Source organism: Maylandia zebra, linkage group LG1, assembly GCF_041146795.1.
Source record: "Maylandia zebra isolate NMK-2024a linkage group LG1, Mzebra_GT3a, whole genome shotgun sequence".
Lineage (NCBI taxonomy): Eukaryota > Metazoa > Chordata > Actinopteri > Cichliformes > Cichlidae > Maylandia > Maylandia zebra.
Window position 1 is genome coordinate 15822829 of NC_135167.1, and position 537202 is coordinate 16360030.

At 38.9% G+C, this 537202-nt stretch overlaps 2 protein-coding genes, 2 long non-coding RNA genes and 1 pseudogene across 4 annotated transcripts; 1 reads left to right on the forward strand and 4 right to left on the reverse strand.

Annotated features, from left to right (window-relative positions):
- The first annotated feature begins 17963 nt into the window (after window positions 1-17963).
- Window positions 17964-475541, forward strand: LOC101487496 (CUB and sushi domain-containing protein 1). Its single transcript, XM_024803309.2, has 74 exons — window positions 17964-18426; window positions 132188-132404; window positions 175670-175782; window positions 262910-263104; window positions 263983-264190; window positions 278265-278377; window positions 280411-280488; window positions 289210-289291; window positions 295540-295664; window positions 301897-302018; window positions 322113-322216; window positions 322356-322468; window positions 326455-326637; window positions 326910-327095; window positions 334658-334798; window positions 338561-338682; window positions 338815-338887; window positions 339986-340124; window positions 346207-346394; window positions 346510-346698; window positions 352899-353015; window positions 353566-353781; window positions 354556-354744; window positions 358975-359144; window positions 367737-367893; window positions 370965-371156; window positions 375867-375993; window positions 376171-376382; window positions 378517-378708; window positions 380651-380789; window positions 387738-387925; window positions 389386-389580; window positions 400272-400388; window positions 400526-400639; window positions 402448-402543; window positions 402688-402891; window positions 403837-403961; window positions 404073-404169; window positions 405035-405139; window positions 409714-409832; window positions 410148-410217; window positions 410760-410876; window positions 411385-411594; window positions 413554-413742; window positions 414175-414352; window positions 422147-422292; window positions 423586-423666; window positions 426046-426159; window positions 427900-428016; window positions 428391-428462; window positions 429375-429521; window positions 432512-432700; window positions 432824-433009; window positions 433368-433565; window positions 435634-435807; window positions 436775-436948; window positions 437233-437406; window positions 438567-438755; window positions 440214-440390; window positions 444511-444696; window positions 448372-448548; window positions 449054-449239; window positions 454256-454429; window positions 454582-454648; window positions 455005-455111; window positions 457030-457103; window positions 457944-458055; window positions 458246-458425; window positions 458923-458985; window positions 459578-459739; window positions 461786-461898; window positions 463796-463883; window positions 464289-464415; window positions 468138-475541. Exons 1-74 carry the CDS (start codon window positions 18291-18293, stop codon window positions 468295-468297), a joined length of 10776 nt encoding a protein of 3591 aa, XP_024659077.2. The 5' UTR covers window positions 17964-18290; the 3' UTR covers window positions 468298-475541.
- Window positions 122066-142063, reverse strand: LOC143416777 (uncharacterized). The gene is made up of 4 exons (XR_013097041.1): window positions 141423-142063; window positions 140546-140631; window positions 128624-128691; window positions 122066-123658 (listed from the first exon to the last, which is right to left on the reverse strand). It is a non-coding gene; the product is annotated as an uncharacterized LOC143416777 (long non-coding RNA).
- LOC143419958 (uncharacterized) lies at window positions 161013-161646 on the reverse strand. Its single transcript, XR_013099985.1, has 2 exons — window positions 161257-161646; window positions 161013-161176 (listed from the first exon to the last, which is right to left on the reverse strand). It is a non-coding gene; the product is annotated as an uncharacterized LOC143419958 (long non-coding RNA).
- LOC143416562 (general transcription factor II-I repeat domain-containing protein 2A-like) lies at window positions 313870-315032 on the reverse strand (annotated as a pseudogene).
- Window positions 475542-505970: 30429 nt separating the features above from the next.
- myom2b (myomesin 2b) lies at window positions 505971-535149 on the reverse strand. The gene is made up of 39 exons (XM_004539448.5): window positions 535008-535149; window positions 533126-533229; window positions 531412-531469; window positions 531114-531268; window positions 529506-529592; window positions 527533-527621; window positions 526292-526342; window positions 525927-526091; window positions 525362-525523; window positions 525012-525153; window positions 524220-524419; window positions 523749-523802; window positions 523383-523510; window positions 522962-523145; window positions 522438-522612; window positions 522210-522331; window positions 521919-522106; window positions 521542-521668; window positions 521240-521418; window positions 520334-520448; window positions 519872-520034; window positions 519643-519749; window positions 518589-518633; window positions 518072-518208; window positions 517530-517674; window positions 516944-517006; window positions 516610-516677; window positions 515507-515620; window positions 515303-515390; window positions 514209-514247; window positions 513227-513332; window positions 512505-512571; window positions 511993-512089; window positions 511138-511174; window positions 509515-509537; window positions 509369-509424; window positions 509204-509293; window positions 506873-506998; window positions 505971-506515 (listed from the first exon to the last, which is right to left on the reverse strand). Exons 2-39 carry the CDS (start codon window positions 533206-533208, stop codon window positions 506306-506308), a joined length of 4245 nt encoding a protein of 1414 aa, XP_004539505.3. The 5' UTR covers window positions 533209-533229; window positions 535008-535149; the 3' UTR covers window positions 505971-506305.
- Between the last annotated feature and the right edge of the window lie 2053 nt (window positions 535150-537202).

Genomic DNA, 537202 nt, shown 5'->3' on the forward strand with positions numbered 1-537202 from the left:
CACCTCAAAGTCTTTGACTCAACCATAAACTTTTCTGTATACTAAAATGCTCTATAGTGAAATTTGAGACTGTCTATCCAGCAGCTACTTTTTGGCCCAAATTGGGCCGTACAACAGGACAATGACCCCAAACACAGTGACAAATCAGAATGGAAAGGAAAAGAAATGAAGGTGTTGCAGTGGTCCAGTTCAAAGTCCAGACCTTAACCCGGTTGAAATGTTGCGAGATGACTTTAAAATATCTGCATAAATGACTGCCCGCATGGCTGCCCTCAATGTTGTAAATAAGAGTGGCCCAAAATTCCTGCACAGTGATGTGAGACAATGATAAAGTCAAACAGAAAATCATCCAGTTACGTTACAAATTGCTTTTGCACTTTAAAAATTTATAATAATAACAGAGAATGTCTTTATTCAAAGTATGTCACAGCATAAGCAAAAAAGTCCAAATGCTCTCCTGTAAAAAGAATAAATAAAGAAAACCATAAAAGTATTGATTGATTTCTTTCACTTTTCATGCACAAACATCTGTTAGATCTGTCTTATTGAGTTCTTAATCTTCTCCTTTTCCTCATCATGTTTATAGTATATTTAGACTTTAGCGTGAGGGAAGTAAAAAAACTAATGAAGCAGAGCTGTGTTTTCAATCACTCGAAACAAACATATTAGTTATTGTGAGTTTATTGTGTTTAATGGTCTTATTCGTGGATATGACACTTTTTAGGCCATGAAAGTGGAGACTCACAAGGCACTTTTTGGCACATAGCTACCTCTGAGGCTGACCTGCTTTGAACAAATGTTTTAATTTAGAAGGCTGTCATATTTCATGCACACGGGCCATTAGCCCAACCCAGCAGGGAACCTTACAGGCCCTTTCTAAGAGTTTGATAATAAGCCAAAAATCCACACACAAGTAATGTTTTGAAATACTGTCAGGGATTTAGTGATTGTTATTGATTGCAATATAAATAAATCCATGCATACATTTATGAACAGCTGGAAAAATGCAGAATGATATTGTTTTGGAGGCTTTATCATCCCTGCAAGGGAATGTCAAATGTTAAACCTGCTCGCTTCAGTTGCTTCCATCTTGCTGCCTGTACTCAAAACACACCAGCATCACACACTCCCTGACCTTGCTTCAACATATTTCCACATTCAGCTCAATGCTAACTTACAAAGAGGTCAAAATGCCATTATATCGCTTTCTGAAATGCTTTAGAGCCCTGCTCTTTTCTATTTTATGAAGGCATACCCGTTATCTTCCCTCCGAAAGCCACTCTGTATCACCTTGTGCATCATTACGCCAGTGGCTTCCTCCCCATTTCATATCCATTTAATATGAGACTGCATATTGCTTTCTAATAAACAGAAAACGATCGGATAGGAACAGGATTGTGGAGGGCTCCAAAGGAGGTTAGTTATCTCAGTCTCCTATTGATCTAAATGATGGCGTATCGACCCATGCTAGATTATACTTTTTAATGTGCTAGAAGACTTTTCAGATCCATTCTAACTCAGGTCTTCTCATCTTTGTGACAATAACAACAAAACAACAAGGTAATCATCAGTCTGTAAAACGATTAGGCTTACTATTTTGTCATGAAGTGTCAGCGTGACACTGCTTAAACAATAAAAACACGCAAAGCAATCTTAATCATTTGCCTTGATTTGATTTGGAGATATTATTTCCTCATTAGGTTATTCTAATTTTGTTAGCTTCACATAAACATCAGATTTTTCTTCTGACACTTCTCTTTTACTTACCCCAGTATTATTATTATTTTTTTTACTTATCGGATATAGATGCACAGTATGGTGTCATTAAATATCATACGAACAACACGGCAATTGTCCTTAAGGAATTTCATTCTGTATTATAGAGCATTTTATTCCATTTTACCATTAAACGCCATTGAACACAGGTCTTGATAATAATTTAGCTTTCCTACTTTCAGCATTGCAAATTGTGTGTGGCTATCAATGAATACTTATTACATGGGTAAAATTATGTTAAGGACAAAGAAAAGCCTTTAACCTTTTTTATTTTAAAATGGGATTAGGCAAGCAATAAACATGGTGCCAGACGTGCCACTTACATTGATTTCTGAACCCATTTTAACCGATCACTGGCTAACCTGTTTATTGTGTTGGTTACTAAAGGCCTTTATTTTTAGAAAGATTTTCTTTTATTTGGAACCAAAGTGTTTGTGTGTGTGTCGTTGGAGAAGGGATAATGCTGGAGAGAAGACCTAAATGAGGGGTGCAGAGGCAAGCTGAAATCAACAAAGATCAATGGTTGTTGCAGAGAACACTAAATTCAAAGATTGACGCAAAAACAGCTGAACACTCTGAGCATAAACAGATGAACCGGTAAGGACAGAGAGAGAAACGTGACTACATATACACACACAGATGATGAAACGAGACACAGGTAGAAACGAGCAACAAGGTGGAAACAGTCAAAGGAAAAACTACCAAACAATGACAAATGACAAAGCCAGAACAAGGTGCATGAGAAAAACCTTCAAAGCAAAGACCTTTCTACAACATTCAAAAGCTTTTCCTCCAAAAACACACTACAAAAAAAAAAGGTGGTTGACATCAAGTGATGATGAGCTGCTAATGTCTCTAAACAAGAAAAGGAAGAAACTGAGATTCTGGTTTCTTCCGATTCTCAAGAGAAGAGAATTTCATGGTTTGATCCAGCAGTTTAAGCTGCATCAATTTCATACATATTTCAGGATGACAGTGGGGCAGTTTGGGCTGTTGTTGGCCGAGATGGGACCACATCTGAGGAGGCAGAGAAATAGTTAAAGAGAGCGGCCTGAACTGCAGCAGTTTCCGTTTTCAGTAAAATAGTATTACTTTACTATTTCCATATCATTGTGTATTTAGTACAGGTGCGTGTTTTGAGCTACAAGTGCAATTGTTGCCAAATGCTCTGATCTGATTGGTCAGATCTGTTTACTTGGATGCAAAATGTTGGAAAAATCTTGCTTGATCTCAAAAAATAAATGTCCCAAAATCAGCCTTCAAAATTATGCTTTCAATGTGAACTGCTGCATTAAGAATAGGTTCATCTGAAAAATGTTTTTGTATGTACTAAATTTTCACACATCTAGTGTATAAAGGCCATAAAACAGGAACAAACGCCCCCTGCCCCCAAAAAACCCAAATAATTAACACTAACACCTTTAACGGATGTTAGGCTCATTCGGATTGCAGCATTAGCAGAAAGTGGGCATTAAGGTCTCAGTCAGGCCTTTTGAACACCTGGCAACCACTAATCCCTAAGGAAAACTGAATATTCCCCAATGAGCTGACCAATAGTTGCTGACTAGAAAAAATCAGTTATAAACAGTTTTAAACAGTTCTGCACCAAAATCCTTCTGGTAAATGCTTTAATTGGAAGCATGGAAGATGCCATCTTGACTGACTGACAGGTAGGTTGGGATGTGGTTGGCAAGGTTATTATCGTTAACGAAAACTAACGAAATAACGAAAACTAGAAGTGAAAAAACATTTTAGTTAACGGAAATAAAAATAAAAACAAAAAAAGGAAAACTAACTAAAACTGTAATGAGCGTTCACAAAACTAAATAAAATTAACTGAATTTATAGCAAAAATGTGTTCAGTTTTCACTGATGTGTGCGTGTCATAGAATAGTCGAGGGTGAAAATGAAGTTTAGTTTCCAGATTTTTTTCTTGCTGTGTCTCATTATGCCAGCAGGTGGCAGTACGTTAGTCGAGTCGTCTGTGTCGCTGCTCCGTCCACGCGCAGAATCATGTCAGGAAAAGTCGGGAGAAAGCGCCAGAGTCCAATTTGGGATTACTTTGAATATGTCTGTGTTTTGGATAAAGCAAGTGTCTTGTAGTGGAAAGAGACAAATTATGAGGGACATTTCTAAAGGGAAAAAATCCCACAAACCTTAAAGTGCACTTGAAAAGCTCACATAAGAAGGCTAACCTAGCTTACCTTGAGAAGGTAAGGGAGCACACTCAACCCTCATCCCCAGAAAACAGAAGCTAACCCCAGGCAAGGCAGCGTGATGCATCCCGAGACAACAGGACGGGGATATCTACATAACTGTGTGAGTCAGTTGCCTTCAAAAAGTTTATCAATTCACTTGAACCAAAATTACGAACACCCGGTGCTGCAAGAGTTAATAGTCTCATTGGGGCCAATGATTTATGTATTTATGTATTTATTTATTTATTTAAGGAACCCATAGGTGGAAATGTGAGTTGTCTGTCTCTGCATGTTAGCCCTGCGACAGACAGGCGACCTGTGCAGGGTGCAGGGTATGGTAGCTGGAATAGCAACATACCCAAGGATAAGCAGAAGAGCATGACTGATATGATGAAAGTGGGATTTTGTTACACTTAATTTTTGCAAACACAACTAAAACTATAACTGAAACTAATCAAAACTAAACTGAAACTAAGGATTTTCAAAAAAATAAAAACTAAACTAAGCTAGCAAACAATTGGTAAAAACTAATTAAAACTGATATAAAATTGAAAATCTGAAGTCAAAACTAAATAAAAATAAAAACTAATGAAAATTGCAAAACTATTAAAACCCTGGTGGTTGGTCCCCTGGCCTCTGTGTCATGTTGACAAAGACAGGGAAAAAGAGAAAAAGGCAAAAGAAAACCAGCCAACCAATATAAGATGAACGGAGACTGTATGTAACACCATGCTCTGTACAGCATGTAGAAGTTTGAAAACGTGAATGCCACCAAACGTGAAGACCATTTAATGATGCAAATGCAGTCACATGTTGTAAAGCCTTCCTTTTGAATTGTTTAAAGGCATTTAACTGATGTTCGGCTCATTCGGATTGCAGCATTAGCAGACAGTGGGCATATTCAAACTCTTAATTACTCGAGCAGCCCTCTGTATTGATGTTATCTACATTGAATGTGTCATCATAAACAAACCACAATTTTGTTTTTGTATTTTAGTGTCTTAACAACAAGTCTTTCAAAGGTTCAGCAGAAGATTTCCATAATTACTATTTCTCTCTTGCTGTGTGTCTCACTCTGTCATTCATTCACACACGCACGCACTTGTGCGCACGCTCACACAAACACACACATTTTGGCTGTATTTGCTTATCTTCCAAAAACAAAGCGTGGGCACGCAGAGTTGTTATTAATTTTTTAGAATAACTTCAAACAATCGATGTGTCTTTACTGCTAACATTTCATTTCACATTCACATGTTATATCTGTTTTTCTTTTTAAATCCGACGTTCTTTTGTGAAGTCTGTGTTCATTAAAGGAGGCCTAGCCCTGTTGCTCAGAGGCACTGACAGCCTCTTTCCTCCTAAACATTAGAGTCTCGTTTGAAGATTTTTATTTATGACATCCGCAGAAGCAGAAGAAGGTTAGCACTTCAGTGAGCCACCATGGAAATTTAAACATGATCGCCATAAATGCATGTAAAAAGACATCACTGTAAACCACCATTGCTGACTAACAGGTGATCTAAAGCGTAAAAATCCCAGCAGTGACAGCTTATCTCCTAAAAAATATGCCAAAAGAGAAAAGAAGTCAGGGTTTACTACACTTAGGTAAATAAACTCCACCTCTGTCATCACTCATAACCTCACATGTAACGCATATTGAAGGCAAGCCGACATGCTGCAGGACAGCCAGGCAGATCAAAGAGACAGTCAGACAGGCATACAGATGTGCCCCGTTCAATACAATCTGACAATGTGTGCAACCTCTGCAGAGGGCCAATAGCTTTTCATGGATCGGAAATTAACTTCATTTAATGAGATGTGTGCATGTTCTGGGGTTGTGTGTGGGTGGGTAATAGAAAGAGTGAAAACACAGACGTGTGAGAGGGGAAAAAAAGTAAAATGGAAAGAGTCCTTAAGTAAATATTTATAAGTAGGTGACGAAGAGGAAAAAATGAGTCATGGTCAGAAAAAAAGAGGAAAATGGGAATATATGGAACGGGAGACGGAAGCCAAGACAACAGGAGAGTGACAGAGATCAATAGTGAGAAGTGGGCAGTGTAGGAAAAGAGTGAGCGAGGCTAAAGAGATGAAAGGCTGTCTGCACATTTGTTGCCTAAGCGCAGAATTGAAATTGATCCCAGAGACATGTGTGTCTGTGTTGTGATTGGCATGTCAGGAAGTGGGTTTACAAACATAGAAGTGCACTATTGGCTACACCCGTATGAACTTTGTATGGCCTCTGTATCGGTGTTCTTGCAGGCATATTAGCGAGAGGAAGAGACCGGATCAGACTGATTGATTAAAATGGGAAGAGAAAGAAGAGCATCTGGAGTTTGGTCAGATACTTCTTAATAGGGGTCAAATATTTTCCACTGGCTGTTAATGCTGGGTCACCTTGCAATAGTTTTCCCCTTAACTTACCTTTAAAGGGAAGGAGAAGAAGAAGGACCTGATGTTTGTTGCTTTCAACATGTTAAAGCCCTTTGTGCTGTTAGAAAAAATGTTATTTTGTACATCAATTCAGGATGTGTGCATCTGCATTGCATAAAGATCATATCATAGTCAACATTATATGCAGGGTGTTAGAGTTTTCTAATTCAATAGCGGTACATAAGGGTGGAATATAAAGAAATCAGTAGGTAAGGCAGTGAAAACATACTGGGGTTATTATGAATTGTGTAAATTGCTTTCTGCAATGGAGAACACCTGGTGTTTATAAATGATGAATACTTTTGGAGGCAGATGTTTCACAAAGCCAGTGATTGTTTGGGTAATTATAGTATGGATTTACTGTGAAACACCTGTGTTCACTTATATATATCTCCTTATAAAGCATGTAGTCAGATGCATTACATGTCATTTGTCACCAACCAATAAAACAGGTGCAGCAATATTTCCTCTGCTAATAAAAGGGGAACAAAATGATGTTTTTGTTTCGAGATTTGTTTTCTGTCTCATCTCATCCCACCTTTCACAATCTACGTTCGCCGAAATACTTTATTTTATTTTTATTTCGTGTGATATGTTGAATACTGATCTATTTTATTCAGTTTGTGTTGATCTGATGTGACAGTACGGGTTTGAGCAGATTTAGTGCAGAACTCCTCCTGAGAACATGTTTCTCCAGCTGTGCAGTGATTTAGTTTTCATAAAGCCCACGTGCCCATAGCTGTCACAACATTAAAACCACTGACAGGTGGTTACACCGTCTCTTGAGAAGAATACAGCTGCAGCGACATAAAAAAACAGGTGAAGTGAAAAACCATTGATCATTCTTTAATATTGCAATGGGAAACCTTGACTCCCAGCATTAATATGGAGGTTAATTTGACACACACCACCCAGGGGTTCCCTAGACTTTCTAGTTGTTCATCATTATGACGAGCAGGGTCATAAAAATGAGATCATAATGCTATTTTGTCCCTCATTTTAAATGCCATGTTTTAAAAGCAATAATGGCATGTATTTAATAGTAACTCAATCTAAACAAGTAGGTCTGCATTTATGAGGGCAACCTAAGAAAAATGAAGAAAAGCACAGAACGTACAGTCGCTTCTCATGGCCACAGCACAAGAAGCAGATGAATGATTTTTTTCCGCACTTAGAGCAGTGGCAGTAAAACACCATTGTCACTGTGCCTAAACAGGCAAATATGAAGTAAATGGACTGAAGCTGAGTGTTTGCTTGACTGCAATTAAATTTATCATGGGAGGTTAATTTAGAGAAGATATTTTCTCATAATAGCATAATTTCAGCCAGAATTTAATAGCCAAGTCATCAAAAGTCTAAGTGTGGGTCTTTCTGAACCTGCAGGTGAAAAATATCATAGTTTGAACTCCCTCTGCACTGGAAGACTGCTGCAGCCACACTTACCGGCTGCTTTGCTACCTGTTCAACTGTTCATCAATGCAAATATCTAATCAGCCAACCACATAGTAGCAACTCCATGCATTTAGGCATGTAGACATGGTCAAGACGACCTGCTGAAGTGTAGAATGAAGTGAGAATGGGGAAGAAAGGTGATTTAAGTTACTTTGAACGGGGCTGTTGGAATCAGATAGGCTTGTGGATCTGCTGGGATTTTCCTGCACAGAGTTTGCAGAAAATGATCTGAAAAAGAGGCGATATCCAGTGAGAGGCGCCGCTCAGGGTTAAAATGCTTTGCAGATGCCAGAGGTCACAAGAGCTTGTCTAGACTGTTTCAAGCTGATAGGAAGTCAACAGTAACACTTGAAACACTTTTGTGTTTCACTGGATAGAAGAAACCGTATAGCCCTCAGTCAGTGTTAGGCTATACAGTTTGTTATGATCATGCTGAAAACACTTAGTCTCACGTGTAAATTATTTCATGGCAAAGTAGATCCACCCTCAGCGTTCTAATCCACCACAATGACAGATAGCCTGTACTTTTTTTTTTCTAAACCCACAAAAGTCATTCAAGAATGGATCAAAAAACATAAAGAGTCAAAGGCCTTGTCCTAGCATGCAGACTTTGATGCCTAGTAAACATCTAAAGACACTAAAGGTTTTGCTTCCAATTAATGAAGGTTAATTAAGCCTTTTTGGCAGCGTAAAGAGGACCTGCACAATACATAACTGGCTGATCAAAGAATGAATTCTTCTTTTTTTGTGTACTTCATCTAGGAGTTGCCACAGCAGTTCATCTGGTACCGTCTCAGCCTATCTCTAGCATCCTCTTATGCATATTCTTCTTCACTGCATCTGAAGCTTCGGAATCCTCTGTCCTATATTTGTACTATCCTTCTTCTAGACTACATCTAAACTATTTCACTGTTGCCGCTTTAACTCTGTCTCCAAACCTCTGAATCTGAGCGGTCCTGCTGATGTACTCATGTAAATATGTGGGGGCCACAGTCCAGTGTACACCTAGTTCCGGTCCTAAGCCTGGATAAATGGTGAGGTTTGTATCAGGTTGTGTCAGGTTTGTGGGATCCAGCCAAATCAAACATGTGGAAGATCAAAGTGTGACTTCTATATTGTTGGTATATGTAGGTGTCTAAACCATGTATGTGATACATAGGTAAAACAAATTTCATAACTACTTGGTGTTATTCCAAGTAACACGATTCATACAACTCATCTTTTCAAAACCATAATATAGATTTCTCCATTTCATATAACCCAGCACAGTGTGAGTGCCTTGTATCCAGAAAACATCTGCAGATTTCCTTTCTCTGTGGGTTTCAGAAATGAATTTTTAATGTTTTGCAAAGGTTTAAGACTGCCAGGCATCTTTGTTGCCTGTGTAAACAATTAGTCTCTTTGCACATGCTGTTTTGCTGGTGTTTTCTTTTATATGCAATAACTAGGTAAATGAGAGATAAGAATGTAGATTCAGGACTGGCTCTTAAGGTTCATTTGCATTTTGAAAAAAAGTATTTTTGTATATTAGAACTCCACTTTACTCCTCATTGAATTATTGTAATAACTGTTGGCTGGATTCCTGTGAAATTTTTGCACAGGCGTTTCCGATGTCCACTTGAGCATCCGAGGGATCTTTAAAATTAGTTTTTTCCTGTGAAATAAACATGTTCTGCATGGATGACATTTGATGCCGTTATTCCACAGTGCCCAGATGATATATATCACGATGATAGACAGTCCCCCCCTGACTTTTCCTCTAGTGCCACCACATTTGCAGTCTTGAGTAAAGAGTTGCAGCAGCTAGTAGATTGATTGCCATTAAAATTGCTGCAGACGTTTTTGCTCCTATATTCTGTCTCCTTGTCTTTTCCCTCATGTCTCACTCATGCCTGTTGCTCTCGCCCTCTCTCTTTCTCTGTCTGAAAAAAAGAGCGAGAGAAAGTTATTCTCATTCAGCACCATATTTCACAGTGCAATCACAGGGAATGTGCAATTAACAAGGAAAGCCTTCGGTCAATAGCACATTGTGTGTATTCATACACCTTGTCTATCCTCCTCTCATCCCTCCACACCCTCGAACTCCTTCCCTCCATTTCTCCAGTGGCTTCTCTTCAGCTGACTACTTTCTCCACTCTCCACCTCCTTGTTTAAGCCAATCTCATCATCACATAAGCTCCTTGCTTCCTCTCCTTCCCTCCTAATCTTGCGAATCATTTCTTATTTAACCACATCTCATCGTCCCTTACCATCATCATTACCACCCCCTCCCCATCTCTTTCCTGTTTTCCTACCACTCCCCCTCCCACCAGCCCGCACGCTCACCACACAGCTTTCATCATTATCATCACCACCTCCTCCCAATCTGTTTACTCTCCCCACCCACACTCCCTCTCCACCTAACAACCCCCCGCTCCTCAGTAACTCAGTTGAATCCTAATTCACAAGTTCCTTTCTACTGCGTTGCTACACCTATTTTCCATTTTCTCCCCAGTGTTGGTGCAAATAGCTCAGAAACTGAAAATGTGGCGATTTCCCCTCAACAGCTTCATGCCACGGTGTCGATGAAGTCATTCTCCTGTTCATTATCAGTGGAGTCAGTTCAAAGATGCTCTCTTAGTGACAGCATCAAGAAAGCACTGGCTGTTTGGTTCATAGTTACAAATTAACCCAAATTCCTCCACTTCCTTTTAATATGCCCTGTGCTGCACCTTGGTGGACTTTTCCCTCTGACCTATTTTGGGATAGCGGCCTCATCCGAATCAAGATAATTCCCTATTCCCTGCCAGCGTTCCTCTGTCCTGTCTGTCCTGCAATGTTACTCAATAATTCATCATTATGTTATGTTCTGCCTACTCCTTTTCAAACAAATAATGGAATGATATTTTGTAATGATTGTGAAGGCACATGTTTGAAATGTTTGAAATAAAAATGAACTGAACTGAAATGTTTCTTTTGGACTCACAGGATGATTAATATTATCCATCTTCCTTCTGACCTTTGATGACAAAATGTTTCATATTCACATTATTAAATCAGAGTGTGATGTTTCAACATGTTCTGAGAGCTATAATAACCAACTCAGCAAGATGTCCACATTTACGCACAATTACGAGTAGGTATGCATTATGGTTGTCTCTGCAAGTAATGCTCGAATGCTTGTATGCTGCAATAATACAAAGTTTTCTGTTCTTTCCATTTGCCGACGCTGCATGAATCTACCCTTTAATAATGCAAGTTTTACTTCAGGGATTGTGCATATTGATTGGTGTTATAAATTTGATCTATTTATCAGCCCTAGATACATTTAGATTTCATGCCTAGCCATCATTTTCAGTCACTTAAAGCTACAACTTTAATTATTGCCGCCTTCAAGCCAACAATTAATAATAACCTGGATAAAGACGAAACCTGTAGGGCATAAATAATTTGACATGGAGTGCCAGAGCAGGACTTCGATCTTGGTGCAGTAACTTTTTTTCCTTTAGCTAATTAAGGATTTTATATCTTATTTAAAATCAGCAGGTGTCTTCAAGGTTGATAAGTCACCAAGGACTCATTTTATCGCTGGAAGAAAAAGGAAATGCAGTAGTGGAGACATGGAGCTGAAGTTTTAGTCAGGAAGCCATTTGTTGAGAATATGCTGGAATCACCAGCAACTTCTCTTCAGCTATCTCTTTCCGCAGAGCTCCTGTCCTCTAACACTTTCCTTTTTAATTTGACCCCTTTTCCACTTTCACCTGATCTTCTTCTTAAATCCCTCATCACAGTTGTCTGTGTTTCCTGACCTCTGAGTTCCTTCATTTGTTCTAGTGTAACATCCTACTTAATCTTTGTCTAAAATTCTTTTGATTTTCTTCTCTGCTCATGTTTCTGTCTTGGCACCTCCCTGTGCTCTGTATTCTCTCCCCTCTTCTGTCATTCCCTCTAAAAGACTTCGTGTTTGACTTTTAGTTCTCTTAGGAGAACAGGTGTGTTCTCTATTAGCTCACAGTTACACACACACACACACACACACACACACACACACACACACACACACACACACACACACACACACACACACACACACAGAGGCATATACAGACGGATCTGAATAAGCAGCACAGAGCACACAATCCTCTGAACATGGGGCCTTGTATTTGATAGGGAAGATACTTGAAGACAACTCGGGTATGGCAGAGCACTGCAAAGTAGTTCCATATTTCTCATACGAATGAGATGCGTTAAAACTTTTGCCGTCAAGTTGAATAAATATAGTGGCTCACCTTGGACCTGCGCTCATTAAAATTTGCTGGTTTTCATAACCTGTGGGGACTCAAGTTGAGTCAATTAAGGTTCTCCTCTGTTGACCCTGCCTCAGTAAGACACACTGTGTGTACCTACTGCTTCTCTGGGTGATTTAAATATAATAGGAGAAGGCTTTTAAAAATGGTACATAGGCATGCTGCAGTAGTGCTTTTGACATTTGGGTAACCATTGCAAATAGGTCCCACAGCCCCGCTTGTACAGCAAAATCAGGTGAAAATAACGCAATTTAAAATGCAGTGATTTGTGATTTGGAAACACAATAACTCCTCAGTCATACTTAAAGGTCTCTGGTCTACAGGCTAAAAGAAAATGCCATGACAACTGCCATTATGTGCTAAGACAGGTAGCATCCCATAATTAAGGTCAACAGTTATTTGTTTAAAAGGTTATCTTTCTACTCATTCTTTATGCCAAAATGTCAGCATTTAGTGTTTCCAGTTTCTTTTTTTGCTCCAGTTTTTCCTTTTCTCATTTTTATATTGTTGCAAATCAAACCAATTTGAATTCAGGACTTTTTAAAACAGCACTTGATCAAAAAGCCAAACTCTTCAGTTTTAGATTCCCACTAAGATGGGTAGCGTTGACCTAGCATGGTTTTAGGTAGAAGAAATAACCCTGCCATCTTGTGACCGTGTAGCAATAAGATGTTGCCTTGGATACCGGCTGGTCTCTTAAATACTAAACTATTAGACGAGAAGATAAATGATTAGACACAACATCATAATTTGATAGTGCTCAGCGTGTGGCTATGCTTGGCTATGTATGTCAGTGAGGCCAAATGTCCCTCTACAGCTTACATCCTCATCCACCTGTTGCTCAAACCTCATATTTGCAAAGCCCAGGAATTGTTCTTCTGGGTGTTCTTGAAGGAAATTCAGAGCAGATGATCCCACTCTGCGTCAGTAATGTTTCCATCCATCCATCCATCCCTTATGGTGCAGAGACATGAATTATAACTAGTACCTGCTACCTGACGGAGGTACTGTTGTTAGGATACAAATGTAAAACTACAGTATGTACCTAGTGTTAAAATTGGAACACAAGACTATAAATAGCAGATACTTCTTTTCTGTTGTTGAGCTGCTCGATGGTGATTACAGAAGGATCTGAACGCCCCCCCAAACCTCTCCCTCGCTGTCTTCTAATGTTTGATCAAGGGTACTTCAGAGTGCTTTTTTTGTTCCCTTGGTTATTTTGCTTGATGAAATTGAATGTTTGGTGTACTTCTACTAATATAGTCAAAAATGTTCAAAGCATTCTTAAAAGATAGATTTAGTTGGATAAAAAGATTTTTTAAAGTCTGAAGTAAATAGTTTATTTCTTTATTGTTTTGGCAGAGGATGATCTGATGCGATGACTGTATGACTGAATGTAAAGTGAAAACTAGTCCAGTTGCAACACTTGATTTTAAATATAATTTACCACGCTATTTATTAACTGGGGAAAAAAGATTTAATTGTTAAACCTTTATGCTTTTATGAGTCTGTCTGTTAATACTGATCTAATGCGTGGGACATTTTTAACACAAAAGGGAAGAAAACACTGTGTGATGAAATTTGACTGACTCATGCTCAGTTATCCTGTGAATCATCTAGCAGCTCTAAACAGATTTTGGTGCTGATTGTGGCTCCTGCTGTTGCTCAGAGACTTTCGAAGACCCATTTGAAGTGGAGTGCTGTTTTACCAAAAGTTGAAATATTTCAACTTCTGGCCCTCTGTGGTCTGAGCTCAAAAACCCTGCTAAACTCTAAAGCTGCTGGAGACACAACAGTGCTTCTTTGCCACTGAAGAAGAGAAGAGCAGAAAACAAAGGTCTCCAGTGGAAATACAGGCTTTGTGCCTCTGGGAACTTTAAAGGAAGTGATTGTAAAAACAATGCTTGTGCCTTTGATTAGTGCCTACTCTTTATGTTCCATGCTGTAATTATCCATGTATGTTATCATTACTACAGTGAGCAGCCGCCCTGTCTTTGTAAAGTTAGTGCATATTTACCCCTGTCTGAGCTTGAGTAGATGCACCTCCTTTTTTAACATCTAATGTAAGAGGAAAAACAATAATGTGTGCTATTTTAAAATAGATGAATACGGTGGAAAAACTGGCAGACCTCATACGAAAAGTTGCAAACACAATTATCAAAGCAACCAATCCTTTTTTTTTTTAAAGAGTCATTAAAGAAGAATGCAGTTTAGATCTAGATGTTCTTTGAGTTTTTGCATAATGAGGTCAAAAATAAAGGAGCAATGAATACATCTGCAGTGAGAGGTGATATTTTCTTCTTTTGTGTGTGTGTTTGCAGATAACATCAGCGAGACATTAGTTTGAAATGCAGTTCATTTCTACTCTGACTCACAGGTTAGCAGCTCCTCATAGGACAAATGAGGGGACCTGTTTTTCTCCTCTTTTGTTAGTTCACAGTAAAATAAATAAACGCGAGACCTTCAGTGGTTTAATTAGCTGTTAGTGCAAATGTGTTTGTAGAGAAAGCGTTTATGCTTTTTGTTCTAAACCTACAGCCATAAAGCTCTCGAGTCAAATCTCCAACTTGATCCTGTTTATTCTTGGCTGCACCACATGCCCAACTGCATTACTGCTGTAACCATAATTACAGCCTTGGCCCCATTAAAGCTTTTAAAATGAGAGGTATCCTTCAGAGCGGTAAAATGTGGGATTCTATGATCCTTGATTTCTTTCATTGATGGAAAAACATGTTCCAACAGTAACTTCTGTGTCTCTGAGATTAGAAATATCTCAGATTTGAACCCAGTTGGAGTGAAAGTGATGGCCATCGTAGACCTGACTGATTCATTCTGCACAGGTTCATATTCAGCTGCGTATCTGCACTTAAACTTCAGTGGCTTGCACTTTCCCTCTGCTCTCTAGTCATTTTCTCCTGCAGTTTAATTTTCAGCAGCAGATGGCAGCCTGACTACACTGAGCTATAAACAGGAGCTCTCCATAGTGCTGAATGGTGCATGGTGCTGATGGTATCCTTAGTGCCCATCTATTCATCTGTGTGTTTGTCTTTCTATGTATCTCTCTGTCTTTCTGTCTGTCTGTCTGTATTTCAGATCTGCCTTTTTGCCTCTCTGTGTCTGCCTGTTGGTTGAAGTGCAGCAGAAGATGTGTGTTTGTGTCAAACGACCCTCTTGTCAAGGTTGAAAATGACAGTCTTTTTAGGAGCGTATGCTGTTATGAAGCCTCCCACTAGTGGATGTAAAAAATGTTTTTATAAATATATATAAAATGACTAAACTAGCCCAATGCACAGAGAGCTACCAGCTTGATGGATGACTCACAGTAATGCTGTGAAATAGCTCAACCCACACACACACATCCACTCACTGAAACACACTCACTAAAGCATGTAGCACAACAGCCGAGCACGCACGTACTGTATAAACCCGTGTGAAAGCACATGATTCTGGCATGCAGATATGCACACACAGGATGTGATGTCAGTGTTTAGGTGGTTCACTGTCTGTACAGGAAGGAATGCAGCGTTTGTGTCAGACAGGACAAAATGCATTATGAAAAATATCTGAAGAAGCAGACAACAAGCTGCCGTAGCCGACAAATCCCTGTAGCATGTGGTCAAAGGACCCACGGGAGTTGCTCTGGGGGCCTACAGCAAAATGAGGATTAGTTTGAATTCAGTTGTTTTTTAAATTATTTAGCAGCTAGATGCACAAGTTGCTTACTGATTAATCGCTAATACACATTTATTAGCAATAAAATGTTCCTTACTAGATTTGTTTATGGATCTCTGTTCCTGACTTGGGTGAATTATCCCTTACTGACTGTTTCAAGATAACCGACAGCATAAAATCAAAGCTTATTTGGCTGCTCCCTTATTTGCAAGGGTTCACCACAGTGGGTGGATCCACATATTTTATTTGGCACAACTTTTTTTCCCCGGCAAATGTGAACAACAGCAATAATCACAAGAAATAATCCACAAAAACAAACATAATGTAATATATTTACAAAAAAAACAGAACCCTTCTTATAGAGGATGCCATTAAGAACATCTTAAGGCCTTAGTGGGTGATTGGCTTCATAGCTGCCACAATTCATCTGAATCCCAGAAAATCTCTAAGAAAACTGAGTGATGTCACTAAAGCTATGTCAGTTTTCAGTGCATTTACTTTGGGAAACCCACTCACAAGCTTCTCTTTTCATAGTGTGAAAGTATTGGGTGACACCTGCTGTGAAATACTGTAATGGGACAAATTTGGAGTGACGTGCATTTGCCTTCAAATGTTCCCGTGTGTTGGTCGTGTCTGTGGCTCAGCGGGCTAAGTCGCCACGTCGTGTTTGGAGCGTTGTAATCTTGTTAGTCTGATCCTCTGTACATGCCACCGGGGACCGGGGATCAATAACTGGCTCGTGGCTCCATTTGGGGTACACACACCATACACACATTCACTCTTAAAGATGAGAGGATCAGAGTGGTGTTTAATGCGACACTGAGACTGATTAACAAGAAGTAGAGTGAAATTATTTTTTGTGAGTTTAACATCGGGTGACCTTCTCATAGTCTGGAAGCACATAGTCTGGAAATGTGATTGAAAATATGCAGCAGGTATTTTCATGTGTGTGTGTGACTTTGGTAGGCCGGCCAAGAGCATTACCTCTCTTTAGCGCCACCACTCTCCCCCTTTATTCCTCCCTAACAGTCGTTTTTAGTTTTTCAGTTTTCTTTAACAGCTCTACATCAGCGTCTCATTTTTAAAACTTCTTTTTCCCCCCATTCCTGTCAGCTTTCCTTGAGCAACCGTCACTTCAACTCTGTCTTTATATTGCTTGTGTCTTTCCTCAGCCTGCCCACATTTCCAATCCCCTTCCTTCACTTAAGTCTTATTGGCTATTTAACCCCACTTGGCTCTTTAACTTACCTTTCCTGCTTTGTTTCCTCTTCCCCAACCTGTCCTTTTTTTAAAATCTGTGTCACCTTCCTTTCCCTTTCCTCTTCACTTGTCTTTTCGTTTCTCTGTCTTTCTGTCTGATCTTTCTTCTCCCTCCATTTGCTAAAATCCATCTTTACTTGTCTTGTCTTTTTTTCCTCCCACTCTTTCTCACTTCCTGCATCTATTATGCCTCCCTCCTCTCTAAATTCCTCTACCCAGCCACCCCCCAACACCATCTTTTCTTTGGCCTCCTTCTCTTTCACCCCCTGTCACTCTTATCCTCCAATTCTTCTCTGTTTTCCCCTCTCTCCTGACTTCTGCTCGCCAGACCTCTACAGTTCTCCAATCATTTTATTCACACTTCTCTTTCTGTCCTTCCTTTAATTCCTTTTCCTTCTCGCCTTCTCTTATGACTTCCTTTATTTCTTGCTCCAGCTCTGTTCCGTCATTGTGCTTTTATCCTCCGTTTTTCCCTTTTCACGCTTTCTTCCACACTTCAATTTTCCTGAAATTTCTGTCCGCCACCTCTTTCCTGCCAGTCTATCCTCTCTCCTTCAAACCTTTCCCCTTCTTTTTCCATTACTTTCCCTCTTTCTTTACTTGCTTCCCCCTTTCCTCTCATCCCCTCATCCCTCTCTTCACCTGCTTACCTCCTTTCTTCCGTTTCCAGTGGCTCGTTCTTTCTTCATCTTTCCTTCCTCCCCTCCTCCTCCACAATCACCCACTTTTACCGTCTCTCTTTTACTTCCTCAACTAACCCGTCTGTCGTACTCTTACTCTGCCTCTCTCTCCCATGCTCTCTCTCGCTCTCCCCCTCTCTCTCCCCCCTTTCTCAGTCGTCGCTCGCTCGCTGTGCTGTGCGGACCTACCGACCATCTCTCTCCTCTCTTTCCCTAAATCTCTTCATCTCTCTGTCTCTCTCCTCCGGTCCTCCGGTCTCTGCTATGACAGCTCACACCAGCGGCGTGTTGCCCGATCTCAGACCATCAACCCGTCACCGGTTGTCCTGTCCAAACGTTAACATGGACATGTGTGTGGGGGATATTCGTGATTGATCTTCGGGTATTTTTTTTTAATATATAAAAACGAAAGAATAAGGAGGAGGGGGGCGGCCGTCCTCTTTTACCCCCCTCCGCTTCCTTCAGTCAAGTAGAGCGGCAAGGTGGGGAGAGGGCTTTAAAATTAAGCCAGCTTGGATTTATTTAATAGCAAAATGACGGATTTAGGAACGCCAGAGATGCTGCTGATGTGGAGGAGGCTGAACGTGAAGAAAACGGGAAGGCTGAGACGCGACCTCCCGCTTCTCCTCCTGCTGGGGCTTCTCTTGGGGGATTTCTCCTCGTCCAAGGGTGAGTTTTGGAGGTTTTCAAATCGCCTGCGTGTTTGCGTGCGCAGGCATGCATATGCGCGCGCGTGTGCCGGAGGATCACAGTGTTCGCAGGTTGGACTTTGCGTGTGCGCGCGCAGGCGAGAGTGAGGGACAGAAAGGTAATGCATGCAGTTTCGCTGCTGCAGACAGCGTTGGTGTGAGTGTGTGCAGGAGAGTTTCGCGTGTGCGTGCGTGCGCGCACGCTCTCAGCTCCGGGCATTGCGTGCATGCGTCCTTTTTGTGCGTGCGTGTTTGAGATACTAAGATGGACAGAGAGACTGTAAAAGAGGGAGTGAGAGCTATATCCTATATGCAAGCACGGGGAGTTAAGAGAGTGCGTGTGCGCGTGAGAGAAGAGAGCGTGCAGCGGCCAAGTTGGACACAATATTTCATCTGGGGAGTGTAGGCATGCTCGTTTTCAGGCCTCTGTGCTGTCCAGATAACCTCCTCTAAGTAAATGAAGTGACTAAAATTTTGCATTTGAAGCAGTTAAAAGTCCTGTTTGGTGACACAGCTCAGCAACCAACTCAGTTTACAGTCTACGAATAACCAGAGAGAGATTTTCATGTGGAGGGCATGAAGAGGGGAAATCCCATGCTCATAGTTGAACGTGATTTTGTGGAGTCGAACTCACACAGAGGAGCAGTTTTCTCAAAGGCCGTGGAGTCTGATGGTATAACAGGGGATTGATGCTTCATGTCAGCAGCCCAGCATGTCTCTTTTTATTTGGGGGGAGGGGGGCTGTGGCCAAGAGTTTCCTGGTGCCACAGATAGATGAAGACAGAAAAAAGTGTTAACATTCGTTTCTCTGTTACTCAGGTCATCAATAGCTTCTCTGTGTATGCTTCTCCTCCCTCTCTTCCTCGGTGCTGGTCCTCTCTGTATTTTGTTCCCAAACTCCCCTTCTCACGCATGGACCCATCAGATCTTCCCCCCTCTGATGTAGATCTCCAGCTGTGCTAGAATTCTTGATAAATGTATATGTGTGCAAGTAAGCTTGTTTTGTTCTTGTGTAAGCTGTGTTTTCCCTTAACTCTGATCTGCTCTGGATGTTTAATACTGTGCATTATATTGAGGGTGTGTGCGTGTGTGTTTTGGTGGTTGTATGTTTATCCATCTGTATTCTGCCATAAACACAGGCCATCAACCCAGAATAAAAAGCGATTTGAGTAAATGTAAGACAGCGTGCGATTTGTGTATGTTGATAAATATGATGGATGTGTTTTTAAGCTGTTTATGATTATCACCTGTGATTTATCTTTCGTCCCGATCTGTGCGTGTCTGTGCGTTTGATGCCGTGTTTATCATCCTTGAAGTCTCTACATCTCTGCATCTCTCTTTGATTATGTTACTCAATTTAAAGAAAGCGTTACATGATAGACTCAATGAAGCCTTTTGGTTGCTGAAGAGTTAATCACACAGAAATACAATGAGAAAATTAAAGGGCATACAGACATCTGGAAAGACAGACGGAGGGGTGGCAATAATTTATTTCGTCAAACCTCAAACCCCAGATGGTTGCCACCCTTTTAAATGTGATGTCGCACTTTAAATTCCAACACAACTAATAATTGATTGTCTGGAAATGTCATGTAAAAATATCATAAAAAGTCAGATATGACTGCAGCTGAAAGAAAAAAAAAGCCCAGGTGAAGAACATGTTTCTTTAAATAGTCCTCAAGCTTTTTATGATGCTTGTGATTTGTTTCATTATTATATTTTCAAAGTAATTTAGGAAAATGTTACCTAGAATCTCAGTCCCTGTCATTCAGTGATATTTGGTGTTCTACTCATAATTGCCCCATAATTTATTCTTGTATTCACGACTCCTATTTATTATGATTATTATCACAATTATTATTGTTGTAGTTGTTTTTGCTAGCAGGCTCAATTTTTTTTAACAAATATAGTCGAGATCAAAGCAACTTTTAACTGGCCGAAATATTCTATAAATACATTCTCATTATTAGGTTTAGTCTGTCAGTAAGATTAAATTTGAACATCGAAATTTGCATTTGAAGAACATCAGTTAATGATTAAATAAAATAAATATTATTCTAACTGTGTATCAACATTGTGTTTATTGGAAGCCACATCTTTTTTTGCGAAATGTCCAGTTTAATTATTCACTGTCATTACATTACATTCACTCGCCAAGTTACGTTTCCTTCATCAGAAGCTCAAGCAGGAATAAAGATAAATAAAAAATAAACTCAGCCTTTTCATCAACAGGTTGTTATAGCCAAGAAACGTCCAAATGTCCAACTGTGATGATAATTCCCATAAAACCCAGCTACTGCTTATATAATTGATATATTGTTAACGACACTCTACAGGGGACTGTACAAAAGACATTTTTGGCACACTCTCACAAACACACGCACACACGCACACACTACTGAGAATAACATGTCTGAGAACTTCATTTTAGACTCCCACTGGGACTATGAAGCACTTGTTTAATCACTCGCGCACACACTTATACTCTTAAAGGAGCACACACACACACCGACACACACGCCGACACACACACGCAGACTCCGACACATAGGACATTCCAGTGACTTATTTCTGCTCCCCTTTCAAAGTGAGAACTGGTTAAATGTCTGTGTTTTTTGAAGCTTTTTAATGTTTATCAGGACATTTAGCCCCAAATACACGTACTGACACATCCACACTCAGACACACAAATGAAAGTATATGCGCACGGTGACAATTAGCTGACATTGAATCAATGCCAAACAACAAGATATTGGAACTAGCTGTCTGTCCCCCTGCTTGGCATACTAATATCCCACACGGGAAATGCACAAATGGAGACACACACACACACACACACACACACACACACACACACACACACACACACACACACACACACACACACACACACACACACACATATACTGTGAGAAGGTAGCTAATTAAAATAGAGCTATCTGCACAATCCACATTCACTTTAGAAACAGCAAACCGAGGGAATTAGATGTATAGAAAAAGTGTGAAACCTCTTGCAGTGAAAATCCAGAAAGCATGAGAAAATGTGAAAGAAGAAGTGGGTGTATATGTCAGACGCCATTTAATATGATGTTAACAGTATTTTAGAAGACTTGAGCATGGAGTTCTTTATTTTTTAACCTTGGGGACACGGACGTGCTTGTGGTAAATGTTTCTAAAGCAAGGTCCACTTACTTAGCTGTTCCTAAATCTTTCATTCATGGCCTACATCATCTTCAGTGAATAAATTTTGCTCAGGTGTCAGCCCTGGCTAATGATTTCTCTCCATATGCAACCACCTGTTATCTCATTACTGAGGCATAAGGGTATGACATAAAGATGTGCGGAATAGTTAAATAAGTGAAACTAATGTTTGTAATGTTTATCACATGCATTTATGATGCATGTAAATGGAAGGAGTGTGTTAATATATGAAATGTTGGCATAATGGAATACGACTGTGTAGGAGAAATTGAGAAGTTACATTTTTCAATTGTTTATATAAAGCTATTTTAAAGTGTTTAAATATAAGCATTTGTCTTCTGCCTATGATTGATAAATACAGTGAGTTAAAATAAATTGTTACTTATTTTGCCTGGAAAGTAGGTTTCCCTTTTAGGACGAATGCAAAATCAAAGGTTATATATTGAAATCCAGTAGAGTTGAAATGCTCTGAGCTTGTGTCTCTGTGCTTGTGCTGTTCATTATAAAAAAACTAAGCACCACCCTACCAAATTTTGGCTTTTTGATATACTTGGATAAGAAATGATTTGAAACAGTCTGAATAAAAGTAATAAAACAACCCATCAAGAAAAACATTGCTTTTTCAATTATTTATTTAGCAAAAATATGAATCGATGTAATTTAGTCTGTGTGGAAAAGTAGGTACACTCATGGCTTCAGAAGCTATTGTCCTCTGTAATCGAAATAACTTCTTTTTGCTGCTTTGTCCACCAGTTCCTGACATCGGCTCTCTGGATTTGTGTCCACTCTTAAGCTGAAAGATATTTGAGGGTTTTCTTGTATGTACTGTAATCTGACAAATATTTCCATTACAGTTTTCCATCACTTCTTCTCCTGAAAAGCTTTGCTCTGTTACTGTGGCTAAACAAACACCTTTGATTCATCTGTTCAGAACACATTATTTCAAGGTCCAGTGACTTAATTTATAAAATCCTGTGTGGAAGCCATATCAGATGTATACAAGCACACAAAAACTGAAAATGGTCTGCGTCATACATTAATCAGATTTATAAAACCATGTGTACATACACCTGTTGGCTTTTTTAATCACAGTTCACAACCATAAATGTTCAGCGCATTTCAGTAATGTCAATAGATGCTATTCCTCCATTTATTTACTGCATCCATTATCCGTTAATATGGATGACTTGTTGCTGTACTTATATATTTGCATCTATCAAACTGGTCACTTAACAACTTGCCAAAACAAGCGTATAGTTTCCCCACTCTGAGATATTTATTGAAAATTAAACTGTTACAGTGACAGTGGCTCATATTATTGCCACGAGTGATAATGAGCATATAGAACGTAATGATTTTCTGAGAATAATTGGTCATAAATTCCAACCGTTTGTGGCAGAGAGCTGCCCCTCCCTGAGGTCTCTTCCTGTCAAAAGGGAGTTTTTCCTTCCCACTATCACCAAGTGCTTGCTGAGAGGGGTTAATTTGATTGTTTTTTGTTTTTCCTGTATTCTTGTATGGGCTTTATTTTCAATATAAAGCAATTTGAGGTCTGCTGTGGTTTGGTGCTCTATGAATAAGATTGAATTGAACATGTATAGTATACTATATAAAATCTGTGCCTTTCATACTATTTTTTTATTTTTTTCCCCCTTACTTCTCTCAGTACTTGGTGAACTCCTTCCTACTCCCTTTCCTGTTCTGGTCCACTTTCCAACTGATCAGCATTCAAACTGTACAAACTGTCATCCCCACCAGGTTACGCACTGTTGGTTTTTTGAAGGACTAACCACCACACCACCGTGCTGCCCACAAATAATAACTCTGCTGGTTTTAATGCTAGTGATAAAGTGAATCCAAGTGAGATATGCTTGGATTCACTTTATCACTTGGATTAAGTGATCTGCAGTAAAATTAAATGTATGAGTTGACAGATCATTATAGGTAAAGTGATTCAATATTTTTTACAGTCACTCTTGAATTTATGACCTCACTATATGCATTATCAAATTTCCCTTTCTCCTAAATGTTTGTGATAATGAGTCACACAAGTGAGCACATTGTTCTTTTAAGTTTATCTTTATGGATGGGATGTTGCATATATCTCTATCAGGCCCCATTCTGTGCATGTGAAACTTTATTATAAGTGGGGGCACTAGTCTTTGCCTGTGCCAGGAATCTATAGCTTTGCTTTAATGATGCGTGTGGGCAGCATGTGCTTTTTCCTGACACACCCACCTTTCAGGTAAATTTGTGCATCCCCTTCCGAGAGACTTCAAATTTTATTTTCCACTCACTGGGGTTTCCTGTGATTTCTTGCACAATGAAAGGATTTATTATTTTATTTCTTCCCTTGGATGTTGAACCATCTTTTCTGAAGGCCTTAAAGTAGCACATCAAGAGAACACCAGACCCTGGATGTCAGAGGTTTGAATAGGTCAGCTTCCACCTGCTACCACCTAAGACATTTTTAAAGCTCCACCCACATGTGAAGCAATTTGTTTGTTGCACATTGCTTTGTAGTTGCAGTTGGTCCTGCTGAAGATTCCAGTCACTGAATTATGAAAATAAATGAAATTTGTAATAACATAAAAATAAAATGGTAGTTTTACGTGCTGCTGCTTTGCACATACTGAATTTATTCATAGACACTATCCAAAAATGATCAGAGGTTTGTTTATGTAAAAATGTAACAATTTCCATGAGATGCACTGTTTTCGCTCGTGACAGGAGTTTGTATTGTACATTTGCATGCATATCTTTATAATTTACTGCTTCATTTGCAAGAGAAGTACTGGAACAATTATTACATCCCACTATGCTTGCGTAATAAATAATAAAAAGCTACACACACACACACACACACACACACACACACACACACACACACACACACACACACACACACACACACACACACACGTGTTCAGGTGTTCTCTGGTGTTTGTTTTGTAATTGATTCCCCTCAGTTACACTAACACACATTTCAAATAATCTGAGCTTGAGACACTGCAGAAGAGACCCTTTACGTGTCGGTGCACCTGCAACAGACAGAGTGAGACAACTCATTGAGTGCTGATGATTTTCAGGTACTTAAGAGTCCTTCTAGATGTCCGGAGAGACCAGAGAATGCACACACACACACACACACACACACACACACACACACACACACACACACACACACACACACACACACACACACACACACGCTTCAATACAGTTAACTACTGAGTACACACTTCAGTGGAGAGGAACGAGGTGGCGTGTGTGTGAGAGAGAGTGAGGCATACAGAGAGATGTAACAAATACTGAAATCTGAAATTTAAATATGCATATTTATGTGCGTGTAGAACATATAAAGGGAAAAACAATAGAAGGCGCTACTGGGTCACAACAGTTAATTATTGGCTAACATACACAATAGATGTTAAATATATATGGGCCATTATCCTTGTTATGTTGGAAAGAAAAAGTCTTTCCTTTTTAGCAATCCATCCTGGTTTGAGCAAAACGAGCAAGTAATCTGTCTTTATAGTGTTCAAATGACAGAACTTTTAACAGAGCCATGGCCTACATACAGTACACTAATACAGGGGGGAGAGGGCAGTGAGAGAAAGACTAAGAGTGGAAATGAGAATGCATATGAAGACAGAGAGAGAGAGAGATAAGTTAAGGAAAAAGCAGAGAGCAGAACAAGTGTGTGAGAGATTGGAACAGAGAGGAACAGGAGGCGGTGCTATGCTATGCAGGGGGAGACAAAGTGAAAGAGAAAATGAAAATGTATTCCCCAGCAGACGCAATTAATCAGGAATGACTTTTCCATCTTGTGCTGCTCGGCTAGTAATGTCTAGCATTAAGTAATGACATCATAACCATGTCTGCCGTGAATTTATAACTTGGATGCGAAGGGAAATCCGCCAAACTGACCTAAAGGCACGGTCACACAGGGCTCTGAAATCTGTTGATATTAATGACTGGACTCAAATATTTCATGCTAGCAGTAAATACTGCATCACACACAGCAGAATCTCACATCTATCTGTCATTTAAAATCTGAGAGGACAGCATGAAAAAAGGGAAATAAAAGCCCATGTGTATATCATATGGAATGGCTTGACAGACCTCAAAATTATGAGTACTATAAAAGTGGTGTTGCATTGGTCGCCCAGTTGTGTTTTACCACCCATTTGTATGCAAGGATAAATGTCATGTCTAGTGTAGTTTTTAAGCTCTTCTTCAGAACCACCATGTTAATGGTAATGCTGAGTAACAGAGACCACTCAATTCATCTTTTTAATAGTGTTTTGCCTGAATAAATGAAATAAATCTAAATAAAGTTCTGCTGCATGCCATTAAAACCCCAGATACATCATATAGCTATCAGCTGCAACAAACTATGACACCCTCAATTTGCATCATGTCTTAAACTTTGCATTCGGCTGCTGCGGAGTTTTTAATGCAGCCACATTTGGCACAGCAGTTTATTGCTGTTTTCCTGCACCTTGTGGTGCAGACGCCTCGCTGTGGTGGGAGCTGAGGGTTATTTCATAACACAGGATTACTCAGCCAGCCAGCTCTAAAAATAAGCATGAAATGAACCTCTCAAATGGAGTTCATAATGAAAGATCTGTCGGCGTGACTACAAGACACCCATGAAAACTAATATCCAAATTTAATTTGACAGATTATTCAGTACATCAACAGCTATGGTACATTTTTTAACCAATTCCAGTAAAGTTCATAATTTCCACTGCTTCCCGTTCATTTGTCCCATTAGTGGCCGTGCAATGCATGCTGGTAGCGGCGGCTCAAATAGCAGTCCGCCACATTGGCTGCTTCATTCTTCATGCTTCTTCTAGAAATGAACAAACTTCTTTTCACAAATGCAAGGGCAATTTAGGAAATGTTTTTAGTTGAGTGACGCATTCCCACAAAAGATGTGCTCTAAGTGTTAAAGTGCGTGTTACCAAATGAGATTGAGAAGTTCTTTTTTTGTGCCTTCTGCAGCCCTGATCCTCCGGCACAGCATCAGCACTCCTTGAACTGGGATGCTGAGGGTTTTTTCATCTAGTTCCTTAGCTGGTCTGTGTAAACTATTCCTCACTGCACGATTCCCCATAGCTATGAAACTTAAATAACCCAGATAAAAGTAATATGGTAATTACTAAACCAGGTAGGGAGAATCACTTTTTGATGACAGTGCAGGGTGAGCTGGTAAGAACTGGTCTGAATTCAGTGATTTACTCAAAGGCACGAGTTTGAATAACTATCTCATATCGAATGAGTGTCAATCGTGTATACCCTGCAGCTTCGAATCTGCTGGTCTGGTGAAGCCACACGATGAATTTAAAGGCTAATGGGTCTGTCAGTGCGGCACGTTTGCTGTTTTATTATTTCCGCTTTGCCTCTCTGTTAGCGTGACATTTTCTATAAGCTGTAGGCTAATAGCTGGCTAGCAGGCTAACATTAAACAGGCTAATGTGTCTGTTAATGTTACATTAGTGTTATTTCAGTTTTTTCTCTCACTTAGTTCCATGGTTTAAGGGCAAAGTGTGTGCATGTTTGACACTGGGAGAGCGTACCTACACTCCGTGTGTGTGTATGTGCGTGTGTGTGGGGTGGTTGCGCGTGTGTCGGGTATTTATGAGTGTGTGTGGATGTGCATTCTACATATGGAGCCAATGAGTTACATTTCCATTTCAAAGCGACGAGTCAGCAGCAGCAGAAGCCACTTTCATCCATTAATGTGATTTTAGGGAGAGAGCGAGACAGTGAGACACACACGCACACGTACACACACACACACACACGGCCCACACGGGGAACGACATAGAGCCACAGTGATAATTACTCTCCAGGTTGGCAAAGGGTTCAGATTGTTTATTAGTGTCTCTGTCTCTGTGTTCCTCTCTTCCTGACAACCACCTCCCATCTCCCTGTCGTCCCTTGTTTTTTCCTCAAATTATCTGTACCCCACTCATCTACTGAAAAGTCCAGTGTTTTAATGCCGCTGTCAGTCACATTAACAGGGTCGCTGAGTGTTGCAGTATCATTCTCTGTGAAAATTTAAAAAGTGTGCAGAGGATGAAATGTTTTGAAGAATAAAGCGTCCGTGTGCGAAAGTGTTTGTCTTTGCCTTGAAGAGAAAAATGCTTAGTTAGGGTTAGAGCCGCGTGTGTTAGGGGGATCAGTGAGGGGATTACTTTCTACTTGAGTGCCCTTTTGTGTGTAAATGTCCGTGTGTAAGCTAAAAGAATGCATGTGCCACCGTGTTTAGACATCATTTGGTGTATACAGCTTTTCTGAGTGCAACCATGCGAGAGCAGTACAAGCTGTGTGTCATATTAGTTTAGTATTGTGAGTTGAAGTGAATGTGTTAGTTCTGAATTTGTTTATGCATGTACGTTAGCTTGCACGAGTGTTTATATTTGCTTCTATGAGTGCGCCCATGTGAAGGAATTTGTGTTTATGCACTTACGTCTGGAAGTTTGCGTGCGCAGATGAGCGCAGGAATAGTACAGCGTGCAAATGTAAACTATGGAGCTGTAGATAAGAAGGTGTTTTGAATAATTCTGTGTGTGCTTGCATCGATAACCTGCGTCTTTGTGTGTGAACTTGTGTTTAGACATTTTCCACTCAGCGTGTGTGTGTGTGTGTGCGCATTTGAGAATAAATGCACTAGCCACAGGCTATCGTTGCTCCAGTAGCATCGTTCTTATTCTATCCATTTTTAATGATTGGTAATGGTCGCTAGCAGTGTTGAACCTACTTCATGAGGACGCAGCAAAAAATGGTCCCGTGGTACACGAAGAGAACAGGACGGAGGAGGTAGAAGAAGGGAGGTTGGAAACTAGTTCTGAAAGGAGAGGAGAGAAGCTTGGAGGTTTTTTTTAATAGATGTTAGCTTCTGGAAACGAACATCACAGGGGGTACTGTTGAAAAGGTCCCACGATACAGTGGGATGCCGCAGTACGGCCCTGCAGGAGGGACGGTGGGTGAGGAAGAGTGAGGGAGGAGGTGAGAAACAGGCCAGAAGGCTTACTGACTGACTGTTTGATTTACTGACTAAATGATGAACTGCTTGTAAACTGACTGACTGACTTGCTGGTTGATTGGTTGTGTTACAGGCAGGCTATGTGACTGACTGGCGCAATTGCTGATTTGTTATCTTTGTAACAGCAGAGCAGGAGAGAAGAGAAAGCCGGTGGAGAGAGAGAGCAAAGGCAAGACCTCTTAACTGTGCTTAAATACCAGAAAACAAGGGTTGAAATAAGTTTCCAGAGTCCAAAGGCCAAACCAAGTTCTTAGCACATAATGGCTGTTTAATTGTTGCTTGTTAAATTTAGATTTTATTTGTTTCAATTAACCACCACAAAGTGCTTTATTACCAATGCTTCCTTGCGCCATCCTTGAAGGAAATTGCAGGATTGCAGCCACCAAAAATGTCGTTGAATCAAATAAAACAAAATTGAATCAAATTAAACTGGTAGCACTGTGGAAACATTGGAAACAATTTCTCAGTTCAGGTTAAGAAAAAGATTAAAAAGGCTTACGACTGATGTTCTGAGGTTTTCATGCTATGCTGACATCCGAAAGTGTAAACTGAGTATTATTGCCCTGTCAGCTGGAGAGGAAAGGCAAAGAGAGGAGTGGGGAAGTGCAGAAAAATGGAAAAGAGTGGGAGGAAAAGAGTGAGTGAGGAAAGCAGGGAGGGGGTTAAGGAGAAAATGGTTGAATGAGGAGAGGGGAAATAGGAGGAGGAGGGAAGGCCTTAAGCAGTGTGATAAGGAAATAATAAAGGGAAGGTTGTAAAATGCTCCAAGACTCCAACTGTAGCAATATCAGCTACACACATACAGACACATGCACACACACACCGTGTACTCCTGTATTTGTGGGGACCCCGGGCCCTCAACTTAACCATTAGCTTATCGTTAACCATTACCACTGAATCCCTGAATGTACAGTTCATGATAAATATAGACGAATACTGTAAATGTTGATGCCTTTAAGGGAAAAGTAGGCTACTGCATAAAAGGATGTAATACCATACTTTCTTTGAGCTGCGTCACACTTGAATGTTGAGTCATCAAGCAGGTGAAAGTATTGTAGCAGGAGACACTTGCTGATGCTATGAACAGTTTCAAGACTCATTTGACCAATAATGTGTGAGTTCATATCCTAAATTTAGTTTTGTAATAAAGTGCTGTGATGCCTGTTTCACTTGTGTGTTACTTTTTCTTTTACTTGTTCTTTTAATTATTTGACTTTCTTAAATTGTGTTTTTTATTTATATCTTTTGTATTTTTATCATATAGTTCCAATGCATAAACGTTGTGTCAGCTTTTAAGGTGCTTTATACATAAAGATGGGTGGATGGATGGTGTTGTGATTAGATCTGATCGTTTTGGATGTGTGACGTGGTTTCCTGTCTTTACACAGCTGAGGAAGAGTATTTAGTTTAAGTTAGCAATGGAACACCCGAGCTAAGTAACCAGTGTTATGCTTAAGCGTGGTTGTCCAGATGTTTATTAAGTAAGATTAATTAAAGGTTTTCTATCAGACAAAAGGAATATTTTAATGAAGTGAACACACTGATTCAGATGGATAATTGCCATAAGGACTTGTTATCACTGGAAGAGGGTGCATCAGCTCTACAAGGAATAGAGGAGCTAGATAGTTAGTGGATTGTGGAATTTTAGTGCTTTGTTACATCTCACATTAAGAACATTATTTGGAAAGTGTTTGGGTCATAACTGAACTTATTTTTTAAATTGGTTCATGAAATTAAAATAAATTCAGTCGTAGACATTTCAAGTTTACTTTTTACATGAATGGTTTTTAAGCTCCACAGTTCCAGCTTGCTTTAACCAGCCATTAATAACATTAAGCAACATAAGTTCAGTAATGACACAGGAGCTACTGTACTGTGGACTGCAAATACTACTTAACTACTACTAATAATAATAATACATTTTATTTAAAAGCGCCTTTCAAAACACCCAAGAACACTGTACAGAGCAAATAAGACAGGCATAAAAGCAGGAAATAAACACAATAATAAAAGAAAGTTTAAGGGCATGGAGAAGTAATCTAGAGTAGGCTATCTTGAAGAGGTGGGTTTTGAGGGTGGACTTAAAAAGGGGGAATGAAGTGATGTTTCTGAGGTCAGGGGGAAGGGAATTCCAAAGTCGAAGGGCAGAGTGACTAACAGCCCTGCCCCCCATGGTAATAAGATGAAAGGAAGGAACAGAAAGAAGGAGAGAAGAGGAGGATCTGAGGCACCAGGATGGGATGGAGATCTGTACCAAATCAGAGATGTATGATGTGGAGAGAGAATGAATAGCCTTAAATGTATAGAGGAGTATTTTAAAATTAATGCGAAAATTAATGCTTGTCGATTTCTGGCTGCTTCCTTTAGGGCTCACAGTAACAGATAATATGCCTCCATCTAACTCAGTACGGAAACCCCATTCTTGATGATCTGGAAGTTTGACTTGGTGAAAAGTTTTTACCAGATGCCCTTCCTGGTGTAACACTCTCCATGTATCTGGGCTTGGGACCAGCACTAGGAGTGTACTGGCTTGTGGCCCAGTGGCTGGGTTAAATGAAGCTCATCTGCCGTGACACTGTTTCACAATGCCGTGACCCGGATTCGGACCAGGGTTAGCTGTGGCCACACTGCAGAATACTAAGCACTTTACAATTACAGCCAGCTATGATGAGCTGACTCTGAATGTTTGTGTCATGATATATATCTAATGATGTGTTATTAGATGCAAGTTCTTTAAGATATCGTCAAATCCTTGGTAATGATTACAGTGAGGAGACTAAAATAAAGTACAGTGGCTCGTTATGATATTAAATTGTAAGGCTCAACTTCTATACAGCCCAGTATTGTAATAGTTTTAGAGTAATTACTGTAGAACAGTTTCATGCCAGACCGTCTTCATCCCCGGGGTGTCAATTAGGGCCGTTTCGTCAAAACTGCTGGTGCTCATTTACACACAACTGGGTTATGGCATAAGAGTTCTTGGCTCCAACTTTCTTCACTTGTCAACATGGAGTGTTACTCCTGTGAAGGGGCTTGTTTTAACCCAAATCATGTTTTTTTTCCTAAACATAACCAACAAAGTAGCTTTTACATCCTAAACATGCCTAAAATGAAATTCAAAGTATGTAGGGAAAAAAACACCCACAAGGTCCCAATGGGACATGAACCACAGTCCTGACTGATAACCCTGCAAACTGTGCTTCCACCACCTCTCCAGCCTCCTGTTGTAGGTCTCTGAAAAGGAGCCATTATCTTTCAGTTGCTGATATAGCTGCAGCATCAAAGGACAGATGTAGCGTCTGAGAAAGTGCACTGGGATTAGAATGCATGGTTTATGTGATGTAGCTACTATGAATGTGTTGTAACATACCAGAGAAATATTACGGGCACTTCTATCACGGTCCCTGGGTTTAGGGTTTAGCGAGTTCATGGTCCCTCTTTCTTTTGAGTATGATTCATGTTTGAGTTTCGCTCTTTTTGAAATGTAGGGTTGTATACACTCTTTCTGCTGTTTTGTTTATTATCCCTCCCCTTTATCCTCTGCATGTGTTTAGTCTGTTCTTTGAGTTTTGCATTTAATTTTTTGCTCCTTGGGTTCTTTATGTGCTCAGTTGTTCACTTTTATAGTTGTAGCCTTGAAGCTTTTAGTGCTTTTAGTTTTTGAGTCTGCATCTTGTTTAGTTTCCCATAAAATTTTGATGCCTAGTTTCTCTGCATTTAGGTTTATATGTGTTTAGTTCCCCTCCTGTTTAACTTCCCTTGTTTTGTGTATATATTGGCTCAGCCTTCCTTTGTGCTTTGTTGTATTGTCCACTTAACTGTGAATTCCCCCGTGGTTCCCGAGCTTGTGTTTCAAGTGATTTCTGGATTTCCTGGCTTTTCTTTTCGTGTATTCTTGGACTTGGACTTTGTAATCCTTCAGACTTACGGTATCAGCAATAAATACTCACTTTCAGTTTGGCTTATATTTTCTGTCTCCTGCTCTTGACTCCTTAAAATTAATTTGCTGATTATAACAGTCTCTACTTAACTCTTTACCTCTTCAAAGGCTACTAGGAGTAACCTTTGAAGCTATTTTCTGTTATATTTCTGGCCTGCTTATCAAACAAAATAAAGAAGTTAGTGAGGGTGGTCTCCAGATCTTGGAAAATCCTGTTCTAACGCTAGTCAAACCACATCTTTATTGATATATACTGTGGTGTCAAAACATGTCATTAAGAGTACAGGAGAGGTCATCAAATGCTGTCTTTATAGAAGAAAAAGTTAAACACCCCTTTAAGGTGAAGTTCTGTATTTTGGTTGCTCTAAAAGTTGTCAAACATTGCGTGTATAGTACACACACAGAGATCTGTATGAAAATTGATGTTGCAGTGTCCTTTACAGGCCATTAAATCTGAACAATGTCATTTGCTTACTTCATGTCTGACAAACCACAGCTGAATTACCGGGCTTTTTTGCCTGTCATCCTGCCTGTTTGTTTGCCTTTAAATCAAGCAAACAAACCATCCTACATTTAAGGAGTCCAGAGCCAGAAATCTTTTCCCAATGTTGGAATCCATAGAGAAAGCAAAGCCGAGGAGAAAGAGGATGAAAAATAATGCAGGGTGATGGATAATAAGCAAATCCCAGTTGCCTTGTTTTTATTGTCGAACTTTTTTTTTTGGTGTTTTTGAAGTCAAATTTGTTCTAATTCTGCCAAAACTTACCAGCAAAGACATTATCAAACCCCTTTAGCATGTTAGACAATAAGCTGCCTCTATAACGAGTTTCAAGTAATGCTTCCTGAATGTCAAGGAGCAAGCAATTCTCTCGACTCTCTTTCTCTCACCCCATTTTCTTCCCTTTTCTTTCCACTCATCCCTTATCTCATCTCTTGTTTCATCCCTCTGCCCTTTTCTCCCTCCTCATGTCTTTCCCCCTTCTTTCATCCATGACTCTGATTCTTATCTCTACATTTCATCCTTTGCTTTGTGTATCGTTTGTCTGCTTTTTCTTCTCCCTGTCACTCAGTCTTCTGAATTTTCTTCTTCCCTTTGTCTCCACTCTCTCCTCACTTGCATACTTCTCCTTCTCCAGCTATTCCCTCAATGTCTGTCCTCCCTTTCTTCTTCCATCTCTCTCTCTCCTCCTCTCTCTGTCCCTCTCGGCCCTCACTTTCTCACCAACTTCCTCTACCTCGTTCCTTCTCACTCTGCTTTCCATTTCCTTGTGATGTCTCTTACCCCTGCTCTCTCTCTGCCCTTTTGAGTTCTTTGATTAGGTTGTTGGCATTTTCATTGAGATGTCTATATGACCACTGAAATAACTCACAGTCTCATCTGCTCTCTATCTATTTCTCCACCTGCTGTCTCTTCATTTTCTTTAACATCTGCTCATTTCCTCCCTCTCTCGTCACTGATTTTTGTTTTCTCTTTTTATCCTCTTCCTGTGCTACTTTCTGCCTCTCCCAGTTTCTACTTTCGCTCTCTCTCTCTTTGCCTCAGTACCTCTTTCTTATATTTGCTCTCATTTCCCCCTCTCAATTTCCTCTGCCGCTTCATTTGTCTAAATGTCAGAAGGCCACATCACCCACTGTTGGTATTATAAACAGCTTTCTGGTCAGTAACACAGAAACAGAGACACGGGGAGCAAAAGAGTGAGATGAGGTGAGTGTGCGGCGCTGGTGGTGGGATTACGCTGACGCTGCAGTTTTCCTATGTTTCTCGCCGTAAAGAAAAAGAAAAAGATATTTGTAAATAGAGTGAACAGGTTTAAAAATTAGGTGGGGTGCCAGGTGGGCGTAAGAGGAGGCAGAGTGAGAGCTTATAGAGAAGAAAAATTAGATAAGAGGAGTGAAAGGAGAAGACTGGGGAGAGGCGAGAAGAAAAAAGCAGGAGGAGAACGAGCAAAAGAGAAAACGAGAGGGAGAGCCTGCGTGTCTACATGCCTCTAATCTGTTGATGGTTGAGGAGAAGCAGACAATAAGCCATTATCTCTCCAAGACTTAGCTACAGCCGTATGGCACTGCATACCGCCAGCGCCAAAGCAGCTTACGGCACAGTTACTTTCCCACATAAAGTAACAGGATAGCGTATCAAGACATCGTATAAATAAGGAACATGATAATATATCAATACCCACAGCTCAACAGTGATAATGATAGAGTAAATCCAATAGGTAAGAGAGTGAGCTAACGCTCAAGAGTCTAATGAGGAAAGAAGCGTATGTCCCATGATGATAAATGTGCGTATGGTAAAGGAAAACGAATAATTAATGTCAGCATTAGATTCACTGAACAAGTCAAGAAGAATGATCAAATTAAAGCTACACATTGTTGACAACTACCACATCTAAACATGTAGACAGATTAACTCCAATTAAACTGTTGCTATAAAGAGATTGGTCCCCTGGTAACATCTGGTTGCTAGGGAAAATGTGTATTCCCTGACCAGTTGGCAAGCGGTTGCTGGCAGTCACTATTTGAAATTGGCTGTTAGGGGTATATGGCACTTCACCAAAAATCTCAGTGCTTTAGTTGCTAGCAGTGTGCTGACGTCACTTGTAGTTTGCATAGAAAATGCTGGGTAACATAGACGAAGACAGTACACTTTCAAATTAAATAGTTGTCATTACTACTGCAAATGACATATTTCAAAAGGTACAACTTTCACTTCTAGTTTGCATCAGTTTTTGCAGTTTCACTACTGTTTCGAGAGTACTTGGGGACAGTTTGCAGAAAAATCGGTGTCCCTACAAAGCAGTTACCAGATGCAGCATCCTTTTTGTGATGTTTTTCACTTGGTGACAGCCAGCAACCTTTAGCAACTACTTGCAAAAAAAAAAAAATCATACATAATTTATTATTTAATATTTATATCCCGCCATTCCAATCAGCTGGACATATCATTTTAATGAACTGGAAACAACACAAAGCAGACTGTTTCTTTATGAGACCCGGCATACAGATGAACAGACAGAAGTGATGGGCTTGAAGTACCCTCCATTTGGTTTTTGTTTTCCAGTGTTGCACATCAGACTTTAATGTGCTTAATGTTGTGCATCAAGAGCCATAAACCTTAGTTTCCCCTGTATTACCATTAATATTTAATTGTGAACTTGATGCACCTCCATATGCAGTTAAACCTGAGTGATTAAAAAGTTAATGTACTTCCTACGGTTATAATGTTTGTGTTTGGTGCTGTGTGGAGACATTTGATATCTGCAGTGGCGTTTTAGATATTTTATTTGTGGTATCCCCGGAGGTTTTGGGGGACATTAGTTAAAGTCGTTGCAACATTTAGTCCTGATGATATGGGCTGTGTAACACTGAATATTGAATAAGATAACTTACCTTTGTATCCATACTGGTCGTCGTGCAGATGAGTGAGAAGCACTGACGAAATGGTGTGTTGTACAAATGCAATTGCCAAAATTACTGTAAGCTGCTCTTTAAAAAGCAAAGCCATCCTTCCAGTTTGTTGCTCTGCCATTTTCCTCAGTAAGTGGGAGTGCAGAGAGAGGTGAGGCTACAGTACAAAATGAAACATTTAAAGCTTCACAAAGGTGACATTAAATTGCACAGGTGTTCTTTGATATTGTGTCCATCCTCTTTAAGAATGCATGCATTTCGCGGTGATCAAAAAAGGATAAATGTCTCATAAATATACATGAAAAATCCACATTTACTGTCTTATAATCTCTTTCAGGCTGTCTTCCTGGCTCTAGAAACAGGAGGAAGGCCAGATTTGACACCAGTGCTGTTAAAAAGCTGACGTCACTGCACTGACTAAGACAGAGAACACAGAGAGGTGTCACATAGCCAACCTGCTCCTCTCCTCTCCTCTATCCCCTCCCTGTCTTTTCTTCCATCCTTTCCCTCTCTTTTCTTCTCTCCCTCCTTCCTCCTTTCCTAATTGCACCAGGCACTTTGTGGCATCCAGTAGCCTGCTGGTGTGGAGTTGTTTAGGGGACATGAAGAGCTTTCTAAATGATGGCTAAATTTAACTAAATGACTTCCTCCACTCAGATCTAATATAATGTCCTCCCTTGCTCCTCTCTCACTGCCTCATCCTTTTTAGCCGTTGTCCTTTTCTCCTCCTCCCTCTCGCTCTCTCTGTCCTAAAGTGTGATTCTATTTCTCAATTTCCCTCCCAGCTACCGGCTGCCTCTCCTATTTACCTTTTTACATCTCATTCTTGCTCCTGATCCCATCACTCCTTTCTGCCTTCACTTCCGTTCCACTAATCGTTTTGTTTCTTCTACGTTCTCCTAGCTTAAAAGGGTTAGATTGCTCTCTGTTTGAAGTCTTAATAAGGGGGCTCTGGTTGAATTTTCTTTTATTATTTCAGGTAAGACGGCTGCCAGTTGTCAGTCTGCATGTCTGATCGATCCACTTTGTCCCCATTTCTGCAATAATGTGCCTTTGACTGGAAGCAGACTAATTAGATGATAGATTCTTTACCTGTGAATTATGGTCAGTAAATTGGAAAGGGATAATTGCTTGTAGATCAGCAGTCAATTGTGACTCAGACAGCCAACCAAAGAGCCTTTTTGTGGTACTCTATTCATCCACTAACCTCACTGCAATATCCCCTAATTACCTAATTTATTTGTATAAGGGATATTAATCATTAGATTACCAAGTATATTACATAACCATATAATTTTGTCATAATATGAAGTAATATAATGTTATGTTGAGGCACTAAATCATATTTCCTAATGTAATGTAAACCAATTACCATATTTAAAGTTTTTGGATTTAGTTTTTGATAGTTTCATATATTATAATGGCTCAAGATAATATAATGATACTCTTCTTTCATAATATAGTATAATAAATTACAATATAATATAACTTGAGGGGGTAGGGACAAATAAGTAAATACTTCAGCCTACTCCTTTTCAAACAAATAATGGAATGATATTTTGTAATGATTGTGAATGCACATGTTTGAAATGTTTGAAATAAAAATGAACTGAACTGAACTGAACTGAACAATATAATATAATATAATATAATATAAAACAGTGTGTTGCCAATGGGAAATAGCACATTATTTGTGTGAAGAGGTGATCCATTCTAATCAGACCCATTTATATTGTAGCATATATTACCAATCCAGAAAGCACTTTAATTATATTGAATCACCTCCACTCAACAGACACCCTGGAAAATCCAGGTGCATTTACCGTGCTTGTGAAAAAGTATCTCCGGTTCTGATGTTGAAAGTTTACAGATTTCACTGCCAGCTCTGCTCTGCTTTCGTATATCTGGAAAAAAAAAAAAAGGAGGCACAGAAGTAATAATTCTGTGAAATAAATGGAAATTGTGAAGCTCCCATATATCTTACAGGTTGATTCGTGCATCTGTTACATACAGTAAGCCACAATGCTTCACAAGGGAATCAATCTGCGCACCCCGGCCCAGCAAGCTATTTTCTGTTCTCACAGTCTGCTCTGTCAACATGACTGATATGTTAATCACAGTATTATTTGTGGCTGGACGTGGAAATCATTTATCAATACATCACATCTACAACGTCATTTAAAATGTGTGACATGTTTCCTTGTTTTAATAAAACACCGCATAACAACTTAGATTGCTTCCTACTGGATCCTATTAGTAATCCGTGTTTAAGACGACTGAGATCAGCCATTTGAATATTCTATATTTTTTAACTGGCCGTACGCTACACTGTCGTGTGAAGCCGTGTAACACTCATTAACAAAGCTGAGGACGTTTAGCCTTTGAAGTCATCATGTCACATGTATCAGGAAAACAGAAAGAAACATCACAAAATATATCATGAAGGCGCCAGCTCATAATGTTTGCTCAAAACATCTTTTAACTAGCCTCCACCTTACATACTCATGCACCGTGTCGCCGTCTCCTCCTTAGAATATGAATGGATATCAAACATATTGGTTGCTGGCTGTCACTAAACATAAAAGTATTACTTGAGACTACGTGGCCTTTTCCCAGCATGATTATTACACTAAATTTGGCATTTTATAGATGTGGTGATAAATTTTACCATAAAACAGAAGATGAATACAGTCATTAACACAGCTCTTAGTCTTAAATGTCACATCTGAGGAGACCATAGCTGCACTTCCACTTCATATTTGCATGCTAATGTACTTATATTGTCATACACTACACTATAGAGGTTTCACAAATACACCCCACTTTTTTTTCCAGGTTCCACATCTTCAGTAGTCATGGTTGAACATGACACAGGAAGCGCACATGTGACAGCATCGCTAAAAGCACAAGTTAAAGATATGACTTAAATCATGGTAACTCGGTGACGAAGTTTTTTACTTTTTCTCTCAGTGTGCTGTTCCCATTGGGCAACAAATCACAAGAATAACACAGGGCATGTAAACTTATTCCCAGGTGCTGCTGCTGCTTCTCAATGATTAGACCTAGCAGGAGGTGTATTTACAGCAGAAATAAATTTATTTAAAAAAAGAATAAAGCCACATAAAGGTTATAAAGCGCTACTAAATATAGTGACAAACTGGCAAAGTTGGCAAGGTCAACTACAGTGTGATCATCACTGCTGTCAGTGAAAGGGATGTCAGGCATCCAAGTTGAAATGGTATATATTTAATTCATACTTGCCTTTCAAGAGTCTGATCTTTTGCCTGTCTTTGTGTGTGTGTGTCTTTAGTTCAAGCGTACATAATTTTTAAGGCCACATGATTTGAAAATTGTCACATATCGGTCAAGATAAAAGACTAGCACTGCAAACATACCATACCTGTGCATACCTCATAATGCATGGAAAGTAAGTCTGCGAGTCTGTCCATTGCAAGAGTAGCAGACCATGACAGTTTACTTTGTTCTTGTCATCTAACCCTCATTGCCTGCTCTTTCTTCCACTTTAGAAAGATATTACATAATGAAATAGTCAAAGACCTCTGGCCAGCTGCACAGCTACTCCAAATAAAACTGTCAGTGGCCATATGCAGTATTTTCGATTCCCACCATTCCTTTCTTTTTAATTCCATTGGTGTCGCGATATTGCCGAGGATAACCTCCCTTACTTTCAAAATACTCTGGATGTTTTGTATATCACTAGAGCCGCACTCAGCCCGAGATATGATGCTTCTCAGAGCATAGATGTGAACTGTAAAGTCACTGCATACAAAACAGCAATGACATAATCACAAAATAACCACTGATGCATGAGTCAAAACAACTGTGCACCCACTGCTTTTTTTGGCACTTAAACCACCACTGATTTTATCTAATACACATTTTTTGCTAGTTTGTCTTTCAACACATCACAGCTCCTTTGTAATATGTAATCAACATTTTCTCATTGATGACTATGAGATAATGACAGGGACCCATTATACTCATTGCCCCATTTGAATGGCAATAGGCCAAATTATCTACGTAACACTCGGCCTTAGTGTGGCCCTTCAGTCTGATACCAGCTTTTTTAGCACCTCTGCTTTAATCAAACTTTCTTGTGATTGGCTGTTGCTTACAAACATAAAGTTTGAACAGCAAGTGGGAGGGGCTTACGTGTTTACAGCTAGAGCTGTGTGGCTGAGGTGACCAGCTAAGTTTAAAGCCTTAAATCTTAAACCTTTAATTCACCTGTCCACAAATTCCTGCCATATAACCTGTTAATTAGAGACCTTACTAATGTGTTGACTGCATATAGAAAAATGATATGCCCATTGGACTGTAGAGATGGATATTGACAGGATGTTATTGATACTTATTCATTATAGATTATGCTTACTGGTTCCTGGTCATTGAAGAATGTCAGCCTTCAGTGAATTTCAACCAGTAAATGATGTCTGAACGTGATCACGATGTCGAAAAAAAAGTTTGACTCAGGTGTTCAAGAGCTCTGGCGCCAAGAGTTTCCACCGAGTTGTTTTGGAATACACACCTGCCATAAAAAGATGGGGGTGTTGATTAAAAAAGGAACTGAAAAGCGTGGAGGCATAAGATTCAGAAGGATTGGACAATTTAAAACTGGTCTTCAACTGGAACCGTTTTTGAATCCTTTCCAATTTACTGTGTCGTATGAGGTGCTGTCCAACCCGTTCCAAGTGGCCACACCTTACAGGCAGGGCAGAAAGCATGGAGTTATAGTTTCCCCCTGGCTGAATCACACTGCATGTATGATCGGCGCCTTTCCATTTCTGTCTCCTGTGCACATCGTTGTATTATCAACACGATGAATCATATCAAGATCCTTCTTAACAGGCTCTCCTCTAAGGAATTTATGGTGTTGTGCAAAATTGACAGAACTACTTGTGTGAAGAAATGAAAAAAAAAGAGACTTTCACACCTCTGGACCCTTACCAAATGCTGTTTTACAGGGCTGAATGGGATTTCAAGAGTGGGAGGATTGTTGAATTCAGGCCTCCATTTTTTTAGTCATAAATTGGATATTGCTGTCAGAAAGGAAAGCATTGTTTTAAAATGCTTTAACAATCTTCTGCAACTCTAAACTGAACTGAAACTGAAGGAGTAGTCACAGTGGAGTTAAACTTTTTGTTCTGTTAACCCTCTCAAGGCAGGCGTTGCAGATTTGCAACAGTTAAAAACACAACCTGATTACCCCACATACATATTTTACGAGTTTTTTTTTTACTCAGAAGTACCACTGCAGGACTTGGTTGTGCATTAGCAACAAAAAGTTTAATTTGAGCCTGAGAGGGTTAAATGTTTTGTCAGATTTTGTGCAACATTTTTGAAGCAGATGCATTTCTCCCCCAAAAAACGAAGAGGCTGTAACTCTCCTAAAACCTTTCATACGCATGTCAGAATGAAGCTTTGGTATCACCGAATAATCATCTCATATGAAAAGTTATTTGGCATTCTGTAAACCACAGTGGTTAAAGTATTCATATACTTTTTTTCAGAATGACTGTGGGCTGTAAAAGTTTGATTTGTTTTCTTCTTAAAATCTTTTCCTCTATGGTTTCTCTAACACTAAAAGCTCGCTGTAGCAGACTGTAATTTTTCATGGGGATGGATGGATGGAGCAGAGGAGAGCAGAAGGTTTTCCCTTTTATTCTGTGCAGCAAAAGAGCTCCTATAATTGCATGTAATGTGTGTGTGTGTGTGTGTGTGTGTGTGTGTGTGTGTGTGTGTGTGTGTGTGCGCGCGTTGGAAGGGGGGTCACACAACACAGTAAATTACAGTAAAAAAACACTGAACATAATTAAGACATTTAGAATGTCACTGATAAAAAACCAACAATGAAAAAAAAAACACAGGACTGCGATGTGTGATAGTACATTAAACACTAAAATAGTGGGAATTACAAAACATCCTGGACATCCTGTCACCTTTGTCCATTTGTCCATTTTGTTTTGTTTTTCGTTACCCATGACGCTTGCTGGCAGTTTAACAGAGGAAGAAGTATACCAACCATCTTCTGCACTCTCTCCCCCTCTGTACTTTGTTGTCTTCCCCTTCCTGAATTGCCACACATCTCCATTCTTTCCCGTAATTTCACTGAGAAGGTTTTGTTTTTCCCGTCTTTGCAAATTATTGCAATCAAGCTCTACAAATATATTTGTACAATACTAACACTCACGACTTACTCCTCCGGACTTGCCAGATTTTGAATTTGATGGACTAGTTTGCATGCGATGACTAACACAATGAAATAATTCCAGCATTATTTTTACTGTTTATTTTACTATTCAGCTGAGAAACTTGATCACAAAGGCATACACAACCTGATCCGTCTTCAAATTGAAGGCAGTTACGCTGAGTCATTTGACTAGATGTGCTAATAATCATTGTATTATGTGAAAGTAACAAAATGTTGTGAAAGATTTCACATATTGTTTTGACAGGTTCAACTGACATTTGAGTAGTGAGCCAAAGCAACCGAGAAAAACTATAATTTTCTTCTCTCTTTTGAAAAGTTGAAATACGAGGCTTAAGTTCAGAGGGAATCTGTCGTATATTCACTACTGACGACGTCTGTCTTTCTCAGCGCTACGGGACCGAAGACTCGCCTGAACTCAGATGGCTATTCCAACCTTGTTGTTTCAGAAAGCAGCTTCATAGTCATTTCTATCCAGGATGCTAAATATGGATGTGGTGTGATAGTTATGCATGTGACATGTTCTGTCACGGTTATCTTACCAGCCTACACCTCCTGGGCCCACGCATGACAACATCAGTAATGGCTTCTCAATTGTTCTGCTCCATATCTCAAGGATTAAGGGTACATCTTCTGGTTTCTAATTGATAGCATTACCATAGTAACACCAGATGCCTTAGATGCTAAACATTGGAAATTCAATAGAGAGAGATCATCCATCTTGTGTTGTCATGAATACCTCTTCTCTTCTCTTCTCTTCTCTTCTCTCGTCTTCTCTTCTCTTCTCTTCTCTTCTCTTCTCTTCTCACAGCTAACTTGTCATCCTTATCAGTTATTTACTAACTCAGCGGCATTAATTCTGAAAACTGACATAAAACAAATTCAACTACTTCTCAGGTCTATTTAAGAACATCTCAGTGAATGTTAGTAGACTTGATTAATTAACATGGGATGGCCGCGTCATGAGCACTGCCTCTTTTCTCTGTTCGTAAATGAAACTGTAGCAGCATGCGGGAGGATATTTCACGGCACTCTGAACCATGATGATAAGGCAATTTTAAGTTGGTCCAATTTTTTTCTTGTAATTCACTAGAGTAAGTTTGTTATGGATGTAATTCAATGTAAGAGATTGGATTACTGTCTGTATTTGAGTGGATTGCTTTACTGATTATACAGTTAAACAGGAAAATCGATTACATTTCAGCATTCCCTGAGTTTTACAGATGGACAGTCATTATATTCTGGAATATGAGCGTAACAGTACCTGGGATGTTTTTATACAACGTAGCCACTGCAGCACTATGATAAAAAGCTCACTTGGATGTAAAATGCTGCTTATACAGTTGGCAAGAGCATCATGTTGCTAGCCTACTTTTGGTGAATCCTCACATCATAAGATTAGTGATCTGATTTTATGCTTCTCTCCTCCTCTCTTGTGAAAACTAAATTATGTATTGTGATACTTCTTGTTAAGGCACAGCTAACGGGTTGGCTGGACAATGGGACTAATGCAGTAACTCTATAGATTTAAATTCACTGCTCTACAAGGGGACATTTGAAGGAATATGTCCAGTTTGTCGTGTGTTTCTGCCTGATTCTGTTTCAGTTATCAAGACTGTGAGCCAGTCATTTAAAAGAGGATGCACACTCATGCTGTGGATTTTGACCTGGAAGAGTGTAGCATTTGACAAGTACAGTTTATGGAGAGTGTCTCAACTCCTGACTGGTGATTTGTGTCGCCACAGTTTTAATGCCTCTCTCAATAATTCAGCTTGTCACTTAGGTTTCTACAAATACAGATTGTTACACAATTTCGACTTAGAATATACACTGAAATCCTTTTTGCAGCTGTCACAATACACTGCAGCTCAGAATAGATAGCCGCTTTTGGTAAACATTATGATTAAACAAACACTTTGCATCTTCATTTTACATGAAGCGCCACATTCAACTGTCATTTTTCGCTTTGTACCCGGAGCTTTGTTAAGTGTTTTTGGAATTAAGATCAGTGCGGTGCATCTTGGACAACTTTTTGTGGTCTGATGCACTGCTGAGCAATAAGAAACAGAGATGTGTATTGTTGAGTTCTAAGACTCAAAGTGGCAAAGTGCTTGAAAATATGGTGACTACACGGCGTACCTCCCTTTTATATTATGAATTAATGGCAAACTCACATTTTCATGGATCAATTAAAGCCACCTGCAAAAATCTTATTGCTACTTAGCCCCTGTCTAATTTAGATATTATAATGAGGTGTTAGCACATTCAGATCATGATTTCTGTGACTACAGTCCAACCAGTTTATTGAAGTGCTGATATTTTTGACCGATCTAACAGTGTTGGCTTTTATAATGGCCTATAAATAAAAAGTAAAAGTTTAAAAAAAGTAAAAAGTATTGAAGAGACAAAACACCCTTCAACCATATTGTGAGTGTTGTTTTTGCAGAGTTTGTCTATCAGACTGGACAAAACCTCCCTGCTGGCAACAGGTGTTTGGAAACACAACAATCAGCTGATCCAACTAAAGTAGAGCGCAAAAGAGTAATTGTACGAAATGAAAGTTAGGGGAATGCATTTATCTTTTGTTTGTCTGAAAGAAAAAACACAATATCAGTTGCCATATCAGATTTTTAAGTTGCCAAATATTGGTATTGGTATCGGCCTGCTATATCTGTTACATAAGGGGATAAAAGTCATAGTTCAGTGGCTACTCTGTTATTTATATTAGCTGTCCATCCAAGCATCTTTTATCAACACCAAGGAAGGAAAGACTAATCATATCTTTTTAAACACTTGGAATGCTTTGCCAAAGTTTATTATTGCACACTTGCACGCCTGAGGCTAGCAATTATTTTCATTATTGATCTAAAAATTATTGTCTTGAAAAATCTATTCATAGTTTGGTCTCTAAAATGTTCAAACAGAGGACAATTCTATTTTTTTTTCCTTGAAGGCAGGCTAATTGTATTAAATTGCTTGTTTTGTTTCCATTAATAAGTAGAACTTCACACTTGAGCTACAAATTGGACATTTAAGTTATTTCTGCTCATAGACTTTTTTAAAAAAAGAGTTATTGATTTACTAAAATTGTTGTGTTCATTGATTTATCCTTTCAGCTTTGCATATTTTTCTTTTACTTTATTGGACAGTAAGCAGTAAAGAGGCATGAGAAAAAGGAAAGTGAGTTGCAAAACAGGAATCAGGTTGGTGTTCCACTATTGATGTTGCAGTTTGCAAGGCTCCAGTTCCACTCTTTATACATGTTATGTACCCAATGCTACATTTTAAGTCGGGGGAATAAATTAAAGCTTTTGTTGGCTGCATTTGGAATAGAAAAACATGCTTAGAAAGCCTAAAAAACAACCTTGTTTATGTGAAAAAATTCACATGTAGCCATCTTTCATCCAGAACCCACTGAATGAGAGAAGCATTGTTCAAATGCAGAGCCAGTCCTTTGTGAACTTGGAACTTCAACTGCAAAGTGTTTTGCCAACAGCTAAGGGGGTCATGAGTGTAAAGTTAAGCTCATCCTTCCAAGGCTTTTATGAGTTGGACATTAGGCAGGCCAGAAAATAGCCTGTGAGACAACACGTTCAGTCTCCCCTCTGACTACCAGGTCTTTCCTTCCAGTGGAAGATTGAGGCATCCAAGAGGAATGAACAGATATAAAACCTAATTTGGTTCTGTACCCAGTAGGATTTTTAATGCAAGGAACTAATATTCATGGGTGCAGGCTCTTTACTCTTGAAATGCAAAAGTCTCTATAGACATACAGGTTTTGTGCACTCAGTTGAAAGCCTCCTGCAGCAGCAGATAGGTTGTTTTGGACGATTTTAGCTGTTTTTTTTTTTCTTTTGCTAGACTGTAAAAAGTGACAGAGTCTTGGCAAGTTTTATCTTTAAAAATCTGAAAGGCATTTCAGTATATTGAGGTTTGCTTCTATTTTCTACTGCCACGAACAGGTATAAAATTATTAGCTGCTAAACAACAGAGCAGGACTGTGGAACGGAAAGACTGGTAAAGAGAACTGGAGGCCTGTTTTCAGATTGTGTGTGTGTGTGTGTGTTGGGTGGGCTAAAAAGATTGACGAAGAAAGATACATTTGGCTGTCTTTCAGACTTGTAGTGACTTGGTCAGAATCATAACAACTCTGAAATCAATGACCAAAAGACAAACATGGGCATCCAGCAGAGAAACAGAAAAGAGAGAGGCAGAGAGTATATTATGGTGACTTTGTCAGAAACTCGGCTGACTGGATAAGTAAGAAAGATAAAAAACAACATTAAAAAAAATAAGAACTAGAATGAAAATATAAACAGCTCCACTTCTGCTTTCACTCACTGAGGATAGTCCCGGCCCAGCAATACATCAGACTGGAGATGAACTGGAAATACAAATATATGAGAACATTTCTTTTAAACAAAACAGTCAAAATACAATTTGTAGTTGCCCTGCAGTTTTTGAGAGATATCCATGGGGGTGGCTCTTTACTCTTAAAATGCAAAGTCGCTGTTGCAGTTGAGTGGTGTTCTTTTTAAACAATCATGGGCTGGTGTGAAATTAAATGAATATTTCACAGAAAGCATCTCAGTAAGGTGTGTCAGTCATACATGCTGCCAGAATAGCTTTAACATAACTTGGCACTAAGTGTCTTTTACTCTGCTGATGAAGTGGGACACGATTATTCATCATTTCTTCTTTGGGCGTTTTGATGACGTGCTATCTAACACTTCAGCTCACAATGATGGGGATACCATATGATTTAACCCTTTTTCAGACCCATCAAGCCATTCAGTTGGTCCTTTATGGCCTGTGCATGGTGTCATCTTGGAATGCAAAACTCCCGTCAACTGAGAAATGTTTCATCATAGAATAAAAACGTTAATGACTTTGTATTGAATTCTCGTGACTTTTCCTTCTACCGGGACAAGTGAACCCAGCAATGTGACCACACTGCATAACAGATCCACTACATCATTTTAGGGTGTTATTTTGTAGTGTAGTGGTTGAGTGTAGTCAAGTTTTAGCTCAAAAGATCTGCAAAGCATTTCAGTATATTGAGGTTTAATTGTATCCGCGATAAATACACTAAAAATTGTTTGCTAACAAACAACAAACAGAGCAGGATTTAGCAGCAGCAAGAGCATTAAAGAGGGAGTGGATGGCTGCTTTGAGATTCTGTGTGTGTGTGTGTGTGTGTGTGTGTGTGTGTGTGTGTGTGTGTGTGTGTGTGTGTGTGTGTGTGTGTGTGTGCAGGCAGGGCATAGGGTATAGAAAGGAGAAGGAGAGACAAATTTGGCTCTGTTTCAGTGTTGTTATGATTCTGTGGTCAGAATCATAACAACTCCCAAATCAATGATGAAAATAAATAAACTAATACAATAAAATGGAGAAGCAAGGCGAATGCAGACTGGCAGGCAAAAAGGGAAGAGGCAAAGAGGATATTATAATGACTTTGTCAGAAATGTGAGTAACTAGAAAAATGGAACGCAGCCAAAAAAGAAGAAATAACTCAACCTTTTCTCTCATGAAAGATGTTCTAACCCTGTAATACATCAAAAATATGTAAGTACTAATACTTAAAAATAGAAGCAATGTTTAAACCAATCAATCACTAAATTTCATTGCCCTGATAGTTTGTAAGGGATCACTTAAAATAGCTTCTTCAGCAGCAAGAAAAAAAAAATGGCGCATGTTAACAGAAAACCTACGCAATCCCTTCTTTGTTCATTGTTTTCTGTTAGCCCAAATATATCTGGGCTGTAGAGACATTAATGGGTCACCTCGGAAACCAGACTTGTGACTGTGTTTGTCCATTTCGCAGGTAGATGCTGGGCTGCATCTTCTTTTAACAAAATTGCAATCACTTTGCCTATTAAAGATCTTTTTTCACTTGGAGGGAATAATGGGCACTCAGCTAGCACTTTACTATGTGTCTCAACCCATTAACTAGCAGCATAGATTTAAAATCCAGCACATTTCAATTACCAGGTGCTTCACGCTGCAACATAACGTATTGGACAGCTTAGCTCACTTACATTTCCCTGAATTTATTAACCAGTCTCGTTCTATAGACAGTTGTTTGGTTTCTGCTCGTCTTGTTAAGTATTTGCTGGGAGCTGTGACATTCAATGAATTGAAGTTTTACACATGATCAAAAACATTTATATATATTTATATACACAAACATATTAATTTAGCTTGCTGTTTAATTGCACACCGATGGTCATTAATATTGGACAATATTTCAAATTTTATTTAAAAATATATTATAATGTTATATATTATAAAATACAGCAAGTTATAGAAAAATACCCATAATCAATACACAATTGATTCATGCCATGGTGTGTGGTCTTTCTCCTTTCTGCACTCCTTCCTGGCTGAAGAATTATAAAATGTTATTACCTCTATAGTTAAAGAAATACCTACTATTATATGTACTAGAAGTATTTACTTTAAAAAAAAAGATTTTATTAGCTAGAAATGACAAGTGATGGAGGAGATTTTCAAACCATTTCTTCAGGAAAAGAACTGATGACACAATAAGAAAATGCCTCACTACATATAAAACTGTTTTACGGGAAAATTTAACATAAAGTATCAACAGTATCAACAGTAAAATGATTATTCTGCAGAAAATGTGAAAAGACAACATTAAATTGATTAATATTACTGATGCATATGTTTAAGATTCAGGTCATTTTAGTACATATATTCTGTTTAATGTCTGGCATTATATGCTATTAATCAAGTGTATAACATTGTAGTGGCTTTCCTGTGAATATGATACATCTCTGAAAAAAAGCAGTGGAATATTAGCAAAACAGCAGGCTAACCATATTAATCTGAAAGTGCTGGCTGAGCCTGCATTTGGTCAGTTTACCTGCTTTATTAGACTGGACATAGTAGGAACCATGCCACATATTGGCCAAGGTAGTTAGCAAGCTGTTTTAGTTGCTAATGCTTGCTGTTTCCACACAAAATGCAGTTTATAACTGATCTCAGAGCAGTAACAACTTGCCTTGCACGGTTCTCTCCCGTCTGTTTACCATCAAAGATCAGAGGTTTATCCACAAAAAGCTGCTGCCCTCCTTGCTTCCCGAGTCCAAGTCACTGTTAAGAGGAAAGGACATGTCCATAGAACGGATAAAGCTATAGTTTCCCATGAGCACGAAACAAGGGTAGCTTTCAGCGACAATAGCCAATTGCGGCCACAAGATGGCAATAATGTAAAGGAGGAATGCAAACAATTGAATAGCATTAAATTAAATGAGAGAGACTACTCTACTTTGGTACATTTGATGTCATGGTTTTTGTTTTGTTTTTTAGAGTTGACAAGGCAAGCACTGCTTGCCTTGCTTGCCCTAATGGAATGCTACTGTATCCATATATATAGTAATCTGCTTAGTGTATACTGTATGGTGCAATTTTCTTTTATATAATATTATGAGGGCTCGCACAAGAGTATTGTCTCTGAGGCTTTGGTGGGAAAGTGGTTTGCCAGGTAATCACAGGATTTGGAGATGACAAACCCCTTCTCATGTTGAAGGGTCCTTGGAAGATACTGGAAGCCAAATTGCTCCTGGTGAGCACCTTGTGTGTCTGTAGTAAATGAGAAACACATTCTAAAGCACTTTGTAGAACCTAACTAAGCCTAAATGTTACCGCAGATGATTGCATCAGACTCATCAGGTGCAATCGGTAAAGTTTAGTTATTTGAGTCAGTGGTCAAACCAGCAGCAACAGAATAATGAGTCTTCACAAATACAAGATTAAAAATGTAACAGTAAAATAGAAATATGATTTAGTTATTAATTAGTACTGACAGCAACACATGTTCAGTGACATGAGAGGAAATGGCCGCATTTACTGCTTGGCTATCCAGTTTGGCTGCAGTAATGCCTTAAGCAAATCGAGAAAAAGGAAAAATCAGGGAGGTGGAAGTCAAAGGCAATGAGGGGGGTTAGGCAAAGAGAAGAGGCTCAGAGAGAGACGGAAAGGAAGAGTGAGTGTGAAGAGCAAACTGAGAGGGTTGAATAAAGCTTCCGGGCCCCAGAAGGCCGAACTCTCAGACATTTTAATCAATAACCGCAGCTCTATCAAAGGACGGCTGATAGGCCAGAGAAAGAGGGATTGTTCTGCACTCGCTGCCTCACCCCTAAGGAGTGACTCAACACTCTGGGACAGGGTGAGGAGGAAGGGGGCAGCAGAGACAGATGGACGAGGAGAATGACAAGGAAAGAGGGAAGGACAGATATCCAGGCAAAGGGAGGGAGCAGAACAGACAATAGAGATGCAATTACAGAGACGGAGGGAGGCAGAAGAGAGTGAAGCTAAGTTTTTTTGATAGATTTTCTGCTAGTGCTGGTTATTTTCTACCATTATGTCACAGACAGAAGATTGTGAGTGCGCCTGCAAAATCCAAATCTTTTATGTGACTTGACAGACTGCTGCAGCTTAAATATAAAAAGTGTATTCTTTATTTTTGTGTGTACATGAGAGAGGGGGAGAGTGAGAGAGGAAGCTGTGACCTGAAAGTATTTCAGTACAGGGGTTGATACAAAGGGAAAAAGAATTGTTTTCATGCACTTAGTCATGTTGTATTGATATAAAATGATGTAATCAAATGATGTAATATTTAGTAGTTTGGATGATTGTATGTGTTCTGAAATTGCAATCAGTGTTCCTCTTTGACTTGACTGGAATTTTACCATAGTCTCTAAAGAAAAGATGAAGTCATCATGTTGTCAAAACTGGTTAGAAAAGACAAGTTTTGAAACCTCAAACGGAACTTTTTTGCATTTGTCATCTTAGTGTTATAAAGCTAGAGGTGGTGAGGGAAGGGTGGAGCCCTTGGAGGAACACGGCATTTTCTGTAGATATACAGTGCCATACTTTACCCTGCTTTTTGGCTTTAGATGGGGCCATAATTTACAAAAGGAATATCTTATGAATTAATAAAACTTGAAAAAAAGCATGTGAGACAGTAAACACAGTAAGTGTTTCCTGGGGTTATAGAAAACTATGTTGATGGGTCATTCTTCCATAGAGTAAAAAGGAAAAAAAGACTTTTTTAAAAAGCCAAAACAGTTTACCCCAAAGGCTACTAAAAAGAATACAGCTTAAAGTAACTATTTTTCGCTGCCTTCACTTTTCAGACACTGTCAGCGCTTGAGAATATCTGAAAAACAACAATAGGACCCATTCTGAGCAAAAATGCATTGAAATTTAATAAATGCCATTATGAAGCTTTAGTGCCCTCAGTAGGGCAATCAAGGTGAGCATCAAATGAATAAATATCAATTTTATTTGATTAGCACTTGGAAATTCTTTTTCTTTATTTGTTTGTTTGATTATTATTATTATTTAAATGTTTGTTTGTTTTTGTTGTTGTTTATCTATAAAAAAGGAAGTATTTCTCAATATTTAAATTGATAAAATATAATAGAAGACAGAAATAAACTGACACAGAAGTAAAAGAAATATAAAACTGCACACTGCAGGACACAGATTCATTTTAAATATTGTTTTATAAAACGTAATATTTCAAATACTAATTTTTTTTTTCTCTTTTGGAAGTTTTGGAAGCAGAATTAAAACTGAATGCTGCATGTTTAGTTTTGTCACTGGGGACAGTAAGTAACTCTTTCCCAGACAACCTGGGAAGTCGGGAGCAGCAGATTAGCGATCTATTTTTGTTCAGCGCCTCATAAGGCAACAGTAGAAATTATTTGACAAACATAAGGGAAGTATAACATTGCTCTGAATTACCTATGGTTGTCTGGTTTATGGAAGGAACTGGATGAACATCAGTGATGTTGTAGACAAGGACTCAATTCTTCTACCTTTTCCCTCTCTTGATTGTTACCTGTCACTCTTTTTTTATAAGTGCTAACAGAAAAAGAAATGATGTAACCTTAAAGGGAAAAAAAAAATCAGTTTATGCTTAAGACAAAGGCACACTTTGGTTTCCAGGGTGTGATATACAGGCTCCGTAACTCGAGAACGTGGCCAGTTGTTAAAGAAGCATGCGGTAAAAAATTGAATCCTCTAAGCATTTAAAATGCTCTCAGATTAAACTATGTTGCTCTCTATGTGTTGTGTGTTTCGCAAGATCTGGGACCATCTAAGTAAGCCTCAGAGGAATGTGCATGCTTGGAAGTGTAACAATCGAATTGTTAAAAATGCTCATCTAGAGATACAGTGTGTGTGTATGCATGCACGTCTATGACAAGAGATTAATTGTGCAGTACTGCATCCTGCTGTTCCAGTATCACATGAGTGCACACATGTGTATTTAGCAGGTGTTTTTTTCCCCACATTTTGGCTGTCTTTATGTTTAAAATTGTAGCTTACATTGTCCCGTAGTCGCTCTCTATCAATATGCATCAGAAAAATCAAAGTTCAGCTCATTTAGCCAATAATTCTAAAAATACGAATTTTATTAATCACCTTTTTTTCTTTTAAAATTTTTAATACCACATACCAGACCCTGCTTGCCAGCTGTATATCCAGAAGGATGTTTAAAGAAATCTCGGCAGAGCCGCATTTGAATATGAAATGATTGTGATTGCCTTTGAATGCCCCGCATTTGAATTTTGCAACCCTACTGAGATGAAGCTAATCAGTCAATGAAAACCTGAAGAATCAATTTTATCACACTTTTTTGGCTGAAATTATGCAAGTAACACCCCCCCCCCCCCACCCCCACACCCCCAAAACACACACACACACACACACACACACACACACACACACACACAAACACAAAAAACTGAGAAAAAGACAAAATACAGGTCATCATCATTCCTGTCATATCCCATCACAATTATATGCTTCTCTATCCACTACCACCATGCAATTGTCAAGGTGTTTGTTCCACATGCCAGATTCTCACTAAGAGCTAATTATTTGTTCCATGCTCCATCGCCAGCCGGTGTCACGTCAGGAGACGCACAGATTCACCAGTGATTAATCCAGTAACATGAGCTCTGTATTTATACAGTGGCTATTAACCAACCTTCAAACTCTGTCAGAAGCAGTTACAAAGATGTTTGCAGCTGGCTTGTAACATATATGTGTGTTTGATTTTCATGCCAACCATTTTGTTGTGTTGTTGTGTGCTGTTCTGTGTATTTGTCAGTTTTAAGAATTTTTAATCTGCTAGGATGGCCAGAACAGAAGATTTCAACTTCATGTTCTGAGTTGCTGTGTTATACTGTGACATGGATTCTGGAGAAAGTGAATGTATAGTAGTTCCTACTTTTTCCTTGCACTGGCTTGCACTAGCTGGGCTATACTTTGAGAACCCTGGGTTTAGACACATAGGCATACTCAAAATTAATGCTGACGTTAGATTGATGCTAGTGCAATTTCCTGTAACACTATAGTTTCATTAGAAAACATATGAAATCCTTATGACCTGATGTGGAGCGATCTATTTTGCAGCCACAAAGTTAAAGGTGCAGAAAGAACATTCCACATGTGAAATGCCAAAGCCTCAAAAGTTTCATCATGTGCTTTGTAGACAGATTTGCTTTTTTCATACATTTAATACATGTTTATGTGTGGGAATCCGAGCATGCAGCTGAATATTCTGTGTTTTATTCGGAACTGTCTTTGCAGCCAAAAGCAATAGGTTTAATTTGTGGACTTTTTAAGAAGAAAGTTACATTTGTTGCTGAAATGTCATGAACGCCCAATACAAAAATGATCACAAATCCATGTAAATAAAACTGAAATGGAACAAATCTTGACCACACTGTCAACACTTTTCAGGAAAGGGACCTTTTCACTATAAGACAGCCCAGAAGAAAACTGTTGACAGCGAGGTGTGTGGGTTGTTTTGTGCATCCAAGACAGTGTTTCTGATCAGTTAAACTGTTGCTGAGTTTGTCATTTTTCTGTGCTTTGTGCAACACGGACAAAATCTCCTTTTTCTCTTTTGTATTGGGGTAGTGGAATAAACATCAGATAGTCAGTAAATAAAATGTATTTTTATGGTTAAATTTAATTGATATTAAGATCCAAAACTGGTATGACTGTTATTGTGTTAGTCTTATGCCCCTGTTCAATTTTTAAATATTATGAAAATGTAATCGGTTTTAAAGGTTATAATTATAAATTTGGAATTAAATTAGTGATAAAATATGCCTATTTAGTCCAATCATTCATATGCAACACTAACAGTTATGATAAAAACACTGACAGAAATTATCCAGTACATTATCTGCTTGTTAAGTCTGAAATGGTTAGCCACTTCTAGGTAAGGCAAGTGAACGCAACACAATGCGACAGAGTGTTGAAAACTTTTAACTCCAGTGACCATTGTTCTCCCAGTGTAAATAAAACATGGATGCATCTTTAGGTTTTGGACTGGAGCATTTTGAAGCCTCGGTGTCTTTGGAACCAAATGTTAGACAAGAATATGGAGTGCTAATTTACCAGCTCAGTGTTGCAAGATGCATTCATAATATGTACAGATGCAATGCACACAGACACGTGTATATTAATTACTAAAAATTAATACAACACTAAGATTTAACTCACCAAACCAGGAGCACAAAGCTCTTGGGCATAGCAGGCTATGTTATTTCTTAGTTAATCCTATTAATGTTGCCCCATAAGCAATCTGAGCTACAAAGAGTAGAATTCACTTACCAGAAATTGTAAAGTAGAGGCCTTGATCCACTACAGTTCCTTATGTTAGCCATGCCCTAAACTTTAACCATTCTTAGTCTTCGATAGTCATTTATGGTTGCCATTTAGTGGGCCATTTCATACTGACACACTTTTGAAGTCTACATAAAGTGCTCTCTATAGAAACTTTTTTTTCCCCGCATCTAGGGTTCACTCGTTACCCTGGGGGTTGCTGCTTGGTTAATACCTGATATGACCTGATGTCTGAAAGTATTTGAAAACAAACAAAGAAAGCAAATACGTGAATAAACCAAACCAAACAAAAAAATGCTATAATTTTTATTGCACACACCAGAAATTTAAATACTGTTGAGGTTTTGGGGGATTAGTTAAGTTAGAAAAGTTATGTCGTACTGGTTTGTTATAATTTCAGTAATAGTGATATAAACATAATGGTAAGTTTGTATTTAAAGTTAAATACAATACTTGTATGTTTAGGATCACTCATTGAAGTTCAGCACCAATGATTGTGTGGTCAATGATACTGTAGCTGATTGCCATCATATAGCAGGTGGGAGACACTGAAAACTGACAAAACCTCAGCCAACTGCATTTGAAGTGGATGTTTGACTTTTTCGGCGCTGCCACTATCCACAATGCTTGGTTAGTAATTAATATGTTGAATTATTGCTTCCAGCCCAGAGGCTGTAGTATACACTCTGAGTTTTGTGAAAGCTTAGCTTAAAGGCCTGTTACACATAAATAGTACTAATAAAAAGCTGTCTAGCCTTTACACGCCTATTCAGAAGACAAGCAACACAGTGCTGCAGAACTGAAAAGGCGAGAGCCTCAGCCAATACAGAAGCGGCTTAGACACGGAAACAGTACTGAAAGGGTTGATTCTTTATCACTATACAAGCAGATGCTATTACTAATACTGCACACAATACTCGAGACTTTTACAGTATGTTTTCTTCTTAAATCTCCAATTCATTATCCCAACAGGTAGGATTTTACCTTCCAACTGGGTTCTATTAGATGCGTAAGCGTGTGGTAGGAGTGTTGATAAGAGGGGGGAAAAAAAGTCAGAGAAGGGGATTGGAAAGACAGGATGGCATAAAGTAAGAGGCAGAAAAAGAGGAGGAATGGTGAAAAGCAGAAAAAAGCATATAAAAACAGACTTATAGATGCATAAACTGACAGCCTCTCAACATGAAAGAAAAGCAAATAAAAGAGAATATTAAAAGAACTATAAGCATGCACTTATATCTGCACACACAGAGACTGTGCAGTTGGTTTACGCACATGTGGTTCTTGCTCTGTGTGTTTGTGCAAGCTGGAGTTTATTAGATAAGTTTTCCGAGATGGAATTAAACAAAAATGCATGTGAAAAAATGTGAAAGAGCCTCCAAGATCAAGGAGCAAAGTCTGGCAATGTGTCATATGTGTTTTAAATAAAAAGAGAGAAAGACAGAGGAAGGAAGCGAGAAATAGAAATAGAAAGGCAAGAGCCATAGAAAGACAAGGAAGGGAAAGAATCTCCTTGTTGAGTCTGATGTAATTAGCAACTTTCCAGGTCCAAATACCCTTTTGGTTCCCAAATGCAAATACGCTGAGACACCACTGAGAGTTAAAAATGTATCCAAATTCTTTGAACTCTAGTAAAGTTATCAGAGTTGTTGTTTTCGAAGACAATTAATTCAGACATTCTTGAAACACGGTTTGACGTTTACAAGTAGGCCCAGGTTAGTTAGCTAGTTGACATCGATGCCAAGTTCTCACCAAAATGTCGCTAAAAGACCAAAAACATAGATTAACCCCATAACTTAAAAAAAAATGAGGTGAACAAACTGAATACCAGCGAGGTTTTGACAGGTGATAACACTTACTAGAAATATCAACCAGTCCATTTGCCACCCCATGACTAACTATAGATGTATCATTTCTATATAAGGCTACTATATTAAGGATAACGGTTGAGTTATTCTTAATAGGAGTCTGTGTGTGTATATATCCATACACGTATGTACAGCCTGTTAACACAAATAGCTAATTACATGTGAGTTAACACAAATGACAGCAACTTTATGCAATTAGGGATGTAGACATGGTGAAGATGGCCTGTTAAAGTTCAAACTGAGTATGAGGAAGAAAGATGGGTTAGTATGAGTATTTTAGAAGCTGCAGGTGTATTGGGATTTCCTTCACAACCGTCTCTTACAAAGAATGGTCCAAAAAGAAATGATGTTGGAGCATAAAGGCCAGGCTGCTTGGAAGTGAGAGGAAGGCTGCAGTAACTAAAATAACCACTTACTTCAACCAAGGTATGCAGAAGAGCATCTCTGAATGCACAAAATGTCAAACCTTGAAGCAGCGGACAACATTTGATGCCACTTCTGTCAGCTCAGAACGGGAAAGTGAGTCTACAGTTTTCATGTGCACACCAAAATTGGGCAATAGAAGACTGTAAAAACCTTGCCTAGTGGGATGACTCTCAATTTCTTCTGTGACATTTGGATGGTAGGTAGGGTCAGACGTGGTGGAGCGAGAGATTGGTAACAAATTTGTATGCAGGAACTGGGTGAAGCTGTCATGTGAATATGGACCAAAATCTCAGAGTAATGTTTCCATCAAACGTATCCAGTTCTGAAGGCAAAAGCTATCCAACCTGGTTTTAACCTGGCATATCTAATAAAGTAGCTAGAGTGAGTGTATTCAGAGTTTAGTGAAAGGCAACACCTCTGAGTACTCAGCAGGCAAAGAAAACTAATGTTATGAGAATGATTCTTTCCTGTGGCATTATTTTTGGTGTCTGGGACACCATGAACCCAAAGTTAACACCTCATCTGACTTTAAAAATGTAGCATTAAGGTTTTGCCAATGAAACGCCCTAGAGAGGTTCGATAACAAAGGAATAGTTTCGGGGTACTAGTCTTAACTCAAAAAACAATGGCCAAGAGAAACTGCAGCAAGCTAAAAAGTTGAGAGCCTCAGCCATCGCATTAGCCACTCCCCTAGCCCCCACTAAAAAGGACCTCGATGTCATCACTTAGAGGAGAAGGTAATTAGAGAGTAAAAAAAAAGCTGGTGAAAGGGATTGTTTTTCTTGTTGTGCTTTAGATTTCTATATATTAATTTAGTGTCACATTGAACCATCTAGGTACACACACATATGTATAGACGAATAGCCCTATGTATTGCTTCAGTATAATGCTTTATAGAAATCACAGCTCACAGCAATTCACAAAGCACAAGGTTATGGTTACTTCAGTAGCATTTAAATGTACAGTTTCCAACCTGACGGTTCGAAGGTTACGTATACGGCACCGCTTACGCATTGGATTTCAAAGGAATAAAGCTTCTTTATGAATCTGTTGAGGCTCAATGTGGAAACGGGTCGAGGTTTAAAAAAAAACCCGTCGGGCTGTACAGCAGAGTGGCGATAGAAGAAGGGAAGAGCAGACAAGTCTAAACTATTCTTAGCCTGCTGCTGTTAACTGCTTTGGCATCCTCACACATTCACACCCGCACCCAAACACACACACACTCATAAGTTTGCACATACTGAGGGAAGAGAGCATACTGCACATGCCGTGCTTATACTGTAGACCTGGAAAAGATAGTGTGTATGTTATGGGGGGTTGGAGCGGAGGGTGGTTTTATAAAGCCCCCACCCCCAATAATGGCCAGAGAAGGATAGAACAGCTGAGAGAATTGGAAAAAAAAACGACACAAGAGAATGAGAGGAGCTGAGAGAAAAGAAGAGATAAGTGATGTTCTCGTCCTTGTATTAGCTCTTATTCCTCCTAATGTACCTCTTATTAAAGGGGGAGTTCACCCATTTTCCCTGACCTTGACTGTAGCACACTGAGAAGCCATAGAGATACCGAGCCGGCAGAGATTGTCTGGCCCTATGCCAACAGTTCATCTCCATGTCATTCTAAGGGGCGAAAAAAAAGAAACACTCCAGGTTTTATTTCTGCAAATTTCACTTTTTCTGTCATTCATACACCTCTTCTTTTCTTTTCCTGTTATCTCCCTTCCAACACACATGATTCATATTACTTTAGTGGTTTAAAAAAATGTGTGATGCATGATATTGTGTGCTTAATTGCGATACAAAGGGTGAAACTTTAATGAAACCTCGGAGATTAGTTTGGCTGCGGCACTAGCAAAAGTGGAATACAGCAAATAACAACAGAACAAAACCCTAAAAATAGAGTTAAAATCCAACTGGGGCTCTCCAAACATTCGCTTATGCTGCTGACAGTTCCAACACATGCTGAGTGGAATCTGTGAATGCACACAAAAGCAAAGAGTCTTACTTACATGTAGAGATTAGAGCAAACATTAACCAGTTTTGCTAAATTTAGAGTGCAGGAAACGTTTTTTTCCAAAATGTAGACTGATTTCAGTGCGTTGATGTTTTTTGTGTGTGTCATATTTCTGAATATACAATTGATTAAATGTTAGGTAAACTGCTCCACAGGTTTGGGGTCACGGCACTGTTTATTGTACTCACAGTAGAATATGCTAAGTACTTGTTCTCACCACATCTCATCACGAGCACATTTTTAAAAATTCATTTAATTTTCTAAGCTGGAAAGCATTACTACTGTAATGACTTTGCTTTGCTCTTAGTAAACAGGCTTGTTCTTTTCTCATCTAGTGCATGCAAAAAAACAAATAAACATTGTACCTAAAATGTGGAACAATCCCTTTGAAACTAATATTATTAATATATTTTTAAATTACTGAGTATAAAGTGCAGTTTCAAGGCAAATGAAACATGAATGAAAAAACATACTGTATCAGTAACTTTAATTCATTTGCCACCAGATTTCAATTAACCTACCAACTGCAACGTCTTCACAGCTCCGTGGTTGTCAGCTAACAGAAAGCGAGATGGAGTGATAGACCAATAGTTTGGCAAGAAGGATTTCATGTAAGATAAATGCAGTCGGAGCGGCTATAAGGGGTCGAAAATCACGGACGGGCCAAAAAACCATGAGGAGAGGCACACGTATGCACTTCTAAGATTATCGACATGAGCTGGCTGAGTGAACACACCAAATACAGCAATACTGAGTCTGCAAACTTTCTCACTGTTCTCTCAGTTCTTCCCATCTTCCGCCTTCACACCTTCTCTCATTCTCTGCCTATTCTCACTCCTCGCTTTCTAAGCCTTAGCTTCAGTTATTTGAATAATGACTGCAAGTTGTCATTCATAAGTAGAACATGGAAGTTATGTGCTTGTGTGTGTACAGGAAATCAGTGTGTGGCTGTGAACCGAGAACAAATGTAAAACTATTTTACTTCTTTTAAACATGAAACTATCGCCTCTTTCTCACTCTCTCCCATCTCTCTCTGCGTCTCTCTTGCTGTGGTTTGTTGGACACTGTATCAGTGCAGTTCATTTGTCTAACCATTGCCCTGTGAATGCAATATTACGTTCTCCTTTTGCGTTTGTTTCATGCATCACTTTCTACACATGTAACCCGTATGTACCTCAATGCAATTTTGTTACAGTGTGTATTACAGCTGATTACATCTTAAGTATCTTAAGTTGTTAATCAAATCAATACATAAACTATGTCCCCTAAAAGTTAAAGGTTTTTCGTTTTTTTCTTGATTATCATCGACCGTACCACCTTCACGGTGTTCCACATAAACAGCAACCGCAGGTTAGCTTTTGTTTGTCTTCTGTGTCGTTTATCTCTCTCTATATATCATTCTGTTTTTTGTCATTTGACTATAATGAAAATATACAAGATTAAGCTCTTACAATATTACAAAGACACACTTGACAATCACATTTGAACAACAATACACGACAATAATGAGGACCTCCAACCTTCAGCAGAATTAGACACAAGGAAGCCAGTCGTCTACCCTGAATGGTGTGTGTTTTGGCTCGAGCAGTGAGGGAAAACATACACTGGGCAGGTTTGTAATGCCTCCAATCCTGAAGTAGAGCATAAGATGGCTGCAGAAAGGCACATTTGTTATAAATGTATTTGTTTAAAGCAAAACACGTGTTGTGTCATCAAAATTAATAGATGGAGCTGTTGATTACATAAAAAACACAAAAAAAACCCTTCAATTTAAGCTAAAAATCTTAACTGCAAAAAGTTATGAAAGGTTATTTATGAAACGTTCCCTGTGGAGTTGTCTTGTAAACAAACAAATCTTTAGTGTTACACATAAAAACACATTTTGTTTATCCTTTAGGCTTAGCTAACCAGTTAAATGCATTTCCTTCCTCATAAAATATTTGCAGAGGTAATGTTTCAGTATTTTACATTCAGTAGTGTTAATTCCATATTTAATGGCTTCATTTTAATTTGTGGTTTATTGCTATATATCTTTACGTGCTACCTCAAGTATGAGAGGGAGAAAGAAAAACACGCAGGGTATATGTACAACTCAGCAGGAAAGCTGTTAAAAATGATATTTATGTACTCATTTCAGTGCATGACTCTCAAGACATTTCTCAGTTCTTTGCAGAAAAATATGTGGGAATTCATGAAATGTTCAAACATACATGGAAATGCATTATATAAGGTAATACACGGTTTGTACATTTCTAACAAGCTTGATAGTCAACATCTGATATGGCCGCATTTAATTAGCTTTAATCAGAACTCTCTTAGGCAAGCTTTCTTGTAATTTCTCAAAAAAGTCTCCAATAGTTCTCCAGGCGTAATTCCAAAGCTCTTTTTTGGATATTGGTTGTCTTTTGGTCCATTGTCTGTCAGGATGCAGCCCCAAAGTATGACCTCCTAAGTGTTTCACAGATTACCTCAATTTAAAGTTTGCATTTCAGTCCAGTTCTTGCGTAATTTTGGAATACATCAGCATTTTCTCCCTGTTTCCTTTCCTTGAGAATGGCCTTGTGACAGCCAATTGTCTACTGAGACCATTTCTGATGAGGCTTCAACGGACAGCAGATGAATGAGCCGAAGTACTGGAAGTGTCTCTCTCTTTCTTGAGGACATGACTTTTAAACACTATTCATCTGCTGTAGTTAGTCATGCTGTCTCTACGTTTGTCCTCCACTTGTCGAATTTCCCCCAAAAACATTTTAAGGACACACTGCACTCTATGCCAAGTTTTCAGCTAATAGCACTTTGGGAATCATCTTGTTAGTGCAAAAATATTATTTTATGTTTGTCAGACTGCGCTATTTTTTGCCATTTTTACAGATTAAATTAAAGAAATAGGAACAAATGATGTATTTTCTGAATAGACTGCTAGAAACATATTGTATACAAGATACAGTGGTTCTGTTTTGTTGTTATTTTTTGCAAAGTTATCTCTTATGTGTAGACACCACACTTGTTCATCTTATGAGTTAGGTGCATTTCTTATAGTTGAAGATCAGTGATACACAACTTAACAAACAGAAAATACTTTGTCAAAAGTCAGGTAAAAGGACTGGACTGAAAATATGTGAAAAAGGAGCCATAAAAATCCCCCTTCAGAAAGAAAGCCTGGAAAACCTTTTCTCAAACCTCTTAAAAAATAATAAGAAAATTTGCCTTCTTGGAAGGAAAACGTAAAGAAATAAGGGGTGGCTCAAGACTCTTGTAGAGTACTCTTTGTTTTCTAGGATTTCCCCACAAACTGTGCTAGGAAGTGTTATTTAACCCTATATTATTATTAAAACATATTAAAACATTTATTAAAACGTACTGAAGGACTCTGTGAGATTGTTGTCTGCACCCAGGGTCTCATAATGTCAGAGCTTTATTTTTCATGGGTCTCTGTTTTTTTTTGTGTGTGTGTCGCAGATGGCTTTTTATTGAGGACAATGCTGAAGAACAATTCTTACAGTCATGGGAAATAGTTTAAACAACATCTGTTATTTATGGCATATTTTTTCATAACAACGTGGATTCCAAATGGATTTGTACTTCACTAACTATGTAATATGTGCTCGTTGCAACCCAGTTTTGTCTGTTACAATGCAACTTAATGTGTATGCGCACTAGTGTTGATCACAGGCAGCTGCCAGCTGCCGTCTGCTATCTGTAATCAGTTTGATGGAACACACATTGTGTACCGAAGAAGTCACACACACACGTCACTTAATCAGTCACATCACATTGCCCGAGTACTTAGGTCTGTCTGACCAGAAGCCACTTAACACTTAAAGTTAGTGTGTAGTCTGTCTCGAGAACTGGTGGGAAAAGGACAGGAAAAATGAAATGATAAATGAACAGGTGAGGTAGCTGTGAAGGATTGTGAAAGGGGAAGATAAAAGTAGGAGAAATTCAAGAAAAGGATACAAGGACTTCTGCTTTTCAGTGTGGTCAAGGCCTTCTACATTCAAGATCCAATAAATAAATATCCGGTGAGCATTCAAATAGAAAGCAAATGAAATCCTATATCCACAAGGCCCCTGCAGGCTTGTGAAGGACACAGCCGACTACTCAGTGTTACCTGAATCCTTCTTTGTCTCTCCAGAGAGCTGCGATTGAAACAGGTAACAGATTCATCCATCAACTTTGATACTGTATGATTGCTATTCAGGTAAAAGGTAGTACCCATCCCAACAAGGACTAAAATTAGTTTTAGGAAATCAACAATGAAGACCCAAATAACTAAAAAAACAACGGGACTGTATTATTTACCATATCTTAAAAAGAATTGGCTGTAATTACTTTACTTGTGGAACGAAATAAGGAGCATATATAAAATGACAATGGTCTATCCACACATGCACGCGCACACACACACACACACACACACACACACACACACACACACACACACACATAGAGTAGCACTACCAACACTTCTGCCCAGTGTGTGGTCTTTTTATTTATAGTACAGAGAGCATAACGTGATGGTTGCATTTGCTTATGTTAAAGGATATGGTAATTCCTAATAGTGTGGACCACCTAGTGCGCGTGACCGTTCATAACAAATAAAAGAAACAGGTACATTCTGTATTACAAGTGTGTCCAATGTAATTACAAGCTGGGTGGATAAAAAAGTTGCTGTCCTACTTATCGTTCCCATGCTTTCATTTAGTACAATATCCTATCATTCACTTTTAAAAGCGATGAAATGTATAAATTTAGTTTGTGTGATATAGCTTTGTCAGTAAACAAGATGCACTGTTTTCTCACCTCACAGAGGATACAATGATGTGCTCTAAAACTGTCACCTGTAATGAATCTAAGTGTGTCGTGATGAACAGCGTCGAGGGGCTTGAGCGTATGGGGCTGCTGGATCCATGTAAATCACATCAGAGAAGTCGAATACTAATAAACAATGTTGTCTGTACAGTCGGCAGTTCCCTGTTCAAAGCAAGATGCTATTTATTTCTGGAAAAGCACCATAATTTAAGTATCATCTTCCTGCTGATTTGCAGTTTCATCAATTAATAATTTCCAATATGCTGCGTGCTGCATGGATCATTTGCTTGTTTTAAGGAGCACATTTAACCACAAAGTAGCTGCTTTTATGCATCCATAGGTGGCTGTGTGTAAATGTGGTGTATGTTTATACGTACACAAACTTCAGTTCAATTCAGTTTTATTTAGATAGCACCAAATAAGAACAACAGTTACCTCAATGCACTTCGACTTATTGTTCAGTATATTTTCTTTTCCCTGTAGAAAACAGAGTTAAGTAAGGGATTTAGAATCATGTCTTTATGTCTCGAGATCTTAAATAAAATAACCTAAATCATCTACCTTGACTGGTTTAGGTTAGACTTGATTAGAGAGGCAAAACAGGTAAAAACTGTGCATCTTTAAATCTTAAATAAAGTTAAGAGTTTACTAAATTCAAGCTTTGCTTTTGTGTGTGTTATTTTTTAATGAGTGTAATCACATTGCCAAGCCAACTTTATTTATAAAGCACTTTAAATACAGCCAGCACTGACCAAAGCATTGAACATAAAATAAGAAATAATATAAATACTAAAAATAAAAATACAACAACAGTAATCAATATAGAACACCAACATCAAGACAAAATCAAAATCAAATATTAATAAAAACTGATTGTGAAATCACAGATTTCACTCCTAGTGAGTCAAAGTGAAAAGGAAAAAGTAACCAGCTAAGTTTAAAATCCAATTTTCCTTTGAAATTACAGTAAACAAATACAAATCAAGGTTTCCAGGACTGACTTCAATCAAAACACAAGACTGTTTGTATTTTCTTCTTGCTGTGGATCTGTAATTGTTATCCATATTATAGAATATACATTGTCTTTTTAAGTTGAGGAAAATGGCAGCATTGGTTATTTTTCTAAAAAATACATAGACACTACAGGTACACTATAGTGTATAGTACCCATACAAATGATTAAATAAAGATTTGAGAACCTAATCCTAAAATTGTTAAGTTTATTTTATTTTATTTTTTTTTTATTGCTGGTTTAATGAATTCACATTTTCTTCGTCGAATTACTTTTGTTTTATTTTTGGGGGGCATGAGGATTTTTTTGCTCTCGACCTGCCTGAGCATGATGACAATTTGAGGATGTAAAAAGTATCCAAATATGTCCTTACCACACAAATAATAAAACTATAACTTTTTATTAAAACTAAAACATAATCTACTAAAGGTATAGCTTCACCTTTTTATGTTCTTTGATACTTGAGACATATAATAGATATAAGTATAGACTATATTTTGTGTTTCAAAAGACTTACATTCTTATATTTAATACTTACTATAGAATATATGATCATTCTTCCAGAGTTATGTAACCTACTTAAGGTGAAATAAAAGAGGGACATGAAACAATAAAGGCTTAAATGTTCCTGTTCAGTGTGTTAATGAAACGTGTGGCTCGACGTCTTGAGAATGAGTGCAGATCCGAACCTGGATATGACCAAAATCCAGTTTTCTCCTGCAGCAAAACTGTTAACAGTAACCCGAGGAGGGAGATTGGAGAAAAAGAATGAAAGCGGTAGTGTGGAGAATGAGGGGGAGCAAGAGATAAGGACGAGAGCGGCAGAGCAAGCAGAGAAGTGGCTTGTCAACCTCAGAGGAGACCTGGAGGAGAAAAAAAGAGAGAGAGAGAAGAGAGAAAAGAATACAAAAGAAGAGGATTGGAGAACAGGCAGAGACTGGATGTGGTAAGAGACACAGACTTCAAGAATGAGGGCAGAGTGAATGCTGGGAGAATGATGCAGATGAATGTAGGACAGGGGTGAGGAGGATGAAAGCTTTTAGAGGAATAAAAAAAATCAGTCAAAATATCAACGTACAGGAAGAATAAAGGGGTTGAAAAGATGTTCACACCAGGGTCAAAAGAGGAGGAAGGTGTTGGGAGGACAGGAAGGGAGAAGTGAGAGTGAAGAATCGATACAGAAACTGCGGTTATAGCACGAGAAATGAAGTGAATGGTAGTGATTATTTACTGATTTAAAGACATTGTGTTCACCAAAAAATACATTTTAAACCATTCACCCATCGATTTTCTTCAGTTTTAAACCAACTGATCCAACTACATCATGTATCTTCATGTTTGAGCCTTGGCCGGCACGTCGGGTGTTTGTGACCTCACGCTGCCCCAATTTCCTGAACATGTGTTAACTTCTTGAATTGTAGCCGCTGTCAATCTGCAAACACTTGAAGGATCTTTAAACTACATAAGCAATCACACTGAAAAGCTTCTTTGTCAATCAATTCCATTTCGGTGTACTTTATATTATAGCAGCACGGTTGCACACAGAATCAGTTTTAAAAGCTTTTACGCAAGATGTCTTACGGCATTGCTCTGTCCAGAAGACAGAAACAAGCGTTCATGTTATATCAAGCAGCAGCTGACTGAAGCCAGTCCACACTGCATGTCAGATGGTCTGCTAGTTTGAAATCCACTCACCCTACATATTTATAATCCTGGATGGGAGCGCCAAGTCACTCAGGCAAAGTCAGTTTTATATATATTTTATGTCATTTTATAAACATCAACTTTACCACAATCTGTGCAGCATATTCCTTACCTGAGTGGAGGTTCCACAAAAAGGAGAAAAACTTAAGAAAAACAACTGGATTTTTCTAACCTGCTGTTTATGATTATTACTGGTCTATTTGTGGTATCAGATTAATCAGGTTGTCAGAAAATGCATGCTATTATCCCTCTTTTTAAGTTACATTGTATCTCGGTCTTTCTCCTCCTCCACATGACAGCTGGCTTTTCAGTCTGCCTTTCAGTGTTCTGCCGTGCAGAATGGCCTTCACACATTTGATTTGTGATGTGCTCAGACACCATGTATTAAGAATTAGTTTTGAGAGACTGTAAACCAGCTTTGATTTTTCAGAGGCCACAGTATCCTTAACTGCACTAACAGGGAGGGTATAAAAAGAACTGACCCCAGCTGCTTAACTATAGAACCATAACATTACTCTGACAGATAAAACAAATCGTTGCTTTGTATTCTGTGATGGATTATCCATCTCAAGCAAGTCTGAAGTTTCTGCAAGTTCTTTTTTTTTTAATTTGTGCAAATGCAGAAATGAGTACTCCTGATCCATAAGTAATTATATATATTTTTTTATCAGCTTACACTAATTTCTTCTTCTTCTTATGATTCATTTTCTGAACATTGTTGGCAAGTTTTAAATGATAAACCTAACGCAACAAAAGTGGATTCACCTGTGATCACTGGCACCCCCGAAAGACTGATTATTTAAACAAAACCTGTTGTTTCAATTGCACAATGCAGAAGGATGCTGAAAGTTCAGTAACTAACGGTAAATCATTCTAAATGTGCCTGCAGCAGTTATCAAGAGGTAGACCAGGACACAGCCACAGTCTCTCAAAAATGCTTTAGACTTGACAGTTTTAAGGATGTTGCATAACATCAACTTCTATGCACTGTATCTAAGAGAAAAAAAAATCTTTGCTTGCTCTTTGGCATAAAACTGCAAGATTAAACTTGCCATCTGCCTGGTGAATAGTGGGAGCTCATTCTTTGGTCAGATGAGACCAATATATTTGTGTGAACCTGGCCAGGACCACTACAGTGAGTAGTAGGAGTGTGATGATGTAGGACTGCATGAGTGATGATGAGATGACTCTCAATCTACAGAGCCTTGATAGAATTGGCATGTTCCAGCATGATAAAAATCCAAAGCACACTGCCAAAAATTCAGTTTCTAAAGAAGAAATGACTGAAATCTAAGCCCTGACTCAAACACCTTTGGGATATTTTAAAGAGAGCGGTAGATCAATAAAACTCCTCCAACAAAGTGAAGCTAAAAAAATCCGTCTGACAAATGGCAGATTCATGCAACACTGTACTTCACTATTTCGAGAAGGACAAAGTATTAAACCACAGTGGGATTTCACATGGGTCTGCTCACTTTTGTTGTCTGATGCATGGATGTCACAGTAAAATCTATGGAAAACTATGGAAAATAGGCATGTGTCATAAAGCAAACACATAAACAGCACGGCAACAGACTTCATCATATGTACGTACACACACACTGGCCACTTCGTTTAGATACACGTGTTCAACTGCTCATTAATACAAATATCTTATCAGTCAATCAAATCACATGGCAGCAACGCAGTGCATTTAAGCATGTAGACATGGTCAGCACGGCCTACTGAAGATCAAACTGAGCATCAGAATGGGGAATTTAATTGACTTTGAATTAATTGACTTTCAATGTGGTTTGGGTTGCCAGATGGGTTGCTCTGGTTTGCAGAAAATGGTCAGAAAAAGAGAGAATATCCAGTGAGCGGCAGCCCTCTTGGTGAACGGGCCTTGACCTTGCCAGAGGTCATAGGAGAATGGTCAGAATGGTCATTATAACCATATGCAGAACAGCATCTCTGAACACACAAAATATAGAACCTTGTAGCAGAAGACCACAACCAGGTGCCTCTACCATGGCCTTTTCAAGTTTTCTAATTGTATTATGCTCTGAAATCTTTCTTAGATTAATTTATAACTATCATAATTAGTAATATATGTATCTATCTTTCTATACAAAGAAAATTCCATTCAACCTGAAGTTTTTAACCAGTTTTTTCTTGAAACTTGAAAGAGATTGCCACCCTTTTAAAGAGTGCTACACCCCTGTTGCATTGCTGGCTGTTAAGATAGTCTGCCCAGATAGAAGATACGTCGGTGGTGTGAATGTGTGTCTCATCTTGCTGAGTGAGTGCATGTACAAGTGTGAGAGAAAGGATGGTTGGAGGGAGTGGTGCAGATAATAAGCAGCTCTATCTGGAGGTGAGAGACGTGGAGGTGCAGAGGGAAGTGAAAGAGGATAGATGGATGGACTGGAGCTGCAGGATGAGTGTAGATAATGGCTAGACATAATTTCCGGCTGAAAAAGGAGGGAACGGGAACAGAGAGGAGTTAAAACGAAGGGAGAGACAAAGGTAAAGCCGAGGGAAGCATGCATGGAAAGATGGATGAAAATAAAGGATGGCAGGACATGGGTAAAGGGATGTGCGCAGATAATGGGCTCAGATCTCATGTCTGGAAGGAGGAGAGACAGATGGGAAGGTATGAATTGCATGCATGGAGGAGTGAAGCAATGAGTATGGATAATAAGCTTCATCTATGTCTGAAAGGGAGGTGAGGTTACAGAGATAAGCAAGAGGGATGGCACCATACCTGTGTGTCAGGAAGCTTGTACACACACTGATAGTGATGGTGTGTTTGTTTAGTGACAGTGGATGGGCTTCTGTCAGTTGTGGATCTTGTAGTGCCCTTTTGAATTTTGCACTCTTTATACCTTACGGACTCCAGAGTGTACTGTGCTGCTGTGAGCTGAATATATCTCCATCAGTGTCACTGAGGCAGATTCTTGCACATGTCTTGTCCATGACAGATAAACTGATTCTGGTAAGTGTACTGTATGTAGTCTAGGTAATGGGCTTGATCTAATGTCTGCAGGAGAGGGGAGGAGAACAGAAGAGAGGAAAGAGAATGGAGACAGGAAGAAATGAATGTGCTGATAGGAAAGACTGAAGGGACGAGTTTAAAATATGGTTAGATGTGATGTCTGGAGACGGAAGGGAGGAGAGTGCTGCAAAGAGACAGGAGTGGATAGAGAAATGGAAGAGCTGAGCATAAATGATGAGATAGGTCTAATGTGTGGAGGAGTGGTGAGAGGACATGGTGGAGGCAAAGGAGCAGAATGGATGGATGGTGGGACAGGGTACAAGGATGAATGTGGTGGCGAAGAGAGAGTGAGAAGAAGAGATGGATAGATGGACAGTGGAGGGATGAGTGTAGATAATGGCTAAACCTAATGTCTAGAGGGCAGGCATCCATCTGACTGACCGAATTATAGTCCAGCTCACTTTCTACAGACTAATTACTGGAACAGAGGATTCTCTCCTATTCTTTCTCCCTCCGAGTCTTTTTCTCTTTTCTCGGTTTCAGTACCCGGGGTGATTTTTGAGGGCTTATGAGAGGGGAGGATACCAGTGCTGATAACACCTCTCTGTGCCTTATTTTACCCTTGTTAGCCACCTGTTTCAAGTGATATCGGCCCACTAAATGGACGAGATCACTTGGTATAACTCCCATGGATATTGCAAGGCATATTCCTCCACCAGATCACCTCATTTAATGGTGTTTGTGCTCCACTGGTGAACAGAAACCATGTGCAAAGTGTTTCCACTCTAAAACAGCAGCAAAGTTCTGCATAATTAGACAAGAAGGTTGGTGGAGGCTTAAAACAGTGACCTTTCTTTAGGGACATATTCATATCCTTGGTAGCTCTTATATGCACAGATGCTAGATGTCTCCTATACAATCTAGATTACTTTCTTTTTCTAAATTAAAGATCAGAATTCATGATAATTCCGGTCTATGAGTAGGCACAGGGGGCACCTACTAGCTATAACTCTGAGAGTGATTACAGCTGATTATGGCAATTCAGTAGGCTGATAATATTCAAAGTATGCATTAGTACAGATCCTCACATACCCTGTCTCATCTACCAGATGGCTTTCTAGCGTTCTAAAGAATATTCAGTTTGTTACCTGCCAACAACCTCTCTTATTTGCCCTATTTCACTCCTGCCTGCTCCCTTGACAACAATCTGTTTTCAAGCTCAATCTAAAGCAGAGGAAAAGCAATCTCCCTGACTTCTACTCTGATTGTTGGTGCCCTGGTTAACTCTTACACCTTGTATAAAAGTATATTTTCCTGGGACTGAATAAGTAAGGTGACAACAAGCTACTTACACTTTTCATGATCCTGTTGTACGCACTTAAAGTAAACTTTGATCAATTTTGGAAGCTTGCAGGTAAGCAGTGCCTGTAGACAACAATAAAACTGCCACCCATTTCTTTTGTTAGCTCTTGTGTTTAATAAACATAAGTACTAAAAAAAAGGAAATGCTAGCATAAAGTCTTTTTATAGCCTGTAGTGCCACCAGAGCACCTTGAGTGAGCCTTGGCATAAATCCTACAAGTGTCTGAAGTTTATGGGGGACACAGATACAGTACAACTCTTTACAAGAAGTTCCATCATTCAGTGTTTTCACTGTGGAGAAATGGTGTCTTTGGCGAAACTGAATGTCCCACGCTGTTTAGTTAGATTGAGATTTAAGCCCTGGGATAGCTTTGGGATTTGCTTTGCATCATTTTAAGGCTTATCAGACTTATTTCGTTTTGTTCCCTTTAGATTGAGCTATCATCTACCTGGAAGACTGAACATATTCACTCATTCAATGACATTTAGTGTGCCATCAAAGATATCCACTGTAGTTTAACCATGTCATGGAAACACATCACACATGGGAGACTCGCTGCAGCACTCTGCTCTGCTTGTTGAGCACCATGCGAGTGATGACACATCTGACCGTATAATTTCCTTTGCACAGCAGACCACTACTGCAGTGTTGTTCCGCATCACTTATATTTAAGAACTTTGTAACAACAATTAGGTGATTATGCTCTTCATGTAGATTACTATATGGAACTATCTGCATATGCTACAGTCATTTGCATTTCACTCATCTAGATATGATTGGTGACCGCTTTCACTCAAAAATACAAAAACAACACAGTGCATCTTTGATGTGCTTTAGCAGCATCTTTCCATCATTTCCCAAATTGCCAATAATTTTCAGAAATTAACTGCTTTTGTCAGTCTTGAAAGCTGATGAATATTTTATTTTGAAGCATTTCAGCAGCATTAATGCTTGGCAAAGATTACAACAACTGGTTTCCAGCCATTAAACTGGTGACAGAATGGTAAATGATGAGTGGTGCATGGATTTCCAACTTCTTGTTGTTCTATCTTTGTATCAACAAATTCACAGCTGTCTGGTGACCTGCATCAGATGAGTTTGGTTTTTTTTATTCTCAGACTCAGGGCTTCTCTTGTTCTGTTTTAAAGTCACACTGAAGACTTTGTACTGAGCTGGACCAAATTCATAGACTAAAATAATAATCAAACACAAAGCCACTTTATCAATTCACAGATCCATTTCATCTAATCATTTTGCCACTCAATCATGCTCCCTTGAGTTTTTCAACACGACTACTCTGTCTTTTTTTTTTTTGCCTCTTGACGGTTTAAAGTTACTAAACAACAGGACAAATGATTTAATTTGAAGGACTAGAGAGAACACTGTGCAGTGAGGCCTGTACCTGTTTGTGTGTGCGCTCTTTACAGGATACTTTAGAGAGGTCATTGAGGGAAAAAGGATCTGTGTATCCATTGTGTGGTTTAAGTTTCTTTGGATATATCTATATGCAGGCAGTGCACAGATTAAAAAGTAATATTACTTTTGTTTGCACTAAATATTAATATCTTCCTCAGAAATCAATAAATTACAACCAAAAAACGGTGCAAAGGGTTAAAATGGCATATGAGCATACCTGTATATACAATATGTTTTAATATATAAGAAATAAAGCAGAAACAAGAGGATTACCTCTGAGACACAGTAAAGCACTATGGTCTTAGGACTTTCAAAGAATTTAAATTAACATCTAATTTACCTGCATTATCTTTTTATGTCATCACAATTGCACTGTGTTCAAAAAGTGAATCTGCCCTTTGATCTCAACAATAAATAATCTAAAAATAAACATAAATTGCATGGCTTTCAAGGCGCTCTGCCTAACAAGGTGATTCTCAATCCAGTATGCTTCTGCTACAATCATTAACTCGATTCATGCAAACAGGTTTTGTTTTGTTTTTTTTAAAAAAAAGGCAAAATCAGCACAAAGTGTCTATGTAAAGCACACATGTTCATTGTGTCCTTGCATTGCTAGAAGTCTTCTGAACTCTCGTAGGATGACAGAACTCCACTTTTCAAAAAACAATCTCCCGACTGGGTGTTTGACTGCTGATGGTAAAAAGAGCTGAAAAATTCAGTCCAAAAACAGAAAATAGTAATAAGAAGCTACGATAGATGTTCACTGAGGTTTAGATTTGGTGACTGTGAAGGTCATGGCATATGAGTCACATCATCTTCATCTTACCATTCTGTCACAACTCCATAGCAGTCCTCCGGAAAGAGACCACTCCCAAAACGCTTTATTGTAGGATGAGGGTGATTCATTTGCAGTGACCCTCATCTCTGAGTGGGCATGTGGACCCAAACCATGTCACTAAAGTGCTGCCTACACCATACCAGACATAATAGATCCACTAATTGTAGAAGTCAAGTATTCGTGTTTTGATTTTAACTTGTAATTTAGGTGTTCACATATTTTTTGTGTGTGTTTTTTTGGGTGAGTGACAACGTCTGAGGAAGCTGAAGAATGATTTGCTCTTGAAACTGTTATAAAGTGCAACCTGAAGAGACCCAAAGAACAGAAAGGCTTCAAGACTTATTAAATAGTTTCTTATACAGGGAAATTTGAACAAATTTGTTGTGTAGACCCCATCGTGACATCGTTATTGTTAAAGAGGTAGTTACAAAATGGGCTGTCCAGAAATGTCTCACAATGAAATAAACACAGAAATACTGGTAGAGCAAGAGCGAAGAATAAGTCTGAAGATCTCGATCGATGTCATGTGAAGTAGGACTTGCTGATGAGCTCAGTAGAAGGACCCATGGATATTGGTCCTGATGAAAACTGGAGGTGAATAGCGTGGAGGAGGGTTGCATCGATCTGACACAGCAGTGACAACTGACAGCAGCAGAGCGCAGGGTAGTTTTTGAAGACAGCAGCAGAACAATGATTTTCTCACAGAGGCTTTGGCTAAATCTGATTGTTTTAACCGAGAAAAGAAGTCAGCTGAGGTGACGAGTTGGGAGCGGGAAGAAAGCAAGAGAGGCAGAAAGAGGATGTGAATTGGTAGTATATGTTTTAGTGATTGAAGTTTTTCTAAGCCTTATATCAAACACTGGTGTTCATAATCTTTAAAAATGGAGATTGCATTTACCTAAGGATAAAGAGAGTGCTGCTATTTAGACAGCAGCTGTTTTAATTAAATCCTATATTGAAATTAATTTATGTAAAGGTAGATATGCACCGCATATGCACAGAAATCGCAGTGTGCTGAAAGGGATATGATGGACTTTTTGGCTTGATAAATTGTGTTTTTAAAATCTCGTTTTTACCTAATGTTCTTCCTAACTATCAGTTTAGTATCCTCATAGATAGATATAGATGTGTACATCATGAGCTGCTAAGCGTTGCTTACGGTGATAGTGGTGAGAGGACAGATTCGCTGAAGCCAGAAATGACAGTGACACAATATTGTTTTTTTCTGTTAATCTGGCTGTAAAAAAAAGGACATTTAATAGTACTGAAAATGCTGCTGTTCATTCCCTGGTGCTTAAAATGCAGATAACATTTGATCTAAGAGAACATGCATTCAATTCACTTCAGCTAAACTTACTGAGGTCATGTCCATATTATATGATAGGTGGATAATGCAATTATCGTGAGAGGCCTGCCTGTGTCCTTGAGAGTGTGTGTGTCACACTGTGCATTATGTACATCTGAGATCTGCCACTTAAGGTTGTTTTATGTTCAGTTCAGCATCATTTTACTGAAATCAAGGTGTACCACTTCTTTGCTCTGTCTGTGTGTGTGTGTCTGTGGGCCTGTGTGTATACGTGCGTGTGTGAGATAATTAAATTTTGCTCTGTTTCTACCTGTGGCTGTGTGTATGTGTGGTAATTAAATCTCTTTCTCAGTATATCTGAAGGAAAGGTGATATGAGGCTTAATGACAGAGTGATTTACTGTGACATAATGACACTCATATTAATGCATACAAGTAAGTCTAATGTGTGTGTATGCGTGTGCATTGAAGGTGAGAAAAGATTAGGGTACTAACTTAATACTCATCAGTATGTGCCGCCTACTGTAGTGTGCCCTGATTATTTATGAATCTTGGAGCTCTATTTTTTGTTTTTTAAGTTTATTTTTTTAATTGTAAGAATAGTCATGTGTATTCCAAACATGTGTCTTCTTCAGTCTGAAGAAGTTATGTTATTAAAACCCACCCTCATATTTGAATTATGTGTTTACTCACTCACAGTTTCTTGTTTTTATTTTTCTTTGCTGTGAGTTAGTTAAGTTTACCCATATTCATTTGGTAGGCACCGCCAATGTTTTTTTTCTGCATGGCTTGTCAGTAATATTTTGTGTTTTACACCATTATATCATTATTTTGTATCACAAGACAAATACAGTATATTGTAACATATAATATTTGATCCTACCCCTATAACATGAAAGGGAGAATCTGATTCTTCTTCACAGTGTGAGATAAAATGTATCAATTAATTAGTCTGACACAGGTTTTGGATTAGTACTTGGCACTGGTATGCAAAGACACGTTACTTGTATCTATACTGGGACTCAAAATGGTCCAGTACATTTTTGTCGTGCTGTATAAAAACAGACATTTGCTCACTCCTTTGAAGTCTGCTGTCAGTAAATGGTCTGCCATGATGAGCATACAGCCGACATGACAAGTCAGAGGGGACGCGGGCCAGCCTGCTCACTTTAAGCAGTTTTCACGGACGATCACCCTTCATTCAGGGATGAAGTGGAAAATAGTCTGAAGAGTACTCATAAATCTTTGTGACATAAATCCATGGCCTGTTCTGGTTTTGACCCATGGGTTTTTGAAGCCTGAGCTTCAAGATCTTTTATCTTTGAACTTGACCATATTTTCTTTAGAAAACAAAAGATTCAGAGTTTCCCCAAATATAATTGTATCTGTAAAATCAGGGAGGTGTCTAACGCAATTTTGAAATTTACCTTCTATGAAGTATTACATCAAATCAGGAGGATCAAAAACCATCAAAGGGTCACAGCATGAAATGTTTTGTGAGAACCATTATTGTGCTTTTGCACAATAAGTTTTGTGTTTTCTCTGATCCATGAATAAAGTCCAAGCTGTACTACAATGCAGGTAGTAATTGCCACTCATTGTAACAACAGTGAGAGTTGACGCACCATCATCTATTGCTTCTCGGATAAAATCATCGTAAGCAAATGCTTCGAGAAGCTGGTCAGGGACTTCATCTGCTTTGCACTACCCGACTCACTGGACCCTCTACAGTTTGCATACCGCCACAACAGGTCCACTGATGATGCCATAGCCCTGACACTACACACTGCCCTGTCACACCTGGAGAAGAGAGACACGTATGTGAGGATGCTGTTTGTAGATTACAGCTCAGCATTCAATACCATCGTTCCCTCGAAGCTGGACAGGAAACTGCAGGATCTAGGACTGAGCAGCTCCCTCTGCAGCTGGATCCTTAGCTTCCTGTCTGACAGACGCCAGGTGGTCAGACTGGGCAGCATCACCTCATCCCCCGTCACACTGAACACTGGTGCTCCACAGGGGTGTGTACTGAGCCCTCTCCTGTACTCACTCTACACCTACGACTGCACAGCCACTAACAGCTCCAATATCATTGTGAAGTTTGCGGACGACACTACAGTGGTGGGTCTTATCACCAACGGTGATGAGACGGCTTACAGGGAGGAGGTCAGCGCCCTGACCCACTGGTGTCAAGACAACCATCTCACCCTCAACGTCGCAAAGACAAAGGAGTTGATAGTGGACTTCCGGAGGTGCAGAGAAGTACACACCCCCATCACCATCAACGGCGCTGCTGTGGAGAGAGTGAGCAGCTTCCGGTTCCTTGGAGTACATCTGGCTGAGGATCTTACATGGTCAGTACACACAAACAAAACAGTGAAGAAGGCGCAGCAGCGCCTCTTCTTTCTCAGGAGACTGAAAAGATTCGGCATGAGCCCCCGCATCCTCAGGACCTTCTATCACTGTGCCATTGAGAGCATCCTCACTGGATGCATCACCACCTGGTATGGCAACAGCACCGCCTACAACTGCAAAGCTCTCCAGCGAGTAGTGCGGTGCTCTGAACGGATAATTGGAGGTGAGCTTCCCTCCCTCCAAGACATCTACAGGAAGCGCTGCCTGAGGAAAGCGGGGAGGATCATCAAGGACTCCAGTCACCCCAGCCATAAACTGTTCAGACTGCTTCCATCAGGAAGGAGGTTCTGCAGCATCCGGTCCCGTACCAGCAGACTGAGAGACAGCTTCTTCCACCAGGCCATCAGACTGCTGAACACGTCATAGACACCTCAGCTTCACTACTGGAACTTCAACATTATGCACTCCACACTGTATATAAATGCCACTTGTTTTGCACATATTCAACTCTGTATATTTTATATATTTTATTATTATTATTATTATTATTATTATTATTATTATTATTTATTTATTTATTTATTTTATTTTATTTTATTTTTTACTATTTAATTTGTAAAAATGTGTATACACACACACACACACACACACACACGTAGGAAAATATTTAGTATACACATCCAGAAATGCATACACTATTATATATTGTACATATATTTATTAGTTTCAGGTTGGCCATTCTTGTATTTTGCTCGTTTGTGTTGTTGTGTTTGCACATCTCTGTTGCTTGTGGGGCTCGCACACAAGAATTTCACCCGCATGTGCTGTGCCAGTGTGCCTGCACATGTGATGTGACAATAAAAGTGATTTGATTTGATTTGATTTGATTTGATCTGTTATTGCAGATAGCATGATAACTACAGGAGCTGGTGCGCCACGCTGTTTTACCAACCACTTCAGAGGCTTATTAAAGCCGATGATTTTTGTTGCTATGGGACGATATAGCTGTCGCTGTCGCTTTGGTTGTGGCAGTAGCCAGCTCATAGATTCAGCCACAAATGCAACTGATGTGTGAACAATAACTATATTCACATCCACAACTTCAACCCAGCACAGCCAGGAAGATCAGCTGCAGCTGTGCACAAAGCCAGTGGCTATGTACTGTCAGAACTTGGCCTTTTGAAAGAAGGAATGAGCAATAAATGCATCATGTACAGTGTCGCATCATCTCTTCTTTCTGTAGTAACTGTAGAATGTTTTGCTAAACTGGCAGTATATTATAACACACTAACTGCTCAATAAGGATCAAGGATGACCAACCTATATTGTGAGGGAACTCAAAAGCAGTCCAGACACAAAACGTTTCCCATTGTTCTAATTAGTGTCTATCCAATGAGAGATGTCCATAAAACTCTAAATTTGCAAGCCACCACATATTACCAGTGAATAGATTGTATTACATTTTTCATGAGCACATTTAGTTTGGTGTTAGTTTTTTTTCCCATTATCTTTTATAATTAAAGTTTTTAATAATAATATTAATTAATTTAATATTAATAATAATAAAATTGCACATTACATTTGCATGCTGTGTGGTCATATGTTTATAGGAGGTATTTTCCCTCTTTGTTGTGATCAGTATTGCGGTCATTACACATATTACACAAAACACAACTTAATTACTCCCAGGAGAAAATAATCTGTTACTCTACTCCTTACATTACTTTTGTGTTTCTTCGTAAAATGACCTGAAATGATAATTCCCATTTAACAATACGAATCGATAGACTACAGTCCCACACACCAAAACAAATCCTCATCCTAACAAGGGTGTGCATATGATCTTTTTCTTGATATTTAGATATGAACACAAAGCTGACAACTCAAAGCAAAGATGAAAACCAGCACAAAGAGACTTCGAAGCGATCGCCACAGTGATTCCATAATAGAAACGCAAACAGCTAGAAATGGTTTGCAGTCATGAAAACACTCATCCGTTTGTTAACTGTTGAAGTTTAGGGTCTGGCTGCTGGGCTGTGGTCAGCAATCACTAAGCTTTAACATCACTCTGGGTTCTTGGCTAGTTTAGCGTTAGCATGCTATCTGTGCAGGTGCTTGCAAAGAGCTGAAGTTGTGTTAGAAGCATGATGCAGTTATTTCAGTCATGGATGCAGTTTCCAGTTCCCCATCGCGCTCTTGTCCCTTTGAGTAATACAAATAAAAGTAATCTCCAAATCCCCGCTGTAGACTCTACAGCTATTTTCCTCTGGTTCAAAAACTCAGCTATTTGTAACGTGCGTGCGAAAGTGAGCTCCTGCTTAGGGTTGCCAACCGTCCCTTAAAATACGGAATCGTCCCGTATTTCGAAACAAAAGTACACGCCCCGTATTGAGCTAATAAGGGACGCACTTTGTCCCGTAATACAGTGAGAATCAAAAGTAGTCTATAAATGTTAATGGAATTAACGCTTTGTTTGAAAACATAATTCCCAGCCCCTCTCCTGCTTTGTGACCAATGAGCTGACACCACACTTATGACAATTCGAGTATGACAATTCAGATTACCGCTCATCTCATTGGTCGAGGAAAGGTCGCTTACGGAGAAAATACCGGAAGACAACAGATGACCACAACAACAAGCATGGCCAACAGGGAAACAAACGCCGACACTGCGGTGCAAGTCTCGGACGTCAGTACACCTAAAGCTGGGCAGACACTGTGCGATTTTTTCAGTCACGTTATTCAGCTCCTGCTCAAACTGCACGATTGACTCGCAGGGGTTAGACGTTGGTAGGTCACGATGCAGGTCTCACACTATACCGCCCGATGCTCTGATGCGACCTGAGTGCTCACACTGTGCCTCCATAAAATGAAGGTTATAACAGAAAATCTGTCGCTCTCCCTCTCTCTCTCTGTCTTTCACTCACACAGACACACCACCACCATCAACTTTGCTAAATTGCTAATGAAAAACATTGATCAGGCAGCTGTGATTGAGCAGCAATGTAAATCCAACTATTTTCACGGTTGTTGTGGTCGTGATAATTTTGTGAGGCCACATTGGAAAGCTCATCCGAGCCTTTTCGAAGTTCTACAAGTAGTGCCTCCATCGCTTGTGTCCAGATCACACGCTGCACAGCCGTGCTGCTCCATCTTTTTCACCAACGTTTACGTGTTTGCGCGTGAGCAGTGTGAGCGCCTGTGGTGACACCTTCACGAGCGATTGATGATCGGGAGCTGGTCGTGAGGTGTTAATCACTTCTCGTTACCCCACGTATACTACACGACGCACGATGAAGGCCAAAATCGGTCCGATCACTCAAAAATCGGCTCAAAATGGGCCAAAAATCGCACAGTGTGAGCCCAGCATTAGAGCAGCAATGTTTGTTCCCCTCAGAGAAAGGGAAGAATGGGAAAAGGAAAACACCTGGCTGGAAAAAGTTAATATGGGCATGTGCAGTGAATATCAGCGCTATGTGGCCAGAAGTGTGATAATATAATTTATTTTGTGTAATAAACAACTGCAAGGATAGATGATTACAACAAATAGATCACTAATACATAAAAGTAATACATAGATGAATAATGATGATGAGTTAAGATGCGTAATCATGGGAACAAGCGGGTTTACAAACAGGAGCAGCTGATTAGCATTAGAAAAGCTGAAATAATACCTCAACTGAAGCCAATTGTACTAAATGCACTAAATGTGCACTGTTACAAGAATATTTTTCTTTCTATTGTTTTCTATTATTTTAAGTTAAGCAGGACAGAGTTCTTTTAAAGAAAGATTTACTTATATTCTCAAAAGTTAAGCATGACAGGCTTCTGTTTAAGAAAGAGACCTGTTTTACTGTGTTAATGTTGTCATTTTGAGCTAAAAATAAATGGCTAAATGATCATTTGTTTCACATGTGTTCATATCACAAAGAATAGAATATGCATCTACTTAAATCAACTTCAAGTCAAATGGTTAAAAAAATAATTTCACACACAAAAAAAGAGCTAGAAAATTCACCACACTGGGAAGGGTGAAGACAACTGGGTCGCCCGGCCCTGGCCACGAGGTGTCCCTTATTTATTTTTCAGGGAGTTGGCAACCCTACTCCTGCTACTTACTGACATCAGCTGTTAACTTGCTTAAATCTATGTACAGAGTTTAGTTAACAACTAAATATTACATTTTGTTTTCTCTGTTCTGAAAATAGAAATCAGAATATAAAGGCAGAGGAAAGAAGTCTCCTTATAAAAGCTTCATGTACATGTTGTGCTGGCTGCTGCTTTAAACAAAATTCTGGCACTAACTGGAAGAACAGTATAAGCTATCCTCACCACCAGTTTATGTTTGTTGGAAATGGCATGAACAATGTTGTCTTGGAGAAGAAATCACGACAGCTTTTGGATGAATGGAGACAAAATCTGGGGAAATCTGTTTGAATGGATATGCTCCTTTTAAAAATTGCAGGGCTGTTTTTTTCCCCAGAGAAAATCTTTGAAACTACAAGAGATTAGCATGGATCATACTCTTACCAAAACAGCGTTTACATAGCAGATTAGTCCAACAGTGTGTCTGAACAAGCCAATATGTCTTATGATCTACTTTGTCATCATTTTGGAAAAAACAGTATTTATACATTTCAGATTGGTTTTGACAGCCTAGAAAAATCCACATAAGACGCTTCCTTATATTCAGTGACACAACACAAGCGTTGGAGTTTATCACCTTTTGTAGTCGGAATAATTTGATTTAAACTGCTGTATTCCTTAATTCTTAAAACCCAACCTAGCTCTACAGTAACTTTTTTCCTTTCATTGACTGCACCATGGAAAAACTTTATTTTAATTTCTAATAAGGTTTCAATTCTCATCACTTCAAAGTTTGTCAGATTAAAACAAAGCATGAATACACCCTTTCTTATGTGAGTGCAGGCATGTCTGTCAAGCAGAACTCAAGAAGAAGAAAAGAATATGGACTAAAAGGAAACTTTTCACTGTCATATTTTTAGCTGTGTGCTGGTTGTGTTAGCACAGCCTGGTAGCCTTAGCATTGCAGTAAAGGCATAGTCTTTCAGGATGCCTATCTCCTTTATTATTGTAGCCCTGAGCAATGGTACACACACGCACACACACACAAGTAAATCCTGCAACCTTGTACATACCTAACTAAAGGTACCCACCCGCCCACCTACTCACACACAGACACACACATACAGGTGAGTTATCATTGCTTTGCCCTCAAGAGCACTATCAGTCAAAATGTAATTCAGTCACAAGTTGATATACTATTGTGCGTGTTTGTGCATGTGTTTGTGTGCATACTGTACACTTGTGAGTTGATCACAACCGTGTGTGTGTGTGTGTGTGTGTGTGTGTGTGTGTGTGTGTGTGTGTGTGTGTGTGTGTGTGTGTGTGTGTGTGTGATAATGGCAGGCCAAGGGGGGCAAAGAGAAATAGAGAGAATCCAAACTCAAAGGTATTCTTTAGCTTTTATTATCACGATATTGCCCAGGGCATAGAAAGAGAGAGAGACAGAGAGAGATGGAGAAATATTGCTGGTGAACGGCAGAGGAAGAAGGGAAAGACAGGAACAGTAACCTCATTTTTTCCCCCCTTTGGGCTTAAAAAGTACTGCTCTTTGACCATCACTTCTGCATATTTGTCTGTGCGCGCACCCACAGCTTAATATATAGTACTTGTAATATGAACTAAATTCATATCTCATCATTAATTATTCTTAACTTTTTTGACCACAAGTGGAAAATGTCTGTAAATCCACTGGGTTGCTTCATCCACTGAATCTAAGTGATCTTAAACAAATGCAGGGAGAGGGCACCATTGTTCCAGCAGACATGGAGCTTGAGATTTCAGCAGTTCTTGCAGTGACAGATGGTGGAGCAACGGAAATGCTGATGGTTTCCTGCATCAAAGCCCTGCTCCAATGCCCAAACACAGGCTGAGTGATGGAGGACAACAGTCAATACTGTATGCAGCAAGATGATGACCACGTCATCCACCAAAATGTCAAGGCCTGCTGCAGATTTTCAAGGCGTGGATGATTACTTTCTATCAGGCGCTTCTCTCCTTCACTTGTCAGTGTTTGTTGTTTACCAAATCACAACAGGCCTGATAGAACTGAAGTAAAGCCTTGGCTCTCATAGCTCTAGTGGCCAAGAATTTTTGACAGTTGTCTGAAATTTGGGCACGTATTCCAAAGATCCTTTGCTCAAGGTCATGTTGTGATGGAGTTCTCGCGTCTTTATTAGACTATGTCGAGAATATGTGCCAATAAAAAAGAAAAAAAGAAGAAGAAAAAATCGTTATACATGGACCAAAATGTGCTATACACTGCCAACTTTGAATCCATGATTGGGCGACTTCTGCGGGGTCTCTGTGTTTTAGGTGAAAAGAAAAGTTTGCACATGGTGTGTGTTTTAACTTCATGAGACTTATGGGAAAAACACTGAAGCCATTAGGGTCAGATGATGACTTTGAGATAAACTACACTAAACACTTTTAGTCATGGATATTGTTTTTGCACAACATGTACAACAAAACCTGCAAAATGACACCAGTGCCTACGCTATGTAGTTTTAATTACTTCACCACTTCCCCATCTTTTCTTTATGGTTGAGTCAGAAGCTTAGCAAGTGATGTGCACCTCTTCACAGGACACTTAATCTTGAAGAACTGCAATCAAGAAGAATCAAGAATCAGTCTGTCTGATTCTTATGGTTTGAATTGCTTTGTTGTGTATTCCAACCTGGCTGGAGCCTACAAAGCCACACCCCTCCCCCACATTGGACAATCGGACCATCTCTCCCTGTTCCTCACACCACGGTATTCACCACTCATCCAACGTGTGAAACCTGCTGTGAGGACAATTAAAGTGTGGCCAGAGGGGACAGACGCAGTGCTCCAGGACAGATTTAAAAACACAGACTGGAATATGTTCACCCACACAGACCTGGACCAGTACGCCTCATCTGTACTGGATTACATCTCCAAAACCACAGACAGTGTCACCACCCAGAAACGGATCACCATGTACCCCAACCAGAAGCCTTGGATGAACCGGGATGTTCGTCTCCTCCTGAAGGCCCGCAACACTGCCTTTAGGTCAGGAGATGCACACGCCTACAGTACAGCCAGGGCTAATCTAAAGAAGGGCATCAAAAAAGCCAAACACCATTACAAAAAGAAGGTAGAAGAACACTTCTCCAACTCCAACCCCCGACGCATGTGGCAAGGACTCCAGACCATCACAGACTACAGGACCACCAAACCCTCCCCCGCATCCTCTGATGTCTCCTTCCTCAACGAGCTCAACAACTTTTATGCTCGTTTTGAGCGAGGGAACCCCACAACCACAACCAAAGCAGACATGACGCCAGACCACCAACCTATGACTCTCTCCCCCACCGATGTAGGAGCGGTGCTGAGCAGGCTCAATGTCCACAAGGCTGCAGGCCCTGATGGCATCCCCGGGCGTGTTCTCAGAGCGTGTTCTGGGGAGCTTGCAGGAGTGCTCACAGACATATTCAATCTGTCCTTGGCCCACGCTGTGGTACCGGCCTGCTTCAAATCCACCTCCATCGTCCCGATACCCAAAAACTCCAACCCATCTTGCCTCAATGATTACCGCCCAGTAGCACTCACCCCCATCATCACTAAGTGCTTAGAGCGACTGGTCCTAGCACACTTCAAATCCTGTCTCCCCCCCACCCTGGACCCCCACCAATTCGCATACCGCCGGAACAGGAGCACAGAGGATGCAGTCTCCATCGCAATGCACTCTGTCCTCTCACACCTGGACAACAACAACACCTACGCCAGAATGCTGTTTATAGACTTCAGTTCAGCATTCAATACAATCCACCCCTCACAACTCATCAGGAAACTGACAGACCTGGGTATCAGTTCCCTCATCTGCAAATGGTTACTGGACTTCCTGACCAACCGCCCCCAACATGTCCGGCTGGATAACCGCTGCTCATCTACCATCACAATGAACACCGGTGTACCACAAGGCTGTGTGATGAGCCCTTTCCTCTACTCCCTCTTCACCCACGACTGCAGACCTGCTGATGGTTCCAACACCATCATTAAGTTTGCAGATGACACCACGGTGATTGGCCTCATCAGTGACAACGATGAGGCCGCCTACAGGGAGGAGGTGGATCGTCTGGCTGAGTGGTGCGACAGAAACAACCTGCTGCTTAACACCGAGAAGACCAAGGAGCTCATCGTGGACTACAGGAGGAATGCTGACCCACATCCACCCATCCACATTAAGGGGACGGCTGTGGAGCGTGTGAGCAGCTTCAAGTTCCTGGGAGTCCACATCTCCGAGGATCTCACCTGGACGACCAACTGCTCCAAGCTGGTCAAGAAGGCTCACCAGCGCCTCTTCTTCTTGAGGACTCTGAGGAAGAACCACCTGTCCTCAGACATCCTGGTGAACTTCTATCGCTGCACCATCGAGAGCATCCTGACCAACTGTATAACAGTCTGGTACGGGAACTGCTCTGCCTCGGACCGGAAGGCGTTGCAGAGGGTCGTGAAAACTGCCCAGTGCATCGCCGGAGCACCACTTCCTGCCATAAAAGACATCTACAGGAAGCGGTGTCTGAAAAGGGCTGGGAAAATCATCAAAGACCCCAGTCACCCATCACATGGACTCTTCACCCTCCTGCCCTCTGGGAGGCGCCACAGGAGCCTCCGGACTAAGACCACCAGGTACCGGAACAGCTTCTTCCCCACAGCTGTCAGACTCCTGAACTCTGCCTCCTGACATCTGACGCACGTTAACTCATGGACTGAACATACACACACCCACAATGGACAACTGTACCCTCAAACACAATAATAACATGGACTGAACCACCACTCACAACCACTAGCACTTTATATAGCCTCTGTAGAAACTATCTACACCCTCACTTATCTTAACTGCACTACTGTATAGCTCTGTGTAAATAATCATTCTGTACATTCGATAATCTTTAATCCTACAACTGTTTACAACTTGCATAGTTCCCATTTCTGTATAGCTGTATATCCCAGATTCTGTAAAGTTATTTATTTCATTTCATTCTGTATAGTTTTTCATATTTATATCCTGTTCATATCCTGTACATAGCTTGTACTCACTACAGCCTGTACATACTTATAGTTATAGAATATTCACAACATACTTCATACCGTGTACATTATAACATACCATAATAGACCCATTTCTGTAATATACTCACATATCTATATTATTGCTAATATATATTGTAATATATCTATATCACTAAAGCACTTCTGGATGGATGCAAACTGCATTTCGTTGCCCTGTACCTGTGCATGTGCAATGACAATAAAGTTGAATTCTATTCTATTCTATTCTATTGTGTTTCTTGTTGCTGAAGTGGCAGATTTGCCCCGGGTTCATTCATAAGTATTGATTAATAAACATCCAGGGTTTGTTTTAGTTGTTTTTGGAGCTTTGTCTTTTTCAGTTGCATATTTGCTTGCGTCATGCTATGGCGCTCATACAACTTGTATTTGCATTTTTTAGTCTCAACTTGGTTAGAGGTTAATTTAATAGAGACCTCATACCAACCACAACACTTTTGATAGGTCAGTGCAGTGGCATGTGCATTGTGGGGCATCTGTGGATCAAAAGGTAGGTCACATTGTCTCTGTGACTGGTGCTGCTCTGGACATCTGCTCTGTAACCGAGCCGGAGGAGACCATCTGTCTGTCCGTAGCTGAAAATGCAGAACAACACAGAAGAATCAATGGAGCTTTAAAGTTTCACTTGATGCTTGAGAAGTGCCATCAAAGATACAAAAAGGAATTGACAAATTAAATCTTACAGTCAGATTTGGTGGAAAAGGAGCAGTGCTTAAACTTTTCAGGGACCCTAATGAATCTGCATCCATCTACTTTTATAGCCATATATATATATCTCATAAATATATAGAATATTGAATTGTAATAACAAGATGCAAGGAAGTGGCAGCAATTTTATCTGGCACACATAAATCATCAGAGTAACAGTGAGTTTAGAAAAACAATATTTCAAACCTGCACGAATCTCATTTAAAGCTACTTGTCAAGTATTAATAAAGCAGTAATGATATAGTATGAATGAAGCAGTAAATGACAATCAGTTAATGAAAGTCTGCCTGAATGAGTGCTGGCATGTGTGCTCTCAACTTTCTGACAATGGATTTGCAGCGTGGTCTTGTCTGTGCTTCCAGACATTAATTAAAAGTGGCCATATTGTGCTCATCAGCAGTTTCATTTATTTTTAGAGACCACTTAAATAGGTGTACAATCCTTTGATGTCTAGAAGGAGAAAAACTTTTCACAGGACTGCAAACAACAGGAATCAAGAGGGTAAGTAGCCGCCATGTGCTGCATTTTGACCACCTAAATAAAAGTTTTGACATTCTGATATCTGAATGCCAATGCCACAATCTTTTAGCAAATTCACCCCAAGATGAGGCAATGCAATGCTCACAATAACTCCACTAAACCCAAGAGTCAAAGCTCAGTCTCTACAGGCCTCAGTTAACATGTTAAATATTAAAGCTCATGACAGTACAATTAGAAAACGACTGAACAAGTATGGCTTGTTTGGAAGGGTTGCCAGGAGAAAGCGCTTCTCTCTAAAAAGAACATGACAGCACGACTTAGGTTTACAAAGTTTCATCTGAACAAAACACAAGATGCCTGGAACAATGCCTTTTGGCTGACAAGACCAAAGTGAAGATCTTTGGCTGTAATGCCCAGTCCCATGTTTGGCAAAAGAAAAAAAACACTGCATTTTAGCACAAACACCTTGTCACACAGTCAGACATGGTGATGGAAGGGTGGTGACTTGGATTCTGTTTTGCAGTCACAGGACCTGGGCAGTAAGTCAGTCACGAACCCCTCTGTATACCAAAGAACTCAATGTGAGGCCATCTGTCTGAAAGCTAGAGCATGGCCAAAATTGGGTCAGTCAACAGTACAATGATTCCAAGCACAGCAGCAAATATACAACAGAATGGCTGAAAAGGAATGAATCAAGATGTTGCAGTTGCCCCGTCAAAGTCTAGACCTCAACTTGTTGGAAATGTTGTGCTGGGACCTTAAGAGAGCTGTGCATGAATCAATCCCGCAAACCTCAAAGAGTTGAATCAATACTGAAGTGAAGAGAGGGCTGAAATTCCTCCACAACAATGAGAGAGACTGATGAAGTCATACAGAAAATGATTACTTCAAGTTATTGCCCTTAAAGGTGGTTCTATCAGCTGTTGAATCATCGGTGTATTTAGTTTTTCAACAGTCCTGCAGTCCTGTGAAAACTTTCTTTATCGCAAGACTGTATATAATAATCTAAAGTAAAGGGAAATCCCCAAAGGGCAGATTTTTTAGTACTTCGTATTGGACTCACATGCACTATTACTGTTTTGCTTTCTGTATCAATTCATTTGCCGAACTACTGTTAGGTGACGTGGCAGGATCAACTCCTGACATCATTCCTTTGAGAATGCAACAGCTGGCCTATGCATATCTGTAAATGCCTGCTCTTATTTAGTAATTTGAATGTGTTTTGTTCTTTTTTCCACAATTAACGGTAGTTTGAATTTGTTTCAGTACTGTTTTACTTCGAGTACTTTGCCTTCTAGTGGTATACGCTAGCGGTAACAATGGATGGCAACCAAACACATCCGTCATATAATGAATAACCAGGGCTAGGAAAATTGAAGACAGCTTATCATCCTGTTGACAGGGTTGGGAGCCAAGAATCTACAGATTGCAACAGAGCAATAAAAACAAAAACTAGATTTCATTATCTCATAGTCGATTTCGAAACACATAGAGGGGCATAGACAGAGACTGCGTGTTCCCCCGCTGGTATGATTTTCCCAATTAGTCTCATCTGTCATGCTGGATCTTTGGTTAATAACTAAGTTATCTACACTGCTCATTAAGACTTTTCAGTGCCATCAACATCAAACAAAGGCTGTCTCACAGTTCCCCCCCCCCCAAATCTTCTGTATATGAAAGAGGGCGTGTCTCCTGTCTTTCTGTTTAACAGACTAGTAATTAACTAGTGGTCTCTTATCTCCTCGTGTTGACAGAGTTGTCAAAAAAAGCAATGACTCACATAGACAGCAAGTGAACATTAGGAAGAGATGCAGCGAGATATGGTTACATTTAGGGGCATGAGAAGAAACTGTGTGTTTTTATTAATCCTTTAAAGGAACCTCGGTGAGTCTCTAGCCACTTTATGCTGACAGAGACATGAAAATTTGTCTGAACACGAGTCATATAGCTGAGTAATGAAGACAGAGGTAGATAAGTGGTTGCTAAGAAATTGGATTTATACTTTATTTATTGTTGTGCGTGTCATTGTTATGTGTCCTGGCTTTTTTTAGCATAGCTCTTGCCTCAGTATGACTCTACCTTTCAATGTTATTTCATTTTTAGCCTTGAGCAACAATGATTTAAACCTCATAAAACCAAAAGTAAAGCGTAAAAAAAAAAGCAATATACACAGAGAACACAGGAAAAGGCAAAACATGGACACCAGGGAGAACTGAGTGACAGCAGGAAGAGTGGAGACGCTGCGATGAGTGAGATTTCAGATGAGAGGCAGTCTGCCGAAGGAGAGAGGAGTGAGAACGAGAGAGAGGGGATAAACTGAATGGGATATCAGATGAGTCGGCCACTAGTCACTGGCTTTTTGCTTCCTCCTGTGACTGTGTTGCTATGGTGATAATTAGCATATCAGTTATTAACCCTGCCTCTACAGACCTCGGTGTCTTGTTAACCAATTAACTCGGAAGTGGGTGAGAACTAAACCACGGAGAAGAGAAACTGGACATGGAACGATAATGCAATTACAGCAACTACCTTTACTTCATACAAGTTCTCAGTGATGGGCCTTTTCTAAATAGCAGTGCATTGACAAACTGTAATTGGTTATGTTTTAATGTTGTCCACCACATAGGCCACTTTGTAGTTGTTCTGGGTTTTTTGATAATATCAAAGTCCTCGCAGAAGAAAATTTTGCCACTTAGCAACCATCTTTAGCCTCTTAGTGTTTATTTGGAAAGTTGCATTTTTATATTGTAGCATTGTGTATTCTGTATTATTATTATTATGCATTATTTTAGCCTGACTGAAGGTTAGATATTAGCTTTGGTTATTAACCCTCTGTGCAGCACATAACTGAGTCTGTTCTCATCCCCGGGGATTCAGTTAGAGGTGTTTTGTCAAATCAGCTGCGTGGTTCATTTCATTTACAATGCAGTTCTGGGGCATCTGTGCCTCTGGTCAGTGACAGCGATCTGCCATTCCCCAGTTTTAAATTTTTAAGCAGTTTTTAGTGCCCAAACCTAACCTACCCAAATGAACTAGTGGTGGAAAAAAATGTGGAACAAAATGCAAAACACATTTCAAGTTATGTCAGTACCATCTTTACAGCCTTCTAATGCAGACTTTGTAGGTCTCTAAGTGGCAGATATTGATGTTGTGAGTGCATCAGAACACCGACGCCAAAGGATACCTTGCATGTAATGAGATGCCGGATACATCTGAAAAAAGGACATTATACTTTATGCTTCAATCACCATCTTTGCTGCTTTATCATTCTCCGGTAGATTTCGATTCAGGATTCTTTAAGCACTTTCTATTAATGTGTGGTTGACATTTCAATGTCCATTGTCTTCTGAATGCTAAAGCTAAAGCTCACTCTGAAAACAGCAATGTCACTACTGCACTTTCACCACATATTATATGCTCTGTGACTTGAGAAACTGCATTACTGTGACCTTGTGCTTTAATATAGGATTACATACTTGAAAGACACAAAGAGAAACCCTCAAGATACACTGCGTAAGCAAGAACTGGGGTGCTAGTTCAATCTCCAGCCCTAACAAGTCTCTTGCCTCAGGTGTGAGATAGGACCAGTTGGAGGTTTCAGGTTAAAGTGCCCTTGAACATTGCACGGAATCACAAAAGAGTCTGGTGACACCGCACTGACTGCAGTCCTCCTCTCTATCCCTTCTGAAGAAAAGTTTTTGAAAGGACGATGTAGTCTGCAGTGAAAGGTGGGAGCGCATCGAACAGTTTTAGAGTGCCCTTGAACAAGGCATTGAATTCCAAATTCCTCCAGGGGTGTTGCATTCCTGCCAGTCCTGTGCTCTGTGAAGATACCCCTCTGTGCATATATAAAGAGCCGGTATGCAGAATAAGGCATTTGAGGTACCTAACCACGAAGAGGAGAGCTCTGATTCTGAGTTTTATCTCAAACACTGCAGAAAGGAAATATGTAAAAGACACATTTATGATGTGTGTTTGTGTGCAAGCGGACACCTGTATTTGTTGTCAGAGTACTTTAAGTGTTCATTAAAGTTGTACATTTTTATAGAAACACCAGGTTAAATGAGTGCAACAAAGGAATGATCACTTGTAGTGACAAACTCACATTTGAATTGTTATCTCACTCAGCAGTTCTCCTAAGGTCTGGAAGGCACTTGCTGTCTTTCAGCTCATTATTTTGGTTGTACAGCACATAACATTACTGTTCTAAGTCTCTCGGCTCTCTGAGAAGCCAGTTGTTTTCAGCTTTGATAAACCAACTGCGGTCCTGCTCACCACCAAACAGCAGACTAAGTTAGTGGCAAGCTGGTGAACATTAGGCAGCTAAAGAGCCAGACATTTCCTTTAGGAACTGATGCTGAGCTAAACAGAAACAGAATGTTTCACCAGGTTGCCAGGCACAATTCTTAATTAATGTTGGCTAAATGTGTAAATATAGGCACGTGATTGCTAACATTTTTGCCACATCAAAGTTACAAGGCAGTAAAATGCTGTATGTAAGTGGTGTGCCAGCGTCATAACTTTTATATATTTGTAATAGCATGGCACATGACATAGAAATGACATTATAAGAGAGACGGGATTAGGTGAATCCTCAGTTGAAATCTGTGGGATAACACGACAATGGAGACTATGGTGCTAAAAGTTTAAAACTTTTTTTCACAAACAAAGTATTCTTGCAGTTTTTGTGTCCTGGTGATCTTTGAAGATAAAATTAGTCCAGATGATGCTTTATAATAACTGAGCATGAAGAAGTTGCGAGACTTACTTCTTGAAGGACTTTGACTATAGTAACCTTAGAGCTGATTTTGAGTCTCATGTTCAAATCTGTCCCTCTGTCCATTTGTCCACCCTTCTTCTCCATCTATCAGTTTCAACCCCACGCGTGAACTACTCCATTTATGAACAATACGCTTCACTGTATGTTTCACGACTGTTACTGCTACAAAATGTAATAAACATAAACACACCCATACGTACGTTAATGACGGGGCACCAAGATCAGAGAGCAGGATTCCAACTGTAGGTCAGTTACCATAGCAACAGAACAGAACGCACCAGAGGCCTGTCACCATAGGAACCAATAGCCAAAGAGGGAAAGAGAAAAAGACAGAAAGATGGAGACATAAGGAGAAAGAGAGATGTAAACAGAAGACAGAAAAAGTGGGCAAGAGAGAAAAAGTGAGACATTATCAAAGTCACGAAGACAGAGAAGGAGTGGGGAGATGAGCTCAGAGAGCTATGACTGTGTCCTGTGCACTCATATACAACATGTGCCGTCAGTGATTATGAGACAGAGAAACAGCTATAAAGAATGCTGATCTATGGAAGACTTCTTTCTGTAGTGCCAAAGATGGCCGTAGTTGATCTATCTTTGCGAGACCTTTAGGGAACGGTTTGGCCATTATCTAAATGAATTGAAAGAGAGACGAAACTTTAGTCTTAATAGTCACTCTGAACAACTACATGCATAGAAATACCTCCTTAATCTGATATCAAGGGGAAAAAAGTTTAGTAACTTTGCCTTAAATAAAAAAGATTTTAAAAGCTTTTCCCTCTAGATCATACTTTTCTTATGCATGCACAAAAATAAACGGCTTCATTAGTGAAAGCATCGGAGTGCAAACTTGATCAAAGCCTCTAGCTCATATTACCAGAGTATGTGAAAAAGCTTGTTGATGTGCAACATGGACATGAAAATGAACCAACAATTAAGTATGTTCCCCTGCATCTTCAATAACAAGTGCCCGTCGACACAAAACTGTCAACCTGATGCAAGTGAAAACCGAGATACGTGTATCAGTGCAACAACATGATGAGCTCTGACTCTTTGCTGGCCCTTTGGCACCTTTGTTGTTACGTAATTCTCCAGTAACTTTCTTTTTAGGATTCCTGGAGTGACACATCTAACTCACAACTGAGGTTCATGACAGGCGGAGTGACACATATATTCACTTACCCACTCAGGGGAAAATGCTTTATTGAAGGGGTTTTTATGTGGACTTTTATCAGACAGGACTATTAATTCTATACATGCAGCTTTAAGAAGCTTTGAGATCCTGTTGACTATTGAAATTAAAGTTATTGTGCTTTTTCCCCATTTTTTCTTGTGAAAAGAACTGTCTCTAGGCATTACCAAGTATGGACTCATATGTGAACAAAAAATAAAAAATAAAAAATCCAGGTTGAAATTGATACCGTTATTCCCCTGTGCAAGAGCTGCACAATTTTGAAGTTGTGCTCTCCTGTGAGATTATGCAAAATCTGTTTTCCTCTCTCAAGGGCAGCACAATGGTAGCATTACTCACAGAACATTCCTGCTTGGTCAGTGTTTTCAAATCAGTGACCTTTGAATCACAACACTGAGGCCTAGCTGCCTGACTAAAGCTGTAATAAAACTCCAGCTGTTCCTGTTAGCAGAGAGATCAACAGTGAGATTTCTTTTCAGTGTTATAAGGACCTGGTGCACAATGCATCTGGCTTTGCTGGTAAATTAGATTGCAATATTTATGGCTATTACTCCATTAACTGTGAAACTTCTTAAATAACCACTGTGCACGTCTGAAAGTAACTTTTTAATGGTTGAAAGAACAGAAAGGAGCTGTCCTTCTGTACAGCTCGCAGTATGATGTTTACTGGCAGCTGTTCGTAGTCATTTGCAGCCTTTTTAAAAATTCATAGTGTATATTAGCCTGTTTCCTGATGTTCATAATGTATGGTTGGATACTTATGCCTACTTAGCATTAAGCCATGCCTCCAAATTATGCCAGCTGCATCCACTTGTAGGAACAGAATCCTAATTAGTGTGAGCATTTTAGTGTGAGCTATGGGAGAAAATTATAGTAGCTTCAGAAGTTTTCTCTAACAATGATCATTAAGTGTAATCTATACCTTGTTCTCTGCTTGTGCTGTTACATGGCAGTTAATATCGTAATATAGCCTATTGTTCACTTTTATAACCTTTATTATAGATATTTTATTAGTCGTGCTGGTGATTTCTTAACGGCAGTGTAGTAGAAGAATGAAAATTGCAAGGCCTAGGTACCAAGAAAGAAAGGAAGAATTAGACACATGCAGGATGTGAAGCATGGAGTGGAAACAAAGAAAACATGCAATATGGAAGAGAGAAAGAAGTCAACAAGAAAGAGCAGAAAGACTGAGAAAGGGCAAACGGAGCCAAAAAAACAGACAAAGAAAGGATTGGTGTGTTTGTCCATCTCTGTGTGTGTGTCATAGCCTAGAGATTACTGCTAGCTTAGTTCTTATTCCAATCACACACTATGCCTAATGAGCTAATGGGCCTGACAAGCAGACAGACACACACAGAGTAAGGGTACAGGGAGAGAGGCTGGTGGATGGATAGAAAGTCGCTGTGCTTGTCAGCCAGTCAGTCAGCGAGTCGGCCATCCATCCTTTCAGGCAGTCATTCAGCTAGTCAACCTATTACGCCCTCGTTCCATAGCAAAGTTTGTGTGACTGCTGGAGATAAGAAATGCACAATATTTTGTGTCATTTTGGAGGGAAAAAAACCTCTACCCTTGACCCTGTCATCTCTTCCAGTTTTTTAGTCTTTCCGTTCTTAGTCTCTCTGCCTTTATGTGCAAGAATTCAAGCAAGCAGGTGCACACATGAACTGAAAATGTCTCTGAATATTATGAATCACAAAGAAATTGTGACTCCTTCCTGGTTTTAAAGTGCTGCATGCTGTAGCACCCCTGTGGTGTCAAGATCACAATTACAGAAGTATTTGATTTAAAAAAAGAAGTTATTTTACATATTTGGCAAATAAATGACTAGTTGAGAGTGTCCTGTGAGTAAGATGTACAAAAATCAGCGACGGCTTCATGATTAGCACCTCCTGTGGTTCCAATATCTAGCTTTCCTTGCAATTATCCGTATATATTACAGATAGCTCAATCACTAAAATACATTTTTTTCAATTTGTCCTCAGATAGAATATATTGAAATTAAACTGTGCTAGGGTTATCGCTGAAATGCAAAAGGAAAAGAAAAGATGAAGTTGGCTTTTCTCTCTTAATGCAGAAAGTTGCTGATAGCTTTGGCCTCAAACAAAATGGTATAGTTATTATTATCATTATCATTATTCTCTAATTATAATTCCAATTATAATCAAAGCTTTTCCCACATGGCCGTTCTGTTCTCGTTTACTCTCTTTTGCTCTCACTTCACCACTGAGTGTTCCTGCCTATTTTTCCCCTCCCTCCGTATGTAGTTGGTCCTTGTATGGACATGTCGTGATATTTCAGCCTGCTTTCTTTCCTTCATTTAATCATTGCTCCAAATACACATATGGTGGTCACTTTTTGCTTGTGGATGTCTGCCCGACAGTATGCCAACAAGGCACGCACCTACTGTCGTATTTATTTCCTTCGCCCTGCAAGAAACGAATGAAAATAAAGGAAAATATTTATGTCATTTACCTGCTAAATGTGTCATGTGTCATTTCATTTCAGCTCAGTGTGGGAGTTCACTAGTTCACTTCATTTTCCCGACATAGAGCGTTGGGTTTGTTTCTTTCTTCTGCTCTCTGCTCACCTACAGTTCCTTGAGCTTTCAACTGTCCAGGAAGGAATATGTGTGCTCTTTTAGCCACGGAAGTCGGATGTAGGAGCCGGGAATGATGTCACTCCAAAGTTGACTGCATTCCAGTAGAAGCTGTGAGAAGTGCAATGTTTTGTTCCCTAGCACAGTGGAGCCATTCATGCATCACTAGCAATACAGCTCAGAACCTGTTTTTTGTTTGTTTGTTGGACTTAAAACTACCGCTGCTTGCAGATAGAGCCTGATCAGTGCTCTTTGTGTTGCTTTAACAAGTCACAAGTGCACAAAATTTATCGGAGATATTACATGTTTTCGAGTGTTACTACTGTTTACTTCTGAGGGCGTTCCAGATGAAAATCCTGACGCAGAACTTGGGATCTTTACCTTGCCACTTCAAATGGAGTCTAGCATAAAACCATGTGATGTTGCACTGTGAGATCCTTACAGTAGGTCCTGAGAGATATGTATAATTTTTTGGTTTATGGAGTCTCCTTAGATTAGTATATATATCTGTGTTAAATTTTCCATCAGGCCAACAGTTTGATTGTTTGGGCCTCCATTAGAATCACCGTGAACACTAAAAAGGCTTTTCTTTATAAAGATCTACTACATGTACAATTCTAGTTGGATTAAGTAAAATGATCTGCAGATCACAGAGAATGCAGCAGATTTTGCAAGTCATACAGGAGAAACCTAAGAAGTTATTAATACTGATATTCAATGTCAGTGCTGCAGAGGTCATTAGCAACTTTTCAACCTGCCATGGTATAGAGTCTGTCCACGGAGGGCCTTAAAATGCATGCGGCTTTTCATGCACTGCCTGTTTATCCAGTTTGGAAGTTTCTTATGCTTTTCAGTGAGGCTTTGAAAAAGATAACAATTGCAAGACCTCTTAAAACAAATACTACTAATACTATTAAATAGCATTCCAATAAGTAAAGGCTTTTGTAATCATAATTTGAGAGTTCAAGTTGATTTTGGCCGCTTTATTTTAGAGATGGCACGATACCACTTTTTTATGTCCGATACCGATACCGATATCATAAATTTGGATATCTGCCGATACCGATATGAATCCGATATAGTGTTTTTTAATCAACAAAACTGTTTTTTAAAATATCTTGCTGCATTTTGCAAGTCTGCAAGTTCATACTCAAGTTTAAAACAACAACTACACTAAAGCTATTCTGTTATACCTGTATACAAAAAAAATATTTCATAGTTCAGCAATACTGATCAATCTAATAAACTTAGACCTACACCATCCTCCCTATTCTGGTATTTTAAAGAGTACTTAGCGTAAATATTAAGCAACCTAACTAATAGGGTTCCAACTCCCAGCAACAACAAAAATAAATAAATAAAAAATAGGGAACCACCCCTCACGCGCCACCTCATGATGCTTAATCAACGTAATCAACCTTAATTTGATGCAGTGTGAAAAAAAATGCACAGAAATCAATTATTTTTCAAGAAATATTAAATAGATTCAACATATTTCTTCAACAAAATTGCAGACTGCACAGATGGTACCTTCCCAAAGTAAAAAGTACTATAGCTTACTAGGGTATATATATTAGACTTAATAGTCACTATATACAGTAATTGACTTCTATTCATTTTACATCAAATTAAAACTTTGGGTGTCAGATAATTATTTATTAAAAGCTCGACATTTTGAATGAGAATAAGAAAGAAAAGTATGTCTTTGTGCCCCCTTTTCCCTGTTCATGCCCTATCGGCCCCCCTGGCTAAACTTTGCTAGATCCGCCCCTGCACAGTTACCAGCATCAGCTACGTAGAAAAAGATCCTGGTGTAGAAAGAAATATTAAATAAATTCTAACAACAGCTTATCAAGCTTAAACGTTCTGCTGTTGTTCAGCCGCTGGTTTCCTCTTTCTGGTGCAAAGTGGGCCAAAAACAAACAAGAGAGACGGACTCGCGACAGAAAAGCCGATCAGCTGATCATTTAAGCAGTTTCACGATTGAAGTAGCAGCCGGAGAGCGAGAGGCAGTCGCTTGTTAAGCTTAACGTGGGAATGCTTTACAAACATTCAGAGATGGACTTACACACTTGCTTTACTTCTCTCGGGGATAACTTTGTCGGAGATGAAATGCCAGGTTGCTAGCGAAGCTCCAAATGCTATCCAGACCACCGACAGGTCGGGCATGCCACAGCTGCTCTATCACGTGATGCATACTGCTCCGACTGCTAACGTTCTGAGGTGAGTTACGGCGTGTTGCAAGTTTTGCGAGGTGCTTTCGTGATATTTAATGGATCGGATTACATTTTTTATTTTTCTCCGATATCCGATCCAGTAATTTAGGTCAGTATCGGACCGATACCGATACGTAATATCGGATCGGTCCATCTCTACTTTATTTGCAGAAACATGTATTTGTACTTGCACAGTGGATTTCTGTTTATTTTTATTATAATTGTGCAATTTAAAAAAAACCCACAGTAATACAAAAATCTCAGCTCAGGATGGTAATAACATTTAACATTTCATAAAATGCTTCTTCTCTTAATTTTCTGTGAGCACAAACATCTACTGTGCTTGATTACCAAAGCTAAACGATGCGTAAGGATATAACATTCTGTGACTTTGCGCAAGTCTCTAAAAGCCTTTAAAAAGCTGTCCAATTACCTTATTCCTGAACATCTGTTTTTTGCAGACGAACAGCTCAATAAGAACAATTCACAAGCGATTTAGTTCTTCTCTGTGTTATGTTTACATTCTTATCCTATTCGTGTGTGCTACGTCTTTGTGTACTCGTGTGTGTGCTTGCGCTCGCAGTTTGACAGGCCAACTGTTGTAAAATTTACTGGACAGCTGGACCGGTGTTCATTATTGCTGATGGTTCTGTTTAGAAAGCTGCAATGTTGTGGTGGAGAGAGAGTGAGAACGAGACAGAAAGAAAGCGAGAGAAAGAGTCAGAAGATGACAACAGCGGCATCAATCACCTTGTCAGCGAGCATCCTTCACCACTTCTGTGCTGGACGACAGATGTTTTTTACCTGAGTGTGTACGGGTATGTGCGTGTGTTGAACATCTGTGTGATCAGCTACCACTCTGTCTCACACAGCGAGCAGAGGTTTATTAGTCTTTCTGATTGACTGTACCTACTATACAGTGGGGCAAAAAAGTATTTAGTCAGCCACCGATTGTGCAAGTTCCCCCACTTAAAATGATGACAGAGGTCAGTAATTTGCACTAGAGGTACACTTCAACTGTGAGAGACAGACTGTGAAAAAAAAATCCATGAATTCACATGGTAGGATTTGTAAAGAATTTATTCGTAAATTAGGGTGGAAAATAAGTATTTGGTCACCTCAAACAAGGAAAATCTCTGGCTCTCACAGACCTGTAACGTCTTCTGTAAGAAGCTTTTCTGTCCCCCACTCGTTACCTGTATGAATGGCACCTGTTTGAACTCATCATCTGTATAAAAGACACCTGTCCACAGCCTCAAACAGTCAGACTCCAAACTCCGCCATGGCCAAGACCAAAGAGCTTTGGAAGGACACCAGGAAAAGTATTGTAGACCTGCACCAGACTGGGAAGAGTGAATCTACAATAGGCAAGCAGCTTGGTGTGAAAAAATCAACTGTGGGAGCAATCATCAGAAAATGGAAGACATACAAGACCACTGATAATCTCCCTCGATCTGGGGCTCCACGCAAGATCTCATCCCGTGGGGTCAAAATGATCATGAGAACGGTGAGCAAAGATCCCAGAACCACACGGGGGGACCTGGTGAATGACCTGCAGAGAGCTGGGACCAAAGTAACAAAGGTCACCATCAGTAACACACTACAACGGCAGGGAATCAAATCCCGCAGTGCCAGACGTGTTCCGCTGCTGAAGCCAGTGCATGTCCAGGCCCGTCTGAAGTTTGCCAGAGAGCACATGGATGATACAGCAGAGGATTGGGAGAATGTCATGTGGTCAGATGAAACCAAAGTAGAACTTTCTGGTATAAACTCAACTCGTCGTGTTTGGAGGAAGACGAATACTGAGTTGCATCCCAAGAACACCATACCTACTGTGAAGCATGGGGGTGGAAACATCATGCTATGGGGCTGTTTTTCTGCCAAGGGGACAGGACGACTGATCCGTGTTAAGGACAGAATGAATGGGGCCATGTATCGTGAGATTTTGAGCCGAAACCTTCTTCCATCAGTGAGAACTTTGAAGATGAAACGAGGCTGGGTCTTCTAACATGACAATGATCCAGAACACACCGCCCGGGCAACAAAGGAGTGGCTCCGTAAGAAGCATTTGAAAGTCCTGGAGTGGCCTAGCCAGTCTCCAGACCTCAACCCCATAGAAAATCTGTGGCGGGAGTTGAAAGACCGTGTTGCTCGGCGACAGCCCCAAAACATCACTGCTCTCGAGAAGATCTGCATGGAGGAATGGGCCAAAATACCAACTACTGTGTGTGCAAACCTGGTAAAGACCTATAGTAAACGTTTGACCTCTGTTATTGCCAACAAAGGTTATGTTACAAAGTATTGAGTTGTATTTTTGTTATTGACCAAATACTTATTTTCCACCCTGATTTACGAATAAATTCTTTACAAATCCTACCATGTGGATTCATGGATTTTTTTTTCACATTCTGTCTCTCACAGTTGAAGTGTACCTCTGGTGCAAATTACTGACGTCTGTCATCATTTTAGGTGGGGGAACTTGCACAATCAGTGGCTGACTAAATACTTTTTTGCCCCACTGTACATTAAGCTACCTCAAGTTATTAAAGTATTGAGGGATAAGAGATGATGGACTCCACCTTCAGTGGGCGATATGCACTTTCATCTTCTTAAATGCAGGTAGATGTGCTTTCTGATAGAGAGCTGGCATTAACTGGAGGCTTTTTACTTATTCATCTTTTGACAAACACCACACTGTTGCAGATACTGTGTCTGGCTAAACATTATGATGACTTTCAGTCGTAGCATCATCCATCTGCCTAATCCCATTATAGCTGAAACAAAATCAAACAAAATTCTATCAAAATGTCTCTTTGTTGTATAGGATTAGATATTTCATTTTTGATACTATAAGATTGTTTTAATGGGATCAAAAATATGCTTTTTGGTCATTTAAAATTAGAACATTTTGTTCCCAGAAAACCTGTTTCTAATCAGCAAAAGTAAAAGTAAATGTTTTCTTAATAAGACAAGATGAAATCATGTAACACATTTTGTTGAGTCCTGATAATTACTGAGGTAGTTTGGTGTTATCCATCCATCCATCCTCTTATTGCTTATCACTCACCCACTGCGCAAGAGGTGGGGTACACCCTGTACAGCTGTTGTTGAATCAGTAATCCAGTAAATCATTTAACTGTGAAACAGTTACCTCACTGCAAACTATAAGTATTACAAAATTCCTTTGTCTCTAGTTAAAATAAATAAACTTATATTGTGAGTGTTTTAAAAAAGGATTTGGTATGGATGATGTTTTAAGGTTGATATTGGCCTAGTTTTAGAGTGAGGGCTTTTTTCTTCTTCTTTTGTTCTGTCATCTTAAAGCCCACTCAAACGTTCATGTATGAAAAAGCTTCCTCGAATGTGCAAACGCACACAAATACCCCACTGATGACATCAACCCTTTCATTTTCTTCTTAAATGATCTTTTTACCATTTCTCATTTTACCCATCTTTCGGTTGATATTGGTTAATTGAAAGTCTGATGTTTTGGAAAGCAAAGTGTGGCTTATGTAACATCTCTACATAAAAATGAGCACAATTTAAATGTAAACAACCAAAACGCATTTCCAAATCCGCCGTACATGGAGTGTTTTGCAAACCTCGAGAAAAGCCTCCATGGCATTTTATACAATTTGACCTGGTATTTACCAGCGAGGAACACAAACACAATTGTTGGAAAAAGCAGTGCAAATAGGAGCCAGGTTTCATTCACTTTCTCTCTGTTACTTCCCCTGTCTCTCTCCTCCCCCTCTTCTCCCTCTCGTTTTTTCCTCTTGTGTTTTTCTCCTTCTGTAAGTTAGACTATAGCAAGTGATTCATTCATTTGGGAAGCTTATACAGTGTTTTACGCTGAGTATTGGCTCAGTAATTTAGTCTGTTTAGTCAACGCGGCAAGCTTATGGAAAATATTGATAAATAGCATACCATTCTCAAACCCCTCCCACACCCTACGTTTTGCTATGCTTTGTGAAACAATCAGTGTAAAGTGTGCGTACACGTGTGCCGACCTAAAAACACACTCACTGGCTGGCACGTCTTCAGACATTCACGTTGTATTTTTGTGGGCTTTCTTATTTACAGCGGTTCCATAAAATTCTAAAAATCCATACAAAAATTTAAAAAGCATGAACGCAAACACACACACCAGTACACACTCACAAATACAGGCACTCGCAGGCGTTACACTCAATCTTCCTCTATCTAAATGCAAACTGTACTTTTCTAGACAAGACCTTGAATCTCTCACACAGACATGCAAAAGCGCTTTCTTACTTGCTTTTTCTCTCTCACACACACACAGACACACAAACACACACACACACACTTGCAGGCTTGCTCTCTCCCTGCCTCTCTACAGTGTATTGACAAAGCCCACTAGCTAATCCAGTGAGTGGGGAGTGTTGCTGGAGACAGAATTAGGTGGATAACACTGGATTGCTCCCCCCCCCACGCACTCCTCATACCCTCCACATCTCCCACCAGTTTGCATGTCTGTGTTTCTGTGTGTTGTTTAGGTGTGCTAGTGAGCGTGTGAGAGATTAGACGCCCCACTGTACTTCTGCAGTAGATAAGCTGCTCTTAATGTGGCTCCTCACAGAACTTAAACGTTTCTTTTTTTCCTTTTTTCTCCCCACACCACATGAGAGTCCTCTGTGACTTCCATTCTGTGGACTTATCCAAATTAAATGTACATAGAAGAATTTCTCTTCAGTTTGACAGCATCCACACCACCATCATCACCAACTTTTGTCAACAAGATGAATTCCTGTGTGCCGTAAAGTGGAAGAAAGTATTTTTAATTTGTATTTTTGATGGTAGGGGTTCAAGGGCAATCAACTTCCAATATTACTGAAGCCGCTCCAGGGATCGACCGTCTCAACTTCAGCTTTCTTCCTACTGCTCAATATCAATAATTACAAGCAGATAAAATAACTAGAAGAAGAAAAAAATCCCTAAGGTAAGCAGTGTAATATAACCCAGATCAATGACTCCTTTGTGTCAGAGTGTTTTAAGAGCAATTATTAAACAACAGCTGAAAATTAGACACTTACAGTTTGACAAGTCCCAGTGCAGAATTTGGAGCCTGGCCGCTTCTGCACACCTATGAAACCATGCGCACTGGCAAATTAAAACATCTATTTGAACCATCCATCATCTGTGTTGTAGTATATCACTTAAATTCAATCACTGAAACTCACTTTGCAGTACTTGATACCACGGTGATTGCTTGGCTTTACTATAAGTGACTGGGAGTGAGAGCGAGTAGCTGCATGTGTTTATTGTTAGGCTATAAATAAATGTTATAATTTCTGCAGCCATCACCAGTCAAAATACATTTTTTTCATTTAAGTGTTTAAAGGCTTTATTATAGCCACGGGGCAGCTTACATGTGCACCTCACATAAGAGAGACGGAGAAGTGAATTTATCCTGTCAGCAACTACAAGGCAAGCGAGACGGAGAAAACACTTAGAAAAGACGATAGGATAAGAGAAAGGCGAGCTACCCTTTAACACAAGATCTACACAGTTTCACTCAGTTATGATGGTGTTTTCTTTGTTCGTTTCAATTAATTGAATGTTGGGTGACTCCTTCTTTTGCAAGTTTTGTCTCACTCTGCCACATAAGTAAATATATATGAGTGACTTTAAGGTAAATGTCATGTTGTCAGAAGAGTAACATCCATATTTATGGGTCACAAGCAGGACTTGTGGTCTTGATGTTGATTACAGAAACACATATGCCTCTAGAATAAGGCCGGACCATCTGGACAACACAGTATTAGGCTTCTGTACTGAACTGCCCTTTGGACTAATGCCGCGTTCTCTCTCTTACTTTCCTCCACTCTCTGCTTCTCATATGTCTTGCCAGTTTGTTGTCTGAGCATGTTTTGCCCTAAAATCAGTCACTTCTGTGGGGATTAGAAAATTGGATTGAACTGAATGTAGTCGGCAGCTTGTTTGACTGTTTACTTTCATGCCATTATTCTGAACATGCTGCAGAAATCATGGACATTTTTCAGTGTCACTGTGGTTTAACTTTTCGCAGTCTTATAAATCACTTGGTTGTTCGTCAGGGTCCTGTCATGTGGCTAGACACTGATGATAAAGATCTTGTGTGTCATTTATACTTGTCTCTGAGAAATATAATCAGAAAATACACAGAAAAACGTGTGGTCCAACAGTTTTGTAAATATATAAAAATGTCTACTAACCTACCTACCTGCCCGTAGACACAGACAAAAGAAAGTACACTTTCTGTCATTGCTAGGGTTTTATGTGTCATGACAAAATAAAAATAATCCTTTCAAATTTTAAAATTAGGTAACTACTGCTTCAAATGAGTAACAAAACATGGCATATCATGTAGTTATTTATTTAACAAAAATGAAACCTAAATGCAGAAGCAGTGCACCCTTACAGTGTTTGAAGGATAGCAAAGTGCTGCTGATCCAATCCAGTCGATTACCTGATCATCAGCAAGTGTGACCCCACACTATAAAAGCAGATGTTTTGGAAGTTTGTTGGTATGGAGCATTCAGGTGTGTTCTAGCACAATGCCAAGAAGGAAAGACATCAACATCAAAGACACAATTGTTTCTCCCCAGACCATACAATACTCAGAGGAACTGGAAAGAACACGTTACATCTCATAATCTACAGTTGTCATATCAAGTTCATGATAACACAATTACAGAAAAAGAAAGCCTCTTTACTCTAAACAGAGCATGACAGCACAGCTTAAGTTTGCACTTTGCGTCCAAACCAACCAGAAGTCTTCTGGAACAATGTGCTTTGGACAGACAAGACCAAAATGCAGATGTTTGTCCATAGAGTGCAATATTTGGCAAAAACGAAACACAGTATATCAGCAGAAACACCTCATACCAACTGTTAAGCACGGTGGTGGAGATAATTTGGGCTTGTTTACAGTGACAGGACTTGAGCACATTGCAGTCAAATGTAATGCCAACTGTCCAACAGCTGAAATTTAGGAACAGGACAGTGAGCCCAAGCATACTATGTTGGGCTCACTCATACATTTTCTCTGTGTCAAATGATGCAAAAGTTCTAAAAGTTGATTTAATTCTTTACATCACAACTCTCATGGTAAATCCACTGTTCGGGGTCAGTGAGAACGGGCCATCTATGATTTAACTAGTCCCCCCAGCATCCCTCGTCGCAGGCAAATGTAGTGCACAGCCTGATGCCTTCCCATATCTGTGCTCTTAAACTGAAATAAACTTCAGTGTCTCATACCCATATAGCTTCCGCAGTCTGTGTGGTGCTGAAAGATTTCGGTCCAATGTGTATAATTTAATAGGCCTTGTGGTCCAAACTACATTCAGCTCTAAATGAATAATCGTCTGACAGCATCAAAAACAAGCCAGTGCTGTCAACAAGCTGTCAAAGTGAATAAAACAAACACTGATCCAGGCACTCCTTTCCCCATCCTATCCCCCTTTCTTTCCCATATAGTGTTATTGGTAGAGACTCCTGCTCTGCACTGCTGCCTATTTATAAATGGGAAAACACACTTGTAAACAAAGCCTATTATATTAGGCATGTAAAATTCTGTTTTCCTTTACGTTTCACTGCTGAAGGACCATCTCAGCAACAACAATCAATATTGGGTGAAAAAAGACAAACAAGCAGGATGACTGGCTAATGCTTTATTTATCATCATAAAAGCGGGATGAGTTTTGCGCCCTCAGATACCATACTATATGTTCAACATTTATCATACTCATGAAAAAACCTGTCTCATCTGACCAGCTGGAGATTTTTTCTAATTGGCTGCTCTCCTGTCAAACTGACTGACTGGTTCACTGAATGATCGGCTCCCAGGTCGGTTGACTAACTGACCGGATAACTGGCTGACAGGCTTAGTGCTGGTTGACTGATTGGCTGGCTAGTTGATGAAATAGCTTGCTGGATGACTGGCTGACTGGCTAGCTGAGTGACTGAGCATAATGCAGACTCACAACTCGAAGCCAATAGAGCAGCTACAGCTGCATCCTTGGGTGAGAAGATCAATACACACAGACACGCATATGTGTTTTTAAAGTTAGGCTAGTGTCCATGAGTTAAGAAATGGAGATAAAAAAAGACTTTGGATCTCTTTCAGGAGAGCAAGTTGCTTTTTATTTTAATTTGTACTGACAAATGTGTTGATGTTTGGCTGTACTGTTTTATGCCCTCCAGTAAAGTGGATTAAAAAAGTCTAGTTTGTCATCAAAATATGGGATCAAGCTGGATTAATATGTTTCTCAAATGACATCAAAGTCCTTCGGCATGACTGCAGTTTATCTTTAATGAATTAAATATGACTTGGATGATTTATATAATTTTCTGAACTCTACATTATATTTTTGTAGCAGTAATTGTCTGTTAACTATTTATTTTTGGGATCAATACTACAAGAAGAACAGTGGTTCTTTTTACCAAAATAAAAATAAACTTTTTATCCATTCAACTAACAAAAATATTTTTGATGACCTTCTTTAGACTTTAGGTTAACAGAACAAAACAAACAAAAAAAAAACCTCAGTGTGTGAAACTGAGTATAAAGCAGACACAACAATATGTACCCCCTCATAAATCACCTGAGCTGGTAAACAGTTACAGGCTATTCTAAAACCTCTACAAAACAAACAAAACAGAGCTTGAGGCTACTCTTCACTTCCTATTTTCTGTGTCCAAAGAATTCTTAAGATGTACTTAGCTGAACCTACAAAGACAATCCAGCAGACACTCTGTGTTTTCTGTTCTGTGAAACAGATTCTTTGAAGAAATTTCTATCCAAAATATTGTTTAGGACACAAGCAATTTTTCACAATCTGTGATTAAAATACATTATCTACGTTGCTGATCAAGCTTTGCAGATTATTTATTGGAATCACATTATTTAATCCAGATGCCCTCAAAAAATATGAACCTAACCACATTTGAAAATACAGCTAGTTGTTAGTGTTTTCTGAAAAAGAAACATATTTTTAGAGTTTTGTAGCAAAAAGAAGTACGTACAACTCTGTCAGCTTACCTGAGTATTGCTGCTGACCATGCCCATCCCTTTATGACCACAGTGTACCAGTCCTCTGGTGGCAGCTTCAAGCAGAATAATATGCCATGTCACAGAGCTCAGATCATCTCAAACTGGTTTCCTGAACATGATAGTAATTCACTGTGCTCAAATAGCCTCCACAGTCACTAGATCTCAATTCAAAAGCTCACCTCTGAGATGTGGTGGAACGGGAGATTCACATCACAGATGTGCAGGCAGCAAATCTGCAGCAATAGCAAGATGCTATCATGTCACTATGTACCAAACTTTCTGAGACATGTTTCCAGCATAGTCTTTGAATCTGTGCCATGCAGAATTAATGCAGTTCTGAATGGCATGTTAGTGCAGGTTGGATTTTTTAAATAGTTTCCTGTAGGGATTGTACTTACCTATTTATCCCTTATTTATATTTTTATTTAATTATCCCAAGACATGTCCAAATTGTTGAGTACACAACCGTTGAACTATAGACTGACCTCTTTTAGTCAGTCAGAAAGAAGCTTCTGGTGTTCTCTTCAGAGTCTGAAAGAAGTCAGTTGGACTTCTTTAGGTTTTTAAAGACATATTGCCTCTCAGGTTTCTTCACTTGTATTGAGCATGCGAGCCATCAAATTAGCCAAGGTGTGAAAAAAGACATGGGTCATCCCTGTCATCTTGGTCAACAGGTGAAACCTCTGTGAGACGTTGTCCCACCCCACCATTGTGCGAGCTACTGAACTCACCTCAGGCATGACCTCAGTGGGTATGAATGAGGACTGAATCATCTGTGAAGGGCTCTCAGGACTGCATTGACTGATAGGTGGTGTCATAAGCCACCATCTCTGTTCAACAATGGTCATTCACAGTGGCCTCCTTTACTCCTCTCTCAAACCATTTGTCTGCCTTCTCTGTCCAAAATCTGAACACTGGCACCCTTAAGAGTCCTTTCTCCTTTGAATGCAGGTGTACAGCTGAGTCTTCCCCTGTTGTGGTGACCTTCGCAGGTTGTGGCATGTGTTTGTGGAGAGGCTGTTTGGTTTCTCCTATGCAGAGGAAGTAACAACTAGCAATCAAGTAAGCAGTTAACAATAAAGAAAAGTATAACAACAACAACTTTTATGGATCATTTTGGAGTGAGAATCACCACAGCCACATTAATTACAGTTGAACACATGGTTCAGCGTAAGGCAGTAATACGGTTATTATTACACTGCAGTCGTTCTTCCAATTGACCATAGTTAAGGAAAAAAAATCCATTTCCCAGAGGAAAATTAAATATTGGAATTAATTATACATACAAGTAAAATCCCCTGAATCACTTACGAGATAAAATTCAAGGCTTCTAAAAGTTTAAAAGAACCATTTCTTTCCATTTTCATGGAGGCGGGAGTGCCAAAAGAATTTAAATGTCAAGATGTAGGATTTTTCATTAAGCCAGATCAAGTGCTGTACCGTGAAATAACTTCTGAAATGCAGCTTATAATTAGCAACCATTAAGGTATGACTTACTGACATTATTTGACCAAGTTTTCAACTTCTCAGTCTGACTTGTGTGATATTTTCTGAAGGTCGATTACCCTTAATTTCAGATATAGTTTTTGCTGGTGTCTCTCTAAATGAGTACATAAATATCTTTTTCAAAAAGTATACTTATGATATTATTGGACAGCTGAAAATGTTTCTTTTCTTGCTCTCTATCTTTTGTGTATTTTTGTTTAACTCTTTTAATACATTTTAGCTTTAGCTTGCATTTCAATTCTTTTGGACACTAACGTCCTGGAAATACTTGCGGATGAAGTGGCTCTCTCACAGCTCTCTATTCACTGTCTCCCTAAGCAGCCATCCTTCTTGCTCCTTTCTCTCATTAATGAGTATTCAATCAGTTCATTACTCATCTGTATTCAGTTTTTCATTTCTTTAAGTACCAATTCCTCTTCCACTGATTCATTTCACCTCTCTCTTTCTACCCCCCGTCTTTACTCATGTCTAACCCTTTCTTTTATCATGAATAATCGCTGAATCAAACAAGCTCTTTTTATCCCTATATAATCAGTTATATGTATATTACATGTAGTCACCTGTATAATTCCTTTAATCTCATTCTATTTCTTGGGCTGTACTTCTACCTTAACCACATCCAGATCTTGGCTGAAAGCATAAACATGGTTTTCATGTATATCACTTTTTATATGTGGCTGATGAGGCCTTGGCTACATGTTATTCTGCTGCTTTATATGTAATTCTAATGAAACACCAACTTGATTTCCCACATGGTAACAGACAAAGGAGAATCAAAAACAACAAACAAGAAGGATGCTTGTTTCTCGTCAAAATCAAGTGTCAAATGAGAAAATATCAATATTCAATTTCATCACAGACATACAGCTTGGTCAGGGACATGTTTAGCCTTGCATAGCTCAGTGTTAAACAGAGGTACCCTGATCGATCTGGCAGTGACTGGAATCTGTCTCTTTTTTAGCTGAATCTCAGCAATCACTGAAAATTCGACTCTGTGCAGCCAGATGTGCACCCCTGTCAGAAATACACCTAGGCATTGCCACAATTCAGGCATTCATAGTAGTTTATTGATTCGCGTCTGTGAAACACAGTGTAATGTTGTGCCGCAGTAGTTGTTGCTGTTCACCAATTTTTAGCTACAACCATGACATGTGACATACATGATCGGTTCAACTGTTTATGCATTGTTTGAAACACAGATTCTCAACACTGCGGCATCTATATAGACATAAAACTCATTACAAAAGTGAAATGTACTGTAGTTCATTTTCACATGGGTTTTATTTTATTTATATCTATATATATATCTATATATATATATAGATATATAGATATTGAGCTTTACTTTGACAGTCATATAGGATCGTCTGATCTGGTGCAATTTATGAGAAAATCTAAGTTACTAAGAAGTCTGTTTTTAAAATCATAAACATAAACAGAATCTTTAATTAAAAAAGAAGAAGTTGTGGTTTTAGATGGAAAATTAGAATAGTCATACACCTGGTTGCATCAATTGGAGATCCCTAAAATTAATATTGAATCGGAGTGTAACTTTACCAAAACAATGTCGGACTCTGTAGTTTTCTCTGGTTCCCGCCCTATTCGAACCACGAGTTACATGTTCAGCCACATGTTCACCTTAAATTACTGCTGTTTGAGCGGTGTACAAAAAATTAATTGGGCTTTATAGAAAATTGGGTAACCTTCTGGAGGAAACCTGGTCTTGTTAGGGGAGACGGCATCAACCCCAATCGGGTCTTTAAGTCTGATGTCATTAGCCATGTCTGGGCTCAAACTCCGCTGCAGGTCCCTAAGTCAAACTATCACTGCGGCATCACTGAGAAAACTGTCAGTTCTTTCTTTCATTTGTAATAAAATGATCTGTGTGGCTGCTCTACCAGGTGTAACAATTAAGTTTAACATCCAGGCATCCATGAACACAGAATTTATTAAATTTAACGGAGTTAGACGTTAGCAGGGAGGTAGCTCGCTAGTTTCCATCTAAATATAATATACCATGTTCTGAGTGAGGGATTTCTGAAACAAATTAAAATGTACAACTATGCTATCACCTCCGACATAAATGAGGACAGGAAAGTAAACAGCAGTGACGTTTGTAGGGTTACTGAAGTTTGGCTAGCTGGTATATAATGATGCGCTACGTGATTGCTACACACACAGCTATGTTAGCATAACATTAGTACAGTGAAGCTGGAGGATGAATGCTAACTTTTTTCCACTCGATAAAAGTTAACGTGAGGGTTCCCGATGGTTAGGGACAAATGCAATCGCATGGCAGGATGCTGTAAACGGACCAAACTAAAGACACGGGAACAACTGAGATCATCCATCCACAATACAAGGTTAGTAATTAATATACTGCTGCATGGGCTGGGCTGCAGTTACATTGTAAGGTTTTAAAAACTGAGCTTTATATGAGCTTTGTATGTGCCTATAGATTACACATTTTCCTGCATCCAACTGGTTTGCCACTGCGTGGTGCAACCAGTTTCACAATGGCAGTGTTTGTAATCGCAATTCGAGTTATATTTTTCTGTACTTTTGTCATATTGGAAAATTATAAATAAAGTTGTCAAAAAAATAAAAATAAAAACTGAGCTTTAAAATGAATAGCGGTAATAAAAACCGAGAGAGGCAGTGATCACTGACTGTTTTTAGGGGTTTGTTGAGATTAAATAGAACAAGATACAAAGCAGTAAAACATGTTAAAAACACAACAGCCTTATTAAACGCATAGTAGTTTGGGCCAGGAAGCAGCATTCATCACGTCATCACTTAAAGAAATCTGTCCAAATTATTAAACCCCCCAAAACATGACTATCCAGACTATTGATCTCCTCTGAAAAAGAAAACCTCAAATCAGAAGTACTTGAGTCCCTAGTATAACTCCTAAATGTACACCTTAACGCTTAAATATAACTCGTAAGTTGGAGAGAAAATGGTGTCTCACTAATTTAGAAGATTTACCCTGGAAAGCCAATTTGCTGCTCTATAAAAAAGCCCTCTGTAAAGTTAGCATCTTACTATTCATCACCAATTGAAGGAAATAAGACCAACCCTACTGTAGCCAATGTGTCTTTTAGGCCCCATATCCAACCTTCCTTTTATCTCAAAAATTCTTGAAATAGTAGTTGTAAAACAGCTAACTGATCATCTGCATAGGAATGGTTTATTTTAAGAGTTTTGGTTTCAAAGCTCATTAAAGTACAGAAACAGCTTTAGTGAAGGTTACAAAGGATCTTCTTATGGCCTCTGACAGTGGACTCATTTCTGTGTTTGACCTGCTAGATCTCAGTGCAGTATTTGATACTGTTGATCATAACATTTTATAACAGACATGTAGAACTGCTTTCTTCCATTTGCACAAAATCTCCAAAATTAGAAAAAAAAAACTTTCTCAGACTGATGCTGGAAAACTAAATCATGCATTTATTACTTCTAGCCTGGACTACTATAATTCATTACTATCAGGATGTCCTAAAAACTCTCTGAAAAGCCTTCAGTTGATCCAAAATGCTACAGCAAGAGTACTGACAGAGACTAGAAAGACAGAGCATATTTCTCCTATATCGGCTTCTTTTGATTGGCTCCCTATTAAATCCAGAATCAAATATAAAATCATGCTCCTCACGTACAAGGTCTTGAATAAACAGGCCATATCTTATCTTATATAGTAACATATCAGCCCATTAGAGCTCTTTGCTAGCAAACTACAGGCCTACTTCTGGTTCCTAGAGTATGTGGAAGTAGAATGGGAGGTAGAGCCTTGAGCTTTCAGGCCCCTCTTCAGTGGAACCAGCTTCCACTTTAGATTACGGAGACAGACACCTTCTCTACTTTTAAGATTACGCTTAAATTTTCCTTTTTGTTTAAGCATATTGTTAGAGTTGTTTCAGATGACCCTGAATCCTCCCTTAGTTGCACTGCAGTAGTTCTAGGCTTCTTCAATCACCTCTTTCACTCACTATGGTCCTATTTTCCTTCCCACAATCACCAAAGTGCTTGCTCATAGGGGGTCATATGATTGTTGGGGTTTTCTCTGTTTTCTTTGTATTATTATACGGTAGGGTGACCAACCATCCTCTTTTTCCTGGACATGTCCACTTTTCACGTTCTGTCCGGGGGGATTTTCGAGATTGATGAAAATGTCCGGGTTTTCCTACAGAGGACCCATATGTGTGACGTCATCCCCGAGCTGCTGCTTTGTGAGTTGTTGTTCTGCGCTCACAGACGGGACAAACAGCACACAGCAGCATGCCTGGTGATGTTTAAAAGATGCCAAAGCGCAACTGCAGCTTTTCAGACGAACTGCAAAAGAAATTTCCCTCGTATCGTCCCGGTACTGGTAATTTTTCTTATAAAGATGAGGCTTATTTCTTCACCATTATTTAATTCCAGAGGTTTTTAAGGTGTTTTTTGCCCTTGTTTACTTGTAACCTATATGACATTTTTGTTTCACCATTTATTAACCGCACAGAGAAGGCATCGTTTAAATATGTTAAAAACGTCTTTAAGTAAACAGTATTATTAAAGTTCTTCATGACTGGACCAAGTGTCCTCTTTTTTGGAAATCAAAATATGGTCACCCTATTATAGGGTCTTTAATGTACAATGCAAAGCACCTTGAGGCAACTGGTGTTATGATTTAGTGCTATATAAATAAATACAATGAATTGAATTGAAAAAATTGTTTGACCACAGGCTTTCCTGTGTGACATTTGCATGTCCTCCCTGTGCCTACATGGGTTCACCCCAGATGCTCTGGTTTCTACCTACCATTCAAAGAAATGTCGGTTAGGTTATTTGGTGATTCTAAATTGAACATGAACATGTGTGAATGCGAGGGTGAGTGGCTGTCTCTCTGTTAACGCTTTGAAAGATTTAGGGTCCAGGCTATACTCCATCTCTCACAGCTGGGACAGGCTCAGTCCCCTGACACCATGAGTTATAGATCACTGGTTAAGAAAGTGGATGGATCTATGGATAACTTGTTGAGCTTCATGTTTATAAACACAATAGCAACAACAAAATGATATGTTGTTGCTGCTTTGTTATTTATCATATTTTTTCCCCTTATATTGAACTGAGGACAGCATTATGACTCGCTATCTCCTCTGGTATTATGAGACTGGATGGGCCAGGGCCGTGCTCATTGTTGTAGCTATATCTGCAACAAAATGTACAGTCCTTTTTAACATGTTATGAAACTTGTTATTTCTTCAACATGTGTTCCCGATTGCCATTTTGTAAAATGCTTTAAACTTAAATACACATTTAAAGCTGCCTTAAAGTTTGATGTAGCATGAGCTATGCTCAAAGACAAAAGTCATAGCTTTGACATTTGATTTGGCTTTCTTCTTGTGGTGTGCTTCTGAGTTGAGGTTCCCATTTTGGGAATACTAAAAACATTAAGAAAAAGTTTCTGTCATTTTCAGGAAAAGAAATCCCGTTGAAGGAGAATGTAAATGAAAGAGGGAACGAGAAAGATTCATACATAGTTCTGAGGGTGGGAATGGTGACTGGATGTCAGGCTCCTTGGGAGTCAGACAGCTCGGGGACCAAAATCACGAGGAAGCCTGAAGCAAGCTGCTTTTACTTAATTCTTTCTCTTTTGATGCAATCATTGTTTGAGCCCAGATGTTGGTTTTGCAAGTTTGCAGCGTTTTTTCTTTTTTTTTTACGGTAGTTCAAATATAATGTCAAAGCAGTAGTGTGTGTCTCCTGAACTCTTCAACATTGTAGCAGTTCAAAAATGTATTCTGTTTAATCTCAATAGGAACCCATTCATAGTAATATGATTACCATCACCATAATAGGCAAATTACAATAGCCTGTCATGTAGAACGACTCATGCTGAGTAGGCACAATGCATTTGACCTGTGAATAAGTGTATGTGTCCTTGTTTTTTCTCCTTCCCTCCTCTCATACACTTTATATATACCACATATATTTATATTTACTTCTCCTCCCTTTATCACTCTTTCACCACATCATTCTCACTCAGTCTCCCTGCACGGCCTTTTTTATGTCTTTCTAACACACTCTTAATCGGTGATTACTGCAGCAAGAAAAGGTTAGGTGAGAATATTGATGGGATTTTGTTGTCATGGGAAGTGCTGAAGGCAAAAAGCAGCATCCGCTGAGTTTAATGATCCTGTTTGTATGTGTGTAAATATGACGTAGTTTGTTAAAGAACTGTGGGCTTTTAGAGACGCACACACACTAACTTGCACACGATAGAAGAAGGATGTCCCAGGTTCTCGGAAATGCCTCTCTGTCTCAATCTGTTTTCCTGAAAATGACAATGCGATGTGATCATACAGGATATATAGCTACACACAAACAAACACATGCAAAGCTACAGGGATCAGGACATGGAAAAGACAAAGCGGCGTGGATTGGAAGACAGAGTAATAGAGACTGGAGGACACTAACATATGCACAGAAAAATACAGAAGTGCATCAGTATTTTTGAACCTTCATTTATTAATTTGTTTGTTTGTTTGTTTGTTTTGGCCTACCTGTTTAATTCCCTTTAATCCTCGTGTTTCTGAGGAAGCCCTCATGAAGTGAAGATGTCACCTTATCTTAAAGTTGTTGCATGCACCAGTGTGTGCGTGTGTGGATGTTTTGTGTTGTATGCAAGCAGTATGATCAGTTAAAAATGTACAATTGTCTCTGCATGATGCTAATAATTACATTGTTTCTGCCATTTCAGTTTTATCACCCCCCCCCCCCCCCCCTCCCACACACACACACACACACACACATGCACACACATTGCATAAGAATAACTGTTCAGGTCGGTAAAATGGGCACATAGAAACTGTTGCTATAGAAACACCAGAATAAAAGCACCCTCCCTGGTAACGACACAAGTTTTCATTTCTTACTGAGAGATGGGAAAGGGGGTTTCACTCTTTGTGTTCTATCCGTTTCTCCCTTTTTCCCTTCCCCCTTTGAAACTAAACAACAGCCTCTCCCACTTCTCTTTCCATGTTCCACTTTCATTCCATTTCTCACTCACTCGTTTTCTTTCAACCTCCCCTTCTACTTCCTCAGAAGGGCCTGTTTCTGCTAGTCGGATTCATTGCAGTAGCGTACTTGGTCATGACTGACAGATTTTGGGGTAATTTCATGTCCAGTGGCAGCAGGGCTCCTGGTGATGCACCTGCAGTGCCGATGCTAGAAGCTGGATTAGGAGGCATAAATTATAGGTATCAATCTTGAAAAATCAGATCAGCTCCTTTAATCCCTTTTAGCAGCAGTGTACTCTCACCCTACTCTGGTATTTTTGTAAGAGTCCAGAGGTAGTGCACAAACTGATTTGAAAGCACAAATTCACACTATTCCAAATATGCAACAAGTGAATAATAGTTTTGATGTGGGTTCAGCAGGTTTTCTTCAGGGATGAGGACTGTGTTAGCTGCTTTGAAAATATGCATATTCAAATTATAGGCTGCAGATGGATACCTGTTATGCAGCCTTCAGAAAGATGCAGAATTTAATCAGAGGAGCTGGGAAGCCCCTCATACATAATGAGCAATTTTAGCTGACAAATACTGAAAAAAAAAACATTCTTGGTGTTTTTACATTTCACAGAAAAAAAAAGAAAAGAAAAAAACCTATAAATGTTTTAAGATTAAAAAAAAAAACCCATTGAGACTTTATTTATTTATTGAACCAGCATTGACCCAACTAATTTGTGTTGACATCCTTCTCTGGTCTGCTCTTTCCCTAATGTTGGCATAGCAGTGTCACTGCAAGCTACACCATTATTGAGCTCATGCAGGCAGGAAATTATCCACTTGCAGCAAGCAAATAAACCGCTTGCATCAGTGCAAGATTGCTGTGAGTAAACTGCTCCAGCGTGACATTATGTCTGCAAATATCTTATATGTGACACATTTTGCCAATATGCTGGTCTACATTTGGCTATGATAGGAAATTTGTCACAGCTTTGGGATTTTTAAGTAGCATAAATTCATTACTGTGAGCAAATTCAGCAATACTGATTGTTCATTACTTGTTGTGAATAAATCAAAAATCAATCTAAAAAGTTTGCCAGTCTAAAAATAAGTGAATGTGTTTTATCAGCAGTGGATTGAAACCCAATACTAGGTTAAAAAGTCAAACAACAAAACATTGTTTTTAAATCACATTTGCATTCTCACCTTTTCTAAATTGACCTCTCCCTACTTCAGATTAGTGCGAACAAAGACAATAAAATACAGATATTAAAAATTTTATGTAAAAAAAGAAAAAGAGGAAGATTGTTTTAATATGGGGAGGTGGTGCACCAATGGTGTTCTGGGTTCAGATCTCCCAGTAGGCTAGGCTGGCTTGTCTACCTGTGTTTGAATGAATTCTCAAGTGGGTACTCTAGCTTCCTCCCACAGTTCCTCCTGCTGTTATAGTAACTGGTGAATCTAAATTGGCCGATGGGCTCAGTGTGAGAGTTTGTGGTTTTTCTATTCGTCTGTGTTAACCCTATGATGGACAGTGGACTTTTCTTGCCTTTTGCCCTTTGTCAGGTGGGATAAGCTCCAGCCACACCATAACCCAAAGGCAGGTTTATTCTTGTTTACAGAGATATCTGCAGACAAACATGATGAGAAGTTGCTCCTGTTTTGGTTCTTTTAAGTCCACTTGAAGGGCACGTGCACAGTTTGTGCATGGTAGTGTAGTGTCTCGGTGGAGTAGTCCGCATGGTCACGAAACACTGTCAGGCACAAAGATGTTTGCACAGAGCTACAGAATGTATGATGATGAAACTACATGCCTCTGAATCAAGCAGACCCTAGCATGCTTGTGGACAGGAAAACCATAACACAACTTATACGCATAAGCAGTAAAGGGTTGAAATTCAATTTTATGTATGTGTGTGTGCAAGAAGCTGATTGAGAAAGAACAGGCTTTTAAATTCTTTGGAAAATTATTTTGGCTTACATAATGTTTACTGTTAAGGATAGGTTGCAGTCAACTAGGAAATCAAGCATCATTATGGATATGGCAATAACTTAAGAAAATCTTTATTACATTACCTTTTCTAGAGTCTTCCTGAGCTTCAGTTCCTTTCTATCTCTCCAATGTGTATTACAATGACAACATGTTTGTGCCTTCATTCCTCTCCGCTGGTTGTTTTCCCCTCTTGCAGTCTTAACTCCACTTTCCCTTTTCACGCATCTTGCCATCTTCATTTAAACTTATACACTTCCAATTTCATTTCCTCTATTTGTGTATGTGTGTGTCTGTCTCTCTCGCTCTCTCTTTTGCACACACAACCTGCCAACTCATGTGAAACGTCAATGTCCCCACAGATGAATAACAAAGCGTACTGCAGCATATAGAGTATTAGGGCCCCAAGGGCAAACGTATGAATGCAAAGAGCTGCATTTGCACTCTTTACCTCTTTACCCCTCGCAGCATGTATTCATTTCTGCCTTTCTCCTCCATAGTATATCTTTTTGGTTTCTGTGTCTGGCTTAAGAGTTTTGTGTTAGTTTTTCTTCCTTTAAACTTGTGCATATTTTCCCGTCTTATTTCTCAAGGGATCCGTGCTCAGTGTTGTGGTCAGTTCGCTAGCTAACACACCTTACTGAAATCATATCCAATGAAAAGCAGCTTTTCTACTGCGTGTATGCATGTGTGTGAAGGTGCATGCATTTTAGCTCTTTATGCACATAATAATTATTGCACAAATTGGTCTTTCTGTCTGTTTTGATCCCCCTCACATTTTGTCTAATCCTGTTTCTTAAACAAGGATACTAAAATCCACAGGTACCAATAAACTTTCAAGAGAAGTACACAAGGAAACAAAAAGAAGGAAGGCCTATACACAAATACTAGAATTCACAAGCTCCAATTAATTTCATTGGAGAATGGAAGTTACATTTTTTGCAACTAAATTGTTTAAACCTGGTCATCATTTCAGAAGTATAATGCTGTGAACGTAAAAGCTCAGGGTTAAAGACATACACTTTACCAAATTATTTTTTTCCTAAAACATGGAGTGTATACGATGAGTCATCAATTTAAATGAAAAATGCTTTGGGCCTAAACACTTCTATCAACAATGGTGCAGACTGAATGGCACCTATTGTAAGAACAGTCTAATTATGTTTACATTTGGAGGTTTTTACTTCTTAATTCCCTGCTGATCTGGTATAAATAAAGCAAAATAAAGCTCCAGCTGTAACAACCCCATAATCTGGTGCCAGACCAATTTTAATTTTATTGTGCATTTAAATGAAGTAGTATTTTTAAGTAATTATGTATCCATAGTATATGACCTGTATACTTGATGACCTCCTAAAGTGTTAGCTGCTGTTTTTCACTACTTGATGAACACTTGAGTGACAAAAGGCAATGTTGTAATATTGTAACTAAACAATTATTGCCAACAAGCCATAGCATATATTTTTTGATATATTTATTATGTATTATTTGTTATTTGCATTTTTATTTCGAAATTCTTCAGTAGGAAAGATGATGGTTTGTATTTGTTAGATTTTTATATTAGTTACCTCATTTTATCAAAAACTGATTTAATTTGAATCTCTGTTTTAGTAGATGTAAGTTCAGTTCTGTGAACTTACATTTCTGTAGAATTATTCTAACGCATATTAATTTTTGAGGTCTGTTCCTGAGCAAAAGCAAAATGACAAAATATGACAGTCTATCTTTATTTAGAAATAAGCAAAAGAGAATCAAAGACTTCGTCAATAAACACATTTGTTTTTTTTAAATAAAGCTATGCCTGCACTATGGGGTGCTTCATCTAATTACATTATATACACTTTAATGATCACTTTGTGCACAGACAGTTTGTGTATCAATTTGTCTGCAGCGTTAGCAAGATGCTAGCATGATACTCAGGCAGCTGGTTAGCATTAGCTGCTTGGTAGGGACAGGCTAAACAAAGTAGAACCCACACACTGACACAGGCTAATGTCAGACTGCCAGCTAAAATATTGATTGGTAAATGGACTGCCCTTACAAAGTGCCTTTCTACCTTTAAGAATCAAGCACTTTACAATTGATGCATCTTATTTAAACATTTGAATGAATGAATGAGTTAACAGGGGGTGATTACAAGAAAATTCTTTAAGATTTGATGTTGCACGGTATGGAATTCAAGGTGAACAATACAGCGATCAATCACAACATTAAAACCACTGACAGATGAAGTCAATTACATTGATCATCTTGTTACAATGCAATGAACACTAAAACAAAAGTAAATAAAAGTGTAAAAAAAATTCCAAGAAAGAGCCCAAACTCCTGTTTTCTGGCTGAAAGTGTGATTATGCCGCTCGCCGCTCCACCTGCTACCCGACCTGCCTCTTTATGCGGGCTTTTGTTGGTTGTTATTCTTCCTCATCTCACAAAATGGTTTTCTGGACCCTGCATCTAGGAAATGATACTAAAAGGCTGCCAGGTGTGTTAAAATTTGAAAAGAGGTCCTGACCAAGCGTCAGCGTGTAAAGAGTTGGGAGTGAAATTGTGCTGAAAATACTTTAATAAACTCCAGGTTTGAAGTAAACATTTCATGCGGTCCTATAAATGCACACACCTAGAAACCACTAAATAAGATTTATATTTATTGAAAGTAGATGCAAATGCAAAGACTGATCATGTGACTTTCAGAATCCGCAGAATAAATGAAATAAGAGGATATTTCACACCAACTTTTTAAAATGAAGTTTAAACTAGCTTCCATTTTTAGGTCTTCCTGCTACAACAGTCGTTGTTTCAACGCTCAAAAGATACCTAAATACATTAAATTAAATTATAGTGTGAAAAGAGCATAGTGATAAATGAAGGTTGTTTGAGAGACATGAGAGCGAAAGAGAAAGGAGGAAGATAAGTGGATAATTTTCACAGCAGGAAGAGTTTCTAATGGAAATTAACATAAAATTATAAGGGACACACCTGGACAGGGGAGGCTTTGATTCCTTTATGAAGGTATAATTTGGGTTTCCATTTCTCTGTGTGTGTGTGTGTGTGTGTGTGTGTGTGTGTGTGTGTGTGTGTGTGTGTGTGTGTGTGTGCAGGTCTATCCCAATGATACATACACCTGCACCTAAATAGGAAGAAATGACAAACAAAACTGCATACAGGTTAATGTGTGAAAAGAAAATGTGTCTTTTAATGTAGTTATCTGTTTACTCGTGCACGTGTTTGTAATGTTTATTTTAATCACCGTGCATTTTTTTTTAGTTAAATCAACAAAAACTATTGGCTAAGATCAAAACCTGGCTCACACAGTGAAAGCATGAAGGAACAGTAGGTATAAGGGTTCAGATTTACTAAGCGAAAGTTTGAGCCATGCCTCGTTTCTGTATGTTTTGCTTGGAAAATGGGAAACAAGCACAGTGATTTGTTGAAACATTCAAACATGTAGGGAAAAACAGTATATAAGTATTGGGTATGACCATCTTTATTCTACAAAACAACCGTAATTCTCTTTGTAAATTCTTTAAGTAGTCTTCAGGAATAGTTTTCCAGGCATCTTGAAGGATATTCAAAGCTCTTCTTTGAATGCTGTTGCCGTTTGTTCTGCTCTCTGTCAAGATGATTCTTTAATGGTGGGTCTGGGATCTGGGGAGGCCAATCCATGACTGTGTGTTCGTCTATCCGGGTATGCTTTTACTGCATTGGCAGATGCTGATCAGACATTTTCCTGATCGTACTGCATGGCGGATGAAAATCTGATGGTACTTTTCTGTGTTTATAATTTGCCAAGATCTCCAACACCACTGCCTGGCAGCTCAACACCATGACACAGCCTTCACTATGTTTTACAGATGGCTGAATACATTCATTGTTGCACCTCTTTCCTGGTCTCAAGCTGACAATGATTTGAAGCTGACAATCAGGATTTCTGCCCTTTTCCCTTCCTTAAGAATAACTTCTTGACAGCCAGTCAGCAGATGGAGCAACTGAATGGCCAGGTGCTATGTCACGTCTCTGCTGTCAAGGAAATTACTTTCAAGTATTGTTTATCTGCTGTAGATAGTTTATTTTGGGCATACCGATTCTTCTTTTCTCCTCCACTTGTCCAGTTTCCTCAATTTTTTTAAGTTTTTAAACTGCACACTATGCTGAGATGTGCATATGGATATGAAAGGTGTTCAGAAAACCTGGAGAGCAATCGCTTACTAAGTATTCATAAACTATAAAATAAAGCACGATCGCAACATTAGCGTGTATCCCAAGGTCTTTTTCCTTACTGATAGATGGTTGTTATCAGTTAGCAACAATAAACACTGCATTTTAATAAAAAACCACCAAAACAAACTCAGAAACAGAGACTGGGACAACAACAATAAAGCTGTCTTTAAAGACTAAAGCTGCTACTTGTGATGGATCATAGAGGGGGAAAACAATTGGTGATGCTTTTATTTAGAGAATAGAAAACCAATGTTCACTTTCAATGGCCGCAGGACCACTTTCATTTGTTTTTGGGTTTTTTTGTTTGCAGTAAAAACAGCATTATTGTCAGATGAAACAAGCAATTGATTTCCAGTGTCAGGGAGAAAGATAATACTTAGAAAGGGATAAAATTACAGAGAACAAGAGTAAGCGAAAGACAAAAACAAATGCAGATGTGGGACTTTGAGGTGCCAGGCTTCTGTTTTTTTCATCAGTGACAGAGTGACCCACTCTTGATCGCTAGTTTCAGTTTATATTACAATATCTCAGCATAATAGCACTATTTACTACATACCAACACGCTCCAATACACCCAAGGCCATATCGCCTCATACATGCAGACTCAAAAACACACTTATAGACAAAACACATATAGGATTGCTTACATAGCTTGCTTTCAGCACCCAATTTGCTTTGCTGAGCTCTAACACACATTCAGGAGGTTGCTGAGTTTGTTGATTTAAAATGTTTCCAGCTAGCTTTGACCTTAGATCCTATGCATGTTTCTGATGGAAAATCTGTGTGTGGTTTCTTGTGTGCTGACTCTGGCTTGTGGGGGTATATCATATTTCTGGGGTTACTTTTCAAGAATACAAAGAAATTCATACATTTTGTTTCTGTTGTTGTTGTTTTAGCCTATCTCCAAAGTAAGCGAAAAACTGAGCATACTGCCTCTTTTTTTAGACACAGCGCATGCTAGGGGGGCATCAGCGATTTCCATTGTCACATCTATTCTAGTAAGATGGCTCTGTGTATATTTGCATGTTTCCTTCATTGGCTGATGCACTCCTACATGGTGCTGGAAGAAAAACTAAAAGTTAAACTAAAGGAATGTTACTTTTACACACGCAACTTTACTTTGGATTGACATTAGTTATGCAAGGTGCTGATTTCTTTCTTCTTTCTCCTGCCACAAAATAAACTTTGTGTATGTGTGCGCATGGGTTCTTTGTTAGTTACTCCCTCAACTGCTCTTTAATGTAACGATCTTTCAGCCACTCACATGGTCAAACTGTGGCCAATCAACTCAATGCAACAAGACACAGATAGGAAATACCTGACTGACAAAGGTTTATTTCCATTTTTCTCCAACTGTTGGCGTTAACAGTACCACTACAATTTTTCTATTGTGGATTTTTTTAGTAAAAAATAAAAATAAAAATGCAGATTTCCTGTACCTGTGATCCATATTTCACATGTCATGTCAAAGTGCATGTCAGAGCACAGCTATGAGATTGCTATGTCAGCCACATGCACTGTCCATGGTGCTGAAATGATTTCCATTAAAATGGAAAATTCAGTTTAATGTTTCATTGTTAATTTTAATTTAATTTAACAATGAAAAAAAGACAACAACAGTATTTTCAGTGCAGGGCCATCATCCCTCTGCTTTCTCCTTTCTTCAGCCATTTCTCTTTGAAACCCATTGCGCAGGCTGTGAAATTCCTCCCACTGAAACCACAATTTCCCACAGAGCAAGTTTAGAATTAGTTGGCTTAGTGATCTGTACGTTTTTATCACAACTTCATCTGTCATTCAAAATAAACTGACACAAGTGGAGAAACGTCTCACTCTCCCAGCATGCACTCTTAAAGCTCTGTGATGCCTCCTCTGTACAGCAATAACTGACACCATATAAAAGAAAGAAGAAAGTACTCAGATTTTTGTGACTGACCCTCTTACATAAAAACTTCATGGAGGTACACTTTTGCTTAGAAAATAGTGCCAAACTAAGCAAACATTGGAATTTAAATTTTCTCACATTGATAAAGTATAGATTTTAGGCTTTGTTTCCACTGCCATTAAGTTTCCAACAAATCACCTATTGCAGATTTAAAGAACCAGTTTAATTGATGTGACACATGATGTTGCATGAATCCATAACAGCTGCTTCATTTGTACCCACAGGTCTATGATGACGCTTCTAGGTTGTGGGCAAAACTCTTCTACCTTGCCATAGGGTGCGGAGTTGTTTCCTTACCTCCCTCTTTTAAGCTCAAAACAGCTTTTATGGATCATATACTTTGTCACAATGCACCCTGTCTGACTAAGGCAAACTCAGGTAAAACGAGAGAGTTTAAAAATATCTGTACTGTGAGTTTCAAAATGTACCAAACAAAACAGTCACACTAAGGACCGAACAGTCGTGTTCTAGTCTTGTTCTTTTTTTAGTCAGTCCATTTTGACTTCAGGTCCCTGTGTGGAGTACAAAGATACAGTAACATCTCAGTCACCTTTTTTACTTTGATATGAGAGCCAGTCATGTGATTGAGATTATTTGAACATAAAAAGACAATCTGCACAACTCTTTTATTTCTTGTCTTCGGTAATGAGCTGTTATTGTGGCACATTTTCGCACTGCATTTGCCAACACTTCATAAAAATGCCCCTCGTGCTTTGGCGTGACTGGACTGACATCAGCTCCCCAAACCCCAAACAAATAAGTATGGGCTGCTCTACTGAGACTTTTGAAGCAAATACAAATAATGGATTGACAGAATTTCCACTGGTGCTTATGAACAACCATGTCTGCAGGCACACTAATACTGAAAAATTAATAACCTGGTTTCTAAACATTTTCGATGATGAATCAGATCTACTTTACAGTTTTCACAGATGGAGAAAGAGTGGTAGTAAGACCAGTGATGTACTTTCAAATGATTTTTAGTTTGAAGTTTGTGTTTGGTTGTGTAGCTTCAGCTAGATTTTAATCCTGTGATTCATTTTCATTCACTTTAATCAGATCATAATTATTGAGCTGTAGGTTAAAAGATGATTGATTGCATATGCAGACACTTGGTTTTCCTCAGAAATTCAGATGGTTGGCTTTTGAGCTTTTGAAAGTGAGAATTATATATATATATATATATATATATATATATTTTTTTTTTTTTTTCCCCCACAATGTACATAGAAACACATCGTGTGCATTTCTCTGCCATGATCTCCTTTTCCCCCTTTATCGTTATTTCAGTCTGCTCTATCCTTGATCGTGCGTCTGACACACACACACACACACACACACACACACACACACACACACACACACACACACACACACACACACACACACACACGCCATTAATCCTATCTATCTCTGCTATCTTCAGACAGCAACCCCTATTCCTTGCTGACAATGTTTGGGATTTACTCTGGATGTAGCCTTGATTCTTCCTGTGTGACTCTGTGTGTTTTTCCATTTGTGTGTGAGCGTGAGTGTCATATGGAGCATGATACATGTCTTTCAATATCCATTGGTTGTTATGGTGACTGGTATTAGAGCATGTGCTCTCCCTTACCTTGCATTTGTTTAGCTGCCCTCTTCTTATTGTCTTTGCACATTTGGTTAACATTGAGTATATTAATATTGAATTTGACATATCGCCCCTTTGATTTAATTGACAAAAGGTTTCTATTCTGTTTGTTCAGTGTTTATTAGTTTGTCAGTTTGCACTTGAATGATTTTTGTGGCAAAAGCAAATATTGCACAACATGATCTTATCCTCAAAAAGTAAAATCACCGAGTTGAAATTTTGGGCAAAAGACTATCTGCTTTCAAAATCATCACTTTTCTGCACACCCTCATTAAAATAAATGTAATTCTAATTAAAAATATGTGTGCTTACTCTTAGTAAAGTGAACTTAATGATGGCTGTAAAAGGATTCAGACTAGAGAACAAGTGTTAGAAGTAACTGCCTACACAGGAGCACAGGAGAACGTATTTTCCAAAACAGTTTTTAGCATAGTTAACTGCACAGATGGACTTTCATACTATTTTCCAGGGACCTGCTTTTATCCCCAGTGAGCACCAGCTAAATGCCCTGAACGCCTGAATCTATCTGCAGCCCCACTTACTTAAACAGTTTGACAGGGGGGCTGACAAAGACCGTGATAGAGAGAAAGACAGACAGAGAGAGGTTGTGGTATTTGTTCTTTGTGTGATAAATATAGCAGGTGAGTGGGTGGAATGAAAACAACCTAACACTCTAGCAGGATAAGAGAGGAAACACAGAAGATAGATATAATGATACCAGGAGAGAGACAAAGTGACGTAGCGATAATAATACTGAGGAAATGAGAAAGAAACGTAATGACGCTTAGGGAAAGATGAGATGATGCTAATACAAAGATAATTGTGGTGAACGAGTGATGTACAGAGAGCAGATTGGATGAAGGGATGAGAGAGCAGGATAGAGGCAGAAAGAGGAAAAAGGATGGGGGTAATGATGACAGAGCTGGGGGAAGAGATAGAGGAATTGAGTTGCAGGGAGGAAGACCACGAGGTAGACAGAGATGCATGGAGAGAGGTACAGGCATGGTGATAACACCGGTGTAATAAAGAGAGCAAGAATGGACAGAAGGTTTAAGAGAGGAAGATATAGAAAGAGGAGATGGAGAGAGATGGAGGGTTGCAGAGAGACAAACATAATGTGGGAGAGACACAATGATTCTGACACAGAGATAATGAAAAAGAGGGAGGGGGTGGTACATGAGAAGAGTGAGGGGGAAGAGGCAACGAGGGAAAGGAAAAGAGGATACCAGGAAAACAGACAACAGATTCCTCTCCTCTCCTCTCTACTTTTTCATAGCTGGTATTGAATCACTGCAGTCAATAGTTCTACACAGCGTAACTTAGAAAGATGCATTTGATTTGTGGCCCAGCACGCTGTGGAAAGAAGAGGCCAGCATTTGATTTATGAGTCAGGGACCTTGTGGTCAAGTTCACTACAGCTCTCCACCTCTCTGCTGCTTCTCAGCACCTAAAATTTAACAGTCTGTCAGATTGCTATGTAGATTTTTTCATTGCACAGTCAAACCATTATCAAACAAAGCAGATTTTGTTTGGGTATGGAGGGCGGATGTGATTAAGAAATAATTCATTTTCCGCATTGCAAAAAACTATTGTACAAGTGGAAAAGCATCAAGTTGCTCTGGCTTTCCTGCTGACATTTGTCGTGCAGTTCCTATGAATGCCTGTTACAAATAAGAAAAGCATCAAGCATTCTTTTTTTTTTTTTCACCGGTGGTATCTCACAGCAGTATTGCTGTGCAGGCTTGCTTGCATAATAATTAAAAGCCTCACAAATACCATGTAAAATCCTCAAATCTGTGGGATCTAAAGCAAACAAAATGTACATCTAAGACTTAGCCCTGTGTAGAAACAGACTGGCAGTGTGCATATTAGCATTTGCATTCACGTCAGCACCTGATTACACAGTGTGCAAACGGCACCACATTTTTATCCGCCTGTGTCTGAAGTGGTTATTTCACTCGCTACTTATAGACACACACAGAAATTGTCACACACACACACACACACACACACGCACGCACACACACACACACACACAGATCTATCTCTTTTTTTTTATTCTGTCATACTTAGCAAATAGCAAACTCAGGGTCTATATCTACTAGCTTTTTGCTTCACAACAGCAGTTCAGCTTACCATTCTAATGATGCTTAAAGTTATGCATTACTAGAAATGTAGACGATTTAAGTGAAGAGTGGGTGCTGATTAGCCTGTGTCTGTCAGCTAGGTCTCACCTCAGCTAGTTGAAGTCAATGAGCAGGACATTTTCATTGGATATATAAGGTCGGTGACTTCTGGTGCATGTTGATTGATTGATTGATCATTTATTTCAAGCATATGTATAGATATATATAAGACAGAGCATAATTTAATGCAAAAATTTGATACATAAAATGGCTTGCTGTGCAGTTAATGTACCAACACACTGTGAGCCACGTTTTTACTCTAATTTTGATGAATGAAATTCTAGTACTTGTTTGTATACTATGAAAGTATCACAGTATTTGATAGGAATCAGTGTCTCTGCTTTCTACGAACAAACATGAAACTGTTTAGTGCTAAACTTCCCTCTCCAGCAAAACCAGAATGGTGATTGGCCACAATACTAATCCAGATGTGAGTCCAGAAGCAGTGATGTTAGAGTTGGTGTGTCAAGCTTTTATGTAAAGTCCATGGTACTAGAACTAGAAGAATATACCATCTTTTCAATCTATTATTATGTTATTAGAGCACATTTGCACATTGAAATCGATGTGTATAACCTTTTTGTTTTATATTATTGGCAAGTTCTGATAACCAAAAGCTCATTTTATGCTACTTTTAAATTTAAAAAAAGTTGTTGGAATTACAGTGTTTGTTAGAAAGCAGGCCACAGTTGTTTGCTCACTGATGGGCCACAAGAAGTTGCTTCTGAAAAAACAAATTACGGGATTTTACTTCCCTGATATAAATAGGTAGCATAGCTAAGAACACACTACTAACAGTAGAAATCAGTCAGTTTCCCTCTTCAGTTAGGAAACTGAAGAGGGAGTCCTCAACTCTGCATTATCTAAGAGGATAAACAAAGTGCTTTTTACTGAAATGCCCCAAGTATGATGCTTACAATATGGTATCCGGGTTGATGTGCATATCCGCTGAATTCTTCTTATCCCATCTGCTCAAGAGGGGGATCTGGCAGCAGAAAAGATGGCAGACAGAAAGAGAGAGACAACTGAAGACAGAATAAGGTACAGACACAGATACGGCTGAGGGGGAGAGGTGAACTGGGTTGGAAACACAGTGAAGAACAATCTGAAATTAATCTGGACACTCCAGATGGTTTGAAGTTAGTGAGCGCACATGTATGTGTGCTTCTCAGTTCCTGCCAGCTTGTCCATTTGGGCTTGTGTGTAGGTATTTACTTATTTGTGTGTTTTCTGTTTCTTCAGAGATACAACAACATCTGGTATGTACTCAATGACCAGGTTCTGATATTAGCCTGATGGAAAAAGACAAAAATACACAAGAACAGCCTCACAAACATTTTGCTAACATTTGGTTGACTGGATTATGACCCAGTGAACAGGGAATGGAGTGTGCGCATGTCTGTGTTTGTGTGAAAGACTGCATTCTTAGTAATGTGCAGTTAAATACGTGGCCATTGCTCTCTGACAGTTACTACTGGCTTTCATGTGTGTCACACAGACACACACTCAGCACCACACATCTCCATGTGCCTTGTATATTCTTCAAGAGTAAACAAGGACTGGATTAGGAGTTCTGTACCATAAGTTGTGTGCTGTTTTATTTCCGCGAACAACACATGCCTCAAGTATGTGTTTTTCTGTTAAATGTATTCCAGCTAGCATTCCTCACTTAGCTTATTTCATGTTTGATTTACTTTCCTGGTGACTCTAAGTAGCATCAACTACTTCTGTTAAGTGATCCTAGATTTTTACATTTTGAAAACAGCTTTAATTATAATAGCTATATTTTTCTTATATTGAATTATAGAATTATATTGAATTAGCCTGGTAGCTATTTTAATTCTTTAGTATATATATCTGTGCAAATAATGTTCATGTGTACATGTATATATTTAAGTTTGAAACACCTATTGTAACATAGAAATTGCAAACTTTGGATTGCATGAATTATATTGTATAAAGATTTTTTCTATAACTCTAACTGGAGGACTGTGTGTGTTCATGTGTCTGTGCTAAAGTTAAGTCATGACTAATTGAATCATCTTAATTTTGGCTTTTTTGTGATTATGAACCCTTTCCTCAATGGGTTGATGATTTAGGTTTCCACTGATCAATGTCACATCATTTTGTTCCTTAACAAATTACACAGTGTGAGAAGTGTCTATATAGGTTTATATAGGGTTAAAATATATGTTCTACATTTATTCGTATCCATCTACAGGGAGTGCAGAATTATTAGGCAAATGAGTATTTTGTCCACATCATCCTCTTCATGCATGTTGTCTTACTCCAAGCTGTATAGGCCCGAAAGCCTACTACAAATTAAGCATATTAGGTGATGTGCATCTCTGTAATGAGAAGGGGTGTGGTCTAATGACATCAACACCCTATATCAGGTGTGCATAATTATTAGGCAATGTCCTTTCCTTTGGCAAAACGGGTCAAAAGAAGGACTTGACAGGCTCAGAAAAGTCAAAAATAGTGAGATATCTTGCAGAGGGATGCAGCAGTCTCAAAATTGCAAAGCTTCTGAAGCGTGATCATCGAACAATCAAGCGTTTCATTCAAAATAGTCAACAGGGTCGCAAGAAGCGTGTGGAAAAACCAAGGCGCCAAATAACTGCCCATGAACTGAGAAAAGTCAAGCGTGCAGCTGCCAAGATGCCACTTGCCACCAGTTTGGCCATATTTCAGAGCTGCAACATCACTGGAGTGCCCAAAAGCACAAGGTGTGCAATACTCAGAGACATGGCCAATGTAAGAAAGGCTGAAAGATGACCACCACTGAACAAGACACACAAGCTGAAACGTCAAGACTGGGCCAAGAAATATCTCAAGACTGGTTTTTCTAAGGTTTTATGGACTGATGAAATGAGAGTGAGTCTTGATGGGCCAGATGGATGGGCCCGTGGCTGGATTGGTAAAGGGCAGAGAGCTCCAGTCCGACTCAGACGCCAGCAAGGTGGAGGTGGAGTACTGGTTTGGGCTGGTATCATCAAAGATGAGCTTGTGGGGCCTTTTCGGGTTGAGGATGGAGTCAAGCTCAACTCCCAGTCCTACTGCCAGTTTCTGGAAGACACCTTCTTCAAGCAGTGGTACAGGAAGAAGTCTGCATCCTTCAAGAAAAACATGATTTTCATGCAGGACAATGCTCCATCACACGCATCCAAGTACTCCACAGCGTGGCTGGCAAGAAAGGGTATAAAAGAAGAAAAACTGATGACATGGCCACCTTGTTCACCTGATCTGAACCCCATTGAGAACCTGTGGTCCATCATCAAATGTGAGATTTACAAGGAGGGAAAACAGTACACCTCTCTGAACAGTGTCTGGGAGGCTGTGGTTGCTGCTGCACGCAATGTTGATGGTGAACAGATCAAAACACTGACAGAATCCATGGATGGCAGGCTTTTGAGTGTCCTTGCAAAGAAAGGTGGCTATATTGGTCGCTGATTTGTTTTTGTTTTGTTTTTGAATGTCAGAAATGTATATTTGTGAATGTGGAGATGTTATATTGGTTTCACTGGTAAAAATAAATAATTGAAATGGGTATATATTTGTTTTTTGTTAAGTTGCCTAATAATTATGCACAGTAATAGTCACCTGCACACACAGATATCCCCCTAAAATAGCTAAAACTAAAAACAAACTAAAAACTACTTCCAAAAACATTCAGCTTTGATGTTAATGAGTTTTTTGGGTCATTGAGAACATGGTTGTTGTTCAATAATAAAATTATTCCTCAAAAATACAACTTGCCTAATAATTCTGCACTCCCTGTATTTAGTGATGGGATGGATGGAAGTCTAAGGGTTCTACAAGGTCTTACATTTGCAAGTGTTTGATATGTGAATGTTTGATGTCAAGGAAGTTTACTGAGCGAGCAATGTGATCACATAGTGGATGTGATTTAAAAAGCTTCATATAGTATTTTTGTGCATGTATGAGTCTATATGAGTGTATGTGTTGTGGTAGGTTTTTTTCTGGATGATCATGTTTCTGAGACTGATAACACTGAGAGGATGGAGGCTATGAAATCTGAATATATGCCATGTGTGTTCATATTCAAGTGCTTTGCATGAAAGCTTTGAATGGCATATGCTACTGTGTCGAGGGAGGCTGTGAGACATGTCCTGCATTATATTTGAGTTGTGTGTGAGGACATGGGCTTGTTAACACTGGGCTTTGCATACTGCACATATTTAAGCTCTGCTCGATTTTTGCTTCAGATATACTATCCATTACAATATTTCTAAAGGGTGTGGGGCACAATGTATAAAAGAATGTACGTTTAACTTTGGTCATGGGAGTTTGAATTGTTTGCATATTCCCTCTTCATCATACTGTTCTAATCTCTGTGTAAAACTAAATCTGAAGAATGCATGGAACCTGATCGTATCCTTAAAATATATTTATTGTATAATGTATACTTTAATGCAGGATGTACATTTTCTTACATGTCTTATCTCTTTCTCTTCTAGCTGAGTCTTGTGGTGGTGTAGTCCAAGGTCTGAATGGCACCATAGAGTCACCTGGTTTCCCCCATGGTTATCCCAACTACGCCAACTGTACATGGCTGATAATAACAGGGGAGAGGAACCGAATCCAGCTAACCTTCGTCACTCTGGCGCTGGAGGAAGACTTTGATATTGTATCGGTTTATGATGGACAGCCCTCACCTGGCAACTTAAAAATGAGGTTAGCACTCATTCTTTCATTTTCTGTCTGATGTGGTTTCCTGTTCCTCTTTTTTCTCAGTGTCTTCCCTCTTTCCAACCTAATCTCCCTCCCTCCCTCCACATCCTGATTTATCAGCAATGTCCATATATCTACTTGGTACTTGGACCGTTGTATATTTTGTTGGCCATCTTTTCTTCAAAATTTAGAAGAAGACTTAGCTCTAATCTGTCTGTCAATTTTAAGACAGGTAAAATAACAAGAAAATAAACCAAGCAGACATTTTTAATATTACAGTTGTTGGGAACACCGATTACTGTCTACCTAAAGGAGCACAGCGCCGAGGGGTATAAGATATTTTAGTTTCTGAATATTAGATTACTAGATTCATAACTTTTGCACTGTCCACTTCCTGCTGTGACAAAACAAATTTCCCACGTGTGGGACTAATAAAGGTTATCTTATCTTATCTTATCTTAGTGTATAGGAAACAAAGATATGGTGTATAAACAACTCATCACCTAAGATTTCAGGTTACTAATGACTACTGTCTTTTGAAAGTGAGTTCAAAAACTTGCAGGAGTGAGCTTCATTGATTAAATTTGGCTTATTGCCCAATTCAGCATAATCTGAATAAAGTGCAGCTGCTCCATAGAAGTCCACCTTATACTTATGCCTTTATGATACGTGCTGGAACTCCTCCAGCATCTCAAAATAGTTACAAGAGGGCAAAGTCACAGAAGCAAGTTTGGCGAATAGGGCAGGTGTTTAGTGAAATGTGTGTAGGTGTAAGAAAGTGCAGTAGTACATCTAGTTTAGATGCCTCAGGTATTCAGACGTGGAGATCCCCAATGCAACTCCTCTGGTGGTTAAGGACTCTTAGCCAGTACATGTGGTTGTGAGTTAATAACTAGAAATTGCTGAGCTCATCTGGACTTTGTTCCACTCTAGAGTCTCTCTTGGTAAGAGGTGGTGAACAGGTTTTCTCCAGTTGATAAGAGTGCTGTTCTCCTGTGATATCAGGTCAAGGAATGAGTCCTAACTATAATATCTGTTGATAATTTTTATGGTCACAATTTTTCAGTTAAGGGCTAAAGGGGTGTTAGGTCATGTGGCCTCAGGATCTTGTATCTGCCTTTTTTAGATAATGTGGTCTTGTTGGCTTCATCAAGCAACGACTGCCAGCTCCCACTTGTTCCAAAGATCCAAAACCTAATTGTAGCTTAAAGACATGCAGGCAGATGGAACAGTGAAACAGTGGCCTGAATATAGCATCCTCTTTCTTCACAACTTCACTGCAAAATTTGAAGTGCTGTTATTTTGGCTAACTTGAATGTAGCATGCAAACTGAGAAAGTCTCACTAGGTTTAACAGCACTATATAGTGGTTAACTAAAAGTGTTCCCTGTGGATCAACAAAAATGTGCAGGAATATATATAAGCCACTGATGAATTGGCAGCATCCCTATTTAGTGAGTGGAAAGAATGTAATATTATTGCAAAAAGGGCAGAGAGAACATCATCGACAGAGCTGGCAAACTGTAGGAAGCTTATTCATAGTGCTCTGCTTGTGTGTAGGAGGGATGAGCTGGGAATGCACCAAGTAGTGTTTAAGGCTGGTGGAGCAGTTATGGATAACATCGGGTTTTTCCTTGAATACATCACATTGCTGTATTATGAGTCAGTGTTTGAATAGAATACTTTTTTTCTTTTAGTGGATGGATAAGCAAGGAATAGACTGTACAGCGTGATTGGGTTGTGTGGAGGTTTACTGTAAATGCAGCCTCATTTTTGTGCTCAGCATACTACCATAAGGATCCTTGGTGTGCTGTTATGCTGAAAATGACCATGGGCAAAGAAAAGAGAATAATTTAAGAAAAGAATCCAAGTTTTTATAGGCTCAAAGTAAGATTTTGTGTCAGTAGTGTCACCCTCTTTATCTGTTCTGCGTTTATCATTTGTGTATGCCACGTGCTAGTTGTAGTTGCCTGTACTTAGTGTATGATTATTTCAGTGGATCTTTTGCAGCGTTGGTGTATGCGACCTCATTATTCTACCTGTTGCTTGTTTTTTACATCCACACCAACCAGACGTGACTAAGAGGGATTTGTTTGGGCTTTTGTTATGCTTGGCCTCATTGAACTGTGGTACGATTATCTCATGAGATAGACTAGTTCAAGAGACTACTTCACAGCATAGCCGTATTAGAGCCTTTACTCTGTTAATTTACAAAATCTCTTTTAAAAGATAGGTCTGATTTAAGAGTGAAATGAGCTTGAGCATGTTGAAATGAGCACAATGATTAAACATATGAAATGTCTAAAGAAACTAAAAGTATATTAAACGCTGCAGCTGCAAAGCCGACTAGTTAAGATTGACTTTACTTACATAAAGTGTTCTGTATGTATCCATTCATCCATCCATCCATCTTCTGCCACTTATCCAGATTTAGGTTGTTAAACCTCCCTCTCCCTGGCCACCTCCTCCAAGCCAAGCCACCTGAGAGATATAATCTCTCCAGTCTGCCCCCAGGCCTTAAACACCTTTTTCCAGGCATCCTAGCCAGATGCCTGAAACACCTCAACTGGCTCCTTTCAATATGGAGCAGTAGGACCTCTACTCTGAGCTCTTCACCGTATCGCTAAGAGAATGCTAGTTTGCCTCTTATCTGTGATCTCATTCTTTCATCACTACCCAGAGCTTGTAGCCGTAGGTGAGGGTGTGAACGCAGCTCAACTGGTAAATCGACAGCTTTGCTTTCAGCTTCCGTTGATGTCATTGTGCATGTCTTCAGACAAGAAATACAAATCTTAGTTTTGGTTATCACCTTTGATTATCACCTTTTTTGCATGCTCCAAAATTCAAGATCTGACATCTTCATGCTTATGGGACTCAACAGAAGACAGCATATATCCATTTGTTGCACCTTAGAACTACACCTTTATTAACAGAATTAAAACACTGTGCTGCTGATAACTGCTTTGGCAGGTGAGCTGACCCGTTGTGGCAGCTGCCACATTTTGCCAGCCTGGTCGCTCTGTCAGGGATGATAATTAGCCCTGGAGTTATTTGGGTCCCACATTCTCTGACCACTACCCAAACATGCCAATAGTATTTCCTTTTTGAACCTTCAACACAAAACATCAGTGCAAGGGTGATATATTGGGTTTTCCTAGAGCTTCTGAACTTAAGTGCAGTGAGTTGCAGCAGGGAGTCCATTCCCAGTGCCATTTAGATCAAGTGACTAAGCTGGGAGATGAAGGGTCACTTTTTTCTCTTTCAGTTCTTCTGTTGATGTTAGCACTTCTCTACTCCTCTGAATAGTGCAGACATTTCTGGGGACAAGCAGCATATTGCTGAATTTAGACCACTGGCCAGCAGTCTTTTGTGCCCTAGGGCTCTCCCTGGTGTGTGTCAGTACAGGCAAAGCTTCAGCCCTGCTTGTAAGGCTTCCTTTGGCTCCAGCTGGGTGTTAGCAGCTACTGAATTCACCCACTATCCTATTTTTTGCTTATAAAAGAGAGTAAGTTATGTTTTTACATGAAATATTTAAGCCTGCACATACAAGAGCTGATTTAAATTATCCGGCTGTTCTCTGAGTTCCACAAGGCCAGTAATCGGCCAGTTGACCTAAAACCCTCTCCTCTTCTCAGCTAGTGCTGATATGAACCCATCAGGCTGCCTACATGGACAGTGGGATGCAGCCAAGAGGAGCTGACTGCCCTCTCTTTGTTCAGAAAGAAGAACACAGAAGACACAGGATATATCTTTCTCTAGCAGCCACCCCTCCAACTGCCCTTGGATCATGCGTACGGGGAATTCTTCAATCTCATATATAGAATAAGGGCTGACCTGGCATCTGTGACCTCTTCTTACCAACCCCAGTTGTGCGTCAGCAACGGTAGAGAAGGGGTAGATAGATGTATAGATTTATTTTTACTTTATTTTATATAGAAATTTCAAATGTTAACAAAATGCTGCAGCTACAATACGAAAGAAGAAGTTGAGAAGAAAATTCTTGAGTACTGTAGGTATTAGTTTTGACTAGTTTTGAGTATTTTTAAGTCCTTTTATCACTGTCAGTCCTGTCCCACTGGTGAATCCTGTCCCACTGGTATTCATTTCAGCTATGTGAATTCTAGCTTACTGTTCCTAATGTGAGATAGTAAGGAAAGTAAAACTTTTTTTGAAAGACTTACTTATAAGTTAGTATCAGGTAAAGGTAGTTGGTGGGGTTTTTTTTTGTGTGGTAGTGCTGTGTTTCTGGTGAGTTGGGATAATATTTATATTACTGATTATAAAAGAATTGGTATGATAAGTTGCCACTATTTCTGTGTAGTTGCTGGTAGATTTTTCTCTGCCTCACTTGGGGGCTAAGAATAACAGTGTTATTTTAACACATAACTGTGTTATGCTATTAAATTAACATTCTCTATTAACGTCATAGACGGGCAGGAATGATAACATTTGCTACCTAGCTGCAGCATTAACATCACTGCTTTATTATTAGCCATAGCCACTAGCTGTTATCTTAATGATAACAAGCAGCTTATGTGGTTATCAGGTAATTGCTAATGTTAATGTGTGCACCATCCAGGCTAATATTTATGATAGCCGTTTCTCTGTTGTTGAAATGGGAGCTCTACTGACCTCCTGAAAATTTGGTGTAGTGAATTTCAACTACCTCAGCTACTTGTGACAGGAGGAGCTGTGTGCTTGTAAATTTGCATTGCTGGTATCAATACTGCTGCATGATACTGTGGGATGAGTATCTATCAAATATTTATTTTTAGTATAAAATGGTATCCGTCTTTTATTTTGACAACCCTACTAGAATCAGTGAGTGTGTAACCTGTTATTATTTCAAGAACAAGTAAGTATTAGAACAGGGTTTTTTCTTTGGACAGATATGAGAAAATAGAAATCTTTAATACGAATGAGAAGTGTTGTGTTTGGAGAAGGGAAAACACTGCATACCTGTATCACAACTAGGGATGGGTACCGGTATCCGGTGCCTTGATGGCACCGGTTCTGACATAAACGGTAGTAACCAGACCGAAAAGCAGCGCACATTTCGGTGCTTTATTTCGGTGCTTTTTTTTCCTGAGCTGTGATACACTTTAGATTCTAGCCAATCATTTTACGTTTCCCAGGATAGTAGGCGGGGCCAGGTACGTACGTTCTTTTAGAGCAGAGCTACAGATTAAAAATGCCCAAGGCGAAGCGGTCAAAGTCTGGCTGTACTTCACAGCAAAATATGCAAACTCAGCAGCCTGCAACAAGTGCTTTAAGCTGATACTGTGATACTGTCAAAGGAAGTAACACCTCAAATCCGGTGAAACACCTGGCGACGCATAGCGTCTTTTTTTTTAAAGTCGAGAAATGCGCCGTATTTGATAGCTTGCTGTGAGACCTCACACCAAGCACATCTACTGGGGGTGGGTTGCCTGTTATCGGACCCGGAGCAACATCCCCCAAAAACACGAAGAGGAGAGTCCTGGCCCCTAGCCCTGCCAGTGTATCAGAAATGATGACGGATGATGATGGCAGCAGCAGCCGTTCTTCTCTGCGTGAGTAGCTTAATGTTGTTCGTGTGTAATTTACGTTGAGTAGGCTAACCACGTTATTACATTAATGCATGTAAGGTGAACTAGCAAGCATCATCATAGCTACATGCTGCTGTCTTCTTGTTTGATGGCAGATACTCCCTTCACCCTGGCCAAAAAGGCTAAAATGACCAAAGAAAAAGTGGAAAACAGTTAAACATGAGAGGTTTTTGGACAAAGTTTGTGTTTTTTTCTATTGTTTAAGCACTGCTTCCAGCCAAGAGTGATGCCATAAATCCCCTATAGCTGCAGAAAAGGCTAACATTGTTATCTTTTTACAAAAAACCAGCTGAACATGAGAGGTTTTTGGACCAGTTTTGTGTTCTCCATTCTTTAAGCACCGGTTTCGGATAAAACCTAAACGATACCCATCCCTAATCACAACTTTATCTCCTCTGTCACGATCACGATAAAAGATTTACAAATCATCCTCCTTCTGACTGCACTTTGATCAGTCTCCCTGTTATTAATGATAAAAAAGAACTAAATACATTTTACACATGATTCATTAGATAACTGAAGTCCTGTGCACATTATAATTGTGTAAAAACCCATTTTACTCTTTGCTCTCATTCTATTAGAAAGATGTTGATTCATATGTTACCCTGCTCTTTGCATCATAACATATTTTTTATATGTCCTCCAAGTTAACATCATCATTAAACCTGAATTCATAAGTTAGATATGGAAAGAAAGTTGAAATGCTGCTCTAGGTACATTTGCAGCCATGATCTAATTCAAGAGCCATGTGCACATGTGGTCTCTGTGCAGGCTGGAAGACCAGTTCTGTGCTGAATGAATTAGATAGCTTCCCTAGCTGTTGACACTTACACCGCTTCAGCACACTTGGCTTTGAACAGAGACAAGTGTGGCTCTTTAAAACGCATCAAAACAATAGAGGCGACTCGAGCCATATGTGCTACATGTTTAATGTGTGACACGCAATTGCAGGCTGACTCTGACTGTACACTTTTGCTACTTTTATTTGCTACATTTAGACAGCTTCCAGCTCTCCAGATAGCTCATTATCAAAGAAAGCACAGGAAGAAGCTGTGTGGATTTGCTTTGACCACTGCAAAAATTGTCATCACAACGACACTATACAACTGCTGCCAACAGTTATCTATACTAACTATCACATCAGCCACAAGTAATGTACAACTACAACAAAACCCAAGAGCGTACTAAAGAATTAACAGTGTCCTGATTTTGCCTGGATAAACGGAAGTAATTACTGATGCCCAAGGTTAGCTGGAGGTCATCTTAGTATGAACAGACTGACAGACAGAGTGCAATGCACTGGCAAAAACCTTCAAAGCACCTAAAATGAACATAGTGTTAATGCAGACCTGTTATACTGATTTGTATCTGTTAAATAAATTATATATTTGCGCTGTTTTAGTCAAATTGGATGTTAAGATTCTTATCCACAATGCAATATGATGAAAAAGGAGCACCTGGAGAGTCTAATAAGACTTTGGGATATAAAGGACAAGGACCACTTCCTGGTCAAGATGGGGAGGAGAAATAATTAAGAGTGGCAAATGCAAGCATCTTAGCATTATACAACGATAAAAGTTAGGAAAAATGTGAATATATCTCCAACTGTGTCTCCTGTAGTCTCATTAAACCCTGAAGTGGTACTCATTCTGTCTTAAGAACCAGAGTTTTTGGCTATTGTGTATTTGTTTATGCCATTGATTTACATGAACTCAAATATATACACATATACACACACACACACATATTCAACTACCAGTGTTGAATAATACGTGTTTGCTTCATTGTTCACTAACCTTAACTTCCCGGTTCATTTATTTTGCTTTCAGTCATGCTCTCCCACTCTCCTTGTTTTCCATCTCCTCAGCTTTACTTTTTTATTCATCTCACTCTTTTTTTTCTACATTTCCATCTGTGCTGCTCTGTTTTTACGACTCCATCCCTCTTCTGCGCTTCATTTGTTCGTGTTTTAAATTTTTCAAAATGTTACTTGTATATCTTACTTTTTATTTTTTTATGTTTGCAGTCTGGAAATCACATGGATTTTAACATAGCTGTACAGATTAAAATTTGTAATGAAAACCAAAGGATTACTTCAAAGTAAAGAGACATTAACCAAGGGGAAATTTATGAACTGCTTCACCTGTAAAAACAAATGAAAGCAAAACAGTCGGTGGAGCATTTAGTTCTCAAAATATGACTGATCTCGGACCTGCCATTAAAACTATAACATTGCAATAGTTTTAATGGCAGGTCCACAATAGTGCTCGTGTTGATCAGACTGAAGCCTTTTGCCTGAAAATTTAACCTGTATTAGAAATTTATGCAAAAAAAACAGGATTTGTAAGAATAATTACTAAATACTTAATTCAGCAATGAACTTAATTCAATGTTATCATATGAAGTAATTTTCTGTAGTTATGTATGTGTATTATTTTTCTTTATCTGTCTGGCATAACTTACTACATCATAGCATACAATGAAATATAAACATGTATTGACTCATATTCTATTATACTAGATATGACTGGTGAAAATGAGTCAAAGATACACTCACTTTATTAGGTATGCCCTGCTAGTACCAGGTCAGACGCCCCTTTTGCCTGTAGAACTGCTTCAATTCTTCGTAACATCAACAAGGTGCTGGAAATATAGCATAACACAGTTGTTGCAGATTTGTCGGCCGCACATCCATAATGTCCGTCTTCCATTTCACCGCATTCAGAGGTGCAACAAGTGGTTTTGTTAGTTACTGCTGCCCTCCAAACAGCTTGAAGTAGGTCGTGTTCAAATTCATGGGCTGCATTCTCCTGAGGACCCGGCCTTCGCGGTCTACGTGGGCCGGGTCCTCAGAAGATCGGGTAGGCCGGAAGTAAACGGCCGTGAAATTGGACGGTCTAGCCTTCTGATTAGCGTCACCGCTGTCTCGGTGGAGTTTAATAAACTCAGCCGTCTGCTCCTTGCTGTCTAAAATATGACAGGACACTGGAGTAAACTCTCGGCCATCTCACACTTCTGTTTAATCAGTTTTCTGTTTGACGTTTAGTCAGCTGTGTAAAAACCAAGGAGGAACCCACCCTGGGGATTAATAAAGTTTTATTTTATCTAATCTAATAACTTTAATCTCAGCCAAACCGATTTACTCACGAACAAACAAAACACTGAAAAAAGCCCAACAATAACATTTTTAGGTTGTCTAAGTGACTTATATATTACGTTTGTCACGGCCGGGCGGGTTACACACAGTAATTCGGCGTGCCCGTGTGGCGTGTTGGCTAGACCCAAGCGCGGCGAAGGCTAGCGGTGGGTTTGGAGCAGGCACGCAGTTATTCTAGTAACGATCAGTGCACGAAGCGTGGCTTCGGAACGGTCGTTACCGACAGAGAGCGAGCGGAGCCGGGAAGAGAAAAAGGATTGAAGGGATAATCACTCACGGTTGCTGAATCAGGCGGAGACTGACGTCGGCAGAGTTTCGGAGCTCCTGACACGAAGAGAATGATGTCTGGCGTCTCTCTTTTAACCCCGGCCCCGTGATCAGCTGATCACAGCTGATCACCGGCTGACAACGTTTAACCCGAGCAGCGAAAGTCCGCGGTGATCTGAAAATGATGTGCCGGGAGTTGTGCCATTCTCGGCCGCATCAGTAACCCTCGAGCTCCCGGCTAGCTATCGAGCTGGTGGGTAGCAGACGTCTCCGAAAACGTCGAAGCACTTTAGCAAAGATGCGATATCTTGATAAACCGAGCAGATATTTGATGTTTACACAGCTACTTTCTCGCCTGAAAATATGTTAAAAGTTTATTTTGTGACCCAGAAAGATTAATAAGAGTAATTTTAAAACTTAGTAGCGGCCGCCATTAGCCGGAAACTGGAGCTTGGCTGGGCCGCGCTATGAATTCTGGGATATGGTGGGCCACGAAGGACACACCCGACCCATCCTTCAAATTTGGAAAAAGGAGCACGCATTTATCGTCTGCATTCGGAGGGGTCTACGAATTTGGACAGCCTTCGGCGCGTCGCTGTGACGTAATCGGTCTACAAATGCGGCCTCAGGAGAATGCAGCCCATGAATTTGGACACGACAGTAGTCTGGCCTTTCTCCCTGACCTCTGACATCGACAAGGCATTTACACACAGAGAACTGCTGCTCACTGGATGTTTTCTCTTTTTCTGACCATTTTCTTTAAACCTGAGCAACCAGCTTGTCTGGCACCAACACCCACACCGTGTTCAAAATCACTTACACCACCTTTCTTTCTCATGCCTCAGTTTGAGCTTCAGCTGGTCTTCTTAAATCTTCCTACATGTATTGAGTTGCTACCATGTAAATGACTGAACAGATATTTGTGTTAACGAGTAGTTAGCAGGTGCAGATGATGACGCAATTGGTGAATTTTATCAAATCAGATCGGATACGTATATGAAGTGCAACTGCTCAGAAATATAACTATGCATTGCTGTGACGCTGAACACATTCAGCTGATTGTTTCACTTGCTGTGTAAAATATTAGTCAATATAAATACAGTTTGTTGATTTCTTCAGTGATATAAAATGCAATCCGGTTGTTAAGTGTGACGTCACTAGCCGTGTCTGGGCCTAAACTCCGCTGCAGGTCCATATATCAAACGATCACTATGGCATTACTGAGAGTTGAAAAACTCTCTAAAGTTTTTCATCTTTAATAAAATGATCAGCGTTCTTCTCTACCAGGTGTAACAATTGAGTTTAACATCCAGGCATCCATGAAAACGGAATTTATGACATTTAACGGAGTTAGAAGTTAGCAGGAAGTTAGCTCGCTAGCTTCTATCTAAATACAATATAGCATGTCCTGACTGCGGGGTTTTGGAAACAAATTAAAACGTACAGCTCTGTTATCACTTCCAACATAAATGAAGACAGAAAACCAAACAGCAGTGACGTTTGTAGGGTTACTGAAGTTGGGCTAGCTGGTATATAATGATGTGCTACATGACCGCTAGCGACACAGCTATGTTAGCATAATATAAACAAGCTAACTTTTTTTCCACTCGATAAAAGTTAACATGAGTGTTCTCGGTGGTCAGGAACAAATGTAATCGCATGGCAGGATGCTGTAAAAGGACCAAACATCAGCCAGGAGAACAACTGAGATAATCCATCCACAATACGAGGTTAGTCATTCATATACTGCTGCATGGGCTGGGCTGTAGTTACATCCTAAGGTTTTAAAAACTGAGCTTAAATAAATGATTAGCGGTAATAAAAGCTGAGGGAGGTCAACAGTGATCACTGACTGTTTTAAGAGCATTTTGAGATTAAATAGAAGAAAATGCAAAACATTAAACATGTTAACAACACAAAAGCCAAATTAAACGCAGACTACTTTAGGCCCGGAAGTAGGATTCGTCACGTCATCACTTAACGACCGGATAGGCTATGTAGCGCATGCCGTACTGTTCCATTACTAGCTTGCTAGAGATACATTAGTAGTTTGAGCTTTATATAAATGCTACAGTGGACCAGAAAGTACACAACCAAAGAATAATCAGAATCAGAATACTTTATTGATCCCTGGGGCAAATTATTTTTTGTTACAGTGCTCCATTTTAAACCAACATTAAGACAAGACAGACAATACGCTAACTAAGAATAGTACAATATATACATATATATACATACATACATACATACATACATAAGTCACTTATAAATAAATAGTTGGAAAAGAAACATGTGTAGCTGTAGCAGCAAACAGTGTGTTAAGTGGATGCGTTGTACAGGGAGATGGCCACAGGCAGGAATGATTTCCTGTGTCGTTCAGTGGTGCTTTTCGGTAATCTCAGTCTCTCACTGAACGAGCTCCTGTGACTGACCAACATGTCATGGAGTGGGTGGGAGGTGTTATCCAACATTGTCTTTATCTTGGACAGCATCCGCCTCTCCGACACCACCTTGAGGGAGTCCAGCTCCATCCCCACAACATTGCTGGCCTTACGGATCAGTTTATTAAGTCTGTTGGCATCTGCGACCCTCAGCCTGCTCCCCCAGCATGCAACAGCATAGAGGATCGCACTGGCCACAACGGACTCATAGAAAATCCTCAGCATTTTCTGGCAGATGTTGAAGGACCTCAGTCGCCTCAAAAAATAGAGACGACTCTGGCCCTTCCTGTAAAGTGCTGTGGTGTTTTTAGCCCAGTCCAGTTTATTGTCAATGTGTAAAGATGCCTTCCAGTAACAAAGAAACCCAGTGGAGTTCAGAAAATAATGAGAAACATCTAATGGATTATATCTCATCAAGAAAATGTACTTACAGGCATCATTTGAAGATCACACGCACATACAAAAACTTAGACTACTCTCAGTAACTGCAGAGTAAAAATCACACTTTTCTGAGGAAAAATAGGCCAACACTAGATAACCAGGCAATGGAACTAATCCAGGAGTACCGCTAGGGAAGGAAGGAGTGAAGTAAAGACAGAAAGAGATTGGGGGAGGGAGGAAGGTAGGACTGCTGAGGAAAAGAGAGAGAAACAGGACTAGCAAGGGACTCAAACACACTAACACACACACTGCAAATACACACAGATGGAAGATACTAAAGCTAGTAGAACTAAGTCCCTCTGCGGTTGGTAGTTCTGTCCGTCTGTCTGTGTCTTATTGTATTCTTGATAATACTCTAAGCTGCTTCAACTTGTCACCAGCACATCACAAAGTTGAGAACAGTTTTCACATTATGATAAGAGTTGAACAAGCGTAGAAACTCAAACAGTACACATGATTTCTGCCATATAAGCATTTACATTTTCTTCCTTGCTATTTTTTATTCATCTATAGCTGTGTTTTTCCACGCAGATTTCATGGAACGCTTTACCGAAGACTTCTGTTGTGATTATCAAACACTTCCCCCTCCTGTAGGTTTGAGAGAGAACTTGAAAAACTCTATGGCTAGGTCTTTTTTCCCCCCTTTTTTTGTAGAATGGCAGCTGCAACCAGCATGGAGCCACAGCAGTCACAATAAATTAGAATACATTTACTCCTGTAGCTTAATCCACTTGTTGGCCGTTTGCATGAATGCTCAGTATGATCAGAACATTTAATTTTTGCCAAAATATGCAAAATAACCTTGCTTTGTACCTTGCTTCTAAGCCATTTCTCTTTATTTATAGTTGTAACTATTCATTTTTTTTCTTAAAACTTGCCTGTGACTTAACCTTATATTTGCAATGCACACAACCTTGTTTATTCCCCAGGTTCCACTGTAGCCAGTCAGTCAAAAAAAATGTGTTATTTCGAAGAATGAAAGCGACCGGGAGGAGCAGCGTCTGCTGTAGCAGACTGTGGACTGATGCTGAGTTCAGCTGTTGGGCTGGACTCTGGGACTGATGAGAACATTTAGATCCGCGGGCCTCCCGCCTCACCAAACACCTGTTACTGCTGAGACACAGTGGGTGGTGTGGGGATACAGAAGAGAAGATGAAGTAATAAAAAGAAAAAAGTTACAGGTAGACAGAAAACAGATCGAAACGGAGATGAAATAGAGCAGATATCCTCCATATCAGGATGGAAGAAAAAAAAGAGAATTAAAAAACCAAAGAAAACTGTTTACATGTAGCCAGGCTGCAGCTGAGCTGTCATTAGTCGTCTCTGTGAGGTGTGCATTTTGATCACTATTCTACATTGAACATTCCCACATGTGGTATATGCCACTGTCTACAATAAAGCCAGAATTCCCACTCACATGTTTTTCAGATACCAACAGTAACAGTTAAATTAACCATGAATCCACTCTGGGATTTATCACAGAAGTTTCATTTTGGTGAAACATCTGACTTAGTTATTTATTTTTATATATTTGTTTATATTGTGACAGAATATTAAAGCAAGTGTGAAAACTGGGTTAGAACTACAGCAGGAAAAAAAGCAAGAAATAGGGAATAAAAGAATGAAACTCTAGGGGTCCCAAAACAGATCTCCAACAAAAGAAACAAACAAAAATCAACATGACAATTCAAAACACATCTCTACTGGATAACACAATCTGAATGACGTGTGCACCCATGACTGGCTTACCATTGCTACCGACAATGTTGTTTCTATTTTAAATGTGTAATATAGCCATCCGTGTGCACTTATTTTACCCCAAATAATAATCTATTATTATTTTTTGGATCTTGGCAGGAAATGTAAGGAAAAGGTAAGGAAGAGTAGAGTAACGAGAGTAGACTGGAGTAAACTTAACTGAAAGCGAGCCTTTATTGTGGCTGGTGACAAGTAGTGCAGACAAGGCAGAAACGCAGTGACAAACTAAACTATGACTAAACTGGGAAAGTAAAACTAGGAAAAAACTATGAAGACACAGGAAACCATAACTATGAATACTAAGACTGGCTATGACGACATGGAGGGTGGGAACACAGACGACGCGACACAGACTACATGAAGTGGCCACACATGGGAGCACAGCTGACACACATGAACCTAATGACAGGACAGGAGAGGTGAAACTAAATACACCGACATTGAATACAGACTTTCAAAGTAAAACAGGAAACATGGAGATTAGACATGACATGAACTAAACATAACCACGCAGACATGACGCATGAACCAGGGAGACTTAGTACGGGGGGAGGCAACAAGACTAAACAGCAATCTAGAAATTAACTAGGTGAACTAAGCGAAGGCACAAATGAATACAAAAGATACATAAAACTCAAACACTGGGTCGCTCGACCCAGGACCATGACAGATACAGTTTTAAAAATGCAGTAAATTTTTTTCCACAGATACTCAAAATTAAAAAAACAAAAACAAACAAGAAATGGGAAGCAAAGAAAGCAAAGGAACAGTTTCTGATGTTAGTCATCTCCAGTACAGCAAAATAGTCAGGTTTCTAATAATATTATTGGCGATATGTTAAGGTGTGCTTATCCTAATGTTTCCTAATGATTATTTTGGATAGTGTTGTGTGGTTGGTGGTCGCCTAGTAATCTGTCTGTTAAGTCTGATGTCATTAGCTATTCATATGCTTCTTCGGTTCACAAAATCGAATACTTACCGAGGCACCACTGACAAATAAATGGCCCACATGCTTTCATCCATACTTTTTTCCTATACTTATCCAATTCAGGGTCATGAGGGGCTGGAGCCTATCCCAGCTGTCAAAGTAGGAGAAGCAGGGTACACCCTGGGCAGATTTCAATTCTGTCATGGGGTAACCCATAGAGACATACACCATTAGATTTACCAAACCCAGTGCATGTCTTTGGAATGTGGGAGGAAGTCGGAATATCCGGAGAGGACCCGTCCAGATATGGGAAGAACAAAAAGCCCCCAGCTGGGTTTAAACTCAGGACCATCTTGCAGTGTCTTGTCAGTGTTAACCACTGCACCACTGTGCCAGCCACAAATACATTTAGATCCACTAAAATGATCAGTAGTTGACCTCCCTGATATTTCAATAAAGTTTAAACAAGGTATTAAACAAGGTTTTATGTATATTATAACAGTTATGTCTGAAGTATTTCTAGAAAACTAAAACATATACCTTAGACAGATTTTATTCTTCTTTAATCACCAATTTGTAAAGTCATCCTTTAAACTGTTTAGGTTGAGACATTTATCTTTTTGCATATACTTAGAAATGTCAGTGCAAAGAAACACATGCATTCATTTTTCTCTGCTTATTAAATTCAGGGTTGCAGGGGTGCTATAGCTTACCCAAGCTGTCATGGGGCATGAGGTGGGGTATGACCTGGGCAGAGGGAAAGACAACCATTTGCACTTACTGTATATTCCCTTTAGAGTCACCAATTAACCTAACATGCATGCCCTCCAGGCACTCTGACTTCCTGGAGGGAACCCCCACAGACACAGGGAGAACATGCACACTCCATAGACGAAGGCCCCAACCGGCCAGTGGATTTGAACCCAGTCCTAAACAAAAAGCTAAGCCCAAGCTCAACTAATTCAACTAATCAGCTCATATAAACAGTAAACAATTAGAATGATGTGTTTTTAAGCTGAAAGCAAAGTACCTAAACCCTGTGCAGCAAGGTATTGTTATTATCCAGAGCAAAACAACTGGGTCTGCTTTCATCAAGGTCATCAGAATGTTTGGCATCATCCTCATTATACTGTAAAATTCATGCGACTGCTGTTGTATAAGAGGCTTGTAGACTGATTCACTAAAACGCCCAAACAATTACTTTCCTGCTGGGATAAATAAATTATCACAACATGTAAGCATTTCTACTTGGAGACGGTGCTGAAATATCACCTCAGATCCAGAGTTTACAAGGCAAGATTCAGATCTATAGTAACAGCCATTTCTAACTCTCTCTTATTTAGCACTATCCCTTAGGCATAGCAGTTGATTTATATTTTACATTTCAAAACATCATACATCATTAGATGTAATGTGTGCAGCATTCAGACACGAGGCCCCTGGCACTCCTTTCCACACTGGTTGACTGGCAGAGTAAACGGCTGGCTGAATGGCTGGCTGTCATTTTTTAGAACATCTGAGCTGGCATTTATCCAGAAAATCTCTTGTTGTTTTTGCCCCCTTTGGGTATTTGCTGAGCAGTAATACGGAATATACACTTCCTGAAAATACAGATAAAAAATTGTTTGTTTGTTTCAGACACATCAAGGTGGAAAGGCTGGCTGGTAAAAAGCCAGAGTTTGAAATGCCTCCAAAAGAATCTTTTTTTCCCCTCCAACAGATACATCAAAGTACAGAGACGAAAGCGCTTTGATATGAGAGGCAAAAACCAAATGATGCTCTCTTCTAGCTTTCCATTTTATTCCTACATTAGGAAATAGCACTTCTTTTCATGCATCAGTCTTTTAAAAACTTTTAGCTAAATGGCTGACCAAGAATCACTTGAAGATTTGAAGATTCATTTTTGGATAGAGAAAAAAGTTGCTTGTTATTCATTTCTTCAGACAAAGACTAAGAATATGATAAGATGGAAACAGTGTTTGTTTCATTCTTTCCCTCCAGACACTCTTCGTAACCTCCTCTCTTTCTGTACATTTCTCTAAACTACAGGTCTGTCAAGAAAAACTCTTTCTATTGCATTTTTCCAAACAGTTGTCCACAGCTCCTCATCTCCTCATTCCTCCATCATTTCTGCCTCCCTCTGCGATTCTCTACTACTGACTTTTTTTTGCCTGATTGGAAACTTTCTCTTGCTTATTTGATATCTTAGTGTGAGTGCACCCAAAAAGCATCCACAAAAGCAGCTGCTTACACACAGTGCAGTAAAGCGATTGGGATGGAAGAAAGACTTTTTCACACAGAGAGCAAGAACTCAGAAAATACAAGAAACAAAAATTCAGAAACTGAAAATAATGAGTACACATTCCTTCAGACCCCCGATAGAAAGAAAGCAGAGGGGGTCTCGCCTTCTCTATCACATTTAAAAAACTTCCCTTCATGCTCTTAAACTAACTTTTCCTACCGCAAAGTCAAGTCAGAGCATAGATTTACACAGAAGCTTGTCTACTTGTCAAACTAGCTCTGTTAAATTGACATTGTGGAGCTCAGGTTGCCCTGCTGGGATTGTGATGTGAGGATGTGGGCATTTAATGCAGTGTCTGGTCTCAGTCAAATTATCTTGGCACAGCAGCTAGAGGTAAATTACCTCTGTTCAAGAAGGAATAATGCAGTTTCCAGAAACTTCAAAGATCTCTTATCAGTGTTATGTCAGCTATGTTGCGTGGCTAGGAACATACAAATGTGAGAAAAACATGTCATTTGTTAATGCTTAGTGCCACCATTTTGGACCTAACTGGAAATGTTCTCTTATTTTATTATGTGTGAAGTTTAGCACCAGTGCTCCAATCACCAATTATGAATCATTCAAGCATAGAAAAAAACACCTAACTCATAAGATGAACCAGTCGGGCGCTTAAATAAAACAGACGATGTAGCAAAGAACCAGTTTCAAATTGTGTCTTTAGGTACTTTGGTACCAGTTTATCACAAAACACGTTTTTTTTTCCAATTTCTTTAGTTTGACAGACTTAAAATAAAATTTGTGCATCATCAGGGTGATTCTAAAAGTCATAGGATGTCCAGTGTTCTCAAAAAAATGAAACTGAACATGTGGAGGGCAAAAAAGAAGAATACTGGTGGCTGCCAGCGCTACTCCTCAGCCTTCTAGTAGCTGCACCTGTGGGATAAATTTAAAAATCCTACATTGTCTCATTCACAAACTTGGGTGGCAACACCACTCGCCTGCTTGACAAAGGGATGACAATACCCCATCAGCCTTTTATGGTGGAGGGGTAAAAACTGTAGGCCTACAATACAGCAGATGAACATTATCTGAAAGGTCATATCTTTAACAAATAAGAAAAAATCCAGAAAACACCTGACATGGGACGAAGGACCTGAAAGATTCAATATGTACAGAGGAGGTCAGAACTACAACAGTGAGAGTTTACAGCCATCTGTCAAACATGGTGGAGGCTCTGTCGTGGTTTTCAAAATAGATGGAATTATTAACACAGATGTACCATCGGATTTTGATCCTTCATGCAAAACCATCTGGAAAGTGTCTTATTGGCAATGACTTTATTTTTCAGCATGACAACGACTGGCCACGTGTGTGTCATAGAGCACCTGCTGTAATGTGTGGGTGCAGTAGATTTAATACAATTTGTACTGCGCTTTTAAGCAAAGGTGAACATGGGTTTTCATGCAAGGATGCACGAGCTGGTTTTCATCCTCCTGGCAAGATACTCATAAGCAATCCTCTTTTGAAAAGGCACAAATAAAACATGTTTTCTTTTCTACAATAAAGGTTTATTCCTTAGATATTGCCATATTTATAAATGGTTGTGGACAGTGGAAGACAGTACTGTGGGAGTATTTAAATGTCAAATTTACTTATGTGGGCTGCTCTTTGTGATAAATGGGCATTCAGTTCTGTGGTTGCTACTAGTGTGTATGATTGGAGTCAGTCCACACATACACATGTGAGAAGGTGTTAAAACTGATGTTTCTGTTTGTCTAATTTGCACAGATTTCTTAAAGGACACCGTGCTAATCAGGCTTTGATATGATGCAGTCAGCTTTGCTGTTTGCATAGTTCCAACTGTGCAAATTTTAAAGAGGAGCAGTTTTGTTGTTTTGTTTAACATCCCCACATAGGAACCTAAATGTCCACACAGCTATGAATGCAGAAATACTCTGCAAATACCAATGTAACTGCAGGGATTTAACTGTATTTGTGAAAAACCTCAATAGAGGAGACGGTTTATTTAACTTTAAGCGGACTTTATCTTAACTTCCACGAATTGAGCTTACTAATCTCAGTAGTGGACATACCTTATAACTGTCACGAAAACATGAAAAGCCATCTGTGAGTTTGTCTTACTTTGGCTAAGCAGAAAAAAATGTCCAGTTCTCAGAGAACTGAACTAATTCTCTTATCACCCAATGAGTCAGCATGCTTTACATATTTTTAGCCTTGTGGCCAATTGCAGCTCAGCATAGCACCTGGCCTGGCTTTGAATTTATAACTTTTTTTCCTACAGAGGACCACAAGATTGCAGCAGCAGCAGCTGAAGATGAGTTGTGATGCTAGATCGACAGCTGACAGATTAGCGTCAGAATGATTTGTCACACAAAGAGCCACCTAAAATCACAGTTTCCTCTGATGCTTCCAGTATTTTTCAAATCATAAGATTTTCTCTTTGTCACGGTCCTCTCTCTGGCTTTCTTACTCCGTTAGCTCATACTTCCTATCATGAAACCGTCTTTGGATTTATAGAAGAATGTTTATGTTCCAATCCGATTTAAATTTCAAAGAATTTTTGGCTCCCTGAAGATGGGAGGAGGAAAGAAAATGGAGAAAAGAACACAAGAATGAAAATAAATAGACTCTGGTATTGAGAAGAAATGGTGGAAGAGAAAAGACGAGGTGGTGAAAATAAAGAGTAACTAGGTGGTGTGTCAAACAGTAAGTAACAGTGAGGGGTTTTTTTTTTTGGTTTTTTTTAAAAAGATGCTATAAATGAACAGAACTGAAAGTGAAATATGATTCATAGAATTGTCTTAAGGGAATACTGATTTCCAGTTTATGAATATGTAAAGGTTGTTTTTTTATATTCCGTGAAAGGCAGCTATGTGTGGGTCAGAGAAGGCAGGTATAGTGAAAAAAATGATGATAGAAAGAAAACGAGGGGGACAGAAAAGAGTGAAAAAAAACAACTAAGCTGCAGAAAGAAATTCTAATTATTTCTCGAGTTTTATTATTCAAAAATTCTGCCAGCTGCACATTATTGTGATGAGCAGCATTACTTTGCAGAAAAGAGAAAAGAAGAAAAATATCACTTTAAAAAAAACTTTTTACCAAGTAGCACTGTGGTTCATCATATCACTATAGGAAAAAAGGCTGGGTACATGTCCTGCAGGAAAACAGACACGCAGTCTTAACATGCAAACTTAAAGGGTCCAGCTGACCAGCACATTCAAACCAAGACAGTTCATGCCTTTTTAGGATTGTGATTTTGTGATTTTTTTGCATGACATTAAAAATGTGGTTAACATTTTAGTAACCCAAACTGTCGCTTTTCAACACTGACTGACACAGAGGAGGTGGCCGGGCCATTTGACCTCAGTAAATCACATGATAGGGTGGAGCTAGGTTTCACAATGGGTTCGCCTGAAACCTTGACTGATTTGACCCACACCCGTTTTCACACCTTGGATCATGTGATCAGATAGAGGATCTATAGGGGGCCCACAACCCTCTTGTGGACACTCCCATAGGGCTTAAATCTGGGACTCTCCACCAATTACTCATAGAACTGAAGACGCTTCTCGGATGAAAGGTGAAACGTCTTCAAGAAACTTAAAGAAGTTCAGACGTTTTCTTTCCAAGCTCCTTAGACTCACTGATACATGATTTTAAGACTGATACTGACAATGATAATTAAAAGAAAAAAAAGAGACCAAAGGAGTTATTAGAACCCCTCTCCCACACCGTCTAACCTTACTGCACAAGAAGATTATTTCTGATTGGATCACATAAAAACTCACCGTGCCTTTCTACACAACTAATTACTTCTGACTGGATTTTGTCTCTCTAGAATATTTTGGTCTTGTTCTTAGTTATTGACAAAAATATCAATACATTTTATAATGATTTTTTTTTAGCATTTATTGGATAGTTTTACTGAAGTTTGACAAGAAATCAGGGACAGACAAAAAGCAAAGAGCTATGGATCAGAATCAAACCTGGGCCAATACTCTCCGGCCGTGTGGCATATAGTCCCCGAAAAACCCACTGCGCTAAATTGACAGCCTTTATTGTAGTTTTAGTCCTTGCACATTAGTTTTTATTTAGTTATTGTCTTGTTTACATCATAAAAATGCCATTGACAAAAACAATGAGGAAAATTATTAGTTGACCGACCCAATTAGCACTGTTACACAGACTTTGTTCTTTTGTTTGTATACATCCTTTACTACTAAAGGCATTTTGTTTTTGTTTTGATGTTTTTCTCATCTGAATCTCACAATCCATCAAAGTGGTTTGCTCTTTTATCAGTCAGAACTACATATCTCTTACTTAGCTAAATATTGTCCAGTGTACAGTAGCTGGTGCTATGTTCATGTTTTTTTTTCTTGGTTTCTGACCACCAAGTGTCAGGAGTGATTTGTGACAGAAGAATAGCAGCAAGAATGAAGGGAAGATTTACAAGATAGTAGCGAGACCTGCTATGATGTACGGCTTGGAGACAATGTCACTGACAAAAAGACACGAGGAAGAGCTGGAGGTGGGAGAGTTGAAGATGTTAAGATTTTTACTGGGAGTGACCAGGATGGATAAGATTAGAAATACAGAGTACATCAGAGGGACGGTTCAGGTTGACAGGTTTGTAGACAAAGTTAGAGAGGCAAGGCTGAGATGGTTTTTGGAGGGATTGTGGATATACCAGAAAAAGGATGTTGAAGATGGAATTATCATGCAGACAAAAATGGGAAGATCACAAAGAAGGAGGATGAGGAGAAAAAAGAAGAAGAAGAAGAGATTTTCACATGTAGAATCTTCCTTCTTTTAGTTTTAGCAATGATATTGTGTAAATTATCAAATTAATTTCTTAGATCTGTTTTTGTGTATGAATACTTTTTGCTCTACCATATGTCCATACTTTTAGCAGTACTGGTCAGCATATCAGAAAAGCCAAAGTCAGTACGGTACTGATAAAAGTATAAAATAATTTCGTGTCTAAAAGAGTTTTTGTTAATTTTTCATATGTGAAAAATGGTTTGGTTTCAGTGCCTGTTGCACAGGTGAATCTTTGTTTTGTGCATGAAGAGGGATGAAAATGATGTTTGATGTGAAAATTGTGGTCAAGAAAAAAATGTAATGTTTTTTATTAATCAGCTTTATAAATGCCAGTACCATTAGATCAGTAAATATTTGACATTTGATAATATAGGGCTCTACTTTGCAGCTCATGTTTCAGTAAAGATTCAATTTTTGCCCGCTCACCCAGCAGGCTGTGAGTGGGCATACATTCAGGTGAAGTGAACACTCAAGTTTGTGAAAGCAATAACATGAGAACGAAGCAACATAGGAGCTTCAAATTGATGCCATAGGTGTATCTGCTAAGAGGCTGAGGGCTACCACTGGCTTCCTCTGGTATTTTCTCACCCTTGTTTTGGATGATAGCCATTAGATTTGTCTATTTTTTCTTTCTCTCTTTCTTTTTCTCTCTCTTCGTCTTTTTGTCTGAACTTGTCTCTGTGCTTGTGCATTTAAAAGAAGGATGCAGCCGAATGCCAGTGAAGAGGGAGAGAACAAGGGAAAATGCCAGGGTAGTTTTGATGATAGAAGTGGAACAAGAAGAGAAGGGAGTGCAAAAGATGAAGCGAAGAGGGCAAGAGAGACAATACAAGCGGCAAGACAAACTAAGGGGTAAAGAGTATGACTGAAGTTGAACAGAGGAGAAGTGAGTACAGAGGATTTGAGGAGATATGTTCTAACAGGTGCAGACAGCAGTGAAAACTGGAAACGATGGTTTGATCCAATGAATCCCTGCAGCTTTCCTGATAAAATGTGATCAAATTGAAAGGTAATTCCATGGTTTCTGGTACTAAAAGGCTCCCAAAGTAGATAAAGCAAAAAGAGAAACGGGGTAATAGGAATGGATGAATGGATGGATAGAGAGATGGATAGATGGATGGGTGGATTGACTGATGGACTGATTGATGGACAGATTGGCTGATTTTATGGCACAGCATTTTTCATACCTCTCTTATCTTTCAGTTCTGCATGTGACACTGTGCGTAGGATCTGACTGTCTGAGTCATTTTTAAGGTCTGAGCGCTTGAATCATGCTAACACTGACTAATGTTGAATCTTGTTATTTTCCAAGCAGAGCTAATTTCTCATTGCAGCCTTTGTCACAGCCTGAGAATCACGTTCATTTTCACCATCTTTTGTGTCTTCATTCTCTTGTCATTTTAGCACAGGGTTACTTTGAATATTTGAAAACAGCAGTAAAGAAGTCTTTTCCTGCCCAATAACATGAAATGACATGTTATTGACTTTGCCAGGTGCTGGGATTGCTGCCTTTCAAAATGTTTTTAAGTTGTGCTCATTCTTTGTTTTAGCACAATAACTCCTGGCAGGCTTTCAAGTCACCATCTGTGCCCCCAGCCACCTTCAACCATTACTCACATTAACTTGTGTTTTCAAAGTTAATGATCCTCTCCAGTGATGTTTAAAGACATGCGAAACACTCTGCCTCAAATATTGCATGTAAAAAATACTTTGCTGCTACAAATGAAACACTAAAAGCAACTAACAACACATGCTGTTGATCTTCATATTAAAAGGATGAAATATTTTAAGACTGCAGGCATCAAGTAATGCTTGAATATATGTTTTTGTTTTTTTTTTTCAAAAAAAGGCACAGTACTCTAGCTTGTCCAGCATCTCTGTCTTCGCCTGAAAGCAGAGTGAAGGATTACAGTTTCAACAGAAGGGTGGCAATCAATCAAACAAGGATGAGTAAGGGTGTGGAGGAGGGGGATCTCTCTCATCAGTCATATTTCATACCCCAGTGAATAAGTTCAGCAAGAACCTTCATGTTACATTTACCTCTTCATTGTACTTTTTCTGCTTTATTGCTTCCAAAAAATAGCTTTATTGCTATTTTATCCTTCAAATTCTGCAAAAACAGGCAAAATCAGCAACACAATAAACTGTCAAATCCAACATAATCACAGTTGCTTGTATAGTCGAAGGGGATTTGCAGGGACGTTTCACTTCTACATTCTCGGTCATGGTGATCTGCAGGTTTGTATCCAGACACATTAATTGAGCTGTTTTTCTGCTGTTGGTTTAAATGGAGCAGAGCTTTTCTTTCCTCCAACATGTATCAATGCAACAATTAAATAACAGTGTTCTAATTAAGGATTAAGAGCTCTGTACTGAATGCTGAGTGATCATTAGAGCCAAAATTGTGAACCTTTGTTGTGCTGTTATCAGCCAGGGTGATTTCTTATTTTTATTTCTACTAGCTACTAATGACTAATGAAATTGTTTCATTTTTAATTTCCTGAAGGTGTTGAAGAGATGTTTTGACAAGGTCAGGCATGGCACAGAGTAGCAGGTGTAGACACAGTGAGGCCAGACAGGGGGAGGGAAGAGGTCACTTCGCTGTAGAGAGGACAGTGGTCGGAGGGTTATCCAGTAGGATTATTTATTCATTATTTTTTTCAAAGTTGGAAAGAGTTACCGTATAATTCAAGTATAAATTCTAGTGTTTTCATGCATATTCCATTAAAAGCCAAACTAGAATTCTCCCTGTCACATTTGCTCTTTGGTAGATTTGTAAATGTGGATAAAGCTTTTCAAAAAGAAAGCACTGACAATTATAAATCGAGTAATAACAAGCCATCTTATCAGACTGTCGGCGAACACTGTGCGGTCTGAGTGAAGTGCAGAACATTGACGTGATCACAATCAAAGTATTCCATCAGTAGCTCATCAAAAGCCCTGCTCACCTGGCACCTCAACTATTATCACCAGGGGACCTTATGGTCAGGATCAGGTTGATTTAGAACTTTCACCCTAACATTGGCGTTTTACACAAGTTCAACTGATTTCATCTGAAGGTTGATCTATGGTTGCCAGCCAGCTAACACATTAATATAACAATTGTTGAGTCTGTTCAGCACAGCAAAAGATTCGTATCTATCTCATTATGCTTTGAGATTTCTTTTTTTTAATGGATTTCATCTTGGGGTTTTTTTTTTATTATTAGTGAGACCTGTGTGGTGACACGTAATTTGCACTCTTTCCATTCCTTCTCCTTTGCCACTGCAGCCTACATAGTTCTCCTGAAGAGGGGTTTCAAGAGACTTTTGAAGGCTTGAGCAATTATAAAAATGATTAGAAGTCCCCAAGTAACACCAGCTCCATGTGAATAGGGGTTACATCTACTGGCCTGCTTTAAGTGGTCTTTTTTCACCACGTTGGTCTTGATCTTTCCAGCTGAGTGTAAAGCTGGGTGATAATTCTAACTTGGTCGTTTTTGTCTTTCTATGTCTGTGAGCAGACATGAATCTAGGTGTATTTAAAATATGTGTATATGCACATGTGCATTGATGAGTGTGTGAAGGTGTCCTTCCCTCAGGCCTGTGGGTGAATGTGACTGTGGAGGCTTTTAATGTTCACACCTTGTCAAAAATCTTTCAGTTACAGCACAGAAACACGTACCCAGCACACACACACACACACACACACACACACACACTCACACACACACACACACACACACACACACACACACACACACACAGACGTGTAGAGGACACATGTCACGGACTTCTAAACAAACCTGGCAGATATAAAGAGAAGAGTGAGATGGTGAGAAAGAGCGGGCGTAAAAGAGGTAATGTGGTGAGGGGCAGAGATGGGCAGCTTGTAACGCGTTACTGTAATCCGATTACTTTTTTCAAGTAACGAGTAAAGTAAGGGATTACAATTGCAAAAACGGTAATTAGATTACCGTTACTTTCCTGTAGGAACGCTGCGTTACTGCGTTACTAAAACCGTGATTTTTTTGCGAGAAAGTCTCATGACAGTGACGTAAGCAAGTGCGACGTTCGTGACAACAGCTCTCTGCAGATCAACAGTGGATAATATATCGAGTGCGGGAGAGAGTATCAGCGTTTAAAGCGTGGAAGTACTGACCTTACTTTAAGTTTGATTCCATAAAAAGTGACAAAAACATTAGCGTCCGTTGTGCGTGGAAAGAAAACTTCTTTTTACAGCGAAAAAAACCCCTAAACTTCCAAGCAAGCACCGAGTGCACTACGACGTAATGGGAAATTCACAGAGAAACTCGCGGATTCTTCCACTGACCGCCGCAGCACACCTGCACCAGGGTAAACCTCCGCCTACCCTAGTCCTGCTTTACAGGTGAAAATAGAGCAAAAGGACCGCTGAGTCTTTGATTTTATTTATTTTCTGCTGTGTTTTACTTGCATCTATTTGAAAGAGTGAGTGTAAACACACACAAAAAAATTATGTGCTGGAATGTGCAGAAAATAGGTTTAAATATTAAACAAATTTCTTCCAGTCAGAGAATGTTGCATATAATTAAATTTTTGCTTGATGCATAAAGTTAAAAGATTAAAACTAATAAAACAAGTTTTAAAAAGAGACTTTTCCATTTGATTACATTTTGTATGATGGATTATGTAGAAAAAGTAGAATTGGGCTGAAAGATCTATCGCTTTATCACCTATTCAGGTTGTAAATCGTGTTTTTAAAAAGTAACTAAGTAACTAATTACTTTTGAAAATAAGTAATCAGTAAAGTAACGGGATTACTTTTTGGGGGAAGTAATCAGTAATTAGTTACTGATTACTTTTTTCAAGTAACTTGACCAACACTGGTGAGGGATGAGGGGTGGGGGTCTCCTAATTCTCACTTCCTCTCTCTAATCTACCCCTTTCTGTGCTCTTCTTCCTCCCCCCCCTCTCACTGTCTCAGAAGCATAGAGAATCAGTTTTAATGGTTTGTCAAATAGTGCCTTTCTCCCCCACAGTGGATCGGTGATGTGGTGTTTGTGTTAGCTGCGTGCGCCTCTATCTGTATGTATGTGTGTGTATTTTAAAGGGAAGCTTGGCCTACTTTAGCCCAGTGGTTTTCTCTGTTGATATTGCCCATAGCGCCGGATTATACGCTTTTCAATGTGGTCAAACACACACATTCACACTCATAAAACAATACACATGTGCATGCCGTACGCACACACAAAACAATGCAAATACACAGACACCGGAAATGACAAATATATGCATACAGGTTCGAGTTTGTTTAGACACAGGCCACGTAACCAGATACACATGCAAACACATATGTCCAGGTAGCGAGTCACGGATCACAATAAGTGTTTTTGTAGTTCCAGAATTGATAATAAACTATCAGGAAAGTGTCTATGTTGATTTAAATGTAATGTAGCTGCAGTTATTTAATGTTTTTCTAGACTTACTGACTCAAAATGTCCCAAGTCACATTTAAACACCAGCTAAGCCAAGCATAAGCACTTTATCTGATTCACAACCATAGTCAGTTTAGAGTCACCAACCCAAAATGCATGCTTTTGGAGTGTGGATGTAGGAATCCTACACAAGCACAGGAAGAAAATCTAAACTTCAAAGCATTCATCAAGATAGTCTGTGCCCAGTTAACTGAGATGGTCCCTGGGTCATTCTACCCTGCTTCCCCTGGTGTTACCCATGTACTGTCAAGCCTTCATTTGTGATGTTCCCGTTTAGTTATCTCCTGTATTAATTTGGTAGCTTATGTCCTGTGTGTTTAGTGTTCAGTTGTACTTTTCCCAACCTTACTTCCCCAATGAGTTTTAGCTGGGTTCCCCCCTGTTTCCAGTCTCCCTAACTACTTTGTCTCACTGGCTTTTGTAGTGTGACTCTGTTTTCATGGTCGTTGTTTCCTTGTAGCCTTCAATAAGAGGTAGTTTAGAGTTGATACGACACTAATTGCGCGTAGGTGTTTTAAAATAATGTTCTTAAATGTAAAAATTGAGAAGACTTGGAATATCTCACTATCTATACTATATACAGTAATATCATAAAAAGAATCTGGGGGAATCTCTGTGCGTAAAGGAAAAGGCTTAAAATCAGTAATGGATGCACATAATCTTCGGGCACTCAAGCAGAAATGCACTAAAAACTGGCATGATTCTGGAAATCACTGCATGAGGTCAAGAACACTTTCAGAAATCATTGTCTGTCAACCATCCACCAAGCTTAAAGCTCTGTCATGCAAAGAAACCGTGAACATGATCCCAAAATCCTGCCATCTTTTCTGGGCTGAAGCTCATGTAAAAAGTGTTGAGACAAAGACTAAAAAGGGATACTTGTGTGCATATGGCTTGTTATCGGCGATCAGAAGCCTGCATCCCTCAGTGCATTATTGCTAATAACACTGACAGCTCGTAAATCTGGAAAGTCAGCGTCAGTGCCAAAAAAGTATATATACAGATGACATCTCCTTACAGATTTCAGCAAGACAATGCTAATTCGCATACTGCATCTATTACAACAGCATGGCTTTGTAGTAGAAGAAGTAGAAGAGATCCAGACCTTTTACCAATTGAAAGCATTTGACACATAATGAAATTAAACTAAACAAAAAGACCCAGGACTAGTGAGCAGCTAGCGTCCCATGTCAAACAGTGCCTCATGTCCCAGACATCAAATTAGCCAATATTTTCATTAATATGACAAATTTTCTCAGTTTAACGTTTGACAGTCATTGTTATATTCTATTGTTAATAAAATATGACTTTATGAGATTAGCAAATCGTTGCATTCTGTTTTTAATACATTTTTTTAAACGCAGCCCAGCTCTTGTGGAATCGGGGTTGTACATATTCAACTTATTTTCATCTTTAACTTTCTTTTGTGTCACGTGGCCGGGTGGCCGGTACTGAACAGGACTCAGGTGCAGAAACCCAGAGCGGAGACAGCAGATGATGCAACAATTTATTAGGTTTAAGTGCAAGAGAAAAACGTGGCAAAGACAAAAAAAACAACGAGACGTGGAGTCTTGGTGCGGCGTGGCCTGGGGAACGTGGCTATGGCGAGGGAATGAGGCCTGAGATGCAGAACGGAGCTGAGTGGGGAACAGTCACACTGAAGGAAGAGGATATAGGAGTTGGGTAGGTAGTGAAGGCAGCTCTGCAGTGGCCAGTTGTAAGAGCAGCAATTCTTACTTGCAGTTAGGGACCTGGAGTGTTGAGAGGGGGGTGATGAAGATCCAGGGGAGGCTGAGTGGCGTGGAAAAGCTGGCCTGAGATCCGGGGCTTCAGATGGAGTGTGATGGCAGGAGGGCAGGCAGGTGAGGCACAGAGAGATTTCCAGAATGATTACTAGGTATCCTGAGTCCAGAGGTGGAGTGTGAGCCAAGGTGGATACAGCAACTGTAGCACAAGAGAGTCGTGTTAACAGGATGAATCACAGCAAGAACTTAACGTATACGGCCTGTTACCAACATGTGTTGATGACAAACTGGCAGTGAATGAACATCAACGTGTGGTTTAAATCCCTCTGGCTTGATTGCCTGCAATAGGCTCCAGGTGTGCGGGAGCTGGAGTTGGCCCTGCCCAGGGGCGGATCCCAGGTCAGTTCAGGAGCCTTATGGAAATTCCAGCCACCCACCGCAGACCATGACATTTTGTCTTCAACTCTATCATGCATGTTTATGCATGTGACATTGTTTGTGTGATTTAACACATTTTTGTGCCAGTGCCCATGTTAGCACACTCAGTGAGCCTGCTAGTTTTGTATATTAATAATCGCTGTTTTGAGCCAAAGTTATTATTGGTTTGCAGTGTCTTAAATTCCTTTTTTGTTTGAGGCAACCCCATCTGGTGGCTGGAACAGAAACAAGGGCTACCTGGAGGGTGCAGCTGGAGCAATCCAAGCTGCTACAGATAGTGCTCCTGCTTTGTTTTATTCAGCTCCATAATTGGCATTTGCATGTGTTTCGGCTTAGTTTTGAACTTTGTATTTATTTGTATTTATTGTTTTCTTTTAAATTTGTACATTTTTGACATCAGCAAGTTTTTACTTGTAGAGGTTGGAGGTGCTCTGAGCTCGTCGTTCTCCCTGTCAGGATGATCCCACACCGTCTATTTGGCCCTCAAACTAGTTATGAGCAATCTCTTCGTGAGACTGTGAAATTTATGTGGAGTCATGGTTGAAGCACCTTATGCTGTGAGTGTGGATGTGTCTGATGCTTCTAGCAATATAACTCAAGTACAGCAGCTGTATGTGTTTTTATATGTGGCACTATGCCTAATCGTAATGATTGTACACCTGTAAGTATTTTGATTGATGGGTTCTTATAGCTGGACTGTGCTGTATTACAGAAAATGAAAAAAGATAGATTGGGTATACGAAGGTAGGGAAACAAAGGAGAGAAGTAACAGTCTGGAACAGAGAGACAAGAGGGGGAGAATCATGAGAGTTAAAAGAGAAATGTGAAAGGTTAAAGTCCAGTTTGAATGCATGTTTATGTATCCACCCTGTAGCTCTCTCCACATAAACCTATTTTTAGTTTTCAGTTCAGTTAACTCTGACTGCTGACAGTGACAAGGACTTTTTACTTGTACAGTAGCTCCACAGTATGTCGTTCACTCTGCCTTACTGACAGTTGGCAAGTCTCAGCAGATGTTCAGACCAAAATGTAATCCTCCTCAAAAAATGTGAAAGTACAGTGTGTTCTAATACTCCAACCAGAAAGATGATGAAAATGAATCAGGAAAGCTTGTTTGAGATAGGTCCGTGGTTTGAAATACTTGTCGGATAACAATTAGTGGATATACTGTATACAATGAAATATATTAACTTAGATTTGGGGAAGGAATCCTCTCCCAAAGCCAATGCCAGTGGCCTGTTTTGCATTTTAAAAGAACGTAGGCTGGATCTGGTCTAAAGTTTAATGGGTTCTTCCTTTTATCAATTCTCATTTCTCCACCAGGTTTCATGGAATTCAGCTTTTTAGTTTTTATAGCTAGACAGACAGAATCAAAGAGCGCTGAAAAATGCCTCTGCTTTGACTCTACCTTGGTAGAGAAACAATGGAAACAATGTGAATAACTGAATTACCAGTCATTAAAAGTAATCCGGTTGATTGATTTGCCAGCACAGTACAAACAAGTTCAGGTCATGATTGTACCGGCAGAGGCGATGGGTGGTTTAACAGCCCACTTTGTTAATTCCCCCATGACGAGTGTTAACGAGGAACAATATCTGCCTGGAAGTTAGGGTAAACGCACAGTACTGAATGATACCTACATTCATATTTTCTCTGTCTGCATCCTATACATAAGGCTCATCAACAACTGTCACTGAAACAGTCTCAGCAACAACAAAAACAAAGTGGTGATGTACTAAAGAACACACAAGAGTAATAAAAAATTCCATCTTTATTTAATCGGAAATTCAATCATTGTTCTTTTTTCTGTTTACTTAAATTTAGTCTTTCGTGACATGGATAAGCAGATTTGCCAAGAGACCCTATGTTTGGCACAAATCCATAACTTAAATTAACAACCTTCAACTCTTTATTTGTTTATTTGTTTGTTAAAGTGGCTCACATTACAGATGAAAAAGAGCCAAAGTTAGGCTTTGAGCCTGTTTTATTTTAACTTTTCGCCACTGCCACATTTCTTTTTACACTTTTTTCTCCTTTTTGTCCTTTTTTAGCAGCTCTTAAGCCTAGATTATTATCCGTTACAGACACAGGCAGCTGGACACCCGACCTCTGTACTGTAGTAGTCATTCCTGTCACACTTCTTGAAATGAACTCAAGGCCCACATGTGTAACTGCCGCATTGTAATGTAAATTCTGCATCATCACAAAAAACGTGCAGGCGCATTGTCTTCACTATCTGATGATGAAATTTACATCATTTGGACTCACAAATGCAGAAAGTAAAATCCAGGCTTCAGATGTCGGCTCCTGAATTAAAAAGAAAAGAAACACTGTTTAATAAGTAATATATATGTATACTTTAAAAATGTTTGATCAAACAGGGTTATGGACCTATTTTCTTCAGCATTTCTTTTTTAATCGGGACTATTTTGGTATAAACATAGTTTTTGTGCCTTTGATTTTAGCTGTATTTTGTTATGAAGGAACATCATATGGGGTATTTAGGAAAGAACATAATCCCAGTACCTCCTTTCTAAATAAGGATTTCTTGTAATGATTCTCATTTTCTCTGACAGCAAGTTTTCATTTTGTAAGTCACCATTTGTTGAGTTTTAAGCCAAAACAATAAGTCCTTCGTTGTTACGCAAAAAAAGACAATGCTGAGTGACAGATGCATTTTACGCAATGTTTATGACACAGCAACAATATATGAGGTTGAGGAGGTGCGAAGGGTGCAATGCACATTATGCCTCGATAGACTTGGAACCAAGGTTGTGTGTGTTTGTGTGAGTGAGACGGAGACAGAGAAATAGAAAGTACTTTAGTCTGAAGGACCTAGAGCCTTGGCTAACAGCCAGAAGTCTGGATACCCATAAACCCTTGCTGATGCTGCTGATGCTAGGCAGAATAGGCTTTTCAAAAAAGCAGTCAAACCTCTGTGACCAGATTTAAACTTTATGTCCCTCCAGATGAAATCTAACAGTGAAATCCAGCATCTAGAGTTTGCTTGGTAAACCTCCACAACCCCAACATTATGTTCAAGTAAAACATTTTTTTTTATTGCAATTACTGGATGAAAAGTCTCTGCCAACAACACGACTTGCTTTAAAAGAATTTTTCACTTGAGTCAGAGTTAGTCGTTTTACGGTCCATTGACTAGATGTATTACCTTATCTTACCATCGAGAAGCAAATCAGTGCTTTTATCAAGTGGAACCACCTTTTAGAACCTCACTGTTTCAAGCTGATATTCACGTTCAATAAAACATCATGTTCCAAGAGCCCACTTGAAGCAAACAGTGACCCATGTTAAGACCAGATTCACAGTTAGAAAAACACTGGTCTACAACCCAGTGAGATGTGGCTGGGTGCCAGCTGCCTACTCACTGCTCCTGTTCCTTACCACAGCTTAGACAAATTGGTCCCTGTGGGATTTCGTGAAGCTTTGTACCTATTGTGACCTAAAGTCATGGTGACTCCCCCCCCCCCCCCCCCCGAAAAAAAAATTAAAGTAATTTGCATTTTTAATATAATTACAATATAATTGTAATAATTGGTGTGGATTGCAAGTCAAGGAAAATAAGGAAAAAACATATGGAGACAACATTTGTGGAATTCAAGGGGGAATTTAATTTGTACTTTAATTATGTGACACTGAGAAAGATATCTATCTATCTATCTATCTATCTATCTATCTATCTATCTATCTAGATAAATGATTTGCTCTGACAATTAAATCAATTTTCGAGGTAAATAGAGACATTTTGCTGATGTGCTTGTTGATGTTGTGCTTGATAAAAACCTTCCACTGCACAGTCATTAGTCACTGTGGTGTCAGGTGCATGTAATTTAACAATTTTGCTGTTGATTTGAAGTGGAAATTCTATAGTTGAACCATTGGTGGGATGGAAATGCATTGGTTGTTTTTGTTACATACCGGTGTACACATGGGCTAGCACAAAAGCACACAGACTAGACCGTCTGTGGTTGACAGACAGCTTGACAGACACTTTGGGATTTTCTAGGCTTCAGGCTCAAGTTTAAGGGAATTGCTCTGCAAGGTGTTGCTTGAGGACGCCAGAAAATCAGTAGGGTTCATACTCTCTTATTGCTTGCATAAAGCACCACCGATTGCCAAAGGGCCCTTTAGCAAGGCATACAACTCCTCAGAACACTGCAGCAGTGCTACAGTATACATCTGAACTGTGGCACAGCAGTATCTCAGCGGGTAACTTACACCGAAGATCTTTAATTTACCTTTAGAATAACATCTCTTTGTCTATTTCTTAATTTGATTAAGAAAATGTTTTCAGACCTGTGAAAACAAATATTTCTTGAAAACCAACTTTCTCTTCTCTTCTCCTCAAAAACAAGCAACAGAACAGCATTAAACATCTCAGGTATACTTTTAAGGGCCAGTGTTTAAAAGTAATGTTTTTTAAAAGATTGCTTAAGGCCAAAATAGCTACCCTTGAGTAGACTGTCAAACTATTCCATTGCCACGGGTCTAAATTAATCTAGCAAATTACATGTCCCTAAGTACAACTATATATCTTCATTAACAGTGTAACACATTATCTGTGGTTACATTCGATGACATTTATCATATTGTCCCAACAATGTCTTTGCTTGTAGTTTTGATCATGATTTCATGAGTTATAAGAATTCAGAATGATTACAGTAGTTTATTAAGTGTTACACACAGAGTAAAAAGGTCCATCTTGCCTTAGGCCAATCTCTATCATGCCTTCTCTCTCCCACTCACTTCAGATAAGAGGATTCCTGTTTTATTTATTTATTTTTCTTTACCAAAATTTCCCCAAAGTTCAAAATCCTGTTGCCAAGAATGTGTTCATCCATTGTTTCTAGATGCTACAGTGCTTTTTCATAGCATACTGTCTACAGTTTGTACAGGAAACTCTGCCAAGGCAGTAATTTACAACAGATCTTCTACCAACACCGTTTGCTTGCTCACCATGTTCCCTGCCATTTATCTCTGGCTGTTTTTATTAAAGAAAAATCTTCCACCCCTGGAAAAAAAATAAAGTGTCATTTTTTTAAACGTGTTCCCTTCTTTTTAAAGTTTTCTTCCGTTATCTGCTTACTGGTTATCCACTACGCTCTTAATCTGTCTTTATCAAACAAATCACTTCCTGTCTGTTCATTTACTGTGTGCTACGTTGTGTCACGGATAGACTGGTGCTCCATTTGACAATCTTGAAAAATGTTTCAAGGCCCAGAATTAGAGATTTAAACAAGTAAACACAAGGCATACATCTGTTGTACAAGTGTGTGGTGTATCCAGTGTTGGCAAGTGAAAGCCATATACTCTACAGTGACTGTGTAGTTTGCGTATATTTTCATAAATGCCAGAGCCTAAAGACAGATGAAAAGGGGGGAAAAAAGATAAGTTGAAAAGTTGGCCATCTTCGTCCATCAAAAGCAAGAACCTTATATGATATGAGTTGGACCTATCTACCCTTCAAGATCATTGCTATTCTGTCTGACCTCTTACTCCTGCATGTGTTCCACTTGAACACCTTTAGGACAGTCAGCGTAAATTGCAGTGCGTGCCGTTGTACACAGGCATAGAGAACACTGACAATGTGATTATGATGCATTGTTCTTATTTACAATACAAATCTCAGCATTTTGGAAACAGGCCTGTACAAGGTAGACTCAAATTGACTTAAAATCGGACACGGGACCTTTTGGTTTGTCATGTTGGAAACTCCTGAGTTTGGAGCCCTGCACTTTAAAATGATGATTATTGTTATCCACCTTCTCGGTCAGTGGTTTTAATGTTTTGGTCGATTGGTCTAAATCTGACTCCTCTATTTTTAATCATGGCTTGTACTTAAGCCATCGCTACTCTGCTTATTCATTCGCCGCATGCCCACAGTAACTTTACTCATGTGACTCATGTAGCATTTGAAAACCTTTATTCCCTGCTTGGTACTTCCTTGTGGGGAGTGATGAGGTCAGAGCATTGATGACAAACGTCAATGCTGTATATTTTTTTCATTCACATATAATCTATTCCACTTCAGTTGGCTGCCTGAAATACAGAGAGCTTCAGAAAGCTGTTTGAACAAACTCTAAAAGCTTAAAAGTTATTGAAATTTTCTGCTTGGTGGACCACTTGTAAGCCAAATTTACCAGAAGAGTGCAAGGACATGTGGTGAAACATTCACTCAGAGTCCCGATTTGAAAGTTTTCTTATTGGGTTAGTACTCTCATATATGCTAAGTTCACACACACAAAGAGAGGGACTGGGAAGGTAACCTGATGTTTTAAAAGATAAGTGGGGGGACATGTAAACACCAAAGTATTCAGTGGGTGCGCTATGTTTCGCTACTTGGTGCCCGATTTGGGTAGATAATAACAATTGGGCATACGATTAAATGTTCTTTGGAGACGCCCTAAAAGGTTGGTTCTGTTCATCTGGACGTAGCATTCCCACTGAAAACGCTACATCCAGACGAACTGAATCAACCTTTTGGGATTTTCTTACCTGGATGACTGAGCATGCAACAAGACACTTGTTTGGAGACGGTTAGCTACAACAACAAATTAGTAAAGTGGCAATGGGACCAGAATGTCAAATAAATAGAGCATAGGTGTCAAACTCTGGCCCGCGAAGCCATACCAAATTACTATTAGAGCTGGCCTACTGGTATTATACAGCTAATATATATATTGTTTAGTATTAAGCTTTTCTTGTTCCATATTCAGTTTTCCAGAAAAACTTATTTGAGTCCATAAGAAAAGATTCATTCTTATATCTGGAGGAAGATTTTTTTTTTCAATAAATATTAATGTTAGCCCGCGACTTTGTTCCAGTTTTGAATTTTGGCCCACTGTGTATTTGAGTTTGACACCCCTGAAATAGAGGATAGGAGGCTGTCACCACATATTCCTTCTTTGGCTTGTAGTAGACTGCAGGTGATTAGCAATGCTGTTCTGTCCTTCAACAAAACAAGAACTGCAATTCAATCAGACAGCATGATTTTTCATTTGTTCAGATTTCACAATTTTTTATGTTTCTAGAAAAGCTTTGCCAAGATTTTATGTGTCTCTAGATTTATTTTTGTTCAAATACAGAATATTGTCTTTTCCATGTTTTCCCTAAGTACAATGTGGAGGAGCTATCATAATGAAGTAATTTTGTGAATGCGCTGAGACTAATTTCCAATATGATGGCATGCTTTATTACCACACTACATCCAGTTTAAACACTTATCTTGGTGATTAGAAGAATATGTCATGATCAGAGATGCTAGCTATTTGATAGACTGGTCGGGCAGATACAGATGGACAGTTAGACAGATGGACGAAGAAGCAGAAAGGCACACAGGCAAAATGACTGGCTGGTTGGTTGGTTGACTGTAAAGACCAGCTGGCTGGAATCACTGAGTGGCTATCTGATTACATAAGCTGGTTGACTGGGTGAACAGTTGACTGACTGCATAAACAGTCAAATATTCCAAAAGCAGCTCACTTATTTTCATATAAATGTCAAACAGGCATAGCACCAGTGTGTTTGCCTGATTGAGAAAGTGAGAGAGAGAGCGCGAGAGAGATGGATGGGGACATGGAATCATGTTGGTCCATCAGTGCAGTGACAGCTAGACGATTACTGCTCGTTAATTGACCTACCGACTGACCAACAGTCTTATGTGTGCGTGTGTGTGCGCACATGTGAGTTTGCATCTGTCTCCTGGTCAATCCTCAATTTAAGAACAGAAATCACAGCTCTGTTTTACTCTTAGTGAAAGTTTGGACAGGGAAAAGGAATATTAATGATTGTGTCTGAGCATATTCACTATAATACAGTTTGCCTGAAGTTCATATTTTGGACTGCTTGTGATGATTTACAACATCTCATTTGTATACACCAAATACTAAAAAAGGCATATAACGCTGCTTTAATCACTTTCCAGTTTATTAAAAACCTGTTTTAGTTAAATATAGATCAAGGTTGATTCCACAGCTTGCTCCAAGCCCTTCTCAAACCTTTGCTGTTTTCATCCCCAGTTATTCCATAATGCATCCAGTACCTCTTTGATCAGTATGGAGCCATCCCCTCTCTAAATCGTTGACCAGTGGCTAAATTTAACCTTGGTCCAGAACTAAATGTCCTTGAGAGTTCCTATGCCCATGAAATTAAAAATTCAGGAGGAAGGCAACCTCCTGATAATTAGTTATAGCCATTTTACTTTGTTCATGTCTTATTTGTTAAGTGGTGAAATATTAATGTGAGAATGCAAGTGTTGTCCCTTGTGGGCCACTAAGGTGATTTATTGTAGCCTGTGCACAGCTAATTCTCTTTCTGGTTCAGAAAAATAGAAAATGCACAGAAAATGCAGTACACGGGTTTTAAAAGTAGACACTACCACACTACCAACGAAAACATTTGGACACGTAGGCACATGATGTGCATTAGTTGACACTAGATCTCCTTACTCCTTGCTAACACAAATATAAGTATGCAAACATCTTAAAAGAAAGTGGATTTATCGGTATAATTTAATTACTTTATAAAAATAGTAAGCACAAGTAAATTTTGCTTCAATAAAACAAGATAAGCCATCAGAACAGTATAGAAAAGATTTATATAGAATAATGAACTAAAATTTCTTTCATTTAATCATAGCAATTGCAATATTACATTAACTTACAGCATCCTCTACTGGATTAAAATAGTTCACAGTTAATTAACCTAGCTACAGGCACTAAAATCCTTAGTCACAGGAAGCACATCAAATTCCAGATAAACCAACAATTAATAAAAGGTACATTGCATAGACAGGAACAAATAATGGAGGTGTCAGACACTACTGTGGTAAGTTTAAAAAACATTTTTGTTTTTGTACTTTAAGGTGAAACAGTTTTTTCTTACTTCTCACTTCTTGTCTTACTACCCTCCTCCTGCCCCTCTCAGTATTGTCTTTCCTCCATTTTCTCTGTTTCCTTGCTTTCTTCCATCTCTCTCGCTGGTTGTTGCTTTCTGCATGCTCCCTTCATCTGTTATTGTCTGTCCTTTGTGTCCTTGCTCTGAGGCCAGAGAATTAGAATTATTCATTTTTCACTGTTCTCTGTTTTCACTGTCCTCTCTTTTGCTCAGTAGTGTAAGTGAATTACTCCTTTTACTGTCTTTTTTTTGTCCATCTACCTTTTCCCCTCTCTTTCTCAAACCTTATTTTCTGGACGTCTACATTTTTTCCACTTTGTCACTTTCATTTTCTCCTTTGTTGCGTCCCATCCCAAAAATGAAATGGATAAAATGAATCCAGAATCCAGACTCATTGTTGTTCTTGCTTTGATTGCATTAGTTAGAGTCTTGTTCCAATGTCTGTCTTTATTTTCCTTTTACCTCTTCCTTTTTTCTCTTTCCCTTTGTTAGTCGCATACTTTTTATGTATTGTTAAGAAAGTGTACTGAAATTGCATATTGGGTCAATCAAGCAATAATAGAAAAAAATACAAATTATAAAATGATGGGGTTGTGTGGGGTTATGACAGAAATCCTGTTTTAACCTATATATGTCTTATCAACATGCCAAGTTCGCCCAATGCTCTTATTTCCCCCCCCCAACATATATATATATATATATATATATATATATATATATATATATATATATATATATATTTTAGGGGTGCAACGATACACAAAATTCACGGTTCGGTTCGGTTCGATACTTTGGTGTCACGGTTCGATATTTTTTCGATACAAGAAAAATGTTCATGCATTTTTAATTTGTCATTTATTAAAATTATAAATATATATTTTAACTCAAAAGTACAGTTTTTAAATTTAACCCTAACCCTTGTGCGTGTTTTTTATTTTGACAGCGAATGCGCACCTGCGGACCACTTATGTGCAGCCCTGGTTATTTAGCTCGTCATATTGCAGCCACAGAAATTATTTTGTCCATGAAACCATAAAGCTGCACTTTCTTTTTGCCTTATAGTCTGATTTGTCATAACTTCTCCGTTTTGTGGTAAGCTTTTCTTTGGCTGTCACTTCTTCACCCTGACCTGTCTTGTTTGGCTCAGCAGAACTGAAATGCTTTTACACACTCACTCACATAAGCTCAGCGATTCTCTGCGCGATCAACCTCTCACATGTTTAAGCTTGCTGCAGGAGATTTCACTTGTCATGTTTGCATAATAAGCTAACGATTAATAAGACGATGTCAGAGGAATTGGTGCACAAATTATCATCACTCACAGATCAGTGCTGTCGCTCTCTATACACAGTTCGCACGATTGCAAAGTGAAAGCAAAAAAACAAGCGCAAATTCAAACGCAATTTCAATATGTCACATATTGACAGTGGCTCACAGATGCCAATGACATAATTACCCAGCTACATTTCTGAAAGAATGCAAAAGCATTGACATATATTTTTCCTTCCTACAATAGCCCGACGGGCAGGGTAGCCCGACTGAAAAAATCGCTAGCCCCAGGATGCCAGGCTAGCGATATTGCAAGCCCTGTATCTGATTGAGGAATCACTCATCTTTGGAAAAGAGAGTTTATTACAGAGAAATGTCTCTTTCCAAAATAAAAGCTATACTATCCGCTTCTTCTGGGCTATATTCTCAGCAGCATAAGGAGAATCATGTGCTAACAGCTGTCTAAATGACTCGGCTAAAGTTAGTAGCATGCTTGTTGTTTTTGTCTTTGCACTAGGATGATGTCGGCGTAAATGTGCAGTCATATTCGTTGTGTTCCCACTAGTGCTTTCAGGTTAATCTCGTTGAAATGACCTTAACACCACAACACGGCAAATCTCCGTTAACGAGCTACCGCCGATCGCCCCATGCATGGGGCTAGACGGCTAACACGTTAACGAGCTAACTGCGCTAACACACTAGTTCCCACCCATGTAATTGAGCATTGCATGGCACATCCAACATACTGTTTTACTTTAGTCCATGACTCGCTTACCTTCAGGGTCATACGTCACATGAAAACCAAAATAATTCCAAACGCCAGATCTGAATGAGGGTGGGGGAGGTCCATGTTGCAAGGAGAGCTTAACTTCTGTCTCGCTAGCTTGCCCTGCGCTCTTCCTTCTGACTATGCTGTCTGTGTGGAGCACTCAGTGGATCTGCGCTCGACAGTGCAGCCTAGGCGGAGTAGTCGAACGCAGATTCACTGAGCGCTCAACACAGACAGCATCGTCAGAAGGAAAGTTGATAAAATAAATTACAAATGTTGTATTGTTCGATACATATGCGTACCGAACCGAAAGCACTGTATCGAACGGTTCAATATCGATACGAATATCGTTGCACCCCTAATATATATATATATATATATATATATATATATATATATATATATGTGTGTGTGTGTATGTATATATATATATATAATATTAGTATTATATTATATTATATTAGTAGGTTGGTGAATGCAAGCATTGCCTGCTATGTATAAGCACAAGGAACATATTAGCCCCTTAATATCAAAAGAGGTGCATTAGATGTCAGGAGCAGGAAGGCTAGAGAGTAAAACAGTTGGTTTGGGGCTTTTCAGCACTAACAACAAGTGAGCCGTAGAGACCAGAAGTTAAATCATATTTTAATTAAAGTTTCGTGGTGAAAAATATCCATTTATTTCAGTGGATGGAATCTTCAGAGTGTGAGAAGCAGACAAAAACCCTTTTCTTTCTTTAACCTTATACTGAGTGCACAGTTTTCACTCTATAGGCAACATTTTATAACCATTTGGAGAGCAACTTCTTTGGCACTCATGATTATTAAACCAGGTGCATACAAATTATTGTTTTTCTTTCATAAGTCGTTTCTTGAGAGTAGTGCTGAGTGAAATTTCTCACTATTTTTTTCCACTATAGTTACACAGAGTCCCATTGCTGTGGTAACCATAGATGCTTAACTGACAGGTGTGAACAACTGACATATATTCATTAGAAATTAATCACTCTAATTAGTAGATTTGTATTTTTCCTCTCTTTGATTGGTGGATGTGTTTTCACAGCCTGTCTCTCTCAGACAAGTATTTGAATGTGACTATAATACCTGGCCCAAAATAGACCTGCAACATTTTCAGTCTATCCAAACCAATTTTTCTATGTGTCAGTATCCCTGGCTGTCTGTATTTTTGAGTATGGATATATGGTACCGGGAAACGCAAACACATTTCTTTTCAGTCAGTCATCTTAAGTCAAGATCAGGTCACACTAGAGTTTAAAGGCAAATCATCACAGCTTCAAGTGTGTAAGCTGACATTCACAGTTTAAACCTGCTCTTCTATTCACACACATATGTAATAGTGGATTTAAAAAAAATAAAAACCTGACACTGACTTACAGAAGAGGACTAGATTTTCAAGCATCTGGTCACCCTGCCTTGGGTTTTCAAAATAAATACACTTATAGGAAATAAACTGGACTTTTTAAAGTGTTACGTTTTTAAAAAGTCACTAATTATCAAATGTTTTAATGTAATGACATTGCCAAAATATAAGAGCCCCTAATTAGTTTCAGAATTTCAGATGTTTGAAATGATCAGAATTTAAAAATAAACTTAACCCATGATTTATGTAAGTGTCATGGCAGGCAGGTTTTGGACCCAAAGGCAGGACTAATGCTGAATTCTAACATAATACAAAATAATGCAGGTGCAGACACAAGATAACTTCTAGGACAACTTCTACAATCTTCTAGGAGGCAAAACTGCGAGGGAGAACACGACCGAGAACAGAAGCAAAGTGAGGGTATAAGTACAAAAATGGAGATCAGGGCAGAGTGGAAACACCTGAGGAAACACAGCTGAGCTGATACTAACCAATGAGACAAGGGGAAGCAGAACTGAACCTAGCTCACGCGAGACAAGGGTCTATCAAGATAAAACAGAAAGTAATAAAGACTGGGACCAGGACTTAGACATACTAACATGACAGAACAAAACGGGACACAAAACACAAAGACAGGACACTGAGGGACCAGAACAACATGGGAGCATGAGAGGGGAGTCAGAAAGGGATACAAACACAGAGAAGAGACTAGGACAGGCTGGATATGAATGGAAACTAATATCATCATCAGAAAAGCATAGAAAAAACCTCAAAAGCACTAGGGAACAATAAAATACTTCAAAGAATGAGATATAGAACAGGAACATAAATCAAATCCCAAAAGAAATGAATCATGAGTCCACAACAAAAACTCGAAATGCTGGGTCAAAAACCAGCATTCATCTTTTTACCCTATTATTATCAACAGCTATTTGCCCCTAGCTTTTTTTTTTTTTAGCAACAATTCCTCTGTAGTCTTGTCTTTCACACTCTCCAGACGTGGCATAGTTTAGTTTTTTTAGTGCTGCTTAAAATTGCTTTGGCCAAAAATGTGTGTAGGAAAAACCCTGCATATTTCCTACACTGATTTTAGTCATTTCCTTTCAGTCAAATATATTTATGTTAACCTTGTAAAGAAGAATCTACAGGCATCCAGATATTTCTAACCTTATATCGCCTCTACTGGCTCTTTCATTATGACGAAGCAGTAGTTATATTCAGAACATACCATCCAAGATTAAAAGATCAAAGATAGTCTTTTACTGTGACCACCAAACTGTTCCAGTGAAACGTATCCTGTCTGCAGTCACGTGTCGGTACTCATGACATGATCAGTTATCATGGCGGTTCTTTTGCTTTGTTGCAGATTCAGAGATTTTGTGGGAAAAGCCACAAACTACAAATTGCATTTCTTCAGCGTCAGAGAAAAAACAGGCAAATAGGAGCTCATGAAGAGACCTCGTTTCAGTGGGAACCTTTATTGTTTTATTCTTAATGATAACATCAACATAGCCATGTACTTACAGCTCCATGTTTCAGGTTTTCATAAACATTTGCCTAAAGGTTTGCCTCATTATTAATTTCCAGAAATGGGCTGTCTTGCTGATTCAATAATTTACTTTTTCCTCTTTTGCAGGTTGTCAGGATTCATGCTGCCCTCCCCTGTAGTCAGCAGTGGATCCATTTTGGCCTTGTGGTTTACCACAGATTTTGCTGTGAGTGCACAGGGTTTCAAAGCTGTGTATGAAGGTAAGAAAACGTGCCATTGTGTTCATGTGTATGAGTGGTCCTTTCAGAGATAACAGTGATAAATTGGAACCTGCATATTGTTGGTATGGTGCTGAAAATGTATTGTACTGTAAGATTTTCAAGAAAAGAATGTGTAAAAGTCCTTTTTGTTATACGATAGTTACAGGTCCTGTAACTTGTGTGTGTGCTGAGACTTTGACCATACTAATGGAGCTGAATGTAATGCTTAACACTTTGTTTGCTGTTGTTTTTGTTTAGAGGTTTTTCTATTTTATCAGTGATTAATCAAACATCTTCTCAGTGATGACCTGGTGTTTTGGATTAGAAAATAGAGCAGGAGAAATTATTTGGGTTTTTTTTAGTTTTCTTTTTTTGATGGAGTCAGTCAGGTGTGGCTGTTTGTAGCTCTAGAAATCAGGCAAGCAAACTCTCAGTTGATCAAGCACTTATAAGCATCCAACAAATTTGTGTACGATTAAGGTGAAGCTCCATAGATTAGCTATGCTTTTGATTTATGGGATTAACTGTTCATTTTCATAGTTCTGCATGACCGAACCTGGGCTTGCAGCCCAGAGCTGTTGTTTTGGCCATCAGTCGATTAGTTGGAACTACTTAAATACACCATACATTATATATGTATACAAATACTATATCCATGCATTCATTTTTCTTTATTGTGATTTCCACAATAAGAGTTGAATGTTCAGTTTTGATGTGTCTCTTATGTGTGTGTGTTTTGTACAAAAGACTGTTCCATGTCTGCGTGCCTGGTACGACACAAATCCTTAGCCTGACCTTTGGAAGATGTGCATACACACATGGAGTGCACACTTAAACATATACATATATATTTCATTACGTTTGTGTAACAGTTCATCTATGAATGATGAACTTTAAATATCAAAGACTAATTCAAGAGACAGGATCTTCACACTGACTCCAGTGTGTGAGTGCATGTTTGTTTCACGTAAATGTTATTCTCTGTGCACATCTTCTTCTTCTTTTTGCAGTGTGTCTGTGTGTGTTTCTAGATGTGTCCCATTCATGTGTTCATGTATATTGAAAGAAAACCCTTTCTTACCTTTGTTCCTTTTCCCATCTGTGGGGACCCTTAAGTGTGTTTATAGCCTCAGGATTGATTGGTAGTGCGTTTTTTAGAGACTGTGTGTAAATCCAAGCAAGACATGGCATTTATAAATAGTTTAGGTTGTCCTGTCTATAGTTGGGATTGTCTGTCATGTGACCTATCTATATCCGTACAGTATGTGCAAGCACTAGTACTGAACACATGATTTTTACAGCCTGTGCATTGCTGCAGAACCTCATGCTCTGTTCAAATAATACATTTACGTTCCTCCGTATTTTATCAATCAAAAAGCAGAAAGATGAAGAAAGTATATCTGAAAGGGGCAGTTGGCTTGCATTAGGTGTAATAATTTATTTGTTTCACAATTTCACTCTCTTTCGGTTTCCTGACAGCATAAGCAGACAAATATCGAAATGATAATTGTTTTGGGGGGAGCAATGGGAGCAGGACAGAAACAAAAAATGACCACAATAGCTGCAAATCATGCTAACAGTTACAAAAATATCGAAAAGAAAAAGTATAGTAAAAATTGGATTTTATCAATATATATATCTCAGAAGATCCAGAGATTTTGAGCCAAGTTACTGAAAGACAACATGAAGGGCAAAGTAAATTCTAATATAAAGATCAGGTATTAATCTGTTCCATTTCTTAAACTGCCTGACAATTTCAGAAAGAACTGGGAACAATCAGAACATGGGGTACCACCAGCATCCCCTGCCCCGGCAGCTGCTGGAGTGAGCGGTCGGTACGGTGAAAGTCTGTCCTGGTGCAACACCACCATGCACCCCAGGCCAGGCATGCGCATCCGGTACACCACTTCTGTTAGCCGGTCCACGACCTCCGCCGGCCCTTTCCAGTGGCTGCAGAGCTTGGCGGACACTCCTCTCTTGCAAACCGGGCAGTACACCCAAACCTTGTCACCAGGCACGGAAGCTCCCCCTCGGCACCTGGTGTCGTAGGCTCTTTTCTGTCGTACTCTGGCACTGGCCTGGGGCTGGCGGGTGTAGTCATGAACCACCTGCAGCCGCTCCCTCAGCCTCCTGTAGTAGTCCATCTCTGGCCCACCATCAATCCCTGGCTCGGGGAGACCCGAACACCAAATCTACGGGCGTCCGGAGCTCCCATCCGCTGCAGGCGTGCACTGGCTGGACTCCTGAACCACAGTCCGATACGACCAAAGGACCAGGGGCAGATGTCGGTCCCAATCCTGCTGGTGGCGGCTGTTGAGAATGGCAAGCTGGGTGGCCAGCGTGCGGTTGAAGCGCTCGACCAAGCCATCGCTTTGCAGGTGGGGTGGGGTGGTTCGCGTCTTCTCCACCCCCAGCCGCGGACAGATCTCCCTAAAGATCTTCGATTCGAAGTTATGCCCCTGGTCACTGTGGAGCTCAGCCGGGACCCCAAAACGGGTGAACATCTCCTCCACCAGTTTCTCTGCCGTCGTGGTTGCACTCTGGTCTGGCACCGCGTAGGCCTCCGGCCACTTTGTGAAATAGTCCATGGCCACCAACACATACCTGTTCCCTGACTCGGTGACAGGGAAAGGCCCTAGGACGTCCACTCCCACTTACTCCATCAGGGCCCCAACCAGATACTGCTGCAGTGGGGCAGTGGAGCGTTGAGTTGGGCCCTTCAGCTGCTGTGTGGTCAGTGGGAGCCATCCCCCTCCGCTGGCTGTGGCCTGAGCAGTAGCCACGCCCAGTGCCTCCTACTGCCGCTCCTACTGCCGCCGACAGTAGCGGCACTCGACAGCCATGCAGGGCCGTCTGGAGAGGGCATCAGCGTTGCCATGCTGTCGACCTGAGCCAAGTTAAAGATGCATGGTCAGTGCACAGGAGGAACCGGCAGCCGTGCAAGTATGGCCAGAAGTGCCGCACCGCCAGCACTATGGCGAGCGAGGTCTCTTTCGCCAACAGCTGGCACTTCGTAGGATTGAGTCGCAGCCCAGCTTGTCGGATGGTACTGAAGGCCTCGCTCAGGTGGGACAGTGCACTGCCGAAGTTGCCACGTGCACCAACAGGTTATCCAGGTACACAACGCAGTGGCTACAAGGGATGTTCACGAGCACCCTCTCCATCAGCCTCTCGAACATCGTTGGCATTGCAGAGCCCAAATGGCATGACCCTGAACTGCCACAGCCCCTGTCCGATGGTGAATGCAATCTTAGGCCTTGCTTCGGAGGCTAGCTCCACCTGCCAGTAACTGCTGCATAGGTCGAGGGAGCTGAACCAGCTGGAGCCGGTAATGTAATCCAGGGCCTCGTCGATCCGCGGAAGCACTGCACTGCACTGAGATGGCGAAAAATCCACGCAGAACCTCGGGCTGCCATCCTTCTTTCCCACCAGGACCACGGGTGCCGCCCATGGGCTGTTGGATGGCTCAAACACCCCAGCCGCAATCATCTCACAGATCTTTTCCTCCGCCACCTGCCGTTTTGAGAGGGGCAGCCGGCGTGGGCGCAGACGGATGGGTTGAGCAGAGCCGGTGTCGACGGTGTGCTGGACCAGCCCCGTCTGCCTGCAGTCTTTGTCACTGATGGCAAAGATGTCCACATTCTCATTCAGGAGGCACCTGAACTGCTGGCGTTGGTCAATGTTAAGACCTACACTGCTGCGCTGCCACAGGTCATCAATAGCCTTGGTTGTTTCAGTCGAGGGAGGTTTGTCGGGCTTAGAGGCTGGGGCTGAGGTGAATAGAGATGATCCAGAGCTACCGGCACCCGAAGTCTGTTGAGCGGCAGCTGCCAGAAGCCTGGCTTGTCTGTCTCTGGTCCCCCCCATTCCCAGCTTTTGACTGCCCTGGAGGGCCAGAGTCTCTGTACTAAGAGTGATGGCCAGCTTCACGGTGTCAACGCAGGTCCCCCAGCGGGTCAGCAGATCAAGGCCGATGATGCACTGATCTTGGACGTCAGCAAGCCAGAAGTCATGCACCAGCTCCAGATCCTTCACTCGGATCTGCAACGGTTTCTTCCCCCGCAAGTCAGTTCTCTCCCCCGTCACCGTCATCAGCTGGTCGGTGGGTGACCAACCCATCACAAGCGGCCCGGACGTTCCAGGGTGTACACCAGGTCGTATTAGGGAAATGGTAGACCCCGTGTCTACCAGGGCCCGGCAGGGCTGGTCCTCAACACGGCAGCTCAGGTAGTGTCCCTTGAGGTGCCCGACTCGGTCCACTACCATGCATCATCCCTGGAGGAGGGCAGGAAGCTGGAGCGGTGGTCCCCTCACTACACCACGCTGTCGGGACCCGTTGGGGGACTTACATGGGTGGTCGCTTCCTCGCTCCTCAATCGCCAGCTCCCCAAGCAGCGAATACTCTCCTCGACGGCTTGCTCCAGCCTCTGAATGTCTCTCTTCATTCCGGCCAGGGTGAGCTATCCCACTTCTGACACCAATGTGGCGAGCTCAGGCAAGGAGACAGAGGTGTCGTTGGTCTTGCTTCCCCATATTGCCAGGGAGCACAGCAGTTTATTTTCAACAGAAAATCACTGCCGCTAACCCAACTGCTTGGCGTAGCTCTAGCATAACAACAAGAAGAAAAAGGCGCTCTCTCACCCAGAAAACACACAGTCGCAGAGAGAGCGCGTCACATGGTATTCATGGCAACATAACGCTGCCACCTGAAACAACAGAACACAGCTGTCAAACAAAACCCAAACAGCCCTGACCCGCTAAATTATGAATGTGGCCATGGCTTTTTGACCTGCATAACAGAAAAACACTTCTTAGCTGTCTCATCAAGAACTTCACTTTAAAGCTTGGCATAAAAAATATAAAAAACGTCTCTGCTCCTGTCAGCAATTAGGCAAAATCCAAATCAACAATTATATTTAGTTTTAAGATATTTCAGTGTTGTTTGATTTCTTCTAATTCATTAAGAAAGTGGGACCACCTAAAATGTTCGGATTCAGATTTGAAGGGTGAACGTGATGTTAGGACTGTGCATTTAACGGTTAAGCCATGTGAATATACAGACTACACTGTCAATGTCTAAAAAAATAAAAACAAAAAAATATGTCAATTTGAATATTATTCTAAAAAAATGTTAAGAATGTGTCACAAAGACAGGAACTTGAATTCATAACTATTTAGTATTTACTGTCACTATTGGAGACTTTTATGGGGGGACTGCATGACAGTGAGACTGTTAGACTGACTGGAAGTAATGGTCTTCCTGATTTGAACCCAAGTATTGATTTGATATTGGACTTCAGGGCTCATCTCAGTTTGTCTACAACAAACACCATGTTTGAGCATAAGTATACTTGGCACCAGGACACCCTAGGTTTTAACTGCATCATCAGATCTTTACCTATGTCTTTGACACATAAGTAAAAGGTGGAGCTGAGCTGCTAACTTATCACCACCTGATGGTGAGTTGGATTACATGTAGCAAAGGTGCCCTCAGAGTATCTAGCAAAACCCTATTTGCCAGGGATCTTCAACTCGCAACTAAGCTTCGGCAGCACTCCAAAACAGGATTGGGAACATTAAGTCTGAGTGGATAATGTTTTCCACCTTCATTGTTGCCATGTCATGTCAACAATACCAGAAACAAATGTTGCTGGCCAGTGTTGTCACACTGAAGAAGCTGTCCTATCAAGTTTATTTGGCTCGTGGGACCCTGCAGACAGCAAATAGGCACCAGCAGACAAAGCAGAGTATGACTCTGACAGTGACTGATTGAAAAACATAGGTGTGTGTAGTTAAGAGGGGCTTTGAAACAAGACTTTCTGTTGACCTCGAAGGGATTCTGACACCCTGTCGGACGACTCTGGAGGTAGAAGCAACTTTCTGCCTACACTGTTTTTGGTTTGGATGAGGTGCTTCTGACTTCAACTGGGGATATAATCAAGCTGTGAAAGGGATACTCAGTAGGGTTAGAGATCTCCTCAATCTGATAGACATGCCTTCAGTAGAAAGCACAGAGTCTGTGTATGAGGGGATGACTCGGTCATTCAAGTAGTTAAACAAAAAAAGTCTCTGGTGGCTGCACCCCTTGGAAGGATGACATTCACCTGATTCCCCTTAAGGATGTCGTGGGGCTATTCTGGTTGACACTCATTTTGCAACATTATCTGGAAGTTGGGGACAGTGCCCTTGGATTCCTGAAAATATGTGTCTCAGTCCTCAGCAAATCTTTCACTATCCTTTATCAGATTGCCTCCTTGTCTTTCTTTTCCCATGACATTCTCTTCTACATTACTTAAGAGGTTTTTTTGTACCTTTTCATTTAAACTGAACCACACTAGAATAGAATCCATTTTTTTCTATTGCCGTTAACAACCAGTCTCTGTCTGTATATGCCCCTGTCTCTGCTCACATAGCCAATTCACTTAACAAATCTTCTCTCAGTTCTATCCTTTTATTAAAGGAGACCAAATTGAACTATAAGTCTGAGCACATAGCTTACTGATAAGACCCCAGTCACCTAAGAGAGGGATAGATAGAGTGAGAGGAGAAAGAAGGGGGGGTTGGGGTGGGTGGGTGCTGTCAAATAAAGCTATAAGTGGTGAAAAAGCAAGCCTTACTGATAAAAAAAAGCAGGTTTGCATACCAACTCTGCAAGGCACGATAATCATCAATTAATTTCCCCTGAAGCAGAAAGAGAAAGAGGGGAAAGAAAAATGCAGAGAAAGAAGTAAATAGAGATTCTGAAAGAGAGAGAGAGGTGTAGAGATAGATAACCAAGAAGATTGGGGAAGAGTTGATAAACAGAAGGGTGGCATTCATATCTGTCTATATTTCTCATTTGTTGACTTCACGACACAATATAATACCAGAAGACCAACATTCAAAATGAGATCACGATCACTCTCCCCTTAAAAAAAACAAAAACAAAAAAAAAAACAGAAGACACGACTGGAAGAAGGAAAAAAATGAGAAGTGCTTCACTCATCTTTTATTAACAGTCATGATGCTATGATGGCGTTTGGGGGGTCCTGAATTTAGAATTTTTGTCACATGCAATTCTCCCCTCTCCCTCGCCATCACCTCCATCTGTTTCCCCTAGAAAATAGCAGTCATAAAATCATTTGAAATATTTATGTGCTCTTACAGCTGCTTCATCAGGAGTTAGACCTGTAGCCTCAGCTATGGAAACTATATGGATTTTGACGTGTGTGTCCAATAGCACTCTTTTTTCACAATTCTACTTATTTTTGATTTCTTGGTGCACATTCCTGTTTGAGCTGGGTGCAAAATGCTGAAAGTTATAAATAGTTAAACTTTTAGTAAAAGGCTGCCTCGCCTCAAATAAGTTCGCAATTGTCACTTAGCAACAAGGAGCACTACCAGCACTTCCCCCGAGCATTTGTTAAGTGCTGCTACCTGTAAGAAGAAACCCAGCAGATACAAAGCCTTACTTTTGCATTCACAAAGTAAATGAACTGTTTGTTGTTGTTTTCTATTGTGAGTGTAGCTGAAGTGCTTTTTCCCCACCCATATGATATGCCAGTCTATTTCTTTTGTTTTAAAACAATATAATAGAAATGCAAAGCGATGACAGACCTTTATTTTCTCTTATCAAATACATTAACAGCTGTAAACAGTTTAGCATACCCTCATTGCAATTGTGCTCTCAAGGGGCAGCAGAATATGCACTCCAAAAACTGCTCAGAAAGAGCCCAAGGCAGCGACTCATCCTCCAAACAACTCTCACTCCAATTTGATCGATGATTCGCAACAAGCACAATTCCACTGACGTCCTACTTTATGTCCCACAAGTCTGAAATAAGTAAATGCTTAGTTTTCTGGACATTTGTAGCTTTTCCTAAAAAGATTATTTAACCATTAATACAAAACAGAAAATCCGGTTCAAAGTCTTAATTAATGTCGTACACTATACCACTTTACACTAACACCTACAAATGTGCCCACACTCACAAAGAAAGAGCCTGAGTGTACTTTTGTTTTTCTTTGTATTCCCTAAGCTAGCTGCAGAGTTTCTCCTCCTGTTGAGGGACTTCTGTGAAGAAAATAAAATGACCTGGAAACTGTTAAAAGGGGCTTTGCACTTTAAAGACACACACACACACACACACACACACACACACATTCCCCTATGGCATCACTAGGCATAGGCATCACTCTGGTAAAGCAACAGAGTGAAGACAAGAATGTGTGAATGCGGATCAGGGAAGTAAAAGAAGACCGCCTGCTTGTGTGTGTACATATTCAGGCACATGTGTTACTGCTGGTCATGAGTATTTTGTTGTTGTTGTGGTAATATCCACTGTCATTATCTGTATGTTATTATGAGGTGTCACTTTTACACCGCATTACAACATGTAATGTGTGTGTACCCATGCCTGAATGTGTGTATCTGTAAAATTGCAGGAAGTTCATCCCCTTTGGTGTTGGCATTTCCTCTCTCTCTCTCTCTCTCTCTCTCTCTCTCTCCCTCTGTCTGTCTGTCCGTGGTGTAGACTGGTGTAGAATCCATTAGGAACACTTCTAGGAGCTTCCAAATCTTGCTGACTTGATGCAAGGCTTTGCACAGACTGTGGCAAGAGCCCTGTAGCCACCATCCATTGGACGAGATGCAAAAAGATCGCAGCCTCCTGCTTGGGGATTTTGGGTCCTTACTCATGATGTTACACATAAGAAAGATTTATTCATCTAGAGTTTTTTCCGATGCCTCTAGCCAGATAGTTTTCATAGTGGAGCCTTTATTTCACAGAGTTTCGCCGTACTAAATCTCAGAGGGTGGCAAATAGCCATTGCAGAAAATTGCACTATTGTAGAAGGAGTCGTGGCATAATATGAATACAAAATACGGTGTGTTGGCAGACAAAAATATTATTTAGAGGAGTGGTCTTCAAACTTAAGTTTTATGGATAGTAGTTTATAATGAAGGCATATGAGCCTCTATGTTTATCTTAAATGCCACTTGTTTCGCACATATTCAACTCTGTATATTTTATATATTTTATTATTATTATTATTTTATTTTATTTTTTTACTATTTAATTTGTAAAAATGTGTATACACACACACACACACACACACACACACACACACACACACACACACGTAGGAAAATATTTAGTATACACATCCAGAAATGCATACACTATTATATATTGTACATATATTTATTAGTTTCAGGTTGGCCATTCTTGTATTTTGCTCGTTTGTGTTGTTGTGTTTGCACATCTCTGTTGCTTGTGGGGCTCGCACACAAGAATTTCACTCGCATGTGCTGTGCCAGTGTGCCTGCACATGTGATGTGACAATAAAAAGTGATTTGATTTGATTTGATTTTGAAATGTCTTTTGCAGCTTATTATGTTAATTTCACCATACATTCACTTATTCAACATTAATTCAGTCAGACTGTTTACCTCAACAGCCAAATAACTTATTTCATTTTTTAAAATTAGGTATGTAGTTATTTGTTTTTTCTGCTTACTACTATCCTCAGAATCACTGATCCTTTTAACAGCAGGGTTTAGTAAGCCTCAAAGTGCTCCTGCTGTTTGCATTAAAGTTAGTAACACTGGAAATATACTGGACAAAAATAGTTGGCTTCATGGGGATTTAACTGATTCATTGATTTTATGATATTTCCCTCCAGCTATTGTTGTAGTCAGAGAAAGTTTGCCTCTATAGAGACATTAGAAAGAGAAATCAATCATTACAGATGCCATTAATAAGTTCAAATAGTATAGTTATTCTATTGAATGAACCTCCTGTGGAGGAAATTGTGCTTACAGCTTGCAAATAAAAACAAAAGACTCAGAACATTAAAAACATAGGTGCAGCCCTAGTCTTTGTTAGGAGGGAATTTATGTGAACTGTTACAGTTCATGAAATCAAAGTTTCTTTCTTTAATGAGATAGTGAGAGAAAAAAAGAACACAACTACATTATTCTCATAGATCCAGAGAGCTTGGTCTATCTCATGTTGCACTTTAAAATCCATTTTCTACCTTCCTTTATTTACAGCTTACCACCAATCTATGGATCCAGCTGGATCTTTAGAGATTACCACACGCACCAGTGATTCCTAAAAATATCTCACATCACACTTTCCATTATGCTGTGGAGGCTGTCTGGGTAATTCAGTCAGCGCTATTTCTTCTAAACACTATAACTGCTGAGATAAACTGACTGTGTTCTATATTTAACATTTATAGATTCCCGATAATAACTGTTTTCACTACGTGGTAGAACTATTGGCGAAGGCAATAGAGACTCGGTCGATTTGAATGAATGTTAAATTCTAAACAAGCCTTAGTCATTCTAAAGGAACATGAATTGATTAGGGTTCCCTTTTTGATGAACTCGCTGAGGAAAGCGGTTGAATACATACCAGTGTAACTGTATAAAATATTGGCAGCATGAAATGGAAATTAGTGAGATTATTGAGACTCAATTGATGTTTATGTGACTATCCCTTAATAAGATGTTATAAAGTAAAGCTCCTCCACCCTCCACCCCCAAACATATGTCTTCATTTCTTAAATCAATGGCAGCAGGAAACTAAGTGACTAAAAGTTATTCATACAAAAACTCAAATGTCACTTCCTTCCATTCTGAATAATGATTTATTTAGGCGTGAAATCAGTGATTATATTACAACTGACATTTACTGCATTTCACTGTTACCAATGCATAGCCTATTTTTTCTTCATATCGACCTGTTATCCCTTGGTCCTATCAGTATCTGTGTGCCCTTCATTGAGAATAATAGGCTTGCGTGTTTCGTCTAAGCCAATGGATTCAGCAGGGAAGCTTCTTAGAGCAAACACAGCAAATCATTAAAGGAAGGAAAGACTACTGGTGTATTTGTCAACTTGGACAGTCAGGTGCTGCTACACATTTGTGTATCTGTGTGCTCAGAAGAGGTGAAGAGAGTGAAAGAGTGAGAGAGGAAAGAGAGAAGCAGTCCGATACACCATTAACCCATATTGACTGAAACACCATAGGAAGCTCTTCACTGTGGGATTGGTTCATATAACGCTGTTGGTACTAACGCCAGCTTTAGTCTGCGACATCGATCGAAGCAGCAATGTCAACTGTCCTGCTGTGTGTGTGTGTGTGTGTGTGTGTGTGTGTGTGTGTGTGTGTGTGTGTGTGTGTGTGTGTGTGTGTGTGTGTGTGTGTGTGTGTGTGAGACCATGGCGGTGTAACGCAGAAGTGTTCGTGGGTAATATCACCATCGTCAAATCATGTTGTCAGAGCCAAGAACCCCTGTCTCACACACTCTCCCACACAGACGCACACACACACACTTTTAGTAAGTGTTGTGATTGTGTAATCAAGTTACCACAACATATTTGAGTCAATATAACATTGCTTGAACTTAGCACCCTTTATCTGGCGTATATGTACTGGTTTTATTTGATGTTTTATTGAGCTTATTTTGAGCTGTTAAAAATGTCAGACCACATACACAGAAAGTTATATGTATGTTTGAAACCTCTGCACAAAATTCACTGCAGGTTGCTGAGTTCAGTTCCACCAACAGAAATTTCAGTCACAATCCCTTAACTTGTCTGTCAACTACTAATCTGTACACTTTATGTTTTTGCATACATGTATGCCTTTTAATTAAAGTGTGTTTTCGGCAAATATTCAGCTGGAGTTTTATGGTAGGTTGCTGTCACTAGGTAAAATTGGTTTCAAAGAGGTATACAGTGCTGCACCTTGTGATTGCTTTGATAGCTGGCAGATTGCTGCGGTTGCCTGGATTTTGTATAGAAAACAATAACTTGCCTTCAGACACTCACCAGCTGTGTACTAAGCGGTAGGAAAACTGTGTGGACTGGGTTGGAAAGGAGACCATTCACATTTTGAAACATGCTTGATTCAGTTGTAAGGTATAGCTTTTAAATGAAAGACGAATATTCTCTGTTTCCGATTTCAAAGGAGAAATTATTATTAAGCAAGTGAAGAATGGTCACGCAAGCAACTAACTCTGTTTCATTTGTCAATTGATTTTATTTGGAAATCTCTTTATTAGCTAATTCAAATTTCACCAATGGATCCTTAGGTCGGTGTTTTCCCTGGTAATGTTTATTTGGAAACACCTGCTTTATAATGTAGCTTGGAATTGTTCATTTCTCTGCAGAAATTTGATTTATTCAATAAAATCAACCATATGAAAACTTTATTTTTTGTGTATGTCTGTCTTGTGTGACAGTTACGTGCCAGAGAAGAAACCAGTGTTTTAGTCTTATAACCAGAAAAGGGCATTGGACAGCTTTTGGCCAAATGGTGTTGAAATTGGTTCAATCTATTTTTCAGGCGACTTGCTGGGATCCATCAAATTATATTGTGTTGGAATCAAGATACTGTTTTTCATTCCTGGCCAATTGGAGTTTGAAGCAGGTGCAGTGATTCAGCGTGGCATTCTAGTGGCACCACTGGTGCCATTGTAAACCTAGCCATATTCCTGGGGGCTGTCCCACTTAGACTGATGTGATGCCTGGCATTAAACACATTATTAATTAATGCAGATTATATGAGGCCACAGCTGCTTTAGTGGTCTTGATTTTCTTGCTAAATATTCTACTAGAAAGGATGTTTTCAGTCACACACATACTGTAATAACATATGACATTGAGACTGGCCATAACACAATTTGAGCATTGCTTACCCTATTACTGACCCCATAATTTAATGCTGCATTCACTGAAATTTAAACATTTGGAGATTTATAAAGTATGTGATTCATAATAACATGACTTAAGGCCCCCCATGTTTAGATTTTCTTATCTCATGTTCCACCAGTTACAATTCAGTGCAATTTCAATGCTCTGCAATAGCCGAATGTGAATTGAGGGGCAGAGATAAAAGGTTTCTTTAGCATTTTCATATCTGTTTGCCCCTTTTTATCCTCTCTGTTTCTCTCTCTGATGATAAGCGGAGCTTATAACATCTGTGTTAAAATCTTCGAGACAGAAAGTGCTCGCTTACTGTCATTTTAGCTACGCTCTCTCTCCGACTCTCAGTCATGCTTTCAATTCCTCTCTGGCTTCCGCTGTCTGAGTTTGTAACTCTGGCTCTGTCTCACACCTTAAATCTTTAACACATCAGTGCCATCCAAAGAAAATGGGAAGATTATAATCAAATTCTGGTTGTGGCTTTTAAAATTGTTCCAATGAATATCTATATAAAATTTTGATCACTTGGTAGTCTCTCTCCTACACAAATGGACTCCTTGTCAAATTTATGTTTTTCAAAGTTCCCATTAAGACATAACAGAAATAGATAAGAGATAGTTTTAGATTTTCTTTTCACTCCAACAATGTCATATAAGATGCACTAGCCTTTCTCTTAAAACGGGGAAACTTTGTATGTTTTGTTATAAAAAAAAATAAAGACATCAATCATTTAGCTAAAGCCAATTATACTTTAGAGGGTTATAGAGGTCTTCAGCCTAATCTAACTCCTATGTGTGACACCCAGCAAACATCCCAGACAGGCCGACAGGTGCATCACAGGGGGAGGGAAAGAAAGCCCTCAAACATACACATCTCAATACAGGAATATTTCAGACTTACACACTTCTGCCGATAAATTACAGTCTTCAGTTTTCTTCTTTTTACATTCATTTTTGATACATGAGTATATTTGAATGAGGGTTCATTAAAATCTCTAATATAGGTATTTGTAGATCATTGGTCCCATCATAGCAAAAATATTAAATAGGTCTGTCAAATGGTATCATATCTAGAGAAGTAAAGAAGCCAAGAGAAACGAGAACTGTGCTGCCAGGTTAGTTAAAAAATGTTATTTATTTATTTTTCGTCAGCAGCAGACATACATCGATTTAATGTCATTATGAATAATTGATTAATGTTCTGTCTTAGCAAAATACATTTTTATCCACGTGCATTGCTCATTAATCATGCATAAACCCAGTTACTTGTTTATTATGTACACATAGTGACAACTGAAACAGTCAAGTGCAGCGATTCTGCTATTCTGCTCTTGCTTCTTTTGTTAAACTGTGATATGTTCATTCTCTTGATTCTACTTCACTGACCTTTTGAAGAATAGAGTTTGCAGTGCTATTGTAGTTTATAATATGAATATACAGACAGATACATTAAGGAAACTGTTTGGGGAATGCAGTGCCAAATATAAGTTAGAGCAGCGTTCCCAACCTTTTTTGTGCCACGGACCGGTTTATGCCCGACAATATTTCCACGGGCCGGCCTTTAAGGCAGCGGTCCCCAACCCCCAGGCCTCGGACCGGTACCGGTCCGTGAGTCGTTTGGTACCGGGCCGCGAGAGTTGAGGCTCAGGTGTGAAATGTATGGTTTTCAGGGTTTTTATCGGTTTTAAGCGTTATTTTGTTATCGTTTTTATCGTTAACTCGGTTTTCCTGGGTCTTTTTACGTGTGTTATGAATAAATCTTCTTTTTTTTCGTACCAGTACTACTTTTATTTACCCCCGGGCCTCGGACCGGTTGGGGACCGCTGAGTTAGAGGACATCAACAGTCTTATTCTTTGTAGGTGAAGACAGTTTATATATGTGCAGTTACTTTAAAAAAATCAATCAATACCAGCCTTAGTAAAAAAAAGAAACAAAGATTCTGGTAAACAATGTCACTAACCTTATGAGGAACTGCAAAAGTCTGGAGTGTATAATGAGATTCCAAATAGCATATTCTGCTGGAGTTCAGAGAGGTTTCTAGATTCTACATTTCAAAAGTTACAAATTAAATGCTGCTCTCACCTGAAGTTGTTTTTTGTTTGTTTTTGGGGGTTTTTCATGGCAGATGTTTGTAGGTAAAGTGAAATTAGACTTGCTTTAGAACATCCTATACAAATAATTAACCTTAACCTTTGTTCTAGGGTGTCATAGTGGGGATCCTTCTTATAGGTGTGGCTGTAAAAGTGAGCAATTGGCTGTATCTTTTTGGTTGCCCTGGCAACCTGTCCAGTGTGTAAACCACCTTTATGTGGAATGAGAGCAGATGTAACCTTCACCTGTCCTGCAATTATAAGTTGGTTGAACAGTTAAGAAAACTGATGAATGCAACTTTTTCACAAAATAAAAATATATAAACTAACAGGGAAGAAATTTAAAGCAACGTTACCAACAACCATGGTGCTGTGTATAAAAAAACCAAATGCTGAAAGTGAAAATAATAACTTGGTGATGGAACATTATTATGTTGCCAGTACAACATAAAACGTAGCAAGAATATAACCACCAAGTTTAAAACCAAATCAAACTACACAAAGTAACAGTGCTCATAAAATATAATGCACCCCTGAAGTTTCATTGTCGCTGTAACTTGCGCTTTTTTTTAAATAAAACCTTTTTCTGTTTTCTGAACTTTTCTCTCTCTACCTCTGATGCGTGGTCACATTTTTACGATGCAATTCGATTTTACTGTTATTGATACAAGTCCTCTTCACTGTTTTCAGGCAGAGAACATTGAGAGGACAATCCCAGCACTCACTGCAGTTTATTTGGTGATCAGATCAGTCCCTTTAGGCTATACTTGATGACAACTGTCTCATATTCTGTGTGTACTAACATGTTTAAGCCTCTGCATTTAGACATAGTTTGATTTTGTGATTTTTAAAGGACACGGGGCAGAATGTGTAAGGTAATGGCACGTGTGACCTTGACCCATGCTTATCACCCATAAATGAATGAATTCTTATTCCGTGACACAATCAGTGTGTTGAAAAAACAATTTAAAAAATGGCTTGTATACACTTAAAAAAAGGCAAAAAGAAGAGGCATCAAGATGCAAGAGAAGATAGTTAGAAAGAGTAAGGAGGAGAGAAAAGCAAGAAAAGCAGGAGAGTAGACTGGAGAGAAAAGAAGAGCAGACAATCCCTGGAATACCAAACGTTCCTCTGGCTGGGAGAGAAAGCAGGGAAGAGAGGAGGGGTTGCAGTGTGAGGTGGAGAGCACCCACAGAATACCAAAGAGAGAATAAATGCTAGGAGGCTTTTCAAGTCATTTTCACATCAATTCCAAAGTCTTTGCTGGAAGTTAAAAATAGACATGTATACTTAAATTCAGGTACTAGTACCCAGTTTGGCAGAGCACCTTTGGTTGCATTCACGACAGTAGTAAAACATGATTGATAACAAATTGTCTTTGTTTGAAAACAATTTGTTAGTGGATGGATGTAGTGAGAAATACTGTAGTAATGGCACATTAGAGTTTTTATTAAAAAAAATTAGGGCAATAGAAAAATTAGGATATGAAAAGACGAGCAAGAAAATTAGTAACGAAAAGTGAAAAGTAATGGAGAGAAAAGAAGAAAGAGAAAAAAGAGAGAGAACTGACTGTAAGAATCATGCTCGCTCGGCTGAACTCGTACCTTTTCCCAAGATGCATTCTGTTTGAGATGTGCCTAAAAATAGTGCACACACACACACACACACACACACACACACACACGCGCGCACAAACCACTCCCCAGGGTGGACTCACTGTCATGAACACTGAGACATATACTGCAGACAAGATGCAGACACACACATACAGACTGAAGACATCATGTTGTCTCAAGTTAACTAAGTGCCACAAGTTGTTAGCGTTCTGATGGCAAGAGAGGAAGACCAGGGGTTATATAGAAAGACAGAAAGAAAACAGAAAATCACACACATAGCCATCTTGCACGCAAAATTGCTATAATATCAGCAACATTTTCACAAACAAGAGCAATATCTTAAGGTGATTATGTTTACTCCAAAGAAGGTTGCAGCGTAATCACTGCATGGCATTTACATGGGCCATGCTTTGCTTTTATTTTTGTAGCAATCACAGCACAATTACAGTGGTTTGTGCATGGAATTTTTTCAATCAGGGCTGCCACTTACTCTTTTAGCACCTTCCGTTTTTCTCAGTTGTTGTCATTAGTTACAGCAATTCTCCATTTTCTTGAAACCATTTACTTCTCAATTTAAACACTGCATATTTATACTGTACACTTCTCATTTGTTATATTTGGAACAATGTAACAAGTAAAATGAACTTATCACAGTTAGCCTGTGTGGTTAGATGACATTCAGAGCAATGAAGATGATTTTAATTGTAGTCACATGATTGCATATGAAATGGAATTGAATACATTTGTAGAACCCTTCTCATATCTTTTTTTCCCCGTGAACTTATTAACTCTATCGCTTGCGCATCCTGCTCTGTCTTTCTTTCACTCTCCTACATCTTTTTTTTCACAAGGGGCTCTTGAGGTAATCATAACTCTCTTGCTTTATTACAAGTCTTGTATTCATGCTGTCAGTCCAGCGGTTATTTGCTTCTACAAATCATGACTCATCAAATGCATGTACAGTCCAAAGGTAGGTGGGAAGCAGGTTTGTAGGTACACAACATGCTGTATTTGGCACATCTATTTATGACATATGCATATTTTAACCTGATGGCCATTGCTAATGTTCTTGGTGATTATTAGAGCTGGGCGATAGAACGATAACGATATGTATCGCGATATAACTTTTCCTCGATAGAAAAATTAAACTATCGCGATAGACCTCGCCGCTCTTGTCCTCTTAAAAAAAAAAAAAGAACAGCCAATCCAAATTACGTAGCGCAGAGCTGAACCAATCACAGCCGCAGCGTCACGTCACGTGACTTGTTACGTACAGCACAAGTGCCAAGCCGCACATGTGTATTTGTTTGGGAAGCAGCCAGCCACCGTGCCGCCCGGATAATGGAGGAAATGAGTGTGCCGACTAGAAAAATCAACCGAGCGTGACCGAAGGTTACCGAAGAGAAAACAGATGATGGTTCCAATGCCGGAGAGATTGTCGAACGGAAGAGCCAGAGAAGTTCCGTAGTGTGAAGGTATTTCGGCTATTTCAAGTCTGACAAAAAACAGAGTAGCGTGCACTGTAAATTGTGCCGAAAGCAAGTCTGGAAATACAATAAATTGGTGCATGCGCTATGCCCACACGTACCCGGGTATTTTTGAAAACGCAGATTTTTCTATGCGTTTGCACCTTTTGTCCACACGTAAACAGCGTTTTTGGTCACTTGAAAACGAAGATTTTTGAAAACTCCGTTTTTGCCTTTACGTGTGGACCAGAAAAACTGAGAAAACGCAGCGTCACACGCAGTGTGACGTCATTTTTTGACGTCACACTGTGCGCCACGTTATTGTTTTCAGTGAAATGAATTTCTACAATACTGTTAATTCTACTCTCTGCAGTGTTTAAATGCTTACATATACACACAGTTACTGTCCGTCCACACATACGACTCGGTTCTGCTTCTGTGCCCCAGCTTTGTTTACTTTTTCCCACCGAGGCTTCTAGACTTCTGATTGGCCAACATTTCTGCACGGTTAGGAATCTAGCGCCACCTGTTGCTTTGGCATGTTCATAGCAGCGTTTTTCTTCATTTCTGCCTTTATGTGTGGACGGGATTATTTTTTTAAACGGAAAATCTCCGTTTTCAAAAATACCCGTGTACGTGTGGACGTAGCCTCAGTCTCTGACTGGAAGCGCTAATTCGTCATTCGGCTTTTGTCAGACTAAAGTAACTGTTAAAACGGTTTGAAAAGCTCAGCTATACAACAAGGAGAGATTGAGAATTTCCTTTTAGTTCTCAGTTTATTTGATATTGACAAAAGTTAGTCAGTTTTGTCTGTTCTTCTGTAAAACAAACTATTGTCAATTCCACTTAGAAACAAAATATTAATTCTAAAAATAAATCTTAGTTTGTTTTACAGATTTTCCGTTTTAAAAAATAATCCCGTCCACACATAAAGGCAGAAATGAAGGAAAACGCTGCTATGAACATGCCAAAGCAACAGGTGGCGCTAGATTCCTAACCGTGCAGAAATGTTGGCCAATCAGAAGTCTAGAAGCCTCGGTGGGAAAAAGTAAACAAAGCTGGGGCATAGAAGCAGAACCGAGTCGTATGTGTGGAGGGACAGTAACTGTGTGTATATGTAAGCATTTAAACACTGCAGAGAGTAGAATTAACAGTATTGTAGAAATTCATTTCACTGAAAACAATAACGTGGCGCACAGTGTGATTGACGTCACACGTCAGTGCCACAGTCTGTTTTGTTTGTTCTATTTTGAAACTTAAACGCTTTAGCGGCTGCCTTTTGTGTAGTTTGCAATATTTGCCTTTATTTACCTGAAAAAGTCTCATGTTCCTTAAGTACATCTACCCTGTTGAACTTATTATGGGAAATAAATATTTAAATCAAAACAAGCTGCTGATTATTTCACATTTTACTTGTGAGCAACGGCACATTTAAATCTTACAAATATAGTTATTTGGCTTATATCGTGATAGATATCGTTATCGCCTGAAATGAAAAAAACATATCGTGATATGAAAAAATCTTATATCGCCCAGCTCTAGTGATTATATCTTTTTTCCATCTTTAGGTACCATTTTCACTTTCAGTGGCTGTCAGTAGAGTCAAATTCAACCAAATGCAGTTGCATTACAATATTGTTTCACTCGTCTCATTTTTGAGCTTCAGTGAAGGTGTCTTCTTAAGCCTGCAGTGGGAAACCTTTGATACATTATCGTCTGGAAGTGAAGGTGGTTACATAAACAAGGAAATGAGGAAAAAGTAGTAATACTTGTCCTCATAAGCAATATAAGACATCCTCTGGATGCCATATTTTTTCATATCTCATATTTCTTGAATGATGCCTAAGCTTTTTTTCCCCACTAATACTTCCAGTTGCTGTAGCCTACTCTGTCTCACGCACTTACTACAGCTGCCCCCTCTTCAAGTTAACAAAGCAATCACTCTTCACTATCCTAACATGCTGAAATATATATTTTACATGGTGCTGATAAGCTTATCTATCTATCTATCTATCTATCTATCTATCTATCTATCTGTCTGTCTGTCTGTCTGTCTGTCTGTCTGTCTGTCCGTCCGTCCGTCCGTCCGTCCGTCCGTCCGTCCATCCGTTCTGTCATTTATATAGATCAAACAAATTAAAAAATAGTTGAATGTTGATTTTAGAAATGAAACAATATACTTTTAAAATTTTACTTTTTTTTTTTTTTAAACAGCATTGTTAATAAGTTGCCCTAACCTTGTCTGTTCACATGATCTCAAACTAGAAGATAACTGAAGCGCTGCTGTCAGACCGTTATCATCTTTTTACGCTGTCAACATTCTCACCATTGCACTTTACATCTTGGAGAGTTTTTTCTTTTCTTCTATGTCATGTCAGGATTGGCTGTTTAATTTGCCATAAAAAATGTTGCTTCTTTGTCACTGTCATCGGGCCTTTTTTATAATTTTTTTTACACTGCAGCGGATATTAGGGACAGATCATTTTTGAGAAGTTGCCTTAACCCTGTCAATGCAATTTTAAAACCTGACACTCATGTAATGTCACATTTTGACAATATGACACATTGCAACTGTATTCTGGCAGTGGCTTTTATGGTGGCATTTAATGAATTGAGGATATGTTATGTTCAACTCTCTTTTCTTTTGCCATTTTCATCGCATCATTCAGTTCAGTTAAGGACAACACACAGCTTGTAAAACTTTTTTTGTGTAAAAACTCTCTCACGCACACACAGATTCATGCAGGGGATAGTTTCTAAATCATTACATAAACCACAGTCTCTTAGTACTGCATCAAAAACTAAGCATTTAGACAATGAAGCTTATTTTAATCCCATCTAGGACCTTTATCATGTTCAACTGCCATACAGTGGGGCAAAAAAGTATTTAGTCAGCCACCGATTGTGCAAGTTCCCCCACTTATAATGATGACAGAGGTCAGTAATTTGCACCAGAGGTACACTTCAACTGTGAGAGACAGAATGTGAAAAAAAAATCCATGAATTCACATGGTAGGATTTGTAAAGAATTTATTCGTAAATTAGGGTGGAAAATAAGTATTTGGTCACCTCAAACAAGGAAAATCTCTGACTCTCACAGACCTGTAACGTCTTCTGTAAGAAGCTTTTCTGTCCCCCACTCGTTACCTGTATGAATGGCACCTGTTTGAACTCATCATCTGTATAAAAGACACCTGTCCACAGCCTCAAACAGTCAGACTCCAAACTCCGCCATGGCCAAGACCAAAGAGCTTTCGAAGGACACCAGGAAAAGTATTGTAGACCTGCACCAGACTGGGAAGAGTGAATCTACAATAGGCAAGCAGCTTGGTGTGAAAAAATCAACTGTGGGAGCAATCATCAGAAAATGGAAGACATACAAGACCACTGATAATCTCCCCCGATCTGGGGCTCCACGCAAGATCTCATCCCGTGGGGTCAAAATGATCATGAGAACGGTGAGCAAAGATCCCAGAACCACACGGGGGACCTGGTGAATGACCTGCAGAGAGCTGGGACCAAAGTAACAAAGGTCACCATCAGTAACACACTACAACGGCAGGGAATCAAATCCCGCAGTGCCAGACGTGTTCCGCTGCTGAAGCCAGTGCATGTCCAGGCCCGTCTGAAGTTTGCCAGAGAGCACATGGATGATACAGCAGAGGATTGGGAGAATGTCATGTGGTCAGATGAAACCAAAGTAGAACTTTTTGGTATAAACTCAACTCGTCGTGTTTGGAGGAAGAAGAATACTGAGTTGCATCCCAAGAACACCATACCTACTGTGAAGCATGGGGGTGGAAACATCATGCTATGGGGCTGTTTTTCTGCCAAGGGGACAGGACGACTGATCCGTGTTAAGGACAGAATGAATGGGGCCATGTATCGTGAGATTTTGAGCCAAAACCTCCTTCCATCAGTGAGAACTTTGAAGATGAAACGAGGCTGGGTCTTCCAACATGACAATGATCCAAAACACACCGCCCGGGCAACAAAGGAGTGGCTCCGTAAGAAGCATTTGAAAGTCCTGGAGTGGCCTAGCCAGTCTCCAGACCTCAACCCCATAGAAAATCTGTGGCGGGAGTTGAAAGTCCGTGTTGCTCGGCGACAGCCCCAAAACATCACTGCTCTCGAGAAGATCTGCATGGAGGAATGGGCCAAAATACCAGCTACTGTGTGTGCAAACCTGGTAAAGACCTATAGTAAACGTTTGACCTCTGTTATTGCCAACAAAGGTTATGTTACAAAGTATTGAGTTGTATTTTTGTTATTGACCAAATACTTATTTTCCACCCTGATTTACGAATAAATTCTTTACAAATCCTACCATGTGGATTCATGGATTTTTTTTTCACATTCTGTCTCTCACAGTTGAAGTGTACCTCTGGTGCAAATTACTGACCTCTGTCATCATTTTAGGTGGGGGAACTTGCACAATCGGTGGCTGACTAAATACTTTTTTGCCCCACTGTATATCAGCTCCTCTAGACAAATTTTTTATCTAAAAAAAATCATAAAATACACAAGAAATAAAATACAAACAACAAATAATCATTAGTGTTTGTCCTGCTTATTCATTAAATTAAAAAAAAATATTTATAATATTTACACAAGCTTTTCTGTTAAATTACCAAATAAATCCTGGATCATAGCATTAACACAGATTATAGATGGTATGCTTCTCCTCTCAGAAGAGAAAAAAATGGCAAAACAATGCTTTCACTGCCATCATCCCCTTGTTACATTTGAACAATCCCATTTAGAGCAGCTTTGGACACCCAGCCAGCCTGTCAGCCAGGAGTCACATCCAGCTCTCACTGTGTCCTGTCATTTACCAATCAGAGCTGGAGCCATAACACAGATGGATCTGGCAAAAGCAGCCAGCTTCAGATGGAGTTGGAGATGGAGCAAATTCCTTTTTTTTCTTGGCTCAACAAACTATATAAGTAGTATTACGACTCCAGTGCCAAATTTCTGTGCGTACAGTTATAGAGCAGTATTGACCTTTAACCTTTTGAAACTGGGCCACTGGTCACCCTTCTGAATACCTTCTAAAACAGTGTCACTTAAGTCCTATTTTCCTTCTTTGGTAGTTACAGGTTCAGGTATTCTTTAAATACCCATGTCTCTGTGGAAATATTGCCTAACGCTCCTCGGTAATCTACACCTTTGTCACTGTCGTGTTTTAAGCGATTAATTCTTAAGCTCGGTTTTAATTTTGCTGTGTGTTTAACCAGATGTGCACAGTAAAAATTTGGCATGTCACCAAACGAGTTTAAAAGTGTTAATAATTTTGTGCCACTTACATCCTTGGCTCCCATTTTCACTGCTGTGTACACTGTTGAGTATTTTCACTGTTGTAGAGTGGCAGCTCTCCTGCCAGCAAGGTTATCTGATTACCTTAATAGAATTCACCACGGTGAAATTTGAACTCTGCTGCATCTTCTTCCTGGCCAGAATGCACTTAGAAGGCACCGGGGGTGTGACGCTCTGAATAAATGAAGAGGATCTCTGATAGCACTCTCTCAGAATGTACTCAGTGTTTGAAAACACATTTTAGAAGTTAGAACTGGAACGCTGCATATCGAGGTGCGGATTTCTGCGATTCTTTTGTTTCATAAAGACTCTGCCTGACCTTTCTTTTCTGCATCACTGTCCAGTAACATAAAGACTTCTTCTCATCAGCAGTGCTATTTATCTGTATTTTGAAATAAAGTGTTGAACAACGTGGCACGCACGGCAATTTCGATTCAAATTCCGTAAAAAAATATTTTCTAAAGATGAAGCAACAGTGAAGAAACAAATGCTTTCTCCACGTCTTTTTTCCTACATTTCTGCCTTTTTTTTCTAATTCTTCTGTCCTTCATCTTGCCTTGAGGGTCATTGCTAGTGAGACACATTAACAAGGCTGACTGCATGGATGCCTCACTTATTGATCAAAACACATTCACGCACAAGTATTTCTCCTTCACTCTCTTGACTGGTGTGTCTTTCTTACTCTGTCTCCTTGTTTCAATCCAAAGCTGTTTCATTATGCAGACAGTCAAGAAGACAGTGCTGACAGCACCAATAAAAGGTACACTAAACCACCTAAAGGTGACAGATGGCTGAAAGAGGCCGTACACGATTTCTTTTGACCTACTTGCGCTTACTCGCATTAACAGTGTTGCTGTTGTATACATGAGATGTTTCATTCGTACATTTCACACATGCCTGACAGTACAAATAGGCTTTTACTGTTAACAATACAGTCCTCTATACAGACTACATAAGGGCTCACATTAAAAACACAATCTTTATGTTGACCAGTGAATTATATCTCCTCCAGAGACCTAGATTATTCATTATGTCCTCTGTAGTGGACAAAATATTTTTAAAGTGAAAGATGATAAAAGAGGCTCTTTTATGATTTTTGCAGGATTAACATGCTAGGTAAAGACATAACAAAATGACTGCCTAAACACTATGCAAGGGGAAAGTTATGTTATTTAAATGTGCAATGTTTTCACACTGAATTAAAATTTGAAATATCAGATAGTCTTTTTACTTCTATTTTTTTCAGATCTATTGTTTCAGACTCTCTTTCTATAGAGTACAATTGACAGTATATATAATAAGTATTTGTCAAACTTTTTAAATTAGAATTTTCTGTCTGAAGTTCATAAAAAATATTGACAATTTCAATACTGACAATTTCAAGATAACAGTAAAACTGGTCATCATATGCATTTTATCAGACAATTATTTCTTGTCTGTGTTACCGTGTAATTACACCTCTAAAGTTCAATGTTACAGTGTTGTGTTGAGCTTCGTTTTATTCTTTGTGCTGAGCTGAGTGTTAAAAACAACCTATACATGAACCGATTAACAGGTTTTTCTTTAACTCTCTAAGGTCTAAGTTGTCATTTGTGACATTAGACATTAGAGGGTAGGGTTATGGTAGAATTAGAGTTACCACTTGTGACAGGAGTGTCAAACATAAGCCCTGGAGGCCAGAATCGGCCGGGCGAGGACTCTAATCCGACTCGACGGAAAACTTTGGAAAACATGAAGGAGGGCATACATTTTTAACTTTTGACTATATCACTGTATCTTTAAAAGTTTTACAGTTTTACAAAGTTTTACAATCTTTATCAGTAAAGATTGTCCACAGGTCATTCATGCTACACCCAAGTAATTAGTAATAGATAAGATTTAAAAAAATTAATTAAGGAAAAGTTCCTGTTTTTTCTTTGTTTTGTTTCTGTTTTATGTTGTTTTGTTTTGTAACATGTAATTTTACAGGTTTATTCCTGACATATAAGGACTTGCAATTGTTTTTTTTTTACAATTTAAGAATTTTTGTCAAGATATCTCCGGGATTAAATGAATAGTTCAACTTCACTGACAGAAGGAGTAGTTTTTCTGGCCTGGCCCATTTAAGGTCAAAGTGGGCTTTATGATTTACAATGTAAAATAAGTTTGACAGCCCTGATGTATGATGATTGAGACCACAGAGGGTTCAAATATTACTGACACAGTAAAAGACAGAAAATGTATGAACAAACTAAGCTCAAATGTTTGCTGATACTGAAGAAACAACAGATGGATGCACTGGCAGATTACTGGCTACAGCTTTAGCATTAGCATTATTGGGCATAATGCTGATGCTATATACACATATTACATATTCTGTTACATATTCCATTTTGATCCAGAGAAGAGTTCACATCCCGGGGTGGTGAACTCTTCTTGCGTGTTTACACAGCAAGAAGAACAATCAGACTTCTTGCAATCTGCATCACTCCAATGTGCTGCAAAGTGGGCATACCTCAGCTATACCTGAGGCTGATTGATTGGTTGAGAAGCAATCGCTTTCAATCACTGATCGGCTGATCAATCATTAAATATGTAGCTTTCGTTATAAGAGCAGGTGTGCTGACAGACACACCTGAGCAGGTGTGCTGACAGACTAGATGTATTTTTTTCAAATCATAGGTGTTTTTGAAAAGGTGTAGCGACATACTGTAGTGGTTTACAAATTTGCCTAACAAGTAAAAGATCCCTGGTTTAATCCTGGGAGGAGACACAAATCCCTTTGGTGTTGTGTCGGGAAGAGCATCTGGTGAAAAGATCTGTCAAATCAAATATGTGGAGCATCCCTTTGTGGATACATGAGCAGCTGAAAGTAGCTTCTATAGGTTTCTTAGTAATGGGTGATGATTTCATGGTTCTCTAACCAAGACAACCCCCCTCTATGCTTTCTCTTACTCCATCTATTTCTATCTACTATGTTACTGCTGACACTGTTTTGTGGTTTTTCCATGCATGGCCTCCCTATGAAACAATCCCTTAGATGAAACACACACAAGCACGGTGTCTGTGAGTCTGGTCACCAGTTCTGCTTCATCCCGTTTGAGATACAGGTCACTTCCTACCCACCCAAATGCCACTTCCTCTCAGCACCAGTGACTCATACACACAAACAAAAACATACACTCACTCACACAGTTGTCTTGCCATGGGCTGCAATGAGCATATCAGCAGTCACATTCCCTCCGCAACTGAAGTGCAACAAAATCACTGACCACAACAGACACAAACACATTCACACACAGTTTACTAGCACTGTCCTGCTGGTTAAGTTGTAGAGTTGTGTCCTCTTTTGACAGCTTTCACTTTGAGAATTGAATTCAGAGAAGGATTATTCAGCTTCAGCTGTGGGTGGAATTTTTTGTGCGCGTGTGTGTGTGTGTCTTTCCATGTGTCTATGCATGTTGTAACTAAACAGACTGCCAGCAGCTGCCTGATTGTTTTCTGCCTGCACATGAAATAAAATTATTTTCAGCCAGTCAGCAAAAGTGATATATCTTAAAAGCTCAAAATGCTTTTTAAGAGTAATACGGAAAGCTTTCACTCTTATTCCTTGAAATCTAAACATACAAGTCTCTTCTGTGTTTCACAGTGAGCTGAAATCATCTGCATCATAAAAATAATGTTGAAAAAATTGCTTTGAATTGAAAAATTATGTGAAAGCTGGAGCTCTGATTATTTCATGTGCTTCCAGTGACTTGGCACTATATTTTCGTTGCTGATCAAATAGAGTAGTTAAGGCAAGCTGCCATTGTTTCTGTCTAGTTGCTGGTACACTTTTCGAAGGTTCAATCAGGGACTTTAAGTGAAACATAACACATTTTAGACACAAGTAATTGTGCTGATCCTGGTAAACTAACACTGTCTGTTCACATTACATACAGGCAGGATTAATGACATTTGTTAGCTAGCTAACACTTAAAATGGCTGCCTCTCCCCTAACAGGACCACGAGGACCTGACTGATTGCTGGCTGATAGATGAGCATGATAATATCCCCTGCCTGTGACATAACACAGATCGATCTGGCAAAAGCAGCCAGCTTCAGACTGAGTTGGAGATTCCAGCAAATTCCTCTTTTATTTTTCTTGGCTCAACCAACTTAGTAGCAATGCTCCTAAACAGTATTTAGGAAAACTAGTGGTAATATCTTGTGGATCCACCAGGGGGAGCAGCATGGTGGCACATCCATTTATAGGCTTGCTACACTATATTTTTATACCTTTAAATTTGTTCAGCGATTCTACATTACTGGCAGAATCATAACTAGATATATGTTTGCAGAAAATAAAATGCGGGTTGTGCACACTGAACAAGCCCGACAGAAAGTGATGCCTGCATTCGACGAGTATTACTGACTTGCTGAAACAACAAAAACTGAATATCAAGTAGGAAAGCCTTAAATTTATAGAATTCACATAGTAGTATATAGTGCATTTTTGTAAGTCTTCTAATGTCCCATTTTTGAAAAGGCACCATGAGGTGGCTTCTGTTTGCCCCATCTAAAGACATCATCCCAAGCCCATAAAACTCAGCTTATAAATTACACACCCAAACACATCTATCAAGATAACACTGGTCTAATACACCTAAATTTTTATGGTTGAAAGATTAAAACCTGTTAAAACATTGCCCTCTCAGGTCTGAAGATAGAACTGAAAATAATTTTAAAAAGCAGCCAATGTCCAAAGAGCAACTTTGAAATACCTTGATCGAGGCTATAGAGCACTTAAAAAAATAAAAACTATTTAAAGTTATTCAAAATATAGAGAAATTATAGGTCGCCCAAGACTTTTGCACATTTTAAGGGTTTAAATAAATCTAAAGAATAAATCAAAATATTAAGTTGCAGCCTAACTGAAAAAATGAAGAATATGCTCATATTTCAAACAGAGGTCTGAAGAAGTAACAACCGAGCAAATAGGCTAAATGAAAAATTAAGTTCTACCAGTCTCAGAAATACCCTCCACATCTGGTTTGGGATCTATAAGGAAACTTGTGTGCTAGAATATTATTTTTCTTTATTTAATTTTCTTCTAAATTGTATCTACTTATTAGATTAGATTGAAATGGATGAATGAAAAACTGTTTACTGAAAATAGTTTGGTGATTTGCAGTGGAAAATGTCTGAGTGCTCAAACTGACTGTACTGTAAATGTCTTGATGCATGCTCAATCATCCTGGTAAGTTAATCCCAACAGGTTGATTCTGTTCATCTCGACGTAACATTTTCAATGGGAGAAACATTTCGTCTCTCATCCAAGTGACTTCGTCAGTGTCAGCTGGCAGCTGGTTTCCCCGACCTTATAAACATATATTTGGACAATGACTGAAACTAGCACCACTGAATAAACAATGAGGTCAGTTCCATGATCATTAATATGCAAACTGTCATGACCATTGATCAACAATCACTGATCAAAGCCTATTGATCAAAGACCACTGATCACAGATCAATGACCATGAGTACCATTCACAGAGAGCTGGGGAACGGCTGCAATCACAGCATTGTAAGATGGTGAAAGATGTACCCTTAGGCCCCCTCCTCGATTCAGAGATGGTCTTTCCCTTCTCACGTAAATGGCCTCCTTGACTCCTTGGTTTGAGCGGGGAGTCAAGACACTGACCTGACAGCCCATTGTTCATTCAGTGGGCTAATTTCAGTCAGAAATTCATTTTATTTATATAGTGCCAAATCAATGTGGTTGATATTATAAAGACCCTTCAATAATACTGAGGAAAATCATATATAGCCTTCTATCCAAGTCTACGTTTTTTTGTTTTTTTTTTAAGAAAATGCCATTTCTTGATGACTTGATGCAACTGAGTGAAAAGAGCATGTTTATAGTGGAAAGTAGATACGGTCCAAGGACAGAAGGGGTGACTCCCAGCGGCTAACTGCTAGCTGACAACTAACAGTTAGCCAGCTGACCTCTGGCTGAAAGCGGCAATTTTAAGTGGCTGTATCTGTACCATTTACAACAACTGTTTAATACTAAGTGTTTTGTAACAGGAGCTTCCATGGCTTTTCCAAGTTACTCATAAAGACTGATGTGTCAGTCCCTAAGATGCTTCACCACATTTGTGCTACTGTTGAAATAACCAGGTGTTAATGGGAGGGGAGGGTTAGTTCCAAGTATCCATTTTTTGACAACCTTTGAACTTTTACAGCCTTATGTTCCTAGCAGGTCTCTTAGGTCATGTGACCAGGGTCTACTTGTCATTCATCATACTAAGCTGAGACCTAAGGGAGACAGAGCTTTTGCCACTGTGGCTCCCAGACTGTGAACTCTCTCCCACTGAGCATAAGATCTCTGGACTCAGTAGCTTCTTTCAAAAAACAACTAAAAACACATCTTTATAGAATTGCATTTTGTTAACTGTTGTCTGTTTTGTTTTATGCTTTGTTATCCTTGTGTGAAGCACATTGTGATCTTTTATCTAGAAAGGTGCTCTATAAATAAAGTTTTACTTACTTACTTACTTGTCACTACATATACAGCCTGTGTTACCTACAGTACTGAGGGGCGAACAAATACTGTTATGTCTTTAGAACTTTGGTATCAAGCGCACCGGTTCATCTGACATCCCTACAGTAAACTTGAGTGTAACAGCACAGCACATGTTCAGCTTAATTTCCTTTTACTGAAGCCTTTGTTTCTACTCAGAGATTTTGCCTTAATGGGGTTCAGAAAACCCTCTTAATGAAACCTTTGGTTTTAGTTTGTAATACTCCCCTGGTGTGTGATTTTCTTTTTAGACTATATCAGCATTGTAGGTTCTGGGGTGCCATCTCTGCCCATTACACAAACACTAATTCAGCTTTGCTAATACCTATGTTGGTGGTTTAAAGGTCCGATAACCAAGATCCCCCCATTTGTTCCACGGAATGGTGAGTTGGAACAACCACACAATGTTCCCACCTTGAACAGGCTATATAAAAGTGGCTTGTGAGACTTCTTTGGAGAGGCAGACAGAGAGCAGGTGGGGATGGTGGATTATGAGAAATGACAATATTAGAGCAGGGATAGACTTGGAAAATTAGATTGCAAAAAAAGTCTTGAAACTTAATATCCAATGTGATAAGTCCCCAGTAGAGAAAAGGAACAGATTCAACATGTCACTGTCTCCCACACAGATGAATACCTGGCAGCCTGCTATGACATACAGTAAATGGCTGCTAGCATTACTAATGACTCAGGTTTCAGCATGGCAGAGCAGTCCTGAGAATTTGTCCAGAACTTACTCTGGAAATTTGATAAGCTTAACTATGAAGCCTTCCACCATGACACTGTCTCTATTTTACCAATACTCACAAGTCTAATATTTTAACTACACAACTCTGTGAAAAAAAGGGCAGGTGATTTCTGAGACCAAGAGGGTTAGAGAGAGTCAAAAGTAAAGATTTCGACCTGCACTTAATGATGAGATCATCACTAATGACACAGTCTGTAAATGGTACTTATGTAGTGCTTTTCTACAATAACTGAGCACTCAGACTGCTTTTTACTACAAGCCTCGGTCAACCAGTCAGACACACATTCATGCAAGCACTTTTTTCTATACCTGGGCATTTTGTCTAACATTTGCACACAGACAGATGGATCAGGGGCAACTCAGGGATCAATGTCTTGCCAAAGGATACATCAACATGCCGAGTGGGGGATTCAAGCCATCAACCTTCCAGTTGATAGACAACCCACTCTACTGCCTGACCTCCTGAGTCACAGCCTCCTGTTTGAAGAAAACTTTGCTAAAAAAATATGATAACAACCTGGTGTGTACATTTTTTTTTCACTGTTCACCAAGTCACAATATCCCTTAAGAGGAAGTGCTGAATCCATGATGACCAAACTTATTACATATTCAGGGAGAGTGTTAATATTAATGGACACACTGCTGTCAGCTTTTTAATATTCAAAGAGTCAGAGAATGAAGTGCGATAGAGGTCAAGCACTGTGCATAAAAAAGATCAATCAAAGTAAGGCTGTAGTCTATTTTTGCACTTTATTTCAAATGTCTGTTTTTCATCTATTTATTATCACACTTTACATTTTGGGGCATTTATACATATATTTGTTAATACACATACACAGACCACTCAAGGAAATGTTTCTAAGGTATTGGGGAAAGTACATAGTGTTAAGCTCATGCCAGAAGATGCAGTGAGGAAAATACTGTGAGTTGTAAGTTTGTATTTATAGTACTTTTATAACTTACCAAATAAGTTTAGATGTATTACACAATAGAGCAGAGATGACACTGACAAAATTAATGAATTAATCCATAATCATAAATGTAAACTCACCAGCCGTTTCATTAGGTACACCTATTCCACATGCCAATAATCCAAATATCTTATCAGCCAATAACGTTGCAGCAGTGCATTCAGGCATTTCAAACCGAGCATTGGAATAAACTGATCTGATATGTCAAATGGTAGGCGCAGAATTTGGCATAAACAACGTAAAAACCCAAGTCCATCCTGTCTTGTATCAAGAGATCATGGTGGTGGTGTCATGTTATGGGGGATAAATTCTCAGACCCCTTAGCACCAGCTGAACATTGCTTAAACAGCACAGACTACCTGTGTATTTTTGCTGACCATTTCCATCTCTCTATGATAACAATGCACCCATGTTCTGATGGCAGCCTCCAGCATGATAATGTCCCATGTCACTGTTACATCCCCCAGGAGGATGTCTCTTCTCCCTACTAGCTCTTTGTTTTGTCTAGGCTCCACCTCCTCTGTCCTGATTGGATGCTGCTCAGAGTCCAGCTAATTGTTAATCAGCGGAGCACTACTTAAGGCCTGTGGAGCTGTGTTTCTGGGCCCTCTGGCCATTTTGGTTGCCATACCTGAACAGGCTTGCATGCCTTTGTGACTTGTATATGCATTTTTGTTTTCATGTTCAGACTGCTTGTAGGGGAGAGCTGCCTTTTGTTTTGACACCCTGTTTTCTCCTGTTTATGTGTTGTTAGGTAGGTTATGGTTATATTGTATATTTTGTTTTCTTTGGAGTTAGGTCAGTTTATTTTATTTTCACATCAGGGATGTTTTGTTTGTTATGTTGGCCTTGGCTCTCCCTGAAGTTATACCTCAGTCTGAACCCAGATTTCATCACTAGCATTAAATAAACCTTTTTAAAACTACCATCTTGGCTCCTCCTTCACTATCCACCTTTATGTCCGTCCCTTCAAACCCCCTAGACTAGCCAGGGGACGTAGCAGTCACAAACCTCAAATCATGTGGTTTCAAACTGGTATCTTGAACATGCCAATGAGTTCCCTGCACCCACAGTCATCAGATGTCCACCCAATAGAGCACCCTTGAGATGTGGTGGAACATCATGGATATGGAGAAACTGAGCAATTCCATCATATCTATATTAATGCTATCTCAGGAATGCTTCCATACACTTTTTTTGCATCTATGCCATGAAAAATTAATTGGACCAACTAAGCACCATGAAAGTGTAAATAAAGAAGTGGCCGGTAAATGCATGTGAGGATGTGGTTTACTCTATCTGGATTTTTCTAAGGTACGTGACACATGAAGTGACAAATGTTCGAATGGATACACTGAGTGACATCAGTGAAACTATAAAAAAGTAGGGGGTTGCTGATGGAAATTACGTAATTTATTATTTCATTTTGATCTATACATTAACTGTCTCTTTTCTGCTCAAAGCAAACAAAAAAAAAATCATAGCTTATTACTTACTTTTTTTTTCGTTTGTTGGTACCACCCACTCCTGTCATTGTCCATTCAGCTGTTTAGAATGTTTAAGTTCAATTTAATGCCTTCAGCTCTTAGTGACACATACTTTGACACTTAGCGTGATTTACACTAAGTGTCTGCTCAGTGCCTAGTCTGGCTTTTCATTTCCAGTATTGATCTTTGCACTTACATGTTATGAACTATTTAAAAGCTTTTTTTTTAAATGACAAGATTTTCCTCTTCTGCTTGAATCCTGCAGAGCTGCAGTGTTGTGTTTCTGCATCATCTGAAGCTCTGAAAGCCAGAGGACCAGTATAAATTTGCTAAATTAGCATTATTTTTTTCACTAGTGTCAACAGCCACTCAAAAGTCATTCATGACTCACGGCCTTTTACATACATGTATTCCCATTTACGTGTTTCTGTTAAAGGTTTGATATGTAATTAGAGTAATTGTGGTCTCTGAAATTACCTCTTTCAACGAAGACCTCTTTTCACTCTGAACTCTCTCAACTCCTCTCTCTTTCTCCCTCTCTGTCTCTCTCCCACTCTGTCATCTACTCATGTCTGATGTGTCAGTCAGTCAGGGTCTTAGCAAATCAAAGTGTGTGTTTCTTTGGGAACGTGCACGCGTGTTTGATGTGTATGTGTGTGCGCTCTATCTTGTGGAGCCAGCCTTGTGTTAATCTGACGTGCTTGGTTGACGTTCTTTAGTTGAAACTTTGCATGACTCCATGACAGTCTTTGCTTAAGCTGAAAGACAGGGCAAACCAGTGTGTGTATGTGTGTGTGAGACAGAGAGAGAGCAAGAGACAGAGGCAGTGCATAAAGTCATAAAACAGAGGAAAAGAGGGAAAATCAGAGGGCAAAGAAGTGAGAGAGGGCAGCAGGATTGGGATCTACTCTCTAAAAAGAGGGACAGACAGCAGGCCTTTGAATTTGTATTGAGGTTTGTGTTTGAGGGTTTAAACTAAGCCAGAATAGGATCAAATCTGCGTGTTGCAGTGCAGGTGTGCAGTTTTTTGTGCAAAACGAAAAAGATCAAATAAATTAAGGCTAAATGAAAAATCCCATCTATTCAATTTTTCAACCCACTATTTGGGTGAACAAAATGCTTAAATGAAATAAAAACTCCAGAGGGATGTTAAAAATTCTGCTTTGCTGGTAAAAATTCTAATTTGATACTATTCATGATTTCTACACAGTCATCTTTAAATGAGCTGCAATCAGAATTTGCTAGATTTCATTTAAAGTTTCATCAGTAGCTAGCACTGTCTTATGAGAACGTGTTAGCATAACTGCCCCTGTAGTAAGAAACAAGACAAAGCAGGATTTGGGATAAGACTGTGGTGTTGCAGTGGTTAACACTGTCATCTTTCTCTAAAAGTGTTCCTGTTCTCAGCTGGAACCTTTCTGTGGAGCTTGTGTTCTCTTACAGTTTAAAAAGATGTGCTTGCTACATTAACTGATGATTCTTAATTAGCCACTAGTATAAACAGGAGAGATCCAGCTCAGAGTATCAGTATTGCTGTTGTAAGTCAAGCGCAGCTGAGCCTTGATTGTTTTAATAGTTAATAGATGCAACTTAACATAAAGCTACTGTTGGGCGAGCATATCTTATATGCCCACTGTTACTGTTAATGAACTAGCCTTAATTGTCTATCTACTTATGTCCACTAATTGGTTACAGTAGGGTTAATTATCCATTTCTGTATGTAAACTCAGTTACCTGTGACTCTGTGCACTCCTGCTGGTGCAGCCTTTCTCCTCATACGTGATATTAGAAATAAAATCCCTTTCATCTCTTTCTGTTTCACCCACTGTGTTTGCAGAGATATGGAGAGCAGCAACCTGCACCCGTTCATCTATGGTATACAACACAGTTAGCGCAACACAACTGGTGCTATGCTAATGCAGTAATACACTGCCCCCCCACGCTTCCTGTAGCAGCCATTGGGTTTAACAGCTTTTCTAGTGGAAAAATTTGTACTGCCTACTGTTAGACCGTTAGCACATGGCAAACAATAGCATTACCTGCTATGACCTTTAGTGTCTAGAAGAAATGTTTCTAGTTCATCATTCATCACCATATATTCCCAAGCTATTCTGAAATTTACTCTTGTTTGTTGCTGTTTTATCATTTTGGCGCATGGGTTTTATCTCTGAATGACGCTGGTGGTGATAAGTGTCATTTTCCACCAGTTTCCACTGTTAGTCCCCCGTAAAACTGGGAAAACTCTGCTACACAGTTAAAAAGGCGTCCTGAGAATAACATCATAGTGGTTAGGGCTGTGCGATATGACCAAAATCTCATATCCCGATATAAGAATTCTATCGTCCGATAACGATATAAATCACAAAAATGTAACATTTTCTGTAAATTCTGTGAATCTCGGGCAGCTCGACTTGCGGGAAGTGTTTCCAGCTGCGCGTCATGTAGCTGGAGTCGAGTGTTTTAATAGATGCATGAAACTATACATTTTTAGACATAAGTTGTAAAGGCCGCCGTTTTCTTTGTGAGTATTTATTACACGGCGTGCTGCGGGGAAAAGCCTGTTCTAACGTTTGAGTCTAAGGTTTATTTTTTTAGCACCTGGCGGCTCTTTTTTACTTCTCATCCGTAAATAATCTGCTCTTTCACGTGATTCAGTTTACTTTGAAAAGTCTCAACAGGATCTTGAGCTTTATTGTGAAAGGTTTATGTGGAACATAAACAAGCGGACACGCGATGGTGTTACCGTCCTTGTTGCTAACCACAACGCATAAAAACAGGCCCTTGTCCGTCTGTAGTGTGGTTATATAAAATATAAGAGAAAGAGAGAACTTTAAGAAATTAATATAGCCACTACAGTGACCATCAAAACGATGAAAAACTATTGCCGTTTATTTTGCGACACCACGAAACAAACGATAGCGTAAAATGAAATGATAGACGTTTTTATATCGTCATCTGATATATATCCTAATAGTGGTTGTTAATTCCCATTATGTTGATAGTTTTACTCCATTTTGGAGGTTCGTAAGCAATTTTAAATTACAATGACTGAATTGAATTGGAATTTCCTGTCAAACGTGTACAGAAAAAAATGTCAGTCTTTAACCTTCCTGCCTTCTTGGGACCTTTTTGTGCCACTGCTATGTGTTAAATGGCTGCCATTTCCACTGTGTTCAGTGGAATATAACCAAACTTGCCACAGGATAGTTTTTACCTGTCAATGTTAATATTCCAGTGTGAATTCCTTAAATCAGCCTAAAATGGCTGAGCAGCAGAAATCCCCACACCCATCACCCTGGGGACCATTTTCTGCCCATTGACTTCCATTATAAACGCTATTTTTCAACCCCAAATTATCATCATATGATTTTATTTTTTCTGCTTTTCTTGGATGTCAATGAAGACTCAGGGCCTTGAAGTTTTAATTTTTAAATTGCAAAAAAAATGCAAAAAAAATAATGGCAGGTCAAAATGTATGTTGGTGCCAATCTTTGGTCCATCTAAAGGCCTACTTATAATGACAATCACATATTACTTCAACTGTTTTTTTGTGGAAATATTTAGTTTCGTTTTTTGGTTTTTGGGGCTTATAACACAGGGCGCTCATGTAATAACACTGGGATTTGAAGGGTTAAAACAACGAAAATATAATTAAAACTTTACATGAATATTTCAGGGAGAAGTAGTTTTACAAGGTTGGCTAATTTAAAGTGGAATAAAATATGGATATATGGTCTTTTTATGGCGTGGCTGAGAATGGTCCCTACGGTGATGGGTGTGAGTTTTTTAAAGGATGGCAGGAGGGTTAAAGCATTACATTCAAGTCATACTGTGAATGAGACTTTTTCTAAAACACAGGTTTTATCCTTAACATGGTTTTGCTCTACATTTAAATCACTATTCCTTTTCAGCTACAAATGTGCACGGTAGATGACAGGGACATGTATCCACATATGAAGACTGACTTCCCTATTTTTCATCCTAAATCGAAAAACCCTCAGGGGAGCATGATGAAGGGGATAAAATCAGTCAAAATGTATCAGCAGGAGGCTGCTAAGAATCAAAACTTTCGGATTGTGTGCTTGCAAGCAAAGCCTATCTTTACACCTGGAACAAGTGATGAGTTTTGGAGATCAGCACGTCGGCAGGGTAATTATGGTGCCTCATTGCACACCTGCTGTGGGAGAGTCAGCATGCCTCCATTTAATTGCCCTCCAATGCTTCTGACCTCAAGCAGGACATCCCAATTGATATCAAACAGGCTTGATATTGTCTTTGGTGGTCGTCTGGTATGACCGCTGAAATAAGCAGAACTGTCAGCTCGTGTCAGCATCAGACCAACATCTGAATTGGGTAAAGCTATTTTAACAGCAGACTAACAAAGGATACACAGCAGTATTGGTCATCCGGTCATCTGTTTAATTACACTACATGTAATTAAACTACACTATATATACACACACATTCACAATTTATATCTAAGTAGAAAAGTCCATTATTTTGGGATCTGGAGGATGGTTTTGTTAGACAGAGAGGTGCTATTGCTTATATGAACCACGTAAAGGTATCTCCCTGAATCCTGTAACATACACATCCTACACAAACACTGTCATGCTTCAGCGCCTCCCTCTGTTTCAACTTAGATCAAACTGATGGAGCCCAGTCTACGACATACACACACAACCCCACAGATGGGATTAAAATGCTTTGCAGCTTCAGTTGTTTCTATAAATAAATAAAAGTATATTTTTCAGTCATTTTTATTTCTTTGCATGAATGGCCTTGTGTCTACGTGTACTTCTATTGCTCGTGTTATGGAGACAATAATATGTTTACAAAGTGGCATTGTGAGGTCCAACATTTGGGGATTTAAAAAAAAGGATCCCCCATAAAGTATTTAACTTTAAAGATTTAACATAGCATAAAGTGATGGATGATGACTGTGTGTGTCTGTGTGTGTCTGTGTGCACGTGTTTTGCTTTGGGCCTGATCAGATCAGAAAATGAAAAACATCTGTGAATGGTTTTCGCCGTTGGCTTTCAGCAGAGTGTATATGTCATACATGAGTCTGGCGGTCACACTAGCTGGAAAAATTAAAATTAAACATCTTTATTGTGTTGTACCCTTCACAGTAGGGATGGGCTGGACAAGATAAGATGAAACTTTAATAAAGTGTGTAGAGAAATTAGGTCACCACAGGAAAAAAAACAAGGGGAAAGAAAAAAATGGAGGTGCACTCACAACAGTAATAAAACTAGTGGAAAATTAACGTAGTTTGCATTCTGAACCATATTAAGTAAAGTATTCAGTTTAACGCTGAAACTTTTGAAATACAGTGTAGGAAATGATTCATTTCTCACTGACGAAGAAATGACCTTTTTAATGGAGAGAGACAGAATATCGACTAAAACTCTAAAGAAAACAAAAACACATTACATAAAAATTATAAATCGATTTGTATGACACTGAAGTAAGGATTTAATTGTGTGGTTCGTTCAGGACCTAAAGAGCAGACTGACATGACAGTGGCAAAAAGAGCATAAGACATTGATAAAGGGAACTGAAGGTGAGCAAGAGGCTTTGGGGAGTTCTCAGGGGCTGTGAGAGAGAGAAGAGAGGAGAAATTATTGTCCATTCCAGAAGAGTGAGTTAGGCATGAGTAAAAATGGAGCTGAGAGATCTTAGTTTTTGTGCCGTGGGAGTTTAGTCGGGGAGGAGCGCTGGGTTGGCTCAGGATTTTTGAGGGATCCTCAGGTGGAGAGCATGCAGGCAGATAGAGGGCTGATAAGGTAAGTTCAGAAAGTGTAGGTAAGTTAGGAATTATGAGTATTTCCAAATCTGATTCTAAACAAAATGAGCTAAGAGTTCCCATAATAACCGAAATAGTCTGGCACAGAATTGTGGCGCCATACGGTCTTGGCATATCTGCTGCTTGATTGCGGTGTAAGGAGGATGTTTTTGTCCAAGATTTTATGGTAAATATGGCCCCCCTCCATTGGCCCCTTAATTCTGTGAGCTAGTCTTGTACCTTTAGCAGAAAAAGAGCCACAATCCATGATGTTTCCACCTCCATGCTTGATCATGGGTTTTGGTGTTCTCTGTGTGTACTTGGCATTTTTCTTCTTTCAAACATGATGAGTTGAGTTGATACAAAAGACCTCAATTTGGATTTTATCTAGCCACGGCACTTGCTCCCAAACCTTCTTATTTGGGGTGGCTGTAGCTCAGGTGGCAGAGCAGGTCAGCCACTAATCAGAAGGTCGGTGGTTCGATCCCAGGCTGCATCCTGGCTGCATCCTGGCTGCATGCCAAATATCCTTGGGCAAGATACTGCATGCCAAATATCCTTGGGCAAGATACTAACCCCGTGTTTGCCTACTGGTGGTGGTCAGAGGGCCCGGTGGCGCCTGTGTCCGGCAGCCTCGCCTCTGTCAGTGCGCCCCAGGGCAGCTGTGGCCAGTGTGTGAATGTGTGTGTGAATGGGTGGATGACTGAATGTAGTGTAAAGCGCTTTGGGGTCCTATGGACTAGAAAAGCGCTATACAAATGCAGGCCATTTAGATGTTTGTATTTAAGACAGACTTGTACATGGGCACTGCAAGATTTCAGTCTATTACGGTGTAGCACGTTACCAATAGTGTTCTTGGTGACTGTGTTCCCAGCTACCTTCAAAATATTGTGGCGAGCTCAGACAAAGAGGAGACAGAAGTGTCGCTTGGTCTTGCTTCCCCGAGCTAGCGAGGGAGCACAGCCATTTATTAGCAGGCTCCTGGCAAAAACCGCTCTGGCATAGCATGAGCATTCAACAACAACAAAGAACACAACGGCGCTCTCCCACCCCACACAGAAAAACATAGTCGCAGAGAGAGAGCGTGTCACCTTGAACACAGCTGTCAAAAAGAAAACCCAAACAGCCCTGACCCGCTACAATATTAACAAGCTCCTCCCATGTTGTTTTGAGCTGACCTACCACCTTGCAACTGTTCATCCTCATCTCATGGAGCTCCAGACCAAGTACAATCCATGGTAACTTATATATTTATTTTATTTACTTTATTTCATAATGAAAAATCTCACCAACAATTATAACCTTCTCACTAAGCTTCTTGATGATCTGATGGTCTTCTTGATGGTCTTTCAGTCCATTCCAGCCTCATGCATTTCTACAGTCTTTTACCTGATGTCATTTGACAGCACTTTGGTCTCTCTTTGGTGTGCGTACCACATTCTGGCTCCTGCATCTCTATGAGTCTGAATGTTGCTGCTTTGTAAGGGATCAAATATAACTTATTTTAGTTACATTCAAATCAATGTATGCGTTTATAAATATTAGTGTTTTGTATTTTTCTGGATTTTTAGTTATTGTTCTTTTTTTCTTCATTGAAATGAAACTACCATAAAATTAAAGGCTGTCTGTTTCTTTGTAAGTGAGCAGCAGGGTTTTAAATAATTCTTTCCTTCACTGTATATAGTAGATTGCAATTAAGTGGGTAAAATTTGTACTGCATTTTAATGATAATAAACTAATTGCACAGCTTGTGCTGCCTTTTATGCTTTTAGGTCATGCTGGTGTTGTAGCTGTGATGTAATTTTGCACTTCAGGACAATGCTACAGATGGCCGTGGCTACAAGAATAACTGGCTACACAAAGAAGAGGTCCGGGACACAGTGATTTCTATTAATGATCCTAGTGTGCTCTTACTCATTAACTGACACTGACAATCTAGTGTTGCACTTCCAAATTCCTAGGTTCCTTACCTGAATATTCAATTTCTTATTTTTCAAATGTATATGAGGAGTTCACTCACTAAATAGAGCTACATGTCTTTTCCACTAGATATGAAACTTTGTTACAGTCTGTAATGCAACTTCTCAAAATATTGTAAAATCTTCATCCCTATTGCTGAAAACTGGGAGTTTTTACTGCTACACAGTAAAAAATGCCTCATGCTGTGGTGTTGTAGATCAAGACCTTTCCCTTGACTTATTAAAGTACAGAGGCACGACTTTACTTTTAATTAGATTTCTGAAAAGTGCATGTCAGTGGTGGTACACCTCACAGTGAATAAAGGAAACATAAAATGTAAAAAAGATATCACGACAGATAAAGTCTGCATGCTAAAGCAGTCATAACTTCATCTGTTCTTCAAAATTAGAAATATATTTTATCTTGTGCATGCACATACATGATTTAATACTAGAAGTCATTTTTGTAATTCACCTGCGAAAAATTCTGTCTGAGAGGTCAAAATAGATGTTTCTGACTTTTTTAAATTACATACACCAATTAACGCGTAACTATCAGGTTCTGTGTTAACATTTGATGCCTGATCCTGCAATTTTCACTTCATCTTTCACAAACTAAATACATGAATAAAAAATAATCAGCAAAGAAAATCATAAAGAATACCAAAGTACGCTTGTATCTCATGGCCATTTTTGGTTTTCTTTTGTTCATTCAAACATTTCATTAAATGGTTCAGGAGCAAAGAAAACTGCTTACTTGTCAGATTTGGATTTCTGATTTTGTAAGAAGGGTCCATATGTGTGCATTTTGACATGCATTGCACTGTAAGTGATTACATTATAAGTGCCTATTCATTCATATTTTTGTCTGTTCATCAGCCAGTTTAAGACTAAAGCTTTATGCCAGTTCATTCAGGGTTAAATTGACTTGCTAAGACCCTGAGGCTCAACTCACTGGGAATTGAACTGGCAACCTTCAGGGTCACGCAGACTGAATCTCTTCCTGGCCGTTCTAAACGATCTAGATAACGAGCCCGTTGAGAGTCGATGAGTGTGTAGATTAGCATACATTTACATAAATTAGGAAGGCAATTAATATTCTGTTCAATCTGTTCAGAAGTCATCCGACTATCTACAGGGAAACACAGAGAAAAAGAAAAACAGGAAGATACAGGAGACAGACACAAAAAAGAAATCGGGCCATGCTTAATAATGCAATGTCAAAAAAATATTATTAGATGATGTGATTCGATTACTCATTTTATTCATCAAAGTCAAAGTGTGACAAAGACCTGTGAGCAGGAAAAAAAACTGTAATATAATATTTATTCAGGTGAAGATATGACTGACATTGACTATTGATCTAATATGCTTTAAAGAAGATGCTGGTGATGGCATTGAGAACTTAATAGAGTTTCTCAGATATTTCACCAAACACATGTCCTTATTCATAAAAGCTCTTTTATAACTTTTCTGCTCTAAATTACATGGAAGTTTTATGTAGAACCATATGTGTAATTTATAAAAGGGAATAGTCTATGCTGGTTTCAGAAACTGTATAAATAAATATCTAATATAGTTTGCAAATCCTTTAAACACTTTATGTAATTGGTTAGTCAATTTTAATTTTTCTATAAATGCTAATCAGGAGTTTGCACTTTCACCTCATCGTTTTCATGTCGTTCCTGTGCCTGCGTACATTTCGTCGTTGTGCTCCTGTTTCCCCTCATAGTGGAGAGACTGTCTCAGGAGAAAAAATTAGACCACATGAAATAAACAAACCAAAACTTACTTATATGTAAAAAAAAAAAAAAAAAAAAAAAACATCCTACAGAAAAATAAAAGTTTTTCATTTCCAGGAACAAGGAAAACAGTTACATTTGGATTATTAAACATCAGGTATCTCTTTCCAAAGTCTATGCTAGTAAATTATTTCATAACTTGATTAACACATTGATTCTTTTTGCCTTAAAGATAAGATAACAATATGCAAGTTTAAATTAGTCAGCAGCATCAACTGATACTAGCAGTCAGAAATCCTCAAATTCACAGGGCAAGGAGGAGGAGTGGCAGCAATCTTTCACTGTAGTTTATTAATCAACCAAAGATGTGGACAGAGTCATAATTCATCAGAAAGCCCTACACTTAGCCTTGTACACCCTGAGTGGAAAACACATTATCTCCTTGCCCCTTAATCAGAGTTTTATCTAATTTATCAGACTTAGTGCTCAATTCAGATACTGTAATGATAGTGGGCCATGTTAACATTCATGTAGATGTTGAAAAGGGCAGCCTCACCACTGCATTTAAGTCATTATTACATTCAGTTGGCTTCTCACAAAATGTAAATGAGCCTACTCACTGTTTTAATCACACTCTTGATCATGTCCTATCATCTCGTATAGAAAATGAAAATGTAATAGTATTACATGAAAACCCTCCGTCATCTGACCATTTCTGAGTAACATCTCAGTTTACAATAATGGATACAAATGACTCGGTAAAAAATTGTCATTACAGTAGATATCAGTCCAAAATCGCCATTGCTAAATTTAAGCAAGTGACTTTACTCATTTTTTCTTCACAGTGATATGGCAACATAGAGTAGCAACTTACCCTTTAGGAGGTTTATTATCTTGTTAATAGTGTGACTCCTCTGAAAGCGAAAACAACAAATCAACAAGGTTTGAGTATCTGCTAAAATTCATATGAATGCAGAGCTTTAAGACAGATAACATTTAATCTGGGGAGGAAATTGAATTCCATTTTCTTAAAATGCAGTTGTCTGGCAAGGGAAAATAGTGGGTTCCAAAGCACTTTGTCTGAGGTTTCTTTTCAGCACCATATCCGGGCTGACAAAGAGTCACAGCTTTGTTGAATCTTGTTTTCCCTGAGCTCTAAGTTGTACTTCATTGCACTTCATTCATTTTTTTTTTTACAAATAAAGTTTTAACCATCATAAAAAGCAGCTTTAGAAAGTGCTGCTTCTCTGTTATTGATCTCTCTGAGCTTTTAGTAATTTATCAAACTCATCAGTATGTCCATTAGATCCCATCTCTACAAGACTATTCCAAGAAGTCTTACTATTTACTTGCATTTCCTTTCATGGCTAAAAATTGCAATAACAATTTTAGCAATTTCCAACCTTCCTTTCATTCCAAAAGTTTAGTAAATCAGCTATATGGTCATCTGAATATTGAGTGTTTTATGCATTTAATATATATCTAGGACTGCCTTACTTATATTTCAGTTGTTCTACTGTAGGCTCAGCACATCACGAGAAGTCTTCTTTTGCATTATGTTTTTCTTTGTTTCTTTGTGCTCTTTTTTGTTCTCTTTTCATTTCTCTCTTTGCCCTCAGCCCCAGCTGCTTGCAGTAGATTCTGTTGGCGATGTTTTCTTGTTAAAAAAGGGTTCTTCCTTCCCACCATCACTAAGCAGATGCTCAGAGGATGATCTTGTTGTAGCAGTTTTCTGTCTAATATTGACTGTTGTTGTGAACTGGCGCTTTATAAAAATATTGAATTTAATTGTTAATAAAATATTCCAAAATAGTAGCAAGACTATTATGCCCTTAGAGTGCTATGAATTATCCCAGAAAAAGGCAGTAAGTGAACCTTACACTGGATGTTTTTGTCAAACTACTTGAGAGGTCTGTCCTTCCATTATTCTTCACCGGAGCTTCCGGCTACTTTTTTTTTTTTCAATTAACCTTGTTCCTCCAGCGTCATTAAGTGGATTTTACTGGGTTGGATTCATCATTCACTTAAAAAATAACTGTTGAAGAAGGTTATACAACACTTATAGATATAGATACAGAGTTTATCTATCATGGTCTGGTTTTCCTTTACTATTGTGTTCAAGTTATCTGTCTTTGTGGGCTTTCCATGTACAACACACTCTTTCAGTGCTGCATGAACATTTCCCCCAAGGGGAATACTGTGTATTAATCAATACAACATACTTTTGAACACCAACAAGAAGCTACAGAATAGCTATACAGTTTTCATTTAAATTGGTTCTCTGTGTGTGTGTGTGTGTGTGTGTGTGTGTGTGTGTGTGTGTGTGTGTGTGTGTGTGTTTCTCTCTCTCTCTCTCTCTCTCTCTCTCTCTCTCTCTCTCACACACACACACACACACACACACACACACACACACACACACACACACACACACACACAAACTGATATAATTGAAAGAATACACATGTTACAGCTACAATAGGAAGACAAATAACAGTGCAAAATCATTTAGAGGACCATTGGAGAACATTCATCATAACTAAAGTCTCAGTTTATCCTGTCCTTTTAAAGTGAACCCTTTAAGTAATTATTGGGAACATTTGACTTTATTAGATTAAAAAACTGCATAGCAATGTGGAATATATATTGTGGTGAAAATAAGGCACGGCGGGACCACAGATCAACATTCAGAGCCATTTTATTTACACTTCTCACCACAAAACAACCCCCACACCTGAGTCCCCGTTTTAACTCGGCGGGCGTGATTCCGGATTCCGTGCAGGTGCTTCCGCCCTCCCTGCATGGCACCGCAGACCACGCCCCACCACACACACACACATCCCTCGCATGCCTTTATTGCTCGGGTCCTCCCACTAAAAACCCAGAAAAGGTGCAGTCAAAGGATTTTCTAAATGGTAACCATGAAACATTAACACATCTCATGTGAGATACTCCCAAGCAGTCCTGTTTACCAGCCACATCTATCAACAAAGAGCTTTTTGTATGTCACATCTTATGCTCCCATAAACTAAAACCAACTTGTACCAATTAAACTAACATGTCTGTCCTTGGTCAGTGGAGGACACAGGAGTACTATGGCCTTATTTTTGTGCCACTATTCTGTGCGCACGTAAAAAAAATTTGAGTGCATGTAAAAAAAGTTTTTCTTTCTTTCCGTGTCCCACCCCTGACACAGAAAGAGCAATATTTCAAACTCCGCCACTTTGTGTTCCTCCGCCACTGCCTCATTTGAGTTTTGGACGAAATGGATTCTGGGATATTGCATTTTGTCATTTCGAGCTGATTGGAGACCAGAACAGCCAATCAGATTTTTTTGCATCCAAGTCTGTGATTGCCTGGTTTTGTGGCACAAATATAACGGTGTAGAGAAAGAGTTGAGCGCGCACGGGCAGAAATGTTGAGAGCGCCAGCAACACATTGAGAGCAAGCGCAAATACAAAAACTGAGCGAGAGGGGCTGCTATTGTGTGTGTGTGTGTGTGTGTGGATAATAGCAAAGACTGAAATACATTTTTTGCACGCAGCAATGAATTTTGTTCACTCAAATTCAGCTTTTCTTCGCTCAAAATAAATTTCTCCTCAAAATGCAACACTTGAACCTGGAAACATTTTTTACGTGCGCTCAGAATTGTGGCAAAAAAATAACGCCATAGATTACTCTAGAGAAAATCCAGACAGGCACAGGGAGACCATCTCAACTCCATACAGAAAGACACAGAAAGACAAAACCCTGCCAGCTGTTTAAAACAGTCAGCTTACTTTTATGTCCCCAGCCTAGGGGTTAGCTAAACATAACATGACTTGCAGCTCTCTACTTATCCCACCCCTGAAGAAAAGGGCCAACAGCGCAGAACAACATGTTAATTTGCTTTGGAAATGAGGACCATCCAAATCAACAAACAAAAGCTTCTAATGACCCCTACTCATCATAAAAAGGGAAACAAATGAAAATACTCTATCCTAATCCCCTAATCAGAAAAAAAAATTAAAAAGGAGGTATTTATCAAAAAGGGCTTCTCTTTCCAACTATCCTGTCACATTTTGCTCAGTATTTAAATAGTATTGTCAATAATGACAAAACTATTACAGCTCAGAGCTAACAGCACAGATATCAGAATTCTCAGTCCAAAATCTTAGATTTATACTCTAAGTCTCATTTGTGGCTCCTTATTGTTGCATTCAGAAGACGTAAAGGGGAGGGTCGAGGGGGATGTCAGCTGGAGTTTAAGAAGCTGCTGTCGATCTACTAATCTATTGCAAAGACAGCAATTTAACTAAACAGGCCAGTCACCACGCACGCACGCACGCACGCACGCACGCACGCACGCACACACACACAAGAGGCAAGAGAGTTACACATGTCCACATACAAACTCTATTTGGAAGGAGCCACAAGGTACCTGAATTAGTTATTAAATTACTTTGGTTCATTTTCATAGTTGTCTTAAATATAAATAATCTGTAAAAGTTTAAACTTCTTGAACATGTATTAAATCTAAAATCCAGCTTCCTTCAGACTGATAAACACACAGCCTGCAGCTCCTGTGCACACTCTCAGGGGAAACCCACTCTACTCTTACAGTACACTACAGCTTTAAATTGGCTCAGCTTCAGTATTGCACATTCAAAGTGTTTTTTTTCTTTGAATAGATTTTAATTCCTTGTGCATTCTCAACAATAACTTATTGTCAAATTCAACATGGATTTTGCAGTGTGTTTGCAGTTTTGAGCCTGATTCACATAAGAAAGCCCCTCTTTGTAACATTTAGCTGCTATTCAGAGTTGTATTTTAAGGCTGGACAAAAAGATGCATCATAATTTAAGTGCTTGGGAATATTTAAATTTATCAGAGGACCCAGCAAATAATATTTTTAAATGTGTTCAGAAAAAATAAATAAATATTCTGGTATATGAGAAAAATAAGCCAGCTGCATGTGGAGGCAACAGAAATATTGTTACCTTAGGACCTTAGTTACTAAGAGACTATTAAAAGCCAAGCTTTTGAAACAGGACTCGACAGCACAAAATATCTAGAGTTTATTTAAAAGGTGAGCAACAGAAGAAAAAATATAGAGGAGAAATAATATGACAAAGCATGGTTAGTGAGGAAAAAAGAAGTAATGCACAAAGGCCATGGGGATATTATGGAAATTATACTGGGATGTGATTCCAACTGATAAATATGGAAACACTAAACACTGAAGATATACAAGGGAAACTGAAATGGAAGATGAGAGTATGAAGTCTGATGTATGGGGTCCATTGAGACGACACTCAGTGTCGGGTTATTTAGAAATGCTTTAAAGGTAAGAAAAGTGAAGCGATGTGATGATAGAAATGCTAAGTGCAAACTAATACATGGAGATAGTTTATAAAAGAAAGATGGGGAAACACTAAAGAATAGGAAGATAAAATAAAGCTTTCAAAAGTTAATGTGAAAAGGAAACGAGGATAGGAGACAATAAGGCAGGAAGAGGAGAGTGTGAGGGGGAAGAATATTGAAAAGGGTGAAATAGAGGAAGAGAGGAGAGACAAAAGACAGTAAGAAAGTAGTGTGGGTGAGCGCTGCTTCCTCTCACCTCTACACCATCTGTAAAGCTTCCATTTAATTTTTCAGCAATCCTTGAATGATGTGGATTTGCCTCTGTGCAATCTTAAGGGTATTCCTGTATATGTGTGTTCACATGCATGCGTGTACGTGTGTGTGTGTGACTTGTCTTTGTGTGTAGATGCGTGGCTATCTGTGTGCATGTTAGATGAAAGAGTTGTGTGGTGTTTACGCTAGCCAGTCATGCCGTGAACAATAAGAATCCTTGATCATACATCAAAGACTTAACAATGACATACACAAACGCACACACTGCGCACGTACCCTGCATCTAAAGAGAGAAGGGTGAAAAAGTTTAAATATCCTTTCACAGTGCTGTGTGCTTTGTATAAGAACAGCATAGCCAAACACACAAGAACAGCCCACAGGCCATCTTCAAACATGCATTAAAGTCACAGGTGTACAAAGCCCTAACACAGTCAGTCACATTTACCATGTTTCATCTGCAAACAACAATATAGAAACTCGATTAATGTTTGTTTTATTATTTTCCTGAAGGCTGTGGATTCCTAAATGTGGTGGTTTTAAACATACACTGAATACTTCCATTTAATAATCTATGCTGATATCACATAGAAAAGGAAACTCAAGTATTGATAAATGCTGTAAGAAAAAAAATTGTTACCAATGTAGTTTAAAGAATTGTCCTCAAGAAAAGCGATCTGTTTCCAGTTAGAGCTGCTTAAAATTGTCTCTGTAACTAATCGGCTATGAAAATATTCACTTTTCTTTCTTAAATTTTAATATTTTCACGCTACTAAGGGACAAAGAAACACGCTTAAAAATCTAAAAATCCTCTCATTCATTTATTATGGTGATAATGATACCAATCAATTTACCACTGTTCATGTCAGACTGAAGGGCCTTTCATTTTGCGTAACCTGATGAATGTTGAGTCCAGTATTCACTCTTATTATAACTTGGCTTAAGTCTTCTAAGGGAACTCTGAGTTCACAGGGGAAAAAAACACTGTCTGGCCTGCTGGCAGTAAAGTTTGTGTGTTGTAGACCATAAAATATTTTTCTTTTCCATCACGTAAACCACATTTACCAGGTTAGGAACTTTTGTAGGAGTCCACTGTGTTTTCCATTAGGACTAACTGTCATAAATTACTTAAGCGGGGAAAGATTTTAGAACCTCAGGAACTTGATGTGGGACTTGCAGCGGTCGACATTTTTTAATTTAGCAAGTAGCCTACTTGCAGCATTTCTGCGAGTTTGGAAATGATTAAGATGAAACAAAGTAGATGGTAAAAATCCTTTTAGAAAATTATTGGCTATAATTTCAGAACTTGGGATTGTTTCAATGTGTGAGACAGAGAACGAGAGAGAGCAAGCTAGAAAGTGAATAAAGAAAAGGAGCAGCATTAGCAAGAACAGAGGAACAAACATTAATTTTGGATTTTTTTTTACATTGGTGACAGAATGACTGCGATGAAATCTGAATGACCAAATAAACTGACCAGTGAGACTGGTACATTTAATTTCTGCCATAAAAACAGTATGTAGGTTTTTATTTTCAATACCATTTGGCATGTATATATCCCCTTATCCTTATATACATTATTAAATACGATTCACATCTATATAGAATTATTCATTGCAAATATTTTTATTTCTTTCCAAGCCTAACCCGATCCTTTGGTCATGAACACACTTTCCTCCTTTTAATAAATCAGAGAGCTGCTGATAACTTTGTGTTGTCAGTAGATGAAGGGAATAAAATTCAAAAGCCACAAGCCAAAGGCTGTAGTTGGCGAGTTAACCTACGTTTGTGATGATTCGTGTAGCTTTGCATTCTACATTTACATACAGCCATTCTATGGGTTATATTGCTGCTAATTGTTTTATTGCTTGTACTTAAATTAGATGGATTGCTTACTGAGCTACTGACCCTCGAATTAAATGGAACTTTTTTGACCTTCATGTGACAGAGATCCTATAGTGCCACTTGACTGGCTCTACAACAGACAGATATGATTTGTTCAATATGTAGTCATTTTTGCTGGTGCCACCATAGACTGTGGATCTGCATAAAGACTTTATGTTAGAAACATATTGGAAATAGTAGGTGATCTGTAATCCACTGAGTAATTACTTCACTCAGGCTAGTGAATAGTTGGGTAGAATTTTAACTAGCAGCAGAAAAACTAAAGCTACAAAACAAATGAAATAATCTTCCCTGGCTCAGACTACCTTTTTGAGTAACCTTCAAAAAGGCCTCAAAGAAGGTGCAGATCACAGGGAAAGTTAAGATGTAGTTCTTGATGTAAAACTAGACAGCAAGTGAAAAAGATTAGTGTAGAGCATGCAGGTGTGTGTGTGTGTGTGTGGGGGGGGGGGGGGGGGGGGGGGGTGTCAGGTTTTTTTCACTTCATCCTAGAAAGTCCTTGCAGATGATGTACAGGCCTTGAAAACTCTCAGATAGACTATTTGATAATTGTACAATTATCTAGTATTTTGAGATTTTTTTTTCTTTTTATTTCCTTTTTTTCTGTCAAAAAGAGATTTTAGACAGGCAGACTTCAAAGTGGGCCAGAAAATTCAGGCACAGAGTTCCATCACCTTTGAAATAAACAAATCTGATTGGCAGTCGCATAAATAGGAATGTCAAGTGAGTTCATTTTCTCACGTTGCAGGATGGTATTCTTTCTAGCTGATACTATTAAGATACTCACTCAAATCAAAACTTAATGTCACCTCTCAGAACTGCCCTGAAACATGCAGAGTTTTCCTGTTCTCATTTTCCTTCGTGCATTCATGTGTGCAGTTGCTGTACTTATTTTGAGCATGTAACTATAGCTACAGAAGGGTAGTCGGTGTAAACTTAATTCAGTGTTTCTGCTTTGAATTAGCAAAATATCACCAAAGCACATAAGCAGTTTTATGTTCAACTAAACCAAACTACAACCTTTCAGGGTAGCCACTGGTATAGTAGCTGTATTTTCTAGTTCCAGCTAGGGTATCCATGCTCATTAATCCATTAGGTCAAAGGAAGCAGCTAGTGATGGTCTTTTGTGTCACTTGTAAATTCCACATTTATACTGCAGGGCCTGGAAGGGAGCCATGTACAATGTGGCGCGATAGCTCATGTACCTTCGAACTGTATTATACAATGCAGTTGGCTAAATCCACCATAAAGAAAAGTGAACCCCAACAAAGAAAAAAATGTTAACGCTACAAATCAATAATGTGAGTTGTTTTGAAGTGTGTCATTTTTCACATCTGCACAACAACACCGTACTGCAGAATTCTTCCGCCCACCATATCCCACTGGAAATATGTGTCAGCTGGAAATTTATATCATCAGGCAAGCATTCCTACTCAGACAAACAAACAATCAGGCAAACAGCAACTATTTAAATCAGACAAAATTGTTAAAATAGTTACCAGTGTCATGAAATCAGTCATTCAGTGATACACAACTTCACAATGTCTGTTGAGTAATTATAATATCAAACATATCCTGATTGCTGTTACCATATAATGTATACTCAAGAACACAGTTTATAGAAAACTAAAATAGCCAAAACCAAACAAAAATCTGCTGAAAGAGGAAGAAACACATAGTGTTTGCACATAGTTTTGGCATGCTGAACACCAAGATCTCGATGCTGGTGCCACAACTGTTAAAGTTCAAGTGGAAATACCAGTATAAGAAAAACTGTCTCAGGCATTCTTTCAGGTTCAGAACATATTGTAATCGTTTTGTGACACAACTCTGGTCGGGATAGATTATTTCATTTTCACCAGCAGTCGAGGTTAAGCAGTTATTTACAGTCCTGTGAAAAGAAAGTTTTCAAAGGAATCTGTCCAGTCCTGTGAAAAACTAAGCAAACCCGTACTACAGGGTTTTTTGTTTGATTTTATTGTCAATGCAGTCAGTGAGTTAACTCCTTTGGATACTAAAGTATTATAGCATCAAATGTGAGGCCACAATAGGAAAATGATCCCCAGTGCACAAGCAAATCTACAGTCAAAGTTCAGATCTCAGCCTGTTTGCCTGTGGTGGGACCACATGCTTTTATTTCTTCACACATTACTCCAGTTTTGGCCTTTCTTCATTATAGGTTTCATTTTAAAATTTTAGTTTTAACTTTGAGAGCTCTACATGGTGAAGCTCCCCAGTATATCTCTGACCTGTTGAAACCTCATTATTTCTTCCCAAGCAGAAGTTACTGTTGGCCCCACGTACTAGATTCAAAACACGTGGGCATCGGGCTTTTCAGGCACTGGCACCAAGGCTGTGGAATTCTCTTCCATTGTCTTTACGCTGTACGGACTCCACTGAAAGCAGCTGAAGACATTTCCACAGAAACAAGATTTTAATCATTTTTTTCATTGTTCCATATTATTATTTTATTTATATTTCTGGTTTAATGGGGAGCACTTTGTGATTTTTATCTATGAAAAGTGCTATATAATTAAATTTTACTTGCTTACTTAATTACCTTAAGGTGAATAAATCATTCCCACAAATTAATCAACTTGAGCAATGGAGCAATTCCTCCATAATGTGAAAGGCAGTTCTACAAGCTTTTGAATAACGAAAAACTTTGACTTCGTTTTTCACAGGACTGCACAGACTTAGGTGAAAACCTTCCTTTTCACGTGACTGTATAAGCAGGATCAATGCTTTTTTAAAGCTTCTTTTGGCCTTGTTTTGAACTCTGCAAACTTGGAATAAATCTAACTTTAAATAGAAAATAAAGCTGAACGTTCCTGGCATAGGGATTATTATTAACAGTATTGTGGATTACATGACATCAGATTATCTGAATATAAATAAATGTGATATCTATATTATATATATAATATAATAATTTATAGTTGTCCATAATAATGAACTATTGCACTAATTAGTTCCTACACAGTATGTAATTTGCAAATCAAGAGGAATGGAACACAGAAATGGTAAGATAGAGAAACAAGAAATCAGAAGCAGCATATTATTATTATTATTATTATTATTATTATTATTTGTTATTGTTAAACTAAACTGTGTTGTGTTCTGCATGACTAGCAATCTGCACTGCTCCATTTCACTACTATCACAGCACAGCACTTGCAAATAACAGCTATCTCTGTGTGACCTGAGCTTTTCATTAGTAAATATAACAATGACAGTAGGGATGACATTAAAATGAATCAAAATAAAATATTGCATAAAATTTATTCTGAGATTTTAATAATGTCTGTCCAGTCTGCGAGGTTGCAGATCATTTCTGGGAGAAAATGTGTGTATAAACAAAGTTTAATGAAGTTTTTTTTTTCAATGTAATACATATTGAAATTTATTAAAATAAATTTTAAAACTGAATATATTAGAGTAAAGGGTTATAGAACTTTTTGTAACTTTTATTAAACACAGCACATTTTGCTGGTTTCATTTTTAATGAATTCTAGCAATTTCTTCACACAGGTTTTTCTTTTTTTTTTTAATTTCGATTTTTCCCAATTCTTATTACTGATGAAAAGTTTCTTGCAAAAAATGAATTTCAGAGACATTGTTATTCCCAGAAAATCTTGGAGGACATTAGCAGGGTAGTAGTATCTTGTTACTATTATTGTTACATTCAAATAAGCATTTGGAGGTGGTTTCCTCATCATTCGAATCTTATTTTCTGTAACGATTTTGTCAGAAATCTAATCTGCAAGAGAAGACAAGGGACAGACTGTTCTTGTGAAGCACAGTTGAATATAATGTCTTCATTTTGGTTGTTTTTCAGTTTCAGAGCGTGAAAGCAGGTACTTTTCTGAGACGCTTGCAATTACTCCCAACTACCATCCACTCCCTCACCCTCAGTCGCCACCCCCTCCCTTTTTTATTAACGTGACATGTTTCACATGAGAACATCAAAGTTTCTCTCTATTGCACTCGCTTCTCACATTCCCTCAACGTATCCTCTGCCTTCCCTTCCCTGCCTTTAAGGTTTCTCCCACTGCTCTTTTATTTTCTGTTTTACATTCTCCTCTTCTCATTCTGACTCCCAGGTTCTTGCTTTCATTTTTGGAAAATATATTTTTGTGCACTGTTTTCTCCGTGTGCATTGTGATCTTCAGCTTCATGTTCCTTCAATTTTTTATTAATTTATCCTTTTTTTCCCTTTCCTACCCCATTTCTGCCTTCCTCCAGCTGTCCTTCACCCTCTGCTGAAAGATGAATGAATGAAACATGGTGCTTAATGAATCAAGAAATAATTGTGAGTGAGAGAGAGCAACAGAAAAAAAGAGAGAGAGAGCGAACAAGATTAAAAGAGAGTAAGTCATATATGGGTATATGCGTGTCTGTTTCTTTGTCTTGGGCACATGTTATAAAGTATTGAGTTATTATAGCAGTCATTTAGCCCAAACTGTCATACTTTTTTTTTTTAAATGCCTGTGTGTATGTGTTTGTGTGTGTGTCTGCCTGTGTGTGAGAGACTCCACCTGTGTGTGCACGCACAGATACGCATGTGTGAAACAGGATATAGGTTTCTCCAAGCGTAGAAATGGTTTTCTCTGGACTGAGCACTATTTAAATAGCAACACTGTAAAATGTTATAAAAAGCCATATAGTACTGTAAAACCCATGCGCATTCAACGTCGAATAGTTGCACGGTTCGGACTCACAACATCAATCTTCTCAGATGATCTTGACTGCTGCAGGATACACACATCTAAGAACACGTGCGCACACATTCGGGCAAATTTGCATGTATGGCTTTGTACCACTGCACAAATATACCAACATCATGCACAAATGCACAGACACACACATTTTTTATATTATGATCTAATGCCCACACACTCCTATGCCTGTGTGGAGATGATTAATTGTCACTGCCCTGCTGAATAATGAACTATAATAAATATTATGATTTAACTTTGATTTATACCTCTGTGTAATGTTGTTCAAATGTTTTGGGGTCTTTTTCCTTCCTTTTGTTTTTGTTTTCATTGGGGGGGTGGGGTCATGTTGAAAGCATACATGTGTATATTCCCGTCAGACTGTCAGGAGTTCACTATAAATTATTTGTAAGGTGATTTACTTCGCAGATAGTGTTAAATGTTTCGCTGCTACACTGCTGGGTTTGAGCATTTTTATTGTAGCACTGCTTACCCTTTGACTCTATACATTGAGCATTTGTCATCTCTTTCCTCAGTAGTCAGTATTTCCTACTGCAGCACCAGCAGACCTCCCACTAAGTATTATAATAACAGAGAGTCTTTTTGCGAAACAGCTCCATCACTGCTCAGTCTTTATCCACCTCTGCAGTGTTTTGGGGATCCCCTTCAGATTTATGTTCACTATCAAATAGAGCAGGGAGAAAAAAGAGGCTGCTTCAACTGTAGGCATCCAAGTCAGCATGATAGTAAGTCCCTGGCACAGAAAGAAGACAGAGCGACAGCCCTCAAATCTGCCCATCCTTAGATAAACTCTGAAGAGCAGTAGGAACCTGAGGTTGCATGTCACCCTTGGCTGGTGGAGAATGGGTCAGGCAATTAGTAGCTTCAAGCACCTTCTCACTACTTGATCTGTGAGGGAATGGTCATGCAAGTGCTTGTGGGATGACTTGTGATCTAGCCCCGTGAAGAGCATCTTCTCTTTCTGCAAACCTCATCCACAGAGCTGCAAACCCTGGTCAGATTGCAAAGTCACTTCTGTTGGCATCACAAGCTGCAGTACAGGGATTATTCACATATTTACTTAAACAAGAAATGGATGAGGGCCATTCTCGGTGAAGCGCGGTGAAGAAATGATGCCCCTGGTAAACAGTATATTATCACAACACAACCAAACAACAACAGTAGTAAAATCACTCCCCCACCCACCGATTACCCATCACTTTCCAAACACTAAATCCAACCAACTCAGAAAGTCAATTTCACAACATTTAACTGGGAGATTGCATGATAATTAATAAAAAATGTTAGCTGGAGAATACAACAATATTACATAAAATGAAAAAAAAATCTATTAAAATATATTAAAAATGGTCAATTAATTTTGTATCTGTTCCCTGTCTCTGAGGCGAGGAAGGCAGAGAGCTGTAAAGTAAAGACGATGAGCTGTTTGTTAAAGTTGCTCTTGTGCAGAAGGCTTTTAGGGTTATGGGCATAACTTTGTTTATATAAGGTCTTAAAACGTATGCAGAATGGAGGTTCATTCAGTTTAGATTCTACTGAGGGTCAGAGAGATTAAAATAGATTAGCTATGTAGTAGACTCAAAACTACTGCATTATCCATGACTACTAAGTTTTACAAGTTTGCAGGTATTAAATATAATTATCTGTTGAACTCAAACTTATTTAATCTGACATGTTTCCCAGTATTTTGTTTACCATGGATTTATAGATCACGATAACTTTGACCTTTTCACTTTTAGACTGGGGAAATGAGAAGTCAAACAAAACAGCGTAGCCAATATTGGTGCAAGAAGCACAAGCAGAAGCTCCCTGCAGCTTTTAGATAAATTGGTTTTCACATAAAATAATTTTAAACATTAGCTGCCATTTAGCAAATGGCATACAGGATAGTAACCTGGGGATCTTACTTTCCATCTGATCTAATCACTGGTTTATTCATACATGCATGCCACATACCTCTCCGGGTAGAAGTAATGCAGAATGTCATTTAACGCACTTATCTTTTGCTACAATGCCTTTGGAAGATGCATCATTAAGGCCAATTCATTTATATAGACAGTTTGCTACACTGACAATATTCTGGCTCACTGCATGCTCCTAAAAACAAGTTGATATCCTTTAGCGAATGCAAGAAGGCTGTTTTGTCTTCACTACACATTATAAACTTACCAACTTAAATAAATTTGTGTTTGGTTGATTATTTCTTTGTTGTAACAATGCTTCTTGGTAATACGTCTTTTGGAAACCATCTTTATTTACCTTTAAGTGGTCCCACTTTTGTAAAAAAGATGCATTTGTGGGTTGAGAAGCAAAGCCGAGTATGGGGTGTCGGGACCATTAGGAAACTTCACACTGGTGTTCCGCAAAACGAAATTGCAGCATTTTTTGGAGTGAGCGCTAGTACCATCTCTAAATTAAAGGCTAAGTTCTGGATAATTGGGGCTTTCAGAGACAGGCCGCAAAGCGGGTGTCCCAAGAAAAAGACACCACAAGTAGACAGTTTCCTAACCCTGGCAGTACTTAGGAGTCGTAGGCAGTCTTCTACACATTTGCAGTCAAGGTTTGCAGGATGATATGGCCAGTGGATCTCTACCCAAACAGTCCAGAACAAACTGGACACAGACATCTCCAGTTTATAGGGCTGCCAGGAGATCTGCCATGACTGCCCTCTACCGTCAGACCCGTGTACGCTAATGTGGGTAACATTTGAAACCTGAACATGTGGAGAACGTTCTGTTCAGCCATTCAGTCCAAAGTCTGGCCAAAAGTGTGGAGAAGGTGCAGACAACACTATAATGTTTGCTGCACCGATAGAGTGATAGCTTTTGGTGGAGGCAGTCTGATGGTTTATGGCAGCATCTCCCTCACTGGAAAAATGAGGCTTCTCATCACTGGAGGCTTTCGCAATACAAAAAATATTGATATGAGATTCTGCAACCAGTGGCAATACCCATATCTCCCAAGTCTGGGACTGAACTGATTGTGCCACAGAGCAGAGTTTATCAGAGAATACCTTTGGGAATGAAGTCCTAACCTCAACCCCACTGAACACCTGTGGGATTAGTTTGAGCTGGTTGAGGAATGGGATGCCATCCCACTGAAATGCGTGTGTAAACATACACGGCAGACCCAGTGGCATTCTGATACTGTTTATTAATACTTAGCCGGTTGCTGTTTACAACGCACACAGAGCTGCAGCTCTCCCGCTGCCCGCTCAACATTACCACAACAACAACGCCAACCACAGGACCCAGTACAATATTTAATTCGGCGGGGCGTGATTGCGGATGCCGTGCAGGTGTGTCCACCTCCTCTGCACAGCACCGCAGGCCACGTCCCGCCACAGCGTGACCAAGCTGGTGACCAGCATAACAACTGTTTTACCCATGTTTGTTAAATGAATAATACATTGTTAACTGTATTGTTTCTTCAGACTTCAGTGATCCAATCCAATAGATGACATCAAACAAGATTCGGTAGCAGACTAAGCAGTTTAGCATTTGGCAGAGGAGATTTGGCAAGTTCTTCATGGGCACAAACCGCATACTCAACTCTACTGCTCAACCTACAAATGCATTTTTCTTACAAATGAGGCTTTCCAACAGATGTATTGCCAAGAATCACCGTAACAACAAAGAAATAACTGGCCCAATACAACTTTCCATACTTTTTGTGCTAAGTTAATAACCATTAAGTCCACTTGAGCACTCTTTTTTTTGGCCATGCAACATCAGTGCGCTTTATAATCTGGGTCGTCAAATGAATCTGAAACACATACACTATAAAAGGTGGAATTTGCAAAGCATCAAACACTCCTTACTCCACTTATTAATTTCTCTTGTAAATGTGGGTGTGTCTCTCCGTGTTTATTAAAGCACAAAAAGCCCTAAAGGGGTTATTTATACAACATATATTGATCTAGAATACATGAAACACCCACAAACCCTCAGTGATTCAGATATGCAAACACAAACACTCAGTTTCTCACTCACTCGGGCCTACATGAAATATCTCTTACCTTATCTTTTCCCCACACGCAACAATTGGAACACTAAATTGACTTGAGATGAGGGTGTTAAAGTTGAAATATGGGGAGGTTTAACGGCTTACATTGTTTTTCTGGTTAACACGCACAGAGGAACACAGATACACTATCAGACAGGTGGGCAGACAGAACAGGAAAGCTGAGGATAAGCTGTGAGATCACACACAAACGCACACGGTCACTGCACACCCTTACACACGAACTTTAAAGCAGCTGGTCTGCAGTGACTTCAAAGTAACGTTGCGACATTTATGGAGCAGAACAAAGCAAAACCTAGTGTAAATATCGTGTTTGGTCTCTTTTCCTAAATTATGATCCTAGAAATATTGGCTACATCCAAAATCGCAAAAGTGCGTTATTATCATTTTAAGAAATATAGGACTCTATTCTATATTATTAAAACAAAAAAGCCAAACTTTTATTAATCTTACAATTGATTTTTTTCAAAGGTGGCTAGACCTGCCTATACTTTAGCAAAATTTCACAAGAAATTGACACATTTAATGATTTAAAAGAAAACAGTTTGACAAGCTCCAAAACTACGAGGTACAAAAGCACATTGACTAATAAGGAAGCAACAAACAAATGTTTCAAGGTTCATGAAATGGCTCTGTTAATACAATGTTGTAAAATATCTAGTCTACAAGTCACTTTTGGAATTGGAATCATCCGGATTTTGATACTTTAGAAATGAATCATGGAAATAAAAAAAAACACACAAAGTGTAGTGCGTCATCATCTGAACACCACGCATGAGCTTCAAGCACATTGCTCCTCTGAACTTTGTATCATTTTATGGCACATAGCTGAGCCAAAGGTTTGTAAGAGCTGAGCACTGTAGAAAGATTTTCCATTGCCAAGTTGTATCTGAGGTTCATCTTACCTACTTGAATAGTGAACAACATTTATGTTGTATTAAAACCTTTTTGTATGGTAGTGATTGTTCCAGGTATTAGTGACTGTGCAGCTCCTCCCCCTTAAATGCTAATCTAATGTCTAATGTCTTGCATTAAAATAAGGAGGAATATTTATTTTACAACACTGAAGAAAATACTTTTATCAACTATATTCTAGGCTTTACTGGCTTGTATTGGCGTTCTTTTGCAATCACTTTCACATCTTCACCTTCTAAGAGTCAAAATTCTGCAATTCAGTCATTCAGTCATATCTATTATGTATTCACGTAGTTTCTCTTCAGATAATGAGTCCCACTTAATCTCAGGTATAGAGAATATAAAAGTAACATTAAATAAAGGCTTGACATTCCTTTTTACATTACATTTTCTTAGTAGCGCAGAATTTTTTGTCAGTGGCTTGCTTATCATTCAAGTAAGTAGTATCTCATCATGCGAGCTGACAGAGAGATCTTTTATCTGAAAATCGCATTAATCTTACCCGTGTCTTTACTGCGTATCCATGGCAATTATTATTTTCACTAAGAACAAGAATGTTGTTGTGAGGAAGGAGAGACTGACACTTTGATAGTTATCCAATTTAGAAAAACCTATTGCACCTCTATAAAGCCCTTTTTTAAAAATTAATCTTTGCTCTTCATGTTTCAGAGGTGTAATAAAACCTACTTTGTCTTTGCAGCATTTCTGCCTGACTTTGGAACGCTATCCTAACCTCGATGCCATTGTCAACACTTTCCAAAGAGGTTTCCGAGGCCTGCTGCGGCTTTCACATTTACAGTGAAGCACACGCAGGAAGTGTTGCGTTAGTATCAGCAGTAGCTTTCAGCTGAGCAGAACAGAAAACAATGGGGCTCCTGCTGGGACAGTGGTGCTTGAGTGACAGGATGAGTGCTCAAAAATAGTGATAAATAAGGCAATATTATACACAGGGGACTGAAGTGGAGCTGATACTTAAGGCGCACTATGTGAATGAACAGAGCAAAAACACTGCTCGGGGTCCTAAATAAGTTCTACGGGGTTCTCCCAACTGCACTTTAGCCAATATCAGCAGTATTTCTAAGGAGAGTCAGCAAAATTTGCTGTCCACATCCATTCCTTGTTTGATTGATGCCGCACTGTGTCAGAGGCGTTTTTGAAAGTATTGATTTGATTTGATATGATTTATGGGCTATCTCAAGTCATCCTTTACTGACTTGTGTAAGCATATTTTCACTTGACAGACAAATAAGTCTGTGAAATATGTCATTTGTGGTTATCATATGAGTGATGTGATTAGAAAGTGAAACCACAGCTTGCCTTATGACTGGTAATATGTGACAGGTATTTTCAGCTCACTCAACATTTCATATAGAAAATGATTTTTTAGTTTGATTATTGGTCAGATACAGTTGCAATCTTGTGGTATACTGAACAGATGTGTTAAAAATAACAGCCCTAGATGCCAGCGACTACCTATTTCACACTGATTCATCTTCTGCCTCCACCTCACCCTATCTCTAGCATCCTATTCTGTCACTAGCACTGTTTTATACAAGTTCAGGTCTGTAAACTGTGGAAGCGTACTTTATTCAATTACTAGTCAACAGGGAAATGGAGGATTATGTATTTTACCTAAAATACTGAAACCTTGAAACTTTACGCGTAGTATAAAAAGTCATATTAATAAATGTAGTTACACCTGTCATCATTCTTCATTTGTTATCGGGGCAGTTTTTACAGAATCAGTGTTGCAGATGAGAAACATTTTTAATAATAAAATTTATAATAACGGGCTTTTTTCTTCTTTCGTTTAAGATCTCCAGTACATGCTGCTATTGATGTAAAGTATACATTAAGTGGAAAATCTATTCAATCCTTGTTTGATCAAAAATGAAAATATCCCCTCTTTTCTGTCTTTTAGCTTGAGATGCATTTTCAGTCTAGTCTAGACTGAAGGAAACATTTATGAATTCAGTGACACGTAATCAATTTTTTTACATTTATGCTACCTGTTGGGGTTTTCCCTTGAGCTGTAATAACACATAACACAATCAAATTAAAGCATTGCCGTATACTGAATGTGTGCATATTTGTGTTGCTCTGACGATATATGGCAGTAGTTCTGACATTGACTTTACCCTCAATTCTGTGGTGCCCACAGGACCATGAACTGTCACCTACCAAGGAAATTGACTCTTTTTCACACATGCATAAGCACACACAGCCCCCACCCCCTATTCCTCATGCATACACACACACATACACACACACCTTTTCCCATGCGTTATTGTATTTATAAAACAACAGAGGAAAATTGTAACTTCTTACACGTAGTGGCAGAGGGATTTGTCATGAAAGGTATCCAAAGATAAATACTCAATCCTTACACACATAAACTCACAGTAAGACAGATGGATTCACACATACAGCATGAAGAAAGACACACAAGCCCATCCATCCATCCATTTTGTATCGCAAGTTGACAGATGTAAATGTGCCCAGAGGACAGCAAGACTAAATGAAGATGCATTAGACCTTGGGTATGTGTGTGTGTGTGTGTGTGTGTGTGTGTGTGTGTGTGTGTGTGTGTGTGTGTGTGTGTGTGTGTGTGTGTGTGTGTGTGTGTGTGTAAAAGACACAGAAAGAGGTGCAACAAGCAACAGGGACAGCAGTGATTAATATCCATTTAAACATATGGCAATCAACGCTTACGGTCCTTCACTGTTCAACTTTATCCCGTTTGTTGTTGTTTTTTTCAGTTCTAGCATTTGAGTGCTTGAATTTGCATCCTGTCATATGCTTCTGTTCAGTTTAAAGGGCTTCTGAAACCAAAACAAAATCCAACGTCTTCAGATTGTATTCTTTCGATGATGCAACACCTCCTACCTCACACTGGCCACCACCGATAAGCTCTTGTTATCTGACTAAAAAGAGGCAATGATAGGATGTTTTACATACGAGATGCTATAAAAAGTTATGAAAAGTGCACCAGCTCAGTGCATGGATATAAAAGAGGACCGGGCGGAAGCAGGAAGAGACAGCCCTGACTGGGAAAGGGATAGATTGCTTTCTTAATTAACCTAATTGTGGGGACACTTCTTTACTCAAGCTTTGTGGTGAAGTACACAGTTGAAATACAACAGAGTGCATGCTTAGACTATTTTATTAAAGCCACATTTTGTGCGAGTGTAAACTGAATGTGTGCAAATATAGATTAAGAAGCAATTTATGCCGTGATATGTTAATTAGCTTCTTCCAAATGTTGCTTATGCTATTTGGCCACATGAAACTGGCCTTATGATTCATGCTTGGCTAATGCATGCTTATTTGGTGAAAGCTATAATTTAGATACTGTGGAGAATCATGTTTATGAAACATTTTTTCTTTTTTTTTTCACTGCATTTCTTGTTCAGTTTAAATGTCTTCTCTTCTTTAAATCTCTTTCTGTCACGCGCGTCAGGCCTCTAACTCAGACGTCGATGATGTTATTGGATTAATTATTAAAGAACTGTCTGACATGGGTTCCACGTAGCTTACATCCGGAAAAGTGAAAATGCTCACATGCATTAACATTATTGTAAAAAGTCATATATCCAACTTTCTTTTCTGTTTTGCTCTAATTTTGCACGCAAAGTTAGAAATGCTGACTTTTAAAAATAATAGATTTACTTTACAACTGCAACAAGACATACATGTATGTAAATTCATGGGTATGTGCCCGTGTGTATTGATGAGGCAAGTGGTGTTGATGCTTCTGTTTTTGTCCCCTCTGACACACCGCAGCCTCAAGGCAGGCCACTCTTACCATGACACCTCTGGTCAGGTCAGGGTTGTCATAGCAATGATGACAGGAAGGAAAAAGATAGAACAGGATGTGTTGGCAGTGCTCTTTGGAGAGGAGGCAAGGAAAGGGGGAGCAGAGAAGGGGGAGTGATGAGAGACTGGAATAGATGTGGTTTTTAGAGATTCTGGCTGAATGAGAAGACTTTTTTCCCCTACAGCCTGTATTTTGTGAATGTCTATCAAAGTGAGGTGTGGGGACCTTCAGGACTTATTGTGAAGGCTTCCCAGAGCCCTAAGCAAAGTTTGTTACACAGAAACATAGACAAGGGAACAGAAAGACAGACTGACCTTTTAGTTTGCTGACTTTGTATTTTCTTTTTGTTCAAGTCATTTCTTTGATGCACTTAATACTATACAATTTCAGAAACGTATCTTTCAGAGAGTGGCACAATTAAACTGCTGCTTCACTGGTTGCTTTCACATTAACTAGATAGTTCAGGTCTAAAGTATATTATGAATTTGTAAGGAGTTCAAGCATTAAGCATTTCCTTGGCTGCATTAACTTTATCTGTAGTAATGAAAATCTTTTTTTGCACAGAAAGTGAACATATTACAACTTTGTAAGAAGAAACTGCCATTTGACATTTTAGCAGTGAATCAGTAGGTTGTCATAGAGGCCTTATAATGACCAACTCCATCATTTAGCTATTGACTGAAAAGATATAGTATAATGTGATTTACAGAAAAACAGGAAATGAAATAGTAAAGTCACCATAAGTCAACATAAACCATGCACGGGGAGCTTCGTGGCATGGGCATTGCCTGAAGGGGAAACCAGTAGGCAGTACTTTTTGTACTTTTGTCCATTTTGTGTATTTGCAAATCTGGGCTGAGCTCTCCCAAAGCATTTACATATGTGAACAAAACTTTAGTGCAGATGTTCTTTTTACAAGCAAATAATTGTAGATGTGTTCTCTGTTGTGTTATACAGAGCTAGACTGATGTTTCCCCTGTTTGTCCCCTGTAGCACTCTGTAGCCTCAGGCTAAGCCACTGTTTCTATAGCAACGACTGTCCAGGAGTGTGGTTCCCAAAAATGTCATTATTGTTGCACATGGCAGCAGGACATGATATTGTGCTTCTTTGAACTTTTAGGAACAAATGGACACAGAAGTCATCATAAAGTATCTGCTGGGACGCTTGGGAATTTCTTGTTTAGCTGTAAAATAAAATAGCTCGGGTGATGGTAGCAAACTTGTAAAACTATTTTTTTTAAAGGAAAAAAAAGCAAACAATGATGATGGGTGTGTGGAATATACAATTAAGTTTATTATTTTTTCATTATATACAAAAATTATCCATGTCACATAATAAAAATGAGTCAGTACCACAACAATACTCGGATCGATATTGAACCGTTTGATACAGTGCTTTCGGTTCGGTACGCATATGTATCGAACAATACAACATTTTTTATTTATTTTATCAAGTTTTCTTCTGACGATGCTGTCTGTGTGGAGCGCTCAGTGGATCTGCGTTCGACTACTCCGCCTAGGCTGCACTGTCAAGCGCAGATTCACTGAGCGCAGTGCAAGCTAGCAAGACAGAAGCTAACCTCGTTGCAACATGGCAACTGCCTCAACGCTACCCGAAATCAAACCTCCCCCACCCTGATTCACATCTGGCATTTGGAACTATTTTGGTTTTCATGTGAGGTATGACCCTGATGGTAAGCGCGTCATGGACTAAAGTAAATCAGTATGTTGGATGTGCCACGCAATGCTCAATTGGTGGGAACTAGTGCGTTAGCGCAGTTAGCTCGTTAACGTGGTGACGCCGTTCAGCCCCACGCACGGGGCGATTCCTGGTAACTCATTAATGGAGATTTGCTGCGTTATGGCGTTAATGTCATTTTAACGAGATTAACGCTGACAGCACTAGTGGGAACACAACAAATATGACTGCACATTTACGCCGACATCATCCTAGTGCAAAGACAAGTGAAAGCAGACAAAAACAACAAGCACGCATGCTACAAACTTTACCCGAGTCATTTAGACAGCCGTTAGCACATGATTCTCCTTATGGGGACCTGATATGTTTAATATGCTGCTGAGAATACAGCCCAGAAGAAGCGTATAGTATAGCTTTTATTTTGGAAAGAGACATTTCTCTGTAATAAACTCTCTTTTCCAAAGATGAGTGATTTCTCGATCAGATAGATGTATTTATTTTTTTTATTATTTTGTTGTTTCAGCAACATTAAATTTAAAAACTGTACTTTTGAGTTAAAATATATATTTATAATTCTAATAAATGACAAATTAAAAAAAACATGAACATTTTTGTATCGAAAAAATATCGACCCGTGACACCAAAGTATCGAACCGAACCGAACCATGAATTTTGTGTATCGTTGCACCCCAGATAGATAGATAGATAGATAGATAGATAGATATATAGATAGATATCCATTATTGCAATGGATGGGTATATATAGATATGAAGAACTTAAAAAAACGAATTTAAAATAATTTTTATCCATGCAAGTTTTCTATTGTTTCATTGATTAATAGGTAGACTTTCTTTAAAAAATAAATGCTATCCAGATTGATAAATTACTGTAACTAAGCTGTCCCGTCTGCACAGTTGTACAATGGGTGTTCATAATTAAATGTCAGTCAGTTTTTACAGCGTGTCAGTATAAACTGGTAATTACAGGCCCTTGACATGCTTAGGGACAACCTTTGTCAGCTCATGGCACCCTAGTAGTAGTCTACAGCTGGGAACCCCAAAGTATTATTGATCTAAAATCTATCCAAAGGTTCATATTAGAAGGCTGTTTCATGAGTATCTCAAGTGTAAGAAAATTCAATATAATAAATAAAACCCACTCTTTCAGGCTACCTTACTTTAACCCCATGTTCTTTTTTTTCTGAGCACAAAAACAGCTCAGAGCAGCATGTGGACAATGAACAGGGGAAGCTGATTTTTTTTGTTTTCAAATTAGTTAATTTTTAAGGGTTTTTTAAGTGTCAAGACTAAAAATAAACTAATCTGACCTGGGGGATAACTTAAACCACTGTGAGTTAACCTGAAGTGAGATGGTGATCAGAAATAAAATGAAGCACTCAAAGCTGCATCGCTCTTATTATGGAAAAGATAAAAACTTTTTGTTTTGTTGCTGAAGCAGAACGTACCCCTGCTCACAAGGAAAAGAGGAAGCGAGGAAAAAGAGAGAGCAAAGCCCTTCTCAGCAAAGCAAAGGAGGACCAAAGTGCGAAACCAAAAAGACCTCAAGCATAAATCCCTCAAGCTTCAATTTAACAAGTTTGGACTTGAAGGAATGGTTCTCTTTGCTGCACTGTAGTTATTGCAAGTAGATAAATCTCTCTGTTTGTGATTCATTTTTTGATAACTAACTGCTCTTCTATTCCAGCAGAATGGGTAACAAAAATAATTTAACACAGCGATGACATGTGGAAGTGAACACTTCCAAGAAACAAAGTAGCTTTACGGTAATTCATTGACAGGATGCTTAAGCTTGTGTCGATGTGAAAATTAACTGTGATTAATAATAAGAGTAACTTATTCACTTAAATTATTTTTCCACAACAAAAAGCAAAATTAGCAAAGCAAAGTCACAAGCCAGCTGACGTAGTTAGGGCGTGTCTACCCCATTATTAAAATCCTGGAAATGCTCCTGGATGTAGTGGCGTGATTAGCAGCTAAAGAGTAAAAAGAGAAGTATTAACAGTAGAAGGAGAAAAAGGAGGGAATATTGGACTTAAACACATTAGATCTCCAGGAAAAAAGCCCAAAGTTAATGGTAGTAATTCCCCTCGTCAGCTGGATGAGTAAATTTGTAATTGCTAACAACTTTATAAGGTGATTATAAGCGCTTTCTGTTGCCCACAAGCAGTCAAAAAATATGTTAATGCTGCTTTTAAATAAGCTAGGGAAATGCTACTGATTCAGCACGATATTATATAATATCCAAAAAAAGGACTTCAATTTTGCCTGGTAGCAAGAATTAAAGTGTGGGTACACACAGAGCAATGAATTTTAATTGAACTTAAATATAAATAGCTAGATTAAGTGGCTGCTGTGTTACAGTAGGCTTTATTTCCTTTTTGTGTCTTTTGGTAAATACCTTGCGATTCTTTGGTTGTTGCTCTTTATGGTGCTAGCCATCACAACATGGGGATTGTATATCACGATGCAATATTTTGTAGTTTCATAGTCAACCTGGAAAGGCTGAGGAGAGCTGGTGTTTAACAGAGTGTAGCTGCTACAGTGATTACTCTGTTTAGCAGGTGATTGATGAGAGGCACTGCTGGAAATGTCACTTGCCCTGCTAATATATTTTCACCAGGGGAACATAGAAAAGGCCGTGTTAATACATTTTAATACATTTACTCCAAGGGAGCAGAACTGAAATGTAACTTTAAAGGGGTTGAACTTTTTTCCAGCTTAATGTAGTTTAGGTATCAGCTTATGGCTCCAGACAACAGAGCTGAATGTAGATACAACATGTTTTGCTGTTGTGGCGTTTGCTGTTATCGCTACACACCTGAGATCTAATCCACCGGTGTTGTTTTGCCTTGATTTATTACGCCGTTGTTAATTCTGTGGTATTATCTGAATTGCAAAACAAAGTGAAGTTTGTACTCTGGTTGCCCTTCTTCACTGGTGATCACTGGGAATTTATGCTGGAAACATCAGTGCTTGGCACACTTAAAAGGAAAATCCAACATTTCGAATTGTCAAGCCGAATTCAGAAATGTTTTTTCTCATTATCTTGGACAGTGCAGTCACTATTTCAGATAATAAACAGCTTTATGTCCCAGAGCAATAAATGCAGGAATGAAAGCTCTGATCTGTAATATCATTGGGATGCAGGATGCTGCTTTGAATTAGAATCAAATAAAGTGAACCACGCTATGTTTATCTGACTCTATTGTAGTAGGTATCCCATGGTTTTAAGTGCTGTTGTTTATACTAGGCGATTTGAATAGTGGTATTCATTTTGTTGAACAAGAGCTATTTAACAATGATATTCACATTAATGATTTTTTTAAATGTCACTTATTATTAACACTTTTTTGAAAACAACAATAGCAACCAAAAAACAATCAGAAGTAAAATGTTCACAAGAAAGAATTAATTACATCTGAAAAACACACATTACTGACTAAAAACTTGGAGACTGAAGTTTCATTTAGCTTTTACATTGCTTATGAGATTTCCACCATCATTTGTGGCCAGTTAGTTATTACACAGCAATTTTATGTCATACCCTTTTTCCTATTTCAACATCGCACATTACACATTTGTTTAGATTTTTTTTATTTGATTGCTGATAAATATTATATACTTTCCTTTGCTAAAACTTGATGATAATTTCTTAATCTGAAGCAACTTCTTTGAATCTTTCAATTCTCTGTCCAGTCTTTTCAAAAACTGTATTAAATTTTTGTGCATATATATAAAATAAAGTGAACAAACAGAATTTTAAACTATAGTGTCAAATATCTCTAAAGTCTATAAATGGGGGTGGTGTGTGGGGGGATATTATTTATTGACAGTCCAAATGGCCCAGGGGAAGAAGGTGTGAGTCTGAAGGTGTGGGACCTGAGGCACCAACCTGAGGGCATCATGTCAAACAGTTGGTGGGCGGGGTGTAAGGGGTCACCTGTGATGACCCTGGTTTACCTGAGGCAGGAGGATCTGGTGATGCCCTCTAGGGGTGGCAGAGGGCAGGCAATTATTTTTTGGGAGGTGTTAATTACCCTCTATGCAGCCTTCCTGTTCTCTGTAATGGCCCCTATGTACTAAACACCCAGGCAGAAGGAGAGCATGTTATCCACTGAGGAGTGGCAGAAGTCCAGCAGTAGTTTCTGGTCCAGGTTATTCTTTCTCAGGATATGGAGGAAGTGTAGCCGGACAAGTTCTCTAAATTTGTATATAAATGTATAATAAAGCTGTTTTGAGTTGTACTTTGTTTATGCCGAGTCCTGCATTTTGAGTCCCTCACTTACTGCCCTGCAGCTGACACTTGACATCCATGCTGTATCCCTTGTTGTCCAAATGCATTTGGTATAGCCACTATGAGTTCCATTACATTGAGGTGGAGCTGTTTGCTTAAAAGCCATAATGCAAAAAAGTAAAATTAGCCAAGAATAAACATCACAAGTTCTGTCCAAAGAGCACAAAGTCCAACTTTATCAAATTTACTTACAAATGAACTTACTGAATAAAAAAACAGTTAGCAGATTCTCACAAATGACAAACTTAATTGACTCATCATTGTGGCCTAATGTATTACGCTAGACTGCAATAGTTAGTTTGTGTTGAATGTCTTTATAAGGTACAATTTACAGCAAGGACGGCGTCTTGTTTGATCTGTTTGGGGAAAAGATGGAAACAGTTGACTTTATGATTCACTGACAAACATGTTACATTTGGCTCCATATCTGAAGACCTTTCCTTTGATTGTTACCCTTAAACAGTGTTGGGGAGTAACGGAATACATGTACCGCCGTTACGTATTTAGAATACAAAATATGAGTAACTGTATTCCGTTACAGTTACCGTTTAAAAAGGTGGTATTCAGAATACAGTTACTTTGTTGAAATAAATGGAATACACTGGGGTACTTTCCTGTTTCATTTTGTCGCGGGTCAGGACTGTTTGGGTTTTGTTTGACAGCTACGTTCTTTTGTTCCAGGCGGCAGCGTTACGGTTGCCATGGTTACAGGGCGACGCTCTCTCTCTCTGCGACTGTGTGTTTCCTGGGTGAGAGAGCGCCTTTTCGTTGTTGTTGTTGTTGTTGTGCTAAGCTAACAGGCAGAATGCTACAAGCATAGCTCTAAAGAATGTAGCATCATGTTCAGTGTAGTCCGTGCTGCTGGGAGAATGGACTGCCATACACGTTATGTGTCTGTGAGCGCTAGGAGGGAGAAAAAGGGGAGTGGAAAGGTACGAGCAGTCATCGAGCAAAAACGGGAGCTGGAAGCATGTAAATATAATAATAACCACTGCAGCCAAGAAGAGTGCCTGACGAGCCCAGTTGTAAGTAAGCTATTAAGACTCGACTGTACACTGTGTTCGTGTTTTCCTCCGAAAACAACAAGTTCCGTTGGAGCAGCCTTTCAACGCCTCTCTGTCTGTCGCAAGAAAAGTTGACCCACACAACAAAGTAGAGCTATTTTTCGGCTACCAGCCGACAGGGACCCCGCCGTATTATGCTGGGCTTACACTGTGCGATTTTTTCAGTCGCGCGATTCAGCTCCTGCTCAAACTGTACGATTGACTCGCAGGGGTTAGAAGTTCATAGGTCACGATGCAGGGTCTCACACTATACGGCCCGATGCTCTGATGCGACCTGAGTGCTCACACTGTGCGTCCATAAAAATGAAGGTTATAACAGAAATTCTGTCGCTCGCTCTCCCTCTCCGTCTTTCACTCACACAGACACACCACCACCATCAACTTTGCTAAATTGCTAATGAAAAACATTGGTCAGGCAGCTGTGATTGAGCAGCAGTGTCGATCCAACTATTTTCACGGTTGTTGTGGTCGTGATAATTTTGTGAGGCCACATCGAAAGGGCTCGGATGGTTCTACAGGTTGTGCCTCCATCGCTTGTGTCCAGATCACACGCTGCACTGCCGTGCTACGCCGTCTTTTTCGCTGACATTTGTGTTTGCGCGTGCGCAGTGTGGCAAACTGCGGTGACACCCTCACGACCAAGCGATTGATGATCGGGAGCTGGTCGTGAGGTGTCAATCGCTTCTCGTTACCCCACGTATACTACACGATGCACGACGCACGATGAAGGCCAAAATCGGGCCGAGCGCCAAAACGATCGCACGACTCAAAAATCGGCTCAAAATGGGCCAAAAATCGCACAGTGTGAGCCCAGCATTAGTCAGAGGTCCCTTTACTACAGTTCGGAGTCGCGGACCTTCAGTAATAGTAATAAATCACACAGCAATAGTACATTCACGTTGTTGTAAAAAGCATGATAATATTGTAGCGGGTCAGGGCTGTTCGGGGTTCTGCTTGTACAGTTATGTTTTGTGTATGTTGCCATGGTGACGGGTGACGCCCTCTCGCTGCGACGGTGTGTCCTTCCGGGGTCAGAGGGCGCCCTATGTGTGTTGTGGTTTTTTTTATTTATTTATTTATTTTTTATTAGTAATATAAACATACAAACAAAATGCACCATATATTACAGATTCAGAGAATAAACATTTCTTACATATTAGCAACTTTCATATATAGTGAAAATAAAATATAAAGATGGGGTCACATAAATTAACAGATTATTAACTCACTAAATCAAAATCTTCTACAAAGGAAACAAAAAAAGCAGCCTTTTTCTTTTTAACTAAAGTCAAAGATTTAACCAACAGGTTTAGGTCGTTTTTCCAGTGAGCCAGTGTTGGTTTAATCTTAAAAAAGCGACATTTATGTATAAAATACTTACACAAGATTAATAACACATTAACACCATAATTAGCTTTCTTTTCTTTCAAAAACACTCCAAACATTATCATATTTAAGGTAAATGGGGTAATTTGAATCCCACTGGAATAAAGCCAGGTATGAAAATCCAACCAAAATATTTGTATAAAATTGCACAAAAAGAATAGATGGTCCAAATCCTCCTCTTCTGTTTCACAAAATACACAATTACCCGTTTCTATTTTGAATCTATCACTAAGGAGTCTATTTGTCGGGTAAATTTTATTCAAGATTTTAAATTGGACTTCTTTCCCTTTAGGAGGGATAGGGAAGGTGATATAATCAGTTCTTATTTTTTCAATTTCTTCCCTTTGGAAATCTTTTAATATGTAATTACGTCTAAGTAAATTTGGAGAATAAAGACTCCCTAATGAAGATCTAAGAAACTTATTATTGCATTTAACATCACAAAACTGAATACCATCTATATATAATTGCCTTAACTTGGGGGAGATGTCAGAATATATTATATCATTTACAACTATGTTTTTAAGTGACAATGGAATGGATTTTATAACCCGATTAAATTTACTTTTAGAACATTGGATATTAAACTTTTGGCAAAAATCTTGATGTCCTAGAACATGTCCTTCCTCATCTACAAAATGGGCAATTGCCCAAACACCTTTTGATAACCAATCTTGAATAAAAATAGATTTTCTGTTCATCAGTATATATCTATTGTTCCAAATTGGGCTATTATGTGGAGTGAAATTATGTTTAAATAACATTTTCCAATAAAGAAGGACCTGTTTATGGAATTCAGAGAGTTTAGCAGGTAGCTTAGTAATTTCAAAGTCACACTTTAGGAGAAAGTCGATACCCCCTAGTGTGTTAAAGACCTTACTTGGTATAAAAAACCAAATGGAGTGTGGATTATTTAGGAAGGATTTTAACCATTTAAGTTTCAAAACACCATTCATTATGTCAAAATCAATTGCGTTTCCACCGCCTTCAATGTATGGTTTAACCAAATCATCTTTAGATATATAATGGCACTTATTCCTCCAAATAAAATTAAAATTCAAGCTATTAATTGTTTTAATAACTTTATTCGATATTGATAGAGAGTAAGCTGGATATATAAATCTAGATAAACTGTCCATTTTGGTTAATAATATTCTTCCAAAAATTGTGATGTCTCTTTGTAACCACTTATTTAGGATTGTCTTACATTTGTCAACATTATCTAAAATATTTACTTTTTCTAAGACTTTGTGATCTTTTGAAATTGTGATGCCCAAATATTTTACCTCCTTCTTCACCTTTATATCGTACAGTAATTGTGAATTACACTCCTTTAATGCCAATAATTCACATTTATTTAAATTTAACTTTAAGCCTGAAGCTTTTGAGAATGTAGTGATTATTTGTTTTACCAGGGGAATCTGATGTTCATTTTTTAAGAAAAGAGTAGTGTCATCCGCAAGTTGACTAATTATTAAAGAATTGTCCATAATCTCAATTCCGGCAACGCTGCTGTTTTTAATTAGAATTGCGAGCATCTCCACAACCATTATGAACAACAACGGAGAGCTTCCACACCCTTGCCTAATTCCTCTTTTGACGCTAAATCTTTTACCAGTGCCATAGCCTAATGACACAGAGCTATTTATATCATTATACAGTATATCTATTATCTTCCTAAATTTATCCCCAAATCCAAATCGAGTTAGTGTTTCTAAAATAAAAGGATGTTCTACTGAATCGAAAGCTTTATAAAAGTCCAAGAAAAGAATAAAACTGTCATCACTAATCAGATCATTGTAGTCCAGTAAGTCTAAAACCAATCTGATATTATTATGAATGTTCCTGTCTTTCAAAAACCCTGATTGTGTCTCACTAATTATACTTGAAACCCCTTGTTTGAGCCTTGTTGCAACTGAGCTAGAGAAAATTTTATAATCTGTATTTAATAAAGTTATGGGCCTTAAGTTATCCAATTGTCGTTTATCTTTGTTTGGTTTAGGAATTAATGTAATTAATCCTTGTTTCATGCTAGACATCAATTCTCCCTTTTCAATACTGGCCAGTATAGCTTTGAATAAAATTTCCCGTAAGTCTTCCCAAAAAAATTGGAAGAAATTAACTGTAAGCCCATCTGGACCAGGGGATTTATTAAGTGCCATTTTCTTAACAGATGCATCTAACTCTTCAATTCTGAAGTCAGATTCACATAATTCCTTAAATGATTCATCAATTTTAGGGATCAGATTATCTATTTGATCAAAAAAGACATCACAATCTGCTTGGGAGAACTGTGAGGAGTATAAATTGGAATAGAATGTATAAGTTTCATTCTCCAAAATTTTAGGGTCGTCACATTCAATGCCATCAATTAACAGAGAAGATATAAAATTTCTTTTCTGTCTGCTCTTTTCTAAATTAAAAAAATATGAAGAATTTCTTTCCCCCTCCTCAATCCACTTGGCCCGTGAACGCACAAAAGCTCCTTCTGCTTTATTTAGGTAGAGCTGATCTAATTTAGTTTGCAACTCCATAAGTTTACTCCTTTCTTGGGTATTTAGATCATCTTTACTACAGCAATAAGTATGTGTGTTGTGGTTGTCACTACCCGATCACTACCCGATCCGTACCGGAAACCCGATCGGTACCCCGCATGCGCAAATCTTACGTCACTTCCTCTCTTTGTGACATATTTGAATGATGCGGTTAGCGCCCAGTTAGCTCCTAGCATTTCTCAACAGCTCTGCCTTCTTTTCGACTGCCCGGGACATTTAAACAATGGATAATCCGTATACAAAGAAATTCATGCTTTTCTCCTCAACAGAGAGCGTCCCCCGATTGAGCAACAGCGCCGTAAAATAAGAAGAATGGCGCCTAATTACAGAGTTAATAATGCAGACTTTGTAATATCTCACGTGTAGATTCATCAGCCAGATGAAGTGTTTACTGACAATTGACACTGATAGCGCACATCATCATCACTATTCCAACAATCCTCTCCTCACAGACAAGCATAAACACACTCGACTATCGCTAAATCAGATTTAACACACGTTTGTAATGACGATAATTCAGTTTATAATTGGGTTTATTCGCTCGGTCAGCAGGTGGCGGTATCCTCGTACACTGGGGAGTAAACTGCCATTAAACGAACAGAAGAAGAAGAAAACATCTGCACATGCGCGGTACGGATCGGGTCGACCCGATTTGTACGGTCAGACTTTACACATGCGCAGTAAGGATCGGAGAGTCCTGATCCGTAACTTTCTCTTTATTTTTCGTTTTTGTCTACATTGTACTGAAATGCTTCATTATTGCAAACATTTTAAGATATACTTGTTATTCTTAACATCTTAACAGATACTCTGACCCATAACTATCGTAAAACGCTACGACCGGAAGTAGAAACCTTTCGCGCATGCGGGGTACCGATCGGGTTTCCGGTACGGATCGGGTAGTGACAGTTTTTTTTTTTTTTTTTTTTTTAATTAAACTTTATTTACAAACAACAGTTTAACATACAAGGCACCATCATTAATCCGATTATGTTACATCCTCGGTTGAGCATTATAGCAAAACAAACAAACAAACAAAACGAACAAAAAAAAAACCCAAAAACAACAACAATAAGCACAAAGTTAAAAGAGTTAGCACAAAAATAAAGAACAGTCATTGAAGGATTCGAACCAAAGGCAAAAACTAACGTGCAAAAAAAGGGCAGTCGTGATTATAAAATAGGGAGTTTTTTGTTTTTTTTAACATAGGTTAAACTCTTTAAATAAAACAACAAGTTTATGGGCTTTCTTGTTATTCACAAGTTTCAGCGATTTAGCCCAGAGTCTAAACTCATTCAGCCATCTGTTTATACATGGTTTAGCTTTAAAGTATCTGCATTTGTGAATAAAAAATTTTCCCATTAACAAAATCGTCCTAATCAACAGGTCAAAATCTGCATTCTCAGCAAGTATTCCAAATTTTATTACTGTCACCGTCAAATGTGGTAACTGAATTCTCCTGGACTGTAGCCAGCTCCACATGTCAGTCCAGAAGGAGTGCACTGATTCACAGTTGAAAAACAAGTGATCCAGACTTTCAATATCATTTTCACAAAATGTGCAGGCGTTCACATCTAAATTAAATTTCCGTCTTAAGAATTCATTGGTTGGATAAACCTCATTAATGATTTTAAAGTGAACCTCTTTTGCTTTAGGGGAAAGAGGAAGTGAAATATACTTATCGCCTTAACCTCCATGGTCTCAAATTCTTTAAGGATATAATTTCTTTTAACCGGATTAGGGAAAATTTCATTTATCAAAATATTCCTGATCACTTTGTTTGTAAACCTGCTGTCACCAAATTCAACTCCAGCTATGCAGAGCTGCCTCAGTCCAGGAGAAATTTTAGAGTGCACAATATCTTCTTTTATCATTGATCTCAAAGGGACTGGAATGGCTTTCACTAGGGATTTATATCTCTTAACAGTACATCTTACATCAAATTTCTCACAAAACGTCTCATGCTTTAATAAGACCCCTTTATCATCCATAAAATGAGCTACAGCCCAAATCCCTTTAGATCTCCATTCATCCACGTACACAGATTTCCTACACAAACGAATATACCTGTTGTTCCATATAGGGGTATTGTGAGGAGTAAAGTTATGTTTGTAGATTAATTTCCAGTAGAGAAGGACCTGCTGATGGAAAGCTGAGAGTTTAACAGGTAACGAACTGCAATCAAAGTCACAACGTAACAAAAAGTCTATTCCACCCATTTTGCCAAAAATCACACTGGGAATAATGTTCCAAAAGGAATTTTTGTTCCTAATGAAAGATCTTAACCATTTCAATTTTAGTACACCATTCATAACATCAAAGTCAATGGCATTAGCCCCACCCTCTTCATAATTCTTAATCATATCATTTTTCTTTATATAATGACATTTGTTCCTCCATATGAACCTAAAATTAAGATTATTTATAGATTTAATTAGTTTTGGAGATATGGGCAGAGAAAAGGCTGGATAGATTAGTCTGGATAGACTGTCCATTTTGGTTAGCAAAATTCTCCCAAACAGAGTTATGTCCCTTTGCAGCCACCTGTTTAAAATAGACTTACACTTTTCTATATTGGTACAGATATTCTTATTTTCAGTTGATGTCTTATCCTTGCAAATTACAATGCCCAGATACTTAACCTCTTTTTTAATCTGTATATTATCTATTGCTTGCAGGGTACACTCATGCAGAGCTAGAATTTCGCATTTATTAATATTCAGCTGTAGGCCAGAAGCTTTGGAGAAATGGTTGATCGCCTGTAAGGCTAAAGGAATCTGGTCTTCATTTTTTAGAAACAGGGTGGTATCATCTGCGAGCTGACTGATTATTATCTGTTCACCCATCACAGTTAACCCCTCAATGTGACTGTTTTTAATCAAAATAGACAACAGCTCAGCAACCATGATGAACAGAAGTGGTGAGCTGCTACATCCCTGCCTTATCCCTCTATTAACCTCAAACCTTGAACATGTACCATGTTCTAGCAAAACAGAGCTGTTAATGTCATTATATAGCATCTCTATAACATTGACAAATTCCTCTCCAAAACCAAAAGACTGCAGAGTTTTTAATATGAACGTATGTTCAACTGAGTCAAAAGCTTTGTAAAAATCCAAGAACAGGATGTATCCTCTCTCTTGGATTAATTCACTGTATTCAAGGAGATCCAAGACCAGCCTAATATTGTTATGAATTAGTCTTCCTTTCAAAAAACCTGATTGTGTTTCACTGATGATGTTTGAGATGCCTTTCTTTAGCCTCTCAGCTACAGCTCCAGACAGGATCTTATAGTCAGTGTTTAGTAAGGTGATGGGTCTTAAATTGTCTAAAATTCTTTTATCCTTGCCCGATTTAGGAATCAGGGTTATCAACCCTTGTTTCATGCTCGGCATCAGTTCTCTTTTCTCTATCGATTCCTTTAATGCATCAAACAATAAAGTTCTTAGGTCCTTCCAGAAGAATTGATAAAAATTAGTAGTGAGTCCATCTGTCCCTGGGGACTTGTTTAATGCCATTTTCATGACCACCAAATCCAGTTCCTCAATTTTAAACTCTGAATCACACAGATCTTTGAAAGGCTTGTCAATACATGGGATGAGATTATGAATCTTATCAAAGAAACTATCAGAATCAGCTGCTGAATATTCTGAGGAGTACAATTTGGAATAAAAAGTGAAGACTTCCTTTTCAATCTTTCTGAAATCTTTACATTCAGTCCCATTTATCAACAAGCTTGAGATTAGATTTCTCTGCTGTCTACACTTTTCCAGCTTACTAAAATATGAAGAGTTCTTTTCACCTGCCTCAATCCACTTGGCTCTCGATCTTATAAAGGCACCATGGGCTTTCTCTAGGTAAAGATCGTCCAATTTAGATTGTAACTCCATCAATTTATTCTTCTCTTGCACGTTTAGTTTTTCTTTACTACAGCACTGAGTTATTTCACGAAGTAAATTACTTTCATATTCCCGTTTTTCCCTGTTCAGTTCTTTGCAGAATTTTATAGTGAATTCTCTGATTTTGAATTTAACAAATTCCCATTTCTGTATATTACCCACTACTGAGTCATCATTTTTTATATCTATAATTATATGTCTAATTTTATCAAAAAACCTGTCCTTATTTAAAAGGCTGGCATTAAATTTCCAATATCCTCTGCTACTACGTTTCGTTCTTGTTGGTTCTAAGACAAGATCAATGAAACAGTGATCAGAAAGGGGTGCTTTGGAGATTTTAGATTGTGAAGTACACCTCAAAATGTCATCGCTCACTAACCAATAATCAAGTCTTGACCTGCTTTCTCCATTAGGTTTAAACCAAGAATAATTCTTAACTCCAGGATTCAAACTTCTCCAAATGTCTGTAAAATTATTATCACTAGAAAAGTTCTCAATAATGTTATTCTGTTGCCTCCTTCCTAAGCGAGGAGGCCATCTGTCCATCCATTCATCTGGTGTCATGTTCCAGTCTCCTCCTACTAGGATGTAATCTGTGGGGTACATAACTTTAAACTCTGAAATAACATTTGTTAGATTTTCCAATAGACTTTTATTTTGACCCTCATTATTATGTCCATAAAGATTTGTAACAATTAGAAATATACCTTCGCTCTTCAAGACTGCAGTTAACCAATGACCCTCACTATCAGCTTTATATGTTATAATCTCCCCTGGGAACTTATTAAAACAAATCGCCACACCTCCAGATCTGTTAGATCCATGACTGAAAAGAATCTTGTCTCCCCACTGATTAGCCCAAAAGGTAGCATCGGCATTCACAGAGTGAGTTTCTTGTAAAAACAGACAATGACATTTTTGCCCCTTGCAAAATAAAAAAAGTGCCTTTCTCTTAACAATTTCCTTCAAACCCCGAACGTTTAATGAACCAAAAGAAATTTTTGAGTGAACCATAATAAGAATATGCTAAGAAAATAACTTCTTTTTTTTAAAAAAGAAAAGAAAAATATATAAATATGAGTTTAAATTGTAACACTTGTCACCAACTCAGTGACTAATAACCTTTAACTTTAAGTAGAACTCTTTTGTCCCATTAATAATATTCCACTGTATACAGTCTTACATCAAGTCTTTCATTCAACGTCAACGATCCTCCGTCCTTCGATGTATCCATGAGGACCCCGGAAAAAGGCCCGTTTCCCAGCCCGTCTGGCTTGTTCAATTTGCGGCCACAGCCGCCTCCTCTCTTCCCAGTCCTCCCGCGGCAGTACCTCAGCGAAGTGGAAACCCCCGTTCTTACAGACAGCCGAATCTTTGGTGCGACGCCAAATCTCCTCTTTCACGTGTCTTAGAGCAAACAGAATGATGATATGTCGGACCTTGTTCTCAATCTTCTTCCCAACTCTATGCACCACATCCACAGATTCTTCAAGCTTTGATATCATATCAGGTGCGATCTTGCCAAGAATTCCAATAACCAGCGATCTGACATCTTCATCTCTTTTCTCTTCTAATCCTTTAATCCGGAGGCACCACCTCATTTTGTACCTTTCTTGCTCTCTCACTCTCTCCTTGAGATCGTAGTTATCTTTGGTCAACTGCTCGTTTCGTCTCTCCAACTCTCTAACCTTTTGTTTACATTCTTTCACCTCCTCCGAGTTGAACTGAACCGCTTTGGCTAGGCTGGCTAGCATCGTACTAGCTTGCTTGCATTGCACACTCAGGTCAGCTAGCTGCTCGTCCACTCTTTTTTCAAGGTTTAGAATCGCTTTCAATATAGTAGCATTGGAGACTTCGTCACTTTCACTTATCTCTGCTGACTTAGCTTTCTTTTCTGCAGGCTTCTTACAAGGTGTAGATGGAACCGAATCGTTGCCCCGTTCCCTTTTGCTCATCACTGCTACGTCCATTGCTACGTAGTCATGATCCGTTCCTTCTCTGCGGTCTTCCTTTCCATCACATGGCGATGTTGTTTCTTGTTTTTTGAGGTCGAGTTTGAATTTAGCAGGTTTAACTATACTTGGGGCAGTCATTTTACTACTTTCGAGTGGAAACAATAACGAACACAAAGTAAATTCTGGGACAAGTTCAACGAGCTCCTAATTCGTGCGACTGCTCAACACGCCATCTTGCGCCACCCCTCTCGGGTAGTGACAGTGGTTGCCGCGCTGAGCAGTTAGCTAGTGGCAGTGTGTTCTTCTGCAAATGTAATAAACGGCTGTGCTCCCTGGCTAGCTCACGGGAAGCAAGACCAAACGATAAGATAAGATAAGATAACCTTTATTAGTCCCACACGTGGGAAATTTGTTGATACCTCCGTCTCCTCCTTGTCTGAACTCGCCACAATATATTAAGTAATCCAAAGTATTCAGAATACGTTACTGTCATTGAGTAACGTAACGGAATAGGTTACAGAATACATTTTGGGGCATGTATTCTGTAATGGAATACATTTTAAAAGTAACCTTCCCAACACTGCCCTTAAATAAGTCCCACATGTCCCACAACCACAGGGTGAGAATTAATTCTAAGGGCTCAAGCAAAGGTGTCCTCAGAATGTGAAACACCCTAATAATAGCTTTGAATTATGAGTTAGTGGTGTCCATAATGCTACATTAGATGATGAATATTGAAACTAAGAGAGAGCTCATTGAGTGGTGAGGGGCCTCCAGTCAGTTAGCAATGGTTCTTGGCCATAATTGGCCAGGAGCCCTATCACAGTTTGTTTGGTTAGAGCTGTAAAGCATTACGTGTCAGTCAAGCTGTTAATACATTTGTGCCTTGGGAACATTAGCTATGCTGGGGAGTTCATTTAGCTCAGGGGCTTTGGCATCTTTCCAACTGAAACAACTTTATATGAAAAACTAGAGATTAAAACAGTATGGAGATGATATTTATTTATAGATATACACCATGGGAACGGAGTAAAGGTGTTAATGAATTATGGATTGCACCCACAGAGAGATGCTTTCAGTGTGAACTCACTGTCCCAGCAGAGACATGAAGTGAATTCTTCAGTGGTAAAAGAGGATAGTAGGCCAGTAAATACATTTCATCTGCATCTTTTCCTAAAAATTGTGCTTGTATGTTAATTGTGCAAACATTACCTTAAAATTAGCCAATTTCTTCTAACTGTGAAGAAATTGTCATTTTCTTACAAAGGGACATACTAGACCGAATAGTTTGCTCTCTAAAGTTCACTTACAAGGCTTTGGGTGACCGAGGTTGTGGGAGTGTTTTGGATTCAAAACTAAAACTGACCTGAATTTTGAGTTGAGTTGAAATAAAGTCCAAAAAGTCTTTTTATTTAAAAAAAAAAAAAAAAGTTAAGCCAAAGTTTTAATCTCTGTGGAAAGTTGAATTTTCCCCAACATATTTCAAATGTTAACATCTGTCCAAATCCCTGTTTGGCAAAATGCGCACACACTCTGACATTTGTTCTGGTTCCGCTTGGTTTTAACTTTACAGCCCCCTGGAAACCAAACAAGAAATTAGTGATTTTTGCCAGGTATGAGGAGCTGGATTTGACAAAACATCTGTTCCAACATTAGCTCGTGGCAAGTTACATGCTCTGGATACAAATATATTTCACTCCAGTTGTTTTGTTTGTCTCAGAGATGTAGGGGTCATTTTCCACGTATTCCCCGTGTTTTTACTGACAGTTCACAGAGAACATCAAAATAATAGCATTTTGATCTTCTGACATCATTCTATCTATTGTATTAATTATGTACTGTACTGTTTTTTTCCACTTGATGTTAACAGTTTTCTATTTATTTATTTATTTATTAGTTGTGACTGACATTTTAATGAAAGCAACCCATTCTGTACTTGCTATCATCAGCCTCTTTAGATATAGATCTCTAACATATCTTTTTTATCTGTGATTCTACACATATGTTCAGACTCAAAGATGTTAAAAAAATGAGCAAACATTGAAAATCTTAGTCCTTGCTTTTTTCAAACAAAAATTTAATCAGACCTAATTAAAAGAATACATAAAGAACTGGACCATAGGTATACTTAATAATAACACTGGTATCTATAAAATTGTATCTATATACATTCCTATTTACAGTATATCATATATGTTATTTGTATCCCACTATAGAAGAATCTTGTTGTGCTTCTGTGGCAGCAATAGAGAAAGAGAAACTAATGATGAAGCACTCTGGGAATGTTTAATTCACACAGACATAATAAAAACAAATTAGAAAGGATCAAACAGAAAGTAGGATACAAATATCTATGTTCAAGAATTCTGCAAGACAATAATAATAGTGTATTAATGATTTACCAAAAGGCTTTATCAACACCTCTCTCATGCACCGCTTCCTGTCTCTTTCACTTCCTCATTCCTTCTGGCTGTCATTGTTTACTTCCGTAACCCTTCATTTGTTCTTTCCCTTTTAACACAACTTGTTCTTCCCCTCCCAACTCTTTCTCTTCCATCCTCTATTCGTTCTTTTTTCATTCACTCATTTTGCGTGTCTAAACCTCGCGTCACCTTTTCATCAATACTGAAATGTTGCCCTTGCGAAGAGTTGCTATAGCAACACACTGACCTGCCCTAAGGCTGTAAAGGGCTGGAAGGGACGAGCACAACAGAGGAGCACCATCAGTCACTTTCAGGAGAATCTCACATAAGCACACACAAGCACGTTCACTTGTACGCAGTCATCTTTCCATGACTTCAGAGGACATTACAATGCATTCATTCTCATGATTACGCTGACCATTCCTGTAACTTTAATCTGGTTTTCCTCTAAGCTTAAATCAAGTCTTCAACTTTAATTTTATTGATCTACATTAAAAGATTTGGGTCCCCTTATTCTTACTTTGTCAACAGACATACAAATAGGTAGTAAGTTTCCAGTGATGACTGGTGGAATGAACTTCTTCCCCATTACCACATGGAGTGGGATCCAATCTGCCAATCAAGTTTCTAGTTGGGACTTTAGCTTTTTCTCTCCCGGAGCACTTTGTTGCTTTTCTTGTATATTTATGTATATTTATCTTTAAAAAAAACTCCCTCAGACAATGGTGTGAGTGCAGTAGTATATATTTAGATGACACTGACATACCAATTGGATAGCAGAGTACATGATTATAGATGAAAACTGCAACTTGACTGGTTGGCAGAGACACACAACTGCAAGGTGCTAATTCTCGTGCTGTTGTGATTACTTATTATGCAAAACACCACTATGTGTTCACCATAAATTAATGATAAATAAATAAATCCCAATGACCTCAAATTCTAGATAATTGCAATTTTTAACCATGGAGCCGTCCAATATTAAGTAATCAATGTGATTATGCTGCTGAATGCAACTACAAATGGGTAATTTGAACTTTCCCAGGCACGAGGTCAGAGCTAAACAAGTCTGATTAAAAACATGCCAAACAAATCAAGAAGTTGTGCACACAGCTTTTATTGCAGACTTGATTTACATTGTAATTAATGTGGAATATCCCCAAACTAGTCCTGATTGTTAGTGGCAAATAAACAGCCATTTGTTCCTCTGAATTAAAAATAGCTAACTTATCAACTTACCACCTATCTATGACTCATATATGTGGGCCCACCTTTTGCTGCCACAAAAGCCATGACCCATCAAGTATGGACAGGCTGCTTTCTTTTCACAGTGTGTCTTGGTGCCGGGCGTTCTCCAGGAAAGTGATGCACACATTCCCGATAAGCCACATGATGTATTCCTCTCCTGGTCTATTTCTGATGCTCACATGCTTATTGTTGGAGTTTCTGGCAGTTGACAGGAGTCAGCATGGGCACTCTGTACCCAGCTGGGACTATGCACCCCTATACACAACAAACTGCGATGCGCTGTGTGTCCTGACATCTTTCTATCAAAACAAACATCATGTTTTTCAGTTAATTGAGCTACAGTAGCTCGTTTGTTGGATCACACCGCACGGGTCAGCCAATGCTCCCCTTGGGTTTGATAGATACTGGCCACTGCAGACAGGGATCATCTTACAAGCGCTAAAGTTTTGGAGTTGCTCTGACCCAGTCATCTGCCATCACAATTTGACCCATGTCAAACTCACTCATTGTTATGCTTGCTCATTTTTCCTGCTTCTAACACATCAACTTTGAGGGGAAAATGTAAAATTTCTCCCTAATATATGCCTAGTCTCAGGTCTGCACCCTTCTGGATAGAGATCTCATATATCATTCTCCTAAGGCCATCACCCATTTTGGGCGGTCACTGCTCCTAGTGTTCCAGTTAACACATTCACCAGTCATATCTTCTCTTGCTCTCAATCCTTGGTTTCTTGACCTTCTTGTGTTCACACTTCCTGATGTTGCCATCACTTGGTGTGCTATATTGATCACTATGGCCATCTTCCTCTGCTTGTCCACCACTGCTACTCACCTGCTACCACCACTACTCATCAGCAGTTTCTCTATCTGTATCTCTATCTGTATCTGGAAGTCCCACAGGATTCTAGCTTGGTTATTCTCAACCACCTTTGGGGGTGTATTCCATTTTGATATTGGTACTTCCAGACCATACTCAGCACAGTATCAGCTCAGCTGTATACTAGGCCAGCCACTTGGTTATCATTAACATCTTGCTCGCAAAACACCAGCTACTGGTAGACCAGGCAGTCGCCCGAGACTGCAAGACTAGGCTGACCAACCTGTGCCCTGACTGGATTGATTACAAGAAGGTCAATGACTCGATGCCCCACACCTGGATCCTGGAATGCCTGGAACTATACAAGATCAACAGGACCCTAAGAGCCTTCATCAGGAACTCAGTGGGGATGTGGCGTACAACACAACTTCAAGCCCAAGTCACACACAAGTCACAATACAGTGCAGGATCTACCAAATATATATACGACATTAGCACTGTTACCTCATAGCAAGGTCCTGAGTTTGAGTCCACCATCGGGCTGGGGTCTTTCTGTGTATAGATTGCATGTTCTGCCAGTGTCTGCGTGGCTTCTATCAGGTATTCCGGCTTCCTTCCACATGTCCAAATACATAAAATAGTGGAGTTAGGTTAACTGGTGATTTTAAATAGGTGTGAATGTGCAAATGGTTTTCTGTGATTCCCAAATCACACCTAAAATTTAATTTTAGGAGATGACATGATAGTTAAACCACCACACTTGGTGTTTGATGATAAAATATCAAAACATCAAGTGTGTTAACAAGGATACTTAGGCCTTAGGACACTCTGATTTGTCTATATGAGGGAAACCCTTTGAGCATGAGGCAGGTATTTTTCTTTCTTTCTTTTTTTAACATGACAGCTTGGCAGACACAGAACTCTACAGTCACATAACTGTGACTAATGACTTGGCTTGAACACATGATTCTTTCTTTTTTTTTTTTTGCTTTTTTTCCCCATTCTTCTTTCACTCCTTCAACCTGTCCTTGAGTCAGTGATTTAGCTTGGGCTTTGGATTTGGTTTTGTGCCTCACCGTATTCAAACAGAGCAGGGTGGATGTTTGTGCAGAGGACAGAATGGTCAGCTGAGTGCAAGTAACTTGTCTCTGATGCATGACTTCATACAATCCAAATAATGAGTCAATTATAGTAAATTATACATGTTTGGACCCCACTGCAATTAGTTCACCTCTCTGTTTTGCTGTGTGACTGGAGTCTCCTCTTCTTTTCCAACCTCCTCCTCCCCACCGCTCTCTTCCCATTTACTCCTTCTCCTTCATTATATCACTAGTCTTTCTCCTACTCCCTCTTCTCTTGTCTGTAGCTTTCTCTTTCTCTCTTTTTCTCCTCTTCTTGCTCTCTTTGTCTTCCTCTCACCCCATCCCTTCCCCTTTCTCAGTGTCCTAGTTCACAGGGTCTCATGGTGAAGCTTTGTCTAATTACCATGCTAGCATTTAACTGGAACAGCGTACACAAACACACAGATTGACTTACTCAACACCCCTTACACATAAACACACTGCACAGTGCATGCCCATAGACAGATACACATAAAAGCCATTTGGATGCACATTACGAACAGACATTACACACCCAGCAAGTTAACATGCTCCAGTTATACAAGTACACATAACACACAGCATACACCAGGGTTAGATACAGTGGAATTTGTCCAGGTTGAACTACAGCCACTGTGTTGCTGCCCCTTCTGTGAAGCTAAGGCGTGTTGGCTACAGTCATAGTTGATTTTGGCCTAGTTATACCATGAACTGCCTGTAGCTTCTCCCACTGTAGAGCTGTGTCATCTAAGAACGCGCAGCAACAGATGCACATTGGAGGCAAAATGCTTGCCAGACATCTCAATACCACGCAGTCACTTTAGCATATTTTTAGGTTTCCTGGGAAAACCAAACATACATACAATATGTGTCATTTTGTGTGGGTAATTAGGTTGACTGTAAAATATAGTATATTTAATAATTAACTGATTAAGACAAATAAAAGCGAAATGCTGAACTCAAAGCATTTTGCTTATTTTGTACTGGATATTTTTACCGCTTCAAAGTAAACACAAATTGCTCAGTAACCCTGACTGACTAATAGATCTATAGTTGAGCTGTTTTATGTGGTAACAAGCCAAAAAGTTTGTAGTTCACACTAACACTCGAATATTAAAAAATACTGCAAGAACTTCTTGGTTGGTTATTTTTCACTATAACAAATAGTTAAATTAATGGATATTTTGGAGGTAATAAACGATTTTCTCTGTCTGCTCTTCTCTTTGTTTCAGTGCTGCCGAGTCATACATGTGGCACCCCTGGTCTCATTCCAAATGGAGTCATTCATGGCTCGCGGTACAACATGGGGGATAAAATCCGATACAGCTGTGAGTCAGGGTTTGTATTGGAAGGACACAGTATCCTCACATGCATCGTATCGCCTGGAAGTGGAGCACAATGGGACTTCCCATCGCCTTTTTGCAGAGGCAAGACATTTTTTCTTTCTTTCTTTCCATTTTCAATTCATTGATATTGCTTCTAGAAATTTTTTAGTAATGCCGTTCAAAGGACTTGCAGTAAATACAGTTTAGAAGATGGAAACCATTCTTTTTACTTAAATGAAACTGACAAGATACCTTTCACATAATCATGACCCAAAGCTAAGTTCAAAAGTAAACTGTATGTACTTTCCATTGTCTCCATTGGAGTCTTTCAGTTCTTTCATTTGAACTGAACTAAGCTCCGATTGAAGGAAATGAAAAACTGTTCACCAATTATAGCCATGAAAGTAAAAGATGAGAAAAAAAAATCACATCGCTAAGATCATGAGAACTGAAGAAACTTGACATAAGGGTCATTAGCCAGAAGATGAGAGCCCCTGTGTATTGATTGCTTCCAATGCACAGAAAAGTCTGCCTCAAATTACATCACAAACTACTGTATCAACCAGATGGTGCCCAACATCCTTAAGTAAAGCCCCTTTAATGGTTCATTAGTCTACAGACAAGAACAGATCTGTTCATATGTCTTCCATTAGAGTGAGTAGATGGTTGAATAGCTCTATTGAGGGTTTACTAAATGAGTAGTTGTGAATGAAAATTAACAGATGATCTAAATCATAGTGATGATGTGATAATGACAATACTGTATTTATCTCAGCTCATAGTGTGTGCATTGTGTTTATTTGTCTGCTAATGTTAGAGAGGCATGTGTCAAAAAGTGTGGTTTTTAATGTGTGAAAACTTTATTGACACAAAAAACATGAAATAAATGATAAGCCAACCCAAGAAGGCCAAGAAGTTAAGTTACAAAATCAGTATATGAAATAATAAAAATAGCATTCGTTTCATCTGTTTCTAACCAGCCGAGGGAGCGTGTGGCGGTACGTTACGAGGCACCGCGGGTTCAATAACCAGCCCTGGATACCCAGCAGAGTACGACAACAACCTGGACTGTACGTGGTCAATCCTTGCTGAGCCCGGGGACACCATAGCTCTCGTCTTCAATGACTTCTTATTAGAGGACAAATATGACTTCCTGGAAATCAGCGGGACAGAAGCACCAAGCATATGGTAAGACACATCTCACACACAGATTGCAATGATGAGCCAGATAACGCAGGGGTCTTTGTACAAATCAGCATGACTGAGGCACCATGTGTCGAGCGGTAAATATATAATGAAAACAGAGGCACACACAATCATCACTGACACTTAAAGCTTTAGTGGTATTGTCATCTTTTATGTGTTTTTTTATTTTATTTTGAGCAGTGAAAGAAAGAGTGTAGCATAGATGTAAACAAAGTGGACATTGATGTTCTATAAATTAGGCAGATGCTTCATTCCAAGAATTAGCAACCCAGAGACTATTGTTCAGTTATCTGATTTGCTTACACTGAAGAGAACAGTTGTTGTTTTCACTCCAATTTTCTCTAACAAGAGTACTTTCAAGAATGGCTTTTAATTTTAAAAGGGGACTAATGATGTTGTTTGGGAGGACAGATACAACCGCTGATTGATTACCCACACAGGAGTCCTGTTGATTTTCCTGATTTATTCAAATCCCATAGGCAAGGTGATAAATAGTTGTGTTTTTGCTCCCATTTTTTTGTGTAGTTGAGTTTGAAAATTTGCACTCTGCTGTGCCACAAAACGCTCTGCTTTTTAAATTTAGAGCACTGTTGGAAGTCATGTTGGTTTGTTTGAAATATCACACGCATCCAGTGGAGGCTTCAATATGTTTGTGCAAAGGTGAGAGAAGCTTAATGGTTAGGGATGGGGAACTTGTTTCCAGGTTGTAAGTGCTGGGAAATCAAGAGAGGGGAAAGTATGAAGTTGTTTGGCCTCTGTCAGTAATAACAACAGACATGCCTGGAAGCAAAGCCTAATTAGACATTAGTAAACTCTAAATTTTTAGACATGATTGAAACAAAACATACATATTCTCGTCTCTGTTAGCGTAGATTATCCCAGGTTGCTTTCTTCTTCAGAAAGAGCAATTACTTTGATTTGAAAGGGATTTGACATCTGTGATACATTTTTGGTGTTACATAAACACCAAAAACCAAAATCCTGCAATGCTTTGTTAGCAGCATTTGCATCAATAGTGGGTATTTTTGTATGCAAGTTCTTTCGATAGTGTTGTTTAGACACAACAATACAACTTCAGAATATTAATCATTAAAAATATTTTCCAAATAATAAAACCAATTGCAAGAGATTGCTTTTAGAGGATTCTTTCTTTTTCTCATGTTCTCCTAACTGTAACTGATGTGTTCCATGTGTAGAAAATGCTTTGTGATTGTGCTACTGCTTGCAAAGTAATTGAATGAATAGGTCGACAGATAAATAAGAGGAGTGAAAGAGGCAGAGACAATAGCACTGGATGAAAACAAAAGGAATGGAGAATAATTGTGCATTTAGTGCCGTCACCAGTCGAGCAGCGCGCGTCAACCCTGGCATTCTCATGATACCATTTGTGTGTGTGCGTGTGCACACGTGTGTGTTTTTTGTCAGGTCTTAAGTGGCTCTCTGACAGGGTGAGCTGTTGATTGTTTCTCTAGGCTCTGACAGATTACACACAGTCAAGTGCACACATGCATACACACAGCTTGGCTCTGACAGTATAACATTCAAGGACCACTGTCAGCCCACCCTCTGCAATGCAGGGGCAAGATAAGGAAGAGTAGTAGAGAGTGCACCCAACATTTTGTTACATGGAAAATGGAGACTGCAAGAACTAAGCACTTTTGTCTTGACTGCTCTGATTAGGGTTTAACATCTCCGTCATACTTACTTAAAAGAAAAACTCCTGCAGTAAAGATTGAGGTAACTTGGTGATTTGTCTAATGAGCCACCGCAACAGGCTGTGAACCCATATGGAAAAGATATTTTTATATATATATATATATATATATATATATATATATATATATATATATATATATATACAAACTTTATAAGATTTATATATATATATATATATATATATATATATATATATATAAATCTTATAAAGTTTGTATCTGTCTTGTGTGAAACTTGTATGAAAAGCATATAAGAGTGAAAACAGATATAAGATCCCTTGAAAAATTATATAATGAAACTTGTATGTTTTGGATACTTACTAAAACAATATATGAAAGTAATGAGAAAGTGGCCACTTTCATGAGTAAATCATGTAAGCCTTATATGATTTACTCATGAAAGTGGCCATGAGTAATCACATATAAGTTTTTACTATTTCTTTTCCATATGGGAAAATATGCACCATCTCAAAAAAATGTTTTCAGCTATATAGCAAAACACAGAAACCTAGATGTGTACAACAAAGTTCCCAAATTGGGAATAAACCAAGAGATATTTCAGTTATACCACCCACATGATTTAAAAAAAGACCTAAAATAAAATGGAAAGGGTTTTGCCGTGCACAACCTAATACAATCCTAAGTACTTTTCTCCAGAGGTGGGATTAAGTGATGACTGACATTTTCACTGAGGCATGAAAACAGGTCATTGTTAAAATGACTGACACCTGACAAGACTACTCTGATGGATTCTTCCTGTTTACAGAGAGCATTTTCTGATTGGCTGTCCCAAAAGCAATTTCCTGTTTCATGTTCCTGTCTGCTAGCTGGCAAGTTGAATGTCAGGTTGACTAGCTGTCACACATACACATACCCACAAAAACACACACACACACACACACGCACAGAATTGGTCATATTATGCAATTCCACACCTCGTATTCGTTTCAGAGACAAAACTTTATTGCTGCAGACAAGTGAATATGTTAAACTGTTTGTACACCTCAACTATGATGGTATTTGAAACTTAGTCTAATTTGTAAGATTATGTGATGGATAATCCAATAGCTGGTCCCAGTTTTCGGTCCACTGTGCTTTACTGGGTTGAAAACTACCTGTTGAGTGAGGTCGAACTGGCAAAAAAAAGATTGATTGACAGAAACAGGGTCAGGAAGACACAAGGTAGCAAAAACATCCAGTTATTTGTGTTGTTGATTGCTGTGTGCTAATGGTATCACAGCTCCGAAAGGGCTTTGGACTTTAACATTTGATAGTAGGTTATACAAATAAACTGACCAAACTTTCTTCCTCTACTTTATTAGTCATGCAATTTTTGCCAGCTACATATTAATGGTTTGTGGGGAGGGGTTGGTGTTCTAAATTTAAGATGTTATGTATTCGAATGTGTGGCCTGTGCCTGTGTATGATGGAGGGGGTGTGTATCTGCATGCATCTGTTCTTTCAAGTAGCATTTAGTCTTACAGTATGTCTGTAAAGTTCTCAGTCATCCAGGTCATCGTAGTCTAAGGAGCTGAAAGAAGCCCAACCGGTCGCAGCAGATGGCCCCGCCCCTCCCTGAGCCTGGTTCTGCTGGAGGTTTCTTCCTGTTAAAAGAGAGTCTTTCCTTCCCACTGTCGCCATAGTGCTTGCTCACAGGGGTCATATGATTGTTGGTTTTTTTTCTCTGAATGTATTATTGTAGGTCTATCTTACAATATAAAGCACCTTGAGGCAACTGTTGTTGTGATTTGGCACTATATAAATAAAATTGAATTGAAAATTGAATTGAATATCCACTGTGAATGACCATCTTTGAACAGAGCCGGTGGCTTACGACACCAGCTGTCTGCCATCTATAATTCAGTTTTGAGATCCCTTCTCAGACGCCATAACACACACTCACATTCTGGGCCTTTTGACCTCAGGAAATCACATGATAGGGTCGGGCCAGGTTTGGGGCTAGGTTGTGACCTACACCCATTTTCACACCTTGGCTCATGTGATTAGGTAGAGGATCATTAGGGGGTCCATGTCGCTCTTGGGGGGACACTCCCATAGGGCTTAAATGACTACAGACCCGTGGCTCTGACATCTGTGGTCATGAAGTCTTTTGAGCGCCTAGTTCTCTCCCATCTCAGGACCCTCACGGCCCCCCTCCTGGACCCCCTGCAGTTTGCATATAGAGCCAACAGGTCTGTAGACGACGCCATCAACATGGCCCTACACTTCATCCTGCAGCATCTGGACTCCCCAGGAACCTACGCCAGGATCCTGTTTGTGGACTTCAGCTCTGCCTTCAACACCATCCTTCCAGACCATCTCCGAGACAAGCTTTCCCAGATGAATGTGCCTGATCCCATCTGCCGGTGGATCACTGACTTCCTGACGGACAGGAAGCAGCATGTGAGGCTGGGAAAGAATGTCTCGGACTCCCGGACCATCAGCACCGGCTCCCCTCAGGGCTGTGTTCTTTCTCCTCTGCTCTTCTCCCTGTACACCAACTGCTGCACCTCCACCCACCAGTCTGTCAAGCTAATCAAGTTTGCAGATGACACCACCGTTATTGGACTCATCTCGGACGGGGACGAGTCTGCCTACAGGAGGGAGGTTGAACGTCTGGTGTCCTGGTGCAGCCACAACAACCTGGTGCTGAATGCCCAGAAGACAGTGGAGATTATTGTGGACTTCAGGAAGCACACAGCCCCACTCCCCCCCATCATCCTGACTGACACCCCCATCACCTCTGTGGACTCATTCCGCTTCCTGGGTACCACCATCACCCAGGACCTGAAGTGGGAGCCCACCATCACCTCCGTCATCAAGAAAGCCCAGCAGAGGATGTACTTCCTGAGGCAGCTGAAGAAATTCAACCTGCCAACACGGACGATGATGCAGTTCTACACTGCAATCATCGAGTCCATCCTCACCTCCTCCATCACCGTGTGGTACGCTGGAGCCACTATCAGGGACAAACAGAGACTGCAGCGTGTTGTGCGCTCTGCTGAGAAGGTGATTGGCTGCAGACTCCCATCTTTGCAGGACCTGTACACCTCCAGGACATTGCGGCGTGCAGCTCGGATCTCAGCTGACCCTTCTCACCCTGGACACAGTCTGTTTGACCTGCTCCCCTCAGGCAGGAGGCTCCGGTCCATTCGCACCAGAACCTCTCGCCATAAGAACAGTTTCTTCCCCTCTGCTGTTGGACACATGAACAATAACCATATGACTGTTCCCACCACTAACACATGACCCTACGCTGTGTTCACTGCATCATTCCATGTTTGGCACTGATCACCACCTGCACTCATGTATATATCTTTCAACGTAGCACTCTTAATTCTTATTCTCATGTATATATCTCATGTATATCTCATGCACATATCTTCCCACGTAGCACTTTTAATTCTTATCCCTACTTTTATTTTTTTCCATGTCTATTTAAGTGCTATTTATGACACTATGTTTGCACTGAAGCACCGCAGCAATTTCCTAATGTTGTAAACCTGCTCAACATTTGGCAATAAACCCCATTCTGATTCTGATTCTGATTCTGATTCTGAAATCTGGGACTCTCCACCATTTGACCTTAGAACTGAGGGAGCTTCTCGGATAACAGGTGAAACGTCTTCAAGCAACTTAAAGAAGTCCAGACGCTTTTCTTTCCAAGCTTAGACTACTCCTACAGTAGGTGTAACTAAGGTGTAACTCTTAATGGACTGGCATCAGTAGCAGATGCATATTAGTTAAATGTGAAACATTCAGAGAACTCCATGCTGATAATAATCTGTATAAACCTCTCAATTTTTTTAATTTAAATTCAGATACTATAAAAATAATAGTACAGTACAAAAAAATAAAAACATATAATGGCAGGAAGTGATTTATCATGTTTATTATTCGAATAACCTACCAGCTTTGTTACCCTATGACTTTGCTATCCATCCTTGACTACAGATGGAGAAATGTCAGTGATTTTGTTTATACTACTTTGACTAGAAATCCCTTTGATCAATTCAGAAGCGCCAAACCTAATACGCCTCTGGTTTGGTGAAACAGGAGCATGAAAAATGACTTCTTACAAGCGTAAGCCCAAAAATGTGAGTGCTCTGAAATTGCAAACCTATTCATGATCTTGAAGGTTTAATGACCTTTGTGGGGAAAAGGCAATTTCTGGGAGTCAGGTCCTAAAATTAGGCAGTGTAAGGACATATTATAGAAATGTAACAAAAAAATAGTTGCCTAAAGACATCATATAAAAGGTACAGATTCATGTAGCAAATGGTTTCAGTTCATTGAGAATTGATTACTTCAGGCCCATCTGTGGGAGGTACTACACTTTACTGGAGAATTAAGTTGAAGTTTTATTTTATAACTGAAGCACGTTTTAATTCTAATGTTGTCATAACTTGAACTATATAGACCACAGAGAAAGAAAAAAAATACGAGCTAACCATACTGTAAAAGCAAGATTACCCAATCAGCAGTGTTGTCGGCAGTAGATTTCCTCAGTTTCCTGTATTACACGCTGATATATCTGTGGATGTACTTTTAAAGACAGTGAAAGGGATGTCATAAATCTTCATACATTTTCTTTTTCTCCGATAATCTGTGAGAGGAGATCTCAGAGGAACTTTGGGAGAGCGTGCTGGACACAGTGCACAAATCACCTGTCTGTGTAAAACATGAGCTGATCCAGTTTAAAGTTTTATGTCATGTCCACCAGGTAAAAGTTAGTCTCTAGTCAATATAGAAGTAAAAATAGATGCAAAGAAGTGTTGTGAAGTCCCTGTGCACATATTCCAGCCTTGCCGTCGTCTACAGTCCTATTGGAGGGAATCTTTATAGTATTGTTTAAGAATACTGGAAAACTGGATATGGAGTTACAGAGGCCTTTGGATAAGTAGTCCAGGCATGAGGTGTCCATGCACCTGGTGATGCTTAAATATTCACGATGTATTTAAAAATCATATACATTTCTGTTGTTTTCCATACTTGGTTTCATATTGTTACTCTTCTTTTACCAGCCACTGGTTACGTAAATACTCAGCTTAATGTTTTTTATGAAATATAGACTGTTATCTGTGACAGTGTAACTACTGTTATCTTCAGATCTGAATGTATTTTTTCTTTCTCTGATTATACGAAATGAGCTTTGTTGATCATTTTAATGAAGGTTTACTGCAGGTCTTCTGCAGCTCTTAACCCCTCTTCTCATTCCATTGCCTCCACCTTTCACTCTTTTTCATGCTTGCCTTTATTTTTTTCTTTCTCTGCACTCTTAGCTCTCTGTCTGGCTATTCTTTCATTTCCCTCTTCCCCTGTGCTCCTTTTGCCCAGCTCTCATCCTCTGCCTCTGTCTTTCGATGCTAAGAGAAACAATGTTGGCGATCTTTTTCTGTAACTTAATGAGTCCTTATTTATAAGTGCTGTTACGTTTCGGTGTGTCAGTGTTTTGTTTTTGCGTGACTGTTATGTATTTCCTGCTTTACTTTGAAAGTCTGTGTTATCTTAGTGTGTTCAGTTTACGTTTTCCCTGTCTCGTCAGTTCTAATTTGCCCCAGCTGTGTTTCCCTCCTGTGGTCCATTCCCTAATTGCTCCCTCTATGTATTTAAACCCTGTGTTTCAGTGTGTCATGGTCGCGATCTCCCCCGTGTTGTAAATAGTTTGGTGTGTTTGTTGTAAATAAATAGTCTGTTGTAAATAGTTGTGAATGGGTTTGTTAATATTTTCGTTTGAGACACCTTCGTTTTGGGATTTTGGTGGAGGGCCTTCGTGGTTCTATTTTCCGTATCTTTGTTTCTCTACGTTGCACCCCGGTTGCCTAGGCCGGGGTGTAACATATGGGGGCTCGTCCGGGATTGCCTTCGCTGGGGGGGTCCGAGGACCGCCCCAGCCTTTGTCGTCTGCTGGAGGGTCCGTGGGACCGCTCCAGCCTTCATTCGCCTTCGCTGGAGGGTCCGAGGGACCGCTCCAGTCTTCATCTGCCTTCGCTGGAGGGTCCGAGGGACCGCTCCAGCCTTCGTCGTCTGCTGGAGGGTCAGTGGAACCGCTCCAGCCTTCATCAGCTTCGTCCGTCTTCGCTGGAGGGTCCGTTGGAGGGACCGCTTCAGCCTTCGTTTGTCTTCGCTGGAGGGTCCGAGGCACCGCTCCAGCCTTTGTCTGCCTTCGCTGGAGGGTCCGAGGCACCGCTTCAGCCTTCATTTGTCTTCGCTGGAGGGTCCGAGGCACCGCTCCAGCCTTCGTCTGCCTTCGCTGGAGGGTCCGAGGCACCGCTTCAGCCTTCGTTTGTCTTCGCTGGAGGGTCCGAGGCACCGCTCCAGCCTTTGTCCGCCTTCGCTGGAGGGTCCGGGGCACCGCTCCAGCCTTCGTCTGCCTTCGCTGGAGGGTCCGGGGCACCGCTCCAGCCTTCGTCCGCCTTCGCTGGAGGGTCCGGGGCACCGCTCCAGCCTTCGTCTGCCTTTGCTGGAGGGTCCGAGGCACCGCTTCAGTCTTCGTTTGTCTTCGCTGGAGGGTCCGAGGCACCGCTCCAGCCTTCGTCTGCCTTCGCTGGAGGGTCCGTGGGACCGCTCCAGACTTCATCCGTCTTCGCTGGAGGGTCCGTGGGACCGCTCCAGCCTCCACCAGCCTTCATCCGGTTTTGATCAAACATTTCACTTGGGGTTACATGTTTGATTTTTGGGTAGGGGGAAATGTTACGTTTCGGTGTGTCAGTGTTTTGTTTTTGCGTGACTGTTATGTATTTCCTGCTTTACTTTGAAAGTCTGTGTTATCTTAGTGTGTTCAGTTTACGTTTTCCCTGTCTCGTCAGTTCTAATTTGCCCCAGCTGTGTTTCCCTCCTGTGGTCCATTCCCTAATTGCTCCCTCTATGTATTTAAACCCTGTGTTTCAGTGTGTCATGGTCGCGATCTCCCCCGTGTTGTAAATAGTTTGGTGTGTTTGTTGTAAATAAATAGTCTGTTGTAAATAGTTGTGAATGGGTTTGTTAATATTTTCGTTTGAGACACCTTCGTTTTGGGATTTTGGTGGAGGGCCTTCGTGGTTCTATTTTCCGTATCTTTGTTTCTCTACGTTGCACCCCGGTTGCCTAGGCCGGGGTGTAACAGTGCTTACAATAAGTTCAAGTGTCATGTTTTCAAGAACAGTTTATTAAATTTAGTTCTATCTTGGTCACTACAGTAATGACACTGATTTTCCTCAGTGTTGAAAACTCAAGAATTTGCATGAGGATTTTGAAAAAGTAGTGTTTAATAATAATCAAGTCGGTAAAATGCTCATTCGTTTTTCTGCGACTGAGACAGTCCCCAAGTTGCTCTTCATACACATGACATTCAACATTAGATTCTTTTGTAGCAGCTTGACCTCGGTGGTCTATCATAGTAATGCTTTGGTGTGCAAGTCCTTGATCATTTGAACTGACCCTCTGGCCTCTATACTTATCTGGAAGTTCAAAGAGCACCACAACCAGCCTGCAGCATCTGTAGATGAACCTTGTCCATCCTCAGAGCCTTTTCATGACACATTCAATGACTGCCAAAGAAAGAGGCTAGATATTTTTTCTCCAAATGTTGTCTTTCTTCCTATTTGTTCTGCTCTCATGTCCCTCTGTTACATCTCATTTCTCCTCCGTTTAGATCTCCTGCTTTCTGATCCTTTCCCGCTGCTTCTCCCTCGTTCCCCTTCGTGCAACTGCCAGTCCTCCTCTTACTCTCTTTTTCTCCACTTTGTGACACATCACTTGTCCTGTTATTACATTTACATTTTAAATTATGTTTACTGTCTGTGGGACTGCCGGTGTGTGTCTCTGTGTGTATCAGTGTAAAAAGGGTGAGTGTGACATTTAAAGTAGCATTGTAGCCAGGTTTTGCACTAAGGAGTGGGAATAAACAGCTATCTGTTGTGGATGATGTGCTTTACACTTGTGACCTGTATACAATAATTTATTTTTACTGTGGCTTTTTGCCATTTTACAGATGCACACATCCACAGGGATTTGCAGTAAGTGCAACAATGCAGTAAGGTTAAAAATATGTATTTGCAGCAATTCAAGCAGCCAGTCAGAAGAGTAGGTGCCAAAACATTGGTGCCCCAGTAGTATAAAGTTGTGCGTCTGTGTTTATCTTCGTATCACAAAAAGGCTAGTTGCCCTAACAATAGAAAAGTGCTAGAATATTCCCACAAATAGCTCTCTGCTGGTCTTGGTTTACTTGTCCATCTCCTCTCTGCTGCATGACTTGGCCTCACGTCTTCTGTTCCCTTCTCCCCCCCCTGGCCTGTCAAACATCTCCTTTTCTCTTTTCCCCTCTCCAGTGTTTTCATCTTTCATATTTCTTGAGTTTTGTAAACATTCCTCTCTCTCTCTTCCCTGACATGTTCATCTTTGTTTTATCCTCACAGCTTAATTCTTTATGTGATTCTATTTTTTATATATTTTTGCTCTTTCCATCCCTCCTCTCATTTTCCTTTCCAGCATCACTTTCTTTCTCATTCATCTCCACTCTTTGCAATCTCGTATTAGTATTGCCCAACCTCATTTAGGCTTGACTCTTTCTCTCTCCCTTTATCACTTTGACCTCTCAAAGCAACTAGTCTAATCCTTCTCTTCCTGTTCATTTAAGTGACTTTCTCGCTCTCACCTCCTCTTCAGTGTTTTTCCTTCCGATTATTTCTTCTTTGCTCGTGTCTTTCTTTTAAGCTCTCTTTCACTTGCGTTTATTCTTCTGTGGAAAAACCTCCTGTTCCACCTATCCTTCACGTCTCTCCTCTCTTCTTCTCCTGTTTCCTTTTTTGTCAAGCATGCTTGTTTTTGAAAGATTAAGGGAATCTCTCTTTTCATTTGCTTCTCCTCCTTTTCTACCTTTCTTTTTAGTTCACTCTCATCTCCCACATCCCTTGTTCTGTCTCCTCTCTGACCCCTTGTCTCACTCTCACTCCAGTGTCAGGCAGGACGCCAGTACGCATGAATAATGGAAGAGAGGCAGCATATCATGCATTTTTTTCTTTCTCTTCTTAACATTTCCCCCACCTCTCTTTATTTTCGAGACATATAAGAATTTACTACCCTGTATTAAATTAAACTCTGTATATAAACAAGATTGTAATCGTTTAAGCCCTATAATATCTGGAGTGCATGAGAACCTTTTAATTACAACTTTTAGGTCTTCAAGGCTTATTCAGAATACTTACTTTTCTAAAATGTCGACACACACATAAATGCACTTCAGCTGGTTATTAATGTACTAACGCATTGGACCACACCTCTTAATCTTTGAATTCAGGTCTTCTCAGGTCTATTGCCATAGGGGTATAATATAAAGCACCTAGCCATGAAATCATTGGTCCTTCTAAAGAGCTCACTTGTGGCAGACCACATATGGGCATGGGGACAGGAAAGTCATCTCAGTGCAGCTGATTCAGTAACTGCTTTCCAGAGTTCCACACTTCCTCTGGTATTAACATCTGCAAAGAAAACTGTGCACTGGAAGCAATGGTTTTCACAGGCCAAGCAACTCCTGTAGTGTGTAGCTGGTCTGGTGCATTTGTCCATATCGTGTATCTAACCCAATCATGAGAATCAGAAAGAAAGGTCATTTGAATGACTTCAAACATTGTATGGTTCTTGGTTCCAGTCGGGCTGGCGTGAGCATTTCAGAAACTGCTGATCTGCTGGGATTTTCCCACACAACCGTTTCTAGGGGTAACAGATAATAGTCTGAAAAGGAGAAAATATCCGGTGAGTGGCAATTCTCCCGGTGAAAATGCTTGTTGATGCCAGAGGTCAGAGGAGAATGGCCAGAATGCTTCGAGTTTACAGGGCGGCAACAGTAACTCACGGTAAAGTGCAATCACCTGAAAATGCAGGTATCTGTACTTTACTTGAGTATGTATTACTTTACTTTAAGTATATATTTATTTGAGTGTTGAGTATTTTAGTTGTGCTTTGTTACTTTCCACCTTTGCTTCTTATGCAGCGGTGCATTAGTAACAAAATAACATAACTTAATATAGCACTCTAGCACTTAGCTATAAAAACTGGATAAAATGTAAATGTTGCTTCATGTTTCTTTCCTCTGTTTAAGATAGTTAGGAAAGCACACATATATATAGAGAGAGATTGATATTATACATTAATAGAGTGATATAATGTACTCATATATAATGTATTAGTAATATATATAAGTACAGCCATAATGGAGCATTGCTTACTTTCTCTTTAGTGAACTTTGTATAAAAAATGTTCCTCTGTGGTAAGTTTTTGATTGAATCTGACTTTAGTCAAAGAGAAAACAGCACAGTCTAGCACTGTATCCTTATGTAACTATAAGCTGTTTCATCATATAGACCTTTCCTTTTTTATTTATTTATTTTTTTACATCAGACAGGTTGTCTGAGAACATCTTCTGCCAGGCTAGGCTGAGATAAAATTGCACATTCTCTTGAAATCATTGTAAAGGTTCGCTGAAGTTTTGAAACACAAAATAAATACTGCAATAACAAGCCTATATATCCTTTGTTGATGTTTGTAGGGAGCCCCATCCTTTTTAGTCTAGTTTTCATATCATGCACTATATTTTTTGTGTTAATGTGCCACACGACAAGACATTTATATTTAAATGCTCTCACTGATAAAGACTGCTAGTTGACTCTCTGAGAGATGACACATCACACTACAGTACTGGAGCTTTTCACTGTGTGTACTATAGTGTTATATCGCCTCGGGGTAGATACATTAGCAGGGTTTTTTTTTATCCTCTTACAGATTTTCTTCTTTTTTTCCCTCAGATTTTTTAGTTGATAACCCAGCTTTATTGACAGTATCAAATCTAATCAAAGAATCAAATCAATGAGGTTCTCTAAGAAGCTCTCTAATTACATTTTTCTTTTTAATTTTTTATAGTTTATTCCCTCGTTTTCTTCATGAGTATTTGTAACTTGCTCTCTCTAGTCTACTCAGTGTAACTGCGGCATTATTAAAGGGCAGTAAGTGTGGCGCTTGTTGCTCTAGAGAGGTTGATAGAACATGAGCTTCCAGGCAGCATCTCCTACATCATTTCCTCGCTTCTCTGTGTGCATCGTTTTTTCCGTACTTTTTGTTTTATTCTTTTTAACGCCGTGTTGGTTGCCGTTGGTAAAGAAAAGTAACAGAAGCTAAATCTGATGTAAGACTTACCATAGGGTACTGACTTATCCTCTTAGTAGGGATGGTTAAAAAATGTGTGAAGTTATTTCTTTTTTCTTCTGCTTTACTATCAACAGCCCCCTCTTTTACTTAACTTTCCCCTGTAGGGTTTGGTGTTTATTGTGATTGTGTGTGAAACTCAGATAGTTTCTAGCCCAGCTCTTATGAAATCAGGACTTTTTTTTCAAAGTCACTAAGCATTATATCCTAATTCAGTCAACTTTACAAAATAGATAAGTCTTGTTTTTCAGTTAACAAAGTTCCTTTTTCTTATTTTTTTTGCTGATGAATTTTTATAACAAATTTTACAGCTTTTTTTGTTTTTTTTTGCAAATGTATTTTTTTTTTCAGCAAGGACTTCCCTCAATGGAAACCACTTAGACACTGAAGTAGGACTGTGAACAGTACAAGTGCACACATTATGCTTTTGGTGAGGGTTGATCATAATGGGAATGGATAATATCATTCACTTCCCACATCTGCATTTCCAAACCAGTGGAACAAATTGCCTTTTTGCAAAAACCTCTTTAAATTATAGCCAGCCTTTGTACCATGGAGGACAAATCAAAGGGACTCAAAAATTATACCTTGAACTCACTAGAAACTTCTCTCTACACTGGCACATTTTCATATTTTCACATGAAACATAGATCCAGTAGTTTTTCTGCACCTCTGTGCTCTGCCTTGCATATCTTACATATTTACAGTTGTTTGTCAATAGGCATTTTGCTACATTTTTCACAGTAGCTGATCATGCTGGTAATTTGTAATTAGAGATCAGCACTTTCTTCCAACAACTACATTGTGCATTTTTTTCTTGCTCTTGCTATAACAGACTGTTGTGATAAACATAATTTATCTCTGAAGGAGGGTGTAAACCTCTATCTAATATTCAGCATGTTGCTATACTTGCCACTAGAGAAAAGTAGAAATATATTTCACATCGACAAAATAAAGCAAAATTCACTGTAGATGGACTCTGTGTTTCAAATGACTGCCTTGTGATGTTGTGCTGTACTGTCCACAGCGTCGTACGACACAGTAAGGAGCACAGCGCTATGAATATTAGAATATCCTTACGTCTTAGGTTTGGTATTTGTCTGCATCAATCATGTTCAGTTTATGTTTTGTTCTTAATAAAGTTCTTGTTTGCTTACTTCCAGGCTGACTGGTACAACTCTGCCTTCGCCAGTGATTTCAAATAAGAACTGGGTTCGGATACATTTCACCTCCGACAGCAATCACAGAAGAAAAGGATTCAGTGCTCAGTATCAAGGTATTACTCTTTCAGACACACCTTTTATGTCTCTGTAGTTTTTACCACTGTGTTATACTTATAATTACTTGTATGTAGTGTGTGTATGCATCACTGTGTGTTTGAAAATTATGCTGTTTCGAACACATTTACAAACGATCCCACACATTAGTTACATTAGTTGTTGTTGTTATTATTATTATTATTATTATAAAAAGTGCTTTAAATCAACTCATTGGACTAGATGGGATTTTCCTGCCTGACTGATCAGTTATGTCGCTTAATGAGTATATTAAGGTAGGGCTGCTCAATTAATCGAATTTTAATCACGATTACGATCTGGGCTTTCAACGATCATTAAAAATGACTGAGCCGATTATTAGCCCCTCCCTCATTTATCCGCGACACCTTAAAGGCCGGTCCGTGAAAATATTGTCGGGCATAAACCGGTCCGTGGCGCAAAAAAGGTTGGAGACCGCTGATTAAGAGGACCCGAGGGAAGCTCGGAAAGCTAAGCAGAAGTTATTTGGAGAGTGACTGCCGTTGGTTGAAAAGAGAGTTTAAAAAAAAAACTTCAGTGGTGTTGCACACTATTTTATATTATTTTTTTAAAGTCATTGTTAACCCTTTAAAGCCGGTCAGAGCAGCACGCTCCGTTTTGCGTAACTATTGTTAAATCCCTGTAGAACCTGAACCGTGTAAGCTAGAGCAATAATTTGTTTTGCATATGAAACCGGAGGAGTTGTACTTACATCTGATGCCATCAGCTTGTCCTCGGTCACGGTTTCGTTCCACATATAAGCTTTGCAATAATTGCATAAAAAGCGCTTGCAGGAACAAAAACATAATATTCCAGAAACACGCTTTGCCGTTCCTATCAGCTGTTCGTAACACTTCCCACAGTGAAATGATGCACATGCTGTTTTCTTTGCAAATTTGCATCATAGGATTGTTTTTTGTTTTTCCTGCAGTATATAAAAATTGCTGTATCTCCAAAATAAAACTATGAAGACACTCAAAATAAATTTCCTGTGGTGGGAAACTATTTTTTGCAACTTTATTGTATTTAAAGTTTTGAGGGATAAACCTCTTAAATTTCTCCAAGTAGAAATATATGTAAACAAAACAAAAGCGATTTTCAATTTTTTTTTGTAGTTTATTGCACTTTTTTGCAATTTATGTAATTACTATGGACTTAATGCATACATATTATTAAAATATGGGCTATAACAGTTGTATTGATGTATAGCAACTTGAAATGCTCCCACAAATGGCACTACAGCATGTAAAAAAATAATATAAGCTCTGGTGGACTTGGTTCTATAGTAGGTCTTAAAGGGTTAAATAAATATCGTCAAATAATCGTGATCTCAATTTCAGTGAAAATAATCGTGATTATCATTTTTGCCATAATCGAGCAGCCCTATATTAAGGTGAATTTCAGTTTCCATATGATGGATCAGATTTAATTGGCTGCTCCCAACACAAAGCACAGTGATCCAAGACTGGTCTGTCTTCCTGCATATCTTGCTTCCTGACTTGTCTTCATCTGTTTTGTCGCTGTCTCTGTCTTCCTCAGCTATTTTTCTTTTCTCAAGTCATTGGTGCGTCTACTATTTCCTGTGCCTGTGTGTGTCTGCGTGAGCGAGAGGGATCGGGAGAGAGATGTGCTTTTTATGCCATCTCTGTTTCTCAGTGGAATGCAGTTTAGTTGTAGCACAGATTTTCCTGTTATTCTCGGCAGTGCTGCCACTTAGGATAAAATAGATTGAATAAATTTTAATGCTGCTCATCTCTTTTGCTGCCCCCCTTTTCCCCTTTGTCCTCACTTTTCTGTTTCCTTCAGTTTCTTTTGCTGTTTCCTGTTCTAATTATAAATTTGTTGTGGATTTGTAAGTGCAAGGGGGTGAGAAGCATTTCTTGGATTGCACGCATAGGTGCACCAAATGGCAACCCCCTAAAATAATTAGTGTTATGCAAAAAAGACAAACAATTAAATCTTTAAAAAATGTGATGTATAATTAAATGAATAACTGCTAATTTCCTTCCCACAGTGAAGAAAGCAATCGAGCTGAAGTCTAGAGGGGTAAAAATGATGCCCAGCAAAGACTCCAGTCACAAAAACGCTGTCTGTAAGTACCCTACAATCTGCCGTGGTTTTGTGTGCTGATGCAGATGCTGTGACCACGTTGTTTAGATGGCATTGCATTACACATTTGGTCAAACATATTTAAACACACACACACACACACACACACACACACACACACACACACACACACACACACACACAGAAATGTTGTATATATGCAAGGACACAGGGGATGCATCCATGTTTGATGTGGCAGGAGAAGTGATTTCATCTATTTTTCAATGAGGTCGACTTACTAGGAGACAGGAATTGGTATCATGCTCTCCTTTTCTTTCTGTTTCTTGTAGCAGGTTACTTAATCCTTTCTTAGTACTTTTTTGAGTACTAGTATCAGAATATTAGAAGCAAAAATAAACAAATAAATAAAAACACAAGTTTTAAATATATCTAAATAAAAAACAGTGGATTGATTTAATTTGACTATATAGTATTATAGTTTCCATTAGTTCCCATCTATTACATATTTATTAGTGATACATTAATGCAAAAGTAGCATTGTCTAAGTCTGACAGGTTTAGTCTGCTAGTTCCTAAACTAGAGATCAGACCCTCCAGAGAGCCAGCGAATAGAATAGATCAGAATAGAATAGCTCTTTATTGTCATTGTACATGTACAACAAAGCTGCGACCAAACTGTGCCAGAATGACATATATAAAGTGTAAACAGCAGGAAATAACAAAAAGGAGAAATATATACAAAACAAGGGGAATATATGCAAAAATAAGAGACAGTTACACAACAGAGAACAATTAAGTCTGTGGTATTGTAAAAGTAAGGAAAAAACTGCTGCTACAAAAACTATTTTTTCATCATTTGTACTTTTCATGAGTCTTTACTTGATGTGAAAGATTATAACCAAATATGTTTTGTTGCTTAGCACCCATATCCTTGTGTTAGATTCCCACACCAGTATCACACCAGTATTTTGTGTGTGCTTTCTGATTATTTATACGTTTTTAGTAAGGTGTCAGGAAGAGCAAACTTCAGTGTAGCACAGTGATTTACTTCCTGCTGACTGCCACTCTTGCTTCCAGTGGCACTCTTTACCCATTTAACTTTTTTAAACTACATAAATTTCCAAAAGTGGGCACAATAAAGCGTTGGTGTTGCTCGGCCAACACTGGAAGTGTTCCCACTGTGTCTTATTCATGGCCCCTGGAGGTGCAGCCAAGAATCCAGAAAGAGACACTGAAATCATTATTGCACAGACTAGAAACAGCCTGTCTGTTAGATTCTAAGTCAGTAAAGAAAGTGAAGCGTCTCACAGAGCAGGAGGGCAAAGACCAAAAATTCTGAAGTGCTTCTTTAATTTCTGTTCTGCCCCCTTTTTCTTTTGCTAAGCTCCCCACTTGACTATTTTCCCATATTGCAGTGCAAATAGTCTGCACATTATTTGCATATAGTACACTGTATATCATCTGAGTGGGATTTATTTTGGTGAAAGCTACAATGAAAGCCAGACTTTCTACTTGAATATAAATATATCCATAAGGCAAGGCTAGCAGCTAGATAAGCCAAGAAAAACATAAAAAACCCAATAAGATCAGAGCCCAGAATGACTTACTGGATAAAAATGTTTATTTTAAGTAAAAAAAAAAAATCACTGTTTTTGCTGTTGCCCATGAGGTACTGTATTTATCCAACCTCAGAGTTTTTCTGTTTTAAACATGAATAATAAAATCCTGGTTTCATTTAAAATAGTTTAAAGGACAACCAGGCATAGCTTGGAAAAATATTTAAGAACGTATGGTGGAACTGCAAAGTAATACTGTTCTTAAAAGTCCAAAGCAGTGACTGTAGATTTGTGCAGTTTTAAATAACCTTAATTTTTGTTGTTCAGTGCACCAGTTTGCAGCATCCTGCCAGAAAAAAATGTCTCCTTTTGAGATGAAACACAACTGGTGTGTTTTTTTCTTTGAAATATAAAAGCAGCCAGTTCTCTGACAAAAAAAAAAATAAGCCCAAAGCTTTGTCAGTGGAACTTTCAAGATGATTTATTACTAATACGCCAATGATTTGTTCGAATGCTGGCAAGTAATGTGTAATTGTTGTAGAGTTTAAAAGATTTCTCTCTAGAGGCTGTGTTTAACCATTAAGTATTTACTCCGATTCAGCTTTGTGATATCTCAAACCCAAAAGAACTGTCTCTGCTAACTATTAGACATGCAGTGATTAGAATAGATCACTTGTTATTTAGGAAAGCAAGGGGATAATCTGTGGAAGTCTTCTGCTTTTATGTGGACCTAAGGAGAAATAGTTTTCACCTCAGTGGCAGCTAATGGGAAACCAAATAAAGTTAAACACTATATTGACCACAAGGAAGCAAAACAATAAATTTAGCCGTAAATAAGACAAATATCTCTACAGTCTCTGATGGCAGACATATGTCTTGGCAGCTTGGAGATGCCCCGTAAACAGCATTCCGATTCTGTGACACGGGCTTTTAATTATCACAGAAGCCCAGCCTCATACCTCATCCATCCCTTAGCGTTTAACTTCATAATAGAATCCTCATCAATAATTCTGCCGATTTACACGCTCAGCCAAGCATGCACTGCCGCAATTAACATTAGTGTGGCGCTTTTTGTGTGAACGTATGTGCACGTGTGAAGGGAAATTCTCATGTGCTTTTGTGCTTCTCCATGTGTTGCTGCAATTAATATTTAAACTGGTCTGCACTCTGCGTATTTGAGTGTGTGCATGATTATATAAGGAGTTCCTGGGGCACGTCAGTTTATTATAGTCTTCAATGATATGACGCTGGGTAAAGAACATACCTTTACTTAGATTTACTAAAGTACACACACACAGTCCAGACTCACACATGACCATAACCAAAGTTGTTTCCATATAAAGAATATCTGAAGTCAGAAAGTAATGGTTGGTACTTGTTACAAGAAGCTGGCAAACATAATATCTTGTTATGAGGTAAATTTCTTTCCAAATGTAAATCTTTTATAATGCATGGTGACATATAGTGTTATGTTTTGTATGTATTACCCCAAGAAATAGACTCAGTAAAACTCTGCTGGAGAAAAAAATAAGTTGACCTTTTAAATTGGTTTTGCAGGAGAGAAATTCTCTGTATGTTGTAAAATAACTGTAATCACCAGTGGTTTATATATGCTGAAAGATTCAAAAGTAACTATCCCACTTGTAAAATTGTTATTGCACTTAAGCACATTAGCTTTGTTATCCATAATCATTATGTGGAGCCAAAGCATAGTGATGATAATTACTGTTAACTGTGTAGTCCAGGGAGCCCTTTAGCCTCTGCAGCTCTGGAAATAAATTAGAAATTTACCTCACCTTGGGCCCATGTTCATTGAAAACGTGCTCACATGCTTGTCATGGGGACCAAAGCTGAGTAGATGTGGGTTCACATTGGCTGAGCAAGGTTATCCCAGTGTAGACCATCAGGTTGGCAACCAGGGCCATTAAAATATTTTAAAAAAGGAAATCCAAGGTCCACGTTTGGTCCTCAACTAGTCTTTGAACAACACTTCTGTAGACTAAATGACTCCCAGTGGTAATATTATAGCTCTGTGGTGAAGAATCTGCAGTCTTTATGCAATATGTAATCATTACAAAGAACCAGACTGATGGTAATGAGTTTTACCTGTCTAGAGAGTGGAGTGCTTATGAATCATAATCTAAAAGACTGTCTGTAACAGCCTCAAGCTTATATTAAAGCACATTCTAATACACACACAAGTACAGATTTAAATAGGTTCACAGATGGTCGGTTTATGAATAATTTTCATACATGCTATTGATAAAAATCTTACACAATCTAAAGGATGAGATCATTAAAATACACAGCTACAAACTCAGAGTGGTATGTAAAGCAACCCGAAATAATTTCGCTGAGACCAACCCATGGCGGAGTCGCCCTCTCTCAGCAGTAACATTAGCTTACTGCTGAGGATGTGTCATAATTATAGAGAGGCTGAAAGATTGTGATTAAGGAGCGTTACTCCCAAGACAATGACGTACAACTGTAATGAATGATCATTGTGGAAGCGTAATTTATAATCAGTGTTTTCTTTAGGCTTGTCGGGCAATATGGTGCTGGGCCACAGACTACTCGAAAGAAAGAAACACAACCACTTAAAATGTAACTTTGTCAGATAGCATAACACCACAGCTAAATAGTTTGGAGGAAACGTCACAGGCACGCTTTCAAAAATATTATGTAATTATGGGTTTGTTCACTCTCATACTGTACGTCTTATATGCGAAAATTTGATGAACTCAACGTAATAGCGTGGGGCCGGAGGGCTGTAGACTTTAGCTCTTGGGTTGATTGACCTGTGAACATGAGAAGGTGGAGGAGAAAAAGAGGGCAGATTGGATAAGAGGCAACAAGAAGAGGGCAGCGCAAGAGAGTATATCAACAATAGACACTTCACACATTTCTCCCGTCATCCTGCAGGCATCTGAAGTGCACCTCAAAAGCTCTTAGCTGAAACACATCAGCTGATCGCACACACACACACACCAGCATACGCTCTAACACTCTCACTGCTCCTGCTTTTCTCTTTATGGCCCTGTTTCTTTTGTATTCTTGTCTTTTACTTGTTAATAACTAAACATCTATGCTTCGTTGCTTTGCATTCTCACTTCGAATGTGTTTATTTGTTTCTTTGGATTGCTCTGTAAGTCTGTAAAAAAGTATTCAACTTCCCTGCGTCCCTTTCATGCTTATTTTTAAGACTTTGCGAAACTTTAAAGTTTTTAAAAGTGTTGTCAGTAACGTTCAAACTCAAAGACCACCGGTTTGTACACATTATTGTTTTCTACAGTTAAAAAATACAACACGTAATCCTAAATTTAAGACTCCAGTTTTATTGATTTAAATTTAATGGATTGTTTTGGGGGCTTTCCATAAAATTTCATTTGCATGAGTCTGTTCTAGAGTTTATGATGTCTAGAACTAATGACTCATGATTCACTCTTGTCTTTAAAAAATGGTGTCACCTCCAGTCTGGCTGCTGTGATGTATAGTGGTGATGGCAGTAGCTGCATAATCTCTTTATGCTTGTTGCATACACAATGACTAAAGCTAATGGTTTCGTGCTGACTCTAAAATTAAATAAATAAACAGCAACTACAATAACAACAGAGCAAATGTTCTGTAACTCCTGGAAGATTCATGTTTGTTCAACCACTTTGGTTCCTCAGTAATCTTCGGGCTGGGAGGTGGGCCCTTTTTTTCATAGAGAAATTACATTTTCTGTACAATGTACTATTGCAGCACCTGCTGTTACAGGCTTTTTAGCATTGGCGATGTGACAGTGAAGTTTGTTGTCATATTGGTTCAGTGTTATAAAAAAGCAAAAAACAAACACAGCCCAAAGTTGAATTAATCAATAGAAGATTAATTCAAAGTGTTGAAATACTGATCTCACTATATATTTTGTGTAAAAATACTCATGGCTATACTGATTTTACTATCAATGATCACTCCTTTTAAGTTTAAGCAACAGTTGCATTGAAGTCAGTTTAATAAATCAAGCTGTGCTGGTGTTGTGCTGGAATATCCTTTCTTCAAATAAGTGAGTGAATTGTACAAAACATCAGTAACACCCATCAAACTACCAGATCAATCGTTTATATTCAGTTAAATTAAAAAAAAAAACCCTGACAGCGTCAATCAAACCTGAACACTGTTATCTTTGTTAACGTATCAATCGATTGGTTTGGAGTGTTTGCTTGTAACTTGTAACCACAGCTGCTAAAAATTAACTAATAGTAACTTGTGTCTTATTTTGGCTCAAATGGCAGAACGTTACTGAGGTAAAGGAATACTAAACGTATACAGGCACCAATGAGCAAACAAATCCTTTTTCGTTGTTGTTGTTTTTAATTGAATTGAGTTTATTTATTGAAATACTAAATAAAAAGTTGACTTTTATACATGAAAGGTTTGCTGAGGAGACTTTGATAATATGTAAATTGCACTGTGCGTCATAAGGTTATGTTTAAATGCTGAATGATCTTTTAAGTGCAAATTGGATTAAGTCAGCGTGAGGATTTTTAATATCGGCCCAGCAGTGATATTTGTCCTTTTTTTTCCTACAACAATCTCATGTTGTTTGCATGAGCTGGATTTGTTTCCGCCGTATGAACCTTTTCATTTTTTGCCAATGAAAACCATTTGAACACGAGTGAGAGAGAAAGCAGTGAGCGATCATGAAAGAGAAAGTGCGTTTTAGAGTGTGTCTGTGTGGTGATTTTTTTTTGGACGGAACATCAAAACCACGGCAGAGCAATAAGACAGCTTGTTCTGTTTGCATCATATCGCACACAAACAGTCTATACACTCACAACCTCTCATCGCGCACAAAACACAATCACACAAATGCAGCAAATCATTCATCCATCTTTTATGCTAGGATGCACAAAACTTTGGCATCCCTTTGTAAACTGCAGCTAATGTGAGAGGGGGGGAAAAAGCCGAGGGAGCACGCTGAGAATGCAAAAGTGGAAAGGAGGAGTGAGCGGGAGCAGATACAAACAGAAAACAGGAAGAGAAATAAAAGCAAGTAAGACAGATACCGGAAAAGATGGGCAGAAAGACAGGGTGAAGTGTTCAGAGGTCAGATATTTCACTTTCTCTGGGTAATATTTTATAAGCCTGCAAGATTATTCTCACATGCTTTTCTTCGCACTACACAGTTTAGAGCTCTCATTTCCCCGCACTTTTACTTATTTCCTATCTCTTTTTTATTTGTGTTTTGCTCACCGTCATTATTCATCCCCAGAGTTCCATTAAGACAGAGCTGGTCTAAACTGGTTTCTTTCATGTTGTCTGGTCTCATTTACATTTACATTATGATTTAGCCATGCAGCAGATGTTCCCACTCTGAGCAAACTCTGAAACCAATTCAATATCGCAAATACAAGCTGGACAAAATTTGTCATGTATCTTGTTTTTGTTTTGTTTTGTTACTGCAGATAGTTGAGAAAGCCAATCAGATTGCAACTTATGCATTTAGGCATGTGACAATTTTCTCTGATGGTACGAGCAGAATTTGGTGAAAAGCATGGATCCACCCTGTATTCCCTTAACTGTTTAGGCTAGTGGTGATATGATTGTGTGGGGGGAATTTTCTTGGGACACTTTGGATCCCTTTGCACAAACTGAGCCTACCTGATCAGTATCAAGTTCATTGTAGCTGACGATGTCCATCCCTTTGGTGTGCCCATCATCAAATGGCTGCTTCCAGCAGGGTAACAGGCACCGTGTCACAAGGCTCAAATCTTCTCAAACTGCTTTATTAAACATGACAGTGAGTTCACTGTACTCAAATGACCTTCACAGTCTCCAGATTTCAACCCAGTAGAGCACCTTTGGGATGTGGTGGAACGGATGGTTGGCATCATGGATGTGCAGCAACTGTGTGATGCTATTATGTCAATATGGACCAAAAACTAACCAAATAGCTCACTAACTATTAATTCTGTAACTGTGGTTGAAAAAAGAAATTCTCACAAACCCAACAGAAAACAAAACATCAGAAAACATAAATGGTCCAAAAGGTCGAGTCCTTGATGAAAGTCATCTGCCTACACACATAACACTGAGTTTTAGATCATTCTTGCACGAGGGAAGAAAGGTGGTCCCGATAATGAAAAGGAGAGTGGAGAAATTACACAGCACTGGGAAGTTCTTAACAGTTAAGCATTAAGACTTTAATAAGCACTCTGTGATATTTTGCCATCGGTTGGTTTTATATTCCCTGCCTGTTTTTTCTTTTATGTCTGAGTCCTGGTATTGAGCATGCTGGCTCCCAATCATGGTTTACTAGGACACTTGATAGAACTGAGCTATTGTTAACAAAATATATTTTACTGTGCCTTTCTGCTATGACAAGTCAAAATGTCAGCCATGAAAGGTCTATTAAACTGCACACAAAATAATTTATATGAAGGCAAACCTGCCTTACATCATAGGTTAAAACCCTGCCTCTGGATCACATTGCAGTACTCCTTATGGCAAGTTTCTGCTTTTACATCTAAGGAAATGCATAGAGCTGATGCAAATTGAAAAGTTAAATGTGAAAAGTCCTCAGTGTCTGGTAAAATAGTTTTTTGGCTGCTTTGGCTGAGTTAAAGCAAGTCTATGTGATCTCCTTTTTAATAAATAAAAGGTGTAAAACTAAACAGTGATAAAGGCTCGTCCATTTCCAGAATTTTGTTTATTCCATCAGTTAAAATTAGAAGTCTTTCAGTGAAAGAAAGAAAACTGTTGTTTGGAACTGTCTTCCTCATTCCTTCCTCAAAACCAGGAATAGCTGAGATTTGCATTTCATAGGCTTTACAGCATTATTTTTTAACACAGAACATAAAAACACACAAAAAAAAGGTTTTCAAGTAAGGATGGACTTTAAATTCCAACTTGAAGAGGTGAGCACATGCCTCTTTTTTAAAATTCTCAAGAACCGCTAGGTGTTAGTTCTCACAGTTGGAGTTATCTTGTTTGTACATCGTGGTTGGACTATAATCACATATTGAAAAATACTCAGAATCCACTTTCATCTCACTGCAAAAGGAGGTATGAAGGCAAATTTAATAAGTTTCCTGTTGGCATAAAAGGATGCATGCAGCCCTCTAAAACTGCTAAATTTCCATGATAGGGTGTAAAATAATATCCTGAAACCAGACACTGCATCCATCTTTCTTTCCTTTCTTTCAGTGGGTCAAAGTGGTCTCGCTGGTGATGTTTGTCCAGATCCTGGAGTTCCCGAAAACGGCAAGAGGATGGGCTCTACTTTCCAGTAAGTGAAGCTGTATTTTGTTTTTAGACTCACCTCTTGAGTCTAAATGTTGTTGTCTCACATGCAGAAATCAGACTGACCTAGAAAGGTCCCAGGTGTTTTGTTGCAATACATTACATTAGCTAACCTGGCACAAGCCATCAAATCATTTGGCTGACATGTGAGTACAGGAATGTTTCCTCAGTGTTTGTTTATTTTCTGCTTGGTTTGAGTTGTTGAAGCATTTTAATTCATAAGTCAGAACAGATTGGCAGTTGGCCACAAAATACTTGTGGTAAACCAGTTAAGTTCTCAGTTTTAATGAAAAAACCTAAATGAGCTCTGCCTACCATGCTCTGCTTTTCCTTAACCTGTCTATTCTACATACACGTTTGATAATGGTCAATACATAAGGAGAGTAAAACTTCTTTAACTAGGTTTGATGACTCCTCTGTACTGTTCTCTCACTTCAAGCGATAGTGTTGTAGTTGGCTGACAAAATTGATCACTGTGTGAGGAACATCTAGTTCTTCTTCATTTTCCGAGAGACTGAAGTGTTTTGTGGTTTATGCATCATTATAAATAATGTATGTCCATTGGGGATGTGTTGTTAGAACATGAGCTTTTTAGATGCAAAGCACCATATGTAACTGGGTTGAAACCTACTTGGAAAAACACAATAAATTGTACAAACAGATTTTTTGTTTAGTGTTTGCTTCACCAGCCGCCCCTACATCAAGAAGTGTCACCTACAGGAAAACAAATTATTAGCAAAAAATGTAATCCTGCAAATTCAGATGTAATCCAGATGTCCCCATCTCATTAAATTTGCAAACACACAAACAATAGTAAAGGGGGGCAATCCAAGAACTCTCTGTGTTAGAGATGTAAGTAGCATGTTAAATGTATGGGACATGTACTTAAATCACCTCTTTTATGTGAAATCAATTCATGACTGTTCATAACAGTATCAACTTTAAAGCTATGACAGAAGAATCAATTCAGAATTAGTTTTCTGCCTGTGGAATCTAACTACCAAACAGCTCTAGCAGCAAATATTCCTACTGCAGTTCAGCTCGAGAGCGAGTTGGGCCGATAGCTTTTTGGGCAATGACATAATTCTCTGAAGTATTGATTAGAGTCCAGGTTAACTTGTTCTACAGCTGAACTGTTGTATGAAAAACATTCTCACAACATTTAGCCCTGTCAAAGCGCTTTCAAAGAGGTGGATGTCAAAGTCTACAGTCAATATTTTTTAATCACATCACCTTCGGTTTACATCAAGGTCCAAACAATCAAGAACCTGAATAGCAGATTAGACTTAGAAACCAAGATAAAAGTGTGGAGAAGGAAATAAATCATCCAAAGCACACAACGTTATCGATCAAACATGGTTCCGTTTTTTGGCATTTTATGGCTGCCAGTGGAATCTGGCCATTAGTGTTTATTGATGACGTGACTGCTGATAGAAGTAACAGGACGAATTCTGAAGTGTATTGGACTATACTCTCTGCTCAGATTCAGACACATACTGTGAAACTGGTTGGACAGTGTTCATAGTGCACATGAATGATGACCCAAAGCATACTGCAAGAGTAACCCAAGAGTTTCTTGAAGCAAAGAAATTGGATATTCTTCCATTGCCAAGTCAGGGACCTAATCTCAAACCAACAGGTGATTTTTAGTTTCTGAAGACAAAACTGAAGGTGGCTGGAGTAAAGGACTAACAGAATATCTAAATTGCATTGCATCTCAAATGCAGAATATGTTGTTGTTCGTGGGTTTTGGACTTCAGGCTGTCAATGATCGCATTTTTTAAATTTATTTATTTTTTTTTGTAGCGGAAAACTACAAAATTGCTCTATTATCCAAAAACATATGGACATAGGTGTTTGAAGGGATAGAATATAGACGTATTAGAATTGTTTCCACACACACATATATATATTTTGAAATGTTCTTTCAGCTTTGTTTTCAATTCTTTTTGTAAAATCTGTAAATACATAAGCAAGATGGAGCATGAAATTCCCAGTATTTCATGCTAATGCTTGCAAAGTTAAACTTTTTTTTAAGGCTCTTTGAACATGCAGCTGTGTCTTTACCCTCACCTCAGTCATTAGCTGGTAACCTTCAGTGTTTGGAACAGCTTTGTAGGTGAGAGGAAGGCCATAGAAATCATCCTCATTTTGAATGAACCTTTATTTCCTTTGTCTGATGTACACAATACATAAAATTCAGCTGTTACTCAGATATAATAATAATAATAATAATAATAATGGATTGGATTTATATAGTGCTTTTCGGGCCCTCAAAGCGCTTTACAATTCCACTATTCATTCACTCTCACATTCACACACTGGTGGAGGCAGCTACAGTTGTAGCCACAGCTGCCCTGGGGCAGACTGACAGAAGCGAGGCTGCCATATCGCGCCATCGGCCCCTCTGGCCATCACCAGTAGGCGGTAGGTGAAGTGTCTTGCCCAAGGACACAATGACCGAGACTGTCCGAGCCAGGGCTCAAACCGGCAGCCTTCCGGTTACAAGACAAACTGCCAACTCTTTGAGCCACAATCGCCCATTTAGGCTTATAGTACAGTCTTTATATTTGAATACAGTAAGTTCAGCAATCAGCAATGCCACACATATGTCACGATGGCTGTGGCTTTTCAGCTTCTCTCGTTTCATGAGTGCAGCTTATGTTATTCAAACAAGTCTCCTTACAGAAAAGTGAATTAATGAACACGTCTACATTTAACAGCATAATGAAAGACTGCCTTATTATTTCCTAATGACCCTAATGAGTCAGTTATTATAAGGCATATTCTTCAATGTCTTGCTATTGGCCTTATATTCTCATTTGAGGAATATAAGAAATGTAACAGACATATCTCATATAGCTCTATCCTTTGATACATGTGTATCACACTAGTTTATAATGTGCTGCCCCTTTATTCAAGAAAATAATGTAAACCTCATTCATTTCACTCTGTTGTTCAAATGTAGTCCTGGTTTCAGCTCAATTAAAGGCTGGTTTAGCTACTTCTGTAGTATTATTTATACTGGAGTTTTTCCAAGAGTTAGGACACATGTTGACACACTTTGCAGTTCCTTTTTGACCTAATAGACAATTTTTTGTCCTATTTTATGACCACTATACTATTTCTTTATGGCTTTAATGAAGGAATTATATGATTGTAAAATACTGTATATGGCATAGCTTACATTCTGTCCTATAAAAACATTTTCATGTAACAGCAGTCTTGTGCAAGATATACTGTAGAAAGTTGCACAAGTTTTCTATTAAGTTTATTTCATACAATACAGGCTATGCTTTAGACTATTCTAATCGGAGTAATTAAAGGCATGAAGGAGTAGTACAGTAGGGGTAAAGTAGGATAAAAAATACAAATCTAAACAATTGCAAAACTGCTAAAAAATTATTGGGCTTTTAATTTTCCATCCTTCTTAGGTGTTGCTTTAATGCATGCAGGAATTATGTAAATAATGTAACAGCACAGAGAAGATTCAGGAAAGTACTGCAAAATGTAACAAAGAGAGTATACTGAGAGAACAGTGGGCAGGAGAAAGCTTGAAAGCACTGAAGAGTGATGGCCCTAAATACAGAAAATGTTAGGCTGTTGAGCAGGAGAGAGACAGAGATCTGAAGATGTTCCTCGGACTAATAGAGAACAAATGGTAAGGAGGGGAAGTAAACATGTGGAGTATTCTTCAGTTTTTCTTTGAAGTAAAGAATATGTTTGTATTGAATGAACAATAATAGCTCTGATATGTACGGCTAGATAAATATTTTGTTTCTAAAAATGTTTTTTATTTGAGATATTCTATTGTCACTGGAACGATTTTCCTGTGAATTTATGCTCGATAACGTGAAATGACAAGGCAGAATCACTCATTTACCAACGTATCAGACATTTTTGGCAGATATGTGTTGAATGATGTTAGCAAAAAACAGCTTTGAACAAGACTAATATTTAATGAAGTGTAAAGAATTGATTGACAGATAACAAAAAGGATGCATCTAAAATAGATGAGAAATAACTTTTAGCTAGCTTAGGTGTAGCTAAATAAGTGTAAGAGTTATTGCAGTCTGAAGGCATATGTAAGCATGAAATGTAGATGAAGTCATTTCCCAAACCTACAGTGCTGCCATGAGCAGACTGATTCTTGAAATAGGAAACATTTAAAACCACCTTGACTTTTCCTATTGTTGACTATATGAACAAACGGAGTAACACGAGGGGGAAGCTCATTGGTCAGGGGAACATGTGAGAATCTATTGCAGGAAAACCATCGCATAAACACTCAATCGATGAGGCATTTATGTTGGAGTAGTTAGACAAAAACCACTTTGAGCAAAAAGGACATAAGGGTGTCATTTGAGTTTGGCAAACTTCTTTTAAAGGTCTCTGTGCACAATTATTAAACGTTTCTCTAGTCTGATAACAAACACAGAATTCGCAGAGGTCCTTGAAAATAATCTGCTCTGAAGTGAATGATCCTGACATATTAATAAGAGTTTACATTTCGCTGTGACCTGAACCATGCGTCAGAGACAATGATGGGGGTGCGGCTTTCTATGCAAGTGTCTAGGTCAAGCCGCCTAAATATGCTGTGTTTGGACATTTTTTTATCCCAATCTGATTTACATTTGCAAAAATTTCACTTTGGTCTTGTGGGTTGTTGATCAACTTACCTATAAATCCTAGAAAAAATCACTATCCATCCTGTCAGTGTGACTGCATTTGATGTAGTCTTTTTAGATGTCGTTAGATTGTACTGCACAGCAGCCCTGCGACAAGCTCCGAGCTTGCTTGCACTGCGTGCCCCACTTCTAGGACACACTGGCAAGGAAAGTTTCAAGTCTTGGCCGGTAAACAAGGACTCAGTGGATACGGGGATTTTTAAATTATTCACTCAATGGTGTCAGTCACCTACACTAATCAGTACAAAGGGACAAATTATTCCGTTTAATCAGGAGTGAGCTATTATAAAATTATGATCTCTCCCTGGGACTCATCCACTTACCATCAGTGGCAGGTGAAATGTAACGTGCTCAATTTTCACCATTTTCTGAAACTATTTTCAGGCCAAAAAATGTAAACGATAATCATCTTTTAATCTCTGATTCCTGCTGGTCTTCTTTGCTGGTAGATAGTATGACTTCACTAACTCTCTTGCCATTAATGGAGTTGTTTGAGTTAGTGAAATAGCATTACCTCCTTCTGTGTGAGTGTGTCTAAGCATTTATGTGCAAGTGTGTGCATGCTTGTTGGCAAGGATGTCTTTGGTGTTTTTATCTAATCATCATTAAGCACTGAGCTACATGAGGTGGAACTGAATTGTGGTTTGGTGAAGTGAAACAGGGCTAATAGGAGAACATACTGTAGAATGGGGTTTTAAATTTCTGGGGACGTACAAGATCGCTGTCACTTAGCAGGTTTGGGATGTTTTGTTTAATAGAAAAACAATATGTAACTATGAGAGGAAGATTTTAGTTCTTTTCCAGGTAAATAGTGAGCGTCAGGATAAAAGTCATATCCATCAAAGCATCACAAAACTGGTGAAAGCTGTGGCAGAAGTGAATGACTTAACTCAATGTAACAAAGACAGTAAACAGAAAGATTTGGCCTGGCTGTACGACTCTACAGTGTTTAACAACAGGGCTGAGCCAATGAACATCCAAAACTCCACGTTGTGAATGTTTGGCCAGGTGGTAGACTGTGGTGTGTGTCAGCAGGGAGGAGACATTAAGCTTTACAGACAAGACACCATGCAGATTTCCACTTGGATGGCTCGATGTCCCTCTCCCATGTTAGACAGCAGGGTGTTGGAGAAAATGCGAAAACAAGAATCATCAGAACAAATGATGAGAGAGGATAGAGAGAAGACATGACAAGCTGAGAACAGAGAAGCAAAAGAGAGCAGATGACAGAGGAAAAACATGTTACAATACAGTTACAAAAGCATCTTACAGGAAGAGAGGAGTTACAGAGCCCGACCACTGATCTAGAATGATGATGCCCTATTTGTCAAGGATCTAACAGCCACCTCATCTTCTATACCATGAATAGCATTCGTACATCATTTGAACTGAAAGAGTCGATTTTTCTGGTGATTTAAGGGCGTTTTTCTCATGTTTTTACACTTTTAACTGACAATGATTTTGGGGTATCAGTCAGAACTGGACTCAGAGTACCTCTTCTTACTTTTTTTGACAAGCGTTTTTAATTTTGTGTCCCTTTAAATAGAGTTGGCTCCAGCGTCCAGTTCAGTTGTGATGACAGCTACGTACTACAGGGATCCAAAAGTATCACCTGTCAACGAGTCACTGACACACTGGCAGCCTGGAGTGACCACAGACCCATCTGCAGAAGTAAGTCCCACCTGCCATTCAACTCAAACCAAATCATGTAGCTATTTCATACAAATAGCTTATATAATCATAGTAGCTCTTATCATCGTCATTATAATAACAGCTCATATGTTATATGTTTTACAAAGTGGATCTGTTAAATAAGGTAATGGTTATGTGTTGCCATTTGATCATTATTTTTTAATCAGTAATTTAGATTAATAAAAGATTTGTTTGCAACCCTTAAACCCTTTTTAAGCATAATTTGTTAACAGTTACTACCTCGTTTAAACAACAGTATGTTAATGAATGCCTTAAGAAATGTCTTCAGATGTGTCACAAATATTTAGATTGGATTAGGGTTAGGTCCTATTAGGGTTAGGTTTCCTATGGTCAAAATATTGATATCATTAAAAAACAAATTTTCACCAAAATTCATACCAATTTTTAAGCAAGTGTCTAATGGGATAAAATGATCAAAATGAACCATATGTACCATTCAAAAAGTGAGCACCTAAATGGAGGCTGAACACTGTGTGATGACAAATAAAAGAGATGTTTCGCTTCTCATTTCCACAGGGATCGTTTCACTTGTGAATATAGCTGTAATCATAGCACAGCTGTTATGTTAAACTTGTTTATGGTCATTTTGAAAAGTGTGGCTGTTTTTACTTTAAAATAAGCTTAAATATACCTGGAATAAAACAGCAACATAACTTGTTAAAAGAGGCTCACACCATTCATTTTACTTTAATCAGTTAATATCAACAATACACTTTATTCAGATAGAGGATACATAATCGTTTTTCAAATTAATAAATGAAAGTGAATGAAGCAACGAGATTAAAGAGGGAAATAACAGCCAAGTTTCCCAAGTTTTGTATTTTCTTAGAGGGTTAAAATCAAGAAGCTCTAATGCTGACTAATGTGTTCAAAAATCACATGATATTTAATATTAACCTTGGACCTGAGAGTGATGTAAAGAGCTGGAGGTGCAGGGGAAGTGTGAGCCTGATTACCTCAGATTCAGTGATATGTTCAAGGACACTTTTGTGTGCACTTTGGGTGAACTAGAGGTTAAATTATCAACAAGTTTTACCAACTATTATTGCCCCAGAGGTCTGCATTCAAAAATATGACCTGTCTTTAATCAGCAGCACCACCACTGCAGGCACTGTAGCAATGAAACTAGGATTACATTTTCATCATTAGCAAAAGCAGAAGTCAGTAATCCTAATGTGTTTTTAATAGTTTTTGGATAACAGTGGAATTGCACGGGAATTGCATGGCGGTGATGTGTTAGCATTATTAGGATAAGGCCACACAGGCACAGCTATGGTCACACTAATTATTTGTTCCTCAGAGTGTCAGATTGTTGATGAAATCGAGGAGATCTTTAAGCAGATCTTTTATAATACTCCTCTAAAGCCATGCCGCAATAGTTAATCCTGGTCCCATACCTCTGAATCTGTCTCCAGATCTCTAATTTTGTCAGCAATTAAAATGGTATGGTGTTGCACTGATTGCTGTTTCCGTTAGTCAATATTAACTTTGCATGTAGGATTAGGCATAGGCACTTCATCTTGTTTGTGTGTGTCAGAGCCATAAAAATGGTGCCAGGAATTGTAAGTCAGGTTAACAAAATAACACCTCTTAAATCAGCTTAGCGTGAAAAAAACGAGTTGTTCCTAGCAATCACTACCAGAGCTTCCATAGCGACTGACATTGGCAGCTGAGCGATAATCCAGTGTATTCCCTATTTGTAATCATATCTTACATAAAGATATTGTCTCTTGATTTTCACAAGCTTTGAATAGTTATGTTGTTTTGGGGTATTTGCAGATGCTAAATCTATATTATTATGGGCATATCATAAATAATATTAGCTCGGATTATGTTTTATTATTTGTTAATGTGTAAAAATTATGATTCACTTTCTGACTGAGTGACTAAATAAATAAATGTATGAGTGGCGGCGCAATGACGCAGGGGATCTTGCTGCCAGCATGTTTACCGACAGTATCCTGTTGGACTTATTATTTTACAATAAAAAGGGAGACAGCTAACAGAGACACTCAAGTGTGTGCGCAAATACACTTACAAACACACTTGCACTTGCAGCTAGTGTCCAGTGGACAATGTCACACAGCTGATAGTTGCTGCAATATTTGCCTTGAGCTGTGTGTGTGTTTGATGGGCAGACAGTCCCAGCGCTCAGACACAGACTATAGGGTCCCTGTCACATTGTGTTAAACTTTAGATGTGTGTGGTTATGTGCACATGTGTGAATGTGTAATTTGTGACTACATGTCTGTCTGTGGCTGCAGGAACCCGCCTGGAATCATGATACAGGCTACTTCTGATGGTTAGAAACAGTAGCGGTTTCTTGAAAAGCTTATCTGGAATATTCTTTTTACTATTTATATTTACATAAATACTATGTTTAACTTATTTTACAAGATTTTTAATTCATACTCAAACAATATGAAAATGTTCAAATATGAACGAATGAACAATAAATAATAAATTAAGGGGAAAAAAACCACAATAAAGTATTCTTAATAGGAGAATTTAACATCATTTTTCATTATGTAAAACAAATAAATTGACATGAGACTCAAAAAATGTTTTCTAAATAGCTCAGTGACTACATGGGTGAAGCATTTGTTCATGCTGAAGTCTCAAAACATTGATAGTGATATAACAAAATAAATAATAAAAACACAGTTATAGAAAATATGAATTTAAATGCTTAGGACACTTTGAGATTAGTGTGTTCTTGTTGTAAACCACGTTGCACAGTACAGTATTACTGACAAACACACATTTACTCTAGTACATCCATTCCCAAACTGTGCACAATTTTAAATTTTAACATTTTCTGCTGGGTTTTCAAAACTTTGATTAAGTCTAATTACCATAATAATATATTTACTTCATTTCATTTTAATAGAATTTTCTGATGATTTGGCGGTTAGGTCAATTTTCAACCTTATAACAAATGCTCCAATTTAACTCCTTTCCAACAAAGATGACTTACAATAGACACTTAAAAAAGGTTTTCACAGAACTATACAAACCTATGAAAAACCACCCTTACAGCCATATGCTGTGAACAAAATTCTCCTGATTATTTCATCATTAGCAAGTATGACAACCTCTACAAAAGCAAATGCTTTAGCAGTTTGCTGGTGATGATTTGGGCTTGTTATGTAGCTATTAGACATGGGCACCATGCAGTCAGTTTAGTGGACCATAAACTATGTATACAAATGTATTCTAACCAAATGTGAGGCCATATGTCTCATTGCTAGAGTTTGGCTGAACCTAGGTGATGCAAATGGACAATGATCCTAAGCACAGAAGCAAATCTACAACAGAAAGAAAGTAAATCATGGTGTCACAATAATCCAGTCAAACTGTGGACCTCAGCCTGAAATGCTGTGGCAGAACTTTCAGAGAGCTGTGCATAAAAGGAAGCCAATAAAGTGAAGCAACACTGTGGGTCAAAACTCTTCTACAACAATGTGAGATACTGATAAAATCATACAGAAAACAATTACATCACATTTTGCTGCTGAAGGTTATTCTAGAAGCTACTGAATCATGAGATATACTCAGATTTTTTTAGGATTGCCTTTGAGACGACCAAACCTTGGTCCGATATATAAATATTGCTACTTTTTAATTATGGCTTTTTAAATTTTGTTTCCAAAATAAGTGTAAACATTTAACCTTTCACATCTAACTACAAAATTCACATTTTTAAATATTGTTTAGATATTATAGAAAACCATCAGCAACTTACCTATAGTACCTACTCAGCTCACCAGGGGGCAGTGGCTGACACTTTGAGAATCACTACTGTTGTCTCTATTTTTTCTTTTTTGTTGTTGTCACAGAATCTCTTTTAGAATTATCCTCAAGGCATTCTTAGTAGCTCATTTCAGTTGAATTGTGGAGTCACATTGACTGTGAATGTTGGTTTTGCTCAATATGCATTATATTTATTATTCATTTAGTGAAGCTGTAAATGGGACAGTTTCGTAAAAGACTTTTGCAGTAATGTCAAAATATGGAACAACCTTCTTTCTTACTTTTGATTAAATATAGAGTACTTTATAAGGAAAATCTCAACTGAAGAACAGCATTTCCACAACAATACAAGACTGCATGAACTGGCACCAGATAGAAGCTGTGAATCCAGACTTTATTTTAAACACAAATATTTGTTATTACAGGGGTATATCAATACAAATGAACAGGTGAAAGCAGGAAGGATAAAGTGAGATAAGAAGTAGAAATCGAGATCAGTAGTCTGTTACAAGCAAGTAGAGGTTAAAATGTCTGTACTATAATTCCTGTGCATTGTATTATTTTGTGTGATCACTCTCTTGGGATTCAAACCCATGAGCCTCTCTCATTCTCTACTGAGACTTAACTGTTAATTAGAACCTGGTCTCTGAGATGAATCGCCATGAATGTGTTTCTGTGTGAGCGTGTAGCTGTGTGTATCACTGTGTGGTTCAGCTCTCTTTTCTAATTAACAGGCAGATCAGTCATCTGAGGTCCTCCTCTCTCTCCCTTTCTCTCCTTGTATTTTCCGCGTCTCTCTCTCTCTCGTGCCGCTTGCCCTTTCCTGCTTTCCTTTCTTTTCATATTCTTTCTTACATTTTTTCACCCTCTACTCTTTTTCTATCTTTTTCTGACATCTGTCTGTGATGTCTCTCAACTTATCTGTATTTAAAACCCCCTTAAACCGCGTATGCTCCTGTGACACAGGCTTTCTTTCCCTCTAATAGGAGTGAACAGTTTCAATCATTATGATTTAAGTTATTTTTGCCGTTTTAGTATAACTACAAGGAGTTGCAAGGTACGTTGGTCACCTGCTCCGTAGCAAATTGTCCTAATAGTTTCTATATTCTACATCGCTAGTATACTATAAAGGAACACCCAAATTTAGACGAAGATGATTCCTTGACCTCTCTTCTTGCAGATACAGGGTGTGTGTGTGTGTGTGTGTGTGCATGTGTGCGTGTGCATGTGTGTGTGTGTGTGTCTTTCTCATCCAAAAATGAATTTCTTTGAGACATGAAAGGATGTCTCAAGGTTCAACGTTTCATGTTGACTTTCTTTAAACTATTGACCACAGGTTGGCCTTTGGCCATGTTTAAGCAGCTGATGTATGCACTGTGAATGAAAAGATCTTATGATGTCTTTCAGACATACTCAAAAATATACCTGTTCCAATCTGTATCCTAGTTTCTTTACATTTACAAGAAGTGAGATCTTTAAGACATAAAGACTCCTCTTTCAGGGCTTTGTAGTGAGAAGAAGGACACTAAATTCAATTCTAGATTTAATGGGGAGCCAAGGAAAAAAAACCTAATACAGAAGTATAATCTCTATTTCTGCTCCCATTAAGACTTTTGCAGTCATGTTTTGGATCAAATTAAAGCTTTTCTAGGACCTATTAGGACAACTGGAAGATAAGGAATTGCAGAAGTCCCAAACAGAAGACGTAAATGCATTACATACTTGTTCAACATCCCTTTTGTGTTTAATCTGCACATAAAAATCTTTGAGATTTGTTTAATATTTCAAATTAATCCACACTGTAGCACTGGAGGCCAAGGTGATACTAAAAGTTGGCACAATGGGAATTTGGACAAGTAAAAAGGAAATATGTTAAGTAATTGGAGAATTAGTAAAATAATGATATTATTCCTGTGGGCATTTGCTGTTTGTGAAAAGTGCTATATAAATGGAAGAAATTTGGATTGATTTGATTATAAATGACTATTATTAATTAAAATTCTATTCACACAAATCCACACACATAGGTCTACAGTCAGTGTAAACCAGGGTGGGCAACTCCAGGCCTCGAGGGCCAGTCTCCCTGCAGGTTTTAGATGTGTCCTTGAACCAACACAGCTGATTTAAATGGCTAAATTAGCTCCTGAAGTACTCCAGAGGCCTGGTAACAAACTAACCATGTGTGTTGACCCAAGGTGAGATCTAAAACCTGCAGGACACCAGCCCTCGAGGCCTGGAATTGCCCACCCCTGGTGTAAACATAGTAAATATTATATGCTTACATTCTGTTTTTCAACATTTTGATCTCTGACACTACCTCACCCTGTTTTCATTTTGTCCTATTTCTAAAGTAAAAGGTGAATCTGCAAGCACAGTTTTGACCAGACTATAAATCTTTTTTGTTGCTCCTTCTCTCTTTTGCTCTCTTCCTCTGTAGCTCGTACCTGTGGCAGTAACCTAAGAGGACCCAGAGGGGTCATAACGTCTCCCAACTACCCAGTTCAATATGAGAACAATGCCCACTGTGTGTGGGTCATCACTGCAATGGACGCTGAGAAGGTGAGCTTTTTCAATGTTTAATTTTACTAAGAGTTTTTTATTTTTAAAAAAAACAACATCAAAAAACTAAAACCCTGTAATCTGACAGGTGGAAAATACACATTTTATACCTGCAATATGCTTTCATTACATTGTGTTGTGATCTTAAAAGAAGAGTACTGAGTTCCATTCAACTGAAATACAATCCATGAGTGAGGTTTGAGGGACAGGATATTGTTGGGGGAAAAAAAATGTATGCTTATGACCCAATGTGGTGAATGTGGAAATTCAAAAGAGCAGCCGAGAGAGAAAGAAAAGACTACTGTAGTGAGCATGACTTGCAGGAAGCCACAGAAGAAACTATGACACAGTATACAAACATATTCTCTTACGTCGAGTGTTGACGAAGTTAAAGGACTGTTGTTGCGGGCTTCATTTTTGTCATTTGTTTGTGGTTTGAATTTTTTTTCAGCTGCGGTCATCACCCTAATCCCACCCCACCCGCCCCCTTCCACTTTTGTCAAGGCAACTTTGGTTCTCGAGCCATCGTTGCAGAGACATGAATAATTTATTTACCTGTGGAACAACATCTCGAGTCTATCTACGTTTTTCTTTTCTTGATTTTCTTCTCTTCGTGTATTCTCATATATCATGTTTTCAGATCGTTCCCCTTTGTCTCCTCTGCACTCTCTGCCCTCCACTCTTTCCCTTCCCTCCCCCCTTACTCTCCACTTGCCTCTCATTTTGTCCCAACAAACGCTGAGTTCTTTGTTCTCCACTCTTTTCTCCTCATCTCTCCCCTCACCTACTCTACTCTGCACTGCTATCTTCCCATCCACTTTCTCCGTCTGTCATCTGCTTTTCTCCTTTCGCTTTGATTTGTTTAAAATGTTAAGTCTGAAGATGGTGAAAGTACAGAGACGCAAGGAGAGTGAGAAGGCACAGAGCTCATTGAAAACTAAAGAGAAGAGAAAGGAAGGGGAGAAAATGGGGCTGAATATTCAGCTTGCTACTTCATATCTAAAAAGCGAGCACCGGGAACAGAGAACAGGAAAAGAAAAAGGACTGAATGTCCAAGCAGGTACTTGACATGTGACATTGAAGTTTTTTCTAAAGGTGGATGGAAATGGAGTCTACTCACCTGTGAGCCTTCAAGGGAGCTGGATGGAGAAATAGTGAGATATGATTGAAGAGAGAGAAGAAAATAAAGAAAGTGGAAAGAGAAAAAGGAGTGAGAAACTGACTTTTTGTTCTCTGCTGTTGGCCATTGTGACCTTGATAGAGAGAAAAGGCAAATCTATCCATGTCTAACAGCTTGTTTCTCGCCGCAACTTAATTCTCATATGTTCCTGTACGTTAGTGCTGACTTGTCTCTTTCACATAGCTATGCGCATCTTACGAATTCACTCATGAAATCTTATTAACACCAACATCACAATCACGAGTGGTCTTTAAAGGCTTCTCGTCAGCTTTAGAGCTGCCGTCAGCCATTCGCACTTTAAGTACTTTACAAGAAATCACACTAATCTTAACTGACGTGGCTGCATAGTTTTATCACAACAAATGTACAAATGAGATTTTGCTCATTGTCAGGTGACAGATGGAAAGTCCTCCTCATGTGTTATGCATGTTACTTTAAGTTAAAAATAGAATACAGTAAAGTATTTTATGAAGAGACACATAGCCTGGGCTTATTACGGATGGGACGCTTTTTATCTATTCTGTGCATTGCATTGGGACGCGTGTGTGTGTGTGTGTGTGTGTGTGTGTGTGTGTGTGTGTGTGTGTGTGTGTGTGTGTGTGTGTGTGTGTATTCACATGCATGTGTGTTTAAAAGGCTTGATGTTTGAGTGCACTTCAAGAATGGGCTATAATGACAGATTATCAGCTACTACAGCTGCTGGCATTTTCAGAATGTCACTATCTACATACATAAACGGGGAGACAAGGACACGAGACAAAATACAAGACAGCTACACTCTACAAGACACTGAGATAGGATGCAATCCCAAAAAAGTTGGGGTGCTGTGCAAAATGTAAATAAAAACAGAATGCAATGATTTGCAAATGTCATAAACCGATATTTTGTTCACAAAAGAACACAGAAAACATATCAAAAGAGAAAATGTACCATTTTTAAGAAAAAACAAATCATAAGAGGTCATTTTGATTTGATGGCAGCAACACATTTCAAAACATTTAGGACTAGTTAATGTTTACCAATGTGTAGGACCCGTTACGCACTTTTGGGAGAGGAATGTTGTCCCATTGTTGTCTTATGCCGGATTCTAACTGCTCAACAGTCGTGGATCTACTTCTGCACGCTTTCTGGTTCGTGATGCACCCAGTCTTTTTAGTTAGTAAAAGGTGTGAGCTGAAGGAGGGCCAGTTCAAAACCTGGACTCCAAAATGTTGTGGTTGAAAAAGTATGGTATTGTCTTTGCGAAAATATGCAAGGATTTCCCTGAAAACGGGTTAGGGTCCTGTGTAACAGAAATAACTTCTGGTCCCATCACAGCAGGATCAAGCTTGGTCTTTGTTTTTTAATCAGGGGTTATCTTTTGTCAGGACAGCTTGCTAAAAGGCCCTTAACTTCTTTTTTTTTAGCATGCTAACTTTTTATGTCTATGTACTATGTCTGTGTATTCCCACTTTAGCAAAGATCTTTAAGCTTCACTTAATTTGTGCTTATAGGGAATGAGACAGATGATTAAACCCACTGGTTAGCATCCTGAGTGTAGGTTGCCTGGGAAAAAAAGGTGTTTGTATGTTGTTTTTCTTTGTGGTGAGAATAATATATGTAAAGAAAGCAAATGAGCATGAACCAAGAGGAATAACAGTGAACTTTCTGTAGACCTTTCTTCTTTTCATCTCCTCTGCTCTTCTTCATCTTTATTCTTTCCCTCACTCTGTCTCTGACTTACTATTATTCTAGATTTCTTTCGTCAATAACACGTTATAACAAAAACGTTTTTATTGAAGTGTGCGTTGCTTTTGTGATTTCTTTAAGTAGGTTTATATGCTGAAGTTCAAACAGCCAATAAGTACTGCTTGTGTACGTCATTCTGTTAAGTTTTGAATAAAAGAAGTACAATCAATACAGATTGTTATGATCTGACATCTTGTTGGCAGAAAAAGCTATTTGTGTTTTTGTGTTTGCCTGTGTTTTTATTTGTGTGAGAGTGTGCACACGCATCTGGTTGTGTGTGTTTGACTTTATGAATGTTGAATGTGTGTTTTCTGTCTGACAATTTAATTGCTAGCTGCCAGAGACTGTGAAGAACATGTTGTAGGGTAAACTGTCGGCTTTCCATTGAAGAAATACCCGGGTGGGCAGCAGAAACAAGACTGAACTGTGTGTGTGTGTGTGTGTGTGTGTGTGTGTGTGTGTGTGTGTGTGTGTGTGTGTGTGTGTGTGCGCGCGCACACATCTTATCGTGTGTGTCAGTCATTTGATTCATCAGTATCAAGCAGATAATAATTTTTGTCCAAATCTGCGCTATGTCTGCTCGCACACTTGCACCCTGAAATGCATCATTACACATGCCCATTAAGGCTCCAATCACTGCTGTCTTTTTATTAGTGTGTGTGTGTGTGTGTGTGTGTGTGTGTGTGTGTGTGTGTGTGTGTGTGTGTGTGTGTGTGTGTTTATATATTGTGTACGGACTTTGAGATACTCATGCAGTCGTCTTCATCATCACTTTAGCATCGACAGGACACATTTTCTAACATCCTGTCAGATTCTGTTAACTTTTACTTGACACAGAAATTGAGGCCAATAAAGACCAATAAAAGCCTCAGCCAGAATGTGCTAAAGTCCACTCTTACTCTGCATCAGTTTGTTGTTTTGCAGGACTGCTTTTATGCTGTTTCATAACAAATACATAATACCCAGAATTCAGTGCATTATCATAATGAAGTTAGCCATAGTCAGCCAAGAAGCTGTGGCCTTGTGGTTGCTATCTTCTGATGGAGTATCAGGAAGAAATGTAGACAGTGGAACCAGGGAAGCATCAATGTTTGAGGCACTTGTAGTAGTCTTGTAATCAGTGATCATTTGGATGTCCTGCTACATGTGCTTCATGTTTCCTGGAGGAGATGAAGCGATCGTTTACTTTTTTATTTGTGGTCCCACTTTGCCAGCTTAATAAGGGTTGTGTCTTTTTGCTCTGGGTGCAACATGATCTTCCGCTCTGAAAGGAGCCCTCCTTATTGTTTCCATTCATTAAACTTCTGCTACAAACCATTACTTCTGGTTGGCATGTGTAGCAACTGACTATATTTAGTCTAAAATACTATATTTTTATATGTAGCTGTGGTGGTAGGACTATGTTGCTGCAACAGTGAAATAAGAGTGAATTCTCAATCATTAATAAAACAATATGCAGGCCATAGCTCAGAGTGGATGATCACATAGACTGGACAAAATGTATCAGTAAAGTGCAGTGTAAATAACCATCAGTGTCCATGGTAATGGAAAGACATTCACCAATAGCTGTCTAATTAGCACATTATCTCAATTCGGTGCTTTTTGCTATTCTGGCTTTTGACTGTAATTTGGCAGTCTGACTGTCCATAATTCACAGTATTAGCTCTGTCTTTGGCTCTCATTCCTGAACCTAATGCCTCTCTAGTGAAGGAGGCTGTCAGTGATGATGCATTGGTATCACAAAGTCAACCTTTTTAGTTTTTCTGCACTGGAGTCATCCGTTAGTGATAATGCATTAATTAAAATTTATGTTGGATTTACCATGCTAAAGTTTCTTTGTTGAAAATGCAAAAAATCCTAAACAGTAAAAGGACATTTCTGAACCCACAGCATGCTGCTGTTGGGTATTTTTCTATTCCATCTCAAAACTCTTTGTAGAATAAATGGAGCTGGAAGGCACAAGAAGTCACAGGTGGACTTTGAAAGTAGGGTCTTGATTTACCCGAAATGAAAAAGAAAAATGACAAAAAGAAGCAATGGAGAACCAGAACTATGGTGAAACCACCATATAAAAAGAACTAAACTAAGACTATGATTATAAAAGAAAACGAATAATACTAATAGCTTAGCACAGAAAGTCAAAGGAGCTTGCAAAGAAAAGCGTCTGGACTTCTTTAAGTTGCCTGAAGACGTTTCACCTCTCATCCGAGAAGCTTCTTCAGTTCTAAGGTCAAATGGTGGGGAGTCCCAGATTTAAACCTAGTGGGAGTTTCCCCCCAAAGAGGGATAAAAGGACCCCCTGATGATCCTCTAATCGCCTGAGCCAAGGTGTGAAACTGGGTGTGGGTCCCAATCAGCCAGGGTTTCGGGTGAGCTCATTGTGAAACCTGGCCCCACCTTATCATGCAAATTCCTGAGGTCAGATGGCCCAGGATGTGAGTGGGCGTTAAAGCATCTGGGGAGGGATCTCAAAACTGGATTATAGATGGCAGAGAGTTGGTGTCGTAAACCACCGCCTCTGTTCAAAGATGGTCGCTCACAGTGGACATAGATGGCTTCTTTCACTCCTCTTTCGAACCATCTGTCCTCTCTGTCCAAAATGTGAACACTGGCATCCTCGAAAAAGTGTCCTTTATCCTTAAGATGCAGATGGACTGCTGAGTCTTGTCCTGTGGAGGTGGCTCTTCTGTGTTGTGCCATACGCTTGTGAAGTGGCTGTTTGGTCTCTCCAATGTAGAGGTCTGGGCATTCCTCACTGCACTGTACAGCATACACCACATTGTTAAGTTTGTATTTTGGCGTTTTGTCTTTCGGGTGAACCAGTTTCTGTCTGAGCGTGTTGCTGGGTCTGAAATACACTGGGATGTCATGCTTGGAGAAAACTCTCCTGAGTTTCTCTGATACACCGGCTACATAGGGGATGACAATGTTGTTGCGTCTGTCCTTCTTATCCTCCCTCGCTGGTGTCTGATCTTCTTTTCTGTGCCTCTTTGCTGACTTTAAGAACGCCCATTTAGGATAGCCGCACGTTTTGAATGCTTCCTTTACATGTGTGTGTTCCTTCTTTTTCCCTTCAGGCTTAGAGGGAACATGTTCTGCCCGGTGGTGTAGGGTCCTAATTACTCCAAGTTTGTGTTCCAGAGGGTGATGGGAGTCAAAGAGGAGGTACTGGTCCGTGTGTGTGGGCTTCCGATAAACTTCGATGTTGAGTTTGCCGTTCTCTTCAATGTGCACGGCGCAGTCCAGGAAAGGCAAACAGTTGTCCTTTGTGTCTTCCCTGGTGAACCTGATGTTTTTATCCACAGCGTTAATGTGCGCAGTGAAGGATTCCACTTCTTGTGTCTTGATTTTGACCCAGGTGTCGTCTACATATCTGTACCAGTGGCTGGGTACTCTTCCTTTGAAAGAGCCCAGAGCCTTCCTTTCCACTTCCTCCAGGTAAAGGTTGGCTATAATAGGTGACACTGGGGAGCCCATGGCACAGCCATGTTTTTGTCTGTAGAAGCCTTCGTTGTATTTGAAGTATGTTGTGGTAAGGCAGAGGTCTAACAGTGTGCAGATCTGATCAGGTGTGAAGTTGGTCCTGTCCTCCAAGGTGCTGTCTTCTTGTAGTCGTTTTCTGACAGTCTCCACGGCCTCAGTGGTAGGTATGCAAGTGAAGAGAGAGATTACATCAAAGGACACCATGGTTTCATCTGTGTCCAGGGTAAGTTTCTGGACCTTGTCGGTGAAGTCGGTGGAGTTCTTGATGTGGTGTGGGGTGTTCCCCACGAGAGGTGCAAGGATGGTAGCAAGGTGTTTTGCAATGTTATAAGTGGCTGAGTTTATGCTACTGACTATGGGTTTGAGTGGGACATCTTCCTTGTGGATTTTAGGAAGCTTCTTGGATGAGAGGTGTAACATCTTCAAGCAACTTAAAGAAGTCCAGACGCTTTTCTTTGGAAGCTCCTTTGACTACAATGACCTGGATGACTGAGAACCTTCACAGACACTTAGTACAGAAAACTAAATTGACCAAATCAAGAACAATAACGAACATCAATCCATCTATACATTCATTTTCACAATTGCTCATCCAGTTCATGATCACAGGGGGCTGGAGCCAGTCTCTAATATGGCTAACATTTATACCAATCACCATTAATGTTAATCCGCTAACCCCCCTGTTTGCTGCCAAATCCAAACCTAAGGCTTTCCAGTCAACCGTGGCATATAGATGAGCAATGTTATATGTTTAACAAGAGTGTAAATTGGCTAATCAGAGCAATTAGAGGGATTAAAACTAATCTTCAGTCACTATCTACAAAAGAAGCCAAAAAAAAAAAAAACCCCAGCTCTGTTCGTATTAGCTGAAATAAATAACACAATAATATTAAATCTGGATTAGCACAGACGCACAGGTACACACATTTCTTTGTGAAAAACAATGTGCCTCAGCAATGACACCTTAATTGCACTAGTAACCAGTCATGGGAGTTACCAACTTCTCCTTTAGTCGTGTTGCTGCAGATGCGACACTTTAGAATTCAATTTCCCCGACACTTTCACACAGCTGTTGCTCAAATCCAGTATGCAGTTTATTTTCTTAAACTGTCCAGCCGACAGGTCAATAGCACTCAAAGGTGCTGTAACACCTCGACAGGGGAAATATTTTGCTAGACAGCAGCTGTTTGCTTTCTTACCACTTAAAGCAGAGGTCACCTCAGGGCAGGTCGGCTACTCATAAACATGTGCCACATCTGGGCACGTTCAGGGTGCGCCACAGAGGCTAGCATGCTCTCCGGTCTATTTTTAAATTGATGGACACTTTGTTTGTCTCACCCGAAAACCCACAGAGCATATATCAATTCTGTGAGATAAAAACTAAAGCTAAGAAGCATTTTTACATGAATCCAGGAGCAAATAGTTCACTTTAAATAAAAATTGTGTAATAAAACCACATTCTTTTGTTTTTGATGTCGCGAATTTTGCTTCCACTGAGCCTTAATCAGTTTCACTGGCGGTGAGAAATCATGAGCATTAGTGTCTGTTGTTAATGTTCTACACCATACATAACATCTAGATTTTAATTTATAAACCCCTTTTGTTTCCTTCCACTTTTCCCCAAAGCACAAATATGTTAATTCTCAGTGCGTAAACAGGTGCTTAGGTGTGAAGAGGGAGTGTGACTCAGAACAAGATTACTCTGGGTTCAGTTTGCACCCCCAGCGTCCAATCTATTGTTATGTCCCTGTGTGTTGGGAAGTTTCCCCTTGGTGATCCAGTTTCCTCACATTAACCAAAGACATGCAGGTCAGGTAGACTGTTAATGAGTGATTGCATATCTATGTTAGACCTCTAATTGCCTGGCCATCTGTCAAGGGTTGAACTCTGCCCTCTTGTTTGAAGCACACAGGGAAAGTTTGTGGCTCTGAAGGCCCCGAAAAATAATAAACAACTGAAGACAGAACATGAATGAAAGCTCAAAGCCTTAAAACAAAGAGCAGAAAATTCCCACCTTGATCTATTTTAATGAGAGACTGGCAAACCACCCACATAACAATTAGTGTAACAGGAATATCTTCTGAACTGTTTTTATTATTTAACAAATAACAGTGTGTTGACCCTCAGGTGAGTAATAGGTTTTAGCCTCGCCTGCTGGTTTGCGTGAAGTTCTAGTCTCTTTGTACATTTGGAGGTAAAGGCTCTTCCTGGCTGATCAGAACATATTGTTAGGGTGAGAAACTATAAGGAGCCATTTGGTATGCAATCCACTTCTGTATTTGTCCCTCATTGCCTATAGCGGCACAGTGTGTATCCATCGTAAAATTCATTGCAGCTGCAAGATGCAGTACACTGTAAAGATGATTTATAATGCTCTTGAGATGGAATGAGAAGCACAAGTACTTCTAAAATTCTGATTAGACTGTCAAAGAAAGGCTCCTAAAACTTAAATCTGGAATTAAAAAAAAAAAAATAGGGATCATTATCGATATAGGTAATCTGTTTTCTATAAGTGACTACTTTCAAAATCAGTTTCCTATAGCTTACATCCCCAAATGGGGTTCAGGTTATTCTATACTTCTTTATTTGGCTGAAAGGCTAAAAGTAATCTACTGGAAAAAGGTACCAGACTCCAATTTGGCAGCTCACCAGTGAGTCAACATAGCTGCACAGTCTTGGCTAGGGAATTCTCGTACACTCTGCTTTTAGGGCAGCTGTTCCCTCTCTGACAAGAGGTCACCTCAGTACATAGTTTTCTTGACAGATTTTTTTTTCTGAACTCGAAGTAGTAAAAACGCATTAAATTTTGGCACGTCTTTATAACCATGCTCACATATGCCTCTCTCTGCTGCTTTAGAATAAAGTTAGTCAGCCTTGTTCCCACGACTGTCAAGGCCCTGTATATCACAAGATTGTGAAAATTATTATCAGTCCTGGATACTGAAACCTGGACATGGCATATTCTAGCATCTACCTTTGAAAAAGCCTGTCTTGTGAATTAATTGCGTTCCTTCAGCAAAAAAAAACAAAAAAAAAAAAAACATGCTGTAGTTACTATAGGTAACACATATCATCACCTTGAGCTTCTGACTCAAGTGAATGAATCTGGTAAATATGCTATTATGGGAGGAGACACAGATCCCCTGGGGGCTGCGTCAGGAAGGGCATCTGGGGTAAAAAAAAATCTGCCAAATCAAATGTATGGAGCTGCATGCTGTGGTGACTTCTTGCAACAAGGGAGCTGTCAAAAGAAGCTCATGTTAGAAAATCATTTGGTAACAAGGGATCTTGAATGCTCCTGTTATCATGGGTCATTTGAAAGGCTGATCAAATAATGAGTAAATATTAAAAACAACCAAAAAAATATTGATTCTTCTTTTAGAAAGAATTCAGATGTCAGGAAAGAAAAACATTGTTTTGGTTTCTGGGCATAACTGCAATAAGGAGCTAGCTTTTACCGCCATCAGGACTGAAACAAAACCTATACCCACATGTGTTACCCTCTATAGGGGTCACCTTAGCTTATTTGGCAGCTGAAATGACAGACTGAATGTAATTCATTAGATGTGTGCAGTGCTGACATTTTAACAGGGCTCCAAATCTTTCTTTTTTTTTAAGGGAAAACATAGAACAGAACAACAACAAAGTGAGCGTGGCAGGCCGACTGCTTTCTTTCTGGAGAACCCTAAGTGGGAATAACGATACAGAGAAGCATCAAACCTGCTCTAATACCCTTAAGGAGGAGGATAAGCCTCTCCCAGAACATTTGTAGCCGAGGTTGCAGTGAAGTAATGAACAAAATATAGTGATTTGCGGTTGTGTGCTTTGTGTATTTTTCTTTTACAAGTCAGTGATTTGACTTTGGTCAGAACACGTGTATTTAGGTAGAAAGACACATAAATTATACATTTACTAAATTATTTATTCTTATGAGATAATTTCTCCCCTCTGCTGGTGCACTGTGACTCAGCACAACTGCAGCCTCAACTCAACAAGGGCATTCAGGAAGTAGTCCATCCAATTAAGTCTGTGCATTCTCTAGTACTACCCGAACATAACGTCCCAACAGTGAGGGCATGTGAAAAGACATAGGGGATTCTCCGTTTTAAAATCCCACATTCTTCCATTGCTCCAGGACATTCAGGGGAGGCATGTACCCTGTTATTGCTCTGCTATAGATGAACTGAAATGCTACGGTCTGAGCTGGTAATGTTTTAGAGGTTTTGTTGACTAAAAATGCTCTAAAAGTACCTCTTAGATTACCTACTTTAGCATTCAGAAAAGCATCAGATTTGGGAATGAGAGAGCGAAAAGATTGTTATCAGCCTCTCTCAGACTGTGGTCACACACTTTGAAGTTCACTTTACTGGGTGATTGACTGAAGGTATTTCACTGTAGGGTTGAATTGCTCAGTGCTCTTAACAATGTTTAAATGGCCTATTGAGCTGCTCTTAGCTGCTCTGCTGCTTGCTAATGACCTCAACATGATAATGCTTCACTTACCCCTTTGAAAGGCATCCACCCTTAAAGAATAACTTTTTGGAACAGAGCAAATTTCAGCAAAGAATATCTCTCTTGAAATATTAGGGGAAAAAAAACAGAAATAATGTAGTGAAACCAAAAGCGAATATAGAAAAGTGCTGAAAACCCATTTCATGTGTACAACACATGCTTGTTTGCTTTAGGTGAACATTTTGAAAGGCCCAGAGAGCACTTACCGTTGTTTCCTTCTGCAGTGTTTCTTTTCTTTCTGTCTTTGTTGCTTTCTTTGCTTTAGCGAATAAAGAAGCTAATCTAATGTAGTTTGGGGTTGCAGGCTGCTCTTAATGTCTTTCTAAATGGGCCCATTTGGATCTATTGAACAGTGCTGAGCTTCTTGCTAATGACCTTGTGATAATGCTTCAGTTCCTTTAAGTCTGTAGTCTCCCTTGACTGTCTAGACCAGGGGTGGGCAAACTTTTAGATTCGTGGGCCACATTAAGTTCTAACATTTGACAAAGGGGCCGGAACAGGATCAGATAGAGGGCATGCTTTGAAAACATCACATCATTGGGGGAAAAATACACATCTTGGGATATGGAGAAAACATGTGCTTTAATTTCCAATGAAAATGAAGAAAAGCGTTACAATAAAATCTCTGACTTCGAAATGAGTCTTTAAACACTGAAAATCAAATAAATGAACATTTTTATTTTAAAGCACTGAAGGTTCTGTTATCCTTCAGGATATCACCATCACTCTCCTCCTGACTCTCTCTTTTTTTTTTTTTCTCAAAAATGGTAGGAGATGCAGATGTACTTGTCCTGTTCCTTTTATTCAATTTGTTTCCCCGGTGCCAAAAGTCAACAACGACCAGTGCAAGAACAAAACAATTGCAGCAAGTCAGTCTGTGAAGCGTTATATTTGATCTGCGCGCACTGTTCATTTTAACAACGTGCGTATCACGGAGAGACACACATTTTAATGGGAGCAGTGCTGTTGGTCTCCTTTTTTAGCCAGCGCATCAAAGTCTGGAGTTAGTTTTGTTGTGGCGATTCTCAGGATGGATCTGAGGTGTAGGTCTGTTAACTTGGATCTGTGGCTGGCTTTGTTGATGTTGATGTTCATGACGCTGAATGTCCGTTCACACACGAAGGTAGAGCCGAACAAAGCCAACATCATCTGCGCTTTTCGCCTTAGATTTGGAAACGCGGCATCATTGAGTGAAGCATAGAAGTCATTTAGTTTCAGAGAGCTGAACTTCTCTTTTAAGGCAGGGTCGGACTGAAGGTCGATGAGTTCGAGCTGAAGCTCCTCTGGAGCTGTTTCAGGGTCTTGTGACAGAGGAAAGGCCACCAATTGGAGTGACTTGTCAATTTTATCGAAATCCAAAAACCGACGGCAGAATTCTCCGTGCAGTGCATCCAGTGACTCACTGTATTTCTTTACTTTTGCTCCGGCCTCTTTCAGCGTGGCTAGTGTAGGAAAATGAGTGAATGACTTGTTCAAAATCTGCCTAGAGAATAAAGCCAGCTTGGATTTGAAGGCTTTCACGTTTGTGTGCATGTCATGCACAAACAGCTCCTTCCCCTGCAGTTTCACGTTGAGCTCATTCAAGTGTGAAAATACGTCCGTAGCAAACGCAAAGTCACACATCCAGCTGTTGTTGCTCAGCTCAGGAAATTCATCAGTCTTCCCCTGCCGCTCCAAAAACACGCCAATCTCCTCTTTGAGCTCCCACACTCGTTGAAACACTTTGCCCAAACTCAACCAGCGAACACAGGAGTGATAAAGCAGGTCCTGGTGATCCGCATCAGTTTCCTCCAGGAACGCAATGAACTGACGGTGCTGAAGTTGACGAGTTTCACCACAGGATTCACAACATGATTCAGCTGTAACACCGATTTACATAGAGATTCCTGGTGGAGGATGCAGTGGAGGAAAATGACATCCTGGTCAGGGTTTTCATCTTTCACTTTATTCTGGATTCTCCTGAGCAGGCCAACGTTTTTTCCCGTTAAATTCGGAGATCCATCTGTGGTGACGTTAACAAGCTTACTCCAGGGAAGCTTCATGTTTTCGATGGCAGCAGACACTCGTTCAAACAAGTCCTCTCCCCGTGTTTGTCCTTTCAGAGACTCCATTGTCAAAAACTCCTCCGTTATTTCAAAAGTTTTGTTGATTCCTCGGATAAAAATGAGGAGCTGAGCAGTGTCTTTGACATCGTTGCTTTCATCCAGTGCTAAAGAATAAAAAGTGAATGACTTTGCCTTTTTGTTTAATATGCTGGTGATATCTTCATCTATTAGTTCTACACGGCGAGTCACTGTCCGCCGTGATAAACTGATTTTCTCAAATTTGTCATTCGTCTCCGGGCACAAAATACAGTGGGGCAAAAAAGTATTTAGTCAGCCACCGATTGTGCAAGTTCCCCCACCTAAAATGATGACAGAGGTCAGTAATTTGCACCAGAGGTACACTTCAATTGTGAGAGACAGAATGTGAAAAAAAAAATCCATGAATCCACATGGTAGGATTTGTAAAGAATTTATTGGTAAATCAGGGTGGAAAATAAGTATTTGGTCAATAACAAAAATACAACTCAATACTTTGTAACATAACCTTTGTTGGCAATAACAGAGGTCAAATGTTTACTATAGGTCTTTACCAGGTTTGCACACACAGTAGCTGGTATTTTGGCTCATTCCTCCATGCAGATCTTCTCGAGAGCAGTGATGTTTTGGGGCTGTCGCCGAGCAGCACGGACTTTCAACTCCCGCCACAGATTTTCTGTGGGGTTGAGGTCTGGAGACTGGCTAGGCCACTCCAGGACTTTCAAATGCTTCTTACAGAGCCACTCCTTTGTTGCCCGGGCGGTGTGTTTTGGATCATTGTCATGTTGGAAGACCCAGCCTCGTTTCATCTTCAAAGTTCTCACTGATGGAAGGAGGTTTTGGCTCAAAATCTCACGATACATGGCCCCATTCATTCTGTCCTTAACACGGATCAGTCGTCCTGTCCCCTTGGCAGAAAAACAGCCCCATAGCATGATGTTTCCACCCCCATGCTTCACAGTAGGTATGGTGTTCTTGGGATGCAACTCAGTATTCTTCTTCCTCCAAACACGACGAGTTGAGTTTATACCAAAAAGTTCTACTTTGGTTTCATCTGACCACATGACATTCTCCCAATCCTCTGCTGTATCATCCATGTGCTCTCTGGCAAACTTCAGACGGGCCTGGACATGCACTGGCTTCAGCAGCGGAACACGTCTGGCACTGCGGGATTTGATTCCCTGCCGTTGTAGTGTGTTACTGATGGTGACCTTTGTTACTTTGGTCCCAGCTCTCTGCAGGTCATTCACCAGGTCCCCCCGTGTGGTTCTGGGATCTTTGCTCACCGTTCTCATGATCATTTTGACCCCACGGGATGAGATCTTGCGTGGAGCCCCAGATCGAGGGAGATTATCAGTGGTCTTGTATGTCTTCCATTTTCTGATGATTGCTCCCACAGTTGATTTTTTTCACACCAAGCTGCTTGCCTATTGTAGATTCACTCTTCCCAGTCTGGTGCAGGTCTACAATACTTTTCCTGGTGTCCTTCGAAAGCTCTTTGGTCTTGGCCATGGCGGAGTTTGGAGTCTGACTGTTTGAGGCTGTGGACAGGTGTCTTTTATACAGATGATGAGTTCAAACAGGTGCCATTCATACAGGTAACGAGTGGGGGACAGAAAAGCTTCTTACAGAAGACGTTACAGGTCTGTGAGAGCCAGAGATTTTCCTTGTTTGAGGTGACCAAATACTTATTTTCCACCCTGATTTACGAATAAATTCTTTACAAATCCTACCATGTGAATTCATGGATTTTTTTTTCACATTCTGTCTCTCACAGTTGAAGTGTACCTCTGGTGCAAATTACTGACCTTTGTCATCATTTTAAGTGGGGGAACTTGCACAATCGGTGGCTGACTAAATACTTTTTTGCCCCACTGTATCTGCTGTCTCTACCATACATTCTTTTAAAAACTCGCCCTCAGACAGTGGTTTGCTGGCCTTTGCTATTTTGAATGAAAGCATAAAACTGGCCTTGGTACTTGACTCTTGAATGGCAGTTTGACTTTGCTGAGCCTTCAAATTAGCTGCCAACTTCTCAGCAGCAGCTTCCCGTTCTTTTGTTGAGAGCTTGCTAGCATAATTAGTAGGGCTGAACGATTATGGAAAATAATCTAATTGCGATTTTTTTTGCCCCAATATTGCGATTCCGATGCGATATGCGATTATTTTTTAAGGTCTTTGTCTTCTGTATTATTAAACAAAGACAAGCAATACATCATATAGTATGGCCAATACTATATTACATTAATTTTAAACTGTTCTTTCCTGGAAGACAGACCTCTGTTATGATGACATGAGGTGATGCATGAATTGATGACTGACATTTTTATTTAACTTCTTCAATCACAACAGTATATTTGAACATACACAATAGTTTATTTTTAGCTTACAAACATCTGAGCATAAAGTGCTGACAAGGAACCCTGGTGTAAACATTAAAATGAAAGTCAGTACAATGTGCAGATTGCAGAAATAGACATAAAAAAAATCAGTGGCTTTACCACACTCAGTTTTTCGACATCTGTGAACTACTAGACAGTCATTCAATTAAAAAATAATATTAAATAAATAAAACTAATAAATAAAAAATACACACATCTTACTGATCTCTGCAGTCAGTAACATTACACATAAAGTTCAAACATAATAGCAATTGTATAAACACACACACAAACACGCCTTTAAAGTTTAAAGGCGTGAAATTGGACGGTCTAGTTCTGATTAGCGTCACCGCTGTCTCGGTGGAGTTTAATAAACTCGGCCGTCTGCTTCTTGCTATCTAAAATATAACCAGACACTGGTGTAAATTCTCGACTGTCTCATACTTCTGTTTAATAAGTTTTCTGTTTGACGTTTAGTCAGCTGTGTGAAAACCAAGGAGGAACCCACCCGGGGGATTAATAAAGTTTTATTTTATCTAATCTAATAACTTTAATCTCAGCCAAACCGATTTACTCACGAACAAACAAAACACTGAAAAAAGCCCAACAATAACATTTTTAGGTTGTCTAAGTGACTTATATATTACGTTTAACCCGAGCAGCGAAACTCCGCGGTGATCTGAAAATGATGTGCCGGGAGTTGTGCCGTTCTCGGCCGCATCAGTAACCCTCGAGCTCCCGGCTAGCTGTCGAGCTGGTGGGTAGCAGACGCCTCTGAAAACGTCGAAGCACTTTTGCAAATATGGGATATCTTGATAAACCGAGCAGATATTTGATGTTTACACAACTACTTTCTCGCCTGAAAATATGTTAAAAGTTTATTTTGTGACCCAGAAAGATTAGTATGAGTAATTTTAAAACTTAGTAGCGGCCGCCATTGCTGGAAACTGGAGTTTGGCTGGGCCGCGCTATGAATTCTGGGATATGGTAGTAATTTGGACAGCCTTCGGCGCGTCGCTGTGACGTAATCGGTCTACAAATGCGGCCTCAGGAGGATGCAGCCCATGAATTTGGACATGTCCAGAGTATAATCGCAGCCTTTGCGGTTAGAAAATTGCACTTGATCATGTCGCGATATTATCGCAAATGCGATATATCGTTCAGCCCTAATAATTAGCGTGCTTTGTGGCAAAGTGACGGCTAATATTATACTGTTTAAAAACCGCCACAGTTTCTTGGCATATCAGGCAAACAGCAGATGATCGGTGTTCAGTGAAAAAATATTTAGTTGTCCACTCCTTTTTGAACACTCGACATTCTCTGTCCACTTTCCTTTTCTTGGATACGCTCATCTTCATAGAGGGTCGGTGGGTCACAGGGTAAAGTGCAAACGTGGAGTAATAGGCCTGCACTTCACCTCAAGAAAGCCAATATATCTAGAGTGCGCCATCTAGTGAGGAAACATCAGAATTGCAGGGGAAATAAAACATTAACAAGGTTAATTTATTAAATTTTTTTCAAGTTTGGCGGGCCGGATCAAAACGTTTAACGGGCCGCATGTGGCCCCCGGGCCGTAGTTTGCCCATGCCTGGTCTAGACACACACACACATACGCAAACATAAATAAAGTACAGAAACGTATAAGGCAACAGAAATGCTCACATAGCATTGAGTGAAACAGCTGTACCTTAACACTATTCTGCCTCAGTTGTTAAGGCAGATATACCTGAGAAAACCACCTTCTAGACACACACACACACACACACACACACACACACACGCACGCACGCACGCACGGACGGACGGACATCTAAGACACACAGTCTTAGATGTGCAGGAAAACATACCAAGCCTGTTTCGGATTCTGTTCTGCTTCATTCCCTTTTTGTTATCACCTCTAGCTGCTGCTGCTGTACAGTCTTAAGAACAGCTTTACCCTTGTTAGAAACAAACACGTATACAGCTCACAATAAAAGCTTTGACTGTTCAAGATTTTATTATTTGTGTATAGATATGAATACCAAATTAATTTACCATTACTTCTATTCATCTACTGTGAGCAGAACATCTTTTTCACGGTACTGGAGAAACATAAAAATGCTACTTCAGTAACGGAGACTCTGTTTCAGTCCTGTTTCACGTTTTTATGTCTCTCATATTTATATTTTGATTGCCTGCAACGAAACAAACCAGGGTATAAATTAAGTATTCTGATTCTGATTTGAGTGTAGCTCTCAACAAGTCGGGTTTAACAAAACAACAAAGATGCTAATTGAAAAGCTGCAGTTGTTTGTAGCAGTTTTTGTTCTGCAGCTTTTCATTTGTTTGCTTTTCTTACATGTGGCAGAGCAGTGTTAATCATCGCACAGTGGACAATGGTTAAGTGGAATAGTTTGTCTTTTTGAAAATAAATCACCCTACGTAACAAATTTGTAATTTTCATGTATCAGAGGCAACGAAAAAAATGTGCCAGATCTTAACATTGGGTCCTTAAAAGTGGTTCATAGTTGTCTTTTTTTAATTATTTAAAAAAATAATGATCTTGTATCTTTAAAAGCTAAACAGAAATTCATGTGTTCCTTTGAACCTTCAAATAGAGTAGAAAAATCCATAAACAACTTAAGTATAATGGTTTATTAATGCACCCTGTCATTTGTTGTTAGCCAGGAGTTAATACCTCGCAACGTTGTTTTGCATCTTTTCCCCATTATTTGTAACCATTTGGAGAGACTAAACTTTGCCAGGGGCTGTATCATTCTGTGGATATTCAGAAAGGAAAATGCTTTCTGCAAGTATTGGTCTCATATTTAATAGTCTGCTTCTTAAATGTAAGTTGCTGCTGTCAAAAAGGAACATGTTTTTTTTTCTTTTAACTATTATCCTGTTTGCATATCTGTGTGCACTGCTTTTAAGTGGTGTATATGTATGCAAAGATGCATTGAGACATGTATGAATACAGAATTGTACAGTACACCCATTGATTCACTGCCATTCCTGTCAGATGGCAGCTAATCCCACAGATGATTCCCTATCCTTAAACATTATCTGAACATTTTTATTTTGAGAAAAAAGAAGAAGAAAAACATAGCCAAAGGCTCAGCAGTGCATGGCTGATTCTGGCATGTAAAAATGGTTTTTACACTCTTATCACCTGCACAAAGGTTTTTCTTCACTGCAGTGTGATTTGCCTTGTGATGAATCCTCAACCACAATCACATGTTCAGCGTTCATCTTAGTCTTCTAATGCGCCAGAGGCTCACTGATTGAGCTCTTCTTTCTTAGAGGTTTCTTGAAGAGAGCAGAAATATGTCATCATCCACCCTGTCAGGGATATGATCTACACCTAATGAATAATGGACAAGCAGCAAATAATAGAATACCAGTATTAGAGCATACAGCAGATTGATGATCCAATGCTGCATGCAGGCCACTGCAGCCACAAAAATGCCTGCAAGTAAGGCATTTAGCAGTCGATTTCTGAGAGTTCAACAGCAGAAGCGTGTTTGTTGGATGTCGTGTGTGTGTTTGTGTGTGCAGTGCCTGCAGGTGACTTCATGCAATCTGTGATTGTAAGGAGGATGCTGTTAAATAAAAAGCAAGAGGTGCTTAAATTTCAGACCTTTGTTCTTCTCTTCTCTTAAAGATGGATTATTTCTGGAATAGCACAAAGTCGCCATCAAATTCGTTGTTAGGTCTTTAACACAGCAGCTTTGATTAAACTGTAGACAATTGTGACGTCCAAGGAAACCAAAAGTTTGTGACTTATACTGGTGATATTTGTACTTTAATTTAATTTATACAGCAGAAAACTTTCTTCCTACTTCTTGCCCTGAATAATCAGGGTAACATGATTTCCTATGAGAGATAAGATTTATTTTAAATTGCTGAACATATATATTTATTATTAATCTAAAGCCTGACTGGTAATACTGTACATATTTAACAACCAGTTTTGTAAGAAGAACCCCATTGTAAGGGCGAGTCCACGGGACCATTTCTCAAACTATGTCTTGTGTTTCAAGGTAACTTAAAACTTTAGGATCTTAGACTGGTTTTGACTGGTTAACAGAAGCCACACTGGGGTGCCAGTTAGCTCAGAGTCCACATAGCTCAGATGCTGGGTTTGAGTCCGACCCATGGCCCTTTGCTGCATGTCATCCCTGTCTCTCTCCACCATACCACTATCCAATAAAGGCAAAAATGACCAAAAAAGATCACTTAAAAAAAAAAGAAGCATGCTTCCTAGTTCTCCTCTAACATATTTTTTTGTCATGAACTCATGACACCAAATCAAATCACTTTTATTGTCACATCACATGTGCTCATACACTGGTACAGCACATGCGAGTGAAATTCTTGTGTGCAAACTTCACAAGCAAAACAGGTGTGCAAAATACAAATACAAATACAAACAAAGCAAAGTATAAGAATAGGAATGGGACAATTATAAGAATAAATATATTTACAAATATAAGAATGTATGCACATTACTGAATATGTATATGAATATGTTCAGGGAAAGTTGTTTGTGGAATTCACATTTCTCTACATGACTTTCAGATTCCCACAGTGGTACATGTAATTATAAGTTTCTATTGGCTGAAACTGTAAGGGCGAAAAACCAAGAGATCAAATAAATCCCTCAGCGACTCTCTGTCTTTCTGTTTCTATGTGGTGGAGTTTGTAACAGTTTCTAAATTTGTTTTCTTGTCTTGTTTTATTTTTCCAGGTAATAAAGCTGTCATTTGAAGAGTTTGATCTCGAGAGAGGATATGACACACTGACTGTGGGAGATGGGGGGAAGATAGGAGATACTCGGAGAGTGCTTTATGTGTAAGAACCACTTTACCTGGGTATAAAAGAACGAACGTATTAATAAAGTATTATTTTAAGTATGACATTAGATTCATGAAATACAAGCAATGACTAATACTGATTATTCAATACTTTATTTTTGTGTATGTAAACGTAGACTCACTGGCTCCAGCGTCCCTGACCTCATTGTCAGCTTGTCCAATCAGATGTGGCTACACCTGCAGTCAGACGATACAATCGGCTCAGCAGGCTTCAAGGCAGTATATGAAGGTATGCCTCACTGAAATACGCACACACTCGCACACACACTCGCACACACACGCACACACACACGTGCATGTAGAATGTAAGAAATGAGTAATGTGAGCTAATTACTTCATTTTGCGTTTGTATTTTTCATATTTACTTTAAGCTGGTAATTATGGAGATAATGATGCAACAGTAAAAACCAAAAACAACATAAAATGTCTTAGCAAGGTGTTGGACCAGTATGTGCGACTAAAACAGCTTCACTATACGTTAGCATCCTTCTGTTGAAGGAAGGGAACATCATTCCTTCAAATGATATTTCATTCTTTCAATAAGGAGAGATCATTTGGAAGAATATGAACATGATTTACTGAGAAAGAGAAATTAATGTATTTGGCACTTAGACTTCAATGACCCATCTTGGCAGAACAAAATCCCACAGTCATAAGATTTAGGACAGGTATGTATATCCTGCATCATAAAATAAAGGTGATTAGTCAGAATAACTTTGTATTGATTTGCAATGACTGTTCACTTTGAGGCAAGCAGTGGTCTCAAGCAGCATCAACAAATTGCCCCTCATAATATATCAATCCTAGATCCTCTCAGTGTAGATGTCAAGTCTTCAGGTCCTGTAAATTATTTTGTTTGTCAACAGCACATATTCATTGTTATTTTTGAACAAATAGTCATGACGCATCTTTTATTATATTGATATAATTGATTAAATACTGCATCCTACCATGTTAGTGACACTCATGAATTAAACTGTACTAAATTAACTTGAGCAAAATTAAATTAAGCCAGAGAATAAAACAGGCAAATAGAAAAGTAATTTCATAAATATAGGGATAGATGTCTAATGGCACCCCCCCCCCCCCCAAAATGCTTGTCAGGGCCGGATAAAAAGACTAAAAATGACAATTCATCTGAGACAAAATCAAGTCCCGGACAGACCAGAGGAATTTGTGAGAGCCAGAAAGAGAAACAGGGACAAAGGTTATGCTCTTGTTTTGCTTTGCTGTGTTTGATTCAGTGAAGTTTTCCAGGGTCAATTACTTTTCAAAGGAATACGAACGGTCTACTGAACTATAGAAAATCTGTGCGTGTGTGCATGTGTAACTGTGATGAGAGACACTGAGCATTATGTTACTCTTTGGCTTAATATGAGACTGGCCTACCACTGACCACTGATTTTATATGTTTTGTATTTGTCCTAATGCCGGGGCTCATGACTCAAAACTCCTATTTGATCCACTTTATATAAATTACAAGGCTATGACATATGACAAAACTGAAAGGAAAGAAAAAAAAACCCAAAACTGAAAAAAAAAAACAACTTTGCAGACTTGATGCAGTAGTTTCTGCTTTTTCCCCCCCTCTGGCCAGCCGAACAAGTGCCTGTGGTGTATGTTGTGAGTGTGTCCTTGCTTTAATACTGTGATACTGTCAAAAAGGATAATGTCACCACGTAACAACCTTTGATCAGTGTTACCCCTTGAGCATGCTTACATTTTCAACCCTGAAGGGAAACTCAATGTGTGTCTTGTTTTTGGCATCACGTTGCACTTGTGAAATCTTGCCTGCTGTGTGTGCGTGTGTGTTCGCGATTACTAAAGAAAGACAGAGTTAGTGTCATAAACACGCAGCACATTATGATAATTGAGGCTTTCAGACAAATGTAACTGTCATCAGAAGTGCAACAATATAAATTGTGCAATCTTGAATGAATGTAATGAATGAAAAATCTGGACTGAATGCCTTTAAGATTGAACAATGTAAGAAGTATCAGCATATAATTTTTTATTTTTTAGGTAGTAGATCTGCATTTCAATTTGAAGTACTGAAATAAAACAAAAAAAACCTTTTATACTTCACTTTTTGATATTTGACTGTTAATGATACAACAAATAATACATCAAGCAAGTTTATTTGAAACAAATTGTTGGCATTAAAATACACTAAACACGATTCTGATCTTTATTTTATTCATTCAGATTTTTTATTTGCTTTTTAATTATGTACTTAGATTGCTTGTAAGAGGCACTGTGTGCAGTGTGTGGCTCTGAGCATAGGAAAAAAGAAGCGTAAAATATTTTTGTTCAGATGTAAATATATAATCTTCACTTCAGTAAAAGTCTAAAAAGTAACATTAGAAAGAAACAGCTCAGAAGAGAGAAGCATTTACAATGATAATGGCAGACTTACCGGGGGCTCAAGATTGCTGATATCCATCCTGACACTCATCAACTGCGTGACAGCTAGCTATGGGCCACCAACATGCCTCCTGCTTCTTTGAGTATTCTGTTCTTGTGGGTGCAGTTACATCCCAGAAGATAGCAAAAGTGTTGAACACATACACACATCTCACCTTGAGATGTGTTTGCCCAAAGCGAATCCAGCAGCATGGTGGAGCATGTGTTACAAGATGACAGACGTCTGGTAGAATGTCAAATTTTAAAGTAGGGGAGCGAGGGGAATGGGATGGATAAAAAACACACTCCCATTAAGAGAAGAAGGGATGAAAATGAGTCACAAATGAATAGAACAGGATTGCAGGCCAGGTCGACAGTACTGCTAATGTGACACCAATGCCAATAAAACACAGTGTATCAGACTTAGAGACCTGGAGCAATAAGAAGATGCATAATGGAAGAGAAGAACAGGAACTATTTAAAAGGAGTACTGCCAGAGACAGAGGAAAGGGTGTAAATAAGAGAACACAGGGCAGGCACAACATACTGTATGTGTCTTAAAATGTGCACAAGGGAAGTAGGGGAAGTCATATTTTATACCACGTCACAAACATTAGCATTGCTCTGTTCAATTTCCACCTCCTGCTGATTACTTAACAAGAGTGTGCATGAATCAGTGTGTGTGTTTTCATCTACCTGTGCGTCTCCACTTATTGTTTGGCTGTTCACAATTAGAGCTGAATTACACCACAATTACCTTGATGGTAATTAGCTTTGAGGTAGGAAACAAAATGAAGTTTTGCCCGTTGAATTTCAGGTTGCATTTCACTTCTTAACGCAACAGTGTAATATAACTGATGCTAGACATGTTCGCTTCGCTTTCTGCTCCATAAAGCAATAACATCACCCCCTTCTGACTGAAGCCTTTGCATTCAGACAGCTTGAAAAGAGCCCATTTGAATTTTCCTGACTCGTTCAAAAACAAACACAATAAACGAAACATTCCGGATATTCTTAAGCCAAATCATAATTCTCCTTTTTGTCTGTTTTTCTGGGGGGTATATTTTGTATACATATTTTGTCCTGATTTTTGGCATAGCTTTGTTGTTTACCCTTTTGCATGTGTCATTATCAGTTCAAATGCATTTGTCTGTTTCTTGCCCCCATTTTTCAAGGAAGTTGATTTTAAATAAGCCCTTGTGAAATGGCAAATAAATGTTTCTGTTTCTGTATTATTTTTATCCAAAGAATTTGATCCATTTGCTACAATTATATCTGGCAAGTCTAGAAGGACCTTAAGATTATTTGATTTAAGCTGATTCACTCTCCATACTTTTGGATGCAATTCAGTTTAATTCAACTTTATTTACGTTGTACCAAATCACAACAAGTTACCTCAGGGCACTTTATGTTGTAGGTTAAAGACCTTACAATAATACAGAGAAATCCTCAACGATCAGATGACAGTAGGCCTCCAACAGAACAAGGCTCAGGGAGGAGCAGCCATATGCTGCGAACAGCTGGGGGTGAAAAGAAAATATTGTACATGCTCAATTTTCCTAAAAAGGTAGCTTTTACAGCAACCTTGTAACGTGGAACATTTATTTAAATTATTTCAAGGCCATCTTGTAATCTGTTGCCGAGTTTGCATTGATTTAATACACATGCTATCTCAAAATCAGTGTATGCATGCCATTGCCATTTAACTCGTCCTCGCAAATACAGGCCAAACAACGCCTTATCTAAAAACTAACATGTACATGACGTTGATTATCGAAATAAAATGTGACTTTCTGCATTTGTGTATTACAGAGATCGAACGAGGCGGCTGCGGCGATCCTGGGGTGCCTGCATTCGGTCGCCGTAGCGGTGACCGCTTTCAACATGGTGACGTGTTGACCTTCTTTTGTCAGGCAGCCTTTGAACTTGTGGGAGAAAGAACCATCACATGCCAGCACAATAATCAGTGGTCTGGCAATAAACCCAGTTGTGTCTGTAAGTCTACCATTTCTGTGTCTGTGCTAGTTGTTCTTTCTGTTTGTTTTCATATTTAATTTTTTATTATCGTTGTTTTTTCTTGCTTGCTTTTGTACTTTGTCTGTCAGCGTCTGCCTTTCTGTTTTCACTCTCAGCCAGCTACCTGAAAAAGTAACATGCTGTTTTCTTTCTTTCTGTCTTTCTTTCTGTCTTTCTTTCTGTCTTTCTTTCTTTCTTTCTTTCTTTCTTTCTTTCTTTCTTTCTTTCTTTCTTTCTTTCTTTCTTTCTAGTCTCATGTTTTTTCAACTTCACGGCCCCATCAGGGACTATATTGTCCCCAAACTACCCAGAGGAATATGGAAACAACCTGAATTGTGTGTGGTTGATCATTTCTGAACCGGGAAGCCGCATTCATCTCCTCTTCTCTGACTTTGACCTGGAGCCACAGTTCGACTGGTTGGTGGTCAAAGATGAAGGTAACTGCATGTTTCTATTTTGCTCTGTTCTTTTGTGGTGGGGTTTTAAGAGGTAAACCTCAGTATACAGTACTTAACAAATTTATTAGGCTGCCACCCAGAGTAAAGTTTATGCTACAGCTGCTCTAAATTAACAGTATTTGTAATCACCTAAATTGTTTTTTAATGTTTCTGTAATGCTTAATCCACCAGTATGTGCAAGCTCTTTAATTGAAATGACATTTTAATGCTAAAAATAATTATTGTTTTTAACCATAACCGTTATTTTTAATGTTTTTAGTGCAGTTCTACAATCGTTTTTTTTTTTTCATGACAGGTGATCTAATACATTTGTTAATCATTGTGCATATGTATTTATCTTATGGCATAAATATTGGTCTGTGTGACCAATTGAAATAGGTGAAAAAGACATATGTGGTGGTGGGGTGGAGCGGGGAGGTTGGGAGTGTTTCTGAAATTTGCAGCTATTAAATCCTGTATCAGCTGGTAAAGAGAATTGCTGAGTGGATCTCATTGATGGGTTGATGAATGATGGGCACACTGGATGTGTAGTTGTAATGTAATATTTATCATTTCAACACTTGCATAGCTTTCCACTTCACATAAAACACAGAGCAATTAGATTGCTGTTCCCCATTGTAATAAAGGTTATTGATTTAAACTGAATCAAGTCAAGCCCATGTTTGACTGGGTGATCATTAAAGATGAACTTGTGTATAATTGACTAGCACTATTCTTTTTTTTTGTCTCTGTAGAACCTTTTTTAAATTACAGGGCAATTATCGCTGTTACAATGGGCTAACTGAAATCAGTTCAGTTATTGCTTTGAAGTCTTCCAGTTTGCTCTGACTGGTGATAAATCTCTGTCACAAGGAAACCACTGTGTATCTGTGCCTTCAGGAACAGAGAGCAAAAAAAAAACCTCTCAATGATCTGCTGTACTTGAGTTTTTATTATATGAAAATCCATCTAAAGTCAGTCACTTCCCTTCAGTTTGGTACCAATAAATATCAAATTAATATTACTAATATACTTCAATTTATAACAAACTACTATGAAGATGTAGTTTGTTTGTAAACTGCCTGTAAAGATGGATCAGCCATTAAAATGCTAGAAATGTTCATATTGGTTCTCAAAAAAAGGGAGAAAAAGGAACGTGGAATATATATATATATATATATATATATATATATATATATATATAAAACATTAAAATAAATTCCCATAATGATACAGATAAAGCATTATTCTGATGCTGATGCATGATTCCTGTACTCTTTTTGGAATCCTTCATGAAATTGCTTAAAAAATATATATTTTCATCTTCTTTTTTGGATTTGCATAAATTTGTTTAAAAAGTAATCTTTCATCTAAATTCAACCATGTAAATCTCTAAACATTTATTATGACATATTTATTCAAGGTATAGGAACTTTAAATTCAAATTTCATAACAATTTATTTACAAAAGTCAGAATTAGGTCACAGTTCAGTGTTGTCTGTCCTGTAATGCAGAATAAAACATATCTTTTGGACATGTGCGCTGGTTTTCTGCAGTGGTGCCTGTTGCTCTCTCCTTATGAGCCTTTTTTCTATCTACTGCTGCCAGCCTGTGAAAGTTGAGGATGGCACACAGAGAACTGTCATTATTGTGTTTTGTGTGACAGCCTTCTGCTTTAAAAGGGCAATTCCAGTGCTAAAACTTTTAATGCCAGCGGTGGCTTCAAAATATGTCCTTACATTCTTCTTCTTTATATAGACAGTAAGCTGAAGGAAAATTCCAGAAATCAAGGGTGACATAACATGAGTGAATATTGCTGATGTAAGCTATAGCGCAGGCTCTAATGCAGGGCTGTGCAATGCAAGCACATTTATTTTCAGGCACAAATCTTACATCACCAAAAAACTTACTGAAAGTCCAAAATTTCCAATAAAAAAAAATTCTGCTGAGTATCCAAAAATCCTCATAGTATATCCCAATTAACCACATTTTCCAAATTGACTGTACTTCAGCGCTGAAGTGAGAAATAAATGGATGGCTTAAAGCTCATTCTGTATGCCTGTAGTTTTTCCATACCAACAAACTGAGGTAGAGAAACGTGGTGGTTTGCATGCTACCTGATTTTCCCTGGAGTATTCACCATTACTGCACCCAATAATTGTTTTTCATAAGGTTAGCTACTAATTGAACATCCACTTTTCACAGATTATGCTTATTAATCGGTTATCGGTTCTTGGGCTGATGAACACAAACAAATATTTACAAAGATTTATTGATGCCAATTCATTGCCGATGATTGATTGGCAGTGTCTAATTATATGTCCTCATGTCACATAATCAAATGTCTAAAATATCATTGAATTATGCAGCAGAGGCAATCACTCAAACTCTGCTTTTATGCCTTTATAGAAAAGAAATCAAATTTCTATTCACTGAAGGTTTTATATCAACTTGACACTTATGAACTTGCCTTCTTTTGTATTTCTGAATAAAAGAACATGAAATCACAAATGGCAAACAAAAGTGAACAAAGGAACCTCCGTAATAACCCATAAATCCTCTGAGTGGGGCAACAGCAGCATGAAATCCATGCAAAAAAAAAAAAGATGACACTTTGGGCTACATTTTGAATGGCATGTAAATGGTTAACTTAATCAGAAAGCCATTATTGTCATCTAATATAAGAGAAGATAGTGACAGACTATTACAAAGGCTTTTCTCTAAATCTCTCCACTTAGATAAGATAACGTAGGATCTTGGCACTCTTTTAGCTATTGTTACGTTGATTCTATTTCCTTCCTGGTCTCTTGCCTATCAATGTAATAATGAATAAGTGAAAGGGCTTTTGAGTTGCTAGAGACTAAAGAGGCTGGCACTTTACAACTCAGTTACTGTGTAGCTTAATTGTGTCTAAGTGCATTGAATCCTAAAATTCAAGTCAAGAAGGAAATAAAAAGAAAAGTTTCTATGGGAGTGTTGTGAAGAACAGCATCTTTATCAGTGAAGTGGTCTTGAAACTCCCTTTCTGTCCCTTGAAGTGATGTCAGCTGACATTGATTTCCATTGCCATCTCTGTTACCTTTAAAAATTCATATGAATTTCATAAAGTCAATAGTAAGAAACTGTCAGTTTTCAGGCTTTTAGCGATCGTCAATACATTTCATCTCATTCCAGTGTATCTGTTTATATCTGCACTTTTAAAATAGCCAACTAAAAGAAAAAACCTACACATATGCATTGTAATAGCTTTTTCACCTCAAAACCTGTAATCAAAGCATCAGCTGGTTCACTGGAATGTCAGAAGATTAATACACTTATTGACCAGAAAAGCAATTACAGCAGCACTTCTCACCTCCGCAGAAGAAATTGCTGCAGAAAAAGAAAGTGACCAAAACAGCAACTTTAGACAAACATTACCTCCATATTTAAATGAAGTTAAAAATTGAGTAACATCTGTATTAAAAGTTTATGTACAAGCAAAAGGCAAAAAAAGAAGGTTGCTGAAAAGTCAAAATAATGATAATGATGTTCAGCATCCATACCAGCGTGCATATGCTATATGTAGTGTTCCTTTATAAATCACCTTAAAAATGTTCCTATATTCCACCCAGGCTTGTCCAACAGATCAATAAAAATCCCTCATGAAGACTGCTGCAGATACAGGACAGTGACACTGAGAGAGTGTTGGCTGCTGCTGATGCTGTAGTTACACTAAACAGGAAATTCTTGCAATTTGAAGTGGTGAAACATGGAGGTGTGCTGTGCTACACCATACGAGTGTCAAGATCCTGATTGAGGCATGCAGACCATCGCTTCCTGTTTGGTATTATGTAAGCGTCTAGACACAGAAATAGCTGAAAAAACAAAACACATTCTCAGTATCTGCAAAATCATTGTTTAACTCTACAAATTCACCAAGGGTGGGGTTTTTCATAGATGATTGTGAAAGCTGATGGAAAGATGTACGGTGAGAAGGCAGAGTGTTTGGCAACCTGGTGTTGCCATCGTGCAAGGCCACGATGCTTCAAAAGACAGCATATGCTCGCCGAAGCAGTTTTATCCAAATAATATCATCAGAATCTAATATAATCTAAGAAAATGAAATTCATAATTGGTGAGATTTAAATAGTATTTCCATTTTCAGTGCTCTCTTTGCCACGTATATAAAATAAATAATTGTGGATATTTGTAAAATATATATATATATATATATATATATATATATGTCATTTCATCACTTTCAGTTGAGAAATAAATTACAAGGTGATTTTCTGATATGCCCTGCCAGACTTTCAGGAATCTGCCACCTGATGCAATCTGGCATCATCCTCAGTATTTAAGCCAAACCTTGTGCTCCACAACTGACCAGGACTACTGTGGGGATCACGCAATTTGACTCTTTCATCTGAGTTCTGCAGATGTGCTAATGCAATGTGTTCGGTTGTGTAATAATAATAAAAAATGGATCATAGTTTTAAATGGTTACAAATGGAGTTGACGTGTACATTACACTATAGAGATGTTCTTATGAAATTATTATTGTGCTACAAGCAAAAGCACATGATCACGCTGCTGGCCTAAAATAAGTCACATTGCAGATTTATGCGATATATGTTTAATATTTATTGAAATTCACCACGTGATAAGGGATCATTGTAAAATTTCAACATTTGTGTTTAAATCCCTCCAGTCTCTGCAAAGTTTCCAATGTATTGGAATACTTAAGCACAATGTTTTAGGTATCTGTAATTTACTTAAGTAGTTTTGACGTGTGCAAAAGTCGGGGGGGGGGGGTATTTTTTTCCACAATACCCGGAAACAGGTATCCTTAAGTTGTGGTTGCAGTACTTCGGCATCTATCTACCCTGCTGAAGAGGAGCCCTTTTTTTTAAAGGGCAGGTCATTTCAAATTATTGTGAGTTCAACAAAGATCAGTGTGTTTGCGGATGTTTGTTGAGCCGTCGCCGTTGCATTTGAAATTTGTCAATTGCAGAGAGGTTTGTCGTACAGTGTGTTGCTAGCTAAAGGTCCAGCTGCTGTATATCCCAGAGAGAGAAAAGATAGAGGGCTAACTTCACTCAGAGATAGAGAAAGATAAGAAACACAAGGGAGGAGAGGAAGAAGAGAGGTCAGATTTATAGGTAAGGACTACTCAGTGGTCTTTGAATATGTGACATCATGCTTTTTTCATATTGTGAAACATGCTGTAAATCAAACTGAGTGGACTAACTGTGTAATTTAAAGGCTGCAAAAAAAAATACAGGTTACTGCAGAATAAACAGGTTAGTTGGCTGTACTGTGATGGATTTAAAGTAAAGAACTGTGTGTGACTGGTGCACAGTATCTGTGGTTTCATGCTCAGAGTTGGGTTACATCAAGTGTAGCAGAGTAGATTTTAGATGATGATGCTTAGATTCATTGACTGAAATCCACCTTCATACCAATTTTATACCATTTAGAAAAAAAAAGACAGCCAGTCAGTGTAGAGGATAGAAATCAGCCAAGACAACTCATGAAACATCTGCTGACATCTAGTTGAATTCAGTTGTGTATGTCCACAAAGAGCAGGAGGTCAGCTGACCACAGTCTGTACACTAAGAAAATCTGTTGGAGCTCTTAATAGAAATCATTGTGAGTTATGATTCTTTTGTCCACACTGAGCATTATCTGCACCTGCTGAATTCCACTTGAACCATTGACTATACACATTTTCCTGTTTCCTGTTTCCTCTGAAGAGCTACTTTTACTTTCTTACTTTGAAAACATTTCAGAGCCTGTACTTTTTTTCTTTTACTTACTTGTACTCAGTACAACTTTTACTGGAGTATTTTTAACAGTAGTGTTTGTACCGAATACTGTATAAAAAGTATTAAGTGCAGAATGTCTGTACTTTTTCCATCTCTGTATAAAGCCCCTTTATTTTTGTCTTTGTAGATCCATACGTTCCCATACTTTTCTTTAAAAGCCTGTTTGTACCACTGTGGTTATATATCTGGTTCAAAACATAAGACATTGAGCCACATGAACAAGGGAAATTTATAGCTGTCCATGACCACAATAATTACCACCTGTGTATTTCTCTTACCCATGCACCAGAGACTGCAGATGTTTCCTGTGACTTGTTATATTCTTTCATTACCATTTTGGGATCCTTTTTTATAGAGTATATGTACATATCCCAGTGATCTCAACCTGGAAAGTTGCTTTTCTATGTGCTGTAGTCCAGTTTTTATGACACTCCCCCCTGATTCTGTCGTTGCTGCTTGGATCACTGGGGAGCGCACTGAAGAGTAGAATATCTTCTTCCAAACAAAAGTTTATAACTACTTTTTGCAGTAAATGGTCTGATGCTGTGACACAAATGTCTTAGACAGACCTGAGGTGATGTATGATTACAGCAGTACAGGCGAAGGGGTGGAAGTTTCAGACTATTCAACTCATATAGAGTGCGTCCTTTTATGACTGTCTAGTGATACCTCAGTGTTGGAGCACACTGAAACATACCAGCTAAGTTATGCTATTCATTGCAATGATGTACCCTGAGGGGATGATGAGTACTTGGAACAAGATAATGCTCCTTCCCATGGTGATGGAATTGTCCGGAAATGCATGGTTCAATACTCATTGAGGTGCAATACCATCAATGACCCAGACACCACAGTCACCTGATATTAGTCTCTTGGGCATTCACTCAAATGCAGCATCTGTACAAAAGAGCTTCTATGTATCATCTTTTGGCAAGCATGACACACTAATGTGTGTCTGGTTTCCTTTTATACTCGGATCTTCAGGTTTCTTGCTTGTTATTTGGATCAATGCGATAGTGCACAGGTGTTGCTTTCATGCTATGAGTGTTCAAAATTGGAAATTGGAAATAATCTTCGAGATAGGTGTCCTCGGGATAATGCCATTTTTGTTCAGTTAACAAGTTAAAGGGTCATGAATGAATGCCTTTCTTGTCGCTCTGTACTAGGCATGTTTACATCTAGTACTATTTAGTAGTAACTGTTACTATACAGTGCATTCAGTATGGACTACTTTTACTGGAGATTTCTTCCTATTTTTTTTTTTTTGATGTTGTTGTTGTTGTTTTAAATTCTAAGCATGCAGAGAAGCAAGTTATCCTTCAGCGGCCTATAGTTAACATTGACATTTTAACAGACTTTTCTTGTTGTTCTCATTAAAACTCACAACAGTTGTTAGGCTTTACCAGGACCAGCTTAATCATTTACATTCATTTAGATTGTCAGTTATTTGAATGTCAATAATTTGTCACACCATGAATACATTTCATACTTTGGCACTTCTACTTCTAATGCTTAAATAAAGCATTATGTGCTTATCATGCATATTAGTAAGCATTTAGCAAGTGTGTCAGGAACTGCTAAATCATCTCAGTGTTTTGTTTTCTCTTAACCCTAATTACACCTAATTCACCTCTTTGAGCTCCCTTGGGATGAGCCTTTCTCTTTCCAAGTCTGGCCTGATTTTATACAGGATAAATTAGATAAGCAATATTAAATGTCTCTCTAAAATAATGTTTAAATTGTGCTTGATTTTAGGTCTGTCTGAGCCAACAACATTTGGGACATTCTCAGGAAAAGATGTTCCATCACAGATCGCCTCAAACGGTCACATCATGAGACTGGAATTTCAGTCTGATCATTCAAATACTGGGAAGGGCTTCAATATCAGCTATACCAGTAAGTATCAACTACCTACTTATTGCTCAGTCCATTTGTTGTTTAGGCCGTAGTAAACACCCTTAGCTTACTAAGTCACTGGGGGAAAATGTGCAATCTCAACCAGTTGGTGAGCGGTTACTGGAGGTTGCAAACAAAGAGACTAGTCAGTAGCCCACTGGCACTAGGAAAAATCTGTGCTTCTACAGTGGTCCCTGGAGACTGACACTAGGTGAAATCGGTTGCAAAGTGGTATGAATTGTGCACTGAAAACCTTCTTTGTTGCCTGCAGATTACTGTGATTGCTTGTAGTTTGCATGGAAGATGCAGATTTGTCTGCAAAAACTCAGAAACTCTTGTGAAAAGCATGATGAAAACCAGAAATGGATTTGCATTGAAGTAAAGATGCACCATTTGAAATGTGTTGGTGGATGTCCTCTATTTCGGCTCTCTGCTGCAATTTTTTCCCATTTTTCAGCTACTCCGTGAGTAGTTATTGAGTATTAGCAGAAAGATCTGTGTCTTCTGTGCATACTGCAGTGACTATGATAGTCTACTAGTCACAAAGAGGATTTGGGGTAGCAGCCTCTTTGCAACCAACCAAATATCCATTAAGATCTCTACCAGCGTACTACCTCATTGTTGTATTTGAATTTGGTTTAAATTTTTTTAAGTAACTGTCATTTTTTTACCAGCAGTTCTTCTGACAAATGACAGCATGTTGTTTTGACACTTTGACAAATTTTTATTAAGAATACTTCCAGGGTCACTTCAGTGGAGTTTTGATAGCAGAAATTTGTTAAACAATACGGACATTCCAACAGTAAAACTGAGATGCAACACTTCTACCACCATGTAATCAGAGACAAAAGCAGAAATCAGTTGTCAACATACTGCTATACATTATGTTCTAGGGTAGATCCTAGCGAGTGTCCCTTTTTTTAAACAAATGATTTACTGATTATCAAGCTGAGTATTGCTATGTAACTCAATGCACATCTTTAAAACATATAAGCTACATTTACAACTAAATTCTGAGGATTTGCTTCCGGAGCTTGTTGTATAGCTAGTATCTTCATATACTAGTTAAGATCCATATTAAATATAGCTCAGAGTAAAATACCTTTTCATATGCTAACCACCTCAGAATGGCACTTCGTTATGATTAATATAATACCGACATCAGCATTACTGCACCTGACGTTACCTTAACCTGTCCTGTTTGACTTCTTCTGCTTGACTGATCCTATATGGTAAATGGCCTGTATTTGTACAGCGCTTTACTAGTCCCTAAGGACTCCAAAGCGCTTTACACATCCAGTCATCCACCCATTCACACACACATTCACACACTGGTGATGGCAAGCTACATATGCATATCTTACTTTCACCCAGTTAAGCCTGTCCCATTGTCAGAGTTTGAACCCAGCTACTCCATCCTGTATATTTATCCACTCTAAGCTGAACTAGTTCTGCCTGAGTGATTCAGATTCATTCAGTGTGATTACCATGCACTTCTGCACCATTTCACACACTGCCTCCCAAATGACCTTGTCTTTGGCTCTTCCTTTAGAGGTGGCATTTGACAAATGAAAATAGTGTGTGTGTGTGTGTGTGTGTGTGTGTGTGTGTGTGTGTGTGTGTGTGTGTGTGTGTGTGTGTGTGTGTGTGTGTTTTTTAACCTAGTGAAAAAAAACTGAGCATAATAAATAACAAAGTGTACTATTTCAAATCCTAACACAAATGAAAGGTTTGATGCACCTCAAACGAAAAATTAATATGTAGTTAAATAAAAATCATATTAAATTAAATGCCTCTCAAACTTTTTACCTGGCAGAAAAGAAAAATGCTGAAATACATTCATATAGTTTTTAGTGGTGAAACTTTTTGAAAATGTAATTTGAAAACCTGATGACATAAATTCTACACTGGGACTTAAAAATATCAAACATATTGTGCTGTTTCAGTAATTTGGTCTATTAACATTTTAATGCATATATGAATATCAAGAGGTTATGCTGTGGGTATATTTATATGAATTGTGTTAGAAACTCAAGAATGAATGCAAGACTGTGCAGTTATTTGGTGAAAGCGGTGCACTGGGAGCCAATAACTGTTCGCAGATTTGAATCTATCCTACAAATAAATTGATCCTATATATTATGAGGACATCATGCGTAAAAATGTGCTTTAGCCTATGACAGCTAAGGTTATTAATGATATATTTAAAATGGAATATATCCAAATTCTGTTTTTAATCACTTTCAGAGGAAGATGATCATTTCCAAAAAACAATTTTGACCTTATATATGTTCACTTTTTGTTTCTTTAACAATTTGTTTTAAACTAAACCATACTTTGGGCAAAAAGAGACTGGACTCACTATTGTCCCTTGAGGTAGAAAGTGGAACTACTTGGGTCTAGCTCAGTGGTGTCCAAACCCAGGCCTCGAGGGTCGGTATCCTGCAGGTTTTAGATGTGTCCTTGAGCCGTCACAGCTGATTTAAATGGCTAAATTACCTCCTCAACATGTCGTGAAGTTCTCCAGAGGCCTGGTAACGAACTAATCATTTGATTCAGGTGTGTTGACCCAGGGTGAGATCTACAACCTGCAGGACACCGGCCCTCGAGGCCTGGAGTTGGCCAAGCCTGGTCTAGCTGGTTAGCCTGCTAACTTTAGTGCATATTGCTCCTTAATGTCAAAATTCTTATTTCCTCACTAACTACAGCTAATCTTTAAAATGTTTACATCTTACTAACAAATGGTTTACTCAAAATTTTAAATTACAAAATGCATTCACTGTAAGATGCATAGTTATTCTTATCTGAGGTCAACTATTGAGTTCATCTTTTCTCTGTTATAGCCGAAATATCATTTAGTTTTTATTTTTTCCTTTTTTTTATGCCATATGTTTCTACCTTTCCCTGTCACTATGGCTTCTTCTTAGCTTCTTCAGCCTTAGTTGGCCTTTTTTTCATCTTCTACTGGGTTCAAACCAATGACTGTATTGGTTTAAACATATCATTTGAATATTTTGTATGCTGGCATTTCGTGCTTTTTCTCATACGTATCTTCTAGTCTTTTCTTCCTCTTCTATAATATCAGGTTGTTGAAGGAGTACAAGGGCTACTTTATCTGTGTCTGCCTTTGGCCTATATAGTACTTTCTCTACATGCATATTTGAACACATATTTGAATACTGCTACAAGACTGTATGTAATATACAGTATGTGTGCATTTTTGTTTGTGTACCTGCCATTTCCCTTGTGGCTCTCATTTTTTTCCCTACGTCCTCTCCTTTCTCTCACTGCTCCCATTTCCCTCCATCAGCAGCTAATCAACCTGAGACATGTCCAATCACTGGGTGTGTGCTCTGGGTGGGATCAGGTTAATCTCTGGAATGGGGATAATATAAGCTTAACATGACAAGGTTGAGTCCACATAAAGATAATTCCATTCCCATATTTCCATATCAGTGGAGATGTCACATTCACTGACAGTGATACAGCAGCGGTTTCATTTTTTTCCTCTGGCAGAACCAATTTTTCGGTATTAAAATAAATTGAAAAAACTGGTAAAAACTGCTCAAATGAATAAATATGCATACATATTTTGAACCACTTAACCAGAGTGTAGTTGCAATCTGCCAGCTTTCTCTTTTTTTCAGATTACATCTTTGTTCTTTCCTTTTCAAATTAATTTGCCTTTGTTTGATACAGTAATTCAATCTTATGTGTCTTAGCCCCAGTTTTAACTTTTCTCTGGTTATTTTCTCTCTGTAGCATTTGGTCAGAATGAATGTCATGACCCAGGAGTCCCAGTAAATGGTCAGAGGTACGGTGACCAGTTTCAGCTTGGCAGCTCAGTGGCGTTTCGCTGTGATCAAGGATTCATTCGGACTCAGGTAATAATCATTTGAAAGTATCATTATCACACTTTTTAACACAATTTTGAAATGATTGTCATAATCGGTGTCCATAGTTGTGTGGTAAAACCTAGTATAAATGTAACCTTTCTTTAAATCGTGTATTTCCAGGGGTCCGATCAGGTCACCTGCATTATTCAGGATGGAAATGTTGTCTGGTCTGCAGCTGTACCTCGCTGTGAAGGTAAACCTAAGCAGACACCTACACATAAGAACTGTTTACTGTATATAGGAGTATAATGTTCCACAAAACATTCAACTATTTTAGCGATTACCATACAGCTCAAGTGTGTTTATGCACCTTTGGAACAATTAAATTTTCTCTTTTAATTGATTTTAGGCTTGCAGTCTGGACACATCATTCTTTCTAAAGAATAATCTTTAAATGAGACTGGCACATGTTGTACCAAAGCTTTTCAGGGACACATATTCATTTATTTAGACACCGAAAGACAGAGATGTACTATTAGGACAAAATCAAATTGAACATGGGGGGGTCATCTTTTTAACTATGGAGTACGAGAGAATATCATCTCTCCTGTTCTTGAAGATCCCATCCAAAAAAACTGCTCCTTCAGTATGCATTCTGTGTTGTTTTTTTTTCTTTTCTTGCTGAAAGTCTGGATTTATGAGAGCAATCAAATAGGCAAAGGTATGAGCTACTTGAAAAGACAAGCCACTGCAAATTATATGTTGTAGCAATGAATAATGAAGAAACCATGAATTCCAGGTCTGGAGTTTTTTATGTTTAATTCAGGTTCTAGACAGACTCAAAATGAATAAGAATAAAAACCGAACATGATACGATGTCTGATATTTCATTTTATTTGAAAGAAACAACTCAACGGGAGATAATTATTGTTTTTTAATGTGTCATAATTGAAATTTTGGAACTGAGCTATAAAGTAGTGACGGTATGTGCCAGTGTTGCTGCCTGCAGCTTGTGCAGGGAAACGGAGAGTTATTTTTTGGCACCATTTGACACATAAATATATTTAATTCCTCCTATAAATTATAATGTGATAATTATTTTGGGCTTTTTCAAACATCACTAACTCAAAATTGCTTACTGTAGCACATGATGGGCTCACTGTAATTTCTGAAGGTAAATGTTTATGTATGAAATATAGAAATTCAGAGTGGATTAGAATGATAAAATAAACAGAGCAGACAATTAATCTGCTAACTTAATGAAATAGGAGCAATTTACAGACATTTACAAGGAGAAAATGATTAATTTTATTTCCTGTGGTTGTGTGTGGGGGTCTTTGTTTCCATCCAGCTCCCTGTGGAGGGCATCTTACAGCTCCTACAGGTGTTTTGCTATCTCCTGGTTGGCCCTCCTTTTACAAAGACTCTCTGAACTGCCAGTGGGTGATTGAAGCACAAGCAGACCATGCTGTAAAGATACACTTTGACAAGTAAGTGTATTACTCAACTATGCTGTTGACTGATTTGTCAAATGTGTTTGCTCAAAAATTGTTGACATTTGACTGTTAATGGTTAGATAATATGGTACGGTTAGGGAGTGCATTATTTAGTTAATATTTTACTTGGGCAGTCTTTCACATGCAATATAAGGTAGTCAGATATAGATGAGGCTGGTGAGTTACTGCTGCAGTAAATGATTAATGTTGGCTTTTTACATTTTTTTTCTTCTGGAAACAAGCCACAGACAGATGCAGTGTAGCCTGAAACTGCAATAGCAGAAATTTGTCTTTTTGAAATGTGACGTACACGCCGAGTTATCTTCATCGCCTATGAGACATTTCATTTGTGGACGATTCAGCATACTTCTTCTGAAGCAGAGGCTAGTTAATTTTTCATTTAGCTGGTCAGATATAATTATTCAGATACCGCGTTGTTGCAGTGTGTCAGTAGCTCCCAAATCTTGGTTTCTGTTCAACTAGATAGGTTGGTGACATACAACATCCTTTTTCTGGATCATCTACTATTTGATGCTTAGACCCAAAAATCGACTGATTAGGCCCTGTAGCTCCAACTTAATGCAAATGGGTTAATTAGTGTTTAAGTGTTTTAGCTATTTAATAGAATAATTCAATTCAATTCAATTCAATTTTATTTATATAGCGCCAAATCACAACAAAAGTCGCCTCAAGGCGCTTCATAGATACAGAGAAAAACCCAACAATCATATGACCCCCTATGACCAAGCACTTTGGCGACAGTGGGAAGGAAAAACTCCCTTTTAACAGGAAGAAACCTCCGGCAGAACCAGGCTCAGGGAGGGGCGGCCATCTGCTGCGACCGGTTGGGGTGAGAGAAGGAAGACAGGATAAAGACATGCTGTGGAAGAGAGACAGAGGTTAATAACAGATATGATTCAACGCAGAGAGGTCTGTTAAAACATAGTGAGCGAGAAAGGTGACTGGAAAGGAAAAACTCAATGCATCAAGGGAATCCCCCGGCAGCCTACATCTATTGCAGCATAACTAAGGGAGGATTCAGGGTCACCTGGTCCAGCCCTAACTATATGCTTTAGCAAAAAGGAAAGTTTTAAGCCTAATCTTAAAAGTAGAGATAGTGTCTGTCTCCCGAATCCAAACTGGAAGCTGGTTCCACAGAAGAGGGGCCTGAAAACTGAAGGCTCTCCCTCCCATTCTACTTTTAAATACTCTAGGAACAACAAGTAGGCCTGCAAAGCGAGAGCGAAGTGCTCTAATAGGGTGATATGGTACTACAAGGTCCTTAAGATAAGATGGGGCCTGATTATTTAAGACCTTGTATGTGAGGAGCAGGATTTTGAATTCAATTCTGGATTTAACAGGAAGCCAATGAAGGGAAGCCAAAACAGGAGAAATATGCTCTCTCTTTCTAGTCCCTGTCAGGACTCTTGCTGCAGCATTTTGGATTAGCTGAAGGCTTTTCAGTGAGTTTTTTGGACATCCTGATAATAATGAATTACAGTAGTCCAGCCTGGAAGTTATAAATGCATGAACTAGTTTTTCAGCGTCACTCTGAGACAGGATATTTCTAATTTTAGAGATGTTGCGCAAATGGAAGAACGCAGTCTTACATATTTGTTTAATATGCACAGCAAATCCAGCATGTCCAAATTAACACTGTCGGATTTGATTTCAACACTGTTGAAGTGTCTATATGGATCCACACCAGAGAGTGTTAATTTAACTCTTTTTGGAGAGTTGGTACGTTAACTCTGATTTAGTGTTAAACACCAAATCTGTCTGCAGTTGATAATTTAACACTTGGTGTTAAGAGTTTATATATTAACTCTCAAAGAGTATTTTAGTTTAACTACGTAAGAGTTATCTTCTAATTCATTCTAAAAAGCGGGAATTTTACTGTTCTGAACTTCTAGAAATTTCTTTTGGAAATAAACATTTACTAAAAAGATGCAATGGTTTTTGAAAAACATTTATTCTGAACTGTGCACCACAATTTCAAAACATTTTCTGAAAGACGTAACAGTGTACATGTTCTCACTTTCATTAGAATTTTGTTTATCAAAAGGTCTGACATGGTAAATGCAAATAACAGCATTCTCATCACTTATTTCTTCAATACAATATGCATGTCCTTCATTCATCCCTTTGTGGAACTTCAACGCACTTCTGCTCTCCCCCATATTCCATCTTCACAAGCATATCCTGTGCGGAGATTGAATAAAAATTAGTTGACACTAATTAATGGCACAAATAATCCAGTAAACAATTGCAGCACAGTAAAAAAAAAAAAAAAAAAAGGAATCCTCTTTGAGCCATTACTTGTGTAAAGTATTTTCCCAAAAGACAAAGACACAGGCAACAGGTAATACTGAACTAAATGTAAAACCTCAACCTTTTTAATTTTTACCTAAACCGTGTGCACAAAACTCTGGAGGGATCTAAATGCTAACGTAGAACCCAGTCAGGACGTCAGCTACTGCTGTTTGCTCGTGTTTTTTTTTAATTTTTTTTATGGGCGATCGTTTTCAGGCTTCAAGTAGCACCATTATACCAACATTTCACATTCTAGACATTGTTTTAGGTGTATTTGACCAAAAGTTTGACTGAAAATTCACATGCAAGCTTTTTTTTCAAGGCTGTGGTATTTGCACGCAAACAATACCTTTCAGCTAGCTAAAACAGAATATTATGCTATCACCGAGCAACATGGCTAATGCCTTTCACACAGCTTTGTCTCAACTCCAAAGAGCCACAGAAGTAAAAGCTCATAATAATAATAATTGAAACAATCTTTGAAAAAATGACTTACCAAGCATGGCAAACAACTCAAATATGTAGAGCAAAATGTTCTGAAACGGCTTCACTTCAGCTTCGATTGGAGCCGTGCTGGGGGCGGAGTCTGTGAATTTACTCTGTTGGTGTCATAGCCCCTGTAGGAGTTCAGAGTTAAGAGGTCAAGAGTTAATGTTTCCATTGTAACACCTCCAGATTTGACAGAGAAACACTCATTTTTAACACTCGATTTTAACTACTATCATTTTACACCTCAGAGTTACATTAAAAGAATGTGACTCTGCTTAGAGTAAAATTAACTCTACTTTTGCAAGAAGACCATTAACACCAAAACATTTAACACTTTTGAATTTGCTGTGTGTGCATTGAAGGATATGTCCTGGTCAAAAATGACTCCAAGGTTCCTCACAGCGTTACTGAAGGCCAAGGTAATGCCATCCTGAGTAAGAATCTGGTTAGATACCATATTTCTAAGCTTTTCAGGGCCGAGTACAATAACCTCAGTTTTATCTGAATTAAGAAGCAGAAAGTTAGCGGCCATCCAGGTCTTTATGTCTTTAAGACATTCCTGCAGTTTAACTAATTGGTGTGTGTTATCTGGCTTCATGGGTAGATAGAGCTGGGTGTCATCTGCATAGCAGTGAAAATGTATGCTATGTCTTCTAATGATGCTGCCTAAGGGAAGCATATATAATGTAAACAGAATTGGTCCTAGCACTGAACCCTGTGGAACTCCATAATTAACCTCAGTGTGTGAAGAGGACTCTCCATTTACATGCACAAATTGGAGTCTATTAGATAGATATGATACAAACCACTGCAGTGCAGTACCTGTAATACCTACAGCATGTTCTAATCGCTCTAATAGGATATTATGGTCAACAGTATCGAACGCTGCACTGAGGTCTAGCAGGACAAGCACAGAGATGAGTCCACTGTCAGAGGCCATAAGAAGATCATTTGTAACCTTCACTAAAGCTGTTTCTGTGCTGTGATGAACTCTGAAACCTGACTGAAACTCTTCAAATAAGCCATTCCTCTGCAGATGATCTGTTAGCAGTTTGACAACTACTCTTTCAAGGATTTTTGATATGAAAGGAAGGTTGGAGATTGGCCTATAATTAGCTAAGACTGCTGGGTCTAGAGATGGCTTTTTGAGTAAAGGTTTAACTACAGCCAGCTTGAAGGCCTGTGGTACATAGCCGATCATTAGAGATAGGTTGATCATATTTAAGATCGAAGAATTAATTAATGGCAGGACTTCTTTGAGCAGTTTTGTAGGAATGGGGTCTAAAAGACACGTTGATGGTTTGGAGGAAGTAATTATTGAAGTTAACTCAGAAAGATCAATTGGAGAAAAATAGTCTAACTTAACATCAATGGTACTAAGAGTAGCTGTAAATAATATTACATCTGTGGGATGATTATTGGTAATTTTTTCTCTAATGATAAAAATTTTATTTGTGAAGAAGTTCATGGAGTCATTACTAGTTAACGTTAAAGGGATGGTTGGCTCAAAAGAGCTCTGACTTTTTGTCAGCCTGGCTACAGTGCTGAAGAGAAACCTGGGGTTGTTCTTATTTTCTTCAATCAGTGATGAATAGTAAGATGTTCTGGCTTTGCGGAGGGCTTTCTTATAAAGCAGCAAACTATTTCTCCAGGCTAAATGATGATCCTCTAAATTTGTGACACGCCATTTCCTCTCCAGATTACGAGTCATCTGCTTTAGGCTACGTGTTTGAGAATTATACTACGGAGTCAGGTACTTCTGATTTGAGACCTTAGTTTTCACAGGACCTACAGTATCCAGAGTCGTACGTAGTGAGGAGGTGAAATTATTAACAAGATAATCGACCTCTGTTGGGGTAGTGTTCAGATAGCTGCTCTGCTCTATGTTGGTACAGGGCATTGAAGATGATAACAGTGGGTGGATTATATTCTTAAACTTAGTTACAGCACTTTCAGAAAGACATCTACTTTGATAAAGTCTACTCTCCACCGCTGTGTAATCAATTATTGTAAATGTAAATGTTATCAGGAAATGATCAGACAGGAGAGGGTTTTCAGGAAACACTGTTAAATGTTCAGTTTCTATGCCATATGTTAAAACAAGATCTAGAGTGTGATTACAGTGGTGGGTGGGTTCTTTTACATTTTGAGAAAAACCAATTGAGTCTAATAACAGATTAAATGCCATGTTGAGGCTGTCATTTTTAGCATCTACATGGATGTTAAAATCACCCACAATAATTATTTTATCTGAGCTCAGAACTAAATCCAATAAAAAGTCTGTGAAATCAGAGAGAACTCTGTGTAAGGCCCAGGTGGACGATAGATGATAACAAGTAAGACTGGTTTCTGAGTTTCACAGCTGGGGTGGACAATGTTAAGCATCAGGCTTTCAAATGAATTAAAAGTCTGTCTTGGTCTTTCATTAATTAATAGGCTGGTGTGAAAAATTGCTGCCACACCGCCCCCTCGGCCTGTGCTTCGAGATTTCTGGTAGTTAGAATGACTCGGGGGTGTTGATTCATTTAAACTAACATAATCATCCTGCTGCAACCAGGTTTCTGTAAGGCAGAGCAAATCAATTTGTTGATCAATTATTAAGTCATGTACTAACAGAGACTTGGAGGAGAGAGACCTAATATTTAATAATCCACATTTCACTGTTTTACTCTTTGGTCCAGAGTACTGTATTGTTCTTTCTTTGTAATTGTTTATATTTAAGTTGTTTGTTGCTGGTTTTTAGTTTGTTTTTTTTGTCTTTTTGGAAGCTGACACAGTCTCTATGGAGATGGGTTTTTGGGGGGGTAGCAGGAGGAGAGAAGCTGCAGAGAGGCATGTAAGACTGCAACTCTGCTTCCTGGTCCCAACTCTGGATAGTCATATTTTGGGGGGTTTAATAAATTTGTCCATATTTCTAGAAATGAGAGCTGCTCCATCCAAAGTGGGATGGATGCCGTCTCTCCTAACAAGACCAGGTTTCCTCCAGAAGGTTTGCCAATTATCTATGAAGCCCACATCATTTCTGGGACACCACTCAGACAGTCAGCAATAGGTGTGACTGATTGATTGCTTACATATCAGTCAAGTTTCTTATATGGTAGTACTTTGTTATAGCTCAGTGTTTTGTTTTGTTTTTGCCTACAGTGGATAAATTGTGCAAAATGAACAATATTGGCGAGTTTCTCTTTTTTCAGCGTTGGAATTTATTAACATGTATAACTTGCAGTTGTGAATTTCATGTGCGTGTTTTTTTTGGTTTTTTTTGTTTCTCTAGGTTCCAGACAGAAGTCAACTATGACACACTGGAGATCAGGGATGGCCCCTCAGCATCCTCTCTCCTGATCGGCGAATACCATGGTACCCAAGCGCCTCATTTCCTGATTTCCACATCAAACTTCCTGTTCCTGTTGTTCACTACAGACAACAGCCGCTCTGCCACAGGCTTCAGCATCAGATATGAAAGTAAGTCTAAATGACTGATAGACTGAAATGCCTGGTAGACACACTCGAAATTGCTTACAGACGCAAATACACTCAACCTTTTGACACTGCGGCGGTTGTGTGATGTGATTTTCAGGTGTGAAAATGGAGTCAGACTCGTGTCTTGATCCTGGTATCCCAGTGAATGGTCGTCGCCATGGCAGCAGCTTTTCCATTGGCTCTCGTGTGTCATTTACATGTGACCCGGGATACACACTTAGCGATCAGGAGCCAATTGTTTGCGAGCAGAATCATCAGTGGAGTCACGCTCTTCCCAGTTGTGATGGTTAGTATCTTCTTTTATTTTATTTGATCTCTTACAGGAATTACCCTGTAGCGTGAGTAATACAATCAGGGGCGAATGCTGTTCTCTCGTGACTCACCTCACACATAGTTTCACATTCTCTAAACATGGAAAAGAGTGAAAAAACGTTGTCAACATACAGCACATACTGACAGAGCAGGCCATTGTGGTTTGGGGTTTGTTTTCTTTTAACTAAAGACATTGCCCAGTTTTTGCCTCCAGAAGTGCTTAGTTGGGAGAACAGCTTGAAATAGCTTTATAAATACACCTCTCAAGCCAAAAGCTGCATTAAATGCTTTCATTGGCAAAATAAGTCATCTTGAGCTGAATTTAATTCTGGCCAAATTGTTGTTTGATTGATTATGTGTGTTTTAGAGTTGATGTTTTTAATTCTCCAACTGAATATTGCAACTAAGAAATAGTAGCCACCACAGTCTTTTGTAGGGATTTTTATCTAATCATTTTATTTACACTGGAAATCAATGTATGAGCTCTTTTTTAAGTTAATCTGGCACTACAGGAAAAGTTGAAATTGCATCTTGCTTTGATAGACTTTTGAAAGATTGCTAAATATCAGACTTTGTTATACTATTTAGCACTTTTCTTACAATCCATCTCAACTATAACTATATACATCTCTGTCTTTCGGTGTCTAAATAAATGAATATGTGTCCTTGAAAAGCTTTGGTACAACATGTGCCAGTCTCATTTAAAGATTATTCTTTAGAAACAATGATGTGTCCAAACTGCAAGGCTAAAATAAATTAAAAGAGAAAATTTAATTGTTCCAAAGGTGCATAAACACACTTGTGTTCGCTGCACCTTGGACAGGGCTCCATTCTATCACTTGGCTACAACATACAGGCAGATGCACACTGAACTTGACATCTGCTGTATGTACATTTTCTCTGAAGATCTAGAGACACTGTTTTTTTCACTCATGTTCAATCCTGTCCTCATAGCTAAACATTTTTAAGGGAATGTTTTTTTGTTTGTTAAGCCACTTACCACTGACATATGAATCATTCAAAAAATAAAATAAGCCTCTAACTCAGGGGACAGCTTTGTGTCTACACATAACAGACAATATAAAGTAGCAAGGAGGCAGTTTTTAAATTGCACCTTTAAGCACTTTGTTACTAGCAGCCTAGTGCAAAAACACATCATTTGTCAATTTCAGTCAGTTGATGCTGTCAAAACAAGTGGATTCTGAACTCAAAAAAGTACAGTTAAACTTTCCTCTACCATGTGATAAAGCAGGTAGAGGAAAGCAGCAGTTGATGTCAATATTATTGAAGCAATGTGGGATCATCTTGACAGAGAACAGAACTAAATCTGGCCAACATCCAAAGAAGAGATTTAAATGTCCTTCAAGAACCTTGGAGGACTATTCCTGAAAACTACCTAGATTCATTAAAAGTACGCTTGCTCAAGAGAGTTCAGGCTGTGTTGAGGAATAAAGGTGGTCATAACCAAATATTGACATTCATGCTCACTGAAGTTGCACAGAAACTTCTTTTGTGTTTCCTTATGTTGGCGCAATTTTGCATGCACTTTAATAAATCTCTATCCGTATTCTCCATTTGGTAGCAAAAAGTAAAGAATTGATGGGTGGCTCAAGATTTCTGCAGATTACTGTTTATACTAAATTTTCTGCGTGGTCACTTCATTTCTACACTGACCCTGAACATTGAAACCTCGTTTGAATATCAACACAAAATACAGGAGACTAAAGATGGAAGAGGCAGAAAAGAGGATCAGTCTGTGTCAGAGGTAAAAGACATTTGAAAGGGAAGGTGCTTTCAGTGACACCAGTAGCTACTTTCCTTCATAGCAGAATATTGAAGAAAAAAAAGTCTGTTCTCTCACTTCTGCCTTTTGCCCTTTAACTTTTTGCAACAGACAGCTGTAATTGGGCAAACAGTCTTCACTCCCACCACAATGACTCAAGCTGGACATTTAGCCTTTGTGAACTTATTTAGGTCAATAGAAATTACTGAAACAGATGCTCCCTGGCTATTCAAAGGGCTTCCTAGTGAGCGTTTTTCCACAGCTTATGCTATGGTGGGAGTTAAACAAACAGCATCTCATCTGCTCTGCCAATTGAACATAATCAAATATGAAAATGAAAGGATATCACAAGTTAGGAGTAAGTTCATGGCAAAGCAATCTATGTCATACTTGCAGCCATGTAAGGCAAATAGTTTTAAACCGGCACTGTGACATTTTCAATTTTCAGCCAGGCATGCCACTGAATGAGACAGCTGTCACATTATAAGACACGTTATTTCAGAATGGCACTTTTCTGAAATGGTGTGTAAGACTTGACTTAATGTAATGTGAGATATAGTGTGCTTTTGGGCAAAGATCACAGTGGAATTATGTGTTAAGTATATTATTACACTACTGAAATTTAGATTAATCACACTTGGCTGCATGTTGTGGAAGTGTGGGACAAAACAACAAGTCTTGCAAATACTGAGCAAACCTACAATATCTACTCACAAAATTCTTGGTTATTCTATTTAAAAGAGCAAAGAAATCATCTTTAAGCTCTCCCACAGGCATGCTGGAAGCGATTCATACACACACTCGCACCCATTAATGGCAATAATGTTATTTACAGGACAGTCTCAGAGGCACAGTTAACATTTCATACACACTACATTACACAGACAGCACTGCATTTAAAATAAAAAGCAAAATGACATGTCATCACCCCCCCAGGCATGCAGGCACCATTCCCTTTCAGTAATGCCAGAACGTCTATTCAACACAAACTATTCATCTTATTCCTGCAGGTCAGTTAAATCACCAAACAGATAACGCTGGCTGCTCTTTTATGTGTCAGGAAGAGTATTGAAGGGGTGCTGTGACATTTTAAAGCATGCAGTTGGTGCCAAGACAACAACTTGTTAGAAGTGACCAAAGTTAGAGAATCACTTAAGAAGACTAAGAATGTATTTAAAGACTAAGAAAAGGGAAGGAGGAGGAATGATGCTGAAAACTGATATGCTATCTCTATATATTTATCTCTCCTCTCTGAAAACCAAGCAGCTCTTTCTTTAGAATCCAGCCTCTTTCTGTTTCTTTTTTTTTTTTTTTTTGTTGGTCATGAATCGTCTCTCTTTCTTGTCACATTCTTTCTATGCATTGTTATACACCTCACAGTTTCTCACACACATTTTCTTAACGATCTCTCTCTCTCTCTTTTCACACACAGATGATTAGGACCACCAAAGTATGAACCGTTACACACGTTACATACATTACGTACAGACAGATAGGCCTGTTCGACATAACGATATATATCGGTCTATCGTTTCATTTTACGCTATCGTTTGTTTCGTGGTGTCGCAAAATAAACTAAGGCAATATTTTTTCATCGTTTTGATGGTCCCTGTAGTGGCTATATTAATTTCTTAAAGTTCTCTCTTTCTCTTATATTTAATATAACCACACTACGAGCGCCTGTTTTAACCACAACGACGGTAACACCATCGCGTGTCCGCTTACCTTTCACAATAAAGCTCAAGATCCTGTTGAGACTTTTCAGAATAAACTGAATCACGTGAAAGAGCAGATTATTTACGGATGAGAAGTAAAAAAAGAGCCGCCAGGTGCTAAAAAATAAACCTTAGACTCAAACGTTAGAACAGACTTTTCCCCGCAGCACGCCGTGTAATAAATACTCACAAAGAAAACGGCGGCTGTTACAACTTATGTCTAAAAATGTATTGTTTCATGCATCGGTTAAAACACTCGACTCCAGACACACGACGTCCAGCTGGAAACACTTCCCGCAAGTCGAGCTGCCCGAGATTCACAGAATTTACAGAAAATGTTACATTTTTGTGATTTATATCGTTATCGGGATTATAGATGTCTTATATCGGGATATGAGATTTTGGTCATATGGCACAGCCCTACAGACAGACATGCGCATGTGCTTCCCTTAACAAGGGTCATTTAGTCAGACAGTGTCCTAGTTTTTGCCAAATCCTGATGGGAGTCTGAAAAGCTGGCACAGGTTACTGCAACACTCACAAGACAGCTAGTCAGTGAGAGGGAACAGCTCGTATCACAGCTTCTGAAATCAACCCCAGCCCTGTTGAAATATGATATAGAATAGTAGGAAGAAAAATGATCAGACTGAGAGATTGAGAGAGAGAGAGGGGTGAAGACGAGGTCTGCACGCTGGAGTACCTGCAGCACGAAGAAATTAGAGGAGCTGTGAAATCTGTCCTCATAAATGCAAAATCATAAATAGTCTTTTTATAAACCTTTCACCAAACAAATGACTACTGCATTTATCTCTGTAGCTAAAAGATGCGTTTGTGTACCAAAATATATATAAATTGACAGTGAAGAAAAATGTTTTGTCTGTTTGTTTTGTTTATAGTCTGGAATCCATTTGTTTTATAGCTGACAAAGAGATTCCTTTTATTGCCATGCCAGTCAAACACCTTGAAGCGCTTTAATTGAATTAAATTTATCTGAACTGCTCTGAATAGTACTGAAAGCGATGAAAGCTCAGTCAAAGAGAAGCAAAGAGTCAATATATTATCTTAGTTCAGAAGTCTCTGATGTACTGCTAGCTCTCTTTTACTCTCCATTACATTGCTATGGCATTTTTCATTCTGCAGTACCCCAAATGAATTTGTCCCGTTCCATATCAGTGAATTGCTCTGTGTGGAGGCTAGGTATCTGGTAACACACACACACACCAATCTCTCACTCTCTTTTAACAAACCAGTCTCTGTTTGTCTGTGACATTCTCCCTGCTCTTTCCTTTTGTCCTTTTGTTTCTGCAGTAAGCTCATCTTTAACCTTTGTTTCGTTCACTTTGCAAAATCTCTTTGCAAAAGCTTTTCTAACACAAAGGGTGTTTGCTGAAATCAGCACTGCTCATTGCTCACTGCTCATACTATACAGTAGAATGTTTGCACGCATAACAGGTCGATTTACCTACAAGACCTGAGACACCAGGTTTTGGTATTAGAGTTATGTATGACTAACATCTTAAGATCTTTATTCTTTATTATTATACGTTGTTCTACTGTACATTAATCTTTCTTCTTATGTAATCATAGAGTAAGTCTTCAGTACAGGCCTGAATTTAACACCATGCTAACTACACCAAATTCAGGGGGGATTTTCTGCAGGCTGGGGGGAAAAAAGCCAAGGTCCCAGGAATTTAATAAAGAATTTATATTAATCTGCCAGTAGGTGGTGAGCAGAGTTGGGATCGTTACTCAAAAAATAAGTAATCTATTAGAAATGCTGGTTTCTTTTTTAAAAGATAATAATGTAATACTGTACTTACTTAGTTATCCATGGTGAAAGTAATTAATCACATTAATTTTGTGTCATGACCTAAAATGTATTGTCACATAGTTACCGGTTAAGAATATCTACCTCAGCCCCCTCTCCTGCAGCCTGGTTCCAATCTGAAATAACGAAAGCATCACTATAGTCTTTATTTTAGTGTTGCTAAGTTTGAACGAAAAGCAAAGTTGAAAACCAACTCTAAGAGATTTCAAAATGTTTTCCACACTGATTCTACTCTAACATGTAGAAATGGATGCTACAACGCTAGAAGCCCGATTCATCATCACTGCTTTTTTTTAACACTGTTAAAGATCAGGCTCTGGCTGCTGGGCTAGGCTTTTAACATCCCTCTGGGTTCTTCACTAGCTTTGTCAAAGCATGCTGTCACTTTTCACATACTTGTAATGAGCCAAGCTGTGTTAGCAGCATTATGTTTCTGTCTTGGACGCAGTTTTCACTTTACCATTGTGCTATTGTCCTGCGTGCAATAAAAACAAATGTAGTGTCCATATTGTCGCTTCTCAAAAGTTGTAGAGCACCCCACCATTTTCCTCCTCCCTGGAAGGGAAAGGCATGTTCGCCATTATGCAGTCAACTAAAGACCCTTTGTAATACAAGTAACTACATAATTGAACTATAACATGATTACTGAATTAAGTACAATAATGCAATACTTTCTTGTGTTACTGAAAAATGTAATGTGACAATAGTAACATGTTACTTTGGAACTCATTACACCGATCACTGGTGGCGACCTCTTAACGGTACTGAAGACGTGTACATTTTTAGTTTTTTGAATAAAAGAAAATATCCAGCTGTGTTCCAATCTTCTCTGTCTGTCACATTTTCAGCTCTTTGTGGAGGTTATGTTTATGGTAAAACGGGAACAATTCTGTCTCCTGGCTTTCCTGACTTCTACCCCAATTCTCTTAACTGCACCTGGACTATAGAAGTGTCCCATGGAAAAGGTAAGAATGCTCAAATGTAATGGAAATGTCAATCACTGGTTATAACATGTTAAAATATGTATTTTTTCATATTTTAATAATATGGAAAAATGTGTTAGGCAATGAAATGTGGCTGCTCTTTGCCACAAATTCTCCAGTGTACACTTGGACAATTTTTCAAGTGTAAAAAATAGTTCTCTTAGACAACTTGCCACAGCCCTCTCACTATGTTCATGTAATGCCTCTTCATGTAATGCCAGACTGACTCAGAGATGTTGAGATCAGAGCGCTGTGGGGGTTCTATGGTTTTCTTGTCACTGCAGATAGTTTTATATGACTTACACATTATGCAAGATGGATTTGGGACAGAGCATATTCCTCACTGATGGTACTGGATGATGGATAAGAATCTCATGTACAGTGGCTTAGACTATTGCTTATATATATTGCCTGATAGAGTGTATGCTTTGCATATCTGTAACTGTCTATCTTACACTGCATGCCTATCCATCCATTCTTGCATTCATCTATCCTTTCATCCATCTATCCATTTTGCCATCTGTTCTTTCAGGAGTCCATTTGGTTTTCCACACTTTCCATCTGGAAGAGAACCATGACTACTTGTCAATCACAGAGGATGGCAATTTTCAGGTTCCGGTAGCTCGACTCACTGGCTCCGTGCTGCCTCCTAGTGTTAAAGCCGGACTCTATGGGAACTTCAGCGCTCAGCTACGGTTTATTTCAGATTTTTCCATGAGTTACGAAGGATTTAATATCACTTTCTCAGGTAAGAACACCTGAACACAATTTTTTTACTTCTTTTTTAGCATTGCATTGGCTAAAATTCATTTTAAAGCAAATTACAAGGCTTATTAAGTTGGCCTGTTAGTGACTGTATGATGATCCCTTACCAAAAAATAAATAAATAAATAACAAATTCACTGACTTTTCTTTAATGGCAGACTGTTGAAATTTTCAAACTAATAAGCCAAATTGTTAGATACAGTGTTTCACCTGCTCAAGTAACTTTTTAATATGCGATGAAAAATGGGTTTTATGCATTATTAAACCTAACTGGTTATTTTGGCAGATATGCAGTACATCTGGTTAAGTGCTGCACTTACATTTACTTACTTACTTTTATTTGGGACCTGATACATGATACACTAATTTTTGACAGTTTTCTTAAGTATTTCAAACCTATTTGGCACTACAGATTACAGAGCTTCCTATCTCAGTGGATGAAGCAGTCTTAGATGAGACTGCTGCATATGTTTTCATAATGAGATGAAGCAGGGAAAACTAAATCAAATGTGTCCTTTTTAACATGCTTGTAATTTAAGCTAATGACAGTTTAATAAATTAATCTTTAAGTATTTAAATTATTCTGGGGAATTTAAAATGAGTCTTTATGACTCTTAAGTGACACAGCTCCAAATGCTTACATGTAGTGTTAATGCATTTCTTTCTAGTGTTGGCTAATATACCAATTTTTGCACACTTCTTATTAATTAATACCTTCTTTCTTTTTATGCTGACTCATGACAATTTGTCTCTACAGAGTATGACTTGGAGCCATGTGAGGATCCTGGTGTACCAGCATCCAGCAGGAGAATGGGACTCAGCTTTCAAGTTGGTGATTCATTGAACTTTTCTTGCTTCCCTGGCTACCGACTTGAGGGAGAGAGCAAGATCACTTGCCTGGGAGGAGGCAGGCGAGTCTGGAGCAACACGCTACCACGATGTATAGGTAAGATGTCAGCGCTTAGGTTGACTGATTTGCCAGAAATATAAATTGATAGCCACAGCATGCAAAACAGAAATCATGGTAGATTATTTCTTCATTTGAAAAACATTTCCATTGCTAGCAGGAGTCAAACTGGACTTTCTGAGGTTGTGAATATATTTGCAAACTTAAAAAAAAAAACAAAAAAAGTATTGTTATTTAAAAAATTTTTTTGGTGTTCTTAAAAAATGTAAATTAAAAAAATAAAATTCCTTTATTCTCTCATTACACAGTCATTTTTAACAAATTCATTTTGCTAGTGTTATTGCACCAACAGGGTGCTATTAGGTTAAACAGGATGACATTAGAGATGCTCTTTTTACATTCAGACTATTTTTTATGTAATATTAAACTAAAAAATATAATGTTGAAGATGTTATCTCTTCTATGAAAACAACTGGCAGGTGGCAAATAAAACAAAACTTTTAAAGTAAATTCTTGGCCATATGAATAAACCTGGAGCATTGTTCTAATTCAACAGTATTACTGTATTGCTAACGTAACAATAATCGACTTGTTAAATGTTAGTTTTATTTGCTAGAATTTTGCTGTTTGCACGTTGTAACTTCTTAGCGTTTGATGCGTATCAATGTTTTCTTGGATCCTGGTGGTTGCTGGTAATTTTGAAGCCCAGAAAGAGCAGACTGAAAATGCTATAATAGCATTATCTGTCAAGAGATCAAGCCTGACTAAGAGGAAACTAAGCAAGAGCAGCTGGCAATGTGCACTAGTTTCATCCCCTTTCGTTCCTTCTAAATGTTCCTCTCTTTAGCGCTCTGTCTCTGTCTAAATTTCTGTTTCTCCTTCTCTTCCTCTATATTTTGACAGTCCTTTGATAGATAATTGGGGCATTAGGCGCTATATGAAAAGTGTTAATACCGTGCCTTTTGTTACTCCCCTTTTCCCTTTTCTAATTTCTTTCTGAGCATTTTCAGGCTTGTCTGTCTTGGTTCATCTGCTATCTCTTCTTCTTTTCTTCCCCTTCCAATTCTCTCTTTATCCCTTTCCTGCCCCTCTTCTCGAGGCTCTGTTCTCTTACTCCCACTCTATTGTACTCTTTTCACTTTAAAAGGAATTTCTGAAGAATTGCTGTGACTCTCCTTTATTTATGCTCCTTACCTCCTACCTTAATCTGCTTTAGACACGACAGAACATTTACAGAAATGTTGTTTTGAATTTCAAATTTCTTCAGATTTGATAAACACTGCGTCTTTTTTTAGTGTGTTTTATATTGTTTCAAACCACCCTCTCTCGTCTGTCTCATTACTCCCATTTCCTCTTTTTTTCTTCTAAGTAGTGGTGGTCCTCTTCAGTGGGAGTTAAAAGCCTGCTCGGCTCTCTTCTTTTATCTCCTCCTCATTTGCATATGACAAAACACTATTTGTACAAAGTACCAGTTTATATGAATTCCTAAACTTTGATAGGCACGGCACCTGCTAGATCATTCTGTATAATTTCATGAAGGACTTCTCCGACATACTTATCCAGCCTTATTGTTTACAGGGTTTTTTTGTGTGTTGTTTTGTTTTTCTGCCCTTTTATCAATGTTTTGTCGTTTATTTTCAAGTTATTTTGTTGTTTTTGTAGCATATTTCAGACAATGCTTTTTGAACTGCAGTACAGTGCAAGAGCCTTGAGCCAGCAGTCATTTCTTTATATTTTTGCAGGGTTTTTTTTTTTTTTTGGACTTGAACAGTAGTTGTCCCGGCTTTCTGAAGGTCTTTCAAATGTTTCAACATTGGCTGCTTTGTCTCTCATTTTCAGTCCAGTCCTTACACCTGACCATTTTCAGGGCAATGTTTTTAGTTTGTTAATCTGACATATGACTCATTCAAGAATAAAAAAGGGCCCTAACCTAAAGAATGAACCAGTATTGTGTCTAAACATAATAGTCTCTTCAGGCATTTTGTGACTAGCAGTGTGTTGTAAATGCATATAATCCCCCCCCTTTTAGCTGAAACTACAAACATTATCAATGATAGCACAGTTTAACAGGCATAAAATAGTATTTCTGCACCAATAAAGTGAGTACCAAAGAGTTATCAGCTGTTAATGTTGCTTATCTCAGCATGGTGTGCCCTTAAGAAATTTGAGGAAACTGGACAAGTGGAAGAAAAAAGAGGAAGTGGTAGGTATAAAAGATCAGTGTTGGTCAAGTTACTTGAAAAAAGTAATCAGTAACTAATTACTGATTACTTCCCCAAAAAAGTAATCCCGTTACTTTACTGAATACTTATTTTCAAAAGTAATTAATTACTTAGTTACTTAGTTACTTTTTTAAAACACGATTTACAACCTGAATAGGTGATAAAGCGATAGATCTTTCAGCCCAATTCTACTTTTTCTGCATAATCCATCATACAAAATGTAATCAAATGGAAAAGTCTCTTTTTAAAACTTGTTTTATTAGTTTTAATATTTTAACTTTATGCATCAAGCAAAAAATAAATTATATGCAACATTCTCTGACTGGAAGAAATTTGTTTAACATTTAAACCTATTTTCTGCACATTCCAGCACATAAAATAAAATAAAATATTATTTTGTGTTTACACTCAGTCTTTCAAATAAATGCAAGTGAAACACAGCAGAAAATATCAAAGACTCAGCGGTCCTGTTGCTCTATTTTCACCTGTATAGCAGGCGGAGGTTTGCCCTGTTGCAGGTGTGCCGCAGCAGTCAGTGGAAGAATCCACGAGTTTCTCTGTGAATTTCACGTTCCGTTGTAGCGCACTCAGTGTTTGCTCAGAAGTTTTGGGGTTTTTTCGCTGTAAAAAGAAGTTTTCTTCCAACGCAGTGAACAGCGGACGCTAATGTTTTCGTCACTTTTTACGGAATCAAACTCAAAGTAAGGTCAGTACTTCCAGGCTTTAAACGCTGCACGCTCATACTCGCACTCGATATATTGTCCATTGTTGATCTGCACACAGCTGTTGTCACGAACGTGGCACTCGCTTACGTCACTGTCATGAGACACTCGCAAAAAAAATCAGGGTTTTAGTAACCCTTACATTACTCGTTACTTGAAAAAAGTAATCGTATTACAGTAACGCGTTACTGTAATACGATTACTTTAATACGATTACTTACTGCCCATCTCTGTAAAAGATTACCTACCGAAGATGAACAATAACTGAGAGCCATCTTCTGAAGAAACAGGAAAACATCTAGCAAAGAACCTGGCACAGGACCTGCGAGATGCATCTGGCCCTATAGTTCAATGAAACCTAATCAGAAGTGGCCTCACTGAAAAAGGTGGCAGTGACGAAGCCATTCTTACAGAAGGGAAACACCAAGTGAAGGCTGATGTATGCTAAGCTACACATGAACTGGACTGGAAACCAGAGGCAATTTTTACATTCTTGGTTCAGATCATCATCGATCTTTATGTACAGAGGAGGTCAGGAGAGAGGTACAACAGTGAGTGTCTACAGCCGTCTGTAACACACAGTGGAGGCTCTGTCATGGATCGGGGAGGCAGTTAAGCTTTTTATTTTGGGGGATCTTGTCAAAACTGATGGTATTATGAACGCATAAAAGTACCATCTAAAAATGATCCACCAGGCAGTACCATCTGGAAGAGGTCTGATTAGCAACGGCTTCATTTTTCAGCATAACAGTGATCCCAAACATACTGCTAATGCAGTAAAAGCATGGATAGAAAACCACGCAGTGGGACACTATCAGATATGAATTCTTCTGCAGAATCCCAACGTTGAGATTACTGGGATAATCTTGACAGAAAAATGAACCTTCAAGAAGCTTTCAACTCTTTCTGAAGACTACTTAAAGAAATTACGAGAGAGTTCAGGCTGTGTTAAAAAAATAGGGTAGTCAAACTGAATATTGACATTCAAGCTCTTTAGAACGGTGCAAACTCTGTTTTTGCCTTTTATACCATATTGCTATATTTCCATTTATGTTTGCATCACTTCACCTATTTCTCATTTTTCTAGAGAAACATAAGAGCGGTGGCTCAAGACTTTTCCACTGTTTTTTAATAGACTTTTGCATTGTCTCTGCCGAGTTGAAAAAAAGTTTGTGGCGCTACTTAATATGCGCCATGCTCTCTCCACGTCATGCAGAATGTTTTTTTTTTTCATTTAAATAAATTATAACCCAAGCCTGCTATTCAGAGATAATTAGATAGAAGTGTTCTCATTTTGTAACTTCTCCTCTACTGCCTCGCAACAGCTGAGTGTGGGGCCTCCTCACTGGGACCAGAAGGTGTTCTCCTTTCTCCAAATTTCCCCTCCAACTACAATAACAACCATGAGTGCATCTACCGCATTACTACTGAAAAGGGCAAAGGAATCAGGCTGAAAGCTGAGAGCTTCTCATTGCAAGATGGAGATTATCTCAAGGTGTGTACCCTCACATACACACAGATATGCATGCAAAAACGACAAATTTCACCAATTAGTCCTAAAGTGTATAATTTATTTACTGACTCTCTCTCTCTCTCTCTCTCTCTCTCTCACACACACACACACACGCACACACACACAGACAGACAAAATACATACAGGATTATACTATCAAATGCTGTCAAAATGCAAAGCTGTATGTACTTTGACTTTGCTTGAACAATCATTACGTGTTTGGCTTGCTGAGCTCTAGATGCTAGCATGAATACTCTATGAAATAATGTGTCAAAGCTTTTGTTCTAGCCATGAACATCTGGTCTAATTAATGTGTCAGGGAATGTTTGTCCTTTAATTATATGAGATGTGCAAGTCCAGGAAAAGGAGAAGAGTGAATAACATTAGGGTCTCTGGTTTCTTGGCTTACCTGCTATGTAGTTAAATAGTATTGTCAAGGTAGACCTACCTTTTAGATGTGTTAAACATTGTTGCAAGAAGCAATAACATCCCTGCAGGGGGTTATTAACCATCTTCCCTATTAGTGCTGATGGTGCTCCTGCTGTAGTCATCCATGCTGAATGAATGCTTTGGAAGCAGAGGCACAGAAGGATCAATTCTTCCTCTATTAACCCTCTAATGAATCCACTACAGTGTACAATTATTATTGTGTTTGAAGGTTGGCTTTTTTGCACTTTCATTACTCATATTATGGGGGTACCATCAATAAAATGAATAGCTATTTGACACAATTTGTACAATAGAAGAGAGACGTTTTACCCCAGTTTCAAGCTTTATTGTTGTGTTGCTAGCTATTTTTATTTTGGATGATCACCTCCTGCATGGTTTAGTGTTTACTTTTCAATATCTTTCTTTCTTTAGTTTTTTTGCTGTTTCTTTGTTGTATTCCCTTTTGCATTATTCAAAAAGCAAACTGGTGAAGTGCCAAATAATTGACATCTACTAAAGGCCACTAAGTCAGTGCCCATAGACTCCCAAGTTAAAACTTCCAACTTCAAGGATAACATTAACATGTAATAAACCACAGAGTTCACGTTCAGCCTTTATTTTGGACAAAGAAATGTTTGTTTGTTTGTTTTTTGACAATATATTTATTTGTATTTAGTAAACTTTTTTTCTAAGACACTGAAAGAGGTACCTTGATCTTTAGTGTATTTAAAATGTGGAGTTTTTTGGGGTTTTTTTTAGTCAAGAAATTTTTTTTGTTATAAACTTGATGTTAAAAAATTCCCATCTGCACAGAGAATTACAGATATTTCTGATGCGCATATATCCTCATAAGTCTCGCTCTGGTACATGCCCCGTTGGCAATTGTGCAAGCTATTTTACAGTCTTAGCGCTGTCCTACAGACATCGTCTAAAACTGTTTTTATTCACAATGTCTCTTAGCAGTATTAGGCCTGAGGGCATGGTTAAGCCAGAATGTGGTTAGAGTGTATTATCAGTCTTAGGCCTAGAGCATTGGCTGAGCCTGTCTGTAGTTAGATTGTATTAGCAGGGTTCTTCCTGACTTTTAGAGAGGCTTAACGTCATTGTAAAAGCTGGAACTGTTCCCAGTGGGATGTGTTTGAAAAAAGTAAAAATCCTTTTAACAAAAGGAAAGTGACGCCAAGATGGTTAACAGACACGCAAACGCCTAAATATTCCCTGTATATTCAGAAAAAGGAGATAAAGGAAATCTAATTGTCAACAGGAAATAAAAATTGCATGTACAAAATATCCCATCAAACCTAATCAAAATCATTTAAAAGTTTGCAGACTTTTAAACTAATAAGGTTTTAAATGCTTTTCCCCTTGAAATATATGCATTTACCACCTTTTCTGCTGCATAACCTAGCAATACCCATAGATACCACAATTTGCCCTGCATCAGTCCAACACAGTGCATTGTTATAAAACTGCACCACACATTACTGCATGCCAGCCTCACCTGGTTTTACTGTCATTTAAACCCTCTGGATGCAACGTTTTTGTAGACGTCTACAGTCTCAGTAGACTGCAGGATTCTTCATCTTTATGAATAGCACTGTTGCATAACAATCAAAACTAATACAATTGCATAACAATGAGCCATGATTGGTCAAATGATCATGTCTTATGATTGCTGATATGCAGTTGTCACAGCAATTAATCGACGACCATGCGTGCTATTCACAGAGAATTGGTTTGGGAACACGGGAATGGGAAGAATGACAGGGATGAGAAGTTAAAAAGGATGTGCAGAGTGTGCAGGCAGGATGTTGGATACTTGGATTTCTGTGGCTGTTCTGGATCATTCCGGATGTTTCTGGCCCACTGCATATAATTATGAAGATATTTTGGAGCACATCATTTACAATATAAAATATAATTCTCTGTGCACCGGGGACAGGGCTGAAAAACAGTATTAAATAGTTGTAATCACCAGGCCTCAGGTGGTGCAACATTAGGAAGAGACATGATTTTGCAGTGAAAATCACAGCATGGGCTCAGAAATTCATTGCCAGTGAACACAGTTTGTTCCTGCAACTGCAAATGCAAGTTAAAATTATACAGCGTAAAGAAAAAAAACAACATTTCGAACAAATGCCGTTACCCTCTCTGATCCCGAGCTCATTTAAGATGGACTGAGGCAACATTGAAAACTGTACTGTGGGCTGATGAATCAAAATTCCAAGTTATATAATATAGATGCTGCATCTTCTCTTTGCTAAAAAGGAGCGGGCTCATCGAACCATCTGGCTTCTTTTCCATTCAAAATCATCCTCTTTGATGCTATAGGGGTGCATTAGTGCACATATGTGGCTCTCCAGATCTCTGCTTTTTCTAGAAAGGGTTTGTTTTTTTTCAGCAAGATAATTCTAAACTAAACTGTGCACTGAAACACAGTTGCAGCTGCATGTATGAGGTATAGATTGAGCTATAGCACAACAAATACTTGCCTCGGTACACTACTTCCACAATCAGACTGAAAAACAAATGGACTTGAGCTTCAGACAGGACACTAGGATTTAGGTTTTCTGTGACAGCTCAGAGATTGGATATGGATGGGAAAAAACATACTTGATTGTTAAGATTAAATTTTGCTTATTAGCATAAAAAAGCTTGATGTGAATACTGGGAATATATACTGTCTTATTTTGTCACATGAGCCCAAAAAAACACTTGTTTGGCCCATTGAGATCCATCACGTTTTATAGTATCTGCTCAGGTTTACCACAGTAATAAATATTGCTCAAGTGTAAAGTTATGGAGCTGTGAGTACAAAGAGCGAGAGGTAGCTGGCACTTATAGATGACACCATGGAAGCTGTGGAAAAGCCAGAATACTTGCTGAAAATATCACTTGGAGTATCCAGAAGCCCAGCAGAATAGAAGTGGTCCAAATGACTTAATAAAACCCGAAACTGCACTGCCAAAATAATAGAGGTTTCTACAGACAAAATCACTGAAAATACTCAATTTTGTTGTACTAAATTCTTACTTTTGGTCCTGTGTTGTATTATATTCAAACTAAAATCTTTAGATTTTCAGCTTTTTTATCTTAAAAGAAATCTAATTTTAACCATCCAACATCTGAGTGATATTGCACAAGGGCATCGTTACTTGTGTGCTATACTGCAAAAAGCAATAGTTATAAAAAGATACCAGATGGGATAGGATCACTGTACTATAGCTATTTAAAATATTTATTTAATGTCTATTTCAGGGTCAGTTTGGTGAATGTGTACAACATCTGTGGAGACCTACCACAACATCAGAACCAGCTGAAATAGATTGACACTTTGCAATGCTCAAGCTAGAAAACTTTTGGTCTCGCATTTACATCCACTGGGACAGTACTGCAGAACAAATCCATCTCCCATGGAGATATCACCCCTTGATGACAACGGTCTTCACAAATAGGATATTGCACCAAAAACTGCTTAGATGTAACCTATATACAATACCTCATGAACTATAGACTTACTGTAATGCCCATATCGGTCCTGAAGTGGTAAATGGACTGGTTCTTATATCGTGCTTCTCTACTCTACTCTACCTGAGCACTCGAAATACTTTATATAACTTGTTGAACCTCTTGATTCACCCATTCCTTCAAGTGCTTTCTATCACACACACATTCATAGTCTTAGGACATTTGGAACAGCCAGGGATCAAACCACCAATCTTCCGATTAGGATGACCTGCTCTGCAACCTCCCCTAAAGGCATATATATGGTCACCACAGGATACCACCAGAGATCCCATGTTTTTGTCCCAAGGGCTGGAGATCCTTCACTGAAGTTTAGCAAGACCTACGTAAAATTAGAATTAGGTGGTTTTAATGTTGTGGCTGATCATAGTGTATTAATTATAAATTTCCCCCAAAATTAGCAGAAAGCATACAGCAAAACTAAAATGGATGAGTAAAAAGAAAAAGCCCCAAAGTGCCACTTAGGCTAGCAATTAGCACGCCACTCCCCAGGCTAACAGTAATGGAGCTAATTCCTGTTACTGCAGCTGAACACTGTGAACACAAACCATTTGTTTAACAGTTCCAGCCAGCTTGAGGCGAAACTCTCCTGTAATATATGAAGCAGCTCATTACAATTTCTCTTGCTGTTGGCTAAGTTTTTGCCCTGGCACTATTAAAGAAGAGGCTTACCAAGCTCAATTTGCCTGAAAATATCAGCTAATACAGTGATTGACCACATTTACTGAGATTTACCCCCATGCCTGAAGAAAAGAGGGAGGGTGAGAAGGAAACAAAGTCGGGGTGTGAAGGAATTGTTATGAAAATAGAGGTGGTAAGAGAACAAGTGAGAACGAGAGAAAGAGTCACACAGACAGAGAGAGGAGGGGTGGCAGATGGTGACATGTTGATTTATGAGCTGCAGGGCTTTTCATTAACCATACTGAGTTTTACTGAAACAGAGAAAGAAAGAAAGAAAGAAAGAAAGAAAGAAAGAAAGACTGAAGCAGAAAGCAAGAGAGGCAGACGGAACGACGCAAAATTGGAGGACACTGAGAGGGAAGCTGTGGGGTGGGAACATGGGAAAGAAAATGAAGTTTAGTGGAGTAATGCTGCTGATACTGTGATGCAATTTCAACCTGCGCTTCCAGTGGCCACGTACTCAAATATAAACTAGGTACATGTTTGTAGCAGGTGGTGTCTCTGCTGACTGACAGTACTGACTTGAGATAGAACATTACCTTGCCTTCGTCTATTTTCTTTGGCATTCCTGCGACCTGCAGACCTGTCATTAGCAATCTTTAGAAATGTCACTGTCTGCCAAATATAAGCATAACCAACCCAAGCACGAACAATATATTTATATCACATTGTGTGAGCTAGTTTCACTACCAAATACTGCCTTCAATAGTTTCAAATGAATCAAGAGAGATTATTTTCAAATTAAGGGCTGTTCTCCTCTTTGTCTACATGTTTACAATGTTGGAAACAGTATTTTCAATAAAACATGAAAACTTGTTTAAAAAAGCAAATTCTGTTTGTCACTAGCTCACTTTGTGGATGTAGTGCTAGCTTAGAAACTTACTTTGGTGATAACAAGTACCTCTTATTTTTAGTTTTGGTGAAAACCTGTATTTTTAAACCATAATAATGGGGCTTTAGTAAGTAAAATACACAGCACAGCCCTTCAATCTAATACTCTGCTCAACTTTCTTGTGTTGCCAAGTTATAAAGATGTTTTTTGGCAGCCATTATTCCACCCTCTGTATCTACTTCTTTCAATGTGCTCATTCGAAATAAATTGCTTCCAGCTGTTTTGCCTCTTGTTTGTGCTGCTTCTATGAGTGCACAATTACAGGTTAATGAATATATTGCAAACCAGAATTGTTGGAAACTAAAACGAGACCCTGTTCAGCAAGAAATCTGAAATGGTAACCAAAGGAGCTTACAAAGAAAAGCGTCTGGACTTCTTTAAGTTGCTTGAAGACATTTCACCTCTCATCCGAGAAGCTTCTTCAGTTCTAAGGTCAAATGGTGGGGACACAACATAGAAGAGCCACCTCCACAGGACAAGACTCAGCTGTCCATCTGCATCTAAAGGATAAAGGACACTTTTTCGAGGATGCCAGTGTTCATATTTTGGACAGAGAGGACAGATGGTTTGAAAGAGGAGTGAAAGAAGCCATCTATGTCCACTGTGAGCGACCATCTTTGAACAGAGGCGGTGGTTTACGACACCAACTCTCTGCCATCTATAATCCAGTTTTGAGTTCCCTCCCCAGACGCCTTAACCCCCACTCACATCCTGGGCCATCTGACCTCAGGAATTCGCATGATAAGGTGGGGCCAGGTTTCACAGTGAGCTCACCCGAAACTCTGGCTGATTGGGACCCACACCCGTTTTCACACCTTGGCTCAGGCGATTAGAGGATCATCAGGGGGTCCTTTTGTCCCTCTTTGGGGGGTTACTCCCACTAGGTTTAAATCTGGGACTCCCCACCATTTGACCTTAGAACTGAAGAATCTTCTCAGATGAGAGGTGAAACGTCTTCAAGCAACTTAAAGAAGTCCAGACGCTTTTCTTTGCAAACTCCTTTGACTACGATGACCTGGATGACTGAGAACCTTCACAGACTAAAATGGTAACATCACTAATGCTTTCGTAATATTTGAATATCGAAAAGGAGGGTGAGTAAGTGATCGACAAAGAAAATACAAACGAGAGACGTTTTTGTGTCACCGTAAACCAAAACTCCTGTCTTCACTTGCTTTCAGTCTTATTCATTTTTCCCCTCCTTTAATGCGCATATCAAATAAAGTCACACATAAACACAGGCATTGACTTGGCTTTACCAGTGTGTTTAGTTATTAGTAAAAAATATGCATACTGAGGCTTCTAGCTTTTATGGAGAAAAAAATGCTCTATTTCTTTTTAATGGTTTCATCTGTAAAATGAAGGGGGATAATTTTTCAAAATATAAATACACTTTTTGAACACTTATGACAGCTTGAGACAACCTTTACTGTGAATAACCAGCTTTTTATATTTCATTGAGGGCTACAATATTCCCGTTGCCAGTACTGAATTTAAAGTGATTTTCAAATTTACTGTTTGCCAGAGGTTACGAACAAGAATTAAACAGCAAAATTGAAAGTAGGTTCATACAATGTGCTCACTGTGCCACTTTTAATTGTGGCAAACAAAATGTCAGATAAGATAAGCAATTTTTTAAATGTCCTGGACTGTCCTGGATCGCCCCACCGGGGTGCTGGTTTCCCTTTTTATTTTTTAAAAAGTGACTTGCTTTGACCTCCTAAGACCCAAACTCATTCATGGCATGCATTTTTAATTTCTCTTTGCTATTTGGGCTGATTGGGACCTGATGAATGTAAAAAACAAGAATTACGTGTTTTGTTTTGTTTTTTAGAAAAATGAGATCCACATATGAGGACTTTCGCTTTAAATTTCGATAGAACAGTGGCAATATAATGTCCTCATAAGTGGATATCAGGCCCGTGTAAAGAAAAATGTAGTATTTTGGTCTAGACAACCGAAAATGTGATGTCCACATATGTGGACGCCAGGTCCTAGGAGGTTAACTTTAGCAGGATCACTGTCATTGGCCCACCTGAGCAGATCTATGTCAGAGTACTGGACAATAGAGTGTGTCATACCTCTCATGCATTCCACTTTTGTCCTGGTCATTGAATATTGGACAAACTCCTTATGGCCATGAGGATATTCTAGGGTGTGTAGGAGTTTGCTCAACCCTTGTGTGTGTGATTATGTGTGGGATCGAACTTGTCCCTCAGGGTGTCCTGTGGGAGGTTGCTTCAGGATCTGTTTTTATAGGCCATCCAGTCTTTGTACAACCATTATAATAGCGTAATACAGACTCATTTCCAGTGGGAGTTGGACTTCACTGTGGTTGCCCTTTGTCATCGTTTGCGTTCATAACTTTTGTGGACAGAATCTCTAGAGATAGGCAAGTGCACAAGGTCTCTAGTTTGGTGACCTGAGAACCACCTTTTTGCTTTTTGTGTGTGATGTGACTCTTTTGGCTTCAGTGGCATTCAGCAGTGACATTCACCTTGAACTGGGGCAGTTTACAGCTGTGTGGGAAGTGGTAGGAATGAGAATTAGAAAAGCTGGAAAAGTGTGGAGTGCCACCCATGGTTTCACAAGGAGTTGCTACCTCAAGTGAATGCTGTCCTTGCCTACTTTGGTGAAGAGAGATCTGAACATGAAACTAAGCTGTCAGTTTACTGGTTGATCTACCTTCCTCAACTATGGCCATAAGCTTTTTGGGTCCTACAAGGAGCAGACCCAGAGGAAGACCCAGGGCATGACAGAGAGATTATGCTTCTTGGCTGGCTTGGGAATACGTCTGTGTCCCACAAGAAAAGCTGGAGTAGGTGGCCAGAGAGAAGGAAACAGGACACAAAGCAATGGATGGATTGGATGCTAAACTAAAAAATAAGCCTTTTATACTTTACCTCCCACATTATGCATTGCCTTTTGGTTTTTCATACCAAGCCAGGAGTGCACTGTGCACCTATGTTCACTGACAGCCTCATTATTTCTAACACTCATGTTTTTATTCATGTCCTGAAATCCTAATCCTTTGTTTTGATTGACAGGTATATGATGGAGAGAACAGTTCGTCACGCCTCCTTGGTAATTTTACTCGTGAAGACATGATGGGTCGTGTCATCAATAGTACATCTAATCACCTGTGGCTGGAGTTTAATAGCAATGCTTCTGGAACTAATCAGGGTTTCCACCTTACATATACAAGTAAGTGATCTTTATCAAAATGTTTAAACCAGGAATACAGATCATTTAAAATGTGTATTTACTTGTACAGTGCTGGTTTGAAAGGAGCTTTTAACACGACTCTTGCTGTCTATCACAGACACCTTTCTACTTCAATTTTACTTTAAATTAAAGGGAAATGGCTTATACATATTTGCACATCCATAAACTGTTCCTTAATACCTTTTAATGTTTCATATTTCAAATTATGGGCAGCATGGTGGCACGTGGTTTGCACTGTTGCCTTAAGAAGGTCTTGAGTTTGACCCCACCATCTCGCTGGGGCCTTTCTGTGTGGAGTTTGCATGTTCTCCCCATGTTTGTGTGGGTTCTCTCTGGACATTCTGGCTTTCTCCTACAGTCCAAAGAAATACAATTAGAAGGATTAGGTTAATTGATGATTCTAAATTGCCACTGGTGTAAATGTGAGTGTGAATAATTGTTTGTCTGTCTGTGTCAGACTGGCGATCTGATCAGGGTTTATCCCACCTCTCACACTTTGGTAGCAGGGATAGGTTCCAGCCATCCGTGACCTTGTTGAGGAGAAGTGGAAGAGAATGGATGGATGGGTTTTAAAATATTCCTTCTTGATGTTGCACTTGGTGGAGACATCGTTTTGATTATCTGCAGTTAAACATAAAATGTATATAGCAAATTAGTAGTTGTAGCCTGAGATCACCACATTAGGGATATCTGGTCTCCCTGATCCCATACAGAGGCAAGAGTTACACAAAAATTACACAAATTCCATCACAAATTGTTGATCAAAAGTAGTCCTAAAAATGACAGCAATATATGCACACAGCTACGCAAACAGTAATTTACTATATGAGAAGTAGCTCATCTCAAAGATCGTCATGAAGAGATGTTTATAATTGAAATCTAGAGTGGTAGTAATTGTTTTTGATTGCCCTCTTGAATGTTTCCTGCACCTGCCCCATGCTTCAGTCAAGTGATTCTTGAGTGCTACTGTATATAGCAGAACAAAATAGGTGTCATGTACTACAAAACTGTAGAGACTAGCCTTTCTCAGTCAGCAAATTGCATTGCTTTGTTTTTCTTTTTCCCTTTTTGACAGCTTGAAAGATCAACAATCACTTTTCCCAAGGATTTTCTGTTGAGGGCCAGAGTGCAACAGTAGCTTACCAAGCATACTGTAAAAAATGAGTGCATGAATATCTGAAACAGGCTGTCTTTCTTTCTGACAAACACATATGCACACACACATCTTAATAGCTGTAAAGTGAGTCTCTTAAGAAGGCAAGAGCAGCTGCTGTGTAAGTCAAAGAGGCTATTAGAGGAGCATTTATCTGCAAGTCATTAAAAGAAGGTGAGAAAGTGACACATCTCGAGTGGAAGAGCGGCTGGACGAAGGGACAAACAAATGAAGCTAGATGTTATATGGACGCCAGATATATGCTCTGTATGTCAGTTAGGCCATTAGACAACCATCAATCAGTGAGTCATTAAACCAGAGAAGGTGACACCTTCTTCAAAGCGCTGCTGCAATAGATGAGCGGATGGATAGATAAGAGAGATTGATATAAGGTTTGAACAAAAGAAAGGGAGGAAGCAATGGCTCCTGATCAACGGAGGCAGCAATTGCTTGTTAAGCAGAGTCAGAGTCTGAGTTAAACAGTTTCAGTAATGCACATTATTAGAGGCTATTTCAATACAGAAAATAAAATAATGTGCACATCTGTTCAGGACATTAAGAAAGCCGGTTGTTAGCAGTTTCTATTACAGTTTAGTAATAATGTGGTAATAGCGGCAAAACAAAGAACGTAATAATACAGAAATAGCAAGTTATAACCCCTTAATTACCACATTATTAGCCAAGTAATTACATTGTAGCAAAAGTGGTTATAGCTGACTAATATTACATTCAAATTTAAACGCTGGGTGATACTCAGACAAAAACTGAGGGTACTAAACTCAAGTCAGGACTAAATATTCCTGACTTATGTCTATAGCATTATTTATTTGGATGTAACAATGTAACTATTATGTTTAATGTTCTGGCTTATTACCTATGAAGGGAAACAAAAAGTACTAGGTAACCATAGATAACTATAAGTCAGTATACAGCAATTCATATTACAGTTATTACCATTTTTGTTGCTTGCAGGTTATTATATTGTTATCAAAATATTACTGTTACTGATAAAGTGCTACCATTAGGTGAATCTGTTTTCACTGAATTGACAGGTCTAAACACAAAAGTCAAACGTATAGATTGAGTGGATTCTCATTTTATGCCCTGAATCTGGCAAGCAGTAAAAACTTAGCAGGTTTACATATAATAACATCACCCAACAGTCAAGTGACTCATAGTGATCATCATAACAATTTAGCAACGCACTGCCAAATATGTCATTAAACTTTCATTGACAAAAGCTGAAATTTACCATGTAGAAATTTAAGTATCGCTGACTTTATTGGATAATTAAATATCTGTGCTGCTAACTGATGAATCTTCTTGAATAAAGAGCTTTTTTACAGCTCACTGTTTATTGTCCCTATAGCAACCCCTATCTGAGTGGGAATGCTATATCTATCATAAGCTGACCTGAGGGGGGAAAGCATATGTTGGTTGCATTCTTGTGTCTTTGTTTAACCATCTGCCTTAATGGCAGGAAGTTTTTCTATTCTTGTGTATCTTAGAAAGTTAGAAACTCTGTTTTTTCTGTGTGTATGTGGGATGTAAAATTATCATTTAATGCTTTTTTTCCCTCCACATTTTCACTGCATAAATTTAACTGACAATGCTTTCCATTACCATTACAACTCTCATTATATTTTCAGAAAGTGAGAATCCCAACTTTTCTTTTTTTTGAATGTCACAGAAAGAAGCATAATTTTATAATTTTATGTCACAAGTATTAACATTGTGTTCAGACCTTGAAATTCTGTAGGACGTAGTGAGATTCTGGAGAAGAATACAATAACCTTATGTCCTTTTGTCCAGAATAGAATCATCCTGTGTGAAAGGTAGTGTTGCAGCATGGACAGGAAGACCTAATCACTATCCCTGTGTGTTTGTCTCCACCCAGGTTTTGACCTAGTACGCTGTGAGGAACCAGGTGTCCCTAGTTATGGCTATAAGATCCAGGATGACGGTCATTATGCCAACACTTTTGTCCTGTACTCCTGCAACCCTGGATACAGTCTTCATGGGAGCAGTACACTCACCTGCCTCAGTGGTGACAGACGCGTCTGGGACAAGCCGCTTCCTTCCTGTGTCGGTTAGTATGCCAGCATATGTGTAGGTTCCCTTCTGCATCAATATTTCAGAACTACAAGATCTGAATTATTAACCTCTGGACAACTCTCTTTTTCATACAATTCAGTGAGTGATATAGCAGGGAGAAGCTACTCATGTCTGTTTCTGAGTTGCAGCATGATGATTCAAAAGACAGTGTGCGAGAACAAGTGACTGAGTCAACAGACAAATGAATACTTTCAAAAGAGCGTGTGGGGGACTGATTCAACACTGTGGGAAATGTAGTGGTTCTAATACAATTTCTGCATAAAAACTGGCCTTTCTGATCATCGGCCTGTGCACATGAGATTACATGCACTGTGGCATCTGGTTGTCATCAGGTAGGATATTTTAGTGCATCGTGCTCTCTGTTTTAAGGATTGCGTGGTTAAGATGCAAAAATAAAGGGTGATTTCTGAAGTGATGAATTTATAATGTAAGCCAGACAACTCCCTAGTACCCTGAAGGTGTGAAGAGCATTTTATGCCAGAGACTTTGACAGAAGCCTCAGCTTTCTCTTTTATTCTCAGCATGCACAGCAAATAGAATATTCTATCAGAAGAGACTGAAGGTGATGTAGGAAACAATATTGATTCATCTGAAATTGTTGCTTCTTGAATAAAATTATGGTAAAATACGACCAAACAGAGATATTATGTCATAGAAGAGCTGCAATAACTCTTTTTTCGATGCACGACTATACAGACTGCTTGCTATATAACCTAATTTTGACCGCATGCTGTTTTTCTAAAGTTGTATAATGACAAAGTTTGTTTGTCTGCATGCTCAAAATTCATTTTAGTCAAATTAGATAGCAATCATTTCAGATATAAAACAAAAAAAGTTTTTCGTTGTTAAACAAACTTACTGCACACCCGTATGAAACTGATGATTCATGATTAAAACTGTCCTCTTAATAGGAATCACTTCTTCAACCCTTCTGACTCAATCTGCAACAGAGAATCATAAATAATAAGAAAAGACAGAAATGAAGATAAATGAAACTTTTAAAAAAGGACAGCCCTCCTGCACTTCTCTCCAACTCCAACAACACTACTTGAGTAGTTGAGAATGCTGACCACAGATTTAAAAATAAAAGAATCATCATCCATTTCCAATGTAAATGTCACAAACAGACAGTTACAGCAGTTACAGTATATCAGTTTTGCAATGACTGACCACCACATGACTGCACACAGTGTTTTTTCAGATAGTAAAAATAGTTTTTAAACTGTATTTGGCCCATTTAAAATATATTTGGGCATTTCTTAACGTTTTCAGGCAGATAAACTATCAGAGGATAGCTGTACCTTTAGTTGACATTTAGCACCTCTTAATTAGTTCTGAGAAAAGTATGCCAAGAGATTCAGGTGCTTTTTAACTTGTTTCCCTCTCTTGCTTTTAAGTGTGTAAAAGCTGTTTCATATTTTAACTACAACAAGTACAGCTGGTCATTCTGATTCCTTATTTTCATTCAGCAACCTCCAGTGAAGCATGGAAGGTTTGTTTACGTGTATTGTTTGTAGCTAGCTTTGAACCCCCTAAAGGAAATTTGCAATTTTTTAAAGTCCATAATTCCTATTTTGTTCATAAATATTGTGTGGCTTTGCATATTTTGGAAATGAAAGCACAGTTCCTGTAGGTATTCCATCTTGCTGAGTAGATGTGGGCACAGAGCACATGTTAATTTGGAATTCCCCACTGTAGTGCTTAACCATGTGTCTTGTAACCTGCCAGTACATCTGAAGTCTGTCATGTGGGTTATACCCAGCTGTGGTTTCTAATGGCAACTAAAAACAATGTGTGTGAATGGATGTGTATGGCGAAGAGTGTGTGTGTGTGACCCTGAATGCCTCTGCAGTCAGTAAAATTTTTGCAGCTGTTCTGTCACTGCCTTATTTCAGGTAAGCCAGCAACCGGGAGAATACTTGCTGGCAGAGCCCTGGGCTAACTACCTCTGTAGCTACCTTTGCGTGCTCATCCTTTGTCTGTCTGTTGGAGTGTTTGTCTTTCTGCCTCTCTGACTGTCTCCTCCACTGTCTGTCTTGCTTACTCCCATATCTATGTGCATAAGCATGGAGATCAGGAGATAGGTTTGCCTCAGGCTGTTTCTATACCAAGAGTGGTTGTCTGCTACTTTGAGAATATCTTTTTTCCATTTTTCCCCTCTCCTTGTTCAAACTGACAAGGAGAGGGGAAAATTATTCCGACAATATTTCAGTTTTGGTAAAATCCAGGTTTTCATACAACACATATAAATTTACAATTTTGCATGTACTTATAAAAACACAAGACATGAACACAATAACCAAGCCACCTCTTCACATACAACTTTATAAAAGTAAAAAACATGAAAGATCAAATTTAAATAAATGCCTGCATATTTTTTTACTTTTAAGTTCACACATGTGTATAAACTTTCATTACTACAGCACTCACTCACACATTATCTTTACATGGAACAGTTTCATTACAGCAATACATATTGTTATTGGAAAAAACTGTTTTGATAATTATATCTTTTTTCAAAAAAAAGATCTTTTGTATTTTCTTGTACAGTGTCCATTTATTATGAGTTACGCCTCACCATAGCTTGGCACATTACTTTTTTCTGTGTCCTACATAATTTTACTTTCAACAACAGAAATAGTCTTTTCGTTGCAAATTATGTTACTGAGATAAGATTTCTGCTTTTCTATTGGAAAGGTCCCAAAGGGTCAAGCCCAGAGCAGCATGCAGGATTCTATTGGCCTTGAAGTCCTTCCCTGGCATATATAAATATTGTTTATTTGTGTATGCTGCCATGTTAAGGTCACAAAGCTGAGCTGCAGGCAAAATATTGCAAAGTACTTTATCTGAATAAAGGGATGAACAGAATATTTGTCTAAAGTATAAACATTCTCCCAGTGTGATGACAAGCTCAGAGTTGTGATGATAGTATGACCTGTAAGGATGTGTGCTTCCCCTGGTTCCCCTTGATACTGTACCAAGTAAATACAGTAAATGTTTACATTTGAGTCTCCTGCAGTCCTCTGTCTACACTGAGGCAACACAGTCTCATCAAAATTTACATGACAATAATTAATGTCAAAGGCAGAGGTAAAGTAAAGCAAAACTATACTCTTTATCTTTCTTTTAAAGTGGAAAAACTTTAACTACCTTCCCTCTGCCTGTACATTCATCAGTATATGTCAAAGCCAGAACAGCAATTAAATTTGCAACGGTGTGAAAATATCTCATCAAAATTCTCCACACCTGTTGGCCTGATCTTTAAAACTTCTTCTCTGAAAATTGGCCAAGGCTTACTTTGCAAGTTGTGTTGTAAGTCCTATCTGCCAGCAAGAGTGATAAAAACACAACAGAATAGTTGCCTTTCTTTTCCTGCTTTCATTCACCAGGGACAGAAACAACTATGTTGTTGTACTGTGGATGCTGGCGGGTGTGTTCACATGTCTGGATGTGCTTGCCTAACTGTAGAAATGTTTTCAAGTATGTTCCTGGCCTTGTGTGTGATTGTCTCTTGGAGTACCCTTTGTGTTTGTCTTCACATGGAAATTCTGATTTGTGTGCTTTCTGCCCAGGGTAATGCAACAACAGTAGGTTGCCATGGTTTTGTAGATTGTAGGGCTGTGTTAATGATGCACGTTTAACTCACACAAACAAACACACAGACATGCACAGATGTACATACACACACACAGACATACCTAAACAGCAGTCATCTTCTTGCGCTATGTGCTACCATGATGAGTTTAAATCTCTTACCAGCTTTGCCCCCTGATTTGTCCATATTCACTATTTTTAACCTCTCTGTCCACAAAAAACAATATAAAATTAACAAAAAACTCACTTGTGCTGTAAACTTTTTTCTTGAACTCCTTAACAGAAAAGAGTCATCAAAGTTATTTGCCAGCCTTGAAACGCTATACCAAAAGCTTGGATAATTCAAGGTTGATTTAACGATTCAAGCAGTTCTTAACTGAATCTCATTTAACTTGACCTTCACACCTCAGTGCAATTTACAGCGAAGAACAGAAGCTACATCTTATAGAGATAAATTGAAACATTAATACAAAGACAACCATAAAATGTTTAATGTAGGATCTGGTTTTATAGAGAGAAATCGTCTTCAGTGGGCCAAAATGTCGGGCCAGATCTAAAACTGGTGGAAACCCTACTTCTCCAAACCAACCCGAGGATAAGAAGACCCAGTCAAATACAGTCCCGATCAAACGTTTAAGACCACTTGGAAAATGGCAAAAAAATCATATTTTGCGTGGTTAGATCTTAACAAGGTCCCAAGTAGAGCTTCAACATACAACAAAAAGAAATGGGAGTGAGACAAAACATTTTTTGAGCATGCAATTTAAACTGAAACAGGCTGTTTTACAGCTGATCAAAAGTTTGGGATCACATGGCCACTAATAGGTCAAATCTGTGCAAAAATGTGGATTCAAATTTTTTTTATTTTTTATACAAGTTATCATAAAATGCAGTACTTGCTCCAATGTTCCTTTATGCTTTCTTTTATTATGCATAGTAATGTCTGCTATGGTGTTTTAAAATATCTTGGTTAATATGCATTAGTGAATGGATGGATGTGTTTCAGCTGCTGACACTTTAAGCTGCATAAATTAAGGCATCAAATATGCACTTTTTTCCACTCTCATCTTCTTGCTTCCTGTCCTTGTAGCTGAGTGTGGAGGTCACATAACTGGTGCGGTGTCTGGACGGATTCTGTCTCCAGGATATCCTGCTCCATACGACAACAACCTCCACTGTACCTGGACTATAGAGGCTGATACAGGAAAAACTATCAGGTAATTTAAGTGCACGTGAGTAATGTCGCAATGACTTGCAGTTATCTGGGGTATTTCCTGTTCTACATTAATGGTAATGCTTCACAAAAGGATTGAAGAATAGAAACTGGCTTTTTTATAAATAAATAAGTCTGTTGATGTGAAAGTAAACAATCTTGTATTTTTGTGTTTCCTCAGCCTGCACTTTATTGTCTTTGACACCGAGGTTGGCCACGATATTCTGAGAGTTTGGGATGGCCCATCGGGACCATCAGATGGTGGGATCCTGTTGAAAGAATGGTCAGGGCCAGCGTTACCTGAAGACATCCACTCGACTTTCAACATACTTACGCTGCAGTTTGATTCTGATTATTTCATCAGCAAGCAAGGATTCTCAATACAGTTCTCCAGTAAGTAGCTTTCTCTTTATACTGATATCATTAAACATGAGGTAGAAGAAGAACATTTGAGTTACGAGAAACTGCTCAGAAATGTAACACGATTCTACTAAATCTGTAATTCGGGTGGTCTGCCCTACTTTACCCCTCAGATCCCTTTATGAAGGAAAGCCAATTACAAAATTACCTATTAATTTCGTTAAAACTCACCACTCATCCATATGGTTTTGTGGTAATCATATAAACCCTATTTTGGCTATAAGAAAATTAAGCTGGCATTAATGTGGAATTTAACAGGATTTCTGAAAAAGCTTTAGTCATAGAATCAAATGAGACATTTAATATCTCACCTTGGGAGCCATGTTCAGTAAGTACTGAAGTAGCCCACCAGAGACGGTGTCTCATTTCATTTTTAGAGCATGAAAGATTTATTTGGGAAACTGTAGTCTTGTGTTTTCTGTTAATTATTTTGTAGATAATGTTAATGAATTGATTTTTCTGTTTTTGTTTTGTTTGTGTTTGGGGGTTTTTTCCCCTTTTTTTTTAAGATGAGCTCACTGAACCTAAGCTGTTGCTGCCGTTTGTCCCAGGGCAACCTGCATGGTTGTTGTGCCATTTTGATGCAGAGATGCCCTTTGGTATTTGAGTCAGTAGACCCCAAAATGTCTGTGCATCCTCCTTTTAGATTTAAATCTTTTTGATCCACTATGGCACCAAAACCGATCAGAGGCACACCGAGAAAGAAGGATTTAGAAAGTACCATAACAACTAGGCGAGAATGTCAACTGATTGTTCACGAGACCATTCGTACACACCTGTTCTTTATACAGGTTTGTATAAACACAAAAGTCCAACACGCATAACTGTCAGGTTTTCTACAAATATTTAAAGTAATACAAATTTATGTCTACATATTTCTCGCTTTTTCTTTCTCGCCATCCTTACACATCGTCCCGTTCTTTCCATGTGGAAAACAATAAATATTTGCCCTTGGTAACATCATAATTATAGCCCTATTATTCCATTACTATGGTAATGACCTTATATTTTTACCTCCACATTGATTTAGGAGGTGGTATTCTCCACCGTTTGCATTTATTTAAGGCCAAGTTTTTTTCCTCCTTACTTCTTGACTTAACACCTTAGATTTATATGTTAAGCCCCTAAGGGGTCCAGTCCCAAAGGGTGGATAGATATCCCTTCTCTAAACAGTGCTGGGATTTCAGAAAACAGAAAGGGACAATATTTAATATCCAATTTATGCTGTATTTTTTTAACATAGATCATTTTTTTCTTACTCTTTAGACAATTATTAATCTGATCAAAGCACTATGTTGTACTTAACCAACAGGCAACCAAGCTATTTTACCAAATGAAATGTCGGAGTCAGGGTCCTTTATATTTGGCTCTGTTTCTGTTGACCATACCTATGAAATGTTATATATAACATTTTTAATGTAAAATTGTACATATAAAATTACATTGTTCAATCTTGTCTGTTCAGTTACTCTTATAAAGCATTTTCAGTTTCAGCTAAAATAAAATAGGAAAAAGAAAAAATGTCAATTTTTAAAGCCCATAAAGTGAATTGTGTGCTCAAGTATGCTTGTGCCATTTTAACACCAAACTAAGATGAACTCTGAAAATTAAAGTCGTTATAGATAGGTTTTTTTTTTTTAAGTCTTAAATCGTATTTATCTGTTCTATCTTAAAAGTAAATAAATAGAAATGTTATTTGTAGATATGTAATGCTTAAAGTATTTGGAGCACCTTAGGGCTGATTGTGCAGTAACGGGCAATGTAAGTTCATCTAAATCTAGTTATCCCCACTTAGCACGCTGCTTAGCTCGAAGGCAGAGCCAAAAATTACCTAACTTGTTGGGGTCAGTGTGACCACATGTGTCTCCCGATATCACTACTTCTGATAAGTAGAGTAATTATATTAGTCACTGTCAGCATGATAACATAATAATAAGCTCCATTTGGACTCACTCTGCTATGCGTGTGTGTATTGTTTTTGCTTCTGCTGCTGACAGTACGACACTGGCAGTAATGTTACGTTTGAGTGCATCTGTCTCAGTTCCTTTTGTTCTCTGTGCTCCTAGTACATCAATATTTGTCTGCCTTTGTTTTCTGCACTCTCCAGCCACAACAGCCACGACCTGCAACGACCCCGGCATTCCTGTCAATGGTTCTCGATACGGGGACAGTAAGGAACCTGGTGACAGTATGACATTCCAGTGTGACCCAGGGTATCAGCTTCAGGGCAAAGATACTATCACATGTGTGCGAATGGATAACAGATTCTACTGGCACCCTGACCCTCCAACATGTGTAGGTAGGTGTACAGCTCTTTGTGGATCTCTTACTGCCAAGCTGGACCTTCAGTTAATTCACGTGATACATTACACTTTGTTTGGGGGCTTATATATATCATATAGCACACTAAAAAAACAGAATATGATGAATTATATTATTAGATTAGATTAGATTAGAGATTATATCTCTCGGCTGGCCTGGGAACGCCTTGGTGTTCCCCCGGATAAACTGGAGGAGGTGGCTGGGGAGAGGGAGGTCTGGGCTTCTCTGCTTAGGCTGCTGGCCCCGCAACCCGGCCCCGGGTAAAGCGGAAGAAGATGGATGGATGGATGGATATTATAAAGGCACTAGTAGCATTTTTGTGGTGGCTCGTTGTTTTGTTTTGTACATTTGAACACTACACAATGGTAGACTCCACCTAAGGTTATATTTGGGTTGGACACTGAACACCCTTGGTATGTTTATCCCGAGGTTTGATCTGTAGCACTGTCGAATGATGGAAATAATGTTGATTGAGTTCCCACGTTAAACAGTTGAAAGTCCGGCGCACTTGCTCCTTTGCACTGTCATGCTTTTATGTCTTTGTATTCCTCTTTACGCTCTTCTTAAGCATTTGACTTCTTCACTAAAGGACAAACATGGCCTAAAGCCCTGAAACCTGCCTTATGTTTTTAATTAATTAAATTCATTGAGCTTTTCAATAATACAATCACTAATACAGCAGCTTTTCTCACCAGACAGCCTACGTACTTATAATGCTGCATGCCAATATTTTTTGAATTAACAGTGCTCAGGTGCCAAACTACATGGCCTTAATGTGTCACATTCATTTTGTTGATAAACTGCGTCATCCAGTTCAGTTTTGTCTCACATGTGACATTGTGTGTCACGTTAGAGTAGATGGATGTGGAAATCAAAAGAGATTACCATTCAAGGTCCTGAGCTACATTATTTTCAATTATTCAAGGATCAGAACGGACAGATTTCACAAGTCACTGAAAACTCCTGAAATAGCAGGTTGCTCGTGTCGTCAGCCACCCAGCTTGCACCAAGACACCACAGACAGCTGGCTTACTGTTAGATGCTACGGTCTCCTTTTCTGTTGCCTTTTGCTTTTCTTATCAGCCACCAGTGTATAGAAGTCCTCCAGCAGAGTTACACAGACCAGAGATTGCCTTGTAACCATGTGTGTGAAACACATTATTCTTTGTCCCTGATATTGCCTTTGACTCTTTGCTAGTGACCTCAGGTTTGCATGAATGTAGATAAAATGTTGGGCTCATATCTCGCTCCATTTTCGCTTTACTTAGAGGGTGCTTCCCTGTCCTGCACTTTCACTTCAGGTAGCGAGTCCTCTGTGTTCAAAAGCTCCCAAGATGAAACATACTATACACGACTATGCACAATGGACTTAGTGTGTTAGTGTGCTTCTGCTTGTGAGTGATTTGCAAGTGTTAATGCCTTTGTTTACTTCTATTTCACTGTTGATAATCCATTCACACCCACCTGCCAGCCCCAAGACACATCTCTGTGTTGCTAACTCTTCCTTCACATCACCAAATTGCTGCTTGAATGCATCTTTCTGTCTCTCTTGCCAATATCTTTTTCCTGCTCTCTGGCTTCTTGTGGGATAAAAGATCGCTAGGGGTAATTTTCTCTCTTAACTACCCCCAGCCCTACACTCTGCAACTAAATCTCGCAGTCTCTCTCTCTCTTTCTTTCTCTTCTGCTGTCTGCAACCACCTTTGGAGGTTATATTGTCCACTAGGGGTTTTTCCCACTGTCCTCACCAATTTCTGCTATACTTGCCATTACCAACTAACTCATTTTGTCTCTGCCTTTCTGTGGGTTTTATATGACAGGTCAATCAGGGGTTATTCTGAGTCCAAATAACCCCAAGCCCAATGCTATGCAATAATGTTTCTCCCTTTTTCCCCCTCACTGTTCTCTCTCATCTTCAGCAACATGTGGCGGTAACGTCAGTGGTCCTTCTGGGGTAATTCTGTCTCCCAACTACCCCCAGCCCTACCCGCCTGGGAAAGAGTGCGACTGGAGAATCCGAGTCAACCCAGACTTTGTCATTGCCCTCATCTTCAAAAGGTAGATTACCTATTAATTGTATCTATTAATGAAAGACTAACCTTTTACCTTCCCTTTTCCCAAGCATGTATGTTTATGAACCTTAAGCTAACAATTGCAGCTGACTCAGTAGATGAAAATTTATGTTTTTGCCACTTTAAGGCAGATTAAGCATATACACATTATTTTATGTGTTTTCCCTAATGATAAAGGGGTGGTTCCTGCTCTATTTTCTTAAAGGGAAATGTTTAAGAGGTGTTGACATAGAAAACAAAGCAACTTTGACAGTTTCTGATAACTTCGTGTTAATTAAGGTTTTATAAGTGTCACAATAATATGTAATGTATGTGTGTTCTGCATGAAACAAAAGCCATCTTGAATCGTGTCTATTTATTGTGCCTGAAAATGCTGATATTTCTCACAGTCACTAAGACATGTCTTATTGGCACATTCTGGTAAGTATTTAAGCTTTTTTTGCTAGAAAAATTATTAACAGATTATATTAGGATGTTACAACAGGAAAGATCAGGGACTGCAACTGTAATAACACATCAGGACAGGCCGATGATTTCACTGATGATATAAATGTTTAAAGTGTTTGTCCAACTGTGTGAGAAAACATTAAACATTTTAATTTTAAAGATTTTAATGAATGTTTATAGAAGTTTTAGTGTCGACTCCCTGTAACCGTGGCCATCGCAGAGTCAAAAAAAGTCATTCTGCAGTAAAATTCATTGTTTTTGTAGTAAGATTATCTCTTTAGAAATCATAACCTTTTAACAGCCTAAGGCCCAGATTTACCAAATGGACCAAATTAACAGATAAAAAAAAAATGGTAAAAATCCACTAATGGGAGTGGAAATTCGGAACTAATATATATACACTGCTCAAATTTAGGGATCACTTTTTAATCAGAGTATAGCAAAAAGTCAGTTAAACCTCAGGATATTGGACAGCCCCCAAAACAGGAATTATTTTATTTTTCTCTCCTCATCTTCTATGAGAGTTTTTCCACAATGTTTGCATCTGGCTAGGGCCAGTGTCACTACTGATAACATGAGGCGATAACTGGACCCTACAGAAGTTGCACAGGTAGTTCAACTCCTCCAGGATAACACATCAGTACATGCCATTGCTGGAAGATTTGCTGTCTCCAAGCACAGTCTCAAGAGCATGGAGGAAATTCCAGAAGACAGGCAGTTACACTATGAGAGCTGAATGGGGTTGGGTCCTTAACCCATCGGTAGGACCGGTATCTGTTCCTTTGTGCAACTACAAACAGTATAAGCACTATCAGAGAATTACAAAATAACCTCCAGCAGGCCACTGGTGTGAATTTCTATGACCAAACAATCTGAAAAGACATCATGAGGATGGCTGAGGGCCCCACATTTTCTACTGGACCTCATGTTTTCCAGAAACTCAGTGATGCCCTGGTCCAGATCTGGCAGGAGAGCCCATGGATACTATGTGTCGACCCATTAGGAGCATGACCTGGTGTTAGGCATGCATACAAGCGCAAGTGCGGCCCATACAAACTACTGAGTACCATTTTGAGTTACTGCAATGAAATCTCTGCAAAATGGACTAGCTTGCCGGGTCATTTTTTCACTCAGATTTTGGGGTGTCTTTGAATTAAGCACTTTGATGGTCGATCATTTCCATTTCCACAAAATGATGCAGCATCTATTCATTTCTAACATATTACCTAGTCCATAACAGTTTAGATATCTAGCCTTTTTTTCCATTGTCATCTAATGCGTTTTCAAAACAGTGTACAAAGATGTGTACAGATCGTTTTTGACTAATCTACATTCTACCAAGAGCATCCCCAATGAAGGGATGAATAATATGTTAACTAAAATAGTTAAAGTTTAGGACTGTGCACATGTTTCCTTCTGGAAGCAGAATGGCATCAAATTAAAAAGAGGCAGCTGGTGGAGAATCAGTATGTTTTTGATATAGTCTTCTGTTACATATTATTGTTAACTCCGCTGATAACTTTGTCTAATCTATTACAAGCTAATCCACAAAATAAAGCTAAAACTGAAATCTGTAACTTTTGACATGTATGATTTTCAGAAGAATGCAGTTATTTACTGCCAAATTCTGACCCATACATATATCAATGAAGCAATTGTTAATGTTCCATTTGCATAAATGTGCACATAGCCCGTAATTGGATATTGTAAGATTCAGTCATTAGATATGTCTGAATCTAAATCCCAGTGATTGCTTCATTTTGACAGATGTTTGAATGTGGTGTTTAAGAGACCTGATAACAACAAGGTAGAAGTCCAAAAAAGCTGCTCTGCTTGTTTCTCTGCTGAAAGGAAAAAATTACAGATACTTTTTTATCTTTGAAGAATCTTTGTGGAGAAATGGGACTAAAAGGCTGAAACACTGCCCATCATTCACTATAAAAGCTAATTTGGCTTCCAATACGTATTTGTAGGCCTTTTGAATTGGGATTCTCCTCTTCCCTCACTCCAGTGTGTCACGCTGAGTTCAGTTCAGTTTAGCTAACAAAGCCAAAAAACAAGAACTGTTAACATGTCAGGGCGAAGACTGTGCAAAGAGACAGATGTCAAGACAGATGCAACATTTTGGCACCACGTTCATAGCTTTTTGCATCCAACGCTTCCAATTACATGCTCATTCTGACATTTTCCCCCGGCATCCCGAATAAATTGAGGCTTTTAGCGCCAACTATCGATCATAATAACACATGCTTTTATTGCGTGTGAAATACAGTGCAATTTGCAATAAATTGCACGTGTCGAACCTTAGCCATTTCTATAATTCCTACCTGCGTGCATGCTTTTCAGTCACAAATTTCACATAGCTGGGATTGTTAATAAATCTGACCCTAAATCTTTTTAGTCTTTTATGTTTCATCACTGTGACCATTTTGATAATGTCCTACACATAGGAACAAGGTATTCTAAATTAACAGTATCTAATGATCTAATGTATATATCAGTGCAACATTGAATACATCACTATACAAATATATCTATTTGTATTATATCTATATTGAAAAGTACTGTGACTGCATGCAAAAAGAAATTAGAATGATCTTTTTCAGACAAACACACTAAACTTGATGCAGTGAGATTACAGATACTATTCTTGCCTTGAAATTGCTGTGTGAATAAAAGGAATTTCCAACCATTTAATGTTTTGTTTTTTGGTAATAGGGCAGTGTTTATTTACATTTCGAGTTCTGCTTGTGCCTCGGTGGTAAATATTTTACAAGTCACAGTGGTTAGCGGCTTATGACTAAAGCAAAAGTGAAGACTTGAGCTTCAAATGTAGCAAAAGAGATAAAAGCAAAGCGGACTTTCTCCAGATTGCCAAAGGAGAAAAAATGACCCAATTTTTGCTTCATGTTTTTAAGCTTGAGAGATAATTCCCTTCTGTTGTAACAGTGAGGCAGTTTTATTTTACTTCTAATTAAGTTGTATTGATATTGGTTGTTTTCTGAATGTTGTGTATCATATTTTTCATGATTTGTTTAAATTTAACTGTTATTTCTAAGCTTAGCTTGAATAGACTACAAAATGACCCAGTTAGTAATGACTTCCCGATCAGCCTTTGAATTTAATCACAATGTGTTTCTCCAGTCAAGACAAACCTAGTTTTGAGATGTCATTATCTGAGCGTCCACATCCAAGTGAACTTTCTTTTGTAGCTGTTTTAAAAGGTATCAGCCTGAAATCTTATTTCATTTGTAAAATAACCTAAAATTATATTTTATGTATGTTTTAAATTTACAGGCTATTTGGAGTCATTTTAAAACAAAACACATCCGTATTCATTTCATTTCCATGTCATTACAATATATTTTAAAATGTATAATTCATTTCATAACAGTCTACTCTCTCAATTTTATGTCATTTTCCCTGATTTTTCATCCAGATCTTAATATACTCTAGTTTTACTGTTGTGGTTTGTAGGGTAATAATGTTGTGCCATTTCTTTTCAGCGAGTTTTAGTTTTATCACACTTAGTTTCTTTAGCATTTACACCCACGTGTATTACTAATGCAAAAGGTATTAGTAAAGACCATTTAAAGCTCCGTCAGTGCAAATGGGGTCTGGGTGTAGTTAATCTCATTTTATACCAGACACAAAACAAGCCTTAAACTGAAACATTCATTGCACTCATTTTAACTTTGGTAATTTTTGCATACCACATTATTAATGTGTATTTTCAATAACTAATTTTGCAGTGGGAAACTTGACGCCTGTTTTAGCCTTCAAAAAGTAGGGGAAATACAGTGGCTTGCAAAAGTATTCGGCCCCCTTGAACTTTCCCACATTTTGTCACATTACAGCCACAAACATGAATCAATTTTATTGGAATTCCACGTGAAAGACCAATACAAAGTGGTGTACACGTGAGAAGTGGAGCGAAAATCATACATGATTCCAAACATTTTTTACAAATAAATAACTGAAAAGTGGGGTGTGCGTAATTATTCAGCCCCCTGAGTCAATACTTTGTAGAACCACCTTTTGCTGCAATTACAGCTGCCAGTCTTTTAGGGTTTGTCTCTACCAGCTTTGCACATCTAGAGACTGAAATTCTTGCCCATTCTTCTTTGCAAAAGCTCCAGTTCAGTCAGATTAGATGGACAGCGTTTGTGAACAGCAGTTTTCAGATCTTGCCACAGATTCTCGATTGGATTTAGATCTGGACTTTGACTGGGCCATTCTAACACATGGATATGTTTTGTTTTAAACCATCCCATTGTTGCCCTGGCTTTATGTTTAGGGTCGTTGTCCTGCTGGAAGGTGAACCTCCGCCCCAGTCTCAAGTCTTTTGCAGACGCCAAGAGGTTTTCTTCCAAGATTGTCCTGTATTAGGCTCCATCCATCTTACCATCAACTCTGACCAGCTTCCCTGTCCCTGCTGAAGAGAAGCACCCCCAGAGCATGATGCTGCCACCACCATATTTGACAGTGGGGATGGTGTGTTCAGAGTGATGTGCAGTGTTAGTTTTCCGCCACACATAGCGTTTTGCATTTTGGCCAAAAAGTTCCATGTTGGTCTCATCTGACCAGAGCACCTTCTTCCACATGTTTGCTGTGTCCCCCACATGGCTTGTGGCAAACTGCAAACGGGACTTCTTATGGTTTTCTGTTAACAATGGCTTTCTTCTTGCCACTCTTCCATAAAGGCCAACTTTGTGCAGTGCACGACTAATAGTTGTCTTATGGACAGATTCCCCCACCTGAGCTGTAGATCTCTGCAGCTCGTCCAGAGTCACCATGGGCCTCTTGGCTGCATTTCTGATCAGCGCTCTCCTTGTTCGGCCTGTGAGTTTAAGTGGACGGCCTTGTCTTGGTAGGTTTACAGTTGTGCCATACTCCTTCCATTTCTGAATGATCGCTTGAACAGTGCTCCGTGAGATGTTCAAGGCTTGGGAAATCTTTTTGTAGCCTAAGCCTGCTTTAAATTTCTCAATAACTTTATCCCTGACTTGTGTGTTCTTTGGACTTCATGGTGTTGTTGCTCCTAATATTCTCTTAGACAACCTCTGAGTCCATCACAGAGCAGCTGTATTTGTACTGACATTAGATTACACACAGGTGCACTCTATTTAGTCATTGGCACTCATCAGGCAATGTCTATGGGCAACTGACTGCACTCAGACCAAAGGGGACTGAATAATTACGCACACCCCACTTTGCAGTTATTTATTTGTAAAAAATGTTTGGAATCATGTATGATTTTCGTTCCACTTCTCACGTGTACACCACTTTGTATTGGTCTTTCACGTGGAATTCCAATAAGATTCATTTTTGTGGCTGTAATGTGACAAAATGTGGAAAGGTTCAAGGGGGCCAAATCCTTTTGCAAGCCACTGTATGTCAAATAGTTTATCCGTAATTTTCTTTTCTTTTTCCTCACCAAGTCAAATTTTTAAGTCTCACAAAACAAAAGTTTATATATGTTTTGTGAGACTTAAAAATCTAAAGATCTTTCTATAGCTCATTATAGTGCTGAAAAGTCAAACAGAAAAGTACTTTTCTGCTACTTTTGCAGTATCGCTGCCCTTAATGTCAAACAGTCTCTCTCCATCTCTTTCTCTTCATGTTTCCTTGCTATGACTGGACACACAAACTCTTACACAGACACACACTTCCAACCAACTGATTCACAGTCTATCCATCTGTGAGAGAACGAGCTACTATACACACACACACACACACGTAGACTTGTAGTCAAGACCGCCTAAACCAAGACCAAGACAATACCAAGACTAGAGGGTATCGAGACCAAGACAAGACCAAGACCAAAGCAGACCGAGTCAAGACAAAGTCGAGACAAGACCAAGACTGAGACTGAGACAAAAAAGTCTTTAAACTGCAGCCAGATGCTGCATCGTTTACGGGTCACAGGCATATTTATGTGTTTTTGCGATGCACTCGCACAGCCCTCCTCACCGCTGTCTACTGTCTCACTCGCTTACTGAGAGGACAGACGCACCAAGACAAGACCAAGATCACCTAAAAGTGGTTTCGAGACCGGTCTCGAGACATCCAACTCTACATACGCGTGCTTCGACCATAAATGTTACAGTACATGTTGTCCTCTTTCAAAGTGTGACAACAGGATGACTAACCTAATGATAAGACTGCTGTTGCAACAGTTTCCTATTTTTCTGAATGTCTTAAGTTATTTACGTTTTCGGTCAAATATTTCTGTCTTCGTTTTAACAGAGTGACAAATATCCATAAAACATCAAACATCTCAAAAAGAAAGCAAGGAGATGAGTTGACGATTACAATGGAGATAGCTCAAACTGTCAGCAATTAAATGGCACACATACCTAACTGAACGTACAGTTCTGTGTTAATTGTTTGGACACTTTGAAAACTACCAACAAACTTACCAATAAGTATTTTTTAGGTCTAAGATTTTTTTTTTTTTTTTTTTTTTTTTTTTTTTTATACCCAGTTTTAACATGGAGCCAAGTTACGACTTCCTGCACATCTATGAGGGTGAAGACTCTAATGGGCCTCTACTAGCAAGTCTCCAAGGCAACCAGGCCCCAGAGCGGATAGAGAGCAGTGATAACAGTCTCTTCCTTGCATTCAGATCGGATGCCTCGCTGGGCATGTCTGGATTCGCCATCGAATATAGAGGTAATTAAACCAAAAAACTTTTGGCTTGACATGTCCAGGTGTACTTTACATTTGGCAACATTAAATAGATTTAAACAGCTTATGATTAATTCTTTAGTGATTACAACTGTTTGAAACTATCCCATTACTGAATTATTACGTAATTATCAGCAATAAAAGAAATGTTGTGGTGATGGTAGAAGTACTGATTTTAGTAAAAGTGATACATATTAGTGGTATACAGGATAGTGTTAGTAACAGCAGTGTGCAAGCAGCAGGAGCATAGTTTTGAGTGTAATAGTAGAAATAGTAAATACAACTCGTATCAATAACATTCACTTTCAAAATAGCATCTCAGTATAGGCCTAATGAGGTTGAAAAGAACAAGGCAAATCAATGTAGGTTTCTAGCAAATAAAAGGTATTTTATGACTGTTTCTGCACATTGAAATGCAAAACGGTGAATGTAAAAACGATAATGTGCTTGCATTGGGTGTAATGATTAAAAAGTCGATGCAGGATTGTTTAGTGTGCAGACTGGATCAAATTTAATCTGCCTATTCTTATTAATCCCTTCATACAGGAGAAGTTTTTGTGGTTTGTTTTATTTTTTGTTTTTGTTTATCAGCCGAACACGGTGCTCCTTGCCAGCCGATGAGTTGTTTACTTCAAGTGATTGTGACTTATCCTGGTTTGGCTTGACTAGGGGTGATTTAACGCTTATAGTCAATACAGTACTTAGTTGTTCAGCTGAGTAGAGACTAGATCTGCTCTGGCAAATTTTATAAATCCCCTTTTCTTCTTGATTCCTTTATCCTATTTATGTCTAGTTTTTAAAAAGACCATCACCTATTCTGTTGTTGGTCTCATCACACTACCTTACACTTCTGTACTTTTGTCATTATTCACTACCTTTCATCTGCCATCTTTCTAATTAAAATCCAGCCTTAATGATCTCTCTGTTTCACTTCTATCTTGCCCTCCACCCTTCTCTGTCATCCTGCCCATTTCCTTTCTCAGGCATAATATCTCATTCTTATTGGCTGATCACAGAAACGCAAACAAGCTGGTCCAGCTCCAAGTCATAAAGATCCAAGACACTGTTTGACCACTATTTGTCTTTTACTACTTTATCGCCATCTCATTCTTCTTCTTGTTTGCTCTTTTTGTTTTGTTTTGTTGGGGGTTATTTGCCCTTTTATATGGGAGGACATATTGTAATTCGAAATGCTGGACTATAAAGATTTATGCATATTGTAGAAATGTACAGCTCTGAAACTTTATTTACATTCTAATAGAAAATTGATTAATGTATTTCCTAACAGTATCATAATTCTCATTGTTACACTGCCTTTTCTGTACCGCAGGTTGTTGTACTGTTATAAGTTTGCAAAAAAAATCTAAGAAAGTAAATACAATTTTTATTTTGTAATAAAAACTATTAGGCTACTCTACTCATACAGACACTTTCCCTCTCAACAGAAAAACCAAGGGAAGCCTGTTTTGATCCCGGTAATGTTATGAATGCCAGTCGGACAGGGTACGACTATAAATTGGGATCTCAGGTCTCCTACAGCTGTCACCATGGCTACACAATAGCAGGTGAAGATACCATCACCTGTGTCATGGGTCCAGATGGAAAGCCAGTGTGGAACAAGGCACTGCCATCATGTAAAGGTAGGAGTGACGCATCAGGAAATACAACCTTGTGCGTATTGCTGTACCATAATATTATTGTTACAGTGAATATTTATTAGAAATCTGGTAACTCAGGTGAAACTGCACACTGTGTTCTCTGTTTGATTCCAAATTGGGACCTTGCTTTTCCACTCTCTCTCTCTATTTTTCCCCTGTTTATTTAAATAACATGAACTTTATGAAGATTTTCTCTGTATTATCTAAATTTCATATGAATCTTGGTCATTGTTATACACTATCTAGTAGCAACACTGTAGGTTGTATATCTCGCTTTAGCCATCGAGCTTCCTTCCTGAAGAATGATAGGTCCAGTCTTTCAAAATCATAGACTTTATTTGGACAACTCCACCATATATATTTGGCAACTCACTCCATTGTTTTGTAATGTTTGAATCATGCTTTTTATTCAGTGCCAACTAGCTAACATATTTTAACTGCCTCTCCAGAGAAACTTTTGTTCTGTGGAGGACTGGACTTTAACACCACTGTCTTGGATTGGATTGCAGCTTGTGATTTTAGGACTTATTGTACTCTGAAGATCTTCTGAGCTTAGGGGGAAGGGAACTAGTTTGTGAACAGAACAGAATAAGGCTTGCAGTCTGAAACCTTGTTAAAGACGGTGGAATGAAAGTCTGTCCTTGGGACAAGGGACACTGGCAGCTGATTATATTGCTTCATTATTTATTTACAGGACCAACCACATTCAAAAAACCCCAATCCCCCACTTCCCATTCCCAGATCTGGATTTAAGTGTAGTTGTTGTCTTTACGTGTGTGTGTGTGTGTGCGCGTTATCAAAGCAGTCAGGGATTGGGGACTGAGCTGTCTGTGTGATTGACAGCTCAGAGAAGCAATGAAACGACACCTGCCAGAGTGCCATTCATGGTGTATATGGGTTTGTGTATGTGAGAGAGGCATATCTGACTAATGCCATGTGGGTAAAAAATTCAGATAAGCCACAGAGCAAGGAGATAAGAATTAAAAATGGTTATGGGCACATAGACATAAAGCACATATTCCTACTTTGAAAAGTCTCCTGTGAAAGCTCTGTTTAATAATGTCTGGGAGACAGTCACAGGCATTCAGGGGTGTGAGAGAATAAGAATGGGATAATTGCACTCATAGTAGGTATTTGAGAAAAGCAAAAAAAACCCAAAAAAAGAGCAAGAATAAGAGGTTATCAAGTCATTTTATTTCATCCTCTCCTTCATCGACTTTATTTCAAGGTAATAATGCCACTTAGCAGATTTAGCAGACCAACCCCAACCTTTTGCCCAGGTATTGTTACACAGGTTAATGTTTTACTATACAGTAAGACCATAATTTAATCAATAAAATAAAAAATAAAATAGTCTATCTGGTAACTAAGTTACTTATACACACACACACACACAAGCACACACACAAAGTGTGCAACATATACACATGTGTATATACACATATACATATACACATGTATTTACATATATACACATATACATGTGTATATGTTTTCTTTTACTTTTACCTTTTAACTTTATTATTGTTAACTAGGGCTGCCACGATTAGTTGACTAGTCACGATTACGTCGACTATCAAAATCGTCGACGACTAATTTAATAGTCGATGCGTCGTTTGAAGCTTTGTAAGATCCCAACAGACGCAGGAATAAGTAGTAGGATTTAACAGTGTAATAATGGACTGAAACAGAAGATGGCAGCACTGCATGTACAAGGATGCCAGCTGCCGTTAAACCCCGAAGCTATTTAGTTTTAATATTACTCTTATTATTCTTTCTGGGTCACAAAATAAACGTTTAACATATTTTCAGGTGAGAATGTAGCTGTGTAAACCTCAAATATCTGCTCAGTTTATCAAGACACCACATATTTTCAAAAGCGCTCCGACGTTTTCGGAGACACCTGTTACCCACCAGCTCGATAGCTAGCTGGGGATGAAGGCTCACTAGAACCGGTGAGAACACTGGACTCCCGGCAAATCGTTTTCAAACCCACCGCCGTCTTTTGCTACTCAGGTTAAACATGATATATATAAGTCACTTAGATAACTTAAAAATGTTATTGTTTGGCTTTTTTCAGTATTTTATTTGTTCCTGAGTAAATCGGTTTGGCTGAAATTAAAGTTATAGTTTTTACACAGCTGAATAAACGTCAAGCAGACAACTGATTATCAGAAGTGTGAGATGCTGGAGAATATACTCCAGTGTCCTGTTATATTTTAGATAGCAAGGAGCAGATGGCCGAGTTTATTAAACTTCACCGAAACAATCTGCAAATTTCATTTAAATTCAATAAACTATCATCTTGTCTTTATTTTTAGTTAGCACATACCTTAAACACTTAAAGCTGTAAGCTAATGACAGTTATATAAGAGCAGATGCATGCTGGTGCAATAAGCTGTACGTTTTACGTCCAATGGATGCATGATCTGATTAGTCGACTAATCGCAAAAATAATCGGTGACTAGTCGACTATCAAAATAATCGTTTGTGGCAGCCCTATTGTTAACACTATTTCAGTAATATCAGGCCTGCTCTCTGGATGAGAGTTTCCTAAATGCAAGTCAGTTTAGTTCCTGCCCTTTCAGTGATCCCAATAAATGGTTAGATCTCCTGAGATTGTCATTACCTACATTATAAACAATTCATATAGTCAAAGCAGAACAATTTGACTAAATCCCACTCTGCAGTCTTTCGCCTTTGCTCCCTCAGCTCTGATTGCACATTGAATTTTCTCACCGCATAGTTAGGGAAGTTGCTCTGTCTCTCTGTCTGTCTCTCTGTCTGTCTCTCTATCTTTGGGCAGCTCCTGGGGCTTTTAGACCAAACTCATTAGACAGGGTGAGACCTCTTTAAATAATACATCTCCACTTACACTCCCTCCGTCTCCTTTTTTCTCCCTTTCATCCCCCTCACTCATCTCCCTTCTACTCCTTTCCTTTGCTTTTTTCTCTGTAACTACTTCTCACTCTCCCCTGTATCTCTCTTCAAGATTTTTTCATCCTCTGTCTTTCTTATTTTACTTTCCTCCTACCTCCTCTGTCTGTGTCTGATTTGCTCTGTATGTTTCTCTCACAATTTCTCTCTAGCTCTCTTGCCTCTTCTTGCCTTCTCTCTCTCTCACACATGCACGCACGCACACACTCTTAGACACACATACAAACACCTCCCATCTCAAACCGCTCTTTTATTGGTTTCCATGGTAACTAAGAGCTGGTGCGAGAAAGAAGGAATTCTCCGTGACTGTTGATAGGGTTGTGTGTAAGACCACATGTGTGTATGTGTGTTTATGTGAGAGAAGAGACACAGAGGTAAAGTGAGAGAGTGACATAGCTATAATAGAGTGCCGCCTAGAGGCAGTTTCCTTACAAACGCACACAGCATGAATGAACACATGGGTACACACATACCCCAAAAAATCGTACCACGCGTGCATATAGAGTGGTAGAAAAAGTAAGCGATCCCTGCAGAATTATGCATAAGAAGCACTGATCATAGACGAGACAAACAAAGTCCATACTAAGTACATTATTCAATGTTGACATTCAGGCAAGAAATAGTCATTCAAATGAAATCAATAAAAGGTATTTAGATTCAAGGTAGAAAAGCTGGAAGTTACATTACTCATCAGCAGATGAGTTATATTTTTGTGCTCCAAAAATGTATTACCAAATATCAGAACTTTTCAGTGACAACTTTTCTTGACTATAAGCCAAGGTTGAATTATTTAGAAAAAACAAAGTGCAAAACTCTCTACAGTGTAAAAGCAGCACTGCATGCCATTATGTAAACTTGTAAAAGAATCACTGTGGCGAAATGCTTTTATCAAAATAAGTTACGGGATAGTGTGAGGGTGACTGTCAACCAGTGGAAGCTCAGTTAAAGCTTAGAAAATCTAAGAACTAAGTCTTTTACTGAATTATTTTAATCAAAGGATATTTGGTATTGAAATGACCCAGATCTAAATCGAATAGAAATGCATCATAACCTCTTAGAGCCATTCGCACCCAGCAGGTTATAAATATGGCTCTTATGAAGCAGTTCTGGGAGAAAGAAGGATCCAAAATTCCTTCTGAACTTTTTCCGAGTGCTATCTGTAAACACAGTTAATGTGTTGTGTCTGCAGAAGAAGGACAATTAAAAGCCTTACAGAGAGCTAATAGGGCATAATGCTTCCTGTTCCTGGCGAGCTTTTAATTTAAAACATCTGGAGGAAATATTGAGTTTATGGTCAGTGTCAATACTTAAAGAACTAAATATTACCTAATATATTGTAGACAAGAACTGACTGGAATGAAAAGGTGAATGAAAGCAGCATATCTCTTGACAAGTATGAAAAGACTAAAATTGTTATACTGGTGGAATGAGTGCTGTAGCATGGTGCATTATACCGAATTTGCCAAGTGAGCACCGGTAATTTCACGCTTTCTCGGTGGATTCTGCCCATGTTAATTCACGCTCGCATTTGCTGCCAGTGCTCCTGGTGTTCAGGGCACATGCTTGTTGACTTGATCCAGAGAACATATTGCGAGTAGCAGGTATAAGTCTAAAAGGACTTTTCATGTTGGCTTTTTGGATCTTAGTATGTTTTTTATGTCTGCAACTTCAAGGTGAAAATGATAAATCCGGATCCGAGGTAGTACAGGGAATACAGAGAAAGTCTTATATTGTATTAATCATTCCGTTTCTATAAAAAGGGTTATAGACTTACATATACTTTACTACTTTCATTTTACTGCTACTTTCTATGAGAAAAAATGTCATTAGATAAAGACATTTGAAATGTGCAAGACATGCAAAGCAAATGGCATAACCATTTTTTTTCCTGAAGTTTTCATGGATTTCATTCTCATTGTGCTTCATAGTATAAATAATGGATTCTGTTGTGTATATGTTGTGCTCAAGAACTGTGGTTATTACGCTGTTGACAAATGAATCCTTTTCTTGAAATGTTGAAGTGACAGCAGCGGCTGTGTTTATGGTTCCAAAAAACACTTACTGGATGAACTGCAACCCAACTTTAAAAGTTTAGGACATTTCAAAACTCTTTCCTGTACTCCTGCCACCATGAGCCCTGCTGTGCCTGTATGTGTGTGTTTGTGTGTCTTTATATTTGTATGAGAGAAAAGGGAAAATGAGACGCAGAAAGTACTACAAGAGTGTTGTGTGTGTGTGTGTGTGTGTGTGTGTGTGTGTGTGTGTGTGTGTTGATGATCAAAGCTCGTAGATGTGTGAGAGAAAGAGAGTGACTTGCATAGCATCTTTTGCATTTATTTGTGTGTGTGTGTGTGTGTGTGTGTGTGTGTGTGTGTGTGTGTGAGAGAGAGAGAGAGACAGAGGGTGTGAATGATCAAAGCGCATGTGTGTGTGTGTGTGAAGGCTTTTGATAAGGCTGACACCTGAGCCTAGAGCAGCACCACTGGGAGATTGTGGGTAGATCAAGACAAGACCTCTAGACCTGAGGGTTTGAATGCTACAGCACAACAAAAATCAATCCAGAAAGTATCAATCAATAGAAGAAAGAAAGAGCATGATTACTATGATGCTTTAGGAAACAGGAAGAAAGTAGAGAGGGATATGAGTGGGGAGGAGGTGGAGGATGAGTAGGTGGGAGTACAGCAACTGTCTAGCAAAGTAGAAGAAACCAAGTTTTGTTGTATTTATATTCTTAGGATGTAAATCAGTTTTACCGAGTGAGTCTTAATGTCCACACATGGACTCAAAGACTATGACATATGTTGCAGATAAGTCCTTGAGGGCTCAAGGCTGTACTACTGAGAAATCGGAAAGTGCTTCAGGGCTCTCTGGTGGAATTTTTGAGCCCACAGTTTTCGCAAGACTGAAATGCTGAAATCTTTGCTTGAGGGAATTATCCTCAAGGGGCTGTTGAAGTGGATGTTCAAAATCATCCAAAAGGGGAAAGAAAAATAACATTAGAGGGGCTACCAACTAACAACGTTTAGGCTAACATGATACTGTGTTTTAAATTACTATCAGACAGTTTTATGAAACCACATATGAACCCACACCCTTAGTGTCACTTCTTAGTTTCACAGATGGACCTCTAACCCAGGCAGTATATTAATTCACAGAGTGCTGGCCCAGTTCTCAGGCTGTCCTTATAACCTTTGCACTCCCATGCTCTCACACTTTCAACAAGCACGGAGGTGACGCTAATTATAGTCCACTAGGGATCACAGCTGATATTGTGGGTGCACATTGGGACTAAGCCAAAGTGATACACACCATAGCAAGACGAGAAGAGCAGAGGCCGGACAAGGTGAGAAGGGAAGGGATAAGACTTACATGGTGAGTGTGTGCGTGTGCCGGGGAAGGTGACACTGACAGATTTGCTAGTTGCTGCTGTTTTTTTTGTGCACACACATGCACGCACACATTCAGAGACACTTACACAAATGTCAATGACCTCTGCTGACCTAACCTGCAATATAAATGTCTGCACACCCACATGCTGTTCTCGCAAAAGGTTTGCAGCTCCCTTGGGGGTGCAAAAAGATGGAACAAGCTACTGTTAGGTGTGTTTCTTGTGGGTCATGCATTGGTGGTATGGATTAATAGGCTATTTTTGAAACTGCACTACACTAATACAGGAGATCCCACACTGTGCTCTTGCACAGCACCACATAAATTCAGCCACTAAAGTTTTTATCCCGCTGTGTTGTTGTCAAGAGGAACTAACTACTTTGAAGAGGGTGCACCAGAACTTTGGTCTCACTTATGAAAGAACATGTGGCTCTTTGTTATAGCCCTCTCCTGAATTGTTTTTAATGTGATATATAGCCACCAAGTGTTGCTGCTGCATCACACTTAATGCTTCATAGTGCCATGGGATGTGTTGTTTATGGGTAAATGCGTGAGGCTTTTTTTCCCAAAGAATCCACAGTGTCGTTGATTGTTTTTTACTCCGTTAAGTGGAGACATCACTTTTTAAAAAATATATGTATATTTGACCAATTTCCCACATTTAATGATGAGATGAAAAATGAGATTTCCTATATATTCTGTCCTAAGTGAATATCATACATACACACTCTCATACACAAATGCACATGCCCAGATAGATATCAGAAGACGTTTACATTATATAACAAAGCCTTGGAGCCACAACGGCCCAAGTGATATTTGGGGACAACACAAGTTTTCTGCTAAACTAAACAACTTTGGAGCCAATTGCAGTCAGTTGGATTAAAAAAAAGAAGAAGAAGAAAAGAGAAAAAAAACGCAAGAGATTAGAGTAATGATATGCTTGCCAGCTTCTTTTGTAATGGGCAGTGCTCCCAGGAACAGGGAAAAAAATGAAAAAGAGACATGGCTAAAATCTGTACGCTTTATTGCAACATTATGTCCCTAAATAACTGAAGCAGCAAAGCGGATGAAACTGTTTGGCCACTAATGCCAAATGTTCCTTGAAATGTTGTTACCTTAGTTGTAGAGTAGCAGTGGAGCAGAAGAGGATGCTTTTATTTTCACGTGTATTACAGTATAGTGATATTTTTTCCCCTGCATATCCCAGCTTGTTAAGAGCCTCAGATTAAAGTCCAGGGTCAGCTATGATATGTTGCCCCTGGAGCAGATAGGCCTAAGGGCTTTTCTCACAGGCTCAGTGTAGGAGTTTGGAAGTGTTGGGGCTTTAAACCCTGACCTTCTAATCAGTAACCTAGAGCGTTAAAGTTACACTAACGCATTCAAGTTTTTTATCTTATTTTTCTTTGTATCTTAAAAACAGATTGAAGTGGAACAATGAGGCTACGCTGACCCTTGATGTTAAGGATATGTAAGGGCATTTGTTTCTGCAAGTTAGGGTACATTTTTTTTTATTTTGATATTTAGTTTTTTCAGATAATTGCTACTGATAGTCAACGTGTGCTTTTTCGATATGTTACTGATCACACTCGCACAGTGTCACTCCTGGAGACTGTCCAGAACAAACAGACTTTGATCTGTTGACCACTGAGCAGTTCCACAGTTCCACTGGGTGTTGAGGGCTTTGCTCAGTGATAGTAATGAGGGCGAGGTGAGTGTTTCCTTTTCACCTTATCCACGGGATTTTTTCCTGCCACTCTGGAGATTGAAAGAAAAGTACACTTGATAAGAAATAAAAAAATAAAAGAGCACCAAAATATAGACATTCCTGCACTTGGTTGCGAGTATAAACCTTCTAAACCTTTAAATGGCTCGCAACATTTAAACTTTGTGCACATTGTACGCATAAAAAATATGCGTACAATGTGCAATAGATGAGTACAACAACATGTCACTGAACAAAAACTCACTGTTCTGTACTCTAAATGATGGCTATGTTTATCTTTGTCTATATTTATTTATATTATATAAGGTCATGACACCGTGTGAGAATTTTATCCATTAAGCAGATTTCCAGTCTGTTATGGAACCAACACAAACAAGCAAACATCCTATAATGAATGGACAGTTTCCAGTTAACAGTATTTAAATGTGCTGTTAACTAATGAACCATCCTAAAATATGATTCTGTGAGCCAAGTAATGGCATAGCTCCACTGTAAGTCTTACCTAGCAGAATCTGAATGTACTCAGGGAGTAATTTATTTCATAGTGCCTAGGACTGCCTTTTATATACATTTTGGAACAGTGATTACTCTCAAGACTAGGGATGGGTATCGTTTAGGTTTTATCCGATACCGGTGCCAAATCGGTACTTTTGAAACGGTGCCGGTGCTCAAACGGTGCTCAAACCGGTGCTTAAAGAATGGAGAACACAAAATTGGTCCAAAAACCTCTCATGTTCAGCTGTTTTTTGTAAAAATATAACAATGTTAGCCTTTTCTGCAGCTATGGGGCATATATGGTATCACTCTTGGCTGGAAGCAGTGCTTAAACAATGGAAAAAACACAAACTTTGTCCTAAACCTCTCATGTTTAACTGTTTTCCACTTTTTCTTTGGTCATTTTAGCCTTTTTAGCCAGGGTGAAGGGAGTATCTGCCATCAAACAAGAAGACAGCAGCATGTAGCTATGATGATGTTTGCTAGTTCACCTTACATGCATTAATGTAATAAGCCTACTCACGCAGAGAAGAACGGCTGCTGCTGCCATCATCATCCGTCATCATTTCTGCTACACTGGCAGGGCTAGGGGCCAGGACTCTCCTCTTCGTGTTTTTGGGGGATGTTGCATAACAGGCAACCCACCCGCAGTAGATGTGCTCGGTGTGAGGTCTCGCAGCAAGCTATCAAATACGGCGCATTTATGGGCTTTTAAAAAAAACGCTATGCGTCGCCAGGTGTTTCATCGGATTTGAGGTGTTACCTCCTTTGACAGTATCACAGTATCAGCTTAAAGCACTTGTTGCAGGCTGCTGAGTTTGCATATTTTGCTATGAAGTACAGCCAGACTTTTAACCGCTTCGCCTTGGACATTTTTAATCTGTAGCTCTGCTTTAACAGAACGTACGTACCTGGCCCCGCCTACTATCCTCGGAAACGTAAAATGATTGGCTAGAATCTAAAGTGTATCACAGCTCAGGAAAAAAAAGCACCGAAATAAAGCACCGAAATGTGCGCTGCTTTTCGGTCTGGTTACTACCGTTTATGTCAGAACCGGTGCCATCATGGCACCGGACACCGGTACCCATCCCTACTCAAGACAATAAGATTCAAAAACATTTATCACACTTGAATTGATAAATATTATGTAGTTCTGCATTACTCATACATTTACATGTTTGATCTAACGTCGTTGTAGAGGTTCTAGGAGTCTTAATCAACCTTGATTAAGACTCCTACTAAAATCATTTTACAAAGTAGCAGGTGGAGCTTATGCAGAAATATTATGGAGAGCATCGCAAACACATTTGTTTGGATATATAGTTAATACCAAATGTTAGCAGACTGCTGTGAGCCTGAAGGGCTCAACTTCATTAATGCAAGTGAGCAAGGGGTTACTGCTGCACTGATCAAATGTTCTGTGAGACAGGATTTCAGACCTGAATCATCGCTATGAATATGACCACCACCGTATCATATTACATACCAATGCCAAGTCCTGCATACTAAGTTGCATCTGTGTCTTTTTAACATCAAATTAATTAATATTGGGGACAGCATGTTGGTGTAGTACTTAGCACTGTCACCTTACAGCAAAAAGGCTCCCGGTTTAAACCTCTCAGTCAGATTCTGTGCCGAGTTTGTAAGTTCTCATGTGCCTCCGTGGACTTCCTCCTGCTCTTTGCATGTTAGTTTAGCGGGTGACTCTAGCTGTATGTCGTTGTCTGTTTCTCTGTGTTGACCTTGTGATTGATTGGTGACCTGTTTGGGCTAAACAACAGGTTGGATGAATAATTAGTATTGGGTTGGTATTCTACGTCCTTTCGGTATCTACTGTTCTTTAATAATACGGTTTTTATATGTCCAAGAACTGCAGCTACGTGCACACTTTTAATTGTGCAGTAGTATCTCCACAATTTGCAACAATCAAAATTTGTGTGCATCAGTGTGAGTTCATTTAATTTAGAATACCCTGGTTTTGTGTACTTTGGTATGCATATTTTCAAATAATGTGTTTGTTTACTACTTTATAAAACATGTGGCTATTGTGCTGTAGTTGTAAAATATCTAAATAACATTCTAAAATCTATTAAATGAAAAGCTTCTAATAATCACCTTCTGTGCACAGCGCCATGCGGAGGACAGTACGGTGGATCTGAAGGGGTCGTTTTGTCTCCAAACTATCCTTTAAACTACACGACAAAACAGACTTGCTCCTATTACATCACAGTGTCGCCTCAGTTCGGTAAGTGCATAATTACAAAACTGCTTACAGTCAGTCTTGTAATCAAAGCACAGAAGACTTGTTCAAATTTTGAAATAATCATTTGTCCCAATTTGTTTTTATTTGTCTGTTTTTTTTTTGTTTGTTTTTTTGTCCAGTGGTGTTTGGTCAGTTTGCTGTCTTCCAAACAGCAATGAATGACTCAGTGGAACTGTTTGATGGACCCAATGACAACGCCCGATTGCTCAGCTCCCTGGCTGGTTCACATTCAGGTGAGTCTGTTGATCAACTCTAGTGCCAGAAACAGCCAGACGCAGCCTGAGGAATGCAGTTTTTATATTTTTTTAAATATTATATTGTCATCAAAGAAACTGTTATTTTATTGTTTTTTCACTTATATATGCATGATATTATACTTTTGAAAAGCTGCCCCACCTACAATTTTCCTTTTTTTCCTTTTTTTTGCACTGTTGAGCTGTTTTCGAAAGAGAAAAATAATGAAATCTTCTGTAAGAAAGCAGCTCTGGGGGGCTGTAGAACACAGCACCAGTGGTCGTTATCACAATTTATTTGACAGTGATGTATTTGGTGAAAATCCATTACGGGTTATCTTTACAAGAGGAAATCAGCAGTGGAAAGCGTCTCACTGGGGCCATACAACATACAGTAGCACTGATACTCCTTAACAGAATTCTCCATGGGTTTTCTTATCTTCCAACTTTGAGTCACCCCAGCTTGCCAATGTTTTGAGTCTTTACACAGTAATACAGATGGATGGAAATAGAAAGATATGACTAATTTGATCTAGATGAAAGGATATTAATAATAATTTGTTAAATAAATAAAAAAAAATATAATGATTAACATCGTTGCTGGTAAAGTGCGAAGGCATCGCCTCAGAGTTTAACTTTTGTGTGAATTTCGTGTGTTATGGCCTGGAGGCACGCTGCAGGGGAATCCCCTTAGAAGTGACGTTTAGTTCCTTTATGTCAAAATCATAACTTTCAGAATATTTTCTTTCTTGTGTTTATTCTTTTTCTCCCCCACTTTTGCTACCTCCTTTTGTTTGTAGAATTATAAGGGAAGAAAATGACTGTGTTTAGTAAACAATGTAACTACAACTACGAGTAAAGTTCCTTATAATAGTGGAGTGGTTTAAAGTTTGATAAAAAGACAAACGAGCTTACATTTTTGCTTTTTTGTGCTCATAGATCAGTGAGACTTATGTGTGTTGACTGGATGTAGCTGCCTTTTTTCTGATAAATACAACCCGTCTAATTTAATTGGTAATGGTATATATAGAATGAATGACTCATACCTTGAAGTTCATTTGGGTTTTTTGCGTTGAGGTTTTTTTTTTTTTTTTTTTTTTTGGCTGAAAACGAATGAAACATACCACGCTTTACAAAATAATGTTATCCGCATCATTACCCGTTACTCACGCACGCATTCACATGTGCACACACGCACACACACGCATACACAAGAAAAAAGGGGGCAAACAGCTTTGTAGCACATTGTTCCACCTAACTGACTGATTTCCCTGACTCACAAACATATTAACTCACATACACACATACCAGACTTACACATACGCACACACATCCTGATCCCCGTGCTGCTAATGATGGTTCTAAATGTCAGCCACACCAGGCCATGTTTTACCCATTTATCACTGTTACTTCATTTGCCTGCGTATGTGTGTGCATATAAATCTCTGTTTGTGTATGCCTGCTGAGATGGTGTGTGCACGTGTGTGTGCGTCTTTGTTTTGCATTTTAATTCTTGTGAGGCACATATTTTACCAAAAAGCGAAAAAGAATGAAAAACCCTGCTTATTGCTGAGTTATGAATGGAAGCTGGTACTCTTAAATATATAGGCACTTAACATATACTTAAATGGACAGTGAATGTTTGTGGAACTGAGAGTCTGTATCTTTGTAGCACATGTAGGTTTAAAAAGGAGCTGTATGTTGTTGCTGTTGTCTTCTACTTTTAAAGCTTCTACAAAAACGTTTTTGGATTAAAATTCATTTTGAAATCATTGTGATGTATGTGTTTTGTTTTGTTTTTTTCTCAGGAGAGACGCTGCCATTGGCAACTTCCAATCAAATCATGCTCCGGTTCAATGCTAAAAGTGGCCAATCAGCTAGAGGCTTTCACTTTGTCTACCAAGGTAATTCTCTCTGTGTTTGACATGTGTTCACTTAAACACAATAACATATGTTCAATTCAAGATTAACTTCAAAGTCTCCCTGCTCATATGTTTATATCCCGTCTTTCCTCATCTTGAATCATGTCATTCCTCTCATTATTGTAGCTGTCCCTCGGACCAGTGACAGCCAGTGCAGTTCAGTACCTGAGCCTCGGTATGGCAGGCGGATTAGTTCAGAGTTCTCAGTGGGCTCTGTGGTTCGGTTTGAGTGCAATCCAGGATATCTATTAAAGGGATCCAATGCGATTTGGTGCCAGGCGGTACCAGGTGCCCTTGCGCAGTGGAACACAACAACACCAACTTGTATAGGTAAGACTAAAAATTGTCTTAAGCATCAATAAAGTCCCCAGTTGTTTATAATTTTGGATAACTGTGCAAAGGACCCCAAAGGCCACACGTAGTTTGACTTTAACCATCAGACAGACTGACAGCAAAACAATAGCTCTTTCAAATCAATGATCCAGTTTTATCTTCCAGTAAGAATGAGATCACATTTGAAACACAACAAAGGAGATAACAATAGATAACCAAAGGGAGATATATCTGTTTTCCCTGGCATGACTGTAAACATTGCCAACTGTCATTTTGAGAGCCAGGGTGAGAGTCATCAGTATGACTGCTTGATGTCACCCAGCAAGCAGGACCTTAGATCCCTGAACAGGTCTGTGCAGACTTGAGTATTATTAAGTATTAATGCAAAATCTGGATAAGCGAAAGACTGAAGGACTACCTGAAAAAAAAAAACCAGAAAAAATTAATAAAACAACTTAACAGCTGTCCTCTGAAACAAACAGCAGCATTAAGCCTAAGCTCTTCACCATCAATGTCATACTCGTTGGCATGCAGTGCATTCTGGGATACTTCGCTGATGACATTTAAAATCCCCAGAGAGCACTGATGAAAACGCAGATGAAAAAAGGCCTTGAGTAATTAGTCCTTTCTGTGAAGCATCTTGTACTAGTTAATGAGAGTAATGATTGAAGTTTAATTCTAAAACTAAATGCATCCATGTGAACTCTAGGGTTCCTGTTGAGAGCTGTGTTTTTTGTAAAAAGCCTCAACTTTCACCTCAGTTTATGCCATAAAAGGTGTTTGTTTTCCTATTTTTCCTGTCTGGCTCGCTGTTGTTATAATTTGAAGACCATATTGTGTTTTTTTAGGAACGAAGAGCCATATTCCAATATCCTGCCCCATCTGTTGGCATTTAGTTATAATGTTTTGCCAAGAATTGTGGATTTTATGTCTTCATTCTAGTTCCCTGCAGTGGTAATTTGACTGAACGTCGCGGGACAATACTGTCTCCTGGCTATCCTGAACCCTACCCAAACAGTCTCAATTGTCTGTGGAGGATTCATGTCAGTGAAGGGGCTGGGATTCAGGTACAGATATATATACACTTAAATATAAATGCATAGTCTACTGGATATACACTAATTTTGGAGGAAGCTGTTGGCTGTTGTGTTCATTTATTATCATTGTTGGCTATTTAGATCCAAGTAATGACATTTGCTACTGAGCACAACTGGGACTCTCTGGAGATCTACGATGGAGGAGACATGACAGCTCCCAAATTAGGGTCATTTTCTGGTAAGACAGCATGCTCACACATGCACCTAAATGCATTAAGTTATGCACAGACACACATGCAAACAATGTCCTATGATGGATGAGAGATGACAGCTTCTAAACTATGGATACACACACACACAAACACACAAGATCTATGATGAATTAGATATGGCAGCTCTTAAACTATAGATACACACACATATGGCATACACCGGAGAGCTGTGATGGATGAGTTGTAATACCAAAAATATGATATATATCTTAAATAAAGAATAAATCTTTTTAAGACACAGAATTCTTCCAATTCTAAGCAGTCAGTAAGAAGAGTGTCACCATGAGACTGAAGGTGGAGGAAAAGGAAAATAAAAAAGGGATAGAAAGAAGACAGGCAGGGATAAAGAATGATCTAACCTTTTATGATTTCCCTGCAGAGTTTCCCCTGTGACCTGCCCCAAGCACATACCTGTCACACAGCTATCACACATAAAACATGTTGCCCATAGGGCAACGCACACACCCACCCACACACAACTGACTGCGCCCTTCTAAGGAAGGCACACCGGGGAGCTACCCACTATAACCACAGTGATCTGGTGTTGACCACTGAGCAGCTTCACTGGGCATATAAGGCCGCTTCACATAAGGACACTAAAATGCTAGCTATCCATGGAGGGTGAGGGGTTGTTCACCTTCTCTGCACATAATTTCCCAGCTGGTCCTGGGATTTAAATAAGACTTATAGTCTAAGTCTTGCTGAAAAAGAGGCACCATTACGTAGAAAGGGGTTCCTTCCTGTATATCTAATATTATATTCCTCAAACTTTAATGCTTTTTCTAATCATTCACCTGGTCTATGATATCTTTATTTTTTGTGTTTTTTCAGGGACAACAGCTCCTGCTCTCCTCAACTCAACATCCAATCAGCTCCTTCTTCACTTTCAAAGTGACATCAGTGTGGTGGCAGCAGGCTTTCACCTAGAATACAAAAGTAAGGGAACACTGTTAAGATTCATACTAGGATAGCACGATGCAATGCTAGATTCATTGGCTGGAAAGAACATACTCGTTGATGCACAAGAACCAAGAATTGAATCGATTTTGGGTCTCTTCTTTCAAGAATCTACAAATGCACACAGACAACAATACAGCCAGAACTTTAACATTAAATAGCAAGAGTCAGTGACCTGAACTGGTACTGCCTGAGAGCATGCACACATACTGAGACCCACACTGGAGCACACACGCAGAATGCTCACCTGGAGGGACTTAACAGAATCAAGTAGACTTAGACACACACTCACTTGCGTGCACATACACACACAAATATGTAGATGGACAAAGGTATTAACATCATGCTTTTACACACCCGTCAGAGCATGGTTGTGCTTTTTATTCCTTTGTAGTTGTTTTAACTTAGAATCACTTCTAGATCAATGAACATGTCCCCTTTTGTAAATATGCATGGGGGTTTCAGTGTTTGTGTGAATACGTGCATTTCTCTGTGTGTGTAGCGAGTGCACATATTTGAGCCTCCGTTGTCTGTGTTTTGCTACGCTCTGAATTCCTTGTGATGGCATGTTGATGCACACAAACTAGCAAGATTGGTCACTTTTAGGGGTGCTATATTGCTTCTGTGTGTACACACACACACATCTTGCCTAGTGTGGTAGACCGCAGCCTCTATGGATCTTGTGCTCAGAGTTGTGTGCTGCCATGATTAGTGCCTCTGTGCTGTCTTTCAGTCCAGCTTTGTCCAGCCACTGGTAGAATTTCTGGATGTCAGCCACTTCATCTATCTGCTGGTGGTACATACCGTGCAGGGGCCTGTCCTTCCATGATGGTTCCTCCTCTTCCTCCTCTTTCTTGAGTTTCTGCTGCCTGAGGAATTCACTGAGCACGGAGTCGGTTGGAGCCATCCTCCTGATGTATTCATGGACGTTGGCTGTCTCATTCTGGACTGTGGTGCTGACACTCACCAGTCCCCGGCCTCCTTCGTTCCGCTTAGCATATAGCTTCAGGGTGCTGGACTCGGGGTGAACCCCTCCATGCATGATCAGGAGCTTCCTGGTCTTGATGTCACTGGCTTCTATCGCCTCCTTTGGCCAGCTTATTACCCCAGCAGGGTACCTGATCACCAGCAGGGCGTAGGTGTTGATAGCCCGGATCTTGTTCTTACCGTTCAGCTGACTCCTCAGGACTTGCCTGACCCTCTGCAGCTACTTGGTGGTTGCAGCTTTCCTAGCAGCCTCTTCATGGTTCCAATTTGCCTGTGGGATCCCCAGGTGCTTGTAACTGTCCTCTATGTCTGCAATGTTGCCTTCTGTTAGCTCGGCCGCTATGATGCCTGACAGGAGCGTCCATGTGGTACTAAGGCAGGTTATTGGTCGGTAGTTGGATGGGAGCGGTCCCTTTGGGGGTCCTTGAAGATCAGGTCTGTCTGGCCTTCGGTTAGCCATTCCGGGTGTCTCTCGTCAACTAGCAGCTGGTTCATCTGTGCTGCCAGACACTCATGGAGTGCAGTCAGCTTCTTCAGCCAGTAGGTGTGAACCATGTCAGGGCCTGGTGCTGTCCAATTCTTCATACTGGAGACCCTTTCTTGGATGTCTCCCACTGTGATGGTTACTGGACTCTGTTCAGGGAGGTTGCTGTGGTCTGCTCTTAGATCCACTAGCCACTGAGCATTGTTGTTACGGGTCGTGTCCTTCTCCCATCAGGGAGAAGTATTGCTCCGTCTCCAGCCTTGGTGATGCTGTTCTCATATTGTTCCCCTGCCACTGAGAGTACACCTTGGCTCATTCTGTGGAGAACAACTGGTTCATTCTCCTGCCTTCTATCTCTCTGTTGTACATCTTCAATCAGCTGGCCAAGGCTGTGAGTCTTTGCTTAGCAGTTTCCAAGGCTTCGGGTATGGACCTTAATCTCTGCATCTTTTCAACTTGGCTGTTAATAATGGATACACAGAGATTGTTGAGGCGTGGCTCAGGGGAGGGTAGAGAAGGAAAAGGGAGGAGTCAGACGATAAATGATAGGTAAGGTTAGAATGAAAGGCTAAGGGAAAAAGGACACAAATCTTCATTGTTGTCCATATTCTTATGACCATGTGTCCTTGTAGCATTTCTGTCTTCTCAAGTAATGTTTTCAAATATATGCCAAATACCAACACAGTACATGATATTTAATTTTGTTTACTGGAAAGAAATCTTTTTGTTCTTTTCATGGAACCCAGTTCCTTCCCAGAGCACCTTAAAAAATATCTTGCAGGTTTCACACTAGAGTTTTACTTATCTTAAAATGATTGTCAGCTCTTCATTATGTAGCAGACGTTTGCCTTCCAGAGAGGTTCTGTACAGGAGACCCCAACACAAAGTAGGCTTTTAACTTTTTTATTAAACAAAGTTTTCCGGAGATGAGTCAACTTACCTGTTCAAAAGGTGATCAGAATAGATGCATCAAAATTATTATTTGACCACGGTTGATACTTCGATTTGATCCTTCTTTTAAACACTATTTTTTTTAAAAACTTGCAAGACATTAAAAGACTAAACTCTTACTGATGATTTCAACTTTATGATCTTCAAATTCACAATCAAAACTCAAATGATAGAACTATTTCTGCAACAATATCTCTTATTCGCCCATCTTTCACTGCACTGTCTTCTGATTTCCCAAGAGGCAATCTCAGTAACAGAAACTTTTATCTGGAGTTCCAACAACAAACCATGAGTATTTGATTCGTTTGTTACATATTGCTAATTAGCAGGTTACTTTAAATACTTTAAATGGATGTATCTGGATGGGTAAAGTTGCTGACATCTTAGCACTCTCCCCTTTTGTCCAAATATGATCACCTTTGTGTGTGTACAACATGATGACAGTCATAGCACCTCAATCAACACCTCACAACCTTCACAAACACTGTTATGGAAGCTATCTTTTGCATATTTTCCATGTATTTACTCTGGGTTTTCTATAGGAAGAAAGATATCAAACATTCATGAGTAAAAAAATGTCAGTGTGGGAGCGTGTATAAGTGGGCAGAAAACATCTCCTGAAGACGTGAATTTTGTAATTATATTTTCATAATTTTAGGCAGACTAGAGGGTGTTTCATCTGAAGGGCAGAAAGAGGGATCTTTTTCCCTTGCCTGTCCTCACATAAACTGGAACAAAAGTATTGTAAATCCAGTCAGTTAGACTTAAATGCTGACACTGTCTAGTCGTAGTCTAGTGGCCCTAGTGGAGTGGTTTGTGGTGCTGTCAGCATTTCACAGGGCATTACTGCTCCCTCATTCCCGGGGAAAAACAGTGCGCTCGCACACAGAGAGAGAAAGATGGTCAGCCAAATGGAATACTTTCATTGATCAGTTGTCATGACAGCCCGCTGATTCTCTGCATAATAATACACTGTGTGTGTGTGTATGCGTGTGTGTAGAGTCTCCCGCAGCTTTTTCACTTTTGGTCCATCTAAAAAAAAAAAAAGAAGTACCCTTCAGTCCTTCTTCAAGCACTTTTTCATGTACAAGTCGCCCATGCGCACACACTCACAAATGTCATTCAGTGAATCTCGGCCACCTGGATGCGTGTGCATGTATGTGTGTGTATGTGTGTGTAAGCTCAGTGGGCTTGCAACGTTTTGCTGGTAGGAAGGTAGATAATGAACCAAGAAGTCCACACACACACACACACACACACACACACACACGCACACACACGCACACATACAAACATTCACCCCTCTGTCTCCTCTTCTTTTGCTCTCTATCCCTCTCCCACCCCTTTGTTGCCATGGTAACCGCTCTGGGGCAGGCTCCTGCGGAAGTTTCCTCAAATGTCTGCACTGACACACACGCACACACACGCACACACACACACAGATACACTCCTACCGATGCTATTTGATAAGGGCCTGCTGCTGTCAAACTTATTAAGGATGTGTTTAACCTTTATTGTGTTGGGAATACATAACCAAAAGTCATTGTGTTACCTTCACATATTTTTAAGCACGTCTCAGAAGCTGCTGTCGACATCGAAAAAGTTCAGGCTTTATCATTGTACTAGCTGTCAATTCTAAAATGAGCTTTTGTGTATGACAAAAAGACATTAGAGCTTTTGTGACTTAATCTTGTGAATTATATATCCATCAAATTAATCTCTATAATTATAAAAAGCCAACCTGCTCAGACACACTATTTTGGGGTAAACAAACAACTTATAAACTTGGGTAAACTTGTGTGTTTGTTGTGATGTTGTTTTATAATCAGTTTGTTCATGTCAAGATAAAGGTCACATACAGGTGAATGAGGAAGACAGGAAAGGCTTCCTGGAGATACTGCAGTTGAAGCTTAGCAGAGAGCACAGGGAAAATAAAACGATTTTAGTTGGCCATAAGATGAACGACTATAAGGACAAACATTGATTTTCCATGTCTGCGTAAAACTTTTAGAACTGATGACAACATCACTTTTACATTTTATTTCTGTGTGCTCAAGTCCAAAACACATGAATGGACCCAGAGAGCGAGAAGACGAAATAACAGTTTTGTTCATTTCATTGATTGTTACAGCGGTTGGACTTACCACTTGTCCAGAACCAATGATCCCAGCTAATGGAATTAAAACTGGAGACAGATATATGGTCAATGAGGTGGTGGCATTCAGTTGTGAACCTGGTTACACTCTGCAGGTAATGAACACACTCACACAAACTGACCATTAGACAAATGTTCAAAAATATTTTTACCCTGGTGTCATATAGTAGGTCATGGGTTCTCATGTATTTATTTAGGAGTATTAAAACATTAGATGCTTATTAAATATGAATTTTCCGGTTTTGAAAAATGCGATTGTTATGCCTTTGCTTCCACTTCCTTTAAAAAAAACTTTTTTTTTCTTTTTACAAAAAAAGGAAAAAGAATACAGTTACCTGGTGAAGATATATCAGCATTCCTTACACTTACATATTTTTTAACAAGTTTAACCACTGTGTGATTACTTTCAGGGTCACTCTCACATTTCCTGCATGCCCGGGACAGTGCGTCGATGGAACTACCCACCCCCTCTATGCATAGGTAACGCGCTCAAATGCAAATACACTGCACCACTGGCTAAATTGTGTTACGAGTGAGCGATTCAGTTTGGAAGAAAATATGTCCTACTGGTGTATCAAAGTGACATAAGTACTCAGGCACACTGGATATGTTTACTTATGTGTGTGTGTATGTGTGTGTGTGTTATTTGTACCCTTTATGCAATAGTGTTGTGTAACCTTGATGTTTGCATGGAGACTTAAATAATTCAGTCCTTGGTAAAAGATCTCAGAAGCCAGTTCCAGTTAAACTCGACTTGACATGTCAGGACCAGCTTTCCAGACCTGCTTTACCTATTTCTGCAAGAGATATTTGCATCAACCCTTTTATGTCCAAAAATGTCTATAGAAAAGGATGCCATAACAAGGCTCTTACTTAAAAAGATATGTATTATTCACCACTGCGGCTGATGAATTTACAGAATTTTGTGAACAACACATCACTTGAACTTCACTGTCGAAGCAGTGATCTTTAAACTACGTTGTTCAGTGTTAACAGTGTGTTTGTTTTCCCTGTGGTTTCAGCTCGTTGTGGTGGGGTGCTGACTGAAATGAGTGGTGTCATCCTTAGTCCAGGTTTCCCTGGCAACTACCCCGGCAACCTGGACTGCACCTGGCAAATCACCCTGCCAACTGGATATGGTAAGTAGTATGGATGTAAGAGCATTCCTAAAAAATAGGTGTCACTTTCAGTACATCTGCTGGCTAAGTTGTTTGTAGCACAGAATATGCAGCAGATTTATATCTATATATTTGTTTGCTATGTGCTGGTAAATACAGGAACTGGAAATTTTAGGGGGACGTAGTATTTATTATTTTGTGTGTATGATATACATTTGCAAAAAGTGTAATAGATTATGTAAATAAAAAAAAGAAAACCTGGGCAATAAATGTACAGTTGTATTTTTGATGCAAGTTATTATGTACAAAAAACACAATAAAATAGTCAAAAAATATTGCAGTGAAAATAGACAAAAAATATTTCAAACCATGTAAACGTACTGCACTCGATTAGTAAACGTGCACCATGTGTGTATGCTGTGTGCACATTATGCAAGTAAAGTAAAGCTCTTCTTAGTATTGAAATAATGTACTATCAGGTCTTTTATATAGTCGTTTATAGCATGTGTCTTTATAATTTGCATTACAGGAGCTCATATTCAGTTCCAAAACTTCTCTTCAGAAGACAACCATGACTTCCTAGAAGTCAGGGCTGGTCCACAGCACAGCTCATCCCTTATTGGTCAGTTTACTGGCTCACAGCTCCCACCCCCTTTACTGAGCACTACCCACCTGACGATCATCCACTTCTACAGTGACCACTCAGAGAACCGGCCAGGATTCAAACTGACCTATCAGGGTGAGTTGATGGGTGGTTTTTCTCTTTTTAGATCTCTTTTGTTTGTTTGTTTTGGTTTGGGTTTTTTTTAGTCAATACAGTCTTTACAGATATCAGACCCTGAATTATTATTGCAGGCATCTACAGTCCCTCAAGGGTCACTATGATAACAGACCTGTGTTGAAATGAGTCCCATTGTTTAGTTTGTCCAAATTTATTCAATGCAATGATTCATAAAAATGGTCTGCTCAAATGCTCTGAATAAATTAATATCCCAAACCTAGTAGCCACAGTGCAAAGCTTTCACAACTCCAAGAAAGAAAGTATTGCTATGAGGTTTTGAGCTTTGATCCATGAATGAGTCATGCTAAAGACTTAAAAACCTCATGGCTTTCCTCTCATCATTAAAAATGATGGATTGTTAGTAAGCCCCTGTGAGAGACTGGCATCTTGTCCAGCAGGCTTTACTTGTAGCCCTAAGTGCTTCACTTCAAAGACACAAGAGATGCACTGTGGGCCTATATGCCAGCATAACTAGAACAAGGCTTATTCAATTTCAAATAAGCAAACTCAAAATCATGTGCGCATGAATGTGAGTTCCCTTTTTTCCTCCGATTTGGAAGTCCTCTAGCACTGCAGTCAGTATCACTGTTATCCCGCTGTTGTTTGTAGAGGATGCAGACAAGCCTCCTCACGTGGAGTTGCACCAGATGCTTTTTTTAACAGTTCTTTGATGAGAAGATGCAATGCAGACAGAGGTCCACAACACCACCTCCAACCTCGGTGCATACTTTCTCAATATTACGTACACACTCTGGTTTTGTATTCAAGGGCATAACATGTTTACAGTTAAAAAGGCTTAATAGCTGCAAGAAAATTATTAAAAGCTGAGTTGGATAAGCACTCTATGCCAAAAAAATCAGTGTGAATACATACACACACATTTCAACTCAAATGTCGCTTATAAAAGCTTAAGGGAGTTCTTATTCCAGTTTTAGGTTTTGGCACGCTGACATTGCTGCACCTTTTAAGTACACTTTTGTACATAGAAAGTTTAAATGTTGCCCTGGGAATCTGCTGGAACCACATTCTTGGCTGTAGTTTCATTGCTGCGAGTAATACTCCTTCCAAGTGCACATCTTTTGGCCTTCATTTTCCACAATCACCATAGTTCTTTATTACCTCCATGAATTTCTGTGGTGTCATATCCTTTCATATTCACTCATCTCATTGTTGCTCTCTTATGAGAGATCTGCGTCTATCACATCTTTCTGTCTCTTCTGTTCTATTTCTGCAATGATCTGTTAACCTTATTAGCTTTTGTTTAGCTAGGATCAGCTGTATTATTTGTTGCATGTCCTGCTTGGACTTGAGGTCTTGCACTGTGAACATCCCGCCCCTCAAATGCATGTTAAGCCATTCTTTCCTACCTTGTACAGCCTGCTGCTACCAGCATAGACCACACCCAAGAGCATTTTGCACAATCTGCATTGTGGATGCTGTCTAGTGCAGCAGACACAATTTGTATTGACCAGGTGCTGAATGCTTGTTCTAGTGTTTTTAGGTGCTGCCTTTCTCTCTAGCCTTTTGTAACAATTGGGATTCCGATATCAGCCACCTCTGCTCTCTGTCAGCGGCACATTTAATGAAGGAGCTTGACTTGCCATGACACTCACGCAGAGTGAGAACTGCCCTAAATATACCTGTGGTACTGACATTTCCTCAGGCAAGTGCTAGCATGCCGTGTATACCTTTGCCCGATAACTGTGTAGGAGGAGATCACATCTATTGATGTTGCTGCATTAGCTATTACTTGTTGTCTCTGTGGGTCAGAGATTCTTTTCAGTTTACCTCAAATCCATTACCGGTAGACAGAAAATTTTAAAAATGTAAGAAACTTGGAAAAATAAATGACTTTTTTCTTCCCCAGTTTCACATATCTCTACCTACCTCACATATATCTCTTATCTCTATCTGTAGGCTACCAACTTCAAAACTGCCATGATCCATTTCCTTTTGCAAACGGTGACATCATCAACAATGATTACAGCGCTGGGCAATCTATAACTTTTCAGTGCTACCCTGGTTATGTTTTGATTGGACACACAGTGCTAACATGCCTGCATGGTATCAACCGGAAGTGGAACCACCCATTTCCACGATGTGAGGGTAAGAATAAGTCATAGCTTCTTGATATATTAGTATTTTGGAAAATATAAATACTTTTAAATTGGTTTTAAAAATAAAGATGTATTTAAAATGTGGAGGTCGTATAGTAGAAAGTTTATTTCATGCTGTTACACCCTTACCAAACAAGCAGTTGCAATTTCTAATGTAGACATTTAGAAAATGAAAATTTTTTTTCTTTCACCGGTATCACAAGTTGACATTGTAAACAATTAATTAGTAAGTCACTTATGTCACTTGGAACATTTACTGGATAAATTATTTGTAAAATTATTATTCTGTCACTTCTGTCGCTTCTTGTTCCAGACTATTAATTACATTCCTCAGTGTTTGGTGTTCAGCAGTCATTCTTGACTTCAGTTTTTTAGCATTTTAGAAAAAGTGAAAATTATGTTATAATTCTGCTTTTTACAGCTCCTTGTGGCTATAATGTCACAGCTGAAAATGGGACCATCTACTCACCTCAGTACCCAAATGAATATCCAAACTCCCAAGATTGCAGCTGGCTCATCACTGTTCCCCACGGACATGGAGTTTATATAAATTTTACCTTACTGCAGACAGAACCCGTCACCGATTACATTGCTGTCTGGTAAGTCTGGGTACAGTTATGGCTTAATATTCATAAAAACACACGCAGACATATACTACACACGCAGAAATGAAGAAGTGTTATTTAATGTCTCATGCATGCAGGGATTGAATCATTGATGGGTAAGTCTTGAGTGTAGTTTCACTCTGTCTACTCTCTGCACATTAATGAGAATACACCAAAAATGTATCAACTTTTACTAAGATTATGCATTCAGTTGTCTGTCTCACACACATTCACACATTCTCCTCATATTTTAGGGCTATATATTGAATTTTATCCCTGGTATTGATCATCTTTTATTCATTTTTACTTTTCTATTTTCTCTAACGTTAATTATACATAAACTTTATCGTATATGTTCATATGCAGAGACCATACACTATAACCTAGATAATAAAGTACATACGCACACATACACTGTGCTATGTAATGCATACGCAGACTCTTCAGCAGTAATAATAGGATTCAGTGTGGAGGTAAGTGTAATACGGGGTGTATGAGAGCAATGCATTTACAATGGGACCACTGACCAATTCAATCTAACTCAGTACCAAGGCCATACGCAGACTCAGAGAGGGCTCGGGAACTCTGGAAGTAATCATGAGATTCAGTTGGGAGTGGGAAATGTAATGAAAAGAGTGGCAGAGCTGGGTTCACAAATCTAACAAGACTCAGCTGGATCTGAAGCGCCTGGGTCAAGAGAAAATTTCACCTAATATGCATTAATTTTCCTGAATAATAACAGTAGATTTAAACAGTAGATTTATGAGGAAGGAAATTAAGATCCAGCAGATTTTGGTTTTAGCTATACTTGGTGCTTAGGTGAGGTCAGGCTTTACATTTCAGGCTCTAGAGTCAAGCTCTAGGGAGCAAGCATCAGAAATGTAGGCGGTGGGAAAGTAATACATTTACAGTGGGTGACTACTCGCTTTCAATCTCGCCAGCTAAAAGAACCATGGATTCTGCTATGGAGAGGCGTTATGTTGAATTATTTTGCAGTTGCAAATTGATTTCAGTGATTTATGTGTTTTTGGCACATTTCACAGGGAACAAAATTATAAAATCACATTCATAGATTGTAGGGAACCAAAAGAACTCGGTTATTTGAGATTAGTTCACACATAATAGCTCAATGTAGCTATATCTCAGACACATGAATATATTTGGAAGTGACCTGGGGCTGACACTGAGGAGCACAGTGCTTTTCTCATACCCAGTGGGATGCTATCTACCTTCCAGGGTCTTAGACAGCTTAAGAGCACCTAATCCAAAGGTCTACTGCATTATATGCATGTAAATAGAGTCTACTGGCATTAATACTTATCACTTCAAACATCCTCTTATAAAAATGTTTCTTCCTTAATATTCTTTTTGACTTTTCGACTTACCCAGACAAAACCGAATATGCTTTTCATGTGGAAAATTGAAGCGATTTAACAGGAACAGTGGGTTTTACAGTGAATTACCAGACTACATTAAATTTACTATATGAACTCAGGCCTGCTGAATTTTTTTCTTTAATGATGGAGTTTGTATTTGAAATACTTTTAATTATATGCATCAGCGGTGAACTGTTAATAAAACAGGATAACTGACGTTATCTAATTGAACTCATAAGAGCATAAGATCGCAGCCACAGGTTTTATAATGATTTGGGACTACTTGGATGCTCTAATTCAGTCGGATAGAAAGTGGAATAAGACAATGTTTGTGCTGCTGAAAACGGGTCACACTAAATATGAAAAAACAAACTTGCTCTCAGTTTAAAAGAAATTACTGTACTGAAAAGGAAAGGGCTTTCAAAAAATGTCCTTTTTTACGTAGTAAATAGTACAGTATAAATGCTAATGAAATGGCCAAAATTGGACTTGGGAGTGGTGCATTCACAGAACCTTTCTTTGATTCAGACTGAGCAACAAATTGCTGCCGTTAGTAGAAGCTCACAATCACCAGTTGCATTTATAGTTAAGTCAGAGATCTACCTGTTACGCACGAAAACCCCCAGAATGCACTTGCACTGATGTGATCGTTAATTACTACTGGCTGCTCTTTGCAGTCACGCTGATTTCCTTTTCCCCTGTTTTGGCCTGTCATTACTCAAACTTGTTACAAATGTCTTTTGAATGCTCTTTATCTTGGTGTGTTTGCATCATATCGCAGTGATCCGTGTTTGCTGGTTTCTGTCCTGTACACCCTTGGGGTTTATGTGACAGCAGCTGCATCCAGATGTCAGGGACTAAAGCCAAACAGCCTCTGTGGTCTTCCACTTGTTGTGTTTGGCTGTATGCCAAATACCACTGCTAACAGTGGGCATCAGATCTAACATCAGAGCAACACAGTACAGTAGTTAATGGTGCTGGACACTCAATAAAAAAAGCAGTATTTCTTTATATACTTTAAACAAAATAATACTGGCAATATTTTATGCAATATTAGATGCTTTGTGTCACATTCAATATATCCCTGTGGTGGATGAGAATGAAATTTAGAATAATGTCGGTAAATAATTCAGATTTTATTCTCAGCTCAGAATAATAATTATACATTATCAGCATTCAATCAATATCAATGCAATATTTTGATATGCTCGGGGGGGAAAGTGGATTCTGAAATGTTATAACGTCTGAAATGTTATAAACTGAAATGATATCTAGAAAGATTAAGATAATAACCTGGCTTCAGAATGTAATCATCATTTTGCACCTGGAATCTCCAGATATCCTAAACTGTAAAATGCCCTCACCACAAAACAGCTCCTTTCCAAACTGCCCTTTGAAAGTATTCTGAAGATCAGGGTGTGGCTGCTGGGCTGGAGTCAGCATGCAACATCTGCTTTAACATCAGTCTGGATTCTTGGCCTAGCTTTGCATTAGCATGTTGTCTGTGCACACGCTTGCAAAGAGCAGACGTTCTGTTAGAAGGGGGTCGTTTCAGTCCTGGATGCACATTCCACTTTACAACAAAAACAACTTTTGAGGTTTTTCTGTTTTCTTTTCTATCTACCTGGCGTGCAGATAACTGAGGAACCATTGTAACGCAAGTGTCGACATGACTGTAACTGTAATGTAATTACAGAATTTAGTATGGTAACATCTTACAGTACTTACTACATTACTGAAAAATGTCATGAGATTACAGTAACGCATTACATACAACAAATCTCGGTTGACGAATGGGAAAGGGAGGTCAACAGGAGGTCAGAAGCAGAGATGAGTAGTCAGGCATCCAGCCTCTGTTTCTGCCTGTTCATGTTTCTAAAGTAAAATCACTGTGGAGATCGCTTTGAAGTTGTTTTGAAGTTTGGGCTGTTTTTCAATTTTGCTTTGTGTTTTCTGCTTTCTGTTCTTACCTAAAAGTAAGATCGTGTATGTGTCCATATTGGGGAAGGAATTTGTGCTGTTGTGTAGGAGTGTGGCCTATAGGTTTATATTGCTGGTAATTATGTGGCAAGGCCATTTTACGGTACTTAAGCAATTAAGTAATGTACTGTATTACTTTTAAGTTATGAGTAATGTGTAATAAATTACCTTTTTTGAGTAACAACCCCAACATCAATCGAAAATGAGTTATTTAAACTTATTTTGAAATTATGCTGAAATAGCTATAATATGATTATGCACAAATATTATATCACCTCCCTCTTCTGTTCATCATCATGTGTAAAATTCTTCCCGTGTATTATTATGCTTCGTGTGCCTTTGAAGACAAACAAGTATGGTTTGTGAAAAACATAACCATGAAAAAATGAAGCTTTGATGGTTTGAATATCCACAAGTGCTTCATCTACCCACATCTAATCATCATGCACAATGACAAATGTCTAATGTCTTCTGGAGCCACATGCCTTTATTCAGTGTAATCAAGCCACATTACAATTAATTTGTCGAGCTGTTTGTTTCTCCTTTTTCCCCCCACCTCAAATTGATAGAAGACATATTTGGCCGCAGATTGTAACTAGGTTGATATTTTTGGAACAGTAACTGCCTACTCTCTAAATGAAGCCAAACAAAAACAGAGTAATAGCCACCGTACTCTCATTAGCCAAACTGGTCCTGGCACTGGTCCTGGCTCCTGTTTTTATTTCTTACTAATACGATGCAGAGGTGCAGAATGATGGATGAGTGATGATTGATGGAGGGGTGCAGTGATCAACACTGTCACCTCTCAGTAAAAAAGCCCTTGGGATAGAATCCCTGTGCTTGCTTGCCTTCCACAGTCCAAAGGCATGCATGTGTTTGAATGTGAGCATGCGTGGCTGTCTGTCTTTCTGTGTTAGCCCTGCAATGGACGGGTGGCCTGTGCTGTCCAAGGTGTACCCTACCTTTCTCCACAGTGACAGCTGGGGTAGGCTCCAGCCCAGCTCCAGTGACTCCAAATCTGATGTGCCATTTGGATTTGTTAGGTGCTAAATCATGTCAGCCCCTGTCACTCTAATTACATATCTTCTCAATACCATCCTTTTCTCGGCTGCACTGTAATTTTGTCAGTCACACGTATTACAAAGTGCACAGCAGATGAGCAGTGCAAACTCTTAATAAATCTGATTTATTGTATTTTTTAACCTTCATTTCCAAAAGCAATGCTTACTTAGAATATGTGGCAGAGCTTCTCATTCTTTGTTCCCGACCATGTTGTTACACCAAGTGGGGTTTTTTGGTCTTCTTCACATAAGTATTTGACTTTGCATTACTAGCTTTATTAAATTGCTTTTATAGATGTATAGTTTTCTTTTGATTCACCGAATTAAATGTCACTAGCAAAACTTTTTTCTCTACAGTTTCAGACTTTTTGCCCTTTTTCAATTATAAATTATAAATAGAGCTCTGAAATACATCCATGTGTTAATAAATAGGAGAGAAAATGTCTTTTGGGCTAAGAAAGGTATTGCTATTGGGTTTGTGTGTTTTTCAGTGAGTAAAAATAGAGTCTAGAAATTCTAACAGTTTTAATTCAAATGACCCATATAGCACATTTTGATCTTCCAAATGAGCTCCAACACCTTCAGAAGACCTTGAATTATTGAGGAGCCAAGAGATCCCAGGCACTCTTCATGAATTAAAATTTTAAAACCCTTGTTTAATCCAATGGCATGTTCATTAAAAACCTAAAACTGGGCATTTAGGAGTGTTAGAAAATGTAACCTTTCAACAACATTCAATATTTAATGAGTGAAGTTAAGCCTTTAATCTGTGGGTTTTGTTCAACGAACTTGTTTGAAATGGGTGATAAAAACAAAGAAAAGAAGAAAAAAATATTCTTGCAGCCACTTTAGTAGACTAATGTGGACATTCCAGACACATATGTTTTATGTTATTACCAAATTCTGTTTTTTGTTTCATTTGTTTAAATGCAGTCAGCAGAAGGAAATCACTCTACAACTAGCAATTCATAACAGTTTGAAAGTGATTTTAAGTCCTTGCCCTTCTTTGGAGATGCAGCAGAAACATGTACACAGTGTTGACATATTACACATTTTTTTTTATATTGACTGGATGTAGCCCTTTAAAAAGTTCATCACTAAAATGTATTTTCTTCAATGGGAATCAACAAATGTGCAATTCACTTGTATTTTTATTTTTATTCCTATTTATCCTATTTATCCCCTTCGTATATTTTATTTATATTTGTCTCTGTATTTTTATATATATATATATATATATATATATATATATACAGTGGGGCAAAAAAGTATTTAGTCAGCCACCGATTGTGCAAGTTCCCCCACCTAAAATGATGACAGAGGTCAGTAATTTGCACCAGAGGTACACTTCAACTGTGAGAGACAGAATGTGAAAAAAAATCCATGAATTCACATGGTAGGATTTGTAAAGAATTTATTCGTAAATCAGGGTGGAAAATAAGTATTTGGTCACCTCAAACAAGGAAAATCTCTGGCTCTCACAGACCTGTAACGTCTTCTGTAAGAAGCTTTTCTGTCCCCCACTCGTTACCTGTATGAATGGCACCTGTTTGAACTCATCATCTGTATAAAAGACACCTGTCCACAGCCTCAAACAGTCAGACTCCAAACTCCGCCATGGCCAAGACCAAAGAGCTTTCGAAGGACACCAGGAAAAGTATTGTAGACCTGCACCAGACTGGGAAGAGTGAATCTACAATAGGCAAGCAGCTTGGTGTGAAAAAATCAACTGTGGGAGCAATCATCAGAAAATGGAAGACATACAAGACCACTGATAATCTCCCTCGATCTGGGGCTCCACGCAAGATCTCATCCCGTGGGGTCAAAATGATCATGAGAACGGTGAGCAAAGATCCCAGAACCACACGGGGGGACCTGGTGAATGACCTGCAGAGAGCTGGGACCAAAGTAACAAAGGTCGCCATCAGTAACACACTACAACGGCAGGGAATCAAATCCCACAGTGCCAGACGTGTTCCGCTGCTGAAGCCAGTGCATGTCCAGGCCCGTCTGAAGTTTGCCAGAGAGCACATGGATGATACAGCAGAGGATTGGGAGAATGTCATGTGGTCAGATGAAACCAAAGTAGAACTTTTTGGTATAGACTCAACTCGTCGTGCTTGGAGGAAGAAGAATACTGAGTTGCATCCCAAGAACACCATACCTACTGTGAAGCATGGGGGTGGAAACATCATGCTATGGGGCTGTTTTTCTGCCAAGGGGACAGGACGACTGATCCGTGTTAAGGACAGAATGAATGGGGCCATGTATCGTGAGATTTTGAGCCAAAACCTCCTTCCATCAGTGAGAACTTTGAAGATGAAACGAGGCTGGGTCTTCCAACATGACAATGATCCAAAACACACCGCCCGGGCAACAAAGGAGTGGCTCCGTAAGAAGCATTTGAAAGTCCTGGAGTGGCCTAGCCAGTCTCCAGACCTCAACCCCATAGAAAATCTGTGGCGGGAGTTGAAAGTCCGTGTTGCTCGGCGACAGCCCCAAAACATCACTGCTCTCGAGAAGATCTGCATGGAGGACTGGGCCAAAATACCAACTACTGTGTGTGCAAACCTGGTAAAGACCTATAGTAAACGTTTGACCTCTGTTATTGCCAACAAAGGTTATGTTACAAAGTATTGAGTTGTATTTTTGTTATTGACCAAATACTTATTTTCCACCCTGATTTACGAATAAATTCTTTACAAATCCTACCATGTGGATTCATGGATTTTTTTTTCACATTCTGTCTCTCACAGTTGAAGTGTACCTCTGGTGCAAATTACTGACCTCTGTCATCATTTTAGGTGGGGGAACTTGCACAATCGGTGGCTGACTAAATACTTTTTTGCCCCACTGTATATATATATATATATATATATACATATATATGTGTATATATATATATGTATATATAACTAACTTCTGTCGGTGCTGTGCTTTTTGGAAACCGAATTTCCCAGAGGAACCCGCCCGAGGGATTAATAAAGTTCTATCTTATCTTATCTTAAATGTACTTTTGTAGGTAATTCTACATTTATAAAAATATATATTGAGATGAGGTGTGGATCAATTTTTGCAGGCATGTCAGTGCTCTAGCAGCTGAATACAAAATAAACAACTAAACTACCTACTACTACTAATCATCTAAAAATGTGATTTTGTAACAACAAATTTTGAACAGAATATGAACTTCACATGCGCTATATTAAGAATCATTAATACAAGGAGTGAAACTAATTCACCATAGTTCAAACTGTGTTACCTTTCAGCATGTGCAATGTGACACTTGGTTCCTCTTCTTGCCGGTCAATAGTTTTTAATGTATCCATGTCTTGAGCTTTCCCATCAACTGTTGCTCTCTTTCTATTTAGGGACGGCCCAGATACATCCAGTCCTCAGCTGGGAGTTTTCAGTGGTAACACTGCACTAGAGACAGCCTACAGTACTAGCCCGAAGGTCCTGATTCGCTTTCATTCAGACTTTTCAACTGGAGGCTTCTTCATTCTGAACTTCCATGGTAATTTAAAGCAAATGGCTTATTTCTACATGTTATCTACATTTTCTTGTAGTCTTAGAATTAACAGTGAATAGCTTCGTAACATTAAGTCATAGGCCTTTCAAGATTAAACAACTACCGGGCCATCTTTATTTGACTCTTTTTCATTAGTTTCTATTACTTCTTACTATTATTATTATTTTTTAAATAGTGTTAGTTTACTATCTCATGTTATGTTTTTACTTCAACAAAGGCATAACTGTGGGTTCTTCTTTTCCTCCAACAGTTCAAAGATATGCATGTTAGGCAATGGGTGATTCTAAATTGACTGTAGGTATGCATATGAGCATAAATGGTTTTCTGTCAGTTTGCTAGCCATGATTAATGAGTGACCTGTGCATGGTGAACCCTGCCTCTCAGCCATTATCTGATGGAATAGTCCCCTTTGACCCTAGTTGGAATAGTAGATTAAAAAATTGATAGACATATGGAAGACATTTGAAACCCTAGTTTCATTTTGGTGAAATGTGACCAGCCTCTGAGCAAAGTGCACTTATTTTAGTCAAATACCCTATAACTAAATCTAAGAGTTTGTTCTAAGGAAAAATATATTCATATACTATCTTCATTTTGTCAGGGGAGTTTATAAAAACAAGTCCTATCCAGGCAGTTATAAAGGCAGTTATTTTATAGCATTACAGGTAATTTGACTGTAAAATAAGTTGTGGCCCGTGGTACTTTACTTAACCCAAATTAAAGCTGAACATCTGCAAGTCATTGACATCTTGATTGTTCAATGTAAAATCCACAGTGGTAGAGTACAAAGGCAAAAGTAAAAAAAATTTGATCCAAATATGTTTGGATGATAATCACACTTGAATCCAAGAGTGTTCTGGAACTCTGGATTATGAAGATTTGAGAGTCGGGCTAATTGCTTATATTTCTTTTCATCATATGCTCTATTCTAGGGTTTTTTAAGAAAGTGATCTAGATATGCATCCAAATTAGAATTCCCTTACATGGAGCTTTAATGCTCTGCCAAGCTTTTTGAAATTGAGCTTGGTAATCTTGCTGACAGAAACTAAACATATACTGGTAAATTATAAGGTTTTCTTACCTATTATTCTTACCTATTACCTTTTATAGGCAAGGTCTAATTTTTAGAGAGGGGTGAAAGTGTAAGGAAAGGTGCTGCAGTGATCTACAGTAAGAGAAAAATAACATGATTTTCGTAATATTGCACCAGGTAAATGTGTTTAAGACAACTCCTCAATAGTGAGTACGTTAACCCCTTTTTTCATCTCTTCTCTTTAGCGTACCGTCTTAAGAAATGCCCTCCTCCCCCTGTTGTGGAGAATGCAGAGATGATCTATGAAGATGAGGATTTCCAAATAGGTAATAGACATGATTAATAATCATTGGTTTTGATACGGGGAAAAAATGTTGGCTAAAATTTGCAAAAAACACAACTATAACAGAATAACCTGCAAAACTCTTTTATTGATAACAAGTCGGCTGAACCTGCATTCATGCATGACAAATTTGCTTAATTTAGCACGATTTTTTAAATTATATCGTTTGTTACATTCTTCAGAATTAAAAAGGATCATCAGCCTTATCTAATGTGGTACATCATAAGATCAAAATGAAAAACTACCTGATCAGGCTTGTAGTAGGTCATTATTCTGCTGATTGATTACTTCATTAATCTGCCACATTACTTTGCAAATGCATTATCTAAATATAGCAGGCCCATGCTTGTCTGTCACGGTATTTTTTTTCTTTTGCTTTATTAGTGGTACAGAGGCACTTGTTCATAAAATCCATTCAGTGTACCTCTATGTATCGGTGTCTTAGAAGCAAATATTATAAAAATAATAGTGACACATTTGCAAAGAAAATTATTTTGTACACAATATTTTAAAGCTGTTGCAATTGCCATGTAGTGTATTAGAAAGACAGTCTCACTGGATAGCCCCTGGTTCAAAGGACTTCTTGTGGGATGCTTGCCATAACTGTTCAATAGGGTTGAAGTCAGGGGAATGTGAAACAAAGTTTATCTAAGCCAGCAATCCTTCAGATCCATCATGGTGTAGTATGAGTCGAAGATGCAAACCAGAGGGTGTAGCATATCTTTGAAGAGTGGAGTGCGACTTCTCCTTGGTCATGACTTGTCAATGCCAGTTCCAGAGCAGGCAAAGCACCTGCAGACTTGAATATTCCCACCACACAAATGTCATGTAAAATGTAGACCACCTCACACATAAAGCCTTGTTGGACGTGGGCAAGAATCTGCCCTCATGCTTAGACAAAACGACTAGCCAGTGTATATGTTGTTTGCTGACTGGACATTTATCTGCACTGAAATGGCATTTCTGTCAGGTAACAAAAGGAGGTCACTTTTTTAGGCAAACACCTGGTCATGGTTTGGATAAAGCTATTTACAAAGGCCTCTTGATTTTATATGCAATTTTCCAGGCCTATGTAAATAAACAAACTTTTTCCCCCCATGTTTCATAGAAATGATAGTGTTTTAGGCGGGACCCTGTTATATGTACTACTATCAATCTTTTCATAAACATGCATTTTGGTATAAATGATTGCTTGTCAAGTTTTTTCTTTTCTCTCAGCCCTGTTTTGTGTGTGTGATTTGTGAAAAGCAGCTTGCTTATGGTGACCTTTTAGATCAACAGGGCTGTAATTTAAAAAAAGAAAAGAAAAAAGAAACAGTGATAATAGTCATACTTCATACCTCCTCCGTATAGAGCAACATGAAAAAAGTGCCAAACCTGAGCCCACCACAAGTGAAGCCAATTTGGGCTTGTTTGGCGTAATTATATGCACAAATATTAAAGCTCTCAGACTGTTTGACTGCAGGTGAATTTTACATTCACAAAACCTGCCAGAGTGAATTTCCTTAGAGAGCACTAGCTTTGTTATTGATGTGCTACCAAATTCCAGAATTGTTGAACATTCTCAAGAAAATAATGTGCTTGTTTATTCTGTTTTAAATTGGTCTTATGCTGTGAGGCACTATACGTCTCCTGGAAGTGCGAAGCATGCATTACATCACCCGGTAGATTTACAACACTTTAAGATGGAAAACCTTTCTTGTTTTTCTTTGGAAGGCAAAAGAAGCAACATTAATCTGGTGCTCGCTTCTTAAAAAATACAAATCATAAAATGTCAGAGTTTTTTCCCAAAGTTCATAAAGATAGACTCTTTCAAGCCTTAATGTAATACGCTCCATTTAGAGGGCTGTTGATTGTGGAAATTGTTGTTCCTTCTCTCATCACTCCTTATTTTCTGTAAAGCGATCCTCTTCTCTTGAAATCCAGTGAAACGGGAGGGCATAAAATCTTCACTCTTCATTTGATGCAAATATGTACTCATTTCAGGAAAAGGCGATTTTCGACTAGTCTTCCAACATTAGTCATTTTAGTAATAACAAAATAAGAAGCTCTTCTTTGAAGGGATATACATAGAGATACATTGCGACTTGGCAATTATTTTAAAGATTTGTAGAAAGTCAGTGTGTCATCTGTATTAGTAGTCGATTGCGTCTGTTTAGAGTATTTAATATAGTCTTTTATGTACTTATTATTATCCTTTAGATTGGGGTTACAAATAATGTTGTTTCTTAAAAACAGTTGTGAACCTATCAGTTGAAATTTTATGGTCAAAGTTTTCTTTTCTTTGCCTGCCTCGTGTATAAATTAACAGAATTTATAATGATATATATGTATGTTATATAATATAATTTTCCAATTTTAGGTGATATTGTGAAGTATCGCTGTTTACCTGGATACACGCTGCTTGGAAAGGCAGAGCTTATGTGTAAACTCAACTCTCATTTGCTCTTTGAAACCCCGCCCCCAACATGTCAAGGTAAGGCATATTTTACAGAAATGATCTATCCTAATATGTTATTATCCTCAGTGTATAGTTGGTTTCTCTTAGGTTAGCATGTATATGGTAAACAGAATACCGTATACGTTTTTAAAATGGTTGGTAGTTCTTCGCTTTCTGCACATTTTAGGAACTGTCAAAAACAAAGCAAACCAGACGTTACTGTTGTTGGGTTTTTTTTGCCTATGGAAGAGAATTTACTGTGCACTGACAAGGGACAGATTAAAATAAGAAGTCAAAATCAATACAGCAAAAGCTGAGATATCCTGACATGTAATTCGCCACAAGCTCCAGAATTGACAGATCCTGGCTTTCCATTATTCAACTTCAACTGTCTTTTTGCAAGATCATTCCTGCCTAGTCAACACCCACATTTTCTAGGCTCCCAATTTTGTTGACAAATTTCTATCCACAGCCACAGGATGTATCCTGCAGCTGCTCTAAGTGGTACCCCATGTGAATACTAAACCTATATGGATGTTTAAAGGCAGTTGTGGCTTCCTTTATTTCGTAGTCTTGAAAATGAGTCATGGTTTTGAAAATGAGTCCTATTTAAAAGTGTAAAATTAATTACTGCTTATATTTATCCCACTATTTTATGTACTAGTACTACTACTACTACTGCTAGCAGTAGCAGAAATATTTCCACTGGCATTGTATAAGTATGTTAAGAATCAGAATGAGCAACTTAGTATCTCTTGCTATCTCTATGCTTCTAAAATATATCTCTTCCATAAAAGACATGTTGCTTCTCCAGTCACATCTCCAAAACTTTAATTATTGTTGTGTAATTATTACATTTGGAGTCAAAACATATAACCCAGCTGCATAAAAGAAGCTCAGCATCATTCTCAGAGAGTTGTCATGTTTCATGTAGGTTAATGCAGGAAATCACTAATTGAAAAACAGTCTCACAGTAATACAACTTTTCGAAAAATCAAACTGATATGAAGCATTGTGGCAAAGTTACTTAAATTTTAAGTATTCAAATGTTAATGGTTAGGCTGTAGTTGAACCACACTGACTCTAATGCCGTCAGTCTCTCTAGGAGAGTCTTAGGATTGTGCATTGAAACTGAAAATTAGCTAAAAAGTATGTAGCGGCTTTTTATTTTAGCCAGTTTCTCATATATTCCAACAATGGGCATAATAATTCCGTAACACAGTAGTTCATTGTTGGCATGTTGGTTTTGTGAGTAAAGATTCCTCAAAAAAAAATGTTACATGTTCAGATCTGCTAAGACAACTGGTAATTCTATGAGACACACAAAAAAATATTGATTTTTATTATTTGAGAAAATGAGTTTCTTTCCTTCTATAGCCGAGTGTTAAAGAAACACATGGCTTTCCTCCATCATGTGAAACTCCTTTTCCTCTATATAAAAAAAAGAAAAGAAAGCAGTATTCTTATAACAGGAATTCTAATAAAAATCTCTCTTAGAGGATCTAGCGCTCCTTTTGTGTTTAATCCTGTTAAGGAAACAAACAACATACAGAAAGATTGAAAGAGTTCTGCAGTTATTTTGCTCAAGACTAATAAATGGACCATTTTTAAAGGATGAATCAGTGGGCATGCGGCCGTTAGGTTTCACATATGCTGACATTTTAAACTGTTACGTGACTACCACGCATCTAAAGCAAGAATCAAGGCTGTATTTATTATTCTTAATTCTTTTTACATTTTTGATTGCTTTAACTGGCTTTTTGGTAACCCCTTCAGCCCAGTGCCCAGCCAATGAGGAACGGTTTTCATCCTCGGGTGTGATACTGAGCCCTGGGTTTCCTAGCAATTATCCAAACAGCCAGACATGCTCCTGGTTGCTGCGCATGATTCCAGGTACAGTGTGTATCCTGTCTGTCTGTCTGTCTATGGGGTTACACATGTGTGTTGGAATAATCTTGTGACTGAAGACTTACCATCTGCATTTAGATGCAACCAAAGAGACTGATCTCTTTACAGCGAGGACAAAAATTTGAAATTTAACACACAGCTTGAGTGAAATGACACTCAAGCTGTGTGTTATTTACTTAACCTTAACCTGCTTTATTCTTGAACCTGATAGACCTCTGTGTCTGCATTTGGTCTTTCAGCCTAAATATGCATACATTTGCATACGGCTCTGCATGTGTTTGTGCATTTGCTATACACTATGTGTTGCATGTTACAGTACATTTGCACTTGGCAGTAAATGATTGCTTCCCCCCCCTCAGGTTACACCATCAATATCTATGTGGAGATGTTCCACAGCGAGAAGCAGTTTGATGAACTGGAGATTTTTGATGGTAAACAATCCTTTCCTACATTTGTTACATCTTCACACACACGCATACTCAGATCCAGCTTTAATTTATGTTTTCTTGTTCAAAATACCAACAGTTCTGTTAATAAGATACATAATACTTAATTCTCATTTGGGGTGTTAGGAATTTACCCCACAGGACTTCCAAGTAGGTTATGGAGCAGGAAATTTGTGTAAAGAGTAGATAGTGCGCTCTGTGTATAATTTTGTGGCTTTTGGTGCAGTGTATATTAAGAACTTTATGAAGCTATATTAGAATAATTTGACTAGTGACAGTTAAAAATGTTCATTTTTATACCAATAAACATTATAACAAGCTACCCAAACACATTTTTTAAATGCATATTTTACTGGATCTCTAAATGGGTTAACACATTTGCACGCAAGTTCTCTCTCTCTATTAATCTTGCGTGGTCAAAACAAATGTAAGCTCCTTCTGATATTTCTGAGATTAATGACATCACAGAGGAAGCATCAGTGACCGGGTTGTTTTCTAATCTATTGAAGCATTACTGAACAGTAGACTATTTGGAGAATGCTGTTCAGCTACTATAGTATTTAAAAGTGTCTTTTATAAACAAAATCAAACGCAGACACCGTTCAAGTAATCTGGAGGTAGCAAGTCACTTCTTGAACTTGGTAATTGTGTGTACCTCACATCTAAGAAATTTCATTGCCGCTTTACTTTAGGCTATTTTTCATCTGGAGATATGCATGGAGACTCGTATCTAAGTTTAACTAAGTTTAACTTTATCACATTTTTCCTACTATCATCGCTACGTTTCTTTGCAACAGATACTTAAATGACAAAATAGCGTATTGTCTAAACAGGCACGTCTATAAAAATCAATCACTTATTGTACATGGCTCTGAACTAAATTACTTGTTTCATTAGGATCTTCCGGACAAAGCCCACTGCTTGTTGCGCTAAGTGGTAACCATTCCTCTCAACTGAACTTCACATCAAAGACAAACCAACTCTATCTACGATGGTCCACTGACCACGCAACCAACAAGAGAGGATTCAAGATACGGTACTCAGGTACATCTGGTATCTTCTGAATTATTGATATTATTATTTGATTGAAATAGAATGTCCTTGTGCGTTAGATGTATGCCCAGTTTCCAATGTGAGTTTTCTGGAAGGGGCTGCTCTCTTATTCTGCTTTTAAAAACAGTACCTAGAAGTCTGTGTGACCCCCTGTGTTAAAACTGTTTTTGACTACTAAATTAGCTGCTCTGTTCTCCTTTAGTGAATAACCATCCCTAATGCTTTTCTTAATAATGAAAGTAATTCATCACGGTTGTAGGTGGGTGAGCAATGATTATTTAGAAAACATTATTTTTGAATGCATCATGCTACTTATGAACAAAAGAGAATTAGTAACTCTAATTTGTTAATTTGTCAGATTGAGCGAATTAAATCTGTAGTGGCTTGCCAAAACTGTGAGGTTGTGTTGGCTTTTTTAGATTTGGGTTGTAAGCTAGTTCACCACTTAATCATTTTAACTTGTTAAGAATTCGTTAAAGACAATCCCCCAATCTTAGTCATAGAAAAAATAATTTATAGTGACACTAATCCTATTTGGGTTTAGAAGGAGTAAGTCACAAGGCCTGTTTCCTGGCTCTGTGTACTGAAGGGAAAAAAATAAATGTGATATATTTTAGTCTTTGGGTTATATCTGCAAAACAGCCTTAAGTAACAGAATTGTCTTTCCCCGTGGTGTCTTATTGCATCGACAACAGCATCTCTAAAGAAAACAAAAAAATGATGGGTGGGATTTTTCACTTACTATACATTATTAATGATCTGGAGCTTTAAATTGAAACTGAACATATCTATAGTACAGTTTGTATCATAAATATATGTTTAGAAATGTCTTCTTCTTTGACATGCTGGCATGCTTATGGCTAGGGGGCAGGAAATGTATTATACCTGTGAGGATCCTCAGAAGTATATACTGTAAATGTGTGTTGGCAGATGGAGTAAGCTGCAATAATCACTGTTATGCTTTTTTCTTATTATTCTTTGTGGACCCAGTGTATTGTTTGGCTGTGAAATTAACCCTGCATCATTTTTATTAATTGTATGGCATCTATTTATCATCGAACCATCCTGAAAGCTGGGATCACTTTTATATATATTTAATAGTTTCACTTGTTAAGATTCACTTGGAAATTCTTGACCCATCTTTCTCTCTCGCGCTCTCTCTACTTTGTTGTTTTTGCCTTAATGCATAAAGGGAGCATTCTGTTCAGGCTGTAAACAAGTATGGTAATTAGTAAACTTTAAAGAAGTTGTCAGCAGTGGTAGTAGGATAAATAATATATGTCTCAGCATGTCTTCACAGCACATGTGAGAGCAGAGCCATTCCAATTTTTCAAATAAACAATTAAGGTGACGTATTCATCAGCTAAAACTACTACAAATGGAGCTAAAGTCTCAATATGCAATGCAGTTAATGTTAGAGGAATGGTATAAACACTAGAGTAAAACACAATAACAACATCAAGGTGGAAGCAGTTAAAATAAGTCTAAATGAAAGCTCTGGAAAATTCGACAGACAAATGGAATTATTGTAGACACATAAGAAGGCGTAAGAATAGATTTCAGTGTTGATATAGACCAAGACCAAGTCAAGGACTCTCTGCTCTGTACTTGGACAAGAGCAGCCTTCGTCAGAATGGTTTAAAAAATTGTAGTTATGAGTAAACTCATGGAGCTGGATACAATAAGCAGGGATGATTGCTGGACTTCTCAGAAGGATTTGGCATTTAGATAAACCCACTTGTCAAGACAGTAAGGTTATCGGTGTTAGTTGGCCTATTAATTGGCAGTTAAAGGTTTGGTGAAGCTATTTGCTTGGGCAAGAGTTGGATTTAAAGTCAGCTTGTAGATACATTAGGGTAAAAGATGGTGTCACCTGTTAGAAAGCTCTGTTTTAATGGCAGAGTATAACAGAGAACAACAAAAAAAGATACTGACCACAAAGCCTCAATATTATTGGGCTTCCACAGGAATATTTGCTCAACCTTTGGTAGAATTGTGTTTATTGGCATCTCATTAGCTGATGACTATTTGGTAAAATAAATAATAGCAGAACTGACACTTTGTAGATAGATTTTTGTCTCTCCGTGGTTCATGACCCTGTGTTTGAAGATAAAAACTCTTCCTCTACTGACTATGCTGGTTATTACTGCTTACTTATATATGCGCAATTCAAACATTATATTGTCTGATGGGAACTATGACAGAAAAAAGGAAAGGAAAATCATATGAAGTACCCTTTAAACTTTCCTGTGACTAAAACTTCCAGAGATCTTCAGTAATAAACAACAACTGATACTCTGATGTGCTGGTCTTGAGATAAAATATTATCCGAATGGAGCCTGTGTCCCTTTATTGAAATTATACACACTGAGATATAAAGGAGGACCCTAAATGAATAATGATTATGTTACAGAGAAATGCTATGATAGGATGATAAGATCTGAAATGGTGAATAAAAGGGAACAGATGACATATGACACTTCTAGGAAAGAAAGATTTACAGACTCTGTTGTCCTGATCAGAGTGGGAATGTCATTCCACTAATGTGAAGCCAAGAGGGAGGAGAGCCAAGATCAGGTGAAGCAGTGACCACATCAGACAGAGAAGTGAGAGCCAAGCGGCCCTTGAGTGCCGTGTTCTAGCTACTGTTTAGAGTGTTATTCATGCTCTACCACACTCGCACTCTGCTCTAAGATGACAAAACACTGCACTATAATAAGTGCAATATCTTCTTCTAGTTTATGATTATTCTGTTTGCTTTGGGATTATGCTCACTAAGTTCACTAATAGATGGCATTTACTTTTTGTTTTCTTCAGATTGCCTGGAGTGTTACAATTAATGTCACCAAGTTTTCAGACTCTCTTAAACTCTTAAACTGTCATGCCAGTTTGTTATTTTTAGCTTAGGAAATCAAATTATTTGTACAATTTGACTGTCGATTAAGCTATCCGCTGAGAACTCTTTGTTTCTCTGCCTCCAGCTGCTTACTGTAGCATTAATGATCCTCCACTGAATGGCGGTGTGGTCAACCGAACCAAACTTCGCCCAGGTAGCAGACTTCAGTACTTTTGTAATCGTGGTCACAGGCTGGTGGGCTCAAGCAATGCCACCTGCAAGCTCGACTCCAATGGGCTTTTCCAGTGGGATACCCCACCGCCTTTTTGTCAAGGTAAAATTTTAAACCAATTATTTCTCAGTCTTCTTAGTGATAAAGAACAAAGGTAAAAAGGATTAAAAAATTGCAGTTGTAAAGGATTCCTCCTGCAACATTTTTCTTTTTGTTATGTGGTAGCTGTCTCATGCGGCATACCTCCGTCACCGGGAAACGGCAGCTTCCATGCTTACCAGTATACTGTTGGGAGCCAGGTCACCTATCAGTGTAACCATGGTTACCACCTTGACCCAGGTGTTCCGATGAATGCCATGTGTTTGGAGGATGGCAGCTGGAGCAATGCTGCCTCAGTCTCCAGATGTCTACGTACGTATTTCTAACTTTATTATAAGGATGGGTAAATGTCTTAGTTGACAAAAAAGTAAGCACTGGTATATCTAGAAAAAGCTAGAGCCTCTCGCTGGAAGCTCTCTTCTCAGTGTCCAGGATGCATTTTGAGAAGATGACTCACACATCATTTATTTTTCAAAAAAAACTTTTGTCCACTAAATCAATAATTAATTTGGAGTTTGTTTAGAATTATAAATAAGTAATACATTTTAATTTATACAATTATAATTTATACAAATAGTACATTATCAGAGATTTTAATTAAGAATTAAAAGTCACCTGCCGTTCAGTTACATTTTATATAACTGTATCATTTCATTAATTTTTTGTCCAGCGGTCCACTGCCCCAGCATTGACGACGTCCTCTCAGGTCACATGCTCTACCGCCTAATTTCTGGTAGGCTGGGAGAGTTTGGTTCTGTGGTGATGCTGGAGTGCTCAACTGGGTACTATTTAGGTGCGGGGCATCGGACTCTTCGGTGCCTTGCCAACCGAACTTGGGAGGGGTCAGATGCCCCAGCTACCTGTAAGAGTAAGTACTGATACACACAAAGACACTATTATGACTGTCTTAGCTCATAATCAGCTGATGCCCTCACTTAAGTGCATGATAATAAAATTAGTATTTGGTGCACCTTCTAAATTTCCTCTAGTAGAATTATACTGAACATTATTCAGTCAGATCATACATAAAACTGTCACGGTTCAGCTGTGTGGCAGGCAGGATGTAGGACCCAAACGCAGGACTCACAACACGGGAGGTTAACTGAAAATGGCAGCTTTATTGCTGGGAAATCCACCATAACAAAAACTCACGGAAAACAAACAAAAGCCCTCAACATAGTAATTAAGGACTGAAACTCTGGAAAACTAGAATGTAAGCTGGATCACAAGAAAACAAACCCTGGAACTGAGAAGCTAGGATCTAAACAGGCACATGAGGGAAACACACAGCAGGGACGAGGTTACGACACGACAAGGGGCAAAGAAAAACAGGGGTTAAATACACGAGGGAGTAACGAGGGAATGGGAATGGGCCGCACACTTGACAAGGGCTATCAAAATAAAACCGGAACAAGAGACATTTACAAAAATCTGCCCATCATTTTTTTTATCTTTTCTTCCAAGGAGTTTGACTTTCATGTAATTTTTTAAAGCAGCCATGAGCAATAGTTATCCACACTTTCTGAAAGTTTTCAAAGTTTTTCTTTTGAAATCGGCTGCCTTTTTTTTTCCCATTTTCAGTCCACCCCTTGTATCTGACCATTTTCAGAGGAATGGGCTTTTGTTCACCTTGGTCAGGAAAGGTCAGATAACCTCAAAATTACTGAAGCAGTGTGAGATCATCTTGACAGAGAACTGAACAAAAGGCAGTGAAAATTGATTATCCTTCAAGAAGCCTGGAAAACCATTTCTAAAGACTATTTAAAGAAACGATAAGAAATTTGCCTAAGAGATTTCAGACTGTAAAAAAATAAAGGTGATCATACAAAATATTGACTTTCAAGACCTTTTAAATGGCATAAATGTTTTTGCTATATGTTCTGTAGTTCAGGTATGATTTCTAATCAGTGCACCTGTTTCCAATTTTCCTAGCAAGATATAAAGAAATGAGGGGAGACTTGGAAGAATTAAAGAAAGCTACTTTCCTAGCATAATTGCCAAGTTTAGTTTAAAAAAAACAACAACAACTGTGCTTTTCACCTGCTTTGAGGGGCAAGCATGCATATGCTTAATCCTCTGTCATTGGTATATTTGAGAGGGAGCTGCTTTATGTGTGGTTGTGCGTGAGGTTTTATCTATTTCTTCTACTTTTTTGGAAATTAGTTACCAGGGGTGTATGTGTTTCGAAACGCCTGAGGATGTTAACTACTGCACATTGTCTAGGGACTGTGTCTCTTTCAAACAGAATGCAGTCTGTACTTCCTAAATGTGGGGTATATGCCGATAGTAGTGAAATACTGTCTATACAAATACAGTCTTACTGTGCAATACGTCTTTGCTGCTTGTTTCATAAAGAGAGGCTGTGACAGAACATTGGGACTTTGACAACTTTCTAGTAGGCTACAGAATTTCATACTGTTGCATAATATATGATATGCCAATGGAAAAGTGAAATGTGTACACTGGAGAAGTTTAAAAAAATGATTAAAATTTGAAATGTATTTTACATTAAGCCAGTGGTTTAAAGACTTTATTTGGATACGTTTTTGTTAATTTCTCTTGGTTGTGTTTGAGCTGACCTACCTATCATTGCAGCAGTTTCAAGGGATTTGGCAATGTAACAGAAGTGTCTGTTTAAATTAGCCAGTGACTTTAAAGCTGTGTCTCCCAGGATATTAAGACAGAATTAGCTTAAATCTTCTGAAGGAAATAAATTCAGATAGATATTGTGTTGGAAAACAAAAATGTACCATGTTTAAGTTTAGGATGGTAGTCTTGTAATGCTTCATTTAACTGACCAATCATGATGAAGGCTTGACGACACAGACCACTTTATTTGCAGATTTTGTAAAAGATGGAAAAGTATCATTTGCACCACGATGTTATGTAATGTGTAATTTGTTACTTTGTAATGACACATTTATTTCATTATTTAGTTATCTCCTGCGGGGAACTTCCTTCCCCACCTTTTGGTACCAAACTGGGGACGTTGACCACATTCGGAGCAACTGCGATCTTTATGTGTAACCATGGCTACACTCTGGTGGGATCCCACGTGAGGGAGTGTGGCGCTAATGGGCTGTGGAGTGGTGTAGAGACCAGGTGTCTAGGTAATGTTCATTGAATGTGATAAGATGTTCAAGATGTTGTGGTTTATCCTAAGTCCCTTTGGCACAAAAAATAACAATTTGATTCATTGGAAAAGAAATGTAGCAAGCTGTTAAAGTAAAATCAAAGCATTGACTCATCTCATATTACATTAATGAGAAAAATCCAACCTGATTAGTACCTCACTAACACCATGGAATAGATCACCTAAGTCAATGTAATGAACACGGAGAGCCTATATGTACAACTTTGATAAGGTAGCGCATTGTTAATATTCATGTTTCACCTGCAAATTTCACATCCACCCTCATATTCTTTTGAGATATTGATGGCAAAATATAACAGTATTTGTCATTTATTGATAGAGATGATATTTGCTGACCTAAAAAGACAATAATAATACTATCTCTTAAAATTAGAAATAATTGTAACAATTTTAGAAAGGCTGGTTATTTTTAACTTTTAACCTTTGGCAATAACCAAGTGACCGTTCAGAACTGGGTGGACTATTTACCATTTACCATTAGATACACAAACATCAAGAAAAAGGGATCGACTTTGAAACACATCTGTTAACAGATGAAATAGTGTCAAATACAATTCAGAATCTCTTTACACCTCAGCTCACTGGAGTCTTGCTTTTTATGTGCTGAAGCTTTAAGTAACCCCAGGCAGATGTAGTGCATGAAAAAAAAATGTTTAAAGGACTGTTTTTAAGAGACTTTTGTTCATCTGCTCCAAGTTTAGAACTAAAGTCTTTGAAGGTGATTTGCAAAGACAGACATTTGAAAGTTTAAGCATCTAAGCTCCTACATATAATTTGGCAGTCCACAGTGACTGCTGGCACAATGAGCCAGAATGTGTTTAAAATCAGGGCTCAGCACACAAAACCAGCTTCAGTGATGTGTGAGTGAGTTAAAGATGCGTTTCATTGTGCTGTATTAATTTCTGTCACTTTGCTTCTCCCAGCTGGTCACTGTGACTCTCCAGATCCTATAGTCAACGGCCACATTAGCGGGGATGGATCTAGTTACCGTGACACAGTTGTATACCAGTGCATGTTAGGATATCGCCTAATTGGCACATCAGTCAGAATCTGCCAACAAGACCATCGGTGGTCTGGAACAACACCTGTCTGTGTCCGTAAGTTCACAATACCAACAACATCGTGGTTTGAAGTTAAAGATTGTTTGCTGCTTTTGTCAAATATGAAAAGCTAAAACCTATATTGTTATATAAAGAATCTCTTCAGAGGCATCACACAATTTATTCTTTTAGAGTTTACTTTTTTTTTTCAGTGAATATGTCTGTGCACCAACATTAAAAAAAAAGTTGGAAATATCACACAATATCAAGAGGGAGAACCACAATACTTATTCCGAACCTCAAGTTTCTCATCACATTTCTCTCCACTCTTTCTCTCTCAGCAATAACTTGTGGTCACCCAGGCAACCCAGCCAATGGGCGGACCAATGGCACCGAATTTAATCTCAATGATGTGGTCAACTTCACCTGCAACAGAGGTTACGTCCTAAGTGGAAATGCTCGGGCTCAGTGCCGACTTAACGGACAGTGGAGCAGCCCCTTACCAGTCTGCAAAGGTCTCGTCCACATTCATTAACACAGAGCTAGCAACTCATGCACATGCACATCCTTGTAATGCTTTATTTATTTATTTATTTTATTTTTTTCACTTTTAAAATCATAGAATCTGTGTGAGGAGCCAACATGATGCTATCGACATCTGTTGAGTAAAATCATAACCAAATAAAAGAAAAGGCCTCAATGACAAAAATGATCCCTAGGTTGTATTGTAAAAAAACAGACTTTCCTTTAAATTGTGGATTGCTGTGGTATGTTCAGCATGTGTTGACTGAATTTGCTTCTACCCACATTATGTAAATGAAATTGCTTTTGGAACCGAGTCTGCTGCTAGTAAAAGAGAGAACACAACAAAATCTTATCTGCAAGATGAATTCAGACACAATCAGTGTATCTCCAAATAAACTAATAAATTCATTCGTGCGCAAACACAGCTGGGTACATGTCCAGAGACATGCTCTTTTCCTCTGCTAACCATGCACGGTCATTACAGTACAAAACTCTCTAGACCCCTGGTAGTGTAACAGTTATGATATACTCAAGCACGCACACACACAAGCATTTTGCAAAGTCATGAGAGCAGATCGATATAACGTAGTTGCTCACATGGGTTTCCCACTGAAGCGATTCATCCTCGCTTGCCTGCTTGCTTTCTCCATCTCCCCCACATTTTCTGTCTTATCCTGCTCTCCCTCCCTCTTTTTACCTCACAGCAGCAGCTGTCAATTATAAGACTGAAACTTTCTTTGTTCCCATAGGGTGCCAAACACACACACACACACACAAACACACATAGGCGTCTCCCCCATGGACTTGAATTTGAGTGAATGTCAGTCTCCCCTGCGACATGGGGAAAATCAAACTCCACTCTTATTGAACTGGCATCTACCCAGAGAGAAAAAGTACAAGGGACAGGAGGAGGGAATAGGGAACAAAATGCTTCAAAAAACAGAGCAGGGTATGATAAAAGAGCAGTTTAAAGAAGACCAGTGCAGAGCAGCATGCATGATATGAAATTGTAACTTTGTTAAATGGTAATTGAGTATTCAGTACTCAACCCCACAAAGCTCCCAAGATATATAGCCATCACCTTTATATATGCTTGCATTGTAAAAACTTTGTAAATACTTTTAAATGGCTCTTCTGCTCTCTCGTACAGTGGTGAACTGTTCTGACCCCGGTCATGTGGAGAATGGCGTGCGCCAATCCGGCCTTCGTTACCCAGAAGTCTTCAGCTATGGTGTGACTGTATCAATCCACTGCAAACGAGGCTTCTACCTTTTGGGTTCTGCACTCCTTACATGTCAGCATAATGGACTGTGGGACCGGCCAATCCCTCGTTGCCTAGGTATGGGTGAACAAGTGAAGGTAGTCGGGGAAATATTTGGCTACATGTCTTTCCTGTTGTGTGTGTGAGTTTTGGGATTTTTTTTATAAGAACATGCCTTCAAAAAAGTAGTCACAAGCAGGTAGCTCTTTTTTTTGTTTTCTGGAATAGGCATTTGAGGATTGAAATAGCCTGAAGAGCCTTTGAGAGTAGGATAAGGAGGAGTGGATGAAAGAGTGAGAGCAAACGAGAGGGTTCAAGAAAGAAAATGGGAAGAAAGTAATCATAAAAGAAAAGGGTATGAAAGAAAGAGTCGTAAAGGTTTGAGTATGATTTGTGTCCATGTGTGTTTACAGAAAAAGAAAGTTGGAATGTGTCTCATAAGGCTATAGGTGGTCTTGTTAGAAAGCTACCATTGCTGATAGAAACAAAGAGATTAAACTAGAGAGTGATAGTGAGAAGGAAGCAGATTCACAGATGAAGAGGGGAACAGAAGGTGAACAAAAGCTTAGAATAAAGACACAGGAACAGAGGTGTAGAGATGAGAAATCAGACAGAGAGGAAGGAAGGGGCAGACACCGGTGAAGCACTTGGCGTCTGTGCATCGAGCGTTGCATTCGCAAAACAAGGTCTTATCGGAAAATTGGGGGGAAAGGGGTGATGACAGAGGGGCAAGGAGAGGATGGAGTAATACAATTTGGGGGTGAGGAGAGATATCGGAGGACAAGTCATTTGGCAGCAATAGAAAATCGAGAGCAGTTCCATATCAGTGTCCTCCAGAAACTTGTGCTTTGTAAAACATAGATTTCTCCGAAGCTGAAGAAAAAAATTGGGCGTCTGTTGCTTAAATGCTTTGGAATTATTTTTTTCTAGTTTTCTACATAGAAGAAAAGCAGAGATGCTTTCAGTGTTGTCTGGCTGAAGTGAATTTAATTTCAGATGAGTTATTGGTTTTCTCTCCCTCTCTCAGGCAATTCAGTTAAACTCAATAAGCTTTACTTGCATGCCCGTATGCTACAATGTGGTGTAAGCAAGGCAGGTTTAATTATTTATGTGCATATGTTTTATTGTACAGTTGCAAAGTCATAATACGTTGTCTTGTATTGGTTAAGGTGCATATCACACAACCAAAACATCCTTGGTTGTCTTCCAGTTCACCTTGGTTGAACAGCTAGCGCCTCTGTCTCATGCTACATTTAATGTCTACACTTCTTTCTTTTTGCAGTCCCTGTTTGTGTATTTTGACACAAGCACGCACACACAAAAACAACAAGGGCTTGCATTAATCCCACCCCTGTTTTGCTGAAAACACTCTCCTGTTTGCTGTCTCTGCAGTGACCCAGCTGCACAACCTGAAGCAATAGTATCTGTAATCTATAGTTGGACGCATCCACACTCAAACACACATTCAGAGACATACACAAACACTCACACACTAAACCCTTCTTTATCTCTTTCAATCTCTTGCTGTCTCTGTAGCTATTTCCTGTGGTGACCCTGGTGTACCCCCTAATGTAGTAGTATCTGGGACCAACAGTTGGACATATGGTTCAGTACTGCAGTACTCTTGTCTACCTGGTGGAGTGCTTGTGGGCAATGCTACTCGCCACTGTCAGGAAGATGGTACATGGAGTGGAGCACCACCCTACTGCACTGGTAAAGTCAAAGTAGTTGATATACCTGCATGTCTAATAGACACGATTTACATTTTGTGCAGGATTAGGGCTAAGTTGAATGATTCACTGTTGCTGTCATACATATTCGCACTCAAAGCACACGATAAGTCTGTGCCTGTTTTTACACGTAAGGCAAATGTACCACATCTACACTGAGGCTTTCAACAAGGAAATCTGTATCCAGAAATGCCTTTTTAATAAGGCTTTGCAGAACACAATTGATAATATAAAATATTACAGAATGGCAAGCGCTCCTGCTCACAACACCAGTGTGCAATTTGTGCCAATCAATCAACCTTTATTCCAGACTCATGTAAAACACATCAACAAAAACAAAGAAAAAATACACTCAGATCACCTTCCCACAAAGAGACAATTGTACCAGCCCCTGCTGGTGTTGAGCCACCTTTGTATCTTCAGTGATAAGCTCAGGGCATTAGTATAGGCTACATGAGGTTTATGTAGACTCACCTTCCTATAGTTCCTATAGTTTGTCCACAAGTATGAAGTATGCAGAGATGTACAGTATGCTCTAAAAAGAACTCTTCTGGTATTTGAGCTATAATAAGATGTCCAAGATATTTGACGTCATTACAGACAATAAGATTATTATTCGACAATTTAAATTTGGAAAGTCTTAGATGTTTGTCTTCATTGGTTCTACAAATGATGACAGCGCTCTTACGGGCATGGTATCTAATATCATGTTCCAAACCATAAGCAGAATGTAATGTATGCGAAGGAGCTGCTGGAGACCAGCACTACCTGGACTGAAGACCACAAGATTATCTGCACACACACACACACAGAATTTACCATCTAATCTGATAAAATTACTTACTGTTCTTTGTATTTGTTTATTTGTATCTATATCTTTACTGTACCCTGAGCTCTGAGAAAAACAGTTTTGTTTGACTACGCCTTATTCGGTGGTCTCAAAGACAAAAAGGTTCATGCTGACTTTGGAGCCACTACATACTGTCACCATCATTATATGATCATTTCTAGAGTTTGCTTGCATGTACACTACCAGTCAAGTTTGGACATTTAATGGGATTTAATGGGTTTTCTTTATTTTCATGACTATGTACATTTTAGATTTTCACTGAAGGCATCAAAACTATGAATAAACACATATAAAACACATTTTATATTTTACATTCTTCAAAATAGCCACCCTTTGCTTTGATTACTGCTTTGCAAACTCTTGGCATTCTCTCGATGAGCTTCATGAGGTCGTCACCTGAAATGGTTTTCCAACAGTCTTGAAGAAGTTCCCAGAGATGCTGAGCACTTGCTGGCTCTTTTGCCTTAACTCTGCGGTCCATCTCATCCCAAACCATCTCGATTGGGTTAAGGTCAGGTGACGGAGTGCTGGCCAGGCCATCTAGCGCAGCACTCCATCACTCTCCTTCTTGGTCAGATAGCCCTGTTGAAAAATAAATGATGGTCCAACTAAACGCAAACCGGATGGGATGGCGTGTTGCTGCAGGATGCTGTGGTAGCCATGATGGTTCAGTGTGTCTTCAGTTTTTAATAAATCCCCAACAGTGTCACCAACAAAGCACCCCCACACAATCACACCTCCTCTATGTTTCACAGTGAGAACCATGCATGTAGAGACCATCTGACCAACTTTTCTGTCTCGCACAAAGACACAGCAGGTGGAACCAAAGATCTCAAATTTGCAATCATCAGACCAAAGCACAGATTTCCACTAGTGTAATGTCCATATCTGGGCTCTAATCCGAGGTGCTGTTAACTTGCAGTTTCTGAGGCTGGTGACTCAGGTTAATTTATCCTCAGCAGCAGAGGTGACTCTTGGTCTTGCTTTCCTGGGGCAGTCCTTACGTGAGCCAGTTTCATTGTAGCAGTTGTTAGTTTTAGCAATATTCCGGACTGACTGACCTTCAGTTCTTAAAGTACTGACGGCCTGTCGTTTCTATTTACTTGTTGATTGGTTCTTGCAATAATATAAATTCTAACAGTTGTCAAATAGGGCTGTCATCTGTGTACCAACCTGCATAACACAGCTTATGGTCCCAACCCCATTAAGAAGGCAAAAAAATTCCACAAATGAATCCTGACAACGCACACCTGTAAAGTGAAACCATTTCATGCGACTACATCATAAAGCTCATTGATAGAAGGCCAGGGGTTTGCAGCGCTGTTAACAAAGGGTCCCTACTTTCAGGAATCTAAAATATACAACATATTTAGAGTTATTTATAAAAAAATTTCTTTGCTACATAATTCTATATATTTGATGTCTTCAATATGTATCTACAATGTAGAAAGTAGTAGAAATGAAGAAAAAACATAAAATGAGAAAGTGTGTCCAAACTTTTAACTGCTAGTGTATACATACTATGCAGAGATCTTGTCAGATGGTAAACAGTACCAGTAAAGGCTACAGAATAGCAAAGACTCACTGATTAAAGGTAAAAACAGTAGAATTTCAGGGAATTGAAGAATGAAACAAGTGTTTTTTGAGAACAAAAGATTGAGCTATTAAAAAAACAGCAACACCCCATCTAGAACAAAAACAGTGAGCCATACCCCACAGGCAAGTCAGCACTAAGACATCTTTGTTTTGCCTCAGCATAATATACTGTGAAGTATTAACTGGAACTGACAGGTATCTCTGACTGACGGACAGGCTCCTTGTGTGTTTCAGAACCACTCAATTCTTCACCGTATTGTTTTTTGATTTTAGATCAGAGACTGTGATGTACTGTATTGAGGAAATGACAGTGGTAGACAGTCACCTAAGAAACGTCATATTATGATCGAAAGTTAGTCCTTGTGCTCTATGAATATTTATCTCTAGATTCGATTTTCCACTTTCCACAGTTCCAGACATGGATAACATACCAGAAGCGACGCCATAATTTTAAATCAGTTAATCAATTTAATAAGTGACAAATTGCAGCAAGCTGTTTATATCGTTGATTATAATTACCTACCTTCCAGCTTACTGAGAACTAACCACCCCATGACCACGCTGCCCTTCATCGCACATGTCCTCCCATTTGTTCTACAAAAAAAGATGAAGGGAGAAATTATTTGAACATTTTCAAGCTGTTAAAAAAAACTTTTTTCAGTTTTTATATGCTTTTTATTGCATTACAAATTTATGACTATGCCACCATTTGACAGTTTTGCTTGTGTAAATTATCGTGACAAAGTATTTTATGTCATTTTTGTTACCTCTGCAATTTATCACAAACACAGAGACACGGTGATCTCTTACATGCTGGAAACTGAGCACACTTTATACTACAGGGCATATTTCCTGGCTTGAACTGCACATGTTAGAAACAGGCAGGAATAGAGAGGTGGCAGAGTCCTTGTTCACTTCTCAGGTTGTAAGCATTCCTCTACACTGGGGTTACACAGATCCCACAACACTACAACCGATCATTTCTAAACTCAGCATCAACAGTCTCAACAGCTGAAATGCAATAAGCTTACTCTGCTGGCCTCAAAACAGAGCACTCAGCAGGGCAGAATACATCCTGCAGCTGAAGAACTCATTGAGATGCAAGACACTGCATTTGGCGCTGTACCCTGTTAAACTCACAAATCCCTACCGATGGAATTTAAGCTGCTAAAATTGTAACACGCTCAGTGCTTTTAATGCTAGAACAATTTGGTATAGCCTAAATGCAAAGTACAGTTCTACAAAGTTTGCATGTCTGAGTATGTGCATCTATGTGTGAGTTACTGTATATGAAAAGGGTAAGCAGGCAAATTGTGTCATTGCAATTTCTCCAGTGCATATGGTGTTTAGTTGATGTTGTTGACCTCTAGCATGAATGCTTGCGTGTATTTTTAGCATAACGATACCAGTGAGAGACGACCTCCTGATCTAGCATTTTCCCATTTAGTTGCACAAATTCACTAAAACCTATTAGAACTAATGGACATGACTGCAGCAAGTGTATTTGGATCCACTGTGCAAATTGATGTGCTTTGATGTGTTTCTATGTTTGTGTCGCAGCAGTCCAGGATTATGTTGGGGGGTGGGGGACTCATTTGGTTTTTAAGAGCATTGTTGAGTTTGGTACATTAACTTTATGCTTGCTTTCTTGCTGTAGGTGTGAGTGCTGGAATCTGTGGAGACCCAGGGATCCCTCCTCATGGTGCCCGTATAGGAGGAGAGGAATTTAAAACCAAGAGCCTTTTGCGCTTTAGCTGCGAGGCAGGATATAACCTGATTGGGTCAGCCGAGAGGACCTGCCTTCATAATGGCACCTGGAGTGGTACACAGCCTGTCTGTCAAGGTGGGAAGTGTCAAAATGACCATTTATATTCCTCATGTTAGGTGAAAGTTTGGCACTTGAACTTGAGTGAAACGTAAACTGCAGCTTACACTTTAAACAGCATATAGAACTTTTTATTTATTTAGTTATTTTCTGTCATAGTGCTGAAAATCGAAGCAGTACTATCTACTTGACTCGAGATAGATATTTATGGGGTCTTCTTATCTGTATTCTATTTATATAGAGCCTTTAAAAGGCTGCTGCTTGCTTTATACAAGAAATTTAAATGTGACAACATGCTGAACTGTCTGTTTTGAAAACATACACTTTGATGGCAAGTCGTCTTTGTCTCTTTTGAGGTTACCTTTGGGCCTCAGACTAGATTCTATAAAACATTGCCTTAAAAATATACCCTGATATAAAAGGAACCAAACAAGATTTGCTTATAAAGTCTGCGTGATATATGGATTTAATCATTTAGATCTTTATCCTAAGTATTTTCTTTTTTGTGAGAGTCATAGTGATTTAGATAAAGTAAGAGTGAAGAGCCCATATTGGATAATTGATATTACACATATTTATTGAGTCTTTGGGTTTTCGTAAAAACTTCTTTTTGACTCATTTTACTTCATTTTCTTTACTGTAATATGTTGGCCAGACTGAGATGGTCCACCATACTTTGCCCATATGTGATACAGATAGAGTTAAATATAGAGGTTTAATGTTACAAATGCTGATATTACACTTCTTGGGTTTTCCGTTTCTTTTATTGCGTTGAATATTAATGAGCAGCTGCCTCGCAGTCTGCCATTTTTCATTTGCTTGCTAGAAACACTTCTGCAAAACTGATCTCCAACGTCTCTCATCGGCGTGCAAAGCATGCTCTTGGTTTGCTGCTGGCTCTAAAAGTGAAGACAAGTCTTTTTTGCACTCTTGCCACAGTGCAAGTTGCTGTAAACTTTAGTTGGCACTCCGTACTTGTGCATATGTTAAAAAGTAAATGATAATTGCGGTTTGGGGTATAATAATGCAAAATGAATTATTGACCTCTGCAGGACCCTCTCTATGTTCTTGGTCTGGTTCTGGTTCACACATAGTTGCATCCTGGGTTTTTGTGTTACCAGCTGACACTTACAGAGTTATATCTGTAATCACATAATTAGGATACACAACCAACATTCCTTTGCCACATTGTGATTGACCTATTAGAGTAGGCTGGGCCATTTGGGAGGACAGCTTAAAGAGACAGGAAAGAAAAAAACAGCGTGTTTCAGAGTTTGTGTAGCAGTGTGAATTTTACTACAGTATGTGTACATATTTTGATCCTACATAAAGCCATTCATTTTTAAATAAACATTATATACGCTATTGAGTGAGTGTAATTCCTCTGCTGATTTTTCAGTTCCTCACTGCGGTCTAAAATTCTGCAGCAAGAACGCAACAATAAATCATTAACAACGTTGTTTGTCCATAAGTGGTCATTTTAATATGTTCTCAAAATTCAGAGATGTAACACCAGAGACGCATAATGTAAGACGATTGTTGAATTTAAAATATGAAGACTCAAGTTTGTTTGTTTGTGTTCATGCTTAGATGCAAAGGATTGAAGTGTGTCACTCGTAAATAAGTTGGATCTTTGACAGCACTGTGTTAATAAACGGCATTCTATAGTCGACAACAGCAGTTTCCAAAGACACTCTTTGAACCCATGGGAATCCAGGGAAAATTAAAGTGGGTCCCCCTATAACTGTAGAGACACTGGAACCATTAGCTGCTGCCTGTGTAGCCTTGCCAATTTTCACCACAGATATTCAGGCCGAGTAAAGCAGACATGGTCTACACTGTAGTCTGATGCAAATTTTAAATTCAATTGGATAGACGATTTATTCTCGCACCAATTTGAGTTGCTAGGTCGAGGAAGAGGGAGTCACAATGTATCAGTGCTTGTTTATGTGCCTGTGACACAAAAAGTCACCGGTATACTAACAATAGGACAAAGCGTACTTACTGTTATCTGTAAATTTAGCTGCTAAATTGCTGTGGGTTTTTTTTCTTCCTGTTGGAAATCATTATCTTTAGACTGTATGTGTTTAAAATAATACAGGTGGCTGAAACTTTAAGACACAGAGCTCTAAACTGAAATTATGCAAAGCTGTTGTGGAAAGCGTGTGGTTGAGAAACTGCAGAAAGTCTCTAATTTTAACCTCTTGTAAGTCTTGACTTGCTTGCATATGTTGAAAAACTGACGTAAATATCAAGTCAGTCGTACAGACACACACAAACACCTTAGAAGTGTGTTTGTGTGTGCCATTGTCTGTGATTGTGTAAGGTAATTATTTATGTCTGTCTACAGTTGTTTTTCATTAAGCTAATAGTGGTTAAAAGCTGATTCAGAGAGGGTAAGACATCTGTCACTGACACACACAAATGCAAAGAAATCCATACACACTTCCAATTAAATACACACTCATCTACAGACTGTTACTCACAGATTTAAAGAAAGAAATTGCTGTCATAGACGCACATGCAGCTTTGTATGATGTGCTCCACCTACATGCTGTCTCACGTACTTTTGAACGAGGCTTTTAAGAGTTCTGGCTAATGAATGCCATCAATAGGTGTTTGATTGTTAAAGGCTGTCAGCTGTCATGATCTTATTTGGGAAATGTGCTGTGGCTGGGTGCTAATTTCTGTCGGTTCTGTTAATGTGCTGTGCCAGCAGACTAAAGGTCGATGGCTCACTAGATAGAGCCGTAGTGCTTTCCCGGCTGCATTCATGAACCGTCCCCTGACAATTTTGTCTTACAATCTACAAGACCAGCTGCGGCTCAGACACAAAGAAAACATCCGTGGCTCAAAAGAAGACATCACAGAGGGTGACTTTTTCCACAAAATAAAAGGGAACCCCTCAGATTCACTATAGGCTTTAGTAGAGGAACTGTTGAAGCAGCTGTGAACATGAACACCAGTGTGACTTAATGAATGCTGCAATGTCAAGCACACAGCCAATCTTGAAATATATTTCTGTATTCTCTGTGCTCTCATCTCTGCAACTGTGTTCTCCCCAAAGATGACTCAGGAAGGACATTGTCCACAAGTATTGACTGATAATTAGCTCCACAGTCCTGCTGCATGACCCAGTGCTGCTTCTTGCCATCATTTGTTTTCCTCTACAGTTGCTGTACCTCGCAGATGTTTTGGCAAACAGTAAGCACGACCAGGCAGCACCTGACCTTGGATCTTTTACAGGTGTTGTACTTGGCTCAGTGGCGTTTTGGAGGTTAACGTTAGTGATGTAGGGGTTTTAACAACTTCCCCTCACTCACTACGACACAACTGTAATTCATCTGTAATTAAAAGCAAAGGATCAGTCACACACACTCCTTTTTTACATTATTTTATGCATTTCTGCCTTGATTGGATAGTGAAAATGGAGAGAGACAGAAACATGCAGTAAAAGTCTCACCTGGGGACGAGCGCTCAGCTTTGGGGTCGCCCTAGCCCAACAGCCTTTAATCATTAATCAGCTTCACTACCTCAAGGAGATATTTTATGTTACTTCCAGCTGACTCTAGTGATAATCTCATTATTGTAGCCCACAGCTGATCAGCCCTGAGGGACAGGAAGACAGTATTGCTTACACCGATATTATCGCTGAGTTTAATCAACGCTGATTGGTATTTCCTCACCACTCAGCTGTATCCTGTGGTAACCCTGGCACCCCAGCACATGGCAGAATTGTCTTCAGTGATGGCATCACCTTCGGCAGCTCAGTGGCTTACACGTGCTGGGAAGGCTTCAAAACATCAGGCCTGACCACCAGACACTGCACAACCAATGGGACGTGGACAGGACAACCCCCAGATTGCACTGGTAGGATGATCATTGCTGTCTGAGTGATTAGTTCAAACAGCATGGGATTCTCACGCAGCGTAGAAGCGCTGATTAAAATATTATCATTATTGTTATATGTATGGCAGTGTTTTTCTTTAGCAAGTGGTTCAAGAGTAGCATAAATTGTTCAGGGACTGGGAAAGCAGCTGCTGTGTATCTTCAGAACTGCACAAGGTCTCTTGTGTGAGAGATTTTAAAGTGTAAAGTTTAACAGAGGCAGACAGATGTGTAGGGAAAGGGGGAGACGGAGGTGGGAGGTAGATAGAATGAAGTTGGAATGTGCTTCAGGGAAGTTACAGTGAGGAAGGAGAAAGAAATTCGAGTAAACAGAAAGCACAGTTTTTATGACATTTTAGAAAGCACAGTTTTTACGCTTTGGTTTTAAATGATGCTGCACTCATCCACAGCTCCAGGCTTACTGGCACACCACTGTATGACAGATTTAGGCTCACTTATACCATAACATTTTTGTTACTTCCTTTAGTGATCAGTTGTGGTGATCCTGGGACAATAGCTAATGGAATCTATATAGGAAGAGAGTTTAACTTCAACCACACAGTGATCTACCGCTGCAACCCCGGTCACTTGATGGAACCACCTGGACATGGACGCAACGTTCTGCGCTGCATAAAAGATGGAACCTGGAACCAAACTAAACCCAGCTGTAAAGGTATGAGGAAGTAATACATAACTGTTTCCATAGTTATGGATAAAAGCATGAAATGTTAAACTAAACCAACTAAATAAAATAAATATTGTTGAAAATTTACATGCTTACATGCAGAAATATTTTTTTTCTGTTCAGTTCTGAGATTCTGAGCTATTTTGCTTACAAAACATGTGTTTTTTTTTTCAGAGTGGTAGAAAGAAAATGTCCATTTCTGTTTTGGACTGATTTTATAAAATCCCAAAAAAAAAAGAGAGAATTATAATAAATGTTTTTTGTAACATATAGATGTTAATAAGTGCAGTATGTGTGTTTTGATGCAAAGCTTTGTTTAGATTAGCCCACTGGTTATATAGAGAAGTTAAGGTATATGCTAATATTTTCTGATATATGAAAATAAAAATGAGGGATTCCTTTTGTAAATGTCTATGATTTGCCAAAAAAGTGAAACAAGAATATTCCGATTTCTTTCCTAAAAACCTTTGCTAATTGTCCCAGAATTTGATTCATAGTCAGAACGGAAAGTATAAAAAGTTGTCTTGTATTCTGCATTGAAATAATAAAAGCACATGGACTCGACATATTATAGTGTCAAATCTCAATGTAATGAGATCTTCTAATGGTAGCAAACAATGAAGAATTGTGATAGTAGTTAATGGTAGAGTGCACAAAAAACAAAGGGCAATTTAACTAAGAAAAACAGTATTGCAATAAGAACTGGTATAGTAAATAACAGCTTGTGAATTCAACAGTACATTAGTGGAAGAAGTGGAAGATTAGGCCAAAGGAAGAATAACATTGCTCCTCACTATAACAGGGTGTTAAATCAGGGTTTATTTCCTGAGACCTTCTGTTTTCCCACAAACACAAAGGGGAAAATAAAAAAGGAATGGATTAAATTGAAATGGCTCAGAGTTTTACAACAGGCCATATTTAGAGTTTAGACTATGATACTCAACAACAGTAAAAAGGAATGTTTCCTGAGATCCACCCTGCCGTTTCTTCCCACAAACAGAAAATCTCCTGCTGGCTCCTGCAGTTGGAGAGGCTTTGAACTGAGATGAAAAAAACTGAGAAAGCAGGGATAGAGGCTACTGAGAGGGAAGCAGAAAGAGGTGCAGAGAGGAAAAGCAGAAGTAAAAGATAGTGTGTGATACTGATAGAGCACGTGACTTGGGGAGGAAACTGAGAAGCAAAAGTTAAAGGTGGTATGGAAAAATGGGAACGAGCCAGTGAGATACAGAGGTAGAAACAGGCTATAGACTAGAAAAGTCTTTCCTCTTTGCTCTCCTTTAGTTCTCATTTTCTAAATCTCCCCATCTCATGTTCAACTCCCCTGTTTTCATCCCCTCATCGATCATTTGATCTCATTTTGTGACGAAAGCTTTTTAACACACAGACACCCATAGACACATTTAATGAAGGACCTATCGAACTGCAGGCAAAAGGGAATCAAAGGGACTTAGACATAAGAATGACAATGAGTGACAGAGGGGGAGACTAGGAGGAGGAGTGGGGCGGTAAGGGATGAAGGGGTGTATCGGAAGAAAACAATGGATTAGAGAAGAGAGACACAAAAACACAGAGTGACACACAATGCATAATCCAGAGATTTAGAGGGAAAGAAATTGGAAGGTGGAAAAAGAGAGTGTAAAGCAAGTAAATGAAAAAAGAAAAACAGTGAATGTGATGAGCCATCAGTGAGGCTACAAGGAGAAAGCAAAGGAGAAGCAAGTGAGAAAGGAAGCGAGTGATGGGAGAAACAAAGAGAGCCAAATCAATACCTGCCCCCAAACCTGTAAACACACAGTGAGAAAAGGGATTAAGCCCATAAAATTTGTTGGTTGGGTGAATTGCACCAAGAGAGATATGCTTAAAAGACAAAGGGAGGGAGGGAGAGGCAGTAATGGTGTGAGAAGGAGTCCAAGAGAGCTGGGGAAGAGGATGAAAGAGGACTGGAGCTGGGACAGAAGGCCAACGAAGAGAAGTGCAGGGAGAAAGCAAAGAAGGGTTAGAGGGAGTCAGGGGGGGAGTACCCAGACAGAAAGGAGGCAGGGGACCAGAGTGTAAGAAAGAGGAGAGTGTGGAGACGTGAGAGGAAAGAAGAGAGGATCGGGAAAGGAGTCAGCGAGCGCAATGATGGAGGGAAGAGCAAAGGCGCATAAGCAAGCAGGGATGAGAGTTAGTTGTCTTCCTCTGGGTTGTGAAGCCACCGTAGTCAATTCACAACAAGGAAAAGAGACAAAGAGGAAATAAAAGAGTTCAGGAACCTTCAATTACAGACCCGAGTGTTTTGGGGCATCAGAGTCCCACAGAAATATTGGTCTGGAATATTAACTGCTCAAGTCAATAAGAATGCATTCCTCTGTTTTAGTCAGCTAGAGTTTGTTCCCCAACAACAAAGTTGCTTTTAGGCGGAAGAAAACATTCATTCTGTGATGAAACTGAAACTTCATTAACTGCTGGCTAGCCACCAGCTATTATTCCTACAGTCACGTAACAATAAAACGATGAATCATGTACATACTTTAAGAAATTGGCATTGATTTGTGTGCAGGTGCGTAGGTTTGTTTTGAATGGGACAAACAAGGACACGTTGTAGAGTGGAGAAATAGAATTTTTTTCTAAGGCTGGAAGGATGGCTATGGGGAGGTGAAGGCTTCTTCACAACACTGGTGAGATAGAAAGCCAGACAACCAGTTGATTAGCTTGCCATAGGCAGAATAACACAGAATTATAAATGAAATGCACGTACTTGTCACTTTATTAAGTACACCTGATGAAGTATTATTAACAAAAAATGGTAAATGGCCTGTATTTGTATGGCGCTTTACATAGGACTCCAAACCACTTATAGGTATTATTATTGTTAATATCATGAATTATTATTCATTATTAACCTTATTATTAATACATATCTTAGCAGCCAACCACACAAAAGCAACTCAAAGTAATGGTCAAAATGACCTGCTGAAGTTCAAACTGTCCAAGTTTTGATTTTAGGGAATTTGAACCTGGCATAGTTATTGATGGCAGATGGGCTGGCCTGAGTATTTCAGAAGCTACTAATCCAATTTCCCACACAACCAGTTCTAGTGTTTACAGGGAATGGTCCAAAAAGGACAAAATAACTGTGATCAGCCGTTTTCTGGAAGAACGCGTTCCTGACTGTGTCCGTGCCTTTATGACCACAGTGTACCCATCTTCTGATAGCTGCTTCCACCAGGATAACGTGCCATGTCACAAAGGTCACATCACCTCTTAAACATACCAATGAGTTCACTGGATTCAAATGGCCTCCCCAGTCACCAGCTCTCAATGAGCAGAGTCCCTTTGGGGAACAGGATATTCACATCATGGGTGCACAGCTGATAACTCTCGGCAACTGTGTAATACTGTCGTGCCAAAATATGGCATTGATTCTCTGTGACAAAGAATTAAAACAGTTCTAAAGGTAAAAGGGGGTCCAACTCGGTACTAGCAAAAGGTGTCCTTGATTAATTTTTGATTTGATTTTACTTTTTTCAGAAAGAGTGACGATAATGCAAACAGAGGAACAGAAAAATATTCCAAAAAATGAACAAGAAAAAATTAAATCTGTATACAGTATAATTACAGATAGTTTTATATACCGGTACTTATTTTTTTACTCTCGATTACATGTGTTTATGCGCAATACTTTCTTATTGCTTTGTCCTCTGTATATACAGGATGTTTCTGTGCTTATCTGCCACTCTCTCTTTCTCTCTGTGTGTGGGTATGTCTATTGTATATCATCATAGCAGAATGAATGGAGCATGAAACCATCTGTCTCCTGGTTAGATGAGAATTACACTGGCTTTATTAGATGTTTGAAACCATGCAGATGGTTATCATTATCGTGGGGAGTCGGGCACATGCACACGCAGAGATGTTTGTCGGAGTGTTATGAAGTTAAACGCACACATATCCAGCTACATAAAAATGCTCTTGCATGTATGAACACTGACAGCGAGTTTCTTAAAATCTTGTAAAAAGTCCTTTAACCTCCAGTCATCACAGAAATAAATTCTCTGTGTGTAACAAATGCTTTTTTAAATGCATACTTGCCTACGTGATGCGTCGGACAATTTAATCCCAATATTAGTTATATAAACTGTCATTTACAAAATTGAGTTTCTAAATAGGACTGAGTTTGTGTGAGTCATTAACATTACATGAACAGCAGCTCAGCTTCATGTACACACTGGAAAGAATAATTAAGTGAATTTGCATTTGTGTGTCCATTTTTTAATAATATGGTCAGATCTTCAGTTACTTCTATGAATGAAAAACACTATTTATTTTAACGCAAACAAATCACTGTGCCGCTTGGATGCCTACTGAATATTTAATTTTAACATTCACAGTATTGTTAGTTTTTGAGCCCGAAGGCTAATGACAAATGGCAAAAGCTAAACGGAGTCAGGGGTATGCAGTCCATTTAATTATTCAAGGTGATGGTTAGAGGTAGTTTGATTTATAAAACGGATATTTTTCATATATTGTGAGTTTTTTTAGTCTTGTGAAGCAGAAGTGTATCAGAAACTCTCAGTTCATCGGTTAGTTTTTTTGGTTCGGTAACCTAAACATGGCGATTTGGGTCATCTGCTGCTTTAACTCTATACATATCCAAATAGTGGTGATTACAGTCATCTGCAGATTTTGCTTTTTTCACATCTAAGGATGTATTTTCACCTCCACCTGTAGTCTCAAGTCATGTTGACCTTTTTCCAGTTGTTCAATTTCCAGCTTTGTTTCTCGACCCCCGGCTGCTATTTCCAAGTCGACTCGAAAGTTTCCTTTCTAATTGGTTCATGAACCCTAACAGTCACCTCTGTTACGGGATTAAGTTGTATACTGCATGAACCTTACAACCAGCTTTGCAAGACTACTACTAGATATGTGTTGCAGTGGTGCATTAGCTCATGTTATCTTTTGAACTGTTTAATTTCCTATTATTTTATTTTACTGTATATAATGCTGTTATATGTGTTTCAGTGATCCAGTGTGGACCTCCCCCTCAAGTACAGAATGGGAAGGTGGAAGGGACCGACCATTCATGGGGATCGAGTATTAGCTATAGCTGTTTCCACGGTTATCAGCTGTCCACTCCTGCTGTGTTAACTTGTGAGGGGAATGGGACTTGGACAGGAGACGTCCCACAATGTCTGCGTAAGTTAGCGTACCGCTGCATATACTATACACTGCAGCATGTTGATGCACATTACTGTGCATCAACACAGTAATGTGTTGATTTTTTAGCATTTTTAACCGATCTGTGCACCAGTACACAGTCCTAATCGCCATTTTTATGTCTTTTCAAGCTGTCCTATGTGGTGATCCTGGCTCTCCTGGAGGAGGATTCAGAGAGGGAAATATCTTTTCATACCGGTCAGTGGTTTATAAGTTAATGAATAAGCCACAGTAGTTTAGTGTATAACGTGGTTATGCTTTTTAGTTATAATCATAAGTATTACATGGCCGAATGGGGACTCGACTACCTTGAAATACATTCTCTTTTTTTAAATAGCATAACTGAATTGCTACTGAATAAAAGTTGTATTATGTCTCCTACATTCTGTGCTCTACACAGGAACTAATTTACTTGCGTTATCCTGCCACAATTTAATTTTTCACTTCAAAACCCCTTTGATAAGTTGATGAATTAATTAACATTCCTCATCACTGCCTACTTTTGTGCAATTTTGGGGTTTGTATTATAATTTAATATTTGCTTTCCTACATAGGTCAGAGGTCAGGTTCTACTGCCATGCCCCCTACTTGCTCGTAGGCTCTGCATCCAGAGTCTGTCAAGCAGATGGAAGTTGGAGTGGCCAACAACCAGCTTGCATAGGTAACTAAATGTAAACAATATGCTGACTTCATATTTATGCCCCATAATGTATATAGGAATGCAACAGAGATGCTGCCTCAGCTTTAGATGTAGATACTTCATATATACTGGATACAGGACTTTTTACAGTATCTTGATGATAGTCCAGCGTGAAACCATAAACATCCAGAAGATTTTTTGTTTCCACATGTCAGGAAACTGAGATCTGGTAAGCTTAAACAAGTTAAAATGACCTATCATGTATGATATGACATTTACAGAAAACAGTGTAAGATTTCAGTGCTTTTCTGGGCTTTTATAAATGCGTTAGTGTCAGTTTGTTAAAGGAAATTGAGATATCTGGTCAGTATATTGCTCCCAACACACTTTTGCATTACACACAGAAAATCATGCATAAAGACTTAGACACATTAACAGAATGCTTACATAAATCATAAATACATATTCCAGTAGTTTCACAATTTTAGATGAACAATTTGTCTACTGCAAAGGAAAACATTTTATCATATTATGATTAAAATTGTGTGAAATCAGATTATTGGTAAACAAGATTGTAGAGCTTACTCATATTCACATCTTGGCATTAGTATTCCTGCATACCTAGAGCTGAAGATATTATCTCGTCAACTGATGAAGTGTGTAATTTTGATGTCAGCATTTGGATACAAGATTTTATCTTGTAAAGCAGTCCTTCACTTTTTGATGTGAAATTGAAGTGTTTGTGTTTGCTGTTTTGGAAGTGTGGAGCTTATTTTGGAACAAGTTGTACAATTACAAGGAAAAAAGTGAAATTAAATCAGTCTTGCGAGAACAGCACGGCCATCACAGAATTTCTGTCACGTTGTTCTGCTAAAAATGTGTTTTTCTATGTTACTGCATGTTGTTCAGATTTAAGTGCTAACTGGGTGCTTACATAGAAAAGTTATACTTCTTAAGACTTTAATATTTAATATTTACTATAATGTATTCTGATAGTGGTGAGGCATTGAATAATCTTCTGTGTTAAGTGCCTGAAGTCTTACCAATAAGTCAAAAATCAATTTAAAAAAAGACTTTATTAGTTACACCTTGCAAGTACTGGTCTGGATCCACTTTTGCCTGCAGAACTGCCTTAATTTTTCATGGCACAGATTCAGTAAGGTGTTGGAAACATTCCTCAGAGCCATAATGACAAGATAGCATCACACAACTCCTGCCGTTCCACCACATCACAAAGGTGCTATACTAGACTGATAGTATCTTATGTCTGTGGGGATTATTTGACTACAGTTAACTCATCGTCTTGTTCAAGAATCCAATTTTTCAGATGATCTGAGCTTCATGACGCAACATTAACCTGTTGGAAACAAGCCATCAGAAGATGGGTAAACAATAATCACATAGTCCGTGGTGTCCATTTGGTACAAATGGGACGAATGGTACCCCCACAACATTACACCAGCTGCAGCACCTTGGTGTGGTCTTCTGCTTCTGTAGCCCTTCTGCTTCAGTGTGTTGTGCAGTCAGATATGCTCTTTTGCATACCTTAGTTGTAACAAGCAGTTATTTGAGTTAGTCTTCCTATCAGCTTGAAGTCATCTTGCCATTCTCCTCTGACCTCTGGCATCAACAAGGCATTTTGTGAACCCTACAGATGTGCAGGGATTTGTGGCACCAAACACCATGTGTCATTCAAAGTCTGATGCTCAGTTTGAAATTCAACAGGTCCATATACTGTGGGCTGATAGACATGGACATGTCTACCGGCCCACAGTAAACACACCGAGGCCCTGCACTGTGATTTACTGATTAGATATTTGCACTAACAACCAGCTAAACAAGTGTACCTAACTAAGTAACCGGTAAGTGTATGACACTGAAAAGACTGTAAAAGATATAAATATTTCTAAAAATGTTCATTGTGTAAATGTATTTGCAGACCCAGCCTTCAACAGCTGTCGTGATCCAGGAACTCCAGCTTATGGTATCCCAGTCATGGCCCAAGGCTTTCAAGTAAGAAACATTTATTAGTGCACTAAAACATATGTATAATTCATTACATATCTGGAACACTAATTTATTCAGGTAAGAACATTATAGCACCAGCTGAAGTTTTTTTCAAGTAAGAGGTATTTATTATACTGTAAGTATGGACTTTCAGATAAAAGATTGTGAATAGTAAGCACTTTATTTTACTAAAATGATGGGATTAATGTTTAACTTTGGCAGTTTTGCAGATATTTTGTTAACATGATGAAGGGCCACTACAAGTATCTGTTATATAAAAGAAAATTCAGCATAATTTGTGAACAAATGGCATCAATGTTCTACCACTTTCATGCATGCATCCTCAAATGAGATTAAGTACTGTAGGTCTGAACCAAGAATCAGAGACTTCATATGCAAGTGAAAAGTAAACACCAGGGAAAAGCTAACGCTCAAAGTTTTTAAGGTTCTTTTATCTTTGCACCAAGCTGTCTGGAGAAGAGATAAGAATGTGTTGATGGAATATATTGGCTGTCCAATCCTTAATGGAGTTTAAGCAAACATGCAAATCCTTCAATTTGTGAAGGCATAATTGGATATCATCTTCATATCATATTTCCCCTGACAACTCTATAAAGAGTAGGAGGACTACTAACACCAGTAGAACAACACAGACACAGCACGTGATGCAGGAGCAAAAATCGAAGTTTAAATGTTTGATAAACTTCATGATCACAACAAAAGTTAGAAAAATGGATGTGCTATAAGGTTTTAGCGGTACGTTCAAGATGAATGACTATTGTGATTACTATATGGAGTTTTAGAGGCTGGGGGAAGACTTTTTATCATGCTTTTTATGATAAATAGGTTGGCAGTAAGATTTCCTTCAAGTGCCGCAAAAACTACCACATCCTCGGTTCAACGACAAGAACATGCCTAGAAAACCTGACCTGGAGTGGAACTCAACCTGAGTGTATAGGTAAGGAAAAACTCCGTGCACAATCACATTTGTATCTTCGGCACATCAGTAAAAAAACCCAACTTGAGCTAATTAAAGTCAGTGTTGGTGGTTGTATTTGTAATTTAGTGGAGAAAAACTTCCTATCTTGTTTTAAACTAAAGCATGGATATGTTTATAATAACTGCTCTTTCCCCTCCCTGTTACTCAGCCCATTCATGCAGACAGCCAGAGACCCCCAGTAATGTAGATGTTCGATCTATGGACCTGCCTACCTTGGGATACACTCTGATCTACACCTGTCAAGAAGGTTTCTATCTGGCTGGGGGCTCAGAGCACAGAGCCTGTAAAAGTGATGGTAGATGGTCAGGAAAACCACCGCTCTGCAAAGGTATTCAGATTGTATCTTGAAAATGCACTGCTTGTAAAATGTGCTGATATGTTGCCTAAAATCTAGAATGGATGTCATATTCCCATATGGTTTAAGATAAATACAGCTTATCACACTAATATTATTTCCATGCTCTGGGAAATCAGCCTCAGGCGTATGAATGTTGTTGTTGTTGATATTTTTTATCACATACTCATAGCGCTATCTGTTCTCAAAGATGAGGAACTGATGGCTGTGAATGTCGTGATATACAAGTGTATAGCAACAAGACAATAATACCCAGACAGGAAATGGACTGCCAGCAGTTTTCTGTCTCTTGTCTTGAAGTAGCACATGGCAAAGCAATTAGATAATGGGTTTTTTTAACATGTGCTTTTCCTGTTTGCTCAGTCCCGTCACATACTTATATTTTCCCAAATCTACCAAATGCTCTCTCTGCATAACTTTAAATGTCAAGCAAACAGCATTTATCTCTGTGTTTTATTTTAATGTTTCAGTTGGAGTCAAAGTCAATCCCAAAGGCAGAGGAGATACAGATGTCCAAAAGAACAAGATTCGTGGTATGCAGAGTTCACTTCCACCACAAATGTACCGTGTTACCCATGTTTGTAACAGAGTTCATTAAATTGCGCTTTGATAAACGAGATTGAGACAAAGTATTCCTCAAAGAGGGTATTGAGATTGCAGTGAGTGTTCATTCCACAGAGCTTTTTGATTTTATAGGATGACAGTGAAATGCTGTGAAGTACAGCTGAGATGCAATGTTTAAGTAGGATTTTGTAATCAATATATGCATTTAGAAGGAGACAGTTTTGATCTGCCATGAATCCTGCAGCTGCTGTGTTTTAAAGAAGTCCTGTTTCTAAATGTAGGATTCAGACAAACTCACACTGGCCTGTTCAATTATGAAGTAACTAAAAGGTAGAAGTGCTGTGTCTTGTCTTGTCAAATATTTATGACTAATCCTAATAATAATAAATGTTTCTTCCCTGTTTGTGACCTTTAATGTTATTTAGTGTTAAACAGGGAAAGGGTGCAGATTATAGCTGACAAAAATATCCAAAAAACAGTGTGACATTAATGATATTGATAGCAACAGCAAATGCTAAACTTTAGATTTCCTCCTGTTTTGTGCCTTTGACTTCATTGCAGTTCCAGTGGATGTCTTCTCTCCGAACTCTGAGTGGAGCGGCTTCTATGAGTACCTTGGGAAGAGACAGGCCACTGCCTTTACAGTTACTGGGTTCAATGATACCAGTGGTCGAGTCAACATCACATTACTGGAAGCCAGCGGCGTGTCCATCAGATTGTCAGGTAAAACAAGAAAGGAAGCACTCAAAGCAAAATTTATTATTCACGTTCATAAATTTGCTTTGAGTGTTGTTAGAGAGGAGCTAGTGCTCTACTTTCAGACTGTGTGAAACACATTAATGCAGTTTTATACATAAAACAGAACCAAGAAACACTTGAGTCAGTTTGTTGCTTCAGTTAAACAAAGGCTGATGTAAGTATTACAAGTCATAAATTATATTTGAAATACGCCGATGTGCAATAGTCTTGAGCCACCCCTTATTTCTTTTCATTTTGTTTCCAAGGAGCCCGGCCTTGTGTTTTGTTTTTTTAAATGGTCTTTCACCGGACCTTTTCCAGAAGAATGTTTATTTATTTATTTATTTTAAAGTCACTTAGGACTGGCTGACAATTCATTCAAGCACAAAGGAGGCACCTTACTTAAGGGATAAACCACAGTTTTATATACACATAACAGAAACAAAAAGTCCATTTTAAATAGCATCTTTAGACACTTTGTTACTAGCAACCTGTTGCAAAAGCACATAATTTGTTCCCTTTTCTTTAGTTGAATCTGTGAAAAATAACAAAAAGTAACACAGTTCAACAGGCATAAAATAGTATTTTTGCAATAACAAAGTGATTCCCAAAGAGCTGCTGCCACAAATTTGGCAAATCTCAACATGGTGTGCAGTATGTCCTTAAAACAACAAGGAACCAGGACAAACAGAGCACAAAAGAAGAAAGTGAAGGACCAAATAATTTTGTCTACAGCAGATGAACATTATTTGAAAGTCATGTCCTTAAGGAATAGGAAAAAAAAATAGAGCAAAACCCTGACACAGGACCAGAGAGATACATGCGGCCGTTCAGTGGATCAGAAATGGTTTCGTGGAAGTATGCCTGTCAAGAATCGACCATGCAGTAATGCCTGGAAAGCCACTGATTGGCAAGAGCTTAATTTTTCATCATAACAGTGATCCCACTCACACTTCCAATATAGTAAACGCATACTTGCATTAAAAAAACCACAATGGAACACTGAGTCATGGATTGTCTTCCTCAAACCCCGGACCTATTGAAGCAGTGTGGGATCATGTTTGCAGAGAATGGAACAAAAGGCAGCCAACATCCAAAGAAGACCTTTGGAATGTCCTTTAAGAAACTTGGAGAACTATTCCTGGCTGTGTTGAAGAATAAAGGTGGTCATACCAAATAGTGATTATCACGCTCTTAAGTTTTTGTCTCCCTTTTTTGTCTGTTATTTCCAATTATGTTTACATTGGACCCATTTTCCCAGCAAAATATAAAGAAATACAGAGTGACAAAATCTCATCAAATATAGAAAAAAGTTTAAAAAAATTACTTGATTTTATACGATGTGAAGGTCTGAACTTTCTCATAGCACTGACTTTGTTGTCAGTGAGGTAAGATTTGCATATATTAAATGTAGTGTAAATATCACAGAAGCAGCGCTGCTATAGGTGCAAATACACAGCAGGTTATTAAAGATCTGATTTTCTTTGCACAATATTAGCAAAGCATCCTTGCTATCTATGTTAAATCTGGCACGTTCCTTTATATTGCACATTTTTCTGAACACTGTTCTGTTTAATTTTTACGAACCATAGATTTATGTGTTAAAAAAATTACTAGTTGGTAAAAAATGGAATTTAACTGTCAGCCAGTCGAGTATCTTCATCTTAGATTTCTGATGTCTCACTTAAATGGACTTGTCATATTAAACAGCAGCAGTTTTGTGTTGTGTAGTTAACCAAGTAGAGACGTGTAGCTGAAGGGTAAATGTCACTTTTTCCTTTCGTAATGTGTCAAGTGCCTGGTGAAGAAAATAGAGTATGATCATTAAACAGTGTCAAAGTGTCTTCTTCTTCCTGTTTGCTTATCAACTTTTCTGTCAGTCTTTTCACTTCTCAATTTCCAGTTGCACCTTTGCCTCTGTGTCTTTCTCTTTGCATTTCTAACCGCTTTCTAACGTTCGAACCGCTAACAAAAAAAACAAGGTGCTAGCCAAGCTATTTGTATATTTAACTGTTCTCTATCTCTATCCAGGTACCTACAAGGCAGAGGAAAACCAGCTGCTATTGAAGGTCTACCAGGTGAAAGGGCCAACAGAGCACTACTACAGCAAGTTTAAGAATGACAACTGGGCCATGGATGGATATGTAAGAAAACTTCCTCTTCTTTTCCCGTATCAAGCATTTTTTGCTTCTTGTCAAAGAGGTGCGTTGTGATGTGGATATATATAATATAATAATACAGATATAAAGATTTCGTTGTTCTGAATCCACCAAGTAAGCATCAGTCATCTAGAGTCAGGTACTGGCAACACATTTCTTTTTGTGGATATTCCGTATCATAGCAACCAAAGCTGCACTCTTAAGCACTCCCAGCTGGGCATTTTAAGAGGAGTGCCTGTACCACCCATTATAGCATATTTCAGAACAAATCCTTGCATTTATAATTGTGGAAACTGACTTTGTGCAATGCTTCACAAAATGATGGTGTCACTTTACTGCTCAGTAAACAGCTGCCTGTCTGTCATACAGGCAGGAATGAATCAGTCAGTGTGGGAGTGAATTTGGACATGGCTTGTTGTCACCATGAGATGCCCAGGCATGTGTATAACTCCAGAAGTTAATATCCTCAACACGATATTGTTCCAGCATGTAACTCTCCACAGGATCACAAATCTGGAGCTGAGTTATTCAATAATTATTCCGCATTTTCTCCATGTATCCCAAATTTCTTTTTGACACGTAACGTTGTATACATTAGTTTCCAACTGCTTTGATTAAGAAAACCAGACAAATGATGAAAAAAAAGCCCACTTTTTCATTATGTGATGCAAATGTGAAGAAATATGCAACCTCAAAATTGATATTCAAAGCTGGGACTTTTTTGGTCTACATATTGTATCGCTGAGAAATTTGACAGACAGCTGGTCATGTTTGACATGTTGACAGAGAGGAGAAGTGAAAAACTGAGTAACTGTGTGTAGGAACTGTAAAAGATTGTTGTAGACACACATGAAGGAAAGAAGTGTCAGAAAGAATGAAGGAAGGAATGATGGACGCACAGACAGACAGCTAATCTGGATGCAAATGAAAGAAAGTGATGACGTGGCTCGGTGAGATTCCGATTCCCGAAAAAGACAATCTTACAGTCAGAAGATGAAATTTTGATTGTTGCTCTCGGAATAAAGCAGTCCTCAAATTCTGAACTAGATGAACAGTGGAGCAAAGGGGGTTGATAGAGAGCGGAATATGGAGCACAGTGTAGAGGACGTGGTATTCATCCATCAACCCATTTTCAGGTTGCAGGAGGGCTTCGGCCTGTCTCACCTGTCAAAGAAGCACCCGGGACAGGTGCCACTCCATCACAGGGCTAACAAAGACACACACTCTCACATTCACACCTACAGCAAATTTAGAATTGCCAGTTAACCTACCGGCAACACTTCGGACTGAGGAAGGAAGCTGGAGTACATGGAGGAACTCTATGAATAAACAGGCTTCAGTTCAATTCAGTTTTGTCATGCCATTGTATTATAAGGTAAAAGACTTGCAGTAATAGAGAGAAAATCCCAAGAACCAAACAGCTCACTTTATGCTAGCAGCTGGCAAGAGTGGGAAGGAAAAACTCCCTTTGAACAGGAAGAAAGGGAGGGACAGCCATCTGCAGCAACCACTTTTTTTCAGGACATTGTGCTTATGTAACAAAATTGCATGAAGGGTTTACATCTAAATAAATGTGTTCAAGTCACCATTTTGGCAAGATTTATAGAGAAGAATTTTCACCACCAGATTCAAACCCATAAATTTCTTGCTGTGAGAAGATAGTGTTAAATACCGAACCATTATACTGTCAAGGGTAGTACATCAAAAGTATACCCAACATGAAACCGTTTATTGAATTTATTACATTAATGCAATTTATAAAAACAACACTTTAAATAATTGATCATGCAAATTGTGGCTGCATGCAGTATACTGTATATTACATTAACAGTATACTTCACAGTACTGTAAGTTCCTATTAAATTGTACTTCTGTTTTTCAGGTTACTGCTGAATCGGACCAGAAGACGTTTGTCTACCAGGGCCATATACACAGTAAAGATTTTGGCAAGTTCTATCTGACAAGACAAGGTGGGCATTTTTGTAATGTCACCATCAGTATTAACATTATGGAAGCACTAAAAGATTTAATATTAATGAGGTCTTTTTATCAGTTAAATCTGCTACTACTACTACTACTGCACATTTATACTATATATATATATATATATAATGTTCTTCCTCTACACAATTTTTTTTGCACATGTCGAGGAGCGTGTCAGGCTACATTTCACTGTGTGTTATACTTGTATAACTATGCATGTGACAAATAAAGAACCTTGAACCTTGAAATCATATAAAATAAATGTCGCTTAAGCCTAAATGGACATAGGAGAGAAACTAACAATGCAGAAAGCTTCTTTTAACCATGCACAAGGAGGTGTTTGTGTGCAGGGGTTTATGCATGTGTTGGTTTATCTGTGTCTTTGTCCCTAGACCCTGTAACCATGCCGATGGACCCATCAAACCCTTACACAAACAGCAGCTCTGTGGCAGCAGCCATCTTAGTTCCTTTCTTTGCCCTTATCCTCTCCGGATTTGCCTTCTACCTCTACAAGCACAGGTAAGCTATATCATCAACATCAGTCCTTCAAGGAAAAACAGACGAGCAGCAGAGTAGAATACAAAGCAGGTGTTCTGGCTTTTCTTCAATCTCCATACTTCTCATTCTAAATGGGCTGACACCAAAACTTAACCATGCATCTTTTGAGACTCACAAAGTACAACCAGTCCTAAAAAGATTAATTATACATTTTTGAAAGCAATCCGTTTATGCGTTCTTTGTCCCTAATTGAGTTGAGAAGGTGGCAGTTTGATACATTTTAGCACAGACAGGTTTACAGACATTTGAAAAATGTAATTATAGCTTTTAAACTCTAAGCCCACGTGGGTTAAATCTGATTGACCTCAGATATTAATTATTGTTCCTAGAAAGTTCACAGCAGGCTTACAGTGATTTAAGATGCCAGATAATTCAGGACTATACTGAGGGTAAAATGTCATCTCGATGTTTTCTGTTTAAGACTTGTGTGAGGTTTTACAGTTTGAGGACATTGCCGTAGTCAGTCAAAGTTTTACAAAGTCATCTTTTGCAGCTAGACTATGGACGCTAACACACATTAATCTGTTGGCTTGTCATTTATGGTAGCTCTGTGCTACAGCTTTTAGTATGCAATGAGCCTTGTAGAGTCTATTTAGACCTATTTTAGCTTGCACAATAGTTGCATGTATTTTGCTATGCTTTAACATTGGGTGAAGGCTCGTATGCCAACGGATGTGCACAGGGTCATGCAGATTTGCACAGACAAACAGCACATTTTGCATAATATGCACTCATTAGTCTTCTAGCCTAGTGACTCTATCATTGCATCATATTTGTTATACAACCTGATTGCCAGTTAGAAATGTGCAATGCTGGTTGATGTATATTAAAGCTGATGGTTGTATGCAGGACATTGTCTGCTGACACAGATGACAATGAGAGACCAAAAGATACCTGGGGGCCTGGCGGCAGGTAAGACTGGCACCTGTCATCCATCTGGTTCAAACAACAACCAGACCTCCGCCCGCCGCCACATCCTCCGTCAAACTTCTCATCTATTATTTTTAGTTTTCAGACTTTTCTTTGTGCTGTTTAGTAAGGCTGCACGGTTACCCCAAAATGTTGCTCTGAAGTGAGGGAAATAAATTGAAAATCAATTAGAACCAAAATAAGTTTCACTTCAGAAGTTATTGGAATAACAGGACTCTCCTTATTCACTATAGGTGATTTTGGGGGAGCCTTTATTTTCTCCCTTCCAAAGAAACAAAGAAATGTTTTTTTTAAATAGTGCAGCCCTACTTTGTTAAAACAGCAGTCATTTAAAGTTTGTAAAAAAGGGCATTTTATTTTGTCTTTGATCTCATTGTCATCCTTCTGTCAGCATCATGTCATCAAGAAGAAGTGCAGTATATGACCTGATAGAAATGGGTCGATCAAAGCACGTGAAATGTTTGCTTTTTAAAATTGCTTGTCTTTTATTACCTATAATGGAAAAAAAAATCCTCACTAAAACAGTAGCAGGATGGAAAAGTTAGCGTGGCGAGCCTATCATCATGCCTAGCCGACATAATGGCAAGCCAACAGAAGATAATGTACAGTACAGAGAATGTACGGTAGTAGCTTATACTACTAGCTTATGCACTAAAACTAAGGTGTGAGTGGGTGACACTAGAGTTTTCTTGCTCTGGCCCATATGTCTGCACAGTATCTATAATACTGTCAAAGCAATTATGGTTGCCATTTTTCATTCTACCAATAAAATTAAACTATTGCACCTACAGCCATGACCAGTGCAGCGATTTAAGCTACTGCCACGCAGGGAGGTCTGCAGTGTGTGTTACTGTGTGCAGTTTTGTAAAGTAATGGGTTGAGCATGTAGGGTAGGCTTAGTGGTTCCCCAGGGTTGGATTTCTACCCGTGCGCACACACACGTACATACACTCTTAATGAGGTCAGAGTCAAACAGCGTTTTTGCTGCAGTGCTCCTCCCTGCTAATAGTTCCACAGGGTCTGGGAGTAAGTGATTACATCTAACTGGATTATAGGACCTGATTATCCAAAAATTTAATCGGCGACAAACAGTCAAATTAGAGGGAGGTTGTCATATAGTATATCCTTTTGAACCCCTGCAGTAACTTTCTTTTAAAAAAAAAAATCAAGCAGGCTGAGTAATAATAAATTTGCATATTTTTGAACCGGTGCTATTGGATGATGGCAGTTTGCATGCTGATATGCTCATAAAAGAGCAGTGGATGGGCACTGGGCGGCCAAACTACTCAAACCAGAGTGTTATGGTACATGCTCTCATTCCTGCTGTAAATTTTCACTGCAATTTGTAGATTTTTACTAGAAAATTCCTATTACAAAGTTTGCTCCTTTAACCTTAAGGGTAAAGTTTCAGACCAACATGCATAACAAGCCAGCTGACATGACAGAGAGAAGTCATTTCTTTTTTCTTTTAAATTTCATTTTACAGCTATATTTGGCAAAAATAAATATGGTAAATAAAAAGTTAATTCTTAACCATTACACTTAGATGACTTTCTCTTAAGTAGTGAAACTCGGCCATTCTGCTGTCCATTAATTGTTTTCTTTTTGGGGTTTTTTGAAGTTAAAATCCTCAATAGGGCATAAAACTGAATTAATACAGCAATAGTCTTTTTTTTAACAGCTAACTTTTCGCTCCCAAGAAAAGCTAAGCGTTCTCACCTTGACTTCAGAGAAGAGCTGCTACTTTGCACAAAGTGTTTCTTTCAAAATTCAAATATAAAATGCATTCAGAAACATACCACAGACACTTAAATAGCGCGCAAGTCCGTGAAAGGAGCATGGTGGATCTTTGTCCGATCCTTGGCTGGTCCCCTGCTGGTATGTGGCCATAATGAGATCCCCTGCGAGCAATGTAGTCAGTGCAGCCACAAGTGGTAACGCCCTTAAGTAGTATGTAGGGAAAAAAAATTATATCTCATGTTTCCACCAGGGGGAGCAGCCATAATGGAACATAATTTATTTACTTCCTGCTATATTCATGCATTTTAAATTCGCTCAGGGCTTCTATGTACCTTTCTGTAAAACATCAATGTATATATTTGTTTTCAACAAATATAAGAGTTTGTTCAGGTTGAGCCAGAAGACAAACAGTGACAGAGTTGTTGCTGATGAATGTTTCTGAACATAAATGCTAAAAATGTGTTTTTTTAATAGAATTGCAAATATTTGTATATAAAAACTAAAATCTAAGCTTAAATGTGAGATAAATATTAACGAGTGCTTTCAGAGAATATTTTAAATGTGTGTTCAAAAGGGCAAGTGACAGAGAGCACTCCCATTGTGTACCAGTTTGTGTACAGTATGAAATCCAGCACAAGCAGAGCCACCTGATTCTCTAGCATTTTTGGCTCTGGTTCAATTCAGTACTACTACTACTGAGTGTAGTGTATCAGTCACTAAACCTTGAGGCTCAATAACTGATGGCTGGTTTGATTGTTTTTTGTTCTAAATGTTGGACAGTCTGTGTGCAAAAACGTTTTCTTAGGTAAACAGTTTCACAGGCCTGTGTAAATTCTTCCTGGATTGAAAATATGACTGTTGTGCTGTTTTACTGCATAGTTTACTTTCCCATTTGTGTTTCAGTTCCCGTCCACTTTCGGTTGTAGTGTATTTTTTGTTCCTGACCATTTAATAAAGTTTAAAAAAGTAGCTCTGTGTAACTCATGCAATGGCATTTTTCTTTTCTCTTTTAGGACACGTCCAAAGGTCCAGTTCAATGGCTATGTTGGCCACGAGAGCTCCAATGGTCAGGCATCATTTGAAAATCCAATGTATGACACCAACATGAAACCCACTGAGGCTAAGGCAGTTCGATTTGATACCACACTCAATACCGTCTGCACTGTGGTATAGTCCAGCTATCATGCCACTGCCCATACAGTGGTTCAGTCCAGCATCCATTGCTGTAGTCTGCAGTGTGGTTTAACCAAACAAAAACAAAAGGACTAACTTAGGATTTGGACTCGTCACCATGAGCAGTCGCTGTGTAGCACGCTGGTCCTCGTACAGCATCATCTGCACAGTGATGCAGCTCTACTCCACTTCCTACCTGAACAAGGATAATACCCCCCTGTAGTCTGAAAGAGGAAAAAGGGAGAAATCAGTTGGAACCTATAAGCATGGGAGGAGACAATGACGTCATCAAGTAACACAATGTCTGTCGTTCAGGAGATCCAATGCTATAATTCAGACATTAGGGAAAAACACAGATTTAGGATACAATTAATTAAATTCCCTGAAAGAACATGTTTGTCCAGTTTTGGCTGACGTGCTTTTTCGCAACCTTCTTATAGAAAGAGTTTTATATGGCCAGTGTCATATGGGCCTCTGAAATCCCCTCTACAATTAAACTTGTTCATGCTGATCTAGCCCGGTGCCCCTTACGAACTCCCCTGCTGCAGGCCAGGAATGGGTTTGACTCATTTGAGGTTCAGACCTCAGGGGAAACTCATCCACCCTCCAGACATTAGATGGTTCATATATGTAGATATACCTCTTTCTGGATTTCCTTTATATGGGACTTGACAGGACTATACCCTGAGATGTAATGACACTTTAACAGAGTCTATTCAAAAAATAACAGTGATTGCACAGACTGCTGTAAGACCGACAAAACATACTGACATAATAACACTCTCATTCAGTCCTGGACACTGGAATGAAATTAGTGTTAATTGTGATGGACGAGTGCTAATCAAGCCAGGGTCAAGTAGAAGCTGCAGTGAAGTTTTGACGATGTTTTAGCCTATTTGGAGATCTGAACGAGTTGGGTTCAATATAGCAGGACAATCACAGAGTTAGTAAAGTTTAGTTGTCAGTTAATTATGGGTTTCTGTAATTGTCTTTACCTTATTTCGCCTTTTCTAATAATGTCTACAAACAGTAGATAGCAACTTATTAGGCTAAAACATACCAAATCAGGCTTGTTCAAACAAAGTTCAGTATCAGAACCTGTGGACTTATTTTAGATGTCAATTGAACATTTTCAAATATGATTATATAAAGGTACAAAATACATGCAGTCAACTTAATACAATATTCCACAGTAGCATTAGGCAAGCTGAGATAAACCAGAAAACCAGACATTTGAGTTGCCCGGTTGGTGTACGCAGTGGACTGGTTTCCAGAGGCCTGTCTAATACAATCAAGGAGTCAGACAACTGATTCTCGTTCTTAAACTAGCCAGGATTCTGTGCTTGGTGGCTGAACAAGTGGAAGCCTGGAGGCAATAAGCTGTCAGGATCGTCGACTGCTGCAATCAGCTGTAGCCAAATCCAGGAAATGAATTGTCTTCTCATAGCTCTGATCGGGACTATCAGTCAGGAAATGACTGATTTTATATACTCTCCAGCCACAAAATCAGAAATAGATGAACTGATTGACAGATTCTTTGACTGACAGACGCAAACAAAAGGACAGATAGACACCTCTGTCAGTCGTGCTGGAAGGAGGACATGTTGCTGTGGAAGCAGAGGCAAATAGCCTCTTATTGTCTCTTCTGGCATTTTTCTTCAGTGAAGATATTGATGAACAGACTCGTATGTTCAAAACCCCAGTGGCCCCATGGGACTTCCCAAACCACTGCTGCCGGGGACCCCAAAATATAAACTTTATATAAACCGCACAAATTTTGCACTAGTGTGTTTTTCTGACTGGGTTATGAAAAAAAATGAATAATTTTTGGGTCTGAAATGGGTTTGGAAAATGAGTAATTAAAAAATAGCATTTTATTCAAAAACTTCTATCTTTAAAAAGATGACAAAAATGATTAAATACAGGGTTACAGAGTGTTTGTATATACACATTTATATTTCACACTCCCTGTAAGCAGAAGGTGTGACCACATGCTATACTGTTGTTTATTTTGTTGCCATGACAACACGCTAGCCAACCAGAAAGTTGAGAATAGTTTACCTGTAGACCTCCAAGCAGGAAAGGAAATGTTGTCCTGCCATTTAGAAACGTTGCTGTTTCTGAAAGCTCATACTGAAAATTGTTAGTAATATCTAACACTTTAAATACAATCTTTCAAAACGATTTTATAATGTGCAGTTTGGTCCCAGTGAAACATTGGTGCCACGTTACTGATATGGAATGCACATGGCCCAAGACCAGAAGGCTCTGTAGCAGGAGAGCATCACCGGTAGTCATTTTACCAATAATCAGTGATATTGGGGAGGCGTTTGTGCAGAACTCAAAGGAGACCAGAAGGCAATACCCACCCCAGTCACTGCCTCTTTATCCTGCTGCCATCTGGCCAGTGATACAGAAGTATTCAGTGCTACATCACCAGACTTTGAAGCAGTTTCTATCTTCAGACTCCCCATTCAGTGAGAAAAACTACTTATTTAAACTATCAAATCTGTCAGCTTTTTATAACGTGAGAATGTGAGGACTACATGTACAAATTTGTACGTGAACTTTGTGTTGCTCGAATATTTACAGTGTTAGATATATAGTATATCGAATTCAGAGGATTCTACTGCTACAGTTGTAGCCGTTGATTGTGTGAGCTTTCAGGAATAACAAGTGACTGTTTCTGTAACGCTCTTTAAAAACGCTCTTTCGACACACATTGTCATGCATTGTTTCGACACATCAAATATCTGATGCACATTATCTTGTTTGAACACACCTTTTTAAAGAGCGCACAACCTATTTGCGTTGAGAATTGGTAATTTACCACAGAGGACAAAAAGATACAGCATGAAGACAACATGCACAATTATTGTTGTCGATAGTTATCGTCCCCTGAGCCCCTCCATTGTTTGAGAAATACCTCGTGTGCAGAGAGTTAGTTACGTCCTGCTTATCAATGCTGGAACCTCACTGCAACAAATATACAAGCTTAGTGAGTGCGACCCCAGTCGGCTTAATTTCCTGCTATTTTAAATCAAAACGCTGTTCTAGCATCAATCGGTTTTCAGGATTCAAAAAAGGTCCGATAGTTTCAAGTCGCTTACCAAGCTTGTTATTTTTCGCAGTGTCCTCTCAAAATATTTTTATTTTTCGAAAGATGCTGCACTTGGTTTAAATCACAGATGTTAACTGCTTTTATCGTCTGTCGTTGTCTTTAGGTCTGTTTCCTGTTCCACACTCCATGCACAACATTGAGTCATTGTTTTTATACGTCAAGAATTTGCTTTAACCTTACGCAATTTTTTTTTTAATTGTCCAAAATTTCATTTTATTCATGTTTCCCATGTCCATGGTATGTATGTGTTCATCTACACCTATTCATTCATTCACACAGTATGAAATGGTGAGTAGATAATGATAATAATACCCTAAAAACCATGTTATAGTGAGTCTGGCAAAGGTTAATTTAACTCAAATGTGTAGATTTTCACTATAAGCTAAATACAGGGATTTAAAAAAGCATTCAGCATGAGGAGGTTGTCACAGCCACCTGTTATGAGATAAGGAAGAATAAATTAACAGCAAATGGGGAGGAAGGGGGGGTGTTTAGATTTTCAGCTCCGGTAATTGAATGTGTCTGTACACACAACCCTAAATGCTGGAAAAGTGAGCTGGAACAATAATCATTATGTATGGAGGAATTATACCTCATTGTCAGCCTGTCATTTATAGCTTCGGTATCAGGGTCATGGTCAGACAGCCAAAAATAGCACCAATGCGATGCAGACAAAATACACAGACGAGTGTAGTGGCTAAAGTAATAGCAATAACCACAAGTCAGAAGATGCATATCTAAAGTCTCTTCACAGGAATAAACAAGACTTCTGTAAACAAAAATAGAGCATCTGTTCACACCTCGTGAGCCTCCACTCTCTTTTTTTACTGTTAGAGTGCACCCCGTGACTCTGTTTTAATTGATTTAATTAATTCAGTTGAGAGTTCCTATGGAGTCAAGAGTGCATAATAGAGCCTGAGAATTAGCAGCTCCAAGGTTTCCACCGGCATAATAAAAGGTCTCGTTTTTAACAATTAATGGCAGAGATTTGATCTCCTTGTGTGCCCGAAAGAGAAAATTCAGACTCTGCGTTGTCTCTATTCTGGTGTTTTGGTCACAGCGGAACCTTACTGTCCCCACAGAAGTTCAGCCAAACGCAAACTGCACATATCAAAACTGCAGCAGGATTCTCAAGTTATAATGTTTCTGGGGCCTCACATGCGTGTCTGACCTCTGCTGACCCTTCAAGGTTCCTCCAACAGTCAGCTTCATAGTTACATATGCCATCATCAGCTGTTTCTTTCAGTAAGTGTTTTCACTCCTTGCATTCATACACTGAGAGTAAGCGTATATTCACACAAAGATAAATTTACATTAACAATGTCACAGTAGTGGTGCAGACAGTGTTGAAGTACTATTTTACAGCCAAGCACAATAAATATTTTATAAATAGCCTGTATTTGTATAGTGCTTTTCTAGTCCCTAAGGACCCCAAAGCGCTTTACACAACCTGTCATCCACCCATTCATTCACACACTGGTGATGGCAAGCTACATTGTAGCCACAGCCACCCTGGGGTGCACTGACAGAGGCGAGGCTGCCGGCACTGGCGCCACCGGGCCCTCTGACCACCACCAGTAGACAACGGGTGAAGTGTCTTGCCCAAGGACACAATGACCGAGACTGTCCAAGCCGGGGCTCGAACCGGCAACCTTCCAATTACAAGGCGAACTCCCAACTCTTGAGCCACAATCGCCCCTTATAAAAGCATCTATTTCAATAAAAAGTCCTCAACATTGTGGTAAAAATAGGTTCTGTAGAAAGTGAAGAAGAGAGATCTGGAGATAAAAAGACACCTCCCATGATTCTCTTTAAAAAAATAACTCATAATCTTAACCACATTATTGGTTAAGAGCAAACATGACAACAATGCTTATCTACATGGTAATATTTATAAGCCATGTGCAGTGATTTACTGTATCAGAAACTGATAGAGCCAAACCTTACAACAATCCTTGTCTGGTATAGCTAAGACTAATTTTCTCCCCAGTGCCCTGCCAAAGGAAGGCACTGGGGAGAAAAGCAGCCTTAGCTGTGCACATGGCAGCTTACAGTGACTTTAAAAACGGATTAACAGCAGTGCTACTATTCTCTATCACTCAACCTTTTTAAAATGAGCAAAACGAAATTCAGCTGAACGTGACAGAGAAGTGCCACAAGATGCCTTGAAAATCTGGACGATGTCCTCTTCACTTGAGGCCTTTTTTTTTTCTTTTTTTTAGCAGAATTAGTCAGGACGTTTTAAAGTTTGTCCTTAATTTGGCAGCAGTCTTCGCTGTTTAAAGCAGCGACAGCTGGCCGCAAGATTTAAGAAAGGAACTACAGACTACATTTTAAAATGCCAAGGTTATTTTTACTTCTTCAGTTAGGACTTCTCGCAGCTTGGGGAGAGGTTTGATTTGTCCGTCACTTTTTCTAGAGCGGTATTGTCGGCAGTCCTTGATGAAACAAGGGACTCAAAGCCACAATGAGCTTTGGGAGGAGGGAAAAAAATCACTGCTGGAAATTCATTGCCAGATGGAAATCTGACCTTGTTGTGTATCTCTTTTCTCAAACAATATTAGTCTTACTTACACACATATAGTCTAAATATCTGGCTTGTTTTTGTTTCACTTTTTATGCTAATCAAACTAAATATTAAGTATAGTTTATATTTGTTTTGCATCTTTTTCTCAACAGTTTGGTGAGGACAAACTTCTCATGCTGTGTGCTGATGTTAGAGCTAAAATCTACTACCTGCTCTGGATTGAATATTACATTATTTCCACTATTTAACCAAAAGGATAATTATGGCATTGCCAGCTCATGGCTGTGTGAGCCTCACATATGCTATCTTTACACGTTACACAAAAAAGATGCATTCTCAGCAACACATATTAACATAAAGCATTGCTGTTGCTCATAAATACTGAAATAAAGAGTTTATTTTTTCTTCTCCCGAAAGGCAGGAATAAGCCGAGAATCGGCAGGTCCTTAACAGGAAGTTGCATTCATTGTAAATGTTTTTATTTTATGCCTCATAATATCTACATTTTCATCTCTGTCGTCTCACCATCATCATGTGCTGCTGAACTTGAAGTAGGTGCAAAAGAAAAAAAAACATTTTTGTACAGAAATCTATTTTTTATGAAGAATTTGTAAAAAAAGAAAAGAAGAAACAAATTATTAAACATGCTGTACTTTTTATGATTAATGAAGTAGGTACAAAAAAATCTTGTTCATTACAGTCAATGTTTTTACTGTTACACACCATGTAAAAAAAATCTATGGTTCAAACTGACTTTAAAAGATGAAAAATATAAAAATGTCAGATCTCGTTTGTCCATCATGGCTGCTTTTACACAGGAACAGAAACCCGGTGTTGATTGTACTTGTGCTGAAGGGACACGTATGATGAGAGTCACACCTTCAGACAATGTTACTGACTGTGTAAAACACTTTTGCAGCTTATGTCGTTCTTCTGAACATTAAAGCTTTGAAAGCATTCACAGAGATATGGTACACGATGCAGTGACACATTCAATAGTTTTGTATGGCTTCTTATGTGGCAGCTGTCCTAAAAATTGGTGACTCTTCTCATTAAAATATTGTTTACACTTTTAAAAAAATGGATCTCAGACACATGAACACACTAAACAAACACCAGATGTTACGTGTCATAATATTATTAAGGGTAGGTACCGGTGGTTTGAAATGAAGCTTCGTAAAAGACAGTGTTCTTGTGTAACAGCAGCCCTGTGCGACTGTGTGGGATGACATTCACAGGCACAAAAAGATTCTGGATTTTGGACTTGACCCCTTTACAGACTAAAATCTGACCTCATTTCTGTCTAAATGAGAAGAGATTTGGTACTGCTTGGTTAAACACTGGTTTTAGAGTGGAACGTGAACATGTTGCAAATTTAGGCGCTAGCTTCATTATCAAATTGACAACAGTTTTTGGAGGTTCCTGGAATATACATGTACCTTAAAAATGGAATTTTCTATCCTCCTTGGAGATCATGAAGGAGAAACACAATGGGATGTTATGAAGGTTTAAATAACAGTAAGTGAATGCAGCCTCACAACCTGCTAAAGAGACATACAGTTTATCTATCAGCTATTTTGATGACATTATTTGAGAATAAAGTTTTGATACAATAACTCACGTTGTGCTTCAGTGTTTTCTTGAACCTCTGCATGAAGTCTGGATGCAGTTTCCTGCTGCTGCGCCAGCTTTCCAGCACAGTACATGTTAAGGTGTGTTTTCTTGATGGATACGTAGACAAATGTACGGAGACGTTAGCTCGTCGCACTGGACTAATTGCTTCTTGAAAAATTTGAAAGCATTCAGCAAATTTTGTACACGTTATTTGAGCGGGACTCAACAGATTGTTGCCAGGTGCATCATGTCTGCTTTAACTATAGCAAAAAAAATGTGCCTAGAATTTGATTAGACTGCTCTTATGGCAAATTGCTCTGATTGGACATAGTTTTAAAAAGGCACATTCCTGTGTATTGTTTCATGTCAAGACTAAAACCAAGCTACCAAGTCCAAGTAACTCTCTGTAGACCTGTGAAATAAAATTGCAGTGAGACACAGACCCAGGCTGGGGTATAAAACAATTTCTCAAGCTTGGAGTGTTCCCAGGAGTACAGTGGCCTCAATAATGGTCTAATGGAAGGAGTTTGAAATCTGAGCAAAAAAGGCTTCAACTGGGGACATGACCAAGAACCCTTTGGTCAGTCTGAACCCCCTGCAGTGACAGGGTTGATGACTATCTTGGTAGTACCACATCTAATGCAGATTTCCTCTAATAATAATCATATTGCTATAGCAAATTTTAAACCATACAGACGAGAGTGTTTTACGGTTGTGTGAAAAAAACATTAGAGAAGTGTACATATAAAAATATGAAGCACTACAGTCAAAAATAAAGGGTGAAAGTTTATGGCTAATCTTAAAAAATAATTTTTCAGCAGTAATTAAAAGAAAAAAAAAACACTGATTGGCTGAGGAAGGCTGTTCTAATGGTCAGGTGCTACAACCACAAAGGACCAGTTGCCTTTGGTTTTAAAATAAGATTGTGGAGCGGTTGAAAGATTCCGATCAGATGATTGAAGAGGCCGACTGCTTAAAAAAAGTCTCAACAAGAGCCTTTTTTTAGTGAAATTTGAATTCACTGGAAGCCAGTGAAGTATAGCAAAAAATCTGATGTTTAAGTGCTGAGTAGTTTGTTCTTTTTTGTTTCGTTTTGGGAGTGGGGGACCTGTCCTGTCGTGCAGTGTAGCAATTTTAACAAATGGAGCATTATGGCATTTGCTGTAATTGTCTACTTGAGTCACCTAGTCATATTTTATTAGAGCCTTAATGTTTTTTATTTTGGATTATTACAACCATAGCAGATAAGACTGAGGGATGGAAAGGGGGGAAAAGTCTGTGCTAGTGATCGCTTGCGACACAGAAATGTCAGCATAACACAGTGGGCCCAAAACTCCGTCCGCTTCAGGTCCCAAAGTCAAACGAACACTGCAGCATCACTGAGAGTTAAAAACTTTCTAAATTATTTCATCTTTAATAAAATGATCTGCGTTGCTGCTTTACCATGTGTAACAATTAAGTTTAACATCCAGGCATACATGAAAACAGAATTTATTAAATTAAACGGAGTTAGAAGTTAGCAGAAAGTTAGCAGATATTTAGCTCGCTGTTTTCGCTAGTTACCTAAACATGCTATGTCATGTTCTGACTGAGAGATTTCTGGAAAAAAAAAAAATGTACAGCTCTGCTATGATTTCCAACATGAATGTAGAGAGAAAACTACACAATAGTGACGTTTGTAGGATTACTGAAGTTGGGCTAGATGGTATATAATGCTGTGCTAGTGATCACTAGCGACACCGCTATGTTAGCATACCAAAGCATAACACAGTAAACCTGGAGAATGAACGCTAATCTTTTTCCACTTGATAAAAGTTCCCAATGGTTTGGTTTTTTTGGGTTTTTTTGGACGGATGGATGGATCGGAATCGGATCAATCGGATGGAAAATTGCTGTAAATGGACCAAACTTCAGTAGGGGAGAACAACTGAGATAATCCAGCCACAATATGAGGTTAATCATTAATGTAAGATAAGATAACCTTTATTACTCTCACACGTGGGAAATTTGTTACAGCAGAAAGTTGGACAGTGCAAAGTTACATAGCAAAAATTAGAAAAACACTGGAATAACATATACTGTTGTTCCAGTGTTAGAGCACCTACCAGATAATTCAACAGTATGTTTAATTGTACGGAAGTGGAGGAAGCAAGAGGAATGAGTTGAGTAAAGTTTGACTTATCTGACTGTTTTGTTTTGTTTAATGCACTTTATAATGCAGTGCGCCTAATGTATGAACACAGACCCGTTTGTCGACAGTGCGCGTTAAGGCCCACAGTTATAATACTGTGGGCCTTATGGTCCCATAAATATGGTAGTAAAAGTTTCAAATTACTGGGTGATAGTAAATGTTTGATTTTCGCATCCTTTCTTAGATGAAAAACAGTGAGATTGTTGAAATGTGAGATTGAAGTTCAAATACTGATCAGATACTTGGCAAATGATTTGATATTGCTAGAGAAGGTATCAGGGCTGATCACAAGAACTTCAGTAGAGTAAAGCTGGTGTAAAGCCACAATATAACAGCAGACAAAAGCCTGCCTGGAGTTTGACAATTTAATGAATTTAATGGACTCTTCAAGGACAAAAGAAAAGGAAAGAATATCAGTCCTGAAGAGGCACCATAAAACCAAAACAATACCAGAGTGGCTTTGGAACAAGTCTCCGACTGTCTTTCAGTGCCGCAGGCAAAACCCAAACTTAAAATCCACAGAAAGTCTATGCAAAGACCTGGAATTTGGAGTTGCTTCTTGATCGCCCGTAAGTGTGCAGATCCCATTGAGGCTGAAAACTGTAAATGCAAAAGGGGCCTCTGCGATAATAAATTATTGTCTCAATGATTATATATTGTATAAGATTTCCTTTCCTTCCATCTTTCCTTGTTTTCAAATATATTTGTGAAAATATATTATTATCACTATTACTTTTTTTTTTTTTTTTGGGGGGGGGGGGGGGTGTTCCTTAACCTAAAGTCAGAAGGTAATGTTTTATTTTGTGCAAACAAGTCAATATTTTGTTTTTTATTATTATTTATTTTATTATTATTATTGGTATCTATCAGTTAGTTATTATTATAGTCAGAATCCTGTGCAAATATGTCATTTTATTAAAGGTAATCTGAGTACGGATTTATAGTCAATGATAATCCATTAGAGAGTTTGTTTGCACTAGGAAAGTGTGTGTAAAGTGTGCAAATGTCAGTAACAGGTTATTAACTCCAGGGGCTGGAGTGGATTATCTTACTTATCTTGAGTGTTAGTTACTGATAAAGTTTGTTTCTGTCCCAGACTGTTTCTATGGCTACAGGTAGGTTAGAAACCTCTATGAAAGTGAATACATAATATACAAGTAATGAGGTTAATTCACTGACGGATGTGAAACTTGAGAAGAGAGCACAAGCACTCAGAAGCAACACGTGGATGGTTGAAACCACAGGGCGGGGCCATCAGTTGAAACAGCGAAAACTTTATTTAGAAAGCACATTGCAAAATGAAGCACCAAGCTGGTTTATTCAGGACTGATTAAAGAGTAGAATAAGAATAGAAATGAAAAAATAAAAACAAATAAGATACAATAAACAAAACAATCAAAAATAGCATATAATTAAGTGCATTTAAAAATATTACAAAGAAGACCAGATGGAGTAGGTAAATTCAAACTGTTGCTAATAAAATAATTCAAATAATGAATTCTTGCTTATTTACATGTTCATCCTCATTAAATAGTCAGAGTGTGTCACACTTTTGTTGTGTGGGCAAGTACTGTTAAAAACCATAGAAAGGTGCTTTACATCCAATTGGTGATTAGACATTTTCCAGAGATGCTATAAATACCATATATTAATTTGTATTTAGTGCAAGAAATGCATAAAATGCCACCCATTGCAAGAGGACTGGAGCCTATCTCGGGTGTTATTAAGCTAATGGTGGGGTGCAACCATAGAAAACAACCAGTCAATCTAACTGCCAAAGCAGAATAATCGATTAACCTAGCATGCCAGGCACAAGGAGAACATGCAAACTCTGCACAGACTCAGCACACTCCTTGCTGCGAGTTGACAGTGCACCACTGTGCTGGCCATGCAAAATATGTCATGAACAACATTACTATCACTGCAGTATTTGGCATCCACTGATGCCTATTTCAATCAGTTGCCCCGTAGCACAAATAAAGCATTTGAATAAAATTTACCATGTTTTTTTTTTCTCACTTCTCAAGATCCCAGATGCAGAAACCTTCAAGCAATAATTAAGTAAATAAGTGTGTTTTAAAAAACCACCTTAACATGTTTACCTTGTCTTGACATTGAAAGAGTTTTGGGATGACCAAAACCTTATTTCAAGTCTCTGATGGTCTCTCAGTGCCCCAGGCAAAGCCTGGACTTAAACTCCACAGAAAATCTCTGCAAAGACCTGGAGTTTGCAGTTCACAGACACTTCTGTTCCAATCTGATCGTCCGGGTGAGCAGATCTTATTTAAGCTTCCTGAGAAGTCTGAAAACTATAACTTCAAACTGTAAACTTACAACTTACATCCATTTCAGTTCAGCCTCAGATACATTATAGATTTTGAAGACATTTCAAAGGTTAGTATCAACATTTCTGAATCCAAACAATTCTATTTTAAATAGACAAGGATTTTTTTCAACTTTTGGGCAGAAACATGTTTTGTGAGATTCTCCTCAGATATTCATCTTGCACATGAACATGTGTGAGATGGCCATTTCAGGTCGCTGTGAGCCCCACTTGTAACAGTCAAAATCGAATTAATTTTTCAGTGAAAGAATGCTGAGAATAATGTCTAGAAAAGAGATAACTGAGGAGGAAAAACCACCAGTATTCAGTATTCAGGTCACAATAACAGTGACCAAGTCTTCCAATGCCATCAACATAGATTGGGGGAGAATTAAGATGAGAATTAATGGGATGGAACTTGTGTAAATCGAACACAAATGTGATGAGAGCGTCCTATTCGCAAATGGTACTGTGCGGTTTCTGGACAAACTGTTGATGCAGTGTTGATTCCTGCCTTTTTTATATTGCAGATGTCTGGCACAGCAAGTTTATGTTTGGTCAAAACAGCAGACAGGTTGTCGAGAATCTTGTTGACATTTGTTTTATCGAAGGTTGTAGCCCGTGAGAGGCTGATAGCTTGAGGGCTTCATGAGGAAAGGGTAGGCTGCTAAAAAAAGCTGTAAACCTGTCAGCTTTAGCCATCCTATTCTCTGTCCAGGTTTCAGTTGTAGGCATTTTCTAAATCATAGGCAACGTTCTGTATCTAAAATGAACGGCATATCTTGAATTAGCTGACTACAAAATAAAGCTATGTTTAAAACTACTCTCCTTAAGCCTCAACTAGTGTGTGAATGGGTGGATGACTGGATGTGTAAAGCGCTTTGGGGTCCTTAGGGACTAGTAAAGTGCTATACAAATACAGGCCATTTACCATTTACAGGCCATTTATACAAATCACCTGTTCTATCAGGTAGTTCCTCTGTTCTGTGGAGAGAAAGACATGATTGTGGGTCCAATATTGTACTCTGGGAAGTGATTTGGATCCCTGTCATGTCAGCCTCTGTCGAAGACTGTAGTAGGGAGGGGTGTGAGGAACTGTCAAGCTTCCCAGACTTCTAAAACTGGCAAAAATTCAAATTCCATATTTATTTTGAGTCATTTCTGGATGATCTATTTACCTGTGAACAGTCACAAATCTGAACTTCTACTTTGAATTACAGATCTACTCACTTTACTGAAGAAACTCCCACTTTTCAAGCAGCGACTGTTTGTAACTGTTTTATTTCAGTAACTGAATCTCAGAGACTCAGCTCTCTTGCCCAGCGACTAATAGCATGTAACTGAATATTAATCAATAAAACAGCATGTAGTATGTAGAACTTTAGATATTTTAGGGGTTAACATTTGATGAATGAAAGATGAAAGAGCTTGGTTCACCAGCGATGTTGTCATACATGTGAACTTGTATGATTGCCAGGTTGATGTATAGGTTATTTTGATTTTCAGCTTACAAAGCTGTGATTCGAATAACTGCTCTTTGGATTTATTGACAGTTGATCTTAGGATAAAAAGTACAAATTTTACTTTGGTTTGACTCGACAGAATTAGTTATTATTATTATGATTATTATACTTGTTATTTAAAACGTTGTTACTCATTTAAGCAAGAAACAAAGATATAATCTGACTGAGCATGTACAAGGTGAGTGTAATCACTCTACCTAGTAACTGGAGAAATCTAAAGCTACCAGCTCCTCTAGTCAAGAACAGTGGTGTGTAATATCGCAGATTTTACAGGTAAAGTAAATGCAAGACTGTTATTGCTACTATCAAGAATTTTAATCTATAAAGGTAATTTATATTGGGGAGAGTAACACATTTTAATGACCATCAAATCACTGTGATTTTTGTTTTCCACAATAATTAGTTCACACAACAAAATTCAGCCTTTTATGTAAACCAGGTTTTTGGAGGGTTGGAGTGTAAATGCACCTATCTCTACAGCAAAATGGACCAACTTCTGTTGTTTAAATGTGCTATAAGCTATAAATAAAATAGATCTGACAGTCAACACAGGAAGATTCAGACATTTTTCATGTCTAAACAAACTATTGATGCTGTCGGGCTGGTATCAATCTGATACCAATACCAGCATTGGTATTGATACTATGATATCCCCACACTTCCTGTCAAACGTCTCGGCCCTGAAGTTAAACCTCCCAGGAAAGCTAACGTATTGGCTAACGTTAGCCAGGTGTGCAACTCCAGTCACACTCCTAAGTCATTTGGCCTATTTCACCTGAGGTAAGTGGTACCATTGTCAAAAATCAATCTAGGACAATCCGGGGAGTTCAAATGACGTTCATGGCCTTCAAGTTGGAATTAATTTCCCATCTGTGAACTATTGTAACTCTGAACACTAGCGCCTGATAGCAACAAGGCATGCTTCAGAAATGAGTGAAAGGACTGAGAAGGGTCAGAGGTGACTGCCCACTTTGTTTTTCTCCACTTACACTCATGTTGAGTTTGCGGATGACATCAGTCTCCACGTATCTGCTTTCATCTGCGCTTTTAACTTTCTGTTGCTAACCTTCATGATGTGTTATATGTTGAGTTATTTCCAGTGTTTGTCATTTTCACTCTGTGTTCCAGTGGTGCTTGGCGCTGCTGTATAGGTAATATACAGATTTTAGGCTGAGTCGAGTTAATTGTATTGCCATCACAATGGGCCGCTAATGTGCCTGAGCTTCATCATTATGGGTGATCCTTGTTCATGCTTGAATGCAACTGGCTTATGGACGCATTAAGTTAAGGAGCATGCAATTATGATATCATCTGTCTAGATTATCATTTGTAGAACAAAAATGCATATCGTTAGCTTCATAGCATAATTGCCTAAGTCATTTGACTAAGTCAATGACTTAGGCACTTATGCAATGAAGCTAACGATATTACTCTTAAGTCTGGGCTTCACACTTAACAGTCTTGAGCTATCATTAGTGTTTCTTTCCATGGTCTATCTAGCATATGTGGATGATCAGTATGTTTAATTTTGCCCTCAGTTGCTTAGCTCAGTAGTATGCATAGGATTGTTGTATACAGCAAGCAACATAATCCTTTCATCCTTTCATTGTCTTAACTGTAAATGATATAAATGAATATTTTTTTTATAATCCACTACCCTGTGCAAGAAACCTCAGAAACCCCATCAGTTTTACAAATTTATGCTAGTCAGTTGTTTTCAGAAAGATACCTGCAAGGAGGTCACACTCAATCAACTGAACACAAGGGAGCTAATTATTACCAAGGAGTCTGGCTTTTATCCACCGGCTAAAACACAAATCAGTGACATGAAGACAATTACTTTGTGATAGGACCACCTCAAGCTACTAAATACTGTGGGAATTCAAAATCCTGATATTCTATAATAAAGCCTGCTATTGGCTTAAAAGCAATGTTGAGATATGAGATTAAAAATATGAAATGTACCATCCGACTGTTTTGATTAATTAATAAGAAGCTGTTATCAGTATAATTTTAAACATGACACCTTTGTTGGCACCCTTGGTATATTTATGGCATATTTTCCTTCCCCAATGCCATAAATACAGCTTGACAGTTTTTCCTACACCGTTGGAGAGGGAGAGAAAAAACCATTTAGACATATAAACTACATATTGTTTTCCTTTATGAAAACAATGGTGACATTTCAACAGAAACTGCAGATCATTTACCCTCAGGAATCATGGGATTGAATATTTTCTGTGCTTCGCTCTATCCTAATGGAAATTTAAGGTGTCTTTAGTACTATTTTATGTTAATTTAACATTCCAACAGTTATTTTCCATTACTATTTTAGACCCTACTGAACATGTGTGGACTTTGGGAGACAGGTGGTTGTTATGGTTGCTTTATTAAACTGATCTGATAACTTTAAATTAACCGTCTGTTGGAAGAGAGTGGAAGAGAGTGTCTGTAACACAGCTCACATTTCCACTCATTTCCCACATGCATGAGTTATGCACTCCGTCTCTAATGCACAAATGGCTCCACACACCCATGTGCTGTATGATTTTATTGCATTTCACCAGATCTGCATTACTTCTGGATTTTACCGTAGATAAACTGCCTCACGTTTCAGATGATGGTAATTTATCGTGATCTCTTTTGCTTAGAAAATGTGTTGCTTGACCTAATTTTTATGAAATCGTTATTATTAATATGCAAGCCATCAACAATCGCATTGCAAAACAAAGATGTGAAATTTAAAAGGAGAATGGAGAGACTCACACAAACTTTATTAAAGTAACTCGGCTGATGTAGGTGGCACAGAAGCTACTTTTTAAAAAAAAAAACTTTTTTATCTCTTGAAACCATCACTCATTTCCCTTTCACAATCTTCTAATCAACTCTTTCTTCTTCATATCTTAAGTATACACTATTCTTTACTGTCAACAACAGGCTTCAAATTCCATATTTTTCTTTATACTTAACTTACTCAGTATTTAGTTAAAAGATGCACTGATTGGTTTCTGGCATATATTTTTGCAGTGTTCAAAACAACAGTTCCACTGTCAGTAGTTTCCACAGTAGTTAGGGTTGTTTTTTTTTTTGCCATCTCTACAAGGAAAATCTTCATTATAAAAATAAAATCTTTCAGTGCAAAATTAATGTGACACAAAAGAAAAACATCAGGGTAACCAGCAAACATCTTATTTTCTGATAGGCCCATAGAATAGCCTGATATTGTTCAGTATTGATACTCGTATTTTCCCAATATATCAGTGCAAGAGGACAATTACAAAGAGAACATAGATGCTACCTATCAAGTATATTCTCAATTTTGTATTAGTAAATTCAGAAACTGATGGCTTATTAGTCCCTTATATACCTGATATCCAGTACCAGAGTAGTGTGCAGTTGTGTTCAGTTTGCCCCACTTTTGAAAAGGACCAATACTGTTAACAGTGATGACAAGTAAGAGAGGTCGTGCGTGTCAGTACGTAAACCTGTTTTCTCCATAGTAGCCAGCCTGCAAAGGTCATACTGTAAATACTTCCAGCCCAACCATGTCATGGGGGTGTGTAGTCTCTGATAAAGCTGCATACTATTTCATAGTTTTATTGTTGTGTCTCTTAAAACTGTCATAATTAACGGTTACAAGTTTATAGTAATAATCAAAAAGCTGCTGCCTGCTGTAATGCTTGTATTTCTCTTGCTGTTAGTCACGATGTGCTTTTACAATGTAAATCTCTTTTATTTTAATTGGACTTGATTCTGCTCAGTTATCATCATAATGCAGAAATATACAATCTCAGTGACTAGATACCACAAATTGGGTTTGATTGTATATGGATAGGAAGGAATATAATGAATAAGATGAGGGGCTAATGTGTGTCAGGAATTATCATACTGTCTATCATCACTTCTTCCACACAGTAGAGAAATTGGACAGCAATTTAAAAAACTGAAAAACGCATTCCTTTTAAATCTATAATTTACACTTCACTATAGTGCATGATGTGACTCACACATGTTGCAGTTGCTAAATGCAACAAAAAGTCTAAAATACAGCAAAGCAATTAAAATGAATATGAAAAAGGAGAATAATGTAACAGTCATTTAATTTAAAATACTGCCCAAATCGAGCAGTGCTACCAATTTCTGGAGCCTCCATTATTATGATCAGTGTCACTCTGGCATGATCATGATCCATGAAGCTTTTATTTCCTCAGGTATATCTGTAATGTCATATAGTCTTGGGAGGCTTTAAGTGACTGTGAAAAACCGTAAACAAGAGTGAGAGAGTCTGTAACTCATTATCAGGAAGGGAGCTCCAGCATCTGTCCCTCGATAACATCACAGATTAGAGCCCTCGCTGCTCTGGGTTTAATCCTTGGCAGAGAGTTGTTGATTTAACAGGAGAACTTTATCACCACGTGGTTTGCTGTCACAGAATTTCATTATTATTGGTTTCAATGGAGAGTTTTAGTATCACATCTAAATGCTGTTTCAGGGGGCTTATCACACTGCCAAAAAATATATCTTGGGGAAACACTGAAATGCTATTATGTACTTATTGTATTGGCCAATCGCCTAAAATGGGAAATGGCAATGGATTTTGGCATCATTGCAGGGATTCAGGCATGATTATCATTTTGGCATCATTCACAGTTGGCAGTGCGAGTAAATCATTTTCCCTGTTTTGCTCTTCCTGTTTCTGTGTTTGTGTGTCTGAAAGACAGGGACTGGAAGAGTCAGGATTCCTGTCAGGCAAATGCCTCCTGAGTCTCCTCTCATCTTGTACTCTCCTGGTCTCTTCTGTCTTGCTCCTCTGTCTTTTCCTGCTTGTGTGCCTGCTCCTTTCTAGTCTGGTTTCTCTGTCAGATGGTCTGAACGAGGGTAGTGGATATTCAGCATGGCAGCAAATTAGGGGGACAGGCAGTCACTCCCAGCCTTGACTTAAGAATAAATGACCTAAACAGCTGTGAACATGTGTATAGTGTGTGTGCATTTCCACTGGTGGAAAAATAATGGAAGGATATAGTAAAACACAAAAAGACTAGGTAGCATTGCTCTTATGCTTAATTAGCGCAGTGCCTGAGTGCTAACATGCTAATAATGATGCTCGCACAGGACAGCTGAGGTCAGTAGAAATGTAATTAGTTTGACTGTATTTTGGTTTGGGTCATAAACCAATATTGACTGTGCCAAGTCAGCAGGCTCACCAAATGTATTGAAATGTATCCTGAATGGGGCTCTTTGGGTAGTTCTGCTGATAAAATATTCCACATGGTGACAATAAAACAATCGTGAGGCGATTAGAAAAGTAATTAGGATTCATCCTGTGGGAACCATGCATTTCTGCATGGTTTAATCTGGCCATTTAAAATTGAAGTTATTACAGGGGGTCGCTGATTCAACATTGATGGTGCTCTGCATAAAAGCTAAAAGTAAGATTAGATAGTAGACGTAGTTAAAGTATGCATGTTAAAAGGTTAGTAGGGAAAAAAGGAAAGTGTGCAAATGCGTACACAAGCGTCTCAGCTAGCTGATCAGGGCATTTAAAGTTGGCAGCTCTAATAAGTAACTTTGGATTAGAGCTTTCTGTGTAAAATCAATTCCACCACCTTCAAGGTGTGTGTGTGTGTGTGTGTGTGTGTGTGTGTGTGTGTGTGTGTGTGTGTGTGTGTGTGTGTGTGTGTGTGTGTGTGTGTGTGCGCACCAGGTGTTGTACCTATCTGTAGAGGTTATAATGACCTACGCGTGCACACACAGGTGTCACATTGTTAGTTTTGTGATAGTGTGGAAGTCCATCATAATAGAATCTGAGGAGATGGAGACAGAGTTTCATGAGTGTGTGTCCTGTTCTCTTGCTGACTCATTTCTGGTGCATTATTGTATCAAACACTGCAATCACTATCAAAATAAATGATCCGTCAACTGATAGATGATGCTGTCAGCACTCACAGTACTGTGCAAAAGTCTCAAGCCACCCCTGATTTCTTTATATTTTTAGACAGACTTTCTTTAGTTTTTTTTAAAATGGTCTCAGCAATAGTTCTTAATATTTTCTGAAGGTCTTTGGAGAATGGCTGCTTTTCACCCATTTTCATTCCAGTCCTTGTAACTTTGTAACCCATTTGTTTGTTAAGCCACTTAACACTGACCTAAGAATCAGTCAAGAACAAAAAGACGCCTCAAGGGATAAACCAGTGTTGTGTCAACACCTAACAGACAACTGAGCAAAGAATCAATTTGAAATTGGATCTCTGGCCACTTTGTTACCAGCAGTCTGTCACAAAAAACACAAAATTTGTTCCCATTTCTTAAGTTTAATCTACAACTGCAGTTCCAGAAAAGCTGGGATACTGCAAAAAATGTAAATAAAACCAGACAAACCTACATTTTATTCACAGTAGAAGATGCAAAACATATCAAATATTTAAATTGAGACATTTTACCATTTCATTACAAATATTAGCTAAGCATTTGATGGCAGCAACACATTTCAAAACAGGAGTGCTGGGGTAATGGCTAATATGACCAAATGAAATCCATCATGCTCCAGTCTGCTGATTCCCGCTGGTAGTCACATAACTACATCATATATTTAGATAAAGTTGAAAGATTTCCTTCATCCTTTGCCCTCTGATTATGATAATGTGGGATTTTGAGTTGTGGACATTTTGTTTGCATTGGAAATTAATAATGTCAAAGTAAAGCTGACATGACATAAAAAGGCCAGGAAATTAATGGTTTATTTCAAAGAAATGGCAGACTAATTCAGTGTGCTGCACAATAAATTGTGGTTGTGAGAAAAATTTATAGCTCCGAGCAGCCTGGTGTGGTTGGGTTTTTGTGACGTTTGCATTTAAATGCTACACAGGCTTGATGTATGAATTAAACCGATTCACGATATGACACTGGTCATCTGGGTGAAAAGCGCTGAATGCTTTGCTAGACAAAGGCTGCACAGTTCCTTCCCACAATTGCATTGAGCTTGCTGCTCTGTTACTCGCTAGCAAGTGTTGTGCAGCAGAAAAGCCGTGGCACATATTTGATTCAGCCACGCTATGAAATCATATATGAGCATTTTTCCCTTTTATATGTTCTCCTCCACATTCTCTGAATCCTCCAGACACAACATAATCAGATGGACGTGCAAAGGAGCTTTTGGGTTTCCATTCATTTCTGTGTTCATTGTGTCATGGGCGAGCAGCGTTTCATGATGATTGCATGCATTTTGTCAACTGTACACTGGGATAGAGTTCTGACCCCAATGATATGCAGCTGGCTGTGGAAAGTGAATAAATGGATTTACTGCAGCCATAGCTACTTTAATCTCTCTTGTGTCTGCCATAACGTGATGAGATATGAGGGCATATAGTCAAGTGATTCAAATTTTATTCCTGTCTGCGCCGTTTGACAGCAGTCAATACATTTTTGCAGCTTATGGTTTGGACCCTTGAGCCTGACAGCAGCAGGTAACTAACAAGGGAGGGATTGTCATCTGATATAGCTCGGTGAGTTGAATTCAGCTTTGCAAGAGGCATCCTGGGCTCAGGGTGAAAATAGTGGACAGTAAAAATGAGTTTTCTGAGATGGAGGTATTCGTTCCAGTTTTAGGTGGAGGAATTCAAATGTCTAGTTCTTTTCTTTAAAAAAACAGAACTATACTTTTTTTTCAACATTAGAAAAGAACATTCATAAAATGATAGCTCTCTCTACAATGATAATGGATTGCATTTATATAGCGCTTTACAATTCCACTATTCATTCACTCTCACATTCACACACTGGTGGAGGCAAGCTACAGTTGTAGGCACAGCTGCCCTGCAGCAGACTGACAGAGGCGAGGCTGCCATATCGTGCCATCGGCCCCTCTGGCCAGCACCAGTAGGCGGTAGAGTAAAGTGTCTTGCCCAAGGACACAACGACCAGGACAGAGAGAGCAGGGGAATCGAACCCCCCTGCTCTCTCTCATGAGCTTCCCAGTCCCCTGAGCCACGTTCGCCCCCAACTGCTGAAAATCACTGGTAGCGAAAAGAACACTGGGGAAGTTCGAACAATCTTCATTAGTTTTATTCTTGTCAGTGAGACACATTCAACAGAGACGCGACTCTGAAAGCTCTGCGCATTCCAATTGGAAAGAAAAAAACATGCAAATATGCACAACACAAGAAAAGTGAGACAAAAATAATCACTAGTACGATAACAAAGAAACACATTCAAACAAAATACATGAAACACAACTATACAACAGGGACAATGACAAAAATGAACACCTAATATTGCAAACTACAAAGGAATGCTTTTCACATCTTAGACCATCATTTACAGTAAAACAATCCATCAGCGGTGTTGAAACAGATGCTGATATGATGTGCATTAGCCTTTTGTTTATTAGCCCTCCAGTAAATATAATCAGTGGAAATGCACAAAGCTAACTGTGGAAAATGGTTGGTTGGCTTTAACCTTGTTAGTGTTTTGAAGTACCCACTCAGTTACAGTAAATCAGCTGAAAGCACATTTATGGACTACTGTGCTTATTGCCAATTGAAGTCCTTCAGTATCTATGTGAGGGGATTACAATAATGTATCATTTTTAATTGTTTAGCTATAAATAATTTGTGAAATTTGGGATTGATACAAATATAAAACATGAACTCTCTATACCACTGCAGATAATCAGCTTTTGTAACTTGGAGGCGCTCATGTCCATCAGATTTTAACCTTCTGCCCATTGTTATGAATATAATCCTGGAAACTGGCAGCAGAGCATAACTTTAAAAGATTAATTTAAAGAGATTAAGTCTGGATCTTTTTTTTTGTTCTAAAAAATGCACTGATTTATTTATTCTTTCTTCAAAAAATGTAACAAAATGTGTGCGATAGTTATTTTGGCTACAGCAGTCTGTAGCAACCACATCCATTTACTTACTCCATCAGAGTATGGAGCAGTTGCACGGCTGCTTGAGCAGCTACAAAATCCCTCTTTAAGCTCAACAAATATTATCAATTCAGTATGCCTATACAGCGAGGGAAATATGCTGACAGTGAGGAGGAGGAAGAGAAAGAGGCAGAGGGAGGAAGAGATTAAAAAGGTAGAAGAATAGAGAGGGAGTGCATGAAAAGAGCAGGAAGTGGATGAAGCCTGTTTAGCTCTCGGTAACTAAAGCAGTTGTCATAATCACCTGGCGTGTACACACACACACACTCCACACATCGCACACATTTGAAACTTACTGTAGCTACCTCCACGATGTTATATAAGTGCTCCACCAGATGCCTTTGATTAAAAACTAGGATATAAGAAAACAAGATGTAAACACAAACTCGCACAGCAACACTAAGAGCTCCTATACGTCATTTTTCTATTGCTTTTCTGCTGTATAGGAGGTGGGATGTGTGTAAAGTCGATCATTTTACAACCTTCTTCCTGAGGAATATAGGAGAACATCAGTTACTCTTTTTCTGTCACCGCTTTTTTCCCCTCCCCACTTAGTCAAAATTTAAAGTTAGAGAGTTAAAAACAGTTTTGTAACAAATCAGAAAGCTCTGATCCTGTTGAACTTACTGTAACAATTATGAATTAAAACTTTACTAAATCTTATGTAAATCGTAATGATTCTTATATAGCGCTTTTCTACTCTCTCGGATAGGGCTGGGCTATATCATACCGTTCACGGTAATACCGGTGTAATGTTGGGCAACGATAGGAAAATGACACATCGCGATAGAATATGGGTAAAACGCGCATGTGCAGTGCCTTTGTTTACATAAGCACATGGCGTCGACGCAGTATAAGAAGAGCGAAAGTGGATCGTTGAATGAAACGGATGAACCAGAATTGGTTTGTAAAAATGCTGCAACTTCAGTGGTGTGGAACTGGTTTAGCTTTCATTCGTCAGATACACAACAAAGCACTATTTTTGGTAGAGCATGCTAGCGGGTTGTCGTTATTACCGTGTTTGTCGGAAAATACGGCACACTTTAAATTAATCCTTTGCTTTTTCTGAAAATCGACAGTGCCCCTTATAATCCCGTGTGCCTTATGTATGAATTCTGGTTGTGTTTACTCACCTCGAAACGATTTTATGTGGTACACGGCGCTCGAAAATCTGTCAAATGTTTTAGTACGACTTTGCTACGAACCCGCACCGCTTGATGGATTGTCGGAGCATTATGGCTATCGTAGACAGGAGCCTCACGGAGTGATACGTACTGTGCTTCAACATAATATTACTGTACTTTGTGTGTGTATAACCTCTTTTTAAGTTTTGTGGATATTATACATGGTTATGCTGAGGATATGTCAGCCAATTTCCACTGGAAATGCCTTTTGGTTAAAATGTCAGCAAGGAATTTGCATTTGCACTGTTAAATTTTTATATAACTTTAATACACATAAAAGCTGCTTGTTTAAGTGACAATACATTGATGTTTTTTTGGGTTTTTTTGCACTAATAAAGTTCAGGAGTTGTAAAGTGTTTTGTCTAGTGTCAATTACATCGTTATCACAAATTTTCAAATGTATATCGTGATAAATATTTTTGGTCATATCGCCCTGCTCTACTCTCGAAGTACTCAAAGCGCTCTAGTGTTCCATATAGGCTAGCTTTTACGCCTCCTGACAAGCAATCTGAAACTTAAATTTGCATGATGCTAATTGATCACTAAATTAATAAGAAATAAATCCTAGAGGCAAAAGTGACATGCTGTTTTATCAGTGTACAAAGCCAAGGCATGCCCACCCCGCCACCCTTACGCCTTAAACTTCACACTTCACTTTAAACTGTTTACTCTGAATAGCTGCCAACATACAATTAAACATTTTCTAAACTGCACAGCACTTGTTGCACGAATGGATAACTTGGGCAGAAACTTGTAGAATGATTTTATCATCAGTCTAAGTCACTGTCTGTGGTTGTGCTGACAAAAGATAATGAATTATTGCCGAGACCTTCATTTTGCTCTAATTTGCAGCTTTCAAAATGCTGCGACTGCAAAGTTCTTTTAAAGATATGGATTTTGTCTTTAAATTTCTGTACTCTTCCCTGCTCCAGTGTGTGTGTGTGTGTGTGTGTGTGTGTGTGTGTCATGATATTACATTTGTGACTACTTTCTAATTTCTGAGTGCACCATACAATATTTTGAATGTCTAGCTTGAAACGATCAGTGTGGCTCTGTTTTACATGGCGTGCACATTTGAAGCACTAACTCGATACATAGTCACAAATATGTTCGAAATATGTTCAGGATCACTGAGTATTGACCGTTTCCTGAGGTTGAAATGTCCGAACATAGTGAAGGACATGCTATATACAATTTTACTGCAGCTTGTTGATGTCTTCTGCTCTTTGTATTTGAAAGCAAACGGAATAACAGGTATGGGTGACTGCATAGCTGACCCTGATCTTACTAGAGAGAGCAAAGAAATGACGTGTGTGTGTGTGTGTGTGTGTGTGTGTGTGTGTGTGTGTGTGTGTGTGTGTGTGTGTGTGTGTGTGTGGGAGCTGTGGTCTTTTTGACACAGATTGGTCATGACAGGCAAGTGTACGGACCTGCTGCCAGGAGCAATAGCATGCTGCTACCACACACAAACACACACATAGTTATAAACGCACATTTCCGTGGTATCTTCACTGAACAACAGATTTAAAATGTTTCTTGGCCTTTCATGCTTTAATTTACCTCTTCATGATGTTCTTGCTTTAATCTTTCTCTCATTTCTCCTTTGTAATTTGCCTGCGTGTCTATTTAAATGACATTTTCAGTTTATTTTCAGAATCCAGAAGATTACAAGGTGTGTTTTTGGTAAAATAATAACATTTCATTGTTAGTTTGACTTTAAAAAAAAAAAAAAACAAGCTGATGGATGACAAGACAGTGACTGGAAAAACAAAATTAGCTGATGATGTAAAATATGAAAATAATTGTTTTTAAAGGGCATAGTGAGCCATTGATTTGTCTTCTTTTTGTTTTTGTTATTATTATCATTAAGTATGCCTATGCCAAGAGGCACACTTATTACTATTCCTCAGATTTATTATTATTATTATTATTATTATTCTCCTGTGTCTTTAACTCCATTTATTTTTCCATGACATGATAAATGTGAATAAAACCTACTCGACAGCTGCGAGATCCTTCTCTTTTTTCCCCTCTGGAACATTTTCCATACAGTGTAGGCATTGCCACATTAGAAAAATTGTTGCGCGAGGGGATAACAACTCTCTTGTCCAGTATGTTTACTATTTTCCTGAAACCTTCATTACTCACCAACTCTTTGGCCAAATGGAGTTTGGTTGCATTGGTGATTTCAGTGTTTCTTTGTGAGCTGGATGGGTACACAGACGTGCTGTCCAGGCTCGCTTTTATGGACGTCTGAGTACATGTTGGACTCGTGTTGGCAGCCATTGCATTGTTTTTCTTGGCCTTCATGCATTAATTATACTGCAGTTTGGTGTATTTTCAAGTGATTGAATGCTTTGATTCAGCAGAAGGTATAATGGATGTTTTAAGTAGACAGCCTGTGCAAAGAAAGTGTTCAGATAGCTGCTTGTATTGGTGTACACTGCTCTGTAGTGCCTACCAGAGGGGAGGAATTGGAACAGGTTGTCACCAGGGGTCTGCAGTAATGTTCCTGGTGCAGGAAGTAAATCCTCTGCTGGGCCTTTTTGATGATTGTATCTGTACTGGATGACCACTTCAGATCGTGGGAGATCGTGAATCCCCGAAACCTGAAGGTTTCCACAGCAGCCACAATGGTGTTGAATAAACTGAGGGGAGATAATGGAGAGGGGTTCTTCCTGAAGTCCACTGTCATCTCCACATCTTATATATTATATTGAGGTCTAGGTTGTTCTGACTGGACCACAGGTCCAGCTGGTTAACCCCACATCTGTATGCAGCCTCATAACCGTCCTTGAGTCTGATGATCTTCGTGTCATCTGCAAATTTTACTATTTTGACATGCTCCCTAAATCAGATCCTGACATGCCTGCGTGTTCACATTGAACTAGAAGTTTCTAGTCTGGATGAGTAACACTACATTTTACCACCAAATTACAGCTAATATACAAAATAAATAAATAAAAATCAAATGTCTGGCACAGCAGAAGGTCAAGAGCTTGTCCCTTGAAGCAGACCATCCTCACTGGAAATAGTTAAGATTTGGTTCAAGTCATGTTAACTGGGAACAGATCACAATCAAAGAGTGTATGTCTGCACCACAAACCAACACAACTAACTTACTCTTTAAATAATGTTTTGTTCTGTTCTATATCTCAATATACCATATGCATCTATTTATAGTTAATCATTGTGTAAACACTGTGTGTGTGTGTGTGTGTGTGTGTGTGTGTGTGTGTGTGTGTGTGTGTGTGTGTGTGTGTGTGTGTGTGTGTGTGTAGTAACTTGTTATCCATCCCTTATTTATTCCATAATTTATTCCAACACTCTGCATCATTGCACCGTAAATATGCTATACATGTTGTTATTGTCTGTGTCTTGTTGATACTATGTTGTCAGAATTGTCTACTCTGCTCTGTACACTAAGTGGCAAGGAAATGTCCATAGCCCATTTCCTTGCATGCACAAATACTCAGTCGATAAAGCTGATTCTGGTTCCTTTGCTTTGTGTTTAAATGGTGGAAGACACATTTGGAATATCCCTTGATCATGCTGATTTAATTGTGTGATGCCAGTCATGATCAAGATTAACATTTGCTTAATTGTACAGCCCCATTTTGAATAATGCAAAGTTGGTATACTTCAGTTTGTTTTACATGATGTTTGAACTTCAGCAACAACACATGTTGTATAGATAATATGACAGTCCAAAAAACTTCAAAAATGAATTGGCACATTACATGTAAGCTTTACATTTCCAGTCTATCAAACGTCAAGTGAGCAGTTGTCTCCTTTTAAAAATAATCTCTCGTCTTCCTCTCCTGTCCTGTCTGTATTACATCTTTTTCCATCTTTGAGTGAAGTTATCTCACATTCTTTTCTACCCCTGCAAAAAAAAAAAAAAAAGCAGCAGACACACAGTGTGATAAACTGCGCAGAAACGGTGTGTTTGCTTATATTTGTTGAGGTGTTTGAAAGTTGCATTGAAAATTGTCTGCTACTTTGAAAAAATTATGCCTTTTGCGCTAATTCCTCTTCCTCTAACTTATGGACATTGCACCAAGAAACACTGTTGTGACTTCTTTAAGCACACTTTAAGTACTTGTTATAGAGCTATGAATTATGCATGTAAATTATATGGTTTTGCATCATCATCATCATCATCATCATCATTTATTTATTTATATAGCACTTTAAAAACACACCTGGTAGACTAAAGTGCTGTACAATACTAATATGCACATAGCATCTCGTAGTGTGCGATAAACACCACTGATGGATACACCAATAGGATTGTTTTTATGTGTTCTTATTCTCTCCATTTAGTTTCAAATTAGTTTGATGTCCAGAAGGCAAGTTGTGATGTGAAACAAAAACTCCCCATGGACCATGGAGACCAGAGGGGTGTAATTGGGTGCCAATCTGTAACAAAGTGGTGTTTTATGTTTGTTTGTTTTCTTTTTGTTGGACTATTATGTTAATCTCACATAGTAACAACCACCATATGTGACAATAAAGGTGTCCATAAGCGCACATGGGATCAGGACAACCAAGGTCAGTAATTTATAATCATACCATCCGATCTGAAGAGAAGGAACTGAGCTTTTAACTGATCACCACATGGTGGGGAGTCGGATCATGTGGAGAGGTAATGGATAGGGCTGGGATTCCCAAACATGTAGCGAGTGTAGAGGACCACTTTGTAGCAGCTCTTATCTGATCTTCAACTCCCACCTGTGGCAGACCTTGGACAGCATTTGACCACAACCTCTGGTAGACTTATGAAGTGCACGGCTCAGTCAAGTTGAAGGAGTCCTATTGACTGGTTTGCTTGGTTGGCTTGTGGGTCTCTGGAGGCAGGTGCCAGAAGGCCAAGCAGAGCATTCGCTAAAGCAAAAACCTTCGTGTGGGAGAAGTTTGATGAAACCATGAAACAAGTTGGAATTCAGTTTTGATCATCCCACATTCCATTATTAGGGATGTATTTAAAACAATTTAACAAAAGTCTTATTGGTGTATAGGAATCATATTGAAACAAAGAGTTGTCTACAGCTTGTCTACATTTTAATTTATATAAATTATTTTTACGCAGAAGCGAATTTCACAGTAAAGGAACTGTATATTGGGAGAGTGGGAGAAGACGCTGCTGCCAGATACCTAACATTTAGGTATGTTATGTATAAAATCATCATTGATTTATCAGATAGCAGCTACACCTACATTCAACCCTGTCAATTTAAAAGGGTGTAGGATATCAGGATAAAAACCCCAAAACACTGATTGTGATGGAAATATAAGGTTATGATCAAATCTGAAATGGGTATGTTTCCTACTGAGCAATAGTCCAGAGGTTTAAAGGATTTTAGATGTTAAAGTCTGTGTGATTTCTAAGTTTCGGTTAATTATTAATGAAAACCAGCTAACCAGAACAAAGGTTAAATTAACTGCCACCGTCTGACCTGATTGTACACAGATGAGCTTGAGGGGGAGGAAGCAAGAAAGAGAAAGAGAGGGAGAGAAATACTTGCAAGGTCTAGAAACTGAAACTATAAAGAGGATTGCAACAGGTGAAAACGTTCAAAGTAAATAATTGTATTTAATATTGTAAGGGGAGAAACATAGATCACAGAGAGTGGAGACAACCTGAAGGCTTTTATCTCAAATGTTGTAACTTTTAAGTCAGTTCTTTCTTTTGTATGGATGATTCAGAGCAGTGCAAGATTAAAGAGAGGAAATAAGGAGGAAAAAAACAAAAACAGAATGACATTGACCATAAGGCAGCTTGAAAACAGTGGCTTTACTACATAAAATGTACTCTGACTCGCAGCTTTTGGAATGTGACCATTTTCCATAAAGAATAATGCATGGCAGTAACCAGTATGTAATAGATTTGAGCTTCTCATTAGACTGCCACTGGTGATTTTGATCCTCACGACCTTGCGGGTGGAAGTCCTCTTTTCTGATTGTAAGGTCACAACCACTGCCCTCTCATGCCCATGAATGCATATTAAAAGACTCTTTAAAACAGCGGCAATAGCTCTTTGTTGAACTCAAGAAGCTCACTTTACATTACTGAAGACTAGGGCTGTTCGATATAACGATATATATCGGATGACGATATAAAAACGTTTATCGTTTCATTTTACGCTATCGTTTGTTTCGTGGTGTCGCAAAATAAACTGTTTACGGCAATATTTTTTTCATCGTTTTGATGGTCACTGTAGTGGCTATATTAATTTCTTAAAGTTCTCTCTTTCTCTTATATTTTATATAACCACACTACCGAAGGACAAGCGCCTGTTTTTATGCATTGCGGTTAGCAACAAGGACGGTAACAGCATCGCGTGTCCGCTTGTTTATGTACCACATAAACCTTTCACAATAAAGCTCAAGATCCTGTTGAGACTTTTCAAAATAAACTGAATCACGTGAAAGAGCAGATTATTTACGGGTGAGAAGTAAAAAAGAGCCGCCAGGTGCTAAAAAATAAACCTTAGACTCAAACGTTAGAACAGACTTTTCCCCGCAGCACGCCGTGTAATAAATACTCACAAAGAAAACGTAGGCCTTTACAACTTGTCTAAAAATGTATAGTTTCATGCAGAAATGGCCCTAACCAATCTGGCGCCCTAGACAAGATTTTAGGTGGCGCCCCCCTACATCAGCAGTGTAGTGTAATGTTGTAACAAATAATATTTCTATTAAATAAGCTTTACTTTACATTTTAATTAACGTGGGATTATTTTTTGTATTTAGAAATAATAGTACCAACTTTTTTTTTTTTTCAACATTTGTGGCACTGGCGTGGCGCCCCCTGATGGACGGCGCCCTTAGCATTTGCCTATACGGCCTATGCCACAGGCCGGCCCTGGTTTCATGCATCTGTTAAAACACTCGACTCCAGCTACATGAAGCGCAGCTGGAAACACTTCCCGCATGACGAACTGCCCGAGATTCACAGAATTTACAGATAAGTTTACATTTTTGTGATTTATATCGTTATCGGGACGATAGAATTCTTATATTGGGATATGATATTTTGGTCATATCGCACAGCCCTACTGAAGACTAGATTTGAGATATTTGATTTTTTTTTTTAAAGTAGGACAATGTGCTTTTCTAGTTCTGAGAACTCAAGGCCTTTATACAACATGCTTAAGTGCTTTCTGTCTAACAGTTAGGCACATTCAGACTCCAGTGGATACATTAGAGAGGAACTTAAGGTTAGTATCTTGTCCAGGGATATTTGGCATGCAGCGGGTGGACTTGGCGGTTTCTGAGGCAGTGTGAAAAGTTATATTTGAAGCAGCTGATTATGACGGTACCTTCTTCTTCTGAATCAGCCGATCAGGCTGAGGAGATGCAGACACTTGTTCAGTGTAATAGGTAGTTCCATATCAAAAGTCATGAAGAGCACCTGATATATGGAAAGAGGTGAGTCAAACCTATTGTTCTGCCTTCATATAATAATCTCAGTGAGACAGCTGGCCCCCACAGACAGCCAAAAAAAAAAAACCTACCAGCAGACTCGAGTCGACATCGTCCTTTGTCTCTATGACTTTGACATCTTGACATGCATTAGTGCCTGCTGAAGCTCAAAATTCATCTGCGTTTGATTTATAAAGAAATAAGGTACATAATGGTACGATTCCCAGAACTGTGCATTATGCAACACGCATAATATATGTTTATTTTTAATGATCGACTTTGCTAAAATGCCATTCCATCTGTCTAACTTCCTGTCTCTCTCAGTACCAAATGTTACCTGTGGTATAGTAACGCAACTGTCCTGCATTTGCTTTGTTGTATGCACGTGACTGAGAAACTGAGACGTGAATGAAAGAGAGTGTGCATGCAAAAGAGAAAGTGAGGGTAGGAGACTTGTAGTAAGGTTAGAGTGAGTCTGCCTGGCTTTCTGAGTGGGTGCGCCTGTTAAGCTGCAAAATCATTTAGATTGAGAAAGGAATGCAGGAATGCTCGCTACTGATTCTGATCTGAGCCAAATTTCTCTGTCAGAGAAGTCTCCAACCAGCCGCCTTGCAATTTCACAGTAATTGGAGAAGGAGTGAAAAGAGTGAAGGAGGAGAAGCTAAAAAAGAAAGACATAGAAGAAATGAGAGTTGAAATGAATGGAGTAGAACGATAGGAGTCAAAGGAAGATAGAAGCAGAGAGACAGGCAGGCTGAGGAGAGTATGATAATATTGAGTGTGGAGTGGGAGAAGACGCTGCTGCCAGATGAGAGTCTTGCATTTTTAAAAATGTAAGCTTTTCAGGAATAAGAAACTGAAGTTAAAAATCACACGTCATGCTCATTGTCTCCCATTCTCAGAGACGTGCACTGAAACTGATTTCCCTGGCCACTCTTTCCCATTTCCATTGATGGTAAGGTCACATAGTCGCAGATAGATCAGGAATCCCATTCATAAATGTGAGTAATTTAGAGACTTGACTCAAACTACTTTGAACACGGAACAGTGGAGATCAAATCGTGCTCAGACGTGGTACAGGTACTGCTCGGATGAGCTGTAAAAGCTGAACCTTTCTTTCCTCTTTTGTTTTAGCAATGTTGTGTTTAACTTGCATGTGTGAGCACATAGATGTGTATTTCAGCATAAATAGCTTTGTTAGTTACCCAAAAAAAATTGCATTTATACTGAAAACTGAAACCTGAACATGGATACAAGAGCCTGCATGTTGTTTTGGATTTCTGTAAAACAATGAGCCACTTACACCGTGCCTCTTCCCAGAGCAAAGCACATCCTTGTGGTTCTTTCACTCTACAAGATGATTTATAGCAGTGTTGACACAAACAATGCCTTTGGATTTAATGTGTTAGGACCCACAGTAGCAGCCGAGTGGCATTATGGCTACAGTGCAGAATGGCAAATAGGCATGTTGTCCTTGGACCAGATATTCAGGGTGTAAGTCCCCATGTTGTCAGCCATCCACCATGCTGAAGCCTCCAACAGCCAGACACTGAGTCACTCCAAGCTCCAGGGGGGCTGCTGTATAGCTGAGCTGCCTGATTTCCCAGCAGAGACAGAAGTTTACCTTCCAAAGCATCGCTTAGTTTCACTGGAAATATACCAGATGTGAATCTTAAATTTGCTTCCTTGTTAAGATGAGTCATAACACATGCTGATTGCAAATCCAGCCTTCAAGTTCACGGATGGTTTTAAGTGACAGAAATAGAACACAGGTGTCTGGAGGAAAAAGAAACACCTGAGGAAAAGACCATTAATTGGTCAAATATGCATAATATAATCGAACACAACTTCAACTCAAACTATTTCGATAGCCAAGTATAGCTGTGGTGCGGAAATTTCACTAGCTGTGTATCTTCCTCCCGCTGCATTCACAGTGTCATGCCTTAAGTCTTCCTTTCTGTGTCATTATCCTAACCCGTGTTGAAAAGTTTTAGATTGGGTCCGGAGTTATTTAAGTGACAGAAAGCAGTTTGTGAAAATAAATGGTGGTTGCTCCTTATGTATGGACATTGCTTGTGGTGTACCCCAAGGGTCAGTTTTGGGTCCAAAATTCTTCAACTTGTACATTAACGACATCTGTAAAGTGTCCAAAGTATTAAAAATGGTTCTCTTTGCTGACGATACAAACATTTTTTGCTCTGGTGATGATCTGCAGAATTTATTGGAGGATATGACTAATGAAATAAGTAAAGTGAAGTTCTGGCTTGATAAAAACAAATTATCATTAAATTTGAATAAATCTAAACTTATGTTATTTGGAAATAGTAGTTTAAATACAAATGCAAAGATTCAAATAAATGGTGTTGATATTGAAAGAGTCAGTGAAAATAAATTTCTGGGGGTAATAATAGATGAAAAACTTAACTGGAGAGCTCACGTAAGATATATTCATTCCAAAGTATCACGAAGCATTGCAGTACTAAACAAGGCAAAACAGGTATTCGACAGAACATCACTTCATATTCTCTACTGTTCACTGGTTTCACCATACTTAAGCTATTGTGCAGAGGTCTGGGGCAATAACTATAAAACCACATTACATTCACTTTTTACTCTTCAAAAGAAAGCAATTCGAATCATCCACAATGCAGGTTATAGGGAACATACAAACTCACTATTTTTGCAGTCTGAAATATTGAAAATTGACGATATAGTGAAATTCCAAACAGCACAAATTCTATTCAAAGCAAAAAATAAAGAACTGCCAGGTAATATTCAGAGTATGTTTTTTTTGAAAGAAGGAAGTTATAATTTAAGGGGTTTTTGTAACTTCAAAACAATGAAGGTACGTACTACAAGAAAAGGCTTTTGTGTTTCTGTTCAAGGAGTGAAACTATGGAACAAACTGAATATGGAATTAAAGCAATGTCCAAACATAAAACTGTTCAAAAAGAGTTATAAAAATATGATCTTCTCGATCTATAAAGAAAAGGAAAATATTTAAATTAAGTGAATGTCTCTATTTAAAAACAAACAAACAAAAAATTCATGATGTGATATTATAGTATATAGTATATCAGAAATCTGTTCACTATTTTTATTACAAATTATATCAGTAAGGAAGCTGACTAAATATTCACTGATAATTTATGGGACAGGGGTGGGATTAAATAAGTGTATACTTCTTCCCACTCCCTTTCAACATGTAAATTAATCAGAATGTTTTTTTGTATGTAATTTGTATAGTATATTTTTTTTTCTCTCATTTCTTTTCTAAATGTACTTGTATATTGTTCACATGTTGAAATAAATTACCAATCAAATCAATCAATCAATCCTTTGCTGGTTTTCTTATCAAAGTATGGTTATTCTTCTAGTTGATACTTGATTTGTATTGCACAGGACAAACGTTGCAGTAGCAAGGATGAAGGCGCATTGAAGGATTACTGGGTTGATTTACTTTGAATCTGTCACCAATCTGAAGGGATATCCCAGCCAGAGGTAAGACACAACTGATGGTCATCTAAGATTATCTCCTAGTGTGAGAGGTTTACAAATTAACTCTTCACCTCTCTGATCAATGAGCAGACATGGCTGTCTTGATAATGTCAAATTTGATATATTGCTACTCGCCATTACACACTGCATATACTTAGTTGGCATGGGTTGTGAAAGGGCAACTTTATTTTACATCCTCGGGTTTAATCAGCCCATCTTATTAAGTTTTTTCATTCCCTCTCATTCTCTGCTTGTTTCCTGCTTTTCTCCCTCCCTCTTCTCTATTTGTTCTTTTGTCTCCCACACCTTTTCCCCTTCTGCTGCTGCTCAGTCTCAGCTCTTTCTTAACTTTCCTTCACTCCCTCTCCACATTACTCTTGCTTTTCTTCCCTTTTTACCAATAGCTGCCCTTACCACTCAGTGAACTAAAGAAATGATCATTTGTGCTGAAAAGGCTAGACAACTTTGCAGTATAGCACGGATCTGCTCTCACTGCTGTCCTGTGTTAGGTCCTCTTTCCTCTTTTTCCTCCTTCTCATGTTCCTCTTATTCCTCTTTCTTTCACATCCTTGTGTGCACCTCTTTCCTCCCCTCTCAGCCAAAATCAGCAGTTATCATCACAGTGTCAATAAATGAAGTATCCCCCCCCCCAATAATTGTGATTGCAAATTAAAACCAAAAAGTGTGTGTGCGCATTTATAGCCACATATATGTGTGGATAATAGTGGTACTTTAAAATGTGGCTTTGTGTCAGTGCACACCCACAAAATGTCTCTGCTCCTAGTTTATCTCATTGTTTGAACAGCGCTGCTTTAATTAGGACAGGCCTGTCTATCTGTGTGTGTGCTTGTGTGCGTTTGAGAGAGAGAGCGAGCGAGAGAGCAAGACCGAGGCTGTGCATGTGCCTAAAAGTGAGCCACAGAGTCTTTATGTGTGTGTGCATGTTCCCATAGTGCCCCCATGTGGAGGATTGCAAAGAAATATATATTCTATAGTCTGGTTTCTTAGCACACATACACAGACACACACACTCGTACACTCCAATGACACGGTGTTATATTTGGAAACACAATTTCATGCTATCAGTACTGGCTAGCTATTCCATTTAGATAGCAGCCATCTATATATAAATTTGTGTGTGTGTGTGTGTGTGTGTGTGTGTGTGTGTGTGTGTGTGTGTGTGTGTGTTATATATTTGTGTGTTTAAGTGTGTTTGTGATCAGGTTGTGTGTCTATGCATATTGCATTTCTGTGAGTGCACAGCTCACCCGTGTGTCTTGCAGTAACGAGTCATTTTCCAAGTTTATTGAAATTTAAAAGTGGTTGCCATGGCAACATTTGGATTCTCTGTAATTATGCTGATTAAAAATGTGAAAATTAATTAAAAAGTCAGGAAAATGATCTCACAGCAGATGATCAGCAAAACATCAAAATGATTCAGATCTGTCTCTCTTTCCCTTCCTCCTGCTCTCTCTGATACACTCAAGCCTTCCCTTCCTGTCTCCCTCTGTCACACTTCAGAAGTCCTTTATTGCCACACAACACTGAATTATCTGCATTCATCGCTCACACAAGCTTGTCTCCTTTCCTTTCACACTTACTGTATATAAACACTTTATGGCATGATGAAGTTTGTCTTCATGTCCAAAGGGATAAAAAAAAACAAGGCAAAACACAACAGCACGGAAAATAAGACAAACTCCCCCCCACCCCCCACCCCCCTTCATCCAATCACTCAGCTCATTCACAAGTTTTTAACAAGCATGACAAGACTCGTCTCATGCTGCCAAAGCAGACGCATCAGCAACAAAAGTAACACTCAAAATGAGGAACCTAACAGTCTCAGTTTCTCTCTTCCAGCCTTCTCCATTACTCAGTTCTCTCACAACCCGTCTCTTGTTCTCCTCTGACAGAATGAATAAACAGGCTAGCAAAGTGTAATCGCTTTCTTTTATTAGCAACAGCAAACACAGAAACAATGACTTTACCCTGCGCCCCTCCCTCCCTCTTCTCCGTCTGCTCCTCTCATCAGCTTTAATGAACCACAAATCTCATCAGCCATCCTTTCATCAGCTCTGCCATCACAACTTCCTGCACTTGGGCTCAAGTCTTTAAACCTGACTACTTATAGCATGTCTGTTTCTGCTTCTGGCTGATGACCAGGAGGACTGAACATATTTGGCTGCAAGGCAGAATGCATATCTTCTGCTAACAGTTGGAGTTAATATTAGGTAAAATTTGGTAATGACGGTTTGAGAGGCAGCAGCGTTAGTATGACAGCTTCACTTCACAGCTCTGGTTTACTTAATGGTGATTCACTGCCAGTTAATCTTCAGCGTGTTCACCATGGTGATCTTAAGGAGGATGGTGTTATACATTTGCAGTCATCAGTTGACTGTGTTGTTGAGGTGGCAGTATAATGACTACTTTGTACAGCCTGACCTATTTCTCTCTGTCCCTTTTTTCTTCATGAAAGGTGCGTGTCTGTGTGTGTGTGTGTGTGGGTTTTTTTTCTCCCTTTAAACAACATAAAATGAACACTGATCTTGTGAGCTGTGATACTAAGCCTGTGTTGTTTTTGTGCACTTAAATATGTAAATGACTGTGAGACTGAGCCAAACCACTGATCATATTCAGAAAAATATAGACAAGAAGGGCGCACCTCTCTCCACTGGCTCATAATGAAACTTGCCTCAGCCCCATAATCAAAGGCAAATGGGAGTGGTGTGTATGTGATTATACCAAGAACATCTGGTGCTAGACACCATCAAAAATGCAGGTAATAGTCAGCAGGTTAGTGATGTGAGGGCATGTCAAAGCTAGTGGCCCTAGCAAGTTTGTAACATAACACAGCATTTTTTTTAAACTATGTTTAGAGTAATCCTTGATGGAGCAGACCATCTCTCTGGTTTACTTGAAATATTCTGTGACACAGATAAGAATTTAAAGAGAAAGCTCTTAAACTCTACAGTGAGGGGATCCCATGGTTTTGGTATGCTGTGGGGGTATTTTGGTGGCATGACAACAAAGATGGATGGGTCACGTGGTTACAGGGGACAATACCCACATCCATAGGGCATGAAATTAATGTTTACTGGTCTCCTTTGGGATTTGTACTTACTAGACTTTAACCCAATTTAATACCTATGGAAAAGTTTTGACTAACATGTTAAACTCCCCCTAACTATGATAAATATGAAATAGTGTGCCAAGGTGCATCGAGGCTTCAAGTCAGTTAACTTTGGGCAATGTTCCTGTAATTTGCAAGCCATTTAATATTTAATTATACTGCATGCGGTGTCATTTGTACACTTCAAGAATGAATTTAAAACACATTTCACTCTTTCTTCAGAAAGTTTTATTCAATTTGTAGCTTTATTCGAGTTCATTTCAATTAATTTCTAATTTCCTCATGTTTAGATAGTGCCTAGCTTTTTATTATTCTAGTATAATTTTGCTGATTTTATACAATGATTTCACATTGAAACAATTTTTTTCTTTCCATCACAATTGCAAGATTTATTTCATGTGTCAGGGTTTTCTTGATGCTCTAATTTAATGCAAAGAGTATTAGCTCCATTTCAGTCCAGATAGAGAACACCAATAAAGGCTTCTCAGCTATGTGTGTTCTAATTGTGCACCAGTGATTGCGTTTCTTCTGCCTTGCTTTTCACTTCCTCCGACTTGGAGTAGGACTCTTCACCCCTCTTCCCAGTGCTGCCTTAGGAGCGGCAGGGCTAGGAGTTGAAGGGGCAGCGCTCGGAGCAGGCTGAGTCTTAGGCTGAGGGATCTCGATTGGTAATTTAGGTGGGATGATTGTTTTAGGGGTCAGAGTTGGTTTTGCCTCAGGGATTTTCTCCCCATGGCGATACACACTGACCTGGAGATAAAAATAGCGAGACAAGGACATAATGTTAATACCCATACGTGCATTTACTACAGCGGTGAACACAAAAGGATTGTTTAAAGGGCTGCAGCACATTGCATCATCAATAGAAATTATTTAGGTATTTTTAATTTTAGAGAAATTTGGATTTTGTATTATTTTATATTAATTCTGTCAAAATCAGGGTGAGCAAAAGTAACAAGGTCAAATATCAGGCCCGTGTAAGGTTTTTGTGCTGCTGCGATCAAAATATATCCCCATGTTGGGCACCAATGGAAAGAAAATATTTCTGCTGCAGATGACGGCTCAGAGTAAATTCAGTCATTTGTGTTACACAGCGGCAACACTCACCACTATATCCACAGACTCTCCTCCATATTTATTCTGGACAATCATGGTATATCTGCCAGAATCCTCCATGGAAACGCCTTTGATCGTCAGACTGGCAAACTTGCCCTGGTCCAGGGAGACCACATACTGGGAAATGAATTCAGAGGTTAAAAAAAGTGAGAAAGCCAGTGGAGGGAGTTTAGCATGATTTATTCTTTAAAATGCCTTACTCAAAGTGGCAGCATGAGCAAAAGCTGAGCACTGGTGCATGGGCTGAATGGACAAAGGGACTAATGATGTATTCCTGTCTTATCTGTTCTGCTGCACTCAACCACGCTCAACCAAAGTATGGTGAAATTGAATTGAAAAGCAATACAGATGTGCCCCATCCATATTTTTTAGACCACCCAAAAAAAACCTACTGTATATTGTCTCTGATACTCTAGTCTACACAGAGTACTTTATTCTGAATTGTACCATGTACTACGAGTGGTGCAGACAAGAGCCCAACATTTTAAATTGCCTCTTGTACCTGCTCACTCACTTGTAAGGTCTGGACATTTATACATTTTATGGAGTGGTACTTTCAGCAGGTTAATTACATTATTAAGAGAAACACTTGCCTTTTAATTACAAGAAATAAAACGGTCTAGTAGATTAAAATCCTAAAAATGGTAGCCATTAGCATGCTATGTGTTCTTGGTTAAATGCATTAATTTACTAGACCAATGTAGGTTAAGCTGTGTATTATTCAGGGAAAAAATATTCTAATTACAGTCATTTCTGTGATACAGATATTATAAAATCTGACAAAATGTCTAAAAAATAGTAACTTCTGCTTATTACACTACTCGAATTGACATGCTGTGTACTTCCAGAGTCAAACATGAGGATTAGATATAAAATTCTCTGGATCTTCTTATGTTCATGTTTGTTTTTCATTTATCTTCATGCATCCTGAGAAGCCTCTGTTGTAACTAAGTGCATGAGAGACACTCTAGAGGTTTGGAAAACTCATCAACAAGGGCCTCGCTTCTTGTTTTAGACAGATTATTAGCAGGTGAGGGAATGAATAAAGGAGAAAACTTGAACACAAATTCCTCCTGGACCGGGGTTTCTCAAACTTAAATCTTCAAAGCTGGTAGAAGCTGCAGGATTCTGATGCTATTGAAAGAGCTTTCGTTGACTAACGACAGACTGTAGACTTACTGTACTCTGGTTGGCAAGTAGGTTAATGAGTTATGAGGGGTAGAGTTGTTCCGTTACTGATCTAGGATTGTGCTGATAATACTGACTTTGGGGTAGTGTAGTTTCCTGAATCTTGGTGCTCTCAGTGGTAAATACACTCACCTGCCACTTGATTAGGTATACGTTGCTAGTTTTGGATTGGATCCTGTTGTCTTCAGCCATAACATCTTTAGCAAGATGCTTAAAACATTCATCAGGGATTTTGTTTCATATCGACATGATGGCATCATGCTGCTAATCTCATGCTCCACCACATCCCAAACGTACTCCATTGTTGATCTTCTATTTTTGATCAGAATACTTAGACTAGCTCGTCTGTCACAAATAACCCTGCTCATGTACATTCAAAGTCTCACCTTTCTTCCCCCTTTTGATCCCCCTACATGCCTAAATGTACGGCGTTGCTGCCATTGGCTGATTAAATATTTACTTTAATAATTTCTTGAATCGGTGTACCTACTAAAGTGGCTGATGAATGTATAAAAAGGGCTTTGACACAATAGGGACAACATCACATTCATGAAGTTCCTAACAAGGAACTAAAGCATATCAATGGTTTTGGGGTATTGTGCATTTTATTACTACTAATCATTTGTACTAATTTAAATATACATGAAGCATGCTTTTTAGAAAGTACTTCATTACCACTTTCAGTATTACCAGAAATAGTTTTTTAATTACTGCTATTATTTTATATGAATACTGGTTTTAATATCATGGTAAGTATTATAGACATTGACTTTTGAACAGACATTATCTGATCAAATGAATCTGGAGTCATGATATCATGAAGCATATTTTAGTAGACACATACTGAGTGTGAAATTTCCACAAGACAAGTTAATAGAAACATTATGTTGTAATTGTGTATGGTTAATGAGACAATTAATCATGAGACAGGAGGGGAGGAGTTGAGTTTCTGAAGAGGTTAAACAGAGTCAGAGAATAAGGCAGTATTTATCGGGAAGGAATCAAATAAAAGTACAAAGCCCCGTCTGAATATGAACTGGTTGTATATGTGACTTGCAAACACAATTTAATTAGCTGAAAACAAGTTGTGAAATTTATTTTGACATAACTCCAATAACACATTTACACATTTACCTGATCATCAGGCTCGACTTCCGATCCGTTCTTCAGCCATGACACCTGAGGTTTGGGGTCTCCACACACTGTACATGTTAAACTCAAAGTCTACAGAAAGCATAAAAAATACCTATTAGCAAAATGAGACCAAAAGCATGCAGTTTCACACACTTGCACGCCTACCTTCTTTTCCATAATGGTGACCACATCAGGCAGTCCTCCCACCACCTTACCACGGTCTAAAACAAACAGTTGTTAACATTCTAGGTTATTCCTATTGTTTATTATATTAAGCTATTATATAAAGGAGAACAGGAGGATAAACTTACTCTTCTCAGCGTATGCCTCGGTCCTGAAAAATCAAAGCAGTTTTGTATTATTATTGTCACTAGCAAATCTTTATTTAGTTCAAGTTTTACTTTAGCCAAGTCGTTTCTGGTTAGCTTTCATTACCTGGCTCTGACCACACATCATTTTTTCTTTGTTTTTTTTCTTTTTCCTTTCGGTTAACTAACAGTGGTCAGATGGTGTGCTACAAGGTGCTTTAGATTTACAGCCAAACCTCCTTTTAATATTGTTTACTTCAGGAGTTTCATGTATATTTCCTGGGGAAAAATGATATTGTTATGTGAGGGCTGTTGGAGCAGCATGGCAGGACCAGAGGTCAGCCACAGGACCAGATGGTTGGGGAAACTCTGCTCTCCTCTTGGCAAGTTGATGCTCAATCAAAAGGGTAACAGCGTGTCACTTGTTTCAATGTGTTTGTAAAGTCTTGTGCTTAAATGTCTCTCTTTGAATGTTAATTGGAAAAGGGATTTGGATGGTTTCCACACTGCATGCAGTGTTTAGTGTTTGCAGTCTCAATCCCTTTCCTAAAAGGATTTGCAAAATGTGTGTGTGGGTGTGGGGTTTGCTTTGGCCCAATTAGCCGACAGACCCCAAAGGATCTCTGCTACCTGACTGCTTCTATTTTTAACCAAGATTTTTATCTCAAATTATAATGCGCTGGACTCTTTCCAGACAGCCAGCCTTGGAGTTTTTGAATTTGCTCAACTTAAAGATGCAGGGTAATTTTTCCTAATGCTGTATTGATCATTTATGCAACTCGAGTTGCAGTGATTTAACAAGACTTTTCAAAACTGTAGCTGTAGGTGAAAAAAAAAACCATACTTGCATGCAGAAGTTTTACACCTCTTGGAGCTCTTTAGATTCTGCTCATGCAATAGTGCCAGGGAAGCGTCTGATTCGATTTGCAGCATGCTACATTCATGCAGCAGTGATTTAAAGCATACACACAGTTTCTTCAGTCACAGAAAAAGGAGAATAAGTCATCAAATAATATAGTGACCTAATCTGAAAATCATAACTTTATTCTGGGATTAAATCCTGAGTCAGACTTGCACAGGTCCTTACAGGGCAAAGCACAGGCTAATTAAACAACTAAAATATTCAAAACAAGCAGTTAGTTTTAGTGTAGCAGTTTGGAGTTAGGAGTGCACTGATATTTTAAAGTGACAAGTCTAATCAATGCATGGATCTACACTGATTAACACTGAGCATATAGTGGTTACAAAGGCTCATACAATCCTTCTGCAGTGTCTCAAATGATCTGAAGGCTTTGCACTGTTTGAAATGTGGAGAGACAAATGTTAATGAAATTTCCAATAGATGTTTTACTATTCAAATACAATCAGAACGAGAGAGTCGAATATACGTGTATTTATAGAAAACCTCATTCTTTACATTATTTGAAGCAGGAAAACAAGACTATTGTTTTCTGTATGTGAACACAGTGTAGCCTGGGAAATCATTACTTTGAACTATTAGATGTCAAACTCACAGTTATGAAGCAAATGTGAAGGAAGCAGTGATTCATCATTAGGCGAGCCAGTCTGACACATAAAGGCACAAGATTAAAAAAAAAGAAAACAGCTTTGAGAATATAGTCTTACTTTAGTTTCTGGAACTCTGCAAAGGCTTTCTCATATACTGTTAAACACAAAAACAGAAAACAGTCACTGTCACAGCACATGCCAGTTTACTTTCCTTTAAATTTAGACACACCTAGAACCAAAATAGTCTTTATAATATCAAAACAGAATCTTTCCCTTTTCCTGCTAATGAACATGGTAACATTTTTTTTAAAGAAATTAATAGTTTTAAAATGGTGGTAATACAGGAATGCACCTTTCAGTTATAACACTCATGAATGTGTCATAAATCAAAAAAGTTAATTTGAGAAGTTTTAATGGAGATTTTTTCCATACAGTGCTGTGCAAAAGTTTTGAGCCGCAGTAATTATTAAAGGTACAATTTAAAAATGGTTCTTTGCTAATTTTTCTGTTATGTGTAGACACAAAACTGCTTCAACCGTTGAGTTGGTGGCCATTTTTATGCTTGAATGATACATAGGTCAGTGTTGGGTGGTTTAAACCAAAAAAACCATTCCTCTATAATTAGCCAGAAAATGAGTGAAAAGCAGCTAATGTCCAAAGAAAAACTTTTCAAAGCTTTCTGTCTTTCAAACGATTAGGGAAATAAAGAGTAGCTCAAGACTTTTGCATTGTTGTGTATGTAATCCGATCCACACTCAAATGTATGTAACTCACAAGCAGCAGTATGAAACTGGAGACTTTCATACTCAAAGACTAGCTGAAGTATAACCAGAGAGACTACACGCTGAAAGACAGCCATAAAAACAAGTGACTGTGTTATTTTCTACCCTCTTTTTACAGAGTTATCGATAAAAACAGGAATTGACTCTGGAGGGAAGGAAATAAGAGAGGAAAAGTACTGAAAGTACTGACCATCACCGCTGAGGTCCAGTGTGCGTTTATGTGAGTTTTCAGGGTCAGTGATCACGATGGAGTACTTGCCCTTGTCCTTCTCCACTGGTTCAACTACCTGTGAATCAATCAGCAAAAAAATGATCAGCCACATGACGGCAGAGGCATCAACTCAGTGTCTTGGTATTTATTTCTGCTTTGTGTGTTTTGAGCTATGATTTAAAATGAGATTAATTTAACAGGTAGGCTAATTAAAATTATAAAGCTTTCTGACAAAACGATCGGAAGACACGCTACTTAATCAACTTTAATGAATTTTAAACCATTTTTATTCATTAGCTTTCCCTTGTGATTATCCCTTTAATTTATCTCAAAGTTTCCTCGTCTCTGCAAAGACACTTTGAGGACTTCTACAAGCAACACAGACGAGCAGCAGCACCAATGTCTGAGGTGCTTTACTGTCATAAAGCTACTGATGTGTGAGATTCCTCCGAAGCATATACTGTTCAGTTTTGTATAAAAGATGATAATACCTCCATTGTTGCCATAGCCGGGGTTCCACCAATCACAATCTTGTCACTGTGGGAGAGTTTAGTCTCACTGAGGAGAAGAAAAGAGAGGTTAGTGTGTGTGTTTGTGTGGTGGGGGTTTCTTTTTGAGCGAGTGAGATAAATGAAAATCATATTTACATGCCTCGCTAATGTCATGCCGACCTCTTGCTCTTACACAAACCCACAGAAAAGACAGTGAGATGTTTTAAAATAAAAGCTTCATAATTTTTATTCAGTTTTACTTCATTGTTCTTTCCACTTTTTCTTTCATGAACCCATTTTTTTAACATTTTATAATCTCTGGAGTGAACTGGAGTGCTTTTAAGTGCAGAAAAGCCTTCCTTCTCTATAGAAAATAATAGCTGTGTGATTTCTGTCACAAAACGGGGCAATTTTACTGCAATAACAGGGATAATGAAACCACTTGCCAATAGCCCATCAGAAGTTTTATTATGCGGCTTATTGTTTTTCCCACTCGCGGCAGTTTAACTTGAGGGAAAACCAGAATAATGTGTTTGTGGTCAGCATGTTTATAGGTGGACTTAAAAGAATACTCTAGTAAAACAACTACCAGGACTACAAATACTGGAGTTATGCGTATTTTCTTCCTCCGTTCCTTACCTTCATCTTCGTACTCCAACTATTTGGTATTATGTTTGTATTTGTGAGGCGGTGTTAATTCTGTGTTTAATCTAATTCCTTACCCATGATACCAGGTGATGTTCATCTCTGAGGTGTAATACTTCATGTGACACTGCAGCTGAATGCCTGTTGCTGTGCAGTTTATCACAAGCTCTGCTGCACTGGCTCCTGGAGGAGGTAATAGAGGCGATGGAGGTTGTGAGGACCACGTTTGAAATCAAAGTAAAATACATGTTTTCCTGCAGCTGCTGGACTCTGTGACCTCACTATGCTGTGAAAGCTACTGCATGCAGAGATGAATTAATTGAATAAAAACAAACTTCCATTTTCAGCCATTTGTAGGATCTATTTTGAAATTCCTTTTTGTCCAGCTTGGAGAGGAAAATTATGCTAATGAAGCAAAGAGCAGATTGTTTATATCCTGGCACTCAGTAAAGCACTTCAACCATGACAGGTTTTATTAACTTTTTTTTTTTTAAGCCGTTATACCTAAAAGGGCATTTTATACTCCACAATGTCTGTGTCGGATTTTCCTCACTGCACATTACAAGTGGGCAAGTGTGTCATCCACCTGGTCACATCACCATGGTTTCCCATTATCACAGTAATGAACCCTCTTCTCCTCTGCAGCCACTGCTGTAACAGTTGCTGCAGAGCTGTCAAGTGACTGTCTCTTAAAATAGGAGTAAGATGCTCCTCCACACTGTCACTGTGACAGCGCAGTGGAATTTTAAAGTGATTTCACCACATGATGGCATGATGGCCAAATGCTTCCAGCATGACAACTTCTGCCACACGCTGATAAGTGTGTGTGTGTATGTAGCAGAGGGTTTTTAAAACAAGACCCATATCAGCCTGATGACGGATCTACCAAATCTCTCATCACTGGGGTTTGATGGTGCCATGTTAAATTTAGATAATTTGAACTGGATGCCTACAGTGGGTAGAGGGTGGTGCTGGTGGTGTGTCGTACCGTTTTTAACATGGATGTCTCTTTATGAGATTATTGGTGTGTGTGTCTGTGTGCAGAATGCAGCGACTTACCAGCCAGTTGGCTGAGCTTGTTTATGGCATCGTCAAAGACTAGAAGAAAGGCAGAGGAACACGGGGTCAGAGACGGAGCCAAGAGGATGGAAAGGCATGATGCTGCTCTCTGGTGGCTGCATTCAGAGCTCAGTAAGGAAGGTTTAATGAAAACATGGGAATCTGTTACTCTATGGTTTCCCAACCCAACATAGTGAAACAGTGTAAATACCTGCATTTGTTTTGTGAGGTACACTTTCACCAGATTGTTTCTTGGCATACTTGTTCATGTGAAGCTCAGTCTCAGTTAATTCATATATAAGCATCTTCACATATCAAACATATTAAACTTAGGCACATCAACATCTGTGAGAAATTTGAGAAAGTGGGGTTTTGTTTTTTGTTCTTTTTTGTTTTTTAAATGAAGTGTTATTCTGGGAAGCTATTATACCTATTGAATCAGTTGTTTTACTCACAGTTTTAAGTGTTCTGGGTCTGTTACCAGATAATATCAGTGAAATGAAGAGGTTATGGGTCCCACTGGCTATGACATCAGGATGTAAAACAATATTAACGCACTGGAAATCAAGCAATCTGAGCTATTTTGGATAGCAGATCAAACTGCATGCAAAATAGTTACATTCAAACAAGTGACACGTAGAATAAAAAAGGGAGACGAGATATTTTTGGAGGGGAGCTGCCTTTTGGAATTGACAAAAAATGTTTTTGACTAATTTTAACAGTTTTGGCACCAATCATAATTTATGAATCATTCAAGATGTAATTTGTAGACTGAGGCTTTTTTATTATTTCCTTTTTTCTTGTGTTGTGGTTTTGTTTAGAAAAAATAGGAACAATTGTTTTTCAGTATGGTAATATATCTACTTTGTATCCTGCTGCTTTTGAGGAAAAATCAGTAAAAAAAATAAACAGTTTATAACATTATACATTTTTTCCCCATGTCAAGCATTTTATTTATTCTTTTTGTAAGAATAATACACTGTAGTTAAACAATTATACTTGCTCAGTAAGACATCAAGCTAACTATCCAGACAGTGAACTTGTCATTTTTATTAAGCGGTAAGATGAACTGCAAAAATAGAGAACATGTTTACCTTTTCCAGAAATGTTTATTTGGCTCATATCTTTTCCTCTGTCATCACTGATGGTGGCTTTGTAAATTCCTGCTGTCTTCAGTGAAAACTGGAGAAGAAACAGTGCAACATAGGGAATGCAGATTTGTCAATTTTGAACACACCATGAGGACAGCGTTGGGAAAAAACAAAAACATAGTCTTTAGTGCCACAGTGTGCTCTTACCTCTTTAATTGGCAGTTTACAGACTCCTGATCCCAGGTCAGGTTTTACATCCGGGATGATCTCCGTGTCTTCTCTAAACCAGTGAAACACTGATTCCTTCTTCAAGTTAGCAACCTGTTAAAATCAATAAAAATTGCATATTATTATTTTCGAAAAACAGGAAGTGAAGTTTTATTGTCACACACACACTTTATATTTTATACAATTCATCGAACAATGCAAATCCAGATGACCAGTGATGTGCTGTATATAAAGTCTTGTTTATGTGGTAGTTTAGGAAGAGCAAGAGATGTCGACGAGGCTTTTGAAAGACAAAGGAAGCAAATGCCTGCAGCAAACGGATTAAAGTGAAAAACAAATCTCTTAAATGTTAATGCATTGGTGCTTTTGTTTTCTGAATATAAAAATAATACTAATCGGAGAAAATGGTAAAACACAGTTTAATGCTTGGCTGTTTAGTTAATGAACTATATGGTAAGAGTGCATTAGCATTTGAAGAAGGGGTTATTTAAAATGCCTGTTTGCTGCAGGACAAGTACACTTATTCTTGCCTACAAAAGTCAACAAGTCAACCAGAGGTTCCCAAATGTTAGCACATAACTGTACCTCATCAACTTTTTGCAGTAATTCTCACCCACTTGATGGATTAAAATGTAAATCCTGTCTTTCAACCAAAAAAAACTTGAGGCTGTTTATATTTTTCTGCAACATATTATACCCTAAATGATCCCATATTAGAAGTAGAGCATTTTTCTGAAAACTGGTTGATGTTTAAGCTTGCTCTGTTTTGATACTCAACAGTCAAATAATGAATGCATATATTTACTATATCTCTGCATAAATCAAAGATATGCTGATGTCAACTTAACTGTCCCCGAGCATATAAACGGCCACTTTAATTTTAAAATGTTCTTGATAATATACTTCATTCTAACAAGGGCAGGAAAAACCGTGACAATTCGAGTTATTATCTGTCTGGACCTTATCATTACGCAGCACTGTGGCATCCACACTTAGTCTCCATAGAATATCTGCTCAGTAAGTGAGCCTCCCATTTGTCAGACTGTAAATATTCAATAAATATCGAGTACCACTGTGTTTACCTTGCAAACCAAAGTGACAGAGCAGTCATCCCCAATCTGAAGTGATAGAAACTCACTAAAGTGGGGGCCTGTAGTGAAAGGAAACATGAGAGGAAGCCTTGAAAATGGACATAAGCTTTTACAAAACACTTGAGGAACCTTGTTATAAGCTGTATTAACTGATGTGTGGTTTTAAGGTTGCAGCTCGAGAGTTTATGTAAAGATAGTGTACTTCTCTCCTGTATGCTCACTCATTAGTTATCTCCTGGGTAACATAGTGTTGTGCTGGTCTCAGGCTAAATTAAGAACAAAGCTCTTACAAGCTTAAAATTGGATGATGTTTTGTATTTCTTACCCTCTTTGACTCTGATGTACTCTCTCCTCTGGAAATCAGCCTCAGCCAGTGCTGCCTTGAAAGCTATGTGCACATACAGATACACATAAACGGAGAATAATTAAAAGATCAAAGTGTTGCTATAGATTCTTTTTTTAGTGGTCCCCCATATGAGAGCAGAATCATAATTTATGAAATCAAGCATCTTTAGTTGAGTCTTAGGGAGTCCTATAGACATGAAGTTCAAACCCTTCTCTACACTAACGGGCTTAATACATTTCCATAATGGGATCTCTAATGCAGCAGATGCTAAGTCTACTGTCATACAAAAAAGCCCATTCTATACACTCTCTGCTACATGTCTGTGTTTCTCCTGGCTTAGGCTTGACAGCATACCCCCTAATTAGTACGCTGAAAAATAAGAGGTTGTGATAAGTTCTTTCTGCACACATCCACTTAAAAAAAAGAAAGAAAATACAGTCCAGAGGGTATTGTTCTTTTTTTGTTGAATGTAGTCGGATACTGCAGGTTTTGTGGGGTCCGACTGGGTTGGAACCACATTTGAAAGGCTGATCGTAGGACAGCAGTAAACCTTGGTCCCTCTTACCATTTCCAATCAGAACCAGTGAGCTCTGTGCCTTTCCTCCTCCATCTGTGATCTGGCAGGTATATGTCCCCTCATTCTCCTCAGTGAAATGATCCATGATGAACTCAATGATCCCTGTAGCGACGTCATGAGCCATCTTGTTGGGCTGCAGAAAAATAGAGTTGTAATTTTAAAAAGCCTACTTGACGACAGACTTTGTGACTATCATAACTTTTGTGTAGTTAAAAACAGCTGACTGAACTATTGTCTTGAAAGAAAAGTAGGTTGTTCACCTTGAAGCTAGAATATAAATCATTCATCTCTTCTGTTTTTATTTGCAAGGCTCACTTAAATGGTTTAGCCCATACTCTGGGACCTTTCAGTTTGAGCCTTGCAAAAATTACAGCTGAAAGAAGACTACCTGGCTAACTGATATATCATTTTCCGGACTTCATTTTCCATTTGCATGACTTTCTACACCCATGAATTTCAAGTACTGCATAGGGAGAGTGGCATAGGTAGGAACTGACTACAATCTGCGGGTAAACTAAGATGTATCTTACATCAGCTCCAGACAGTTCCTTGTTGTTTGCAAAGAATTTGTAGGTGACGTTGGAAGAAATCTCCTCAGCCTGCAGCCAGAACCTCATTCGGCCTCTCTCCAGAATCTTATAGGCCAACTCAGACTTCAGCGGGATGACTAGAGGACAAGAGGGAGGAAGGGTAAGGGGTTTCAAAACATTATTGTCCTTGTTTAATGAGGAGACGAAGGAGGAGAGGACAGGAGAAGGAGAAGAGCTTAGGCAATGTGATGCAAAAGCAGGTAAGACTTTTTTCTTTTTTTTCTTTTTTTTTGGATCAAATAAAAAGAGAAATCTGCCCCTAAAAAAATAAAGAAATCAGAAATCTTCAAAGGCAGAAGAAGAAAGAAAAATAAAAGCATAAAAGAGGGAGAACGAGAAATGAAGTGAGCAGGTAAGACAGATTAAGACTCAGAGGAGAAAGTTTTAAAGAAGAGATTAAAAAGGACAAAGAGAGAGAAACTCAGAGAGATTGAAAGAGTCAGCCAAAGGTACCTACCTGGGTGTCTGATATCATAACTGAGCGCCAGCATCTTTACCAACTCTATAAGGCACAGACACATTATTTTATAGACACAGACATGCAGTTATCATACATGTGACATTTTATACATTGGTCTAATTTTACCATTAGCTTCGATGAGGTACCAGATAAGTCAGGGAGAGGAAAATCAAGGAACAAAAACATTAAAACTGAAGCTCAAAGCTGAAAGAACAAAATTACATTGTGACTCATAACTGGCCCTGAATGCTTACCCTGAAACACAGCCTGTATTATGAGTTGTTGTATTATTGGAGCCTCACCAAGTACCTGTGATATAACTGAACTGAATGAATCCTTGCGTGCTAGAAGTTCAGAAATTATTGCGAGTTACAGTGGAATAACTGTAGGCCGAATGGGAAGCAATCAGTGGAAGCCACGTATTATAGCCTCGTAGCAAACTGGTGCAATAGAAGGAAAAGCGTTGTGAAGCTTTCTGACAGAAATCCTTTTGCCACAAAGATCTGGTGGTAAAACATGTTCAGTGCCCCAAGCTTGGAGAAATAATGCGCTCTGCTAGTATCATCAGCTGTGTAATGAAATTGTTTGTTGCCTACATGCCAGGCTGATTGTTTTTAAGTATGCTCTCACTGCTTTCATCTTTTATTGCATTCTACACACTGCCTTAGTTCTCCGATACAGTTTTCTTTTGATTTTAGCTCAAGTCTGCGCTTTTGATGTAGTTATTAGGGTGTTGCTCTACAGCTGTTCAAATTTTCACGATCAAGGCATGAGTGGTATTTGCATGCAATAGTTTAACAGAGGTAGGAAACGGATATGGAATGCAAACTAATGCGATGAGATGATTAAGATAATAAAGGCAACATCGCAAATTACCATAAGTCAACAAGGGCAAATGAGCCATGAGTATAGAATACAAATAAACATAAACATGAGAGATTTCATTAAGTCTAAGTTGCAGATTCTTTTATAGATTTTCAAATTTTTCATGACAGTTGACTGGGTGCCTAAGCATCAGAGCCATCCTTACTTAGCAATGAATTGAACCTACCTTCATTAGAGATTGTGTAGCTGGATGACACTCCCTCTGTGTTTGTGACAGAAACAGAATACGTCCCAAAGTCCTCCTTATCTGGGTTCTTGAAGATCAGCTTAGAGCTGCAGTGGAGGGCGGAAGAGAAACACAGACACACACAGTCAGAGAGATTGTTCAAGCTGAAATTGAATGCAAATGTTTGATGCCATATGCATGTTATATATGTGTGTGGCTGTGGTCTTACTGGATGCCCTCAGATTTAATCACTACCCCTTTAGAGAAATCTGTGATTTCTTTATAATCTTTCTTCCAGATGAACTTGGAGCCTTCGTTTATCTGGCAGGACTCGAATGACAGAACAATGTCACCTGACTTCTCATCCACCACACAGGACACCTCCTGGGAACCTTCAATACACAGATAAACATAGTTTTTAGACTCATTTTTGTCTCCAGTTAATGCCCAGAAAGCCTAAACAGCTATTAATGTGAGCTTTGATATTTGATGGATTGATATCACATGTGTCCACTCGCTCTTAAACTCTTGCCTTCACCACTGTCAACAATAGTGCAACACTCACTCAAAGCAAAACCATAGCACTTTGTATGCTTTACAAAGAGGAACTTGGAGACACATATTTATGAATTCTAATACCCTTATATTCTAATAGTAAGGTATTCAGTTTCTGTCTGCTGTTAAATGTTACCTGCCACGGCCTTGGCAGTCACAGGGTCAGAGGCCATTGAGGCCATACCCACTCCAGCAGCATTGACTGCACGCACTCTGAACACATAGGTAGTGCCCACCTCCAGACCTGTTACCTAGGACACAAACAGACAATCTGTTGCTAGGGGGAGTGGAGGTGTGAACGTCTGTAAATGGGTGTGGTAACTTTCAACCTGTGCAAAATTGACAGGTAAATAAATTATGACATAATAACAGCATATTCTATTCTGAATCTAACAATACTATTTATTTTGTTGATCACTTGGTGCTGTGAATGAATGTAAAATATATCATCCTTTAGCCCAGCAGCAGCTGGATCTATTATTATAATTCCCCCTGTTCTTTTAGGCAACTTACCCTAAATATTAATAATGCATGAGTAATCCGTATTGTTTCAAAGCATATTTTTATTAGATCACTAAATGGTCTTGGTATTATTATAATTATTCTTGTCTTATTTTACTTTACTGACTTTCCATTATCACACATAAGTGATTCACCTTTAACAGATTTTCTTTTTGTACCATTTCACCAAGTAGTTACTTGGTTCATCCACTAGATGTCAGTGTCACACAGTTTTTGTACCTACACTGCTGCAGTTTTGGTAGTGGTAAATAAAGTGCTGGAAAAAGTGGATGAAAATTGATGTTTTGGGGGGGGGGGAAAGTTCAGTAAAGATGAAGAAACACACTGTTACATAATAAACATCATGCACTGCATTTTACACTTGTTTCAGCAGTGCCAACATTTAGTCTAACCTATATGTTATATTGTAAATTAAAAGCGTTATTCCAATTTCTTTTGTCTTGCGTGCTTGAGTAAAATCTCTGATGAGCAGTGGAGGATAACCTCTATGATTCATAGATTGGAACAGTGATACCCTCACCTTTAGGAAGCGGTGACTGGCAGCTTTTTCATTGGCTGTGATCCAGTTAGCAGTACCCTTCTTGGCATACTCAACATGGTAGCCTGTGATTGGTTCAGAACCAGTGTAGACAGGCTTTTGCCACTCAACCACCAATGAATTATCTCTCACTTCACAAAAGGTCAGGTCATAGGCTGGGCCTATATGAGCCAGATGATGAGAGGAGAAGAACAACAATTCCATATTTATCTTTCTAGAAGTGTAAAAGCTTCACTTTTGACTCAGAGTTTAAAGTCAGTCACTAAAAAGTGAAATTTACTAACCAGGTTCTGGCATTGTCCAGGCATCACATGTAAGGTCTTCTGAATGTTTGGACGCTGGTCCAAGACCAGCCAGGTTGGCTCCATAAACCTGGAACTGATAGACTGCTCCCTCTGTCAAGTTCTCCACCTTTTAATAAAATGTTACATGGTTAACTAAAATCCTAGTTATCATTATCAATTTAAACAAAATGGACATGCCACTTTCAGAGTTGAACAGGCCAGTTTTGCACAAAATAATCAGACCATCCCAAATAAAATAATATGTATCTTAACTTTTGTATGATATATAATAAGAAGAGTATGCAAGTATGTATGCAAAATTGTGGCCCTCTTCTGTTTGTTTTGATGTTTGAATGTTATAAAAAGAGTCCAAATACCTTATAAACTCTCTCTGTGATTGGTGGGATATGAACCTCCCTCCACATGGTTGTTCCTCTACGTCTTTTGTCCACATAATACTCTTTGATCTTTGCTCCTCCAGAGCGAAGAGGCTTCTTCCAGTTCAGGATCATTGAATGGCCGTCGCAGTACAGCAGTGCAATGTTATAAGGAGCAGATGGGGTGGCTGTAAGAACAGTATTGAGTTTTAATTCTTTAAAATGAAAAGGTTTGGGGCAGTTATCATGATTAACATCTGCAGTAGTGAGCAAATATTTGGCATTACTGACTAAGGGCAGCCTTGACAGTCAAAGGTGCTGACTCCTGGGATTCATCACTGAGACCCAGCTCATTGATAGCCTGGACGCGGAACATGTAGGTTTCTCCTGTGGTCAAACCACTAACCACAAACCTGAAGAGACACAAACGTGACACAAAGCCCATTGTGTAATAAGCAGCCAGAGAAAAAAATCCATTTTTGAGCCCAACAGTGTGTTTGTGTGTCGCTAGAAACATACTTGGTGTTCTTGTGAGGTTTGTGATTGGCTGAGGTCCAGTTCTTGGATCCTTGCACACACTGGTCAATGTAATAACCAATCAAATTATTAGGTTCCTTTGGAGGAGCCCATTGGATGAGGACAGAGGTGTCTGTTTCCCTTGTCGCAATCACCTGACCAGGAGCGGATGGTACGCCTGCAATTGATTAAAAAATAAATAAAAAATAGCTATATAATACTGTAATTACAATTAAGGATACTTTATATTAGGTTCTTCTGGTTTTCAAGTGGCTGCTACTCAGTATCTATACCACAACCCTCTTACACCTGACCATAATTTTTATGTCAGCTTCATGTTTGAAACATTTGAAACAAATCTCTCAGCTGACATATTGAAAACTTTTTGTAGTAAGCAGTTCAGAAGATCACCCACACCACATTTTGTTGTGAAGTAACACAGAAATACAATTAAAGGTGTTGCAACTGGTAATTGGTAATAATAAACACTACTGCTGTGTAACAGGAAAGGAAAAATGGAGGCAAACCTTTGAGTTCCTGAGTCTGAATAGGTCCAGTTGGCTCTGATGGCGCACTGGTCCCATAAATGTTGGCAGACAAAACTCTGAACTTATATTGTTTTCCCTCTGCCAGGTCAAAGACAGCATAACGAGGAGATCGAATAGGGACCTGGGTGTTAACGCGCTGCCATGCGCCACTGTCTGCCATGCACTGTGGAGAGACGGAGACATGGAAGCAAGTTTGTTTACATTTTAAAAATGTATTTTATTTTTTCCAAGGCTTGTCTCTATATGTGTTATACAGAAGACCTGTAAAAATAGTTTAGGCACACAAGTTAATGCAGCTGCATAATATAAAGGAGAAAAAAACTGCTGTTACTGCTTCGTCAAACTATAAACAACTGTTGAGGGGGAAGTCAGTGAATTAGAATATGACATTGTTTGTTACCTTTTCTATGTAGTACCACATGGGAGCGCTGCTGGTGTACGCTGGGGCTTTCCAGCTCAAAACAACATAGGTCCTGTCTGTTTCTGAGGCATTAATTCCTGATGGAACACCTGGAGGCTTTCCTTCAGCTACAAAGAAACAAGACTGAAAACGTTAAAAATATAATACATATTATATGTGGCGTAACAAATACACGAACCAGTCGCTTCCTTGCGTACATCTGTTCAATTGCTTAACACAAATATCTAATCAGCCAATCACCAGTCAGCAACTCATTGCATTTCAACTTGGAGACATGGTCAAGACAACCTGCTGAAGTTTAAACAGAGCATCAGAATGTATGTATCAACTTCAATTCAAACCCACCTTCAACTTCGTCATGGTAAGACACGATATCCAGTCTTCCTCCAAGCCTTTTGGCTAGAGGAAGATAAAGAGATGATCATCATGTGTTTGTGATTGATAGTGACCTTTTTTTGAGATCATTTTAAATACAAATTTGTTGTTTATATAGGAGCTGAACATGTACCGTATCTAATGCTATAAAATAGACTGATTAGTGTGTATTTTACAAGTCTAACCTGCCCCCAAATAAAAGCATGAGATAAGTACAATATGACATAATTTAGTTACATAATGTGTTTTTTATTATGTGCTTTAAATCAGGGCTGATTGTAATTCTACATGAATAACTGTTTAGCAAGAAACAAGAAGACAGTTATAATTTCAAACAATAGTGACTACAATAATGACAACATGACACATGGCAAAACTTCAAAACACTGTATTTTTAAGGTGAGCTTAGACATTTCTCTGTATTAGTGTAGTTAAACCCACCGTGAAGCCTCTCAAACTCAGTGGGGTCCATTGCAGTGATGGGATCAGACATACGAGAAGGTTTGCTGATTCCATGGGAGTTAACAGCTCTGACTCTGAAGTAGAAGGAGTGCCCTTCAAACAGCCCAGACACCGGATATTTACAGATCTTTATGGGGTGATCGTTACATTGGGTCCAGTTTTCAGTTCCAACCTCACATCTAAGAAGAGAAAAGATGAGAATGTCGCAGAGTTAATGAGATGAATGCAAATAGAAAGATCTGATAAAATACTGGTATGGCATGGAGTCATTATAAACATGTAACTATTGCAAAGAGTAATATGTGTACAAGTTTATAATGGATGTTTTATGTTTTGTGTATGCTACCATATTATTAAAAAATGCTGATTGGTATATGAGATCAGAACAGTGTACCTGTTGGAGCCTCACTGAAAGCACTTGTGCTGAAATTATCTGTTCATTATGATGCTAGACAAAAAAAAGACATAAGCAGGAAAAGAGCTTCCTCAGCAAAAAAAATGCAGATTGAAAAAGAATGAAAAGCAGCCAATAGGTAGCAGAGCATGCCCATTCCTGCTCTGTTTAGGTTAAAATATGAGCGACAGAAGAAATAAACAAAAGCAGCTGTGTATTTTATGTGCAATAAAGAGAACATGGACTGCCCCTCTTCCTTGAGACAAAAAACAGTAATTTGATACTCAAGTAAGCTCAATAGGATTACTTAAAGTAATTAGTTTGTCTTTATGCTGGCCAGTTTATCTGTTTATGGCGTTTATACCAGTAACTCTTACTTGTCGACAAAGTATCCCAGGATTGGACCCTCTGTAGTTGTATTAGGAGGCTTCCATGACACAATGACATAGTCTCTGTTGGCATCATGGATCTTGATGTCCATAGGAGCACCAGGTGCAGCAGGGACTGGAGGAGGACCATCTAGACAGGAAGTGATGACGTGCATTGTTTTAATAATCACATTATTCATAAGAAATAAGAAGCAATAATACTTAGCATTAGCAGTTAGCAGAATAAGTATTATGTTGACAGCAAAACCGTATCAGTTTCATAAAATTTAAGCTCCAGTTTCCAAACTGGATTTAGAAATACGTTAATCTTATCCAGTCCAACGTTTGGCTCATCTTACCTGCGACTGAGACAAAGGCGCTGTGTTCTGCGGTGCCTCCTTTAGTGACCATGCGCAGGGTATAGAGACCCTCGTCATCTTTGTAGAGATTTGGAAGAGTCAATTTGCTGAATCCTCTACCAGTTTCAATCTTCACCCATTTAGAGTCAAACAGACGAGTGTCTAGGAAAAATGAGACAGGCTCATTGACTCAGCTTCACCGCATAACTCTTATGAACCTGAACTATAAAATGCTAAAATAATGAAACATCAAGTTTGAGTAAATAAAGCCTTTCTGCATACAACAAAAATAAGCTAGAATTTTCTTTTATACCTCAGACACACACGTAGCAAATGAAACGGCTCACAAATTTGGGGTGATATTACTTGAGTCTACTTAACTGCTTTTGGTATAATTAATAGGCAATAAAAATAGTGTCCATAACATTTTCTAATTTTTCCACTGCTGTGCCTCTGGCTGCATGTCGGCTAGATTGGGTCAGGCAGTCACTGTGGCATTTAGCATATATTACTAGCAATTATAGGGTAATTACTGTATCATAAAGTGCTATTTTATATCAATTACCATCTCTGTACCACTGTGCCTCAGGCTGTAGGTTTGCCAGGTTGGGCTCCAGGGTCATGGTAGCAGAAAGGGTGGCAGATTCACCCTCGGTAGCAAACACTGGTCCAAACATCTCCAAAAAAGTAATGTGGATTTTAGTGTAATGGATCTTTGGTAGCATAGAAGCTGGGGAAAAGAAGAGAGATATCATGAAAGAGATAGTAGAATTGGTGGTAACAGCATGTTGCTTCACACGCTCTTTTGAAAGGAGAATAGAGGAATATTATGTTAACTCATATTAAATGATATAATTGTATTACAGTTGTAATTTATGAGTATTTTAAAATCTAGTGCTGATGTTCTCTGGAGGTAATTACTTTGCCTACCTTCATAAGGCAGCCATGCATATGAACAGGACTCTTCCTCCTGCTTGAATCCTGCACAAAAAAACAACAAAAAACAGTAAACGTTGTGTGTGATTGGCAGCAACAGCCAGCTGAAATAATACAGATGTGCAGTTACAGATTTGTATGATTCATCTAAATATGATTACTTTTTTTATGACTAACATTTATTGTAAAATAACCCTACATGAAATTTGTTGAAATGTTGCTAATTGCACAAGTAACTCCTCATAGTAAACACTCAGCTGTAGGTATAGACACTTTGTGAAGTAGCCTCTAGCCTCAGAAGTGAAGCCAAAGTCAGCAAAAGGAGAATCCCGTGGTCTGTGTGTGTGTGTCTGTGTTGGGTGGGGGGTCTGATTGTATGGAAGTTTATTGGGGAAGTGACACAAATGTTAACCCAAGTTTAAGTTATGATTTAATTTGCTAGTTTTAAATCCTGTTTTGCACAATTAGGGTTGATTTTGTAAGATATGGTCCCATAGTGAATTAGCCTTCCTATTTAGAGAATAGTGGGTTATGATTTGGGGTGTGATTGTATTTCGATTATTGTGCTTAATAGGTTGCTACTGTAAAACCACGTCCATGGTTTCCTAGTTAGAACTAGTTCCTGTCACAGAGTTCCCTTTTTGCTTACAGCAATCAGTCTCATCGTTATTTGCCACAATAATCACAAAAGTGTTATCAACCCAACTTGAAATATCATTACCAAAGGAAGTTGGATATTCTCTGCTTGGAGGCATAGCATATGATCGTGAGGCAGCATCAATTAAATAATTACTGGAATTTGATTTATGGAGTACAAGCGGCGCTTTTGCTCACACATCACTGTGGTTTCTTCTGATTGGTCTGGGCATGTTGCCTGCTCCATATCAAGAGTTTGTGTACACGTTGTCAAGTGTACAGTCCCTGATGTAAGTTAACCTCTCAGTGTCGCAAGTATAGCACTGGTTTCACAAAGTCTTTATTGAGTCGATTGAGGCAAGCTATGGATCGTAGCAACAGAGTGGTAGATCGTGCGAATGGGTGGCAGACTTGGGGTGTTTTGGTACTTTGGCTAAGTCAGTTAGCAACACTAAACTATAAACAAATGTTTACGTTCTTGCATCTGGTCTAGAGTTTGGGGGTTGGCTTGTGTGTGTATGAGAGTCAGCGTGTGCAACCCTGTTGCACGTCCATTGCTTTACACTTAAAGCCTCTGGTTATCAGATTGAATGGCTTACTCTTCACAATAATGGAGGCCTGACTGGAGGCTTGTCCATGGAGGTTTACAGCCATAGCAGTGTACTGAGCTGTATCATCAGTTGAGCATCTGGAACACAGAATAAACATAAAATGGTTGCATTTTGATCAAAAGATTTCCCAACAGATTGCAACAGATTAGAGAATAAACGAAATGGTGATTGAGCACTGTGTCATACTTAGCATACTTAGCTAAATTCTGGGACTTCATGGCAATCTTATGGATTTTACAGTCATCTGTGAAATTACCGAAACTGCCTAAATAGCAGGTGAGCTACATATGAGAAGATCTGCCCTGACAGGACTAACTGCTCTCTACTGACACATTGCCACTGTGCATTTTCTCCAACAGCGTATATGAATCCACTTCACCAAATGAGCAATTATTCCCCACATGAATGCTTCATGTTGCCAGGGATAATCAGCAGTGGAGAAGACAGAGCACAGATTGTGTAAAGCCCCATTCACACTTCAATTAACAATGCTTGGTTTACTTATTCAGAGAATGTTTTGGTTTAGACCCACAGCTTTCCTTTTAGGAAACACCATGTGCCAAATCTCACCTGACAAACAAAGTAATGCTTGCAGAATACTCAGTGCATAGTCCTTTGAGTTGGAAACAAGGTCACAGGGCAGGGGGTTAATTGTATCTTCTGTGTGGGCGGATTTTATAATCTGCCAATATGTTAGAGCTGCAATGCAGTTCATCACAAGCACTGTGTCTGCTAAGCTTTCTCTACGTTATATTTACATAGAGGTTACTGGATTTGTTTTCTTTAGAGCAGTGTAGCTACAGATCTTTGGCCATTCTGGCAAGTTGCAAAACTTAAGTGGTCTTTTTGTTTCTGCTCATATCGCTCACTTTTCCACAATCGTATGTCACACCTTTAGCATGTGACATGAGACTTTGACCCCTTGACAAATGAATAAACTGATATAGTCATGAAAGAGGATGTTATTAGCATAAATTGCAGAAGTAATGTGGGGGAGAACAGCGAATGTACTCTCATTAAGTCGCAAATAACTTAAGCTATACAGTGTGTAGGTGTAGGACTCGTGAGGTGTCTATACATAACATAACTTCTTGCTGTCTATTTCTAACCCTGCTTAATGCCATGCTAAAGTTTTGCGGTAACTGTTATTTTAATTATTTAGCTATTTTAAAAAGTCATAAGTCATGGTAAGAATGCAGTACTCAAGAGTATGATGTGCTTCATGGGTGTTTTTTCTCCAAGGAGTATTAACTGCTGGCTGTACAGTGTGTAAGTAAGGAAACAGCGGTGGCCTGAAAGATTCCCAGAGTATCACGTACCACTGAGGTCAGCACTTGAACAGCTGAGCTTCCACAGACTGGAGGGAGAGTAGGATAAGCTCCAGTCCCCTGACTTTAACTACACAGCCCGCCCACACCTTCAGGTGACAGACGGTAAACATCTCTGATCTAATTTTGTGCATGGGGCTTGAAAGAATTAAGGAGGAGGAGATTTCCAATGGCTCGCTACATATTCTTAATCCCGATATTTGGGCAGTGAGACCAGTGGCCTTGTAACTCAGTGCACTTCATCTTAAGAAAACATAGAAGCAGACAAGTACAAGCAAACTACAACCCATTTCCAAAAAAGTTGGGATGTCTTATAAAATGTAGATTTAAAAAAGTAACATCAAGGAGAGGGAGAGAGCCATACAGACGTGGACAGAAAGAGATGGGAGTTTTAGATTGTGACCCATTCTTAAAGTTCAAAGTTAAAGGAAAAGCCCTTTGTGAGAAAGATGCACCATAGTGGGAAACGTTTTTCCCACTATTGTGCTGGACTGCTGTATTATTGGATTTTCTTCTCTTTTGGGGTCTTTACCTTACAATATAAAATCCCATGAGATGACTGTTATTAGTAAATTGGTGGCAGATAAATAAAAATATGTTCAAAAACTCTAACCTTTATTGAACTTAATGTACCTTGGGATCGCCAGGGAGTGGATTCCACCTTTGGCTTCAACCAGATATCTTCCAGAAGACAAGTCCAGGATCATTCCATCTTTATACCTAAAATTGAGCAAAACAATAGCTATCTTCATGAAGCATTGAGTAATAAAAGGTATGAATGCAATGATGTATCCACAAGACCACAAAATGGTCTTTTACGTTTATTCTTGGGATTTTATGGAAACCTGTGACCCTGGAAAACTGGCTTCCTTTTCATCTTCTTACCTTGTAGTTTGGCCTCACCACAACAGACAAAAAGCTGGGAATGACACTTCATGAGAGCCAAAACTCTCATGTCTGCATCAGCATTAAGATCAGCGGTAAACATAAAAAAACACAGCTTGATGCCCACAGCATGTGATGTGAACTGAAGATCCAATCAGAAACTGACCCACAAGAATTTTCTGACCTTAACTGTGCTTCCTGCCTTATTTCGGTGCAATTTGAGATGGCAAGAAGCAAATGTCAACATTTATGTCCAAACACTAATTTAAAAAGATCTTTCACGTTGGATAGTAATTAATTATATTAGACTGTGTTGTTAAATATCTTGCGGACTGTCTCATCTAGCCGAGTGACTGACTCCACAAAGACCAGACTATGAGCACAACTGCGAGTGAGGTGATAATGCAAATCAGTAGAAACTTGTAAATCCTGATCGTCTATTTCCTCAAGGTCGCTATGAGGACAGCCAAGTTACTGGCCATACATGCTGCACATGCAGCAGCATTAAAAGACTGTCAAATACATACATACATAATTTTATTAGGGATTAATAAAGTATTCTGATTCTGAAATCTGCTATTATAGTCTGTACTAGAGCAGACAATGCTATCCCTTAAATAGGCTTACGGGGAATAAGGCGTTAGCCAAATGTCTACAGTCTATATTGAATGAAGACTTCGGTGATTTTACATTTGTTGTTTTCTTAATATGCTGTCCTCAATGTTGATTCATAGCCATCTGCTGCTGGAATGCAAAGTCATGAATAAGCCTAAGATATGCACATGAGAGCACTTATGACAAGGCCTATCAGGAGAGCATTCTCATTTCATACCAGGCACAGAGCTGCAAACCCTGGGCCCATGGCATAGTCACTCCTTCTTAGGCAGATCATAAACTGTGTTACAGGGATTATTCAAACCCTTCTTGAGATGAGGAGGGAGATCCTCAGCATCCATCACAGAGGTCTATTGATGCCTAACTGGCATGTGAACTCCCAGTGACTGTGAAACAGCAATGCAAGAACAACCATGCCCACACATAAAAAATGATGTGTGTGTGTGTGTGTGTCACAAACACAGTGGAGTAACCATTGCTAGCATACTGACTTAAGTGTAATAGTCAAAAATGTAGTGGTTGGTTTGTACTACAATGTAGCAAAATATGGAAAGAAAACTAACAAATATGTAGTCATATATCGACAGTGGGAACTTTTAACTTAATCATGGATTTTCAGTGTCAGAAGCTACATCTCCTGGATGCATGGGTGTTTTGTTTTGTTTTTTAAATTACGTAAGTTCATTTTATACAGACCACAGTGACAGTCAGAGTCAACAAATCACGTAGAGACTGACTTACCATTTTACAACAGGCATGGGGAAGCCCTCAACAGTACAGAAGATTTTGACTGGAGTGTTTTCAAACACCATGTGGGATCTGAGTCGGACCAGGAACTTTGGTCCCCTGATCATGGGCTCCTCACGCACATATTTGTCATCCAATTTTGTTCTTACCTAGACAGGCAAACAATAAGACCAGTATATGACAGATCATTTTAAAATCCATTGTACTATAAAGCATTAATATTAATAAAATCCACAGGACAGTTAAACAACGAATATAGAAGTCTTGATTAAAACAGTTACAAGATTCTTACCACTTCCTGGATGCGGGTTTTTGTTTTGTGCTCATATCTTTCCTCCATCGCCTCAGAGCTAAAGACAATGACAGCAATAAGTCAGTTTCCTAAAACCATGATAAACCTGAGCCCTGTAAGCTGATAATTGAGCATCTAATATAAAATAAATAAAGATATCAGTTACTTTGAGATGTGGACCATCCCTGCCAAAAAACCTCTTACAGTAAGTAGCACTGGCTTCCCAGCTGTAATTTAAAAAATGCCTCATAGTATTTGGTCCATACTGTGGGACATGGTGCATGTTTCTACTCATAAATCAGTACTGACCTACCAAACATACATTGTACTTCCTGAAATGTGAGCATAAATATAGTGCTATAATACTACTACAGAATGAAAGGTTTTAGCCTGAACTTATTTTATGCATGCTTCCCAGTCTATGTCCCTGAAACACAGGGAATAATTATAGGAATAATGCAGGACGGGGAAAGACAACTAAACATGACCTTAAACAGGAAGCTATAAACAGGCCATCAACATACACTCATCTGTGAATCTATGACCCCTCTGGCAGTGTGATCACGGCTGTCGGAGTCTTAAGAGTCACACTGTACAGAGGGCAAATTACAGATTATCACCTCACTGCTCGACACCTGCATTTTTTTTGTGTGTATTTTTTTTTAAACTTGCCTAGATCTTGATTAATCACACAGCCATTGCACAACTCTCACTTTTAGCAGCTTATTTGCCAAATATATAAGATCCTGGCTAAAGTCTGATGTAATATTATTTGTATATAACATTATGGATACGCCATAGCAGTGTTGTTCATTGCTGTTGTTTAAAAAAACAAAACAAAACCCTTCAGACAAAAAGTAATTCCACAACTGCCACCAGAAGTGCCCTTCAGCCCCTAAAGTCAAGGGGATCTTGAAAGCTGGCAGCAACAAACAACAGTTGGTACGGTGATCTGCCATCTGGGGCAGGAGCAGCAATGCAGCATTTTAAGTCAGGGAGATGAGTCTGTCCTTGACCTTGACCGGGAGTGACTCTTAGTATTTGTGTCACACAGAGATTTGCCTTAAAATAGCTACACATGCAAATTTTGTGGTGCACTTTAAAGGAGATTGGGTAAACATATGAGGAAGGAAAGGGAACATATTCATGCATCTCTTCTGTTTTTAGTGGTATAAATGCACCTGGAATGGCTGTTTTATCTAAAATAATATAATTTTGAGTATAAGTAGGGAATGGAAATAATAAATCTTTTTAAATAGTTTCAGTAAAGAATGAACAAAGCAACCAGAGTACCTGTTAGTACTCTTTTTTTGAGTCACACATACACACAAGCAGACATGAAAACAGAAATGGTAACTAATAATAAGAAAAATCACTAATTTAAGGACAGATTTTACAGTAGCAGCCTTTTTATTCATTTACACTATCAAACCTAATCAAATTTAGGAAACTCACCATAAAGTTAACAAGAAAATTACAATGAAAAATCTTCCTTACTCATAGGAGTTCCTTAATCAAGTATGAAATCTTTTCATAAAGCTTTTACTAACCACCTCAGAGTCTTTATGTTGGTTAGTCCGTCTGTTGCTTACATGGCTTCATTTGCAGGTTTAGTTGTACAAAACCTTACTACTGTTACACATCTAATATTAGTAATATTATTAGGACAATTTAAGTAACTTAAAACTATAAATAATACAGAGTCTCTTGGTACCTGCTATATTCTTTAACCACATACTGGCTCTGTTTGTGGTGGTATTCATGGTTGTAACTTCCACGTTTGATCCACGCTGACATGATGATGCCGTAGATATTGACCTGTTGGACCAGCACCACACATTACAAGATTGATGCATACAATCACAAAGACAAACACTGAACGATTCTTGAAGAGATGCTTGAAATTTTGAAAATAGTCATTTCCAATTACATTTCAGCATGATGTTTTTATTTACTCGACCCTAAAAGGAAAAAAAAACACTCCTAAACTTTGGAAACTTGAAGTCTGCATTATTCCCCCGACATCCAAATTCATAAACATAGCTGACTGTCGGCTCCAGGACTGACAAGATGACACTATATTGATGGAACACACGGGCACAAATGTAAACAAAGGGCATGGACAAGTATGGATAAGAATAGCAACTGAAGCACAGCTGCAGCCAAGAGTGTGGTACCAGTTTGATAGCAGTAATGGCTTCTGTGTTTAACAATTGCCAATAAATATAATTTGAATAAATTAGACAAAAAGGAAGCCAGTTACTGTAACGTGACTAAGACAGCACGGCATTAATCCATTATTGATGATAGGGACGTAAAAACTGACACTAAAAACACAGAAAAAGAAAATGTTGCCATACAAACGTATCACTGACAGTTCAGCATCCTTAAATGTGTCATCAACTATGTGCATGCTGCTTACGGCTGTCTGGCTCCAGCTTATTTAAAACGTTCATTATTAAGAACATTTCAGGAAATGTCTCGTGTATAATCTGAAGTCCTTTTCATTTGTTGTGTGTTTCATATAAACAGAGTAGATGTGGACTTCAAGGCAAGAGAATACAGTAGCTTTGTCTTACATCATCCACACACACAGGGGAGTATAACTGCCTTGCATCACCTCATAGTCCTCAGGGACCAGAAATAAGGTCAGATGAAACGTGAAGCGATACTGCGGCCCAGCCTCCCTCCCTGAAGGCAACTGAGACGTGCTGCACCGGCAAAAACATTTCTACTTCCATGTCTTTGAAACACACTGCTAAGATTCAGTGTCACTGTATGCATCACTTCTATTGGCCCAAGGCAATCCTCCAAGCAGAAAGTCAGCCACAGTAAAAGAACAAAACAAAACCCTTGCCTCCAACCTCTATCCCCAGACAGCAAAAATAATCGTTCTCATTTGAATAATGAAGCACAATATTTTATTTATGTCCATCACTCGTATTTTGCCCTTTTACAGTCATTATATTTTCCCTGAAATGGGTAACCACAGTCTTACTGTAACTGTCTGACTATTTGGTATTAGCAAACATACTGTGGGTGTTACCTCACGTAACACCCAAACATCTCTATTGTAGCTGTAAAACTTTATAGATCTCAGTCAGAACAATGCAAGCCTTTGAATTTCTCCAGTCTGACCATAAACACTTCTACCTAGATGCAAAACTAGTGGTAGCAACAATACAGTAGCTCAACATTGGCTCAAGCGCTTGTACATTTTCTAACTTGAGGCGTAATCTTTGTTAGCGGATAAATGAGCTCAAGTATACATGAAACCAACACATTTAAAGTCCAAGCGTTGCACACCGACAGGCAGCCCTCTGTTGGTCACTCATTCACGCCAAATGAATCACCACATATCGCGAATGCAGTAATTAATATTCATAATAAAATGAAATTAATATATAGTATCACTCATCACATTGAGTATCATTAATAGCTCTGACTAAGGAGCAAGAAACATCTCTTGGCTGTGCCTCGGTCTGTTCTCTCTATGCCATCCCACTGATCCCACCAGCTATACTTGGATTTGAAACAAAGCTGCAGATCCAGAGGAGAGAGGAGCATAAAACTGAATTTAAAATTGATTTTCTTACCCCTTGAGATTCCCTTTGCAGCGACTTCGGCTGTCAAGCTGAATCCACAGGGAGTCAGCCTAAACCAAGTACAGGGCCAACAAAACCACCACCCGTCTTCAACTGTTCCCCACCTGCTTCTCCGTGAGGCCTTAAAAGGAGACAGAGCTGCCTATATATAACCAGTATCCTTCAAGACTCATAATTACTGGAACCAGTAAACTATTTGAATAATAGAGTTTATTCATTACACTTTGTAATGGAAGCCAACCGATTTGTTTTTGGTATTCCAAATTAATGGTGCATGCTTAATAATGAGTTATTTAAGTATACGAGAGCACACAGACAATGCAGAGAATCTGACAACAGTGATGCTATGTTTTGGGAGGGGGGGCAATACCACACTTTCACCAGCAGCACTTTTAGCCCCACAGACTAGACAGCAGTATGGAGAGCTTTCAAGTAGCACTTAACTAATGAGTTTTACCATGCCACAATAACATGTTAATGAATAATAAAATGTGTCACTGTATGCATCATTATAGAGCTTTTAAAACATGCACACTCAAACTGAGGAAAACAGATTTAAATTCTGTATTACAATGGCTGGATACGGTGGATCATGAGTTTATAGCTACATTTAAATTTAGCTGCATATTAGTTAATACTAGACCCTCTCTAAGGTCTTTCACCATTCTGTGCTGAGAAATGTCTTAAGACACTGTGCCACATGCTGAACTTTGGCCAGGGTCTATTTATAAAAATAGCTACAGTTACAGCTTGACTATTCCTGACACAGTGGAGGAGCTTTGAAACACATTTCACATCTGAGACAAAATCACAGCATAAGTCACATTTGGAAAAAGGGAAGACGGAGAGAGGGAGGCATGGCTGTGGTTTCACGTGGTGCTGATGACATAGACAGGAGAATGAATACGCCAAACAAAAGATGAGAGTACAAGAAAAGCTGATTTAGACAAACACCTAGTCAGTTTAAAATTGATGTGACTGGGGATTAATGCTTTCCGGAGAGATGCTGTTTTTAACAAGTTCTATTTGCAGGGGTCAAATTTTTCTATCAATCAGCAGCTCCTGAAATGAAGAAAAACTGACCTGTGCAACAAACAAATTTCATAATCCTTAATTTTAAACTCTTCATGAAAAAGATGAATTCCCAAAGACCAGTCCTTGCTTTTTTCATAATTATTACATATCACCATGTCAAGCAGACAGTCAATAATACCCTTTATCCTGACCTCTAATCTCTAAAGCCATGGTTCAGTATAGATAATAATAATAATAACTGTTTAAATATTCTGTGACTCATCTAGTTAAGTAGAATGGCTTAAGTATAGTCTAGAAATTACAGAAAAAAAGTGTGCGTGTCTGTGTCTATCTGTGTGGTGGTGCTGGGGGTAAAAACAAAACCATAAGCTTTTGTGGTAGGAAAAGAGCCCCCTGTTGGTTGTTTAGTACTATACTCTCCCTGATCATTTTGCTACATCATGGTTAACACTGAGGCTGAAAAACAGATTTTGAAAGCTAAAAACAGACAGTGCAGACATATGGAGTCTAATCAGGCTCTGTTTATGATGGAAAACACTTTTTAACAGCCAGCCTGAAAAGACAAGAGTGAAATAAATTAGAAATGTTCCTTCCATACCTTTAGTTTGACACACCGGCCAATAATGGGGCCTCATATTTATTATGGCTGGCCCATTCATTTAGATGCTAAGTGAAAAGTAACAGGAGAAGCGTACTGTATACAGTACATTTAACCTACTTTATGTTGAAGACAGTTTTGCCAATACTGACCAATTTCTGTTGAAAACATGCATTAATTGGTGCTGACAGAGTACATCAGCTTTCTCGCGTGTTCACTCTGGGCTTTTTAATCCGCAGACTAGCTGTCACATGCTTCCGTTTTCGTGTTCTGCATAGCTGGTGCCAACTTGTCAAAAAATCCCAAGCAGATGTCAATGTACAAAGTCGCAAATGACATGTGAAGTAAACTCCCCGGCTTTTTTCTAAGCCTAGCATAAGCACGCATATTCAATCCACCAGGCTGTCAAGAAATATGTTTTAAAGAAAATAAAATGACTCAGATCGAATAATTCATTTTTGTGTTCTTGTTTTGATTTTTGTCTCAATAATATCCGTAAAACGTGTCTGTACAAACTCAAAATATGCCTATATTTCTTTTTCTTTCTTTCTGT

Coding starts and splice junctions, on each gene's coding strand:
- LOC101487496 (XM_024803309.2), top strand. CDS start 18,291: ATGACGGATTTAGGAACGCCAGAGATGCTGCTGATGTGGAGGAGGCTG. Junction 403,962..404,072: donor GTGAAGGGGCTGGGATTCAG/GTACAGATATAT, acceptor TTGGCTATTTAG/ATCCAAGTAATGACATTTGC. Junction 440,391..444,510: donor AGCACCACCCTACTGCACTG/GTAAAGTCAAAG, acceptor TTCTTGCTGTAG/GTGTGAGTGCTGGAATCTGT.
- myom2b (XM_004539448.5), bottom strand. CDS start 533,208: ATGTCAGCGTGGATCAAACGTGGAAGTTACAACCATGAATACCACCAC. Junction 527,622..529,505: donor CACTCCCTGGCGATCCCAAG/GTACATTAAGTT, acceptor TCTGTGTTCCAG/ATGCTCAACTGATGATACAG. Junction 514,248..515,302: donor AATAAACATTTCTGGAAAAG/GTAAACATGTTC, acceptor CCTTTCTTCTAG/TCTTTGACGATGCCATAAAC.